The sequence below is a fragment of the Cheilinus undulatus genome, linkage group 1 (assembly GCF_018320785.1).
Source record: "Cheilinus undulatus linkage group 1, ASM1832078v1, whole genome shotgun sequence".
NCBI lineage: Eukaryota > Metazoa > Chordata > Actinopteri > Labriformes > Labridae > Cheilinus > Cheilinus undulatus.
This window is the reverse complement of record NC_054865.1, coordinates 56149029-56725744: the sequence shown is the minus strand read 5'-3', so window position 1 is coordinate 56725744 and position 576716 is coordinate 56149029. Positions and strand designations below refer to the sequence as shown.

General features: G+C 39.2%; 7 protein-coding genes across 10 annotated transcripts; 2 read left to right on the top strand and 5 right to left on the bottom strand.

Annotated features, from left to right (window-relative positions):
* Positions 1-28869: 28869 nt before the first annotated feature.
* On the bottom strand, positions 28870-78884 carry hsd17b12b (hydroxysteroid (17-beta) dehydrogenase 12b). Of its 2 annotated transcripts, none has more exons than XM_041790440.1 (11): positions 78537-78884; positions 65945-65991; positions 63143-63218; positions 61209-61316; positions 60674-60738; positions 58280-58324; positions 57443-57477; positions 44258-44339; positions 42532-42597; positions 42152-42311; positions 28870-31351 (listed from the first exon to the last, which is right to left on the bottom strand). In XM_041790440.1, the coding sequence occupies exons 1-11, from the start codon at positions 78712-78714 to the stop codon at positions 31146-31148; spliced, it is 1068 nt and encodes a 355-aa protein (XP_041646374.1). In that variant the 5' UTR covers positions 78715-78884; the 3' UTR covers positions 28870-31145. The 2 variants fall into 2 exon arrangements, with proteins under 2 accessions (XP_041646374.1, XP_041646382.1); XM_041790448.1 differs by having other exon boundaries at positions 42162-42311; positions 78537-78882.
* Positions 78885-113051: 34167 nt separating this feature from the next.
* On the bottom strand, positions 113052-145757 carry ttc17 (tetratricopeptide repeat domain 17). Of its 2 annotated transcripts, none has more exons than XM_041791614.1 (25): positions 145554-145757; positions 144847-144936; positions 144437-144606; positions 143053-143164; positions 139614-139745; positions 139125-139234; positions 138873-139020; positions 136197-136336; positions 135650-135810; positions 133829-133941; positions 133508-133660; positions 131798-131913; positions 131437-131593; positions 131190-131261; positions 128870-129094; positions 127693-127912; positions 124561-124680; positions 121871-122172; positions 121598-121751; positions 121393-121513; positions 120980-121139; positions 117924-118007; positions 116885-117004; positions 116627-116770; positions 113052-114117 (listed from the first exon to the last, which is right to left on the bottom strand). In XM_041791614.1, exons 1-25 carry the CDS (start codon positions 145722-145724, stop codon positions 113986-113988), a joined length of 3627 nt encoding a protein of 1208 aa, XP_041647548.1. In that variant the 5' UTR covers positions 145725-145757; the 3' UTR covers positions 113052-113985. The 2 variants fall into 2 exon arrangements, with proteins under 2 accessions (XP_041647548.1, XP_041647557.1); XM_041791623.1 differs by having other exon boundaries at positions 136197-136333.
* Positions 145758-145852: 95 nt separating this feature from the next.
* traf6 (TNF receptor-associated factor 6) lies at positions 145853-157705 on the top strand. The gene is made up of 8 exons (XM_041793559.1): positions 145853-145998; positions 148560-148882; positions 149117-149267; positions 152481-152639; positions 152764-152835; positions 153299-153376; positions 153505-153828; positions 156332-157705. Exons 2-8 carry the CDS (start codon positions 148560-148562, stop codon positions 156923-156925), a joined length of 1701 nt encoding a protein of 566 aa, XP_041649493.1. The 5' UTR covers positions 145853-145998; the 3' UTR covers positions 156926-157705.
* A 1731-nt stretch (positions 157706-159436) lies between these two features.
* On the bottom strand, positions 159437-224245 carry trpm5 (transient receptor potential cation channel, subfamily M, member 5). The gene is made up of 26 exons (XM_041789139.1): positions 224219-224245; positions 219150-219217; positions 215314-215470; positions 215046-215226; positions 210907-211073; positions 210625-210802; positions 208967-209031; positions 208382-208567; positions 207960-208059; positions 207664-207782; positions 201792-202139; positions 196176-196319; positions 186928-187051; positions 186575-186720; positions 182904-183016; positions 182716-182820; positions 177532-177790; positions 166802-166920; positions 166542-166674; positions 166260-166434; positions 165938-166106; positions 163678-163856; positions 163299-163431; positions 163019-163091; positions 159818-159908; positions 159437-159684 (listed from the first exon to the last, which is right to left on the bottom strand). The coding sequence occupies exons 1-26, from the start codon at positions 224243-224245 to the stop codon at positions 159539-159541; spliced, it is 3705 nt and encodes a 1234-aa protein (XP_041645073.1). The 3' UTR covers positions 159437-159538.
* A 6290-nt stretch (positions 224246-230535) lies between these two features.
* cdkn1ca (cyclin-dependent kinase inhibitor 1Ca) lies at positions 230536-231146 on the top strand. The gene is made up of 2 exons (XM_041789388.1): positions 230536-230950; positions 231046-231146. Exons 1-2 carry the CDS (start codon positions 230536-230538, stop codon positions 231144-231146), a joined length of 516 nt encoding a protein of 171 aa, XP_041645322.1.
* A 22839-nt stretch (positions 231147-253985) lies between these two features.
* Positions 253986-387852, bottom strand: kcnq1.1 (potassium voltage-gated channel, KQT-like subfamily, member 1.1). 2 transcript variants are annotated; one of them, XM_041794224.1, is made up of 17 exons: positions 387185-387851; positions 359428-359518; positions 343515-343641; positions 342976-343054; positions 341146-341242; positions 321107-321235; positions 314552-314662; positions 310394-310489; positions 310089-310205; positions 304199-304334; positions 278863-278919; positions 272504-272636; positions 267394-267469; positions 259475-259569; positions 259322-259368; positions 259160-259221; positions 253986-256423 (listed from the first exon to the last, which is right to left on the bottom strand). In XM_041794224.1, exons 1-17 carry the CDS (start codon positions 387529-387531, stop codon positions 256163-256165), a joined length of 2061 nt encoding a protein of 686 aa, XP_041650158.1. In that variant the 5' UTR covers positions 387532-387851; the 3' UTR covers positions 253986-256162. The 2 variants fall into 2 exon arrangements, with proteins under 2 accessions (XP_041650158.1, XP_041650164.1); XM_041794230.1 differs by lacking the exon at positions 278863-278919 and having other exon boundaries at positions 387185-387852.
* A 128815-nt stretch (positions 387853-516667) lies between these two features.
* Positions 516668-572991, bottom strand: LOC121512555 (leucine-rich repeat and immunoglobulin-like domain-containing nogo receptor-interacting protein 1-B). Its single transcript, XM_041791873.1, has 2 exons — positions 572819-572991; positions 516668-519619 (listed from the first exon to the last, which is right to left on the bottom strand). The coding sequence occupies exons 1-2, from the start codon at positions 572828-572830 to the stop codon at positions 517760-517762; spliced, it is 1872 nt and encodes a 623-aa protein (XP_041647807.1). The 5' UTR covers positions 572831-572991; the 3' UTR covers positions 516668-517759.
* Between the last annotated feature and the right edge of the window lie 3725 nt (positions 572992-576716).

The window sequence follows — 576716 nt, the reverse complement described above, 5'->3', positions numbered from 1 at the left end:
TCAAGCTGTAAAGATTTTCTATCTACAAAGCTGGCTGCATGCTGAGGTAATGAGGAATGTTGGCAATCTATTTCTCACTTCAGTTTCTCTCAGGAATCTAATGAACAGTGCGCTTATATGCAACAGTCACTTTCATTCATTAACATTAACTAGGGTAAACTAATGCAGGCTGCCTGCTTTTTTTGCTTTGAGAACTCCTTTTCGGGCCAATTGTGGAAAGACAACATCTCTGATTCTATTTTGAGCTCCAACATTTTAGCAGAAAAATCCAAGACAGACATCAAGGCAGGCTGTGAACTTTACAGACACACAAGCATTTTAGCAGCAGAATAGTTCAGAGGTGTCCTCAATGAAACAATGATAATGGTAAAGCAGACCTTAAAAAAGACTAACAACGTAATTTCATATGAAAGTCAGTTTATTTTTCGCGGTGCTTTGATCAAACTGCAGCTTCACTTTGCAGCGTGTTTTTCAAACTCAAAGCATCGATTAAAATTATCGACTCCCTCGGATGTTTTACTCTTTTATTGATTCTCTGAATCAATCATGGTCAATATAATTTGGCTTTTATCAAGAGAAAATACTTTGCAAAAAACCCTCCTTAATATCAAAGTGAAAAGTAGTTTTCTATATATATATAAACTACATGAAAACCTCTTTAACTTTAAATAAATGACTAGTCCGTATTTAGAAGAGTCATCTTTGTCTGCAGTCACAGCTCTGAGTCTGTGTGGGTAGGTCTCAGTCAGGCTCAGACATCTGGACTCTGGAATTTTACACCAGTCTCTCTTTGCTTAACTCAAGCTCTGTCAGGTTGTACAGGGATCTTCCCAACAAATCTGATTTGTTAGAAACTGTAAGTCAACGACAGCTCTGACCGTATGTGACTTGACTAAACTGTTCCATAAACCAGTGGTTCTCAACCAAGGTGGTCCTGAGACACTAAGAGGGGGTCTTCAACTGCCCTAATATAAACTAAGAGAATGTTTGAATTACGCTGTTGCCACTTTGCACCTATTCTGCCAAAATTTAACCCCTTTCCATCATTTATTCCCACAAATTTTAACCCATTTTTGCCATTGAACACCTATTTTTGTCCATTTTAAACCACTTTTTTCTTCCTATTTTTGCCACTTCTAACCAATTCTTGACACTTGAGCCTCTTGTTGTCTCTGTTAACCCATTATTGCCACTATTAAACCCTTTTTACCACTTTTTACACCAAATTTTCTCATTTTAACCACATTTACTCATCTGATATGCCCATTTTTGCTAGTTTAACCAATTACTGCCACTATCGGCTAATTTTTTCTTTCTCAGCTACCTCTTTTCTGCCAGGTTATATCAATTTTCATCCCATTTCACTAAAGTTCCACCCATTTTTGCCAATTTCAAGTCATTTCAGCCACTTTTTAACTCCCTTTTACCACTATTTATGCCCATTTTTTTCACCCATTTTTGCCATTTTTAACCAGTTTTTGCCACTTCTAACCCATTTGTGCTACTTTTAAAATCCAATTTCACCACCTTTTCCACAAATTTTTCCATTATTATCCCATTTTTGCCATTTTTTAACCTATTTTAATTTTTTTTTAAGACAGGGAATTTCATTTTTAAGGGCTATTTACTACACAAATTATTTAAAAAGATATATTTTTTTCTTTGATAAGACTGATTATTATTCAGGTTAAATATAAAATATATATCACAGCTTAACCCTTGTGCCCTCCTCAAATTTACTACCCTCGGGACACCTTCGAGGCAAAAATGTACACATACAGAAAAATTGCCATTAAATCAGTCAATACTTTTTTCTACTTTTTTTCATAAATCTCTTAAACAACTTCAGACCTGCTAAAATCTTCCAAATATTAAATAATTTTCAAGATTTTAACCCTTTAAATGCCAGTTTGATTATTTGAAATATTTTATTTTTTACTAAAAAACAGAAAAAGTTAATTATTTTCCATAAAATTAATAGTAGAAAGATTTGGCTTTGGTGCTGATGAGAGTCTTGGATGGGTCAAATATTAGCAACAAAATTGATTTCCTTGCGCTTGTATTTTTTATGTAGTGCAAGCTTTAACATTAAGGCACCCTCTGGACACCTTCAACGCAACAAACTACACGTACAAAAAAACTGCCATTAAATCAGCATACATCAATATTTTTTTCTACCTTTTTTTCATAAATCTTTTAATAACTTCTGACCTGCTCAAAACTACAAAAAAAATTCAATGATTCTCAGAATTTTAACCCTTTTTATGCAAGTTTTGTTATTTGAAAATTTCATTTTTTTTACTGCAAAAAATGCAAAAAGTGGATTATTTTCCATATAATAAATAGTAGAAAGACGGGGCTTTGGGGGTGATAGGAGTCTTGGATGGGTTAAAGATAAGCGACAAAATTGATTTGATTGCAATAATATTTGTTTACATAATGTCAGAAATATCCTCTGGACATCTTCGAGGCAAAAATGCCTCCAATGACTTCCATTAAAACCAAGTTTTTTAAATCTCACTGTCATTGCAGTATAAAATCATGCATTCTCTAATGTCAGCATTTCAATGTAAAGAAATCTAGTGAAATTTGTCATTTTTACCCTCTTCCTCCAGGTTCAACCATTTACCCAATGTAGGACGAAATTCTTGTATTTTCGCCTGTTATATTATGGAGAGTTTTGTGTAAGTTTAAAAGGGTTAAAATTCTGAGAATTATTGAATGTTTGGTAGTTTTGAGCAAGTCTAAAGTTGTTAAAGAGATTTACGAAAAAATGCAGAAAAAAAAACATTAATGTATGCTGATTTAGAAGCAGTTTTTTTCAAACATGTACATTTTTGCCTCGAAGGTGTCCAGAGGGTACAAAATTCATTGAGAGTATGAATGACATTTAGGAATAAAACATGTTGGATTTCAAAAATTTAACTAGAAATAAAAGTTCCTGTAAAAATGCATGCCACAGGCCGTAAAATTGACAAAATGATCACAAATTAATAAAAAAAAAAAAAAAAAAAAGCTGAGAAATTTGGCCAAAAATGCCCGAGGAGGGCACAAGGGTTAACTTTACGATGAACCATGTTTTTTTTGTTCTTGCTCTCAAATGTACCTTTTGGATAAAAGCATCTGCTAAATGACAGATGGACCCCAGTCTGGCTTGGTCCCAGAAAATTCTCCCCGGTTGGGGTCCCCGGTCTCTGGCACTTTTATTTAGGGGGTCGCGGGCTGAAAAGGTTGAGAACCCCTGCCATAAACTACAGCTGGATAAGCTCTTCTCAGCAGGCAGCTGCTATAGGGTCATTTTTAGAAATGTTTTCCACCAACACTTCTTGCTCTATACACTGCAGTGACACTGGATAGTGCATGGAAATATTGTATACAGTTAATGAGCTCGTATCATACGAACAGCAGGGCACTGCTGTTTTCTGGATAGCAGCCTTCACTTTAAAGTCCATATCATGAAAGCTCTCTCTGTCACAGTCACAGATGCAAACAAAACAGAGCCCCTGAAAGAAGCCCTGCTTTGCCATATGTAACCTAAAACTCATTTAAAGTCAGACTCTCTTATCAAACAAACTCCAGCATGGTGTCTGACCGGCGGTACGGCGGTGACTTTTTCCTCTCTCGGCTCTGCCTGACTGTGACCGACGGATCCTTTTGTCTCGCCGGTAAAATCTCTTTTCAATCAATGTCCCCCCGCTGAGCTGAATCACACAGATCCTGACTCATCCAGTCTCATGACCAATTTATTTTCCAGATTATGGTCTAAACAGACCATTCACTCCTTAAATCCATGGCCTATGCTGTTTGAACTGGCATCTAAGCTTACATATTTCAGCACTGAACGCCCTTAGAATCTAATTGACTCATTATAATTTTGGTTTATTCGAGAATATGGAGATCTTGCAAATAAGTCATCACATTATGGATCATGAGCAATTAGACTAATTTACTTTATATCGATCAGAGCAACTTTTCTGTTATGTTGAGAGCCTAACAGGGTCAACATTTAACCATAATTGTCAACCTCATTTTCACCAGTAATAAAATAAAAAAAAGACAAAACATTGATGATAAATGATTTAGAAATTCAAAAAGGAAAAATGATAAGTTTAAAGGCTCGAATCTGAGACAAAAATTCCAACTTATTAATAAAAATGATCAGAACACAATATTAAAAACAGAAAAAATGGGGTTTTGGGGGGGTTCAGATTAAATTTGAAATCATGAGTTTAAAAGTCAAAATATGACTTAAAATTTTAAATCGTGAGTCTGATAGGTCAAAATATGGGGTTAAAAAGCCAAAATTAGGAGTTGAAAATGTCAAAATATGAGCTAGAATTCAAAATGATGGCTTAAAAAGTTACAAATATGACATACATTTGAAATTGGGAGTTTAAAAGTAGAAAAAAAATAATTTAAATATCAACATATGAGAAAAAATTAAAACACTGGGTTTAAATGTCAAAATATGTGATTAAAAAGCCAAAATAAGGAGTTGAAAAGGTCAAAATATGACAAGAAATTTAAAATTGGGAATCTAAAAGATAAAAATGTGATATATTAAGTCCAAATTTGCAAAATTGAAACATGAAATAAAAACACATATCAATTTCTTTCCCCACATTCTTGACTTTTTATGAAATCTTTCGCACTTTTTACTTTTTCAGGTTTTTATGTCTCCACAAAGATATTTTAAATAATCAAGTTAAAGGAGGAAATCTGCAGACTTCATACTGGTGGGGCAGTTAGAATACAAACATGATATGATCTTGGGGGCCGGACAAAATCGTTCCAAGGGCCGGATTTGGCCCCTGGGCCTTGAGTTTGACACCCCTGGTCTAAACAGACATTCACTCCTTAAATACATGGCCTATGCTGTTTGAACTGGCATCTTAACTGTTATATTTCAGAATGTTTCTTTATTTTCATTAGCAACAAAACCTAAAATTGTTCAGCACTGATCGCCCTTAGAATCTAATAATCTCATTATAATCTGGTTTATTTGAGAATGTGGAAATCTTGCAAATAAGTCACCACATTATGGATAATGAGCAATTAGAATAATTTGCTTTAGCTTAATCAGAGCAACTTTGCTGTTATGCCGTACTCTCAGAAAGCCCTGACTGTCTTTGTGAAGCTCAAACCTTTAAATGATAATTACTAGAAAATTAAATAGCAGTACTCAAGAAGAGAACATAAAAATATAGCATTCACAAGTTCTATCTGACCACAAGCACAAAGCGGTGTTTCCAGAAGTCTGACATTGTTTAAACTTCCTTTGAAAATAAATTCCTTTTCAGTTTTTTTTTTGTTTTTGTTCCACTTACAAGCCTTATAGTCCTATTTGATTGCTTGCCGCTCTCCTCTCATCCAACAAAAAAGAATGGCTGATTGCTTTGGGGCAGACAAAGTCCCACAGAGTAGCTCAATTATTGACTTTGCTAAGTCAACCTTTAACGTACAAATCCTGCTCACACTCTTGTCCTTGTGGTGGCCGAGGGCCCGCTGAAGGCACGCATTCAGCTCACAGTCCAGCAGACATTAATTCCTCTCAATCTTCACACTCAATTTAGTCTTGAATGTTCCTGCCAATATGGCTGAGCCATGGAATTAGAAGTGGTAAATTATACAAATAACCCCTTAATAGCATGCCGTGGCCCGAATGAAGTGAACCCACCAATGTGGCAGCGATTTGCAGCGTGGCGAGTGAAATGGAAGGGCAAGTCCAATCATGTACGTACATGTACTTAGTGAGCAGACTATGGTGGGATAATGAGGATCTCTGCCCCTAATACCCAAGTGTCTGTTTGTTTGTCATTATTTTAGTTTTCCTATCCTCAAGAAGAAACACCAAATGTGTTTTCAGTGACAGAAATTAATTCAGCACTTCTGTTTGACCCCACGTCTGAGGAGAGACTCCAGTAAGGGGAGAAATGCTCGTATGAGGAGACAGATTTTTAAAAAAAAAGGGAAGGGAAATGTGGGTCAGCGCCGCCACAAATAGCTGTGAAGACAAAATAACAGTGTAAGTGAGGAAAGGAAATCACACCCCAAATAATGGAATATTTCAATGAATCATTGCATGTTACACAGATTCTCAGCATGGTTATTCATGAACCTGACACCAGATAGGCTGTTTCATATTTCCATCCCATGGATATAAGAAACCGCCCAAACAAAGAGTCTGAGGAAGGTAGGATGTATGACCTCTTAAGCCCATTTATGCTCAACATTAAATATGGATCATTAAATATATCAACATTAAATATGGCCGATGTAACCAATAGCTGGGTTTCCATTACACTTGGAAATGCGCAAAATCGAAATTGCACAATAAAAAACTCGTAATGGAAATACCTGAATTTCGAAAAAACCCTAAAATATTGCTAGAGTTTTTATGCTTTCATGAGGAGGTTTTTCAGGTGTTTCGATATAGAAATATATCGCAAAAGTGCAATGGAAACACTTTTTCCGCATTTACAAGTCATGGGACGTGATGTATGGTGTCACGTGACCATACGTGACCAGTCACTCCAAGACAATATGGCGCGGTATGTGTAGACAAAGGAAGAGACGAGACTTTTCTTAACATCATACTTCTACCCTTATGCATGGCTTTTGCCATACATACGGACATCCGTTGCCTTCGTCTTTTGTTCAACATTATCAAGGCAGCCGCCGTAGACGTAACCAAAACCATACCAACATGCAACAGGTTTTGAGCGTCAAGCTTCCCTGCAGCAGATTCACTCGAGATGAGATTTTATGAGAATTGCAAGGCCTATGCCCAAAACTCCCTTTAATGGAAACGCATTCAAAGCGCAATTGTATTTCATCAAAATTTAAGGAATATCTCTTTAATTTTGCGAAAAAACTGTAATGGAAACCCCGCTAATGGCTGCTGCCACAGTAGCTGTTAGCTCTGATGTTGTTGGAAAGCAGTTTAATCAGAACTGGATCATATTTCTTTTTAACTCTCCTGTTGTCTTTGGGTCAATTTGACTCAATGCTGAAAATCAAAATATCATAACTTTGGGTTTCTTCCATAATTGCCTGAAAATGACATGGTTGGTTCCATGATGTGCTCTTTGCAAGTAAAAGTAATTTTGAAGATTTCTGTTGAACTATATGTGTAATAAAAATCTATAGCATCTGTTGCCTTCTGGGGTCAATTTGACCCAGCTACATTTAGTCACATAACAGACACACAACAGGTGTGACTATTTGCTGTCATTGAAAAATTTTAAATGGCTTCAATTAATCAATTAATCAAGAACTTTATTTGTCCCCAGTAGGGGCGATTCAGTGTGCAAAAATATGGGGAGCGTAAGAAACATACAAGCCATATAAAACATGTAAGAATACACCACGGTCCACATTATTATGCAAATGATATTTTTCTCTGATTTTCCTAAATGTTAAGGCAAATGACAGAATATTTTTCAAGTCATCAGCCATTAGAGCATGATTCAAATGTTTGTGAACAAACTTCATAATGACAAAAGTTATCTAAAAAAAAATAAAAACCTCAAAATGCACTGTTCCACATTATTAAGCACAACAGCTTTTTAAAACATTTTATAGGCTGTAAAGAACTGAAAATGGTCATTTGTAGAAATTGCAGCATCAGAGGGTCATATTTACTGAAATCAAAGCTATTTCAATCAAAAACATCTTAACAGGCCAAGTTCCATGTTAACATAGGAGCCCTTCTCTGATATCACCTTCACTATTCTTGCATCCATTGAACTTGTGCCATTTTTGCCAGTTTTAACACATTTCTTTAATATTTACTAATAATGGCTGACAAGTGAGTTTCTGTAAAACAGATCAAATGTTAGTCATTTTAAAACTATTTGAATATTCACTGCTTTTGGGGTGGATTTAACAGCTGCAGACATTTAAAGCCAAAAGATACTCTTAAATCCACAACATTTTCTTTTCCTGCTTTTCTGAATTTAATGATCTTCTGGGGGCCAGACAGGAAGTTTTGGGGGGCCTGATTTGGACCCCGGGCCACCAGTTGATGACCAGTAATGTAGGCTGTGATATTAGCAACAATGCCCTTGGTTCTTTGTTTCTCCCAGCTTGCTTTAGCAGTTTTTCTGCCACAACAATGCACCAACACTGCTGCGACAAAATCATGATATCTACAGTGATCTATGAATGGATGGATAAGGTAAAAATAACTACTCACTAATAATTGCAAAGCCATCCTGATATATGAAAGTATTAGAGTATCCTGCTACTGTGCTTCTGATGGGTTCAAACCATTATAGACCAGTGCATCAGTTATGAAGTCATCAAACTGGCCTACACTTGAAGAACTCTGAGTATCTGCTGCTTCAGTTCTTTATCCTTCAAAGTTGGTTTAAAAGGTCAATTTTTTTTTGGCAGCAAACTCTTGTAGATTCATTTCTTGAATAAAGAGCATGTTCAAAGTTGATATTTGTTGTCAGTCTTGTCATTCCCCGCGAGCAAACACCGACGTCAGCACAGCGGCAACTGGGGAGTGATGATAATGAACTCCCCCCAGGGGATCTGAGAATCAGAGCCTACAGGTGGATGCTGGGGTGAAGGTAGGCCGTGAGAGATGCAACAAGAGAGCAGCGGTGGCAAGTTTTAGCAGCAGGGTAAACACGGATGCACAGACATGCCGCAGAGACTTCTGCCTCGGGAAACTTTAATATTGGAGCGTCTAATTTAGTGCATTAAAGGAACATTGCCGTAACTCTTGAATGAGCAGTCAAGAAAAACAACTCCTGATCCTAGACGAATTAAGATGCAACTTCCTGTGATGATTCACGATAAAGCAGGGTTCATCAAGTATGTTTGCACCAGGGCCAGATTTAGTCTCGACAGAAACTCTGGGGGCCGGACTTTCAAATACACAAAAATTAAATGAACATTTTGGTCTGATTGAAATATTATTGCAGTAGTATTTGTATTTTCCTTGAAACTACAGGACACTTTTAGTCATTACCAGTGAGATCTATCTCTATTATCCAGAATGCAGCAGGCCACAAGGAGACAGGCCTGACAACAGGATTGGCCGGACCCCTGAAAATCCAAGAGAATGGGTCCTCCCTAATAGTCATTTAGCACCAATATTAACCCATTTTGACACTTTGAACCCCTTTTTGACACTTTTATCCTCTTTAACTCAATTTTTGCATGATTTCAACCCCTTTTGAACCACTTTTCCTGCATGTTTTATCCCCTTTATGCCACTCTTTTATCCATTTTTGCCACTTTGCTTCAATTTTTGCCACTTTTTAACCCCTTTCATTACATTCTTTTTAACAATTTTTGCAACTTTAAAATCGTTTTTCCCACTTTTAACCCATTGTTGATACTTTTTGCGTCATTATCCCAATTTCTAAAAGATTTTACCCCCCTTTAAACCACTTTTTTGCATGTTTTATCCCCTTTGTGCCACTCAATTTTAAATTTTTGCCACTTTTCTTCAATTTTTGCTACTTTTTAACCCCTTTTCTTTACTTTCTTGCACTATTTTTTGTAATTTGTAACCAATTTTTGATACCTTTTGCCCCTCATTTCCTCCTTTATCATTTTTTGACATATTTTAACCTCTTTTAAAAACTTTTTTTCTGCCAAATTTTGCAGCACTTCTGCCAACCTTAACCATTTTTTAAATATCCACTAATTATGATGGTTTGTGGGATGAATTTAACAGCTGCAGACATTTAAAGCAAAAGGACACTCTTAAAATCTTCTTTTCTGAATTTAGTGATCTTTCGGGGGCCGGAAAGGAAGCTGTGGGGGGCCTGATTTGGCCCCTGGGCCGCCAGTTGATGATCAGTGCGATAAAGCATAAAAATATCAGATGTTGAAACTAAAACATTTTACCAATTCATGAAAATATTAGCAACACATCTCAAAAAAGCTGGGACGACACCATTGTGTATCATCCCCTCTTCTTTCAACAGCAGTCTGTAAATGTCTTGAGACCAGGCGATGGAGTTTTGGGAGAGGAATGTTGTCCCTTTCTTGTCTTATATAGGCTTCTAGCTGCTCAACAGTTCTGGATCTCTTTTTGTTATGTTTAGGCAATGATCATCAACTGGAGGCCCGTGGCCCACATCAGGCCTCCAACAGCTTTCTATCTGGCCCCCAGAGGATTATTAAGCTCAAAGATTTTGAGAGGGAAAAATATGGCATGCTGTTGTTTAACTGTTTTTTCTTGAGGTTTAAATAAAACCTTCAAACTAGCGACTTATCCAACATGAAGCCACTAATAGTTCTGTAATTTTGCATGGTAAACACATATTATTGTTGTCTTTATTAAAATTGCAGTTTCTTGCAGTTTCCCCCTCTTTTTGGCCAATCACGACACAGCAAATTACCATCAAACGCAGTGACAGTCATCATGAAGGCTCCAGAAATACGAGCTAAAATTTCTCAATCGTCCCCTTGTGGCTGACTGCAGCATAGGTGACAAGGACTGATCTCACTGTTAAAGACTTAAAGTTCCATTAACTGTTGAAGGGATAAGATAAGGTAAGATAAGAAACCTTTATTGTCATTGCACATCAGGTATACAACAAAACTGCAGAAATTCTCTGGCCAGTGCAGCAGCAAGTAGAATAAATAATAAGTATAATAAATAGTATAAAAACATTCAGCCAGTGATAAAGTGCAAAATGGTACACAGTCAAACATTCATTTTAGGACGCATTCATGATTCTTATAGCCCAGGGAAAAAAGCTATTTTTTAGTCGGTTGGTCCTGCCTTTAAGAGACCTGTACCTCCTACCTGAGGGCAGGAGGTTGAGCAGGTGCTGTGCTGGGTGCATGGGGTCAGCAGCAATCTGCCTCGCTCTCCTCAGACACTGCTTGCTGGCGATGTCGTCCAGGGAGGGCAAGGGACAGCCGGTGATCTTTTGGGCAGTTCTTACGACCTCTGCAGGTTTTTTTGTCTGCCTCTGAACAGTTAGCGTACCAGGCCATGATGCCACAGGTGAGGACGCTCTCAATAGTGCTGTGGTAGAAGGCCACTAGCAGCCTCTCCTCCATATGGTTCCTCCTCAGCACCCTAGGAGTGTTGGGCCTTTTTAACCACTGCAGTTGTGTTTGCAGTCCAGGAGGAGGGAATAATATTTTTAAAGGAACATGCTAATTAGACAGAAATATTGATTTTATTTCAGTTCATTTTTTTGTGAAAATGGATTTGATGACCCCTGGTGTAAGGGTTGGGCCAGTCCAGCACCTGAACTCTTCTACTGTGCAGCCATGCCTCGATGGATGTGGTAGGTGGTTTAGAGTTGTATTGACCTTCCCTGAAAGAGACATCATCTGGATGGGAGCATATATTGCTCTTAAACCTCTCTCCCCTTTAGCATTGATAGTGCCTTTACAGACGTGTAAGCTGCACACGCCTTTGGCACTAATGCAACCCCATACCATCAGAGAGGCTTTAGAACTGACAACAAGCTGGATGAGGTTCTCTCCTCTTTAGTCCTCAGGACACGGCATCTGCAGTTTCCAAAAATAATTTTGATTCCTCCGACCACAGAACAGTTTTCCATGCTGCCTCAGTTCATTTTAAATGAGCTTTGGCTCAGAGAAGGCTGCAGCATAACTGGATCCTGTGGACAGACAATGATTTCTGGAAGTGTTCCTGAGCCCATGCAGTGGTTTCCAGGACAGAATCATGCCTGGCTTTGGCAGTGTCCCTTGTGTTCAGACATTCTCCAGATTCTCTGAATGTTTTGATGATATTATGGACTGTAGATGGTGGGATAGTCAAAGTAATTGCAGAGTTACGTGTCCATGTGTTTTTTGAAACTGTCAGCAATTTTTAGATGCATTTTTTGCAGATTGTTGAGCCTCAGCCCATCCTTAACTTCTGAGAGACTCTGCCTTTCTAAAATGCTCCTTTCATATCTATTCATGTTACTGGCCTTTTTGCAAACAACCAAATCGGTTGCAAAATGCTCCTCCAGCTGTTTATGAGTTACTTTTGTTGCCCTGTCTCTACTTTTTTGAGATGTGTTGCGTGTGTTTGCACAACGCAGCAAATTTTTGTGGAATTGGAGCTGTGCATTAAAACCAAAAATAAGCAGAAGATCAATCAGAAGATAAGTCGGTATTCAAAATAATTATTTGGAGCCCTTGACATTATGATACCAAACATTTTCTTAGCCAAATCTACAGAGCCGTGTCTCACGGGGCCAAATCAGCAAGTTCAGCCGATGGATTTCACAGTTAATAAATCACTGTTTTCTTTTTATGTGTCCAGCTCTGGCTTGCGCAAAAGGTGGGCTTCCATATTAAAAACAGTTTCTAAAGGCATTTTATAACATTATAGATTCTCTGGCTCAGACATTTATGCAGAAAAAGAGTACATATCTCTGTTTAGCTTCAGGCAAGGTGCGAGTCTATGCAGTGAAGGAAATGTATTTAAGGAGTGAAGGGACTTTTTTAACACCATCATCCAGTAACTAAACTGATCATTCCTGAGATTCACCCTTGAGATCTTGGCCACCATGAGGGGAATACGTTTTTAATGAATTGAGATGGATAACCCGGCAATCCACCGGATACGCAGCCGGCTTAGACAGATCAGTTATGCAGGAGATAATTATGAACTTTTGCATATTAAAATCACAAGACTTCTGCAAAGAGCGGACAGACTATCTCCTCATATTAAACTCAGTGATAAGGAGCAGATGACCATCAGTACAGGGAAGTAAGGATGACAATGAGTACAGCTGACTGAAGCAGCAGTGTAAAACAGGAGCTCAGTGGTTTAGATGTAATTATGATAAGGAGAGTGGCATAAGAATTTAAATCATTCCGTCATTCTATATGAATATGAATGAGTGGAGAAGGTATGTTGCTGCTATTGTGTTAGTGATAAAAAACACATTCAGTTTCAAACGAAGAAAATATCAATTATGTTCAAGTTCCTGCATTTTTCTCAACATACAGTTCCTATAAAAAGTGTTCACCCCTAGGATGTTTCACCCTAAAACAGGGTCATCAAGTACATTTGCACAAGGGCCAGATTTAGTCTCAACAGAAACTCCAGGGGCCAGACTTTGAAATACACAAAAATTAAATAAACATTTTGGTCTGGTTGACATACTGTTGTAGTAGTATTTGTATTTCCTTTCAAAATGCGGGATGTTTTTAGTCATTACCAGTGAGATCTATCCCTATTATTTATCATGCAGCAGGCTACAAAGAGACAGGCCTGACAACAGAACTGGCTGGGCCCCTGAAAATCCAAGAGAATGGGCCCTCCACAATTTTGATTTAGTACTAGTATTTACTCATTTTAACCCCTTTTTGCATCTTTAACCCAATTTTTGCCATTTTAAACCCCTTTTGAACCACTTCTCCTGCATGTTTAGTCCCCTTTGTGAAACTCGTATCCATTGTTGCCACTTTTTCTTCTATTTTTGATACTTTTTAACCTCTTTTCATTACATTTTTTCAACAAAACTGTAGTTGCAACTTTTAACCATTTCACCCATTTTTGCTACTCTTTAACCCCTTTTGCAACTTTCCTGCCAATAATTTCCCTTGTGTGCCAGTCTTGAACGCCTTTTCACTAATTTTTGCTGTATTTTTGCCACTTTAACCCATTTTTGATACTTTTATTTAAAGATTTATTTTTGGCCTTTATTGGATAGGACAGTGGATAGAATCGGAAACAGGGAAGAGAGCAGGGAGAGACATGCAGGAAATAGAGCCACGGGTCGGATTCGAACCCAGGTTGCCTGCATATGGTGGGCGCCTTAACCACTCGACTACCGGCGCGTCCCCAATTTTGGTACTTTTTGCCCCTTTTTGCTTCCTTAACCCATTTTTTGCCATTCTTTAACCCATTTTCTTTTTTTTTTTTTTTTTAACTATTTTTGTTATTTGTAACCAATTTATGATACAGTTGCCCCTTTTCCCTCTTTAACCAATTTTTGCCACATTTTAACCTCTTTTCAACACTTTATCAGGTCATTTTTGCAGCACTTCTGCCCACCTTAACCACCTTAACCACCCACCTTTTAAATATCTACTAATGACAGTAAATTTTTGTAAAACAGATTAAATGTTAAGTCATTCTCACACTATTTCAATATTTAACAGCAGCAGACATTTAAAGCCAAAGCATACTACTAAAACCTGAGAATTTCCTTTTTCTCATTTTTTTAATTCAATGATCTTTCGGGGGTCGGACAGGAAGCTTTGGGGGTCCTGATTTGGCCCCTTGGGCCACCATTTGATGAGTGCCCTAAAACAAGTGACTGCATGAATTTTCACCCCCTCAAGTCAGTATTTAACCTCCTAAGAGCCTGCATGCACATATGAGGACATCACATTTTTGCAGTCCTACAACAAAGTTATCATTTCTGCTATTGGAATTTTTGAGTCCAGAATTTCCACTGAAGTTTAAGTAATTGGCTTTAAATGTTGGGATAATTTGCTGTTTGGATATTGAGGGGAACATGCTTGGAAGTTGTCAAGAAATTCCATGGAAATTTCAGAGACTTGTTTGCATATTTTGGAGAGTTTCATTGGAAGTTTTGAGGATATTTGCATTGAATTTCTTTGGCATTTTCTTTGGAATTTGGGAAATTTCTTTGTACATTTTGGGGGGTAGGAATGGGACTTTTCAGAGGTAGGGAGTGTCCTTTAAAAGTTTCACAAATATAATGAAAATTTCAGGGAATTTGTCTGGATATATTTTCATGGAATTTTGGGAATTTATTTGTAATTTTAAGTTAAAATGTTGCGTAGAAGTTTTAAGGGGAATTTCCATTGAAATTTGGGGAATTTGCTTGAAATCTTTCAGGATCTTACATGGAATTTTATGGTATGGTTTAAGTGAAAGATTTGAAGAAATTTTGGGTGCTTATGGTATATTTTGATAAAATGTTTAAGAATTTTCACAGAAATTTTAGGACATTTCTTTGAAATTTAAGGGATTTTGTTTGGTCTTTGGAAAGTAAAATTTCCAAGAAATTCCCTTTCAAAGACAAGGCTGACTGTTTAAGTTATCAGGCCCTACTTATCCCAGATTAGTGGGATAAAATAACAATACTTTCCAAGCAAAAGCTCAGGTCTCAGGAGGTTAATAGAGTCATTTTTGGCTGCAGTCTCTCAAACATCTGCAATTTGACTCCGTTCTTCTTTGCTAAACTGCTCATGCTCTGTCAGGTTCTACAGGGACTAGGGAGAAAAGTCACAGATTCTCTATTGGACTGAGGTCTGGGCTTTGACTCTGCCACTCCAGAACATTCTCCTTCAAACCATTTCTGTGTGGCTCTCTATGCTTCAGGTTATGTACTGCAGGAAGCCAACGCCGTAGCTCTCTTGCAAACTGAATAAGATTGTCATATGGGATTTTCTATATTTCACAAATTCTTTTTACACTTGGCATTTACAAGCCTTCCAGGGCCGGCTGCTGAGAAGCATCCCCACAGCATGATGCTGCCACCACTGTGCTCCACAGTGGGGATAGCGTGCTTGTGGTGATGTCAGTGTTTAGTGTCTGATGTCCAAAAAGCTCCATTTCAGAACTTTCTTCCTCTTGACCATGGAGTCTCCCACATGCCTTCTGGTGAGCTCTAGTCCAGACTGACTCTGAGTTTTCTTCAACAGTGTCTTTCTCTTTGCCACTCTCCCATAAAGCTCTGACTGGTGAAGAACCCGGCCAACAGTTGTTGTCTGCAGAGTCTCTCCATCTCAGCTGCTGAAGCTTGGAACTCCTTCAGAGTAGTCACAGGTGTCTTGGTGGACTCTCTCACTAGTCTCCTTCTTGCACACTCACTCAGTCTGTGAGGACTTGCTGTAAATTTTGAGCAGCAGCTCAGTTTTACATTATTTTTGGCACACAGCAGCGTACCAATCTGAAGTCTTGCTCTATATTAATTTTCTAACTCCATAACAGATGCTATGTGAAATGTGGTCAATAAAATACTTCCATTCTTACAGAAATTGCTAAGGTTAAAGAGGGCACATAAATAATTCTAATGACAATAATAATAATTGTAATAATATAATAATGATAATAATAATAATATTGCCAATAGAATAATGATAATGATAATGATAATGATAATAATTATAATAATAATAATGATTATAATTATAATAATGCCAATACAATAATTATTATAATAGTTATCATGATTATAATAATAATATTGTCAGTAAAATAATAAAAATAAAAACAATGATAATGATAATAATTATAATAAATAATTCCATAAAAGCTACTCAGTTACAGTAATGTGAGTAAATGTACTTTGTTACTTCCCACTCCTGATCATCATGTTTGGATAAGGCTGCAATGAAGAGTTAAATTCATCTAGAAATGACCTGAATCTGTACGGTTTGGCTCAGTTTTGTTTTGTCAGCCAAGATAAAATAAATTCATCTCAGGGTCACCTGTTTTCCTGAAGCTTCTAGGCTACTTCTCTCTCTGTGTCCTCCCAGACAGTGTGATCCTTTCAAAAACAAGCTTTTGATAACCTCTCCTCGTCTCTGAACATGAGTAGGATAGACCTCAAATGTGCCAAGATTCAAGTGTCTCATGAAATGGGCCACTTGTGGAAACATGGCAAGGCTTAAAGCTGCTGTTTATAAGAAAAGCCAAGTGGGACTGTGGCAGGTACAATGAAAGATGTTGAGATAACTCTTTAAAGGAACACAAATCATTGTTAAATGCCATTTATCATACAGTAAATGATTCCCTGGAGTTCAGTCAGAGCGACCATTGAGGTCTTAGTCACCTTGCTCACTAAGACCCTGATTGATCAGTTTGACCACAAAACCAGCTCTGGAAGAGTCCTGGTTGTGCCAAACTTCTTCCATGTGAGAATTATGGAGGCTGCTGTGCTCTTAGGAACCTTCAGAGCAGGAGGGGTTTTGTGTCTTCCCCAGATCTGTGCCTGTCAACAATCCTGTCCCTGCAGCTCTGCAGCGCTGCAGCTCTGCAGCTCCTTTGACCTCATGGCTTGGTTTCTGCTCTGATATCGTTGTCAGCTGTGAGGCCTTCCATAGAGAGGTGTGAGCCTTTAGAATCATGATCCAATCAGTTTCATTTAGCAGAGGTGGACTCCAATCAAGACGTAGAAACATCTCAGGAAAGCTCAGAGAAATGGGAGGAACCTTAGCTACATTTGCAGAGTTCTTGCAAAGGGTCTGAATATTTATGTTGATGTGATATTTCAGGGTTTTTCCTAATTAATTTAACATAAAATCGAAAAAAGTGAAGGGGTCTAAATACTTTCTGAGTGCACTGTGTGTTCTTTTATACTGATGTAAGCTTGCCTTGTTTGTCAACACAGAATCAAAGGTCAGAAACGGCTTCGATTGTTTGCTCTGCCCTTCCGTGCTGTGTTTAGTGACCGATCATTTCACTCAAGGCTGAATAACTACAGCCGCTCCTGTGTTTACTGTAAGGCCCGTTGGAAAGGACTCATTAGTAATCAAGCTGGGGGTTTTGGCAGGTTTCCCACATTACCTCAATCTAGGACAGGAAGTTCAGGTAACAGGACATATAAGGACACGGAACAAAAAAATCTCTTTGAGATATGCCTCAATAAAATCAATATAAGTTCTGTTACCTCGCAACGAGAGTGTCCTGAATTTAAAAAGCAAACGCCTCTCAGTGCAGAGTTTGCATGTTCTCTCAGCATTTGCGTGGGCTTTCCTCCTCCCACAGGCCAAATAAATGTATACAGGTCAGCAACTCTAAATTGCCTATAGATGTCAGTGTAAGAGGTATGTCTTTGCAAGAGGAAACTGGAGCTCTGCCAGCAAAGTGAGGAGCATAAATACAGATATGTTGGCTGATGTGGATTTAAAACGACCATGCAGGGTTACTTAAGGTTATTGCTGCTTGAAGCTTTACATTCTGCACATTGAGATTCATTGATGGCATTGTAAACCAGGCTTTGACTTTCAAGAAGGATTAATCTATCAACTATAATGACTGACAAATGTAAGAAAATGTGCAGTTTATTTATATAATGTTATCTGATGTTGTCTAATACAAACTTGATCACATTTTCTATGAATAGTTAAACGACATGGTGGTGGACTTGGGCAGAAGTGTCAAGTAACTAAGTACAAATACTTTGTTACCTTACTTAAGTAGAAATTTTGGGTATCTATATTTTACTGGAGCAATTTTTCAGCTGACTTTTTACTTCTACTCCTTACATTTTCACACAATCATCTCTACTTTCTATTCCTTACATTTTAAAAATAGCCTTGTTACTCCTGTTTCATTTCAGCTTCTTTTCAAATCACGTCACACTCCAGCAAGGAAATGGCAGACGTATGTAGCCTAGTACGAAGATATCCGTGGCAGAGACTTAAGAGAACTGGAGCAAAATGTCCCAACCAAGCACCAGTGAGGAGGGTGGTAGAATTAGTCATCATATCTTCCACTCCATGAATCACGTGTTAATGCTCAGTAGTACACATATATGGTTCTTAAATGTATTTGCATTGTACTAAAATGAGTTCATTTTCAACGGGCATAAATGCGGCTGAAACAGATGCATCCCAAATTTTTCAAAATAAACATTTTAATATAACATTATAGTCATTATGGCCTTAAAAAAATGTTTTTTGGGGAGGTGGGATAGTGCACTGTGGTAGAATGGAATGGAATTGGAAGAATGGAATGGAATGATGGAATGGAATTGTATATAGAATGGAATTGTAGAGTAGAATGGAATGGAAGAATGGAATGGAATGATGGAATGGAATTGAATATAGAATGAAACTGTAGAATAGAATGGAATGGTAGAATGGAATGGTAAAACAGAATGAAATGGAATGGTAGAATGGAATGGAATGGAATGGTGGAATGGAATGGAATGTATAATTGAATGGAATTGTAGAATAGAATGGAATGGTAGAATGGAATGGAATGGAATGGTAGAATAGAATGGAAAGTATAATGAAATGGAATGGTGGAATGGAATATATAATGGAATGGAATTGAAGAATGGAATGGAATTGTGGAATGGAATTAAATGGTGGACTGGAATGGAATGGAATGGTAGAATAGAATGGAAAGTATAATGGATTGGAATGGAATGGTAGAAGGGAAGGAATGTATAATGGAATGGAATGGTAGAATAAAATGGAATGTAATGGTAGAATGCAATTGAATGGATAGTATAATGGAATGGTATGGAATGGTGGAATGGAATGGAATATATAATTGAATCGAATTGTAGAATAGAATGGAATGGAATGGTAGAATGGAATTAGTCCCTGTGGTGCAGCCTTTGCTTTTGTCCTTAATGGTATTTTTTTCCCCCTCACATTACTTTTACTTTTATACTTTAAGTAGTTTTGAAACCAGTTCTTTTACACTTTTACTTGAGTAAAAACCTTGAGCTGATGCTTCAACTTCTACACAAGTCTTTTTAAACCCTAGTATCTAAACTTCTACCTGAGGAATGAATGTGAATACTTTTGACACCTCTGGACTTGGGTCTGTTGGGCTGTAAATACCTTAACCAGCATCTGTCTTCAATAACACTGCAGTCAATTAACTGCAGAAGAAAACAGAAGTGAAAGAGTTGTTCCCATGCATGCATATTTTTTATTAAAGGCTTTCTCACAAAGACACTCATATTTACAGAGCAGCCAAGAATTAAACAGGCTGCAGCTGGTACAGCGTCTGCAATTCAATTTGTTTATGAAGCAGACATCTGCAGAGCAGGGCGCATTTTTCAACAATATTTTTTGCTATTTTCAGAAAATCAAGAAATGTTTCTGAGAAATTGCTTTCCAATATATCCAGGATTCAAAACAACTGCTCATTCATCCTACAATAGCTGCCTCAGAATGGGTTATTTTTGCCTTTTAAACAGAATCATATCACATTCTCGGGTGTGCAAAGATGATACAAAAGGGAGAGCTTGACTGTGCAAAATCTGCCACAATGAGAGTAAACATGGTGGGAATGAATTGGTCACAGGGGGATTGTTTTTGAGGTGGGAAAATAGGAGGCTTAACAGAATCCATGCAGGTAAAAAGGAGGAATTTTTTGTTTTTTAATTGCAGAGCCAAAGGAGGCCACTGCATGACAGCTGGAGGATTAATGTGCTGTGGCATGCCGGTGCGTTCATGTTGATTTTTTTTTTTCTAAGAAACAGTTAAGGTAACAATAAATTGCTGGTTCAATCATATCAGAAATAACAGGGGTAATGCACAGATTGAAGATGCAAGTGTGCAGTTAAAGGCTGGATTTAGAGGAGGGATTGTTGTGTGGTACAGTGCAGTTTGTGCTGTTTAGCTCAAAAAAGTGTATCAATAGTGCCACCACATGGAAAGGCCTGAGAGATTGTAATGGCTCTCTGTAGAGCAGCAGATCCTCCTCACAAACACAGCTCCTCGACTTAGATTTGCAGCAAAAATGGAGGTTTGGATGTGGAGTGTTGGTTTTATTTCATCTCAGACATTTTAATACCCTCACAGCTGTGCAATCCACAATGATTCACCAGCAGTACAGACCCTGTACAGCAGGGGTTCTCAACCTTTTCAGCCCTCAACCCCAAAAATAAAGGTGCTGGGGACCCCCACTGTACTTAAAGGTGGTTGAACACAGCCATGAACATTCAAGAATAGCCATGTGCAGACAAGGCTGTCCATAAGGGGGGTTAAAAGGAAGAGCTTTCTGGGTCTAGCCAAACTGGGGGCCATGGAGGACAGCAAAACCATGGTCCATTGTAAAGTTAAGCTGTGATATCCATATTTTATATTTTACCTGAATAATAGCCACTCTTATCATAGCAACAAATATCTTTTTATTAAGTTAGTTGTTCTGTAATATACAGATGATACTTAAAAATGTAAATCCCTTTTCTAAAAAACAGATTTTAAATAGGTTAATGTAAAAAGAAAAGGTGGTGGAATGGTGGTAAAATGGGATTTCTGAAGTAGCAGAAATGGGTTAGAAATAGCAAAAATTTGATTAAAGTGGCACATAATGGCAAAAATTGGGTGAAAGTGGCAAAAACAGGCGCAAAAAGGGGTAAAACGGGTCTAAATTGTAGGAGAAATAGGTTTAAAGTGATAAAAAATGGGTGGAAAATTTGGTGAAATGGGATGTAAAAGTGGGAATAAGTGGTTTAAACTAGCAAAAATGGGTTAACTGAGGCAGAAAAAATGACAGAAACTGGCAGAATTGGGTTAAATGGGAAAAAATGGGCATTCAAAATTGTGAAATGTGGTTAAAATGGGCAAAAATGGGTGTGAAATTAGGTTAAAAAAGAGGTAAAATGTGGCAATAATGGGTCAACAGAGGCAAACAACAGGTGGTAAGTGGCAAGAATTCATTTAGAAGAATGTGTTAAAATTGACTAAATTTGTTGGGAAAAAGTGATAAAAATTGGTTAAAATTTGGCAAAACTGGTGTAAAGTGGCAAGAATGAGTAAAACAAGGCAAAAAAAATGGGTCCAAATTGTGCAAAATTAGTCAAAGGTGGCAGATAATAGAAAAATTTGGTGGGAAAAACCCATTTAAAAAAATAATCTTCTATTCATTTTTTTAAAGGCATCTGGCAACCCCCTCTAAGATTCTCACTACCCCCTTTGGGGTCCCGACCCCCACGTTGAGAACCAGTGCTGTACAGCGCTCATAATCCCATAATTACACCACTGTTGCCTTATTGCCATATTTCTGCTCACATAGATGAGGACAAATTATCACCCCCTATGGAATCTCTAGTTTTTCACAGGTATTTCTCAAGTGCTCTTAAACAGAGCAAGAAAATTCTAGCACAGCTTTTCCAGACACCCTCGCTTTATGTTGGATGTTTAAATTATTGCACAGTACACACAGAAAAAAACATTGTTTCACAAAAAAATACCTTAATTATCAGCCCCATTTGAGACTGACCTTTTTGTTTGGCTAAAGCACAAATCACTGCTGTGCAATGATGTGCTTAAATTCTCAAAATCAAGTTAAACTGAGGGTTTACACATCTTTTGTTGCTTTGTATTTACATATGCAGTAAAGTCGACACCTTCCTAGCCCTATCGCTTCCCCATGTCTGTGAGAGGATAGGCTCCATAGACAGAGAACAGTGGGGCTGTTGGGGGAAAAGAGGTGAGACAAAGGAGCTAAAATCCCATTACACCTTACAGCAAGAAGGTTCTCTGACTGTCCAACAGAGATTCCATGTTTTCCATCAGCACACATGGGTTCACTCCAGCGTCCTCCCACGGTCCAAAATCATGCTTGTTAGATTACCTGGTGCATTGTGACTGACTGGCGACTACTTCAGCATGTACCCAGAAGCAGACTCGGGGGAAAAACATAAATAAAGGCCTTGGCATTTGCAAGAGACGAGACCCATTTGTCAAAACACCAGCCTAAATGTTGGCATAAAAAGCAACGGCTGAAACCTCACAGACTCAGAGAATGGATAAGTGTGTAGCACAGAACAAACATAATCAAGGGAGAAGCTGGGCAAACCTGAGGAAGCGATGGGAAAGTCATCCAACTATAATAAAGTCACTGTAAAAGTCATTTTCATTGTGTGGGGGATCATTTCTTTCCTTCATTAACTTTGCTCCTTCAAACAGTGGGCACCTGGGTAGGTTGGCTGGGCGTGGGGATCCCTGATCAACATGCAAGAGAATCACTGCAGACGCTGATGAACAGAGTCCAAGAGCATTAGAGAACCTACACTCCAGCACTGAGTACTGACAGTAGCTTTTCACCCCAAAAATGAACCTTTCCAGCAAAATACTAGCATCTGTTAGCCCAGTGGTTCTCAAATGGTGTGGCGAGGCACTGCCTTGACACCAGATCCCCAAGGTGTGCCTTGAGGATCTGGCTGGGCCCCTGAAAAACCCCCAGAGAATGGGCCCTCCACAGTTGTGATTTATTGATGATATCAGTGTATGTGTTGAATCAGTAGAATTGGTGCTAGCATCCTGGCTAACAGTTACCTCATTTGGCAAGCTATTATTGAGAAAGAATTGGTGTTGAAGTCATTAATTCATGATACATTTTTACAATTTTTCTACCCATTTTGCACTTATTTTGAAAACTTAAACCATTTTGCTGCTTTTTTTGCTGCTTTTTTTTGCAACTTTACTTAATAATTCAGACCCATTTTTGCAACCTTTTTGCAACTTTTTGCCACATTTAACCAATTTTTCGTACTTTTTGGCTGTTTTTTGCCTACTTTTGCCACTTGTAACCTATTTTGCCACCTTTTTGACACTTTCAACCCATTTTTGCCACCTTCTTGCCACTTTTCACTCACTTTGCCTTTGTTTGGCCTCTTTTTGCCCAATCTTGCCCATTTTTAATCACTTTTAACCCTTTTTTACCACCTTTTTGACAATATTAAACTGTTTTTGGCCACTTGTAACCAATTTTTGGCCCCTAATGCCAATTGTTACCCATTTTTGACTGTCTTGCCACTTTTTGCCCAATTTTGCTATGTTTTTTTCATCACTTCAATCCAATTTCAGCCACCTTTCAGCCTGTTTTTGCCCACTTTTGCCGCCCCCAGTTGGCTGGGCCCCAGAAACTTCTCCCCTTTTTCCCCTCTGATGGGTCACCTTGACTGTTATATTAGTCTATTTTGTAGTGATATGAACATGGCGTGCCTTGAGACCTTAGGTGTGCCTTGGGCAACAAAAGTTTAAAAACCACTGTGTTAGCCCATTGGTGCTGCCAGCTGAGGAAGCTGAAATGAAAGGTATTTTGTACCATGAATCTGTTATTTTGGCAGATTTCTTACTCTCAGCCAACAGCTTGCGGTGTTTTGTTCCCTGCCCTTTCCTCCGGTTTTGCAGCACTCTGATTCAGCCCTAGTAGTGCTGAGTAAACATTCATTTCATTCAGTCCTTACTTTACCGTTTCCCCCTCATCATCACAAGGGGAATTTTTGTTATTAATCCTAGGGCTGTCAAATGATTGATTTTTCAATTGATATTAAACTAAAACTATTTAGCATTTATTTTGTTTCATTTCGGATTTTGTACTGTCTTTAAATGAGGAAAGTTGACTTCCTGTTTGGACCAAGCGGCAACCTCCGGTCCTGAAAAATGAAGCCAATGAGGAAGTGCAAAAAATTGCTATACCGTGAGTGTCCACTTGAGGCTGGCTGCAGGAAAACCGGAAGTCCTATCTGCACACATGTTAAACAGCCGGTTTTGACACACAAAATAAACTGGTTTACAGCCTGGTTCAAAACACCAAACGTGTCTCATTAGCTAGTGTCTTATTGTGCTCCTACTGTACAGGGGGTGAATTTTTTTTGTACCACGATTGTTTGGATTATATTTAGGATGAAAGTGTCTCATTTGATTGACAGATAGCTCAGCAGGCAGAGGCTCTGTTTCTGTCAACCGGAATGCTAGCTAGCCGGCTGACAGGAGGTCGCGCTTAGTGGGCGGGCCGTTTGGTTGATCCAAAGTTCCGTTAAAACCGCGATTTCAATATGGAAGCGTCCACGGATTGGCTTCAAAAGCCATTTGACTCCGCCTATTGTTAGCAGACAACTGACGTCACACGGGGTTTGTCCAACTCTTTCTACAGTCTATGGTTTGGACACAGACCTGCTTTTATTTTGAAGGAAACTAAGGAACTTGGAGAGATTTCTGGTGGCCACCCTCGCAGACCCGTATATCTCAGAAAGGAAGTGCCTTAATTTGCCAGCACAACATATTTCCAAAATCAATTATCATCAGTGCTAATTTTTTCCCCCCATATTTAATTACTGGTGAAATGAGGTTGACAGTTTCTGGTTGAGTTTGACACCCCTGCTTTAAACAATAATTATATGTGTAAATAAAATTGATAAGGCACAAAAACAGCAATGAATCTGTATTCTCTCAGTGATACCTTTTAAATTACAAACTAGTATTAGAAGTAAAAAGTGCATTTAAACTTGTTTCTTTAGGGCTTGTTTTACACATAAATTCTACTCAGCAGACTTTTGAGTATTAAACAATTTCATGAAGATTTCTGAACAACAGAATGTAAGTACTCCAGACTAAAGTCCCGCCTTGTATCACCAGCTCCTGTCTGCTTTCTTTCTCTTTCTGTAATCCTGTTTTGTGTGTTTTCAGCTCGCCCGCCGAGGTTTCTCCATCGTGCTGATCAACCGCTCTCAGGAGAAGCTGGATGACATATCCAAGGTGATCGGTGAATGTTTTACCTTTTTAATTTCACGTTTTTATTGAATTATTCAAAATGCACTGCACATAGTGAAACATGTTTACAGCCATGGTGATACATCCTGAATGCATCATGAAAAATGACTCTTATGTGCTGTTTGCTCCGTTATTAATCTGTTTACCCCATCAGTAGAACTTGTCACATGTTTTATAGCCACATTTTCAATTTAGCATCTCACAATAAGGACTCAAACTTAGGATTTTTACATTTAATTTCATACTTTGGGCATTTCAACTCACAATTTTGACTTCTTATATAATATTTTTTAACTTTAAGATTCATAATTCAAATTTTTAGTCATATTTTGACCTTTTTAACCAGTTATTTTTTATTTTATCTCATATTTTCAACTCCAGACTTTGACTTTATATCCCATAGTTTGACCTTTTAGACTCACAATTTAAAAACTTGAATCATATTTTGACTTTTAATTTCGTGATTTTGACTTCTTTCTATTACATTTGCCTTTAGTATTTTTCATTTTCAAATTCATGTTTTGACCTTTTTGAACTAATAAATTTACTTTTCTCAGATTGTGAGCCTTTAACTTTTTAAATGTCAAAATCATTCATCATCAGTGCTAAGTTCTTTTTTTTCATATTTTATTACTGGTGAAATGAGGTTGACAGTTTCTGGTTAAAAAGGTGACCCTGTTAGGCCCTCAGGTTAGTCCTGAATCCAGAATCCGGCTCCTGCTGTGATTGAGTTTGACACTCCTGATTCAATTAAGTGCCAACTTAAAAAAACGGACTAATATCAAAAGATTTTAGTATTAGAAGTTAGAACCTTTTGAAATTAAAATATTCATGAGAAAATAAGTATTATTAGCATTAATTTATAGTCCTATAATAAGCCATTCTGAGTGGCCAAAATGGCCCATAGTTGGTGGCCTTTCTGGCATTTGCCAAAATTCCAGATGGCCAGTCCGTCACTGGCTCTAGTCCACCAGCAACCTGAAGGGAGATAAGCGGTGTAGATAAAGGATGCATATACTCTAGATCAGGGGTTTTCAAAGTGTGGAGGAGTGAGCCTCCCCTAAGAAGAAATTATTCATTCAGTGGACCCCCACCCACAAAAAGGATTCAAATAAAAAAAAAATTAAACATTTCAAACATTTATTTCCAATCTTTAAACATTTTTAAAATTAATATATTTTGGATATTTTGGTTTTCAAATGTCCTTAAACATCTGCCTTTCCCTCTTTTTCAGTTATAATTCCATTAAATACCCCTTTTTCATATTTTTTGGCCATTTTACAACTTCTTTTTGCCTCTTTTTCCCCATTTTTCCACTTTTATCCCATTTTTGCCCTTTTATGCCTTTTGCCCATTTAAACCACCTTTCATCATTAAATATCCCCTTTGTTCAAATTTTTTTGCTCATTTTTGCTACGTCTTTTTGACACTTTTTCCAAATTTTTGCCACTTTAATCCCATATTTTTCAATTTTTTGCCACTTTTCATCCATTTAAGCTACTCATTGCCATTTAATACTTGTTTCCTTTTTTCCCAATGTTTGCCCTTTTTCAGATTTTTTCCCACTTTTATCCTAATTTTTTTTGCCCTTTTTTTTTAACCATTTTGCCACTTTTTTGCCCCTTAAAACTACCCTTTGCCATTACCTACCACTTGTTTCCTCTTTTTTCGACCATTTTTGCCACTCTTGACTGCTTTTTGCCCATTTAAGTCACTTTCCACTCACTTTTTTGTCACTTCTCACCCATTTTTGCTACTTTCTGACCATTTTTCTACTTTTTCTCCCCATTTTTGCCCCTTTTCACCCATTTGTTGCAGCTTTTTGACCATTTTGCCACCTTTAACCTATTTTTATTGCTACTTCAACCCATTTTTTTTTTTGCCACTTTTCACCTCTTAGATTGTGGCTCTTGCAAAAGTATTTTTAAAAAATTTTGCTCTTTGGTTGAGTAACGCTGCTCTATAGCATAGTCCCTATAGTATCTATAACTCTATTCATTTTGCTCCATGCACAGCAGAGGTTCGCAACGCCAATCACCTGCTTTTATGGTTGATGGTTCCGCGCCTCTCCTGAAGCTCTGTGGCGCCCCCCAGGGGAGGCCCGCCTCACACTTTGAAAACCACTGCTCTAGTTAATATATTTTGCTGTTATCCATCCGTCCGTCCATCCATCCATCCATCCATCAAAAGTTAAGAGAACACAAGCCAACAAGGAAATGTTAGAATATCAGCTTTTCATTCAAATTTAAAATTGCTGTAGCAGTAAAATGAAAATACAGAAATTCATTCCAGTTTTGTAAACATTATTTTAACTTGGCACAATCAAAGCAATGCCTTGCAGAAAATCATTGCACAAAAAAAAGGTCAAAATATTGATAAATATGCAAGTTAACAAGTTTTTGCGAGCATTTTCATGCCATCACAGGTCTGTCATGTCAGTGCAGTTCTATCCATTTCCATATATGGACATCCACCAGTAGCAACACTTCCCCAGCATATCACCCCTTTCAGAGTTGTTGGAGTCAGCCGTCTCCATCCGTAATCCTGTCGGCATCTGTTGACTGGTTGCATGGAAAAAATAGGTCAAACATGTCACAGTTTTCACGCTGGAGATTCCTCTGGAGGCCGCTCATCTGGTGCACCTCCTCAGGCTTTCCACGGTCTGCAGGAAGGACCGCTGGGCCTGGTCCTCCTCCAAGGTGGAGCAGTCCTCCTCCTCCTCCTCGATGATGCCACACTGCACACAGCGGAGGCGGGGCTCGCGTTGTCCGGCCCTGCAGACACAAGCCGTGGCCAGAGACTGGGGGAACTCCTCCATCACCAAAGGCAGCAGATGGGCAGGGAGCGTGTCCATGCTGGTCGCCATGCTGGTGAACGGTGGCCCGAAATGTAAAGATGAGACAGAGAAGCTCTTGAGGGAAGTGGATGTAGGACTGCTGATCAGCTGTCCAAAAAATGAGAAAACTGTGCAAAAATACAGCTTTCAATCAGTCAGACTGTTTAAAATTCAGCCCTGATTAACCAGCTTGATGAGATGATTCAGGGATCCTGTTTTTCTCTGTTTCCAGTGTGCTCTTCTCTCTGAAACTGCTGTAAAATCAGTGTTTGAGTCTGAGGAAGCAGTGGACTGTGATCACCACTCGGCTCCTCTTCATATATATACATCTCTGCAGCCCACTCGTTTCTTCCTTTGGGCATCCCTCCACACACTCTCCCCTCCTACATCCTCACTGATGACACATTTCCGCAGCTTCCATACTGGTGCACCGGAATAATCTCCCAGAAACTGTTGGCATGGGAACCGGACAGCGATGTTTGGGAGGCAGGAGGCAGGACGTGAGAAAGCGACACATTTTGTAAGGGCTGTGAAAATGACAAATAATGGTAAAAATGACTCAGGGAAGTAATACGAGCTGATGAAAGCTTGTAAAAGGGTGTTACATAGTAAACATAAATATCAAGCATTTTCATTAGAAAGACTTTGTGGACTTTTACAGAGATTTAACTTGACAAGAAGATCATGAAAGGACATTAAAGAAATTATAACCAGATTTGCCCCTCTGTCAAACTCTCTGTGTATTTAGACTAAAACCTGTCCCCATCCGCGCTGTAATCTCGCTTTTATGAGATTTAAAACACAAGTGACAAGAGAGGTGAAGCCAAGCACAAGAAGTCACAAATGAGTGGAGGAAGTTATTGAAACTGATATTTATTGATGGCTGCAAGGACAAATGCAAAGTAGTTCTCTAAAGTCGGTACATACTAATGGTTCTAGTTTGCTCTGCTTTCACCCCGGACAAATATCTAATACCATTACCCTTGAGGAAAAGCACTAGCCTAAAAAAACAGATGTTGGTCCCTTTTGCTTTATGTGTGAAATGTCAAGAACAAACTTTCCATTAAGAGTAAACACTACAACTTAAAGCTGATGAGATGACACTTCATGAGTGACCGCATCCAACAAACTTACAAAGAGAAAGTCAAAAAGTGAATGATTCAACAAAGCTTGACTGGACCGATGTGAGTATATCCGATTGCACAGACAGAAAACTTGAGGTCTATGTACATTTAACAGACTAATCACCACACAAACTTGATCATTTTCCCAGGATTTAATGATCCAAAGAGATTTTACTGCAGTTGAGAGAATTTTATGACAGTAAATGAGACCAGAGTCCAACACGGGTAGCAACAATGATTTTAAAAAGCTATTTAGGATGTGACAAAATCTTTCCCACCACCCTCCTCCTCCTCCTCCTTTGGCTCAGTTCTTTTTTAGGCTGGCTGCACACTAGACAATGGGCCTTTCTCAAACTGCTCCCTCGTCACTCCCACTCCAGTACGGAGTAAACTCCATCTGATCATGAATGAAGACTCCTCGGTACAGGTGGGGGTTTTACAGCATGTTGCATGAGTTTATGCCACTGAAATAATAAGTTGTCCTCGTAAATAACACTGGGAGGACTTCCTGAAATCACACCAAAATACAAAGGAAAAACTACTCTGAAATTTGGCGCATAAAGGCCCAAACATACTCGAGCGTACTGTGAGCAGAGGGGACTCCGCAGTCATCAGAGCTTCCATAGTCAAGCGCACTGATGCGTAGTAGTTTCCTGTGAAATTTCTGTAAAATCCTACATTTTCCACAGTCCTTGCGCGTTGTTAACATTTTTCTGTCATGGCGTCCTACACTGACGAAGCCTGCTGGTTTTGCAAAGCAATAAAATTAAGAGACGGTGGTATGTACGGCCATTAAATGCCACAAGAAACGAGGAAGGGCAGTGTGCCATGTTGGTGAAGGACATGCAAAGTATTGACGTGGAAAAACATTTTCAATACCTCCAAATGACACGTTAAAACTTTGATGATCTAGTTGGGTGCCTAGCCCCACTTCTTCTCCACTCTGGGAGTCACCGCTGGTTGGAAATATCACAGTCATCATTGATATTTGATTTTCTTCCGAAGTCCCACAGCTAATATGAAATCAGGACTATAAATGACAGGTGTGTGCCCTTTCAGTCTGGTTTATCCTCTAGTACAGGGGTTCTCAACGTTGGGGTCGCGAGACACTGAGGGGGGTCTCCAGATACCTTAAAAATCTAAAAACACTTTCTAATAACACTGTTGCCACTTTACACCAATTTTGCCAATTTTTTTTTTTTTACCAATTTTATGATTTTTTTCCCACCCCTGCTCTAGTATGTGTGTTTGAAGGATCCTACTGTTTAAGATAATCTCACACCTATGTCTGTGGCCTCCCGAGTTTTTAAACTTGCTTAAGATTATTAAAATTGTCAGGTGAGCAGCCAGCCTTACAGAGCCTTTTCATGATTTTCATACAAACGTTAGTAGTTTGGTTTAACTGGACACAACCCTCCTTTCACCAGCTCCTACCGTGAAGAAATAAATACAAAACAAAATGACAAAAAATAGATTGGTCTTGGTCTTAGGTTGGTTCTCAAGAAGAGAGGAAAAATATCTGAGTGCTCTGAAGCTTCTGAAAACAAAAATTGAAAAACATAATCAAACAGTTGAGATAGCTCTTTTCACAAACTTTGAAAATTCTGTTAGTCAGAAATGGTTCAAGTGCTCTAAAAACATTAGCAGTATGTAAATAATAACCCAGAGTGGTGCTAAATAGCTTTTAATCAGCCCAAACAGCCAATAGCCAGTTCACAGGAGGATCAGACATAACAAGGACATCCTCAGACACCCTAATTATCTGTCTCCGTAACCATGCAGGCTAAATTTCCTATGATGTTTTGCAGACAGATGGACAGCTTTGGGAATTGTTTTAGTTTCCATGTTAGTGTTCCATTTATTAGAGATGATCACTCAGAGAGGATCGCCACTTTGTTCAGTATTTTTCACACAACTGTTTCAGATGGAAAACATGTGGCAGCAACTGGGGCCAGTTTCGCCTCATCTATGACTGGGAGCATAAAGGGGGAGAGGTTGCCCAGAAACTGTCATATCCCCTCCCCGTGGTCCGTGATGATGATGGTAGTCGGACGAGTCGTTAACACAGACGGTCTCCCCCCTCCTCTGTCTGCTGCCGCACGTCCGTCTAGCCCTGCTTCTGCTTCTTGAGGTAACGAGCGCGCTGGGACAGACCCATACTCATCACGTAGCTGTTGAGGATCTTGGCAGGGAGCAGAGCTGTAGTCACCCAGCCCTACAGAGGGAAATTACATGGTCAGCTGGTGGCATTTACAAATAACAGATTAGCATTCATTATTAATCTTCAGCCCACAGGAGCAACAACTGTGGCAAGCAAAATCTGACATGGTGTTGTTTTTTTAATGTCATACAGACACTTTTGTACAAGTTTTCACAGTATCTTCACTCTCGTAGGTCACCTTTTTCATTCTTAGGGTTTTTCATCCTCACATCAATGATCTAAGAGGGAAATCAACAAACTCTATGTTAAGCTTAGTCGACAGACGACCTGGAGGACCAGAATCATACACTGAAAATGATAACCTGACACGCCAGATGGATTTCTTTCACACATCCATCAGGAAAAACCTCATATAGACAGTGTTTGGGAAAGGGCAGAGCCTTTGAAAAAAAAAGAAAAAAAAAATGATGGGCGATCCTATAGGGCCAAAATCTGTCTTAATTCATGCCCAATACAAAAGGTATTGGCAACATTAGTGAGATTGTCACAATTTTCCATACTTTTAGATGAAATCAACATATATCTAATGATTATGTGGTTTCAAAATGTACAGGAACCTAATGATCAGTCAGATTTTTGACCAGCAGAGAGACGGGGTGCTGTTTGGTTGAATACATTGACAATATTTAGAAAAGTAGATGGAACTGGTAGGAGTATTTCTCACCAGTTTCACCCACTTTCTCCAGTGTTGGCCATGTATTTCTGTAATTTGGTCATTGTGCAGACTGCCTGCAAACGCTGATAATCAAAAACACTAAATGACCCAATACTGGGTGTTTAGGAAGTCTCATTTCTTTGCAGCAGTATTAAACTAGTATCATTTCACTTCAACATGAATTATGATTGCTCTGAAATTAAATATGCTAATTCGAAATGTCAAAAAGATTATCTAATCATCAATGACCACTTGTGTTCTTACTGTAGACCAGGGGTGTCAAACTCAATCACAGCAAAGGCCGAAATCTGAATTTAGGTCTAACCCGAGGGCCTAACAGGGTCAAGATTTAACCAAAACTATCAACTCCTGTTTTCACAGGTAATGAATTATAGGGAAAATTAAACAGTGATGATAAAGGATTTTAAGATTTCTAAAAAAAAAAAAAAAAAGTCAAAATGATTAAATATTACAGCATCAATGTTACTGTGTGTCCATGTCAAATAAATGCTAAACAAATAACACATGAGTTAAAGGCTCAAAATCTGAGATTAAAAAGTCAACTTTATAAGTCCTAAAGGTCAAAAACAAGTCAAATATATATATATAATATAATATAAAAGTCACCATAAGGTTTTAAAAGGTTTTGAAATATGAGATAGAGACTTAAAATCATGAGTTTAAAGGTCAAGATATGAGATGAAATACATAATCAAGAGTTTAAAAGGTCAAAATAGAAGATAAAATTCAAAATTGTGACTCTAAAAGTTCAAAATATGAAGTTTAAAAAAGTTAAAAAGTTTAAAAAGTGAAAATATAGGATTAAAAGTCAAAGTTAGGACTTTAAAAGGTCACTATATGAGAGAAAAGGTCAAAATGATGAATTTAAAAGGTCAAAATATGAGAGAAAAGGTTGAAATTATGAATTTTAAAGGTCAAAATATGAAATAAAAAGTCAAAATCCTAAGTTAAGGTCATAATCTTCGGATGCAAAATGACAATATGAAATGAAAACACAAATTAATTTCTCTCCCTCATTCCTGACTATTTCTACTCTCTACTTTTTCAGATTTTTATAACTTAACAAGTTTTTTTTTCAAGTTTAAATTTACATTTTTATACTGGAGGAAATCTGCAGACCTCATTCAGATGAGCCACTTCTAATCAAAATATGAAATGATCTTGCAGGCCGGGAACACTGCACCGTGGGCCGCATTTGACCCCTGGGCCTTGAGTTTGACACCCGTGCTGTAGACAATCTTTGATCATTATGTACGGCATATTGAAAAAAAATATAAATTTAACCTGAAACCTTAATATACAGTCCAGCCCTGGTCAGTTGTCAAACATGTTTAACTTATCCTGCAGGACAGTTTCATCAAACTTGAATCATCAGACATTGTGCAGTAGGCGGTTGAAATTACAGCAATAAAATCTTTCCTGCTTCAACCATAATGTCCATTAACTCGGCTTTAACTCAACAGCTTCACAGACAAGAGCGTGGCAGTTCTAACAGCCGAGGAAACCCCCCGCTGTCTTTAATTCTCTTCTTAAGTAAAGAGCAGTTTTATGAAGCATCGTAAATGGTTCTTTCATTGACTTACAATCCAATTACATTATTATCTTCAATACTTTTTTTCCTAAGTGTATTCTTCTCATGCAATGTGCCAATTCACTTTAAAGCCCCTTTTTAAATTAACCAGGGTTACGCATGATTAAAATCAAGGTGAAAATAATAACGGACGATGAATTTGATTCATGGTTAAATGTGTTGAAACTCTTAAAAATGACACATTGACTGTAGTTAGAGAGTCTTTACAAACTCTGTAAAAATAGAACTTTAAAGTTGGTAGATTCTCCTAACATTTATCCCACCTGGGGGCTCAGTGACATTCTACTTTAATTATTGTAAGCCGGTGCTTTTCAACCAGTGGGTTAGGACCCTAAAGTGGGTCATGGGGCTATCTTAAGTGGGTTGCAAAGAAAAAGACCTGAAAAAAAAAAGTGGCTTAAGGTCGATGATGAACAAAAGCCCGAAATTGGCATGCATCCCTATGTTTAAGTTTACTCCGTTTTGCAGTGAAAAAAGTAAATTTTGTTTGTTTCTAAGAGTTTTGGGCTTGCTCGTTATCTTGGAATAAAAAAACACCCCATGACGGTGTCTGTCACAGATGCCAGACAGTCTTTCCTGGAAAGTTGTTAGATGGAATTGCTGTTCTTACAGGATGTACAGTCATGTGTTTTATCTGATCTCTTTATATGTTTTTGTAACTGCAGGGCAGAGTCCAAGACAGCAGTAGACTTGATCTGGGAATTGGAGGGTCGCTGGTTCAAGTCCCGCTCGGACCATATCTGGACTTTGGCCTAGGGCCTGGTAGCTGGAGAGGTAGCAGGAAGCCCCGACAGCTCTGGGCAGCGCTTCAACGAGAGCAGCATGGCTATCACTCTGTCCATTAGTGCATGAAGATCAAGTTTGTGCATGTGTATTTGCATGTAATTCTGCTTATGTGCATGTTCAACAATAGTAACCCTGCAAAGCAAATGGATTCGCCTGTTTCCGTGTTTCTCACTGGTGAATGCATCTTGCAAAGCTCCCGTCTGACCTGTTTGGGCCCGGTTAGAAAGTGACAGGACCAATCAGCGTTGAGGGGCAGTACTTTCGGGCGCGACGGTGTCGTGACATAATCGAGCAACAAGAAGAGGCTGGTGCAATTATGGCGGAAGAGATTAGCGTGGATGCTGCTAAAGTACCAGTTTTATCAGAACTTGACAACATTTCTTCGTTAAAAGAAGAAAAAAGAACAGCAGTGAGTTGTTTTCTTTTCAAAAACAATGTGTACTGACATGTCTACAGTCGCCATGGTTCGCATTATGCAGTTCTCTATGGAGTTTAGTCCTCGATAGTGGCTACGTCACGTGATTTTTTGCTCTGATTGGCTTGTAAAGATGTTCATCCAATCACCCTCCAAGTTTTTTTGCAAAGGCTCTGCTCTTTCCCAAACACTGTCTATGAGTGGTTTACCAGATGGATGTGTGAAACACATAATTTTTCTTTGTTAACATGTGCCTATTTGGGATGAAAAGTGGACCCTGTGTGCAAAGACTTTTAGAGTGTGTGCTTGGCTGTCATCAGTGTTCCACCCACAAAACAGGAATTCTGATCATAAATGCTAAATATGATTAATATTTATAATTTTATCTCGGTGAGGCCTCAATTGCCTTTGAAGCAGATGGGGGAGGGTAAAATCACTCTAAACAAACCTCACACCACAGTAAAATCTGGCAAGATAATCCATCAGATAATCAGGCGTTTGCTGACCTGGGCCAACAGGGGGGACTTTGGCCAAAAATTGACATGATTACCTTGCAACTTTAAATAAAGTGTTTGCATGCATGCAAGTGCTTCTGCCATTATGTGCTTTTTAAACATGCTTGTGTTGTCCTGTCTTTTCATAAATCATGTGTTTTCCTGCTCCAAACTGCAGCATTTTTCAGTAGGATTTTTTTTTTGGGATATTCTGGGTAACATTGCTCCAATGAAGAGGAGGTGGTGACCAGAACCACTACTGTAGGTCATGCTGTATTGCACGACAAGAAACTACCCAGACAAATGTTTACAGCAGAGATGACAGAACATCTATTGTTTGTGAGAATGTAAGACATTGCAGCTTTGCAACAGTCCAAGTTGTTACTGGGAGTTGTGCAGAGCTGTGCTGCACAACTGAAGGCAGATTATCAGATAATCAGAGCACACACACCAACTGTCTACAGCTTGTGGTTTACTGAAATACAGCGGCTGATGAAAGGAACTATCTGCAGCGTGCTTATGTTATCTATACAAAAACTGTTGACTGCACAGGATCAACAGAGGCTCGTCCGTGCTGAATGGGATTTATTGACCACCTTCATGCTGTAATGGAGGCTGTTGTTCTTTTTATGTTTATCAATAAACATGAACATTGATATTCAGGCCACATAGTTCAACTGCATCGAACGCAACACGGAGGAGCTGGAGGGAGAAAATAACTGCTGCTCAGTGTAACCTCTGCATAAATGAGGAATGCCTCATTTTAGAGTAATTATAGTGATAGGGTGCACACAATGCTGAAAGGTATTGGAGCATCCCACTTCATTATTTCAGAGGAGGCTTATCATGTGACAGATGCTTAGCAACTGTTGACACAGTAGTAATTAAGTAAATGGAGATGAGCAGGTAGGAAGCTAAGTGAATACAGTGAAATTACAGCAGGATGACTGCTTGGTCCTGATTCCATGACCTTATGGAAAACAATACTGACAACAGCCTAATACTGTAACGACATGTTAAAACAAAAAGAAAAAAGAGATTGATATTTGTTTTGAGCATTCAGTGATCCTTGCTTATTTTAAATGCATCTCATTGTGCACTGATATGAACTGATATCTGATAGGCACAGAGGTGACCTGGGATGCATTCATGCAGACTGGACTACTTGGCGTGCATGCTACGGCTGAACGATTTGCAAAAATAATCTGACTGTGATCTTTTCCCTCCAATATTGCAATTGTGATTTAATACGCAATTATTTTTAGGTTCCTCCTTCTATGTGTTGTTCACTAAACATAAGCAATAAATCATTTTATATTAGAACAAGCACAACATTATATAAATCAAACTAGATATAAACAATTTAGAAAAAAAATATCCTAATGCAATTTTGCCTCATACAGCAAATTTGCTTTATTACAGGGATGGTCATTTTTCATATTATTCTTATGCTGATGAAGAAAAACAAATACATGAACGTGCAAAGAAGGATTTTTGTAAAAAAAAAAAAAAAAAAATTTATATATATATATATATATGTATATATAATTTTTTTTTTTTTTTTTAATGTTTGCATAATGTGTAGAGCAGTGGTTCTCAAATGGTGCAGCAGGGCACACTAGTGTGTACTAGTGAGGCAAGTCTAGGTGTGCCTTGGGAACTTGAACAACAATATGTTAATACTATGACTTTATGGCAAGTAGCCTACTGTAACCAGGACTGCTCACAGATATGGCTAAAAAAAAAAAAAAACCCAGAGAATGGGCCCTCCCCAGCTGTGATTTATTGATGATATCAGTATATGTGTGTTCGGATCAGTAGCATTGGTGCTACCATCCTGGCTAACGGTTAACTCATTTAGAGCTGAAAAGCATGGCAAGCTAATTTTGGGTTGTTGGATTGGTTCTTTTGACAGCTTAAACCATTTTGTTGCTTTTTTGCATTTTTGCCACTTCTTTTTACCACTTTTGATCCATTTTTGCCACTTTATTAACGTTTTGCCACATTCGACCAATTTTTGCTAACTTTTTGCCACTTCTTGGCTAATTTTGTTATTATTTGGCCATTTTTTACTCCTTCTTAATCACCTTAAACCCCTTTTTACCACCTTATTGCAACTGTAACCCCTTTTTGCTACTTTTCTGCCACTTGTGATTTGTTTTACCACCTTTTTGACACTTTCAACCCATTTATGCCACCTTTTTGCCAATCCTCACACACTTTTGCCTTTGTTTGACCACTTTTAACCCAATTTCACCCTTTCTTATCACTTTTAACCCATTTTACCACCTTTTTACAATATTTAATCCTTTTAGGCCTCTTGTAACCCATTTTTGCCACTATGTTGACACTTTCAACAAGTTTTTGCCAAATTTAACCCATTGTTTGGCCACTTTTTTTTAAACCAATTTTCGACCATTTCTGCCTTTTTTTGCCACTTTTTGCCCACTTTTGCCATCTCCATGATCCCCCAGTTGGCTGGAGCTCCCCCCTTTATCTCCCCTCAAAGGCCACCTTGACTGTAACATTATTTAAAAAGCCTATTTTGTATCAATTTAAATATTATGTGCCTTGAGATTGTGACTCAACCTTAGGTGTGCCTTGGGTGAAAAAAGTTTGAAAACCACTGGTGTGCAGCATACACAAAGAAAAAAGATATCCAACTGTTATTTTGACATATTTCCAGTTAAAAGTATTGCACTGTCTGAGATTTGAAAATTGCAGCATGCCATATTGCAATTTAATATAATTTGCAATTAATTGCTCAGCCCTAATGCGTGCTCTAACAACTCGAGTGATCTGTAATATTCTGCCAGTAAACATAGCATGGCTCCAATTATGTTCATCCAGCCTTTATGCTGCTATGGTCCTTTATACCTGCTTATTGTTATTATGATTTTAATTATGATTAATATTTTACAACTACTAGCTTTCTAGTTTTTGTATTATGACTCATTAATCTCAATTTATTTATTTTTTATTCTATTTCTTACTGTTTTGATTTATATTCCTTTCTGTCTCATCCTATTATTTTTAACGCTCTTACATTTCTGGTCTTTAGGTCTCTTTTTATGTAAATGGGTTCCTGTGCCGCCTGGATTCGTCCAGGTTAATCTGGGTTTTTATTTTTATTCTTGGTCCTTAATTTTATTCTGGAATTTTATATATCTAGGTTTCATGATGAATTTCTAACTTGACATGTTTTCAGGCTCTATAATGTGTCTACTCAGATGATAATGATGTTGGAGTTACATTGCTGGCTTTAATTTTCATGGGTTCTCCTGTTGATGCGGTTTTGTCTTGTTATGCTCTTAGCTTGTAATATGATGCCCTGTTTTAATTGTGTTTCTGCTTACCGTCAAAGCACTTTGCAAACCTCTGTTATTAACGGTGCAATACAAATAAAGTTCTTCTTATTATTATATTTGGGCAGTTGTTTGCATCAGAGGTGGTAAAGTGACTTTGGAAGCTAGGCCATCACTGAAGACATACTGTTAATGGTTATAATGGATGAATGTACTTAAGTGTAGTCACTTGTTATCTATATGCCCAAAACCCATCTTCAATTCATTTGAGGTCCTTGTTTTTGTCTATAAAGCCCTGCATGGGCAGGCGTGTGAATACATCTTAGACCTGCTCCATCTCCAGTAGATCCTCTGGTCTTCTTGTGGTTCCTCGAGTTCGTTTAAAAACCAAAGGTAATCATGTTTTTGAATATGTGGTGCAAACTCTCTGGAGCTCTCTTCATATTCAGCTGTGCTCAGCTGCTTCAGCAGATGCTTTAAAAAAGGGAGCGGACATCTAAAACACTCATTTGGTTATCTGCAATTTTTCTGTGTCGTTTCATATTTTTGATACTTGTTTTTGTTGATTTGTTGTAACATTTTTGTTGTGGAGCCCTCTGTGACATTGTTATTTGAAATGTGCTTTACAAATAAAATTGACTCATTACTTAATATGCAATCATGCATCGTCTAAGCCCAAATCCACTCCCCCTGCATTGCAAATATTTTAATTTGTTCTGTGTCCTGTGATAAAATAGCTTTTTGTTTGTTTTGTAAAGATCTCAAGGAAAACCCATTATCACACAGTGCTTTCAGTAGTGAAGAGGCCTGAATACTTTCTGAATACACAATACTTGAGCATTTAAGGCTTTTGTACATCACTGATTTATTGCCTAACCTAAGAACTTTAAAGAATGAGAGTTTAGTTTCAATCTAAATTTGAATCACCTCCATAATTATAACTTTATTAGTATAATGACTGATATCTTTGTTTAATCAATCAATTCAATTTCAGGAAAAATATGATAATGGTGTTTGCCATTAACTTTGCAGAAAAGTAGTTTGACTAAGAAGTGTATAGGATAATGATCATGTTTGAGGTTCTTTCAGTTTACTGCTGCATAAACTGCCTGACATTGTAGGTGCATTTCAGCCGTTCACGCTGGTTATATAAAAAGGACAATATGCAGAGGAAGATTTGGCCTTCAGAGTGATTTCAGGTTCCAGCTGAATGAGACACTGACAGCATGCCTTGACTCATTCTTAGCTGTCAGTGAAGTGAACATGCACATGACTAAACAGTGAAGGTTTTCATCTCACGATGAATGCCAGATTCAATAAAGTAAAAAAAAAAAAAAAAAAACATTGTTATCAACAGCACATAATCATGAGGAATTAAGTGCATAGTATGTAAATCCAACTACCAGGGGGGCTTTCTATCAAAACAATGAATGATGATGAAGATGAAAATGAACTGGCACACACAAAGTCCTTGTTCCAATGAATGACACACTGTTATGTTACATTTGTGGCATTTGCATCTTTCCTGATGGAGATTATCTGGAGAACGGGGCGCTTGGAGACTGAAAGGAGGAGGATGCAGAAGCGACACGACACCTACAACAGGGTGGGGAGGAAGCAGAGACGGCGTTGTGCGAGAAGGTGGAAGCAGGGCAAAGGAGCAGGGCTGCAGACTAGGCTAAGAGCAGCCTCACACAAACTTGCCGTACCGAGCATCTTTCTCATAAATGCTCACTCCCTCGCCAACAAGATGGATGACATAAGGCTGTGGATTTCTAACCCCCACTTGGACGACTGTGTCTTGCTAATAACAGAGACCTGGCTGCATGAAAACATTCTGGACATAAAATGGAGCTAGTAGGCAGCACCATATACAGAGCAAACGCCCGACTCCGGTAAGACTAGAGGGGGTTGTTGCCGCCCCCCCTCTTAAAGACATCTACCAGAGTCATCTGCACAAGTGGGCCTCCAGGATCCTGATGGACCCCTTGAATTATGGACTCTGTCTGTTCAGCATCACCCACACAAACCTGCTGTAACGAGCATTTTTCTCACGGGTGCCCGCTCCCTCGCCAGCTGGATGGATGACGTGGGGTTGTGGATTTTTAACCACCGCTTGGACCACTGTGTTTGCTGCTACAGAGGAGACTGCCAAACAAAATTTTGTTGTATCTTTACTATGCAATGACAATAAACTATCTATCTACCCATCTATCCACCTATTGTTCTATCTACCAAGCTACCTACCCATCTACCTACCTACCTACCTACCTACCTACCTACCTACCTACCCTATCAGTACTGAGTCCAATATTACTCTTAGAGTTCACTTCTAGTGTCAACACATACAGGAAAAAAAATCTCTATTTTAGGGGAATATTTTTGTCCAGTATTGCTGTTGAATCTGATGAATTCAGGAGGTTTGTACTCAGTTTCAGTCCGAAATGAACACTTGGTCTGAGTTCAAACACTTCTCTGAAATGAGTGGAGGGACATGGCAGCTGTGTTAACTTGTGTAACAATCTGTGCTTGCTCATAATCAAGAAAAGGTCAATTAAACAGTTTACACACATTTGGCCGAGATGTGAACACTTTGTGGGGTTTTGATTTATTTGGACAGCATCAGTGAACTAAAAGATGGGAAAAATGGAAAAGAAAATATTGTTTGCTGTTCAAATACAGACAGCACATGTCAGTCTTGAATCGTTACAAGATACAGCTTCAAGTAGCTCTGTATAAAATTAAGCATTTTTCTGCTGGAAATATCTAAGGTAGTGTCACCGTTATACACAGGATGATTTAAAACCTTTTAAAACCCCATATTTTATCTCAGACTCTCAGATCCTCTGATCAGTGTCTTCTGACCGTCCCAAGGTCAAGGTTGAAGCTCAGGGGTGACCGAGCCTTCTCAGTAGCTGCACCAAAGCTCTGGAACGCTCTTCCTCTTCATGTTCGACTGTCCCCCTCTCTGCCTGTCTTAAATCAAACTTAAAAACACACTTTTACTCCCCGGCTTTCGGCTCTGCTTGAGATTGTGGCTTTTAATCCCTTCTGTTTTAATTGATCCATTTATGTCCTCCAGTTTTTACTTCTGTCCTGTGTCTGTGTTTTATTGTTTGTTTTTTTGTTTTTAATTTTTACTGTACAGCACTTTGGTCAGCAGTTTGTTGTTTTTAAATATGCTTTATAAAATAATCTGGAAAACATTTATATCGGTGTTTCAGAGTTTAAATTGAACATATATGTTTAAATTAAGAGGTGAAAGTAGATATTTTAAATGTATAAAGAAGCCATTCTTGTTAAGATGTGGTCACATAAACCCTGGCTGCTGCAGGCTGAAATATTTTTTACCTTTTTTCACAGAGAGACTGTTGGATGATTGACGCTTCTTTTCAAACTACTCTCAGCTGAAGTCTGGTTAATGGCAGGCAATTTGTCAGTCATTTCAAAGACAGTTTAGTTTTTGAAGCATTAAAATCCACTTTTTGTAGAAATCACTACTCCCTCTCTCCTCCAGCGTTACATACCCAGACTTACCATGATGGCATGGGGCAGGTAGCCATTGGTCTGAGTCTGAAGCCCCACGGTGCTGAGCTCGGCTGACACGTAGCGCTCTGGGTTGGGCTTGTCCAGCGTAGCGCGACGGATTTTACTCAGCTTGGTTGCAACGAAGAACGGTAGAACACTCTGAAGAAAAAGCCGGAAGAAAAATAAATAAAAGATGAATAAAGCATGTGTTAAGTTTTTAAAGTTTTTACAGAAATTTGACAGTATTTGTGGGCCCTCTGGGAGAAGCCTAAAGATCCAGGGAAAACTGCTCCTTCAACTGATTTTTTAACTCCATTTTTGAACTCCAATAAGCCATGAGGGCTTGTAACATAATAACTGTGGTCGGTTCATGAAATACCTGGACGATGATGCCTTTGCTCTTGTATTCAGCTTGAAGTCCTCTTGAAAAGAAGTCCACAAATGCCTGTAAGAAAAAGTCAGGTCTAAACCAGGGGTTCTCAACATTGGGGTCAGGACCCCATTGGGGGTTGCGAGACACTGAGATGGGGTCTCCAGATGCCTTAAAAAACCAAGAATATTTTTCAAATTACACTGTTGCCACTTTATAGCAATTTTGCCAAATTTTAACACATTTTTGCCACTTAAAACCCTTTTTTTTCCAAATTTTAAACCCTTTCCACCCCTTTTTTGCCTGTGTTTGCCACTTCTAAACCAAATCTTGACACTCTCTGCCTAATGTTGGCTCTGTCCCATTATTGCCACTATTAACTCCTCTTACCACTTTTTACCCACATTTCACAATTTCATATACCAATTTTTGCCAGTATCACCCATTTCTTCCGATTTCTGCCTCAGCTAATCCTTTTGTGCCAGTTTAAATCAATTTTTCATCCCATTTCACCAACTTTCCACCTATTTTTGCCACTTTAACACCATTTCAGCCACTTTTCAATCCCCTTTTACTACTTAATATGCATATTTTTGACATTTTAACCCATATTTGCCTTTTTATTTCGTTATTTTTGGCCACTTTTATCTAACTTTTGGCACTTCTAACCCATTTCTGCTACTTTTAAAATCCAATTTCACCACCATTTCCACTATTTTTTTCCATTATAACCCATTAGATCTATCTTTAACATATTTTAATTCTGGTTTCATCAAAAGGATTGATATTTTTAAGAGGGCTACTTACTACACAAATGAAGTAAAAAGATATTTGTTTCTTTGATAAGCATATACTACAGCTTAACTTTACAATGGACCACGATTTAGCTGGCCCCAAATTTGGCTGGGCCTCAGAAAGCTCTCCCATCCCCCCCAACGCGCAGCCTTGTCTGCACATGACTATTTTTGAATGTTCATGTCTGTGTTCAGCCACCTTCAGGTACAGTTGGGGTCCCCAGTCTCTGGAACCCTTATTTTGCGGGTCGTGGGCTGAAAAGGTTGGGAACCAGTGGTCTAAACAAAACTTCCAGTGGGAAAAATATGCCCCAGTACCTTTTGCAAAAGGATATTTATGCAAAAGAGCTCATGTGCAAAGCTCTTTCTCTTTGTTAAAGGCAGTGTAATGAGCTGAGCTGATTGCTAAATTGAGCGTTAAAACAAAGGTTCACCAAAGATGGATCTTAGCTGCACTTTTAAACTTTCACAGCAGAAACCAGGATTTATCACATAACCATGACCCAGTATTGAGGACTAAAGTAAATTAATCAACTGAAACTGTGAACAGCAGGTTGTTTTTAAGCCAACAAACACACATGAGACGCTTATAAAACATTATGACGCCACATGCTCCTATAAACATTTTTAATTGGAGCACTACCTCGGGACCCGAGTTAGTCACCAGCTTATTTATACTTGACAATTAACACAGCAAATATGAAAAAAAGACAATCCCTCCCTTTATCCCAACTACAAAATAAATGTTGAACTAACATCTTTGGCCACCAGGAGATAAGTTTCGCCTCAGTGTATCTTGGTAGATAAGACGGAATAATTCATGACACCAGAACAAAGAAAAGGGTTTTCTCCTCATGGATCACAGCATATGGTTGGATGTAAACTGTTTACGATGCTGGAGACACTGGATGAAAATGTCACAGAGCGTGTATTGATGTTACCTTAGAGGCAGAGTAGACAGTAAGGAGAGGAACCGGGTACATCCCACTGGCAGACGAGATGTTGAGGATGGCTCCCTTCTTCCTGTAAACACAGTACATCATTTTTTTAAACAGCATAAAAACAATAAAGACATAAGGAAAGGGGGCATGCAACAAACACCTCAGCCTTAAATCAGTCACAGAATTATAGGGGTACAGAGCCTTGAATGTGCATTCAGTCTTCATAAACTTTTACACTTTGCATCGCTACTACCAGCAATTCAGACTGGGCTTTAAATCTTTTGATTCACCTTTTTTAATATCTGATTCTAACAAACTCTGTGGTGTCTGCTCGTAAAAGTTGCTACATAGATAAACTTGTGTTTCCTGAGTTGTTTTTCTTCAGCTGGAACTGGGGTTTTAGTTGAAATAAAGGGACTTTTCAGCAGCTAAATACATAAGTCAGATTTGGGACACAACCTTCCAGTACCTGCTGGAAAACTGAAGATAAAGAGGAACTTCACCTTTAGAGTGACAGTTACCCAACAGTTCATCCAAATATTCAAAAGCCTGTTTTCACTACAATAAGAAAAATGTTTTAGGATGGCCCAGCAGGACCCAAGCAATGAATCTAGCACAAAAAGCTGTGGGATGACCTGAAAAGGGACACAGGAAACGCCCTTGTAATCTGACAGAATTGAGCACTTTTGCACAGGAGAGTGGACGAATTTTTCTGTAAATGGCATCTCTGATAGACTCCTACCCAAAAAAGATGACATGCTGTAATACAATAAACACGTGCTTTATGAAGGATTGCAGTACAGGGGTGTGCATATAAATGCATTTGCCTCTAATTTTTTACTTCTCATTCATTCCTCCTCAGATATTTTGGGTGTTTTTCGTGAGATTTGTATAAGTCATATCACAGGTATGAAATGCGGGCCGCATTTGGCCCCACGATCCAGTTTTAGACAGCCTGCGAGTTCATATCATGTCTTAATTAGAACTGGCCTGTCGCTATGAGGTCTGCAGATTTCCTCCTGTTTGAAAATGCAAATTTAACCTTAAAGATTAAAAAATCCTTGTTAAATTAAAAAAATCTGAAAAAGTAGAGAGTAGAAATAGTCAGGAATGAGGGAAAGAAATAAATTTGTGTTTTCATTTAATATTTTCATTTTGCAGCTCAAGATTATGACCTAAACTTAGGATTTTGACTTTGTATTTCATATTTTGACCTTTTCTGTCATATTGTGACCTTTTAGATTAACAATGTTTCATTTTAAATCGTATTGTGACCATTTAAACTCCTAACTTTGACTTTAAAACCAATTTTTTCACTTTTTAAACTCCTGATCTAGAATTTCATCTTCTATTTGACCTTATAAACTCTTGATTTTGTATTTTATCTCATCTTGACCTTTAAACTCAAGATTTTAACTCTCTATCTCATATATTTGCCTTATCTTGACTTTTAATTTTGTATTTTGACATTCAGGACTTATAAAGTTGACTTTTTATCCCAGATTTTGAGCCTTTAACTCATTTCTTAATTTTTTTAGCATTTATTTGACATGGACACACAGGGACATTGACGTTGTGATATTTAATTATTTTGACTGTTTTTTAGAAATCTTACAATCCTTTATCATCACTGTTTAATTTTCCCTATGGTTCATTACCTGTGAAAACCTGGTTGATAGTTTTTGGTTAAATCTTGACTGTTTTAGGCCCTCAGGTTAAACCTAAATTCAGATTTCGGCCCCTGCTGTGATTGATTTTGACACCCCTGTGTTATATCATCTGAGAAACCTCCCATACAAAGTGCTTGGGAAGAACAGAATTAAAAAATAATAATTTTCAGAAGATAGTTGGACAACTGTTCTGTCTGTCCCTTTCAATACGGACCAATCAGAGCAACAAGACAAAATAGGTAGGGATTTTCCGATACCATTTTTTCCTTCACGATACAATTCTGATACTAAGGTGTTGGGTATCAGCCAATACGAGTACAGATCTGATACCAGTGTGAACTTTCTGGACTGACGGCGCAGACTGGCAAATTGTTTTAGACCTATATTTGACTCAAAACATGGCTCAACAAATAGAGTCATAATGTACAGTATCTCTGTGAGCTTAAAGTTGTTTTTCTGCTGATTATTGAATATCAAAATAACAATAATACAGGGGGCTGCATCACAGACTCTATCTCTCTCTCTATTATGCTCTATTCAGGCAGCATGACATGATCATGGAACAGCCTACCATTGGCTGACAGACCCTCACAAAGGGTAAATAATATGGTGGTTAGCATTCGAGCTAGCTGTAATAAATTATCATAATTCTAATAAAACGGATAAGAAGACATTTAGTCTCAGGTTTACTGATGTGGATTTAATCATTAAAGCCACCAAAAAGGCACATGAGTTTCAGGCTCGCTGAAAATGCTGCTGCAAGGGATTCAAAGGCATCAATAGCGTCAATGGGAAGGAACAATGGCTAGCTTCAAGAGCAAAAGCAAGTTAGAGGCAACAATTTGTATTTTTAAAAATTTTGTTTCACGTTTGCTAAACTGTGTCCCTTCCTGTGAATGGAGCATAAATGAGCCTTAAGATTGACAATGAATCTACACCAGATGTCGTAACTACTAAAACAAAGACCACAAACATAGTGAGTCACATCTAACCCTCTGCTTCACCTGCACAACCGTGGATAGCGAAGATAGCCTCACTTCTTCCTTTTCCCACTTCCTACTAGTGTGAGAGGCTTTATTTCTTTATTTGCCTCAATCAACATAAAATAAACATCAATGGATCAATCTAAAATGAGCAGAGTGTCAGTCTGACAGCACCCCAGACTTTGAAAGAAAAGTAGCAACTGGAATTATTATTACTGGCCTGGAAGTATAAATATTAAAATGTTATTTTTAGCAAACTGTTCATCTTCAGAGAGTCGGATTTAGAAATAAGATTTGTTTAAAGTTATGAAAGCTCTTACAGTTTAAAAACATGGAAGTTTCTAGTTGTCCTATCGCTGTGTTACTTCTCTTCAGTTTGTTGTCTTAAAATGAATTTGCCATTCAGTTATTTGTGTAAAAGATTTAGGGCTAAATTCTTAAGCCCTTTTCTCATGGGATAATTACCTGTGGACCTCTTAATTTATGAATTACCCACTGATATCAGTGTATGTTGTGCTGCATTTGCACGGGATAAGCAAAGTCTGTAATGAACTTGAATATACAGACATTTCTGAAGGAAAACATGAAGCTGCTGCATGACAGCAGCAATGAAAAAGCATGGTCAATTCTGATTTCCAACTTCAATACAAAAGTGCAATGCTCTGCGCATTGCATTTGCAGTGGACAGTTCCCTCATGTAGCCTATCCTACTAACTGGGGAAGTGTTGTTTTTATATTTTTACATTTTTATAATCTGAAGCAAGCTTTCAATGACCAATAAATGAGTGAACGATCTCCCTTGGCTTCCTGGATGCACATAGAGTTCACGTCTTTTACCTATGTGTATCTGAAGGTGATAAGATGGCGAGAAAGAGAGAAAAAAAACACTTTAATGTCCCTACTGTAAAGGTATGATTTGGGATTGGTATGAACGACCCTCTTTGCGATGATGAGCTGTTGTAAGCTGTGTAATGCATGCAAGGTAAAGCTAAATACATATTATGTATGTAAGATCAGCAGCATTAAAAGAGAAGCTGTAGGAGGCAGAGCAGAAGCGCTGGGCGTATTAAGAGAGCAGTGGTGCACATGAGCATTTGGCTAGTAGAGTGCAAATTAACGCCTGGTTGTTTCAAACCACCACACTGCGACTCCTCCCCCGCCCCGCTCTCTCGCTGGCCTGCTTTCACAATAGCAACATCTAACCATGCACCACTTACATATGTACTTAGTCTGATCCAGCAGGTGGCGGTACGCACAAAGCTGGTTTAAAAACCCACCAAAGAGAAGGAGCTTCCATGGCAATCACTCTGGTTAAGATTAAGTTAAGATGGTCTTTGTTTTAACTTGGCAATAATGTCCATCCTGCCACCATGGATGTTTTAAAATCCCTTTTTCAGACACTAGTATCGCCACTCTTCATATATGCATATCTACATGCAGCTTAGAGCAGGGGTGCTATTCTCAATCACAGCAGGGGCCGAAATCTGAATTTAGGTCTAACCTGAGGGCCTAACAGGGTCAAGATTTAACCAAAAACTATCAACCAGGTTTTCACAGGTATTGAATTATAGGAAAAATTAAACAGTGATGATAAAGGATTTTAAGATACCTTAAAAAAAAAAAAAAAAGGGTAAAATGATTAAATATCACAGCATCAATGTTACTGTGTGTTCATGTCAAATAAATGCTAAAAAAATTAAGAAATGAGTTAAAGGCTCAAAATCTGAGATAAAAAGTCAACTTTATAAGTCCTGAAGGTTAAAAATACAAAATTAAAAGTCAAAATAAGGTTTTAAAAGGCAAATATATGATATAGAGATGTAAAATCATGAGTTTAAAGGTCAAGATATGAGATGAAATGAAATACAAATTCAAGAGTTTAGAAAGTCAAAATAAAAGATAAAATTCAAAATTGTGACTCTAAAAGTCACAATATGAGATAAAATTCTAGATCAGGAGTCTAAACAGTGAAAATATGGGATTAAAAGTCAAAGTTAGGAGTTTAAAAGGTCACAATATGATTTAAATTAAAAAATGTGACCCTTAAAAGATCACTATATGAGAGAAAAGGTCAAAATGATGAATTTAAAAGGTCAAAATATGAAATAAAAAGTCAAAATCCTACGTTTGGGTCATAATTTTGGGATGCAAAATGAAAATATGAAATGAAAACACAAATTAAATTCTTTCCCTCATTCCTGTGTCTCCTGAAATGACCTTTCAGCCTAGGTAAAACTGCACCTAGGGCTGCATTTGGCCCCCAGGCCTTGAGTTTGACACCCGTGGTTTAGAGGGTTTAATTGGCTTGCGCTACACAGATACAGCAATTCAAGAGGCGACCGGAGACTTTTATTGCCTTTGCATTTCATCTCACTCACTCCAACTTGTGTTCATCTGTGAGGTGAGTCACAACAGACCGTTTGTTGACTTGATTCTAACTGTTTTCGCCTTTTATTGAGGACAAATGTGAACAAACTGCAATGCCCTAACCCTAACCCAATTCCCACAAGATTAAAAAAGCAGACATCCCACACGGTAAGTATAAAATTAAAAGAGGTCCCCATCGGTAATATCATCCCCGTGCAAAGGAATTTTCGTTGGCAAATAGTGTGTTTAGAATACCGACATATGTTTCTGTACAGTGATAGGTGGGGGGGCTGAGGAGGGCTTTTCATCTGCCAAAAGGGGGGCTTGCAAAAAAGGATGGGAACCCCTGAATCACAGTACTGCTTCACAGAATTTAACACAGTAAAAGTAATCTAATACAAGGGTTAGCAGTGATGTAACAACACAAGAAAATCACAGCACAACGTACAACACAATGGGTACAATTTTCTGAATTTGACAGGTAGGGCTGAGGCCATTTTATGGCAACAAGATTCTTTTATACAATTCTCTGACAACAGGAATGCCATCTATCCCTCTGCTGAGGCACAAGATTGCACTCTGAAAAAAGCTTGCTATTAACAAACAAAGACATCTATGACAGATTTATTTGAAATAAGAAAGGATTTTAAATAAATTCCACATCTAATAAATAGATGTATGGCACAAAAAGGCAAAATCTTTCCCAAGTGTTTCTGGCACTGAAGCACAAAAAGCTTTTAAAAGTCACTGAATTTCTCAGCAACTGACTTTGTGCCATCTAACTGGAGTTTTGATTGCATTAATATAATAATATAATATAATATGGTTCTAATGGTTTAACCATCAGCCAAAATCCTTAAAACACCACTGTACAGTATAAAATCTAGCTTTTGCGCTTGGCAGGGTAAAAAGGTTCTAAATCTGTCACCATATTGCCAAAAAAAATGGCACAACTGCAAGTAAATAATGTTATTTATTGTAAATGGATTTGTCTGCAAATAATGGTCTAAAGCAGTGGTTTTCAAAGTGTGAGGCGGGCCCCCCCTGGGGGGCGCCACAGAGCTTCAGGGGAGGCGCGGAACGATAAACCAGAAAAAAGGTGATTTGTTTTGCGAACCTCTGCTGTGCATGGAGCAAAATGGGTAGACTTATAGTTACTATAGGGACTATGCTATAGAGCAGTGTTACACACACCAAAGAGCCAAATTATTGAAAATACCTTTGCAACAGCCACAATCTAAGAACTAAAAAGAGGCAAAAACAGTTTGAAGTAGCAATAAAAACAGGTTAAAGGTGGCAAAAATGGTCAAAAAGCAGCAAAAACTGGGTGAGAAGTGACAAAAAATGAGTGGAAAGTGACTTAAATGGGTAAAAAGCAGTCAAGAGTGGCAAAAATGGGCAAAAAGGTGAAAAGGGGCAAAATAGGATAAAAGTGGAAAAAATGGGGAAGAAGAAGCAAAAGGAAGTTGTAAAATGGCCAAAAAAATATGAAAAAGGGTTATTTAATGACATTATAACTGAATAAGAGCGAAAAGGCAGAAGTTTAACGACATTTACAAACCAAAATATCCAAAATATATTAAAGTTTAAAATGTTTAAAGATTAGACATAAATGTTTGAAATGTTTAATTTTTTTATTTTTTGCAATTTGAATCCTTTTTTGTGGGTGGGGGTCCACCAAACAAATACGTTCTTCTTGGGGGAGGCTCACTCTCACACACTTTGAAAACCCCTGGTCTAAAGGACTATTCTGTGTTTTTTCTTAAACTCAGATCAGTAAGGACCTGATCTGTATGCATCACACTTGATGGAATATCCAACATCAATTCAGCAATTTTTGTGCTGTCTGAGCAGAAATGAACATTTTCCTTTCATCAGTTAAGCTTATAAAACCAACAACAACAATTACTGAACAGTGAAAGTACAGAGAGGGTGATTAAAATGGGCTAGGGCAGTTTCTGTGGTAGATTAAAGGTCAAATGTTATGCTTTTCTGAAAAAAACGTGTCACAGGCCTGTCCAAAATCCCCCCATGAATCAGAACCCCCCCCACCTTTCAGGAAATGTGAGCTGAAACAAGCCGTTCTCAGATTTTCCCCTCATGATGTCATGTGAGGAGTTAGCCCCGCCCCCAGGTTCGGTTGGCCCTCCCCACTTGAAAGAAAGTTTGGGCCTCCTACTCTAACCTAGCAGTTGAGAGGAGGATCAGGAAAGCCACATCAATTTTCTGAGAGAGGCGGAGTCAGGGGTGGAGTCATACAGCTCAGTAACATTTAAAGCCACAGACACAGAAACAGCTCGTTCTGAGCAGGGCTGAAACAAAGGGGTTTTAAGACATGCAAAAATCCAATACTGGAGTGTTTTTTCAGCAACAAATTTCACAGGCATGTTTAGGGAACCTATAAAACCAATAAAACTTGTCTTAAAAGGGGAAAATATATGATTTTTAATGTTTCAAAGAGGTTGCATGTTTGCTGCGTGCCACGTTTGCTCTAGCTAACTTTCAAACTAAATATGCAAGTGCTTCATGCATCTCACTGCTGTCACAGCCCCATCATTCTCCAGAAGTTTTACCTCAATAAATCTCCCTACAAATGACTTTAAATACTGTATAAGCAAATGGAGCTGGGGGAAATCAGAACAAAAGCCTTCAGTACAAATGAGCCCTGATTCCTAGAAATCGTACAAGCAAAGAAATGAACATGAGGCTCAGAGACCTTGAACTCTAAAATCTAATCAGTTTGTACTCAAGTCAGAGAAAACATTTCTGCAGAGGTGCAATAAGAAAGAAACCAATTTTTCTCCAGACATTACAAACAGAAGTAACATTTGTGCAAAACTGAAAACTAATGACCTTGAATGTTACATACAACCTCTAAAACTCGAGTCAGTTCATCCTTCAGTGAGAGTGAGCATTCATGCAAAGTTGGGAGAAAATCCCCCAGAGTTTCCTTGAGCTATCATGCTCACAAGACACAGAAGGACAGATTGGCGGTAATTGTCCTAATGCCTATGGCTATTACTGGTGCAGTGGCATAAAGAGGCCACTGTTTCAAATACACTGAGTGGACAACTGAGTGTTTTTGAAAAAAAAAAAAAAGCAATATAACAAAATAAAATACCACTACTTGTGAGTTCTGATTATTTTACAAGCCTCAATTATAGCAACAAGTCTTCAGGGCCATGTCTCAACCCATTTTTACATTCAAAAACTGCAATTTGTTGCCCATTTGTCTTGGCAAAACAGCTGAGATTGGCTGGAGTCAGTCAGTTGTCAGCAATTTTCGAGTCTGGCTGCAGATTCTGTGCTGGATTAAAGTGTGGGTTTTGTTTTGCTGAAAGGTGAACCACTGCCTGAATCTCAAGTCTTTCCCCCTGTGTCTGGCTCCATCCATCTTGCCCTGAAGACTGAAGTCAGAGAACCTGCTGATTAAAAGCGTCCACACAGCATGACGCATCTTCCACCGCCGTGTTTCACTGAGGAGGCTGCGTGCTCAGGGTGAAGTGCAGTGTTTGGCTTTTGCCACACATAACATTTTGTACCAGGGGGAAAAAGTCTGCTCTCATGTGACCACAGTCCCTTCTTCCACACATTTTCTTTGTCCTCACATGGCTCCAGGCAAACTCCAAACAGGATTATCTATGGGTTTCTTTCACAAGCAGCTTTGCTCTCCTCACTCTTCCATAAAGGCAAGATTTGAGCAGAGCATGGCTGAGAGTTTTCCTTTGGAAAGATTCTTAAACTGAGCTATGTGGATCTTTTCAGCTCCTCCAGATATACCGCTGGCCTCTTGTTTCGTACTCTAATTGCCCCCTCTCTTTTGTAGATTGGCAGCCTTTTTCCTCTATTTAATCCCATTTTCTAAATATGAATTAAATGCTGAACCATGATGCAAAGCCTGTGATATCTCATTATAACCTAACCCTGCTTTACAGCCATTTACCACCACATGCCTGACCTAGAAGAGGTGCATTTATACTGAAATAACAAGTACCAATATCCTTTTTGTTGGTTTAAAAAAGGAGGGTATAATTATGCACCATGTTTATCACAGTCACAACTTAGAAAACAAAGAGTATCTTGAAAAAGATCTCTCTTCTGTGCCGTGGCTTTATTCAGAAAGTTAAATTTCCATAAATTCTAAATTAATCTCAAACAAAGTGAAATATTTCTTGATGATTTTGGCTTAAAGCTCCCAGAAATCAAAAAGCCAAAATATTAGAATACTGTGGAAAAGTCCAATCCCCAAAAGTTTCCTGAGCCTTCATTCCCTCACGCTGGTTGAGTTCACACAATCATGGGGAAGACTGCTGACTTGACAAATGTCCAGAAGACCATCACAGACACCACAGAAGGAGGGGCAAGCCTAAAAAGGTCGCTGCTGAAAAGGCAGACTGAAGGAAAAGTGTGGTAAGAAAAAGAGCACAAGCAACAGGGATGAGCTCAGCCTTCAGAGGATCATCAAACAAAGCAGATTCAAGAACTTAGGAGGGCTTCACAAGGACTGGACTGAGACTGGAGTCAGTGGATCAAGAGCCACCAACACAGACGGGTCTAGGAGATAGACTCCAAGTGTTGTGGTCCTAGTGTGGAGCCAATCCTGAACCACATTTGTCACAAGTGTCTCGCCTTGGCTACGGAGAAGAAGAACTGGACCGTTGTGGTCTCAGTGGTCCAAAATCCTGTCTTAAATTTAGCATTTAATTTGGCAATCAGAGTCTGGAGGAGGATCTGAGAGGCACAGAATCCAAGGTGCTTGAAGTCCAGTGTCTTCAGTCTCTGGGGTCCATGTCATCTGCTGTTGCTGGTCCACTGGTCTTTATCAAGTCCAGAGTCCAAGCTGTCCGCCGTCTACCAGGAGATTTAGAGCCCTTCATGCTTCCGACTGCTGAAGCTTCATGGAGATCCTGATTTATGTTTCCAGCAGGACTTGGCACCTGCCCAGAGTGTAGCCTAAACAACCAGAAACTGGTTTGCTGACCATGATATTTGCTGTGCTTGATTGGCCAGCCAACTGGTCTGACCTGAACCCCACAGAGGATCTCTGCTGCTATTGCCCCGTTTATACAACAACGTTTTTGAGTGAAAGCGCAAAAGTTTTGTAGCGTTTTGGCTGTCCGTTTAGACGGCAACGGTACTTTGGTGCCTGAAAACGTAACGTTTTGGATGCGCGTTCCAGAGTGGAAGTTTTTCAAAACGCCCCCGTCTCCGTGTAAACAGGGAAAACGGCACTTCCCGAAAACGAACATGCGCACTGCGGCTGAAGTAAATATCAATGCGCGAGTAGGCTTATAGCGCATGCGCATATCCCAAAACAAAGATGGCTGATACCAGTGTACTGTTCGTGCTCCTCACTCTTTTGAATTTAACTGTACTTCCCCAACGAAGTGTTGGTTTACCTCACCATCACTTGGATCAGCGGAGACATATTTCGTGCCTGCACCAGATTCTGACTCGACTTATACGCTGTCGAAGGGCATATGGGTCGAGTCAGAAACCGGTGCAGGCACGAAAATCACACTGCCATCCACTGGCCTGGCATGTGTACTACATCGTTTTTGGTGTTTTCCGCAGTCTCGTGTGAACAGAGATCATTTTGAAAACATTGCCGTCTGAGCGTGGAACTTTTTGGAAACGGAAACAGAAAATGAAGCAAAACGTTGTATAAACAGGGCTTATGAGAGCAACCTGGGCTTCATAACACGCCAGCAGTGCCCCGGGCTGTTTGGCTCCATGCCATTAGATGCAGCTCCAACCAATCACTGAGTGCATAAATGAGCAGAATTTTCCAGAAGGTCAACATATTTGTGGAGAAGCTTTTCTACCTCACTTAACAGTTTCTTTTTTGTTTTATTTTGTCTTAAAAGAAAAGAAATAAACTATCGTACTCAAGTTTCTTTAAAGGTTAAAACAGCTGAATGAAGAATGCTCCGGTGAATAAATCTACCGATTATCTGAGAATTAACTGCTCCCTTCTTCTGCCCTCTCTGTCTCGCTATCAGTCTTTCTGTGAATATCTATTTAGTTTCAGTGTTAGGTGGCTTCCAAGGAAATGCACCAGCAGGACATATGCCTGGCTTACTCAGACCTCACGCTTCACATTACAATCAGTTTAATATGAACAGAAAACATAAAGCCACAAGTTAAACACAATGGCAGTAGCTCCATCAATAAAAGACACTAAGATCAGTCAGAGATTCATCTCCAATTAGATAACAGATCCACTGAAAGTTTAGCAGATGAGCCCTGTTTGAATAATTTCCCCTCAACAGGGGCCTGTGTCTGACAGAAACACAGAGCTGTCCCCTACCCTGCAGGTACTGATTGCTCTCAGTGTGCAATTTTCTAAAAGCTTTTCTCTTTCATTAAAGAAAATGAAGATATACTATCAATTATAGAAACTTTGTGGGTTGCTAATTTGATTGAAAAGACTCCAAAACAGTGGAGCATGGCAGGCTTGAGGGGCATTTAAAACACTGTAGAGACACAGTTAATATTCATTGGACAACAGCATGCAGGGCCATTAAAAGGGTTTCATTGGCCCTACAAGTAAATTATGATTACAGTTTATTATGCAGGTCTTCTTTAGAGGGTTAGACAGGATAGAAGTATGTTACTGGACTACCAATGTTCTCATAAATGCCTGTGATTAGACCGAGTTAGCTGTGACTGTTCTCAATTTGTTGAGACCAGATGGTTTTTGATATGTTTTTTTTTTTTTTATTGTCCCAATTGTGCATTTGGAAAACAGACATTTATAACCATTTTTATTTTGTTGTTGTTGTTTTCCACTTTAAGAAGGGAACCAAAGAACTGCATGGACTTGTGCTGGTCTATCCATAACCTGCAGTTAAGCCAATCTTATTTATCACAAAATGGAGAAAAGTTTAGATATGTATTCTTTAAAGAGGACATTTATCAAAAAAGAAATCAAGAACCATGGCTTGCATAAATCCATATTTGGGACCAAAACTAAAACCATTGTCCCTTATCCCATAATAAAAAGGCTACATGCACAGAAAATCAACCAGCAGAAGCCTTTTAGATCAAAAAATCAAAGATAGATATAAGCAAAGAATCTTTTCTTTGTTATAAAAAGGGCTTTATGTCCCACCAGATCTATTTGACTTCCTGACAAAGGCTCAATCATGAAACATGTGGGATGTTTCAATCTTGCATATCTTTTAACTTGCAAAGCTGATTGATTCCATGCCTGTGATCAGACAGATCTATCTTTTAAAGCAGTGGCTCCCAACCTCCCAACCATGTCAGTACATGACTTTTGTGGTTTTTGAAAAGCAAACAACTCACTGCTGTTCTTTGTTCTTCTTTTAACGAAGAAATGTTGTCAAGTTCTGATAAAACTGACACTATAGCAGCATTCAAGCTAATCTCTCATGTCACAATTGCCCGGGTCTCTTGTTACTGCTTGCTTACGTCACGACTCAACCGCGCCCAAAGTACTGCCCCTCTTTGCTGATTGGTCCCATGCCCAAACGGTTCAGACGGGAGCTTTGCAAAATGGATTCGCCAGTGAGAAACACGAAAACAGGCGCATCTATCTGCTTTGAAAGGTTAAGAAAATTCTGTTTTTGACGAAGAACTGTACTGTAAGATGAAACTTACAGTACATGGATATAAGGTGAAAAATGTTTCAAGACTCCATTTCCTGCAGAGCGTTTGTCCACACCACACTTGCTCATGGCGAGATATTGGTTTCATGAAAATGTGATGTTGGTGGGATGAATATGGGGATAAAACTAAGACACTGTGGTTTGGTAATTGGCTCCTCTGATAGTAAAGAATCATGTAACGGCATGAAAATGGCCGCCTGCTGAGCTTGACTTATGTTGTCTACCTCTTGGCGATGGCGCACCGCTACTACGTCACATGATTTGTTGCTCTGATTGATCAGTAATGATTGATTGTTCATCCAATCACCTTCCAAGTTGTTTTTTTTAAAGATTCTGCCCTTCACAGACACCATCAGTGGAGTGCTGCCCTGATGGATGTCAAATTTATCCCATGCCAACAATATTAGCCATTTATCATCCCTCCTTTGGTGTTGATTAATGAATTCCAGCTGGTGTTAATTACTTAAGAGTCACAGACAACCATGATATATTAGAAATCCACTCATGTCTGCAAGAGTCGGACAAACTTACCTCTCCACCATGCCAGGTAAAACAAGGCGAGTCATCTGGAAAAAACAATTAGAGAGGAAAAGAGAGAGAGAGAGGAGGCGAGAAGTGTGAGAAACAGAGTAAAAGCATTGAAGCGACAAGAGAGTCCATAAAAGAGTGTGGGCTGTGGACAAGTGTGTGGAGGTGTGCATTCACATTTTTAAACGTGTGTGTGAGTGTGGGATGTGTGTAGAGGGAAGACAAAGAGAGAGAGAGCCAATGATAATGATAGCAGAGGGAGCACTTTAAAGAAATATTGAATGACATAAATTAAGTGCTAAGAGAGTGGGTGGACTTTAGCTGTTGCTCTGGGAACTGCTGAACATGGAGGACAGGGACAGCAGTGACTTACAGTGCTTTATGTCACTACCCTGTGCTGTCTGTGCCCCTTTACTGTCGGTGGATCTGACTCATTTTCACCTACTTACATAAGCAACACTCAAATGCAGCCCAGACATCACCGTTACAATAAGCATTTAGATACCATGTTGTGCAGACCTCAGCAATTACTCAACATTTCCTCTACTAAAGGTCTCTAATGAGAGTATGTGAAAGCATTTAACCCTCTTAAACTTTGCCGTAATAATTGATTTGAAACTGAGCAGTTTATACAGATGAAAAAGGAAAAAATTCAAAGGGCCCTCAAGTGACTGCAGCGCTATCCATCCACATTGACACAAGGCTGTGATAACCAAGAAAATATGTTTTTCTGAATATCTACTTGACATACACATTATGACATTTGAAAAATAGACTTTTTAGATTAATGTCACTTAAAAGCTCCACAGAAGTCAGCTATTAATAAAAGAATACACTCACCTGGCACACTGATGTTATATTAATGTTGACCATGGTGTCGATAAACTGGAAGAAGGTGAAAAGGAGAATTACTACAGCTTTTATGTGCTTTTGCATTCAAAATACATGTCACTGATCAATAATGATGACAGATTTGTAGGCATCCCTTTAAAAGACCACACATATGCCCCTAGGGGATATTTTCTGCACCTACTTTAAATGCTGATTTTTATTATTTGTATATATAATTCGTATATACAGGGCTTAACAAATTTATAAGACCACCACCCAAAGTAAGGTTTATGCCACCGTTCCCCTAAATAAATTTGTTATACTCTTTATTGTTAACATGCATTTTCCTTTATCAGCTCGCCGTCGTTGTAAATGAGGGCTCGCCCTCAATGATTTTTTGAGTCTCAATAAAGATTATTTTTATTATTTGTCTTTTTTTGACAAAAACATTTTCAAAAAACCCTTTGATGTCAAAGTGAAAATAGATTTCTACAAAGCAATGTCAAATTACAATATTTACAGCATAAGTATTAAGACGAGCACATGTTAGCGCAGTCGCAGCTCTCAGTCTGTGTGGATAGTTCTCAGTCAGGCTCAACTCTGAAATTTTACTCCATTCTTCTTTGCAAAACTGATGAAACTCTGTCAGGTTGTAGGGATCAGGGTGAACAGCCTGTTTCAAGTCCAGCCACAAATCCTCTACTGGACTGAGGTCTGGGCTTTGACTCGGCCACTCCACAACATTCCCCTTGTTGTCTTTAAACCATCTCTGTGCAGCTTTCTCTGCGTACTTCGGCTCATTGTCTCACCGAAAATAAATAAAATATTTTGCTGCATCCATGTTACCCTCTAACTTTACAAGCCTTCTAGAGCTGGCCGCTGAGAAGCATCACCACAACATGGTGATGCCAATACCATTCTTCACAGTGGGGATGGTGTGTTTGTGGTGACGTGCAATGTTTCGTAACTTGTCCGATGGCCAAAAAGCTCCATTTTGGTCTCATGAGATGTGAGTTTTCTCCAACAGTGTCTTTCTCTTTGCCACTCTCCCATAAAGTTCTGACTGGTGAAGAACCGGGCCAACAGTTGTTGTCTGCAGAGTCTCTCCCATTTCAGCTGCTGAAGCTTGGAACTCCTTCAGAGTAGTCATAGGAGTCTTGCAGGCCTTGTAGGCCTTTCAGACCGGCAGAGCTTCGTGCCGGTTCTGGTTCCTGAACCTAAGTTGGGACCGGCTAGCGCGTTTAAACAGGGAAAAAAAATGGTTCTCAACTGGAATCAAAAATAGTTGGTTATTTCTTGGGAACCGTGACATCATCAGTGGGCGTATCCAATTCTAGGGTGTGAGGACTAGCAGAAAATTGAGAAAAAGTGGTCTGCTGGGGAGACAAAATGCTTGCTGAAATCCAGGTGAAGATGGAAAGTAGAACAAGGAAGAGCAACTTATACGCTGAACTGGCGGAAGAGATAATAAAGGCTGGGTTCACCTTAACCCCAGACCAAATAATAAATCAACTCAGGAGAGTGAAGAAGTAATACCGGAACAGCAGGAAAGACTTGGGCAAAAGTGAAGCTGGATGCATGTCCATCATGTGCTCCTGCTTTGGTTCTGCTTAAACCGGTGTGAATGCGGGCTGGTCCACCAGAAAGCCCCAAGGTTCTGAGACTCCAGAACGGAACCAGAGCCAGAAACAGAACCATGTCTGTCTGAAGACACCTTTGGTGGCCTCTCTCACTAGTCTCCTTCTTACACGCTCACTCAGTTTGTGAGGACGGCCTGATCTAGGCAGATCTATACATGTGACATATTCCTTCATTTCTTCCTGATGGATTTAACTGATGATGGATGTTGAGTGTCTTGGAAATGTTTTTGTATCCATCACCAACTGTTCAATAACCTTTTCTCTGAGTTGCAGAGAGTGTTCCTTTGTCTTCACGGTGTAATGGTAGCCAGGAATACTACTTAAAACCATTGACTGGTTCCAGACACAGGTGTCTTTATACTACACTCTGGTGATCCTCATTTCACTAATTGTGAAACTACCTGAACCAACTGGCAGGACCTCTGTTGAATTAGGTCAGTCAATCAGGATTAATATTTAATATTGCTCTGAGCACAATTTGAATTTTTTTATTAAATTAGCTGCTAAATTAAAATTTAAACTTCAGTTTTGAATTGCTGTAATCTAACTGGATAGGATAACATTAGAAGCAGCCACTTGACTGAAATTGATTAAAATTTGTTGAAAAAAAGTATGCTGTAGATATAAAAAAAATATAAAGTATTTCAGGGAACAGAGGTGGTCATAGCAGAACAACACATAACACTGTATTCTTAATCTGTCTGTAAAAAAAGAATATTTTTTACACCGATGGGAAACTGAATAATAAGAATGTTTGACTTACAGTATCCAGATTGGGAACGTTGAGGAAGAATTCAGGATAAGAATAGGACACTCCAACATTATTCACTGTGAAGAAAAGAACCACAGAAACCTGCCATTTGAAACACAACTCTATGAATCTGTTTTGATAAGTGGAGTGCTATTCCTCATTTCAATCTTAAGAGGGCAGCAAAGGGCTGAAGAAGACAGGACAATTTAACCTCCAAGATAACAATGGTAGGGCATTATATAGCATTCCTGATGTCTACAGGCCTTGAATAAGAATGCATATAGCATCTCCTTGTTTTATTCAATTGTGGCTGCTGCATGCTTACCAAAAGCACACTGTGTTCAATGTTATGAGAGCAGAGAAGGGCAGAAGAAGCCAGGATAAAATTAACCTCTGTAATTATTTGATATACAGAATTTATAGAAAAGGACTGTAATGTGTTTTTGAAGACTGCAGGACCTTATTCAGACAGAATGTTCCATCATGTATGACCTTATAATTAAAGCTATGATGATAAGAGTAGTATGAACATCTGCTGCATGCTTACCCAGAACTCCAATCTCCAGGCCTTTGAGTCCATCTTCAATCACTGGGTAGATATCCACAGAACTGAAGTCTGCTGCAATGGTTTTGGTCTCCACACCACATTTACTCACTGAGGGAACAAATGCATACAAACACAAACATTTAACTGAGCATATATAATTTAAAAAACAACAGAACGTATCAATCAGCACTAAAAAGTGAAAAGACTTTTTTCTGCCTAGATCAGCTGTAAATATCGGCCTATATCAGCTGTAAATATCAGCATATATCAGCTGTAAATATTGGCCTATATCAGCTGTAAATATCAGCATATATCAGCTGTAAATATTGGCCTATATCAGCTGTAAATATTGTCCTACTTGGATGTAAATATCGGCCGATATCAGCTGTAAATATTGGCCAATATCAGGTGTAAATATTGGCCAATATCAGGTGTAAATATCGGCCTATATCAGGTGTAAATATTGGCCTTTATCAGCTTTAAATATTGTCCTACTTGGCTGTAAATATCAGCCTATATCAGCTATACATATAATCCTATATCAAGTGTAAATATTGTCCTACTTGGTTGTAAATATTAGCCTGTATCAGGTGTAAATATTGGCCTACTTGGCTGTAGTTTGTTTGTTTGGCAAAGTTTGTTTCTTAGATCATCCTTCAACATGAAAGTATTAGGTCCAAATTACAATTATATAGCCAATATCAATATCAGTATTAATTAAAAGAAATGTATGAACATCAACGTATTGGAAATTGGCAAAAACCCGATATCATGCATCCCTATTGTTTCTGTATGTTATGCATATTTAACCGTCTGTCTGTCCCTGCTGAGGTTTTGTGTAGCACTTTGTAACTGTATGGTTTGAAAAGAGCTGTATGAAATTAAGTTAATCATTTTGCTTGGTTTCTTATTTTCTGACAGTTTTCCATGACTGGTCAAATGTTTTCAGGTTTACCAAGATGCCCAGAAACCCTGGTGTTGTTAATAATTTCAAGCATCTGTATTTGAACATAACGTCCTTCCTAAATAATACCAAAAATGCTGTTCTTTTTCACTACAAGGTCTTTGTCAAACACATTTTCCTCACTCCCCTCCCTCAGCTATGGGCCTAGATAACTGTGCAGTCACCACCAAACTGACACTGATTAATCTGAGGGTAATTGACAGCCAGCTGGGACTTTATCTGATTGTCCAAATGGTGTTAAAGCATGGTCAATGTATTCACATCAAATGAATCTACGGTGCTTATGGTGCCAGCTTGTGTTTTTATCTTATCCGTTCATGTCCTGATGACGATTAAAATGCATTTTCAGGGCAGCCTTGCTGCTAACTAGCAGTCACTTGGAAAAGGACGAGCGGAGCAGAGGGGGAATAAAATCCTTCTTCATCAATGAGGATATCCCTCCCTCAAGAGGAAGCTTTCATTTAATTGGACAGATTCACTTTCAGCTCCAGCAGGCGGCTTTACTGCCTCATAACCAAAAGCATCAGAGTCCTGCTGCTTCTTCTCTTAATAAAAAGATGACTTGTAGAAAACATGCAGTTCAGTGCAACATCATTAAGTCTTCAGTCATTTGACCCTCTCAGACTCTCACACAGAGAAAAATCTATGCAACATGAAAAGGCTTGAGAAAAATGAGGCCCTATAGCTTCATGTGAGTAAGACTGAACTCCAGCTTTGCATCCGTCATATTTAACATGAAATTATTCTTTTGCACTTGGACAGAAGCTGCTGCTGATTTCCCCTGGCTATAAAACATGTGACAAGTTCTACTGATGGGGTAAACAGATTAATAACAGAGCAAACAGCACATAGGAGTCATTTTCATGATGCATTCAGGATGTATCACCATGGCTGCAAACATGTTTCACTATGTGCAGTGCATTTTCAATAATTCAATGAAAACGTGAAATTAAAAAGGTAAAACATTCACCGATCGCCTTGGATACGTCATCCAGCTTCTCCTGAGAGCGGCTGATCAGCACGATGGAGAAACCTCGGCGGGCGAGCTGAAAACACACAAAACAGGATTACAGAAAGAGAAAGAAAGCAGACAGGAGCTGGTGATACAAGGCGGGACTTTAGTCTGGAGTACTTACATTCTGTTGTTCAGAAATCTTCATGAAATTGTTTAATACTCAAAAGTCTGCTGAATATAATTTAGCAATGTGTAAACAAGCCCTAAAGAACCAAGTTTAAATGCACTTTTTACTTCTAATACTAGTTTGTAATTTAAAGTTATCACTTAGAGAATACAGATTCATTGCTGTTTGTGTGCCTTATCACTTTTATTTACACATGTAATTAATCATTCAAAGCAGGGGTGTCAAACTCAATCTCAGCAAGGGCTGGTTTCTGGATTCAGGACTAACCTGAGGGACTAACAGGGTCACCTTTTTAACCAGAAACTGTCAACCTCATTTCACCAGTAATAAAATATGAAAAAAAACCTTACCACTGATGATGAATGATTTTGACATTTAAAAAGTTAAAAAGATAAGTTTAAAGGCTCACAGTCTGAGAGAAGTAAATTTATTAGTTCAAAAAGGTCAAAACATGAAATTGAAAAATAATATTTTTCATGGGAAACATGTTAGAAAGTCAAAATCATGAGTTTAAAAGGTCAAAATATGAAATAAAATTTGTAATCATGAAATTAAAAGTCAAAATATGGTCAAAATTTCAAATTGCAAGTCAAAAAGGTCAAAATATGGGATTGTGATGTCAAAGTCTGGAGTTGAAAATATGAGAAATACAAAATAATTGGTTAAAGAGGTCAAAATATCAATTAAAAATTTGAATTATGAATCTTAAAGCTCAAAATATTAAATGAGAAGTCAAAATTATGAGTTTAAATTCTCAAAGTATGAAATTAAAAGTCAAAATCCTAAGTTTGAGTCCTAATTGTGAGATGCTAAATTGAAATGTGAAATTAAAACCCACACTAATTTCTTTTCCTACATTCCTGACTTCTTATGTAAACATTTTTACTCCTTACTTTTTCAGATTTTATGACTTAACAAGGATATCTTAAATCATTGAGGGTAAGTTTTACATTTTTATACTTAAGGAAATCTACAGACGTCATACTGACGGGCCAGTTAGAACAGAAATATGAGATCATCTTTTGGGCCAGATTTAACAGTTCCACGGGCCAGATTTGGCACTAGGGCCTTGAGTTTGACACCTGTGGTTTAAAGCATTATCATATTTAGGCGATTACTTGCATTTTAATGTTTTGTTTTTAATTGTGGTGTGCAAATTTATGAATTAAAAGCAACACCATCAAGCTGTAAGGAAAAACAAATACGTGTGAATGTGGGTCTACACTTTTAATCCGAGGAATAGTTTAGAAAAATGGTTTTGGTTCTGACTCTTGTTAGACAACACTTATAGCTTAATAAGTCACAGACGAAGGTTGTTGTAGAGGTTAGGCTACTTTTACTTGGTATGGATTCTATTTGAAGGCACTTTTTCAACACAAGTATCAGGTGCAAAAAAACAATTAAAACAGATCTAGTTTGAAAGAAAGAGAGAGGAATGAATGCTTAAAGGTCACACATTATGCAAAATACACTTTTCAGGCTTTTCTTACAAAAACATGTGCCCGTGTCCACACTCAATAAAAAGTCGGTCCCAAAAAAAATATAAATAACTCACAGGACTAAAGTCCTGTTTTGGTGTAAACAGCTCCAGCTGTTCACTATATATTGGCTAGAGACATGGCTAGAGACTAAATTTCATATGAAAAGGGGGAAAGAGGAGAAGGTTTTGCTCCTCTGACTTCCTAAAAACTCCACTATCATAAGCAACAGCGAGTGTTCTGATTGGTCGGACATGTGCTCCTCAGGGCAAAACTGAGAAATGGTTCAAAATTTATTATGCTGCAGGTGTGAATGTTCGCATTAGATCACTACATGCTTGGAAAAAAGTGTGTACAAATTTTTAAAACGAAAGGAAAAATGCAGTTGGTATGCAAGTGCCTAAGACTGAAAAAATACAATAAATTAAAAAAAATGAAATGACATGAAATAAATTTAGTTAACTTGCAACAAATAAAACAATTTATAAGATCAAAGTTAAATTTCCTACTTCACTTATATTTTCCATGGTGTGTTTCAAATTCAACTGATTCTTATACAGTCTTTTAAGCCTTACCAATGTATGGTATTTTTTTTTACATTTTCAGAGGAAGAATTCAACAAATTTACCCCTCTATTTGACAATCTTTGTTTTTTTTTTTTTTGTTACATTACATGAAAAAAGCTGATTCTTTAATAAAAAGATGAGGTTTAAATAAAACCAAGGTTTAGAATGGTTTCAAGGGGGCAACTGGACTTGACTGAAGTTCTTGAATACGTTCTGCGTCTTTCGGAGGAGGTAAAACATCGAAAAACATTTTTTTGGTCTCTTTTGCAGCCATCTTGCTGTGATGTGAAACTCACTTCAGAAGATTTCCCATTATTCTTGGTGGTTAAACAGTTAAAACGGGCATGCACTTTTGCAGTTTTTCCCCATCCATGTATTTAATCCAAATCTGGACACCCATACTTAGACGTGACCGTCTGAAATGTCGGGGTAGGACTGAGGAGTGGAGCTGAGAGGTAAGGGCAAAGGGTGCATTCAGAGTGAGCCTAACAGACAAGCACAAACTCCACCAGACTCCCTTTTAAGCTTGTGTTACTGCCATGCTCTGGTTTTTAGGTCAGGAGACTGAAAGTGTCTTGATTCTTACCTCCTCAGCATAGGCTTTCCCAATCCCATCAGTGGCTCCAGTGACAACTACAGAGGGAGACAGAAAGAGACTGAATCAGCACAAGAGAGTAGGGATGTCCAATTTTATCAGTGTGACGTTGGTATCGGCAGGAAACAGCTTAAAATGTTAGTAGGAAAAGAAAATTTCTGCTGATTTTTACAGCAAAATAACAGTAGAACATACCAGAATGTACAAATGTACGATGTATGCCTCACCTTATGAAGTAAATGAATATGTTTGTGGACTTTGAGTAGAACTAACAAACCAATGTCATTTAAAGTTTATTTTTTTCATCCTCCTTCTTCAAACTTTGAATTGTGTTTAAGGACTTAAGTTTAAGGTCAGAACTACAGCTTTTTATCCCCTTGATAAGAACGTGAGGTTTTGTGTTATTTCAAGCACACCGTCAGGATTGTCTCAGAGAACCATCCTGCTGTTAAACCTGCTGTTTCATTTGGAGAATTAATTTGAATTGTGAAGTGCGTGTCCACAAAAAGGAGCATGTTTTATTTTGTGCTAACTTTATTTGAGCAGGTTGTCACAGTGATGTTTGAAGCTCTCTAAAAGGCTGTTTAAGTTTACTTTCTCTATTGCTGTCAAAAATAACATTTACAAATAACATACAATGGCACAATAGGAAGAAAAGCTTAATTCTAGACTAGATTTTTTCCCCCAAATATTGTGAATGCGATTTAATATGCAATAATTCTTAGGTTAATCTTGTGTATTTTTCGACAATTCAAGCAATAAATAATTCCATAAATAAGACCATGTGCATTGAAAACAATGACATTATTCAAAACCAAGCAGAAACCAAGGCATAGGGTCAAAGAAACAGCCTGTGGAGCTCAAAGACAGGATCGTTGACAGGCAAGGATCTGGGGAAGGCTACAAAAAATGTCTGCAGCTCTGAAGGTTCCCAAGAGCACAGCGGCCTCCATGATTCTCAGATGCAAGAAGTTTGGCATAGGCAGAACTCTTCCAAGAGCTGATCCTCCAGCCAAACTGAGCGATCAGGGGAGAATGGCTTTTGCAAGAGAGGAGACCAAGAACCTGATGGTCACTCTGACTGAGCTCCAAAGATCCTGAATGGAGATGGGACAAAGTTCCAGAAGGTCAGCCATCATTGCAGCCCTCCTCTGATCTGACCTTATAGCAGAGTGACTAGATGGAAGCTTCTTATCAGTATAAAACACATGAAGGCCTGCTTGGAGTTTGCAAAAACCAAAGAGAAAGCCAGGTGGGTGTTCATGCATTTTGCTTAATTGGTTAATTTATCCTAAACCATGAAAAGCCCTGGACCAAAGCTGGACAAAAGTATGTGGAAAGTTCACATTATGAGACAAAGATACAGCATATTCTCATTTTGTGGACATTTATTGCATATTTAGACTTTAATTTGTGGTAATGAGCAAAACATTACAGGTTAAAATGTTTTTTGTAGTTTTTTGTAGTTTTAACTTTTTTTAAAAGAGTGAAACATTTTAAAAATTCAACACAAGGATGTTTATTTCCTGCTGTGTAAGCAAGTGCTGATTATTATGTATTTACTTAGGTTTGGGTTAAGATCAAGAAGAAGCCAAACATCCAAGGAATGCTCATTTCAACACTGAAAACGAAGCAACCCTGAGATAAACAGATGAACAGCTCCACCTACAGGATTTTTTTCACCACGCCACAGAGTGATTAAGATGCCAGGGCTGTGGACAGTTTGACTTGAAGAATGCAAAGCAAACAGGAAGGAATGGCTGAAGAAAAATGAAATAAATTGCCTTTCAATGTAGACGGGCTGAAGTCAGTGCAGACAGATGAGGGAACATGGAGAGCAGCTGAGGTGAAGAAGGAGGACAGAGCGGGGGAGAAAGAAAGAAACAGAGGGCGAGCAGGAAAAGTTAGGTCCTCTCTGTCATCGGTGGCAGTCGAGCGAGCGGATGCCCTGGAACTGCCTGGCACAAACAGCATCAGCAGCAGGGGCCTATTTATAGCAGCCCCCATCTTTCAGAGGAACTATTCATCACACCTCTGGCTAAATATAACAATAAGTGGAAGAGGAGTGGGAGGGAGAGTCAGGCCATTACAATCTGTCCCTGTGTAGCCTGCAAAGCCAACATCAAGTGACTACATTTTACTTAGCCTTATGTAAAGTTATCTTCACTTCTCAAGCCTGGGGTTTTCAGGGTCAGCTGCATGCAGTTATAAATGTTTGTGTATTTATTTGACCCTGACCTCCTTTTGATGGAGAAGAGCACTTATGATGGGAACAATGGTGGGCCTGTTTTTGTCAAACCACATCACACTGGTTAAATTAAGAGTGTACAGCCTGTGTGGTCCATGGAGGGGCTTTAAAACTCTTAGATTTAAAGGTCACATGTTTTACCCTTTCAAGACAGGTTTATATTGGTCTCAGAGGTCCCCAAAACATGCCTGAAAGTCTGTTGCTAAAAGAAAACACTCCAGACATCCCTAGCCGTTTAAACGGCTATGTTGAGGTCAAACTACAGTTTAAATCAATTGATTTTTCTGTAATGTGAGGAGTTGTAGCTTTGCCTTGCAGGGTGACCTTGAGAGCTATGAAAGAGATAAGAGAAGAGCATCAATCTGAGGTTAAGGTCGTTTTAACACCTGGGGGACTCGGTCCATTTTGAAATTGCAGCAATGTTGCACTTTCCTTTGGTTTGGTTTGCATTCATACTGCTCTTTGTTAAACGGACCAAACCGTCTGAACTAGGGCTGGGCAATATGGCCTAAAATTGATATCCCGATACATTTTTGCTATATCCGGATACACGATATATATCGCGATATTCTGAAATGGCCTCTAAGCAGCTGTATAATGTTTAATTCAGCCCCAAATGACACTAGTTTGTTGATAAAAATAGACTGTTCTATTGGATTTTTAATAAAATTGTTTGCAGAAAGTAAAAGCCAATATTAAGTCAAATTAAATCAAAAATACATAAATCATGAAATACTTGGTATTTTACAGTGTATGGAAAGTCCTGAAATGTTTTCTGTGTTATGTTTACTATTGCTGGATATAAAGTGATTTTTTCCTCATTAAGGGTGAAGCAAACCTACACAAAACTCACCAATCCTCTGCAGTAAATGGCCAAAATCCTGCAGTCTAGTCCTCCATTCAGGCTCACAGATGTGATTATATTAGTCCGTTATCTATGCTGATGAACACTGGACCAGTTTCTGACAAGTTCATAACATGAGCGTATCTTCAGACCTTATTCAAGAAACTCTCCTGTGTGATCATGGGGGGGGAGCTCGTCTGGAGGTGGGAACATTTTAACTACTTGTTGTCGGTGTTTTGAACTGTAAGGCTGAGATAGGTCTCCGTTGTTGTGGAGATGTGGATCACATTTGTCCACTGCTGGATTGTCTTCTCTCTAAAATGTACGACTCTGGCAGGGAGTTTTCAGCAAAATGTTCGCGCCCAGGCAAATCTCGTATACTGGGTTAAGCGTCTTTTCAATAACACTGGGCTCATGTCTTTAGGGAGGTGTTGTGATACTGCTGCCATTATGTCAGAGACATCTTGCGGTGTATTTTAATGAATACCGCGTGAGTTCCACTTCTTCCTTTTCAAAGTTGAACGACTGCTCAACGCTGCAGATCCAGTGCTGTTTCTGTCTCTAAAGTCAGCTAACTCCCCGCTAACTAGCCACGCTGCTCTGTTTACATTCCTCTCCCTTCTCGTCTTCTCGCCGGTGATGCCCATGTGCAGAGGAGTTTTCTGGATTGGTGGAGGAGAGAGGGTGAGCTCGCTGCTGAAAACGGACCAAAGTTCATTTAAAGCGGACCAAACAGCTCTGGTGTGAGTGAGCCCTTAGATTCACATGAGCTCACAAAAATGTGGGCAGAAAGATCGGTAAAATGCTGTCTTGTCTTTTAAGTTGCAATTTCTGCTGCAAGATCAAACTTTAGGGTCAGATTTTAGTGCAAACAGCATGAAACCCTACCAAACTGCATTTCTTCCCTGTTCTGATGCCTACATATATTGAATGCTTCCAAGTGACTGACTGATAGTATGCAATACATTAGTTCAGAATACAGCAGTTCATTCTGAGCAGGGCTGAAACAGAGGGGATTTTAAACACACAAAAAGTGTTTTTTTTTTTAGCATCAACCTTCACAGACATGTTTTAGGGACCTCTGAGATCGATATAAACTTGTCTTAAAAGGTTAAAATATGTGACCTTTAAGTAGCAGTTGAACAGGTGTACGTGATGAAGTGGTCAGAGACTGCATCATCTGATTAATGCTGACTCTCTATTAGAGCTAATTGCAAATAAGGTTAAATTGCAATATGGCCTGCTGCAATTTGCAGAAGTTGCAACATTTTAACTTAAAATGTGTCAAAATTCCAGTTTGTTATATTCAGTTTTTGCAGCAGCTCAGATCTAATGCACATCATGCAAACTTTCAAATGTCAACACAACAATCCATCAAATATGAAGTACTTCACACCTATCCCTGCTTGCATTAATGCTGATGCATCACGCTGCTGCTGGCAAAGCTTCCCCTCCTCCACCCCAGCCTCCTCCTTTATAGCTTAAAGCTTTTTGCTCTCCCATATTCAGTTTTATGCTTCAGAAATAATTCCATTATTTTCATTACACATGTCATAAATCTATCTGACCATATGGGGGTTTCTAGCGAAGCATTCCCTGGAAAGTCAAAGCATGCTGTCTGACTAAGAGCAGAGCCTTCTCTGCCAAGTAAAACTGGAGATCCATTTTGCAATAAAATGGTTTAATGTATGAGTGTTCCTGACTGAATGCAGGTTATAATATAGAATGATTTACTGCTTGAATCTGTTGAAAAATACATAAGATGAGGAACCTTAAAAAAAATGACATATTAAATTGCAATCGCAATATTGGGAGGGAAAAAAAAATCGCAATTACAATTTTTGGCATCCACACCTGATGGGATGTTTTCATCGCAGCAACACACGTTTTTTGAGCTGCTGCCACAACGTCTAACACAAATATCCCTGCAGAGAAAATAAGGTCTATTTTAAGCACACAGTGACAATGCTATTTTAACACTATTAGATCCTTCTGTGTGCCCGTTGCTGTACCCATCGACTCTTTTGTGTGATCTTCCTGAGTACAGATGACGCCGAGGTACCGAGCATCCTCCGAGGCTCCAGCCGAGCCAAACAGATCGGAGAGGGGGAGGAAAGGAGAGAGAAAATGACAAACACGAACATGGGGGATCCTGGGGGCAACTAAAAATAGCACGGGGAAGAGGAGGGGAAGAGATGGAGAGTCAGCAGGCACAGTGATGAAGAAAAACATAGGCTGGGTTATTTTTAGCAGTTTTAAGAATGAACTGTTTTGCAGTCAGAACAGAAAAAAGCATTTACAGCTGAGTGCATGTTCCCTTCAGTCAAAAAGAGAGGCTATTTTAGGAAGTGCTGTCTTCTGAAAAAGTAGGTTAGACTGGCTAGGTGTTCTGGTGATAGTCCTACACTGTGCATCACTAGTTGGATGGTAGGTGTGTTAGCAAACAGCAATGTATCAAACACAGAACTGAAAGACTGGGAATAAATACACCTTCAACAAGTGTCACACACATTAGTGGACATATTTAGGATTCTGTGAACTGCTACCATTTTTAATGACCTTTTTCTGATCAGTGACATGATTTATGAGGACTCCTGCTCAAAAGCTGGGAAACATATCAAGTATTTAAGATATATTACATATTATCAAACAAGAAACAGGGTCAATATTAGGGCTGTATGATTTGTGAAAATAATCTAATTGCAAATTTTTTCCCCAATATTATGATTGCAATTTAATAAGTGATAACCAACACAACATTAGATTACACTTGGGCAGAACAATTACAAAAAATATCAAATTGTGAGGATTTTTTACTCATTTTGCACATTTGATATGAATATTTCAGTGAAAAACTCTGCATATTGCACCTTATCAGACAGTAATAGACAATCTAAAAATCATATAATTACCTTCAAAATAGATTTTTAATGAGCACAAATTACTAGATTTGTTTTTCAGAGGTCTGCAGCTGGATTGTAAATACACAGAAGACATTGTTACTGTGAGAAAGCATGCAGCAGCAGGATGCCACCACAACAGCCTTCTGTTAAACTCCCACAGACTCTCTCTTCTTCTACTGCTTCTTCTGCTACTTTCCTTCACTTTCTTACTTTCACACAACGTGAGACTTGGGCACCAGTGAACCAGAATCCTGACACTCTTACATCACATTTATGAATGGCTCCAGTCCTGGTTACATAATCCAGCCGTCCTCTCAATCAAGTCCACTTCACTGAGACAAAGTTTGTGAATGAAAGCGGCAGCCGAGGCTAACGGGCTCCTTCGCCTCATTGGATATTCTGAATCACTTTGCATGTGTAATCCAAAAATAAAAAACCCGCGTGATGCTGTGTTGCCATTTTTAGCTGCACGCCAAAAGATCAAAGGCAACTGCAGCTCACAACCTGAAAACATTCGGGTTTCTCTGCAGACTGATGTGGCTGTGACTGCACATGACACTGAGAATAGACACTGTGACATAATGATAAACACTGAGGAGCCAAAAGAGCACATCATGACAGGAAGTGCATAAGAAAGAACTGCAATTTTGGCAAATATATGTAAGGAAATACTCATCAGAAACAGACTTTAAACCAGGGTTTCAGACTCAATCACAGCAGGGGCTGAAATCTGAATTTAGGTTTAACCTGAGGGCCTACCAGGGTCAACATCTAGCCAAAAACTATCAACCGTGGTTTCACAGGTAATGAACTATAGGGCAAATTAAATATCACAGCATCAATGTTACTGTGTGTCCATGTCAAATAAATGCTAAATAAATAAATGAGTTAAAGCCTCAAATTCTGAGATAAAAAGTCACCTTTATAAGTCCTAAATATCAAAATACAAAATTAAAAGTCAAAATAAGGTTTTAAAGGCAAATATATGAGACAGAGACTTAAAATCATTAGTTTAAAGGTCAAGATAGAAAATAAAATTCAATAATGTAAACCTAAAAGGTCACAATATGAGAGAAAAGGTCAAAATTCTGAATTTAAAAGGTCAAAACAGAAAATAAAATTCAAAATTGTGACTCTAAAAGGTCAAAACATGAGATAAAATTCAAGATCATTACTTTAAAAAGTGAAAATATGGGATTAAAACCCAAAGTTAGGAGTTTAAAAGGTCACAATATGATTCAAAATGAAAAATTTTAAATCTGAAAGGTCACAATATGAGAGAAAAGGTCAAAATTATGAATTTTAAAGGTCAAAATATGAAATAAAAAGTCAAAATCCTAAGTTAAGGTCATAACCTTGGGATGCAAAATGAAAACATGAAACGAAAACACAAATTAGTTTCTTTCCCTCATTCCTGACTATTTTTACTCTCTACTTTTTTAGATTTTTATGACTTAAGGGTTTTTTAATCTTCAAGGTTAAATTTACATTTTTATACTGGAGGAAATCTGCAGACCTCATTCAGATGAGCCACTTCTAATTAAAATATGAAATGATCTTGTGGGCCGGGTAAAACTGCACCGTGGGCCGCATTTGGCCCCCAGGCCTTGAGTTTGACACCCGCGCTTTAAACCATTATCCTCTCTCTTTATGTACATGTGATTTCTGCATGTGCAGCAGTGCAATCTAACTGAATTAAAAGCACCATTTGCACGTCCTTCCAAACTGTGGTGTGGTTCTGAGATGCTTCTGCATTTTCTTACGAGAAAAGAAAAACTTCTCATATCTGAGTTCTGATAAAAATTGTGTTATGAGCTGACCCTTGAACAGCAGACCTTCCACCACTGAAACAATCCCAGCCGTCTGTTCAAACTTCAAGGTTCAGTCAGAGAGCGAGCTGCACAGATGGACAGTATACATAATCCCCTTCAGCCATAATCCAATCACAAGCTTTACTACAGTTTTACATCTGATGACAAAGAGATGATCATTTCTGGCCAATTTCTACGATTTTTGGAGTAAATTTACCAAGATTTAGCCTTTCAGAAGGCTGCAGACAATCTTACATTTACATTTATTGTGGCAGCCAGCTGTGACAGTGCAACAGCTCAAATATGCTTTTTAACGAAACTACAGTTAAATGTACGATGGCACAATCAACTGCAATCTAGCATGAAGGCTCTAAAATTATTCTTTCTTTGTCAAGATGTTGTTTTTTTTATTTGGCTCATTTCACTCTCTTGCCATTTATGTTTGATTTAAAGACTTGGAAATATAAATCCTTTAATGTATTATGAAACATGACAAATCTTCACAAATCAAATATTGGAAACAGTGAATATTCTTTGAAATATTACGTTTGTTGACACTGTTGTAAAAGAGACAACTTTAGGTTTTATTCCTAAGTAGCAGACTGTCAGATTTTTTAAAAATCGATAAAATAATGTTGTCATTAAAGTAAATCAAAGCTCAAATTAACAATATTAATTAATTTTCTGAATTATTTTAATGAATTCGGCCATTTTTTTGTTTCATGTATTTTCTCATATTTAGTATTATTTTCATGCATTTACACAGTCTAATTTAAGTTTTTTAAATTATTGATATTTTAATAGCTTTAGACAATTACAATTAGGCTAACCTTTTAATTTGTTGTATTGTTTTTAATTATTGATATAAATTTGATGAATTTAGACTAGTTATATTTAGTTCTTCTTTTTTGACATTATATAAATGAATTCCAATATTCATAATAAATGGGACATATTTTACCCTTTTAGGACAAGTTTATATTGGTCTCAGAGGTCCACAAAACATGCCTGTGAAGTCTGTTGCTGAAAAAACACTCCAATATTGGATTTTTGTATGTGTAAAAAGCCCTCTGTTTCAGCCCTGCTCAGAACGAGCTGTTTCTGTGTCTGTGGTTTTTTAAATGTTAATGAGCTGTCTGACCACGCTCCTGACCACGCCCCTCTCAGGAAATGGATGTGGCTTCATGGATGTGGCTCTCCTGACAGGAAGATAAGGAGAGGAGGGCGGAACTTTCTTCCAAGAGGGGAGGGCCAACCAAACCTGGGGGTGGGGCTAACTCACCACATGACATCGTGAGGGGAAAATCTGAGAGCGGCTTGTTTCAGCACACATTGGCTACGTTTACATGAGAGCTTTAATTCAGAATAAAAATTAAATCCTCTTTAAAAAGATTAAAAATGACCTTGTAAACGCCTAATTCCGAATGAAAATGACCATTCCAAATTAAACTTAAATCCGAAGTCAGTGGCTGGTTTATTCTGATTTTAAATCCAAATTGAAGAATTCCTCAATCATGTATACGTTCATTCCGCTTTAAATTAATTCTGGTCGTTCTGCACAAGCTCATTCCCTTGTCCTGTCGCGATGACGCACATATTCCGCGCTAGCAGGCACATATTCCAGGATGGCCGCCCAAAGCAAGCGTTGGACTCGAGCTGAGACTATTTATTTAATAAAAGCCTTAGAAGATATGGATATAATGAAAGAGTGGATGGACGGAAGCAGACGGAGATTTTTTCTTCTGGTAGACGTAAATAAGTCACGTCTGCCCCCTGTCCAATCAGAACCCTTCCCAACCCCCAGACCTTCAGCGGAATTGAATAACGGCGATTAAATGTGTTTTCCATGTAAACCTCAATTCGGAATCACTATTTCCATGTAAACGCGAAGGAGAATACTTTAATTCCAAATTATTTAATTCTAAATAATTCATTCCAAATTAAAAAACATCATATAACCGTGGCCAATTTCTTAAATTTAAATACACTGTTTTACTTACGTAAAGCACTTTGCATTTCTGTATGTTTGATAGGGCTGTACAATTTGGGAAAATAATCTAGTTGTGTTTTTTTTTTTTTTTTTTACCCAATATTGCCATTGCGATGTAATATGCTATTATTTCTCAAGTTCCCCATCCCATGCATTTTACACGTAAACAAGCAATAATTCAATTTATATTATAACCAACAAAATATTAGACTAAACTAGGGCAGAACAATTTTTTAAAAATATTTCTAATAATGATTATTTCTTTACTAATTTTGCAAATTTGATATGAACTGTTGTTTTAGTGGAAATGATGATTTTGACATAATTGTCATTTGAATTGATTTTATTGTATACTTTTCTAAAAATATGGCACTAGAATGACTGCATGATATGTAATGCATAAAATCCCTGCTGCAAAAAAAAAAGCTGTGAACTGATATTTTGACACAAATTTTTTTAGGGCTGACAGCCTCAAGTCAATTGGTCGATTAATTGGTGGATGACCTCATGTCTGACCAAAATCCAATTGGTCGAACAATCGCACGTGCTACTTTAATTGGAAGAATCCATATTTTGCAGGGGTGAGAAGGGAGATGTCATTTGTTTTAATTTTTTCAGTTACCTAGTGTTACAAATATAATTTACAAAAAAAACTATGAATATAACTATTCAAACATAATTTACTTGTGCCTTTAAGGGTAATTAATTACAGGTTGAATACCCAGAAAGTCAAAACAACGTCACTAGGACCCTCCCACCTTAGAGGAGAGCAAAGCCCATGAAGCACGTTTATACTCTGTTACCATTAATTGACTAAATGTCAAAAAGGTCAGCAGCGTGGCAACATCTTGTTAAAAAGGATGATTTTGGTCCATCCCATGACCAATCGATTAATTGATGATCGGGTGCGATTTTAGTCGACCAAGTTTTTCTTTTGTTAACCACAGCCCTATAAATTTCAGCTTAAAGAAATATTGCACCCTCTGTGTTTTGAAAGGCCATATTGCAATTTAATGTAATTTTGGATTAACTGCCCAGCCCTAATGTTTGAATAGCTCTCTAGAAATAAAGCTGCATTGCTTTACAACCTTATCTGTCCAACTACAGCCACACTGGAGGCCCGTAATGACAACAGTTCATATTATGAAATACAGTCCCCTCAGGCCGGGGGTTTGCAGTCCTCCATTGCTCAATGGCCCGTTATCTAAATGATAAAAGAAGTGTTTGTTCATCTCAGGCCTAGGAGTTTAAAGAGTACATCAAATCTTTTACGCTATTTGAGAAGCCAAATTCACTAAATTAAAGTATTTTTATCATCTTGAGATGAGTGTAGGGTGCTGCATCAATAAACTTTAAATTTACAAGTATGCTGAATGTTATGTTACATTTTTCAGCCAGAAGAGGTCAGTGAACAGGGCCTTTTAAAGTCTGATGTGCAGCTGCTACTTCCCAGTGACAACATGCCAATGGCCTATTTTTAGTGGGAATGCTGAGCATCCACAGTATTGATATTTGCATCTGCCATTTTGTTTATTATTATTCTTCCACGCCGGCTATCTCCTCCTTCATACTTTGTCGTATCAACACTGTTTAAACTTTAAAAAATTCTGTTTCTTTGTCATTCAACTGCTATGACTTTTCTCTTTTCTAACTTTTATAATTTTTAAAATATAGCTATTTTCATTCTATTTCAAGCTATTTCTATGCCTTTTCAGCCATTGAATGCAATTTCAGCTACTTTTAGGCCAAAATCAGGAATTTTTATGGTACTTTCAGCAATTGTTAGGCTATTTCAGCTTTTTTTAGGCTACTTTCAGCTGTCTTATCCTTTTTTGAGCTATTGACTGCCATTTTTAGCTACTTTTGTGCTATTTTCGGCTATTTTTATGCTATTTTCAGCTGTTGTAAGGCTGTTTTCAGTTTTTTATGAGCTACTTTCAGCTATTTCTTTTCCTTTTTTGAGCTATTGAATGCCATTTTCAGCTACTTTTATGCTATTTTCAGCTATTTTTATGCTATTTTCAGCTATTTTTATGCAATTTTCAGCTGCTTTAAGGCTATTTTCAGCTTTTTTTAAGGCTACTTTCAGCTACTCTTAAGATAGTTTCAGCCATTTTTAGGCTTCTTTCAGCTGTTTTAATTCTTTTTTTAGCTACTGAATGCCATTTTCAGCTACTTTTATGCCATTTTATGCTATTTTCAGCTATTTTTGTGCTTTTGGCTATTTTCAGCAGTTCTTTCACAATTCCGCTCTCAGCATTCCCACGCAATTTCAGCTGAAATTGCCATTTTGATCTAGCTATTAATGTGATAATGATTAAAGACAAAGCTCAAAACATTTAGGAATTAAAAATAGTTAAGTATAAATACTGCATGAAAATTTTTAAGGCTAATTTCTGATTAAATTGTTGATGCAGGATTTTTTTGTTGGTGAATGCTGCCATAACCCAGGTATATTTACAACCATTCTATTACAATGGCAACACTGTACATAACTGAGAACAGGCCAATGTAATAGTGCAGCTAAAACTGTGTACAGGAGTTTGTTTGTAGTAACTGATAAATGAAGACTATTTATCAGCTTAAATGTATGGCAAATATTTTCATTTATGGTACCGTGGTTTCAAAACAAGTATCGATATCATTCAAGTATCGCCAGTATCGTATTTAAGTTCATTATTCTTGTATTATGACACCCCATATTCTTTACTTTTAATCATTATTAATATCACAATGTGTTCCTGTGATCTCAACAAAATAAAACAAACTCAGCTGACGTTTCCTCACCTGCCCATTTGCCCAGTTTGATGGGGGAAACGAGCCGTCCGTTGCCCAGCACCCACACCCTGATCCCGGAAAGCAGCCTGCACACGGAGCAGAAGGAGATCCAGGCCGCGGTCAGAGCACCGAGCCAGAACAGAGGAGTCTCCACCGCACCTAACACTGCTTCTCCTCCGGACGACATGCCTGCTTTCTGCACAGCCCTCTGTGTCTCTGCTATGTGAGGAAACCAACTCCTGAAGTTAAACTCTCTGTCTAATGCAACAGCGAGTGCTCAAAGTGCGGATGCATGCGTCAAAGTGGATTCGGATAGTTACTTCCGCGTTGGACGCTTCCGTATTGGCGCATGGCCGCTTGTGCTTAGCCCATTTTCTTCTTCTTCTGTCCTGACTTTTTTTTTTGCCAGACACTAGAGCGTCACTACCACCTACCGTTGAAAATAGCCGTCTTTATCACACATCCCATAAAACAAAAACACCCATTTGTGTCACGGTTTTTCTAAAATGCAACATCGTGTTTTGAATTATTTTTTCTTACAACGTTTTTCTTAAGCGAATTTGGTAATGAAACAAATGGAGAAGATTTTTCTTTACTAAAAAAAAAAAAAAATACTAAACACCCGTCTTCAACCTGAAAATGCAGGCTCACTGTCTTTTGTGACCCGTGTGCCGAGCCTGAAGCCTAAAGAATCCCACTTCCCCTTTGGCCTTATTTCAGACCAGTGGTTCTCAACGTTGGGGTCGGGACCCCATTGGGGTCACTGAGAGGGGGTCTCCAAGATGCTTTAAGAAAACTACAAACATTTTTCAGATTTACACTGTTACTACTTTACACCAATTTTGCCTAATTCTAACCCATTTTTATCACTTTTTTCCAGCCCTTTTTTTGCCCCTTTATATCAATTTTCCTCCTATTTCACCAATTTCCACCCATTTTTGCCACTTCAACCCACTTTTGACATTTTTTGGTTATTTCTTGGAACTTTTATCTAATTTCACCATCTTTTTCCTACCATCTTTTGCCATTATTAACCCATTTTAGCTATTTTTAACTTCTTTTAATTCCATTTTTAACAAAAGGATTTACATTCATAAGAGGGCTACTTACTACACAAATGAATTAAAATGTATATCTTTGATAAGAGTGGTTATTATTCAGGTCAAATATAAAATACCACAGCTTAACTCTACAATGGACCAGGATTTTGCTGACCCCCAGTTGGCCGGGCCCCAGAAAGTTCTGCCATGTTCCCACCTAATGGACGGCCTTGTCTCCACATGACTATTCTTGGGTTTTCATGGCTGTGTTCAACCACCTTCGGGTACAGTGGGGTCCCCGGTCTCTGGCACCTTTATTCTGGGGGTTGTGGGCTCAAAAGGTTGAGAACCCCTGTTTTAGACCATAAAAAATGTCGAAAACTTCACATCTACTATTTTAGGACAAAGCTGGCAAAGTGATTCGTGGTTCAAAACACTGTGCATTCTTTATTCTTCACCATATTATCATACGTTTCTACTGGGTGGAAGTTTCTCGCAAAACACTTACAAAAGCAGCTTAATACTAAAACCCCGGACTGAAGTGGCAGTGCTGGAATATTTGAAATTCAAAATCAGTGACATTTCCTCTCTATAGAAAGGCAAAAACACCTGCTGGGACTGAGTAGAGAGTATTCAAAGTACAACAGTATTTTCTTAGAGTAAAATAAAGTAGTGATAGTGCATTAATATGAGAGTTTTACATTCATATCATTTATAGAGTATGTTTAATAAATGTCGTTCAAAGAAAATAACTGTTTTGATAGAAGTAAAGACTTAAATGTAAGGACTTTGTATTAACTTAAACTGGACTAAAACTTACACGAAAGAAAATTACCAAAATGCACACTGCAAATTATTTGGTGCTTACCAAGATTTAAAAAATTAGATAAAGAATGGTAGATAATTTATCTTGTTTTAAAAGTTAATCTCTTATTTTTTGTGTGTAACTTTACAGTCTGATCTTAAATCAAGCATGATCATATCTCTTTTGTCTCAATTAGACGGGAAGTCCTTTAGTTAAATAAATAACTGTGAAAATAAGCTACATTAGCTCTCTCACACACAGTCTCATCCAAATAGATCTTGTTTAACCCTTAGATGCATAAGTGGGGTCAAAAATGACCCCAGCGGTTTTTTTTTTTTTTTTTTTTTTTTTTTTGTGTGTGTGTGTTTTTTTGTTTTTTTCGATATCTTTGTAATTTTAATTTTCTATTGTTTAATCTTTCATGTATTCCTCAAACATGTTGTCTTTGACATGAGGCCATTTGGATTTGTATCTAATTGTCATATTTTTTCAAGTAATTGCATTTTTTTGTATCAGTATCACACTTTTCCATATGTGGGGTCAAAAATGACCCCAAGCATTTTCTATGGAAGTTCAAAGGTTAACCCTAGGAACCTTTGATTTTTATCAACTGTGACAGTCAGGTATACATTTACTGTCCATCCACACATCTAATTCCATAAAACCATGATTTTCAAAGGTAAAAAAATTCAAAATCAAGGTTTATAATGGCCAAAATATTAGATTAAATTTGAAATCATGAGTTTAAAAATGTAAGATAAATTTTAAATTGTGAGTCTAATAGGTGAGATATAGGATTAAAAGTGAAAGTAAGGTTTTAAAGGTCAAAATATGACTTAATATTTAAATTGAGACTCTATAAGCTCAAAATATGACATAAAAATGTAAAATTATGAGTTAAATAAGTCCAAATTTGAGATAAAATTCAAAATCATGAATTGAAAAGGTCAAAATATGACTTAATATTTAGAGTTGTGAAATTAAAAGGTTAATATATGAAATAAAAAGCCAAAATCATAAATTTACACCTGGAACACAATTTATTTTTTTTCCCACATTCCTGACTTTTTATCTAATTATTTTTCCTTTTTTTATGACAAGGATATTTTAAATAATCAAGGCTAAGTTTAGGTTTTTATACTGGAGGAAATCTGCAGACCTTACTGGGCCAGGTAGAACTGGACCAGGTCTTGAGTTCGACATCTCTGTTCTAGAGTGTCAGCCTCTAGTTAATGGCATTTATGGACCTTGTTCTGATCAGTGAGAAAGATTTAGTCATCAATAACATGCTTCATTGGTGGTTAAACAGTCTGAAATATCTCTGAACATCTCATTATTTCCTGTAGTTTATGAGTGTAGGGATTGGTAGATCATGCATCTAAGGGTTAAGGATTCAGTAGCAAACTCAATTTGCCTGATTTAAGAATCACACAAAAAGCATCAATAAAGATATAATTTATAGATCAGAACATTTCTGACTTCAAACACATTAAAACAACATTGGAAGGAAATGATAAAGCCTGATTTCAGTAGCAACATTAAGATGTATGGTCCAAAAATGTGGACTAGTTTTAAGTTTTATGGTTTAGTTTTAACATCATTTAGACTTATTTCAAGATGAACCAACTTGTTTTAAAGACAGCTTAAGCATACTTTACTAATATTGAGTATTTTTTCACTAAATTTTATCACATTTTATTATTTCTTCCAATAATTTTTCAGCTTAATTTGCTAAAAGCAAGAAATTGAATTAATTTGCTTATATTGAGTATATTTCACGTATTTTTAGGCTGTAGGAAGTTCAATTTTAAGCATCTCTGCTTAAACCAAGCACTTTTTTTGCTTATTTTAACCCTTTTAAAGATTTTTGCAGACTTACTTATTTCTAGATTTAACAATCTAATTTCAAGTTATCTTGTTAAGTCAAATTATCTTGCTGCATGTAGTTTTGAGGACCTTTCTCCTCAGATTTAGCGGTTTTGTCTTATATTAATCCCCTCTCTTTTGCAGTGTAGCTGCCAAAATTAACTGTCCCAAGTTCTCTCCATCTCTATGAATTCATGTTTAGCTAATATTCTTCATGTCCTAACTGTTAAAAAAATACTGAATGGTCTTCCTTTTTAATCTTTAACATTGGCCATAATACACCATTACACATTGTGTTTCTAATCATAATTATATCATTAGATTATGTTTATATTTATCTTTTGATACCCCAAGTTTGGAACCACTGATTTACACCTTTATGTGAAACACACTCATACAAACACTGATGCTGCACCTGCTAATATCTGTAACATGTTGAAACACCTTCATGAGAAACTTAACAATCAAAACATGACATTTTATTCCTTCTATTTATGTTTCTTTATCTCTTATTATTAAGCAAATATAAATCATGTGTGGGGTATTTCCTATTGGCCCTTTGTTGATTTTACACTTATAGTGTGTTTAGGTGTTCACTGTCTAAATTGTTCACAGGTCTCACCCACAGTAGTGTGAGAGCTTCTTTCACTGATCAGACTCTTGGCAGGTAAACCTTCTCACACAGATATTTTGTAAATATATATTCACTTTTAATAAATGGTGTTCCAAAAACAGTGAAATTATCTTTAAGCTGCTACAGGATGGATGTTTATTGATGCATACAGTTTGATTTGTTGTAAATGTCTTTGTACTTTTGGAGTTTCCCCTCAATAACATACAAATGACATGACAAATGTTTAGCCAGCACCCATCTGCTGAACTATTCACTTTTACCTGTACCTTTTATTTCAGCGCAGTAACAGGACATAATTGAATTAAACACAGACACACATGCAGGGAGAGCGCGGTTCAGCCAAGTGGAGCAGACAGCAGCGGTCCATAATGTGAGAGTGAGCGTTACATAAGAGCATTGCAGCTAAAAATAGAAATGCAGCAATGGTAAACAGGAGTCTAAACTGTTGGCTGTGAGCTTTCAAAGGAACCTGAATGAAATTTAGATTAAAGGGCCGTCTCAACATAAACAGACCTGCTGCTGATGATGACTGTGCCAGCCTGCAGGCAGGTACGGTCTGTGTGATGTCCACGTGTGAGAGAGTGTGAGCGAGGAGGAGGAGCAGTCAAAGTGTCAAAACTGTTGCATTGATTGAAAAAAAATGAGAGAGAAGCTGAATGGGGACTCAGAGGAACATTTAATGTTATATACTATAAAAGAAAAAGGATTTTTTTTTAAGTCACACAACATAACTGATAAGGGGTAGACATTCCCAGACTTTAACATCAGGACCTCCACATATTTTCAGCATCTGGTTGGGACCCATACTTGCAAAAATCATAAAATTCCTCATACATTACATTTGAAAAATCAAAATTAAACGTCTTTCATTCAATTTTTTTTTTTTGGTAAATAGTCTTTTATATTCATTCATATTTTCATAAATTCAGCATGTCTTCTGATGTGTTTTCTTTTGGGATTGGCTCGGAAAAGGAACACATAGGTCTCAATACGCAATCAAAAATAACATTGAAGAAGAAGAAATTATTTTGTCTCAGAATACCAAAGTTTTATTTTGGTATTATTTTACACCAACTAGCTTCCAGATTTTCAGGACCCTCTCTAATGCCCCCTTTTTAAAACACCGAAGTAGAGACAGTAATTCAGCACCACATGTTGATGGACAGCTCCTTTCACGAATGTGTCAGAACATACAACTTCTGTCTTGTCTTTTATTTCTTTCAATGTATTTTTTGTAAATACTCTTTCAATATTTTTGTTTTGATTACAACCAACATCAGAGGTATTAGTTAACAGATTTTTAAAAAGAATTGTCACTTCTTTTAATTCATTCATAAAATTCAGAGAGGTCATCTGCTATGTTTTGTTGTGAGTTTGGCTCACACACACACAGGTTCAGAATTTCAGCACCACATGTTGATGGACAGCTCCTTTAGTGAATGTGTCAATATCTACACATTCTGTCTAGTCTTTTATTTCATTCAATGTTTTTTTTTTTTTTTTTTACACCAACTTGCTTCCAGATTTTCAGGACCCTCTCTAATGCCCCCTTTTTAAAACACTGAAGTAGAGACAGTAATTCAGCACCACATGTTGATGGACAGCTCCTTTCACAAACGTGTCGATACATACAACTTCTGTCTTGTCTTTTATTTCATTCTTTTTTGTAAATACTCTTTTAACATTTTTGTTTGATTACAACCAACATCAGAAGTAGCAGTCAACACATTTTTAAAGAACTATCACTTCTTTTTATTCATTCATAAAATTCAGAAAGGTTGTCTGCTGTGTTTTGTTGAGATTGGCTCAGATGCACAGGTTCAGTAATTCAGCACCACATGTTGATGGACAGCTACTTTAGCAAGTGTGTCAATATCTACAACTTCTGTCTAGTCTTTTATTTCATGTATTATTTTACACCAACTTCCTTCCAGACTTCAGGACCCTCTCTAATGCCCCTTTTTTAAACACTGAAGTAGAGACAGTAATTCAGCACCACATGTTGATGGACAGCTCCTTTCACAAACGTGTCGATACATACAACTTCTGTCTTGTCTTTTATTTCATTCAATGTATTTTTTTGTAAATAATCTTTAACATTTTTGTTTGATACAACCAACGTCAGAGGTTTGCAGATAACATTTTTTTTTAATTGTCACCTCTTTTTATTCATTCATGAAATTCAGGAAGGTCGTCTGCTGTGTTTTGTTGTGAGTTTGGCTCAGACACACAGGTTCAAATTTCAGCACCACATGTTGATGGACAGCTCCTTTCATGAATGTGTCAGAACATACAACTTCTGTCTTGTCTTTTATTTTTTCAATATATTTTTTGTAAATACTCTTTCAACATTTTTGTTTTGATAACAACCAACATCAGAGGTAGGAGTCGACATATTTTTCAAGAATTGTCACCTCTTTATAATTCATTCATAAAATTCAGAAAGGTCTTTTGCTGCATTTTGTTGTGAGTTTGGCTCAGACACACAGGTTCAGTAATTCAGCACCACATGCTGATGGACTGCTCCTTTAGTGACTGTGTTGATTTTTATGTCAACAAAGTTTTAAATAAAAATATGAAGATTGATCAGAGTTATTCAGTCTCGTATAGGCAAAAATAAATATGACATTTATCCTCAAATTCTAAATATCCACAAAACTCTGTAATATATACAGTTGCATGGACAGAGATTTTCTGACTGTCTGTTCTGTACGAGAGAGAGAAACTTTATTCTTTGTCTTTTAAAAACCAGATGGACTTTTGTCTTCACAAGCTTTTTCTTTTTAAATCTGTGTATTTGTACACACACCAAAACAAAGCAAAGGCACACACTGATACACTTAAAAGTCCACATGCAGAATAATCAAGGAGTCACGATAGAAGATTTCACAATGTTTTTATTATAAACTCCTGTAAGTTAAAGCAGCATCATATCTTTCAATACAAAACATGCACAGGAAACATTTTACAATTATTTACAATCAGTGAAGACAGAGTAAATGACACGGATAGAATAAAATTAATTGTACATTTTTATATACGTTTGCCTTTTTTTGCAAAAATAAAACTACTTATTGAAGTATTTGTAGCAGATTTTAGATATCGAGTCACTTTAAAGAAAAATCAATACATAAACCAGGAATGGATTGGGAGCAATGAGATCGAAAGCAAATTGAAACAAATTTAATTTAAAATGATTCATTTAAAATCAAACAGGAAAAAAAAGAATTTGAATGGATGAAATTCAACCATTGTGAAGTAAAAAGTATCACAAATAGACATTCAGCACCATGATGTGAAAGATAGACACACAGAGACGTCACACACATCACTGCTCTGAGTCTTTTCCCTCTTTATTAGCTGTTAAACCACGAAGTCAACCACGTCTGCATGGTCTAAATGGTGATATGAGCTCTATTACATAATTTAAGGAGTTTGGAGATGTAGCAGTTGATGTGGATTTGCAGAAAACATTTCTCTGAGCTATGGGTCAATGGAAAAAGAGATCACTGCAGATGTTTTATTTGATTTGTTTTTTTATTGTTGGGACTTTAAGATCAGGTTTATTTAATATTGATGATCTTGTTTTAATTTTAATTTTCACATGTGGAAACAGGACATTTAAAAGGTGTGGTTTGCAGGTGATTGGTGACGGTCGCACATTTCAACAACACACAGAGCAACTCATGGAGACTGCAATGTGCTGTTTCATAAATCTTCAGTTTTTATTCTGCTTATAGGATCAAAATGTGGATTCTTTACTAGCAGCCATACTGGGCTTGTTTTCAGACGGAAGCAGTTTTGACTTAGTCTTGCAGTCATTTGTGACTTCTTTCTTCTTTTAAAGTTGAGACTGACTTTTGCGTATTTGATGTTGAGTGTTATGTCTCTTTATTGACCCAGCTTAGGATGAGAATTACAAATGAGCTCTGGCTTTAAATGCTGTGGCACATGGCAAAAGATTACTTGATTCACACCTTTCCCTTTACAAATAAAAATAAATAAATGGATGTAATAGACAGTCAGGCTGGTGTGCATGATAGTTTCAGAATAACTGTGATGAACCTGTGCATGCATGCAACATTCACACACAAAGAAATCTGCAAAGCTACAAAAATGACATCAAGTATGCATATACACAGCTCTCTTTAGGTGTTGTATTTCAAAATAAGGCACTTTCACAAACCAACACTGAGGATATTTTAACAACAGATCCAATAAAAACAAAAAAAACCAACTATTTTCTTATATATTATGTGGATAAAATGTATAAACTGAGGTGTAAAATGTGATTCTATGAAAGGAAAAGAAACACAAACATCCACAAACTGCCGTTACAGCATCATCTTATTTCCTGCAGATTCACTCATATACATTTTTTATATCTCTTGGATCAACATGACTAATTCTGGCAAATCATTTTGTAGAGCATAACTGTAAATCTTACAGTGTTCTGTCTTTTTAACCATGTTAAAGCTGAATCCATGCTCCTGTGTTATAGGATGGAGAACCTTCGACTATCCCAATCTTACGTGAACTTGTGCTTGTGCAGTCAGTATAATTGTTTTTACTTCTCCTGTAAGCAGGTGAGCTGATTAAAACAAGACCTGGAGGAGAGCTCTGGGGGTTTAAACACTTTATCTCCCCATAAAAAAAGGAACTGTTTCACTGCAGGAACGGAGCCAAGAGTGGCAGCCCCTGAGTTCATGTATGATGCACTTTTACAAAAAGTATTCCACCTTACAGGGACAAAGAGCTCAGATATTTATGTTATCATCCAGAAAGCACATTTCTAAATCAAAAGGACATAGATTAAGATTAACACAAGATGCTAAAGGGTGTCACTTATGTCCCTTTTATTCTTTTTAGGGATGTTCAGGTTAAAAAACAATCCACTGATGTGCAGTGGTGATTAAATTCACAAAGAAGTTTCTGCACAGCTTGAGAGTCATAAAATGTGCTGTGGTACTTTCCTAAGGCTCCTAACATGGCTGATATTGTAATAATTGGGCGTCATTGTCAGCTTTGAATAATAACTGTGTATTGCAGATGCATCTTTAAGAAAGGTGGACAAAGTGTATTCGTACTCCTGAGATAAGGGGTGATAAAACTGTGATACTTGGAAGGAGAAGCAGTGGAAAAGAAGAGGAAAAGAAACAGAAAAGTGAAAGTTATGGGTGACGTATGGGACGTAAAATAAATGCAGCATGTCAATAACGCAAGAGAAGGTAAACAGTAACCAAACATGATGAAAAATGCTTGTTTACTTCCCTTTTACAGTGTTTTTCCTCTCACTCTGTGGACTCCACCCGCTGACCTCGCTGTGGGATAGTCACGACAGCCTTCTCCATGTCTAAAGAGGGTGTGTGCGTGATGATGAGAGCCTGGAAAACAAAAGGACGGAAAATAAAAAATATATTACAAGAAATGTATATGAAATGTTATGATTAAAGTTTAGACGTCTGGGTTTTTTTCTGCAGAAGGAAACTCAATTGTGACATTTAGACATTAGTGTGTGTGTGTGTGTGTGTGTGTGTGTGTGTGTGTGCATCAAAGTAGAAGAAATACATAAGAAAATACCAAAAACCACAAGAACATTAAGAAGCATTATGGTATAGAAATAAAGATTTATAACAGGAAACGCAATGAAATAGAGAGAGTGTTTGGAAAAGTGGCCCCTTCAGAATGCATGACGATCCCAAAGTGACGTAGGCGCGCTTCAGGTTCCCCCAGTAAATAAAGTGTCTCAGATTTAAAAAAGCTGTTTGAAAACACTTGATTCAAATTAATCACAGCTTTGATAACTATGAGTAAAAGTAAATCCTCACAGCTGATTCATCCTCTCCTCGCTGACAGCTACCGGTCTCACATCCAGTCTACAGTTCACATGTTCACTCAGCAGAAATGTAAGAATCAACACGTCTTTGCTTTCACTCGCTGCATTTTGAAGATCTATCACTGAGGATGAAAGCGTGACATGCATAAGGCCCACATACGAAGGTGATGTAAGTTTGATGCAGAATTATTTGTCAATAAAATCTGTTTTGTTTAGATTTATGCTTGATCCTCCATATCTCTCCTTCTTTCTAATGGGTTTATTTTTAGCATGATAGAAACAAATATCATGCTTAATGAGGTGCATCACATGTAACAGTAAGACAGCTAAACAGGCGTAACACTGATTGCTGTGAAGTGTACGTATTGTGTACTTGACAGACTCTCCTTACTGACCATTGGCTTCACTCACTGCCACAGCTGGAGAGCCACATGGTTCTGATTTATACACACCTGAATACATGTTCATATTCACATATGAATATGTTCATCAGGTGGGCACTATGTAATGCATGCATGTTTGTGTTGAAAGTAGGGCTGGACGATATGGACCAAAAATCTCATTGCAATTTATTTTTAGCTGTATGTCAGTGCACAATGTATACTGACATTGTTTCCTGCACAAATTTAAGTCTTAGGTCAAATGTGCATGGGTTAAATGTCACAACAAGCTGCACAATGTCAATGTGTGCATGCAAATGGAATAAAAACTAATAAAAAAATGCCCCTAAAATGTTTTAGGGTAAAAACAAAATAATAGGCATAATAGAGAGTATCTTGTGGTCAATGAGCTTTTTACTGGTGGTGGTTCGACTGTAAATAATGTTTGCATTGAGCATAAGCTGGACATCTACTTGTTATTTGATTATTTTGATTGAAAATAGGGTGCACCGACTGCAATTTTCAGGCCGATCACCGATCTTTAAAAAGCCTGACCTGCTGATTCTGCTTTTGGCTGATACTGCGTTTTTTTTTTTTTTTAATAACTGACAGCATACACCTTCAATGTCCCAATCTTATTTTATTGAAAAACAATGAACAATACCCATGAAATAAGACAAACTTGTTGTTTTAACTGCACATAAGGTAGTTCTCTCAAACATAAATGAAAAGTTTAGAGCATTGCTGTCCAAACTTCTAAATTATATCAGTTTCTATAGTTTTTCATTTTTCACATTTTAGTAGGTAGAGGTAGAAAAGATAAGATCGCTTTCATATGTGAGTATCGGCCAGTCGCCGCCGATCGATCGGTGCACCCCTAATTGAAAACACCACTAAGGCTGTTGAAATATTCAGAGTCTCAATTGTAATTCATCTCAGGATTCCCATAGTTAATTGCAATTATTGCACCCTCTTCATAGCATTTGTAAATTCAATTTGTTGCATTTAACCCCTTAAAGCCTGTTGTATCATATTTGACACATACTTTTATGATACCTCTATCTAATCAATAAGATCAATAAACTAATTTTAAAAATCTGAATACAATAATAAATGATAAAAATGCCTTCAAGTGGATTGTCAGTTCCCAAAAAAACACCTAATGTATCAAATGAGATAACTAAAATTAGTGGAGTTTAAGGCTGGACCAACAGACCAGTGTAAGTTGAGATCTTTTTTCTGTATTTATCCTCATTCTTCAAACTTAAAAGTGTGTTTTAAGAAAATCAGTTTGTTTCTTTTTTCAGCCTCAAACCTTAAATTATGTTCTAAGGACTAAATTTATTGTTATGTCAAACATATTTAAATATCGGTATCGATATCGGTATCGGCTAAAATGAATCTTTAAATATCGACATATCGGATATCGGCAAAAATTCAAAATCGTGCATCCCTTGTTAAATGTTTTAACTGCAATTCATCTCAGGATTTCTATAGTTAATTGCAATTAATCGCACCCTTTTCATAGCATTTGTAAATTCCCTTCTGTTGCATTTAAAATTGTCATCGTGTCTTTTACTGTTCTAAACTAAGGATCACTAAGGTGACCTCCTGTTTGGATACGGACCTGCTTTTATAGCTATATTAGTGATATTAAATAAACTAACCACAGAAGACAGAGCTTGTTATGGATGGAAAAGAAGATTAAGGACAGTAAAAAGGTCAAATATATATATTTTATTAGGTTCAGATGACTTTCGACTTGTTCCCTGAGCTGTTTGTGAGGTTTTGAGGCTGCAGAGGCTTACCTAAGGAGTGCTAAAAGAGATGATAAATCATGCGATTACAATTTTTCAATGCACTAATGTGATTAATGCGATTAATATTGACAGCCCCAATCATATGCAACATAAGCTATAAGATAGAAAGGACAGTGTAGTTCCTCTTATCTTATTGAAAACACTACAAACATATCCAGGAGAATGGATCCATTTCCCAGCCCTAACATGGGTCATAGTTTGTGAGTCCACACCACTGAGCTTGCAAACGACGTTCACATCCTCCACAAAGTCTTTTTGGGGTAAGGGCTTCCCAGATTCATGTCTGCACAGCAAGCCCAGACCGCAAAAAGATTCGTGACGGACAATTTCTCCAGCTCCACGAATCCCAAATCCACACCAGTCCATGCAGGGACTCCTCAGGGGTCTTCATCCTCACATGTTGAGGATTTATGTGCTCTGAATAGACTCTTTCTTTGATTCGGGAGATTTAAAAAAGTGTTGTTAAAAGCACACTGGATGGCATAGCTTTGCAGCAACACGCAGCCTTGTTATTAAAAAGAGCGGCGATGGAGAGGGGCGGGCTTTCGTTGCTGTTACAGACACACATAGCAGAAGGATACGCGCGATTTCATTGGACAGGACAAGTCAGCATCTACCAATGGTGATGCAAAGGAAAAGAGCACCTAAGCAGGAGGCCAGAGCACCTAACAGTTTCATGAGTCCAGCATCCACTGTGAAATCCAGTTAGGGCAAACAATAACCTGCAGCAGATGCCATGCACGTGAAAACATGGTGTTCTTTTGTCACGTTGTCTGTTTGTGCACCATTTTCACTCTCGAGCATCACAACCAGTGCATCTACTTTCATTAATAGTAAAGTTCCCGTCATTTGCAAAAGGGTTAATTTGGCGGTGGGGAGCACGGGGCCCCACCCTCGCTCCGTTTTCATTGGGCCGTGCAAGCCTTTCGCGTCTCCCAGCCGGTCACGATTCCCCCCATCTGTCTCGAGCGCACAGGAGCCAGACGCCACTGACGCAGCACGCGCCTTACTCACTTTTAGCAGTCACGACTCGAGTCTCCTCGCGCACAAAAGGGAGGAAAAAAGATTCTGCAAACAAGGATGAGATTGTGAAAAGATGTAGCTGCATGTGAGGCGCGAGAGGTGCTGGAAGAAAATCACCGAAAGCTGATCAGCTGATTGATCTTTACATCCTGAAAACATCACGCCTTTTATGCTCGATGTGGTGCATGAAACTTAGCAGAGACACCCACAGTGGTTTTGTAAGGATGCTCCGTCTACAACAGCCAACCCCAGTGTTACAACACTTCAGCACCACAGCCGGTGGACAGCTCCCCTCAACTCCGAAATGATCCCAAACTCAGGCTTTCGTTGCTTTAAGCATCAAAATCAACCACAATGACCCACCAGACGACACATCCACCCTTTCCCAATCATATCTGAGGGTGATTCCCGTGTACATATCCACTCAAAGCAGGGTGAAAATAGCAGAAATCCACACAAAACACTCATAACATCGCGTACCTTTCCGCCTGAATCAAACATCTGCTGCTGCATTTACATCTTGCATTCCAGTTGATAAAGCAAACATGCCCAGAAAAAGCAGAAGAAAAGAGGAGAGGGAACAGGTGCATGCAGCCGGAGAGAAAGGTTTGCACAACTCACCATCGTAGCAGTGGAGCCTCCTTCAAAAGTGCCACAAAAAGGCTCGTTTCTCCATAAAATGTGCTCTGGCTTTTCGCCTCTCCAAACTGCTCACTGTACTCTTGAATGGTGAGCCTTTTATAGGAGAGATGCCCCCTATCTATTTCTGGATCACGATCCAACCCCGTTTCTATTTTTAGCTCGCGCGTGATGAAAAAAGAAAAAAGCTCGCAGAGGTTCCTTGGAGGAATTTCGAGCGTGCAGCGTTTGAGAACCGGCGCGAGCTCCCCTCCCTCCCTCTCCTTCCATCCCTCCATCCTCTCCTGCACGATGGATGCGCGTGCACGCCAGCATCTTCCTTGTAATGATGCTGTGGAAAAACTGCACGACAGGGTTTCAGCAGAGCGGTGGAAGTGTGCAGAATTTGGCTTTTTATTTATTCATGATTGGCTGCTGAAAACATACAGGCTACCGTACGGTGGCCCTTAAGGTCAACTGCAAACATGTGATTGTATTAAAAAAAAACAAAAAAGCACTTCACTATATCCTCCTGAGACCTGAGCTTTTGTTTGACATGCACCCACTTATTTGGAATAATTTGGACCTAAGGTTAAAAGCTCAGCCTTGTCTTTGGACAGGAATGAATTTTGATCAAAAATGAAGTTCAATATCAATAAAAGTTCCATAAGATTTCAAAGCAATTGCCTAAAACAGGGGTCATCAAGTACATTTGCACAAGGGCTAGATTTAGTCTCAACAGAAACTCTGGGGGCCGGACTTTCAAATACACAAAATATAAATTCACATTTTGGTCTGATTGAAATATTATTGCAGTAGTATTTGTATTTTCCTTTAAACTACAGGACATTTTTAGTCATTACCAGTGAGATCCATCCCTATTATCTAGAATGCAGCAGACCACAAGGAGACAGGCCTGACAACAGGATTGGTCGGACCCCTGAAAATCCAAGAGAATGGGCCCTCCCTAATTGTCATTTAGCACCAATATTGACCCATTTTGACACTTTTAAAACCTTTTTGCCTCTTCAACCCAATTTCAGCATGATTACAACCCCTTTTAAACCACTTTTCCTGCATGTTTTATCCCCTTTGTGCCATTCTTTTATCCATTTTTGCCACTTCTAACCCCTTCTATTACATTTTCTTCAACAATTTTTGCAACTTTAAAACTATTTTTCCCACTTTTAACCCATTGTTAAAACTTTTTGCCCCTTGTTGCCTCCTTAATTCAATTTCTGAAAAATTTTAACTCCCTTTAAACCACTTTTTGTGCATGTTTTATCCCCTTTGTGCCACTCTATTATACATTTTTGCCATTTTTCTTCAATTTTTGCCACTTTTTAAGCCCTTTTCTTCACTATCTTGCACCATTTTTTGTCATTTGTAACCAATTTCTGATATCTTTTGCCCCTTTTCTCCTTCTTTACCATTTTCTGACACATTTTAACCTCTTTTCACAACTTTTTTCTGCCAATTTTTGCAGCACTTCTGCCAACCTTAGTCATTTTTTAAAATATCGACTAGCTTTGACAGTAAATTTCTGTAAAAACAGACCAAATGTAACCCTGCAAAGCAGATGGATACACCCGTTTCCTTGTTTTTCACTGGTGAATCCATCTCTCAAAGCTCCCATCTGAACCGTTTGGGCCCGGTTAGAAAGTGACAGGACCAATCAGCGATTAGGGGCAGTACTTTCAGGCATGACGTAAGCAAGCAGCAACAAGAGGCTGGTGCAATTATGGCAGAAGAGCTTAGGGTGAATGCTGCTAAAGCGTCAGTTTTATCAGAACTTGATGACATTTCTTCGTTAAAAGAACAAAGAACAGCAGTGAGTTTTTCTTTTCAAAAATCATAAAAGTTGAGTACTGACATGTCTACAGTTGTCATGTTTCGCGTTATTCTCAGTAGCTGTACACACACAGCCTGACAGCTGCTACATCACGTGTTTTGTTTTTCTGATTGGCCGCAGAGATGTGATAGACAGAACATTCATCCAGTCACACTCTGCCTTTTCAAAGCCTCTGCCTTTTCTCAGATGTTTCCTATTGAAGCTTTCCCAGATGGATGTGTGAAACACATCCATCTGGCATGTTAGGTTAGATCAAATGGTTAGTTATTCTAAAACTATTTCAATGTTAATTGTTTGTGGGATTTCTGAATTCAGTGATCTTTCGGTGGCCGGACAGGAAGCTTTGGGGGGCTTGATTTGACCGCCAGTTGATGATCAGTGGCCTAAAATTTCAGTGAAAAAGTCTTACACAAATGTTTATAATTTTTTTCATAAAAAGGCCCTTCAAATAATCCCCAAATGTTTCAGTGAAACTTTATCATTGAAGCCTGAATTTAATAAAAATGAAGACTAAATAAACTCTACTTACATTTCTAACAAATAAAAAAATCCTGAAAATGTACAAATAATTTCCCCTTGATTCCATGAAAAATTAAGGAAAGTTCCTCCAAACATGCCAACAAATTCCCTGAAATTCCCATTAAGTTCTAGAAATATCCCAATCAAATTCCCAAAATTAAAAAAAAAAAAAAAATTCCCAAGTTTCTGTGAGCACATCTAAAAAGAACTGAAATAAAAAATCCCCAAAATTACAAAACATTTACCAAATTAACTAAAAAATGACTAAAAATAATAATTAAAAAAACAAACATATGAAAACCTAAAGATTTCCATGCAAATACTGGTTGTAAAAACACTTCCCATGAAATTCTCAAAAATACACAAATATACCAAATTTTCCATCTCCTGGTGTAAAGTGGTAACAGCGCAGACCTCCGCCATTAACCCTATCTCCCAATAGTACAGAATCCTTAAAAAAATGTCTGGATCCAGACGATGATCTGGATCAGTCCCAAAATCTAATCAGTTCTTCCTTATGCCATTTCTGACATTTCCTGAAAATTTCATGAAAATCCATCTGCAATGATTTGAGTTATGTTGCTAAAAAACAAACTAGCTAACAAACCCATTACATAACCTCCTTGGCGGAGGTAATCAAGTCTTTTCAGCACTCAGCATCCTGAGTGCAAAAACAACCTCTGTTTTATTGTCGCTGTGCAAACAGCACTCTCTACTGGAAATCAAAATCCCGATCAGGCACAGCTATGATATCGGCTTTGTCAACAACAATGGCGGCCCCTGCAAGAATAAAGTACCTTGGTCAAAAACTGCTGCTTTTGGATTTCTTCACTATATTTGTACTTTTTCTGTTTATTAGGCACACAGAGATGCACTATATCAGGGTGTCAAACTCAATCACAGCAGGGGCCGGATTCTGGATTCAGGACTAACCTGAGGGCCTAACAGGGTCACCTTTTAACCAGAAACTGTCATTTGCACCAGTAAAAAAAAAAAAAAAAAAATGGGGAAAACTGAGTGGTCATGATAAATGGTTGTCGGATTTTAAAAAGTCAAAATTACAAGTTTAATGGCTGAAAATCTGAGATGATAGTCAAACTTATTAGTTCAAACAGTCAAAACACAAAATTCAAAGTCAAAATAATGATTTTAAAGGGCAAATAGACAGAATATGAGATAGAATATCAAAGTTGGGAGTTTTAAGAGTGGAAGTATTACATAAGATTCAAAACCATAAGTTTAAAAGGTAAAAACATGAGTTATAATTTTGAATTGTGAGTCTAAAAGGTCAAAATGTGGGACTTAAGAGTCAAAGTTAGGAGATGAAAAGGTCAAAAGGTGAAATTAAATTTGAAACAGTGAGTTGAAAAGGTCCAAATATGACTTTAAATTTACAACTGTGAATTTTAAAGGTTGAATTTTGACTTAAAAAGTCAAAATTGTGAATTTAAAAGGGCAAAATATGAAATAAAAAGTCAATAAATTTGATTGTGAAATGCAAAATTGAAAACATGAAATGAAAACAAATTGATTCATTTTCCACATTCCCGACTTTTTATCTAAATGGTTTTACACTTTACTTTTTCAGCTTTTAAATGTTAAGTTTACATGTTTATACTTGAGTAAATCTGCAGACCTCATACCAGTGGGCCAATTAAAAATAGAAATATAATATGATCTTACAGGCCGGGTACAACAGTATCACGGGCTGGATCTTACCCACGGGCCTTGAGTTTGACACCCCTGCATTATATGGACAAAAGTATTTGGCTGCCTGACCATTAAAGGGACTGTGAGGACATTGTTTTTAAATACATGTACTTTAATATCAAACCATGTCCCTATAGTCCTTACTTTGTGCACTGGGGCACAGTCATGTTGGAATAGAAAAGGACCTTACCCAAACTGTTGCCACAGCGTTGGAAGCGTAGCATTGTCCAAAGTGTCACTACTCCACTCTGTGCTTGGATTGGTACTTGGTGATGAAAGGCTTGCATGCTTCTCGACCGTGAAAACCCATTGTACCACACAGTTTTTATGCTTACATTAATGTCAGTGGAAGTTCAGAACTCTTCAGCTATAGAATCAGCAGGGTGCTGGCAAATTTACACACCATGCTCCTTAGCAGTGGTTGACCCCGCTCTGTGGTTTTGGGTGATCTTCCACTTTGTGGCTGAAATGTTGTTGTTCATAAATTCTTCCATTGTCCAAAATACTGGAGGCCGCTGTGTTCTTGGGAACTTTCAGTGCAGCAGCATTTTTTGGCCTTACCCAGATCTGTGCCTGTCAACGATCCTGTCTGTGAGCTCTGCAGGCAGGTCCTCATGGCGTTTTGCTCTGATATTGTCAGCTGTGAGGCCTTCTATGAAGAGGTGTGTGCCTAATCAGATTAATTCATCACTCCAGTGAAGGTGTAGAAACATCTCAGCAAAGATGAAGAGAAGTGGGAGAAACCTGAGCTAGTTCAAGTTTTGTTGCAAAGGGTCTGACTTCTAATGTAAGAGCTGTATTTCAGTTTTTAATTTTTAATTAATTTTACAGAGAAAAAATCTAAAATTCTGTTTTCACTTTCTCACGACGGGGAATCGAGTGTAGATTAAGAAGAATAAAAATCATTTTTGACTATAGCATCAGGCTGCAACATCAGGAAACTAAAAGAAGTGATGGGGTCTGAATAAATTCTGAATGTGCTGTATATTTAGCATAGAAGTAGTACTTTTTATATTAGTACAATCAGGGGCATAGCTAGGGATTTTCAGCCCCCAGAAAGAATATTACACAAGGCCCCCCTTAACTGGCTAGCCAAGCAACAAATGTTTCATTTTTACAAATATCTATGCATTTAAATGTATTTCTGAACCATAATTTCCCAATGTAAGAGCAATATTTTTACTTTGGTTGAATTACATTCACTTGCATTATTCTGTGGTGCTGGACTATACCATCTGTACATTTTTAGGGGAGGAGCAAGCCCCTCAGTATTTTATTTTACTCTTTTTGATACAAATTTCAGTCTGTCGGCCAATTCACTGACTTGCTTTTAATTCAATAATGACACTAATTACTGAGAAAAAAACAATCAAAAACACGCTTTTCATTGTGGGCTTCTCAAGGGCCCTGCCCTACTGGGGGCCCGGGTAATCTGGGTAATCAAATGTTTATGCACGACACAAAATAATTTTGCATTTTACCATTCCGGCCAGGGTTAGTTAGGTTCAAGTCCAGGCTGCGACCCCTTCCCCACATCTCAATAATAATCTCTCATCCTTGTTTCTGATTCCATCCTATGGTGGCGTATTGCATTCACATGAAAATAAAAAAATCCTCCTATCTCGTAAAAACAGGAATTTATTTAGTTTTGATTTTCCTGTTTTTATGGGATACTATCTCGTAACAACAGGATTTTATTTATTTTCAGCTTTTTTTCTTTCTTTTTACATCTTAACTTATCAAGCTTTAATGTAATATTTTTGCACTGTTCTTATGTTTCTGTATTTATTCTTGTCTGCCTCTTTTGTTTGATTTTGTTTTTAATCGAAGAGAAAGCCGCACAGAATTTCATGGTACTTGTGTATAATGACAATAAAAAAGCTCATTCATTGATTTTCCTGTTTTTATGAAATACTACCTTGTAAAAACAGGAATTTATTTATTTTTGATTTTCCTGTTTTATCTAAAAAAAAACAAACAAAAAAAAAAAAAAACAGGAAAATCAAAAATAAATAAGTTCCTGCTTTTATGAGATAGTATCTCATAAAAACAGGAGGATTTTTTTTTTATTTTCAAGTGAATACCATACGCCACCATCCACTGTCCTCCTCTTGAAAATATAAAATCATGAAAAGCCCTAAATATATCTAAGAAAAAAAATTATCTGGCTTCAGAAACTCTCTTGATTGGTGTTGTGAAATCTTCTTTGCATTGACACTCAGGGCCACCGTATACTAACCTGCACGTGCGCCTAAAACACATGAAAGCGCACGGGCATGAACGCCTACATCCTTCAACATTAAAACACAGAGACAAAAATACACCCCTAAACCAAAATTCTCCCTCAAAGGGACACGAGATTATTTGTATTCTGCATATTTTATTCAACCATCAAAATAATGGGATAAAAACACAGACTTCCTTGTCCCCCGGGCTGCGTCAGCCGCCATTGACGTCAGGTGGAGAATCTCCCACTCTGGAGGTGGGAGCAGGAGTCACCATTACCTATCCTGTGGCTAAAAACCAGGGCCAGGTCCAATGAAATGTGCCAGGAGAAGGAGCAGCCCCCTCCTCATGCTAAGTGACAGGCCATTGTTTGCCGGGTTGTGGTCAAACCTCTCTGTCACAGGGAGCAAAGGAGGAGCCACGAGTTTAACTAGCACGAGACAAACCAATACCAAACGTCAAATCCATGCGTAGATTCCACGTTTGGACTCGTGAATCATCTCTTTATTGACGGCCTGTAAGGGTGATTTAGAATGACTCCAGGTTGGGTTTACCCCAAACCTGGCCCCCTTAGGTTGATGATGCATGGACACAGAGAGGTGGAGGGATCATTACAGGATGCTGCTGCTGCGGTCTCAGTCCTGCAGACTCCCCCTGCACAGGGCAGAATGCTGAAACGCGTAGTAACGGAGCGGCGCTTGGCCGACCGATGATGCTATTTTTAACTCCCATACTCTACATGCCTGGCGCTGCGGGTTTCTGTGCTCAGGGTAGCCTTACTACTGTACGGCAGGCCAAACATAAACACAGGACAGCTTCCAGGGCTGTATCCAGCAAAGACGTACGATCCACGTCAGATTAGGAGACGTGTGTGTTTATCAGTGGCTCTTTAAGAATGAGAGGATGGCTCATTCTGGAAAGATGCAACCTGTAGGATTTTCACAGATTCCTCTTCTTTAATATTCTTTGGTTCAATTTCATCTTTAAAGATTTTTTTTAAACATTCAGATCTTGTATGAGGACATTCCCTGGAATTTAATCAGACAGGATCATCATTTTACATTGATTTTTATTAAATGCATGACTTTAAAAAGAAATATGGTGGATGGAGTTGAAGTTGCACAATAGGCAAACGTCATAAAGCAGCTACCTGGAGTCTTGTAATCCACTGGACTTCACAATTAACAAAATATATATATTAGAAGATGATGAAAAAGTTCATGTTTTCCCTTGTGATTTAACTCAAGAAGTGAAACTTCCATATTCTACGTTCATCTCATACAAAATGAAATACACTATATTGCCAAAAGTATTCACTCACCCATCCAAATAATGTAAATCAGGTGTTCCAATCACTTCCATGTCCACAGGTGTATAAAATCATCACCTAGGCATGCAGACAGTTTCTACAAACATTTGTGAAAGAATGGCTCGCTCTCAGGAGCTCAGTGAATTCCAGCGTGGTACTGTGATAGTATGCCACCTGTGCAACAAGTCCAGTGGTGAAATTTCCTGGCTCCTAAATATTCCACAGTCAACTGTCAGTGGTATTATAACAAAGTGGAAGTGATTGGGAACGACAGCAACTCAGCCACCAAGTGGTAGGCCACGTAAAATGATGGAGCGGGGTCAGCGCTGAGGTTGCCAACTTTCTGCAGAGTCAATGGCTACAGACCTCCAAACTTCACATGGCCTACAGATTAGCTCAAGAACAGTGGTAAAGAGCTTCATGGAATGGGTTTCCATGGCCGAGCAGCTGCATCCAAGCCATACATCACCAAGTGAATCACAAAGCGTTGGATGCAGTGGTGTAAAGCACGCCGCCACTGGACTCTAGAGCAGTGGAGGCGCCTTCTCTGGAGTGACGAATCGCGCTTCTCCATCTGGCAATCTGATGGATGAGTCGGGGTTTGGTGGTTGCCAGGAGAACGGTACTTGTCTGACTGCATTGTGCCAAGTGTAAAGTTTGGTGGAGGGGGGATTATGGTGTGGGCTTGATTTTTAGGAGCTGGGCTTGGCCCCTTAGTTCCAGTGAAAGGAACTCTGAATGCTTCAGCATACCAAGAGGTTTAGGACAATTCCATGCCCCCAACTTTGTGGGAACAGTTTGGGGATGGCCCCTTCCTGTTCCAACATGACTGTGCACCAGTGCACAAAGCAAGGTCCATAAAGACATGGAGGAGAGAGTTTGGTGTGGATGAACTTGACTGGCCTGCACAGAGTCCTGACCTCAACCCCATAGAACACCTCTGGGATGAATTAGAGCAGAGACTGAGAGCCAATTCTTTTCTTTAAGTTCACTGTCAGGAAAAACCTTTGCAAGACATTTCAAGTTTATAATTTGGTTCTGGTGTAAAAACAGGCCTGCAACTTCAGTGGAAAAGCAGCGTGCTGAGAGATAAAGTGGTTCTACTATGGAGCTGTCCATCGTACTAGCAAACTTCAGCGCTCAGATCAGACTTTTAATCAGGGAACAAACTGCAATACAATAAAACTCAAAGAAACATACAGTTCTAACCACACATTTGATAATGGAAGAAACCTTGTGAGTAAAGAGAACAGGGACATTTTGTGACTGGCAGTAAAGTAGAGCCACTACTTTCTTCTTAACACCAAACTTGAAAGAAACTACAGTAAAATTCATGTTGATACAGCCTCACCTAAGCCTAATCATGATCTCTAATAGTCCCGTGAGCTATTACTGCATGTATTAGGATGAACTCAAATGTAAACATAGAGGAAGAAAACAAATGAATGCTTCTACTTCAGTGTTCTCCTTCAGTTTAAAGACTTTGAGTTCTGACATAAAGATCAGCATTAAAGCCGACCAGCCATAGTGCACTTTTAAGTTAAAACATCTACGATGACATCAAATGAAGGGGGCACGTCCACATTTATTCAAGCCACAATTCCAAAAATGTTGGGACACTGTGTGAACTTTAAATATTTTAAGAACACGGCAATTTGCAAATAATTTTTAGTTTGGAATCAGTTGAATGCAGCATAAAGACAAGCTATTTAATTCTCAAACTGATTAACATTACATTTTATTAAATTCTGTTGCTTGATTAAAACAATTAAAAAAGTTAATCACAGAATTGTTTTTCATAGTTTAAGTGTATTTTTATTTTTTTAGATTTTTAAAGGTTGTTATTGTCAAGTGTTTCATTTTTATTCTTTTAATTCTATGTACAGCACTAGGGCACATTAGTGGTAAGTTTTTTTCATATTTTATTACTGGTGAAATTAGGTTGACGGTTTCTGGTTAAAAATGTGACCCTGTTAGGCCCTCAGGTTAGACCTGATCCAGAATCTGGCCCTGCTGTGACTGAGTTTGACACCCCTACTCTATAGTTTGGTGGAAAGACAAAATAAGGTCAAACATTTAAACTAAAGTGTCCTTAGCTGAGTAGTGCTTGAGTTAAAAAGCTATGATTCAGTCTGTCACACCTATTGTAGATCCCTCAAACATAAACACACATTCACACTCTATTTATTGAAGTTTCTCATCAAAAACTACATTTTTGAGTGACATTTGAACACATACAGACATATATTATTGTTATAATATATATTATGTTATTATGGACATACAGAACACAGTCGTCTAATTTACTGAGGTTACCTGAACGCATCGTATTTTCCGTCTTCAGCTTGTAAAGTTCACTAAATAACTTCTTTTTTGCTGATTCCACCGTGGATTTCTACACTGGATTAATATTGATAACAAACAGGACTGTCTCAAAGTTTTGGAGCTTTTCAGCATTTATCTGAGCAGCTGAAGAAGAAAACTGTCCTGAAGCAGCTGAACAGAGCGGTATGACCGTGGCTTGATCCCGTGTTGTTGTTAGCGTCTTTGCTAACATTAGCAAAGATGTGCTTTGTCTGAAGGTGGAACTCCAGACTCGTTGTGCTTCGGTGTGAAGACAGTTCATCACTGCAGCATGTACCCACAGCTTTGGTTTTATCTTAACTAACAAGAAAATCACCGTTAAGCAGACCTGGGTCTGTCTCCTCACTCCTCACTGCTGGCTGTGTCTGACCCTGCCTTCACCTCTTCAACTCCAGGCATGTAAACATCCACGCTGGAGGACTACGGGAGCAAGCTGTGGTCAAACTTAGTCATATGATTAAATTGCGTTATTATTTTTTAACGCGTTAAGGTTTCAGGATAATCACAGGCGTTAACGCGTTGATGCTAACAGCCCTAGTTTTAATATAAAATTCTGAATTAGATGCCAAAAACATCAAACCATGATGATGATGATGACAGTGTAAAAAAGAATAATCCTGAAAGGCTCAGTTGGTCGCAATCAATGATGGTGTGAGGTGGGAGGAAAGATCGAGAAAATCTGAGGGGAATCTCTGCACATAAGGGGCAAGGCTGAAAACCCGCACTGAGTGGCCGTGACGTCCCATCCTTCAGGCTGCCCTGCTTTTAAGCCAGAACTATTCTGTGATATTACAATGTTGGCTAGGGCAGTGGTTCTCAGCCTTGGGGTCAGGACCCCCTTTGGGGTCGCGAGACACAAAGAGGGGGTCTCCAGATTCCCTTAAAAAAAAACTAACAATATTTTTAGAATTCCACTGTTGCCACTTTACACCAATTTTGCCAAATTTTAACTTGTTTTCATGACATTTTTCACACAAATTGTAACATATTTTTGTAATTTAACTCTTATTTTTACCATTTAACACCTATTTTTGTCAGTTTTAAACCCTTTCCACCACATTTTTCTGCCTGTTTTTGCCATTTCTAAACCAATTCTTGCCACATAAGCCCAATGTTGCCTCTATTGACACTTGATTCCCACTATTAACCCCATTTTACCACTTTTTATGCCCAATTTTTTCCATTTTAACCTTATTTCACTGTCTGATATGCCTATTTTTGCCAGTTTCACCAATTTCTGCCAATATCTGCCTACTTTTTCTTTCTCAGTTAGCACTATTTTGCCAGTTCATATTGATTTTCTTCCCATCTCACCAGATTTCCAACTATATTTGCCAATTTAAAGCCTTTTCAGCCGCGTTTTAATGCCTTTTTACTACTATTTTTGCCACTGTAACCCATTTTTGCCTTTTTGCCACTTCTAACCCATTTCTGCTACTTTTAAAATCCAATTTCTCCACCTTTTCCAACATTTTTAATCAATATTTTAAATTTTAACCCATTTTTCTTCTGTTTTTTTTTTTTTTTACAAAATAGATTTAATTATTTAAGAAGGCTATATACTACACAAATGATTTAAAAGGAGATTTCTTCCATTGATAAGAGTGGTTATTTTTTCAGGTTAAATATAAAATAAGAATATCACAGCTTAACTTTACAATGGACCAGGATTGTGCTGACCTCCATGGGCCCTCAGTTTGTCTGGGCCCCAGAAAGCCCTCCTCTTTATCTCCCCTTATGGACGGCCTGGTCCCCACATGACTTTTCTTGAATGTTCATGACTGTGCTCAACCACCTTCAGGTACAGTGGGGGTCCCCGGTCTCTGGCACCTTTATTTTGGGGGTCATGGGCTGAAAAGGTTGAGAACCCCTGAGCTAGGGGATACTTTAGAAAGCCACCATCCTTTAACACTGTATGCTGCTTCATCTACAAATGTAAGTTAAGACTCTACTATGCAAAGTGAAAGTCGTATATCAACAACATCCAGAAGCACTATTAACATCTCTGGACCTCAGCTCATCTAAGATGGACTGGTCTAAACTGGAAAGGTGGGCTCATGAGTCCTGTTTCAAACTGTTTTGGATTATAACAGCCGCCGAGTCCTCAGAGCTAAAGAGAAAAGTACCATCCAGATTATTAATGGAAAGTACAAAAGCCAGCATCTGTAGTGGTGCAGAGGTGTATTAGTGCCCATGGCATGGGTAACCTGCACATCTCTAAAGGCACCATTGATACTGAGAGGTATGAACAGGTTCTGGAGCAACATACTTCCATCCAGACGTCTTCCTCCGGGGCATCCATGCTGATTTCAGCGACACACAGCTACATTCTGCACAAGTTGTAACAACATGGCTGATCTGAATGCAGTCGTTCCCTGAAAACAATCGATGCATTATGAAACAGAGTACACAGATGGAAATCCTGCATTCTTTAGCAAATTAGGACATGCATCAAGGTTATTACAGTTTAACTAAACTAAACTAAAACTAAAATACACTTACAAAACTAACTAAAAAAATAGAAATGGAGACGGAATATCCTTACTTTTAGTCTTTGACACAACCATACTGACTGGCACCAACACCCAAGTCTAAGGAGTGTAAAATTGGCTGATCTGATTGGTTAAGACTTCACACAGTGGTAGTTTCACGTCTGGAGTTGTATTCAAACATCATCTTTAAATAAATAAAAGACAAGTGAAGAGTGGCCTATTTTAAATTTTTTTTTTTAAAGATGTATGATGTTCACTTAGCCCCGACATCTATCTGTAAAAACTAAAACTAATAAAAACTAAACTAAAACAAAGCGTTTTTTGCAAAATAAAAACTAAACTAACAAACCAGCAGTCAAAACTAATAAAAACTAAACTGAAATCGAACACAGAAAGTGAAAACAAAATAAAAATAGAAGCTAATGAAAAATCCCAAACTATTATAACCTTGATTCTCAGGCAGGAAAACACTAGAAGTCGAAAGAAAATCATATTTTCAATACATAATCAAGTGATAACCATGTGTTTGTCACACATTGTATTTGCTAATAATGGCCGACAATTCCGTTTCTGTAAAATGAATCGAACATTAAACAGATCCAGACATTTTTTTTTTAATCACATTTGTTTCTGGGGGGATTTAAATAGCTCTATAGATTTGAAAAAAAGATACCTAATATATATCAACATATTTTCTATGGAAGCGTAGTGTTGTCATACGAAAAAAATAAAAGGTCTCAGTATCACGTAATTGCGTGAAGAGTTTATTGTTATAACAATATTTTCACATTTTAGTGATATATTTTTCACGTTATAACATGAAAATAGCACGTTATTTCAACATATATATTTTCACATTATAACGTGAAAATGTTGTAAATGTTAAGGTGTTGATGTTCATGTCATTAAAGAGTTTTGTTTTATGAGTATGGGAGGGAGAGCAGAGGGGGCGTGTATGTGTGTGTGAGAGGAAAGAGGGAAGAGAGGGAGTATTGAGAGACGGGACAGATCTGTTTTCTGGACTGTTGCTTGATTTTTCCCTGTGAGTTCAGTGTGAGTTGTGGCTGTGACAGCAGCTCTTTCTTTATTATTGTTGTTAAATAAAACACCTGAAAGTGAACCGATGTCTTCGGCTGACTGTCCTGCAGTTAGGGGCATTACAATATATATCATGAAATAACATGATAATTTCACGTTATACCGTGAAAAAAATATGTATCTTGAAATAACGTGACAATTTCACATTATAACAAGAAAATATATATATCTTGAAATAACATGTAAATTTCACGTTATAATGTGAAATTATATATCTTGTAATAACATGATTTCACGTTATAACGTGAAAATATATATCTTGAAATAACGTGAAAATTTCGCGTTATAACGTTAAATTTTATCTTGAAATAACATGATAATTTCATGTTATAAAGTGAAAATATATATATCTTGAAATAATGTGAAAATTTCACGTTATAACATGAAATTATTTATCTTGAAATAACGTGATAACTTCATGTTATAACATGAAATTATATATCTTGAAATAACGTGATAATTTCATGTTATAAAGTGAAAATATATATATCTTGAAATAATGTGAAAATTTCACGTTATAACATGAAATTATTTATCTTGAAATAACGTGATAACTTCATGATGTAACATGAAAATATTGATATAATGTGAAAATTTTACATTATAACGTGAAATTATATATCTTGAAATAACATAATTTCACGTTATAACATGAAAAAATATATACCTTGAAATGATGTGAAAATTTCACGTTATAACATGAAATCATATAACTTGAATAACGTGATAATTTCATGTTATAATGTGAAAATATATATTGTTAAAACGGGAAAATTATATTGTCATAGCAATAAACTTTTCACATAATTAGGTGATTCAGAGCCATTTTATTTTTTTGCATGTGACAGCTCTACGCTTCTGCAATACACCCCCCCCCCCGAGTTGAATTACGTCACGGGGGCTGCATGGGAAGATGTAGGGGCCTTTATGTGGCCCTCAGGCCACCAGTTGGTCATCCCTAGCCTTTTACCCTGTGCCAAAGAAATCCAACACAGCTGTCAGTCTGATTAGCCTGATCCTTCTTAGAAATTAAACTGATGAATTATCAAAAAAAAACAAAAACAAAAAAAAAAAACTATGTGCTGAAAAATAAAGGAATTTTTCCCACGCACACACACACACACACACAAAAAAAAAACGGAACCAAGCAAACATGTTGACTTTAACGGCAGACTGGGCATTTGATCACATGGTGTGACTTCCGGTGTAGGTACCACACACCCTGGGATGTCAGCTGTGCTCGGGCTCCTGGGTCTAACAGTGACGTTACACATTATGATTGGCTGTACTTTAGTATGTGTCTGTAGCACATATCTACCATACCATACGTACCTACACTGGAGCTTTTAGAGACCGCCTGAAGTGGACACAGACAACTTTCTGCACTTCCACCTAAGCTTCATTTTCAACAGACTGGAACTGCTTAAATCTAAAAAAAAAAACGCTATGTCCCAATCACAGTTTTTCAGATTTTTAACCTGACAGACCTCTGATGCCATCTACTTATAACAGTACAGTGTTATAGTACTACAATTTTTCTATTTCTATCCAGTTTTCTGTAATTTTCTCCTAATATAAAGAAAATTGTCTGCATTTTTATAAGCTGATTAAAATAGGGTCCAATGTTATTCTGCGGCAGTCACTATCTAATATCTGACAAAAAAATATAACAAGAAATTCAGATATCTGTTAAAATACACAATGAAAGGCAGTCTCATTCATACAAACCAATGTTCTTCCCTGCGTGTTGATATCTCGGTGCACTCTGAGTCTCTGTGACTTTAAAATAGTCATCTCCTATCATGTCGACGTAGGATATTCACTATTATTATGTAATATCTTGCTGCAACATCCATTCAGTGTTTCTATATTCAGCTGCGGTGAGCCAAATATATCTGTCACACGCTGTGAGGTGCAATAACAAATTTGAACATGGAAATGGGCATTAAAAGTTTTGCTTCAGAACAAATGAAAACATGGCCAACTTGGTCCAATGTTTCTCAACCTAAAATGACTTAATGGGATCGATTCAGCAGCAAATTTAGGCTGCAGATAAATCCACAGCTGCAGAAATGTGTAGATATGTGTCTGAGCTTAACAGGAGGAGCTAATATTTACCTAGACAAACCCTTTATTTAATCGTATAAACACGAGAAGCTCTACAGTATTATGTATTTTCTGCACAAGAACTGTGGAAGAGCATTTCATAAATACTACAAGATAAAATAAATGCAATAGAGCCTGTTGCCTGATCAGTATTAAACTTGCAATGGCATGTAACAAGTGCATGTAAAGAAGCATCCAGCAAATACAATAATGATGTACGCTTATACAAAGGCATTAAATTATATGCAGCATAGAAGTATATAAAGGGTTTATGTGTCTAGCTACTGCACTAAAAACATCCACTTGCATATGCAAAAGCATGTGCATTAAATAAAGTGCATTATTGAAATAGGTAAAAGGTGCATGTAAGTTTGTGTCTAGCTAATGCAATAACAACATAAGCTGCGTCAGCTGCAGCAGACTTAACAAAAGACTCCCATTGAGTATACTATCACTCTGAAAACACTCAATGGGAACAGCATCACACACACACACCCATTCAATGCAGAGTCTCTGTGGTGTGCCAACTCACATGCCTATTACATAACAGGGCTCCTACTCCCAGGCCTAACGCCCCTGACAAATCCATGCACGCTTTGCTGCACATGAGCTATTTATACACTGCACCCAAGACAGGGCTGCTCAAAAATACCACTCCAGTCAATTATTCATTGAGAAACATTCCAAAACAGAGCGGGGAGCGGGTTCAGCTGCACAGGAATAGACCACGGGGCTAACAATAAATAATGTCTGTTAGCATTGCAGCAGCTCCGTTTGTCCTCAGTGGTTCACAATCTGCAGGAACACAGCGGGAACTTGCAGCAGCAGATCTGCCCTCTCATGTGTTGTGCTTGTATTTATAGGAGTCTGTGCATACACTTCAGCTCCTCTGCAACCATCTTGTTCCTTTACAGGAGTCTAAAAATAGCAGCAAGCTCGCTGCTTGTGCCATTTTTAGTTCTTGCAATTTAAAGGGAAAAAAGGCAGCGGGGGGGCATTTTGCAGGATACTATGTGGAAGCATTTTTTTTTTGGGATGTGAATGGACACTCTGTTCCATCTTTGTTCCAAGATGCGCCACGATGCATCTGCATCTGAGCAAAATATACTGCCCTAAACAAACCCTAGGATTTGAACACATCTCTTCCACTTTCTTATTTTTACAGAGGCGGCATGTAAAACTAAAGCATTTTCAAGCTGCAGTACAAAGTTCTGGATATTCATTAATCTCGTGACAGCAGCTATAGATAAAGTATGAATAACTGGATTTTTAAATTTTGTCACTACACCAAAGCATGAGAACAAGTGTCAAAATTTAACACATTTTTACCAAAAGCTTTGGCCTTTAGTGCACAACACTGGTCATTAGGACTGTCAGAATTACTTGCAGATTAAACAAGATTTAGAAATAGAGCATTCATTTCTTTCACTGCAATTAATATGCTTTATTGTCCTTTTTAGCACACTCTGGTTAAGCCAGAGCAATGTCATCAAGCATTTATTTATGGGCTAAGGCAGAGATACTCAACGTGTGGCTCTTTTATGTCTTGATTTGAAATATTATTTCCCCAGAAAACCTCAGAAAAGGGAAACTTTGACCTCAGAAATTATCACATGAATCAGTTTGTTTCCCAGACTTAACAGAAGGCTTTAATTGTCAAACCTAATTGTCCCATTTATCCCATTTTTGCCTTTTTTCACCATTTTTTGCCACTTTTCAACCAATTAAGCTATTTTTCCCATTAAACACCACTATTTGCCCATTTTTGCCACTTCTTTTTAACACTTTTGCCCAATTTTTGCCCTTTTCACCATTTTTCTGCCACTTCTTGCCCATTTAAGATGCCTTTTGCCATTAAGTACCCCTTTGATCCTACTTTTTTGCCCATTTTGCCCCTTTCACCATATTCTCACCACTTTTTGCCCATTTAAGCTATCTTTCACCATTAAAAACCACTTGTTTCCTCTTTTTCTGCCCATTGTTGCAACTTCTTCAAGCCACTTTTATCTCATTTTTGCCCCTTTTCACCATTTTTTATCCATTTCAGCTAGCTTTTTCCACTTGTTTCCTATTTTTTGCCCTAATTTGCCACTCTTGACTGCTTTTTGCCCATTTTTTGCTGCTTTTGGACCATTTTAACCACCGTTAACTTATTTCTATTGCTACTTCAAGCCGTTTTTGCCACTGTTCACCACTTAGATTGTGGCTATTGCAAATGTATTTTTCAACAATTTGGCTCTTTTTTTGAGTAACTGGGCAAAAGACTTGTTTATTACTACAGCTGTTTGCTGGTTCAGTGAGTAGAATATGTATAAAAATAAAAAAAATAAGACTATTTGATTTCAAGATGGGCTGCACGGCAATGCAGGGGTTAGCGCAGTTGCCCCACAGCAAGAAGGTCCCTAGTTTGCTTCCCAGTCAGGGCCTTTCTGTGTGGACTCTGCATGTTCTCCCCGTGCATACATGGGTTCTCTCCGGGTACTCTGGCTTCCTCCCACCACCAAAAACATGCTCATTAGGTTATATGATCACTCTAAATTGGCTGTAGGTGTGAATGTGAGAGTGCATGGTTGTCTGTCTCTATATGTCAGCCCTGCGATTGACTGGCGACCAGTCCAGGGCGTTCTGCCTCTCGCCAAATACGGGATAAGCGGTATAGAAAATGGATGGATGGATTTCAGAATGTTTTTTTAAAATCAGTGCTACTATTTTAGGATGAAAAATGGTCATTGATCTCTGATCAAATTCTGAGTTGTGTGAAACTGTAAGAGCACAAACAAAAGTAATATGTTGATATGCGATAAAATCTGCTTAATTCAGGGCGCTAGTAGGCCTGTGGTCATGCTGTGGTCTCTATTTTCAGGGACTGATGTCCTCCAAAAAGGTGGCTCAGGTTGACATCTGGTTTGTGGCTCCTTCCCTGCAGGTTACTCCTGGTCTTTCCCTAGTTTCTGACTCAATTTACTGTCCTGTGACTGTGTCTACAGTAAAGGCATGAAAGCCCCAAAAATGAATCTTTAAACACAAAAAATCTACAAGTGTGATCAGATGTTTCTGCGTCTTGCACAGACATGTAATCGTATTAACATTCCTGGCTGAATTGTGGTTGTATTACATCATTGTTTAGATTATTTTCAGGGGTCTTAGCCTTTTTTTTCAAAGGACAGCTGAAGAAAGACGGGAAATATGGGATGACAGAACAGGAGAAAACATGCACCAAACAGCACCAGGATCAGGATTCGAACTTCTGCCCAGTACGCTGAGGACTGTCACCTGTTGGGACTTCCATAAAGAGCAGCTTGGCTCTACTTGGTTTGACTCAGCGTGGCAGCCCAGTGTGGCAAGAGGTTTGCTTTTCCACCACAACTGAGCAACCAGGGCACATCTAGCCTGGCACACATTCCTGGACAACATGCAAAAAGATTTATTTTCTTTGCCATAAACCTTCTAATTAAGCTGATTTCCTTCAGCTAGTCATTCCCCAACGCATTTTTAGATTGCTGGGTGTTGTAGTTTGGGCTGTAGTTCATCTGCAGTCCTGCTTTCTAATTGTTCTCTTTCAAACCGAAATAGTTGGTCTATTTTTGGTTAAGTAGTTTTAATTGGGATGGTTGCTTGTCCAATGGCCCATTGCAGGTTAGCCACACCCACCAATCTTTTGTTCTTTTTGGCTGGCGACTACCAGCCCCTTTTGTTTCATTAATTTAATCTAAACTGGTTGAATTTAATGTTTTGTTATAAATAAAGCTTGAATTTTCTTTTGCAACTTTCACATGTTGTGTGTGTGTTTTGTTTTGTGTTTTTATATGGTACTGAATAGCTGTGCTTCGGTAAGCGTTGATTTGTTCAAGAGTTGGCCATTACTTCTACTTCAAAATCTCTTCTACTTTTATTGGTAATCTGGTATGTATTTCAGAGTTCAGCAGTTGCTACTGAAACACGTCTGCAAGGCATCCCCATATGAGGACACCCTAGCGTGATGTCATTGCAGCGCACTAGGGAGTTGTAACCCAGCACGGCCAAACTGGTGATGGAAAAGTAAATCAGCACGGCTTGGTTTGGATCCACCCAGCGACACACCTAAAGGAAAAGTCTTATCTGTGGGTGCATATTTTTTTTTTTTTGGCATAGCTTCACCTCCTCCACCCAAGCCTCCTCTTTCATAGCATTAAGCTTGTTGCACCCTCATATTCAGATTCATGGTACTAAGGATTAATTGCTTTTGAACACATTTTATTGTATTCAGTATGCACTGAATGAGTGTATCCATCCATATGGGGGTTTCTAGCCATGTGCTCCCTGCAAAGTCAAAGCATGCTGCTTGACTAACCCAGGGATCATCTTTTGTGCAGACCCAAGTTAAGCCGTATATCAATTTTGCAATATAATGCAAAATGCGGCAAGTCTTCCTGACTGAATTGCTGTTACATTGTTACTTCATTCTTCAGTATTTTATTCATTCAATTATCTACTAAATAATAAACCTAAAAAATTTGGAAAAAAGGTTAAGTAAAGACAGATGTAGTTAAGTTTCCATACCAGATATATCAATGTGTTAAGGATATTTCCATATGTATCATTATTATAATAAACTCTGTAGGAGTCAGTGAAATAGTATGTGCCATAAAAGGTTGGACAGTGCCACCATCAGGCCGGTTATTAAATGATAACTAGGAAGGCACCAGTTTTCAATCAGAGATAAATAAATCACAGCAGTAAGTTGCTCAAAGTAAAAATGTCACATTCTACTCCCTGATTAAAGATTTAAGGAAGTCAACTCTTAGTTCTAAATTCTCAGTGATGAAAAATAGACACAGAAAAAGAGATGAAATCCACACACTGCCTTTAATACTGTACATTTAATACAGATTCCACTTTTAGAGTTTTTTTTATAGATGGTCAATGGCAAATCCTTTTCTGCCTTGTGATTTCCTTAAGTTACGAAGCGAATGCAATAGCATATTTGAGTTTCTTTCTTTAGTATTTAAATTACCTTGGAGCAAAATCAGACAGTTTGTAGGTCCCATATAAATAGGAATGATATAGAAATTAAAAGTGCAAAAAACTGAGGATTCTCATTCATTTGATGAAGCAGGAACACTGAGGGTTTAGGTCGTTCGACTCCTTTAACCTCTGAGTTTAGAGGCAGATCCCTGACCATCTCTGCAAAAGATTTAAACAGATACTGAATACAATCTTTTCATTTTAAAAGTCCAATTACGCTACATTGAAACACAGCGCCATCGTCAGGCTCAAGAATATTATTACCCTAGGGACATCCTAGGTTTAAACATCTTTAAAAAAAAAAGTGATGAAATATTGAAGAATGACATAAAAAGATCTCTTCTTCCAATTATCCCAAATTAAAACTGAAAAACAGAAGAAAAATTAACCATAAATTGAGGATGTTGTTTAATTTCAACCCACCTCCATTTATTGCAAGTTAAGCAAACATGGGCCTTTATATCATCTTGATCTGAGATCACAAGAGGTCCAGCATTTATCAGATGGGATTATGGGTAAAATTATCTACAGTTGTACTTTTAAAAGCTTAATCTTTGGGGAGTTGGATCTTAAAAAAAGAACCCAGGTTCTCCTGATCTTGATATCTTATCTTGAACCACACTGAGGTTTCTCACACCGCTACTCTGTGTAAGTTATCTGTGGTCTTCAGATGATTTTGTTTGCATGTGTCTGCGAAAATGTTCTTTTCTGCTGTGTGCATGACCGCGGGGTACTTCTGGGATTAAATTAGCTGGTTTAGGGCTGGCGGCGTTCCCTCTTGGTGAGCAGGTAACACTGAATGGTTCTTAGTCGATCTTTGGCGGGGGCGAACTCTGGCTGCAGCTTCAAAGTGGACTCGTACCAGCGCATGGCTTTCTCAAACTCCTCCTGTCATCAAGAGACACAAAAATCACATTAAAATACGGTCATATGAAATGAATCAAAGCTTTATTTATGCCTCTACTTTGCTGTGGGAGCATTAGTTTGTTGTTTATTTGGATCCCCATAAACCTTGGCTGCTCTTTCTGGGATCAGCAACATGATAAACCTTAGGAGTCCATGATCATGCCGGTGTGACCTCCTCATGTGCTTTTGTTATCAAGTGATAGAATGTGTGGAGAGTGTTTTAAGCTCGCTTCCAGTTTTTGTTGACAACAGACCAAGTAAAACAGGAAGTATGATCATTTGAATTTCATCCAAAAATGTACAGTGTTCCATTAGGTGCAGGACTGGAGCTGATCTTTTTTTTTTTTTTCCACAACTTCAGCATTTTACGCTTTTTTAAAAATAAATATTTTTATCTTTTTTTTTTATCTGCTAGTCATTTGTTATTTAGAAAATCGAGTTGATGGTATTTGATTTATTGCAGTTGTGTTCATAAAATATTGTACGGTGAGACAGTTAAAAATATTTACATTTGTATTTTTCTACATTTAGCCTGTTTTTGGCCATCTTATACATCTTTTTATGCTTCACTGGCACTTCTTGAAAATCCCATACAGCAGGGGTGTCAAACTGAAGCACAGCAGGGCCCAAAATCTGAATTTAGGTTTAACTTGAGGGCCTAACAGGGTAAAGATCTGACCAAAAACTATCATCCGTGTTTTCACAGATAAAAAATTATAGGGAAAATTAAACCGTGATGATAAAGGATTTCAAAATTTCTAAAAAAAAAATACAAAACAAAAAAAAAAAAAGGAAAAATGATTAAATACCACAGCATCAGTGTAAGAGTGTGTCCATGTCAAATTAATACTAAATAAATGAATGAATGAATACATAAATGAGTTAAAGGCTCAAAATCTAAGAAAAATTGAAAAATTCAACTTTATAAGTCCTAAAGGTCAAAATACAAAATTAAAAGTCAAAATAAGGTTTTTAAAAGGCAAATATATGAGATTGAAACCTAAAATCATGAGTTTAAAGGTCAAGATATGACAAAAAATACAAAATCAAGAGTTTAAAAGGTCAAAATAGAAGATAAAATTCTAGATCAGGAGTTTAAAAAGTGAAAATATGGAATTAAAATTCAAAGTTAGGAGTTTAAGAGGTCACAATATGAAAGAAAAGGTCAAAATGATGAATTTAAAAGGTCAAAATACGAAATAAAAAGTTAAAATCCTAACTTTAGGTCATAATCTTGGATGCAAAAGGAAAATATGAAATGAAAACACAAATTAATTTCTTTCCCTCATTCCTCACTATTTCTACTCTCTACTTTTGCAGATTTTTAGGACTTGACAAAGTTTTTTTTTTTTTTTAAACTTCAAGGTTAAATTTAATGGACAAGCAATTACATTTATGACAATGAATATTGGAAACAATGCTTTTGGAAGCATTTAATCCATAGTAGCATGAATATGAGGGTGCAACAAGCTTCAAGCTATAAAGGAGGCGGCTGGGGTGGAGGAGGTTAAGCAGTGTGGTGCATCAACATTAATGCAAGCAGGGATTAGAGAGAAGTACGTCATATTTAAATGGACCGCTGTGTTGAGTGAAAGAGTTTTGATTGGCTGTGGGTGCTGGTAGGTGATAATTAGATCAGTTGGCTATCAGCTGATTGTGGCTGAGTGTATGACTTCTGTGAACTAATGTTAAGATTCATCAATATTAGATAGCGTAAACTAGGGCAGAACAATTAAAAAAATATCAGATTGCAGTTATTTTTGCTGATATTGCAAATTTGTAATCAGTTGATTTATGGAGGAGATTATCATTTTTATGTCTCTTGTTTTGATTAAGAAAAATGTACATGAAACACAAAAAGGAGGATTTTTGTAAACCATTCTGTGCATAAAATCTCTGCTGCTACAAAAGATAATGTATTAAACTGGTATTTTAACATATTTTAAGTTAAAAAATATTGCAACTTCAGCGATTTATAAATAAATATTTAATCTAATTTGCAATTAATTGCCCAGCCCCTACTTACTACATTTGTTAATGTATATATTTTTCTAAATAGCAATTTTTAAAAATCCGTTTCATGTTAATCTGTCTTTTTAGATGTCGTACATCAAAAACATCAAGTTGAAGTAAAAAAAAAAAAAACAAAACAAAAAAAAAAACATAAAGTTGATACCAAGATACCAAGCATGAATAGTTAACACTGGTGTTTTTATTTTCAAGAGAAGTATTAACAAAATGGCAAAAACTGCCCTTGGACTTCTAAAGTTTAAGAAATAACGCAGATGTCCCTTATCAAAATAAAGTGAAGCATGCAAAAAGGTCCATCCCTACCCCAACACCAACTTACATTCTAAATTAACTAAAATAATACTGAATGAGCCTCGACCAACACAGAAACAATTAAACAAAAGCTCCTGAGGAGTTGACTCTAGGAATATAAGAAAAACAAATATTATAAAACAGGCACAGAAAAATAAGCAGTTCTTACCATTGCTATATAGACGTTGGCAAGGGTAAAGTGGTTCACGACAAAGTGTGGAGCGATTTCTACAGCCATACGAGCGACTGTGAGAGCGTCCTCCCACAGGCGAGCGTTCTGGAAGATGTTAGCCAGGCTGATAAGGGGCACATCCTATGTCACAATGAAGAAAGAAAAAAATAAGTTTTATTTTCTCAGGTTTAAAACCTTAACATTACAGCATTTCAAATCAAAACACAAGAACAACAGTATTTATGCTGAACTTGCCTTCATCTGATGAGGAGCGTAGTTCAAGGCCTGGCGCAGGCAGTCGATCGCTCTCTTGCCTTGACCTTTTACTCTCCAGTACAGAGCAGCCATGCTGGACAAAACCCAGGATGTCTGATTCTGCATTTTGGACGTATCGTTAGAAATCTTCATGAGTGTCAGGTTTAGGTGTTACAATGGCTAACAGCTTTTGATTTTGCAAAAAGCTGGCCCTTTTTTTGAATATTTACTTTTCTGCAGATATGAAATGCAATTTGCAATGACACAAAACACATCTATCTCCAAGAAAATCCAGTTCAAATGTATTATAGGCAAGTAGTTTTAACTGGTCTAGCTTTAGGGCCCAACACCACCTCCATTATATCACTGCAAAAATGTTGGTTGTTTTTCTTAAAATATGGGAAATAAAGACATTATCATGAGAAAATCATCACAGACTGATGAGACAGCCAGGTAAGTAAAAATCCAGAGAAAACAACTAAAATGTATTTGTTATGTCGGCACAATGTGGTGAATTAAAATGCATGCAGGCTTTGAGCCACATTATTTTCCTGGAGAGAAATCTGTGACCCACTGAAAACAGCTCAAGACCCACTTTTAGGCCCTAACCCACCAGTTAAGAACCAGTGTTCTAGATCACAAGTTTAAAATCTCTGCAGGACTGAGGTTGAACTATGTGATGGTATATTTAAGGGTATTTTGCTGGAATCTTCAGCTAGGAAAGACTATCTTTGACAGAATGTTTTAAAAAAAGAGACTATCAGAAAATAAAGACTTTGTCAAATTAAGAAGACCAACAGGACAACATGAGTTTAAGTTAAAACAATTCAGAAAGTGTTTATCTCTTTCATATACAAAACTGGAGGCTATCTGAAGAGACTAGACAGTAAAATCTCCACATCATGGCAGAGCTAAAAGACATGAAAGAAGCTAAGGTCAGACAATTAAACTTAAGGTGAAGAACATTCTCTGATATTGCTCCTTCTGGGAATATTCAGCGTAGCAGCAGACATGTTTTTGTGATCAAGAGAGTGCTCACCTTCTCCAGAACTTTAGCGATGCGTGTTCCTACTTGCTCAAAGGACTGAGGGGAAAACTTATCTTTGCCAAGGTTCTGCAGGACCTGGAGGTAAAAAAAAAGAAAACCAAAGGAATCAATGAAACAAGTGGGACTTTGATGGATATTTACCGTAAAATCTGTTATAAATCACAATAATATTACATAAATATAATACTGTTATATTATATAATCAATATATAATAATCAGTTTGTTTTGTAGTCTCACAGAGGGAAAAAGTATTTTTACTGTCAATTTCCAGTGCATTCAGCAAAGTCCACAATGTGCTGTTTCACCACGAAGTCTTCATTCCTGCTTGCTATAATGAGGGCCAGGCAATTAATCGCAAATTGACTTTGCAATATTTCTATAACCTGAAATATGTCAAAAGGCCAGTTTGATGCAACGTCTTTTGCTGCAGAGATTTTATGCTCTACACATTATGCAAACATCAAAGGTTCTTTTGGGAATTTTTTGTTTACAAAAACCCTACTTTTCTTCATGTATATATATATATATATATATATATATATATATATATATACACACACACACACACACACACATATATTTGTTTTTTAAATCCAAAACAAGAATAACAAAGAAATAATGATGCCCTTCAATATTACTACTGATGTCAGGCTTAAATTGTGTGAGCCAAAATTGCAATTAGATTGTTTTTGATATTGTTTATCCCTAGTTTAATCTATTTTAATTGTGCCGGTTATAAGAAAGAATGATTCATTGATTGTGTTTGCTGAAGAACACATAAGAAGTTTGAAGATTTTATTTTATTATTGTGTCAGACATGCAATCATAAGCCCAGCCCACATGGGCTTACATGACACCAAGAATTCAGACAGAACCAGGATCAGAGTGCATGGTGGTTCTCTCACCATTATAGAACAGAAAGGAAGATGGAGACTACCTAAAAATTAGTTAATTAGTTAATTAAAGTCTCTTGTCTTCTTTTCCAGGCATTTGAGACAAAATTAGAAAGTTTAAATACATCAAACTTAAACAGCCATTCCAATTTCTGCTCATCAGTCAACTGCAGAATTTCAGGATTTTGACAAGTCATTTCATGAAGCAACACTTCTCTGAAGTCATCATATTCACTTTCTATTTCTCCTAAATCACACAGCTCACAGAGTCTGTTTTCTCTGGGGATATTTTTGAATCGACCGATCTCAATAGCCAGAGGAAGAATACCAGACCTCAGCTGTGCTAGCAAGGATCTTTGGCTTCTAGATAGTCGAAATGTGATGTACAGTTCAGGCATAAATGTGTTTTTAATCAGCACATACGTACTTAGTTTTGGTTTGGACAGAATATGTTCACACCATTTTTCTTCAAACTTAATCATGAGCTTCTCTTTCAGTGAATTAACATTGCAGCATAAATTATTCCTGTAGATATACGACATATCCACCTCCTAAAAAATTGAATAAATTTCATTAGCCCATGAGGAATTATTTACTTTACTCCATAAAAATACTCTTTTATTAATTCTGTCCTCTGGCATCAGATTAGGATCCTAAAAATCGCATATAAAATCGCAATTGCAATATTGGGGAGAAAAATCGCAATTAGATTATTTTCACAAATTGTTCAGCCTTAGCTATAATGCAGTTGTTTGTTGAGCTCTATTCAGATTCTCAGCCTGTGAGTTCCTCTGCCCTCTGCTGGTCCCTTGTTGCACTCCCCTGATGTATAATGACCTTTTAGTACACCCCTATTTTCTTGAAATGCATAATAATGATCTAATGAAGAAGACAAGATGATAAAAAGTGGCCCCAACCCCTGAGGGCCTGGTCTGTATTTCAGCACATTGTTCACTGTGAAAAATCTGCAGGAAACACACAATGAATGAGGGAGAATCGGTTATTTTGCATCGCTGATTTCAATGACAGTGAAACGCTGACTATCTGAGAGTTTTATTATTTATTTATTTTTTTTATTATTATTTAATTTGAGTTGGCTTTGAGGATGCCATTAAACTACTGCATTGTCTTTGACCTAATGATTGTTTTGGCTGTCAGACTTTCATTGATGACACTCAGACCTAACAGCTGGAATGCTGCTCTTTATTCTGGTACTAGTATAAGTTTCTTACAACCCTGACATGTTTCATGTAGTCTTATGCAAAGCTTTATTTAATATGAGCTTTATTAACTGGATTCATTGATGAAGTGCGCCTTGGAAACTGAAACTCCACTTGTTTTTGTTTTTTTTGCTAAATTTACAATAAACAGAAGAAAATGAATATTCATTGCTGTGGTCAGCATTAAAGAGCATTCAGAAAGTTTCAGACCCCCTTTACTTTTTTCAGTGTTGTTAGGTTGCAGCCTGATACAACTACAAAAAAAATGGTTTTATTCTCATTAATCTACAATTAGACACCCGTCATCAAAAAGTGATGAGCAATAGCACCTATTGCTCAGTTTGGCCAAGTGACAAGCTCTTGGAAGAATCCTGGTTGTGCAAAACTTCTTCCACTTGGGAATTCTGGAGGCCACTGTGCTCTTAGGAGCTTTCAGTGCAACTAAATTTTTTTGTAGCCATCCCCAGATCTGTGCCTGTCAACAACCCTGTCTCTGAGCTCTGCAGCTCCTCTGACCTCATGGCTTGGTTTTTGCTCTGATATCATCGTCAGCTGAGAGGCCTTCTATAGAGAGGTGTGTGCCTTTCCGAATCGTGTCCGATCAATTTATTTTACCACAGGTGGACCAATCAAGGTGTAGAAACATCTCAGCAAAGATCAGAGAAATGAGAAAAACCTGAGTTAAATTTACAGTGTTTTTACAAAGGGTCTGAATTCTTGCATCATGAGATATTTCAAGTTTTTTTAATTCTAATAAATTTGCAAAAAAAATCTCAAATTCAGCTCTCACTTTGTCATTATTTAGCACTGAGAGTAGATTAATGAGATAAACTTTTTTAATGTATTATTAGGCTGCAACCTTTCAAAATTGAAGAAAGTGAAGAAGGACTAATTACTTTCCAAATGCACTGTTTATCTGCTATACCAGCTCACCTCACGTAGCTGGCTCTCTCCAGTGTAGTGGATGGCGGCTCGATTGGCGACCCCAGACAGGTGGTCCAAGGTGTGCATACTGGCAGCGAGGTTGGCGTTGCATAAAGGTTCAGCAGCTGGCTCCTGGAGTGGAGTGGCAAAGTCTATGTGCTCTGTGATACTGAAAGAAGAGAATTAAGCAGATTATGAGACACTCACTTGTAACAGATCACAAATAGCACGTTTCCCAGTTTTCCATTTCTATTTCCAACATTTTCCAGGTCCCCTAAACAGTCGATACTAAATCTTCCAGTTAGTACAGAGTCAAGTTTTTCAGTGCCAAATAAATTTACAATGACTAACACTCATTTTCATAGTTTTAAGAAGTGATTTGTTAGAATGCAAAATGGAAATGGCGAGACAGAGAGACTTACTCAATGTTCTTGGCAGACACAGCCAGCCAGGTGCTCGCTACAGTGGTGAGGTCTACTCTTCGTGTCCGCTGGCACTCCTCTGGTCCAGGCCAGCCAAGACTTGTGTAATCCCTCCAGCGACCTGTCCCCAAAAAACCCACCAAAGACATAATTCTCACTGTGTTCATACTGCTGGAATAAAATACAAGGCAGGTGTATGAGATACCTGAAGGGCCAGGTGATGGGATTGTTGGCCCGCTTATCTCTAAGACAGAGTGTCCTCCAGGCAGTGACTCCACCATCTGGCTGTCATCAGAGCTGGCAACACTCTCTGTACCGTCAACTTTGGCCTTTCTTACCCGCTTTACCTGGAAGGTAATCTAATGAACGACAAATACAGCTCAAATGTTCAGCTTGTCTGTGCACACTCCAGTCAAATCAATCAAAGCTTGGTGATTATTGTTGAAGGTCATTAAAGAAACGGGTTAATCACACTCACCCATTCAGCTCCCTCATCATCCTCACAGTTTCCAAAACAAGGCCCCCCGCCGGAGCGAGCACCCATTACACGGTCGTTCTTTAGCACTCGGATACCTCTAAGGTCCCCTCGTTTCCCTCCAACATCCAGCGCTCCCTCAAAAGCTCCCATCAGGTCCTCCTTCAGCTGCCACTCCTCTTCTCCTTCCACTCCTCCACTTCCAAATGACGAGGTCATCTGAGCTGCTCCCGAAGGAGAAGGAGAAGGAGAAGACTGCTGCTGTCCACCTGCCTCACCTGATCCATTACTGTCCAAGATAACCTCTGAAGGGTGAAGGAGCAAGAGAGAACACAAGAGAATAGAAGTCAGTCTGAATGATGCTGATGGCTTAGCCCAACATGAGCTATACTCACCTACTTCATTAGGCATATCTGTTCCATTAATGCAAATAGCTAATCAGGTAATGACACAACAGAACCCAATGCATTTAGGCATGTAGACACGGTCAAAACAATCTGCTGGAGTTCAAACCGAGCATCTGAGTGAGAAAGGTGAATTAAGTAGCTTTGAATGTGCCATAGTTGTTGGTGCCAGATGGGCTGGTCTGAATATTTCACAAACTGCTGATCTACTGGGACTTTCATGGACCTGGACTATGGCGACATGCCTGGGTGCATTGGTTTATGCCATGTGATTGGCTGATTAGATATTTGCATTCATGAGCAACAGAACAGGTAAACCTAATAAAGCAGTCTGTAAGTGCAGGCTACCAGTGACAAATAGTCACTCAATTGAACTGTTAAGCCCAGGTCAAAGCAAACATTTATAACGAGACGAGCTAAAACACGCAACCGCACGCGACTGTCCCGCAAAATTCTGAAAGTCTTTTAGTTCCTACTGCTCCAACTGAGGGAGAGACAATGCATCATTTCCACAGAAACAACTCTGCACAATCAGTCTGTCTCTACTAGGACAGTACCGTGCATTTATTTTCTTCCGCATCTTCATTATCAGCGTCAGGCTGTATGGTTCCTGCATGAGTGTGATTCACCCTTTACTCAAGTTGCTGAATGCATGTGTTCTGTCATCACCATCATAGTGCAGAAGTGCAATTCCACTGCACACAAACACAAAAATGCTTTTCCATTTCAGTCTTATCACTAAGATATTTGCAGAAAACAGAACACATTTCCAAAATTCACAGCAAAACTAAGGGAACATTGGGCATTGCACAAATATGTGTTGGTGTTAATAGCATATCAGCAATATAAAAAAAAACAAAAAACAGCTGTTTGCAATTTGACAAACAGAATTGTAGGTAACACCATCAGCTGGTCTGATTTGAACTTATTTTATTAAATAAGTGAAAATCTCAAGAAAACAATCAGAATATACTAGTTTTCCTGAAAAAAAGTATATGGATAGATGTCTGCCTAGGGCAGTGGTTCCCAAATGTCTGGCCCACCTTTGGCAGGGAAAAATATTTTGAGCCCCCCCCCCACTGCTCACTTAACAAATCAACAAGTAAAAACATTTAAATGTACGACAAACACACCGTTACTAACTATTTTTTCTAGAATTTACCACAACATGAAGCCTAAAAAAATTGAGTTTTAAAAATCTCACTATCTGAAGAGGAACAATTCCCTTGAAAATAAAAACTGCAATAATTTCAGCGATTACTGTGGGCTTATTTGATGTGACAGATCTTCTTGAGTCCTGGGTGCAGCTCTGAGACTGCCAATGTCTGTTCATTTCAGTATCCAGCTTTGATTTGTTTTCTGTTTTTTTGTCTTAATTGATGCAACAGCCAAAAAACAGATCTAACACAGTAGGATGTTGCAAAAGGAAAGAGTGTGGTTAAGGCTCTCAAGCCTAGCAGTGGGTACTGTACTACTTTTCCACTTCAATCTGAAATGCAGAAATTATCTTAAAATTAAACTGCAATAACAGTGTTGAATCTGAGGTAACATCAATAAACTGCTCCTCTTCTGCAGTGCTGAAGTCATCAGCTGGTGATGCTAAGCCTTGCCACGCCCCCTGGGGGGGACTCATGGCCCACTTTTGGAGCCACTGGCCTAGGGCTTCATCATCAGAGATATTTTCCCTTTTTTCCCCTGAAACTAGTTTGGACCCACTGAAAACAGCCCTGCAACCCACTTATGGGTCCTGACCCACCAGCTGAGAACCAATGCACTAGATGGCTTTGCTAAAACCTTTCAAAGACTTTAAAAGACTAACACCTGACATCCTAATGAAACATCGCATCTAATGAAAATTTGTTTGCAAGTCACTGAGTTTTTAGTTATAGACTAAGATTTTGCAAAGACTCTGACAACAAGACGATAATAATATAATACAAGATTATAACATAATAATATAAGAAGCAACTTTGCAAATTACTGCAACAACCGAAGAATTATTCCAGACACACTTCAGAATTAAAGTACTGTAATATATCAGTATTAACAATATAAGAATTGCTTGAAAAGTTGTTAGGCGCATGGGCAGCATTTCTGACAAATCGTCTCTAGATGTGAGAGGGTGTCAGATGTTAGTCTTTTTAAAGTCTTTAAAAGTTGTATCAAAGTCCTCTGGTGTAAAGTCAGCATAAGAGACCTAGTAATATCTGTGGCCTGGAGATCGTTACTAAAGCATCCTGGAATATTTCTCTTATATTGCAATCAAGCCATCGTAAAAAAAATTCTTACTCTCAAAGAGCAATGAGTCCTCCATGGCTGAAATGGTCGGTGCATCCTGCTTCTCCTCGCTGCCCTCCCATTCCTCCAGCTGTATACCAAGATCCTCTTCAGTCATGCAGGCAGCACCATCTACATGGAGTACAGTTATACTTACATTAGCACTTTTAATCCAAATCTTACCCAAAAGATATAAACATACTGTGACACAGAGGGTTCAAACTTTTTTTAATTTCTGTAAGTTGTAAGTTTCATAAAAGCAAAGTCTTCTGTAGTGGGCATGAACACTTACATTCCTTAAGCATGAGACTGTACAATTTTAATTTAAGTCATAACCTTGAACTTTTTCTCTATAGACATGGTTCTTATTACTGTCAGTGAGCCATTCAATGGTCTACACCTGAGCTGGATCATGAAAGCTCTGGCACAAGCTGTTTCCAGGTAACAACTGACAGAAAGAGATGAGTTTCAAATTTCACAATAAAGAAACTTTGTGTTCTTTGGAAAAAAAAGAAACAAATCAGGGCTAAAAAGACCAAATCTCTTTACATTCTGCAGGATACATTCACCATCTCAATTTACCAAAGGTCAGAGAGTCTTGCCCCAACCTGTAGACTTTTGAACTTTTCTCTACATTACTTCCAGTGAAGGTTTTATGAAAGTCATGGGAAACCCATGAAAACAGCTATGTAAGAGATACAGTGGAAAGATAGAAGGTAAATTTAAAATAATGTTCTTTAGTCTTATTCTACAACATTTAACCCATGTGGACTTGTTTTTAGGCTGTGTGCTTTGACAAACTAAGGCATCAGAAGACAAGGCAGTAATGATGTTAATGATAAACTCATGACCAGCTGGAATTAAACCTCCCGACACCAGAGTGTTGCAAGAATGTTGTAACTGTTGCTGCCATGCAAGGCAGTCTATTGGGCTGTTTTGTTTCCCTCGCTGTTGTTTAGATTGTTAGGAATTCTTATTAAGGCCTTTTTAAATGTGGAGCTGTTCCTCGATTGCTGTTGTTGGCTGAATGACTACTCTAAATCTATAAAAGCATACACCTCAACTTAAAACGATAACTTTTCAATCTAGCAACACTCCAGCAGAATTAAAGAATGCCAGAAACCACTACAGAATTTCACAAGAGCAAAGTTTCTGTATTTTTTTCTGTAGTTTTTAAGCTAGGTGACCTGACATAAGGTGGGTGTGTTTTAAAAGTGCCTTTGTGACCTCTTGTACTCAGTGTGCTTAAGAGGAGCAATATTTAGCTTTGGAGAGTAAAATATAGACCCTTCTAATTTTGGCTTCAGCTATTTTCTGCTCCCTAAATTATTGAGTAGCCAAATTTCTCCACTTGGAAGCACTTTCTCTTCACCCCCACTCATATGAATAAAGAAGAAGGTGCAGTCTCTATTCATATCAAGAAAGCAGCATACTACAGTGGCATACTCAAACAGTTCTGCCTCAAAGCATTAAGAAACTTTTTCTTTATCAAGTCAGGAGTCTCAGCCGGTCTTCATAACGCCCCAGCAGTGCCACAGACTGACTGGCTCCATGCAAAGTCACAGTGATGCAGTAAGTTGTGCACAGGAGCTCCAACATGTTATTGTCTGCATAAATGAACATCATTTTCCAGAAGATCAACATTTCTGAATTATAAATCCTTTTATGAGAGTGTTGTATTGTGATATTTTAAAATTCTGAGATAGTGAAATTTTGACTTTTGTGAGCTGTAAGCCCTTCTCATCAAGATTAAAACAAACAAAAAAATCATGAAATATTTCACTTTTCAAAGATAAATCTAGACTATACAGACATTTCACTTGAATTAAATAACAGGAAAAGGTCATTTTCAAGTTATTATAATGTTTTGAAATGCACATACTAATAGCTTCAGTCAAATACCAATTCAACACCTGATTCATCCACATGCATTTCATCTGCTTCATTTGAGTTAAGTAAAGAGGGCACAAACCAGAACTAGCCATGAAAATGCTTATCAGTCAGTTCCAATTATTTAGAGCCCCTGATCATCAGGGTACTCTGAATAAAATGCCTGTAATTTCAACATGACAAATGCCATATTTCTGTGAAATCCCTTAAATTAAAGTTTTAAGTCTAAGCTTTAGTCACATATTTTTTTTTTCATTTTAAATCCAATGTGGTTGCAAAGAGAAGCTCCTAAATCTTGTGTTGTTATCCAAACATGTGGACCTAACAGTGTATTTTACATTTTTCTTTCATAAAGTAGGAAAAAAATGCACATTTTTCAAGATCTTGCTGTACTTTGTTGCCCTCTGTATCAGGGCTGAACGATTTTGGAAAATAAACTCATTGTGAATTTTTCTCCAAATATTGCCACTTAATATGCGATTATTCATGGTATTATTTACTTTCTTTAATTCCTAAACAAATGCTGAACAATTCTTTAACAATATCTAATTCTGATCATTTTGACTCCTATTGCAAACTGGATATGAATTGTTGCATTAAAGGGTTTTTGTCATGCTCATATTTAAAGGAAAAAAAGTACAAAAATGAAGGTGAGATTTTTTTTTAGACTATTGTAGAAAATATGGCACTTGAATAAGCGCAAGATATGTCATGCATAACATTTCTACTGCCAAAAAATAGTTTAAAACTGCTATTCAAACAAATTTCAGGTCCAAGAAATATTACACCTTCTGCGGATTGAAAATTGCAGCACGCTATATTACGATTTAATCTAATTCTTATTTATTGCCCAGCCCTACTCTGTATGGAATAAAGATAATGATGGGTTTAACTACTTTGTTATCCGTCTGCTTTATGATTCAGCTCAAATTTTTCACAAAAATCAGAAAATTGTGCCACATTTACTCTGTTACATATGGAAAGATTTAATTAAGAAGGAGGTTTGTGTTGAGAAAGTACTTCAGCTTCTTGCACTTATGATGCAATGGTTAGCCATTTACAAAAAAAAAAAAATCTTAAAAGCTGAAATTCATTCAGCAACAGTTACATTAACATTACCTCTGAGTAAAACTTTGAATCATCATGGTTAGAACCATAGTTCCATAGCTGAACTAATCTGGGTGAGTACCATCATAACTAGTCCAATTTTCAGACACATAGTATGAAAAAAGTCTGTGTTTTTTATCAGCTCACCTGAGCAGGGTGGTCTGTGTGAAAGATTGTAAAGGGAAGGGTAAAACTGCAGACAACGCAGCAGGGGCAGGCTGCTGCGGCACTGTTCACAGCCAGCCAGGGATGCAAAGGAAGTAGAGGAGGAAAGGGCTGTCACCAGGATGTGGCGGAACAAGGCCAGGGCACCTGTCATGTTGCCCTGGGCCAACTGCACGCTCACCATGCTGAGCTGGGTGTGGGGCTGAGGGAGGAATACAAAGCAAAACACAACAGGAGAACATTAGCCAAAGGGAAGCATATGTGAAAACTGGAACTCAGCTAGAAAAGACATGTGTGTCACCCTGCAGAAACACAAGGAGTAGTTCTTTAATAACAATGCTTCTTGCTTTATTTAACTTGTACCGGTACAGTTACCCTGACATTATTTTTGCATCATCAATTCTTACACTCTCTGCCCTTTTCTTTCACGTTTCTACCCCTCCTTATTCTTAATAGCCCCTTTTTTTAAGGGTTGGCTTAACAAGATGTTCCCTATTGATTAAGTCCACACTGATTCAGTGTTATCTTGCTTATCCTGCACATTTTGGGCCACTTTAATTCTCCCAAAGGTCCTCTTTTGGGTTGAAACCCAGAGTCTACAGGCCACTGGGGAGGACTAAATTATCTTCATGTTCCTGGAATAACCTTGAGACGACAAACCTCTGCAACATGGTTGAATATATTGATGTGTGAATCAGATAATCAAAAGATAAAATGAGTTGACATTAAGAGATTCAATCAGCCGGCCAACTGTAAGGGATAACAGAAGCACTCAAATGTTTCTTAACTGGCGTTAAACACCAGGCACATTTGTGCCAACCAGTAAGGCTGGTAATAGGTATTTCTTGTTCCAGACAGGTTTCACGAAATTTGAAATAAAGTTAGACAAACTGTACAGGACTATACAGGCAAATGCCATTATTCTGTGGTTCAATTTCATAACTTTTGAGCCAACAATGCCCTCCTTACTCAGTACCACTGCATTAATTCCATGTTTTATCCTCCCACACAAGAGTTATTCACAGATAGAACTCAAATGTGGATCACTCACTTATCACTACTTCCATTACCAGCAATACCTGACACAGTAGCCAAAGCTAAAACTTTATTAGCGTGAGTGCACATGAAAGAAAGTAAAACCCAACAATTGTTCCTGTACCTCTGAAGCATTGAGAGCCAGTGCTTGCTCCAGTAGTGTTTCTGCGTGGGTGGTCAAGCCATGGTGTAGCAGCAGGTTAGCAGCGTTGGTAAGGGACAAATGGCGGTGGGAGGGCGGAGCTGAGCCCAACACTTGGCGCAGACACTGCAGGGCATGGCTGCCGTTGCCTTTGGCCCGCCAGAATAGGGCTGCCTCGTTGTGGATCTGCCAGCGAGGTACAGCAGCCTAAACATACAGACAAACAAATGTATGTTAGCTCTGGACATTGATGCCTTCATATAGATTCAGAATGCTGCAGCTGGACACAATTAACGGCTTCTTAAGTGAATTGGCAGTAAATTCTCAAATCTGAGATGTGAACATGATATCACTCACAGGTTAAAAAAAAAAATACAAGTACTTCTCTAACAGTCTTATTTAAATCTACTTATCAGGCGAACAGAAATGGGTGTTAAAGGTCACAGCCAGTTTAAAATAACAGCATTGAAACTGAGGGGTGGCATGTTATCATTAATAACATGAGGCAGTTTAACTGTTCTTTATTGTTGGATGGCAGAAATTATGACTGCTCAAGGAAACAAAACCACAAGAAAGTCATCATATGTTCCTGAGGGATACAATCTACCAAAGAAAAAACTTTCATCACCAAACAGTTAGTAAAACACTCAGCTTCCTGTCATCCTCTGAGCTTTCCCACCTTTCAAAAGGATACACAACAGCAGTGATCATCAACTGGCAGCCCAGGCCACATCAGGGCCACCACAGCTTCCTATCTGGCCGTTGGAAGATTATTGCATTTGGAAAATTTGAGAGGGATAAAATTTAGGTTGCAAGATATATTTTTGGGCTTTTATGCCCTTATTGATAGAGGAAGACTGTAGATGGAATCAGAAACAAGAATGAGAGTGGAGGTGGGGGATGGGGGATATGCAGGATAGGTGCCGCTGACTTGAACCTGGGCCATCCTTGTACATGAGGCACGATGTAACCACTAGGCCATTTGCACCCCAGCATGCCATTGTTTAACTTTTTTTCAATACAATTTAGATAAAACCTTCAGTCCAGCAACTTCTCAAACAAGAAGCAATCAAGTATAGTTTTTTAATGTGCTTTTTCTCAACAGTTTTCCACGTAAGTCACTTCAAGCGAGAATATTTCCCTTTCTGAGAATCTACAAAGATGTGTTTCCTCCATGTGTTTTTGGCCAATCATGACAGTTTCTCAGTAATGGACATCATGAGGGGTCCAGAAATGTGTAGATAAAATATTTCAATTGGCCCCTTGTGGCTGGCTGCAGTACAGGTGATAGAGGCTGATCTCAAAAGGCTAAATGTTCTGTTAAAGGACATACAATTTTACAAGAATATGTTAATCTGACAGAAATATTGATTTTATTGTAGTTAAGGTGCAGTTTTAGTTAGAGTGGAGGGAATTAGGAACAGTTTTAAATACTATGGCACCAAAACTTCAGGTATCTTATAGAAAGCTGCAGATGTAGATGCTTTTAATCTTTCATCATTACAATGACCCAACACATCCATCCAAATGTAAAAAAGAACAGCTTTACCAGAGGAAGATCAAAGTTTCGGAACGGCCTAGCCAGAGCTCAGACCTGAAACCCTCCGTGGGGTGACCTAAAGGGGGCTGTGCTGAAGATATGTCCTCATAATCTGACAGACTTTGAGCATTTTTTGAAGGAAGAGTGGACAAATTCTGCCAAGTCAAGATAGGTTATGCTAATAAACTCCTACCCAAGACTGAATACTGCACTAACATAACAAGATGCTTCAATAAAATATTAATATTAGTGTGTGTGTATTTATGCAACCAGGTTTAATTATTTATAATTAATTCCTCCCAAAGATTTTGGTTGTTTTTAATTGAACTGCGTATGTTTTAGGTTAAATCAAATGGGGAAATGGTTCGACAATGACTGGCCTATTTTTTTACTCTACAAAATGTGGCATTTTAACAGGGGTGTGTAAATCTTAAGTTTGAAGTTAAACCTTTTTTTTAAATTATCTTCCCTGGTGCAACACCTTGCACGTTATAAGTGTGAAAACACCATCATAAGTTAGAAGTTGCATGCTGGGATTTAAGAACTTTGATTATAATGTTTTTGTAAAATGAGAAAGCTCAGAGATAACACATCATACAGGACTCTTATTGAAGAATAGAATCGTCATCAGGAGATTAAAGGAGGAAAAATGAAATGTGCAAAAGTGTCACTCTTACCAGATGTAAAATTTCAAACATAACATGGGGTAGTGGTGAGATACATACTGGCTTGTCAGGTCAGAGGAATAAGATGTATTCTTACTTGTTTTATAGCTTGAGCTATTCTGGAGCCGATCTTCTCCAGTGTCCACCCTCCACTGCGTGACTGCAGTATCTGTAAGATGGAATAACTATAATGATCATCCATTCTTCATTACAATTCCATAGAGGAAAAATACTTCAAAAATAACTCGGGGTAGTTCTTTAATCACACTGCAGATGTCATCTGTCTATGTCCAGGATTTCTCTATTCAAATCACACACAAATCTAAACAAACAGAGGGAGATACCTGGAAGGCAAAGGGATCTGGCAGCTCCTTTTCTTCCAGAGGCCAGTCTAGTGAGGCAGGAAGGAGGGCTGAATATGGTTGGGGTACGGGACCACAGTTTGGCTCAGCTACTGTCTGAGGAGGGCTGCTGCTCCCGTAGAGGACAGTTGCCACAGGGCTGTGTGTAAACAATTAGAAAGCTTTCACTCACAAGTCATTTGTAAATGGAAAGTTCTAATATGCAAATCTGGACCCACGAACTTAATCTGTTCTTTCTTTGCTTTTTGCATGCTGCAGTCTTAAAGATCATTCTGAGGGACTTGAAACTCAAGAGGAGAGGAGTGAGGCTTTCCCCACATAATAACACTTAACGAAAACCAACCTGAGGCCCTGAGTTTCGAGTGGAAGGTAGAAGGTTGGCAGCAGGTGGGAAGGGGGAACACTTGGGTATTCATGTGTACAGTCAGTCCTCTGAGGCCACAACATCCTCTGTATATCCTGCAGCCAAAACACATTATTAACACATTAATGCAGAAAAATTATAACATGAATGGATTCCTTCCCATAGTGAATTACCTAGCCAATAAAAAAGAATACAATGTCGTTTAAACAAAACAAGAGAGACACAGAAGAGCAGACAAAAGCAGAAAAGCATTTTTTTGCATAACAAGATTGCAAAATTTAAAACAAATAAATAAAAAGATTGAAGTTCAAAATAGCTTCAAAGTTAACACTAACCCCACTATAATCAAGCCAGCAGGTCATCCTGTTTAGACAGTTTTTTTCATCAGTTATCAAGAATATCCAGGCAGGCAAGAAGATGCAGCAAATCACTCTCAAGAAGATTTTTATAGCTATGATTAGGGCTGGGCAATATATTGAGTTTTAAGACATACTTACATATGTTCAATTTATATACAGGCTAAGAAAATATTGCTTTTGCTGATTTGGAAAAAAACAGATACCAGGCTGAACGCTCAGTTAAAATGTAGTTTTTGACCTTAAAAGTTTAGCGTAAATGGGGAATAAATACATCAATCATAAAAATCAAATTTTAACAATAACTTTATAATACCAGGGCAAGAAAAATTGTACTTAAAGACAAATATTGGATAATTTATTGATTCAAAATATCAACTAATGCCCCAAAATGCAGCAAATTCCTGCACAAATGTCTGGATTATGCAAATATGTTGCCAACATTTGGAAAAGTGGGTGGAATGGGCAAGTCAGACAACTCAGCACACCAGTCCCACTGGTTGACCCTTTCATCCCCAGGCCCTTTTCAGTGTTAAAGCTTGAAAATGACATACCCAAATACAACTGAGTATTTCTCTGAAACTACAAAGTCAACTTAAATAAGCTTGGCACCAATGTAAAGATTCTTTACAGATTTTAGCAGACGTGTAGACGATGGACTATGAGACTGCCTTTTAAAGGTTTTTGTCAGAGGAGAGCTAGCCCCAGATATGGGGCCTCTAGGGATGAAATGGTTAAAGCTATGCCTGTAGATCTCTTTCAAGTTTCTCTAGTTTTTCCTAACAAATTTTGACAGCCTCAATATATGGAAATGTTGCCTGTTTTTTGTGAAACTGAGATAATGTGCAGTTTGTCTGCAATATATGCTGCTTAAAAACAACTGATGCAATGGTACCCTTAAGGATTCAATTTTGTTTGATTTTTACATCAATCATTTCAACATTAAAAGTCCTGCTATGGTGAGAACTGTTTATAATTTATTTACATAAAAAAGTATAAAATACACATCATGTATCCCTTTAACTGAAAAAATAAGACATGTTTTTGGCCCATACTGCCTAGCTATAACTGGGATTGCCATGAGAAATTATTCTACATATGTTCATGCCCAAGGTTTTTGTTTCTTCACTAGTATTTGGCTCTCATCTAATTCAACCATATAAATTAAGAAAATTCAGTCTTTCACAGCAGCATAACTTTGTTTGTAGACTTTTCTGAGTATCCATCAGCTTTAGAATGGTATAATTTTTCCTTTTTCTCATTTGCTAACTCAACAAGCTTGACTACAACTCTGAGAAACAATAAAAAAATCTAACATAATTCTCAGGCTTGCCTGTGTATGATCCTGCTGACTGCCCCACAGAGCAGTAGCAGGGTCCTGGTCTCCAGACACAGAGGGATGAAGCTGGGGGCTGGCTGCTGTTTGGTTGGAGTTGCGCTCCGACACAAGCGCGACACTTGATGCAACAGACACTTCTTCACCAAACTACGGTCAAAGAGAGAAATAGATAACACTATGATATTTGATAAATATTCCCTGCGAAAAGACAGGGTTCTTTTAAGATACAGCAAATTTAAAAATGCTTGCCTCCATGGCTTTTAGGATTTAGGAAAGAAACATGAATTTCCCTCTGGAATAGCTGAAAAGACTTACTTGGACATAGTGAACATGCTCAAACAGATCCCCACGATGATAGCGCACAGGAAGGTCAAAGGGACAGTAGAGGCTGCGCTGCTGCTGACCCAGGCGACACATCTGATGATTTCCTACACCACATAATGACACAAAATATTCAGGTGCTACTCCACACAGTCAAAACAAGAGATGTATATAGTGTGAATACTAGTGAAGAAGATGAAGGCTTGAATTTCGTAAAATAATGTGCATCTTATCCTAGGACTCATAATAAGCTTGGTTGATACAATCAGACTGATCAAAATGTCTCACCACTGCTGTAAAGATGCTAACATGCAGTTACAGGGTACATGCAGAAAACCTTGTATCAAATGTTATACTTTTTAAGACCTTCTTTTAATATACGTTAAGATCCTATTGCATCTTCAATTTCTAACCAGCTACACTGGTGACACAGTTGTGTGCATGTTTTCTGTAGATTGTAAGATACAAATGTGACAATGTGTGGTATGAAAATATAAAGCCTTATTTGAAATGCTAGCAGTGCTAGCATTAACAGACTCTGTGTTAGTATTACAGGCAGTAGCTCCTTTTAATTTGCAGAATCCTGCTAACAAGCATCTGCCTCAGCCTCATCTCCAACACCTTCTCCTCCAACCACTTTCAAGAAACTTGCATTTACTCATCATGTGCATGCGCACATCACATATTCAACTCGCGAGCTAGGGACACAGTGAAGCTTTACGGATGCACTGATAGCTCAGTAGGCCAGAATGCAAATAAGTGTGCGGTTGATGTCAGAATTAGTGGAGTTCCACCAGAATTTCACTTGGGATTCAATCTAAATAGAAAAACAAAAGTAGAAACGCTCTTTAGACTGATAGAAAAACTGAAAATGGATTCAAAATTTAAAACCTTGGGGCGTAGATGGCATAGAGTTTAGGTCACACCACATGTGCACGGGTTGTCTGCATTCAAGCCCAGCCTGTGGCTCCTTCCCCTACTCTCTCATCCCTGTTTCTAACTCTATCCATTTACTTCCTCTCTAAATAAAGGCATAAAAGGCCCAGAATACATTTTTAAAAATGTAAGAACTTATGGTCTTACATAATTTACATATTTATCAAATGTAATACTTTGTAAGACCTTGTAGACACCTGAATTAGAAAATTTGTTGTTCTACAGAACACTGGACCTTGCATGAACAACAGCCTCCATACGGGGTTTTGACTCAGAAGTCCAACAGCATAAACACTAAGCACAGCAGAACTTCTACTGTCCTCTGCCTTCAGACACCAACATGAGTTAAAGGGGTAGCTTGCATCTCATTTGTAGGAAAAGGAAGGCCTAGGGAATGCAAGAATGTAAAACTGTTCATGTTTTTCCTGATCAACATACTGTTGGTATTGGTAAGGTAAACAGGCTGGTTAGCTCCTTGCTAACTTGTCAGCAACTTGCTAACTGGTTGTAAGTCCAGTAATAACTTGCTAAAACGGGCCATGTTGCCACCTAGTATGCAGAGTCTGATATACTTCTATCAATAGTGATTTCCCCTGCCTTCCTCCTAATATCCTATCCTAATTGAACTACAACCAAAGCTCAACTTTACTATGCACGTAAACAAGCGGTATGTCTGTTCTTTGAAGCAAATGCTTAAGCTTTGCCCTTCTAAGACATTATACAAATACCTTTGCTAGCAGGTTTGTTTGACTCTATCTTCAAGTCAACATGAAACATGTTCTTGTACTACTGAAGTTCATGCCGAATACCAAACATAAAAAGAAAAGGCACACGAGATCTGTTAGAACTGTTCTCAGTTCTCTGTAAATGCCATCTTACCAAGCTGGGCTTCCTTGGCCATCTGGGTCTCATGGATAATGTTGCGCAGGATCTGCTCCTCTTGCAGCAGCTTGTGTTTGTCCAGGGCCTCCTGCTGACGGAGGTAGTGGTCGTGCTGCTTCTGGTACTCCTTTAGCTCATTCAGAGTCCGCTGCAGGGATCTACAATAGCAGAATTAGAAGGGGACTCACTGGACTATTGCAGCGGGAAACTCAACAATAATCCTACAACAAAATATAAAATAAATAAACTTACTATCTGCATAAATATACAAGAAAAAAACAACATTCAATTTCTTTGCATCCCACTGAAGCTTAAAAGATAACAAAAGACACAATACTTGATTTGGAAATAGAATTATGGTCTTAAATTTCCTTACATGCCTATGCAAGTATCCTAGTTTCTCCTGATAGCTGTATGCAATGGGATATGCTTGTAAATGTTTCAACATCATGGTTAATACCTGTAATATTTTGATCTTGTTTACAGTATGCAGCAATCCTGTCGAGACAGCCTGAAGAATGTGTGAGTTTAAGTGCTTGCCTACCTGTGCTGGGCTTCTAGGCGCTGCTCCAGCTTCTGCTGACAGAGCACAGCATGTTTCCTCCTCAGGGCCTGCTCGAAGCCTGGCTGGGCCTGCAGTGCCTGCTCATAACACAGCACTGAGTGGTTGTATTCCCCAAGCATCTGGTGAAACAGTGAAGATGGGAGAGAAAACAAAGAAAACATAGATATACTAGTACACTGATTTGTTTCATGATGAAATCAAGCAGTACCAAATATAGAACAGGCTAAAAACAGACATGAAAGTAAAGAGTTTGTTTATTATTATTATTAAGTCTCTGTTAAAATCCTGTTATTAGCAGGTCTGAAGTGGTAAAGTGATGCACCATTACATAGAGAAAAAAACATCCATGTGACATGGTGGTGTAGGATTTTAATGCTTGTGAGATAAGATATTGATGATAGCTGAAGTATGCCTAATAGGTGTTATGGGAAACGTGAAACTTGACTGAGAGGCTGTGAGATAGTAAAAGTTCTTATCAAGAACTTTGCTACCACTTTAGGCACACCTCACTTCCTGAAATCTGTAATGGGCACAAAAATAACAAGAGCAAACCAGGGCTATTTGGCAAGGGTTCAATTAGAAATGTACCGCTTATCAACACCAATAACTGCTGTGCATTGGGAGAAAAGGATAGCTGAACAGAGGGAGGCCATTACTCTACGTCACTTTTACAACTGACCATGCTTCCTTAGGCCCCGTCCACACGAAGTTGAATTCAGGAGTATACGCAAAAGTTATTTTGTCATATCGGCATTTCATCCACATGGAAACTGCATTTTTGGAGGCTGAAAACGCTACATTTGTGAAACTGGGTCCCAGAGTGAACAAATCTGTAAATGCTTACCATTCTACTCCGTGTGGACAGCCAAGGGCATCTTTCTCGCCCTTACACCATATGGTTGCATGGGCGGGTCCAGCCAAAACAAAAATGGCGGATTACAGGGGTGTGTTCGTGCTACAGAAGCTACTGAGCTCATTGTGGCTTTTACAGCAAAATCTGATGCTCTTTACCACCACAGAGAACAGCAGACTCCAGATGTTCTTACATGTGTCTGTTTACAGCGCAAAAGCTTTATGAGCATGCTCTGTAATCTTGTTCTCTCTTTTTGGTGCATTTCCATGGCAGTGTTACAGTGCCACTGACAGGCTTAGCATATATACTAAAGCATTTTGTTCCTTGCTTATCACGTGTTTATGGAAAATGCTTTCAAAAGGAAACAGAAATATATCCTTTTCATCTCCGTGAGGAAAAGGCATGACTCAGATGGGGTATTTGGCGAAAATCTGTTTAAATAAGGGACATTTGGACTTAGAAAATATCAATACTATTAACTAGAACTACTCTCTTCGCTGCAGGACAGAAAGATATAGAAGATCTTTCATACCATCAGCAATAAGACTATATAATTCTACCATAAACAGATGAGACTCCAGACAAATGAATTTCCCTTCGGGGATAAATAAAGTTATTGTATTGTATTGTAAAGATATACACGTGTAAATCACTGACAGATGTAAACTTTGTTATCAGGGTGCAGGCATCCAGTTGTTTCTCAGTATGTCACAGACCCATTTGCAGAGGTGGAAGAAGTTCAAGACTACTGAACTCAAGTAAAAGTATAGTTAGTTGCTCCTTGGACCCACACGTAAAAAAACGTTATAATTGCTGTCAAAAATTAATATATTTTAATCGTTTTTATTGTCTAAATCCAAACAGAACAGCCGGTCGTGCAAATGTCCCTACCAAAAGACTGTCATATGAACTATTCACAGGTGCTTTCCGTGTTTTTTTTTTTGCTATATGCAAACCAGGTCTGAGCAGCTCCCCTTAAATTTCTTGCCCCCTTCTCCAAAGTAGTCCCAGACCCCAGGTTAGGAACCAATGGACTATTTATATCTTTCAGTCCATGCTGATTGGACTTTACGAGGATTTATCTCCAAGATTAAACATAATCTGCTGTCCTTACATGCTGCCATAATCTGCCTTTTACTTTTATTGGTTTATTGAACTGTAAGGTCTTGACTTTCATGAAACAAATTGGTACAGACATGAAGAAGATGAACAGAATAGAATTTGGATTCTATTTATCACTCACAGAGTGCATGTAGGCTGTGTTATACATATCTGATGTGCTAGCTGGTAAACTGAAAGACGTTAACAATACAAATACCAATATTTCTATAAATATTAGCAGAGGACCTTATCTGTCCATGGTGAACATCATCTATAAATGACTAAAACATCAGCAGATTTTAGCTGAATAAAATCTGTTTATTGCTGACTTCCTGCTAATGCAGTTTTTCACACTCATTGGCTATAACTGCAGCAACTCCCGACTACTGTGACATGATCACATGCACAAGGTATATTTATAAAAAATAACATTAGAGTTCACTGGCTAAAAGAGTACAAGTGGACTAAAAAGGCTTGTTTGGTGAGCTTTTATTCATGTGCATTAAACCCATTTCAGTTAAGGCAATTATCACTTCCTGAAACTTCTTTTTATAAACTTGCTTTTATGCCATCCTGTCTTCTTATTTCCTTTTTAAACTTATTACTTTTTTTGCCTTTCTTTTTTCCTCTTATTCTTATAACTGCATTTATCTCATATTAATGTAGAAGTAGTGCAGTGAAAGAACTTCTGTTCAACTTACAGCGTAAATGTTGCCTAAAGTGTAGTGGCTGGTGAACAGATCTGAGGTAAGGTCCAGGGCAGCGTGGGCGAGAATAGCAGCATCTGCTGAGAAGTGGGCGCGGTGCAGGATGTTGGCCATGTTGACCAGGGCGACATCCTTGTGCTGCCTACATGTACAATACAAACAGACACAGAGTGTGAATGGGAACATCTGTGACCAGTCTCTTCCAATAAACAGTCTGGTATTGCTCTCAGATCGGCATGACAGTACCTTGGGGAGAAATGCAGAGCGCGCACCACACAGTCCACTGCCCTCTGAGGCTCATTCTTCATCCGCCAGTAAAATGACGCCATATTGTAGAGCACCCAGGACGATGAGTTCTGGGAATACAATAATGAATATGCACACACATTTAAAATTCCAAAGAACTGAAGGACAACTTGTAAGCTTCTGTAGGTTTCTCCAAACTGGAGTTACTTTATTTTTCATACACCTCTAATAAGGCTGTCCTTCTGATACTCTGAATTTGTTTAGGCTGGGACTTATAATGAAGACTACTTCAAAATACTGGTCTTATTAACCCTTCTTCAAAACTACACAGATGCTAACAAGAGAGGATGAGAGATATTAACACATTTAGATGTGCAAAATTGTTTTGGCGGGCTTGCATTTTCCATTCCAACAAAAGAATGTTTTTCTAACACATGCTCCTGTAGAACATCTACATGGAAACAATATTCTTAAAAAGGCAGAGCTTACCCTTAGTAACCCTTGATGGATACGATGGCCCACTTCATCAACACTGCGGCCCAGTTTATGAGACAATGAACTAAAAATGGGATCCTCCTTAGAAAGCAGTGGGGAGGTCAGGTTGGCCCTCTCCTGCACACCCTGGAAGAGACAGCAGCAAGGAGTCACTCACTAGATATTAAAGCTTAAAGACTCATTCAAACATAAATAACACACTTCTATTGTTGACATAGTGGGCATTATCTCAGCTGTGTTACATGTGTGCCAGAGAAAGCAAAGCACACCAACCCTCAGAGTAAACAGGGTAAATGTTACTGTAACTCTACAAGCAAATATTACATGCTGGTTATCCTTGTTAAATGTGGTGAGACAAAAAAGGAAAGAGTGAATGAAATGTGGCAGAATGATCCAGGCTTCTACTCTGACCATAAAGAGCCACTTTATCTGCCTCGTCATAAAACTACCACTGCCCTTTAATCTTTACCCTACAGCCTGATAAGAAACAATGCTTTTCAGCTTCAGTACAGACTTACATCAAGTTGTTCTTGAGATCCACAGTACAGACACAGTAAAGTGAACTTGCATTTCTCCACAGGGAATTAAAAAGGGTCATATAGTAAACACAGGGTTTCTGCACACTTGTCAAACTACATTTCACTTTTCACAAAGAAAAAGTAAAACCAATTCTGCACCTTGGTACACTGGTGCTTTTCAGATTTTGTGTGACTCACCGGCTTTGATTCCCATTTGTCTGAAATTCAGTAATATGAAGTTGCCCGATAATGATTCCATGCATTTTTCATCTCAGATGAAAATTTCCTTGAACTTGCATTCTCCATTTTTCATCCCATTATCTCTCTGCTATCCATGTTTTTTGATTGATGTTGTAAAATCTGACAATTTTCAAATGAAAGAGCAAATTCACACAAAAAACATAATGCTGACTAAACACTGTGGATGTTAAGAAACTACAAATTTCAAGCAAAGTGCCTTCTAGAATATAAGGCCTCTCACAGGTAAAAATACGGACTTTACTATTTGTTGATCTCAAATTAAAAGTACCTTTTTAATAATATTTTAGCTTTAAGGTTCTGCAGCAAGATTATTATGGTTAACCATAACTAACTAAACAACTAAAACTAAAATTAAAAAAATCATTTATTTAACAAAAACTAAATCAAAACTAAGCTTTACAAAAAAAATGAAAATTAACTGAAACTGTATAGTGCACGTACAAAACTAAACAAAATAAAATAAAATAAAAATAGAGGCAAAATATCCCTAGTTTTAGTCTTTGACACAACCATACTGAGTGGCAAGGACACCCAAGTCTGGGGAGTATAAAATGGCCTGATCTGATTGGTTAAGACTTCATACAGTGGTAGTTTTATGTCTGGAGCTGTATTCAAACATCATCATTAAGTAAATAAATTGATAAGTGAAGAGTAGCCTGTTTGAATATGTTTTTAAAGATGCAATATGCTCACTCACCCCCGGCATCCATCCGTAAAAACTAAAACTAACAGTAAAACTAATAAAAACTAAACTAAAATGAAGCATTTTTGCAAACTAAACTAAACTAACCTAAACTAACAAACCAGCAGTCAAAACTAATAAAAATTAAACTGAAATCGAACACAGAAAGTGAAAACGAAATAAAAATAGAAATAAGTGAAAAACCCAAAACTATTATAGCTATAAAACTATAACCCTTCTCTGCAGGAGCCTTAAAAACAAGTCTTTGTATTAATGTTGTAATATTAAAAAAAAAAAGTCATAAACTGAGATAAAAGATTATAAAAAATGGAAATAACACCATTTTCTCTCTCAGCTGTATATTCTGCCTACAAAGTGCAGTCAGTCAGCTGCCATGCTGTCTCTGCTCAACAGGTTCTTATCCTGCTGATGTTTACAGATGTTGTTTCAACTTGTGCTTCAATGATTGCTCCACGACGCACAGTTTACTATAAGAATCTGACTGTGGTATTAGGGTTACTTTCACTATTACTTTCTTTAACTGTTTGAAGAGATATTGGTTTTCTCAACAGATGGAGGCAAAAGGAGTCAAAATTATAGTGACAGGATAAACAGGGGATCAGCAGACTGAGATGGCAAAATTAGAGACACGTAGCAGCATTTAACACTGGAAAATCTCACAACCAGATTTATATGTTCAGGCTGATGGCTTCAACTTTGCCAGATGTGTTGCTGTCAAGCTTGTATTGGTCAACAGTTGTTTTTTAATGCATGGAATCAAACTGCTGCTTAAACATTGATAATACACAAGCTCAAAAAATCTAAATACATGCCAGAACCCTAGGAAAATTTCCAGAAAATATTTTATGTTATCTATTTTGAGAGTTTATAAAAGATATTATATCCATATGTTACCACTAAATGCAGCTGTGACTTGTTCTTGTATCGATTTTCTTTAAGGGACAGAAACAATACTTGTGAAAAAAAACAGAAAAAGAGCTAAAACAACAAAAACAATTAGTTCCAAAGTTAGGCAGAACAGAGCCAAAAAACTCCCACAAGAAACTATTTCTGTTTTCAACTTTGTAGTGGAAAGTTGGCAGAACTTTTCTGAATTTAATCAAAAACAGGCATGTTAGAATCCAGGCAGGATTCCTCAGTTTATATCAAAACCAGCTTCATGATCAGAAAACCACAGCACTGGGTTTCTATTCATCGACATCTACAGCATCTTCTGTGTTTACTTCTCACTGTATTTTGTCTAAAATGGTTTTGGACTTCTCTGTCTGTATTCAGTTAATATACGTATAATTACTTAATAGAAACTGGATTTCACCTTGGCATTAAACAGTTTTTTTTTTCCTCGAAAAGCAAACTTATACTGACCATGATTTATTTATAAAATCTATTAAAAGGGTAAAACATCCGTGGGTTTGTGAATACTTTTATAGGCACAGCAATTATATCTCCAAAGTCTTGTTATAAAATTTGCCAGCAAACATTTTATTCTTGGTAATCAATGCAAGTTTAGCTTGTCCTGTTGGGTAGTTGATGTTTCAGTAAACCCTGTGCAAGATGAGATTTCAAAATAGTTTCTCTACTGCAGATCAAAACACTTAGCATTAACCCTCTATGTCATTAAAGATTATTTTGATATTTTTCCCATAACTTATTTACTGTCTGTATGCAACTGCTCTTACGTGAATGAACCTTTTTCCAGCAAAAAGCTCTGTAAAGCTACAGAGCATTTAATACAGTCCAGTCAGGTATAAGGAGTATTGCTGAAGTCTATTCAAACATAACTGTTTTTGTTTTACCAGAAAAGTTTTTAAATCACAATAAATTTTAACGTAGAAGTACACGAGGAAAGACTGTATACCTCAATGTATCCCCCTCTCAAAACAGAGGTGTTGATCAGCTTACTTCTTATTCAGTTCTTCAAAAAAATATTGATAGGATTGGTTTTACTCACCCTGAGATGCTGGAAAGCATGGATACTGTAAGGCAGTTCAAACACCTTCGCACAGTCAGGTTTTTCTAGATCTGGGGGAAGTGCTGATCGGGAGTCCACATAGTCTTCAGGACTATTAGAAGAGAGAATAAAAAACATTTTAAGATGCATATTATAGGATAATTTTAAATAGAATTTAACTTGGGTTGTGTCAGAAGATATCCACTTATTCCCTACTCCCTATCCACTAAGTAGCTAAAGGAAATTATAAATCTGGACACGATCTCAGCAGCCAAAAATTATGCTTTTGCCGTCACATTATCGAAGTATTCACCAACAAAGGCCAAAACGTTCAATGATAAATTACAGAAGGATTTAACAGATAACAAATATCATACTGAATATATTTAAAAAATGCTGGTTAACAAAAATAAATGAAAAATACTGTGAGTTTTTAGCAAAATATTGAAATAGTTGATGCAGCTCCTCCTTTATTTGTGCAAACAAACAGTCTCATGTCTGTCATCATCATGAAGAAAAATGCCAATCCATTGTAAATCATTTGTGGATTATTAATTCAGGTTATGAATTCTGGTAAAATGCCTTTTAAGTATTGAAACTCAAGCGTGTTTGAGTTCTGAAGTCATGTTGATTGTGCTCCTTGTCCAAGTATCATGCAGAGAAATCTAGTGCTGAATGATTCGCAGGCTGGCTACCAGCTGATCGCAGCTGGGGTATGACTTTCGTGTTAACGTTTCATCAGTTTTAGATAGAATGAGCTAACTATTTTTACTCGTATTGCAAATGTGACGTCATTTGCTTTGTTTAAGGGCATTAACATTTTTATGTCACTCATTTTGATTAAGAAAAACATACACAAAACTCAAAAAGGAGGATTTTTTTTAAACATCAAAAAAAATTGGCACTTGAAAGTTTGCATAATGTGCATAAAATCTCTGCCACTGATTTCTTAAACTGGTATTTTCACACATTTCAAGTCAAAGAAACATTGCAACTTCTGTGATTTAAAAATTGCAGCAGGCCTTATTACGATTTAATCTAATTTGCGATTAATTGCCCAGCCCTAGAGAAACCACACTTCAAGTTCCCACATGTTAAACCTTTAAATCACAATTCATGATGACATTGCCCATGGGATGTGGCACATTACTGTTCACAGTGTATTAGGCATAATGAGTGCACTATAAAGGGTATAACAAAGTCACTTATAATTCAGACACAGCTATATATCTTGACAGGGTGTGATTTCAGACACAGGCATGGTCATTTAAAGGTGATCTATCCTGTCAAACCATACCTCAATAGGTTTGATTGGATGTTTTGAAATGGTAAAAACACAGATGTCATGATCAATTGCCAGCATATTTTATTGAGGTAAGCTCACCTGATATCTTTGCTTTCCAAGGAAATATAAGTTCCATCATAAAGGTCAAGGTCTCCCAGGGGTACCTTAGCCATAACACAGTCTGCATCCTCTTTGTAATGTCTCTGCTCCAGCCCTGTGTCTCTGTCCTCATTCTCCTCAATGTGAATTTTCTGTGCCACTAGCTGCTTCTGCTCAACAATAAGGAACAAAAAAAAAAAACAGTCAGAAACCAACAGAAACACAAAAAATAGCTGCTGGAAAAATTCATCCAGCTGTGAACTGAGATACTTAATTATTTCTGCATACATGACCATGACATAATGACAGTAATAATTATATCTTTGCCAAGATAACATAATGATTAACCAATGATTAAGCAGATCATAAGAACATATGTGCAAGTAATAAAAAAATAGTGATGCCTATACCTCAAGTTTCTTGAGGTAGTTAACACGAGTCTCTTGTCTCATGAAAATCACAACATCATGCGGATGCTTCAGATTTAATGGTGAGTCAACCTGAAACAACAGAGTGATTAAAAACAAACAATCAGAAACTCTGACACATTATTGTCAGTCTCATTGTGTACCAAAAGATGTATTCTGTACATAAAAAGGAGTAGCAGTAAATTCAAGCTTTGTAAAGTATTTTTTTCAAATGCAGTCTATGCAACTTTGATATCAGATGTGCGAACTCAGCGTATTAGATACCAAATGCCTGACACTTGCACATTAACACAGTATTCCCCTCTACCAGTAAGTCGCAGTTTGGTGGCAGCCTGAGCTAAATATCTGTAAAGTCATTTGTGACAATTGCATAAGTAGTTTACAACACGAATGTTGACACTGGCCTGAAAGACTTTGGTCATCTTGACCTCGAACACCTAACGATAACGCCAGTTTAGATGTGGCTAGAGTCGGCTAACACACTTAGCCACACAAAACGAATTTCAGCATTATCCTTTCGTTGTATGAGACATTACTACTGCTAAAAAACTGTACATATTTAGTCGAAAACACATCAAGAAAGCAAATCACGTTCATTAATGTAACCGTTAATGCTAAATGATAGCTTCACAGGCTAGCCATCTATCGTAAGCGTTAGCAGGTCAGTGAGCTAACGTCAACTGTCATACTTGTTGTTGTATTTTCCCGTCCTCTGTGACGACCCAGTGAGTCGTAGCTCCTCCGGAGTCCACTATGAGAATGCAAAGAAGGATGAAAAGCTTCGCCTGAATTGACGGTTTTCGTGAATAGTTGACACGGCAGGGCAAAAACTCAGGACAGATTTTCCTGAGGTCCGCCATTTTTCTGTCTCTATTTGCTCTGTGGAAACCGTTGCCAACCTCCGGCCGCCAGGCGGCGCTCGCGACCGCAGCTGTCAAAAAACTCAACAGGACGTGTTCGATGACGTATGTAAAATAAGACAGGAAATTCTGTAGAAACGAAAAGTTCGAGACGTTTTGAAAGCGAAGGTAAATGTAATACAGCAATATTATCTGCTGCCACAGATATATTCGGTACTTTCTATCGTAGCTGGCGACGAGGACGTATTTTCTCCGCCTGCCGTTAACCGTTAAGGTCAGTATTATTCCTTCTTTTCTTGCACTGTCTGGTTGCAAAGTTGAAGTTCCGCATCAAGGGGCATGACTTCTCATCAAGTGACAACTGTATATGCTCTATTGTCTTCGGAGGCAAGCTTACATTATACTTTATGGAGTTATTACTCAATGTTAGCTAAACAAGTGCCATTATAATATTCCTGAGTCATGATAATGATAACAACTTGTGATTTAGACTGTGTTGTATCGACGTTTTAGTATGAAGTCACTGCTTCCACACCTTTGACCACAAGACGAGTTAATGATAGGGTTTCCCATGTAAACATGCAGCAATACCACTACGTAATGAATGTATCTGCCCTACTGTTGTTTGAAATTTTAAGTCTATATATTCCTCGAAGGATGTACTTAAACTCACTAAACATGTCAAACTCACTGCAGCGCATGGGAGTGGTCCTCTGTGACCTCACAGTTTTTCATAATTGCACTAATTGACACATTTTACAAGTTCTTCCGACTTTTTCTGTAATCATTGAACACACATCTCAGTTTTTTTTTTAAACACAAAACGTCTCACTTTGGGGTCGAAATCAAACATATCAGAAAAGTTTTGATTTGCCTAACAAACAGTTAAAAGTCAAAATTACAGAGCAGCCATTAAACACTGCGTAGCAAAAATAGAAAACACTGTGGCCAATGATCGCCCTGGGGAAAAGTAAATTTTTGAGACAGTAGGAAGACAATACAAAAGAAGAGTTCATTACAATAAATGATACAGTAGCATAATTGAAATCCAAAATAGACATTTAAAGGACAAAACCTCTTATACTCATTGAGAAGTGAATACGAGAGAAGACAACAAAGTTCCAACGACACAGAACACTCCAGCACAATTCTTCGGCACAAAACAAGATTTGAAGCATTGCTTCAAAACTTTGCGTTACTCGGACCATCATATGTTTGATTCATTATGGCAAACAACAAGATGAAGCTCTGACTTCCAAAAATATTGGAACATTATTGGTATTGCAAGAGCAGAAAATAGTGCGTCAGAGTCCCTGTTTTCTACTTCTGTTTTTGTTTGTTTGTTTCCCCAAAGATAAATATCTACAAATAAGTCATTGTAGTTGCATGTTAGTGGGGGATTTTTATGCCTTTCTTTTCATTTTCATTATTTGAGAAAGAACTTTGTCTATCATTGTTACTTGACTTTAATCAGAAATTTCTGAGGATGTATAAAATGGAATTTTGGCTGAAATCTAATATGTACAGTGGCGTATTGAATTCACTTGAAAATGAAAAAAATCCTCCTGTTTTTACAACACAACTACCACGTTAAAACAGGAATTTATTTATTTTTGACTCTCCTGTTTTTACAAGATACTACCTCCTCTGTTACCATCAAGCATAAAGAGAACAGGTCAAATGAACAGTTAGCTGACACATTTTGGCGTGTAACTATTACCTAAAACACAATAAAAAGCCTACCTTACCTGCATTGACCCCTTACCTCTTATTACTGGCAGATAAATGCAGCAACCAGTCTTGCATGAGAGCGTCAGGGGGAATCCCATTTTTATGAGATAGTATCTTGTAAAAACAGGAAAATCCAAAATAAGTTGTGGTCAAACTTAGTCATATGATTAAATTGCGTTACCATTTTTTAATGCGTTTATATTAACAGGCCTTTTAAAAATATTAATCCAGTGTAGAAATCTGTGATGTAATCTGCAAAATTGAAGTTAACTTGTGAAACTTAAAGAGTTGAAAGACGGAAGAAAATATGATGGGTTCATGTAACCTCAGAAAATTAGATGACTGTATTCTATATATTATGAGGTGTTCAAGTGTCACATAAAAATAGGAAATCAATTTTTGGACGAGAAACTTCCATAAATACAGTGTGAATCTGTGTTTATATTTGAGGGATATAATAGATGTGACAGACTGAATCATAGCTTTTTAACTCAAGCACTACTCAGCTTAGTCCACATTTTTGCTGTCGTTCTGCAGTACTTCTCTTTATGTCTCTTAATAGGGAGGAGGAAGTTAAGATCATTGTTAGCTGAAAGGAGGAAGTTAAAACCATAATTGGTTTGAGTGAGTCCTGCTGTGTTTTCAATTTCAAAGAAATCAGAAGCTTGGGCAACACTTGTAGTTTAGAGAACAACTCTTTTTTTTTTTTTTTTTAAACCAGTGAGTTTGGCTTGTGGCCTCCATCTTGGGCATCCATTTCCTCATGGCATACATGTAGCTATAGTTAGTAGTTCCTGTTATGGTATTTTTGATATAGTAAGTTAGTTTTATTCTTTCTAGCATTGTCTTGGGCATGATGTAGCTATTACAAGCAGTAGTGTGAAAATGAAGATGCTTTTGATGCCAGAGTTCATATCACTCCAAGACATGGAAAACCTTCTCCACTTTCTTATAGACAAACTCATTGTTCAGTATTGACTTAATGCTTTAGGGGAGGAAATTATCTCTGACGCCAGCTTGGAAAAATAATGATCGTTCCCCTATTGTTTTGATTTTTGGGCCAATCTCGGTCTTTAAATTACCACGCTGTTCTATTCTGCACAGATGGCCTGCTTTGACAGCAGCAAAGGGAGTTTGGAGGAGGACAGCTATGACGGAGCTGTTGGCGGAGAGCTGTCCAGCTGTCAGTTAGCGATGATTGAAAAAGAACGGGAGTCCCTTCTCAGCCCTTCAGAGGGTCCTGGCACCTTCATGAGCAACTCCACAAGTCTTCCAGCTGCTGCCCCCCTCCAGGGCTATGATGTGGAGTTTGATCCACCCCTGGAGAGCAAATATGAGTGCCCTATCTGCCTCATGGCTTTGAGGAATGCCATTCAAACACCCTGTGGTCATCGCTTCTGCAAGAACTGCATTGAGAAGTCCATTCGGTAAGTTATTATACAGCCCTCCTGATAACTTACAACTTCAGTTAATAAAACCATTGTAAACACCAGAATCCTGGTAGATTGTTACAGTGATGTTAGGTTTACTTACAGCATGAAAATAGTAATCTAGGTTATGCTATGTCATCTAGATGTGCCAAATTTTGCAGCGTGTGCTGCTCACATGCCATGCAGAACCTGAGATACTCCCTGTTGAATGTACTTCCTCTTGTTTGACAGAGATACGGGACAGAGGTGCCCTGTCGACAATGAGATGTTGTCAGAGGACCAGCTATTTCCTGATAACTTTGCCAAACGGGAGATCTTATCTCTGACTGTTCGCTGTCCAAACTCTGGGTGTGCTGATAAAATGGAGCTAAGACATTTAGAGGTAAGAATTTCAAAGTCTTTTGACAGTCTTTAGATCTGAATGCACAACAGTAAATAACACAAACTAATCCAGAACTTTGAATGGCCTTCCCTGGTTTACATAAAATTTAAATGGCATTCAATCCCAGTGATATTACTTTGATAGGCTTGTATTAACCATAAATCATCCTGACAAATGTGCAACTGTACTGCAACAATAAATAAATAGATAAATAAAAAATGTGTCTCATGTCACTCAGCCAACTATCATCAGATAGGATATTAACAGCTAAAAGCCTTTCCTGTCACATTATTCCATCCTTCCCATTGTTTTTACAAAAGAGTGAAAACAAAATCGCTGATAGTGGAGTGGCGATACCAGTGACTGACTTAAAGTTAACATTTTACTTTACATATGTGACAATGTATTATATTTATTTACATAGATGTGATATTGAATTTGTCAGAGTCTCTCTGGTGCTTGAACTCCACAAGGACATAGCGCAGTGTTTCCCCTACCATTCTATTAGGGGGGCAGCAGTTGCACACAATTTATTAAGTTCTCGCAACAAGTCTGACACTTGTACTGCAGGAAAATCCTGCTATTCCCCGTATATCAGGCTGCAAAATGACAAACCGGTGGAAGAAATGGTTAAAATCAGCAACAGTTAAGTTCATGTCTGCACCAACTTCATTTGAAAGTTTTTAACAGGAAAGATTCCAACTTGTAGTGGTGTAGCTTTGGAAAATGCAAACCCATGCTCAGGTTCTCTCCTGCTCAAAACTTTCAAATGAAATTTCTCTGCTCTCTCTTTCAGCCCGGTGAGTCTCCATCTGTATAAGTTCTTCTTCGGTGTACTCTGGTTCACAGAAATACCCTCTTGTATCACCAGTAAACGACACATCATCGTCACTCAAATCGAAATTGCTCATATTATCTTTGTTTTAGCTTGGTGTGGTGTTGTTTATCCCTGTAGAAGTCTGCAGACCCACACAACCGATCAGAGGATATCAGTGCGCGGCGGAAGGAGACAAAATGGCGAAAGCTGCATCGTCAGTATTGCCTGACACAGAGGGGTTTTTGGGGAGAAAATGATTTGCTTTGTATGTTTTCAACATCGTGTACAGGCGAGCCAACATGTTTTCTTGACCTCTTTTTATGTAAAACTCATTAAACTACGCAGATAAAACGTTCCCATCTACAGCCACTATGCTGAGCTCGTAATAGCCACAGGATCAACTTTCACAGAAATCACTGAAGGCTAATGCCACTACTATAGTCAAGTACCTCATACAACCCAACTTAAAAAAAATCCCGAAATACCCCTTGAATCCAAACAGTGACCTGATAGCATCTCATATGAGCAGTGATGTATAGCCCTTATTTTATCTAGAAAAAGGGGATAAAGTTGTCTGTAGGCTGTCAGCTTATACTCACATATAGCTGGAGCACTGAGTGACAACAGCAAGCACAGGAATGTTGATGTTGGTACTCATAGAGGATTTTTTATGTTTCTGCAATGGTAAATACACCAATATGTAGAAGCTCTTTAACCCAAATGATATTTTTAATGCTAAAATATAATTATTATTGTTATCCATGAATTTTCAAATTTACTGATTTAGAAAAAAACTGAAAAAATAGTAAAGCACATATATATTTCTTGATTAATATGTCAAATTATAGTTATTTACTTGCATTCCTGAACAGAAAAATTAGTTTTAGAGGTTGAATTTTATGCTTGATTCATTTCTGACTTCTCAGAGAAGCCCAGTGAGCCGGCTCAAATTTGGGTGAATTCAGTTTGAAATCCCTCATTCCTGTTCAAAATGGTAAAAGGTGGAGAGCTCACTGAAACTGAAAGAGTTCACATTAAAGCACGTCATGATGCTGGATGGTCTCTGAGACAAATATGACAGGTGGACTAATAAATTTGTTAAGCACTGTACCTTTGCAAGAGCCACAGTCTAAGTTTTGAAAAAAGGTCAAAATGGGTCAAGGTGGTACTAAAGATAAGTTAAAGGTGGCAAATATGGGCAAAAATGGATGAAATGGGGCAGTTTATGCATGAGATGGCAAAAAAGGACAGAAAGTGACAAAAATGGAGTCATAGGTGGCAACAGTGGTCAAAAAGTGGCAAAAACCAGAATATGGTGGAAAAATGGGCACAAAACAGCCAAGTATGGCAAAATGGGGGGAAGAAGTGTCATTCATTGGCAAAAGGCAACTTGAATGAGTGAAAAGCAGCAAAAAAAAAAAGAAAAAAAAAAACAGAAAAGGTGCAATAATTGCAAATAGCAAAAAGCAGGATAAAAGTGGCAAAAAAATTGCAAAAACCAGATAAAAGTGGCAAAAATGTGCAAAAATCATGTAAAACTGACAAAAAAATGGGCAAAAAGTGGCTAAAAGAAGCTGCAAAATTGGGGTAAAGGCATTATAAAGGGATTTAAAGTGGCAAAAAATTGAAATAAGGGCAATGGAAATATACAGACATATAATAAGGTTCACCATTAAGTTTGACAATTAAAGCCTACTGTACAAGTGTGGGAAACAAACTGATTAAAGTGACTTGCAATGGATAATTTCTGAGGGCAACGTTTCCCTTTTTTAAGGTTTTAGGGGGAATAATATTTCAAATAAAGACATAAAAGAGTCACAAATCATCACAAAAGAGCCACATGTGGCTCTAGAGCCACGCGTTGAGTATCACTGGCTTTGACGTTTAACAGCTGAGTTTGATTTTGAGATTTAATTTGCCTCTTTTTGTGATCTAATGCAAGTTTTGTGGTAAAAAAAAGCATGCCAAGACTCACAATCATCTTGCTGGTGTGCTCACATTTTGACATGATAGAAAATCATCTTTGTGTGGACTAATCTGTAATCAGAAATTATCTACACTCTTTATTTTATTACAAGTTGTGTCCTCAGTGTTTTATATATTCAGTAGAAGAAGTTTTTCTTGAAAGACTGAAAAGTTAGTGGGAAAAACTTAACTGAACTGAAATGAGCTGGTAGGTGTTACATGATGAATCAGCTCATTGTTTCCTGTTTAAAAAAAATGCTTTTTATTTTTCTTAATCCTAATTGAATAAAAAAATGAATCCTACACCGATGATGTCCTCAAACAGGTGGTTGTTGAAGTAATTATAAAGTTGTTCCCTTTTTGTTTATGATTTAATGCCCCCCTACAGATAAAACTAACTATTCTGCCTGAATATGTTGTTCTCCCTCCAGAATCATTTGGCGCAGTGTCAGTTTGCCACTGAGCCGTGCCCACAGTGCCAGCAGTCTGTGAGAAAGAGCCACCTAGAGGAGCACACAACCACTGACTGTCCCAGGAGACCTGTGTCGTGTCCTGATTGTGTTGCAAGCTTTGTTTATGAGGACAGAGAGGTAATGTGCGCTCATTCCTGTGATTGCTTCCTCTGCCTATTTTGCTGGAACAATTACAGTCATAAAAAAATCATACAGCTGTTTTGTTTGTGCTGTGATAATCTGGTTTTGGTTGCTTTTTCAGCTTCATGAAGAACAGTGCCCCTTTGCCAATGTAAGGTGTCAGTACTGCGGGATGGATCTGATCAGAGATCAGGTCAGTGAAGCTCTGTCTGACATGAAAAAAGGCTCTAGGAAATCAAAATACTGTCATCATTGAAAATGTTTAAAGGTGATATAGTTTACCCTTTTAAGACAAGTTTATATCAATTTCAGAGGTCTCCAAAACACGCCTGTGAAGTTTGTTTCTGAAAAACCACTCCAGTATTGGATCTTTATCAGATTTTAAACCATTGCAGTTTTTTAAATATGTTTTGACAAAGAGCGACAGAACTTTACTAACAAAGGGCTGGTAAATTCCTAAGAACCAAAAACTAATGCAATTTTAATTTGGTTCAGACTCATGAAGTCCAGGGCAATCCAGTCTAAACAAACAAGGGCAGTAAATACTAGCTGAGTAAAAGCTGTGACCGGCTATTCATAAGGGGAGCAGTAAGAAGGACATATTGAATAAATACATGTGAATAAAGTTAAGCTAACTTCAGTTTGTTTTGCTTTAGATGGAGTCTCATTGTGACACGGATTGTCCCAAAGCACCCATAGCCTGTAACTTCAGCGCCTTTGGATGTAAAGAGAGGGTAGGTGATCAAATGCAAATATTCAAAATATTGTATGTGGTTAAAAGAAAAATCCTTGCAAACTTGTAGTAAGATTATGTTTGGGGCTGAAGACCAGATGTTACATAAAGACATCTTTGCTTGTGCAGATGCAGCGCCACAACCTGGCCCAGCACATGCAGGAGTTCACACAGATGCACATGCGTTACATGGCTGACTTCCTTCGTGGCCTCACCCTCAATGGTACGTCACCTAAAGCCCTGTGGTCGCTAGGACCTTCTATGTCCACTGAGGATCAAGGAGCTGCAGCATCAGTAGCAGCCTGTAGTGGTCCAAGAGGAGCAGTAAGCTGCAGCACCAACAGTGCCCAAAGCCAGCCCAGCGAGGAGATGCAGAGGATCAGAGACATGGATGGACGGTTGGTGAAGCAGGACCACCAGCTGCGTGAGCTCATCATCTTAAAAGACACCCAGGTAAAAGATGCCTGTGAGCCTCAAAGAGTGATTACGTTAAAGAACCTCTGTGATCCTTTTCCTTCTTTATAATGCAACTATCCTGGTTTCACAGCTGTCAGGTCTTTGTTCTCTATCATATCTATCACACAGAGCAGAAATGTAATAAAGTCACAGCAGGTCAATGACCTGCAATCACAGTTTAGATATATTTACCTTTTCTTGGCACTTCAAAGGATTACATACAGAGCAGGTGTTGCTTTTAAGAGAAAAACCAAAGAATTATGCTCAAGAGAATACCTCTGTATTTTCTAGTTAAGGTTGTAAACATTTTTATTAGACCCAGAGTAAAATATAAAACTTGATGTTTCAGAAAAATAATGCAGTACACAGAACAAATTGTATTCTATAACAAGGGTCACACAAACCCTACATGTCATTTTCCCTGTGCTATTCCCTTGACAATCAGGTAAGAGTTTAGGTCTTTATTCTTTTATTTCACACATAATCTTACATCATTTAGTGAAATCAAATAACTCGTTAATTTCTAAATGCAGTGCAATCACAATAAGTTAATATTTCTGACTGTTAAATATTGATTCTAACTTTATTTAAAGTTTGCAGTACTAGTTTAAAATAGATTGTTTTAAGTCAGCTTTATTTCAGCTGAAAGTGCTTTTTAAAAAAATAAATACATCTTAATGATGTTAACTGCTGTCAGTGCAGATCATCAGCTGATGGAATACATGTACAGAGACGGTTTGAGTCGTAACGCTACGTTAACATGTGACTATATCTAGTCTAGAACAGTTTATACCACAAAAAATGAAAGTTTAGAGCTGTACTGTGAGAATTCGCCGCATTAAAAATAAAGTAAAAGTCCAGCTGGTGTTAAAATCAAGATAGATTAAGTCAGAAATCCGGGGTGCACTGATCTCATTTTAAAATAGTCTACAGCCTGAAGTTGAGCCCGTTCAACAACCACAGAGCGATGTTTTCACAGGTTACCTAATGGAAGACGTAGATTAATAACTAGTTACAGATGAGAATGAACTGTTCAAAGGCTTCATATTCACAAAACTTCAGCATTAATTTAGTTTCTCATCCATTGCAGATAGATCAGGCTGATGTGAGCCTTTGGGCTCTGCTTTGTGTACTTAAAATCATCCAGATAAATGTCAGGAAACTTGATTTGTGGCCAGATACCAATATCCATAGACTAGGAAACAGTTTGGATCTCCATCGAGTCCAAATTTCCTATTTAGGCAGATATTGGTCCATTTTTCAGTCATTTTTGCCCGCTTCTCACAGCACAGACTTCCGTGTTTGAAGCCCAGTGGTAAGCAGATGAGTTGTGTGCTGACGTGACGTCAGTGCAGCCCCTATTGTTGTGTGTGTAGCTCCACCTTTTTGGTATGGTTAGGTAAGATTGGCACCCCTACGGAAGGGTGCCGAAAAGTGGGATTGTACGGGTCAGTTTTTTGGGACCCTTTCTCTATGGAAAAGCCAAAAAAAAAAAAGCGTGCTGTACCGCACCGAACTGAGCTGGACCACTCGGTGGAAACGACCTGTAAGTGTCCCAAAGGCATTCTGAGAAAGCTGTAGATTTAGGTGTGATTGTCAAACAGTTGGAGTGATTTGTTGCAAAAATACGTAGAATGATTGAATACTGTTTATTTAAAACTAAAAATTGTTCAATCAACTCATTAAGACAGAGTTGAAATAGATATTTTGGATTTTTAAGTTAATACATCATTTTTTTTAACCACCTTTTACTGTTTGGTCTGACTGTGCAGTTAAAAAAGTTAAAAGTTCTAAATACTTAATTTCTTTGCAAGTAAACTTCAGTAAATCGAGTTCTTCAACCTTTATGGCCAACATAAGTAAATACAAGTGACAGTAACTGAAAGATGCACACTGAAACAGGAAGTTCTCTTCCATCATGTTGTTTATAATAAGTGTTCATAACAGGTTACAATAAATTTAGTTGGTTCAACTAAAGGTGGCCTTACACCTAAAGACTTTTCCTCAGATTTCAAAGTCACAGACAAAATTCAAAAGTCGGATTAAAATCATGGGAGTCTTGTATACTTGTATACTTCTATAATGTTATCTACCCATTAGTAGGGATCATGTTCTTGTTCTGAGAGTGTTAGATGAATTATCTACTGCAAATATAGGTTGTTTTTAAAAATTAAATGATTACAGTCTCCTGTATGTGAGGAAAAATAATATTGAAACATGTCTATATTAAATGGTTTAAATCTGCATGTGTGTGTTATTGAAAAAAGCTATTCCCACATGATAAATGTATATCTGTGTGTTGGGAATACTAGTAGATCAGAGGTAACAGTGTGTAATCTAGCAGTCAAAATTACCTCACAGTCTTTCTAGTGAGTTTGGAATTCTGGCCTTTCTACATGGATTAAGCATCCACGTAGCAGTTTTTAACTTTATTTACAGTTACAGCTCCCAGGAGAAGTGGTGTAAGCACCTGAAAGCTAATGTTGCATGTCTTCCACAGGCTGGCCAGCTTGCAGAGCTCAGACGTAGAGTGTCAATGCTAGAGGAGACAGTAAAGGAGCTGGAAGCCCAACAGTGCCATGGCATTTTCATCTGGCGCCTTAAAGGTTTCTCCGCCCACTTGCGTAACCAAGAGGCTGGCCAGGCGGTGGTGGAGCACAGTCCTGGCTTCTACACTGGCCGACCAGGCTACAAGCTATGCCTGCGCCTACACCTGCAGACCCCCAACGCCCCACGCTGCTCCAACTTCATCTCACTCTTTGTCCACACCATGCAAGGGGCTTATGACGGGCAGCTGACCTGGCCTTTCCAGGGCACCATCCGCCTTGCCATCTTGGACCAGGGCCCTGAGGGTCAGCACCACATTGAGGTGATGGAAACCAAGCCAGACCTGCAAGCCTTCCAGAAGCCCACCATTCAGCGCAACCCCAAAGGATTTGGCTATGTAACCTTCATGCACCTGCATCAGCTGAGTCAGAAAGCCTTTGTTAAAGATGACACTCTACTTATTCGCTGTGAGGTGACACCACGTTTTGACAGTATGCACCGTGAGGGACCGGCAGTGCAGCCGAGAGGCCCTGAGGCCTCGGTGTGAGGGCCTGAAATCAAACTCCTATCCACTGGAAAATATTTCAAAACTTCAGTGCAGTAAATGTAAGTGTTTGAATATGTGGTCAATTTAGAGTGATGGACAACAGGAGGAAACTGTTCATGTTACCCTTTTAAAATGTGTACACCATGGACATTCTCTATTTATTTTTATGCAAACTTGGAATATGTAATGTGTTTTTTCTTTTGTTTGTGTATCTAACAGTATGTTCCCCTGTCATTAACAGTGAGATGAATGTAATCACCGTTGTGGTACTGATTAGCATTTTAAGTTCTAATGATGTGTATGTAGCCAATAGCCAATATTTGACCATCATAACATAACATGACAAGTTTAAGATATACATATGCTGCTTATATACTGAATATTACTGCAGATGTTTATGGTTGTTGGAGACAGAATTCAATCTTTAGACATTGTAAACTGACACACCAGATAGATTTTTCCACATACCCATGGCATGGGATATATTTCACACTAGGGGTGTGACAAGACGCTTATCTCACAAGACTAGACAAGATTTTACACTTTTTTCTTTAATTTTGGAGAAAAATATATGAGTGGAATATATGTTCTTCATACGGCTGAAAGTCCTATTTGCAAAGCATTCAGGTCTATTCAGAAACGTTTAAACTCCTCTTGCACTCAATAGGCTATCAATGCTTACACACAATTTATCTAACTCTGACTTAAACTTTACATTTTAATGCTCTTCAAATTAGACCTTTCATTTTAATAGTCTACCACATCCTTAGTTTACTACACTATGCACTCATTGCTACAATAATAATAATAATAAAAGCATGCAGATTATTTTGAAAGTACTTTAAAAACAATTTAGAACAGACTGAAATATAAAGAGCTGCATCAGTAAAATCAAACCATTTCTCATCCTCTTTAAGTGCATCCATATTTAAAAAACTCAAAAGAACTCTTTCTGTCAATAACACATTTGTGTTTTTACAGCAATTTAGAGAAATAGATTATTTTATCGTTTTGTAGTCTTTTTCTCATGAGCTTTGACATTGTTGGACATGACACACAGATGAGCATGTGTGTGCGTTGGTGAGTGGGTGTGTGTCTCTGCTCTGTCTGCTGTCAGACAACGAACGGGGCACCTTTAACTGGAGCTAGAACTTCACTTTATGGAGCTAACAGTGGACTCTATGGTGCTCAAACAGAGTTTGTTTAGCTTAGTTTACCACTGCAGTAAACAACGGCCCGTTGCACTCCACATGTTAAGCTCCTGATATATGATAGCTCAGCCAACAGCTGATGGATGAGTGACTGACAGACGGTGAGAAGAGAGGGAGTAATGACGAAGGAGCAACTGAATCAAAGTTACAAAGTCACAGATACTGGCACTATGAGCGAGTCTACCTAAATAAACACTGTATCCTCCTCACGGAGCCTGCTCAGGTTTCTAGCAGCATCATTTAATCATTTCGCACTGTTATGATGAACGTATTATGTATTGGCAGATCATGTGCCGCCCCGAATAGCCCACACATAGAAGAGGGTGGTGGATGGAGCGGTGCTCTGAGTAGGTCACGTATAAAAATGTAAACTTAACTTTAAGGATTTTAAATATCCTTGTTAAATTATTAATTAATGTTGTCATTTCATATTTTCAATTTTGCATCTCATAATTCTGATTTAAACGTATGATTTTGACTTTTTTTTATGTTTTGACCTTTTCATATCATATTTTAACCTTCAAGATTCACAATTTAAAATTCTAAGTCATATTTTTACCTTTGAAACTTGTGATTTTGACTTTGTATCTCATATATTTGCCTTTTAAAGACATTATTTTTGCCTTTAAAGTTTGTATTTTGACCTTTTAAACTAGTAAGTTTGACTTTTTATCTCAGACTCTGAGCCTTTAAACTTATTATTTTGACTTTTTTTCATCTCAGAATGATTTATTATGATCTGTGTTATTTATTTAATTATTATATTTTATTTTACTTCTGGTGAAAATGAGGTTAACAGTTAATGGTTAAATGTTGACCCTGTTGGGCTCTTAGGTTAGACCTATAGATTCAGAATCCGTGATTGACTTTGACACTCCTGGCCTAACTAGTCTGGCCCTCAGGATGTCGTCACAAAGGTCATTCCTTCAGAGCGCAAAAAGGACAAAGGATGGATCCAGGACAACACTGAGATTTGGAAGTGGGTCCAGATAGGATTAATAGCGTGAATGAAGGAACTTACATGTTGCCCAACACCTGGGACTCTGTCCTCAAGAGGCTGCTTGCCAAACTAGACAGGACAACCAAACTGCATAAATTAGCTCATAACACATCACAACAACATCATGTGACTCTTCAGAGGAAAACTGCAGGAAGTAGCAGGCAAAACATCCCGGGGTAGAATAAAATTTACTTATCTATCCAGAAAACAGAATTAGAAAAAGAACAGAGGTAATATAATGAAACAAGGCAGACATCAACACACTTAAATGACATCATTTAATCAGTTCAGTTTCAAATCCAGACCAAATCAGTTTCCCTGTTTCCCAAATTACACCACCATCATATTTCTAAATAGTCTAAATATTTTACATGTTTTTTATAAACATCTTCTTAAGAACTTCTATTCATCAATGTAAGGGAATTTTTTGTTGGCTCCATATCCTGGGTGGCCCGCTCTGGTCTCTCCTCCCTCTTGCTTGACGTCTTTCTCTTGTGGACTTTGAGGTGCATCCATGCTGCCGCCTGCTGTGGAGCCTGTCAGAGACACTGACATGTCATGGCTCATTAACATTTAAATAAGATCAAAAATAAACACAGTAGTGATAAGGCCTAATCACTGATGCTCCAGAAATAATCAGGATTTATGACACAGTCTCTGCTGCTGTTTATTTTGTCTCACCTGGAGCTTTTGGAGCGTCTTTGCCACATTTGAGTGTGCTTTGAGCGAAACACTCAGCCATCCAGGACAAAACTTCTGCACAGTATCTGACCTGGAGACAGAGCCACAAAACTTTATGACAGACTGCTTACAAGCTAGAGTTTTATGCACAGCTCAAACAACACAATGTTTTAACTATTTGTATGCTTGTTAAATTTGAGAGCAGGAGTATATTTCAAATGTTATCAGGCTTAAGGCACATTTATACAGTGTACTTGACAGTGCAATGAAAATAGGAGATATTGAGGAGAGATGGCCAATAAAACCAAGGCTATTCTGTCGAAGAATACTTAACTACACACCAATTTCATACTTAACATCATTTTTTTTTGTCTCAAGCTGTATTCCAATTACAAATTTGAAAAGAAAATTAAAAGTGAAGAGTAGCCTTTTGAATACATTTTTAAACTTGTTTCACACTTACTGCTTCTGGCCTTACTGGGTCTCGCCTCAAAAAAGTACTCTGTGTTACTGGAAGAACTAAAACTAACACTAAAGCTGATGAAAAACTTAAATCGTACAATTTTTCTTTTTTCAAAATTAAAACTATACTAATAAACTGGCAAAAAACTTAATATAAACTGAAATTGAAAACAAAACTTTAAACGAAATAAAAGTAAAAACTAATGAAAAGTTCCAAACTATTATAACATTGAAGCAGACAGCTAATAAAGTAAGTTTAATGTAATACAGCGATGAACTTATTTCTAATCTGGCACCTGTTGCAATTAAAGGTCACATATTTGACCCCTTTAAGACAGGTTTAGGAGTTCCACCCTCCTCTTCTGGTTCTTTCCAGGAGAGGAGGGTGGAACTTTCCTCCAAGCAGGGAGGGCCAGCCGAGCCTGGCGGTGGGGCTAACTCCCCACATGACATCATGAGGGGAAAATCTGAGAACGGCTTGATGGACAGGTCAGGGGGACATATTTTTGCTAGAAAAAGCCTAAAAAGGGGAGTTTGCATAATATGTGACCTTAAAAGACATCACCTTTGTCACTGCAACAAGCGGTAAACCTTACAATCATAAATTCATTTACACGAGGATGAACTGTTTTAGGCCTTTATCTATTTATTTTTGAAAGGGCCTGATCCTTTTTCGGGCTTGTTTTCATTGACCTGGTTGCTTGATTATCTCACGAGACCTGGCAGTACTTCTGGGGCATCTGAACCACATCTCTTAAAACAACTATTCAAAATCATGACTTTTATAGGTCAAAATATAAGTTAAAATGATAAAGACATGAGTTTTAAAGGGCAAAATATGGTATAAAATTAAAAATCATAAGTTTAAAAGGTCAAATTTGAGATGAAATGATAAAATCATAAGTTTTAAAGGTCAAGATATTAGATAAAATGATAAAATGTGAGTTTTAAAGGTCAAGATATTAGATAAAATGATAAAATCATGAGTTGTAAAGGTCAAAATATGAGATAAAATTCAAAATTCTGAGTTTTAAAGGTCAATATTTGAGATAAAATTTTAAAAAACACAACTTTAAAAGGTCAAAAAATGGAATAAAATTTAAAAATCATGACTTTAAAATGCCAAAATATGAAAGAAAAATTTAACAATTCCAAATGAAAAGGTAAAAATTGTAAATGTTCAAATTTAAATCAAAAAGGTTAATATTTGGGATTAAAATTAGAAGTTAGGAGTTGAAAATGTCAAAATGAAAGATAAAATTCTAATTCATGAGGTTAAAACCTCAAAATATGACTTAAAAATTAAAACTGTGGATCTAAATGTTCAAAATATGAGATAAAAGTCAAAATTATGATTTGAATAGGTCAAAACTATAAATCATTATTGTGGGATGCAAAATACAAAACGCAAAATGAAAAGAGTTAGTACAAGTTTCTTTTCCTACATTCCTGACTTTTTATCAAGTCATTCTAGCTCTTCCCTCTTTCTTATTCTCATGACTTAAAAACTGATATTTTAAATCATCATGGTTAAGTTTACATTGAATACTGGAGGAAATCTGCAGACCTCATACTGGTGGGCCGGTTAAAATAAAAATATGAAATGATCTGGTGGGCTGGGTATAACTGCACCACCGGCTGAATTTGGTCCCCAGGCCTTGAGTTTGACACCCCTGCACTATATGAACAAAAGTATTCGTCCACCTGATTGTTACACCAACAGGGACTGTAATGGCATTGTATTTAAATATGTACTTTAATATTGAGTTGCCACCCTTTTGCAGCGTTCACTTTTCTAGAAAAGCTTTCCTCAGGATTTTGTGGTGTTTCTGTGGGAATGTGCGCCCATTCATTCTGTAGAGCAGTTATGAGGTCAGGCACTGATGTTGGACGAAACGGCCTGGCTCACAATCTCCATTCCGGCTCATCTTAAAGGAGCTGGAAGGGGTTGAGGTCAGGGGTCTGAGTGAGCCAGAATTCATCAGACCATGTCTTTATTATCCTTTCTTTGTGCACTGGGGCTCAGTCATGCTGGAACAGAAAAGAGCCTTCAGAAAACGGTTGCTGCAAAGTTGGAATCATAGCATTGTCCAGAAAGTCTTGGTCTGCCGAAGCATTAAGATTGGCCTTCACTGAAGGTAAGGGGTCTAGCCCAAACACTGAAAAAAAAGCCCTCTATGATTATCCCTCCTCTACCAAACTTCATGGTGCTTTACAGTGCTTCACACCACTTTATCTGGTGATGCCAGGCTTGCATGCAGCTGCTCTGCAACCCATTCATGCAGCTCCAGACTTTTACACACCATGCTCCTTGGCAGTCGTTGACCCTGCTCTGTGGTTTTACATGGCCTTCCACTACTTGGCTGAGTTGCTGTTGCTCCTGAACGCTTCCACTTTCTAATAATGTCACTTACAGTTGACTATAGAATATCCATCAGGGATGAAATTGGTGGCGTCCATCAAAGCACCATACATGAAATCACTGAGCTCTTCAGAACGACCCATTTAGGATCACAAATATTTGATTGAAACCCCTGAATTCAGTTATTAACAGGTGTGGCCAAATACTTTTGTCCATCTAGTACACATATATTAGTTTGTTGAGGTATTTATAGAACTAGTTAAGCTGTGCTGAAGGAAGTTATTACATTTACTATTATTTTGTCTGACCTCAGAGTAAGGAAAATGCAGCTCATTTCCATGTCTAATGTTCTGTTATGAATAACTTTTTTATTTTACCTGAGCCTCCACGGAAACAAGTCTTTTCTCCTGGTCCTTGAACCCACCAATGATCTTCAGCAAGCTCTGAACCCTTATTGAAGAGCAAAACTCTGTTAAAGCCATAACTATGCTGCAATGCCATGTTTCACCACAAGGGGTCAGGAAAGGTTTATGAAAAAAAATCAGTTTGGTGCTTGGCAGGGTCCAGTGAGATTTAATAAAGAACATAATATGTTTTATTTTTCAACTGAATGACACTTTTCCAAATTAGAGAGAAAATATCAGGAAACAAATTTACTTGGAGGAAGTACTCTTGAGTCTCTCCTCACTGCTCTCCCAGTGCTGGCGTTCCAGTTTGGCCAAGTAGTTCTCCTTCTGTACCGTCTCCCATGTGATCAGCCTCTGGTCGAGCCCCGCCGGCAGCTTTCTCTCTGTGAGCACACACACACACACACACACCCACACACACGGGGAAGCAGTCCAATTACCAATTAACCAGCAGGCAATTTCATGGAGAGAGCAGGTGAAGGACAGAGATAAGCACACTGTGCGTTTTCCAGTATTTCATTTCATTTTAATTTAGCCACACTCGCTACAGAAACTGGTTTAATATCTGCTGAAAATAAGGGAGAAGGGCTTAAGAGCATTTTTAATGAAAATATGCATCAAATTCATACCAAGATGCTCCTGCTTGGACTCGGGCTGTTTGATCAGGCTGAGGAGGACTTGAGAGAGGTGGCTGATGATGATGAAGGGTGGAGCCAGTGCTGGACGGCTGTGGTATTCAACTATCAGGTTGTATCTCTGGAACTTCCAGAAGATGTCCGTGTTACCCTGAACCACCTGGAAAGTGTAGCTGAAAAGAAAAAGGGGATTTTTGTTAACCCCTAAAGTTAGAGGTCGCTGTCTTGAGCCATTTCATCACACAGACAAACGTACTGACACAGTTAGGAAGGGTGCACAATTTGGGATTTTTACCAATATCAAAACTGAAATTGACACCAATATTTAAACGTGGTTCAGACTAAAAAGTTTTTAAATACACAATTTTAATGTTTGATGATTGACAAATTAACACAGGGGTGTCCAAGCTTTCTCCAAAGAGGGCCACATACAGAAATATATCAGGGTAGCGGGGCCAATCAGATTTCGGGGCCCCGTTTGGTCCTGCTCTGCTGACTCAGCCCATGAAATGCTAATGGTGCTGCTATTTGCTGTGATAACACATCACAATCAAAACATCTTCTTGTCAAAATGTTTTTTTTACAGAATTAATGCGGTAGCACTGCCTGGTGCTAAAACTAAAAAGTACAATAAAGCATGGTGTTGGCAGCACCATCCTGTGGGGACGCATCTCAGCAGCTGGCCCTGGAAAACTTGTGAGAGCAGATGAATTGTCACAAAATATAGGCCAGTCCTGGAGGATATTCATATTCAGACTGCAAGTGAACTACGGCATGCAACCTGACAGAGTTTGAGTGGTTTTGCTAAAAAGAATGGAGTAAAATGGCAGTGTCTAGATGTTTTGGCCTGACTGAGACCTATCCACACAGATTCAGAGCTGTGATTGCAGCCAAAAGAGACTCTACTAAGTACTGACTTGAAGGAGGTAAATATTTGTGCAGTAACTTACTGTACGTTACATATATCACTTTGACAATAAACGTTTTTTTTTTTTTTTTTTGGTCAAAAAAGCAAAATTATATTAATTGATTTCCAAAAACCAGTAAAGGGTAAAACACCCTGGGGGTGAATACTTTTAAAGGATTTTTAATGTCTGCTGCCCTTACAATTGTGCTGCCCAATTCTTAGGTCAAAGACCGGTGCAGCATGCTCAGAGTGCTCGATACATGCAAGGGAAAGTTGATCTTCAGCCGCATTCACTTGACGTTTATCTGACTTTGAGAAATTTGATTTTATATGACTTCAGCCAAACGAACACGCTTACATGCACTTTAAAACTACTCTTCATTAGTTTAATGCAATGGTTCTCAACCTTTTCAGCCCACGACCCCCAAAATAAAGGTGCCAGAGACTGGGGACCCCCCGCTCCACCTGAAGATGGTTGAACACAGCCCTGCACATTCAAGAATAGTCATATGCAGACAAGGCCACCCTAAGGAGGGATAAAGGGGAGGGTTTCTGGGACCCAGCCAAACTGAAGGCCCATGGAGATCAGAAAAATCATGGTCCATTGTGAAGTTAAGCTGTGAAAACCATACTTTATATTTGACCTAAATAATAACCATTCTTATCAAGGAAACAAATATCTCTATCTATTCATTTGTGTAGTAACTTTTTTAAAAAACATATTTAAAATGGGTAAAATTTAAGAACATCAATGGGTTAAACATGGCAAAAATAAGAAAAGAGGGGCAAAAAATAACCAAAAATGGATTAAACTGGCAAAAACAGGCACAAAATGGGTAAAAGGGGATTAAAAAGTGGCTGAATTGGCTTTAAAGTGCAAAAAATGGGGGAGAATGGGTGGACTGGGATGAAAAATTGATATAAACTGGCAAAACTGGGATAGCTGGTAAAAATGGACGGAAAGGGATGCAAAAAGTGGTTAATAGTGGCAAGAACGAGGCAGAAAGTGACAAGAATTGGTCTAGAAGTGACAAAAACAGGCAGAAAAAAAGTGGTGAAAGGGGTATGAATTTGAAAAAAATGGGTATTACTGGCAAAAATGTGCTAAAATTGGCAAAGAACTGTGTTAAAAAGTGGTGAAAAAGAGTTAAAATTTATGTAAAGTGGCAACAGTGTTGTTTAACAAAATATTTGTAGCTTTCTTTAGGCATCTGGTGACCCCCTCTCAGTGTCTCGTGACCCCCAAGGGGGTCCCGACCCCAAGGTTGAGAACCCCTGGTTAAATGTGTGCTTTTTTTTAAACTGCATATTAAAATCTAGAATGTTCTCTGGATATAAGCTCCTAACCTGAACATGGCAATAAGCAGGTTCATCAGCAGCACGTTGGTCACAAGAAGGAAAATAACCAGCAGCAGGATGACCAGCCAGTTGGCGTAGACGTTGGGACATGGCGGGCGTAGACCCATGATAATCTCCTCTGAGTCGTTGGTGCAGTTCATTTCAGGCATGCGAGCAGCTGCGCTCCATTTAACAAAAAAACAACATTAAGTTAGAAGATATAACAAACAAAGAGCCCTCGCTGACTGCACAAATGATCCAAACATAACACAACAAATATTTTTCATGCATGAACACTCATTTGGCGTAAATATAGAACTCTGGCATTTACAGTCTATTTCCTCCAGAGGGATCTGGCCAAAAATGTGCAGGTAAGGACGGTACAAGGCTCTGCGAAACACCCAGTCAATCCGAGGATCGTTGGGGTGGAGGAGAGCCTGGGTGGCAACTCCGTATGCAATCATCCAAACACTCAGGAAGAAGAGGAAGAAGAACACATCCTTCATCTGTAAAGAGAGCAGACATGTTTTTATCTTCTCTAGTCTGTACAGTTTACACTTCCCGATGATCACTTCATTTTTTTAGTAACAAGAAAACACTTTTTGTCAGTCACCATTCTTTCCACGATGATGATCTTTGGGCCCAGCTGCTTATGAATGGCAAAGATGTGAATCAGACGCAGAGTGAAGACCATGAAGTCTATGGCTAGGACAGTCCTTCCTGCTTCATACGTCCCATCTGCCATCCTGCAAACCAAAGCAGACTTTTATTTACCCACTCATTCAAATGTAATCTGATGCTGTTTCCAACATCATCCTGAAAACAAATCCAGACTGTACTCTCTGTCGTCTTCTTCACTCTTATGTGAATTACCGGCATGAAACCCCGACAACGAAGAGCAAGATGGCGACCATGTCACACTTGTTCCAATTATCCTCCCAGTAGAGCTTGAATTTCTTCAAGATGTTCATGTCTTCATCTGTGAAGAAGCTCTGTATGTAAGAACAGAAACAATATGTTACTTTCCAAAATGTGGGCTGTGGCCCCCTGGTGGGCCCCAGAGGTACTGGAAGTGGACTGTGACCGGCCATTTAAAATAAATAGAAAACCATAAATCACTTTTAGAATGATCATATGTTTGTTTATTTCTTTAACACCAACTGAAAACCCGATAAGAAGCTTTAACCCTCGGAAACCTAAGACACTTCTTGCTAGTTTTAGTCTGCCTGTATTTTTTATGCAGAAATTCCTGTAGAACCTCAACTCTTACAAGCAAAATCAAGTTATAGACCAGTGTTACTCAACCCTGGACAGCCAAAGAACCAAATTGTTGAAAAATACCTTTACAAGAGCCACAATCTAAGTGGTGAGAAGTGGCAAAAATTGGTTAAAGTGGCAATAAAAATAAGTTCAGGTGGCAAAATGGTCAAAAAGCAGCAAAGAGTGGCAAAAACAGGTTGAATAGTGGCATTTAATGGTAAAAGGCAGCTTAAATGGGAGAAAAGTGACAGAAGAGCAAAAGGCAGGATAAAAGAATCAACAACTTGGGGAAAATGGTGCAATAACAGATAATAATGGCAAAAATGGGCAAAAAGAAGTGACAAAATTAGCCTTAGAGCAGTTAAAATGGATTAAAAGTGGCAAAAAAATGCAAATAAGGGCAATGGAAATAGACAAAAAATAAAGGTTGACAATTAAAGCCAATTGTGGGAAACAAACTGATTAATGCTGGGGTGTCAAACTCAATCACAGCAGGGGCTGAAATCTGAATTTAGGTCTAACCTGAGGGCCTAACAGGGTCAAGATTTAACCAAAAACTGTCAGCTGTGTTTTCACAGGTAATGAAGTATAGGGAAAATTAAACAGTGATGATAAAGGATTTTAAGATTTCAAAAATAAATAAATAAATAAATAAGAGTCAAAATGATTAAATATCACAGCATCAATGTTACTGTGTCAATGTCAAATGAATGCTAAATAAATACATAAATGAGTTAAATGCTCCAAATCTGAGTCAACTTTATAAGTCCTGAAGGTCAAAATACAAAATTAAAAGTCAAAATAAGGTTTTTAAAGGGAAATATATGAGATAGAGACCTAAAATCATGAGTTTAAAGGTCAATATGACATAAAATACAAAATCAAAGCTTAAAAGGTCAAAATAGAAGATAAAGTTCAGAAATGTGACTCTAAAAGGTCAAAATATGAGATAAAATTCTAGATCAGGAGTTTCAAAAGTGAAAATATGGGATTAAAAGCCAAAGTTAGGAGTTTAAAAAAATCACAATATGATTTTAAATGAAAAACTGTGAACCTAAAAGGTCACAATATGAGAGAAAAGGTCAAAATTAGGAATTTAAAAGGTCAAAATATGAAATAAAAATTCAAAATCAAGTAAGTTTAGATCATAATCTTGGGATGCAAATGAAAATATGAAGTGAAAATACAAATTAATTTCTTTTCCTCATTCCTGACTATTTCTACTCTACTTTTTCAGATTTTTATGACTTAACAAGGGTTTTTTCTAAATCTTCAAGGTTAAATTTGATTTTTACACTGGAGGAAATCTGCAGACCTCATTCAGGAGAGCCACTTCTAATTAAAATATGAAATGATCTTGTGGGCCGGGTAAAACTGCACCGTGGGCCACATTTGGCCCCCGGACCTTGAGTTTGACACCCGTGCTCTAGGGCCACAGGTTGAGTACCACTATTGTAGAATGGATTCTACAGTGGTGCTAGCTCCCTCATCATAAGAATGAATCAGTGCCTTCAGAGGCAACAAGGTTCCAAAGAAAAAGTCTGCAGAGGTTTAAAGAGATAAATATCGGAGAAGAGAGTGTAGGTGGCTTTGCAGATTTCTGCTGGAAACAAATGAACAGTAGAGGCTTGTTAATTGCACGTTGTGACTCTGCAAACACTTTCACAGTAGCACAGTCTCTGGAAACAAAGTATTCATGTGGAAATTCTCTGTTATGGAGTTAAAATGTGGCTACTGTGGTTGCATGAGGGATTTGGTGGACCCCAGAAGATTTACAGGTTTTAAACTGAGTTACTCAACCCTGCTCAACCAAAGAGCCAAACTGGAAGTGAAGTGGTGAAAATGGGTGAAAAGGGGCAAGATTGGAATCAAATGCCAAACAACTTGTTGAAAAGTTGCAAAAATGGGTAAGAAGTGACAAAAGACAAGTTGCAGATGGCAAAAATGGTCAAAAAGCAGAAAACACATGGCAAAAATGAGTAAAAAGTAACTAAAATGGGCAAAAAGCATCAAAAAAAGGCTAATATGGTTATAAAGGTGCAAAATGGGTAAAAAAAAATAGCTAAAATGGGGAGGAAGTGTTGAAAATGGGCGTACAATGGGGAAAACTGGGTGAAAAGTGGCAAAAATGGGTGCAGAGTCACCAAAAATTGAGTTACAAGTGGTCAAAAACCTGCAAAAAATGAGTAAAAAGTGACTAAAGTGGGGGAAAAAAGCTGTAAAAGGGTGGAAAATGGGGGAAAGTCGCATTTAATGGCAAAACGCAGCTGAAATGGGTGAAAAATTGCAAAGAAGCAGGATTAAAGTGGCTAAAATTGATGAAAAAGGGCAAAAATGGGATAAAAGTGGCAAAAATGGTCAAAAAGTGGCTAAAAGAAGTGGTGAAAATGGGTGAAAAGGGGCAAAATTGGAATTAAATGCCAAACAAATTGTTGAAAAGTGGCAAAAATGGGGAAAAAATGGGTAAGAAGTGACAAAAGATAATTTGCAGATGGCAAAAATGGTCAAAAAGCAAAAACACAGCAAAAATTAGTGAAAAGTAACTAAAATGGGGAAAAGCATTAAAAGGTGGTAAATATGGGTACAAAAGTGCAAAATGAGTAGAAAAAATGGGGAGAAAGTGTTGAAAATGGGCATACAATGGGGAAAACTGGGTGAAAAGTGGCAAAAATGGGTGCAGAGTCACCAAAAATTGAGTTACAAGTGGTCAAAAACCTGCAAAAAATGAGTAAAAAGTGACTAAAGTGGGGAAAAAAGCTGTAAAAGGGTGGAAAATGGGGGAAAGTCGCATTTAATGGCAAAAGGCAGCTGAAATGGGTGAAAAATTGCAAAGAAGCAGGATTAAAGTGGCTAAAACTGATGAAAAAGGTCAAAAATGGGATCAAAGTAGCAAAAATGGTCAAAAAGTAGCTAAAAGAAGTGGTGAAAATGGGTGAAAAGCACAGAAATTGATTGAAAGTGGCAAAAAAATGTAATAAAGTCAAAAATTTAATGTTGAAAATTATGTTTGACCAAATGCCATACCCTAACCTACTGTATAAATGTGGGAAACAAACTGGTCAATGTAACTTGCAATGATAAATTTCTGTGGTGAAAGTTTAAAAGAATAATGTTTCAAATTCATAAAAGAGCCACAAATCATCACAAAAGAGCCACATGTGGCTCCAGAGCCCTGCGTTGAGTATCACTGCTTTAAACTAAGCTGTGGCATACTTTGGGAAAAACTGTTATGTAACAGATTTTTTCTTACGCTTTTAAACATCTTGATCTGTACTATCAAAAATGTGGCATGAATGTGGCAAATACAGGGTACTGTAGAGACACTGAATAAAAGCTGCAGTTTAATTTGTTTGAAATGATGCCTCAGTGCAACAGGCTCAAAGACTGAATGTGTTACATAATTCACGTTTCCAGCTAAATAAAGGAAATAACAGTCTAAATTTAGAATGTGTGCCACAACAAACGTGCTATTTCATGTGCAAATGTTTTCACACCCTGAATAGTTCGAGCTCTCTGTGCATAAATGTCTTTAAAACTGATGTGTATGAACTGAGCTTTCTGGGTAATTTCTTCTACTGGAGCCCCATCCAGGCACACCTGCAGGGCCAAAAGGGAATAGCCGGCTGGCACACAGCCTTTGCTGCTTCAGAAGCAGCTGTACTGTCCCAAATTCTCAATCCTGTAAAATGTCTGTCACACTCAGAGTGTAAGGTTGAGCCGTCTCCTGTGGCTTGAACAGGAGACCTGTAAATGCATCAGAAAACCAGGGTTCGCTCCCTGGATGGCGTAATTGGTTGGAGAACAACCCGAGGGCAGTGTACTGCTTTCATAAAGGCATAGAGCAGAGTTTAAGCCTTGACTGTCATGCTACAAAGGTCAACTTTACAACCACTTACTCTCAACTGTAACTTCTTCACTATGTAACAGCTACAGCATCAACCAAAGGGACAAGAAGGTGGACTCCTATGAATTCAAATCACCTATTTTGCATGGCTGCCCATGCACCTTTCCTTTGGGATTATGGTGCTCTGCATCGCTCATTTATCAGTACGATAAAAACTGATAAATCCATAATTATTTCTCAAATTTGATCTTTTAAGGACAGTGTTACTCAACCCTGCTCACCCAAAGAGCCAAATTGTTGAAAAATACCTTTGCATGAGCCACAATCTAAGTGGTGAAGCAGAAACAGCTTGAAGTACAATAACAATAAGTTAAAGGCGGCAAAAATGGTCAGAAGCAACAAAAATGGGTGAGAATGGTGAGGAAAAGTGAAAAAGGTGTCAGAAAGTAACAAAAATGGGTGAGAAGTGACAAAAAATGAGTTAAAGGTGACAAAATGGTCCAAATGTGGCAAAAAAATGAATGAAAAGTGACTAAAATGTGCAAAAAGCAGTCAAGAGTGGTAAAAATGGGCAAAAATAGATAGGAAACAAGTGGAATTTAGTAGCAAAAGGTAGCTGAAATGGGTGAAAAGTGATGAAAAAGGGAAGAAATGGGATATAGTGGCAAAAAGAAGATGCAAAAATGGCAAAAAAAAAAAAGAGGAAGCAAGTGCTGTTCAATGGCAACAGGTAGCTTAAATGGGCAAAAAATTGTGAAAAAGGGCAAAAATGTGATAAAGATGGGAACAATAAGTGGCTAAAATGGGTAAAAACTAGGAAAAAGTGGTATTTAATGGCAAAAGGTAGATGAAATTCTGTAAATTTAATTATTGACGGGATAGCCCCTTGAGATGGATCATCTCGTTTTCAAGGGGGTCCCAAACAAAGATACATATGAGACAGGAACATTGCCAGACAACCCATACAGTACAGACATTAAAAAGAAACATTAGAAGAAACATTGAAACACAGACATTATAGAATATGATACAAGAAATACAGATGTTGAAAAGGAAAAAACAATGTGACACAGACATACACTAAACAACACAAAAAGCTGTCCCAGCCTAACCCCCCCCCAAGAGGACACAGGTATATGTATAGTATTTTGAATGCAACAAGTTGAGAAACACAGACCCATTTTAAGTAGAGCTCACAAACATTTTAGCAAATACCCTTGAAATAAACTATAGCACAACACCAACTATGATATCCCAGTCAAAGCAAAACTAGTAGCAGGAGCAGTGTGTTTGCAGATGAGTAAAGAGAGATTTCTTAAAGAGGTGAAAAGCAGAAATTGATCTAAGTGAAACAGGCAGATTATTCCAGTCACAGGGGGCTTTATATTGAAAGGCATAATGTCCAAGTTCTTTATGTATTCTTGGAACAGAGAAAAAGGGGTTGTCTGTATGACGGAGACTATACTGTGATCTGTATAAGGTCAGATATTGTTTAAGATAAGGAGGATGATTAAATACATTTAAAAATAAACAGTAACCAGTGAAAATGCCTTCTAGATTTGGGTGATAGCCAGTTTACTGAGTCGTACATTAAGCAATGATGGGTTCTGTAGGGACATCTTAGGATAAACCTGCACAGGCTATTGTAGATGACATTGATAGAATGAGTATTAGTTTCTGATGTGTTTTGATAAATGACATCTTCATAGTCCATTACTGGTAAAATAAGCTGAGAGACAATCCTTTTCCTGGTTTGGAGAGTGAAACAGTTGATGGAGCGATAAAGTTGACCTAAAATACACTTTATTTTCTTGATAACGGATTCAATGTGAAAATTAAAGGATAGGTGAGAGTCAAGCCATACCCCTAGATATTTATATGTGACCAAAGCTGGTAAAAAGTCCTGCAAGTCGTCCAAGGTCATTTTTGAGTTTTTTACCCATTATGAAAGCGTAGATTCCAAGCTTTCTAATGGTCCATCATACACCTTAATCTGATCATATTTTACAAAGATATGCTCATTTGAATGTTAACTTCTAGTTCCTGTTTGTTCTGAGAAAAACAGGCTCAAAGTTTCTGGACTTCTCCTACCTTCAGGCAGGCCGGGAGATGGGCGTGAACAATTGGGCCACATTTACATAAAGTCCACCCAAACCAAGCTTCTCAATCGGACTGGTGACGCTCATCAAAGTATTCCCACAGGAAATCCGCCGTCATCAAACTTGCCCTGTCGAGTGATCTTGAAGTTGTCCGAAGTCTGTTGATAATTCTTGCTGCTTCTTCATCGTCTCTTCTACTTTTCTTCACTGCAAGGTGCATCTTGAGGCTTGTTGTTAAAGGTGATAACTAGAAACAGCTGTAGTTACGTGCCGAGGGGGGTGGCGTTTGAGCCACACGGTGTTTGTTATTGTCCATCTCAATGGGCAAAACTGGGAACAATGGCAGACTGAGCGACCAATTATCACCCCGCAGTTTCGCTTTCCCCTCCCCTCAATATCCTTGCAGCAACTGCATTAGGGCATTATAAAACACAAAATTAACGCTTTTGAATATCACATTTGTGTTACTTTTTTCATCGAATGAGTAGTATAAATGTCGGACTTGCATAAAATGAGAAAAAACGAAAAATGATCATTTTGAAGAAAACGATTTTGTATCCATTTTTCTCAACCACCGGAATGCCGACTTGCAGGAACGTTATCTGGCTTCGGTCACATATTTGTTCACCTCCTCCAGTTGTTTACCATCAAGATGAGCAATAGGCCATTGATCTAAGCTTGAGATCTTGAATCTAGTGCCAAAAAGCATATTGTAAGACCCTCTCTTGTTTAGCAGTAGTTTGTTAGAGTAGAACCATTTTTGAACATTAGCAAAGTTGGTTTGTAAGGTTGCCTGAAGTTGAGAAATGTCAGTCCTGGAAGTGTAGTTGACTGTGACATCAGCATATAGTTGAATTTCAGAATTGGTACAAATTTGTGGCAAAATCATTAATAAAAATACAGAAAAATAATGGACTAAGAGAGGAGCCTTGTGGCACACCCTTTTCAACTAATAAAAGGTCAGACTGAGTGCCCAAAAGACCGACACACTGATGTCTGTGATGGAGATAGGAGTTAAACCAGGGGAGAGCACTGCGAGATAGTCCAATGTTATGAAGTTTGTCCAATAAAAGATAGGGATCGACCATGTCAAAAGCCTTGGTCAGGTCTATGAATATGGTACCGGTGAGTTTGTTATTGTCTTAGGCAGATATGATACCATTTGTAAGTTTGAGAGAGCTGTGGCTGTGGAGAAATTGGGCCTGAAACCAGATTGATGTGGTGATAGTATATTGAAATCAGTGATATACTGAGAAAGCTGATTAAAAACTAATTTCTCAAAAATTTTGGCTATACAGTTGATTATGGAGATAGGCCTGTAGTTATTCATGTCATAAGTATCGCCACCCTTATTCAAGGGTGTGACCCTGGCGTGAAAATTGGGAGAAAAATGGTAAAAAGTGGCAAAATGGGGTAAAAGTGGCAAAAAATAGGTAAAAAGTTGCAAAAAAAATTGTCAAAATGGGTACAAGTGTAGGAAAAAGGTGGTATATAATGGCAAAAGGAAGCTTAAAAGGGTGAAAAGTGGTAAAAATGGTGAAAAAAGGGCAAAAATGGGCAAAAAAAGGAAGCAAGTGTTTTTTAATGGTAACAGGTAGCTTAAATGGGGGAAAATGGCAAAAAAATGTAGAAAAGGGCAAAAATGGGATAAAAGTGGGGACAAGAAGTGGCTAAAATGGGCAAAATGATTTAATGGCAAAAGGTAGCTGAAATGGGTTAAAATTGGGAGAAAAATGGTGAAAAGTGGCAAAACGGGATTAAAGTGGCAGAAAATTGTTGCAAAAAAAAAAAAAAGTCAAAATGGGTAAAAATGTAGGAAAAAGGTAGTACCAAAAATGGTGAAAAGGGGCAAAAAAGTTTCCCTTTTTTAAGGGTTTCTGGGGGAATAATATTTAAAATTAAGACATAAAAGAGCCACATGCGGCTTCAGAGCCGCACGTTGAGTATCCCTGTTTTAAGACAAAATGTAGATTTGCGTGTCTTTGTCCTGCTCTATTTGGAGATAATTTCCCTTATTTTTCGCTTAGTTTTCCCCTTTATTGTGATATTACTGTGTGTGTTAAAAGTGAATGCTTTCCTGTGTAAGAGACAAATGAATATCCCATTGAAAGGAAGATAGGATTCAATTTCTATTTGTTATTTTCTAAAGCAGTGTTCATAAGTCTAGACCCCCAGGGTGTTCGACAAAGGCTAGGGTAGGTAGGGAAAATTAAAAACCCCTAATAGCATTATCAGTGACAGTAATATTTGAATGTTTTTTAGATTTCATGAATCACCTCTTACTGAAATCAGCCTTCTTCTCTTTGCCAACCTTTGAGTAAAAAATAACACCCACTAAAAACAGACTGAATGTAATGAATGAACACGAGAGAGGGAAATTCTCCTGTTACTGTTACTATTAGCCATGATCATCAACATTTCAAGAAATAAAGGCTTGAAATATTTCACTCTATGTGTAAGAAGTCTATATAATATATGGGTTTCACGTTCAGAAAAGAGTGACAAAAAATATTGAACTTTTTCATGATATTCTAATTTTTTGAGATGCACCTGTATGCTGTGTTACATACTATTATCATTATAATGTACACTATATCATTACAGTGCTAGGAATAATACCCACGGGCAATAACAGTTACAAGTCATTCATATAAGGTTTTCTAGACATGAGAGGAAAAAAAAGAGCAACAGAACATGCTCACATGGGACCCAATTGTCATCATATATGGGAAAAGAAGGGGAAGCCACAAGGGCTGTCTTCAGGCACACTTGCTCGAGTCAAGGATTAAGTTAAAAAGTCTTTATTAGCTCAGGGCATGCGTAATAAAATCACAGAGAATGATGACCGGTTTTGACCTGCACAGGGTCTTCATCAGGGTGTATTGGCATGTTTATGTTGGGTTATTAATGCAGTCTTAAAGCTTCTTTTGCATTGTACGCTTATGCTGTTGTTGTTCCAGCCCTGAAGATAGCCCTGCTGGCTTCTCCATTTTCCATCATATTTATGTGAACTGCTTCATGTTCACACCCCAGCCAGAACGCTGAGGTCTGCCAATCAGCTGCTCATGGATGTGCCTAAAACAAGGCTAAAAACAAGTGGAGACCAGGCTTTTGCAGCAGCTGCCCCAAAACTGTGGAACAGCTTACTCTTTCATGTACGATCTGCTCAAACTCCAACCTTGCAAAGCAGATGGATACGCCCATTTCCTTGTTTTTCACTGGCGAATCCATCTTGTTAAGCTCCCATCTGATATCTGGTAGCGGTATAGAAAATGGATGGATGGTTGTTTTAAATGTGCTATATGAATTAAGTTGAATTTCCACAATTAACACTTCACTGTTCAACAGCACCTAGCTTTTACCCGGAGTAAACGAGAGCACAAGGTACATCTCTACTTTTACTGACACAATTTTGTGCATAAAAATAGCGGGAAAAATTTGTGCACAAATGGGTTAATACTGACAATTTTCCTGCATGCTTGCATGCAATCTGAAATGGGCACATCCAGTCTGATGGATTAAATAGAGTTAAATCAGTATGGCCTTCTAGTTATTATGGTTGATGTAAGAATACATGTCCCATTACAACCAAAACATTTAAGGATTACTCCATCTTTAAAATCTGTCTGAAAAAATAAAGTAATGCAAGAACCTCAAATAAAAAAAATATTACACATGACTAGTATTTTTTTATTAATAAAGACATTTAAAAAAACACAACATACTGTGCATTAAAAAGTACTCAAACGGCATGCAAATATAAGCATCTTGGTTGTAAAATGTTTCAGCATTGAGGAGCCTCATACAGGACCATCTATCAGATTTAAAAAGCTGCTTAACCCACAGTCTCTAACCTTGTTTTGTGACAAGCGTGGTGAGAACAGGGGCCCTTGTGGCACTGTCTTCCTTCAGGGGCAGGCATGCACCCCTGGGCTTGGTAGCTTGCCAGGGCTGCCTGCAGCAAAGAAGATCTTTTTTTGGAAACCTGTGCCATCGCTCTGTTCAGCTCGGGGTCTTTTCAGAGATGCACATTGAAAGAGCGAGCATGAGGGAACAGTGGTGAGGGCCTGTCTCATCTGGGGCATCTGTGCCCCAGGGAGGGAGGCTCAGTGGGATCAGTGCAATAAGGGATCATGCTTGTCTGACCGGGCTCACTGGGAGGGAGTCGGGCAGAGAGGTGAAAGGCTCATGAATCCTTAAAACCTCAGGGAGATTGAGCTCATTGGAGCGATTCACATCACCTCCTACTCAGAGATGTCTAACTCGTCGGGGCTGTCACGCAAACACATTAAATGGTAGTGGCAGTGTTTCCAATAAGACTCCAAATAGAACTAATCTACTACTTAATGAGCACTTAATTTAAAATACGTTCATGATTACAAAAAAAAAAGGTTGGATACCTGTCGTAGTTCTTCGAGCACCAATGTGAACACCCAGAAGTAGAGCATTATCTCAGCAGGCCCAGGTCCAAAAGGCGGCGGTCTACGGAAATCCAGCAGCAGCACGTAGGTGAAGAGGCAGAGGAAGGCAAAGTACATGATGACATTACCGAGGAACACAGTGACAGGGGCGCTCCAGAATCGACGCCAACGGCGCAGCAGGAAACGCCACCAGACAGAGGCACAGCTCTGAGCTGCTGGATCACCAGCAGAAGAATCCCTGCAAAACAAAGAGTAGAAAAGACTGAGGATCCCCCAGACCTTCCCAAACAACTAACAAGTTAATGGATGGTTTAGATTACAGGATCGCTGCTCCTGGAAAACTGCTTCACACGTGCGTCTTTTTTTCTAGCTTTAAAATAAACACAAAAATGGAAAAAAGGTAAAACTCACAAGAGAGCCAGTTCTCTAAACTGGCTGTCTAATGTAGTTATTTCCAGCTCAGCTCCTACAGTAAGTCTAACATACAAGCAAAGTTACACTCATGCTGTTAAGCCCAAAAATGCCCCATTGAAACTCATTCATACAGCATTTTTTAAAACCTCACTTCCATTAATGCCACAAAAAATTTATTGCATTAAATCTGGGTGCCAATCTGGGATTTTTGCCTTGGAATTTATTATTTTTACTGCTCTCTACCAGATGTTGTCATTTTGACCATATGTGGCATTAGGAGGGAAAAAAAAACACGCTAAAAAATGCTAAAAGTAATAATGCATATAAATCTGTGTTGCTGCTGATCATTGACATATCCCAGCTTGTAATAATTCAACTTTTTTTCACTTTGCATGTAGTATATCAGAAAAAAAAATATTAGAAATAAAAAAAATGTCATTTTCTGTTGTTTTTTTTTAAATTACAAGACATGGTGGCATCATGACAAAAAAAAACTGGCATTCAAAGGGTTAAAATATTTAAAAGTTAATGAGTATTTAATATCATCACCTAAGTCAGTTGTAGGCGAAAAACAGCACAATAAAAGTGGGATAAATTATCAACTTATATTTTTTAAAGCTTCCACAGGAAAAGGACATTTTTTGCACTTAGCAGCTTGAGAGTGAGTCTGTGATATTGCACAATAAACAATACTTAAAAAATCAGTGTTGCTATTAATCATTGATTCATCACAGACTGTAATAATTCAACACAGAAAAAATATATCGTGCATGTATTATTTTGAAAATAATTTATTTTTTCTGTTTTTTCATTGAAAATAATAGTGGCATCATGACAACAACGACGGCATTTAAAGGGTTAAAATCTTTTAAAATGAATCAGTATTTGATATTAATACTTAGGTCAGTTGTAGGTGTAAAAAAATGAGCTCAATGAAAGTAGAGTAACATATCAATGTATACAGTTACCAGCTACAGTAGGAAAAGTGCATTTTTTGCCTTAAAAGCTCGAGTGTGACAATATTAAAACATTTCCTAACAGTTGATGACAACATGAGGGAGAAAAGCTGTTAAAGAGGCACTGATAGCCCCTTAGCTTAGGGGAAAGTCACTCTCATTCAGTCTTCTTGCCTGTGGCTTCACTGTACATGGCTTTCAGGATTCTAACCCACCGTTAGCAAGCCACGGAAATGACATTTGGACTGTTGTTTGCATAAGCAGGTAAATTCCAATGGCTGGACGTCACTGAAGGCATATCATGAACACCAAAATGCTGTCATGTTGCATCCAAATGCCCAAAATTAATCATTCAAGCAAGATGTAAAAAGAGTGTTAGGGCTGTGTTTATTTGCATATGAGGTGGGAAAGTGAGTCAAAGTGATCAATGGAGACATACTGGATGGTATGGTGATCTGATGCAGTTCTACTCAGCCAGGGCATGCCGCCAAGAATGGGTGAGCTATTCAACTTCTTAACCTGTTTCTCAGCAGGCATATCAATATTCTACATTATTGTTCTCATTTCTAACACAGTGATGAGGCGCATATTAAGAAGGCAGAACTATAACTATCTTTTGGAAAAGAGAATGGGATAAATACCAAAGCGACCTGCCAACAATGGCAGTTCTGCAATCAGGCAAAGGCAGACAAAGGCCTGGGACCTTGTGCTCCAAGGGCCCTCGAGATTCACCAAAAGTATTTGGCCACAAGGGTTAATTATCGAATTCAGGTGTTTAAAATCAAGAAACCAGCCATTTATGCAAACATTTGTGATACAAAATGGGTCGTTCTGAAGAGCTCAGTGACTTTAAAGGGGACATATTTAACTCTTTTAAGACAAGTTTATATTGGTCTCAGAGGTCCCCAAAACATGCCTGGGAAGTTTGATGCTGAAAAAACGCTCTAATGTTGGATTTTTGCATGTCTATGAATCCTTCTGTTTCAGTCCTGCTCAGAACGAGCTGTTTCTGTGTCTGCAGCTTTGAATGTTAATGACTCTGCCAATGACCCCGCCCCTCTCAGGAAATGGATGTGGCTTTATGGATGTGGCTCTCCTGATCCTCCTCTCAATCAGGAGAGGGCAGAACTTTCTTCCGAGAGGAGTGGGCCAACTGACCCTGGGGGGTGGGGCTAACTCCCCTCATGGTACTTGAGGGGATTCTGGACAGGCCAGGGGCACATATTTTTTTTAGAAAAGCCTGAAAAAGAGATTTTTGCTTAATATGTCCCCTTTAAATGTGTTATATTTATCCCAGTAACTAACTTTGCCATTGAACAATGAATTAAACCAAACAACATGATTCAGTTATCTAAAATGCTCATTTGGGCAGCATGCAAGTGCACAGCTTTTACAGATATATATACAGATATATATATATTTTTTACAACAATATGAATAATGGATGACAGGGCAGGAAACAGGGCCAGCGAACTGTGGTGTGAGGCCTGATCCAGCTCAGGCTGGTCCAGATGGAGGGGGTCAGCTGGGAAGATACCTAGAGAGATTGGGCATGGGCCGTGAGCAGGCCTGGTGAATGGCCACCACTTTCCCTACTTGGGGCAGTAGTTTGGACCATTGCATAATTCCGGCTACTGTCATCTGAGGCATCGTTAAGAGTAGCCACACATTGAGTATCAGATGGAGCTGACAGTTGGGGTAAAAAAAGTGATGGTTGGAACTACATTTTATTTTTGACTCAGTTGGTAGAGCCAGTTGTCTTGCAATCAGAAGGTTGTGGATTTGATTCCCTGCAGTCAAATGCCGATGCCTCCTTGGGCATGACCCCCATTTGCTCCCATTGCTTTGTCACTGGTGTGCAAATGGATATGGAAGCGTCTGAATGGGATTAGCTAATACTGATAGTTGATTCTACATAGCAACCTCTGCCATCAGTGAATGTGTGAGTGAATGGGTATGAAAAATGCTTTGAGTGGTTGGACAACTAGAAAAGCACTATACAAGCTCAACTCTGTTATATCCTGACAATTATCAGTTGTTGTTAATCATCTTCCTGTAATGGGGTGATGCAGACTCTGTGCTTTTCAGCACAATGTGAAACGGTGTGGTGGATTCCAGCATTATTTTACCTATTCTAGTTGAGTTTGGTTTATTTCCTCGGTTTTTGTTCCAAACTGGCTATCCTGTGTTTCGTACTGCTGCAGACAAGTTCCCTCTGGGAATGATAATGTTGGAATTAAAATGCTAATCAGTGCAGTTTAATCGACTTTGATCCTTTAGCTGAATTAGGGCTGGATCAAATAGAGCTTCATTATTTAAAAATGTAGAGTAATGGCATGCTGCATATTCAAGAACGAAATAATGAGAAGAGGAGGGAAAATGTAGCGTAAAAATAGTACAAACAATGCTTTAAATCAGGGGTGTCAAACTCAGTTGCAGCAGGGGCCGAAGTCTGAATTTAGGTCTAACCTGAGGGCCTGACAGGGTCAAGATTTAACCAAAAACTATCAACTATGTTTTCACAGGTGGGGAATTAAACAGTGATGATAAAGGATTTTAAGATTTCTAAAAAAAATAAGTAAAAAATAAACAAATAAATATCACAGCATCAATGATACTGTGTATCCAGGTCAAATAAATGCGAAATAAATAAATAAATGAGTTAAAGGCTCAAAATCTAAGATAAAAAGTCAACTTATCAGTGCTGAAGGTCAAAATACAAAATTAAAAGTCAAAATACGGTTTTAAAAAGGCAAATATATGAGATAGAGACTTAAAATCACGAGTTTAAAGGTAAAAATATGAGATAAAATTCTAGATCAGGAGTTTAAAAAGTTAAAATATGGGATTAAAAGTCAAAGTTAGCATTTAAAAGGTCACAATATGATTGACAATGAAAAATTGTGAACCTAAAAAGTCACAATATGAGAGAAAAGGTCAAAATTAGGAATTTAAAAAGTCAAAATAGAAGATAAAAATCAAAATTGTGACTCTAAAAGGTCAAAATATGAGATAAAATTCTAGATCAGGAGTTGAAAAAGTGAAAAATTGCACTAAATGTCAAAGTTAGGAGTTTAAAAGGTCACAATATGATTTAAAATAAAAATTGTGAACCTAAAAGGTCACAATATGAGAGAAAAGGTCAAAATTAGGAATTTAAAAGGTCAAGATATGAAATAAAATGTCAAAATCCTAAGTTTAGGTCAAAATATTGGGATGCAAATGAAAATATGAAATGAAAACACAAATTAATTTCTTTCCCTTTTTACTATTTCTACTCTCTACTTTTTCAGATTTTTATGACTTAACAAGGTTTTTTTTTTAATTTTCAAGGTTAAATTTACATTTTTATACTGGAGGAAATCTGCAGACCTCATTCGGGTGAGCCCTTCTGATTAAAATATCAAATGATCTTGCAGGCCGGGTAAAACTGCACCATGGGCCACATTTGGCCCCCAGGCCTTGTGTTCGACACCCGTGCTCTAGGGCCACAGGTTGAGTACCACTATTGCAGAATGGATTCTATAATGGTGCTAGCTTCCTCATCATAAGAATGAATCAGCACCTTCAGAGGCAACAAGGTTCCAAAGAAAAAGTCTGCAGAGGTTTAAAGAGATAAATATCGGAGAAGAGAGTGTAGGTGGCTTTGCAGATTTCTGCTGGAAACAAATGAACAGTAGATTTAAATACTGACCTAGACTCTGCTGCCATCTGAGTGACCTTAACTGTTATTTTACAAACACTATTTTGGGATTAGATGATAAAATCAGAGTGAAATTTATACAAAACTCACAAAGCATCATCATCATCATCAGTGAGCAGTAAAGCCTTTTCTGTGTCCATGCTGTCCAGCTCTGCAAACTGCTCGCGGCCACTTCGGTTGTCAAGGTCCTCATCACTAAAGAAACACACAAACACATGGAGAGCGATGAGGAAAGCATCCATGGTGCTGATACAAGGCTACTGAAGAAGACTGATCACCTGAACTTGATGAGATTGGTCCAGATGAGAGGTGGGCAGAAAAAACACACCACGAGTTTGGAGATGGCCGTGTCCGTTGTCATTGACCCCCACCAGATCTTAGTGAGCAGAGCCTGTTAAAGTCAAATGTTTGAGTAGTTTCTGTTATCAGAGAGAGTTTAGAAAAAGGAGCATCACATTTCAGTTGAGATCACCACAAGAGGGCACAGTGAGTCTTATAATGCATTTTATGTTGGGGATTATATCCTTAAAAGCTCCAAACAGGAAGCCATTCAAGCTGGGGAATAGAAAAAATGCAAATTTTCCCTCCCTATTAAACCATTTTTATGTGGCATGAGTCCTTCTCCACAGCTCTGTCACTGCAGTTTGTTATGAGCTCACTGACATGAAGGGACACCTGATGCTTGTCCAGCCTTTGTCAGTAAAACAGGCCAGTAAAATTCTCTGCAAACACTGCACATGCACTGAATTTCAATTAACAGAGTCCCATTAAAAACGGATATATTACTCCAACCGTGCGCTTTAAATAAAATATTACTTCACTGTCAAGAGTTTTTTTTTGCGTGCAAACTTTCCCTGCTGACACTGCATACCAATTAACTTTCAATCATGACTTTGTAATGACAAGGACGTCTGCTGGATGTTTAGGCTGAATAGGAGTCCAGTGAGCTGCAAAAAAGTCACTTTGAAAAAAGTAATGGCTAAAGTTTTAAACAACTGCAGGGTTTATCAGTATTCATGTACACAAAGCAGCAAAATAGAAAGTCTAACTCACTTAATGGTGTGGAAATGTTGGGAAAAAGTTAAAGATACTATGACAGGAAATAAAATTTGGTAACACTTCACAGAAGCTACACAAATGGCATAATTCATGTGTCACAAAACGCTAATTAACCAGGAAAGGGATGATGAATTAACTGCTAGTTAATAATTGGTTACAATGTGGATGATTTGTAACTCTTCATTACACTTTTTTGGTGGTTAATGGGTGAGCCTGATTTGTACTTCTGCATCAAATCTATGCTAGAGCTTCTCTGAAAGGGCTCAGCCTCTTTAAGGCACAGTCTGGTGTTTGCTTCACTCTGCAGTACTATGACCAAAGCTACCTGACAGAGCCATTTTTGGGTCTGTCCCTGATCCTGCGTGTTGGTTTGTGTGTAGGAAACCATGGAAACTGAAACTGAAGGTATCAAGTAAAGGTTTTGGCTACTGCAAAACAAACCTGCTGCCGGTAGGTATTTCACCAGCTACACACACATTTTTATCTACTAAACTAACATTTCAACTGCAGTAAATAAATTCTTACCTACTAAACTATCATTTCAGATGCTGCAAAAACATTTCAGCTGCTGCAAAAACATTTCAGATGCTGCAAAAACATTTCAGCTGCTGTAGAAACATTTCATATGCTGCAAAAACTATCATTTCAGCTAGTGCAAAAACAGTTTAGCAGTTGCACCTTAAAAATCTCAGATTCGGCAAAAACATTTCAGCTGCTGTAGAAACATTTCAGCTGCTGCAAAAACACTTCATCTGCAGCAAACACATTTCAGCTCTTGCAAAAACATATCAGCTGCAGCAGAAACATTTCAGGTGCTACAAAAACATTTCAGGTGCTACAAAAACAGTTTAGCAGCTGCAGAAACATATGCCTGTACACAAACATTGAAAAAGTTAGGCTGGGCAATAGTTCCTGCAAATAATTGGACACTACAAAACATATTATTTCCTGGAAAATAAACATTTCAGCTGCTGCTAAAAAATTGCAACTACCATGAAATATTTCACCTGCTGCAAAATATTTATTATATAATTATAAATTGTAGTTCATCCTCCATTGTAAAAAAAAAAAAAAACAAAACAAAAAAAAAACAAAACAAAACAAAAAAGCAAATACAAAAAGAGAAAAAATAAAAAAGAAGAACCGGAGTCTTGAAAAAATGTTTTTCTCCTTTACTGGCAAACTTTGGCAAGCGTTTAATTTACCAGCTGGCTCCTCCCATGGTGAACAGTGATAATGTCAAAGGTTGTATTATGAGGCATTCCCCCTTGCGGTGCATTCCTACAACTCATGTGTTTGTTGCTGTGATTGTCCAGCAATGGATGTGACAGATTACTCGACCAGTCACCCTTCTAGATTTTTCCAAAGGATCTTTTCCCAAACTCCAACCATGGGCCACCATGGATGTGAAATATATCAGTCTATCTGCTGTGTCAGGTTACCACACAGGTGTCAAACTCAAGGCCTGGGGGCCAAATCCGGCCTGTGGAATGGCTATATCCCGCCCGTAGGATCATATCAAATTTGTATTATAACTGGCCCACCAGTATGAGGTCTGCAGATTTCCTCCAGTATAACAATGTAAACTTCAACTTGATTATTTAAAATATCCTTGTTAAGCCATAAAAATCTGAAAAAGTAAAGTAAGAAAGGTTTCATAAAAACTTTAATGTGGGGAAAGAAATTAATTTGTGTTTGATTTCATATTTTCAATTTTGCATCTCAAGATTATGACTCAAACTGTGATTTTGACTTTTCATTTCATACTTTGACCTTTTCAACTTAGTATGGAGTTTATATGTCATATTTTTATCTTTTAGATTCCTAATTTTATATTTTAAGTCTTATTTTGACCTTTTCAGCTCCTTACATTAGCTTTTTAATCCCGTATTTTGACTTTTAAACTCATAATTTCAATTTTTTCTCATATTTTGATATTTTGAATGAATATTTTGTACTTTTTATATCATATTTTGACCTTTTACAGTCAGACCTTTTTAAATTTAAGTCATAGTTTTAACTTTTTAAGTAATAATTTTGAATTCTTGCTCATATTTTGACATTTTCAATTCCTAATTTTTGGCTTTTTAATCCCATATTTTGAACCATCAGACTCACAATTTGAAATTTTAAGTCATATTTTCACTTTTAAACTCATGACTTGAAATTTGATCTCATATTTTGACCTTTCAAACTTATAATTTCAACTTTCTACTCATATATTTGCTCTTTAAAAACATTATTTTTCTATTTTTAATGTCGTGTTATCTTTTGAACTAATAAATTGGATTTTTTTTTCTCAGATTTGAGCCTGTAAACTTATCATTTTTACTTTTTTTGAATTTCTAAATGATTTATCATCAGTGCTAATTTTTTTTTTTTAATATATATATTTTATCACTGGTGAAAATGAGGTTGAAAGTTATGGTTAAATGTTGACCCTGGTTAGGCTCTCAGGTTAGACCTAAATCCAGAATCCGGCCCCTGCTGTGATTGAGTTTGACACCCTTGGGTTAACATGTGTAGACTTCTACATGGTTTCAGGGCTGCATGCTTAAGCTAAGGCATACACTTGATGCAGACGAACAAATAAGGCTTAATTCACCAAGTTTTATAAAGAAACTGATTGGATTCAGCTGATCGTCATTCTAGATAGTTGCTCATTACTAAATCATGATTTATTCATTACCTACTCTGTTCTTTTTCTCCCATTCTAACTGGAGCATCACACTGAGAAGTTACTCTGTATTCAGTTTTTACCTTAAGCAGCAGTTAGTTACTCACCTAAGCTAGTACTAGGACTAACTGATAAGTTAAAGGTGTATTGTGTACCATATTTAAACCTTAACTGAAAGGGTTAACAGCGCTTATGCAAGTGTCGACTTGTTACCTGAACTCCATCGTGGGCAAAGAAGGATTTTGCATCCGCCTCAGTTGCCAAGTTTAGAACCGTAGATTTGCTCCAGCAGTGAGTTCTCCTCACTAACAAAGCATAAGCCCTGTCTTCACTGTTGGAGTAACACTCTCCAAAGACATCTGCCACAATAGGAACAGCATGTGCTCATTGTCAGACACTTGAAAAACTTGCACAACCAGATGTATATTTCATTTCCCTCCCATGGAAGTCGTTAGCGTTTGCATTTCTGAATTGTTGAACGCACTGAATGCACTTCATGCGATGTTTGACCTTTATTTTTCTGATTACGCTGTCAGCTTTTGTCGTCAAACAGTTTGTGTACTCACCAAGGGCGAACTGCTCATACTTGGCCTCCTTCATGCTCCTTGCAGACTCAGCTTCCGACTCGAGTCGTGCCATCTCTTTCAGAATCTTACAACCCGCCAGCGCTGCCGCAACAGCCTCAGGGCCCTGAAGGATTAAAAGAAAGCTGGATCTAAGAAATGGGTCTGACAGAGGGATCTGAGGATTTTTCTGCTCCTTAATGGCAAGGACTGTGAGCATCAGGCTGCAATTATTATCACCTGAAAGTCCAACAACTGTCTCTGCAGGCCCAGCTTGATATTTTCTCCCTCATGTAAATAACACCTGTATTTACATGTGATAAATAATTCAAGAGCTGGAGGTTGTAGTTGTTGTCATGTCCACTGAACCTGCTGGCAATTAGTTTGGCTGTGATGGAAAGTACTAACTTTTGCATTTCAGTATTGCATTTTTGATGAATGTGAAGAGATGCAAGATCGTTTTTGGATTTGTGGCATTATTCTATCCATCTGAGAAGAAGAAAACCACCTCAGCTCTCTCGATTGTTCCAGTAATTCTGCACGATTTTGCCCATTTACTCTCACTCATTCTGCTAAACATTTCTAAAACATGTCTTCAGTTTTCAAGGCTTTTTGATGTTTTTTCCTCTCTTCCTTCCTTCCAAACGATGATTTCATTTCATATCAGTGCACGATGAAAATCAAATCTTTTCAGACTTTGTTGAGATGATTCAAAGGGAATTCCAAGTCCTTAGCGGCTTCACTCTGAGTTACACGATGTGATTAAAAGCACAGAGTGATCTGAAAAATAACGTACCATCATCTCTGCTTGTTGGTGTCAATAACCTGCATGTGCTGTGAAACTTCAAGTAAAAGCTGATCCTCATTTAGGACTCAGTCTCTTTGACTAGACTGCTGCTGCTGCATGTTTAGTTTTCAAATCAAAACCATGGAGAAAAAAACAGGTTTTTAAACATGTATTTTTAGTTATTATATACAGGGAATTCTCCCTCTCCCCCACAGTGCTGCAGGTTTGCATTTATGGGCTCTCTTACAATGAAAGATCTATATCACGGGTGTCGAACACAAGGCCCGGGGGCCAAATGCGGCCCAAGGTGCAGTTTTACCTGGCCCGCAAGATCATTTCACATTTTAATTAGAAGTGGCTCACCTGAATGAGGTCTGCAGATTTCCTCCAGTATAAAAATGTAAATTTAACCTTGAAGATTAAAAACAAACAAACAAAAAAAAAACCTTGTTAAGTCATAAAAATCTGAAAAAGTAGAGAGTAGAAATAGTCAGGAATGAGGGAAAGAATTAATTTGTGTTTTCATTTCATATTTTCATTTTGCATCCCAAGATTATGACCTAAACTTAGGATTTTGACCTTTTATTTCATATATTGACCTTTTAAATTCATAATTTTGACCTTTTCTCTCATATTGTGACCTTTTAGGTTCACAATTTTTATTTTAAATCATATTGTGACCTTTTAAACTCATTACTTTGACTTTGAATCCAATATTTTCACTTTTTCAACTCCTGATCTAGAATTTTATCTCATATTTTGACCTTTTAGAGTCACAATTCTGATTTTTATCTTCTATCTTGACTCTTAAACTCTTGACTTTGTACTTTATGTCATATCTTGACCTTTAAACTCATGATTTTAGGTCTCTATCTCATATATTTGCCTTTAAAACCTTATTTTGGCTTTTAATTTTGTATTTTGACCTTCAGGACTTATAAAGTTGACTTTTTATCTCAGATTTGGAGCCTTTAAGTCCTTACCTCCGCCAGGGAGGTTATGTGATCAGGTGGGTTTGTTCGTTTGCTAGTTAGTTAGTTGGCAACATAACTCAAACAGTTATGGACGGATTTTGATGAAATTTTCAGGAAATGTCAGAAATGGCATAAGGAATAACTCATTAGATTTTGGGAGTGATCCGGATCACCGTCTGGATCCAGGATTTTTTTTAATGATTCATTAATATTGGGAGATAGGGCTAATGGCGCAGGTCTGCGCTGTTACCACTTTACACCAGGAGATGGCGGACATAAGTAACTTCAACCTCAGTAACATTTTTGGGTGTGTTTCTATTCAAGGTTTTGGAGTTTATAGAGTTTGAAAGACGCACGCCTAGTCGAGGGGACAAGTCGGAGCATAACAGAGAGAAAGACACCGAATTGTAGCGAGAATACTCATAATACTGGGAGGAATAGAGGAATATTTACCATCTGACATGACTTTCAGTCATCCGGTGAGACCATGGGTGAGACTGTCAGTGTATCTGTTGGCACCAGCAGGCAACGCTTCTGCCATGAAAGTCCACCCGTAGCGAAGCCAATGCTTTGCCTCACCGTGTTTCCACCCCAGTGGAGAGGGAGTAATTGGCAAATGCTGTGGTGGGGGGCACATGGGGATGGATCCAGGAATGTTTTTAAAGGTTTCTTCATTATTGGGAGATAGGGCTAATGGCGGAGGTCTGTGCTTTCCAAGTGCTTTTCTGTTTTTTCTTTTTTGTTTTTTAGCATTTATTTGACATGGACACACAGTAACATTGTAAAGTGGGCGAGCAAGCATAACGGTAAGCCACAACTCAACCAGCTCTGTCCTCCAAGACTGTGCTCATCCTTTAAATTCAGAGTTTCAGCTTCTTCTTTGTAGACATCTTTGTTGCTCCTGAAGGGAGAACTACCTTCAACTATAGCACTTCTCAAGTTTGGCTCTAAATCTGTGTGGACAGGTTTCAGTCAGGCTTGCACTTCAGTTTTACTCCATTTTTCTGTGCAAAACTGCTTCAAGTCCAGCCACAAATTCTCTATTGCACTGAAGTCTGGGCTTTGACTCGACCACTCCAGAACATTCCCCTTGTTGTCTTTAAACCATCTGTGTGTGGCTTTCTCTGTATGCTTCAGCTCATTGTCTTCAAGGGCCAACTGCCAAGAAGCATCCCCACAGCATGATGATGCCACCACCGTGCTCACAGCGGGGAGGGTGTGTTTGTGGCGTGTTCATTTGGGTTCAAAACATAGTGACCTGTCATACAACAAACCTAAATACAGATTCATTTTCACTTTACAGGGTCTTTAAAGCTCTGTCAAGCTCATTTACACAGAGAAAGCCTGGCTGTGATGAGATATTTTTTATGATACATCCCCCAGGTATCGTTTTTCTGTGTAATAAACTTTTATATCTTTCCTGCATACAAGTTTTGGTTGGAAATAATCAAAGAGTTCTCCCATGTTGACACCTGTCACAAATAAAAGCAGGATAATGTCATAGTCTGAAATAATGAAGCAGGCTAGGTTATTTATTAAAGTTTAACTATTACATAAGGGCCTGAAAATCCTCATATGCTCCTTTGAATATCAGTGACATCGAGAAAAATGTGATCTATTGTTTTCTTTCAGAGAATATGAGACAGATACCACTGTCATATCTGTACATGCAGTGAGATACCAGAGCCAGCAGGTTAGCTTCGTTTGCATAATGACTGGAAATGAGAACACAGATGGCTTGGCTCTGTCTGTACAATGACTCGGTCTGCAGCAGCACTGCTCCATAAAATATCTCATCCAAGTAGAGAATAAGCTCACAAAAAGCCACAGCATGTTTTACCCTATATTTCTGTAAAATAAGCCTTACTGTATCACTTATGTACTGTGTGTATTTTTGGCAGACATGGGTTCACTTATTTCCCTTGTTTATAGTCTACTGCTAAGCTGGAGTTTTATCAAATTCCAGCTTTATTTCAACATCCAGACATGATGGTGGTACAATCCATCTTTATGTTTAACTTCTTCTTTTTTCTGTATATTAAACCTAACTGGAGCCATGGAAGGAAAAGCTGTCTACATAAATGTAATTAGTGTAATTCAAATGGCAAATAAATAAGTTTGAGAGTATGCCTTCTGGTAATTTATCGGAATAGTCTATTATGGAGTTAAATGCTCCGTGTGTGGTGTACAGTGTAATATCCTCTAACTAAGCAGGTGGAGGTTGGCGAGGTTTGCATAATTACTGGAAATGAGAGCACAGGTGGCCTGGCTCTGTCCTACGATTCTGTCTACAGGAGCATTGTTGCACAGTCATTTCCCAAACAAGAAATAGCTCGGTACAAAACACTGTGAAATCACAACTGATATCAAACCCTTGTAATTAAAATGTATAGATAAAATGTAGGGCCACTGAATTATCTATGGACCCGTCCACACGGAGATGAAAACGATATATTGCCGTTTCGTTTTGAAAAAGTTTTCCATAAAAATGGAATGGTCTCAGGAAATATCCGCGTAAACACGGAACCACTGAAACGACTGAAAACGCTGTAGTGCATATGCCAAGCCTGTACGTGTCGCTGTAATGCTGCCACGGAAATGCACCGAAGGAGAAGAAGTTCACAGAAAACTGACGCAAACTTTCTTCTAGTTGCCCTTCTGGTTGTTCTCCGTGTTGGATTTAAGAACATATGGCATTTGCTTTTCATGGTGGTGGTAAAGGAGCATCAGAATTTGCTGTAAAAGCCATAACAAGCTCAGTAGCTTCTACAGCACGAATACAACCGTGTAGTCCGCCATTATTGTTTTGGCCAGACCCACGCAGGCGCCTTGAGAGCTATGTGTGATGTAATATGTTCAAGAAAGATGCGGATAGCCATCCACACGGAGACGAAACGGTAGTCGTTCACAGATTTATGCACTCTGGGACCTATTTTTAAAAAGTATCGTTTACAGTCACCCGAAACGCTGTTTCCATGTGGATGAAACGCTTATACGACATAAAAATTTTGCGTATACTCCTGAATTTGTCTCTGTGTGGACGGGGCTTATATTGGGGGTGTCAAACTCAGTGACAGCAGGGGATGGATTCTGGACCAGGTCTAACCTGAGGGCCTAACAGGGTCACCTTTCTAACAATAAACTGTCAACCTCAGTTCATCAGTGATAAAATGTGACAAAAACTTAGCATTGATAAATAATTTTGAAATTTGAAAAGTTAAAAAGATGAGTTTACAGGCTCACAATCTGAGAAAAGTAAATTTATAAGTTCCAAAGGGTAAAAACATGAAATTGAAAAAATGTTTTTAATGGCAAATAAATTAGAAAAAAAGTCAAAATAATGAGTTTAGAAGTTAAAATATGAAATAAAATGTGTGTTCATGAAATTAAAAGTCAAAATATGATTCAAAATTCTAAAATGTGAGTCTAAAAGGTCAAACTATGGGAATATGAGGTCAAAGTTTGGAGTTGAAAATATGACATAAAATACAAAATAATTAGTAAAAAAAGGTAAAAATAAACTTAAAACAAAAAGTAAGGCAATTTGTGTTTGGTACATTATTTCTTTGTTGTAACAATATTTCTTGGTGATAAATTTTATACTGTTAGAAAGCCTGTTTATTACCCTTTTAAATGATGCCACATTTGTGAGGATCATGCATTTGTGGGATGAGCAGCAGAGCTGAGTATGCGGGTTGAGCCCATGGAAAATGTGCCAAATCTTCAGTCAAAATTATGAGTTGAAGTTCTCAAAGTATGAAGTTAAAAGTCATAATACTAAATTTTAGTCCTTATTGTGAGATGCAAAATTGAAAATATGAGATTAAAACACAATTTTTTTTTACACATTCCTGTCTTCTTATCTAAATATGTTTACTCCTTACTTTATCAGATTTTATGACTTAACAAGGATATCTTAAAATCCTCAAGGTTAAGTTTACATTTGCAGACCTCGTACTGATGGGCCAGTTAGAACAGAAATATGTGATCATCTTGCGGGCCGGATTTAACTGTTCCACGGGCCGGATTTGGCCCCAGGGCCTTGAGTTTGACACCCGTGATCTATATTGATTCTGATCAAATGTTTCATTTTGGTTGTTGAAGAGCATGTTCAAAATCAATTATTTTGCATTTAAAACCACACATTTCCGGTTTCTTGGTTAAGGTTTAAACAGATGCAATATTCTATTATGTAAGGGCTAACGCCCGAAGAGGTGTCCAATTACCAGGGATTAATGGACGACGTGGAGGCCTGAACCGTCTGACACCCAGAGTATCCATCTGCTTTGCAAGGTTAAATAAAGGTATCATCTTTCTAAAATGATGCTTGAATATGAGTTTGTGTTTGTCAAATGAATGAAAAGACTCAGTCTATGGGTATTAAATGCAAAGTTTATCCTATAGTTTCTATTTTTGTTAGTTTCCAATTGCTGTCATGGTCTTTTGTGGCACTGCAGTGTTTATTGTGTAAATTTATCTGACCACCAGTTTAAAGCACGTTTTACACACTATTCTTGGAATAAAAACCATCTATGGGACTTAGATGACAATGACTAAAGAAGGAGGGACAGACTAAATCACAGGCCTCTCCTCTGAAGTGACACTCAGTGTTTGATGCCTCCTTTTATAAATGATCAATGATAGTTTTACATTGCGCTGTATATTATAATTCCATGCTTCATATGTATGCACATATCTAATCCAAGCTTTTCAAGCTTTAGAGGGCCTGCAAGGATAATTATGATGAGGCCTTCAGCGTGAATGATGCTTCAAAAAATCAAATTATGAACACAGAGAGAGCGGCCAGAGTCTGAGCGCTGGAATGATTTGCAGAGGGAGATGTACACGCAGTGAATGTAATTAGCATAATTTTAGATAATGTCTGAGATAGGACACCGTGGTGGAAAACATCCGGGTGACTGCTGTGAGATTACCATAATTAGTTCTCTTAGTTTTGGGCAGAGAAATAGAAAAATGAGAAAGCAGTTGCAAACAAAGAGTAATTATGTTGATTGGTGAGTCATGACCGATTTTAATTACGGCAGGAGCACCAACCTTTGGTCGGCGAGACCCCTATTGTATCTGCTCTTTTCAGCAACTCCTGGCCTGTTCTGGGGGCCTTAACATGCCCCAAACTCACCAAACTTCCCCCAAAATTGTCCCCCAGTGGAAATAGACATCTGGTGATGGAAATGTGCAATTCTATCACACAGTGGCCCCTAGGGGGTGCCAAAAGTAAGCGAGGTCACTGGGTAAGAGCTACGAGCATGGCAATTTGTACACATATGTATCATGATTTAAAAAACTCTCCAGGTACCATCCTCTGAAAAGTACAGGAACCGCACTACAAACAGTTAAAGGTCAAATTTTGACATTTTTTTTGGCGTTTTTCACTGATGGGCATTTTGCACATTTAAACAAACTCCTTCGAGGGATTTCATCTGATTGACTTCAGAATTTTTGTGCTCAAACTAGAAAACCTGGAGATCTAAAGTTGTGCGAACTGTGAGATTTCAACTTAGGGCGGGGCTGTGACCGGTGGCCAAACCTAAACTACTTTTTTCTATTTTTAAAGGGGCTCTATGCAAGATTTAGAAAAATATCAGCGTAGCGACACCACCGGCCATTAGGCGAACTACAACAACACTGTGTTGCTCGTCCACGACGGCGCGCTCCTTGCTCATGAACAATCCTCCGGTTTATCAGCTGATACACACGCAGACCAAGGTGATTTACCGGCATCATATCTACAGAGGAGGTAAGTGACGTAACACTTAAAAGTTCTAAGAACTAAAAATGAAAATGAATAAAGTATATTTTAACCTCTAGTGCGGACATGGCACAAAATTAAATATTGGTTCATATGAGGCGATTAAAAAAGGACGATATTTTTGTGACCGTTTCTGTGAATAAACAACTTAGCTACTTAGTGCAGCATTGACCAATTTTATTGTCTTTTTACGTGTGTAACGTGTAATGTGTATTGAATGGGACGCGTTTTAGAGCAGAAGCAACAGGGCTAACATTGCTTAGCTCTGATAATGGTGCCTCAACCGCGAATATCAGATAGCTGACATTATGTGTTGAAGATATTTTACAAACTAAGTATCAAGAATAGACTCAGTAAGTTGAGTCCAGTGCCAGGAAGCAAGAAAAAGATGCAGTATTATCTGGAAAACACTAAATGAGCAACGGACATTCTTGTTGTTTGGATAGCATCTTCATAAGCGAGCTAATGTGATGTAGCATATGGTTTATGCAACATAAAACGCTACATTGTATTTCATGGTTCGGAGTGATGCCTTACCTTTTCAACAGAAAGACGGCCATCTCTGGATCGGTATTTATCCCGAGCGAAGCTCCCTCCATTTCTCAAATGCTCCACTGATATTTATCCTAAATTCCCCCCTGCGTCGATCACACTCTCTTTTAGCCTGACGGGCTTCAGCAGATAAAACTATCTCAGTTTTTTATGTATTCGCGGCGTTTATGTGGGTGTTTGGGCTGAGCTAGCTGGAAGCAGCCTTCTCCATTCAACACGCTGTTGTCAGGTATAAACAGAGCAAGGGGGTGTGCACATTACGTAGTACCTGACGCCACTTCGGTTAAGATTTCGCGGAAAATTTGGCCCGAATTCTTCACAGAGAAATGACTCCACAGGCTTATACAGGCAAACAAGGAAGACATAAAGAGCCTCATTCTTCACATCGGGATAAAGTGCGCACCATTATATATTCAAAAGTGGGAAGTTTTATAGCAAAAGTCTTACAAAGAGCTCCTTTAATGCTTTAGTCAATCATTATCAAACTTCACAGGGATGATCACACATTGACCCTGAATACATTCATATATCAGTGTCAGTCACAGCGCCCCCTACTGTCAATTCATCATTTCCACCCATAATTTTTGGAATTTTACCTTTAAATATTCAGCCCCCGCACACCATTAAGCCTAGGCTTCTGACTTTTGGTCTGCATATGGGTCATCATCAGACCTACAAAAAAGCCTCTTGGACCCATGGCCAAATCCAAACAGGAAGACACGTGCCAGGGTCCTTCAGCGCTGCTTGCAGCCCCAGTTCTCATTCATTTCATCAGAACTTTGGACGCACGTAGGCCTTGTCCCATCTTGTTGAATGTGCGGCCCTTTGAGCTTTCATTTGACTAATGTTCTTAGAGATAAGATAGCACTTTAGTTTTATTCACCTAAGTTCTTGATAAATGCACCATTTGCACCATTTGTTTTTTTTTTTTAATCTGTAGCAACATTTCCATATGGCAGGACTGACCTGCACCTGCTTCGCACTGGCTCACATCTCTCTTACACACGCTGGATCCAGAATACAAAGCACCACAGTATAAATTCAGCTCACTTCACTATGGTTTGACCACTTTTTGCCGATTCCATGCACATTTCGACTTTCATCGATCGAACCACACAGAGCTGAGATTGCAGGAGCCTAGCTGACAAAAGAAGCTGACAAGACTGACCATGGCCCAGAAGTAGTTAGCCATCTGCTGTCGGTTCTGCAGGACGGCCCAGAGGAAAAGATCCCTCCAAGGATGCTCGGAGCGCTCCTCCAACTCAGCCAGGTTCTTCTGGGTGTGAAAGAGGCGACCTTTCGCTGGCTTCTCCTGGAGAACAGCACAGAGACAGTATCACACACGTATTACATAGACAAACAGTATAGCTGTTTTTTTTTTTTATCTCCAACAAGTGTCATTCCCTTTTAAATATGAATAATATCCTTGAAAAAGGGAAGAAAACCCTTTTAGCTACACAACATTGGTATAAATGACCCTGGTCCAGACACTCAGGATGGTTTGAAATATATAAAAGGCCTGTAATCATTGTCACTGCACCCTCAGGAAGGTGCAAGCTGATAGCCTTGGTTCATTTTTAATGTTTCTCGCTCTATAAATTGAAGGCCTTTATATTTTCTAATCCATCCTGAGTGCCTGAACCTGATTCATTCATAGCAGTAGTTTTCAGTCTTCCTTTAATTAAATATTCTTCACTTCCATTTGTATCAGTGATATTTTAGGGCAGAAACATTCCTGCTGCCTCTCTTTTTCCACATTATTTATTTCCTGTTATTAAAATAGAATTGAGGGCATTGCATGGATTAACTTGTTAGTCCAACCCCAATTCCCCCCAAAAGCCAGGGCGCAGAAACAGAATGTATTTACAAATTATTATTTTATTCACAATAGAAAATTAACAACGTATCAGATAATGCAGCTGAGACATTTTACAGTTTCATTAAAAAAATATTCGCTCATTTTGAATTTAATAGCAGCAGCACATCTCAATAAAGTAAGGACAGCGCCATGTTTGCCATTGTAAGAATCCCTTCTTCTTTTAATAACACTCTGTAAATATCTGGGAAGTGAGGAGACTAGATGATGGAAGGTTTGGTAGAGGAATGCTGTCCCATTCTTGTCTTGTGTAGGATTCTAGCTGTCCAAAAGTCCTGGGCCTTCATTGCAGGATTTTTCATTTTACAATGCACTGATATTTTCTGCTGTTGAAAGGCCTGGACTGCAGGAAGACCACTTCAGCAGTTCATATGCACTATTGCTCAGTCAACTTAAAATGAGCTTTTTGCAGGGAAGACAGCGGCATTTCTAGATCCTGTTGACATGTGGCTTCTTCTTTCCATGATCCAGCTTTAACTGTCAGTGCCAACTGTGTCGACAGACAATGATTCCTGGAAGTGTTCTTGAGCTCATGCATGGATTTCCAGTACAAAATCATGCCTGTTTTTAACCCTGTGTTTTATATGTCTGGAGTATTATTACCGTAACTCTGTCAAAGTTTGTCCAATCAGAAAAATTCCAACAGCGTTGGAAAGCTGAGAATTGTGGGCATGCCAAGCAGCAACCTCCGGTCCTAAAAAATGAAGCTGATGCAGATGTGCAAAAATTTGCTATACCGCGACTGTCCACTTGAGGCTGACTGCAGGAAAACCAGAAGTTCCGTCTTCACACATGTTAAACAGCCGGTTTTGACACACAAAATAAACTGGTTTACAGCCTGGTTCAAAACACCAAACATGTCTCATTAGCTAGTGTCTTATTGTGCTCCCACTGTACGGGGGGCTGAATTTTTTTGTACCACGATCATTTGGGTTATATTTAGGATAGACCTCACTTCACGGTGATTGGCACGTCTCATTTGATTGACAGATAGCTCGGCAGGCAGAGGCTCAGTTTCTGCCAACCGGAATGCTAGCTAGCTAGCTGACAGGAAGTTGCGCTTAGTGGGCGGGCCTTTAGGTTGATCCCAAGTTTGGTTAAGACCGCGATTTCAATATGGAAGCATCCACGGATTGGTTTCAAAAGCCGTTTTAATCTGCCTATTGTAAGCAGACGACTGACGTCACACAGGGTTCGTCCAATTCTTTCAACAGTCTATGGGGCATGCGCACATACATGGCTCATTACAGTACTCACAACCATATGACGTGGGCATTCATAGCAAAACACCAGAAGTATTGCAAGACCGCTACACGGATTCTCAACACTGTAACTCCTTGAAAGTTTGCTCAATCTAAAAAATTCCAATGCTGACAGAGAGCTGAGAATCTGTGCTTTCCGGCAATATATGATGTGTGGTATATACATATATTACGGTAATGTTGAACAGCACTGCAAAAAACGGCAGCTTTAGCAGAAGATGAGTGAGAAAGGAGAGTGAAGGAAGAGAGTGAAAGGAGAGCGAGCGAGAGTGGTGTTTTGTTTTCAAAAAATAGTGTTAGTGGCATTTATGCGTGTCTGTCATGTGCAATAACAATATGTTACTGAGAATGTTGAGAATGCATTTTTCCACCTTTATTTGCACTAATTTTCACCTATGTATATACTTGGTGATTTTTCTAAACATGTATAGGTTCACATTTCAAATGTCAAATCAAAACTTCATGAGCAATAACAAAATTTCTTCTCATAAAAGCCATGTAAAACAAATCTGTTTTTGTGTTTTTCTTTTTTTAAACTGCTGACAATTCCATATAATGTGCAATAATCATTAAGCAGATGTTGAAAAGTCAAGTTCAAGTACTCCTGGGAAAAGGGACCAAAGCTCTCAGACTTTGGGCATTTCCTGACTATTTTACAGCCATAATAACAAAATATGTTCAAATCACCATTTTTAGACTCAGCTGGTAAAAGGTTAATGCCTGGGACTGAACTTTTGATGAGATTGTATACTATAGATGGTGAGATGTTGTCAGTCTTTGTAATTTACATTAAAGAACATTTTTCTGAAGTTCTTTCACAGTTTTTAGACGCTTCCTCTCCATAACGCTCCTTTTATATCCAGTCATGTTACTGACTAACCTTGCAAAGCAGATGGATTCCCCCGTTTCCATGTTTTTCACTGGTGAATCCATCTTGTAAAGCTCCCATCTGAACAGTTTGGGCCCAGTTAGAAAGTGACAGTGAGGGGCAATACTTTGGGCGCGGCCGAGTTGTGACGTAAACAAGCAGCAGCAAGAGCCTGATGCGATGATGGCGGGATAGATTAGCGCAGATGCTGCTATAGTGCCAGTTTTATCAGAACTTAACGACATTTCTTCGTTAAAAGAAGAACAAAGAACAGCAGTGAGTTGTTTTCTTTTCAAAAACGATAAAAGTCTAAGGTTGTCATTGTTCACGTTATGCAGTTCTCTATGAGGTTTACTCCTCCGTAGTGGAGCAGCTCTTTAAGGGGCTACGATGTACGAAGTTCATCCAATCTCCCTCCGAGTTTTTCAAAGGCTCGGCCCTTTCCCAAATGCTGTCTATGGAAGGTTTTCCAGGTGGATGTGTGAAAGAAATCCATCTGGCACGTCCGCTTAGTTACTGACCTGTTGCCAGTGAACTCAGTCCGTCTGCATACATGAGGTGAGTCTGAAACCACTTAGCCATCTGCACACCTAGATTTACCTCTCCCTAACAGTCTATCATGTGAAAAGTTTTCTCAATATTTCATGTTTTTTTGTGAGTATTTTGACTGCTTAAATTCCAAACGGCCAGAATACGGGTGTTGCAGGAGAGAGATAGATAATTATGTCTTCCCTTGGCCCCTAGTAGTCCGGGCCCTAGGAATCCTTTGTCTTTACATCTTATACATGGTTTGGATTTTTTTATGGCACCAATTTCGAGGCAGCAGACCAAGGTAGTTTACTGAGAGGTACTAAGAACAATTGGAGCAATGATGTTGCGTGCAAATCCAGCAGCATTTGTGAGTGTGTTTCTATTCAAAGTTTTGGAGAGAGAGAGTTTGAAGATGCACTGCCAGTCAAGGAGACGAGGAAGTGGTAGAAGTGGTTGTAGTCGGACCGTAAAAAGAGAGAAATAGAGCAAATTGTAGCAAGAATACTCACAATGCTGGGAGGAATAGTGGAATATTCACCCCGTGACGATGACGTTCAGTTGTCCGACGAGACCGAGACCAGCGGCGTGTCGGAGCCACAGCGACTCTGTGCGCCATGGGAGTCCACCTGCACATACCGAAGCTGATGCTTTTCCTCACCGGGGCCAGGGTGGGAGTAATCAGTGAATGCCGATGAGGGGACGGGGTGGGGGTTTCAGGGGTGGTCAATACACGACGTTCAGTTGTCCGGTGAGACCAAAACTGCCATGCGTCTGTGAGCAGCCATCGCGAGTCTGTGCGCCATGAGAGTCCAGAAAGCGAAGCTGATGCTTTTCCTCATGGTGGCCGGGGTCGGGGACATGGTGAGGGTTGCAGGGGTGGTCAAAACACGAATATTGACGGAGGTAGCGTGAATAAATAAAAAACACAGCGGAGGTAGGGGCAGATGTGGTAGAAGCAATAGCGGTGGAGGCCGCCTGATGACGTCAGAATATGCAAATTAGATGAGTAAATTTACTCCCATCACAAACTTTGGGACATACTGAGGATTTTTCTCATTTACAGTATGCCTTTATCTCTAACCACTTTCAAGCTACTGCCTTTTGAAATCTTGATATCACAATTGAATATTTTCTTGAAAAAACTGTGGCATCCAAAGAGTTAAGGGCTACGGAGACTGCTTTTGTACAGAGCGTCCCAAACATTTTGGAACTGAGGTTGGAACGTGTTCCAAGACAACCTCAGATTAAAGATCAATAAAGCTGCCAGAGAGTGAGTTAAAGAGCAAATTTTATCCACGAAGATAACTCCATTGTGCATGCAAATGTGTTTCAACCGCTCAGTACGTTTAAAAACAAAAGCATGGCTTCTGTTACAGCTAGTGCGCTACTCAGATGGCTTTATGATAACAGAAATGTGGCATACAATCTAAATCAGCTGTAACCCTCAAACCACTAGGCAATGAATTAAGTAAATAAACTTTAATCTTGCTCAATAGAATCCCAGCATGGCATCTTTTGAAAGTGTCAACAAGATGAGATTATGATGCTTTCTTTGGGTAATTGTGGATTTATTTCCACTAGGGCAGGCTAAGGTCATCATTAAAAACAGCCTGTGGCTAAAGTCCATCACAGGCCTGTTCAAAAAGCTCTGGAAATAATCTTTTATCTGACATTAAAGCAAGGATATTAAAGGTGTTAACAACTTACCTTCATAAAGTCTAACAATGGGCTTTTATTTCAACAGCATTGCATTTAACATCTCTGAATCTTTCAAACTCTTTCTGTTGTTGTACATATTTGATGAGCCGGCCTGTTAACTTTAGAATGAAATTGTCTTCTTTCAAGTAGATATTTATGTACCGGTGGATTCGACATCTTTTCACTTTAAGTTTAGCTCCACTCACCTATATTCCCTCCAAAATACTTTATTTCTGCTGAATGATCAAAGAGCCAGACAGAGATCATCAAAGAGCCACATTATGCCCATGGCTCCACATCTGAATAGGTATAATCTATCTAATTGCCTCTGTCAGTCCTCTTAGAGTTTTAAATGGCACAGCCTGAGACACTTAAAATGAAAATGACTCTCTGGTCAGAACTAATATCCAAACTTTGACACGGACACATAGATAGACATTTCCTAATTTTAAAGTGTCGGAAGCCACGAAGAAAAGAGAAAAGACAAGTCAGAATTGTTTTCATCACCTGAAAGGATTTCTCTTTTAGTCAGAGAAATATAAAACTTACTGTAGGCATCTTCTGGTAAAAGCCTTTGCAGGACTCGTGGAGAAAGTCTTTCAGCACTTTGGCGACCTCGAAGAGGGTGAAGCGTGGTTTACGCTCCCCTTGCTCAGGCGGGTGGTGTACAGGTAGACCAGGTGTCCTGGCAGCGCCAAGGAGAAGCTGCTTCTCTTCGTACTTCTTAAGCAGGAGGTTGTGAAGGAGGCTTTTCTCTGAAACGGACCAGTAAAGCTCCTGTAGGCGACCGTAGGTGAGGAACTCGCCCAGATTCACTCCATTATCCACGAAGAGACGCACAAAGTCGGGTTTGTCGTTGATGAGGGCATCCATCATCACTTCCTCCAGATCACATGCCTGAAATGAACATGGTTTTTAACTTAATGGTTTTTAAAGGGCTATTTTGGTATTTTTGAAGTTGGGTTGTATGATGTACTTGGCAACAGTAGTGGGATAAGCGTCCAGAGATTTCAGTGAGCATTGCCCCTTCAGAAAGGACACGCTTGAACAAGCTATTCTATCTATACAGTGTTGCAGACAGGTACGGTTTCTCCACATAACTTAGACGTGAAAATGGGCCAAACAATGCCAGCTCAATTACATCCTGTGCTGAAATTTTTAAAAGTGTTTTATTTTTTACCTAGAATGATTTGCAGAGGTGAAATAGCATGTAGCCGGTAGCCAACGCCGGCATTTTAAATAGTGCCAAACACAGAGGCTGAGCTTAACCACACACTTGGACTCCTGCATCTGCAGATGAATGTCAGAATCTTCCAGGATCTTGGCCCCTTCCGGTCTTACTATACTCTTGTGAGGACTGGAGGTTGAATGATAGCAACAGGCGCCAATTGACAATTATTTTTTATTTTGGTCTCAGTCTTAGTCTTTAGATTAAATGCCTTTTAATTTTTGTCACATTTGAGTCATTTCTTCCCTTTTTAGTTTTTGTCCAAAAAAGTCCTCACTTTCACTTTTAGTCCAAGCATTTATTTTCTTGCCTAAATCTGGTACCAAATCATGGTAGTGTGTTCTATGCACTCTGCCAAACCTGGGGTCCCTGCTTTCTACATCTGTGAGGCAAAGGAGATAGGGATGCATTGTATGTTGAAAGATTTACCGGAAGTAGAGAAATGTCACGGATTTTGAATGTCAGACAAAAACTAAATTACATTTTAGCCTTTTTTAGTCATCAAAGATCTGTTTTTGGTTAGTCTTAGTCTAGTCTTTCTCGTGGAAAAAAGGCTGTCGACGAACATTTTCAGTCATAGTTTTGATCGACAAAATTAACACTGGCCCAGGTACTGGGGCGACCACGCGCACCGTGGAGGGTACCTGGAGAGATGGGGCATGGGCCTGGTGCAGGCCTGGATATGGCTGTTAGGAGGGCAGAGCAGTACAGGACTAAGGTTGATGCAGCTAAGTGCCAAACCGGTATATGCTCCCATTAAAGGCCCATTTATGCTCAACATTAAATACAAATCGGGATACGGATGGAGCCTTCTGTCCGTGCTCCGCGTCCATTTGTTGCAAGGACGTGTACATTTTCATACATAAAGGGAGTATAAGCCGACCTTACGAGAGACAATAACAGGCTGACATCCCCGGAGCGTGACCTGAATTTACTTTGCATAAGCATCCTTAGATTTTTAATCTTGTTTGCTTACATTTATTTTCAATACTATGAAATTTACACACTGTCATGTGAGTTATGAGATAGCAGAAACAGAGGTGGCATAATGGTCAATAATTTAGCAGAAAAAATCATGCCTAATTTCAAGGGATGTTTCAGGATATTTTGAAGTTGGTTTGTATAAGGTACTTGGCAAAGTAGTGACATTAGCCTCCAGTCCTTCAAACAGTTGGAGAAGCTAGGCTATACAGCATAGCAGACTGGTACAGTTTCCCCACATAACTTAATGAGTTTTACATAGGAAGGGGCCAAAACAATACTGGCTCACATGAAAGCTACACTGAAAATCTTCAGAGAATCTTTTTTTTTTTTTCACCCACACAGCCTCAGTTAAATTCCCTTTACGTAGGAAAATGTACACGTCCTTTTCCAACAATGTTACCGTCAATGCTCACATACTTGCATGCGTCCTTTACATTGGCATGGATGTTAACCAACACATCCACCGGGAGGGGGGGCAACCCAGCCAGCCCAGCCAGTCCAGCCCAGAGTCAAAAGTTTATGACAACAACAAACTCAAAAACAAGCATGGCGACTGTGGAGGAGGTATTGATAATGTACCTCTTGCATAAAAGACAATAACAGAGGCAGCATTGTAGGAGGCCAACTTTTCCTCAAAAAGTTCCGCCATTGTTATTTCTTCTTTGTGTCTCACTAGAGCTACGTATTGAGTAGTGACAGAGACACTGCCCCCACGGTTTCCGGTGGTACTGCTTCGTTCGGCCCGTATCCGTAAGCTTTATGGAAACGTGCAGAAATACTGACGAAATTGCAGCATGGACAGAAGGCTCTGTCCGTATCTGGATTCGTATTTAAAGTTGAGCATAAATGTTCACGGCCCTCAAATGAATCCAAAATATCTGGGAGACCCCTTATATCCTATGATCAGTTATCCATGTATGTGTTCGTTTCTGCTAAAGATCCTGAAAGAAACTTTCAGTTTTTGTTGATATTGGTGTTCTCTGGACAATGAAGCATCTCTTCAGCGATGTTTATCCTGTGTTTGTGTATATGCATTATTCTAAAATCAAATCCTCACTGCGAAATGATCACATTCTTGAGAACTTTTACCATCTAAAATAAAAAAAGGCTTGTCTCTGCAGTGAGCCATATTTGCCTCAACGGACACCTACCTGCCAGCAGCAGTTTCAGTTATTGCTAATAATAACATAGAACAGCCCTCAGTCAGTTATTCTGCTATAGGATTAGGTTGCTGGAGGTCATGGCACACTGAGCTTTCTCTCTCTATTTCTCTGTCTGTATGCATTCGGATCATATTACTGCAGATCACTAACTGTGAGTCTTCATGTACTGGTTCAGTCACCATCCTTTTATCTTCCTGGAAGCTGCTCTGCCCACATGTCTCTTAAATCCCTCTGGATTGTTGGTGCAGACGACCGGACATCAAACTCCAGCTACTAAAACTTCTCAGCCTAACATCTATTATTATTACCTCTGCCAAGGAGGTTATGTGATCGGGAGGGTTTGTTCGTTTGTTGGTTTGTTTTTTAGCAACATTACTGAATAACTTATGGACAGATTTTGATGAAATTTTCAGGAAATGTGAGAAATGGCATAAGGAAGAACTGATTAGATTTTGGGACTGATCCGGATCACCGTCTGAAACCAGGAATCTTTTAAAGGATTCTGTACTATTGGGAGATTGGGCTAATGGCGGAGGTCTGTGCTCTTCGAGTGCTTTTCAACTGTTGTTACTACTTTACACCAGGAGATGGCGGACATGAGTAACTTCAATCCCAGCAGCATTTTCGGGTGTGTTTCTATTCAAAGTTTTGGAGTTTAAAGAATTTGAAAGACGCACGCCTGGTCGAGGAGACGAGTCGGAGCGTAACAGAGAGAAAGACAGCGAATTGTAGATTGAACTTAAGATTTTTTAAAGGATTCTTTACTATTGGGAGATAGGGCTAATGGCGGAGGTCTACGCTCTCCGAGTGCTTTTCTAGTTATTATTATTATTAATATAGCAAATGCTTGAAGAATTCAAGAACTTCCCAACTAAAAATGCTATAATCACTTTAACATATTTGATACATTTTTCTCTTCCTTGCAGTTATTTCTGCTAATAGCTTGTCTGAAATCACATGATCCAGAATGTATGTTAGGTGTCAGGAAAGGGGCAGCCACTAGGAACGAATGGGAATTAAGGAAATTAGTAACTGCAGCTTTAAATGGGCCTACATGCTGCAATTGTCAGGACATTTCTGTGTCCATTGAAAACGATCCCTACACCTTGAAAAGTGATTTCTACAGATCAAATTTTAGTCTTTTTGGAGACTTTTCACTTTCACTATGCAGAAATCGTGAATATTTCAAATAGAGAATATTTCCTGAGTTCTCAGGCCATTTGCGACAATCGGACCGCAGTATAAGAATATACATCTTTAATTTTAATCATATGTCATAAAAGATCCAATCAGATAGTGAATGCTGAGGACAGAGTGGGATGCGTTCAGTTTGAGCAGAGGCAGGGATAAAACGTATACCCCCGGACATGAAAATGTGCCATCAGAGGGGGAACCAGACCCAGAAGGGGGGGAATATTCTCTCCCTGATATAACTACATAACTGGTACCGAGTATTATTACCCCGTAATGACTTTTAAATCACAATCATGAGTCCGTCCTCGGCTCGTTCTCTCTTCCATTTGTCTGTCTCTCCCTCTAGCTCTTCCTGCAAGAGCGCCCCCTGGAGGCCCGCTGCTTTTTGTCGTTTCTGGTTTTGAAGAGCATTCTGGATTAGGATCCTTTTGAGTGTAGAATTGTTTCTGTATTAGAAGCGCGTTTGTCATTCATGAATTTGTTTTTGATTCTTGGGGAGCGTTTTGTCAGTTGCATCGTGTTCCCCCTTTTGAAGTTCGTTTGGACTTTTGATTGCCTCTCTAAAGTTGACGCATTTGTGTCGTTGCAGACCGTTTGCCCTTACCAGCCTTACAGCCTTACCAGTATTATTGCTATGGCTAGCTTGGGTTAACATTTTAGTTTTTATCCCAAACCTGTACTGCAAAGCCTCTAAGACAGGGGTCATCAAGTACATTTGCACCAGGGCCAGATTTAGTCTCAACAGAAACAGAGCCCGGACTTTCAAATACACAAAAACTAAATGAACATTTTGGTCTGATTGAAATATTATTGCAGTAGTATTTGTATTTTCCTTTAAAGTACAGGACATTTTTAGTCATTACCAGTGAGATCTATCTCTATTATCTAGAATGCAGCAGGCCACAAGGAGACAGGCCTGACAACAGGATTGGCTGGACCCCTGAAAATCCAAGGAATGGGCCCTCTCTAATAGTCATTTAGCACCAATATTAACCCATTTTGACACTTTGAACCCCCTTTTGATACTTTTTGCCCCTATAACTCAATTTTTGCATGATTTTAACCCCCTTTGAACCATGTTTCCTGCATATTTTATCCCCTTGGTGCCACTCTTGTATCCATTTTTGTTACTTTTTAACCCGTTTTATAACATTTTTTTCAAAAATTTTGCAACTTTAAAACCATTTTTTCCAGTTTTGACCCATTGTTGATACTTTTTGCCCCTTTTTGCCTCATTAACCCAATTTTTGCATGGTTTTAACCCCTTTTAAACCACATTTCCTGCATGTTTTATCCCCTTAGTGCCACTCTTTTATCCATTTTTGCCACTTTTTAACCCCTTTTATAACTTTTTCAACAATTTTTGCAACTTTAAAAACATTTTTCCTACTTTTAACTCATTGTTGATACTTTTTGCCCCTTTTTGCCTGAATAACCCAATTTTTGCATGATTTTAAACCACTTTTTCTGCATGTTTCATCACGTTTGTGCCACTGTATTTTTTATTTTTGCCACTTTTCTTCAATTTTTGCCACTTTTTAACCCATTTTCTTTACTTTCTCGTGCTATTTTTTGTCATTTGTAACAATTTTTGATAACTTTTGCCATTTTTGACTCATTTTAACGTCTTTTCACAACTTTTTTCCTGCCAATTTTTGCAGCACTTCTGCCAACCTTAACCATTTTTTAAATATCGACTAATTTTGACAGTAAATTTAGTAAAAAGAACTTGTGGTAATTTGATAGACTCTTTAGCCTTATTTTCGGTTTATTCCTTGCCATGGCTGACCCTTGACTGTACTATTGATTGCAACCTTTAACTTCTTATCAACGTCTGAACTATCTGTCTCACCTTCCACTCCACGTCCCCATTAAAGATGTCACTCTTAGCAATGTCCACCCTGTTCCAGGCCACAGCCAGCTTCAATTCATCCAGGAAGTCTTGAGCTTCTTGACTTTGGCTTTTGCAAGCTGTTGTACAAACACAAAAACACACAAAATGTCAAAAGGGTTCATAACCTGTGAAGTGCTAAAAATGTCAGCGCTCTCCCACTCTCTCTCCGACTGTCAACCTTCAAAACCTGTAATTGTAAAACCTGAGAAAATTGCATGTTTTTCTGATAACACACTTCTCAGGAGGTAATTTACCCTTGACTAGAGCTTTGAGGATGACTGTATCCAGCTCAGAGCTCTCCTGCTCAGGGTCGTGGACTGTGAGAAGATGCCCATGATCAAGAATCTTCTGGATCTGATTGGCAGATTGACAGGAGGGTATTAGTTAAATGTCCTTTCAGTGTAGTAATGAGCTTCTTCCCTCTATCCCTGCTGCATTGTTTACTAAAATTACAATCCTCTAACTGTGAATGTCAGCATGACAGTCTGCTGGTATCTTTCCTCCTTCATATTCTTAATTAGGTCATACACAAATTTTAAAGATAAGGGTGAAATCCCACGCTAGCTCCCTGCACCACATTTCCCAGTGTGCCCCATTTTCCTGGCACCGCTCTAGTCTTGTGATGTGCATATCTGCGTGTGAGTGCATGACGCCATGCTGTGCACATCTCTCTCACCAGCTTGACCCAGTTACTGATGTCTGTGCTGTGGTGAGCGTTCGGAAAGGTGTCCAGCAGCAGCTCATGAACGCTGTCCGTATCCCAGCAGCCCCTATTCATCAGCGTGACCAGGATGTCAGCCACGCCTCCTGAGCCTGCCAGGATCAGCCATGGTGTCGAATTGCCAATGCCTTTATACATCCTCTGCAGAGAGGGGACACGGTGTTCAGACTGGCAGGCAAGCTCACAAACATCCTCATTTTCACCACATAACTCCACAAGCAGGCACACAGGTAGGAGATTGATCAGTGTAGGCTGTGTTCTGTGATCACGCTTATGGCTCTGTGCTTTTTGGGTGTCTTTGACTGCAGCTCCAGCCAAACAGATTAGCTTTGTGAGGACAGGAATCACTTGTTTCTCAGTCTCATGCTGGCCCAAAATTTCAGGAGGCAGCACAACCAGAATTAGATTCAGAGTATAATTCTCTAGCCTAAGCTACTCCACAGAGTCAGAGTCTGCACATTCATATCTCAGGTTTAGAAAGGTCTCTTTACGGTCACGTCTCTGGAGTTCTTGAACAAAGAACAATGAAAGGAAACTTACCTTTAGGATCCTGGGTTCCCCATGGACCAAGAGACACAGAACTGGGATCTCAAAACTCCCTGTGCCTGCGAGCGCCAACAAGAACATTTATATGAATACCTCCTTTGCATCTCAGATTGCCTCAGATCAATACCACTCTGTGGTGTGATCTCACTCTGTTTTGTGACTGATGCACAGATTCTCCTGTCATTTTTCATGTTTTTTTTCCTTCCGACAAACATCTTTTCACTGGTTATTTTTGTCACGGAGACGTAAGCAGGTGAACTGTATAGAGTCATGTTTCCATCTCCTATTGTTCACTTTATTTCTGACAGCATTAAAGGCCTGTGCAAAAAACATAGTCACAGACACTTCTCACCCCGGTCATCACCTATTCGCCCTTCTGCCCTCAGGGAGGCGATACAGGTCAATCAAATCTCATACCACCAGACTCATAAACAGTTTCTTCCCAAAAGCCATCCACTAAAAACCAGTGTTGAAACTAGTGTTGAAACCAGTGGTTCTCAACATTGGGGTCGGGACCCCCATGGGGATCGCGAAACACTAAAAGCCACTTTTTCTCCACTTTGCCACTTTTATCCAATTTTTACCCTTTATTTACCATTTTTTTGTCACTTTTTGTCCAAATAAACTACCTTTTGCCATTAATACCACTTGTTTCCCTTTTTCCCAAATTGTTGCCTCTTCTTTTTGCCACTTTTTTCCCCATTTTTGTCCTTTTTCACCTTTTTTTGCCATTTTTCGCCAATTTAGGCTACGTTTTGCCATTAAATACCCCTTTTTTTCCTATTTTTGCCCATTTTTGAATCTCTTTACTGCTTTTTTGCCTATTTTAGTCACTTTTCACTTTTTTTGCCACAGTTCTCCACTTTTTGACCACTTTTGCCACCTTTGACTTCTTTTTATTGCTACATCAAGCTGTTTTTTCCTCTTTTCACCACTTAGATTGAGGCTCTTGCAAAGGTGTTTTTTCAACAGTTTGGCTCTTTGGTTGAGCAGGGTTGACTAACTGCAGTAGTCAGTTCTGCCAAGAGCAACCTCTGCACTCAATAAGATGTTACCAGTGTTCAACTGTTTTTGTTTCATGGATGAATTTTACTTATAAGGAGAAAAAACTGTTACACGTAGCCTCCTTGGCTTGCACTGTAAGCTACTAGTAAAGCATTCTAGGGTCTCATAGTATACACCAGGAATCCCTCTTTTCTTAGTACTAAGAAAAATCCCTTGACCCTCGATGTTCACTAACCAGTGGGTAATAGGTTAAATGCTAGAACCACTCTTTATCTGCTCTGGTTTCATAGAAATAAGATCCTTTAGTTCCCTTTGCAAGTAGATGCTAGAAAGACAAAAACCTTTTATCTAACAGATCCTGTTTAAGTAGAGTCTATTCTTGTATGCTTATGCAATGTTTTTATAAATGGATTCTGCCTTTGTTTGTGGCATAGAGGTCTTACTAATATCTGACTCTGACTAATGCACTTCTGTTCCACAATAAAATAATACTTAATGCATCATTATACATAATTAAACACGATAAACACGACCAATTGTAGGGCTAGATTAGATATTTAGATATGCTTTGCCGTTTGCATTCATGCCAGTTTTAAACAATGTTAAGTGTCTTTTATTTCTCTGTACAGTGACCTAAAGATCTTTACCTCCATAGCCAGTGCGCTGCAGAGAGATGTGTTTGAGCAGCTTCACTCTGATCTCACTGGTGGCTCCTGGTCGGTTGGGGTCCTCCTCTACCAGCACAAAGTGAGAGTGGTTGCTGTCCAGGGAATACACCGAGCCATGAGGCAAGTCCTGAGGCTGGTACACTGCAGGCTCATCCACCTATAAGAGAGCAGGAGGACAGAATGTCACATTATAGCGCCGTGCTCCTCCATGGTTTGCTGCTGCTTTTATTAGCTCTATATCATGTGTTTATGGACAGAAACCTTGGCAGAGAGAAGTGCCTCTCGGTTGTGGATCATGTTCCAGGGTGCGATGCCAATGGCCACTACACGAACTTTAGACGAGGTGCTGGCCAAGGAGTGATCTCTCACTGCCTGGCCCAAGTGCTTGGTGATGCCAAAGCGAACGCCATTAGTCAAAATCCATGCCCCTGGGAAACGGAGAGGCAGATGCATGTGTGTATGTGCTAGACAGTTTTATGTGCACTCTGTAAAGGGAATTAGAGAAAGAAAGAGTCTCTGCTCTGTGTCTGTTATGTGCCAAAAAAATTGCATCCTGGATTCAAAATAAACAGCTTGTCTATTGATTAACCGAAGTAGGTTACTTCCTTACATAGAACCTCCTGTGTTAGTCATCCTCTCAGGCATTTAAATTCATGAAAATATTTTACTTATCATGCAATTAAAACACATATAGACAAAAATGAATAATTCATGACTCTTATTTAGATTCCTTTGATCTAAAAGAGCGTTCCTTTCCAACAGGCTTCATGTAAATCTGCTGCCAGATGTCAGTGGACAGCTTTCAATCTGCACATTTACATGCAAAGTTGATTTATTGTGTTAGTACAACTAAAACTGGAGTTTTCAAACTTGTGTAAGCATGTTGGTCCAACTTAAATTATGGATAAGTAGCCGGCTAGATGGTTAAAGTCAGTTCCCTTAATCAGCATCTGAATTAAAATATGGTTAAACTGCAGTGCCCATGAAAAGTATTCAGTACCTTGGATGTTATTTTTTATTGATAAGTCAATTAAAAAGTCAATCATGGTCAATATAATTGGGCTTTTTTGATTAAAAAAAATACAAAAAACTCTTAAATGTCAAAGATAAAGCCAATTGATGCTAGTTGTCTCACAATTACTGAAATGGGGATCTCCTGAGTGCAGAGAATGTGTCTCAGTGATTGTAGCATAAAGACACCTGTGTCTGGAAGGTCCAGTCACTGGTTAATCCGTATTCCTGGCTACCATCACACCATGAAGAATTGAATTTTTTTTTTAAAGTACAGGTAAGGAGAGGGATACTAAACATTTCCAAGGCTCTGAACATCCTCCAGAGTTCAGTTAAATCCATCATCAAGTAATGGAAGGAATATGGCACATGTGTAAATCTGCCTAGATCAGACCGTCCTCACAAACTGAGTGAGCGTGCAAGGAGACTAGTGAGAGAGGCCACCAAGACACCTATGACTACTCTGAAGGAGCTCCAAGCTTCAGCAGCTGAGATGGGAGAGACTCTGCAGACAACAACTGTTGGCCGGGTTCTTCACCAGTCAGAGCTTTATGGGAGAGTGGCAAAGAGAAAGACACTGTTGAAGAAAACTCAGATTCAATCTGGACTAGAGTTTACCTAAAAGCGTGTGGGAGATTCCATGGTCAAAAGGAAGACCATCAGACAAGACAGCATCCCCACTGTGAAGCACTGTGATGGCAGCATCATGCTGTGGGGATGCTTCAACAATCTTATTCAGTCTCCAAGAGAACTATGGCTTCAGGGAGGATTTATTTTCTAGTAAGACGATGACCTTAAAGCATACAGAAGCTACACAGAAATGGTTTGAAGACAACAAGGTAAATGTTCTGGAGTGGCTGAGTCAAAGCCAAGACCTCAATACAATGGAGAATTTGTAGCTGGACTTGAAAAGGGCCGTTTACGCCAAAGGGGTTAATACTTTTCATAGGCACTGTAATCTTTAAAGGTCACATATTTTACCCTTTAAGACAAGTTTATATTGGTCTCAGAGGTCCCCAAAACATACCCCTCTGATTCAGCCCTGCTCAGAACCAGCTGTTTCTGTGTCTGTGGCTTTAATTGTTAACGAGCTGTCTGACTCCGCCCCCTGACTCCACCCCTCTCAGGAAATGGATGCGTCTTAATGGATGTGATCCTCCTGATCCTGATCCTGATCCTCCTCTCAGCTGGAATCAGGGGAGGAGGGCTGTACTTTCTTCTAAGCAGGGAGGGCCAACTGAAACTGGGGGCAGGGCTAAATCCCCACATGACATCATGAGGGAAAAATCTGAGAACAGCTTGTTTCAGGACAAATTTTCTGGAAGGTGTAGAAAGAGAGGGGTGAGGGTATGGATTTTTCTGATTCTTCAGGGGATTGCGGACAGGCCTAGGACACATATTTTTTTGACTTTTACTTGTATATGTTCAGCTCTTTGAAGGAAATCAGCGGTAATGATTTGCTGCATCACTAAACTCACGTGGAAGAAATATGCTTGTTAAATATTAAAACAACAACTATTATATTTGCTGCATTAATAATACAGTTTGAAATATATGTAGTTCTTGTTTATTGCATTAAATAATCACTTTCTATTTGCACGAGTTTAAAAACATAAATGTTGGCACGGTATAAGGTCACAAAGGCAACATATCCTTATTTTCATTTTATTATTAGTAATCTCAATGGTTAAATTGAGAATGTCAAACAATATGTAACAATTTTAACTGATTTTAACAGATGACATCACATCACCCCTGTCCTCCCTTCCCTCTACTGGCTTCCTGTTACTTTTAGAATTGATTTTAAGATTTTACCGATCACTTTAAAGCTGGGTCTAGCACCAGGTTACATTTGTGAAATGCTGACCCTTTATGAGGCAACGTGCAGTCTTAGATTCTCGGGCAGGGGCTTCCTGGTCGTTCCAAAGTCGAGGCTGAAGTCTAAAGGAGACAGGGCGTTTGCTGTCAGGGGACCTTGACTTTGGAACAACCTACCCGAGGAGATAAGGCCGGCAGATTTGGTGACATCTTTTAAATCACTCCTTAAAACTTACTTTTACAGACTTGCCTTTATGTGATGTCCCTTTTAAGTATTTATCGATTCTATTACTTCCCTTTTATTTACTCTCTTACTCTTATTCTTTTTATAATTTTACACCTTTTTTATTATCTTGTGCTTACTTACCTAAATTTTTCGTACCTGTCTTCATTTCTATTACATTTCTGTTTCTCTTATCTTTGTTTTATCCCCACTGATGTGATGTTGCCATCTTCATGTATTTGTTTGGTTGTTTGAATATATGCATTTAACTCTCTCTGCACATCCTACAGTATCATTCATAATATTATCATAGGATTTATATCATCTTTCACTGACTCCATTATATTTTCTTCTTTTATTCTTCTACTGTAACTGCCGTTCTAGATCTACGTGTGTCATTTTCATTTCTTTCCTTTTGTTATTTTTCCTCTGTGTTCACATCATGTTCTTCCTTTCTTGTTTGAGTCTACAGAGCTCCTCTTCTGCTCTGATTAATGATGTTTATTTTTCCCTGAGTTTTTGCACTTGCTGTGTGAAAAGCACGTTGTAAACAGCTGTTTTTAAAAGTGCTATATAAATAAATGTATTATTGTTATTATTATTATTATAATTTGACATGCAGTTTTTTAAATTCAGCCAAAGATGCAGCAGTTACCTTTTAAAATTTTCCTCACTAGCACAAGTTTACTAGATGAGCATCAGCAGAAAGAGTGTGGTGTTTGGATTGTTGTGTTCCATGAACTATCAGTAACCTGACACTACTGGCAATCAGCAGAGAAACAGGGGTCCTGGACCGCTGAGAATCACTGATGCCGCCCCTACATCTGTTATAATAGACGGATTATTCTCTAATGAAAGCATCAAAGAGGAAGTGCTTGTTTTTTCCTGGCTGCTGTGTTTTAAATTTAATGCATTCTTATCTTATTTCTCCTTTTTGATCATTTATTATAGTTTAGTTTGATATGGAATAAGCTCATTATTGATTGATTAGCCCCAGTATTGTTTGCAGGCAGCTGAGTTTGTTTGATCTTTTATCTGAAGCTGAGAGTGTGAGTGTGTGAAATGAGATGTAATGCTTGCAGCATGTGTGTAGAACCTGTCACAGCATCAGCTATGCCTTATTCTTGATTCACAGGTGTTAGGCAGATTAAAAAATAGATGTTTAAATGTGCTGGAACAGGTGTTAATCTGCACTTGTGATACACATGTTTGTGCGTGTGTGCATAGGTGTTAATGGTGACACATTAGACCCTTTATTTGAAAGCACAATCACTGAAAAATTAGCGCCCTCATTGCACCTGTTGAAACAATTACCACTGTGCAGCTATTGTTAGTATTCACTTCAAACCTGTACTCTGTGCAGCCTTTACAAGGCCTTTTCTCAGGGTATCCCTGAGCCAGGGCTTCATCTGGGCCAGCTCATCTCCTCCCACCAGCGCCACCACCAGGTGAGGAGGAGCAAGGCCCCACTCTTCTGTCAGCATCTGATAGATCAGCACTGGGTCTGTGCTACTGCTGACCCTCAGGAACTAGATAAAAAGAGGGAAACTTGGTGTTAGAATTCAGCTCGAAAACACAGCTTTCTAAATCCTTAAGTATTTGTTTTCTAGTTCCACCTTTCCTCTGGTCTTAGGAGAGCCAATGAAGTCAATGTCTCCCACTCTTCCAGCTGCCCAGTGGCTCTTCTCTCTCTTCATCCTGCTGGCCAGGCCTCTGGCTACGTTCTCCAGAGTCTCATCTACTGTGGAGCAGCAGGAGCAGCCCAGCAGGACGCTGAGAAAAAGCATGCATTGAATAGAGATGAGTATTGTATCAAACAACCCTTTCTATGTACATTTACTCTGGAATAAATGAATAAAAATATGTTTCTATGCAAGGTGTAGATCACTGATCATCAACTGGCGGCCCGGGGGCCACATCAGGCCCCCCCAAAGCTTCCTCTCCGGCCCCCGAAAGATCATTAAATTCAAAAAGAAGATTTTAAGAGTATCCTTTTGCTTTAAATGTCTGGAGCTGTTAAATCCATCCCACAAACAATTAACATTGAAATAGTTTTAGAATGACTAACAATTTGATCTCTTTTTACAGAAATTTACGGTCAAAATTAGTCAATATTAAAAAAAAAAGGTTAAGGTTGGCAGAAGTGCTGCAAAAATTGGCAGAAAAAAGCTGTGAAAAGAGGTTAAAATGTGTCAAAAAATGGTAAAGGAGGAAAAAAGGGGCAAAAGGGATCAAAAATTGGTTTCAAATGACAAAAAATGGTGCAAGAAAGCAAAGAAAAGGGGTTAAAAAGTGACAAAAATTGAAGAAAAGTGGCAAAAATGGATAAAAGAGTGGCACAAAGAGGATAAAACATGCAGGAAAAGTGGTTTAAAGGGGGTTAAAATCATGCAAAAATTGGGTTAATGAGGCAAAAAGGGGCAAAAAAGTATCAACAATGGGTTAAAAGTGGGAAAAAATGGTTTTAAAGTTGCAAAAAAATGTTGAAAAAAATGTAATAAAAGGGGTTAAAAAGTAGCAAAAATTGGATTAAAGAGTGGCACAAAGGGCATAAAACATGCGGGAAAAGTGGTTTAAAAGGGTTAAAATCATGCAAATATTGGGTTTAAAAGGCAAAAAGTATCAAAAAGGGGTTAAAAGTGTCAAAATGGGATAATATTGGTGCTAAATAACAATCAGGGAGGGCCCATTCTCTTGGGTTTTCAGGGGTCTGGCCAATCCTGTTGTCAGGCCTGTCTCCTTGTGGCCTGCTGCATTCTAGATAATAGAGATAGATCTCACTGGTGATGACTAAAAATGTCCTGTAGTTTAAAGGAAAATACAAATACTACTGCAATAATATTTCAATCAGACCAAAATGTTCATTTAGTTTTTGTGTATTTGAAAGTCCGGCCCAGAGTTTCTGTTGAGACTAAATCTGGCCCTCGTGCAGAGGTACTTGTTGAACCCTGGTGTAGATGCTTGGTTGTATTGGCACTGCCGGAAAGATTACAGACAGATTCTTTGAAGGATTATAGATAATGATATCTCTTGAAATGGACACTGAGATTCTAAAATCCAAGTTCTCATCTTTAAAGCTGATCAGTGGCATGTTGTAATCTTATTTCCCAGCATTCCTCACAGTATGTTTGCACAAGAAAATCCAGTGATACCCGCTGCCAGATCTGCAATCTCTGAGATATAAATAAATCTGGTATTGAGAGGGACGCTCTTCAGTAATCATACATGGGGAATATTTCTAAAATGTCCCTGTGTGCTCTCTGTTAATGGATAGATTTATAACAGAGCTATAATTGTTTTGGCATTTAGAGATCTTGGATGTAGTGGTGGTAAAAACAACATTTAAATTCCTCATAAATATCCTGCAGCTCTACTTTCCTCCTCTCACCTGCAGTAGGAGTCTGGATAAGATTGTGAAATCCTTTAAAACTTTTAAAACTGTCGAGTCTAAATAGAGCGGTTTCATCTGAGTATAGAGGTATAATCTTACCCACCAGCTACAACTCTGTTTTATTTAACAAACTGCAGTAATCTCTAATTCCTCCTGCCAGATAATTTTCTAACTTTGGAGATCAGGTAACATTTTTAATGCAATGGGGTTCAAAAGCTTCTCAAAATATTTAAATGAACTTTCAGGAGAGTAAACTCATTCGCCAAGAACAAGCAGATTAATGCCAGCATTATAAAATTAAGAAATAAAAATGAAGAATTTTGGATCACCAGTCCTGACAAGTCAGACAAGCAAAGACCCAAAGGAGTTGAAGTTTTTATGCAAGGCTTATTCAGTCTGAATCACTTTATACTAATTTGCATTTCTTTGAAAATTATTATAAAAAAAAAAACCACATTTGATCTAGTTTTCACAAGCTTTGGAACATGAGTGAGCCCAGCACGTTAAAGACCCTGTGAAAAAAATCCAAAGTTTCTGTCTCAACACTCTAGCTCTTTTGTGACTATTTGTGGCTCTTTTATGTCTTAATTTTGAATATTATTACCGAAAAAAAACTTTAAAAGATAAACCTTTTTGCACTTTTTTTTTTTTTACAACTTTTTGCCACTGTTCACCCATTAAAGCTACCTTTTGCTGTTATATACTTCTTTTGTCCTATTTTTTTTGCCAATTTTCCCTACTTTTTTGCCACTTTTCGCCCATCAAAGCTACATTTTGCCATTAAATACCATTTTTTTCTTACTTTGTTGCTCATTTTTACCACTTTTATGCAAATTTTGCCCTTTTTTTTGCCACTTTTACCCATTAAAGCTAGCCTTTGACATTAAATGCCAATTTATTCCTATTTTTGCCACTCTTGACTGCTTTTGCCTATTTTAGTCAGTCTTCATTCATTTTTTTGCCACGTTTTTGCCCATTTTGAACTATTTTTGGCATCTGTAACTCATTTCTGTCACTTCTCACCCATTTTTGCGACTTTCTGACCATTTTAGCCACCTTTAACTTATTGTTATTGCAACTTAAAGCCATTTTTTGGCTTTTCACCACTTAGATTGTGGCTCTTGCAAAGGTATTTTTCAACAATTTGGCTCTTTGGCTGAACGGGTTGAGTAACACTGGTCTAGATATGTTGGAATCTGGTTGCTGTAAATAAGTGAAAACACTGAGATCTACATGTGACTGAATTCTGGATTTTTGGATTTGTTCACAATGAACTAAAAACAGCATTTAACTGACTGTTAACTTTCAGTAAAGGCCATGACATCAGCTAACAACAGACTGGACTGAGACGAACTGCTCTGTGATTTTAGATTAAAGTGTTAGAGGGGCGGGGTCATTCTCCACTGTGGGCTGGTGACATCATGAGCCCACATATTGGCCCCACCCACATGAAACCCACCAGAAAAGAGGTGAAAAACTTTCTAACAGTCTAAATCCAGAATTCAGTCACATGTAGATCTCAGTGTTTTCACGTTTACAGCAACCAGATTCCAACATTTCTAGAGTGTTAAGACACAAACTGTGGATTTACTTTACAGGGTCTTTAAAGTGCTAGCATACTGTATAAAAGTCTAACTTCAGATGATTTCAGGAGGGTATTTTAATGTTTTTATCTGCTTCATCTTGAATGCAACACTGTGTTTAAGTCCTCAGTATTTAACATTGGAGGAAGTGCTCTTTAGGAAATCCTGACCAGCTCACATGAATAATTTAAAGAGAAACTCTCCTTGGAAGTATTTAAGCTTTCTTAGCCAGTACAAATGTTTGTTCCCTGTAGCACCTCCTCCTTATCTCTGAGCTGATCTGATTGTTTCCCTTTGTCTTTTTTTTCTGTTGATCTGACGGAGACATCTTAATCTTGAATAGTGAGCGGCTCTGCAGTTTGTTTTAGATGAGAGCTTCTGCCTGTTGTCATGATTGTGCTGCATGTGTAACTCAGTGTGACGGGAGTAGGCCTGTCTGTTTGTATTGTCTTTGACCTCTAAACACACATACACCCACCTGTGCTCCTCTGACCACTCCAGCACGTCCCCACATCGCAGGCATCGAGTTTGCGGCTGCAGAGTGGCCTGTAAACAAACGAGCACAAAGATATTAAGTCCATTTTCCTCTAAATCTATTATGACTCATCCGCCACTCTTTTCACTGAGTGAAAGGTTCTTAGGAGTATTTGTGGTCAATGCAAAGTCGGCAGAATTTTCATCCTCGCTTCATATGCAAAGCACTTCCTGAATGGTGTTCAAAGTAGAAAATACACAGAATGCTGTCAATCATGTTCTGGAAACCAACAAAACTAGGCCACAGCACTGTGGGCTCCCACTACAACTCAGAGCATTAAACATCTCTGATATCTAATTGTGTCTAAAGACTATAATGTATAGAGCAGCGTTACTTTACCCTGCTCAACCAAAGAGCCAAACTGTTGAAAAACACCTTCACAAGAGCCACAATCTAAGTAATGAAAAGTGGCAAATTTGGGCTAAAGTGGCAATAAAAATAAGTTAAAGTGCGGAAAATGGGCAAAAAGCAGCAAAAAAGGTGAAAAGTAGGCAGAAAACACCAAAAACTGGGTGAAAAATGACAAAATGGGGAGAAATGTGGCAAAGAGGGCAGAAAGTGGCAATAAAAATAAGTTAAAGTGGGCAAAATGGTCAAAAACTGTCAAATAAATGACAAAAAATGCATGAATAGTGACTTAAATGGACAAAAGGCAGCAAAAGGTGGTAAAATGGGCAAAAAGCACCAGAGAGTGGCAAAAAATTGGGAAAAAAGTGGCATTGAATGGCAGAAGGCAGCTTTAATGGGTGAAAAGTGGCAAAAACGGGTTAAAGTGGCAATAAAAACAAGTTAAAGTGGGCAAAATGGTCAAAAAGCAGAAAATAAGGGTGAAAAGTAGGCAGAAAAACATCAAAAACTAGGTGAAAAGTGACGAAAATGGGGAGAAAATGCCCAAAATTGGGTGAGAAGTGACAAAACAAAGATTTACAGGTGGTAAAAATGGTGAAAAAATGGGCAAAAGGCAGCAACAGGTGGAAGAATGGGCAAAAAGCAGCAAAAAGTGGCAAAAAATTGGGGAAAAAAGCATATTGGCATTGAATGGCAAACGGTAGCTTAAATGGGTGAAAAGTGGCAAAAACAGCAATAAGCAGGATTAAAGAGTCAAAAACTGGGGGAAAAGGAGCAAAAATTGGATAATAGTGGCAAAAATGGGCCAAAAGTTGCAAAAAGAAGTGGCAAAAGTGGGCTTAAAGCAGAAAAAATGAATTAAAAGTGGTGAAAACAATGAAAAAAAGGGGGAAAAAATGGCAAATAAGGGCAATGGAAATATATAGACAAAAAATAAAGGTTGACAATTAAAGCCTGTTGTTACAGTGTGGGAAACTAACTGATCAATGTAACTTGTAATAGATCATTTCTGAGGTCAAAGTTTCCCTTTTTATGGTTTTCTGGGGGAAAATATTTCAAATGAAGCCATAAAAGAGCCACAAATCATCACAGAAGAGCCACACGTTGACTATCACTGGTATAAATTCCATTACTGTAAGCAGTTCCATGAGCTGGCTTGTGTATAATTATAGTTTTACAGTGAAAACAGCCTCAGTTTGTTTGTGTCTGAAGAAAATAAATGACACCGAGTTCAGAAAGAGAGCTTATTCATAATTGATAAGATTATCCATTTGCCTGGGTAAACACAGACTCTTATCAAGCAGCCTGATTTGCGTGGGCACTTGAGCTGCCTGTGAAAGATGATTAGAACAGAAATGCAGCACAAGTGCACGTATTATTTGACGCACAAAAAGCAGCAGTCTCCCCAGGTGCCTTTAACTAAGGGAAGTGTATTAATAGATTTGTGGTGCAATAATTACCGTGCAGACTGGGAGTCAATTTGTGTTTAGCCATCTGTTTTAATGTAAGAGAGCAGCTTGTTGTGGAAGGCTTTATTTGACTGCAGGTCTGGGAGGAGGAGGAGAGGGACTATTGAGCATGCAAACAAGACACTTTGCATGCAAAGGTAGAGGAAAGGATGCCCAGCTGAGTGTGTGTGTGTGTGGTACAAACGCAGAGGCTCTTACACGCAAACACACTTTCCATCTTACTTGACGTCTGGCATAATAAACTCCTATTTTCTCAAGCAGAGGACAGGATTTCTCGATCTATTATTGTATAGAGGCAGACAAAACAGAAACAGCTGTGAGTCTGTGTGGGTCTGAACCCAGGGACCGAGGGTGTCTGTCATAGTTTGCTCTTTATAATTCTTGCACACTGATATTGGGATATAATAGTTAAAAACCATCAAATCCTTAATGCCTCTGTGGCTCAGTAATTGGAGTTTTAGAATTGATTTTAAGCTTTTACTCATCACTTTTAAAGCACTAAAGGGTGTGGCACCAATCTACGCAACAGAGCTTTTAACCCCCTATGAGCCAGCCCGCACCCTGAGATCCTCAGGTGAGGGGCTACTGGTCGTTCCAAAGTCGAGGCTTCAAACTAAGAGTGACAGGCAAGGCCTTCTCCCTCAGGGCCCCTCGACTTTGGAATGACCTACCTGAGGAGAAAAGGTGTGCAGAAACAGTCACTTTTTTTTAATCACTTCTTAAAACTCATTTTGAAGGACTTTGTTTTTATGTGATGTCATCTTCTTACTCCTTATTCCTTTAATCATCTTTCTAACTTTTTATCTCCATTTTGATCATTACCATTATTACTAATATTATTGTTACTATTATTATTACTACTTCGGATTTTTAGCTTGTTTTAATTCCTTTTACTCTTCCTATTCTTGTTTTAATGTCCGTTAGTCTTCTTATTATTCATGTACTTAAGACCGAGTCAAGACCATAAAAATCAATTTTAAAAGACGATGACAAGGTTGAACAGTGAAAAAAGCATTCTCTCTTCAATTTTAGTTTACTTTTCAATAAATTTGACAGATAAAAACAAGATGTCTGCAACTCTTTCAAAGCACAACATGCAAAAATCTCAAATCTTCACAAATTTGTTCAACTAACCTCTTGTAAAAAAAAACCCCAAAAAGAATCCTTGTGTGTATTTAAAACCACTGACATGTCTGGAATTATTTTAAATATCTGAAAATGAGATGTTTATTAACATTTTTTTAGGTGAATGGGGTATAAAGTATCTTCAGAGGTTTTTCTGACTAGAAATAAGATGGACTGATGTCACAGTTTTTGCAGTGAAGGCAAATAAAAACACATCGGACTCAGTGTGCAAGGTCCGAGTGTGTGACCTTTTTTCGTATTACTGATCCAAAAAAAAAAAAAAAAAAAATCAGAAAATAATGGACCCAGTGTGTAAAGACCTTAAGACACACTTTGCATTGAGACTAAAGTAGTGCAGCTTTTGGTAAATTAAAATGCAGATGCAGATAATCGGCCGTATATCTGCCACAACAATCGGTTAGTATGATAATTGGTCGACCCCCGCGTTAGCAGTTAGTTACTCTTATGTTTCCTGATTGAATGACAGTCAGTACTCATGGAGAAAACAAGCTGTAAGCGACATTTTCACTCCCTGCTAACCTAGAGATCAGTTAAATATTGTTTATCCTAACTAACAGTTACTCACTCTAGCAGTTAGTAACTCATTTCTGGTTAATGAGCCATTAATTTATTCCCTGTTTGACAAATAGTCATTTGCGTTGGGTAAAAAGTAGAAGAAACACCCATTCATTTATGTAGTTTCCAGGTTTAAAGGCAGATTGTTACTCATTTAATTTCTGCTGAATTAATCAGTCATGCATTTCTCAGTTAACTTGTAGTTACGCATTAATTCCCTGGTATTCTAGAGGTTAGTAACTGATTTTTTCCCCTTGTTAGTTACCAGCTACTAAGTTATTTGTTTAAAGCAGTGTTACTCAACGTGTGGCTCTTTTATACCATTTAAGTTATCTTTTGACATTACGTACCCGTTTTTTCCTTTTTTTTTTGCCATTTTGCTATTTTGCATATTCTTTTTGCCACCTTTTCCCCATTTTTTCCACATTTATCCCATTTTGCCCCTTTTAGCCACTTTTATCTCATTGTTTTGCCACTTTTGGTCCAAATAAGCTACCTTTTGCCATTCAATACCACTTGTTTCCTTTTACCCCAAATTTTTGCCTCTATTTTTGCCACTTTCTTGCCCATATTTGCCCTTTTTTACAATTTTTGCCACATTTTGCCCATTTAAGCTACCTTTTACCATTACATCCCACTGTTACCTATTTTTCTGCCCATTTTTGCCAATCTTGACTGCCTTTTGCCTATTGTAGTCAGTTTTCACTCATTTTTTGGCCACATTTTTGCCACTTTTGGACCATTTTTTGCCACCTGTAACTAATTTTTTCTACTTATTTATATTGCTACTTCAAGCCATTTTGCCACTTTTCACCTCTAAGACTGTGGCTCTTGCAAAGGGCCACCCAACAATTTGGCTCTTTGGTTGAGCTGGTTTGAGTAACACTGGTTTAAAGGATTATTTAGGAGTTAGTAGCAGAATGGTTTCCTGTTTTGCCAGGCGCGACTCTTTCATTGTCTGGTTACAAGCAGCAACACTTTTTTAAGCAAATGTCAGTTAAGAGGTAGATGAATCTCATTCTCTGGTTAAACAGCTGTTCATGACTAGTTTGCTTCCTTTCTAACTAGTTAAGTCATATTTTATTAATCCCTGAAGGGAAATTCACAGTTTACAAAGGCTGAGTTACATGCAAATACACATGCATGAACAGGATCACCATGGACATGCACGACTGGAGAGATGTCAGAGTGATGGCCTTGCTGCCCTCGTTGGAGCGCTGCTGTGAACTCCTTGGGGTTCAGTGCCTTCAGCCAACAGGCCAAAGTCCAGATATGATCTGACCGCGACTTGAACTGGCGACCCTCCAATTCCAAGCCCGAGTCCTTCCAGACTGACCTACTGCATCCCTTACTAACTAGCAGTTAGATAACACTAGCACTTATTTGTTTCTGGTAACTATGCCTACTTTTATGCATCTTTCCCTAGATAAACCCACACATGTCCACATTTCCAACCAGAGGAAAAAAGCTGATCACTTTGTTGTTTAGACTTACCAGGGGGGTTTCTTGCCTCTCCTGCATGGCTGGATGAAACGCTTCTCTCCTCCGCCTGTGAACCACACCTGTATGAGCTGATGGGTGTCCCCCCTCAGGTGATCTACCTGGGCCTTCAGGAAGTGGTGCAAAGGTGGTGCTCTCCCTCTGGCCAATCCCAGACACTGGCGTGCACCATAACTTTGCATGTTGGTCAGCCTCATTTGCACCACATAGTCCTGCTGCTGAATGACACACTTATGTTTTAAAACCTTTACTTACACAGTTATCTTTTAATTTCTGTTCATACTCTGTATGTTCTTCGACACTGATGCAGACTATAGTCTAATATTAAATTTAAGAATCTAAATCTGCATAAAAAGTCTAGTTTGTGGTTATGATTCTGTTACTGCTACAGCTTTTCTATATTTAATAGAATACACATGGAGAGAAATGTGTAAAATATTTCAAAATCATTGCCCATTGAATAACAGATCAGCGCCCAGCTAGGCTGTAAAATGTTGGTTTAAGTGTCTCCTCATAATCCATTATTACAGCATCGAGAATACATCCAGTATCAGTGGTTTATGAGGGCTGTTAGCGGTGAGGGACTGAAAAAATAAAATAAAAGGACATCAGTGCGAAGAAAGTCCTTTTGCATTAATGAGAAAGAAGTCCTAAACCCTTTCCTAGCATGAAGGGGCACGTATACAGAACTGCATCATATTTTCTCCTCTGGAAGGGCACCCTAGACGACACTTAATCACAATTTGTTGCACATCGTGCCCCTAGAGAGCACTTTATCATGTTTTATCTACAGTATACAGACATCCAGGAGGGAATGGAGAAGCTTTTCCCCTCCAAACACAGTATTCCATCTTTTTGCATTTCTCCCATCACAGAGAGAGCCCTGTGGAGACGTGAATCCAGGAAGAGGTGGGAGAAGAAAAGGAGGCTTGAAGGTCACTGAATTGATCAGGTGATGAAAGTGAGCAGCCACAAAGGCCCCCAACAGCTCCTGCTGAGAGGCTCAACCACCAGCGAATCAGATTGCGGCTTTATTGGCAGCTATGAATGTGTTTAACTGAAGGACTGAGAAAGAGGTGTTCCTAATGTTTGCAGTGAAATTTTATCATAATGCTTTAATTAAGTCAAAACCATAATATAATTAAAACACAGCAGCTGAACTGATTCACGCAAGAGCAAAAATTAGACCATTTCTACAACCTAACCTTCAGGGAAAACTCTTTAAATAAAGCAATTAAAACTATGAGAGCACTTTTAATTACTGCGGTCCTGATCTACATGTAGCTTAAACTACATTTCATATGCTTATTTGAATGGCGTTGGTCCCCATGGCGTCAGGCAGAGGTGGCTCGGTTGCACGACCGTTGCTTCCTATTGAAATGCATGGGATTGAAGTTCGTGCTGCAGAAATTCCTGCCCAGGGACACAACTTAATACATTAAATTTCTGTTTTTTTCCATTGTTTATTTTAATCTTGACCATTACCACTACTGGTTAATATTTATGACTACTGATGGTGAGGTTCAATTAAAAGCCCTTCTTGGGTTTCCTTACCTCACCAGCACAATCTCACACGTGTACTTTCCTTGTGAAAAGTGTACATAAATTGTAAATTGTAATTTCTTGTTTTCTTGTGCAAACATAGATAATAAATAAAATAAAATTTTGTGAGCATTTCATGAAATTTTGTGAGACTGGGTTGTGTATTGTAGGGCTGAACAATGTGCAAAAATAATCTAATTGCAATTTTTTTTCCTCTAAATATTGTGATTACAATTTAATATGCGATTATTCTTGGTTAATCTTATGTAATTTTCAACAAATTCAAGCAACAAATAATTTCATAAATAAACCAAGTGTAATGAAAACAATTATTTCCAAAGCAATTTATCCACAGTAGCATGAATCTGAATACAGTGGTGCAACTAGCTCTAAGCTAGCACTTAGTATATCACTCCTTCTGGTTCACCATGCGTAAAGGTACTAGAAAGATAGACCAGCAACAGTAGCACACACACATAGCACTTCCTGTAGATTTTCAAAATAAAATTAAATAAAATACATTGACTGCTATTTATATTGTACGCATTTTAACTGTTCTCCAGGTGCTTTTAAATATGTTTTTTGAACACATTACTCTCTAAATGAAATATGCTTTTAACTATATGTAACATCTAACTTATTCATGCTTTTAAACCCTGTAACTTATATTATGAACTTCCATTATGGTATTATTACTATATTTACATTTCTATCCAGGTTACACTCGTCTCTCAGTGGCTGAAAAAGTGCAAAAAAATACCCTGACTCAGCAGCTTTGAAAATCTCCTCTGATGTCTCCCCTCTTTTCTTCTTTGCAAAACTTGCAGTACAATAAGAAGCTTTCCCATATACAAGCAGGAAATGTGGTGAAAAGACCAGGAATCGGCATAAAAATCCCACCTCTGACTAGAATTTGGGTTTACCAATGCAATAAGCACAGATACCCTAGTGTACAAGTAGTGCTCACAGTGGTCTAAGCCACTGTGGTGCTGCTCATGCATAGATTCAGTGGTATAGACTCAAAAGTATTAGCCAGGCAGCTATCAAACACGTTTGATATGATCGCAAGTCCACGACTAGGAAAAGACTGATATAAAACGGCACAGATTACCACCTTAAACTTAATGATACAGATGACAGGAGCGTGCCGTGACTCCAATAAGACTCCTGAAATTTACGAAAGACTTTCACTTTTTAGTCTGTGACTGTGAAAATCTTTTGGTGTAAGCCCAGCTTAAATGTGCAAAATTTGCATTGACAGCTTGAACAACCCCCTAAAGGGGCCCCATCGTACAGGGCTCATTCCTGTTATGCTGCAAAGCATGACATGCTTCACTCCTGCAAAAGAGTTTGACCTTGAAAGTGATGAAGAAAAGTCGAGAAGAATTCATCTGGAAGGGAAAAAGAGGAGGAGAAAAAATACAAAGGTTTTAAAAAGTAAACTTCAGTGAAACAAAATGTATTTTACAGTTGTTTGTTGGCTTTTTTCATAGTCACTCGGTCTGTTCCATTTCCCCTGTCTGGTAGAAATAAAGGGCCACGTAACTCACAGGATGCAGAGTGCAAATAAATATTCCTGTCCAAAAATTCCCACATGTAGTGGAAATTTTGTACACAAAAAGTCTAGAAAGCATTTTACACCGATGCAAAAGTCAGTATTATCATTTAAAATGTACAAAGGTGACTCCACTTGTCTGATTTTTGCCTATAAGTTCCTGACTAAATTGCCACTAGCCACTGAGATTTTACCACAAAACCACGGATAGACAAAGAACACTGACTAAAGTACACTGACTGAAATCCTGTAGATTTTGGACTTTCTCTGAACAGTTGCAATCATGCACAAATGTAGTCAGGCCATCCAGGAAAATTCCTCGGCAGGGACCCGCTCATTCAGAAGCTGTCTGTGCTTCTCTGCTGCACACAACCATTTCACTCCAACTCCTGGAGTCCTTTCAATCCTGCAAGCCGCCCTCAAGGATGAGTTACTTAACAGCATAACACCCTTTATATAAATAGATGGCAGTGACATAATGAGGGGGAGAAGCTGTGAAAAAGTGGTATCACCAGTCTGGTCCGCTGCATCTAGATATCCCAGCATGCTTTGAGCAGCAAGAGGAGGAGAGTGTATTTTCTGGTGTTTGTTTAATTGTGCATCCCTGCAGGTTTTAATTATTTAAAATTAATTATTAAAAAGATGTAATCATTGCTGATGCATTTACTGTGTATTGCACAATTTTTTTCAGTCTTTTTGTTTTTTATTGTTTCCAGAGAAAAATAGTTGGTGACGGGACAAGGTGAACACATCTCCAAATTCCCTGTATCTCTACTACTTCCACTGTTCATCACTCATGTCCCTGTGTCTACAGTGGCTTTACACAGCATATATACAGTACAGTGAGTTCAGAAAGTATGCATATCCCCTTCAATTTTCTCAAATTTCTTACGCTGCAGCCTCAAAAATCAGATTTATTCTCATTAATCTTTACCTGATACCCCATAATAACAAAGTGAATACAGACGTCTATATTTTTTTGGAAATTGATCAAAAATAAAGTAGCCTAGAGCAGTGGTTCGCGACCTTTTCAGCCCACAACCCCAAAAATAAAGGTGCCAGAGATCAGGGACACTGCGTACTGTATTTGACGGTAGTATGCAGTATGACTGCCAGTCAGAAGTTACTGTGTGGTTTTCCTGGCCCGGTTTAGCTGGTTTCTGGTATACAGAAGTACGTCATACCCTGGTCAATTGCAAACGATGCTACAGTGTTTTCCATCCATTTATGTACAGAAAAAATCTTAGAAGTGTTTTTATTTGATTTTTCTGGATTTTTATAGCCGTTGTTTTTAGCTTAGCATGTATAGTGCAGTGAAAGGACACACTTGACAGCACCTTTCCGGCCGTTACGAGCCGTAACAGCAAAACACAAACAACAGTGACCTTATTACCACGTATTTCTCTATAGTACATGTTAAAAAGGTGGAGATAAAAACTTCCCAGTGAAAGTTTCGCCCCTCTCCACCATTTCGAACTGACCCGGCTCTTTGCATTGTGGGTAACAGTAGGCGAAGCAGACTGGTCCGATGCATACTGTGAAATTTTCCTGAATCAGTACATCATCCGGGTATTTTTGGCATACTGCAACTTTTGCATTTGTTTGCATACTGCATACTACATTTTGGGCTAATCAGTGCTAGTATAGTAGATGAATTTGAAAATGGCCAAGACTTCCCATGAAGGGGAGCTTTCTGGCACACAGCCAAAACGGGGGCAAACAAAATCATGGTCCATTGTAAAGTTACATTGTGGTATTCATATTTTATGTTTAACCTGAATAATAACCACTCTTATCAAAGAAAAAAATATCTTTTTATCCATTTGTGTAGTAAGGACTCCTCTTAAAAATATACTTTTCTTAAAAACAGAATTAAATGTCTTAATTATGGCAACATCAAGGTGGATAAGGTGGTGAAATTGATTTTAAAAGTAGCAGAAATGGGTTAGCAGTGTAAAAATTTTTAAAAGTGCCAAAAAAAAAAAAAAATCACCAAAAATGGAAAAAATGGGTTAAAGTGGCAAAAACAGGCAAATGAAGTGGTAAAGGGGATAAAAACGTGACTGAAATGGCTTTAAAGTGGCAGAAAATAGGTGGAAATTTGGTGAAATAGGATGAAATATTGATATAAACTGGCAATCAAAGGGTTAACTGAAGAAGAAATGAGCTGAAATGGGTTTAACTGGCAAAATGAACATATCAAAAAGTGTAACGTGGTTAAAATGGGCATAAAAAGTGGTAAAGAGGGGTTACTAGTGGCAATAATGGGTCAACAGTTCCAACAACAGGCGGAAAGTGGCAAGATTTGGTTTAGCAGTTGTAAAAACAGGCAGTAAAATAGTGGTGGACAGGGTTTAAAATGGACAAAAATGGGTTTGGGGTGGCAAATATGTGCTAAAAGCGGCAGGAAAAGGGGATGAAAACGGGGTACATTTTGGCACAAGTGGTGTAAAGTGACAACAGTGTAATTTGAAAAGCCTTTTTAGGCATCTGGAGACCCCCTCTCAGTGTTTCATGATCACCTGTGGGGTCCTGACCCCAATGTTAAGAACCCCTGGCCTAGAGTGCCATCCAGTCGGGAAGTGGGGTTGCCATGAGCCCCCCCCCCCGCACACCACTGACCCCCGGGCCTTGAGTTTGACACCCCTGCTTCACAGGGATAATCTCAAAGTCTTATGTTAGTTTTTATTGCTATGAACCTCCTGTTGTTATCTCTGCATCTCTCACACTCTGACTACTGTCAGGACTTTGTTGACATTGAGGTCTGTCTAAAATGTTGGGAAGAGAAAAACTACGCTGGTTCTTATAGGAAAGCGTTTGATGAGATCGCTCTCTGCATGGGTTTTCTTTGGATTGCACGTGGACTCAGGGTGAAAATCCTAGCTGGGTGAAAGGAGCCTCTGCGTCTCTCTGAAACGCTGAAGGCCGTGATAAAGCGAGATGTGGTGTGATCTGGGGATAAGAAAGGGGGGCGGATAAATCCGAGGTCTTATCTTCTCAGAGGTCGTCATCACACAATGAATGAATCTCACCCCCTCCCGTGATCCAGCAATTCAGAGAGCTGCAGCCAATCAGCAGCCTCTGCTCATTGTGTACAAACAGAGCCCTGTGCGCGCGCTGCTGCCTTTAAATCCTCCTGCAGCTTTGTGAAGCCCAGAACACACCACAGAGAGACTGCAGCATCTTAAAAAAAGACTTTCCCCTTAATCTCAAGATGAACCCCACCTTCAGGAGCAGAGAGTCCGTGTGCAGAAACCTGTTCGGCCCGGTGGACCATGAGCAGCTGCGCCGGGATCTGAAGCAGAGGCTGAAGGAGATCACGGAGCAGGACAGCCGCCGCTGGAACTTTAACTTCCAGACTGACACGCCGATGTGTGGCAGGTTTCAGTGGGAGGAAATCCCCGCAGACTGCGCCGCTGCTGTCTACCAGGAGCCTGCAGGGCTCACGGACAGACTCTGGTCTCCAAAATGCGCAGAGGAGGAGGAACGGCTGAGCGCAAAGATCGACCAGGAGAACTGCTCCAGCATCTCCAACACGCCGAAGTGTCCCGCTGAAGTGACGCCCGTCCGGAGGAAGAGGACGCACGCAAAGTCTGCAGGCAAACCCAGAAACAACTTGAGAATCACAGGTGAGGGATGAGCCCTTCACCCCAGAGCCAGAGCTTCTTATCCTGCATTTAACAACCTTTAATTAGTGAGCTAACATCTCGGTTTTCTTTGGCAGATTTTTTCGCAAAGAGGAGGAGGTCAACAGAAACAAAGAGCATCCTGAATCCTTTCCACTCAGGCTCCAGTGAAGCAGCTCAGTGCAAAACTATCAGATGAAGCAGCTGATCATGAAAATGGACTTTCTCTGTTTAAAACACTTTTAATGGACGAGCCAGAACCTTTCCACTGCACCAAAGGATTTGATCTGATTTTGATCTGTTAAACTTTATTTTATTTTATTGCCTTTTTATTTCTGATGAATGGTGGTAAAATGACACCACGTGGCTTTATTTATTTTATTTATGAGCTTTTATTTAATTTCTCTGCATCTGTCCATGGGTCATGTCACAAACATTTATGTTTTATGTGGTTTTTATGGGTTGTTTCTGTACTCATCTCTCAAAAGCACTACTTCGTTCTTGTCTTGTTGCCTAAATAACTAAGAAGTGAATCAAAATGCTTTTAATGCAAACATATATTTCATTGTTAATAAACATTTTGTTGATGCTAACTGGGCGTCTGATGAGGTTTTTTTTTCACGTTTTCTGCAGCATTTTTGAATCAAGTATGCCTAAAGAAAGAGGCCACACATTAATCTGTTGATATGCTTTTTGAATTAAACTGCATGCATTGAATCAGCTGTGCAGTCAGAGCATCTTTATTTCCTTCTAGTGGGAGAAAATGTGATGATGAATAAATCATGTCATTCTCCTGAATCAGTGATGGTGTTATGTTGGTGAATGAGTTTGTTAACCCTCAGGCATCACTTTAATTTACCCTTTAAAGCCTTTAAGGACACAAATGTCCACTTCCACAAAACTGCTATAAAATTAACAGATTGATATTTTTCTGCTTCTTTTTGCAGAAATCTCTTCAACAACTTCAGCTGTGCTCAAAACTACCAAACGTTCAATCACATTGAGGATTTTAACCCTTTAAATGCCAGTTTGATTACTTAAAGATCAAAAAATGTGGTTTGAATGGGAGTCAGTGGGACGTTTTTGTCCAAAGGGTAGTACATTTTAAATCAGATGCTACACAAAAACTAAAAATGCATCAAAGTCAATTCTTCAGCTTATTTTTGACATACTCAGGACTGATTTAACCCCCCACCAATATTAGTTATGTGGAAAATAATTACTGTTTTGTCTGATTTTTTTTAGAAAAAATATGACCATCCTGTAATCAAACTGGCATTTAAATTGTTAAAATCCTTAAAATTATTCAATAATCAATTGCTTTGATTAGAACTGAAGTTGATCAAAAGATTTGTCCAAAAAAAGCAGAAAAAATATTAATATATACACTGTAAAAAATGTCCGTAGAAAATACGGCAAAAGACTGTCAAATAGCAACAGTAAAAGACCGTAAAACAAATAAACATATATTACTGTATAAAATACACAGAATTGCTGTAAATCAAGCAACGGTATGAAACATAAATTTTTACAATTAAAGTACGTAATAATTACAAAATTGTACCGTTTAAACGAAAGAAGATTGTGAAAATAAAGGAAAAATACTGTAATCTTCAAGACGGGCAATTACTCTAAAAATTACAGTAGTATTTTGTTAAAATTACAGACTTTTCTCTCATGTACATTTAAATTCACAGTAAAAATCTGTGAAAAAAATTGCAGTCACATACCGTAATTTTAGCAGGGACAAGAGGTTAAAAATACTGCATGATCAGGAAAGTTCTGTAGAAAATACAGTAAAAACCTGTCAACCTGCAAAACCTGTGAACAAGCACCAATTTGTTGTTATGTTTACATTTGTTTCTCAGTGCTACACCACATGATGCTGCCTTGTGAAATAAATGGACAGTTACAGTTAATATGAAAACCTTATTGAAACCAAGAATGGTACCAAAAATCATTTTGTTTGTTCTTAATTTGATGGATGAAAGTGGTCAATTATTTTAGTTTAACTGATTTATTGGAAAAGAATGATGTTAATTGCTCTCACAAAGAATGCCATTGCATTTGTAAAGCCATTCCACTTCCTTTAATGCATCTAACACAAAATACATTGATGTACTTTAATGTTTCAGTCAATCTTTCAGAACTGAAATTGGATGACACATATTACCGATAGGAAATATAACAAGGTAATTGGAAAGAACTATTTTATATATACATAAAGAGAGAGAGAGAGAGATACATACTGTATATATAATATGTATATAATACAGTTGAATATATAGTATATACATTATATAAATACAATAGTTATTTTTACTGGTTAAACAACTTAAACATGAATGCAAATAGAATGACAAGAAACCCTCCATAATCAGTTTTAAAAATGAATGGGAACTGTACATATAGTCTATCAAATAGATTTCTAAGGGAAAAAAAATTCTTAAAAAAAAAACAATATGAAACCATGGTTTAGTTTCTGAAATTTTAATATACTTCTCATACCTTATGTAATTTAATCTAAACTTCTCTTTACCTGTATGTGGGGTTATTTATGTCTAGTAAATACGTTTTGTTTCATGTGCCAATGCTGTATTAACTATTGGAATCTGTTCAATAAAGTTGTATCAATATAAAAAATAAATATATAAAAATAATTTTGAAAAACTGTTTCCCGTCGCCATTCAACCCTGTCTACACAGGAACGATTTCTATTCTGTCTGTACTAGAACAGCGATTTGGGTGTTTAAAAATGGAACAATTTGGAAACGAGCTCCAGAGTGAACAGTTTTCATTCACCTCCCTCCACGTACACAAACAGTGCTGCTTTCTGGAAATGCGTTTGCGCACTGTGGTTGCAGTCAATTGCCATGCGCGAATACGGTTTCGCGCAGGCGCGGGGAAAGAAGGACCTTATACGCATGCGTGTGTGGTTCGTTGGAAAATCAAACCGCCAACGGCTGCCTGGTAAACTACAGCGTTTTCGTGTCTTCTGTGGTCTCGTGTGCGCGGAAATATTACATAAAGTTGCTGTCTGCTCGCAGAACGAGCTGCAAACGAAGATGGAATACAAAGCAGGACATTGGCGTGTATTAATTCGACGTCACCCGGAGCATCAGCCTACGAGCTATTGGTAAGGTATGTAGAACTTCTTTTGTCGTAGTGTCAAATATTTCTTGAGTTCTTTTCATTCAGTAACACCACGTGTTTATAGGTAGAAGTTAAATGGGTCAGGAGGCATTTTGTTTCAATTCTAGACCAGCCAACATTGCTGTTTGATTTGTATTTTTTGCTGTCATTTTAGCGTGGAGAACGTTTAACACTTGCTTTGTTGGGGACCATAAGTGAACCCCAAGCTCAGAGCTAACTCCGCCCACTTCAGACTTTTGAAAAATGCACAAAAAATGGGCGGTTGGGTACTGGGAACACTGGGAAGAGGGAAAGAAAAAGGACGGAGTTTTCCAGATGAGGTGGGAGTGACCGTGAGGACCGTGATGTCCCCTAGCCAAAAAGTGAGAGTCCCGCCGCAGCACTGCTGCTTCAGAGCGACCTAAGGTGAAGGATTTTTCCCCTTCAGAGTCACATTCATATCTGTGTTAAGAGTCCCCTGAAGTAGGCTTTCCAGCTTATTCCTACCCCTCCATGAATATGGACGCAACTTCCGCTCCGTTCTATCTAAATGGGACTTTGCATAGAAACGAGATGCTAAACGTGACTATTAAAGCAATTTTAATACCAAACTACATAAAGTTAGACTGCTTCACCTCAGACGGGATAATATTATTATTATTTCTCTAGCCTCTACTGGAGAGTTCAAATTGATGACATTACTTTAGATAACCTACAAGGGCATATTTAGCTAACTTTAGTAGCTTTATATCGGTATAAAAAGATACATTTCTAGTTTGTGGAGTTGCTGAAATTCTCATTTTACAAACTAATCCCTCTTAGATATGGGAATTATATTTATAAAATTATCCATGACTCAAGTTGCCAGCTCTTCAGTTTGGTAAATGTCAAGTTTTGTATTAAGAATTAATGATAAATTAATACTAAAAGAATCACATCCCGGATGCACTTAGACAGTGGACAGCATGTTGTGAGAGACATATTTAACTTTGTCATAATATTAGTACCATGAACATAGCAACAGGTACTGAGCATTACAGAAAATATGATTAAAACATTTCAGCTCATTGATTTAACAAAAATGAAGCAGTATTTATTACAGCAAATATTTATTTATTTCAGAACAACCACTGTTGACACTAAATCACTTTAGTAAGCCTTTGGAAAAATCATGTTTTTGCTATTATTGTTACTGTACTGGAAGTTCCACTTCCATTCATAGCTACAGTAGACCCCCAGGAATAATGTGGTATCCACCTTATTTACTTATCTACAGCTTATAATACAAACAATGTGAACATGTGATAACAAAAATATAAATATTTACAAATTCCAGAAGAATTCCTATTGAAACAACTGTCGTTCTTTGTTAGCGTTCATAGTTAGGTGCTGTACTAGAATACATGTATTTAATGTAGCCTACTTCCGTTTTGGCACCGGAAGTTTCGCCCATATTCACATTTGCAGTAGCGGCCCCAGGAATAAGGGGGATAGTGTGGTGGTGGACTGTGGTGGTCCTGGGCACTACCTGTTGGCTCCAGCACCTCCTAAATGCACAATGGGGATATGTGCACGTCAGTGTCATGGCACTAAAGATTTAATAGCTCACTTGATTTTTGCAGGATGCCACAAAGCTCAAGATTCAGAGAGGACAGTTGGAGGGCTGCTCAGTGGACATAAAGGGCTTCTCTCCTGTTTCGACAAAAAGGAAGACAACCTCTTTTGCCTTGTTGAAACATTCTTGCCAGATGGGGTACCAGTGGAAAGCCTGCCCCATGTATTGTTTTTTAGTAAGTGGATCTCAGAAACACTTTAAAGACTCATTTGGATGGTAATGGATGATTTGCTTGTAATTCTTTTCTACTTTTATCATCCTCCCAGGAGACTCTTGCTAGGCTTCAAGGCAGCTCATGCTATGCATTGACCAGCATTGGGATCCACTCAGGAGTTCCTACAGAGGTAATAATTTTTCCTCTTTAGAGGTAGTTATATGGTATAGTGTAATGCTGGCAAAATGTTTTATTTCCTTCCAGCCATGTGCATCATATGATACAATATCAGTTATTTTTATAACTGTGTTATTGTCACCTGTAACAACTGCTATCCTGAGGAAGACGGTTCAGGACAATAAGAGCCAAAACTAACAGACTGAAAAACAGCACATATCCCAGAGCAGTTGCAATAATAAACTAGAAAAGCACTCAGAGAGCGCAGACCTCCGCCATTAGCCCTATCTCCCAATAGTGAAGAGTCCTTTAAAAATTCCTAGATCCAGACGATGATCTGGATCAGTCCCAAAATCAAATCAGTTCTTCCTTTTGCCATTTCTGACATTCCCTGGAAATTTCATCAGAATCTATCCATAACTTTTTGGGTTATGTTGCCAACAAACAAACTAACAAACCCTGCCGATCACATAACCTCCTTGGCAGAGGTAATAATAATTGCACTGAATGGAACTGTGCAAAATTTCGTACTTGTGTACAATGACAATAAAGATTCTGGTTCAGATTTTTAGGTTTGATAGTATCCAAATTTTCAAATTTAAAAAACAAAAAAGAAATAGATGTGCAGCATTTTTTTCTAAACCAAAACTGTTGTGAGCAGAAAAAGCGCAAGGGCAAGCAAGATGACATACAGAGCTGTGGGATCAACACACACTCTAAGTGGAGAGGGTAGCACCAGTCACAGCTTAGTGTTGATTTTAGAAGAACATATAAACACAGCAACACCCGTCTGATAACTGCTTAACAGCTGGATCACTCTACATGTATGTCTGCATTTTGTGTCTGCTGTAGCTTCTGCCACAAAACACAAGGGATGTGACAAGACATTCAGCTCACGGGACAAGAAGAGATTGGGTCAACTCTTTTTTGAGTGAATTCAAAAATTGGATAGTACTTTGCAATCAGTGCATACATAAGTGTTCAAAACTTCTAAGTTGACATGATTTGGTGCTTTACCTTGTCTTTCTATTTTTCCTTACTCTTTTTTAAGGTCCTGTTTCTTCTGCTAGTGGTGACTAGGACTCCATTACTTTATACTGTCTCCGGTATTCCACTCTTCTATAAAACGCCAGTTATCAAGGAAAAATAATGGTAAGCCTTGCACAGCATTTGTACATACCTCAATAAATTCTTTAGATTAATCTTTCTTTAAGCAACATGAAGCCATTTTATGTTTATTTTATGTAGTTTACACCAAGCACTGCATTAATCTGGTCATGTAGAAATACCCAGAATACTGCCATGCCACTGCTTTGTCCAGCTTGTTCTCAGTGTTCTGATGATCACACCATATGGGGGCCAATACAGTTTTCTGTGTGAGTCATATGTTTTCATTATGATTGATTTAAAATTCAGCGCCCATCATCTTTGTTACAGCAAAATCCTTTTGTACCCCAAAGCATTTAGGGTAAGTATACCCATTAGGCCCACCAAAATCTAAGTTCACGTATTTTTCATAGATACTAAGATGGTTTATAAACATGATCATTTGTTAGAATGAAGGATTAATCCCTCATTTGAAGGTATATTTATTTACTTATGCATATTTTAGAGAACAAATTAAAGAAATGTTATGAATAAAGTCAAAAGTCTGGCATGGGCTTAATTGGTACCTAAGTACCATTTAAGCCCATGTGTGTTCCAAATAAGCCCACAGCCACGTTTATTGACAGAAATTAAAAAAATTATTACATTTTTCAAGTAGTAAACATATATTAATTCAGTAACATGTTATACATGTTAAACACTATTTATTTTTTGAACTTGGCTTTAATGTTTGGCTTGTAACAATGGACCACCACAAACATGACTAAGTAGGCCTAAAACTAATTTTCATTGGCTTCAGTATTTAACATTTCATTGAACATTTTATTTAATATTGACAAAATTTGATTCAATATTGACAAAATAAAAAAAATGTGTTTGTTTTTAAAAGTATTAAATGACATTACAGTGAATCAACAATATCTTATTGAACTTGGATTTAATGTTTGGCTGTAACAATGATGATTTTAGGACAGTTGCTGTAATTCCTCTTTTTTGTTGGCATTTTTCTCACTATAAACAAATGATTATGCAAAATTAACTGACATAACAATTCTTCTGGTCAGTGTGTGATCTGTGATGTACTCGTGTTAATGAAGTTAGTATAACAACATCCAACACAGGATTACAGCGAAAAGCTATCAAACCTCAAAATTTCATTTTTTTCTATTGAAACACATAAGATGGGCTTAAATGAACACACTGGGCTTGAATGGTTCTACAGTGACTACCAGAGAAATGAAGATGATATTTTCTCACCAAAATGAAACAAATGTTTAAAGAAATGCCTGTAGGCTAAATATGCTGCAAAACTTGCCATCACAGTTATTCGTCTTCTGCCAAACTTTCTGAATTATCAAGGAATTCTTGTTCAAAGTTTTATGTAAGATTTATGTAAAATGAATCAGAAAACACTTAGTTTGTGTATCATTTTTAATCATTAAGCAGTGTATCTATCAGTAGGGCTACATGTATTGACTAGTGATTAGCTTGCTACGCTAGCTAGCATGACTCATCTTTTCACATAAAACTAAATAGTAAGAAATTACAAAAAACTACCTGTTTATACACAAAAAAACAAATCAATAATCTCTCAAATTACTTAATATGAATGTACTTAACAAGTCAGTGGCTGAAAATGGTTGAAAAGAGGTTCTTTCTGATGGGTCCCAAAACACCAAAGTTTTGAGGCGACTTTATCTGAGCCTCCTTGAGACTGCACAAATGTAGGCGGGCCTTTTTCAATATCTACAAATGTGATTGTGTCAAACAAAAACTGACATATAATTAAGAAATTGTGTGATTGGACAAAATAATGTATAGCATAAGACAGGCCCTCTTTTTTTTTTTAAATTGACTTCAAAGTCGCAAGTGGGCTTAAATGGTGCCTGGGCTTAATGGGTAGGCTTACCCTAATACAATACAATAATAACTTCATTCATCCCCGAAGGGAAATTATATAGAAATTATATATAAAATTATATATTATATTTACATGTAAAAGCAAATTCTATATTTATTTGGGTGGTCTTACAAGTAAATATATAAATAAAGAGCATAGTTTGCAAATATTTAACTTGTGGTTCAACTACCTAAAATCACAATATAACCCTTATGAATGGTTCATACCAAGGTCTTTTGCTAAGACTTGTGGTTTGGGCTATTGTGTGTAGCTTTAAATCAGTGTTAATTTCGTCGACTAAAACTATGACTAAAAATGTTCATCGACAGCTTTGTTTTCCATGACAAAAACTAGACTAAGACTAACAAAAATAGATCTGTGATGACTAAAACTGACAAAAACTAAGTTTAGTTTTTGACTAGAATGTAATGTAGTTTTCACGGACATTCAAAATCCATGATATCTCTCCACTGTGGGTAATTCTGTCAAAAAACAATGCAGCTGTAGCTCTTCTGTCTCTCAGCTGTAGAAAGCAGGGACCCCAGGTTTGGCAGGGTGCAGAGAACATCCCACTATGACTTGGTACCAGATTTAAGCAAGACAATAAATGCTTGGACTAAAAGTAAAACCTAAAATGTGAGGACTTTTTATGGACTAAAACTAAATGGACAGAAATTACTAAAATGTGACTGAAACTAAAATTCATTTCACTTAAAGACTAAAACTAAGACTAAAATTAAAAATATCTGCCAAAATTAAAACTGCTTTAAATAATGACATCAATTCCAATTTATGTTTAGTTTTTACAGCAATAGCTATGTCACTTTTTTGTGTGGGTCCATATCTTCTTGGATATGTGAAGGAGGGGGGAGCTCAGTGGATACAAGCCTGGGCACCACAGCTCTAAACTATAAAGGAAAAGCAAATTGCAATTAATATTCATAACTGTCTCATTATAATCAATAATGGAAAAAGTAATTGGCTGTTGTTAGGTGATTGCTGACTTAATAGCTGGCACTTGTGGGTACATTTGCGTTTCTTCACCATATTCTATTATAGAAGCGATCTGTATGTACTGTACACACTGTTTATTTTATTCTGTTGTGCTGATTGGTAAGCATGGCTTATTAGAGCCTAGTTTTCTCAAATTTACATCTGTGTAGGCATTAAACTGAAGCACTGAATCACTCTAACTTTGTTTTATATATGTACTTCCTGCAGAGAGGATGGAGCCAGTCCAAAGTAGAACACCTGATGAACTGTGCTCGAGTCTTCAAGAAGATGAAGTTTCTTGGCCATGTGAAGCTTCCCAAGTGGAAGACTGGACTCATTACTCTTGAATCATTTAGGGGCAAGTGACTTTGTTTCATCTTCATGCATTACACCAAGGACTACCTGTCATACATATGGACACAAGCTTTTTTTTCCAAGATCTAAACTGCTTTGTGAGTATACAGACAAGTTATCAGATGTGTTGAAAGGTTTTTTATTGCAAACATATAACTGCAGAGTTTCTTATTGTTTATCAGAGAGCTTGAATCTTTTGTTAAAAGTAGGAGTATTAGGGCACTACTGCAAAAATCTAGCAAATTAACTGAAATTTCACATGTTTTGTCCTGTATTTTTTACAGTAAATTTCTGGCAACCACAGCTGCTGGTAATTTACCGTAAAATTTAAAGTAAGGCAGTATTAAGCTACTACTGTAAAATCTGCAAACATCAGCTGTAATTTCTCATGTTTTGTCCTGTATATTTTACAGTAAATTTCTGGTAACCACAGCTGCCAGTAATTTACTGTAAAATTTAAAGTTGGGCAGTATTTTGCTACTACCGTAAAATCTGCAAATATCAGCTGTAATTTCTCATGTTTTGTCCTGTATTTTTCGTAAATTTCTGGTAACCACAGCTGCCAGTAATTTACTGTAAAATTTAAGTAGTTATAATAAAATACCATTTAACATTATACGGGTCTACTGTTTTTATTACTGAGATAGATTGTATTTAGGTTTACAGGATTTCTGGTGTTTTTACAGTAATTTACCGTAAACAGGTTTGTTTCATTATCGTTATTTTTACAGCCAATCCCTGTAGAAAATGTTGTAATAGAGCTGTAACTTCTACATCAAATTACAGTAAGTTGTACAGCAAATTACCGTAAATATGGTTACAGTATAACTGTTATTTTTACAGCACATCCTTGTATAAACGGTTACAATATTGTATTTTTTTAACAGAAATTTACAGTTCAAAAAAACAGGTTTGAACTGTAATATTTACAGTTGTAGAATGAAAACACCGTTTTTTCTCATACATTCTCACCGTAATTTTTACAGTAAATCTCTGGTAACCACAGCTGCCAGCGTTTTACCGTAAATTTAACGGAATTTTTTTTACAGTGTACTATTTTCACTGCTATTTTGAAAATAATGAGACGTTTTTGTCCTTAATGACTCAAAAGGGTTGGAAATTTTATATCAGATGTTACACAAAAACTAAAAATGCATCAAAGTCAATATTTTTCAGCTAATCATGAACATGTCCACGCTGGATTTAGAAATAATGCCCCAGCCATCCAACATTTGGTTTTAAGTAATCAATGAATTTAAGTAATCAAACTGGCATTTAAAGGGTTAAAATCCTCAAAATGATTGAACATTTGGTAGTTTTGAGCACAGCTGAAGTTGTTTAAGAGATTTCTAGAGATTTCTGCAAAAAGAAGCAGAAAAATATCAGTCTGTTTAGTTTTTATAGCAGTTTTTTGGAAGTGGACATTTTTGTCCCTAATGGCCTCAAAGGGTGGTAAATCTGTTTCCCAGTGTTCCTCTGACCTATGAGAGCAATTGAAATTTGAATTCAAACATTGCTTAGAAAGAAACTTTGTTACAAAAATTAGACCATATGCACTAACACAGACAAAATGGTGAGCAGAGAAGGAGGAAAAATTTGCCCAAATGGACAAAAATGTCCCTAGTGATGCCTGAGGAGCCGACACAGAGCGAGAGGTGAAGCTGATGATTCAGTGACTCCATGGACTTTTAAAACAGAAAAAATGCAAAGAAAGAACAGGAGCACATATAGCACTGTTGGAAGTTTAACCTATAAGAGCCCACACCCGTTTCTCCTCAGAGACATCTATCACTAAAGTAAAGGATGGGAAGTGTTACTCATATGCAGGGACGTAGCTAGGGATTTCTGGCCCCCAGAAAGAATATTAAACAGGCCCCCTCTCAACCAGCTAGCTAAGCAACAAATGTTGAGTAATTTTTACAAATATCTATGCATTATAACAGTGTTAATTTTGGAAGCTATTTTCAGTCTAAGTCTTAGTTTTAGTCTTTAAATTAAATGCATTTTAGTCATTTCCACCCTTGTTAGTTTTAGTCTAGTTTTAGTCCATAAAAAGTCCTCACATTTTAGTCTTTGATTTTAGTCCAAGCATTTATTTTCTTGTCTAAATCTGGTACCAAATCATAGTAGTGTGTTCAGTCATGATTTATTGATTACATCAATGTATGTGTGCTGGATCGGCAACAGAGCAGCTTTTTAACCCCTTTTCACCACTGTTTCTGTTCATTTATGCCACTTTTTCCCACTCTATGCTCATTTTTTCCACTTTTAATTCACTTTTGAACCCCATTTTCCTACTTCATCAAGACAATTTTGCAACTTTTTTTCCTCTTTTACCTGTTTTGAAACTTTTTAACAGCTTTTCATCATTTTTCACTCATTTTGTACCCATTTCTGTAACCAGTTTTGCCTATTTAAAAAAAACATGCTGCAAATCTATTTTACTTTTAGCCATTTGTTCCCACTTTGAACTCATGTTTGCCAGTTTTGACCTGTTTTTACGAGTTTATGTGCCTTTTTTACCTCTTCAACCCATTTGTCACTTTTAACCACTTTTCACAGTTTTCTTTCCATTTTTTATCTTGTTGCATATCTATAATATTTTGTTTGCCATTTAAATCTCATTGCTGAACTTTTTTGAACCCTTTTCACCACTGTTTTTATAAGTTATGCCACTTTTTCTACACCTATTTCATTTTTTTCCACTTTAAATGATTTAACCCAGTGATACTCAATGTGTGGCTCTAAGACAGTGAACACATCCATCCATCTGTCTAGCTACCTGTCTGTCTTCAGATCAGCTCCCTTCTTCTCTACGCCTTCTTACCTAATCCCAGTTTTTCTGCAGGTCCTGGTCAGACATTGCTGACCTCATGTTGACTGTGCAGGACACACACATTGGCAATCTTATTGTGAAAAAACCCTTGCATGTAAAAAAAGGGGGTTGCTTTTTAAATTAGCTGCATTTTACTGAAGCAACAACAAATAAAACTTCTGTATTTGCTTTTTAGAGAATGGTAAGTATTCAGGTGACAGACAAGAGGGCAGTAAGCATCCCTCCAATAAGTGATGGATCATGTTTTTGCTTGCCTCCGTGGGCCCCAGAAAGCTTTCACCGTTTCCCCTGCAGCGAGCAGCTTTCATCAGGTCTGCTCGACATTTTGGGGACACATTTAATTGAGTAAAATACAAACACACACATCATTTGTAGGTTTGAATATTGCTAAATGGACAATAAAAATGGTTCCAAATGAGCAGACATATGGGAGCAGAACAAGCTGGCTCTGATTGCTGAGCACAACCAAATGATCTGTATGACCAAAACCAGATGGAATCCCCATCCCTAGCTCTGAAATGTAGGACTTGCACGTCTAATACTGTCAGTAAATTGGTTCCTGCAGCACATTCAGGCGATATTTCAGGATACAAGATACACAACTGATTTATGTTTATGTGCAACTGTATGTCTTCTCTGCAGTTTGCTTCAGGCAAAAATCCCTGCAGTGAACAGAGTCTAAACTCAGCAAAAGACTTCCAATCCCACTTTGGCAGCACAGCTTCAACTCAGACATTAATGACTAAAGTGTTTGTGGATAGAGCTGGAGTTGGAAGAATTACAAGTATGAGGAATCTGCTCTCATAATAAGAACCTCTTCATAGACAGCTTACAAGCATAGAAAACTCGCCTTGAGTTTGTTTGATAAAAGCCAAAGTGGAATAATATTAGATTATGAGGGTAATTGAAAAACAAATCGGGGTTTGAGCAGACAAGTCTTCTCATAATGAGTTCCTCTTAAAATGTAGAAAAATTATTTCACATTTGGCTGTGAAAAAAATTAGAAATACATAAGGGCAATGTTACTCAACCCTGCTCAACCTAAGAGCCAAATTATTGAAAAATACCTTTGCAAGAGCCACAATCTAAGTGGTGAAGCAGAAACAGCTTGAGGTTCAATAACAATAAGGTAGCAAAAAGGGTCAGAAAGAAACAAAAATGGGTGAGAAGTGATGAAAAAAATTAGTTATGGGTGACAAATGGTCAAAAGCATGGCAAAAAAAGGAGTGAAAAGTGACTAAAATGGGCAAAAAGCAGTCAAGAGTGGCAAAAAAAAAATTAGAAAACAAGTGGTATTTAGTAGCAAAGGGTAGCTGAAATGGGTGATAAGTGGTGAAAAAGGGCAAAAAATGGAATGTAGTGGCAAAAAGAAGTTGCAGAAACAGAGGAAGCAAGTGGTTTTTAATGGCAACAGGTGACTTAAATGGGCAACAAAATGGCAAAAAAATTGTGAACAATGGCAAAAATGTGATAAAAGTGGGAACAAGAAGAGACTAAAATGGGTAAAAACTAGGAAAAGGGGGTATTTAATGGCAAAAATGTAGCTTAAATGAGTGGAAAGTGGCAAAAATGGTGAAAAAGGGCAAAAAAGTTTCCCTTTTTTAAGTTTTTTTCTGGGGGAAAATTTTTCAAAATGAAGACATAAAACACTGAGTATCACTGCTTTAGGGTTTTTGCATTTTCTCTATTTTATAAGACGTTCCACTCATAAGGAGTGCACTGTCTGGCTTACACTGATATCCGTTAATACGAACTGCCAAATTAGGCCGTCAGAGAGGCCAAACCCCTCTGAGAGCGTGTTCACCCCCACAGCGTTGGAGTTTGAGCTCTGAAGGATTTCTACCGGCCATCTGGACTCAGAGCAGGACAAAAGCCACAATGCAGAGTGTGCCATCTATTTCACCTGCAAATCAGCCTTTGGAGTGCCTTGACCCCCCCAGGACTTTCCTCGACTCCTCTCTTTTCACTCCGTCCCTTTTCATTGTCAGAGCAGCTATTATCACTGACATGTGCCCAAGCTAATCCAGTGAATGTGTGTTCTCTCTTTGGCCCATGTTTACTTGTAGGAAACAACAAGGGAAGGTGCTCAAACATTAACAGAAAGAGCTAACATCAAATTTACATTTTTAAATGCCTCATTAATACCAAGGACAACACACTTTAAGTGTGTTATTTTTGCATTATAGGAACAAATGAAGTTAAGTTCTGGATTTGTCTTGGGACTTACAGTCTAAAAATCAATAATGAAACTGTCCCATGGGTCAAGAAGGTCCCATGGGTTCCCAGTTTCCACTCCTACTAGCTAATTAAATAACTTTCGACAAGTACTTCAGCATTAAAAGAGATAGAAATGCACTGATAATATCAGTTAAACTTGAACATGCTTTATGCATTTAAATGAACCTTCAGAAAAATCACTGAAATAAAGTCAGTGCTTTTGATTTAAATATCCATGAACAGAAAATGTCCAAATTAGAAGAAAATGAGAAAAAGCCAGACTAAAGGATTTACAACACCCACACGTACTTCACCTTAACTGATTTTTAAATGAAGTACCAGAGTACGAAGGTTTTCAGATGCATTATTTTGAAATCTAAAAAAATTATGGGATCCAAAATTCACCAATGGTTCTGAAAAAGGTAAACAGCCTTTAAGGTACAGCATATAGATTTTTCTTAATGTTTTGCTTGGTTTGAAAATGTCAGAATAAGATGAAAAATGTCAATCATCTCCCGGTGCATGATCACGCCGGCGTGATTTCATCACCTGTGTCACATGACAGCATGAAAACAAAGCCACACTTTGCATTGCAATCACTTAGTGTGGAAAGAATGATCTTTAAGCTTTCTTTTTGTTTTTGCCTGATGTCACTAAGCCAAGTAAAACAGGAAATAAGATCATTTTAATTTGATATAAAAAAAAGGTTATCTTACACACAGGGGACCATGCTGTACAGGGCTAGTTCTGGCATTTTTTCATAATTTCAGCTTATTGTGATTTCTTTGTAAAAATGAGTATACGTTGTTTTAAATAACAATTTTTAAAAATCCATTTTTGCAGGGTGTTGTGTTTTTAGAGGCCCTGTATTTAATACAGTGAATTAAATTTAAAAACAATACAGTTTTCATTTTATAAAGTTGAGGTAGTGAATATTAAACCAAACATGAGCATGGTATACATTTTCTGAGTGGTTTATTTTGTCAGAAGAAAATTAACAAAATGGCAAAATAGCCAGTGGACCTCTGAGGGTTAAAAGCCTAATTGTCAGGTAGGATGTGCGGGGCAGCAAACAGGTTTTTTCAAGTTATCCCAGAAGGATAACCACTCACAAGTGATTACTGGGAAAAGGGAGAAAACAAAAGCTCAAAACTGAACAAAAAGACCCTTCCATTCTTGATTTTACTGAGGAAAGGGGAAACTCAACCACTACTGCTGCAGCTGAAAAGGAACACAAATTTCTGAGAAATCTTCAGAAGAAACTCAAAGATCACCGGACTGGTGTGAAAATGAGAAACAAAAAGATTGGTTGATGGTTTCCAGTACCAACAATCTTTAAACTGGTTATTCTCATAAAATTTATTCCAGAAATTATTTTGACAATCCTTAAGCAACCTTAAACTTTCTAACTCGCAAGAAATTACACAAGGAGAGGCTCCTAGTACCTCAGGAGGTGAGCTAATGAGTCAGCATGGAGTGCTGCAGCCTAGGATTAAGTAAGTTTACCACACCTGGCCCCAATCAGAGACAATCAGCCACTCACACCTGGCAGTGCTCTGACTGACTCTCACTCAGTCGCTGGCTGAATCTCAAACTCCTCCCAAAACACTGAGCCCTGAGCCCTTATTAACTTAAAGACCCCATAAAGTGAAAATAGATCTTTATTTAGGTTTGTTGTATGACAGATCACTGTGCCATGAACCCCTAGGTCAAATTTCAGTCAGATAAAACATCTCTATGTTTTTAAAATCAAACTTCAAATCATGAAAAATGAGGCAGTAACATCTGCTCCAGGATGGTGTGGGCGTGTCTGTCGAATGAGCTGAAGCCACGCCCACTCAGGAGAAATACGATCCTCTCAGATTTAAAAATGCTAAAATCTGAATAGAGGAAAGCACTCGAGCCGTTATCCTGCCCCTTGACCTTTTGTTGACCTTAGAAGAAGAGATAAAGTCTATTTTCTGGCTCAAATCTCTGTTTTTTTCCACTTTTTGCCATGTTTTGCCCCATTCTCACCCATTTATGCTGCCTTTTCCATTGAATGCCACTTTTGTCCCATTTTTGCCAGTTTTCTCCATTTCAGTCTGTTTTCACTCATTTTTACCACATTTTTACCATTTTTGACCTTTTTTCACCTGTAACTTGTTTTTTAATCAATTTTGCCACTTTTTCTCCCAATTTTTTGATAATTTTCACTCATTTTACCACTTTTTTTCTCCAATTTCTGCCCATTTCACCACTTTTGCCCATTTTAGTCTCTTTTCACTCATGTTTTGCCACATTTTTACTGTTTCTGAATATTTTGCCACCTATAACTCATTTTTTAATCACTTTTTGTCATTTTTCGCCAGTTTTTGCTTCTTTTATCTTGCTTTTTCCTATTTGCAATTTTTCTTCCTTTTGCCACTTTTTGCATCTTCTTTTAAATTTAAGCTGCCTTTTCCTGTGAATGCTACTTTAGTCCCATTTTTGCCCATTTCAGTAGTCTCATTTTTGCCACATTTTGATGTTTTTTTGGCCTTTTTTTTAAATGTATTTTTATTTATGTATTTGATTAGTATGAAGCCCCTTAAGGGATATAGGAGGGAAAAAAATTAAGGGAGAAATTTTTTTAAGGGACATGAAAAAAAAAGGAGTTTTTTTTTTGTTTGTTTTTTAACAGTTTGTGAGATCTCGCAAAAGTAGATTTAAATGGCGTAGCAGTATCTACTTCCGGGTCAAACCAACCAAAACAATGGGCGAGCATCTGTGGGGGAGATTCATTGAATTTTACTTTGAATTGGCCTAAAATGTAAAGAAATTCAATCGGTGCTTAGTCTCAGGTTTACTTTTTGTCTCAGAGAAAGGCATTTGAAGGCATTTTGGGTGAAAGGGGACTCTTTCGTCATAAAACTACTCGGATCTGGCGTACCTGGTCGAATTTATCAGTAATTATTTGCAATCCTCCAGACAGCTGCACGGTACAGGTGGGTGTGTGCCAAATGCAGAGAGCTAATATTACTTGTAAGTAAACATACAAATGGGTTTGAAAGAGATGAATCCAGGATGGCATTCAGTAAGACAAGCGAGCCGTTTAACTAGACGGAACTACGTTGCAAAAGGAGCTCACTTCATCTGCACTTGGATTCATACGATAAACTGAAGCCAATGGGGGCATTGTTGGAAGGAAGGTCAAATGGCTTAATGCCTACACAACATCTGGCACACACTCATCTGTACCCGTGCAGCTGTCTGGAGGATTACAACTGGTTGCTGATGAATTCAACCAGGTCCACCAGATCCGAGTGTTACGATGAGAGTCCCCTTTCACCCAAAATGCCTTCAAATGCCTTTCTCTGAGATGAAAAACATGCCTGAGACCAAGCACGGATTGAATTTCTTTAAATTTTAGGCCAATTTCGAACTTCGGTAAAGTTATAAAGTTAACAGATTCGGCCTTTCCTAATAACTCAACAGAGGATCATCACATTTACAAAAACCCTCAATCACCGTACACATTATGGTATGATTTCAATCTACTTTTGCGAGATCTCGCAAAACTTTTGCGAGATCTCGCAAACTGTTTAAAAAAATATATTCTCCCATTTTTTTTCATGTCCCTTAAAATTTTTTTTTTCTCCCTTAAAAAATTGTCTTCTCCCTTAATTTTTTTTCTCCTATGTCCCTTAAGGGGCTCTGTAGATTAGGACAGAGTGCATTAATGAACATTTTCCCAACACAGGTTCATGTAAATATGCTGGAATTAGCACAATAGCTAAAATTCATACGTTTGCTACCTGTAACTTATTTTCTAATCAATTTTTTCACTTTTTCTCTCCATTTTTGCCAATTTCACCCATTTTTTGCCACTTCTTCCCTGCTATTTGACCATTTCACCACTATTCTTTATTTTTATTACAACTTTAACCCATTTTCGCCACTTTTCACCACTTAGATTCTTGCAAAGGTGTTTTTTTTTTTTTTTTGTTTTTTTTTTTTTAACTATTTGGCTCTTTGGTTGAGAAACACTGATCTAGAGTTAACTCAGAAACTGCCTGCAGGTTCATCCTGTCCCCTTCCCCTGTAATGCATGGCCAAAGACTCTCTACACCCCACATTACATCTCTCTTTAACCATATCAATAAAGGCAAAAAAAAAACCCGGAGTAAATTTTAAAAATGTTGCAGCTTTAATGAAAAAAAGAGTTATAGCTGAGGACAAAGACTTGCAAGGACAAATGTTCCCTCAGAGTCAGTGCAATGGAATTAAAAAGAGAAGTAGACTGCGATTCTACTGACTTTTTAAATTATTTTCACAAGTTTTGGTGAGAGACGGCCCTCTAACAGTCCTGGATTTCTTAATAATGCAAGGCGGACCAGTGGGAGTCCTCTGCAGCCAAGAGGAAGGATGCATCAATCATGTCCACCTTGCATGCCTGTGCTTGTGCTCATGCATGGGCATTCAGAGTCCTGAAGCCCTCCTCTTCCAACCATGAGTCGACACAGTTTCCTGTATGTGAATGTGCCTGGTTTTAAGATTTTATAACATTATCCAACACATTTCTTTCAATCTCTAGTCAAACTGATCCCCTGCTTAGTGTGTTTATGACTTTTTTTTACCAATCAAAGTCCTCCGATGTCCCAACAAACTCCAATTAAACCTCCACACCCCTCCCTGTAATGACCCCCCCACACGTCCTGCTCAGAACAAAGGCCATCCACCCTCAGCACACTTTAGGAGGGTGGGGCTCATTGTTGTGGAAACCAGAGGCAGATGGTCACTTGGGCCTTTCTCCACATGACCACTTGTGTGAAGGAATGCCTGGACGCCCCATTGATGGCCAGCAGGAGAAAGGTCACCATCTGCTGTCCAAAGGTCACCTGGGTAAAGAGTGTCTTTAGCCATGCTTCTGGACATTTACATAAGTCAGTGAGGAAGCGACACCGCCCCCCTCCACAAGAAACACACAGTGCTTAACGAAGCAGGCATTTGAATCATCTCCTGCAGTGGAGAGGGAATGATTCCTCTGAGAGACAACGGAGAAGAAATACTGTGAAAACATCCACTTTTGAGAGCAGAAACTTTCCTTCAAACCACCGCTGGCAAAAGGAAAAGAAAAGCACTGAGAGCAAAATATTCAGCTCATTTATTTTAGTCAGAGGTTCCCCCCTTTAGGCGCCAGAGACAATGCAAAGACACTTGGAAACAATTACCAAAAACTTTTATTTCTAGAGGAATTTTCCTAACATTTACAAAAAAGCAAAATAGAATAAAACTGTGAAATACTGGTATTTGATCACACTTAAATTTCTCAAGTTAAGTTCTGAAAATGTAAGGCCTCTTCCCCACATGAAAGTAGCAAAAAAATGTCAGAAAGTTCTGCACGCTAAATCACAGTACATGAAGAGAGCAAGGCAAATCCCTATGAACAGATTGTTTTTACAAGTACATTGTTTTAAAGGCACTTACAGGTGAGGAGATACATTTCATTACAATACACCAAAATATCGACAAAAATGCCAGTGGTGAGGTTTATCTCTAAAGCAGTGATACTCAACGTGTGGCTCTGGAGCCACATGTGGCTCTTTGGTGATTATCTGTGGCTCTTTTATGTCCTAATTTCAAATATTGTTCCCCCAAAAAACCTTAAAAAAAGGAAACTTTTTTGCCCTTTATTTACCATTTTTGCCACTTTTCATCCGTTTAAGATACCTGTTGCCATTAAATACCATTTTTTCTTACTCTGTTGCCCATTTTTGCCACTTTTATCCAATTTTTGCCCTATTGTCACTTTTTTTTGCCACTTTTCCCTATTTTTCTGCCACTTTACCCCAATTAAGCTGCCTTTTGCCATTACAAACTACTTTTTCTCTATTTTTTGGCCCATTTTTGCCACTTTTATCCAATTTTTGGCACTTTTCACCCATGAAAGCTACCTTTTACATTAAATACCACATTTTTATTACTTTGTTGCTCATTTGTGCCACTTATATCCAATTTTTGCCCTTTTTTAAAAATTTTACCTATTTTTGACCACTTTTATCCTATTTTTGCCTTGTTTCACAGTTTTCTCCCCATTTTCACCTACTTAGTTTAACTTTTGCCAATAAATACCACTCTTTCTTAGTTTCTGCCCATTCAAGCCAGTTCTTTTTGCCACTTTTATCTAACTTTTGCACTTTTACACCAGTTTTTACCTATTTCAGCTACCTTTTGCGCCAGGGTCTCAACCCCAAAAATTCTAAATTATGATTGGCTCGGTGTCAGAGGCAAGACTTTTACTTTGAAGGGTAATTAAACAGGAAAGATTGACTGACAGGACATTCAACCAATCACCTTCTAGAATCTTTAAAAATAAATCCTGCACTTCCCAAATGCATTCTATGAGTTTTTCTAGATAAATGTGAAATAAATTCCATGCAATATATAAACCAGTCCATCTGGCATGTATACTTAGCTTTATTGTCCCTTTTCAGCAGACTTTGGTTAAGTCTTTACACCGCTTTCCACATTATTTTATTTATTTTGCAAATGACATTTTTCTCATATTTTCCAAAATATTAATGCAAATGACAGAGTATTTTTCACGTCATCAGCCATTAGAGCATAATTCGAATGTTTTTGAACAAACTTCATAATGATAACTGTTATTTTTTTTTAAATAAATACCTCAAAATGCACTGTTCCCAATTATTATGCAAAACAGAGTTATAAAAGATTTTATAGGTTGTAAAGAAGTGAAAATGGTCATTTGTTGAATTTGCAGCATTAGGAGGTCATATTTACTGAAATCAAAGCTATTTCAATCAAAAACATCTTAACAGACCAAGTTCCATGTTAACATAGAAGAAATTAGTGTCTGATTCAGAGCACAGATGGGTTTGTGCAGGTAAAGGCATAATGAGGAAGGTTTCTGTCAGACAAATTCATCAGATGAAGAGAGCAGATGCTAAAATGTCATTACAAAGCAGCAAACAGGTATTTGAAGCTGCTGGTGCCTCTGCAGTCCCACCAACCTCAAGGTGTAGGATCCTCCAGAGGCTTGCAGTCGTGCATAAACCTACTATTCAGCCACCCTTAACCAGTGCTCACAAGCAGAAACGGTTGCAGTGGGCCCAGAAATACATGAAGACTCATTTTCAAATAGTCTTGTTGACTGATGAGTGCCGTGCAACCCTGGATGGTCCAGATGGAGGAGTAGTGGATGGTTGGTGGATGGCCACCATGTCCCAACAAGGCTGTGACTTCAGCAAGTAGGGGGCGGAGTCATGTTCTGGGCCGGATTCATGAGGAGAGAGCTGGTAGACCCCTTTAGGGTCCCTGAAGGTGTGAGAATGACCTCGGCAAAGTATATAGAGTTTCTGACTGACTACTTTCTTCCATGGTACAAAAAGAAGAACCGTGCCTTCTGTAGCAAAATGATCTTCAAGCATGACAATGCACCATCTCATGCTGTAAAGAATCCCTCTGTGTCATTGGCTGCTATGGGCATAAAAGGAGAGAAACTCATGGTGTGGCCCCCATCCTCCCCTGACCTTTAACCCTAGTGAGAACCTTTGGAGCATCCTCAAGCTAAAGATCTGTGAGGGTGGGAGGCAGTTCACATCAAAACTGCAGCTCTGGGAGGATATTCTGACATCCTGCAAAGAAATTCAAGCAGAAACTCTCCAAAAACTCAAAAGTTCAATGGATGCAAGAATAGTGAAGGTGATATCAAAGAAGGCTTCTATGTTAACATGAAACTTGGCCTGTTCAGATGTTTTTGATTGAAATAGCTTTGATTTCAGTAAATATGACCTCCTAATGCTGCAGATTCAACAAATGGCCATTTTCACTTCTTTACAACCTATAAATGTTTTAAAACTCTGTCGTGCTTAATAATGTGGAACAGTGCATTTTGAGGTTTTATAAAAAAAAAAAAACGGTTATCATTATGAAGTTTGTTCAAAAACATTCGAATTATGCTCTAACGGCTGATGACATGAAAAATACTCTGTCATTTGCATTAATATTTCGGAAAATAAGAGAAAAATGTCATTTGCATAATAACATGGAAAGCGGTGTAGAGTTAGATTAAAAGGACTTGCAGTACATGTTGTCCCTCTGATGTGTTACATTAAAAATACAGTATATATATATATTCAAATGAATAAAACATCTGTAGCATACTTTTGTGTTAGAATTGGTGACTATACATGTAATAAAGGGTTAATGGTATTCATTCCTGCACACCTGCAAGAGTCACTGCCACAACCAAGAAAGGGCGGCTATGCCACTGATCCTGTATCACTATTATTGTGACTTTGAATTAATTCTTAACAGTTAGTCCCAGTAAATAATCCCATGGCTTTGGCTGCTTCATTGGTGTAACTGAATGGGTTTCATGATACATTTAAAAGGGCCGATAAAAATCCTGCAAGTTTATAAAACTAATGCTAATGCAATGCATTTTAAAGACCCTGTAAAGTGAAAATAAATCTGTATTTAGGTTGGTTGTATGACAGCTCACTGTGTCATGAACCCCCAGGTCAAGTTTCAGTCAGATTAAACATCTTTAAGTTTATAAAATTCAGCTTCAAAATGATGAAAAATGAGGCAGTAAAATCTGCTCCAGGATGGTGTGATGTGTCTGCTGAATGAGCTGAAGCCATGCCCACTCAGGAGAAATACAATCCTCTCAGATTTAAAAAATGTTACAGTCTGAATTGAGGAACGCGCTCACGCCATTAGCATGTCTCTTGACCCTTTGTTGACCTAAGAAGAAGATGTTTTAAATGATCCATAGACCACTGTGGCTGATAGATTTGGTGAATTTACCTCACTATGAACATGTTTAAGGCTACCATATTCCAGCAGATCTAGTGTGTTAAGACAAAAACTTTGGATTTCACTTTTCAGGATCTTTAATACCAGCGCTGCACATCTTTTGCAGAAATTACCCCCTATAATGAGATACAGTTGCAATAAGAATAATTCAACCCCTGAACAGAATCCCTCACAGCACCTCAAACATGTAAAACCAGTGTTGGTTCAAGAACACCTGATGAACTAATCCAGGGCTTCACTAGTGTCATCGAGTTTGCGTGAGCTGGAACATGAACTACCTGAACAACGAGGGGTTTGTTGAGCGTCACGTTTGTCTGCATGTTAGAAATATGGCAACGTCAAAAGAATGGTTAAGAGTAAAGAGAGAGGATATCACTGCCCTTGTACAGGATACAGAAAGATAGCAAAGGCACAAAATGTTCCCAGAGACAGGAACAGTGGTTCCACCACCTGGACAGGGCAGAAAAAGGAAGCTATCAACAGCTGCATTTCCATTACCCTTAGAAATATGCAAAATCGAAATAGCATAAAAAAGGTCATGGAAACACCTGAATTTCTTAAAACCTCTCAAATATGGCTAAAAGTTTTTACGCTCTCATGAGGAGGTTTTTCAGACGTTTGGATATAGAAATATACCGCAAACACTTTTTCTGCATGTACAAGTCACAGGGCATAACATACAGTGTCACATGACCGGTTCACCCCGGGAAAACATGGCGCGGTACGTGTAGACAGAAGAGGAGACGAGACTTTCTTAACATCACACTTATACCCTTATACGCTGCGTTTGCCATACATACAGACTTTGCCTCTGAACTATCATCTATTGCCTTCGTCTTTTGTTCAAAATTATCAAAGCAACCTCTGTAGATGTAATCATACCAACATGCTACAGGTTTTGAGCATCCAGCTTCCTTGCAGCGGATTCACGCGAGATGGGATTTTTATATGAGAACTCATGCCCAAAACTACCTTCAATGGAAACGCAGGTTGTGAAAAATCCTCAAGAATTGCAAGAGACCTCCATTAAAACTTGGTGGCAACAGAGACTGAGGTTTCAGTGAGTACAGTCCTGAACATAGACGTTTGCATGCGAGAGCTCCAAGACATACACCACTACTGACCCAAAAGACCAAGAAAAGTTGGCTCGAAATCATAGAAATAAGCCACATAGGTTTAGGGACGTTGTTCTGTGGAGCGATGAAACAAACTGGAACTTTTTGGCGCGATGGATCAGGGGTGTGTCTGGAGGTAGGAGAATGAATCAGACGCTGAAAAGAACACTGTACCACAGTAAAGCATGGGAGTGGCTTTGTGATGCTCTGGAGCTGCTTTGCATCCTCTGGCACTGGAAACCTGCAGCGTGTGGAAGGACAGATAGATTCATTGAAGTATCAGGAAATCCAACAGGACAGTGACCCAAAGCATACCTCAGATTCCACCAAGACTTGGTTAAAGCTGGTGTCTGGATATGCATCTGGTTTGCAGCAGGCCATAGAAGCCAAAGGGTGCTCTACTAAGGACTAAAGAGGCTGCCATGAAGGGGTTGAATCATTTTGAGACTGGAGAAGCCATTATAAGATGCATTGTGTTGAGCTATTTCAGTGATTTCTGTCTGATTTGTTCATTGCAAAAAGCAGAAAGTCGGTACTTTTTCAGAATAAACTTGATTTACGATAGGGTTGAATAATTCTGATTGCAACTGCATTTCTCCATCACCACCCAGCTTTTGTTTGATGTGCATACAACTGAAGGCTCAGATATTACTTAGACAAAGTATATTGTTGCAGAAATAGTGAGTAAATGCGTTTGTTTTAGCTCCATCTACAAGTTAGTTAACTGTTATAAAAATGTTTTCACAGACTTGGCACATTTCTTTGTCATTAAAGGCTATGTGTGACAGATAGGTAGGTAGGTGTTTGATTTCAGCAGTCTTTATCCTGACTGGCTGTGAGGCTGAAGTGAGGCTGAGGGCCGGCTGCTGCGCCGGCGTTGTAGGAGGATGAAGGCGATGAAGACAGCTGGTCGTAGCTTGGCAGGCTGTCCTGGCTGTGGAGGACATTTGAGGTCTGCCCGAGCCTGGGCCTCGGCCTGCCTCCGCCTTCACCCTCGCGGATGTCTCTTTGGTCCAGGAGTAGGGAGAGCGACTCTGCCATGCGGTTTAAGCTCTGGTCCAAGTGTGTGATCTAAAAACCGTCGAATCAAACAACCATCAACAGAAACAAACTGGCTCTTAATTAGATTCACCACTTATGATGCTTTTCACTCATTCAGATTGGATTAAGTGCTTCTGCATGTCATTTTATGAGGTTAAAAAGAGTGGAACACAACAATTATGTCCTTTATGTAATTTAATTAACATGATTTTCAAACAGCATTATGCTAGTGATAGTAGCCTCATTTGTTTATGTGAACCCTGAACTGTGACTGAAAAGCATTTTTGAATTAAAGGCTTTAAAAGTGAACACTGCAATGCAAGGCCACATCTTCAACATCTCGCCTTTTACTCACACACCAAGCTAAGTGACAGTCATCGAAGAAAATAAAAGATTTCTGTCTGCTGCATGCACGGCAGAGATGTTAGGTGTGTGTAAGAAGGGAACTGATGGAGGATGCATTTCAAGATTTTTTGTTTTTCTTCATTGTGACTCATCACAGAAGAGAAAACAAAAGTTTTTTTACTTCAAAGAACAGGTACAAGCGGTTCAACATTTGTCAAAAAGCTGAATATTATATTCAAGTCAGTAAATCCAGTTCTGTAAAACCTTTAGAGCAGTGATACTCAACATGTGGCTCTTTTGTGATGATTTGTGGTGTTTTTATGTCTTAATCTGAAATATTATATATATACCAGAATATACCAGAAAACCTTAAAAAAGAAAACTTTGACCTCAGAAATGATCCATTTTAAAACAAACACTTCACTTATTTGATCCACATTAAAAAGTTTATTTCCCACTCTCGTATTGTGGGCTTTATTTGGCCACTCTGAATCAATTTTTGCTGCTTTTAGCCCATTTTGCCGTTTCTTTTAGCCCATTTTTGCCACTTTTGTCCTGCTTTTTGCTACTTGCTATTTTTTCTACTTCTTTTGCCTGTTTCTGCCTTTTTTCACCCATATAAACCAATATGGGTGAAAAGTGGTCAATAAATACCACTGTTTGCAAGTTTTTCCACCTTTTAAGAGCTTTTTACTAATTTTTGCCTTCTGTAACTCATCGCTTTTGTCACTTCGATCCCATTTTGCCTGTTTCTGCCTGTTTTTCCTACTTTTTCTCCCCACTTTTGCCCCTTTTCAGCCATTATTGGTACATTTTTGCTGTTTTTAGCCCATTTTTGCCACTTCTTTTTGCCACTTTTTGCCTGTCATCGCCACTTTTGCCCTGCTTTTTGTTATTTTTCTACTTCTTTTGCCATTTTCTGCCACTTTTCGCCCATATAAGATGTGTTTTGCCAAAAAATGCCACTTTTTTCCAAGTTTTGCTCATGTTTGCCACCTTTATGTTGCTTTTTTGTGCCTGTTTCAGTCATATTTAACTAATTTTTTTGCTACATTTTGCCACTTTTGACCATTTTTGCCCCCTGTAACTCTTTGTTTTTGTCACTTCTCACCCATTCTTGCCTGTTTCTGCCTGCATTTCATACTTTTCCTACCCATTTTTGCCCCTCTTCACCCATTTTTGCTTCTTTTAGCCCATTTTTCCAGCTTCTTACCTATTTTTGCCACTTTTGTCCTGCTTTTTGCTATTTGCAATTTTTCGCCCTTTTCTTTCTCCTTTGCCATTAAATGATTTTTTTCCCCACTTTTGCCACCTTTTTTTTTTTTTTTTAACAGCTTTTGCCCCATCTTTACCACCTTTATGCTGCTTTTTGCCTGTTTTAGTCATTTTTCACTAGGCTTTTTCTATTTTTTTGCTGCTTTTTCCCATTTTTGCCACCTTTCTACAGCTTTTTGCTCATCTTTACCACCTTTGCCCGTTTCAATCATCTTTCACTGAGTTTTCGCCATGTTTTTGCTGCTTTTGACCATTTTTGCCCCCTGTAACTCATTGTTTTTGTCATTTTTCACCAATTTTTGCCTGTCTTTCCTACTTTTTCTCCCTATTTTACCCTTTTTTTTTTAAATCTATTTTTGGTCATTTTTGCTGCTTTTATTCAATTTTTGCCACTTTTTGCCTATTTCTGCCACTTTTGTCCTGCTTTTTGCCATTTGCTGTTTTTCCCCCTTTTCTTACTAATTTCTGCCTCTTTTTGCCAATATAAGCTGCCTTTTGCCATTAAATGTCACTTTTTTCCTATTTTTGCCACCTTTTTTAAAGCTTTTTGCCAATCTTTACCACCGTTATGCTGCTTTTTGCCCGCTACAGTCACTTTTCATTAGGTTTTCTCTACGTTTTTGCTCCTTTTTCCCATTTTTGCCACCTTTTTTTACAGCTTATTGCCCATCTTTACCCCCTTTATGTTGCTTTTTGCCTGTTTTAGTCATTTTTCACTGAGTTTTTGCTATGTTTTTGCTGCTTTTGACCATTTTTGCCCCCTGTAACTCATTTTTTGTCACTCCCCACACATTTTTGCCTCTTTCTGCCCATTTTTGCTACCTTTCCTTCCCATTTTTGCCCCTTTTTTGCTGCTTCTCACCCATTTTTGCCACCTTTTAACTTATTTGTACTACTTAGTTTGGCTGGGCCCCAGAAAGCTCTCCCATTTTCCCCCCTAAATGGACGGCCTTGTCTCCACATGACTTTTCTAGGATGTTCACGGCTGTGTTCAACCACCTACAGGTACAGTGGAGGTCCCTGGTCACTATAGCACCTTTATTTTGGGGGTTGCGGGCTGAAAAGGTTGAGAACCCCGGGTCTAATGCACATTTGTTAAAAAAAAAGTATCATGGGTACTGATTTTGCAGTTGCACTAAATCCCACCTTGTCCTCTATCCTGTTCAGTCGGGATCCTATGGAGTTGTTGCCTCTGTCTCTGGCTCGCTCTTCAGGAGGAGACGGTAGTACAGCATATAAGAAGAGAGGAGGATTAAGACTGCAGTTTAATACATAGATACTGTAGAGCGCAGTGGAGTGATTGATTACCTGAACTCGTCTGGAACAAAGTTATCTTCCCTAAAGACTGGTCGAGTCTGTGGGAAACAAAAGGGAGGCTGGAGTGAGAAAAATATACACTTAGCTGCAGCCTGTCGGCGTATTTCCTTTATCTGAAAAGCTCTTTGTTGTTATTCCGTTTACCTCCTCTGCAGCTCCTTGATTCGCACCATGAGGTTGAGGTGACCCTGTGAGTATTGCTCAATCACATCCCGCACATCATATGGCTTACGAGCTTGCTGAATGGAGAAAGAGAAACCACACATACTGCTTTTAAGACATAAAAACTTTACTTATTTGTTTTACATACTCCAGCTTTGCTTGGAAAAACAGTTTTTACATTTCTCAGGGGAAGGTAGTGCTTTTAGTTTCATTGCTTCTAATTATCTCTGCCGCTGAGCTCCGTCTACGCTGACACCAAATACTCATTCTGTGTAAACGCTCCCTTTCATTTATTTAATGTGATAAAAATTTCATGTCAGCAGAGGAGCTGAAATGGAACAAAGATTATAAAAAGGTTTAAGACAACCACCAGCAATATGGCAGTAAATGAAACCTCAGTAGTCAGTACTACCTCTTTGGTTTTGCTATCATAATGCTGCTTTTCTTAGTTGCAAACTCTGCTTTAACACCACAGTATTTAATTATATCATGTTATTTAGTTTACAGGGACTACGACCGACAATAACAGGGTTAGTTCTGGGCATATGGAGGTATAGGCAGTCCCCTAGGGCTGTGAAGGTGGGCTAGAGCCGGCCCGGACCTATAAAGTATTGATTTTGATAAATCTATCCGAGCAGGCATGAAAAGCTGTCTTCGGTTCAGCCCCATTTCTTTTAAACTTGCTCCTTTGCCCACGCCATGGCGACAAATAATGACTGATTTAAGGTTTTTGCTCTTACAACAAGAAGATGACTGAGGGCACACTGGAGCTGTTTGGTCCACTTTAAATGAGCTCTGGTCTGTTTTTCATGGATAGGCTGGTTCATTTAGAGAGGTGTCAAAGCTCACACGAACTCTGATGCCATTACTACATAAACCAATGTAGCTAAGTCAGCTTTAGTGAAGTGATCTTAAGCAAACTCAGCCAGAGATAATGTAACTGCATAGATAACATACTATGTAGCGGCCTTGTGGGCTTAGCTTAGCTATGTAGCTCCATTTGCTATGTAGCTCCTTGATCTACAGCAAAGATAGCTTTAGTGAGTGAGCTTAAGCAAACGTAGCTAGAGATAATGTAACTGCATAGATAACATGTCTACACAGCAAAAACTGGAATGTTGAATTCTCAGTGTTAGACATTTCAGTGTTGATTTTAACACTCAGAGTGTAATTTTAACCCCATTCAGAGTGAATGGCCTTCAGTGTTGGAGTTATTTGACAGTGTTGATCCACCACTGTTAGTCCAACTCAGCAGAGTCAACTGATCAAAGCCCTGCCTACTGCAATTTCAAATCGGGGATTTATCTTGTTAAGAATTATCTTGTTAAGTTTTTGGTTTTAAACACTTTTGCACCAGATGCCAACTAAGTTGGTCACTCCTTGACTGTGGTATAGCTGTCTTCTTACAATGGAGATAGTGCAGCATGTCAACTCACAGCATGTTCTAGTTGCCATGAAATACCTCCCACTGCTACAGTTGTTCAATGTGAGGTGGCATTGTTTCTTGTTGTTAAAAGGTTTGTGGGAGAGGGGCAGTAGTTATCCACAATATTCTACACTCACTGGAGTTAACTGCAATACACTCATCAGTGTTAACACACCAGAGCCAAGTGTAGTCTGGTTCACTGTTTAACACTGACACCAGTGTAGAGTACCATCAACACTACTCGGTGTTCACCAGTGTAAATTTTTAACACCATACAGTGTTGGAACTTTTCTAGTTTTAGATTTTCTCAGAGTTAATCTAACACTGGCAACTTTGCTGTGTATGTAGCGGTTTTGTGGGCTTAGCTTTTGCTATGTAGCTCTATTAGCTTTGCAGCTTCTTTATCTAGCTAAGTTAGCTTTAGCAGCGTGAGCTTTAGCAAACATAGCTTAAGTTGACTTAGCTACATAGACAATGTTGATATGTAGCCCAAGTAGCTGTGCTGTAAACATAGCTTTAGCTATACAGCTGCCTTGTCTACTTGGCTTCCCTTATCTACTTAGCTTATGTAACTGCATAAATATCTAAACTTAAAACAAATAGTAAGGCGCTTTGTGTTTGGTACATTATTTCTTTGTTGTAACAATCCTTCTTGGTAATAAATCTTATACCGTTGGAAAGCCTGTTTATTACCCTTTTAAATGATGCCACATTTGTAAGGATCATGCATTTGTGGGATGAGCAGCAGAGCTGAGTATGTGGGTTGCGCCCATGAAAAATGTGCCAGATCTTCTCTGCCAATGCTAAACAGCTGATTTTGCTGTTGCTATTGACTCTTGTTTTGAGCTTCTGGTACCCACAGGTGCTGCCAGTCAGGTGCCTGATTGGCAGCACCTGTGAGCATGGGCCCTGCTACAGTGGTCAGTGGATGTCTGCTTCAAGAATCGGCAAATTTGCTATGTAGCTCTATTAGCTTTGTAGCTTATTTATCTATAGCTAAGTTAGCTTTAGCAACGTGAGCTCTAGCAAACATAGCTTAAGCTGACTTAGCTACATAGATAACGTAGAAGAGTGCCTTTGAAAAAAATCTTTATTTCAAGGGCCTTGTAGCCCTGGCACTTCACTCCACCCCTCCATTCCAACAAGAATCAGGACACCTTACCTGTAGATAACATGTTAAACATAGGGGCCATGCTAATTGGTAGGGGCAAGGGATAGATCAGGACAGAGTCTAATACTTTAAAATGAGCAAAAACAAAACAGAAGGTCAGTAAGAGAGCAGAGCCATGTCATCAGACCCTTATTTATTGTAAGATGAAGGCAGGGTAATAGCTATGCCTCTGTTATAGGGATGCTGCCATTGGAGGAAGTAACAGAGCAGAGACGATGGTGATATATATTATAAGAGCAGGGAAGATGAATCGGCATGTCTATGTGAAGCCCCCACTGTGTGTTTACATGCCATTCTGCACCTGCATGATGCAATGTGAAACCACACAACGGGAGGAGCCAAAGGCCTAGCGGTCAGGTCGCTCTCAGAAGAGTTATAGCCCTCCAAGTGGGTTGGGGTTCAAGTCTGTCTCGTTGCTCCTTTCTCCCCTCATTTTCTCTGTTGTTTCTCTGTACCACTGTCCAAATAACGGCATCAAAGCCCAAAATACACCATAAAAACATCAACAACACACTGAGACAAAAATATTACACCATTGCATATGTAATGTGCAATGGTGTAATATTGGAGGAACTTTGTTTCACCCCTGTCGCAAGATTACAATCCAAAAAGGGTTAGTGAAACGCTTACTGACACCACTGCTGCAGCTATCATCATCAGCCAAGCTTGTCTTCACCTGAAGGTATATTTTATCTTTATGTAACATTTAATTAACATGAAAAACTCTTTGGGATTAAATATCTTTTTTTCAGGACTGTCCTGGCCAAGCAGCAGTTCCATTTTAAAAGTGGTACAAGCAGCTGAAATGAGTTGTCTAGCCGGGTTCACCATGAGAACCAGGGTGAAGAGTTCAGAAGTCTGGAGGAAGCTTACAGAGGCTCCTTGGGCATCTGATAAGGATCCCCTCCAAATTCATCCCTTTGGAGGTCCTTCAGACACATAATTTATGTCACTGATTTATTTATGTTTGAACAATAAAAGAATTACAGTTACAATTGTTTTTACAGCTTCACAAGGAAAGTACATTTGTGCAGGTGAGGTAAGGAAACCTGAGATGGCTTTTAATTAGACCTCACCATGTAAAGTGTTCATCATCACTTGCTGATGTTGATAAGTAAAACATCAAGCTAGGAAGAGCCCTCAGGGTAGACCCAGAATTTGCTGGAAGGAGTATATGTACATCCCTTTAGGCCTGGGAACACCCCAGTATCCCCTAGAACACCGATCATCAACTGGCAGCCCAGGGGCCACATCAGGCCCCCCAAAGCTTCCTGTCCGGCCCCCAAAAAATCATTAAATCCAGAAAAGGAGGAAAAGAAGATTTTAAGAGTATCCTTTTGCTTTAAATGTCTGCAGCTGTTTATCCATCCCACAAACAATTAATGTTGAAATAGTTTTAGATTGACTAACCATTTGATCTGTTTTACAGAAATTTACTGTCAAATTAGTTGATATTTAAAAAAAGGGTTAAGGTTGGCAGAAGTGTTGCAAAAATTGGCAGAAAAAAGTTGTGAAAAGAGGTTAAAATGTGTCAAAAAATGATAAAGGAGGAAAAAAGGGGCAAAAGGTATCAAAAATTGGTTACAAATGACAAACAATGGTGCAAGAAAGTTAAGAAAAGGAGTTAAAAAGTGGCAAAAATAGAAGAAAAGTGGCAAAAATTGACAATAGAGTGGCATAAAGGGGATAAAACATGCAGGAAAAGCGGTTTAAAGGGGGTTAAAATTATGCAAAAATTGGGCTAATGAGGCAAAAAGGGGCAAAAAGTATCAATAGTGGATTTAAAGTGGGAAAAATGGTTTTAAAGTTGCAAAAATTAAAGAAAAGTGGCAAAAATGGATGAAAGAGTGGCACAAAGGGGCTAAAACATGCAGGAAAAGTGGTTTAAAAGGGGTTAAAATCATGCAAATATTGGGTTCAAGAGGCAAAAAGTATCAAAAAGGGGTTAAAAGTGTCAAAAGGGTTAATATTGGTGCTAAATGACAATTAGGGAGGGCCCATTCTCTTGGATTTTCAGGGGTCCGGCCAATCCTGTTGTCAGGCTTTTCTCCTTGTGGCCTGCTGCATTCTAGATAATAGAGATAGATCTCACTGGTAATGAATAAAAATGTCCTGTAGTTTAAAGGAAAATACAAATACTACTGCAATAATATTTCAATCAGACCAAAATGTTCATTTAATTTTTGTGTATTTGAAAGTCCGGCCCCCAGAGTTTCTGTTGAGACTAAATCTGGCCCTTGTGCAAATGTACTTGATGACCCCTGCCCTAGAAGGAGTTGGAAAATTTCTGCTCATTTTTGACTTCAGCAGATCATCTTGACCATGTACAGGGTCTCAAACTCAATCACAGCAGGGGCCGAAATCTAAATTTAGGTTTAACCCGAGGGCCTAACAGAGTCAAGATTTAACCAAAAACTATCAACTGTGTTTTCTCAGGTAATGAATTATAGGGGAAATTAAACAGTGATGATAAAGGATTTTAAATTAAAAAAAAAAAAGGTCAAAATGATTAAATATCACAGCATCAGTGTCACTGTGTGTCCATGTCAAATAAATGCTAAATAAATAAATAAATAAATAAATAAATACACGAGTTAAAGGCTCAAAATCTGAGATAAAAAGTTAACTTTAGAAGTCCTAAAAGTCAACATAAGGTTTTACAAGGTAAATATATGAGATACAGACCAAAAATCATAAGTTTTTAAGGTAAAGATATAACATACAATACAAAATCAAGAGATAAAAAGGTCAAAATAAAAGATAAAATTCAAAATTGTGACTGAAAGGTCAAAATTTGAGATAAAATTCTAGATCAGGAGTTTAAAAAATGAAAATATAGAATTAAAAGTCAAAGTTAGGAGTTTAAAAGGTCACAATATGATTTAAAATGAAAAATTGTGAACATAAAAGGTCACAATATCAGAGACAAGGTCAAAATTAAGAATTTAAAAGGTCAAAATATGAAATATAAAGTAAAAATCCTAAGTTTTGGTCATAATCTTGGAATGCAAAATGAAAATATGAAATGAAAACACAAATTAATTTCTTTCCCTCATTCCTGACTATTTCTACTCTCTACTTTTTCAGGTTTTTATGACTTAAGGAAGTTTTTTTTTTTTTAATCTTCAAGGATCTGGAGTGGCCGGGTGAAAGCCCAGACTTCAATGCAATAGAGAATTTGTGGCTGGACCTGACAAGGGCTCTGATCCCTGCACGACCTGACAGAGCTTGAGCAGTTTATCAAAGAAGAATGGAGTCAAATTGCAGAGTCCAGATGTCTGAGCCTGATTGAGACCTATCACAGACTCACAGCTGTGACTGCAGTCAACGGTGACTCTACTAAAGACTGACTAGGAGAGGTGAATATTATTATTATTTTCATATAATATTATTTTGTATTACATGTTTATTTTCATTGCATTGTAGAATTCTGCTTTCCCCTTAACATCAAATAACACTGACAACTGTTTATGTATAAAAATCAATTAAAGGGTAAAACATGCTGAAGTACTTTTTATAGGTGCTGTTTAGTCTTAATGAACAGGTGTACCTAATAAAGTGATCGATGAGTGTAAATGAAATCTGTAGCAGGTATTAATGACCACTGATCTGGTGACACAATGACATCCATTAACACTAGATCAAAGTGCAATTTCAGCTGAAATTGTGTGGGGATGCTGAGAGCTGAACTGTGGATGAACTGCTGAAAATAGCAAAAAAAAAAAAAAAAAAAAAAAAAATACCTGAAAATAGTATAAAATAGCTAAATACCATAAAATAGCTGAAAGTAGCATTAAAAATCTGTAAAAAAAAAAAAAAAAAAAAAAAAAAGCTAAATAGCAAAATATCTGAAAATAGCATATAAAAAGCATAAATAGCTAAATGGAAAAAAATAGCTAAAAAGCATAAAAATGGTTGAAAATTGCCTAAAAGCTGAAGAGTGCGATACCTGATTAGTGAAAAATGTAAAAGAAAAAAAAAAAAGGAAAAAAAGAAAAAAATTCAAAATGAGAGCCATTTAGAATTTTGCCTCAAGATCTACACCAGTGGTTTTCAAAGTGTGAGGCGGGCCTCCCCTGGGGGGCGCCACAGAGCTTCAGGGGAAGCGTGGAACCATCAACCAGAAAAAAGTTGATTTGCTTTGCAAACCTGTGCTGTGCATTGAGCAAAATGGATACACTTATAGTTACTATAGGAACTTTGCTATAGAGCAGCATTACTCAACCAAAAAGGAAAATTGTTGATAAATACCTTTGCAAGAGCCACAATCTAAGAGGTGAAGAGTGGCAAAAACAGCTTGAAGTTGCAACAAAAATAGGTCAAAGGTTGCAAATTGTTAAAAAAGCAGCAAAAAATGGGTGAAAAGGGACGAAAATTGTCAGAAAGTAGCAGAAATGGGGGAGAAGTGACAAAAAAATGAGTGGAAAGTGACTTAAATGGGCAAAAAGCAGTCAAGAGTGGTAAAAATGGGCAAAAAAGAGGAAACAAGTGGTATGTAATGGCAAAAGGTAGTTTAAACGGACAAAAGTGGCAAAAAATGGTTAAAAAAAGGGCAAAAAATGGGATAAAAGTGGAAGAAAGACATTGCAAAAATGAGCAAAAAATTTTGGGAAAAAGGGATACTTAATGATGAAAAGTAGCTTAAATGGGCAAAAAGGTGAAAAAGGGCAAAGATGGGATAAAAGTGGAAAAAATGGGGGAGAAGTTGTAAAACGGCCAAAAAATATGAGAAATGTGTATTTAATGGCATTATAACTGAATAAGAGGGAAAGGCAGCTGTTTAAGGACAATTGCAAACCAAAATATCCAAAATATATCAAGCTGAAGAGTATGATAGTAGAGCAGTGAAAATAGCCCAAGGAGTGCCAAAGTTATGAGGAGTTGAAGTGCAGATTTGTGAAATGTTGCCATCTGTTTAACATTTTTAAACAAGTTTAATATTTTAAAAATTATAAAAGTTAGAAATGAGAAAAGTCATCGCAGTCGAATGATAAAGAAAGTGATTTTTTAAAAAGTTTAAATGGTGTAGATACGACAAAGTATGAAGGGGGAGATAGCCGGTGCAGAAGAAGAAGAATAATAATCAAAATGGCCGACACGAATATCAATAGTGTGGACGCTTACTCATCATCCATCAATCACTCATCAATTAAAGCAATAAGTTGTCCATTCTGTCAGTCCAAACAGATATTTTTTTCTTTTCATATGTCATAAAAAGGCTTCAGTATTGATTTTAAACTTTTATTTTGCAGCATGGCACTTTAAAAATCTACCACCATCTGAAAATAAATGTTTCCTACTTACCTGAAATTTCCTTTTCGCTACCAAGTATCTCATCCTCTGGATCACCTGAATGGCTTTTCTGTGTGACTCTGTCAACCTGTGGAAGAGTTTCATGGAAGAGTGTTTGAGTTCTTTAGAAACATCTCTTGAGTATATGCAATGAAACCATTTTTATTGAAGAGTAATGAAAATGCTTTTAATTAAACATCAGTATCAGGGAAGCATAAGAAAGCCCCGTAAAACTTTAACATCTGGGTTAGTCTTTTGCTGTACACCTGTGTTTTATTTCTCTGTAATGAAACTGAAAAAGCATAGAAAGATGGCTGACATGGCCTTCACATTCAAAGGAGTTTAGGGGAAATATTCAGCGCAGCACAGTTTCATGATTACTTTTCTGTCGACATCAAAAGCCGCTCCCTTCTGACTTCTCTCCCTTTGAATGTGATCAAGGTGAGCTGCAGTGAGAACAAAAGGGTGGATGGTTTGTGGGGCCAGTGTTGTTTTTTTCCCCCCATTTATAAAAAGCCCAGAGTGATTGTGGTGCGTTTAGCCTCCATTATTATGTTGCAGGAATTATTAAGAAGCTATTACTCATCAGGGTTCATTAGCATAGAGAAGCAGTGAATGAGCCAGTGTGGGGGAGAGTACAGGTCTCTTTGTAAAACCTTTTGGGTGAAGCAGCACAGGAACAAGGTCGGCAGGTCTCTCATAATGGACGTTTTCTCACATGGTCAGATTTTCAAATGAGCTTTTGTGACATTCTGTCAAATTAGCAAACATTATTAAATGTAAATACTCTGGTCTGTAGGCTATTACAGAAATCCATTTTCCACTAGTGTAATGATGATAAAGAAGAGAAACAGAACGGGGGAAAATAGGCAGATTTTATTCAACGCTAATGACAGATGTTGAAAGATAGAGATGAAAGCTTGAATAGTAGGAATGCTCTGATCAACTTTTACATAAACTCAGCACAAAAAGTAAATTTGTGTTTGGAAGATTATTTCTTTGTTGTAACAATGCTTCTTTGCAATAAATATTATACCACTGGAAAGCCTGTTTATTTCCCTTTAAAGGGGACATATTTACCCTTTAAGACAAGTTTATTTTAGTCTCAGAGGTCATGCCTGGGAAGTTTGTTGCTGAAAAAACACTCTAGTATTGGATTTTTGCATGTCTAAAAACTTGGCCCGTTAATATGAACGCGTTAAAGCTCTTGATTAATCTGGAAATCTTAACATGTTAAAAGAAAAATAACACAATTTGATCATATGACTATGTTTGACCAGAACTTCCTCCCGTAGTCCTCCTGTGTGGATGTTTAAGTCCCTGGGGTGAAAAGGTTAAAGGCGGGTCAAACACAGGCAGCAGTGATGAGTGAGGAGACAGACCCAGGTCTGCTTCACGGTAAATTTCAATATATAAAGCTGCCTAATGGAAGTCTGGATGAAACAAAAGTTGTGTGTACATAGTTTCTGTTAGTCGGCATTTGCCGGTCATTGGCCGGTAAAAAGGGTGGAAGTCCGGCAGATAAAAATATAACTGGTCAAAATGTCCGTCAGAAAACATGCAAATGACCAGATAAGTAAATACTGAATGCTTGCAGATTATATTTTGTGTAAACTATAAGATATGTTGCGAGAATTTGTTAAGGTAAACTAAAAGTAGACTGATCTTACTACATCTACTGGCCTGCGGTGCTGGGGTTGTTTATCTCCTCAGATGGCAAGCACATGGCTAATTATGTATGCACGATGACTTCAAAGCAAGTCTATCTTTCTGTGCATGCTCAGTACTGCTGGGGACTATGCAGGGAAAGTTTGACCAGAGCCTTCCTGTAAAGCAGAATTTTAATCTAAGTGAGATTTTCCTGGTTAACCAAAGGCTTAATATCATCAGCGGTATGGAGGGATTTTGTGTCATCGCTGCAAGTAATGAAGAGGCTGAATCAAAGGGAACTGTATAGCTGAGTGTCATAAACACAGATGCAGCAGCAGAGAGAGAGAGGCCTACGCCATGTTTAGATGTTTCGTTGTTGTCGGTGGAGGATGGTATTTGGCTGTTGTAAGCTGCAAAGTTATGATAGTGGCCAATGTGCTAACAGGCTAAGGTGCTGATGTGAAGCTAACTGTTGTTTATGAGTTTAACGAGGCGTATATTGTGTAACTGACTGCGTCTGTAAGGAAAAGCACGAAGCTTTCATTTTGATACTTTAAAGCACTTACACAAAAAAATATGAGAGAGATTTATGTGTTTTGCTGCTGTTAATGAGCAAAATAATGTTAAAGCAAATGTCCGGTAGTTGTTCTAAATGGCCGGAATTCTTGAGAGCTGCCGGTCATTTTGACCGGGGACAAAAAAGTCTAGCAGAAACGCTGGTGTACATACTGTGGTGATGAACTGTCTTTAGACCGGAGCACAAAGAGTCTGAAGTACCACCTCGGGGCAATGATTTACGATCGGGAGTCTGTGCATTGTGTTTTATTTTGAAATAACTGGATGTTCTATGCTTGTGACTTCCATGGTTGGTGCTTTCTGAACAACAGTGAATTTATGAGGTTTGGCAGCGGCCGGCACTGAAAATAGACCTGCAGCGTATCTTAAACGAAGTGGAGTGGAGTGGCGCTCCAGGCACGCGCCGCTGCTGGTCTGGAGGCACTGGCTATGGAAATGCTCTGATAGACTAGAGAGGAAGCGTAGTGCTCCGCAGTACGATTCGCTGGTGTTCTGCGGCGCGCATGCTCTATATGGAAATGGGGGTGACAATGCACGGACTACCGATCGTAAATCATCACTATATCAACATTACGTCTCACCCTGCTGTGACAGCAAAGGGTCACCAAGAGGTCAGTGGGTCACAGAGCTACAGCGGCATCATTGACGAGAAAAAGTTAACTTTTGGGGATATTTAGCCAAAGAATTTTGCATAAAACCACAGATCCTTTAAGCAATCATTAACCTTTTAACTTCCTAATGTAATCACTCAATGGAGGAAGCAATATTATCATGGACTTACACCAGTAAGGACGATAAATTAACCCCAAAGGGTAAAATAGTCCACTGTTGACATACTATTCCTGCGTGAACTCGCACTTCTCCCCTCATCTCTTCCTGCTAATCAGGACTGCTCGCTGCGGCGCAGCGCTCTAGACTTGCTTCCAGTGGGCGAGGTCACTCGCCTTTCCGTCAGAGCAAACCTGCGGCGCTTCAGTGCGCAGTGCACTCGTCCTACGTGGAAATCGCGGGTGAGAGGGGAGTGCCGCAAAAAACTCACTTCCCTCCTGTTCTAACTGCTATAAACTATTGTCAGAAGATTCAAATAACATCAGCAAAACAAAAGAAGCCATTATTTCTTTGTAGAGCCAAAGGAAGTGCTTCTGATAAACCGGCATGATAATATCCAATAAATATTGACGTGTCTGAAGGACAATCAGCATCTGCAGGGCGTGGACAGCTCCGTTTCACGTCCGTAACCTCGTAGTGCAGAAGGAGAAATTATTTTGTTTATTCAAACAGCTGGTCTGCTAAAACTAAGCTTTCTATCAGATGACTGTTCATATTAACGTACAGGTTTATGGTCTGACCACAGATGACTCTCAGTCTCACTCGTCTTCATGTCTTTTCATTGATAAATCCATTCAGAAAGTGCACTGAGCGGACTAGTATTTCTGTTCTGTTGTGACTTTGTATCTATGGCCCATCCTATTTACTGGAGTAGTGAATAACGTTTACATTCCTAAAGAACGTTATGGGGTTGGAATGGCTATTCCAGTTATTAGTCAAGCCCTCTGGCATGCTAGGGGAAAGAAATAGTTGTTTTAGTAAAACTTTCTATTTTGATCACAAAACATATTAAATTATAAATTAGTAGTTTTATTAATTATTTTCATTGGCATGTGACCATGGTAAAAGCGGGTTAATGCCCTTCGAGGTGTCCAATTATCAGGGATTAATGGACTTCGGGGAGGCAACTGTCCTCCGCTGAATGTCAGACGGTTCAGGCCTCCATGTCGTCCATTAATCCCTGATAACTAGACTACTCGTCGGGCATTAACCCTTACATATTTTCTTTCATACATGAATAGCTGCTGACCTGACATGTCCACATTGAGCATAATTGTACAACACCACCTAAAAAGCCCTCTTCATTTATCCTGACGGAAAGTGTGTGACCTTGGCTCAAAGCCCTCAACTTCCACAGCTTCTCTTTCTCTCTGAACAGCTCCAAACAACTCAAACAGAAATAAAAAGTCTTTCAAGGCTGGAAACTTTTACCCCCTGCCTGCCTAACTGCTACAATCCAGACTCTTTTAGTGTCACTCAAACATCCGCGTCCGCAGTGCTGGAAAAGGTGTCATTTTGTTTGTTTGTGACAAACTGGTATTGTATTGTTAACACTGTCAATTATCTTCGATTACCCGCTGCATGCTTTCATGCAATGTCAGTGCAATGGCAAGCTGCAGGAAAACAAAACCCACATCTGGAGTCTGTGCTGCATGTCCCAGCTATTGTAGACACTATGAATAATTAAAAATTCTATTTAGAAAGCAGGAGAGCTGCCACTGAATTTTAACAAGTGTTAGAGGAGAAAAATGCATTTTTAAAGCTTTTATAAAGTCAGCGTTGACTCATCATGTATAGAGCAAGTGGTAGTGTCTCATAATAGTTCAATTTAGCGTGGGATATGATGTGGCATTTCTTTATGAGAACAGCTGGTTACGTATTTTGGAGTCAGCAGAGCACAGAGTGATCTTTGCCAACAATGCTGCAGCATGCAATTCCCACTCTGCATCATTACCCCACCGTTTAGAACCAAAGTCCCACGGGTCAGAACTGTCGCTCCATTTGTTTCACTTACTGTGCACTTACATTACAGTGCAGTTACTTAACACTCATTTCCTCATATCAGTCTCACTCTGTAGCTGTGCAAGTGCCAGTAACCAGGAGTATTTTCCCCTAACAATGAATCAGTGCCCAGCAGAGACATGGGAGCTCCAGGGTTTAAGATACTGCACAGTTTAATTTAAAATAAAAGGCAAAAGAGTACCTGCAAATAGTCTCTGATAGTCTCATTAAAAATAAACAGCATCAGTATAATGGCATTACAGAGCAACGGTTGTGTGAAACTCACTGAGCCACAGAGGCAGCAGGAGCCAGCTGACTGTAGCGCTCTGGCTCAAGCTCCAGGTCGTCTGCAAAGCTGGAGTTCCTCTGGAGGGGGCCCGGGGAGGGGACATCCAGAAGGCCAGGGTTTGTTTTCACTGCTGAATCAAACACAGAGAGACACAAACATACATGAGAAGCATCAGGAGATTTGTAAAGCAGCGATATAAGATGATGTTCTCCTCAGGCTGTGCTGCTTCTTTGCAGAGCCTGTTTGCTGAATAACATCATAGGCCTGGGGTCATCAAGTACATTTGCACAAGGGCCAGATTTGGTCTTGACAGAGTCTCTGGGGGTCGGACTTCCAAATAAAGAGAAATTAAATCAGTATTTTTTTCTGATTAACATATTATTTTACCAGTATTTGTATTTTCTTTCAAATCACAGGACTAAACACTACCAGTGAGATCTATCCTGATCTATAACGCCGTAGACCAGAAGGAGGCAGGCATGCCCACAGAGTTCGCTGGAAAGAATGAACCCTCAACAATTATGATTTAGCACCAATATGAACTCATGTTTCACACTTTTCACTACTTCACTGCTTCATTCTGACATTTCTGCAACATTTTGTGCCACTTTTATCCCAGTTTTGCTTTTGTTGCAATTGTTATCACTCTTTAACCCACTTTCCTGCCTTTTCACTGCTTTGCCGTTGGCTATTTTTGCACCGTTTTGCCTGTTTTAACACATATTTGATACTTTTTGCCTTTTTTCCCCTCTTTAACCCATTTTTTCCTATTCTTTAACTCCTTTAAGCCACTTTTATTGCATGTATTATCCCTCTGTTTCCCATTTTTGCCACTTTTTGTTATTTTTTTCCACTTTTAACCCATTTTTGATGTATTTTTAGCCCCTTTTATCCTTATATTCTAATGTTTTGCCACATTTTAAACTCTTTTCACCACCTTTCCTGCAAGTCGTTGTCCCATTGTGCCACTCCACAACCCATTTAGGTGCTTATTGCCCTTTGCCACTCTCTAACCCCTTTACACTGCTTTATTAGGCAGTTTTGACCAGTTTTAACACATTTTTGATACTTCTTGCCCTTTTTTTTTTGCCTCTTCAACCCAATTTTTTGCCGTTCTTTTACTCCTCTAAACCACTTGTCTTGTTTTATCCCACCTTTTTCCATTTTTGCCACTTTTCATTAATTTTTTTCACCATTTTTGCCACTTTTTACCCATTTTTGGCCAGATAAAGTGGCCAGATAAAGTGGTGAAAAGGGGTTAGAGAGTGGCAAAAATGGGTGAAAAGCATCCAAATGGGTTGTGGAGTGGCACAAAGGGACAAAAACTTGCAGGAAAAGTGATGAAAAGAGGTTGAAATGTGGCAAAACATTAGTATAAAAGGAAAAAAAGGGGCTAAAAGTATATCAAAAATGGGTTAAAAGTGGAAAAAAATGGACAAAAAGTGGCAAAAATGGAAAAACGAGGGATAAGACATGATATAGAAGTGGCTTAAAGGAGTTAAAGAATCGGAAAAAATGAGTTAAAGGGGCAAAAAGTGGCAAAAGTATCAAAAATGTGTTAAAATGGGCAAAATGGTGCAAAAATAGCCAATGGCAAAGCAGTGAAGAGGCAGGAAAGTGGGTTAAAGAGAGATAAAAAAATAGCAAAAAGTGGTAAAAATGGGATTAAAGTGGCACAAAATGTTGCAGAAATGTCAGAATGAAGCAGTGAAGTAGTGAAAAGTGTGAAACATGAGTTCATATTGGTGCTAAACCATAATTGTGGAGGGCCCATTCTTTCCAGCCAATTCTGTGGGCATGCCTGTCTCCTTCTGGTCTACGGCATTATAGCTCAGGATAGATCTCACTGGTAGTGCTTAAAAATGTCCTGTGATTTGAAAGAAAATACAAATACTGGTAAAATAATATGTTAATCAGAACAAACTATTGATTTAATTTCTCTTTATTTGGTAGTCCGGCCCCAGAGACTCTGTCAAGACTAAATCTGGCCCTTGTGCAAATGTACTTGATGACCCCTGCTTTACAGGCTCTTTAATTCATGAGCAGAGGAAATAGCTAAAATATTGATTAAAACAAACATGAATACTCATAGCTTCTCAAGCCTTTAAGATGAAAGAAATGATTCTGCATTGTAGAAATGTCTTGATCACAGCAGAGCAGCTCTTTGAGATTGGTGGATTAGAGCTAAGTTTCTCACTTATCTGTTTGATAGTGGTAAAAAGATGTACAGTAGTATAGTTTCAACTAGGCTGACGTATCACAATGATTTGAAGGACCATAAAGAAAAGATTTACAGGTTTCTACCTTTTTCCTTCATAATTTTCAATTTAACACATCATACTTTTATTTGTAGCATTCATTGGAAATGAGAATGAACCTGAGCACAGAACAGCTGCATTACTAACAAGATTAGAATTTTGTAAGAATCCCCATCCATCTTCCCTCTCCACCTCATCCCGCCCTAAGCTTCTCATGATTTCTCACCGCTCTGCTGTCTTGTCATATTCACTTGAGCTCTGTGAATAAAAAGGCAACTTCCAGAGGTTTACTGAACTTGCAGGAGACCTAACACAGCATTTTTAACCTGATTCAAAAACATTTTTCACCTCTGTCCTGGATAGGTTTAAATGTGGGCGGGGCCAATATGATGTCATGAGCCTGAAAGTACTATCCCTTGATGCTGATTGGTCCTGTCACTTTCTCACCGAGCCCAAGTGGTTTAGATGGGAGCTTTGCAAGACGGATTCACCAGTAAGAAACAAGGAGATGGGCGTATCCATCTGCTTTGCATGGTTAACACTGGAGACCAATATTAACTTGTCTTAAAGGGGTAAAATATGTGACCTTTAATGAATTGCAAACACCTGAAACTCTGTTTTCACCTTGTGGTGATGGGTCACAGAGTGTAGATTTATAAGGATAAAAATGAACTTAAATGACTGTAGCATCAGGCTGCAACATAACAAAATAGAAAACAGTGAAAGGGGGTCTGAAGACTTTCTGAACGCACTGTAGGTTGTAAATTTGACAACATAAGCTGGGATCAATCTGGGCTTCAAAACAGAACTAAGTGTCAGCCTTGTCTAAAATTATACAATCAAGCTGCAAACTTTTGATTTTGGGGTTCTCAGACCTTTGGAGATCTAAAACGTGTCTGCAAGCCCGCTGTGCAGCGTGGAAACCTGTTTACTCCTTGAATCCACATTTGCAATGTTTTGAAAGTGCAGCAGAGAGAGATAAGTGTGATGCAACTCTTCTGATGATTGATTTCTGAAGTGAAAAACATAAAACATCATGAGAAATGCTTTAAATGGACTTTGAATGGAATGGATTTAATAAGTGCAGTCAATCAGGAAGGAGTGGATGTGACATGCAGTGAAAAGATGACAGATATTTTCCTAAAACAGAGAACTCCATTACACTGAATGACTTGTTTTTTATAAACACATCTCTCAAACCGAGTAGAGAATTACTTTTTTGACTTTCTTGTATTTTCTATTCATCCAGCCATCAGTTATCTGTACTGCTGACTCTTAGAGGGTTATTGTTGAGCTGTACCAATTCCTGTTGATGCTGTAGGAGGCGGGGTTCCTAAGGACTGGATGTCAATCATCACCAAGCTAACACACATGCATACAACCAGCAAGTGACACTCAAACAAGCAGCCCTTCTCACCATGAGATGACAGTAGAAGCAACTGCACCAATATGTGGACTGATATATTTATATATCTCGTTAAACTTTGTAATCACATATAATCACACTGTCCTTGGTGGCCATGAGGTTAAAGGGATGTTTCTGTGTTTTTAAAGTCAGGTCATAAAAGGTTTTTGAAAAAGCAGTGGCATTAGCCTTTAAAAGGAACCCTGCATGATCAGACAAGTTCATCTTGTTGGATAGATATTTGTATCTCTTACATGTATATTGAACTCAAAAACTCACTACATATTTGCATTTTGAGTAAATTGAAGCTTATAAACTCACAAAGAGTCCGCCATGTTTCACTCTGCACTGGTACTGTGATGTCACCAGCACTCCTCGCCGTTGCTATGCAGTAACCGCCGTTTCAGACTGGCAGAATGTTTTTCTTCCTGCAGCTGCTGCTGCCATAACAGCTTTTATAGCAGACACGAGTTTGCTGTATGTTGGCTTTGTCTCCCTGCTGTCAAAGCTCTGTCATTCCTCCTAAGTCACTGATCATCAACTGGAGGCCCAGGGGCCACATCAGGCCCCCAAAGCTTCCTGTCCGGCCCCCGAAAGATCATTAAATCCAGAAAAGGAGGAAAAGAAAAGTGGCAAAAATTGATAATAGAGTGGCATAAAGGGGCTAAAACATGCAGGAAAAGTGGTTTAAAAGGGGTTAAAATCATGCAAAAATTGGGTTCAAGAGGCAAAAAGTATCAAAAAGGGGTTAAAAGTGTCGAAGTGGGCTAATATTGATGCTAAATGACAATTAGGGAGGGCCCATTCTCTTTGATTTTCAGGGGTCCCACAGAATTGGCTGGAAAGAATGGACCCTCGACAATTATGATTTAGCACCAATGTGAACTCATGTTTCACACTTTTCACTACGTCACTGCTTCATTCTGCCATTTCTGCAACAATGCCACATTTTAACCTCTTTTCACCACTTTTCCTGCAAGTTTTTGTCCCTTTGTGCCGCTCCACAACCCAGTTGGAGGCCTTCACTCACTTTTGACACACTCTGACCCCTTTTTCTGGCCATTTTTGCCAGTTTTAAAACATTTTTTAAAAATATTTACTAATAATGGCTGACACGTGAATTTCTGTAAAACAGATCAAATGTTAGTCATTTTTAAAACTATTTGAATATTCATTGCTTTTGGGGTGGATTTAACAGCTGCAGACATTTAAAGCCAAAAGATACACTTGAAACCACAACATTTTCTTTTCCTGCTTTTCTGGATTTAATGATCTTCTGGATGCCAGACAGGAAGCTTTGGGGGACCTGATTTGGCCCCTGGACCACCAGTTGATGACCAGTGATGTAGAGTCTTCCAGACAAACGCTGTAGTCCTTGTTTGCTATCTTTTAGCAACCACCTTTTTTAAGACATGAAAAGATACACAATTCAAAGGTGAGGCACGTTTCCGATGTATTTATATTGTAGGATAAAACGTTAAACTCTCTTGAGCTTGTGTTCACCACAGACCTTGTTTCAGGAATTTAACCGAAAACTCATTCAAAAATCCCAGAGACTTTCAGACTAGGGAGCCAGAAGTGCTAAAATGCTAACTCACTTCCATGTTTTAGGACTCATTTCTGCACCACTCTATTGTGAAATCAATTAAAAGGTAAAACATGGATGAATACTTTCTATAGGCCCTGTATATTTACAGTATATTGTACTGAGATTTATGTCACTACATTTATTCATCATCCCATTCAGAAATATCGGTGGGGGTAGCCTGTCCGCAGAGGCAAAGCTGCTTCCTCTTGAACGTTTTCTCTGTCACACTGCCAAACTATGACTGCTGTGTTTACACAATCTATCAAATTCTGCTGTGAGAGGAGTGTGAACTTAGAGCCAGAGTTTTTTGTACAACCATTAAAGGGATTGGAATAAGAACTCAGTGTAGATTCATGTGGCCTTTCAGTCAACCTGCTCCACTCTTGCTTTCAGCACCACGGACAGCGCAGTATCTATCCACATAGGGGACGGATCAGCGCCCCCTATGGTGGGTGTTGGCTGTCACAAACACCAAAGCATGTTTTTGGGGGGTCATGACTCCAAAAGGTTGACTACTCCTGCTCTGAATCATCGCTCGTGGATTGCCTCTTGTCCAGTTTGATCACGTTGAACTAACTGTTATAGCCTTTTATTTTCTGGTGTGTTTTTATCACTATATCCATTAGTTCAAGGCTTGGGGATATTGCTCAGCTAGTCTCTCTTTCCCTCCAGTTAGCTTCTGTTTTAAAGCACTGATTAAAAGCCAGTGCTGACTTCAGAAGAGTAAAGTCATTTGGATTAGGAGCTTCTGCCTCTTTATAAGGGATTTTGTTCTTTTGATGTGTTTTGTTAGTTTAGTGGATGATCCTTGTTTCATGATTCAGGTCTATTTGCAGCTTATAATTAGTCCCTTAGTTTTGGCGTTCTGCTGGTGTTGCTTTTTACTTTTATTTGATCAGTTTAAATGTGTTTATTTTAAGGCTACCTTCATAGGGACAAACAAAATCAAAAGAAGTATTTCATTACAGATCTTGTCACATTAAGTCGTTACAGTCCTGGTCCAAGCGCTGGACTCCTCAGAGGTTCAAACGCTCTCTTCCCTGACCCATGTAATGCACTTTTGGGAAGGCAAAGCAGCCGATTAACACTCACATGTAACACTTACCTGGAGGCTGTGAGTTGAACTGAAAGGAAGACAAAGACGTCCAGGACTGCTGACGATCTGAAGTGCACACAGAGAGAAAACAAATCTGATCGACGGATACCTCAGCAAAAAAGGACAACAACAACAGGCATTAAAACTACTAAGTTTCAGCCGTGTTTATGTACTGATGAGAGCAATCCATCTGGATACTTTGCCAAATCAGTGCTGCTCCTGCCCCTTACTGTGTGAAGCCCTTCCATCTAAATGCATGCTGGGTAAACATATAAATGGTGACTTTTTTAAACAAGGACTGAATTCATCAAGTTAAAACCAAGCAGTATTGATACCTTTTATGACAGCAACAAATGCAAACTCTCTGACAACCAAAAATGATAAAATCAGATATTTTTCCAACCTGGACATGAAAAAGGTTAACTAAACAATGAAGACATGCTAAATCATGACATATAGGTCACCGAAATAAAAGGCAAAAATACATAACATTAACTTAGAAAATGTACACGAACACCTGAAAATCCAGAAAATATTCCCTCTAACTAATCATTCATCAACCAGAAGAAGAGCATGCAGTGTGGATTGCTAAGTTTTTTTTCTTATTTAGGGTATTTTCTGGGCTTCAGTGTTAGTGCAGAGCAGTGTGTTCTTTACATGGCAAAAACTAGACTAAGACTAACCAAAAATAGATCTGTGATAACTAAAACTGACAAAAAGTATGTTTAGATTTCGTCAGAATGACTAAAACTAGAATAAAATGTGATTTTGGCCACGAGAAGATCATTAAATTCAGAAAAGCAGGAAAAGAAAATGTTGTGGTTTCAAGAGTATCTTTTGGCTTTAAATGTCTGCAGCTGTTAAATCCACCCCAAAAGCAATGAATATTCAAATAGTTTTAAAAATGACTAACATTTGATCTGTTTTTACTGAAATTCACCTGTCAGCCATTATAAGTAAATACTAAAAAAATGTTTTAAAACTGGCAAAAATGGCCAGATAAAGTGGTGAAAAGGGGTTAGAGAGTGGCAAAAATGGGTAATAAGCCTCCAACTGGGTTGTGGAGTGGCACAAAGGGACAAAAACCTGCAGGAAAAATAGTGAAAGGGGTTAAAATGCGGAAAAACATCAGTGTAAAAGAAAAAAAGGGGCTAAAAGTATATCAAAAATGGGTTAAAAGTGGAAAAAATGGACAAAAAGTGGCAAAAATGGAAAAACGAGGGATAAGCCATGAAATAAAAGTTGCTTAGAGGAGTAAAAGAATGGGAAAAAAATGGGTTAAAGGGGCAAAAAAAGGTAAAAAGTATCAAAAATGTGTTAAAACGGGCAAAATGGTGCAAAAATAACCAATGGCAAAGCAGTGAAAAGGCAGGAAAGTGGGTTAAAGAGTGATAAAAATTGCAACAAGTGGCAAAAATGGGATAAAAGTGGCACAAAATGTTACAGAAATGTCAGAATGAAGCAGTGAAGTAGTGAAAAGTGTGAAACATGAGTTCATATTGGTGCTAAATCATAATTGTTGAGGGTCCATTCTTTCCAGCCTGTCTCCTTCTGGTCTACGGTGTTATAGATCAGGATAGATCTCACTGGTAGCGCTTAAAAATGTCCTGTGATTTGAAAGAAAATACAAATACTCATAAAAAAATATGTTAATCAGAACAAAAGGTTCATTTAGTTTTTGTGTATTTGAAAATGAAGTGAAAGTTTTTGTGTATTTTGGCCCCCAGAAACTCTGTCAAGACTAAATCTGGCCCTTGTGCAAATGTACTTGATGACCCCTGCTCTACACTCCTGACATCAGGATGTGATGTCTGACTGCTCTCACCAATAAATGTGCCATTAAATGTGTGTCTCATTACAGGATCATGCAGAAAGACAAAAACAAAAGTGTTTTAATGGCTGTCAGTGAGGACGTGTGCAGGACGTGGACACTAACAGCAGCTCACCACATCCTCCCAAAGTGAGGGGTCCTGCTAAACCTGGTACATGGACAAACAACAAGAGAGGAAACAAGAGAAGAAAAGGAAAGAGGCTGTTAAGTCAGATGAGAGAGGCAGGCTCAAAGACAACAAAGAGGAAAGCTTGACAAATATTACAGGCGAAAGACCTTTAAGAAAAGCTGAGTCTTATTTTAGTAAGGTGATGGGCCAACACAATGACTCCACACGGCTTTAAACTTGGAAGGGAAACCATCATTTTGATGAATGTTTGATGATGAATCAGCTTTTTTAAATGGTAATGGCTGAGAATCTGTCTAAAATAAGGCCAGTTGAGCACTCCAAGCGCCTGCCATCTGCTCCTTAACAATACCCCCTCCTTCAAAGTGACTCAGATCTTTCTTCTTTGGTCATCTGCAGAACTCAAAGTCAGAACACTGTCTGTTTCACATTTTAATACATGTCAGAGAGCAAGATGTAGCATTAAATGCTCCTGTGTGGAAGCATTTGGATTTGGCAATGTGTCTCCACTCCTTTTAGATGTGTTCATTCATCTGATCAAGCATAGGAGTGCTGTTTAATCCTGATTCATTGAGAAAATCTAATAATGACACTATCACAAACCACCTACTGCAAAAATGACAAAAAGTCAATGAATCATGGTTTAAGTCACTCAAATGGACTCACCCTTATTCACACACTGATGGTGCTGCGTCCAATATTATGAGATTAAAAACACAAAATTATGACATGAGTAAAAACTATGAGATAAAAACTCAAAATTATGACTTAAAAACTCATAATTATGAGATAAAAAGTTGAAATTGTGAGATAAAAACTCAAAATGAGACACAAAGTCAATATTATGAGATTAAAAACACAAAATTATGACATGAGTAAAAACTATGAGATAAAAACCCCAAATTATGACTTAAAAACTCATAATTATGAGACACAAAGTCAAAATTATGAGATTAAAAAGTCAAAACTATGAGATAAAAAGTCAAATAGTCGCATTGTACGTGTGAATCTCTGCCAGAGGTGCGACTGCACAAAGACTATCTCATAATTTTGAATTTTTTTTCTCAAAATTTTGACTTTTTATCTCAAAATTCCATCTTTTAATCACATATTTTGGCTTTCTACTTCATAATTTCAACTCCATGGGCTCAATTTTCGTGGCGCAGCGCAGGGTGGCGGAGGGTGGCGGAGCGTGGCGCACCCCGCGCAGTGGTAATTTTGTCGCACCACCGTGAGCAGCCAATTTGGCAATTTGGTAGACCGGGCTGCGCCTGAGATGGGTGTGGCGGCGCACCAGGGGGAGGTGTCGACAGATTCAGCTTGGTGCAGTGACAATTTCATGCCAAAACACTGCGCGGAAGGTGCGCTGAAAGCCCACTAGCTCCAACCTGGTCTATTCTTGGCGCAGGCGCCCGGTGTAGTGGTAATTTGGCTGACAGGCGCGCAGTGCGCACACGTCACCAAAACCTCACAGGCAGGTTTCCAGAGTGTCAGGCACATTTCAATGCAATAAACAATCACAGCAACCACTATTTAATGTAACCGTCTGAACCAGCATATACATTTGTATCTATATAAATCGTCCCGTCACATCTGATGTCAGATCAAAGATGTTTGTCACACATAATTGAAACTCAACCTGATGGCAGCTGGGAGTGATAAAAACTAGCGAGTTCACATCTCTCAGCCAACCACAAACAGCTACGGCATCCGATACGGAGTATATATTCAGCTTCTCTCATCTCATGAAATTCAAAAGAAAAGAAAAAAGAGAGAGACGCTCGCTGAATAAATGTAAGTCAGTCGGTGTCTTAAGGATTTAGCTGTGATTGCCCATATTTCTCTGTTTTAATCTTTATTCTTAACGTGATCTAAAAAGATGGAGTACATTATTGCAAGGAGGATGAGGAGGAGATACCGGGAGAGAATATATCACCAAAGGTTCTCCTATTTGGAGATGACAGAGCAGGAATGCAGGTGGATCACAAGCATGATGCCTGGATTAGCCTGCTGCTGTGTTTAATGTAATTGTCACTTAATTTTGTACTCCTATTCATGACACAGGAACAGATTACATCTGTCCCACGAGGTGGTCCACACGGTGACGCGCATCGTGGCCTCTGATGTTCAGCCCGGTGGCCACTGTGTGCCTTCTTTGCTCTGACAGCTTTTTTTGGCCCTTCTCCTTACATCATTGAACTGTTTTTTTACATTGGGCAGCGGTTCTCAGAATATCTGGGCAAACTTGATTGACAATATTAGTAACTTCCTCCCAGGCAGTTTTTGCATCATCAGCCCTGGAGGTCTGTCAGCATTACCATATATTCTGGTACTGTGAGCTTGGACCTCCCGGACCAGCACATCAGTTTCCTCCTGGGAGAAGTTTGGCCGCCTGGAGCTGCTGCTGCTGTCTTCGTCCATGGTGGTGGCGAGGTGAAATTGGCACTGAACCTTGCCCGCAGCACATTTAAAGGCGAGGAGAGGCGTTCATGTGATTGGTGAAGATTACACTCGGCTGTGTTAAACCCACTCACGCCTTCTCTCCTCCCTCTTTGTCACTTGCGCCGGTGAGAGGGATGGAGGCGTGGGTGCGCCGCGCTGCGCCGGACTGCGCCATGCATGAAAATTGCAAAATGCCCTGGACACACCCCGTTGGCACGGCGCAGGCGTGGCACAGAGCAGGTGCGCCACGCTTGCGCCTGGTCTACGAAAATAGAGCCCCATATCCCATAATTATCAGCTAACATTTTATAATTTTGTCTTCTTATCCCATAATATCGACTTTGTATCTCATAATTTTGACTTTTTAGTTAATAGTTTTGAGTTTTTATCTCATTATTTTGTCGTTTTTTTCATAATTATGATGTAGGATTTGTCTTTTTTTTATTTTTAGAACTGCCTCACTTTCTTTTTTTAAAGTCCCTGTAAATTGAAATCCAAAGTTTCTGTCTAAACACTCTAGATATGTTTGAACATGGTGGCTGTAAACGTGAAAACTCTGAGATCTACATGTGACTGAATTCTGGTTTTAGACTGATTCTCATAAAGATTCTCTGTGTGCAGTCAGGCTCACCTGGCCTTGCTGCCTGCTGTATAAATGAGAGGCAATCAGCCAATCCATAGCTGTTTCCCATTCCAAGGGCTGCAAGCGTCAGTGGTCGTGTTTAAGGACAGATTACATCACAACATGTCGAAGGCTGTCCCATTTTGAAGGCTCCTTCAAATGCAGCCAATAAATGCATCCTTTTCTTCACAGCCAAACATATTCTGGGATTTATTTCAAACAAGCCGGTGGACTCTCGAGTGGCCGAGCAATGCACATGTAATGGTAGTCACTCAGTCCAGTCACTCCCTAAAATTAATGTTAAAAATGTTACATAACAGAAAAGACAGGAAGCATTAACTATCTACGCTGGTTCCAGTGTGTCTGTTGAAGTCGCTACATGACAGAGGGTAGCTGTAGGCCACTGGTCATCAACTGGTGGCCCAGGGGCCAAATCAGGCCCCCCAAAGCTTCCTGTCTGGCCCCCAGGAGATCTTTAAATTCAGAAAAGCAGGAAAAGAAAATGTTGTGGTTTTAAGTGTATCTTTTGGCTTTAAATGTCTGCAGCTGTTAAATCCACCCCAAAAGCAATGAATATTCAAATATTCATTTGATCTAACCTTGCAAAGCAGACGGATACGCCCGTTTCCTTGTTTTTCACTGGTGAATCCATCTTGCAAAGCTCCCATCTGAACCATTTGGGCCCGGTTAGAAAGTGACAGGACCAACCAGGGGCAGTACTTTCAGACGCAGCAGAGTCATGACATAAACAAGCAGCAGCAAGAGAGAAACAAAATTATGGCAGAAGAGCTTAGTGTGGATGCTGCTAAAGCGCCAGTTTTATCAGAACTTGACGACATTTCTTCGTTCAAAGAAGAACAAAGAACAGCAGTGAGAGGTTTTTGTTTCAAAAACGACAAAAGTCGAGTACTGACATGTCTATACTCGCCATGTTTCGCGTTATTCTTCAGTAGCTGTGCAAGCGCAGCTCGGTAGCGGCTACGTCACGTGTTTTGTTGCTCTGATTGGCCCGTAGAGATGTGACAGACAGAACGCTCATCCAATCACACTCCGAGTTTTTTTCAAATCCTCTGCCTTTTCTCAGACATTTCCTATTGAAGCTTTCCCAGATGGATGTGTGAAACAGCTTACATTTGATCTGTTTTTACAGAAATTCACTTGTTGACTATTATAAGTAACTATTAAAAACTGTGTTAAAACTGGCAAAATGGCCAGATAGTGGTGAAAAGAGGTTAAAATGTGGCAAACCATTAATATAAAAGGAAAAAAGGGGCTAAAAGTATATCAAAAATGGGTTCAAAGTGGCAAAAATGGAAAAAAAAAAAGGAATGAAAAGTGGCAAAATTGGATAAAGGAGGGATAAAACAAGACAAGTGGTTTAAAGTAGCTAAAGAATGGCAAAAAATGGGTTGAAGAGGCAAAAAAAGGGCAAGAAGTATCAAAAATGTGTTAAAACTGGCAAAAACAGCCTAATAAAGCAGTGAAAAGGGGTTAGAGAGTGGCAAAGGGCAATAAGCACCTAAATGGGCTGTGGAGTGGCACAAAGGGACAAAAACATGCAGGAAAAGTGGTGAAAAGAGGTTAAAATGTGGCAAAACATTAGTGCAAAAGAAAAAAATGGGCTAAAAGTGTATCAAAAATGGGTTAAAAGTGAAAAAAAGGAAAAAGGAGGGATAAGACATGCAATAAAAGTGGCTTAAAGGAGTTACAGAATGGGAAAAAAAGGGTTAAAGGGGCAAAAAAAAGGCAAAAAGAATAAAAAATGTGTTAAAACAGGCAAACGGTGCAAAAATATCCAATGGCAAAGCAGTGAAAAGGCAGGAAAGTGGGTTAAAGAGTGATAAAAATTGCAACAAGTGGCAAAAATGGGATAAAAGTGGCACAAAATGTTACAGAAATGTCAGAATGAAGCAGTGAAGTAGTGAAAAGTGTGAAACATGAGTTCATATTGGTGCTAAATCATAATTGTTGAGGGCCCATTCTTTCCAGCCAATTCTGTGGGCATGCCTGTCTCCTTCTGGTCTACGGTTTTATAGATCAGGATAGATCTCACTGGCAGTGCTTAAAAATGTCCTGTGATTTGAAAGACAATACAAATACTCATAAAGTAATATGTTAATCAGAACAAAAGGTTGATTTAATCTTTCTTTATTTGGAAGTCTGGCCCCCAGAAACTCTGTCAAGACTAAATCCGGCCCTTGTGCAAATGTACTTGATGACCTCTGCTGTAGGCTCTTCCTGGATCCAAACATGGTTGGTTTTGCTCTCTTTATTGTGCTCTATCATCCATCTATAATCATGAACATCTTCTTAGATCAGCTTATGCTGTCTCCTCCCTTTGCTTTGTCTTGACCTGAGCAGTTACAGATGACATGTCTAATTTTTTTAACAACCAGTCATGAAGACGTAGAACAACAGAGCAGCATGCAACACGCTTTAATTAGAGCTAAAAGGAACTCGGTTTATGCTGTCTGAAAATCCATCCTGCATGATTATTTTAGGTGACAGCTCTGTAAACAGCTCAGCTTGTGGGTTACCATCACTGAGTATCAGTCAATACAGTCACACACCAGATGGCAACGTGGCAATTAAATTAAATGATTCACACTTAAAAGCAGCATGCTTTAAATGTAACATGTGCAGCGCAACCTGTGGAATTTATTCAGCCGGAAATCTGAGACAGTGATTTTCATCCGACATGAAGCAAACACACATTCACACATCTTTAAAACTAGGCAGATTAAATTCTGCTGTTCCTCTGAAAACTCAGAGCAAAGTGAAACCATTTGCAGCTACATGTTGGGGGCAGGACTGCAGTCACGCATCCAGGCAGCTCTTCAATAAACCAGCTGGAGTTAAAGAAAAGGGTTATGTAACTAAGCACAACAAAGGGAACGATCCAATTAGTGGTTCACATAATATAGTCGCGCTAAAAGTATCCGTATTTATCTTTTTGGAGAGGACTGTCAACAGACTGCACCCACTATCTCATTTTGTTTATCTATATTCATCCATTAATGCCCTCCACACAGGCCTGATGATCAAAAATAATGATGATGATTCACATAAATCTTTTAGAAAGCTCGGGTTCACAGAGTTTGAATACTAAATAAGAAGACAGTGAGGGCCACAATCAAGGATAACATGAATAAACATGGAACAAAGAAGTTTGAAAATACACCATTTTAAAGTAGGGAGAAAAACTAAAAACTTTTAGCTTCATGAGAAAAAAAATCTTCAGTACTGTGGAAGTTAAAACGTGTCTGTACATGGACTGCAGTGATATAACAGCACTGCATAACCCGTGTTATGTCTTTACGTCTGTTATTGATGGGTAGGTGACAGAAATAACCTCAGCTAATAGAGACCAATATTGACATTTCCACAGATTTTTGTATCCCTTGCAACAAGACAGTCAACAGCCGGGGTCACCATTCACCCCCTGTAGAGTGGCTGACCTTATTCAGCAGAGGTCTAGCCAGTTGGTCTCAAAATTAGTGAAATGGAGATCTCAAGTGATTGTAGTATGGAAGATCCAGTCACTGGTTAATCAGTATTCCTGGCTACCATTACACCATGAAGACAAAAGAATACTCCAAGCAACTCAGACAGAAGGCTATTGAAAAGTATGAGTCAGTAACTTTGCAAAACAGATGGATTGCCCATTTCCGTGTTTCTCACTGGCGAATCCATCTTGCAAAGCTCCCATCTGAACCGAATGGGCCCTGGACCAATCAGTGTCATTTAAGGAGTTGGGATGTAAGCAAGCAGTGACAAGAGGCCAGTGTAACTATGGTGGAACAGATTAGCATGGGTGCTGCTATAGCATAACCTGACATGCCAGATGGATTTGTTTCACTCCATCTGGAAAGCCTTCTATGGACAGCGTTTGGGAAAGGATGAAGCCTTTGAAAAAAAAAAAAAACTCGGAGGGTGATTGGATGAACGTTCTGTCTATCACATCTCTACGGGCCAATCAGAGCAACAAAACACGAGAAATAGCCGTTACCGAGGAGTTAACTCCATAGAGAACCGCATAACGGGAACCATGGTGACTGTAGACATGTCAGTACTCGACTTTTGTTGTTTTTGAAAAGAAAACAACTCACTGCTGTTCATTGTTCTTCTTTTAACAAAGAAATGTCGTCAAGTTCTGATAAAACTGGTGCCTAGAAGCATCCACGCTATTCTCCTCGGCCATAATTGCACCGGCCTCTTGTCGCTGCTTGCTTACATCACGACTCCACCGCACCTGAAAGTACTGCCCCTCGACACTGATTGGTCCTGTCACTTTTTAACTTGGCAAAACCGTTCGGACGGGAGCTTTGCAAGATGGATTCACCAATGAGAAACACGGAAAAGGGCGTATTTGTCTGCTTTGCAAGGTTATAGCGTCAGTTTTATCAGAACTTGATGACATTTCTTCATTAGAAGAACAAAGAACAGCAGTGAGTTGTTTTCATTTTAAAAAGGACAAAATTCATGTACTGACATGTCTACAGTCGCCATGGTTCATGTTATGCAGTTCTTTATATCAGGGGTTTTCAAAGTGTGAGCCTCCACTAAGAAGAAATGATTCATTCGGTGGACCCCCACCCACAAAAAGGATTCAAACTGAAAAAAAAAAAAAAAAAAATTAAACAACAACATTTCAAACATTTATGTCTACTCTTTAAACATTTTTAACATGAACATATTTTGGATATTTTGGTTTGCGAATGTCCTAAGCATCTGCCTTTCCCCTCTTATTCAGTTATAATGCCATTAAAAACCCCTTTTCAATTTTTTTTGGCCATTCTACAACTTCTTTTTGCCTCTTTTTTCCCATTTTTTCCACTTTTATCCAACTTTTGCCCTTTTTCACCTTTTTGCCCATTTAAGCTACCTTTCATCATTAAACATCCCTTTTTTCCTAATTTTTTGCTCATTTGTGCTACTTCTTTTTGCCACTTTTTCCCAATTTTTTGCCATATTTTCCCATTTTTTCCCTTTTTCCAAATGTTTTCTATTATTTGCCCATTTAAACTACCCATGCCATTACCTACCACTTCTTTCCTCGTTTTTGCCCATTTTTGCCGCTCTTGACTGCTTTTTGCCCATTTAAGTCATTTTCCACAGATTTTTTTTTGTCACTTTTCACCCATTTTTGGTACTTTCTGACCATTTTTCCACGTTTTCTCCCCATCTTTTTCCCCTTTTCACCCATTTTTTGCTGCTTTTTGACCATTTTTTCCACCTTTAACCTATTTTTATTGCTACTTCAAGCTGTTTCTGCCACTTTTCACCTTTTAGATTGTGGCTCTTGCAAAGGTTTTTTTTCAACAGTTTGACTCTTTATTTTTAAGTCCTGTGTAAAGCACTTTGAATTGCCTTGTTACTGAAATGTGCTATACAAATAAACTTGCCTTGCCTCTTTGGTTGAGTAACACTGCTCTATAGTATAGTCCCTATAGTAACTATAAGTCTGTCCATTTTGTTCAGTGCACAACAGAGGTACGCAAAGCAAATCAACTTTTTTCTGGTTTATGGTTCTGTGCCTCTCCTAAAGCTCTGTGGCGCCCCCCAGGGGAGGCCCGCCTCACACTTTGAAAACCACTGCTCTAGAGAGTTCACACCTTGGTAGCGGCTACGACGTCATGTATTTTTTTTGCTCTGATTGGCCTGTAAAGATGTGACAGACAGAACGTTCATCCAATCACCCTCTGATACATCCATCATCAAGAAATGAAAGACACACGTGTAAATCTGCCTAGATCAGGCCATCCTCACAAAACTGAGTGAGCGTGAATGAAGGAGACTAGTGAGAGAGGACACCAAGACACCTATGACTACTCTGAAGGAGTTCCAAGCTTCAGCAGCTGAGATGGAGAGACTCTGCAGGCGACTGGTGCAAAAACAGAGATCCTCTCATGGAGGTTAATGTCATGGCTTGATGTTTGCACTTCACACAATCAGAAGTTGAGGTTAGCAGTCTAGATTTAAAAAAACAACTTAGGTTACGGTTAAAATAGGCGCCAACAAGACAAGGGGCAGCTGCTTTTGAGATCAGAAAGTCTGAATACAAAAGGACTCTGTGATGTGATGCTAAAAGTAAGTTCTACTGTAAAACTCTTCTGCGTTTAACAAATTAATAAGATTCCAGAAGTTTAAATAAGTATATTTCTTAAACTGAAGATCTCTATAACGTCTGTGGAGAACATTCCCAAGAAATAATTGATTAAAAAGATGACACCCTGAAACGATGTTCTCTCTTAGAGCAAACACTTCATCACCCACCCACGCACACAATCAATGTCTGTTATCACAGGAGTCAGTTGTTCTCTTGTCATTGAAATCGCCACAGGACAGTAAAGTTACTTTTGTGGTTGGTTCTGACTTCAGTGTCGGAGGGAAATAGACCTCCTGTCCCTGATGGTATTTTCACTGTCTCAGCTCCTAATGACGGCTCAGTATGAATGCCACTGTCAGTTTCTTCTCATTGTAGCTCCAGCACAAACAGGCATGATCTTTACCTGACTGTTTAGAAAACAAGTGTCATCATCTGGTTAAATCTTTAGGCGTTTACGTAATCACTAAAAATCTCAAAGCCTCCCTACTTCCATCTTAAAAAGGCTGACTCTCTCCAGGATGATACATGCTGCCAGAAATTAGCATAATTTAATAATTTCATTAGAACATGAATTACAAGTGTGTGTTACTGAGAAAGCAGATACTTCTGCATGAGGAAACATGCAGTTATTTGTAGCACTGGATGTCCTGGACAAATCTCCCCCATGGGGACAATTAACTGTTTATCTTTTATCTTTTCTCTCACTTATGTTGTGTTTTATTCCAGTCTGTGCAATATGGGTCATATGCAATATGGGTAATGTATAGTTTATGCTGTTTACATGTGCACCCTTTGTTGTGTTGTTTTGATCTATTGATTATGCTGTAGAAGAATAAAAATGTGTGCAGCTCTTAAAGTCCAAGACAAATTTCCCCATGGGGAAATAAAGTAGATCAGATCATATTAACATGTGTTTAAATTATATACCGTATCTGGGTCACTAAATAACCAGATATATTTCTGAGTGAGAAACTATTCATGTATTCAGGTTACCTGTGAAATTATAAAACTCAAAGGCCGGGAAAAATTCCCGAATAAGGAATTAACGTGTCATTGTATTCTGTTACTTTTTTGTTTGTTTGTTTTGTTTCATGTTGCATCTTTTAATTTACTTAGTTTCATGTTATGCCCTGTTTGCAGTGTTCTACTCAAGACCACACTCTCCGAAATCAAGACTTGCCCGAGACCAGAGTGCACCGAGCCCAAGACAAGACCAAATCTTTTGTGGGTCAAGACAGAGTCAAGACTGGGACCGAAACGAGACCGAGAATTTTGGGTGTCGAGAATGAGTCAAGACCGAGACAGAGACAAGCTGGGACCAAGACAAGACCAAGACTTTTGGGGCATTGAGACTGAGTCAAGACTGAGATCAAGACAAGCTGAGACCGAGACAAGACCAGTACTTTTGGGTGTCGAGAATGAGTCAAGACTGAGACAGAGACAAGACATGACCAAGACAAGACCTAGACTTTTGGGGCATCGAGACTAAGTCAAGATCGAGACGAGACCAATACTTTTGGGCACTGAGACTGAGTCAAGACCGAGACAGAGACAAGCTGAGACCGAGACAAGACCAAGACTTTTGGGTGATGAGGCTGAGACCAAGACAAGCTGAGACAAGACAAGACCAAGACTTCTTGGTGTCAAGACTGAGTCAAGACCAAGACCAAGACAAGACCAATACTTTTGTGGGTCGAGACTTAGTCAAGACTGAGACCAAGACAAGAGGAAGACTTTTGGGGGTGGAGACTGAGTGAAGACCGAGACAAGACCAAGTCTTTTGGGCGTCGAGACTGAGTCAAGACTAAAACCCAGACAAGACCAACATTTTTGGAGGTGGAGACTTATTCAAGGCCGGGACCGAGACAGGCTGAGACCAAGACTTTTGTGGGTCGAGACTTATTCTAGACTGAGACCATAAGAAGACCAAGACTTTTGTGAGTGGAGACTGAGTCAAGACAGGGACCAAGACAAGACCGAGATTTTTGGTGGTTGAGACTGATCCAAGACCAAGACCAAGACATGGCCAAGACTTCTTTGGGTTGAGACTGAGTCAAGACTGAGACCAAGACAAGACAAGGACTTTTGGGGTTGAAGACTGAGTCAAGACCGGGACCAAGACAAGCCGAGACAGAGACAGAGACAAAGACTTTTGGGTGCCCAGACTGAGTTAAGACCAAGACCTAGACAAGCTGAGACTGAGACAAGACCAAGACTTTTGGGTGTCCAGACTGAGTTAAGACTGAAACCAAGACAAGACCAAGATCTTTGGGGGGGGGGGGGGGGGGGGGCTTACTCAAGACCGAGACCGAGCCAAGCCGAGACCAAGACAAAACAGAGACTTTTGTGGATCGAGACTGAGTCAAGACAGGGACCAAGACTTTTGGTGGTTGAGACTGAGTCCTCCTTACTCCTAATTCTCCCCTGAATATTTAGCACACCAGCTGTATCTCCACAGGCATTTGCTCAAACTTTCAAGTTTAAAAATGTCCCACTGTTTTGAGACAAAGACCAGAAGAATCTGGCTGGGGAAATTTAATTGTCATTGGCAACCGTTTTGTTATGAAGAACCGTAGGGGAAATTCAGCTGGTATGCCAGCATGTTGGTCTCAAGCACCTGAATGTGAACAGTTGCTTGGAAACACTCAGCTGCTGCTCTTCCTTGTAGAATTCTCCCTGATATTAGCTTTTCTGTCGCAGCTTTCAAAGTACTCGTGTAATCATCCGGATGATAAATCAAAAAATGAAACATTTTTGAATAATCTGGGTGTCCCCACTGACTCCATTAGCAGTTCAAGAGGTTTTATATTGGATCTGTAAGCCCCTCAAATTACCAGATATTCCGGGCCCAACATCAATACCGAGCAAGGTGCTTGATCAGATTTCTTCCCTGATTGTTTGGAGGGGTGAACCGAGGACAAATTGGCTGACAGACTCCTGCAGTCAGAGCCTGACTTTGGTTGTACAGCACTGGTTTATTTTTCCTGCTTTCCTGTTTCTGATCACAGCCTGGTGCTGCCTGCCTCACTCTCGCCTGCTTTGTTGCTGACTGATAGCCTTTTGACGAACCCTGCCTTGAACTTTTAACCACGTAAATGACTGATTGCTTTCAACTGCCTCAGTCCTGCTTCTCTGTGTGCAGAACTGTGACCGCACTGACGGCAAAGACATTTGCAAAACGAAAGTCGACTGGGAAAAAAACATGTAAAATTCGAAATGAATTGACAGAGAAATGTAGAATTCCACAACACGCAGGCTGCCTTAAATGAAACAGGAAGGAAATAAAGGATATGATTTGAATTGCCTCTGTATATCACTCAGCCCTCCACTATTGATCCAGCAGCTCTGAAGAGTCTGTGAGTTCAGCAGTGCACCGCTGGAGTTCACGCTCATCAATGTAACCTCACGTTTGATTGCTGCTATGTGCTCATCCATCTTTAATGGTCCATCTTTAATGTTTGGACTTTGTCCTTTCCGCCTCATGTGGTTTTAACCCGGAACGGGTGCTTAAATCAAACAATTTCCTTTGACTGCTTCCCCACTCAGTGTGTGGTTTATGGATGCCTGAATCTGTTTTCAAGTGATGCTTTGAATCCAATGGTACCTGGGCTTTTCTCCTTATTTTGATGCCACAATGACACTGGATCCAGAGGGTAGCCTAGGAATCAGATTGGTCACCCGAGTGGCCACCTTTAAGACAGGAATGTGGTTCATTAAAGGCAGTACCACTAAACCCCTTGCCCGTACCACTTAGTCCTACCCCTATGTTTTTGGTTGGCAAATCTAAGGGTAGGGCGTCCTAATTATTGTTGTTGTAGAGGGGCATAGTGATGTGCTAGAGGTGTATGGCTCTTTAAGTGCCATTTCTCCAGAGTTAAGGCCTCTGCCCACAGCCTTGCCTTGTACTGGCACCCTAATCTAGCAATAATAGAAGCACTTTAAAATGGAAGTTGTGGGTGCTGCCTCAAAACATTTGATAACGTGCCACGTTGCAGGACAAATTATAGATTTACTGTATATTGATAATAAACCAATCAAAAAATCATAAAATCTCTAACATCCTAATTACTGATCAGCAGAGCAGAGAGAAACAGAGGCAGACAGGAGACAAGATGAGAACACCCTTTACAGGAGTTAAAAGACTTCAGCTGAAGAGACTAAAGCAGTAAGTTTCTCAGTTTTTATCATTTTATTACCTCCGCCAAGGAGGTTATGTGCATGGTGGGTTTGTTTGTTTGTTCGTTTGTTTGTTAGCAACATAGCTCAAAAAATCATGGATGGATTTTGATGAAATTTTCAGGAAATGTCAGAAATAGTATGAGGAAGAACTGATTCGATTTTGGGACTGATCCAGATCACCGTCCGGATCCAAGACATTTTAAAATGATTCTTTACTATTGGGAGATCAGGCTAATGGCGGAGGTCTGCGCTGTTACCACTTTACACCAGGAGATGGCAGACATGAGTAACTTCAATCCCAGCAGCATTTGTGGGTGTGTTTCTATTCAAAGTTTTGGAGTTTATAGAGTTTGAAAGACACACGGCCGGTCGAGGAGACGAGTCAGAGCATAACAGAGAGAAAGACAGCGAATTGTAGCGAGAACACTCACAATGCTGGGAGGAATAGAGGAATATTCACCCTCTGCCATGACTTCCAGTCATCCAGTGGGACCACGGGTGCTTCCACCATGACAGTCTACGCATAGCGAAGCCAATGCTTTGCCTCACCGTGTCTCCACCCCACTGGGGAGGGAGTAATCGATGAATTAGATTTTGGAAGTGATCGGGATCACCGTCTGGATCCAGGAATGTTTTTAAAGGATTCTTCACTATTGGGAGATAGGGCTGATGGCGGAGGTCTGCGCTCTCTGAGTGCTTTTCTAGTTTATTATAAATCAGCTGATTACATCACGTGTTTACTTTATTCAACACATTCAAATAATCTGTTATTTTTCTAAATAGTTATCTGTATTTTTTGTAACATTAAATGGATGTCAATTTTTATGTAAACACTTTTAAAAATTAGAGGGAACATTGCTAAAACCTACACAGACGTCTTAAGAAAAATCGCTTTTATTTTGCTGTAACGGAAACTCAGCTATCGTCTACTGATGATTTATCAGGAACTTGAAGAGCCAGCCAGCTTTGTAAGGAGGGGGATTTCAACTCTGTCCCTTCCAACTCTGTTGGTGAGGGGTACTGGGAAACCTGAAAAGAAGGGTTACATGTAAAACTTACACCTGGATTGATTTTTCAGGCCGCTTTCAGCTCTCTATAGATGGAACTTTTTACGTTTGTCAGAGCTTAAAACTGTAAATTCTAATTTTCTATGTTAGGAGGACTTAGGCTGTCATTCTGCTGTGTTGCTCTCAAAGTTATAAAGTATTCAGAGAAATTAAAAATCTGAAGGGTACTTCAGCTGTAGTTGTTTCATTTGAGGAGACTCAGACATGGTAAACGTTGTTATTTATATTTGTTTTTGAGTGCACACTGTTCCTCAGGCCTTACTCCTGTATAAATTACTGCCACAGTCAGACCAGCCTAGTCATGAAAGTCTGGTTATGCCATCTTTTATCTAAAAGGCAGCATCAGGTTCCTTACTTTTAAAAAACAGGGTTATATAAATAAATACATAACTGCCTTAATGCTTATCACAAGCTGTGTACCACTTCCCACAATATCACTCATCCCCCCCCCCCCGCTACTGTGAACCCTCGTTGACCACGAGCTGCGCTGCATGGGCAAACCCTCAAATGTCATGCACTTTAGCAAAGTGATGAAGCATTTCCTTGATGGCAGTTGAAATCGAGTTGCTGGAGTGTGGTCCATGGAAGATTTTAGCCTGTAGCATTGCGCTGTGCTGAAATGTCATGGGGCCGTGTATCTGCAGTGACGCTGGTAGCTTTTACTTCCATTAACTCTGATGATAAATGCTCTCATTCTTGAAAAGGCCAGGAAGCGTGTTGTCAGAAAAGAATATTTATGTGATAGCAAACTGTGCTATGGATCCAAAAGCATTTCCAACAATCACTGGGAAGTTTCCGCTGTTTTTTGCCGTGAGGCTTACAAAGTGAACTGCTTCCATTTTTGTTTGTTTAAACTCGTCGTTCAACCACCAACCCTTGAAACATCAGCCTTCCATATATTTTAGTTCCACATTATTATGCAAATTGGATTTCAATGAAACTCATGGATGGTTTTGTGTCTCAGGGCTCTTTGGATCACTGAAATCAGTCTCAGACACCTGTGATCATTAGTTTGCCAGGTGAGCCCAATTAAAGGAAAACTACTGAAGAAGGATGTTCCACATTATTAAGCAGGCCACAGGTTTCAGCAAAATGGGAAAGAAAAAGGAAAAAGGTTTAAGGCAATGTCTTAAACAAGGTATGAAAACATTAGATTTTTCAGGGAAACTTAAGTATGATCATCGTACTGTGAGGAAATTAGTGTCTGATTCAGACCACAGATGGGTTTGTGCAGATAAAGGCATAACGAGGAAGGTTTCTGTCAGAGCAGCAAACAGGTATTTGTAGCTGCTGGTGCCTCTGGAGTCCCACCAACCTCAAGGTGTAGGATCCTCCAGAGGCTTGCAGTCATGTATAAACCTACTATTCAGCCCCCCCTAACCAATGCTCACAAGCAGAAACGGTTGCAGTGGGCCCAGAAATACATGAAGACTCATTTTCAAACAGTCTTGTTGACTGATGAGTGCCGTGCAACCCTGGATGGTCCAGATGGAGGAGTAGTGGATGGTTGGTGGATGGCCACCATGTCCCAACAAGGCTGTGACGTCAGCAAGGAGGGGGCGGAGTCATGTTTTGGGCCAGAATCATGAGGAGAGAGCTGGTAGACCCCCCTAGGGTCCCTGAAGGTATGAAAATGACCTCGGCAAAGTATATAGAGTTTCTGATGACAATGCACCATCTCATGCTGCAAAGAATCCCTCTGTGTCATTGGCTGCTATGGGCATAAAAGGAGAGAAACTCATGGTGTGGCCCCCATCCACCCCTGACCTCAACCCTAGCGAAAACCTCTGGAGCATCCTCAAGCTAAAGATCTATGAGGGTGGGAGGCAGTTCCCATCAAAACAGCAGCTCTGGGAGGATATTCTGACATCCTGCAAAGAAATTCAAGCAGAAACTCTCCAAAAACTCACAAGTTCAATGGATGCAAGAATAGTGAAGGTGATATCAAAGAAGGGCTCCTATGTTAACATGGAACTTGGTCTGTTAAGATGTTTTTGATTGAAATAGCTTTGATTTCAGTAAATATGACCTCCTAATGCTGCAAATTCAAGAAACGACCTTTTCTTAGTTTTAAACAACCTATAAAATGTTTTGAAACTCGTGCATAATAATGTGGAACAGTGCATTTTAAGTTTTTTATTTAGTTTTGAGAGTTTGTTTAATAAAATTTGAATTATGCTCTAACGGTTGATTACTTGAAAATTATACTGTCATTTGACTATTTAGGAAAATCTGAGAAAAATATCATTTGCATAATGATTTGTAATGTGGTTTAGAGTCATGTCACAGTCTTCCTCATGAACCAGTGGGACGTACATGTCAGCTCTGTTTATTTGCACTGCAAGGGCATAATAAGCATCAGTTTATGTTTAATATTTTGTTCAGTTTGTCAGATTTGCCACTTTTTATGGAGTGGAGATGTGCAGGTGGATTTGATGCACCTGAATTCTGAATGTTGTGATAGCTGGCTGCTGCTCTTGAAGTTTTTCTTTGCATTTTATGAATGCTTCATTTGTCACTGTGTTTTCAGGGTTTACTGTATAGCAGTCAAATTTAAAGACTTGAGTATTGATTATGTATTTTGGGTGTTTTTGGTGCATTCTGCTGGTCTTTCGAAAGCTTTGGGCTGGAAACATTCAGCTGTGTCTGGACACACTGTCACATTTCATCAATCTCCATAGACAAACCTCTCAGTTCACCAAGAACAGTTATGGGGCACACACAAACACAGAGCAGCATATAAAGGAGCTGTGTAGATGAGCTGACCCTACTGTTCTTAATACCAGACCCCAGGATTATTGTTTCCTCCTAATTCCTTTCCATTTTTACCAGTACATGCATCCTGGTCACACTCCAGCTTTTTACTATGATTCATATAAAATCAATTTCCTCATCTCAGAAACTATCCAGACAATATTTTTTACTTGAAAAGATGTTCAAAAAGCATCCACGGCCAGTGCTGAAAAGATGTGAAAACTGGTGGATGATTAAACGTCTGTGTTTTGATGAGTTCACCAGAAAGTCTGCCTCTATCAGAGGATTCATCACACTCTCACACAGCAGGATTTTCAACACACATCTCAGCTTTGCAGCTGCTTAAATACGTGTGCAAACTGTAATTCCAAAAAACTTGGGACACTGTGTAAATGTAAATATCAAAACAGAATCTGCAATTGAATGTATGACAAAGACAAGATATTTAATGACCAAACTGTTAAAGTCCATCATTATTGGAAATATACACACACTCTGAATTTGATTCCTGCAACATGGCCAAAAAAGTTGGGACAGGGGCAAGATTGGGAAAATTGTGAAATTCTCAAAAAACAAAAAACAAAAAAACAAACAAACAAACAAAAAAAACACAACATTTCATAGGTAAGCAGGTTAATTTGTAACAATGAAAACAGCTAAAGTCATCTCTGTGTACAAACCTGGAGACAAACATCTCTTCACCAACTACAGACCTGTCTCACTTCTACCACAGTTCTCAAAAATCCTGGAAAAACTCTTCAGTAGCAGACTGGACAAATTTATTGACAAACATATCTACTTGCTAACAGTCAATACAGATTCAGAACCAACAGATCAACATCACTGGCACTAACTGACTTAATAGAACACATCACTAACTCCATAGATCAGAAAAAATGTGCAACAGGTTTATTCATAGATTTAAAAAAGGCATTTGACACCTTAAATCACATTAATAAAAAAAACTGGACCGTTATGGTGGGGGGGATCTAAATGGGTGAGAAGATATTTAAGTAACAGGCAACAGTTTGTAAAATGGGTGAAAGTTCTTCGTCCTGCTTGGACATTGCTTGTGGGGTCCCCCAGGGGTCAGTGTTGGGCCCTAAACTGTTTATATTGTATATTAAAGACTCTGTAAAGCACTGATCATCAACCGGCGGCCCAGGGGCCAAATCAAGCCCCCCAAAGCTTCCTGTCTGGTCCAAAGAAGATCATTAAATTCAGAAAAGCAGGAAAAGAAAATGTTGTGGCCTTAAGAGTATCTTTTCGCTTTAAATGTCTGCAGCTGTTAAATCCACCCCAAAAGCAATGAATATTCAAATAGTTTTAAAAATGACTAACATTTGATCTGTTTTTACAGAAATTCACTTGTCGGCCATTAGTAAAGTAAGTAAATATTAAAAAATGTGTTAAAACTGGCAAAAATGGCCAGATAAAGTAGTGAAAAGAGGTTAAAATGTGGAAAAACATTCGTATAAAAGGAAAAAAGGGGCTAAAAATATATCAAAAATGGGTTCAAGTGGCAAAAATAGTTAAAAAAGTAATGAAAAGTGGCAAAAATGGAAAAAGAACAGATAAAACAAGACAAATGGTTTAAAGGATTTAAAGGATGACAAAAATTAGGTTAAAGAGGCAAAAAAAAGGCAAGAAGTATAAAAAATGTTTTAAAACTGGCAAAAATGGCCAGATAAAGTGGTGAAAAGGGGTTAGAGAGTGGCAAAAATGGGCGATAAGCGTCCAAATGGGTTGTGGAGTGGCACAAAGGGACAAAAACTTGCAGGAAAAGTGGTGAAAAGAGGTTAAAATGTAGCAAGCCATTAGTGTAAAAGAAAAAAGGGGCAAAAAGTATCAAAAATGGGTTAAAAGTGGAGAAAATGGACAAAAAGTGGCAAAAATGGAAAAAGGAGGGATAACACACGCAATAAAAGTGGCTTAAAGGAGTTAAAGAATGGGAAAAAAATGGGTTAAAGGGGCAAAAAAAGGCTAAAAGTATCAAAAATGTGTTAAAACTGGCAAAACGATGTAAAAATAGCCAATGGCAAAGCAGTGAAGAGGCAGGAAGGTGGGTTAAAGATTGATAAAATAGTAATAAGTGGCAAAAATGGGATAAAAGTGGCACAAAATGTTGCAGAAATGGCAGAATGAAGCAGTGAAGTAGTGAAAAATGTGAAACATGAGTTCATATTGGTGCTAAATCATAATTGTTGAGGGTTCATTCTTTCTAGCCAATTCTGTGGGCATGCCTGTCTCCTTCTGGTCTACGGTGTTATAGATCAGGATAGATCTCACTGGTAGTGCTTAAAAATGTCCTGTGATTTGAAAGAAAATACAAATACTCATAAAAAAATATGTTAATCAGAACAAAACATTGATTTAATTTTTCTTTATTTGGAAGTCTGGCCCCCAGAGACTCTGTCAAGACTAAATCTGGCCCTTGTGCAAATGTACTTGATGACCTCTGATTTAGGGCTTCATAACACAGTTACCCATCATACAACAAACCTAAATGCAGATTTATAGCGGCATTCCTTTTAATTTTAGAGAGACATTGCAAGGCTATATTCTGCACAAGTTACAACAGCATGGCTTCACGGCATAGGGGACTGCATGCAGTCCAGACAGATCTCCCACTGAAAATGTTTGGAGCCTTATTATGTTCAAAATACAACAATGGAAACCCTGCATTTTTAAGCAATTTAGGATTTGCATCTGGCAAAAATGAGGAAGAATTTAACTTTCAAAACTAAAGAGTGTTGTTAGGAGAAAAAGTGATGTAACACAGAGGTAAACACACTTCTTTCCCAACTTTTTTGGAACTTGTTGCAGGCACTGAATTCAGAATGTGTGTTTATTTTCAATATAACAAAAAAACAAGCTTATGTGTTTAAAAATTTAATATCTTGTCTTGAGCTGTTTTCAGTTGAATACATGTTAAAAAGGAATTGTGAATCACTGAATTCTGTTTTTAGCATAAATGCGCTGTGCTCCCTGTGTAAAAAAAGCCTGCTCAGAAGAGTAGACCTGTTTTTGTGCTCACAACTGCCTGCATCTGAGTCTAGTCCACCATGAGCCTCCAACATGTGTAATATAGCCACTTCCTTTCGGTTTAAGTCAACTGAGTCAGCACACAGGAGTCTTTATGTTTAGGTAATGCTGTATAGCTGAAGTACCCCCACAGTCTTCTCTCTTCCTTTATTGTGGAGGATGTTTAAAGCCGCTTTGTTTACAATGTCTTTCAACCTTCCTCTAAGAGGTTCAGTCCATACAGAGACATATTACCATACTGGTCCTAATGTAAAGCTTTTTTCCCTCTTCAAACGCAACTGAACAAAAGCTTCTTATATAAGAGGTCTTGACTTTCAAATGCAAACTACTTTCACAGCAGCAGACAGAGTCACCTATCCGTATAGCGAGGGTAGTGCTCATGACTGAGGTCAGCTGTCGCTCACAGCTGCAGTGTAGAGGAGAAACCCTGGAGATGGGATGATCTAGGGAAGTGGTTCCCAACCTTATTTCCCTGGAGCCCCCCGCACTTGCGCTATATTGCCAAAAGTATTCACTAACCCATCCAAATAATTGAAATCAGGTGTTCCAATCTCTTCCATGTCCACAGGTGTATAAAATCAAGCACCTAGGCATGCAGACTGTTTCTACAAACATTTGTGAAAGAATGGCTCGCTCTCAGGAGCTCAGCGAATTCCAGCATGGTACTGTGATAGGATGCCACCTGTGCAACAAGTTCAGTGGTGAAATTTCCTGACTCCTAAATATTCCACAGTAAACTGTCAGTGGTGTTATAACAAACTGGAAGCCATTGGGAATGACAGCAACTCAGCCACCAAGTAGTAGGTCACGTAAAATGATGGAGCGGGGTCAGCAGATGCACAGAGGTGGCCAACTTTCTACAGAGCCAATCTCGACGGACCTCCAAACTTCATGTGGCCTTCAGATTTGTTATGATCTGACTTCATTGTGCCTTGACCCTTGTTTTTCTTTTCTTTAGAAAGTTCTGTGGTGCCTTGGTTTTCTCCCCTGTAGTGCAGGCTGTGGCTGAGAGGGCGTGACTGACCTACTTTCTGGCAGTGCAGCAGGGCACACCTGATGTCACTCTTCAATCACTCACCTCCTCCATAAAGACCGGCTCAACCTCCAGCACTCTGCCAGATAATTCCGTCTCGCTCGGTAGTGCCAGTTCAGATTCTCTTAGTGAAAGCCTTTTTGTAGAACTTGTGAACTTTGGGGTCCATTCTGATCACCTTTTCTTTGTGTTTTCTCTAGATTGGTGCCTTGCTGCCTCAGTTTGCTCTGGACCTCATTTTGATGGTCAGCCAGCCCCCAGCAGCTGCAGCCTGCAGGGATATTCTTAGTTTGTGTAAATTTTTGTGTCTCCTGTGAGACAATAAACAGAACTTGTTGAACCGCCTTTTGTCTCCTGCCTCTGGGTCCAGCTAACACTCAGGTCATAACAAGATTAGCTCAAGAACAGTGGTAGAGAGCTTCATGGAATGGGTTTCAATGGCCGAGCAACTGCATCCAAGCCATACATCACCAAGTGCAATGAAAGCGTGGGATGCAGTGGTGTAAAGCACGCCGCCACTAGACTCAAGAGCAGTGGAGATGCCTTCTCTGAAGTGACGAATCGTGCTTCTCTATCTGGCAATCTCATGGACCAGTCTGGGTTTGGTGGTTGCCAGGAGAACAGTACTTGTCTGACTGCATTGTGCCAAGTGTAAAGTTTGGTTGAGGGGGGATTATGGTGTGGGCTTGTTTTTCAGGAGCTGCTTGGCCCCTTAGTTCCAGTAAAAGGAACTCTGAATGCTTCAGCATACCAAGAGATTTTGGACATTTCCAAGCTCCCAACTTTGTGGGAAAAGTTTGGGGATGGCCCCTTCCTGTTCCAACATGACTGTGCACCAGTGCACAAAGCAAGGTCCATAAAGACATGGATGAGAGAGTTTGGTGTGGATCAACTTGACTGGCCTGCGCAGAGTCCTGACCTCAACCCCATAGAACACCTTTGGGATGAATTAGAGTGGAGACTGAGGGCCAGGCCTTCTCGCGTGTGACCTCACAGATGCATTTGTAGAAGAACGGTCAAAATTCCCATAAACACACTCCTAAACCTTGTGGAAAGCCTACCCAGAAGAGTTGAAGCTGTTATAGCTGCAAAGGGTGGACCCACGTCATATTAAACCCTATGGATTAAGAATGGGATGCCACTTAAGTTCATATGCAAGTCAAGTCAGGTGAGCCAATACTTTTGGCAATATAGTGTATATCTAAGAAAAGTCAAGACCCACATGAATGAAAAAGTCATAAACTGCTGTGAAAATCCACACCAATCTTATTGTTTCATTGATAAAACTACGAGAAAATTGCTCTACATGTTTATCATTCCAGATGTTCTTTGCATAAGCTATTTAAGTAGTTTTGCCATGATCTTAGTGAATATATGACTGTGCATTTATGGCAGAAAAGATTCGCGTGGATGCTGCTAAAGCACCAGTTTTATCAGAACTTGACAACATTTCTTCGTTCAAAGAAGAACAAAGAACAGCAGTGAGTTGTTTTCTTTACAAAAACGACAAAAGTCGTGTACTGACATGTCTACAGTCGCCATGATTCACGTTACGCAGTTCTCTATGGAGTTTACTCCTTCGGTAGTGGCTACGTCACGTGTTTTGTTGCTCTGATTGGCCCGTAAAGATGTAACTGACAGAACGTTCATCCAATCACACTCCGAGTATTTTTTCAAAGGCTCTGCCCTTTCTCAAACACTGTCCATGGAAAGTTTTCCAGATGGATGTGTGTAACACATGGAGCAGATGGATGTGTTACACACATCCATCTGCTCCATGACAAAGTGAAAACCGAATTAAAATTTAAGAATCTCAAATTCTGTTTTCACTTTGTCATGATGGGGTACTGAGTGTAGATTTATGAGGATATTTGTTTTCCACTACAGCATCAGGCTACAGCAAAACAACTTAGAAAAAAATTCAAGGGTGTCTGATAACTTTGAGTGCTCTGTAAATATTCATACTTATCAGCCACACATAAACATGAGCAGCTCAGTCTGTGGTTGCTGCATCATCCTGCATGAGACCAATCATGAGACGTTATCTCTTAAACACTCTCTTTAAGTTCACTCTTTTTTAGCAGTAAACTGGAGCTCAACCTGCTATCAGAAATTTACTTTATTTCTTGTGTGTACCTGTGCCGACAGAGCTGTAAACATCAGAGTTCAGCTCCCTCCCGCTGTTGAACACAGAGTCGTAGGTGATGCTGGGGACCGGGGCTGAAGGACCGTTGTCCTTGTCTGTGCACTTTCCCTTTTTCCTCATCTTCACCTGCAAGAGAAATAACAAAAACAATCCTAACTTTGAGCTCATGAAAGTTTTCCTGTGAATATATTTAGACATTTTTGACACCAGAGTGAGACAAAAGCAAACTGACGTTCACCTGATGTTTTAGGAAAAATAAGTCGACAGCTGTTTTTCAAAAACTGCAGGCATACATCGTTAAGTTGTTTTTTTTTATTTATTTGTGAAAAACAATGATTCAAATGAGACAGCAGTATGCGAACAAGCAAAGTGGGACAAAAAAAGCCCTAAGGGCTTGTAAAAGAAACTTCCAAACACTGAAGATAGCAGAAAATAAAGAGAAACATCACATTAGCTCTCACCAACATGACCGAGGTATTTCTGCTGTCCACCACTGCTAATAAGCTGCCCCTGTGTGCATGGATATGGCATAATTGCTGTATTTTGCTATTTCTGTTGTGGGGTGTGTCTACAAACAGTGACTAAGGGTTGGTTTATGGTCTACATGCAGCAGAAGAGAACTATGATCACAGAGACAAGAAGCCCCTTTAAATCCTCTCTGCTCTGCTGAGAATGTGCTGATAATCCTGATGCACTGATGAATGCTTTAGTATTCTATAGTGTGGAAAAGGAGTGCATCCTGCTAGCATGGACCAGTGCACGCCTATCTTTCTGATGCATTCCCAAGATTTCAGGAACAAGCTGTGCCACAGACTCCAGACCAGGATTTGGCTTGTGCAGTTGTTTTCTGCACCGTCAAGATAGCAAAAGCCAGCTTGGCAGACCATGCTTTATTTTAAAGGCACCTACACAGGTGTTTAACCCTTAGGTATACCTAGGCACATTCTTTGCATTCTGTTTTGCAATTCTTGAACCAGTTTGTGTTCTGTTGAGGACATTGGCATGGAACTGCACAAAGATGTGCATTTTTGCTCATTTTTTATTTTTCAAGCCAAGTCATTACACTGACCTGTTTGGTATTGTGCATAGGAAAAATACTCACACATACAGTTGCAAGAAAAAGTATGTGAACCCTTTGGGATTTCTTGGATTTCTGCATAAATTGGTCATAAAATGTGTTCTGATCTTCATCTAAGTCACAACACTAGACAAACACAGTCTGCTTAAACTAATACCACACAAAAAATGATATGTTTCTATGTTTTTATTGAACAAAACATGTAAACATTCACAGTGCAGGGTGGAAAAAGTTTGTGAACCTTTGGATTTAATAACTGGTTGACCCTCCTTTGGCAGCAATAACCTCAACCAAACATTTCCTGTAGTTGCAGATCAGACCTGCACAACGGGCAGGAGGAATTGTGGACCATTCCTCTTTACAAAACTGTTTTAGTTCAGCAATATTATTGGGATGTCTAGTGTGAATCGCTCTCTTGAGGTCATGCCACAGCATCTCAGTTGGGTTGAGGTCAGGACTCTGACTGGGCCACTCCAGGAGGCGTATTTTCTTCTGTTGAAGCCATTCTGTTGTTGATTTACTTCTATGCTTTGGGTCGTTGTCCTGTTGCATCACCCATCCTCTGTTGGCTGACAGATGGTCTTGAGTTTTCCTGCAAAATGTCTTGATAAACTTGGGAATTCATTTTTCCATCAATGACAGCAATCCGTCCTGGCCCTGAGGCAGCAAGGTGTAACCCGGGTGGAAAAACTCGAGTACTAGTTGTATTTATCTCCATTTACCTTTATACCTAGCTGTCTCCTGCGTGGTTACGTAGTTGCCTGCACCGTTGCGTCACGCAATCACGCGGTCAAGTGAGAAAGTGCAGCCAATCAATCCTGCATAATATCGGAACAGGTAGTCTAACGGTTGACGTGAGTGGGGTACACCTGGGGAAACAGATGCTGCAGGAGCTGACTACTGGTGCCGACAACGGAGCGTTTAAACTGATTTAAACTACATAACTGGCCAGGTTCTTGATGGCGAGCTAAGAGCCTAGAAGCCTGTGAACTGAACCTATGAACTCTGGCCTTCAAGTCTAAAGGCAGCTGTTCAACTCAACAGTGAAGAACCGATCCTCCTGCTCTGGTTAGGCTGTTAGGAGGCTTCTTTGCAGCCACTCTTTTTCCTGTTATCTAGCTCCCTCGCAACTCGCACCTTCGAGCGGCCCGTCACTCACTCACTTATTCCCTCCCCACACACTGGACATTATTCCCCTGGACACTGGAGCTGCTTGAGCTGTCATATTTGTGCCCTTGCGATTTCAAGCAGAACTGAACTATTATTGTGTGCTGCTGCGCATCTCTGGACTTTTCTTTGAACTTACTGAACTTATTGATTTTGTATTTTTGTTTGCTAATGTTTGTCTTTAATATATGGTACCATCAAACCGCAACTCCTGTCTCAGTCTCTCTCTCCCTCCACTCCTAGAGTCGAACTGGGATCTTCTGATCTAGCCTATTATTGTGTTACTATAGTACCCACATTGTACTTAAGTTATTGTGACGCACATACAACAAAAGCAGCCCCAAACCACGATGGCCCCTCCACCATATTTCACAGTTGGGATGAGGTTTTGATGTTGGTGTGCTGTGCCTTTTTTTTCTCCACACATAGCGTTGTGTGTTCCTTCCAAAAAACTCAATTTTGGTTTCATCTGTCCACAGAATTTTTTTGCCAGTAGTGCTGTGGAACATCCAGGTGCTCTTTTGCAAACTTCAAATGTGCAGCAATGTGTTTTTTGGACAGCAGTGGCTTCCTCTGTGGTGTGCTCCCATAAATGTTTTACTTATTGTAGATTTGTCAACACAAATGTTAGCATGTGCCAGAGATTTCTGTAAGTCTTTAGCTGACACTCTAGGATTCTTCTTCACCTCGTTGAGCATTCTGGCTTTGCTCTTGCAGTCATCTTTACAGGACGACCACGCCTAGGGAGAGTAGCAACAGTGCTGAACTTTCTCCATTTGTAGACAGTCTGTCTTACCATGGACACATGAACATCAAGGCTTTTAGAGATACTTTTGGAACCCTTTCCAGCTTCATGCAAGTCAACAATTCTTGATCATAGGTCTTCTGAGAGCTCTTTTGTGCCAGGCATGGTTCACATCAGGCAATGCTTCTTGAGAACAGCAAACTCAAAACTGGTGTGTGTTTTTTTTTTTTTTTTTTTTTTTTAAGGGCAGGGCAGCTTTAACCAACACATCCAATCTCATCACATTGATTGGTCTCCAGGTTGGCTGACTCCTGGCTCCAATTAGCTCTTGGAGAAGTCATTAGCCTAGGGGTTCACAAACTTTTTCCACCTGCACTGTGAATGTTTACATGTTTTGTTCAATAAAAACATGGAAACATATCAATTTTTGTGCGGTATTAGTTTAAGCAGACTGTGTTTGTCTATTGTTGTTGTCTATTGTCTATTCCCATTGGAATCCATCAATACCCATTGATCAGAAATTTCCAAACAGGAAGTCAAAAGTTTAGAGTATCAGTAATTTCAAACAATGTCATGATTAGAACTGAAGGTGATACAAAAAAAAAAAAAAAATCAATCAATAAAAAAAAATTATATATGAATATAACCATATAAAGTAGGGGTCAAAATGTTTCTGAGGAGTCCATGTTTCCATGATTGGACCTCTTCTCAGGATTCTGTAGCTGTGGACAGACTTTTTTTTTACAGATAAGTCTACTGTGCTGTTAATTTCATAGAACCTGTTTTCATAGGAGGACTATCTGGCCTACTTTTATTTCTGTTGGTGCTTAGAATGGTTCACATCATAAATTCTCCTAGCGCCACATGTTTTCAACCTCTCCTGGTCTAATCAGCCGCAGTAATTAAAAACACTCGTGTGGGAGTCCAGAGGCTTTAAATCAAACACACCTATGGGCAGGAGCAGAAGTTAATTTGGTATTTAAATAACCTGAGAGCTCAGCATAAAAACGGAAACTCATCAGGTGGAAAACAGGACAGACAAACTGAACTGCGCGTCAGAATGTTTTGCACCAGGTGTTCGATACGGCCCTAAGAATGGATGTGAACCAGCTGCCAAAACTCCCACTTCCCAACTCGAACACCAACTTCAATGTGAGCTCGCTTTGTGGAAAGACCATTAAATGACCGAAGGAGCCGTATTTGAAGACGGCAGGTAAGAGCTGGGAACATTCACAGCCAGAGTGGTAGAGTTGATAAAGTAATTCACCCTGCACAGAGCAGCGCTGCTTAAATCCTTTCTCCCCTCTCCTCGGCTGACTGTACCTCCTTCTCACTCAAGTGTTTGTAATGCAGATATGTTGCAATAGTGTCAATGCAAAAACCTTTCCCATTGTTCCCTCTCCTGCAGGCTCTACCCAGACTTCACCAGAGAATTTTAAGTAGCTGAGAATGGTCTCAAATCTCTGGCTGTATGCTAACGTGTGAGAAAGGGCGAGTCTGGATAGCATACAGGCCTGGTTGTCTGAGGACTGGTCAGGGTTCACACATTAAAACAGTTATGTTGATGTATTTTTTATTATTTTAACAATGAGGGAGTGCAAATGCAAAGCGGATAGGGACTTCAGATGTACACTAGTGAGGGCATGTTCTGATAACCAAGAAGCAGATAAACTGGTTAATCAATATTAAAGTTACTCTGCTGGCTGTTGTCTGGCTGCATATCTTTACTTCTCTTCATGCTTTTTAAACCTTATGGAGTTATAGAAATGTCAAGTAGACACTTGATCTCCAAGAATTGACATGAATTCCTCTTTTGTTCCAAAAAAGCCTGCATTACATCTCCTTTACACCTCTGAGAGCAGCTTGCTCATCTTTATTTATTTTAATTTATCATTATTAATTCAGAATTCTAACAGATAATCCTGATCATCTCGATCTTTAAAATTCCACTTTTGTCTCTCCAACAGTGTTGTGTTGTTCGGGACTTTTATTGTCCTAATCTACAGTAAGTGTAATCACTTCCTGTTTGGATACAGACTTGCTTTTACTAGTAAAGAAACTAAGAAGAAGAACTTTGTATGGATTGAAAAGGAATTCAAGGGACAGTAAAAATATAACAATGTCTGAATGACTTTTGACTCATTCACTGAGCTGACTGCCTTAAACTGAAATGAGACATTAAAGAGCAGAGGTGGACGTATTGTACATCGCTGTGGCTGCAGAAGCTTAACCAACGGATGCTTAACAAGACAACAAAAATTCAATTAATGCAATTCAAAGAACAATAATTCACAAATTATGGAGCTTCATTACATTACTGTTGATGCATTAATGCTGACTGCCCTAGTTTATGGACAGGTTTTCAACATATGACACCAATAGGAAAAGTTAAAACTGGTTAAATAAAAGAAGGATAAAATAAGGTCATCAAGGTTCTACAGAGAAGGAGGACAGTTTTCTCACAGCCTAACTGTTGGCTTCAACATTCAGTTTGCTTCCAATGATCAATCGGAGGTATCTAAGCCTGAACTCTCTCCACTGTGTGACCCTTTTTAACCGAGGGTCCCTGTACCTGGGCCAGGCTCTCCACATCAATGAGCATTTGGTTTTCAAAGCTAGTGGAGGAAATATTTGACTCACATCTTTTTAACAGCTGAATGGAGCATGATAGAAGCACAACTGCAGAACCTTGAAACCAACACACACAGCCTTAGAAATGAGCTGAAAGTTGAATCAAAACTTACCTTAAACTAAAAAAAGAATATTACAACCTTCCTGAAAGTTCTGTTCTCGGTGTTGCAGTCCTCTTGCTTCATACAGCACAGCCGTACACAATAAACGGGAAACTACAGGAAGCAGTTACAGTGAAGTCTTCACAATGATTACTAACCGATTTCTTGGGCTTCGGCGTGGACAGAGAGGAGGTGGGGTTGCTGGATTTCTTCCTCAGAAACATCTTGAATGTAGCAGAATCAAAGTTCTCCACAGCAAAACATCTCCACGATGTCTAGAGAGGCATGAAAAAAGCAATCTGTTGGTTGGATGGGGCAAATTTCACACCGACTTGTCCGCCATGCAAGAAAGGAAGTAAGGGTTACATGAAAGGATGGTCTTAATAATAAGGCCGAGGCTCCCAGACAGTTCAGACCTGCGGCTGGATTGCGTTTGTGTTTGTGCATTTTTCTGGACAAATACCTGAATGAGACAGGCGGCTGCAGGGATCTGTCTATTGAAGTGTTTCTGCCGCTGCTTCTGCTGCACCTTCAGGGCGAAGCCTGAGCCCAAGATTCCCTGTGAAAAACAGCACGGCAGAGTTACTGCTCATTAATTCAGTTTTAACGACACACTTGGAGGCAGCAGAGGCAGAAATAAACACAAAGTTCAACAGAAATGATGAAAATGCGCACAGTTTACTGCTGAGACTCTAGTCTTTCATCAGGCTCGTTCATTAACACAAATTAAAACATGAAACTCCATCATTTAAGTCTTTTTCTACACCAAATATTTTTGTTGTTTTTGTTGCCCACTATTGGGAAGGGACTCTGTTCCTTTCTGGATTTAATTTCTCTTTCCATTGCCACTATGTTGATTGAACCAAAGAAAATCCATTAATCGATAAAACATTAAATTAATTTGCCTTTTACTCCCAAATGAAGTTTAATTGACCCTTTGTTTCCTCTCATGTCCGCTGACTCACCAATCAGAGCCCTCTCTCTCAGCTCCTGTTTCTGGGCTACTTGCCTGTTAGACAAACTTTCAGCCAGACCAGATCTTTTCAGTAAAATGGGGTTGAACACAGCAAAGCAATTATAACACAGATCCACAGAATTTACACATAACAATGACAAAACTAGGCAAAAATTAGAAAATAAAAATAAGGCTTATAAACACACCGAGGATGACTGATTTCTGACATATTTCAAGAGCACCTGCAGCACTTTTTAAGGAAACTTATCCTGTTAGCTCTACTGGAGGAATCAAGTTAGAGGACTGCACTGTGAGTGGGTTCGAATGTTAATTTTGCTCGCAGTAAAACTGTTTGAGTTAGTGAACAAGGCTCAGTCTATGGGATTAAAATCCTATCTTTATTCGAGAGCATGCTCTAATGTTTGAGAGCAAATTTTCAAGTTTTGAGAGCAAAGCCTTTTTGTTTTGAGAGCATTTTTCATATTTGAGAGCTATTTACATGGACTGAGAGCAAAACTTTGTCATTTTGTGCTCAGATTTTTCCTTCAAAACCTTGTTTGTTTGCTCGCGTGTCTTTTCTCCTCTCGGATTTCTTCTGCTCGCACACGAAACAAAACTGCTCTCAGCCAATAGGAAGTGAGTATCAGTTCAACCAATCACAGTAATGCTGCATAGTTGCCAGGGGGGTTTGCCAGATTGAGCCGAACGTCCTGTACAGGCGGCTCTGCTCCCGTGTATCTCCCATCTGTTCCTGCTCTGAAGCTAGCTTCTTCCACGTAAAAGCATACTTCAGGACGACTCATTGGCAGAATGGACCGCCTGTTGGCTGAGAGCAGTTTTGTTTCATATGCGAGCAGAAGAAATCCGAGAGGAGAAAAGACACGTGAGCAAACAAACAAGGTTTTGAAGGAAAAATCTGAGCACAAAATGACAAAGTTTTGCTCTCACTCCATGTAAATCTGCTCTCAAATATGAAAAATGCTCTCAAAATGAAAAGGCATTGCTCTCAAACATTAGAGCATGCTCTTCCCCATGAGGATTTTAAGTTAGTAGGACCAATCCAATGTAAGTTATTACATGCTTGTTGATTGAGTATGCCTAAATTGCTAGTTGCTGGCTGACAGGGCTAATACAGAGTCGTTTTCAGGACTTTGGGGAGCCTGTTGGATTTCACGGCCCGTTTAGCCAAGGCTACCACTGTTCTTGCCCTTGAAAAGTTACTGTTGCTGCTATTTGCTGTGATAATCCATCAGGAAGTGTGAGGCGGGCCTCCCCTGGGGGGCGCCACAGAACTTCATGGGAGGTGCGGAACCATAAACCAGAAAAAAGGGGATTTGCTTTGCGAACTTCTGCTGTGCATGGAACAAAATGGATAGACTTATAGTTACTATCCCACAGAATCAACTATTTAAGTTAGGATTTTCCTGCATCGATCTTGATGATGCTCAAGTCACAGAGTTTAATTTGCAAAGATGTACAAGTTAATGACAGCGTAAGGCTGTGTAAACCTTGGGGTCATCTTAAGACTAAGCAAAAAGTCTAGCGACCAAACTACGGGAATTTTTAACAAGAAGTGAAAGGAATTTCGGTCACTGATCAAAAGTAAGGATGGTCTGCTGTTATGCAATCCTGCATCAACTGTACGGATGAAAACATATAGTCCCCACTAAATAAGAGGGAAAGGCAGATGTTTTAGGACATTAGGACTAAAATATCAAAAATATGTTAACGTTAAAAATGTTTAAAGATTAGACACAAATGTTGAAAATGTGATTGTTTCATTTTTTCAATCTTTACCTTTTTGTGGGTGGGGGTCCACCGAATGAACAATTTATTCTTAGGGGAGGCTCACTCATCCACGCTTTGAAAACCCCTGCATCAGGACATTATTAATCAAGATATCTTCTTATCAAAATGTTTGTTTACAGATTTAACACGGCAGCTCTGCCTTGTGCTGAAACCAGGAAGTGCAATACAGTTAAGCACAAGCTTCATGTTTTAATGTGGGCCATATCCCATTTTAGCTCTAGAATTTGCTGCGGGCCAATCAAATGTTAGAGATAGTTAGATAGTCGTTTATTGTCATTGCATTGTAAAAAGCACAGCGATATTATGTTTGGCAGTCTTCTTCTTAGCAGCAAAACAGTCGTTCAAGTGGTGGTTAGAAATCTGCAGCCTCAAGTCATCCATCCTGCTGGCGAGGGAACGGGTATCCAGGAGAAAGATGCTTGGTAGGGCAGGTTTATGTGGGCCGGCTCTTAGCCGTCTCTGCCTCCTCCCCACTGGCTGTAGGTCTCGTACTGCTCCACATCCTCCTCCTGTCAGTCTCCGAGCTCCCCGTTCTCCAGATAATCTCCATCTGGAAAGATGTAAACTCAGTGGGCATGCTGCCAGTTCTGGTGTAAGTGTAGGACTTTGTTTTGCTGCTAGTGATGGAGCGCTGGGCCGCTGCGTTCGTAGCCTGCGGTCTTCTTTTCCACTCTTTTCTGGTTTTTCTTGATGAGATTTCCCGTTCTTTCTCTCAAAGGTGTTCTGGTCCATCCATCTTCTTTGTTTTCATAAGTTTCAACATATTTTGTATACTTAATTGTGAAAAATACCACAAGTTTAAGATAAAACTTAAGAGTGCATCTGTCTTGCTGCCAACTGCTCTGGTTGCCCAGCAACATACTCCCCATTCTCGCCCTCATTTGGCCCCAGGGCCATAGTTTGGACACCCCTGCTTTAGACAGAGGACTTTTTAAATCAGTGCCTTCTCCGTAAGCTTTTGAAACTTTTTTTTCTTGCATGAATGTGTCACTACTTTAAGGACACAAAAAGCTGGTTAAGACTTTTTTTTCACACTTTGCACACTTTGTATAGTCAGAACCAGCACAAAACATGACCTTTTGGTAGCATATCTCTGTGCAGACATCACTTCTTGCCCCCAGTCGGGAGTTCTCAGCTGTGTAGTGTCATCTGCAAAGAAACCTTCTCTCAAAGGATTGAATGCAACGCGTTTGAAGGTGTGCAATACGCTCCCTGAGCACTTCTTCATGCCGGCATGTACCTTTACACTGAGACCAAGTTTATGCAAGATTTACATCCGTTAAATTCAAATAAAAGGGAGGCAAATGGTAGGGTATTTTCAGTCATGGAGGAGCCCTGGAAGTAGAGATTTTGTCTAGCATAATAACAGTGACCAGTGACAGTCTTTTATAGTGTTATCTGTATCTGTAGTAAACTGCAAGCCTCTTTATGTCTCTCCTTCCAGCACTTAAATGCACATGATTATTAAGGAATGAATAAAACTCTCAGGCTGTTATCTAATCTGTGGTCCTTTCACATCTCTGCAGTGGCTGGTTAAACACGTCAGAAGTAGCTTTGATACCAAATTTTGTGGTTTACACATAATTCATAGATACATACACTTAAGCCTAAATCAGGCCCTCCATGTTTTCTTAACACACACTTAAAAGAGCGCACTAATAAACTATTCAGTAGTGGGAATTCATCTGAGGGAAGGAGGTGGTTTTTTAAACCAGAGTTCTATCATGAGTCTAGCTGTCAGTGTGCTATAATAACATGTGATAGGACACATAAGAGATGAATTCACCATTTAAAGGGTTTAAAAACAACACATGTCTGAAAAATCATCTTGCTTTATACATTTTTACGTCCACTTACTGCCGGCAGAGCGAAAAAGGAAATGGCAAAGACTGAGAAACAGGATGCAATGGTCTTTCCAAGCCAGGTCACAGGCAAGATGTCTCCGTATCCGATGGTCGTCACTGTCACCTTTAAAAAAACCAAGAAAAACAAGTGAGAAAACTTTTAAGTTACAAAGCTTAGAATCATGGCTCAGGGGCAGAATCACTTGGCTAGAGCCAAAACATGCTGCAGAGAATATTCAAAAATTATGCACTGGAAAATAGTATGCAAAAATACACTTTTTCAGGCATTTCTAACAAAAACATGTGCCTCTGGTTTGTCCACAATCCCCCCCGAATCAGGAAAAAAAACTCTTCATGATGTCATGTGGGGAGTTAACCCCGCCCCCAGGTCCAGTTGGCCCTCCCCCACTCGAAGAAAGTTCCGCCTCTTCCCAGCTGCCAGCTAAGAAGAGGATCAGGAGAGTCCCATCCTTTAAGCCAAACAAAGAAGCCCTAAACACAAAAACCATTGTATGACTTATTTATAAATGTTAAACCATGATTTCTGTCATTAAGTGCAAATCTAATTTTAACAGCCTCTCGGCAGGCAGAGCCTCGCACCCCCCTTGAGATCTCTGGCACCCCCTAAAGGACTCCTGGACTCCAGGTTGGGAACCAAAGCTTTAAGCCACATGCATGCCCTGTCAGGGGCGGAGTCAGATAGCTCATTAACATTTAAAGCCATGGAAACAGGGCTGAAGCAGAGGCGTTTTTAGGCGTGTAAACATCCAATACTGGAGTGTTTTCAACAACAAACTTCACAGGCATGTTCCAGGGTCCTCTGCGACCGATATAAACCTGTCTTCAAGGGATGATCTTTAAATGTTTTGCAATCAGGTTTTGCAGGTGAGGATTTTTTGGTGTCCTAACCGTTTCCTTCGCCCGAACCTTAACTAAACCTTGACTAACCTTGACACTCAACGTGTGGCTCTTTTGTGATTATTTGTGGCTCTTTTATGTCTTAATTTCAAATTTTATTCACCCAGAAAACCTAAAAGAGGAGAAACTTTTTTGCCCTTTTTGCCCATTTATTGCCACTTGTCATCCGTTTAAGCTATGTTTTGCCATTTAATACCACTATCCTACATTTTTGCCCATTTTTGCCACCTTTTTTTTCCATTGTCACTTTATCCCATTTTTGCCCATTTAAGTTACCTTTTGCCATTAAATACCACTATTTTTCCTAGTTTCTGTCCATTTTAGCCTCTTCTTTTTGCCACTTTTATCTAATTTTTGCACTTTTTCACCACTTTTACACCAATGGTTACCCATTTCAGCTAACTTTTGCCATTAAATACCACTTTTATCCTGCTTTTTTTGCCCATTTTTGCCATTTTTTGCCACTTTTGTCCCATTTTTGCCCATTTACGCTACCTTTGCCATCAAATACCACTTTTTCCGTCTCTTTTCCCATTTTTGCAACTTTTATCCCATTTTTTTTTACCACTTTTATCCAATTTTTGCCCTGTTTCACAGTTTTTTCTCCCCATTTCACCTTCTTAATTTACCCATTGTCATTAAATACCAGTTTTTTTTCCTAGTTTCTTCCCATTTTAGCCACTTCTTTTTGCCACTTTTATCCCATTTTTCCCCTTTTTCACCAATTTTTTTTCCCACTAATTTTTACCCATTTAAATTACCTTTTGACAGTAAATACCACTTGCTTTTTGCCCAATTCAGTCACTTATCACTCATTTTTTTGCCACATTTTTGCCACTATTGGACCAATTTTTTGCCACCTGTAACTCATTTTTTTCTGTCACTTCTTACCAATTTTTGCTACTTTCTGACCCCTTTCCTCCCCATTTCACCCATTTTTGTTGCTTTTTGACCATTTTTGCCACCTTTAACTTATTTTTTTTGCTACTTCAAGTTGTTTTTGCCACTTTTTCACCACTTAGGTTGTGGCTCATGCAAAGGTATTTTTCAACAGTTTGGCTCTTTGGTTGAGTAGGGTTGAATAACACTGGTCTAAACAGAAGTTTAATCCAGTTCCTGGCCCAGTGTGGCTCCAGGTCATGGACAGGTAGTAAAGCATAAGTAGTTTATAATGCTTAAGCAGATTGTGCTTTTCTGTTTATTCTCACAAATGCTTGTTCAAATGTTGAGTAATAGAAGCTCACTTTAAGCTTCATTGATAACACTTCATGAAAAGTTATGGATTGATCCACATCTCATCCTAAATGAAGCCTGAATGTCTGCTAAATGTCACTGTAATCCATCCAGTAGCTGTTGTAAAATAAATTTGTGACAGATTGGTGCTTTAACTAGAAAAATCTGGGGACCACCAGCGTCAGTAGACTTCAATCTTTGGGCAACAAATCAACATTTACGGCTATCCATCAAACCCCTATATAAGTCCAAATCAAATGATGGATTTTTTTGCACAGCTGGCACTGCACCAAGGTCATGTCAATGGCCTGGCCAATTAAAAGCATGAAAGGATTTTTTAATACAACAGTAACACAGCCTTAAAAAGGAAATACAAAACCTAGCCTGAACACTTCCCTTCTGCTTCAGAAGGCCTGGCAGTGCCTGTTTATTCCAAGGACCCTGAGGTGCAACAGCCTCCTCCAAAAAGTGCTGATCAGTTTCCGTTGCTGCACTCCAGAGAGTATCACTGCTGTACAGTCTGGTGCTTCAATGGAAAAGACCAGCACATATAAACTCCAGCACCCTAGTAAAGATGTTTTTGCTCCCCACTCCCAACAAACAAACCATACACATCATGAAAACCCTTCCCCAATGCCAAATCTCCAACTGGAGCAGCTGTGGCTCAAAAGTAGAGTAGGTCATCCTCTAATAGGTCGATTGGCAGGACGATGCCCAGCTCCTGCAGTCCAAGTGTTGAAGTGTCCTCGGGCAACACACACGGAACCCCAAATTGCTCCCGAGGGCTTACACACCGATAAGTGAATGGGATTAAATTAGTTCTGATGGGCAGCCTGGCACTTTGTGAAGCAGCCTCTGCCACCAGTGTACAAGTGAATGTTTCAATAGTTTGAAAAGAACCCTGAGTGGCTGGAAGACTAGAAAACGCTGTAAGTACAGTCCCTTTACCATTCAACTGCTGTTCCTGTGCAATCTAAAGTAAGGTCTCAGTTATATTTTTATGGTAGCCAGGGCAGGAGGCTCCATGGTCTCGGGTTTTCTTTCTGTTTTCTGGGCCATTCTTGTGAAATGATATCTTGAGAATACCAAGAGGGATTTTTTTCAAACTTAAAAGCCTTCAAAGGCTAGCTGCTGAGAAGCATCCCCTCTGCATGATGCTGCCACCACTATGCTTGGGGATGATATTTTTGTAGGGATGTGTAGTGTTTGGTGTCCACCATATAGTGTCTTTTCTGACAGCTAAAAAGCTCCATTTTGGTCTCATCAGACCACCTTGACCATGGAGTCTATCACATGCCTTTTGGTGAACTCTAGTCCAGACTGAATCTGAGTTTTCTTCTTCACTTTGCCACTCTCCCATAAAGCTCTGACTAGTGAAGAACCCGGCCAACAGTTGTTGTCTGCAGAGTCTCTCCCATCTCAGCTGCTGAAGCTTGGAACTCCTTCAGAGTAGTCATAGGTGTCTTGGTGGCCTCTCTCACTAGTCTCCTTCGGCACACTCACTCAGTTTGTGAGGACGGCCTGATGTAGGCAGATTTACACATGTGACATATTCTTTTAAATCTATTTATTGATGGGATAGCCCCTTGAGATGGATCATCTCATTTTCAAGGGGGTCTTCATGATGGATCTGTATGAATTCCAGGGGATGTTCAGTGACTTGGGATTTTTTTTTGTATCCACCTCCTGACTTATAATTTTCAATAACCGTTTCTCTCTGAGTTGCTCTGGGTGTTCTTTTGGCTTCATGTTGTAATGGTAGCCAGGAATACAATTAACCAATTACTGGACCTTCCTAGAAGGAGTTAATACCAGAAGGACATCTGGACACAACCCCAAAACATTCTCTCTTTTGGTCATTTATTAAAAATAGCTGATTTCCTTCTGGAGTCAGTCTATGATTCTGAGTTATTTTGTTTAATCAAGGCAGTTACCCAACAAATTTCAATTCTTAAACCCCTTTTAAAGTTTTCAAGTGATATCAGAATCCCAAATTCCAAATCTTGTGAATGTTCAGGCATGTAAGACGGCCAAATGTGCTATATTGATCAAGAAAGACCTGCAGAAAGCAAGCAAGCAACTAAGAAAGAAAGAAAATGCTGTTGCTGATTTGTGACTTGAATTAATCCAAAGAGCTCTGTTATTTTGTTATTTCAGTTGACTTTCAGCGTTTTGTTTCCCTCAGAGCTAATAAACTGTGACCCTGCACAGAAAGGTCAACACACAGGTTGTAAGCCATGTCAGAGTAGATCCTGATCTACAAAGACTGGAGGTAAATATTGTGTAAATACTCTGAGTAAACCTTAGATATATGAAAGGTGTTGCAATAACTCTGTTGTGTGTGTATAGTTTTTTTTTTAATATCAAGAGTCCCTGAAGTTTCCTAGAAGCAGTGTGGGAGGTGACTTATTGTCTGAAAATAAAATTTCATCCCGTATTTTCTACACTACTTGTTTTTTTTTCTGTTTGTATTAGCAGCCCACTGGATGTGCCCAAGGGTTTTCACACTACTCCTACTGTATCAACAGTAGTACGGATAAAACAGAGCCTGTATTCGACCTCTCACTTTCAAAATACTGTTTGTAAAGAGTCACTGTTTTTGGCTGAATCTGACTTTTGGCAGACTGGAGAAGTCAGTAAAACAACATGGACAGGATGAGTCATTACAGCACTGTGTAAAACACAGATAATTAACATCATTGTGAGTGATGGTGCTGAAGTGTAACAGAGCTGTAGGTGTGAGCGTGCCTGGTTGTCTGTCTTGATATGTCAGCCCTGTGATTGGCTGGCGACCAGCCCAGGGTGTACCCCGCCTCTCACCCAAGAGATTTTTTGTTTTCAGTATCATTAATGGCAGGGGTGTCAAAATCAGTCACAGCAGGGGCCGGATTCTGGATTCAGGTCTAACCTGAGGGCCTAACAGGGTCCACATTTAACCATAACTGTCAACCTCATTTTCACCAGTGATAAAACATGAAACAAAAGCAGCACTGATGATAAATCATTTGGAGATTTTAAAAAGTAAAAATGATAAGTTTAAAGGCTCAAATCTGAGAAAAAAATTCCAATTTACTGGTACAAAAGATCGGACTGCTGGTCAATGGTACAGCTGTACCTTGCCCACCAGATTATATCATATTTTTATTATTAGTGGCCCACTGATCTGCAGATTTCCTCCAGTTTGAAAATGTAAACCTAACCCTGATGATTTAAAAATCCTTGTTCTGTCATAAAAATAAGAAAAAGTTAAAATAACTAGATTAAAAGTCAGGAATATGGGAAAATAGATTTCTGTTTTCTTTTCATATTCTTGATTTTGTGTCTCACAGTTCTGGTTTTGACTTTTTATTTCATATTTTCACCTTTTTTAATTCACATTTTTTACTTTTTCTTTTTAACCTATTTTTATCCTCAATTTTAAAATTCTAAGTAATATTTTGACCTTTTTAGCTCCTTACTTTGACTTTCATCTCATAATTTGGCCTTTTGTGCCCTCAATTTTAAATCTTAAGTAATATTTTGACCTGTGAAATTCATTTTTTTTTCTCAGGCTCTGACATTTCTAACCAAGGATTTTTAAATTTATTTTATATTTTGACCTTTAAAAAATTAATGATTTTAAATTTTAATCTCATGTTTTGACCCTTAAAAATCACAATGTAAACTTTCTTTCTTATATTTGCCTTTTAAAAACATGATTTTGACTTTAAATGCCTTATAAAAAGCTAATAAGTTTGAATTTGTACCTTAGATTTTGAACCTTTAAACTCACCATTTTTATTTTTTTTTTTAAATCTCAAAATCATTTATCATCAGTGCTAAGGTTTTTTGCCCCCATAATTCATTGCTGGTGAAAATGAGGTTGACAGTTAATGGTTAATTGTTGGCCTTGTTCGGCCCTCAGGTTGGACCCAAATTCAGAATCCGGCCCCTGCTGTGGCTGAGTTTGACATCCCTGCCATGGTGTAACTTATATATGTGGGATGAGCAGGTTTTGGTGTCCTGGTACCTTGGTGGTAATAGAGGAGTAAACTGGAACCACTTCAGCAACCAGAACCATTTGGTCCATTCCCATCCTTCAGACCTTTCAGCTAGCTTTGAGAGAAGTCTTCAGGCTACAGCTTGATATTTATTTGAGTAGAATAACTCCTCCCATCATCCAAAGTCCTCCCCAAATGTCAAACACCTCTGTCGAATAAATAAACCCATTGGAAAAAAATCTGAAAAACAAACACTGTCAACAAAACATCAACACACCCTCCACAAATCAGACATGAGGAATCCTGACTGAAACAGATTTGATTAAAATGTCAGTGTTGGTCTGAAAGTGATGAGAAGCAAAGAAAAAACACACTGACCTTTGATCAAGCCTTGCACAACCACAAAATACACACAGAAACCCACAGACTACACTTACCACTCCCCACCACAGGGCATCAGCATAGTTCTGAAAGCCACTGTGTTCTTCCTCTTTCTCTGCCAGGTAGACGAAGTACGAGGCGAAAATCAGGCTCAGGAATCCAATGTACAAGGTCGTGATCAGCTCCTGAAATAGAAATACAAACATGAATAACAACAAAAATATGTTTGCAGAGATGATACAAAGAGCATAACAAGTTAATATGATAGTAAATACGCGGACAAAAGTATTTGGCTGCAGGACCATTACAACAACACCAGGCTGTAACAGTGGCGTGCACAGACTTTTTCAAGGGCTGGGGCGAAAAGAAAAAAAGGGGCACATACAGCGCGTTCTCGCCACTGAAGAGGGCGCTAAGTTTCACGTGTTTTCGAAGGCACTTTAGACACGTTTATATGTTCTACAAATGGCACATTATATAACCTTAAAACAGACTAACTAGACAGATGACTCAAGTTAGTTTGTAGTTAGGATCAGCATCCACAAGAACTGTGTAGATTCAACGTTGGACTGTGAAGAACACACAGAAACAAATAAATAAATAAATCCCTAGGGGGTCTGGGGGTCTTCCTCCAGAACATTTTCAATGAAGTAGATGTCATTTCCTGTATTCTAGTGCATTTTAACACCATATTAGCACCAGATAGTCCAAACTGGTTCTGTGAGATATAGTTCTGGCTCAATATGGATCGAAAAAGGGCCCAACATAAAAGCCATTGCACCAGTAATGTTTCGTAGTATTTCCTGGTCCTAAAGGGGTTCTGGAGTTTAGTGTGTTTTCTTCACCCAAGAGGGCAGTTTATCACGTTTTAACCAGCTAAGAGGGCAATTAAGTGTTTTTTTTTTTTTTTCAACCAAGAGGGCAGTTTAGTGTGTTTTGCCATTAAGGAGGGTACTTAAACATGCCTTTTGCCACCCAAGTGGACAGTTTATCATGTTTTAACCAGCCAAGGGGGAGTTTTGTGTCTTTTTTCCAACAAAGAGGGCAGTTTAATGTGTTTTGCCAACCAGGAGGGGAGTTTAGCACGCGTTTTGGCTCCCAAGAGGGCACTTTAGAGTGCGTTTTGCCACCCAAGAGGGCACTTTAGCACATGTTTTGACTCCCAAGAGGGCACTTTAGCACATGTTTTTCAATAATTGGGCCAGGGGGGGGGGGGGCAACCGCGCCCCCTCCCCCCACCCTCTGTGCACACCACTTGGCTGTAATGACACTATTAAAATACAGTGGCTTGCAAAAGTATACCCCTAAACTTTTCCACATTTCTTCACGTTACAACCACAAACATAAATATATTTGATAGGGATTTTATGTGATCGATCAGCATAAAGTGGGATGCCTCCAGTTGATGATCAGCGCTGTGGAGCATTTATAAAGCTAGGCACTGATGTCGGATGAGAAGGCTTTGCTCACAATCTCTGTTCCAGTTGGAAATGTGCTGGATGGGTTTGAGCTCAGGACTCATGAGCCAGTCCATTTCTTCCTCACCAAAGTCATCAAACCATGTCTTTATAGTCCTTCTTTGTGCTCTGGGGCTCAGTCATGTTGGAACAGAAAAAGGACCTTCCCCAAACTGTTGCCACCAGGTTGGAAGCATAGCATTGCCCAGAATGTCTTGGTATGCTGAAGCATTAAGATTGGTTATCAGTGGAGAGAAGGGATCTAGCACAGACCCTGAAAAAGGAGCTGCATACCATAATCGCTCCTCCTTCAAACTTCACCGTCAGGCAGGTAACGGTCTCCCAGGATCCTCCAAACCCAGACTCCTCCATCTGACTGCCAAAGAGAGGCAGGATTCCTAACTCCAAAGAGCACGACCAATGCTTGGCACTGGATTTGGTGGTGTCAGGCTAACATACGGCTGCTCGCCCATGGAAACTCATTCTATGGAGCTCCTTCTGCAGTTTTTGAGCTTGCATCAATGCCAGTGGAAGTTCGGTCTTTTACAGTTTTACAGCAGGGACGATGGAGACTGCCTGGCTAATTTTATACACCTGCTGCACGGCTCTGATTGAAACACCAGAATTCAATAATCAACAGGTGTGGCCAAATACTTTTGTCCATATAATGCAATTGAATGTATGGATTTTCTCATTTCGTGCTTGTTTATTGTCACATTATCTGTTTACCAGTAAAGCACCTGGGGGTCTATTGGGGCTCAGTGCTCTATTAATGGGACATATGGATGTGAATATTCATGCGCTGTGAACAAGATGATTGATTTATTCCAAGATTGGTGCTGCTTCTGCTTCAGTGTAAGGCTAAAAATTGATTCAGACTCTCTTCATCTCAGTAACTACTTATCCCTGCCATAAAATGTATTCACATTTAAAAGGATAAGGTTAGAGTTGTTACATTTTTATTCTAAAATCAGTACGTTTTCTGTAGACCAAAGCTGGAAGGCTTAAAAATGTAGCAGTCAATATCATGAGTTTAAAACAGGGCTGCCCAATTTGGGGCCTGTGGGCCAACTTTGGCCCACGAGCTATTATTTTTGGCCCGCTGCCCATGTTTGAATTTTTTTTTTTTTATTATTATTTTCTCACTGCCAGCAGTCTAAATATTTCTTTCAATATTTATTTATTGTTGCACTTCCTCTCCTGACCACAAATTAACATTGTGTTACATTGGGGTAGGGTGGCGCTGCTGAGCTCCCGTCAGCTCAGATCTGGAAGCCTATAACCAGAGAGTGAGTCAGTGAGAAGATGCTGGGGTCAAGCTGGGGTCATGGCAGAGATGGAGCGTGTGAGGCAGTGGTACACTGATAAGAGAAGATAAGAGATAGTATTTGTGCCGTATGGATGTTCAGTAATTTCATGCTGTGAAACAAGATAACAAATAGTGTTATTCATTTTATTTTTTAATTTTTTTACTTTGCATGAGTTATTATTTTTGCACAATTATGCTATAGACATATTTAATTTCTGCACTGCAACATAAATGTTTAGTTTTGGCCCGTGACCCTCCACCCCGATTCATTTTTGGCCCTTCACTGAAAAGAATTTGGGCAGCCCTGGTTTAAAAGGTCAAAATATGGACCTAAAAGTGAAAGTTAGAAGTTAAAAAGGTCAAAACATGACATCAAATTTGAAATAATACATTCAAAAAGGTCAAAATATGACCTAAATTTTATATTGTTGAATCTTAAAGGTCAAAACTTAGATAAAAAGTCAAAATCATGAATTGAAAGGTCAAAATATTTAATTAAAAGTCAAAATCATAAGCTTAAGTCACTGGTCATCAAATGGCAGCCCAGGGGCCAAATCAGGCCCTCCAAATCTTCCCGTCTGGCCCCCAGAAGATCATTAAATTCAGAAAAGCAGGAAAAGAAAATGTTGTGGTTTTAAGAGTATCTTTTGGCTTTAAATGTCTTGCAGCTGTTAAATCCACCCCAAAAGCAATGAATATTCAAATAGTTTTAAAAATGACTTTTTGATCTGTTTCAACAGAAATTCATTTGTCAGCCATTATTAGTAAATATTAAAGAAATGTGTTAAAACTGGCAAAAATGGCCAAAAAGGGGTTAGAGAGTGGCAAAAAGGGGCGATAAGTGTCCAAATGGGTTGTGGAGTGGCACAAAGGAACAAAAACTTGCAGGAAAAGGGGCTAAAAGTATTTCAAAAATGGGTTAATAGTGGCAAAAATGATGAAAAAAAGCAATGAAAAATGGAAAAAATGGAAACAGGAGGGATAAAACAAGAAAAGTGGTTTAAAGGAGTTAACAAATGGCAAAAAATTGGGTTAAAGGGGCAGAAAAAAATGACAGGAAGTATCAAAAACTGGCAAAAATGGCCAAATAAAGTGGTGAAAAGGGATAGGAGAATGGCAAAAATGGGCGATAAGTATCCAAATGGGTTGAGTGGCACAAAGGGCCAAAAACTTGCAGGAAAAGTGGTGAAAAAAAGGTTAAAATGTGGCAAACCGTTAGTGTAAAAGAAAAAAAAGGGGCAAAAAGTATATCAAAAATGGGTTTAAAGTGGAGAAAATGGAAAAAGGAGGGATAACACAAGCAATCAAATTGGCTTTAAGGAGTTAAAGAATGGGAAAAAATGGGTTGAAGGGGCAAAAAAAGGCAAAAAAGTATCAAAAATGTGTTAAAACTGGCAAAACAGTGAAAAAATAACCAATGGAAAAGCAGTGAAAAGGCAGGAAAGTGGGTTAAAAAGTGGTAAAAATAGCAAAAAGTGTCAAAAATGGGATAAAATTGGCACCGAATGTTTCAGAAATGGCAGAATGAAGCAGTGAAGTAGTGAAAAGTGTGAAACATGAGTTCATATTGGTGCTAAATCATAATTGTTGAGGGTCTGTTCTTTCCAGCCAGTTCTGTGGGCATGCCTGTCTCCTTCTGGTCTACGGTGTTATAGATCAGGATAGATCTCACTGGTAGTGCTTAAAAATGTCCTGTGATTGGAAAGAAATTACAAATACTCATAAAATATGTAAATCATGTAAATACTGATTAAATTTTTTGTTATTTGGAAGTCCGACCCCCAGAGACTCTGTCAAGACTAAATCTGGCCCTTGTGCAAATGTACTTGATGACCCCTGGCCTAAGTCATAATCGTGAGATGCAAAATTGAAAATATGACCTAAAAACACAAATTAATTCTGTTTGCCATATCTCTAGCCGTTTCTAATTATTTGTGCTCTTCACACTTGAAAACTTTTATGACTTAATGAGGATATTTTGACTCATCAGGGTTAAATTTGGAGGAAATCTGCAGACTTGGACCAGTTCAGATAAATATATGAAATGTTCCTGTGGGACAGGTATAACTGTACCACAGACCAGATTTGGCCCCCCAGGCCCTGAGTTTGACAACCGTGATTTATATCATTTGTTTGAGGATCTCCAGAATCAATATCAGACTCTGCAATGATTCTGAATTGTTGTTTAATAACTCAAGTTTAACTCATTGTTGCTCAGCTAGCTCAAACCCCAGCATCACTAGTGATCTCTGAACAGATTGCTGAATTATTTCTCTCGGTAGCTGTGAAAGATCTAACATGCTTCAGTTGTTATCTGAACGACGAGCTGGTGCCCAAAGTCACAGTCAGAGCCTGGTTCATCACACAAGAGGAACCACTACATCTGCCTTGCATGGAGTTCAATTTTAGAAGCAGTCGTGTCCTCAGCGAGCAAAGAGGTGCGTGGCTGACCTTGGTTGGCACGGCCCATATTCAGAACAACAAGGTACAGAATTAGCCCTGACACGCACTGGTCTCCCCCCTCACTCTCTTGTAGTTACAGACCCGTCTCACCTGTTTTCTATTCCCTCTGATTATTCCAGCGGTTTTAATACCAGCCCACTTCCACTAATCCCCTGCCAGATTCTCTTTTGCATTCTGCTAAGCCCTGCTGTTTTGCTGTTGTCATGTCTCGCTGGTTTTATCTCTGTCTGATTGTTGGTTTGAATGTATTTTTGCAGTGCTGTTAACTTCCTGCCTGCCTCTGTCCCCATACTGCTACAGCACCAGTAATGATAAGGGGTCTAAAGTGCACATTTTAAGTGGTGACAAAAGAGGGCATTATGTGCATCTGAGAAGGATGGTGAAAAGCTGACAAACTGATAAAGTCAGTCTCCTTGAAAGCTGGAGGAGATAACCTCTTCCTGAGGACAAGTTTGCCTCATTATGAGAAACAAATGCTTTCCATGATAAAGTACAGAATCTTTCTGCACAGGTCCGTGTGTTTGATTATACATCCACACACTGTATTTTACTCTATTCTCCTGTGATTACAATAATTTATCATCAGAAGGGGAGGTATCAAAGCAGAAGGAGGGAAATCACACCCTCCAATCAACGCTTGGAGGTGTGGCTGGCACGCTTGGGCCTCGCTCCAGGGAAAGAATAAATTCAAGTTTCACTTTTTGATTTAATAACCGGAAAACATGATAGTCTTGCTTTTTTAGATGCACCTGTACAACAATCTGATAATGAAAAAAAGTCGTAATATTACCAGAATAAAATATTACAAGAAAGAAAGTCTGCCGGGGTGCCGCCTCCGTTAAAATGAGCAATGTTGAGCATCTTGTGAAGCTATACTTTAGTATCGATTTCACAAATGAGGAAAAACTTCATCTTTTGGCACATCAGCATCAAATTATTATCAGAATCAGGACAATACTCCATCGTAGATCCGCGGCGCCACGGCAGACTGTCTTTCTTGTAATGTTTTATTCTCGTAATATTCTGAATTTTTTTCTCATAATATTACAACATTTTTCTCATAATATTACCACTTTATTCACGCAATATTATGGCTTTTTTTCTCATAATATTACAACTTTTTTCTCACAACATTAGGACTTTATTCTGGTAATATTAGGATTTTATTCTTGTAATGTCAAAATAATTTTTTTTTTCGTCTCTTCGTGTGGCCCTTTAAAGGTCAACTTTATAAGTACGAAAGGTCAAAATACAAAATTAAAAGTCAAAATAAGGTTTTAAAAGGCAAATATATGAGATACAGAGATAAAATCATGAGTTTAGAGGTCAAGATGTGAGATAAAATACAAAATCAAGAGTTTAAAAGGTAAAAATAGAAAATATAATTCAGAATTGTGGCTCTAGAAGTACAAAATATGATATAAGTTTCTAGATCAGGAGTTTAAAAAGTGAAAATATGAGATCAAAAGTCAAAGTTAGGAGTTTGAAAAGGTCACAATATGATTAATAATGAAAAATGTGAATCTAAAAGGTCACAATATGAGAGAAAAGGTCAAAATGATGAATTTAAAAGGTCAAAATATTAAATAAAAAGCCAAAATCCTAAGTTTAGGTCATAAACTTGGGATGCAAAGTGAAAATATGAAATAAAAAAGTAATTAATTTCTTTCCCTCATTCCTGACTATTTCTACTCTCCACTTTTTCAGATTTTTACGACTTAAGGAGGTTTTTTTTAAATTAAATCTTCAAGGTTAAATTTCCATTTTTATACTGGAGGAAATCTGCAGACTTCATTCAGGTGAGCTACTTCTAATTAAAGTTTGAAACGGGTAAAACTGCACCGTGGGCCGCATTTGGCCTTAAGTTTGACACCCATGCTCTACATTCTGATTCTATTTGTTGAGTCAAAAGAAGGTCTGAAATAATTTGCTAGTCTGCACAGTCAGTCTAGAAAGTTCCCACTGGTATCAGATCAGGACTCAGTATCGGCCAGTACACCTCAGTCATTAGTATGATGCTAAGATACTCTGTACAAGCTGGTTGAAAAAAATACCCACTCAGCTGCCTAAAACTTGTAAAATTAATCAGCTTCTCCCTGATGCACTGTTCCTGACGTTCTAGCTGTCTTTATAAATGTCTTTCTTAAAGACCATATGCTAAATCCTTCTGGGGGCCTCCTTTGTGGAAGTGCGTTAAAACAAACACGATCATTATTCATGTTTGGATGTTGCTGTTTTAATAAACAACATCAGATCAGACGCCCACTCTGCAGAGCTGCATTGTTAATCATAAACACCGTCACTGTCAGAATGGCGTCTTTAGCCTTAAATCAACTCTTATTTGAAAGCATTTTGATTAACATGCCTCTTTTTGTCCTTGATGGAAATTATGATGAAATATTTCCAGCTTCTCTGCTGATGTTTTGTTGTTTTGGTGATTAGAATTAGACTAAGGTTATAGATTTATCAAGACTGGACCAGAAGGACTTTTGTTTTTGTCTTATCTAACAAATGAAGTTTGTATTTTAATGTGGAGCTGAAAACAAACCAAAATATAAGTGCATCAGTGTAAAAGTCTAAAACAGGGGTGTAAAACTCAGTCACAGCAGGGGCCGGATCCTGAATCTGGGTCTCACCTGAGGGCCTAACTGGGCCAAAATTCCCCATAAACTGTCAACCTCATCTCCATAGATAACCAATTATAGGGGAAAAAACGTAACATTGATGATAAATGATGTAGCGATACAAGTGTCACATGTTAAAATCATGATTTTTAACAGTTAAAGTACTAAAAAAATCCAAATCATGAGTTTAGAAGGGCAAAAGACGAGATAGAAAATTCATAATATTGATATTTGAATATTTGGGCTTAAGCCCTTAAAGCCTGTTGTATCATATTTGATACATACTTTTATGATACCTCTATCTAATCAATATAATCAATAAATTACTCAAAAAAAACTTATGAATACAATCTAATAAATGTTAAAAATGCCCTCAAGTGGATTATCAGTTACCAAAAACACCTGATGAAAAAATGAGATACTAAAAATTTATTTGTAACATTTTATGGAAATGTGGAATTTTTTGAATTTCAGTAGAAACTTAAATAAACATTTCAGTACCAAAAAGTAAGAATTTCCTGGCTATTATTTGTGTTTTCAGGCTTTAAGGGGTTAAAAGTTATATTTAGGAGTTAAGAAGGTCCAGATATGAGAAAAAATTCTAAATCAAGAGTTTAGAAAGTGAAAATATGAGAAAATATTCAAAATCAAAGGTCAAAATATAAGATATATAAATATAAAGGTCCTAAGATGAAATCAAACTTTAAGATTTTAATTTAAAAAGCTAAATATTTGGGATAAAATTCAAAATAAGAAGTTGAAAATATCAAAATGAAAGATAAAATTCAAATTCACATCTTTAAAACATCAAATTATGAACCTAAATCATCAAAATATGAGATAAAAAAATTGGAAATATTTGAATATCTGGTACTGAAGTTATATTTAGGAGTTGAAAAGGTCAAGATATGAAAAAAATCTAAACCAAGAGTTTAGAAAGTGAAAATATGAGAAAATATTCAAAAATCAAAGGTCAAAATCTAAGATATATTTAAATATAGAGGTCCAAAGATGAGATAAAACTTAGATCTTAACTTAAAAAGGTAAATATTTGGGATTATAATTCAAAATTTGGATTTGAATATATCAAAATGTAAGAATAAATTCAAATTCATGAGTTTAAAATGTTAAAATATTAATTAAAAATTATAATTGTGAACATAAAAGGTCAAAATATGAGATAAAAGTCAAAATCATGATTTGAAAAGGTCAAAATATGATATAAAAAGTCAAAACCAAAACTTTGAGTCATAATGGTAAGATGCAAATTAGAAAATACAAAATGCAAACACAAATTTCTTTTCCCACATTCCTGACTTTTGATCAAATTATTTGAGCTCTTTACTCTTTCTAACTCTTATGACTTCAAAAGGATATTTTTAACCATCCAGGTTAAGTTTGCATGGTTATACTGAAGGAAATCTGCAGACCTCATACTGGTGGGCGGGTTATAATGAAAATATGATCTGGGGGGGCTGGGTATGACTGTGCCACGGGCTGGATTTGGCCCCTGGGCCTTGAGTTTGACACCCCTGGTCTAAAATATTCTCTGGAATAAGCTCTGATCACTGGAGGGACATGGATTGAATTCAGATGAAGACCAAATCATTATAAATCTGTTTGAAAGCCCGACAGCTGATCTCTCCTGGTGTACCTAAAATATTTATGACGCATCTTCTTGCAGATTGAATGAGGAACCGTCCGCGGTTTGCTTTGCTCAGGAGGTCTAATTGGGCTCGGCTCTAATCCTGTCAGACTGTAATTGGAATACTTCTTTGTGGAGGATCTCTTAAAGTGAATGTTCTCTCTCGGCTCACCTACTTCGTGTTTAAACTGTTTTTAGCCACTGCGAGAGCCGGAGCACCCGCAGCACTAAACTGGACTGAATTCCTGATGAGGGAAATTCTCATTCGTGTCTCGTCCCAAAACTGTCACTCCTAAATTTTTTTAGAGCTCCTTGAGGGAGCTGGAGCAGCAGATTAATGCATAAAACGACCCAGGAATAGTTCACCTTCCTTGAAATATCATAAACCTCTCCTTGCATTTCCATATACTGATGCTTTCTGCATTGATCCTCGGAAACCGTATCCACATTTCTTCTGATCATCCACGTTTTTATGAACTTTTGAGCGTCTGACTTCTGCACGAGCGTGATAGCATGCAGCACCTTCATCCAGTATCTTGCTTGCAGCTTGAAAGTGCAAAAATTCTTGGATATGACAGCTTTAAATGCAATCAAGCACACCTTTCCTAGAGTCACAACCAGAGGCTTAGCAGATATAGACGCTGCTGCTGCGACCGGGCAAACACATTCAGGAGACGTGAGCTTCCAATCCGCCAGCGAGTCAGCAAGGAGCAACTGTGCAAATTGTGTTTACAAGCCACACTCACTCCACTGCTGCTCAGTGTGTATTCAGATTCAAGTGCAACACGAAAACTAGCTACTGATTGGAGTAAATGAAACACCAATGCCTTTAAAAACTCCAGCTGTTAACACAGAAGAGCAGCACTTTGGTGTGTTTATGTCTGAAATGTCTGGACTAAGAACTCAGGTCTTGTGTTGACTAAAGCAAAACATTCAGAAAATCACCAAGGAGCAAATATTGGAGGTAGAACAAGCGGGTGCCCAGCTGGTTGATGACTATTTGACCTCTACTCTAATGCCTTCTGTGTGATAGCAGACTGCATTCTGAGCAGGGCTGTTAGGAGTATGGAGGGGATTTCGCATATCATTGCTGTAAAGCTTTTAAAGTAGTCTAAAGTGCAAATAGGGCAAAAAAGAAGAACTAAGCTCTCAGAAAATCTACCTTTACCTGACACCTCTAAGTCTCTGAAGCCTTTAAAGCCCAATCAGGACTTGGTATAAGCCGGCCCCCCGTCAATGTCAGTCTCACTCTGCACCTAACACACTCAGCCTCTCACCTCTGCTTCAATTGAGCTTTTTCTGTGAAGCTGCAGCACATAAAGGTTCATATTAAACCGGCTAGTGTAGAGAAGAACTGGCTTCTTTGAGGCCAGGTGTAAACTTTGAAGCTGATAAAAGTCATACACTCACCGGCCACTTTATTAGGTACACCTGTTCAACTGCTTGTTGACACAAAAGTTTAATCAACTGAACACATGGCAGCAACTCAGTGTACACCATATTGCCAAAAGTATTCACTCACCCATCCAAATCATTGAAATCAGGTATTCCAATCACTTCCATGTCCACAGGTGTATAAAATCAAGCACCTAGGCATGCAGACTGTTTCTACAAACATTTGTGAAAGAATGGCTCACTCTCAGGAGCTCAGTGAATTCCAGCGTGGTACTGTGATAGGATGCCACCTGTGCAACAAGACCAGTGGTGAAATTTCCTGGCTCCTAAATATTCCACAGTCAACTGTCAGTGGTATTATAACAAAGTGGAAGTGATTGGGAACGACAGCAACTCAGCCACCAAGTGGCAGGCCACATAAAATGATGGAGCGGGGTCAGCGGATGCTGAGGCACACAGTGCGCAGAAGTGGCCAACTTTGAGCAGAGTCAATCACTGCAGACCTTCAAACTTCACGTGGCCTTCAGATTAGCTCAAGAACAGTGGTAGAGAGCTTCATGGAATGGGCTTCCATGGCCGAGCAGCTGCATCCAAGCCATACATCACCAAGTGAAACACAAAGCGTCAGATGCAGTGGTGTAAAGCACGCCGCCACTGGACTCTACAGCAGTGGAGACACGCTCTCTGGAGTGATGAATCTCACTTCTCCATCTGGCAATCTGATGGACGAGTCTGGGTTTGGCGGTTGCCAGGAGAACAGTACTTGTCTGACTGCACTGTTCCAAGTGTAAAGTTTGGTGGAGGGGGGATTATGGTGTGGGCTTGTTTTTCAGGAGCTGGGCTTGGACAATTCCATGCTCCCAACTTTGTGGGAACAGTTTGGGGATGGCCCCTTCCTGTTCCAACATGACTGTGCACCAGTGCACAAAGCAAGGTCCATAAAGACATGGATGAGAGAGTTTGGTGTGGATCAACTTGACTGGCCTGCACAGAGTCCTGACCTCAACCCCATAGAACACCTTTGGGATGAATTAGAGTGGAGACTGAGAGCCAGCCTTCTCATCCAGGATCAGTGTGTGACCTCACAAATGCATTTCTGGAAGAATGGTCAAAAATTCCCATAAACACACTCCTAAACCTTGTGGAAAGCCTTCCCAGAAGCTGTTATAGCTGCAAAGGGTGGACCGATGTCATATTTAAGCCTATGGATGGCAGAAGAAAATCACACCAGGTGCCACTCCTGACAGCTAAAGACAAGAAACTGAGGCTACGATTTGTACAGGCTCACTAAAATTGGACAACTCTAACCCTAACCCTAACCCTCCAACCCAGCCTCTTCCTTTAAAGCATAAAGCTTGTAGCACCTAACCTTGCAAAGCAGATGGATTTGCCCATTTCTGTGTTTCTCACTGGTGAATCCATCTTGCAAAGCTCCCACCTGAACAGTTTGGGCCTGGTCAGAAAGTGACAGTTGGGGCAATACTCGTGATGTAAGCAAGCAGCGACAAGAGGCCAGTTCAATTATGCGTGGATGCTGCTAAAGCGTCAGTTTTATCAGAACTTGATGACATTTCTTCATTAAAGGAAGAACAAAGAACAGCAGTGAGTTATTTCCTTTCAAACATGACCAAAGTTGTGTACTGACATGTCTACAGTCGCCATGGTTCACGTTATGCCGTCCTCTATGGAGTTTACTCCTTGGTAGCTGCTTCGACGTCACATGTTTTGTTGCTCTGATTGGCCCGTAAAGATGTGACTGACAGAACATTCATCCAATCACAGTTTTTTTTTCAAATCCTCTGCCCTTTCCCAAACAGTTTACCAGATGGATGTGTGAAACACATCCATCTGGCGTGTCAGGTTATGTTGCACCCTCATATTCAAGTTCATGCTACTATGGATTTATTGCTTTCAAACCAATTAACCCCAGCGGTCCAAACACTCATCTTCACACCTTAGAGGTCTATGGTAGACCACATTCTAGCAATGGGGGACCTCACTGTGTGCTCCACACTTCCCCCTCTGTCACGTCCTGTTTCTGAGTCGATTCAGTGATTAGTAGACAAGAGCCCGTAAAAACTGGAAAACAAGAAATCCATTTAAAGTCATGTTTTCCATCCCAGAGTTGACTGTGGTCACATCTTTGTCTTCTTAGGCAATAAAAATACTGTATTTTCTTCAGTTTGAAATCCCTGTTAGTTCTCCTGTCGATGTGCTGTGATGTTGAAAGTCTGTTTTTTACACCTAGACACAGCGTATCTGAGGAGGCAGTAAGGGACACTTGAGCGCATGTAAGAAACCTGACTGGCCTCTGAGAGACACATGAACTGGCTGAAGGAACTGTGGTCCCATCAGTGTAAATGCAGAGCTGAAATCAACAAATCCTGAGGAATGGGACGTCATTATTGTGCGATACACTTCTATTTGTACTCTATTTATACTCAGAATGATGCATTTTATACCCTTAATCCTCACTCCCTTGTAATTTTTAGCTCCATCTGTCCTTGTTTGTCCATATTCTGGACACACAGAAAACTGTTAATAAAAAAATCATTTTTCAACACCTTTTTTTACTTTCACTGACTCAAATCTCTTCAACAACTTCAACCCTGACCACTAAAAAAAAAAAAAAAAAAAAAAGAAAAATCAAAGTTACAGCCTTTTTATGCCAGTCATTGTACACTATGCCTATGACTTGGATTCAGTAAGGCAGGGTCCATGCTAAACAGATGGGTCTATTGGAGCGAAAAACACGCCAGTTTTACCATCCTTTTCTCCAGCCTCCTCCTCTACCAAACCATATGCGAGCGAATACATTTGTTCATGTTAGGTTCATTTTATGTACAGGCGTAAAAAAATCAGAGGAAATATGTCAGCTATGAACTACGAACACGCGCATTTCCACCTCTAACCAAAATGTGACCGCAACTACGCTTATTACGTGCATATTTAAATTTAATGCATATTTGAGATATATTATCTCCTATTGATCGAAAGGACCCGTGAATCCTCATGCATGTCCATCCACTTGCTATGCAGTGAGGGCAAAGTTGAAATTGTCCAAATGTCCCCCTTTCTTAGCCCCAGTCTGCAGAACCCGGAAGTAGCATTTTTGACTGTAAACACTCCACTTACAGCATGTCTGGTTGTAAACATAGATGCAGATTTACACCCGAGCACACACGTAGGAGCACACCAACTTTTCCTTACACATGTAGCCCACTCTCAGACATCCATATCTAGTGGCACGAACCATTTCATTTAATTCTGATGATGTTTAGTGGATGAAATAGCTCTTCAAACACTCTGAGTCCATGGAAGAAATCCTGCATGTGCGGTGCTGAAGGAGTTAAAATGGTGCGCTGGCACCATCTGCTGGATCACAGGGGAATGATGAACCTTAGAGCCCTGGTGATCGAGTGACTGCATAGAAAAGGTTGCTGTAGACACACAGTCAAAAAACGTGTTTTTAATGGAAGTCTATTGTCCAGATTTCAGACAAACAAGGATGGATGGAGCTATATGGTGTCAATAGAGTCCTATGGCCAACACTTTTTTTTGTTTGTTTGTTTTTTAATATGATGAAAAATAACAACTTTTGCCAAATTGGATGCCTCAGTCTATAAAAATGTGACTATCAACTCAAAATAATGTCCTCAAAAAAGGACATAGTAGGATCCGAGGATTAAAAAGATTATTGGTGGACTAAACAAAACATGTGATGACCTGGACCCATCTATCTGAAATAAAGAACAAGGTTAAGTCAAACAAGGTTGAATTCAAGGTCATTCCAGCATGCTTGCAGTGTAATGGTGCAGATTTAACACTGCCACCTCACAGCATCAACCCTGTTGAACTGCTGGGCCTTTCTATTAAGAGTTTGTACATTCTCCTTATTTTCACATGGATGTTGTTGGACTTTTTCTTCTTTCCTTCCTCAATTTAGGTGAAGTTGCAAATCTAAATTGCACCTTGGTTTGAATATGAGCGTCGATGGCTGCCTGCCTCTAAGTGCCAGTCCTGTGATTGACTGGGGACCTGACCGGAGTGTAATACAGCTTGGCTCCAATCTCCCTCCACCATTTACTGATAAGTGCTACAGCTAATGGATTGTGACTCTGCTACCCAATCTATTTTCAATCTTTTGGACTTTGCTCTTATTTTTGCTTGGAATGCCTGAAATAATGAATAATATCCCCTCTAATATCCCATCTTAAGGTCTGTAATAGGAACAACCGAAGCAATCTTTAAAAAAAAGCAAAACTGGAATGATTTTTTCCCCCCAAAGCCAGCTACAGGCTTTTAGAGGGGAACTTGAAATTATCATATTGGGGTTATGTGAGGCTGCTGTTCATAGTAAGCATAGTGACCACATGAGAAGTCAGTCAGCCCACCCCTCTACCGAGAAACCTGCAGGATTTCAAGAACAGATATCAGACTATACATTGGGGAGGTTTTTTTTAAACCCTTTAAACCCTTTTCAACCCTGCTCAACCAAAGAGCCAAATTGTTGAAAAACACCTTTGGAAGAGCCACAATCTAAATGATGACAAGAGGCAACAATGGGTTAAAGTGGCTATAAAACTAAGTTAAAGGTGGCAAAAATGGTCAAAGAGGGGCAAAAAATGGCAAAAAACGGGTGAAAGGGGAAAAAATAGGCATAAATGGCAAAAAAAAAATAGAAAAATGGTAAAAATACCGGGTAAAAAGTGGCAATAGTAGCACTAAAAATAAATTAAAGGTGGCAAAAATGGTCAAAAAGCAGCAAAAATGTGTGAAAGGGGGCAGATATGGGGAGAGAAGTGGAAGAAGGGTCAGAACAAAAGCAAAAATGGGTGAGAAGTGACAAAAAAATGAGTTACAGGTGGAAAAAATGGTCGAAAAATAAGGCAAAAAAAAAGTGGAAATTGACTAAAATGGGCAAAAAACAGTAAAGATTGGCAAAAATTGGCAAAAGTAGGAAACAATTGGAATTTAATGGCAAAAGGTAGCTTAAATGGGCAAAAAAGTGGCAAAAATGGCAAAAATTGGATAAAAGTGGCAAAAACTGGAAAAAAAAGTTGCAAAGAGAAGTGGCAATGATGGGCAAAAAATAGGAAACAAATAGTACACAGAGGCATAAGGTAGCTCCAATGGGCAAAAAGTGGCAAAAAAAAAATGTGAAAATAGGTGAAAAAGTTTCCCTTTAAGGTTTTCTGGGGGAATAATCTCTAAAATAAAACATAAAAGAGCCACAAATAATCACAAAAGAGCCACATGTGGCTCCAGAACCACACGTTGAGTATCACTGGTCTATATAATTTGGATTGGTTGACAAAAAATTGCAAAAGAATTTGCAAAAAAAAAAAAAAAATCCTATTTAATGCTAAAGTGAAAACAGATTCCTACAAAGTAATGTCAGTGAAAAAATATAATGTAAAATAAGAAACAGCATAAATATCCTCCCCCTTGTGTCAGTGTTTGCTAGAGTCTGCAATCACAGCACTGAGTCTGTGTGGATAAATCTAAATCAGGAGTCCACAAATTCTCTATTGGACTGAGATCTGGGCTTTGACTCAGAAACTCCAGAACATTCGACCTCATTGTCTTTAAATAATTTCTGTGTAAATTTCGCCGTATACTTCGGGTCTTGTCTCAAATAAATTTTCTCCCAAGCTGTAGTTCTCTTGCAGACTGAATAAGATAGCCCTTCAGGATTTTTGCCGAATTCATTTTACCCTTAAACCTTCCAGGGTCAGCTGCCGAGAAGCATCCCCTCAGCATGACGCTGCCACCACCGTGCTCCACAGTGGGGATGTGCAGTGTTTGGTGTCTTGTCTGATGGACAAAAAGCTCCATTTTGGTCTCATCAGACCAAAGTGCATCGACGCAGACCCCTATGCCGTAGCCTGATGTGCACCTCCAAAAAATCCTAACTACGCATCGCGGCAACACAGACCGCAAGAGCTGTGATTGGTCCGCTCAAAACTTCATTTCTTCATCCAGGTCCCTCAGTGGGCGAACCAGTGTGGTAAATTCACCCGTTCTCAGCCTCGACTCATTTAGTGGTCGTACAGACCACCTCCGCACACGTCTTCCCTGTCGCCTGCGCTTCAACATTTGCAACAAAAGAATTTGTTCGTCGACATCAATGAGCTCTAACTCCAAACACACCCGCTCAACCTCCGTGACCGGAAGATAAACAAGGATTCGGATGTGACACCTCTGAAACCACACACACACACAGCCAAACCCCCTAGCCACATGGCGGTGAACTACAGAGTGACGCGTTTTCTTGACGCAGAACTTCGAATGGTCAATGATGGCGTCGTGTTGACGGCGTATCTACGCTGTCGACGCAACGCAGAAGCGTAACTCAGACTTAAGTGGTGTGATGTGGATGAAGCAAGGGTTAATGCCCGACGAGGTGTCCAATTATCAGGGATTAATGGACAACGCGGAGGTGTGAACCGTCCAACGCGATGGTCACTTGCCAACAAAATAATTAATAAAACTACTAATTTATAATTTCATACGTTTTGTGATCAAAATAGAAAGTTTTACAGAAACAACAACTTCTTTCCCCTAGCAACGCCTGAGGGCTTGACTAATAACTGGAATAACCATTTCAATCCCATAACGTTCTTAGGGAATGTAAACATTATTCACTACTCCAGTAAATAGGCGGGCCATAGATACGAAGTCACAATGGAACAAAAATATAGTCCGCTCAGCACACTTTCTGAACGGATTTATCACTGAAATGACATGAAGACGAGTGGGAGTCATGTGATCAGACAATGAACTGCAAGTTAACATGAACAGTCATCTGATAAAAATCTCAGTTTTAGCTGTTTGAATACACAGAATAATTCCTCCTTCAGCACTACGAGGTCACAAACGTGAAATAGAGCTGTCCACGCCCTGCAGATGCTTATTGTCCATCAGACACGTCAATATTTATCAGATATTATCATGCCGGTTTATCAGAAGCATTTCCTTTGGCTCTACACAGAAATAATAGCTTCTTTTCTTTTGTTTGTGTTATTTAAATCTTCTGACAATAGTTTATAGCAGTTAGAACAGGAGAGAAGTGAGTTTTTTGCGACACTCATCTCTCTGAGTTAAGGTGATGGAGAGAAGATGTACGTCGTTAGCAGAGTCGGTTTGCTCAGCGTTTCTAACATACATATCCAGTACTAGACCGAATTATTAACGGAGGAATAATCACACAGTGGGACATCAGCTCTGCTCTGACTGGATCTCGTGCTCTCTCTTTCTGAGAGGGAGAAAACTTTATTGACACACGTCAACAGACACACAGCACATGCGCATTTTGTCACATATATCCAGCGCACATCACTGGCTACTGTCGCTGCTCATTTACATAAGTAAACACAGAACAGAGCCTCTCATTACAACTGAGAGCACAAAGTCCTGTTTATGTCAACAATGTCGGATATAAAAGACAAGACCGTCTTAGGTTACAGGTCTTGAACCTAGAGTCTGTCATTTGTCAGTAAAGTGACGGTTGATGACGGTCTATAGGCTTCTTAGATGACTCTGACTGTTTCAGGTTGCTATAGTTACTCCCAGCGGAGTAACGGCTAACGGCTGCTGCGCATTAATTTGGAACAGTGAAAAGATTTTTTTGACTGGGACTACTTGAGAAGTTCGAAAGGTGTCCGTATATCAGAAGTTAATTGACACCAATAGAATTTCCAGAGCCAATCAGAATCGAGTATTCACCAAGACCATGGTATAAAGTGGCAATAAATTTAAGTAAAGGCTGGCAAAATAGGTGAAAAAGCTGCAAAAAAAGTGGCCAGAACTGGGTTAACAGAGGTAGAATAGGCAGAAAATGACAAAAACTGGGTAAAAAGTGACAAAAAATGTAGAAAAAAAGTGGCAAAAAATGAGACAAGAGTGACTAAAGCTGGGTAAAAAGCAGCAAAAAAGAGAGGGGGAAATGAGTGGAAAATAACTAAAATTGGCAAAAAGCAGCAAAGAGGTGGGGGAAAATTAGTGACAAATAACTAAAATTGGTAAAAAGCAGCAAAAAGGAGGTGGGGAAAACAAGGGAAAAGGTGACATGTAATGACAAGACACACCTTAAATGGGCAAAAAGAGGCAACAAAAGTAAAAAATGCAATTTGTGAAAAGCAGGATTAAAATGGCAATAGAGGGTTAAAAAGGGCAAAATATTGCAAATAAGGGCAATGGAACTATACAGACAAAAAATAAGGTTGACAATTAAGTTTGACAATTAAAGCCCGCTGTATAAGTGTGGGAAATAAATTGTAATGGATGATTCTGAGGTCAAAGTTTGCTTTTTAATGTTTTTCCGGGGTAATATTTCAAATTGAGACATAAAAAAGCCACATGTGGCTCTAGAGTCTCGTGTTGAGTATCACTGCTTAAGGATGTGAATATTTATGAAGTCACTTATATTTTACCAAATCATATGGACCATGACTGATTTATAAAATAAAAGGGTAAAAGAATGTATGTTTCTTTTTTTAAGTGTGCATGGTGATTGTCAGTGAGGTTTCTGTTTCTCACAGGGAAACTAAAAATAACAGAACCTTCGCTGACAGATGTTCCTTGGTTATTTTCTCTCCTCATTCTTAGGTTGCCCTCCACAGTCACAAGTGTGACTCCATGTAGAGTGATCCCCCATTGCTAGGGGGAAGTAATGGGTTCAGAAAAGGGCTCCATTACCACCCTACACTGACTGTCACTCTCCTTACAGCAGAGGTCAACGGCTGCTGATGACCAGCTTCAGCCAGGAGCAATATGGTCATCAGCCAAGGCCGACACAAGGAAACACAGCGGGCAGGACTGTCTGAGCAACATCTCTGACGCCCTCCCCCCCTTCATCACTCTCTGTTTTCACACAGACATGGAGGAGAATTACAGTGGCCAGCGGGGATAATCGCGACCACCTCTGTGTCTAAGCTGAGTGATACTCTGGAGAGGCTGCAGTCATCTCTTGCTGAGCGGCGTATGACCCTAGCATAACTGCACAGTGGCACTTTTCTTCTGGCTATGTAGAGGTGTGTTTGTATTCCCATGAGGAGTCTGCAGCACGTCGACGTGAAATATACTACACGACAAGGGGACTCTTTAAATCTCCGGAGAGAAGCCTCCAGCTTGTTAACAATAATTATCATCAGCCTGACACCTGATATGTGATGTGTTTTTAAAAGCTGTGGATTTGTACCTGTCGATGAAGGAAGACAACTGAGCCCAGGAGACGCCAGGTTCCTCCCTGCCGGTCCACGTGAAGCATCCGCAGGATCTGCAGGAAGCGAATCCCTCTGGAGAGAAACAAAAATAAAGGATTCAATGCGGATTTGTACTCACACCACATGCATGTAGATATTCATGCAGATAATGCAGTAATGCAAAAGTCTGTGGACACCAGGGGTGAGAAGTCAGACAGTATTTGCACTGCAGTGTTAATTTTGGAAGTGATTTCATATTAGGAGGCAATCTTTTATCACATTTTAGTCATTTTAGTATCACTCTCTTTAATGTGATTTCATCAGTTGGTTTGTAAAGTTGATAAAAATGTCCAACAGCAACATGAAAGAACTATCAATGCTTTAATTGCTATTGACATTACTGCCCTTAACTAGCCCTCCTTCATCATCTCTGTCTTTTCCGATACCTTGATCAATACTTGTCTTGTGGAAAGATGAGACAGCCATGAGTTTTTAACACTCATTTATCTGTTCAAAATTGCTGGGAGGACAAGCGTATTTCCAATCAGTCTGTGGTCCTGCTGGGGTGTTATGAAGCCCAGGTTGCTCTGATAGCAGCCCCAGTTCATCTGGATCATTAGGTCTGCTGTCTCTCATCTTCCTCTTGAAATTTCCCCAGAGATCCTCTATGGCGCTGATCATCAGCTGGCTTTGGGGGAACCAAATCATGCCCCCCAAAGCATCCTGACTGGCCCCCAGAAGAGCACTGAATTCAGGAAAGCAGGAAAAGAAAATGTTGGTGGACGGATGGATGGATGGATGGATGGATGGATGGATGGATGGATGGATGGATGGATGGTGGATGGATGGATGGATGGATGGATGGATGGATGGATGGATGGTGGATGGATGGTGTATGGATGGATGGATGGATGGATGGATGATGGATGGATGGTGGATGGATGGATGGATGGATGGTGGATGGATGGATGGGTGGATGGATGGATGGTGGATGGATGGTGGATGGATGGATGGATGGTGGATGGATGGTGGATGGATGGTGGATGGATGGATGGATGGATGGATAGATGGATGGATGGATGGATGGATGAAGGGTGGATGGATGGATGGATGGATGGAATCATGGATGGATGGTAGATGGATGGATGAAAGGATGGATAGATGAATGGATGGATGGTGGATGGATGGATGGAATCATGGATAGATGATGGATGGATGATGGATGGATGATGGATGGATGGATGGATGGATAAATGGATGGATGGATGGATGATGGATGGATGGATGCTGCTAACTGCACTCAGACTGAGCTTTTGTCTGTCACTATCTCTTTGCCTTGGCTATGCCTCCTGTGTGCACTCCTACACAGCACATGCATTTAAACTGGTGATGCCAACCTTGCAGAACTATCCATAAACGTATTTTCCTAACGACCTTTTGTACAGAACAGTGACACCTGAACTGTCACATTCAAAAAACAAAAGCTGTGAGGCTTTATGCTAACGCTTACTCACAGTTGAGTTCTTCATCACAGATGTGTAAAATGGAGTTGAGGTTACTGAGCTCTCTGCAGGTCAGACACATTCTTCACAAACATTTTTGGGAAAAAATGGAAAGAAAACCCTTTCTTTATGGATGTGGCTTATGAAGAGGAGGGTTCGTGTTTATGAAATCACAGAGGGCTTAAAAAGTGGACACAAAGTCAGAAGAAATGTGGTCCAAAAATATGGAACATGCCGCCTACCTTAACCACAAAAACAGGCCCCATACCACACCCACATACTTTTTGTGATATTGATGCCATCTGCACTCAAACTGTCTCTTACCTTACAGCAGAGGCGGCGAAGACCTGGCCTTTGGATCCTACTAAGAGCACGACAAGAGATGCAATAACCACAATCAGATCTGCAGAGACAGAAACAGTGGTTTTAACTCAGTATAAATATGTCAGAATCGTGCAGAACTGTGAGTGTTGTCCTCACTATGAGCTTTGGAAACAAAGAAAAAAGACTGCAGCCATTAGAACGTGGGGGAAAGTGCTCTATTAGACATAATTATTGGTTTCTTTTTACGTTATTCTTGTCATATTGATGTGAGAGGGGTCCTAAATAAATAATATTAAATGCAAATATTATTCCTGCATATAAAATCACCTGGAGGTTCCAATTTTAGAAAAAAAGCTCAAGGTGGGAAAAAAAGAGTTTTAATTTCATGCTGAATTTGCGTGAGATATTTCATTTTAGGATTGAGGCTCAGGATATATTACAGATATTGTTTAAATTATGTGTGTGGGTGGGAAGTGAGAGGAGTGCTTCTTCGTCTGCATGTGCACAGATGTTTGTGTGTCTGGCCCACGGGTTCCCACCTATTATAGAAATTGGCTTCCTGGCGAAGCGTAGCCGGCCCCAGAAGCCGACATATTTACTGCGGCAGCCAGCTGACCAGAGGCGGACGAAGTACTCCACGCCGAAAAACACCACGAGGAAGATCTCCTGTCAGAAAAATGAGGGAAACAGAGCAGACAAATGAGGAAGAAGAACAGGTGGAATAAAAAAAAAAGATACTTGGGTGTTTTTGCAGAAACTTCATTGGAACATCTGCTCAGACTTTAGAAAGCTTTTAAAGCTCATGTCAGTGAATTATACATGCAACTGTTCTCTAAACTTGTCTTCTAAGGGAAGCATTGCTCTCATCCTGTCACTGCAATTCATTAAGGATTATTGATTCTTACTCAACAGATACACCATTTGTAAGCTTATTTGGACAAAAAGTGGCAAAAAATGGTAATAAAAAATAAAAATAAAAGGAGGGGTGGCAAAAATGGGGAAAAAGTGGCAAAAATGGGCAAAAAATAGGAAAAAAAGGGGGTATTTTATGACAAAGTTAACTTAATTGGCCAAAGTGACAAAAATGGAAAAAAAAAAAAAAAAGGGCAAAAATGGGATAGAAGTGGCAAAAAGAAGCTGCAAAAATAGGCAAAAACTAGGAAAAACAGGGGTATTTAATGGCAAAAGGTACCTTATTTGGCCAAAGAGTGGCAAAAAATGGTAAGAAAAAAAAAAGGCAAAAATGGGATAAAAGTGGCAAAAATGGAGAAAAAGTGGCAAAAAGAAGTTGCAAAAATGGGCAAAAAAAGAAAAACAGGGGTATTTAATGGCAAAACTTAGCTTCTTTGGGCAAAAAGTGTCAAAAAATGGTTTAAAAAAAAAGGGCAAAAATGGGATAAAAGTGTCAAAAATGGGGAAGAAGTTATCAAAAGAAGTTGCAAAATGGCCAAAAAAAAAAAAAAAAAGGAAAAAAGGGGTGTTTATTGTCAAAAGATAGCTGTGAGTAAAAACGAGTTAAAATGGCAAAAAAGGTTTTCCTTTCTTTAATATTTCAAATTAAGAAATAAAAGAGCCACAAACAATCACACATTGAGCATCACTTTTCTAAAAACTTCCCATGTTTCCCCTCCTTTCTCTACCGGGCTAAGCTAACTGCTGCTAGTAGTTTGTTTTTATTGTATCACATCTTGTCCTCGTTTTCCTCTCTTTCTTATTCAGTATTATTTAGATCTCACATAACAATAACTGGAACAATCTGGTACAGCATGTGCTCAGTGCTAAACACAATCAAAGCTTTTCAATCAAAGCTTCACAATTAAAGCTTCTCCATTTCAATTCCACGTTAGTTCCCTCCAGCGCTCCTCGAGGACAGATGCATTGAAAAAATCAATTACAGCACACAATTACACCAACATGTGGAAATAAATGAACTGGTGTGAATGAGAATGCAATTACCTCCACACGTCTCTTAATCATTGACAAGCATTTGGAAATGAAGCTGTCTGACAGTGAATCAATAGGCTTTCATGGATTTTTAATGGTGACACCATCCTTTTGCTGTGAACGATGAGAGGAGCGCAGCAGGGGGATTCGGGCAGAAAATGTGCTGCATGTTTTACAGCAGGAGACGTTTAACAGAGGTGTTTATCTCCATGGCTGCCAGAGATTGCAGTGTCAGAGCATGTAAAAAAGCATGTCTATCAAAGTGAAAATTGGATTAATAAAATGCTAAACTGTTTTCTTGGAAGGGGATATGAAAAAGCTGTGTTTCATTAATTTATTCAGTGAGAATTTGTACTTCAAGGAGGAAAAACAAATGGCCCATCCAAAGGAGCGACCTACTAACAAACAGGAAGGATGCAAAAACCTGCATGGGAGAGAATCACGACTGTTGTTTCAGATGTGCTTAAAAAGAAAACTGTGACCTTGGACCATGCAGTTTATTCCCCTGTCCAGTTATTTAGTCAGTCCACAGCTTGGGACTGAATAAAAGTGAAGCAGAAGACTTTGAGATAGGACAGAAGAACTCCAGATCAATCAGCAAAGTGAAGGCTGACTTTAGATTGTATTGTCAGCTGCTGTTTCCACAATCATGAATCATCCGTCAAGCTCGACTTCTAAGCCGGTGTAGAAGAGAAATCCAAACAGTCTTTGAATAATGGGAAGTCTGAAGGATAGCAGCATGACATTTGAGCAGCTCTGGAGATTCTGATAGATTTCAGAGATCCACTGAGATATGAGGAAATGAAACAAGACCAGAGGACCAGAGCAGGGTAAACTCATTCTAACCAGATCAAAGGTGGATGATGGATTTTACTCGATCAGAGGACACTGGGATCAGCTCTGAGGATCTGGGCCTGGCTCCTCTAAAGGTGACTGATCAGAATTAGGAAAGTCTCTTTCATGCAATCCAGACTCAACAAAGCAAATCAGGCTCACTTTTATCCCATTTTTAAGGAAAACAAAGCTGACATGCAATCGACTTGTTCAGCGGTTCCCAAAGTGGGGGTTGCGAGATAGTAAAGAGGGGTCGCTGGATGCTTTCCAGAACACAAAGAGAAATTTCACATTATGTGAAATCATAAATTTGATCTATTATTTAAAACTAGAAAAGCACTCAGAGAGCGCAGACCTCCGCCATCAGCCCTATCTCCCAATAGTGAAGAATCCTTTAAAAACATTCCTGGATCCAGATGGTGATCCGGATCAGTCCCAAAAACTAACTCGCCAGTTACTCCCTCCCCGGTGGGGTGGAGACATGGTGAGGCAAAGCATTGGCTTCGCTACATGTGGACTGTCATGGCGGAAGCACCCATGGTCTCACCAGACAACTGGAAGTCATGGCAGAGGGTGGATATTCCTCTATTCCTCCCAGCATTGTGAGTGTTCTCGCTACAATTCGCTGTCTTTCTCTCTGTTACGCTATGACTAGTCTCCTCGACTGGGCATGTGTGTTTCAAACTCTCTGAACTCCAAAACTTTGAATAGAAACGCACCAAAAAATGCTGCTGGGATTGAAGTTACTCATGTTCGCCATCTCCTGGTGCAAAGTGGTAACAGCGCAGACCTCCACCATTAGCCCTATCTCCCAATAGTAAAGAATCCTTTAAAAACATTCCTGGATCTAGATGGTGATCCCATAATCTAATTAGTTCTTCCTTCTGCCATTTCATGAAAATCCATCCATGACTTTTTGAGTTATGTTGCTAACAAAATCACAAACGAACAAATGAACAAACCCACCCGATCACAAAACCTCCTTGGCAGAAGTAACAATGTTAATCGTTCATGTACTGGCAATTTAATGGACTGTAATGTTATAAATATTTCATTCCTATTTCATACATATACATACAGTGCTTAACAAATGTATTAGACCACCTGTCACATTTGTCTCAAAGACGATCCAGCATCATGGAGTGCTTTAAAGCGGACTCTTTCATTTTCAGTGAGCTCTCAACGTTTTACCATTTTGAACAGGAATGAGGGATTTCAAACTGAATTCACCCAAATTTGAGCCGGCTCACTGGGCTTCTCTGAGAAGTCAGAAATGAATCAAGCATAAAATTCAACCACTAAAACTCATTTTTCTGCTCAGGAATGACAGTAAATAACTATCATTTGAAATATTAATCAAGAAATATTAATGTGCTTTACTATTTTTTCAGTTTTTTTGGAAATCAGTAAATTTGAAAATTTATGGATAACAATAATAATTATATTTTAGCAATTTAAAATATCATTTGGGTTAAAGAGCTTCTACATATTGGTGTATTAACCATTGCAGAAACATAAAAAATGATTTTGGTAATTACCAATGCTGTTAATTTAGGACAGCTGTGGCATAAACCTTACTTTGGGTGGTGGTCTAATAAATTTGTTAAGCACAGTATACCTTGAAATGCTCACCTTTCCCAGCGGTCACATAACTACCTTTTCCTCGAGAATTCCTTTAAATGAAGAAAACAAAATAATGGAATTGAAACAAACAAAAATTGGACCCCGTTTTTTTAAATGTTATTAGTTTTTTCGTTTTCGCTTTCTGACCAAAGCAAAAAAACGGAAAAAGGACTCGTCTTTATGTTTTTTTCCATTTTGGGTCAACAACGGAAAATGGAATAACGAGAGTTCCTCCCATTTTTGAGTCTGGTTTCAACCAGAAAATGGATCTGCCAGAAAATACACATGCCTGGCAGCTTCTGCAGCACGGTTGTAGAGAAGACGACTAACCTGATTCTGCTGTGAAAGTACAGGAGTCATAACCTGACACGCCAGATGGATTTGTTTCTCCATCTGGGAAAGCTTCAATAGGAAACGTTTGAGAAAAGGCAGAGGCTTTGAAAAAAGCTTGGAGTGTGATTGGATGAATGTTCTGTCTGTCACATCTCTACGGGCCAATCAGAGCAACAAAACACGTGACGTAGCCGCTATCGAGCTGTGCGTGCCCAGTTATGGGGAATAACGCGAAACATGGCAACTATAGACATGTCAGTACTCAACTTCTGTCGTTTTTGAAAAGAAAACAACTCACTGCTGTTCTTTGTTCTTCTTTTGACAAAGAATTGCCGTCAAGTTCTGATAAAACTTACGCTTTAGCAGCATCCACTCTGAGCTCTTCCGCCATAATTTTGTCCTTCTCTTGCTGCTGCTTGTTTACATCACGACTCTGCTGTGCCTGAAAGTACTGCCCTTTGACGCTGATTGGTCCTGTCACTTTCTAACCGGGCCCAAACTGTTCAGACGGGAGCTTTGCCAGATGGATTCGCCAGTGAGCAACATGGAAACGGGTGTATCCATCTGCTTTGCAAGGTTACAGGAGTCATTTAGCTCCAGTCAAATCATGCAGTTTACATCCAGTGTAGTTAGCCTTTGACCTACCTGGAATACCATCCTTCCTTTTGGGTTCACTTTTTTGGGTTTATTTTCACTATCAGATGTTCAACATGTGATACAGAAGCAGACAAAAGACAGCAGATATAATCTTGACTTATTTCACTAAGCTATGAAATGCTTTGTTAAAAATACATTGTTTTAAATCAACATTAATGGTAGATGATTGTGCAGGAATAAAGACCCCTTTCATTCTTATAAAACATGTCTGCAACCTCCCTCCTCCTCATGTCTCTTAGTTCTCAGCCCCTCTAATCCACCCCCCTGTGCTTCTTCACCTGCCTCTGTCTCTCATTACAGGAACCACAAGGGGGCCAATGAAAGTACTTCATCTAGTCATCACCCCCACACTGAGTCTCTCTCCCTGTGCTCCCGTACACGACATCTTTCTGTGTCTCTAATCATTGATCCTCATTTTCTCCTCTTCATTCTCTGCCCTCACTCCATCCCATAATCAGTCTCAGCCCCCCATCATTACTCTGGCTCAAACATTTTAATCCTTTATTTCACAATAAACTCACTGCATTTATGAATTACGCCCTATTAGCTGTTGCAACTCCTAAAAAATGAGATTTTATTCAGATTTGATGCCTGAGTGAATGAAAATGTCCAACTTTACATATAAACACCAGACTGAAGATGTCAAACTTATGGCCTGTGGACCACATGTGGCCTACGAGCAGGTCTCATCAGCCCTGCAGCATTTTGGAGAAAAGGGGGGAAAATTTTGCAGAAAAATACTTTGCAATATTTAAAATATTTCCCTTCTTTACCAATCTATTGTAAAATTTGTAATACAAAAATTACAATATATTACAATGTGATTGGCTTTATTATTATTTTTTTTTTTTACCAAAAAAATCCTCTTTAATATCAAATAGAAAACAGATTCCTACAAAAAAAGTCAATTAAACCAAAATATGTAAGAAGAAATAATCACACTCTTTAAAGTGACTGACCTAATTCAACAGAAGTCCAGCCAATTAGAGCTAGTAGTCTAACAATTAGTCAAATGGAGATCACCTGAGTGCAGTGAATGTAGTGTAAACACCTGTGTCTGGAAGGTCCAGCCACAGGTTAATCAGTATTCCTGGCTACCATTACACCATGAAGACAAAAGAACACTCCAAGCCACTCAGAGAAAAGCTAATTAAAAAATATAGGTCAGGGGATGGATACAAAACATTTCCAAGGCAATGAACAACAGCTAAATCCATCATGAAGACATGGAAGGAATATGTCACATGTGTAAATCTGCCTTCATCAGGCTGTCCTCACAAACTGAGTGGGCGTGCAAGAAGGAGACTAGTGAGAGAGGCCACCAAGACACCTATGACTACTCTGAAGGAGTTCCAAGCTTCAGCAGCTGAGATGGGAGAGACTCTGCAGACAACAACTGTTGGCCGGGTTCTTCACCAGTCAGAGCTTTATGGGAGAGTGGCAAAGAGAAAGACACTGTTGAAGAAAACTCAGATTCAATCCAGACTAGAGTTCACCAGAAGGCATGAGGAAGACTCCATGATCAAGAGAAAGAACCAAACACTACACATCACCACAAACACACCATCCACACTGAGGAGCACGGTGGTGGCAGCATCATGTGGTAGGGGTGCTTTTCGCTGGCCTTGGAAGACTGGCAAAGGTAGAGGGTTAAATGAATGCAGCAAAACAGGAAAATCTTGTAACACAATCTTATTCAGTCTGCAAGAGAACTACAACTTGATTCATAGAATACAGCAAAAACAACACAAAATCGGTCTATAGGAAACTAGGTGAATGTTGTGGGGTGGCCCAGTCAAAACCCAGACCTCAAACCAATAGAGGATTTGAGAGTGGGCTGTTCATGCCTGATCCACAAGCAACCTGACAGAGCTTGAGCAGTTTAGCAAAGAATGGAGAGGCCATATGTTTGAGCCTGATTGAGACCTATAAACACAGGCTTAGAGCTGTAACTGCAGCCAAAGATGACTCTACTAAAGGGGGTGAATATTTATGCAGTCACTTATTTTACACTAACATATTTTTTAATTGACATTACTTTGGTTTCAAAGATTTTTTTTGTTTTTTTTTTGTCAAAAAAAAAAAAAAAAAAAAAAATGTGACCAAAACTCAACCCATACACTGTCGAAAGGTGTATGGGTCGAGTCAGAATCTAGTGCAGGCACGAAAATCACACCGCCATCTACTGGCTTGGCATGTATACTACATCGTTTTTGGTGTTTCCCGCAGTCTCGTGTGAACGGAGATCGTTTTGGAAACGTTGCCGTCTGAGCGTGGAATTTTTTGGAAACGAAAACGGTAAACGAAGCGAAACGTTGTCGTATAAACAGGGCATGAGTCTGATCTGGCTAAATAATTAAATAATGTCAACAAGATGAACATGTTGCATCTCTTAGCTGGCCTTTGCAGATTTACATACAATGTGTCAGTACTTCTCTAAAATTCACAGCCAGCTCTGCTCTTTAAAGTGCACCAACTCTTCAGAGAACGTGGAATCTTTCAGGCGTACCGCCAAGCATCTGGCTCAACACACCACAACTACAAACACCACCAGCCAAAGCTGCCTCTCCATGCACAGAAGCGAGCACTCTGTGTTAACCTTGAGTGTGCGGGAAGAGGGAGAGAAGACAAAAGAAGCTTCTTCTGTGATGGGGGAGGAGAGAATGAAAGTGTTGCAGGGTCAGAGCAAATCTCTAAAGCAGTGAGCACAAAGTACAAAAAACAGGCCCTTTGGGGATGGAGGCTGCAAAAGATGAATGTTGAAGATTTTTGAGGGTTTAGAAGCATAGCAAATATTAATTATTCATTATCTGTGTTGAAGAGGAGAATGAGAAGATTAAATATCCACAGGGGGTGAACTTAAAGCTGAGGGAAAATATATATTTGAAAATTTTTGGGTTTTTAGTGACTTTATTCATTTTATGATCACATGCATGACTCATACGGGTGCATCTGTTGCTCTAAATCTGCCAAAAGACAACAACGAACCTGTAGATTCTGCTCTGCCAACTCATGAAACACCATGACCGTTTCATCCTATTATCCCCAGGCCAAGGTGAACTTGTCACACGTTCCAGTCCTCCTCTGAAGAAAATCCTGCAGCCCTTTCATATCCTTTCTCGGTGGTTTTACTTTTTGTTTGAGCTTGAGTGACTCACCCGGCGCCCAAACAGTTCCTCCGCTCAGCAGCTGATGTCTCGGGGTTAAGTTTATCCCATTTACTATTGATTTCAGAGGAGGAGCCTTCGACCTCTAACGCCAGTGGGACACCCTGAAATAGTTTGCAGAAAAAAAGCCTTTGTTCTTCCAGCTAAAGTGTCGCTAAATTGTTTTTTGTGTGGCGGCGGAGAGGTCAATAAACCCATGAAATTGCTTTTCAACAACAAAATCTTCAGTTTGAAATTTGCTTGAGCAGCGCGTGCACAACCACGGCGTTGATTGCAGCAGAATATAATCAATCAAAAAAACAGAAAGGAACGAATTTAACATCTTTGTTTACTCTAAAATTGATTCCTTGCTTTATTAAACAAGCTCATCCAATCTACAGTAGGTGTCATTTCAAAGAGCTGCACAATGACTCAATGTCCATTAGCTGCATTCTTTTATGAGCATCATCATTTATTTAAATGAGTGTGTCTGACACGGGACGGGAACAGAACTCCTCCTTAACCACTTCATATATCAGAATCAGGCCTGTGTGCAGATGTAAGCCAACAAAAAGGAGAGAAAACAGGAGAGCCAAGCAGATGGTGAGAGTCAAAGGAAAGATCCGATCAGGAGAAAAGGCTGCAGGCTGTATCAACAAACATAAACAGAGCTGTTAGCAGAAAAACAAGGTGTATCTCGCTTCAGAGATTTTAAATCTCAATCACTCGGCTTGTATCTCTCAGACACACGTGGTTTCTTGGACTAATGATCAGGATCATTAAAGATACACTGTGGTGTTGTCTCATAAACAATCATTACGTGCATCCTTGGGGTCCAATGGATACGTCTACAAGGCGAATTTTAATTTTTGGGGGAGTTTTTGGAGGTGCAGCATTGGCAGGGGCTTGCAGTACAACCATCAACAGTGAAATTTAAGCCAGAAAACATTTGGCAGGCTGTGAACAATTGACGCAATTTAAAGAACATAGATTGCTTTCTAAGTAAAGCACTATTACATATATCACTGATCATCAACTGGTGGCCCGGGGGCCAAATCAGGCCCCCCAAAGCTTCCTGTCTGGCCCCCAGAAGATCATTAAATTCAACTAAAGCAGGAAAAGAAATTGTTGTGGTTTTAAGAGTATCTTTTGGCTTTAAATGTCTGCAGCTGTTAAATCCACCCCAAAAGCAATGAATATTCAAATAGTTTTAAAAATGACTAACATTTGATCTGTTTTTACAAAAATTCACTAGTCAGCCATTATAAGTAATGATTGAAGAAATGTGTTAAAACTGGCAAAAATGGCCAGATAAAGTGGTGAAAAGAGGTAAAAATGTGGCAAACCATTAGTATAAAAGGAAAAAGCGGGCTAAAAGTATATCAAAAATGGGTTAAAAGTGGAGAAAATGGTGGGAAAAAGTAATGAAAAGTAGCAAAAATGGAAAAAGAACAGATAAAACAAGACAAGTGTTATAGAGGAGTAAAAGAACAGCAAAAAAATTCAGTTAAAGAGGCAAAAAAAAGGGCAAAAAGTATCAAAAATGTGTCAAAACTGGCAAAAATGGCCAGATAAAGTGGTGAAAAGGGGTTAGAGAGTGGCAAAAATGGGGATAAGCGTACAAATGGGTTGTGGAGTGGCACAAAGGGACAAAAACTTGCAGGAAAAGTGGTGAAAAGAGGTTAAACTGTGGCCAACCAATAGCGTAAAAGAAAAAAGGGGCAAAAAGTACAAAAAAATGGATTAAAAGTGGAAAAATTTGACAAAAAGTGACAAAAATGGAAAAAGGAGGGATAACACATGCAATAAAAGTGGCTTAAAGGAGTTAAAGAATGGGAAAAAATGGGTTGAAGGGGCAGAAAAGGCAAAAAGTATCAAAAATGCGTTAAAACGGGCAAAACGGTGCAAAAATAGCCAATGGCAAAGCAGTGAAAAGGCAGGAAAGTGGGTTAAAGAGTGATAAAAATAGCAAAAAGTGGTAATAATGGGATAAAAGTGGCACAAAATGTTGCAGAAATGTCAGAATGAAGCAGTGAAGTAGTGAAAAGTGTGAAACATGAGTTCATATTGGTGCTAAATCATAATTGTTGAGGGTTCATTCTTTCCAGGTAATTCTGTGGGCATGCCTGTCTCCTTCTGGTCTACGGTGTTATAGATCAGGATAGATCTCACTGGCAGTGCTTAAAAATGTCCTGTGATTTGAAAGAAAATGCAAATACTCATAAAATAATATGTTAATCAGAACAAAATATTGATTTATTTTTTTTTATTAGGAAGTCTGGCCCCCAGAGACTCTGTCAAGACTAAATCTGGCCCTTGTGCAAATGTACTTGATGACCCCTGCCATATATTCTGTCAGCATTTACAACTTTCTGATTGCAGTTCTCGACCCGTTTCAATGGTCTGTAGCTCATCCCAGGGTCTCTTTTCAGACTGCAGACTGTGATTGATCCATGCTACAAAGAACAAGCAGACATATTACAAACATCCTCTGAAAAGAAAGTGGAATAAACAAGGTACTACTATAGAAAAAAGGTTTTAAAAAGCCTTGTCTACTTTATCATGAAAATGCCTCAAACCTAGACAGGTCAAGTTACAAAATAAGCTAGCAGCCCACGTGTAGTCACAGTCTGAGGAAGTCTTTCTGAGCTGCTACTTGTGGGTTGATTTTCTAACCTGACCTGTCTAGGTTTAAAATATTCTAATGAGTGTTAGTTTCATAAGACTTCTCCTTTCTTAAAACAGCTCTGCTAGTCTTGCAACTGTTGGCAGGTTCACTTTAAATGGCTCTATGTAAGATTTTTGCTTTAAAACTTCCCACTTTTGAATATATAATGGTGCGCACTTTACCCCGATGTGAGAATGAGGCTCTTTATGTCTTCCTTGTTTGCCTGTATAAGTCTGTGGAGTCATTTCTCTGTGAAGAATTCAGGCCAAATTTTCCACAAAATCTCAACAGAAGTGACATCAGGTATGATGTAACGCGGGCACCCTCTCACTCTGTTTATACCTGACAACGGCGTGTTGAACGGAGAAGAGAGAGAGAGAGAAGCGGCAATGGAGAAGGCAGCTTCCGCGAGTAAACAACCGGCTAGTTCCACGCAAACTCCGCAAAAACATAAAAAACTAAGATAGTTTAATCTGCTGAAGCCTGTCAAGCTAAAAGAGAGTGTGACCGACGCAGGGGGAAATGGAGGATAAATATCGGTGGAGCATTTGAGAAATGGAGGGAGCTTCGCTTGCAATAAATACCGATCCAGAGATGGCCGTCTTTCTGTTGAAAAGGTAAGGCATCACTCCGGACCATGAAATACAATGTAGTGTTTTATGTTGTATAAACCATATGCTACATCACGTTAGCTTGCTTACGAAGATGCTATCCAAACAACGACAATATCACGTTGCTCATTTGGTGTTTTCCGGATAATATTGCATCTTTTCCTTGCTTCCTGGCACTGGACTCAACTTACTGACTTTGTTTTTGATAGTTGGTAAAATATCTTCAACACACAATGTCAGCTATCTGATATCTGTGGTCGAGGCACCATTATCAGAGCTAAGCAATGCTAGCCCTGTTGCTTCTGATCTAAAACGCGTCCCATTCAATACACATCACACATTACACACATAAAAAGACAGTAAAATTGGTCAATGCTGCACTAAGTAGTGAAGTTGTTCATTCATAGAAATGGTCGCGAAAGTATCGTCCTTTTTTAATCGCCTCATATGAACCAATATTTAATTTTGTGCTGTGTCCACACTAGAGGTTCAAATATACTTTATTCATTTTCATTTTTAGTTCTTGGAACTTTTAAGTGTTACGTCACTAACCTCCTCTGTAGACATGATGCCGGTAAATCACCTTGGTCTGCGTGTGTATCAGCTGATAAACCGGAGGATCGTTCATGAGCAGGGAGCGCGCCGTCGTGGACGAGCAACACAATGTTGTAGTAGTTCGCCTAATGGCCGGCGGTCTCGCTACACTGATTTTTTTCTAAATCTTGCATAGATCCCTTTTAAGTAGAGGTGCACAATATTGACTTTTGATGATGTCTGTGCTAAATTTAGCTAGTAAGTGCATTCATAGAAACTGAAATATCACATTGACTTATGTATTCAGACCCTTTGCAAAAACCCTTCAAATTTAGCTCAGGTTCTTCCCATTTCCCTGGATCTTTGCTGAGATGTTTCTACACCTTGACTGGAGTCTACCTGTGCTAAATTAAACTGATTGGACATGAATTGGAAAGGCAACACATCTCTCTATAGAAGGCCGAATAGCTAACAATGATATCAGAGCAGAAACCAAGCCATGAGGTCAAAGGAACTGCAGATCTACAGAGCTCTGAGACTGGATTGTTGGCAGGCACAGATCTTAGGAAGCACTGAAGGTTCCCCAGAGCACATAATTCTCCAATGGAAGAAGCTTTGTACGACGGGGGAATCTTATAAGAGCTGGTTGGCTGGACAAACTGAGCAATCAGGGGGAGGAGGGCCTTAGTAAGAGCGGTGACCAAGAACCCAGTGGTCACTCTGCCCAACCTCCAGAGATCTTGTTAGGAGATGGGACAAAGTTCCAGAAGGACAACCATCACTACAGCACTCCACTGATCTGGGCTTTGTGGAAGTTGCCAGACGGAAGCCTTCCTTCAGTGCAAAACACACTAAATCCAGCTTGTAGTTTGCAAAAAAGCCCCTGGAGGACTCTCTGACTGCGAAAAAGAGTATGAACTGTTTGGCCTCAATCCAAAACGGTTTGTCTGGAGGGAACAAGGCACCACTCATCATCTGCACAATTCCATTTCAACAGTGAAGCACAGTGGTGGCAGCATCATGCTATGGGGTTGTTTTTCTGCGTTAGAGACTAGGAGACTGGTCAGGGTTGAGGGAAATTGATGGAGCAAAGTACAGAGAAATCCTCAGTGATAACCTGATCCACAGTGCTCTAGACCATAGAACAGTCTGACGGTTCACCTTCAAACATGATAATGACCCTAAGACCACAGCAAAGACTACACAGGAGTGGCTTAGGTACAACTCTTTGAATGTTCTAGAGTGACCCTGCCAGGTAGAGATGGGATTTATGGCTCTTTGAAGGGAGCCGGATCTTGTGGATCCATTCCTTTCAAAGAGCCATTCAAAAAACTGGCCCATTTTTAATTTTTCTAATTTAAGAAGCTAGCCAGGGAGTAACTCATTTTATCTAGGAAGTAATCACCGGAAGGAATGATAGGGCACGATTTGGGTCAGAAAATGGACAGCTCACAACTGCGACTCGGTTCCCATCGTTCGTGTTAAAGAGCCGTTAAAAGGATTGGATCGTTCGTGAACGTCACATCTCTACCGCAACCAATGGTCCTCATATAACTCAATGCAGAGTCTGGAGGAAGAGTGGAGAGGCACAAAATCCACGTTGCTTGAAGTCCAGTGTGAAGTTTCCACAGTCAGTGATAATTTGGGCTGCCATGGCATCTGCTGGTGTTTGTCCCCTGTGTTTTCTGAAGTCCACAGTCAACGCAGCCATCTACCAGGACATTTTAGAGACCTTCATGCTTCCTTCTGCTGACAAGCTTTATGGAGATGCTGATTTCATTTTCCAGCAGGACTTGGCACCTGCCCACACTGCCAAAGGTACCAAAAGCTGGTTGAATGACCATGGTGTTACTGTGATTGATTCTGACCTGAGCCCCATAGAGAATCTCTGGAAGTTGAGAGACACCAGACCTAACAATGCAGATGACCTGAAGGCCGCTATCAAAGCAACCTGGGCTTCCGTTACACCTGAGCAGTGCCACAGGCTGATCGCCTCCATGCCACGCCGCATTGGTGCAGTAATTCATGCAAAAGGAGGTCCAACCAAGTGTTGAAGCATAGAAATGAACATACTTTTCAGAAGCCTGACATTTATGTTAAAAATATCCTCTTTTTAATTGATCTTATCTAATATTCTAATTTTTGAGACACTGAATTTTGGGTTTTCTTATCTGTAAGCCATAATCATCTTTTCGAGAAATAAAGGCTTGAAATATTTCACTCTATGTGTAACAAGTCTATACAATATATGGGTTTCACTTTCAGAAAAGAGTGACAAAAAATATTGAACTTTTTTATGATATTCTAATTTTTTGGGGATGTACCTGTACATTTTTTCTTGCCACTGTATTTTGCCATAGGCTTGTTTTAAGGGGAGAAGTAGCCATTAAATATTCATTTAAATCAAAGATCGATTTTCATTTCTTATCCTGAGAATACAACGCTGCTACTGCAAAAAGCTGAAGCTGCGGTGCACACACATAGCCATTCACCCATTTGGAAAGCAAGAGTTAATAAAGTCATCTGTTTTCAATGAAAATCTACAAAACACCTTCGCTGTCAGACGCAAATAAGATCCACATCAATTCCACTAAACAGAACAACCTGAACACTGAGGAGAGAATTCAAACAGAAGACAAGTTCAACTGGAAGGCTGACTAGTGCTGACCTTTACAAGATAAACACAAAGAACCATGTGGGGTTAAAAAGATGAAGACTATCATGGAGGTTGAGTCACTTCATCCAACTTTATGTAACCTTTGCCTTCTGGAGTCTAACCTGCTGGATAGCAGAGATTAAGCATGCTGCTGCAGAGAGCACGAAAACAAAATCTGCTGTGAGGGAGAGGGACACAAACATTCTTTTAAAAACAAGAAATTTAACCTTCTGCCTCCCTCACAATCATCTATTTGGAACAGGGTTTGTGATGTCAGCAAAAAAGGATATGAAGTATATGGTGAATAATTCATTCTGAGACTTGGCTCAGGTCTGATAAAACTGCCGCTGTGCTATAGCTATATCCAAGCTCATTGGTGCAAGAGTACCTGGATGCAGTCAAGGACCTCCACTTCACACCGGAAGTCGGAAAATCGCCACCATATCTCTTCTTCTAATAACGTAAGTCACTTGAATTGAACATTTTCTTCGTTGTTTTCTTTGAGCGTCACCGCCATATTAAAGGGGACATATTTTACCCCCTCAAGACAAGTTTTTATCGGTCTCAGAGGTCCCAAAAACATGCCTGGGAAGTTTGTTGCAGAAAAAACACTCCAGTATTGGATTTTTGCATGACTAAAAACCCCTCTGTTTCAGCCCTGCTCAGAACGAGCTGTTTCTGTGGCCTTAAATGTTAATTAGCAGTCTGACTCCGCCCCTCTCAGGAATTGATGTGGCTCTCCTGATGTTACAATGTTACAGACTCGTTTTTCCAAAGTCTAGGACCTGACTGGGATTTGAACCACCAGTCTCCCAGACTAAAGTCTGCAGGGTAATCACTGAGCTATCCAGCATCTCAGCTTGCAACTGAGAGAAAGATCAGGAGAGGAGGGTGGAACTTTCTTCCAAGCAGGGAGGGGGCGGGTTCTTACTCCCACTGTGAGGTCATGAGGGGAAAATCTGAGAACGGCTCGTTTCACCGCACATTTTCTGAAGGGGGGGGGGCTGTCTGGTACTTGTGGGGATTGTGGACAGACCAGGGGCACATATTTTTGTTAGGAAAGCCTGAAGACGTGATTTTTGCAGAATATGTCCCCTTTAATTGAAGCAGCATGAAAGAAAAATTAAGAAGAGAAGTTGTTTCTGGGTAATGAAGTCATTTAAGGGCAATATTTTTACATTTGTACATTTTTAAAGTAAGAAAATCTTATCAATCAAACATAATGCATGTTTTATCCATTCTTTGCAGCATAAATCTCTGAATCTGACCACAAACCTCCTCCACTGAGGATTAGGGTGTCCCAGCGTGGATTAACATCATTCATTGGGGTGTTTGGTTTTAATCTAAAACCTCTCATAGAATTGCAGTACGATCAGACTGAGAGACAAATTAGGAGTAAAACAATGCTTTTACTGTTAATCCCTATCCATGAAATGCAACACTCACCACCCAGTAGAGCGTTTGGTGTGCCAGAGTGTGGTACTCATGGATGGTAGACAGAACGCTGAGAATCAGACAGGCCAGGACCATGAGAAACCTGTGGGGGGAAGCACACATCACACATCATCAAAGTGTGATCATTTTCCACGTCCTGCTGCTCTCTTTTTTTCATACAAATCTGAATATCATCCAATTTCAAAACAAAATCCAACTGGTGCTTTATTTTCCATTAATCAAAGCTTTGTGGTGATTCATCATGCAAACTCGAGCACATTTCAGCGCTCCACTTCAAATTTATGTCAACATCTTACACTTTGATTTAAACACCAAAAACCTCAGTCAGCGTGTGAGTCTGCATTTCTGAACAGAAAAAAAAAATCAAGACAGCGTAACATTACTTTATATTTCTGTCATGAAGAGCTTCTGAGTGAATTTGAGCAAACATTCAAGGACAGCTCTCCCGAGGAAATTCAGCGAACCTTTTAAACTCCAGCATGCGAATGCAAAGTGCATAACAAACCTGCTAGATAATGAGCACACACACACACACCCACACACACACACACCCATACACACACAGGCCACACACAGTATCAAGGAAATTGAAATGCACCTTGACTTCCTCTCTATTCACTGTCAAGGTCACAAAGATTTCACATGCAGACAGAAGAAGGCGTCTGTTATGTTCTAGCCACTCAGGAGGGATGTTTCTGTTCCATTCCTAATGCTGTAACAGCTGCTGATCATAAACTTAAAAACCATGACGGGTTGGGGAGTCTAAATTTAAATGACTAATCTGCTATTCTGAAAGAAATAAAGCTTTTGTGTACTGCTTAATGTGCCTGTGTAGCTGTGTTAAAGAGTCCACTCTACATCACTTGCAACCAACTGCCATATTTTGCCTTTATTTTGCTTTTTTGATATCGCTTATAATGTGATCCACTGAGTTACTGCAGCAGGGGTGTCAAAGTCAAAGCCCGGGGGCCAAGTCCGGCCAGTGGTGCAGTTTTACCCGGCCCACCAGATCATACAACTGCAGACTTCTTGTTGGCTCATAAAAATGACAAAAGTAAACAGTAACAATAATTTGATAAAATGCCAGGAACATAAGAGAAATTTGTGTTTTCTCCATATTTTTAATTTTGCATCTCCCCTGACTAAAAGTCATGGTTTTGACTTTTTATTTCATATTTTAACTTTTTCAACTCCTACCTTTGACTTTTATCTCCATTATTAACCTTTAAAACTTGTGATTTTTAATGTTACTTCATATTTTGACTTTGTTACATCATGAATTTGATATTTAATCTCATATTTTTACATTTTAAACTCACATTTTTGATGTTTATCTCACTTTTGATTATTAAATATCATGATTTTGAATTTTGCCTCAGTTTTGCTCATCATTTCAACTCCTAACTTTGACTTTTATCTATTTTTTACCCTTATAAATCATGATTTTGAATTTTATTTCATATTTTGACTTTTAAAACTCATGAATTTGATAATAAATCTCATATTTTTACATTTTAAACTCACGATTTTGATGTTAGCTCACATTCTGATTGTTAAATATCATGATTTTGATTTTGGGCCTAATACACCTTGGTTTTAAGAACAAATGGTATGGTGGTGGCAAAAGTGAAATTTTAAGCCTGGTTCATCCCACCGCATGAGAGACTGTATATCCACTAAACCTGGAAACACGGAGTAAACACTGGTGGTCACTTCTGGCAGCTGGTCATAAAAGTCAAAAGCAGGATTCCGGTTCAGTTCGTCTGTTTAGGAGGGAGATGTAAATACAGGACGGGCAGCAGTAAAGATATTGAGCCACACTCAGGCTCATTATACAGTCTAATTTTTTCAGCCAGCAGCGTCCCCAGTTCCTGTTTGTTATTGTATCGCCTCCACTATCGGCCTTGAAGTCGGAGTTATGTTTCCCCCCATGTCATTGTGTTTGTCTGTTAGCAGAACATCTTAGTAAATGAAGAATGAATGTGCACTCCACTCGTAGAAAGCTTGGCATTGTGGAAAGGACAAACTCATTAACTTTTCATTTCCGCTGGTGAGAGACACAGCATCGAAGGGCAGAACGTCTGAATGGATTCACGTTAACAATGTCTGAGTTCATTTAGCAAACAAACTCGGATGAAAGGACAAACTTCAACAACTGACCCAATCAAAAGAAACATGGAGGCCCTGAAAAGCTTGTTTCTTTTCAGATCCAAGCATGCTGCCAGTATTTATTTTCAAACTCTGTTCTGTGACAGAAGGGCAATTCTTATTTCTTACTGGAGTGAAACAGAGCTGATTGAAAATATTTCATTCATAAAAAATGTGATTCTGAATGCATCTGTTGTTGTTTTTTATTCATACACAGACACGCATTTAGAGAAGGGGGAGTTGGTGAATATGGAGGCTAAGCAACACCACACACCATTTATAAAAGACTGAGAATGGTGTTATCTAGATTATTCATCATTTTTTAGCTGCAGAGAACACTCTTGATTTTTGGACTTTTAATCTCTCGCCTCATTTAAAATTCATTTATGGGAATTTTTGACCATTCTTCCAGAAGCGCATTTGTGAGGTCACACACTGATGTTGGACCAGAAGGCCTGACTCTCAGTCTCCGCTCTAATTCATCCCAAAGGTGTTCTATCAGGTTGAGGTCAGGACTCTGTGCAGGCCAGTCAAGTTCATCCACACCAAACTCTCTCATCCATGTCTTTATGGACCTTGCTTTGTGCACTGGTGCACAGTCATGTTGGAACAGGAAGGGGTCATCCCCAAACTGTTCCCACAAAGTTGGGAGCATGGAATTGTCCAAAATCTCTTGGTATGCTGAAGCATTCAGAGTTCCTTCCACTGGAACTAAGCGGCCAAGCCCAGCTCCTGAAAAACAAGACCACACCATAATCCCCCCTCCATCAAACTTTACAATTGGCACAATGCAGTCAGACAAGTACCGCCAAACCCAGACTTGTCCATCAGATTGCCAGATGGAGAAGCACGATTCGTCACTCCACAGAACGCGTCTCCACTGCTCTAGAGTCCAGTGGCGGCGTGCTTTACACCACTGCATCTGACGCTTTCATTGCACTTGGTGATGTATGGCTTGGATGCAGCTGCTCGGTCATGGAAACCCATTCCATGAAGCTCTCTACACACTGTTCTTGAGCAGTGTTGCCACATACAGCTGATAGTTTCCAGCCCAAAACTTGTCAGAAAACCGCCAGAATGCACAAAAAAATGCCCAATAATCAATATTTAGTGCTTTTTCTTTTGACGAACGTACAAAACTCCATAAAAGTCCACTGACAGCTTAAGTACACCAAAATAAGTCCTATAACAACAAGCAACAACAGTCAAACCATCACAACGTACTGTTTTCAGGTGCATGACCACCACCTGCATCTCTGTTTCTCAAAAACAGCAGATCTTACGAAGCTTAATCTGTATATTTCATATCATCAATACAGCAACTGGTTAGGGTTATACACACACTCCACTTTCAGAGAGATAACTAGACTTATCACAGTTATCATAATTTACAGGTGATGGACACGATTGTATTATCTCACCTTTAGATGCTGGGGGTTGCTCCTTTAACACACCGATGAAGAGCACAGACACATCTGATCAAAACAGCTGTCTACATCAGCGTATGTGAGCAATACAGTAACATGAGGATAATTCATAACTCCTCTCACCAGAATGTTTTGCTAGCTATAATGTATAATACTGAAGCGTTCAACTTTTTTTTAATTGTATCAGGACCCCCACTCAGGCTGTACAACAGGACCTTTTCCAGCTTTGTATACACTTTCGCTAACTCAGTGCAGGCTACTGTGGGCCGTAGCCAACGCCAAAACAACAAAATTTGCCGTCTTTTTCGGTCTCCAAGAGTTTACTTCTCCTGCAGACACACATGCACACACATAAAAACACACACGGCCCGACGTGCACACAACTATCTCTCACTTGTGCGCGCTCTCTCCCAATCACATCACGGCTCCCTCCACTGAACTCTACAGGATACTCAGAGTGACTGCCAGGCTTCAGAAATGCTGCAGTAAGTCCGATACGTTCATTGACATCAAGAGAATTCCCTTACTGTCGTAACTGTCATTTTACTGAACTAAACAAAACAATAAAGAATGTAAACCAGTCTGTTAAGATGCAGTCAAAAACCCACCTTACTTAAGGAAAACCAGCCCAAATTATATCAACCTGCCCAAGCCACAAGTGGCCGGAAAACCGCCCAATTGGGCAGAAAACCGCCCAATCTGGCAACACTGTTCTTGAGCTGATCTGAAGGCCACATGAAGTTTGGAGGTCTGTAGTGATTAACTCTGCAGAAAGTTGGCAACCTCTGCGCACTATGCACCTCAGCATCCACCGATCCCGCTCCGTCATTTTAAGTGGCCTACCACTTCATGGCTGAGTTGCTGTCGTTCCCAATGGCCTCCACTTTGTTATAACACCACTGACAGTTGACTGTGGGATATTTAGGAGCGAGGAAATTTCACCACTGGACTTGTTGCACAGGTGTCATCCTATCACAGTACAACGCTGGAATTCACTGAGCTCCTGAGAGCGAGCCATTCTTTCACAAATGTTTGCAGAAACAGTCTGCATAGGTGCTTGATTTTATACACCTGTGGACATGGAAGTGACTGGAACACCTGATTTCAATGATTTGGATGGGTGAGTGAATACTTTTGGCAGTGTATTTTGAGATAAACGTTGCTTTAGATGGACTTTAAACATTTATCTTGGCTTCTGTATTCTACACATGGGGATGATAAAAATCTGTGAAAGCAGACTCAAAGATACACAGAATTATTTTTATTCATTTATAAGGAGGAAAAACTGATTAAAGACAAACTGCATGTGAAACTGTCTTGCTGTGCTATTACTGGACAGTGTTAGGAAATATTTGCCCTCCACTCGTCTAGTTTGTATTGTTTTAACCTTTTGCTTCAAACAGCCCTTGAGTATCACAGTTTTGTCATGTCTATATGAGCACTTTTGATGGAAACTATGTGTGTAGGGAGTTCTAGTTTCCATTCAGTGTTTGCACCACGGAGCCTCTTATCACCACATGCTAGAGCCTGAGTTTATTGAACGCTGGCCAGGAATCCAAATACCCCCCTTCAAACTCACTCATACGCACACAGGCTCGAACGTGCACACCACACGTCAGCACAGATAAAAGACGGGGAGAGGGAGAGAGAGACCTTCTGAGAGGAGATGAACTGGTTTGTAGCACGGATTACAAAGAAGCAGTTCCTGTCTGAGAGAACTGAACAAGCAGTCAGAGGAGTGCAGGGAAATAACTCAGTTTGGTGTTATCGCCTTCTTCAAAACCACTTCATCAGTGTGTAGAGAGGAGCATGTTTGTCTCAGAAGAAAAGACGGAAACTGCCAAAAACTGTAGCAAAAACTAAGAGGTCAAAGAAACAGTGCAAGGCAAATACCGGCAACATTTCTAGGTAAGAAATTAGGAACTAACCGCTAATCAACAGGGATGTTCCGATACCATTTTTTTCCTTCCTGTTAAGATTCCAATCAAAGGTGTTGGGTATCAGCCGATACTGAGTACTGATCCCATACATAGTTATGGATCTGCAAAAACCTGGTTGCACCAAACGGTTTTACAGCTGGCAAGAAGCTTTCGAACTAACTGCAGCGTCAGATGAAGAGTCCAACTACTCATTACAGGTTACCAAATCGACTATATCTCAAAAAGCAAATTATGTACAGACCAGAATAAATTTCCTGTGGTTCCAAAGGATATTGAGGTTATATAACTTTTTCACATTTACAAATTTGAGGGATACAGCTATGCAATTTCTGTATTTTGACATTAAAAAAATTATTTAAAAAAAAAAAAAAACGTTTTTTAGGTTTAATGCACTTTTAAGCAATTTATTGTAGTAGTTAAGACTTAAGTCAATACATATTATTAAAAATTAGGATATAAGGGTTATATCGAAGTAAAGCAAAAAAAAAAAATACTCCCAAAAATGGCACCGCAGTATGTAAAAACATAAGAATATGTCCTGGCACACTTGTACAATGGTAGGTTTTAAAGGGTTAAAGTCCACAAAAGTCACACGAGTTCCAGGCTCGCTGAAAATGCTGCGAGGGATTGAAAGGAATCAATAGCGTCAATGGGAAAGCACAACGGCTAGCTTCAAGAGGAACAAAAAAGTTATTTAACTTTTAATAAACTGTGTCAGCTCTTGTCGTGTATGACAGTGCTGGTCTGGAAGAGAAACACTGTCACGCAGTTCTTCTTTCAACAAAGAAATGTCGTCAAGTTCTGATGAAACTGGCGCTTTAGCAGCATCCACGCTAATCTCTTCCACCATAATCGCACCGGCATCTTCTCGTTGCTTGCTTACGTCACGACTCTGCTGCACCCGAAAGTACTGCCCCTCGACGCTGATTGGTCCTGCCACTTTCTAACTGGGCCTAAACTGTTCAGATGGGAGCTTTGCAAGATGGATTCACCAGTGAGAAACACAGAAACGGGCGAACCCATCTGCTTTGCAAGGTTAGTGTTTTTGCCCTTCTTCCAACCGGATTCGGAAAGAATCTAAACATCACATGTTTCTTTGCTCTGATTGGCCAGTAAAGATGTGACAGACAGAACGTTCATCCAATCATCCTCCGAGTTTTCTTCCAAAGGCTCTACGCTTTCCCAGACACCGTCTATGAGAGGTTTCCCGATGGATGTGTGAAACAAATCCATCTGGTGTGTCAGGTTAGCAGAAATGAGGAGCAGGAGAAAAGTGCAAGAGCAGGGAGCCCACTTTTCTTCTTCGTGTGCTCTCCTGGTCACTTCCTCTTCTTCGTTGGTGGATTAATAGCGGTTAGCAAACACTTATTAGCATTGCTAACACCAAGTTTGACGGGTACTGTCACATTTCTTGCTTTTCTTTTTCTTTAATTGATAGGACACATTTGTCATGTGACACCAAACAGAGGGACAAATTTTAAAAAAGTTACATCTTTAGTATTGAGTAACGTCTCGGTATAATACGTAGCTACAGTTTACCCAGAGTTAGTAGAAGTTACTTCCTCATTTGTTTGTTTTAAAACAGCAGTTAGCTACTTATTTATCACCTATCTGCTATGATGCCTTTATTATAGATTAACAGAAGGGTGTCAAACTCAAGGCCCGGGGACTAAATCCGGCCTGTGGTACAGCTACACCAGGCCCACAAGCTCATATCATATTCTTCTTATAAGTGGCCCTAAAATATGAGGTCTGCAGATTTCCTCCTGTATAAAAATGTTAACTTAACCTTGATGATATGAAACATCCTGAAGTCATAAAAATGTTTAAAAAATGAAGAGTAGAAGTAACTACATCAAAAGAAATGTGGAAAATAGAATTCATTTGTGTTTTAATTTCATATTTTCAATTTTGCATTGGACAATAATGATTTCAATCTATTATTTGGACTTTTATTTTTTTTATTTTAACCATTTTCAATTTATTCTTTTGACTTTTTGTCTCATATTTTAAACTGTTTAATTTATTATTTTGACTTTTTATCTCATATTTTGACCTTTTTAATTTATTTTTTTGACTTTTTGTCTCATATTTTAAACTTTTTAATTTTGACTTTTTATCTCAAATTTTGATCTTTTCAATTCATAACTTTGACTCTGTCTCATATTTTGACCTTTTATTTGTACCATTTTCAATCTTGTTTTTGCCCTAAACACATGATTGTGACTTTCTCTTTTTTTATATATATATTTGCCTTTTGAAAGCATTATTTTAATATCTAATTTTGTGTTTGGACATTTTGAACAAGTAAGTTTGACATTTTGTCTCAGATTCTGAGCCTTAACTTATCATTTTGACTTTTTAAATCTCAAAATCATTTATCACCATTGCTAATTTTTTTTTCCCCATAATTTATTACTGGTGAAAAATGAGGTTGACAGTTAAATGTGGACCCTGTTTGGCCCTCAGGCCAGACCTTAATTCAGAATCTGGCCCCTTCTGTGATTGAGTTTGACACTCCTGGATTAACAGATACTCATTAATTACCAAATATCTATCCCAATTTTAATAACTTTATTGTAAAATGTTGTCTGAAGATTTAAGAGGATCAAAGAAACAACCTTAAACTTCCCAAATCAAACACTCCTGTATGCTAATGGTTGTAATCTGTCGGAGAAGCTCTGCTTGGATGACTTCAGAGTGACTGAAATGCTGGTAAATACACACACTCTGTATGCTGCGCATACACTGCAGCTTCGCTCATAATCCATCTGAGACGATCTGACTCGTCTGTCCCTCCATACTAACTGCACCATCATATTTCCCTGCCTTTACCTCCAGTGGGCTCAGCGCAGCAGCACATTAAAACATAAAATAACACATTGGCTCATCTACAGAGGCACAGCTGAACTCTGAACAAAAGCTCAAAGCATCGCTCCCATCTATTATTGATGGACACATTCTCTTGTAGTCTGTTTTGTGGTGTGTGTTGAATGTGGAGACAAAACAGGGGACAGAATTAGAGTTAAAAGTGACATTGCTGACTGTGCCACATGCTGTTACCATCACATATCCTGTTTGCTGCAGCCAACAAAGCGACAAAGAACAAAAAGTAGCTTGACTTTAAGTGATTCAAAGGAAAAACAAAGATTTAGCCCAATAGTTTGTGACAGCTCCCTTTCACTCCCAAGTCGTCTAGATGGTGAGCTTAGTCAGTGGCCTGATGTGTAAACACGAGCCTGTAGGTAGATGTCAGAGGACATCACATGAGGTGGATGGAGAGGCCCAACAAACACAGAAGACCTACATCCCGGAGGGGAGACGATAGAGACAGATTAGTGGTTTTTGAGGTAGCTTCAGGGTTGCCTTTGGGTTTTTAGTATTACCAATTGGTGAGGTACAGCACAGATACAAGGGAGTAAATGAGAAACATACTGCTACCTGACCAACACCAAACTGGTATAGTTTCTAGGACATAGATGACAAATGAGAGGCTGTTTTACTAAGGAACCAATGAGGACTGCAAAGTAAACATTGGTTTAGCCACCAGGTAATAACTGAGACACTAAATGCTAGTAAACTAAAGAACAAATGAGTAAATAACTCCAAAACAAACAGCCAAATAAAGCCAAATGACACAAAATTTTAAATAATATAAAGTTTGTAGCAATTTTACAAATAATTAAGCAGATTCTACCAAAACATTTGCGCTGTGAAAGTCTGCAGTGTGTTTTACAGCCCCCCCCCAACCAATGCTCACAAGCAGAAACGGTTGCAGTGGGCCCAGAAATACATGAAGACTCATTTTCAAACAGTCTTGTTTACTGATGAGTCCCGTGCAACCTGGGATGGTCCAGATGGAGGAGTAGTGATAGTTGGTGGATGGCCACCATGTCCCAACAAGTCTGCGTCGTAGCAAGGAGGGGGCGGAGTCATGTTTTGGGCTGGAATCATGGGGAGAGAGCTGGTAGACCCCTTTAAAAATGACCTTGGCAAAGTATATAGAGTTTCTGACTGACCACTTTCTTCCATGGTACAAAAAGAAGAACCGTGCCTCCCGTAGCAAAATTATCTCCATGCATGACAATGAACCATCATATTCTGCAAATACTAACTCGAATGCCATCTGCCATATTGTTTACCCTTTGTGAGGGTCTGTCAGCCAATAGCAGGCTGTTCCATAATCATGTGATGCTGCCTGAATAGAGCATAATGTAGAGAGAGCGAGAGCATTATTATTGTATTATTGCTATTTTAATATTTAGCCATAAAACTCAATAATCAGCAGAAAAACAACTTTAGGGTCACAGAGATGCTGTACAGTATGATTCTATTTGTTTTTAAAGAGCAAATATACGAAGAGAAGGATTGAAATCATAAGATTGAAAGGTCAAAATATGACTTAAATTTTTAAATTGTGAGTCTGACAGGTCAAAATATGGGAAATATGAAAATGTTAAAATATGAGCTAGAATTTAAAATGATGACTCAAAAACTGATAAATATGACTGAAATTTAAAATTGGGATTCTAAAATTTCAGAATATGATACAAAAAGTAAAAATGATTAATTTAAAATGTCAAAATGTGGGAAAAAAATGAAATCATGAGTTTAAAAGTCACACCGAAGTAAGGCGTTGACTTAAAGTTTAAAAATGGGAATCTAAAAGATAAAAATGTGACATTTAAAGTCCAAATTCTGAGTTGAAAAGGTCAAAGTATGAAATGAAAAGTCAAAATCATAAATTTGAGTTGTAATCTTGAGATTCAAAATTGGAAACATGAAATAAAACACAAATTTATTTCCTTCCCCCACAGGCTTGACCTTTAATGAAATCTTTCATTATTATACAGGAGAAAATACTGGTGGGCCAGTTAGAATACAAATGATATGATCTTGTGGACCAGATATAATTCTTCCCGGGCCTTGAGTTTGACACCCCTGATCTAGTAGATTGGGAATCTCTCAATCGCAGCTTGGCAAACTAAGGGCCCTTAAACAGCATCTTGCCCCCACAAAGCTATAAACAGCTCTGATTGGCTAGCATGTACAGTAGGTGATGAGTAACTCTGGATTTCATTTGCTGGATCTTAATGGTTATGTTGCATAGATAAAATAGCCGACACTGGCATAGTTATAAAGAAATGAATGAGAATCTAACCAAACCTCACCTGAACCAGACTCAGTCCTTTGGTTCACATGGGGTTAAAATCTCAGAGAAACAAAATGGTCAACAAAGAATGACCTTGTGGTTGATTTTCAATCCCAGCTCCTGTCTGTGCTTTTTCCAGAGAGAAAAAAACAAAAGCACAGATGCCTTATCTGCAGTTTATAAAATATAGAGCAGCAGACGAACAGCTCCAGACAGAAATTGTTTCTTAAACTGATCAGAATAGCAGCGCATGAACTCACAAATATGTTTGCTGTATTGTATAAAACAGCGTCTCGATTGACTTCCTGCAGTCTGATGCTGTTTGACAGAACATCTCGTTCAGTTTAATGGAGCCAGGTCTGATTTGGATTTTCTCTAAACTCTCCTGATCGACTCATTTAGAAGCAGCATGTGGGATGGATGCATGCTGCTCTGCACCAAAAGACCCCATTTACTCTTACACCGTAGTAGAGCAGAGGTATACTTTATCTGTGCATAAAACTGAGTACACATATGCTTATGTATTTAGCCTTCTCTCTGTTTCCCTTCTGTTCTATGATGCACACATGCACAAACATCTAAACATACACAAACATCTAAACATGCACAAACATCTACACGTGCGCAAACAGTTGGTCCGATAAGATCTGTGGTCGCTCTGACGACTGGCCTCTGGGTCAGGGACAAAGAAGAGCTTGTTCCTGAGTGTTTTTCTCTACCTCACACATAAAACAACTGACCTCAGAGGGCCTGTTCGACTAACAGCACTACAACATGTTTCAACAGCAAACACACGGTGGTATCACCAGAAAGCCGAAGTTCAGGCTCAAATCCACTTCTATATAAAACTTTTGTTATGCTGGAAGAAACACACAAAAAGACAGCCATGTGTACAAGCTCTTACTTTTGTATCTGTTAAAAAAATAGACATTATCAACAAAAGTATACACTCAACAATCTATTTAGAGCAGTAGTACTCAACCCTGCTAAAACAAAGAGACAAATTGTTGAAAAATACCTTTGCAAGGGCCACAATCTACGTGGTGAAAAGTGAAAAAAATGGCTTGAAGTGGCAATTAAGATAAGTTAAAGGTGGCAAAAATGGTTCAAAAAATGAGAGAAAAATGACTAAAATGGGCAAAAAGCAGTCAAAAGTGGCAAAGTAGTATAAATAGAAAAAAGGGGTATTTAATGGCAAAAGGTAGCTTAAATGGGCAAAAAATGGTGACAAAATGGAGAAAAGTGGCAAAATCGGTCCAAAAGTGGCAAAAAAAAAAGAGAGAAAATGACTCAAATGTGCAAAAGACAAGTCAAGAGTGGCAAAATAGGACAGAAAAATAGGAAACAAGTGGTATTTAATGGCAAAGGGTAGCTTAAATGGGCAACAAGTGGTGAAATAGTGGCAAAAATGGGATAAAAGAGGAGAAAAGTGGTATTTAATGCTAAAAGTAGCTTAAATAGGCTAAAAGTGGTTCAAAAATGGTGAAAAAGGGAAAAAATGGGATAAAAGTGGCAAAAACTTGGCAAGAAAATGAGAGAAAAGTGACTAAAATGGGCAAAACACAGTCAAGAGTGGCAATTTGGGCAAAACAATAGGAAACAGGTGGTATTTAATGGCAAAAGGTAGCTTTAATGGGAGAGAAGCAGTAAAAAAGTGGCAAAAATGGGCAATAAAGCAGGACAAAAGTGGCATTTAATGGCCAAGGTCACTTAATCGGGCGAAATGTGGCAAATATTGTGAAAATGGGCAAAAATGGGATTAATGGGACAGTTAAGTTTGACAGTTAAAGCCTTCTGTAGAAGTCTGGGAAACATACTGATTCATGTGGTTAATTTTTGAGGTCAGAGTTTCCCTTTTCTAAAGTTTTCTGGGGAATGATATTTCAAATTAAGACAAAAAAGAGCCACATGTGGCTCCAGAGCCACACATTGAGTATCACTGGTTTAGAGATATGTCCATCAACTAACAAGACAGGACTCTTTAAAATAACCTTAATCTGATCTTGCATTCTTGCATTTGCAGGAGATGGAGTTGCTGAAAAACAATGATCGACAAAGAAGTAAACATGTTTCCCTTCCACACAAATAAATGACATCCTGGATCTTGTCCCGGTCTTTTTGATCCCATCTGTCTGACCTTTTAAAACCCCATATTTCATCACAGTTCCACCAATCAGTCGCTTCTTACTGTGCCGAGGTCAAAGTTGAAGCTCAGGGGTGAGCGAGCCTTTGAAGTAGCAGCACTGAAGCTCTGGAATGCTCTGCCTACACATGTTCTGCTGTCCCCCTACACTTCCTGTTTTTAAATCAAAGCTGGCTTCTGGCTCTGCGTCAGAGATGGATTTTTAACCTTTCCTCTTCAATTAGTCAAAATATTTTCTCTCCTGTTGTTTTTAGTAGTTTAAAAATTCAATATTTGTGTTTTTTAAAAGGTTTCTGATGAACTTATGAGGAGAAATATGTGGTTAAAGTACTGAAACATATTATTTTGGTCAGTTGTACAACAGTATTACATTTTTAACTTAAACAGCATTGAGCAGTTTGTATTTTATTGTGAGCCATCACTGCTAAAAAGCAATATTGGTCATTTTTGTTAGTTTTCCTGTTGAACTTATAAAAGTGGTACTAATGCAATAGTGGAGAAAGTGTGTACTATAACATTAGAGGAAGCACATCCTCCAGAGTTCAGCTAAATCCATCATAAAGAAATAGAAGGAATATGTCACATGTGTAACTCTGCCTAGATCAGACCGTCCTCACAAACTGAGTGGGCGTGCTAGAAGGAGACTAGTGAGAGAGGCCACCAACACACCTATGACTTCTCTGAAGGAGTTCCAAGCTTCAGCAGCTGAGATGGAGAGACTCTGCAGACAACAACTGTTGGCCGGGTTCTTCACCAGTCAGAGCTTTATGGGAGAGTGGCAAAGAGGAAGACACTGTTGAAGAAAACTCAGATTCAGTCTGGACTAGAGTTCACCAGAAGGCATGAGGGAGACTCCATGGTCAAGAGGAAGAAAGTTCTTTAGTCTGATGAGACCAGAATGGAGCTTTTTGGCCATCAGACAACACTGACATCACCACAAACACACCATCCCCACTGTGAAACACAGTGGTGGCAGCATCATGCTGTGGGGATGCTTCTCGGCTGCTGATATAAGAGAAACCTGCCGATATAAGAGAACCGATATAATAGAACCCTGAAAGATGATCTTATTCAGTCTGCAAGAGAATACGGCCTGGGAGAAGATTTAAGTTCCAGCAAGACAATGAAGCCAAAGGTGCATCTACTGACTTGAAGGATGTTAATATTTATGCAGTAACTTATTTTACATGGTATATATTAACGTAATTGACATTACTTTGTAGAAATATTTTTTCACTTTGACATTCAAGAGTTTTTTTTTCTTTTTTTTTTCTTTTTTGCACTAATGCCAATTTATATTGACCATGACTGATTTAGTGAAATATCCAGCAGATGAATCAGTTTTATAAGCACTATATATTAGTGACAAATGCCCAGATCAGGGGTGTCAAACTCAAGGCCCAGATCAGGGGTGTCAAACTCAAGGCCCAGGTGCCAAATCCGGCCCGTGAGATCATAGCATATTTGTATAATAACTGGCACACCAGAATGAGGTCTGCAGATTTCCTCCAGTATAATAATGTAAACTTTAACTCAATTATTTCAAATATCCTTATCAAGCCATAAAACCTTGATAAAGGAAAGGGTAAGAAAGATTTTCCTAAAAAGTCAAGAATGTGGGGAAAAAAAATTCATTTGTCTTTTATTTCATATTTTCAATTCTGCATCTCAAGGTTTCTACTCAAACTTTCGACTCTTCATTTCATACTTTGACCTTTTCAACTCATATTTGGACTTTATATGTCACATTTTTATCTTTTAGATCCCAAATTTTAAATTTTAAGTCATATTTTGACCTTTTCAACTCCTTACTTTGGTTTTTTAATCCCATATTTTAACTTTTTATAAACATGACTTCAATCTTTTTTTCTCATATTTTGACATTATAAATTCATAGTTTTTATTTTTTTTATCATATTTTGACCTTTCAAACTCCCAATTTTAAATTTAAGTCATATTTTTAAATTTTTACATCATCAGTTTAAATTCAGGCTGATATTTTGACATTTTCAACTACTACGTTTGGCTTTTTAATCACATATTTTGACCTATCAGACTCACAATTTAAAATTTTTATTCATATGTTGACCTTTAAATGAATGTTTTCAGGTTTGATCTCATATTTTCAACTTTCAAACTTATGATTTTAACTTTCTCCTTGTATATTTGCTCTTTTAAACATTATTTTTCTATTTTTAATATCGTGTTCTGATCTTCTGAACTTAGACGTTGGAATTTTATGTCATATTTGAGCCTTTAAACTTATCATTTTAACTTTTTTGAATTTTCAAATGATTTATCATCTTGTTTTTTTAAAATCATATTTTATAACTGGTGAAAATGAGGTTGACAGTTTATGGTTAAATCTTGACCCTGTTAGGCCCTTAGGTTAGACCTGAATTCAGATTTCGGCCCCTGTGATTGAGTCTGACACCCTCTGCCCCAGATGATGCCCACCAATTATATTTTTGGGTTTAAATTTTGAATTTCTCAGTATTTCAGTGAGTTTCCTATAAAGAGTGTAGCAGCAATATCTGATGCTGAATATTGAAGTTGGATGAAGAAGCATGAAAAACTGCCATTCCTCGAGAGTCCACTTGAAGCTGGCAGGATGCCAATTTTTCTAGTCTATGGGAATGTCACCAGCCTGGATTAAAAAATAACTTTGGCTGCTATAATTCGTCTTTATAGCCTAACACTGAGTTGTAGGCCTGTAACTGCGTTTGAATAGTCACTGTTGAGATGTTACATTTTTGTGCATGCAGTCATATGACAAGAGCATCTGAGCAGAGGAAAAAGGCGATCACACATGGCAGTATCCGCACACTATCTTGGTGGCAATGATGCTCATAAATGTTGGCTAATCATGATTGAACAACCAACGAAGAAGAAGTAGACGTGGCAAAACAGACGAGAGTAATATGGCACGTTTCATGACCCACCCTGAGCTTGAGACCACCTGTGTGGGGAAACTTCAGCCTTGGGAAGCACATAAAAAACTCAAATGAGTTTCAGACAGCAACACCCAAAGATGCCAGTTACTACAACTAGTCAACAGAAATCAGGAGCCTAACAACTTATCCCACTGTTTTTAAAACTGCCTGGAAGTCACAGCAGAGAGGGCCCAATACAAAGAGAATGTATTTGAAGGCTCTGCACCGGCTGTACCATAACAACGCCATGTACACATACGCCAACGGGTCCCTTAGCGTACAAGAGTGGTGATTCATCATGAATAACCTCTGCCCCTGCTGTTCACTAACAAGTATGTGACTTCATAAATCATCATATAATGCATTCCTCCGCCTAAAAGCACATGTTTTATTTTACAATGTTTTTGTTTTTGTGATTCCAGGGTCCAACATGCATTCATCAGGATGTAATTCTCCTCTCACTGGGAATGTGCTGCAATGAAATAAAGGCAAGTTTTCTCATTATAATATTGTACAGCAGAGTCTGTTGCTTGGTCTGCCATTTCTGTTTTTTTCCTTAGTAACTGCATCTCTGTTGCACTCTGTGAGCTGCATGTGGAACTCAGGGAGATTTATCGCTGATTTGGACGTTTTCTGCAACATGTCAGCTCTGACATACGACTTTTAAACCAGGTGAATACACTATGTGGACAAAAGTATTCGGCCAGCTCACTATGTGCCAATCTGTGCCCATTCATTCAGTTAAGCATTTATGAGAGCTGCTTGATGGGGTTGAGGTCAGGGCTCATCAAACCATGTCTTCATTAGGGCTGAATGATTTTAGAAAACAATCAAATTATGATTTTTTTTTCCCCCCAATATTGCAATTGCAATTTGATATGGGATTATTCCTTAACTTTCTTTTATACCTGCACAAGGGTTGAACAATTTTTTGAGGGTGCTTTCACCTTAGGCCTAGTTGTTTCGAACCTCACCGCGGTCCTCTTCCCCCGCTGGCTTGCTTTCACACTAGCATCATCGATCCATGCCTGGGCCCACCTGCGTATTTACTCGGTCTGAAACAGCAGGTGGTGGTATGCACGTAGCTGGTTTACAACCCTGCCAAAGGAGGAAAAAGAAGAAGAAACTACCATAGCAACCACTCAGGTCATGACCTGAGCGAAGATTGTTTGTGTTTGTGTTGCAAAAAAAAAAAAGTCCATCCTGCAGCCACGGATGATTTAAAATCACTTTTAAGATGCCAGCATCTTAAACTCTTCATATCTGCACATCTACTACAGCTCAGAGGATTAAATGGGCTCGGGCTGAGCAGATACAGCGGTTTTTGAGGTGACAGGAGACTTCTATTGCCTTTGCACCTCCTCTCACTGACTCCAACTTGTGTTCATCTGTAAGACGAGTCACAGGAGACCGTTTATTGACTGGATTCTAATGATTTCTGCTCTTATAGAGGAAAAATGTGAACAAACTGCCGCACTTCAGAAAGAAGTTTAGTTTTTACAATGACGTCAAAAAGCTGATACGGCGCTCTGTCCCGTATCCGAGTGCGGATGCATTCACATCTCATCTGAACTGAGCCAGAGTGCAATTGAATCGCGCCCGAGACCACCTCCCCAAGTGGGCCCTGACCCAGTGCTCAGGCGCAGTTTGTTTGCATTCACACTACCAAAACGAGCCAGACTTTGGGCTCACTCGGATCTGGGACCAGGCCCCTAGTGTGAAAGCACCCTAAAAGTGTCTAGATCTGATGATTTTGACTCGTACTGCAAATTGGATATGAATTGTTGCATTGAAGGGTTTTTGTCATTCTTATATTTAGTAAGAAACAAGAACAAAAATGAAAAAGGTAGAATAGTTTTTGTAGACTATTCTAAAAACATCGAATCTGAATGATTGCATGATATGTCATGCATAACATCTGCTGCAAAAAATGAAATTAAACCTGCTGTTTTGACACAAATTTCAGGAAAAACAACTATTGCACCTTTTGCGATTTGAAAACTGCAGCAGGCTATATTGCAATTTAATCTAATTTTCCATCAATTGCCCAGCCCTAGTCTTTATAGTTCTTATCTTCTGCACTGGGGCACAGTCATGCTGCAAAAAGGGCCTTTTTCAAACTGTTGCCACAAAGTTGGAAGCATAGCATTGCTGTTGTTCCGAAACACTTCCACTGTCTCATAATATCACTGAAGGCTGACTGTCCAGCAAGGACTTTCACAAACCATCTTACTGCAAAGATAACATCCATCATAGTGCCACGCTTAAAGTCACTGAAGTAGTGTGCAGTCATAACGCTGGCTTTTACTGCTGCAGAACAATTTTCCTCCTCATTCGCTCAGATCAGCACTGAAAAGTGCTCCAGACTTTAAATCAAGTTAGTCAAGAAATGCTAATCAAATGTGCAAATTCAAGGTGAAAATGCAAGGACAGAAGTTATTTAGCATCCTTAACCAGGGAACTTATATTATGATGCATTCAAGGTCAGCTCTGTAAAAACGACTATTGTGCAAGAATAAGTAAGATGTCATGATGTGTTTAAATGTCATATTTATATCAATAATAATGACCAATCCCCATCCCTCCTTATGTTTTCCATTCACTTATAATTCAGTGAATGTAGTTACATGAAAGCCTGACTGCCCTGAGGGGAATTTTCATTGGCACTAAGAGGCTAAAATCAGAAATGACAAAAACAACAAACAGACAAGAGAGCTCACATAAACATGAAACTAAATCATTAAAAATAAATGTTACATGCACTTGTCAACTGGCAAGCTCAATGAGGTGCAGAGAGCCAAGTTCAATCTGTGTCATCCAGGCTCGTTGAGCAGCTGAATGCTCGGTGGGATGTACCTCACTATCTGCTGCAAACTCCTGCTTGAAGAGTAAGGATTAGTTTTAGCTGAACAGAACTTAAAGCAGTCTTATTTACATATGCCTTCCAATGAGTCTAGCCATTAATTATCTACTTTTATCATTTTTAATTCAATTAATCTTGTTTCGTCTCCTTTAGACCTCTAGTTTGACGTATTGTTGCTTTCCTAATGAATTTTAATGGTTTACTATTATGATATTTATGCATCATTTTCGTGATCTTTTAATTAATTTTTCAAAGGCTCAAAGAATTTCAATTTACTCATTTTTGCAGAGGAAAACAAAATCACAGAAACTAATTAAAGCTCACCAAATACAAATGAATGGAAGCATCTTAATGGCAGTTTCCTAAATGTTAAAGAATTTAAAGATGGCACGTGGATTTCACCACCACAGCATTCTGACGGGGGGATATACAGAGCAACTAAAGGGCTTCTACCAGAACAGACAGAGCAAGCTGTGAGCCTAAATCCTCAGGACTATCTACACCATGTTCCAAATTATTATGCATATGATATTTTTCTCTGACTTTCCTGAAAAGTCGATGCAAATGATAGTGTCATTTTCAAGTCATCAACTTGTTAGAGCATAATTCTAATTTTATTGAACACACCTCCCAATGAAAACTTTTTTTTTTTCAAAAATCAAAAACTCTGTTTCAAAACATTTTATAGGTTGTAAAGAACTGAAAATTGTCATTTGTTGAATCTGCAGCATTAGGAGGTCATATTTACTGAAATCAAAGCTATTTCAATCAAAAACATCTTAACAGGCCAAGTTCCATGTTAACATAGGAGCCCTTCTTTGATATCACCTTCACTATTCTTGCATCCACCCTCATAGATCTTTAGCTTGAGGATGCTCCAAAGGTTCTCAATAGGATTGAGGTCAGGGGAGGATGGGGGCCATACCATGAGATTCTTTCCTTTTATGCCCATAGCAGCCAATGACACAGAGGGATTCTTTGCAGCATGAGATGGTGCATTGTCATGCATGGAGATAATTTTTCTACAGAAGGCACGGTTCTTCTTTTTGTACCATGGAAGAAAGTGGTCAGTCAGAAACTCTATATACTTTGCCGAGGTCATTTTCACACCTTCAGGGACCCTAAAGGGGCCTAACAGCTCTCTCCTCATGAATCTGGCCCAAAACATGACTCCGCCCCCTCCTTGCTGATGTCACAGCCTTGTTGGGACATGGTGGCCATCCACCAACCATCCAGTACTCCTCCATCTGGACCATCCCAGGTTGCACGGCACTCATCAGTCAACAAGACTGTTTGAAAATGAGTCTTCATGTATTTCTGGGCCCACTGCAACCGTTTCTGCTTGTGAGCATTGGTTAGGGGGGGCTGAATAGTAGGTTTATGCACGACTGCAAGCCTCTGGAGGATCCTACACCTTGAGGTTGGTGGGACTCCAGAGGCACCAGCAGCTTCAAATACCTGTTTGCTGCTTTGTAATGGCATTTTAGCATCTGCTCTCTTAATCTGATGAACTTGTCTGGCAGAAACCTTCCTCATTATGCCTTTATCTGCACGAACCCGTCTGTGCTCTGAATCAGCCACAAATTTCTTCACAGTACGATGATCACGCTTAAGTTTTCCTGAAATATCTAATGTTTTCATACCTTGTCCAGGGCTTTGCGCTGTTTAAGGCTTTTCAGCAGCAGAGATCCTTTTTCTTTCCCATGTTGCTGAAACCTGTGGCCTGCTTAATAATGTGGAATGTCCTCCTTAAGTAGTTTTCCTTTAATTGGGCTCACCTGGCAAACTAATGATCACAGGTGTCTGAGATTGATTTCAGTGATCCAAGAGCCTTGAGACACAACACCATCCATGAGTTTAACTGAAAAACAAAAAATTGAATGTTTATGACACTAAAATCTAATTTGCATAATAATTTGGGACATGGTGTAGTGAGGAAGGTGAGACTGTAGTTGGGGACTTTTGATAGTACTGCATTTGTGTTATTCTCTTGTTTGTTGCAGATCTCATATTATAATGTGTCTTAAACTCATGCCTGCTTGATTTCAGGTCTTTCAGTGCTTATGTTGTTGCAATGCTTTGTTCTAACTCTAACGCTGCTCTACAAATAAACATGTCTTCAACTTTGATCCTGTGCATGTGCACAGTAAGCCAGTAAAAACACTGTTAAAAAAGCAGTAGTCATTATTCCTGCACAAGCCATCATCATGTTGGCATGTTTGTAGTTTAAGATCCCATAAGTAGCGTCACGCTCCAACTATTTACAAGCTGAAATCACTCACTCATCATCCAACAAACCAATGAACCACAGAAATGTTTGGAGGGAAATGACTGGACAGAGGTTGAATGTGATCTGTACCTTAATAATAAAGTGAAATTCTCATGTTGGGACAAAAAGGTCAGAGTAGTGCTTAGTGAATGTAACGATTGTGTGCTTTTACTTGCGTTGTGCGATGACCCAGGTACAAACTCCCCCCTCTGGCTCCAGAATACTGTTTATCCAGATCACAGCAGGAGCATATTCGGTCTCAGCTACTCTTGTAGTAATAAGCCCCTTAAAATGAACTAGGACAGCATAATGCAAGCTGGCCAAAATACATACTGTAAATAGCACACATTTTCTGAAAGGTGAAGAAAGAGGGGGGGAGGGAATGGATTTTTCTGGTACTTGAGGGGATAGTGGGCAGACCAGGGGCACGTTTTTTTTTTTTTTTTTTTTTTTGTTTTTTTAGAAAAGCCATAAAAAGTGATTTTTGCATAATATATCCCCTTTAATGTCCACTACTGGTTAAGATGTTATACCCATATTTTATGTTTAACCTGAATAATAACCACTCTTTTCAAAGAAACAAATAGCTTAATTTATCTGTCTTAAAAATGTAAATCCTTTTAGTCAGAGAAATAATGAAAATCTTTTTAAAAATTGGTAAAATGGGTTAATAATGGCAAAAATGGTGGTGAAGCTGGATTTGAAAAGTCACAGAAATGAGTTAGAAGTGGCAAAAATGAGCTAAAAATTGCAAAAATTTGTATAAAGTATACGTATATAAGTATAAATAGTGGTAAAAAGGTGGTAAATTAGCAAAAAATTTGAGGAAATTTTGATTAAATGGGATGGAAAATTGATATAAACTGGAATAAAGGGTTAACTGAGAAAGGAAAAAAAAATAGGCAGATATTGGCAGAAATTGGTCAAATTACCAAAATTGGGCATATCAAAATGTGGTTAAAATGGGAAAAACTGGGTGCAAATGGGTTTAATAGCGGCAATAATGGGTCAACAGAGGCAACATTAAGCTTAAGTGGCAAGAATTGGTTTAGAAACAGGCAGAAAAAAGTGGTGGAAAGAGTTTAAAACTGGCAAAAATATGTGTTAAATGGCAAAAAAAATGTGTATTAAAAAAATATATTCTTAGTTTTTTAGGGCATCTTGAGAACCCCTCTTAGTGTCTCGCGACCCCGAAGGGGGTCCCAACCCCAAGGTTTAGAATCAATGCCATAGACCACTGTGGCTGATAGATTTGGTGATTTTAGATTGGAGTGTTAGAGGGGCGGAGTCATTCCCCACTGTGGACTGGTGACATCATGAGCCCACATATTGGCCCCGCCCACATTTAACCATGACAGGAAAGAGGTTAAAAACCTGTCTTAATGTCTAAATCCAGGATTCAGTAGATCTCAGTGTTTTCACGTTTACAGAAACCAGATTCCAACATATCTAGAGTATTAAGACACAAATTATGGATTTCACTTTACAGGGTCTTTAATTTGGACTTTGCTGATGTCTAAATGCCTTCTGTTTTTGCACACTGCCCTGTAGTTTCCTGCCTTTATATGGGCATTGAAGGGGCATTTCTCTATGCCAATTAGAGTACGTGTGCATGTGTTTCCACCTCACAATTCATCAACAAGAAGGACTGAATATGAATCTTAGGATGATTTGCAAGGTGTCCCATTTTTCCCTTATACACTGTGTTCAAACATCATACCTACACAGCTGGAGCTGAGCTCACCACTGCTGTGACCCTTCTTTGCCACAAAAAAAGTCTGTAAACTTGCTCTCAATTTCAAATTTGCATGGCCGAATGTGACTTTAAAGTAGCTATTAGCCAAAAAGTGCGTACACTGTGGTGGCAGTTTAGGTCCAACTCCTCTCAAAAACACTTGTGTTGTTGCAATAAATTGGCAAATTAGTACTCCTTTCCTGACATTTTTCTAACTTTATGTTTTGCATTACCGCAATGGCTGTGTTTGTTGTGCTTCCCTCTTAAGCCAGTCTGCTTTTCTGAATGGCTATTGCTCCATGTGACTCTGTCAGGAATGGTAAAAATCACTCTTACTTCACCTCACACCACAGGAAAATGTAGAGGAATAATCTTTAAAGCATCAGATAATCGAGCCTTTGCTGTCTGGGTCATAAGAGGAGACTGGGACATTTATCTTGTAGTGTGCATCCCGCTGTAAGAAGTATTTGATGGTGTGTTTGTTATTTCCTGCAGTGTGAGCTTTCTTGGAATCAGCATGCAGTGCTGCCTGTATTCGGAGCCTCCTAATCTGGCTGGTTGTACCTGATGTGCAGTCAGATGATGTAAAACTTAAAAGATTTTCCTGCCCTCGTAGTAGCCACTAGCATCCCCGTTTGCGTGTATCGTGCTGTTATCCTTGGTAATGCTTTAACCTATTTGAGCCGCACTGTGTTGGCTCACGCTCCCTTTGAGTCACAGAGACTCTAACCCGCTGCGACAGGCTGCATTCCCCTGCGTCCCCTCCGACACCACGGGGTCACAGGGTGGCAGCGCCAGACAGGGCCGCTGCTTCCTGCACAGCTCACACATGCTGCCAAGTTTAGCTGCCTGCTATCAGTGCCAGCAAGTGGAAACAGGCAGCGTGAATGGAGAGGGGGGAGCTGGAAGATCATATGCTACATTCCTGAACTACTGCAGGAGCACCCAGACTGTGTCGACTTGACTGACAAGAGCTGCACCAAGAAGAGAAAACCGGGTTTAGCATCCTTTGGTTTAACATCAGTAGCGTAAAGACAGATATTTATCCTCAGTTTCTTCTCATTTGTCAGAAAAGTGATAGTCAGGCTAACTGACGGAGCCGTCACATCAGATTTGGTTGGTGAACCTTAAAGCGACATCTTCATGATTTAGGGGATTTAGCAGATAAATGGACCCCACACTGAGCATTTATGCTCATAACTGTCTTTTATTTCAGTTTCATTTGATAAAACCAGTCAGCCTCCTACATCTGATGGACTTAAACACCCTCAGTAGGCTGGGAAATGTGGGCCAATTATCATCCCTTGGTATCTTTTGAATATGCTCTAGACCAGGGGTGTCACACTCAAGGCCTAGGGGCCAAATCTGGCCCGTGGTACAGTTGCACCTGGCCCGCCATATCATATCATATTTTTATTACCTCCACCAAGGAGGTTATGTGATCGGCAAGGTTTGTTTGTTTGTTAGTTAGTTTGTTAGAAACATAACTCAAAAAGTTGAGGACGAATTTTGATTAAATTTTCAGGAAATGTCAGAAATGGCATAAGGAAGAACTGGTTAGATTTTGGGAGTGATATGAAAATCACTGTCTGGATCCAGGAATTTTTTTAAAGGATTCTGTACTATTGGGAGATAGGGCTAATGGCGGAGGTCTGCGCTGTTACCACTTTACACCAGGAGATGACGGACATGAGTAACTTCAATCCCAGCAGCATGTTTTTGGTGTGTTTCTATTCAAAGTTTTGGAGTTTATAGAGTTTGAAAGATGGACGCCCAGTCGAGGAGACGAGTCAGAGCATAACAGAGAGAAAGACAGAGAATTGTAGCGAGAATACTCACAATGCTGGGTGGAATAGAGGAATATGGAGATCGGGAATGACAAACACTGCGGAGGTAGAGAGGTGGTAGAAGCCGTAGGAGAAAACGCACAGCGAATGGCCGTGGAGGCCGCCTGGTGATGACATGACTGAATGACTGCCAAAATGGGCAAAAAGTGCCAAAAAGGCAGAAAATAGATATAAAATGACAAAATTTGGGTGATAAGTGGCAAAAATGGGGAGAAAAGTTGGCAAAAATGGGTGAGAAGTGCCAAGAAATGAGATACTTTTGGCAAAAATGGTCAAAAATCTGCAAATATGTTGCAAACAATGAGTGAAAAGTGAATAAAATGGGCAAAAAACTGGATAACAATGAAAAAAGTGGATATAAGTGGCAAAAATGGGCAAAATGAAGTGGCAAAAATGGGCTAAGGGCAGCAAGAATTGATTATAAGTGGCAAAAACATGGAAAAAAGGCTTTTCTATAAAGAAACTATTGCAGAGAGGAAACAGCTAGTTTCTTTGCAGAAACCCTAACTTTGAAGGGACTTAGGAGAGGTGACCAGGAACCAATCAGAGTCACCATCACCTCTCTCACTGAGACCCTTCTCTTTGATTGCCCAGTCTGGCCGGTGACCATCTCTTGGAAGAGTCCTTGTTGTGCCAAACTCCTCCCATGTGAGATTTCTGAAGGCCAATACTCTTGGGAGGAGTCCCCAGATCTGTGCCTTGCAACAGTCTTATCTCTGCAGCTCCTTTGACCTCATGGTTTCTGCTCTGATATCACTGTCAGCTGTGAGGCCTTCTATAGAGAGGTGTCTACCTTTCCAAATCATGCCCAATCAGTTTAATTTAGCACAGGTGGACTCCAGTCAAGGTGTAGAATCATCTCAGAAAGATCTAGTGAAATGGGAGGAACCTGAGCTACATTTTAGGAGATTTTGCAAAGGGTCTGAATTTGTATGTCTATGTGATTTTTGTTTTTATATTTTTCATAAATTTGCATTTTAAAATTATATTTCCTCGTCTGTAACTACTGAAACAGGGAAAGAAGTCCTAGACACCCAAAACTGATTTTTCTGTTTTTGATCATCCTCAGTTGCAGACAAGCTCCTGCAGAAGTACTCTCTAAACTAGAAGTGCTGCTAAGTGCTACAGTTTTTTTCCATCCTTGCTCCGTGAATGTTGGTGAAGTTGTGCCAGAAAAACCTGCTTTGGTTCTACAGTACTCTACTCCACTGAGACACACTCACCATCGAGGAACAAAACCACTCTAGTGACTGTCTAATAAAGTTCTCCAAATAGCTGCAGGAGCTTTCTGTTCCTGCTTTTATACTGAGAGTATTTTCATCCTCTTTGCTCCTTCAACGTTGGGAAAGTTGTGCCAGAAAAAAACCTGCTTTAGTTTTATCTACGATTCTGAGAAGAGTAGAAGAATGAAAACGCACCACTGCCGATCTGACAGAGGAATTCTCTAAACCAGCGCTGAAGTTCTCTGTTCTCGTGTCAAGACCACATCCTGAATGATAAATCACATTAAACCCAGTCAGGAAGAGTTGAAAAATGTTCTAATGGTCTAAATCCCGAACTCAGTCACATGTAGATCTCAGAGTTTTCACATGTTTACAGCAACCATATTCCAGCATCTCTAGAGTGTTAAGACAAAAACTGTGGATTTCACTTTACAGGGTCTTTTACTGAGGTGTAGGAGGAACACTGCATGTCACGGTGACGTGTGTTTGAATGGGACTAAAGATTTAGAGAAGGCAGAGAGGATGTCCAAGACCATGAATGTGCTGGATGCCCATGAGCATCAAAAACTATTTGGCACTGTCTGAGGAAAGAGGGAAGTTAGAGAAGCTCTGGGGTGCTGCTGATTGGTCCGAGGGTGTGATGTCACTAACTGTGACGTGGACTGAATGGCTGAGAGAAGTCACGTGATTTGTGAGAAAGGACAAAAAACGAGTTATAGGTGGCAAAAATGGTCAAAAAGCGCCAAAAACATAGCAAAAATGTAGTGAAAAGAGACCAAAGTGGTCAAAAAGCGCCAAAAACATAGCAAAAAATTAGTGAAAAGAGATGAAAGTGGTCAAAAAGCACCAAAAATGTAGCAAAAAGTAAGTGAAAAGTGACCAAAATGGTCAAAAAGCACCAGAAATGTAGCAAAAAGTGAGTGAAAAGTGACCAAAATGGTCAAAAAGCAGCAAAAACATTGCAATAAATTAGTGAAAACAGACCAAAATGGTCAAAAGGGCCAAAAACATAGCAAACAGTTAGTGAAAAGTGACCAAAATGGTCAAAAAGCAGCATAAACGTAGCAAAAAGTTAGTGAAAAGCGACTAGAATGGGCAAAAAGCAGCAAAAATGTAGCAAAAATGAGAAAATTATTAGCATTTAATGACAACAGGTATCTAAAATCGGCAATTGCAAAAAGCATGATATCAGTGGCAAAACTGGGATAAAAGCAGCAAAAACTGAATCAAAGTGGCAAAAAATGGATGAAAGGGTCAAAAAAGCACGGACAATGGAAAGAGCTTAAAAACAAAGGTTGAAATTACGTCTGATAATTACAGCCTACTGTGGAAGTGTGGGAAACAAACATATTAATGAGACTTGCAATGGATAATTTCTCAGGTCAAAGTTTCCCTTTTTAAGGTTTTCTGGGGAAAAATATTTGAAATTAAGACATAAAAGAGCCACATGTGTCTCCAGAGCTGCGTTGAGTATCACTGCCATAGAGGGTCAGAAGTCAGAATACAAATATTTAACCTTTACTGCTGATATAGTATTGCAAACACATTTTAAACAGGGGTGAACTGCCCAGCCCTATCAATCAATCAATCAATCAGTCAATCCTTTATTGATTTTTTTACTGTCACAGGAGTTGGTAAAGTTGACTTGTTTTAGCCTCTTTAAATGCAAAGCAGACCCTCCTCTTCCTCCTGCACTCAAACTGTTCTGGCAAATTAAACACCCAGCAGAGCTGAGGAAAACATTCCCCAAATGAAAAGCCTTTATAATTTTCCTTTAGCACTCCCAGGAGGACATATTTGTCTCTGATTCTCTTGTCAGTGATGAATGCTGTGGTATGTTTTAATCTGCAATGGCCTGACTTAAATGCCATTCTAATATTTCTGCAGGGACCCTGCTTGTGCTGTGATTTCTGTTCAGCATCTTTCTCAAATTCTCTGGATTAACAGTTCTTTGTAGTGAGGCTCTACATGCGCAATTAACTCCCTGTTTAATTAGCATCTTAGAGTTGCAATTATATCCTTGAATACCCAATGGATGCGGATGATTAGGAAAATAAAAAACACTCACACTGCGAAGTGATACACGAAGCATTTCCAGCCTGACGGCCTTTCCAGAAAGTTATACACGCGTCCTTGGATGAGGGCTCGGGTGAGAGCTGGACGCGCTCCGGTGCTGTAGACGGACATGCGGGGATGGGACACGTACGGGTGGAGGTGAATGTGGGGCACCTCTGTGGGAGTGTTACCCTCCTCAGACATTTTATCTCGCTGAAAAAAGCCGTCGCTGCCCGCAGGTGTTCCTGGATCAGGTGAGGAAAACGCATTTTCCGACAGCTCCAGATCCGGTGGTCTCTGTCCACGTGCCATGCCAGAGGACTTCGGCGCGCTCCCGTGATAGAAGCCCGAGTCAGACATTGTTTTCTCCCGCTGCTCTTCTGCTGCTTGGTTAACTTTTTCACACTTATTTTTCTCGATAAGTCAGTGAAACGGACAAATGTTCGCCCATGTGCGCTCACCTTCTGCTGTGCGCCTGATCGCACCAGGACGCATAAAAGTGTAACATAAACTGAGTTACTGCTGCTCTAGATCACCCGGATGGTGTTTCTTTCATTTAACTTTACGGCTCTCTGGGTTGTTGAGAGTATGGCGAGGCTCAGCCCTGACTGAGCCCCTACCTCTGTCACAGCACTTATCAGCCTGCAGAGCTGTGGGCGCCAGGCGGTGCGCTGGGAGTCGCCAGCTGTCCAGACATTTTACTGTTTGGCAAAAATGCCTGAAAGCAATCTGGAGCTGATGAACTCTGTCCCCAAATATGTGCAGAAAACACAGAGGCGGTTCTTTTCCTGCTGATAGAGGTTTAGTAGTAAATACTGACGTGTTTGCAAACATTACTGCTGTCCACATGTTTCACACACCATGGGAGTGTTGGCATGAAGCTGGTTTGGATTCACATGGAAAAATGCATGCAACAGGGGGGCTATTTCACTTTTACTTCAAAGCATTCCTGTCCACCCAGTAACCTGAACATCCATCCTTTTTCCTTTAAATTGAGTCTGCAGTCCTGATCATGGGGGCCTCATGGTAGCCTCAAACAGGCGAATATTTCCCCTTTCATTCTAGCCTTGGAGCTTCACTTCACAATCGCTTCCTTGTCATGGCCTTTTTACAAGCAACTGAAGGGATTTGAAAACATAGATGTCCTTCTTTTGGATCGTGTCATTGGAATTCAGGCCCAGCTGCACATCTGAGGGTCAGTGTATTTCCTGGCAGATGTTTTTTCTGGTTGAAACCAGTCTCAAAAAAATGGGAGAAAGGTCAAGGTCAGGGGACTAAAGAATAATCCGTTTTTCTGTCAAAACCAATAAACGAAAAAACAAAAAATGGTGCCCTTTTTCCTTTAGTCGTTTTCAGCCTAAAACAAAAAAACGTTTTTTTTTTTTGTCTTTCTGAACAAAAAACAAAAAACAAACAAACAAACAAAACAAAACAAAAAACAAACAAACAAACAAAACAAAACAAAAAAAAAATCAAATAACAGCCCGACATTGGTTTTTGGATTTTCCCTTTTTTGTTTTGCCATTTTTGGTCTGGAAATGAAGAAACTGAAGCACGTGACCACGAGGTAATGCTAAAATATAATTATTATTGTTATCCATGAATTTACAAATCTACTGATTTACAAAAAAACTGAAAAATAGTAAAGCACATTAATATTTCTTGACTAATATGTCAAATTATAGTTATTTACTTGCATTCCTCAACAGAAAAATGAGTTTTAGTGGTTGAATGTTACGCTTGATTCATTTCTGACTTCTGAGAGAAGCCCAGTGAGCCGGCTCAAATTTGGGTGTAAAAAGGTGAATTCAGTTTGAAATTCCTCATTCATAATTATGTATATATATATATATATATATATATATATATATATATATATGGCTTTTTTAATTATCATAATGAGTCTAATGGTGTATATAATAAACATTGTAATATTGTTCAAAAATAAAAACGCTATTTAACGTAACTTATCTTTTTATAATTATTAATTTATAAGTTTGGATTTCATTTTGGTAGAGAGTCCATTTACTTCATGTTCATGTGAAGGAACTCAGACTTTAAAGAAAATTATGAAAAAGAGAAACCGAAAATGAGTGAAAAGTGGAGAAAAAATAGCTAGAGTGGCAAAAAAGAGGAAAAAAGTGTCAAAAAGAAGCAAAAAATTGGTAAGAAGTGGAAAAATGGGGAAAAAGTGGCAAAAGAAAAAGCTGCAAAAATAAAATATGTGCAAGAAGAAGTTGCAAAAGTAGGCAATGTTTGGCAAGAAAAGTGGCAAAAATACGGGTGAACAGCAGCAAATAAAGAGTTAACATGTTGAAAATGGGAAAAAGCCTTTAAGAAACTGGCAAGAAAGCGGTGAGTGTAGAAAAAAATAGAAAAATGGTCAAAAAGTACATAAAGCAGGAGCAAAAATAAGCAACAAGTAGAAAGGAAGTGCTAAAAGTGGCAAAAAGAAGTGGCACAAGTGGGTGGCAAGTGCAAAAAAGTGGTTAAAAAAAAAAAAGTGCCAACAAAAATGGGCAAAAAGTGTCCAAAATGTGCAAAATGAAGTGGAAAACATAGGCAACAATTGGCAAGAAAAGTCAAAAAAGTACCTGTATGCACAGTGGCAAAAACGGGTGAAAGAGTGGTTAACTTTGTTAAAAAGTAACTTGAATAAATAATTGACATATCAGAACCCAAAAATAGCCTGACACTCTTTTCAGCTTCAAAATGAGGTCGCTGTTAGCCAGGATGCTAGCACCAGTGCTGCTGATCCATCATACAGGTAGTGACACCTTCACTAAATCAGAACAGGAGAGGAACTATTCTCTGGGCTTATCAGGTTCCTGGCAAACTGTTGGCCGGCCTATTACAGCTAAAGAAAAAAAGCAAAACCCAAAAACGTTAAAATAGTTGCTAAATTTGACACATGCTTGTGTCTGCACCACACAGCATCCCCAAAAATGTTTTGCATAGTTTGAAAGACATTCAGAGCGGTATATTTAAGAATCATGATCTCAGTATCAATCAAAACAATCCTGATGATGATTTCTGCCTTCTCAGTTATTCTAAAAATGAAATAGAATTAACAATGTGCACTGATCTTATTGTTTGCTTTTATTTTATGTAGAATTCGGGGTATATTAAGCTTAATAAAGTCTGAGCACCTCTGAGAAATGTGCGTCTGCAGGCAGTGTTTGTGCAGAAGAATGGCCTCCATTGTCTGAGATGACAGGAAGTCATTTCCCTCCATTAAACTGTCAGCTGGAAGGATGCTAGAAGTTATCATGTGACGTCTGTGACATGCTGGGAAGCAATCTCAGCTCTGTACATACAATACTGGGATCTGCAAGTGCTGCAAATGTAGCAACTTCTCTGTTTGTAGGCATACAGGATTTCTTCTTTTCCACCTTCAGCTCCCTGACTTTCCCTCCCCTGTCTTTTGGTTTACATGCACGCTGTCCCTAAAACAAGAAAACAGGTCATATGTCCTGTAAAGTGTGTTCGCTCCCTGACTTGTGTGTGATTTATTACAGTCTGAAAGTAAAGCCGTCAGCCCAGGTGTTATTGTAATCCAAGAAAACTCTGTGGACGCGTGCAGCTTAGTCTGACAAGGTTACCCCGCGGATTGTTTCTGCTCTGACCTTGGCTCAGCGAGTCCAAGGAGGAGGAAAACAAGTTCACTGCAGCACACTTTAATAAGAGTCCAGAGGCATCCTCCTGTTGACAGGATCTGTTGCCAGGTAGATATTAAACACAACTCTCACCGTGTCGCCCTGTTCAATGACATGACAATGACATTAACACAGAAGGAGCAATTATTTTGAAGGTCACATGTGGCTCCACATTTGACTGTGTGGAGGAAATGAAGTGTCTGATCTCTAAGGCAGTGGTTCTCAACCTTTTCAGCCCGTGACCCCCAAATTAAAGGTTCCAGAGACCGGGGACCCCCACTGTATCTAAAGATGGCTGAACACAGACAAGCACATTCAAGAACAGTCATGTGCAGACAAGGCCGCCCATTAGGGGAGAGCTTTCTGGGGCCCAGCCAAACTGGGGGCCAGCAAAATCAAGATCCATTATAAAGTAAAGCTGTGGTATTTTATATTTAACCTAAATAATAACCACTCTAATCAAAGAAACACAGTTTTAATTCATTTGTGAAGTAAGTAGCCCTCTTAAAAGCAATCCTTTTGTGAAAAACAGAATTAAATTATGTTAAAAATAGCTAAAATGGGTTAATAAAAGCAAAAAATGGTGAGAAAGGTGGTGAAATTAGATTGTAAAAGTAGCAGCAATGAGTTAGAAATGCAAAAAACTAGATAAAAGTGGCAAACCAGAATGGCCGTCTGAGGCGGCAGACCCACGCCTAAGCTGCACCACCGAGGAACTCACGCTCCCATTGATTACTAAGGTGTTCAAAATTTGAAGTCAGAGAAAAACTGAATGGGTGCGAGGATCATCACCAAAATCTAATCAATTCTTCCCTGTCACTATCCCAATATTCCCTGAAAGTTTGGTGAAGATCCAACTTTCCGTTCTCGAGTTATCTTGTACACATACAAACAAAGAAACAAACAAAGATACAGAACCCTTTACATAACCCCCTGCCGATTTCATCGGCGTAGGTAAAAGTAACCTAAAAATGACAAAAATGGGTTAAAGTGGCAAAAGTAGGTGGAAATTTGGTGAAAATTGATATAAACTGGCAACAAAAGGGTTAGCTGAGGCAGAAAAAGTCATAAACTGGCAAAAATGGGCATATCAAATTGTGAAATGTGGCTTAAAAAGTGGTCAAAGGGGTTGATAGTGGCCATAATGAGCCAATAGAGCCAACAATAGGCAGAGAGTGGCAAGATTTGGTTTTGAAGTGGCAAAAACAGGCAGAAAAAAGTGGGCAAAAAGGTTTAAAATTGATAAAAAATGGGTTTTAAGTTGCAAAAATGTGCCAAAATTTGTAAAATTGGTGGGAAATAGTGATGAAAATGGATTAAGATTGGGCAAAAATTGGTGTAAGTGGCAACAATGATATTCAAAAAATGTTCTTAGTTTTTTTTAAGGCAACTGGAGACCCCCTCTCAGTGCCTCGCGACCCCCAATGGGGTCCCGACCCCTGCGCTAAGGGCACATCTACATCATTAGAGACATCGGTGTTATGTACTGAATGATGAATAGATTCCTCAGTAAGACATCAGATCAGAATGCAGGGAACTGTATTAAGAACTGGGTGGCCTTGGATGCACTCTTCCGGACAGAGATCTCAGATGTTGTTCCTGGAATCGCCCGGGGCCACCCCCCCCCCCCAGGCCTCACAGCCCCAAGCCCTAGTCCCTCAGTTCTGCTCCAAATTTCCTCCAGATGTTTCTCATCCGTTGGTATTTACTAAGATTCTCATGTTTCCTCTCTACAGATATTGGAAGGCAAGCAGATGTTTCTCTGTGAGCCCTGATGTTTCCACATTCTCTGCTTATGACCTATTTCCCAGATTCCAGCGCTTCCATGTTCTCTGTCCTACTCCGTGAAGGTTTTGTTCTAGGAGACTTGTCATCAGGTTGTCCTGGTTCTTTAATAACAAAGACCTTGTTGATCTGGGTGGCGGCCGAGCCAGCATAGCTCTGGTTTTAGTTTCAGGATAGTTCCTCATTCTGCCACCGGGTATCTAGAAGTGGGGATATTCTATGACAGTGGTTTCTAACCTCTCCACTTGCATCTACAACCTGAATTCCAAAAGAGTTGAGACACTGTGCAAAATGTAAATATAAGCTGAATGCAATGATTCTCAAATCTCAAAAACCCATGTTTTATTCACGACATAACATATCAGATGCTGAAACCGAGACATTTTACCATTTCATGAAAATATTAGCTCATTTTGAATTTGAGGGCAGCAACACATCTCAGAATAGTAGGGACAGGGTCATGTTTACCACTGTGTAGCAGTCTCTCTTCTTTTAACAACAGTCTGTAAACGTCTGGGAAGAGAGGAGGTCATTGGCTGGGAGAGAAATGTCTGATTCATCTCTGATATAGGATTCTAGCTGCTCAATAGTTCTTTTGGTGAAAGGTCTGGACTGGAGGAAGGCCAGCACAGCACCAGGATTTTACTACTGTGAAGCCATGCTGTTGTGACAGGTGTGGTATGGGATTTTAACCTTGCAAAGCAGAAGGATTTGTCCGTTTCCTTGTTTCTCACTGGTGGATCCATCTTTCAAAGCTCCCATCTGAACTGTTTGGGCCCGGTTAGAAAGTGACAGGACCAATCAGCGTTGAGGAGCAGTACTTTCGGGTACTGACGTCACGTAAGAAAGCGGCAACAAGAGGCCGGTGCAGTTGGCGGAAGACATTAGCATGGATGCTGCTAAAGCGCCAGTTTTATCAGAACTTGACATTTCTTCGTTAAAAAAGAACAAAGAACAGCAGTGAGTTGTTTTCTTTTCAAAACAACAAAAGTCTACAGTCGCCACGGTTCACGTTATGCAGTTCTCTGTGGGGTTAACTCCTCGGTCGCGGCTATGTCACGTTTTGTTGCTCTGATTGGCTCGTAAAGACGTGACACACAGAATGTTCACCCAATCACCCTCCGAGTTTTTTCTTTTTGGCACTGCCCTTTCCTAAACGCCATCTGTGGGAGGTTTTCCAGATGGATGTGTGAAACAAATCCATCTGGCATGTCAGGTTATTATGGTTTAGCACTGTTTCATTCAGACAGTCACGGCCTTCCCTGAAAGAGACGTTGTCTGGATGGGAGCATATGTTACTCTAAAACCTTTGTATACTTTTCAGTATTGATAGTGCCTCTCCAGATGTCTAAACTGCCAATGCTACAGGCACTAATGCAACCCCACACCATCAGAGATGCAGGCTTTACAACTGTACTCTGATAACAAACTGGATGGTCTCTTTCAGGGAAGGTCTTGCATAGTTCAGCAAGACAATGCTAAACCACATACCTGTCCATCCCAACATTATAGATTCACAGGAGAAGAGTCTGGGTGCTGGCCTGCCTACAGTCCATACCTTTCACCAATAGAACTGTTGGGCTGCTAGAATCCTACATCAGACAAGAATGGGACAACATTGCTCTTCTAAAACCCCAGCAACTGGTTTCCTCACTCCCCAGACATTTACAGACTTTTGATAAAAGAAGAGGATCAGTGAATGATAAAATGTGTCAGTTTAAAGATCTAATATGTTGTTAATGTTCTACTGTAAATAAAATATGGCTTTATGAGAGTTGCAAATCATGCATTCTGTTTAATTTACATTTAACACAGCGTACCAACTTTTTTGGAAGTGGGGCCATAGATGTAAACTTCTTTATTGTTTTAATGACTGATTTCTAAGGTGTCATTTTGCATGTCACTGATTGGAAACTGACAGCCATGTACTTTGGAAACTATAGTTGATGGTGGGTTAAATGTGTTAACCTGCTAAGACCCTGCATGCACATATGAGGATATTAAATTCTGACTTTCCTACAATGCAGTAATAATTTCAACTATTAGAATATTTGAAATAATTGTCTGGGATTTCCATTAAAGCTGAAGTAATTTACTTAAAATACTGGAGGAATTTGTTATTTAAATTTCCAGGAATTTTCATAGTTATTTGGGGAAATATATCTGGAAAATTTTGGGGTATTTTCATGGGAAGTATTTGTGTCCTTGGAGAGTTTCATTCACAAGTTTTTCTTTTGTCTCTTTTTTTTGTGGGATTTTTTTTTTTATATTTTCACGAGAGTTTTTATATCTATTTTTGGGACTTTTTTGACATTTTCAGACATTTTATACAATTTTAGGAAATGTATTTGCAGTTTTAGGGAATTTACTCTAAATTATTGGGGTGCTTTGAATTTTTTTTTTTTTTTTTTTTTTTTGCATTTTCAAGGGAATTTGGGAAGTATATTTGTTTGATTTGGGGAATTCGATTGCCGTTGGGAAAGAGGATGTCCTTTGAAATTTCCTTATTTTGGGGGGAAACTTATAAAAATTTATTAGGAGGTTTGGGGTATTTTTCTGGCATTTTCATAGTAAAATTTGGGAATTTGAATTGATTTTTTTTTCTTCCCAAGAGAAATTAGAATGTTAAACTTGATTTTTCAGTGGAATAAATTCCACTGACAAATGTGAAAAATATTTGAAGAAATCTGGGGGAACTTTTATGGGAAACTTTAAAAAATATGTTTTATTTTTCACAGATATTTAGGTAGCTTCTTTGAAATTTTAGAGAATTTTTGTCACTACTGGACATATTTTCTTGCAAAAATAAATTCCTGTTCAAAGACAAGGCTGAGCATTTAAACCTATCAGATCCTACTCGTCTCAAATAAGTGGGAGAAACCAGAAACGCATTCCAAACGGCTCAGGTCTGAGGAGGTTAAAGGGGACATATTATGCAAAAATAAATTTTTCAGGCTTTTCTAACAAAAATATTGGCCCCTAGCCTGTCCACAACCCCCGCACCCACCCACCCACACACACCTTTCAGAAAATGTGTGCTGAAACAAGATTTTCAGATTTCCCCTCATGACGTCATGTGGGGAGTTAGCCCCGCCCCCAGGTTCAGTTGGCCCTCCCAGCTTGGAAGAAAGTTTCACACTCCTCTCAGCTGAGAGGAGGATTAGGAGAACCACATCCATTTCCTGAGAGGGGCGTGGTCAGGGGTGGGGTCAGACAGCTCTGTTATATTTAAAGCCACAGACACAGAAACGGCTCGTTCTGAGCAGGGCTCAAAAATCCAATACTGGAGTGTTTTTTCAGCAACAAACTTCACAGGAATGTTTTAGGGACCTCTGAGGCCGATATCAACTTGTCTTAAAAGAGTAAAAAATGTCCCTTTAACTCATTCTGAGCAAGTAATGCAGTGATTTTTACCCATGTCAAACCAGCATTTTAGAAACAGTTTACTCCCTCATAAAGAGAAAAGGCCTTCTGCTGAAGCTGATGCCAGTGGGCAGTCACTGAGCCCTTGGAGTCTGGTGCCATTCATTATCATAAAGCTGAAGAAATGCAGAAGCTCATTATCCTCAGCAGGAGCATAGCAGGCAGGCTTTTTTCACAAACTGTTATTTACCCAGGTTGATCCAGATGAGATTAAGGGATTGGTTTCCCAAGCTACAGCTGACACAGCAGCAACAACGCATAATTTGGTTTGCGGAAACAAACAATAACATCCCATCGTAATTAATTGATAAAATTGAAAACTGGAGAAAAAGAAAGAGAGATGCAGGCACGGCATCCTAAAATCCCAGCTGCAGTAAAAACAGCTTCCAATACATTTGTTGCTCTTAGACGTGCATTGAGCTGCAGTTATATAAGGTTGGAACGTTTCTGCATAGTACCTCACAGACAGCCTCTCTAAACAGGCTCTGTCCAAGCGTTCAGGCCAGTCAGTTAAAATTAGTCATAGCATGTCTGTATTGTCCTCCATATTTATGAGAAATATAAACACATAAAGGGGCGAGGAAGCTATCCCTCGATGGTCATATAAACAAATTATCAGTGACTAAGCCTATTCACGGAGACATGGCTGATCAAGCAACAGCACATATCGTGTGAAGATGGAAGAGCGTTTCTTATTTTAGAATACAACCCAATTAATTATGATGAAACGTCTCCAGCATGTGCTTCACTGAGCCGACGACGCTGCATTCACTGTGGCCCAATTCAGCTGTGGCCGCCTCGTTTGAAGTCTGCACGTCCAGACCAAATATGACAAGGCTGTCCCGTCCCAAATGCCCATCTGAATGCAGCCTGAGAAATGGTTCCCACTTACGCCTCGACTTCAACGACGAAGTCGGTGCATCTGTGTGAGTCTCAGTGTACACAAACTTCAGGATGAACCAGAAAAACAAAACTTTGGCTGCAAAACTTCTGGCTCAATGTGACTTGGAATCAGAAACGTCCGATTTTTAAAATTCTATTTAGCAGTTGCTTAAAACCAGGGTGTAACAGTTGTGATTACTCTATCATGCATGATGTGATGAACCCGGTGTGAACTTTGGCACACTGGCACAAGTGTTATCACCAAAACTTTGACTTAAATACCTGAAACACTAGCGGTGAGATACTCACTACTCAATACCTACGTTTTTTTAACAAACTAAAGCAGGGGTTCTCAACATTTGGGTCAGGACCCCATTGGGGTCGCGAGACACTGAGAGGGGGTTTCCAGATGCCATAAAAAACTAAGAACACTTTTTTTTAACACTTTTGCCACTTAACACCAATTTTGATCATTTTAACACATTTTTGCAACTTAAAACCCATTTTTTGTCCATTTTAAACCCTTTCCACCACTTTTTTTCTGCCTGTTTTTGCAACTTCTAAACCAAATCTTGCAAACCTTGCTTGCCTGTTGTTGGCTCTGTTGACACATAATTGACACTATTAACCCCTTTTACCACTTTCAAGCCACATTTCACAATTTGATATGCCCATTTTTGCCACTTTAATGCCATTTCAGCCACCTTTGAATCCCCTTTCACCTCTGAATATGCCTGTTTTTGCCATTTTAACCAATTTTTGCCATGTTATGGTTATTTTTGGCCACTTTTATCTATTTTTTGGCATTACTAACCCATTTCTGCTACTTTTAAAATCCAATTTCACCCTTTCTTTCCATTATTAACCTTTTCAGCCATTTTTAATGTGTTTCAATTCAGTTTTAAACAGAAGGATTTAGATTTTTAAGAGGGCTACTTACTACACAAATGAATAAAAATGGTTTCTTTTATAAGAGTGGTTATTATTAAGGTTAAATATAAAATACCACAAATTAACTTTACAGTGGACCATGATTTTGCTGGCCCCCAGTTTGGTTGGGCTCCAGAAAGCTCTCCCACCCCCCCTACTGGTCGGTCTTGTCTGCAAATGACTATTCTAGAATGTGCATGGCTGTGTTTAACCACCTTCAGGTACAGTGGGGGTCCCCGGTCACCTTTAATTTGGGGGTCACAGGCTGAAAAGGTTGAAAACCCCTTGCCTAAAGTGTTTTTGGTGTTCTATTGTTAGATACAGCATGCTTATGCAAAACTATGAGAGTCAGACTTTAAAAAGAACATTTTTATAACCTTGCAAAGCAGATGGATACACCCATTTCCATGTTTCTCACTGGTGAATCCATCTTGCAAAGCTCCCATCTGAACCGTTTGGGCCTGGTCAGAAAGTGACAGGACCAATCAGCGCCAAGGGGCAGTACTTTTGGGCATGGCGGAGTCGTGACATGAGCAAGCAGCAACAAGAGGCCCGCGCAAAATGGCAGAAGAGTTTAGTGTGGATGCTGCTAAAGCACCAGTTTTATCAGAACTGGACATTTCTTTGTTAAAAGAAGACAAAAGGGCAACAAAGGGCAGCAGTGAGTTGTTTTCTTTTCAAAAACGACAAAAGTCGTGTTCTTGCATGTCTACAGTCGCCATGGTTCGTGTTATGCAGTTCTCTATGGAGTTTGCTCCTCGGTAGCAGCTACATCACGTGTTTTGTTGCTCTGATTGGCCCGTAAAGATGTGACAGACTGAACGTTCATCCAGTCCCCCTTGAGTTTTTTTTCAAAACCTCTGCCATTTCCCAAATGCTGTGTATGACACGTTTTCCTGATGGATCTATCTGGCGTGCCAGGTTAACATTTTTAGAGAAGTATTTTGCCACGCCTTCAATGCAATCTCCCTTCTGCAAACATTTGTGATCCTAAATGGGTCGTTCTGAAAAGCTCAGTGACTTCAAGCAGGGTGGTGTGATGGATGCTTTGCAATGAGACGGTTCTTAAAATTTTCATCCCTACTGGATATTCCACAGTCAACTCAGGGATATTAGTAGAAAGTGGAAGCGTTTAGGAGCAACAGCAGCTCGGCCATGAAGTGGAAGACCACGTAAAATCACAGAGCGGGCTTAACGACTGCTAAGGTTTATACTGTGTGTCTCCAACACTCTGCTGATTCCATAGCTGAACTTCCACTGACATTCATGTGAGCACAAAAGCTGTGCAGTGGGAGCTTTATGAATGGCTTTTCATGGCTGAGTAGCTGCATGCAAGCCTCACATCACCCAGTCTAATGCCAAGCATCCAATGGAGTGATGTAAAGCACACTAACTTTAGAATGTGGAGCAGTGGGGGGGGGTAATGGCATGGGGCTGTTCTTCAGGGTTATCTCCAGTGAAGGCCAATCTCAATGCTTCAGCATACCAATACATTTTAGACAATGCTATGCTTCCAACTGTGTGGGAAGGCCCTTTTCTATTCCAGCATTACTGTGCCCCAGTGCACAAAGCAAGAAATATGAAGACATGGTTTAATGATTTCAATCCAGAACTTAACCGGCCCACACAGAGTCCTGATCTCAACTCCAGTAAGAACCTGTTGGGTGAACAAAGACCGCGAGCCATCCAAAGTTCCACAGAAACACTCTGGTGGTCAATCAGTCTTGTGGAAAGCCTTCCAAGAAGATTGGAGGCTTTATTCTGACAAAAGAAGTGTGCAACATACAAAACACTCTGTGTTTATACTCTGGCAATTTTACTGCCTTCTCAATTTTGCACAAAAATAAAAATAAAAATGTTCATCATATTATTTTGGCACGAGTCGGACTAATTTCTTGTCTTAATATGTACCTTCAATTATCTTAAGCCACATTTGCAATGATTCCAGATAAAATTGAAAATGAGGACATATTGAGAAAAAAGTTAATGTCCAAATTCTCCCACTGTGCTTTCCCCATTGACGGCTGTTTTTACTAGCAAAGTCAGGCTTCATCTTTATGTTGGAAATCTTAAAATAAGACATTTATCTTGTCAAGTAGACTTAGAGTTAGTGTAAAGGGATTTCTGACAAAGACACTTGCAGAGTTTTATCTTTTTTTGCAATGTGTTTCCTGCCACTTAATGATCATAATTCTTGCACTTTAAACATTTTTAGGCTCATGCTTTCAAGAGTTGGTCCAAAAAGGGAGCTCTAACTATTACATAAAAATGTGGCTCCGTCCAGCAGACTTCCCAGCCCGTTGTGACTCATGCCATAGGTTATCTCTTTGGTTGTAATCCAGTGACTGCAGAGGTCAGCGGAGGAAGTATGAAGCTGTGTCGAGTTACATTTCCTCACACAAGTATGTATTCACAAAAGAGGGAACAGTTCTTACAAGGGGAAATCCCTGGTTAGCAGTGTTTTGTTGTACTAGCCATAAAATGTCCCTTATAATAAAGACCATTGCTTTAGCTCAGCATAAAAGGGGATGTATGATGTAAACAGTATTTTTGCACATATGGTTGATGACCCAGGGCATCTACGGACATAAAATGTGATTTAAGCCAACAAAATCCATAACTGGTCCATGTCTGAAAGAAAAAACCTGACAGTCCATTCAGATTATGTTATCTTCTTCCCAGCCTAACCCTTAACTCCTATCTCCACCCTTGGCTTTCATTCCAAGCTGTCACAATGCTATGCAGTTTTTTTTTTTTTCTTTCATCCTGAAGCGAGGGTGTCAAACTTACGGCTCGCAGCCCACTTCCAGTCAGCCAGCAGGTGTCATCCGGCCCACAAGACGTTTGGGGGAAAAAGATCAGTATAGGTATAAATCTCTGCAGGATCCTCTCCTCTCTCTCTCTCTTCCCCTGCTTTCTCTCACTCATCCCCTCTCTGAACTCTGCACTGATTCCAGGCCAGGTGAAATAAGGAGCAGATCAGCTCTTGTGCACATAGGTTGCTGTTTTAAAGCTGTATACAGTCATTTTGAATGTATATTTATAATGAGTATTCCAGTCTTTTAAATTCAGCATCAGTGGGGCCTGGAAATGTTAATATCTGAAAAATTGCTAAATGATTCCAATAAGGGATAGTTTTGTCTTTTGTGTTAAAAGCAGCACTCATTAAACTGCACATCATCAAACGCTGGATAATTTATATTTATAAATATTACAGCAGCCTTTATATCAGTCTTTGGTTGTATTGGTGTGGCTAGAAAATAGTCCAGCCTGCAGGAAAGACATCCTTGGAGCAAATCTGGCTCCCGACCCAAAATGGGTTTGAGTCCCCTGTCCAAAAGCTTCCAACAGACTGTATGTTTTTAACAATCATACAAGTTTCTGGTATGTTGCACTGTGTGACAAGAATCTCATACAGGATCAAGTTTGATGTGTGCATACTGTGTGATGACAGCTCCCACTAATGCTGCTGAATCGCAGGCTACAACATATGCCAATATGCACAAAAACCAACGTCATCAGTGTGAGTCATCCATCTTACGCCGCCAGTGCCATGGTAAATAATAATGCCGTGGTTGGGGTTAAAAGGACCTCATTTTCATTTAAAGAGGCACAGACCAGTTGCAACAACAATATGAAGAGAAGACTTTTTTTTGGAAAAGAAACAAAATGTCTTCAAGAACCTTGACTAGGCCCAGTCACTCCCTCCAGACCAATCTTTGGATTGCCATGACCTGAATGAATAAGAACTCATAGACTTACAAACTGTTTTGAGAAGGGCTGTTTAAAGCTGGTTTAGACAGGGCCTAAAACATCCTCAGGATTCTGTTTGGATGAAACCATGGCATTGACTTTTTATGTAGACCACATGGGACTATGTTCAAAGGTATGACACATTCAGGGAGTGTTTTCATGACTGTAGGGTTGGATAACTGTCTCTTTAACACCTGATTGCACTCTTCACATAGATCATAATATACATACACCACTTATGCAACATAACCAGGGTTATTAGAGGAATTAGGTTACGTATCAATGTTCTAAAACTAGAAGAAACGACATAATACCCCTTTTATGACCCAGATCATCCAAACACGGCTCACAAGCCTTCATCTTCTCTACCTGAGTCCTTTTAAGGCATCAGACACTCGTGTCAGACAGCCTTTTTTCATCCAGTGTGAACTACATTTAACACATCTTGAATTAGTACTTAATCTGCTTTTGAGATGCAGCAAAGAAGAAAAGAACCAGCTGTGCTGTAAGACAGCTTAAGGGGAAACACAGTGAGTGTGACTGGTGGACAGGTGGGAAATGTCAGCATCTGAAAAAGAGACGCAAACAGACGCACAGAAAGCAGCGAGGGATGGGAGTGACACAGGAGCAGCTGTGACCAACATAAAACTTGTATCTGAATTATGGGAACTAAAGAGATTAGTGTTACCTCAGGCTGCATGAGTGCATAAAACATTTGGCACGCTTGTGTGGACTGTGGGCAGTTGTTTTCTGTATGCCAAGGTTGGAGCCATTACAGTGAAGCTGTACTTACACATACAGAAGCGGCTGTGTCAGGTGGTAGAGTTAGTCATCTCTCTACTATAAGGTCAGGGGTTCAACCCCCAGCTCCTGCAGTGATGTGCCTCAGGGCAGGACACTTAACCCCAAACTGCTCCCACTGTTGCATGAGCGGCGCGTTAATGTGTGTAGGTGGGAATAGATGGGACTAGCTCATGCTGATGGCCACTCTTCATAACAGCTTTCAGAGTGTGAATGGGCAAAAGTGAGACGTGGCATAAAAAGTAGCAGTCAGTCCATTTACCATTAAAATAAATCTTTAGTGTGATAGATTTCCCTCTGACTTATTTTTCAGTTAAACTCATTCACACTTTCAGTCTGGTAAATCAGTATGATCATTAAATGATTGTCTCCACCATCCTTGGAGTGCTGCAGGTTTCATGTTTTTACCCATGTTAATCATAAACAGAGAGGCAGTTAGAGTGATGGGTCATGCGCTCTGAGAGCCGATGCTTCGTAGTGAATCAGAAGAGCCAGCTCCCAGTTTTTTTTTTCCTTTCGCTGCTTAGCTCTCACAGTGCTCAGCCCCAGCTCTGGTCACAACTTTGTTTAGATTGGCCAGCATGGCGGCCATGTGGCCGATCACATGAGGATATAAAGGATTATATCATTATGTGAAAACAGAGAGGGGGGTGTCGCTACCCGATCCGTCCCGGAAAGCTGATTTATAGTGCGCATGTGCAAACACGCGTCTACATCCACTCTGCATTAATTCTAACCCTAACCAGTGGAATTTAAATGCTAAACCTAACCCCAGGAAGCTAATTAATTAAAATATCCACCTACCCCTCTGAGCTCCAAGCTGAGGCATCTGATTTTTCTGAATGCCAACCTGCACTGAGGAAATTTATACTGTTTGCTTGAGTTTGGTTCTGTTCCATTGATTTGTTTGCAGTTTTTTTTGTTAATTTGTGCGATAAAAAAGTTTGATTAAGATATCAAACAAAAGTAAGAATGGTTTTTGTAACAGAATAAATGCAAATAATAAGGCAATTATAAGGCTTCTCATAAAAACACTGAATGCAAAAGGGTTTTCGACACACTAACCATTATTTTTTAAGTTTAAATTAAGGTAAAATATAGAGCTACAAAAGATCCTAAATAAAGAGCCGTTCGGGAGTCAAAAGAAACAGCTCTTCTTGGGAGCCGAGCCAAAAGAGCCGGCTCTCTGACAAGAGCCAAACTTCCCATCACTACAATATATAAGGGTTATGGGTCAGTGTACAACCTGGCAGATCCAGTTCCTTGTTAACATTGCAAAGCAGATGGATTCGCCCGTTGCCTTGTTTCTCACTAGCGGATCCATCTTGCACAGCTCCCGTCTGAACCGTTTGGGCAAAGTGACAGGACCAATCAGCATCAAGGGGCAGTACATTCGGGTGTGGCAGAGGCATGACGTGAGCAAGCGGCAACAAGAGGCCGGTGCAATTATGGCGGAAGGGATCAGAGTGGATGCTGCTAAAGCGCCAGTTTTATCAGAACTTGACAACATTTCTTTATTAAAAGAAGAACAAAGAACAGCAGTGAGTTGTTTTCTTTTCAAAAACGACAAAAGTCATGTTCTGCAATGTCTACAGTCACCACAGTTCGCGTTATTCCTCGGTAGCTGCGCAAGCACACCTCGGTCACAGCTACGTCACGTGTTTTGTTGCTCTGATTGGTCTGTAAAGATGTGACAGACTGAATGTTCATCCAGTCACACTCCGAGTTTTTTTTCAAAGGTTCTGCCCTTTAAAAAAACTCTGGCCCTCATGTGTTGTATAGCCTGGTATGATAAGCCAGTCTGTTCAGTGGGGCTGTGTTGTCTAGACTGACATGGCCACTGTATGTGTTCAATTTCTGTTGTGTAAACTGACCTGAATGTGTAAAAATTCTGTTGAAGTTCAAATAAACAAAAATCAATAGTTATGAAAAATTTGGCTTAATTTGTAAATTTGTTGAATTTCTTCCTCAGCGGGTCCAACAGACCCACAAACACTGGCTAAATAACAAAAATATGAACACAACGCAAGGGTTAAGAGCTTTGAAAATAGAAGGAAAAAAATGTAAATATTATTCTAGATTTTACAGGAGGCCAGTGCAGAGGATTTGAATTGGGCTAATGGGATCTCTTTTCCAGTCAGTACACATGCTGCAGCATTTTGGACCAGCTAAAGGGTCTTCAGTGAGTTACTAGGACAGTCTGATAAAAGAGAATTACAATAATCCGACCTAGAGGTAACAAACTCAGGGACGTGTTTTTCTGCATCAATCTGAGACAGGATGTGTCTGATTTTTGCAAAGTTACGAAGGTGAAAAAAGGCTGTCCTCGATATTTCTTTTATGTGGGAGTTGATCAAAAAGAACCCCCAGATGTCTGATGTTTGTGCAGGATGCCGGTCTGATCTCATCTAGGGCAGTTATATCATTAGAAAGCCTCTCTGAGCTGTTTGGGGCACAATGATGTTAAATCTCTCTATGTGCACTTCTATGGGTGTGAGCCATATCATTGTGGAATAATACAGTTGACCTGACATGCCAGAGGGATTTATTTCATCCATCTGGAAACCCTCCCATCGATGGTGTTTGGGAAAGGGCAGAGCCTTTGAAAAAAAAACTCGGAGGGTGATTGAATGAACGTTCTGTCTGCCACAACTTTACAGACCAATCAGAGCAACAAAACACCTGACGATTAGACTCTTGCCGAATCCAGTAAGGAAGGGCAAAAACATCGTTTCCGCAATGAAAACAACTCACTGCTGTTCTTCAACGAAGAAAGATGTCAAGTTCTGATAAAACTGAAGCTATAGCTGCATGCACGCTAATATCTTCCGCCATTGTTGCACTGGCTTCTTGTTGCCGCTTGCTCACGTCATGACTCCTCAAAAGACGCCGACTGGTCCTGTCACTTTCTAACCAGGCCCAGTCTCTTCAGATGGGAGCTTACCAAGAGGGATTCGCCAGTGAGAAACATGGAAACAGGTGAATTCACCTGCTTTGCAAGGTTAGTCTGAAGCGGCCTTGAGTATTGGTCACACCTCCTTATTGCTGTCAATTCATCCAAACATCTTCTATAATAAGGATTTGGAGCAAAAGATGAAAAAAAATGGTGCACAAGTTTCACAAAGCCTATGTGACTTAAGTAAATATACACTATATTGCCAAAAGTATTCACTCACCCATCCAAATCATTGAAATCAGGTGTTCCAATCACTTCCATGGCCACAGATGTGTAAAATCAAGCACCAAGGCATGCAGACTGTTTCTACAAACATTTGTGAAAGAATGGCTCGCTCTCAGGAGCTCAGTGAATTCCAGCGTGGTACTGTGATAGGATGCCACCTATGCAGTAAGTCCAGCGGGGAAATTTCCTGGCTCCTAAATATTCCACAGTTAACTGTCATTGGTATTATAACAAAGTGGAAGCCATTGGGAACAACAGCAACTCAGCCACCAAGTGGTAGGCCACGTAAAATGACGGAGCGGGGTCAGTGGATGCTGAGGAGCATAATGCGCAGAGGTGGCCAACTTTCTGCAGAGTCAATGGCTACAGACCTCCAAACTTCATGTGGCCTTCAGATTAGCTCAAGAACAGTGGTAGAGAGCTTCATGAATGGGTTTCCATGGCCGAGCAGCTGCATCCAAGCCATACATCACCAAGTGCAATGCAAAGCTTTGGATGCAGTGGTGTAAAGCACGCCACCACTGGACTCTAGAGCAGCGGAGACACCTTCTCTGGAGTGACGAATTCCGCTTCTCCATCTGGTAATCTGATGGACCAGTCTGGGTTTGGCGGTTGCCAGGAGAACGGTACTTGTCTGACTGCACTGTGCCAAGTGTAAAGTTTGGTGGAGGGGGGATTATGGTGTGGGCTTGTTTTTCAGGAGCTGGGCTTGGCCCCTTAGTTCCAGTGAAAGGAACTCTGAATGCTTCAGCATACCAAGAGATTTTGGACAATTCCATGCCCCCAACTTTGTGGGAACAGTTTGGGGATGGCCCCTTCCTGTTCAAGCATGACTGTACACCAGTGCACAAAGCAAGGTCCATAAAGACATGGATGAGAGAGTTTGGTGTGGATGAACTTGACTGGCCTGCGCAGAGTCCTGACCTCAACCTGATAGATCACCTTTGGGATGAATTAGAGTGGAGATTGAGAGCCAGGCCTTCTGTGCCAACATCAGTGTGTGACCTCACAAATGTGCTTCTGGAAGAATGGTCAAAAATTATAAACACACTCCTAAACCTTGTGGAAAGCCTTCCCTGAAGAGTTGAAGCTGTTATAGCTTCAAAGGGTGGACCAACATCATATTAAACCCTATGGATTAAGAATGGGATGTCACTTCAGTTCATATGCAAGACAAGGCAGGTGAACGAATACTTTTGGCAATATAGTGTATAAATGAGGAGAAACTTGTTGTGGCAGAACTCTAAATATTGATTTACTTTTGTGCCAGCTCAATAAACGCCCCCAGATCAGGCCTTTTAGACACTAATGAAACCTTTCTTTTCTTCTGCTGTTTCTCTTCTTGGTAAATAAATGAATGTATTCATAAAAACACAACTGTCTTTTTAATGCGAGACCCCTTAGCCACCCATGCTAAACCTTGTACCTTGACTGAGCTGTAAAGCGTGAAAATTTAAAGAGGCTGATTTTAACATTCTGCCCTTGAAATTAAATCCTTAGAGCAGCCTGCTTTATTCTTCCTCTGCAGCCTTAGCAGTGTTTAGACCAAAGTCCATGCTGATATGTTGTCTCATCTAGTTAGCATGCTTTGTCTCAGAGAGCAGATTAGCATATTTCTTGTCGAGCACTCTAAAAATGCACAGAAGAGAGCAGCTCCTGTTCAGAACTGTAACTCTCCTTGCTTGTTGTGTTGGCCCTGCTCCCCGATATCCCCCTCAGGCGAAGATTTTAGCACTTAGCACTGCTCTGTGCTACAGGTTATTTTTGAATCAGTTTCCTTGTCACTCAAATGCCAAGAGTTAAGTGTAATTGCAGTTGTTGTGTCCTCGGGGTGCTCGTGCTCCTCATGCTGCCTGCACTGAAGTAGCGAGGGCAGCAAGTGTCTATGATAGTGTCACGAGAGAGAAGGAAGCTGTGGAGGCACAGAGCTCGAGCTGATTCTATACTGAGAAACCGTATGTGTGAAAAAGAAGATAAACACCGGGAAATTGTTGAACTTTGGCATGTACCCACAAGGCAGTGAAAAAGTTAGTGAATTTAAATGGTGAAGGATTTTATATCCTCTGTACAAAGATCCAAAAACAAACTGATTCTACTGAAGTGTTGCCAGTGTAACTGAATCCAGTTATAGCTTCAGTCTTTGTGTCGCTGATCTCCATTAAAAAACACATTAATGAGCAAGATTTATGCACTGGATGCAACATTTCCTCCGTGGAATGAGCACGAGCTATCTAGTTTATTTTGGCTCAGCCCCACAAACACCATAATGCTCCTGTAAATATTCATCAGAGCACCAAATGTGTATGAATCCACCAGGCTTGAAATGTGCTTTTAAAGTCTGTTCAGTAAAAATCTGGAGTGCCCATCCATTCTCAGTAGAGATGCCTTAAAGCCTGATGCAGATATTGATGTTCAGAGCAGTTTGGCTCATTTAAAATTGCATTAAAAATATTTTTTTAAATACTTTTTTCTTCAAATGTTGAAGGGAATTGTCTAAATGCATGTGTCTGATCTTTGCGGAGACATAATAAGGCTAGGGATGCTCTGATGCATCAGTTTAACATCAGTATTTGCCGACATCAGCCCTTTACCTCCAATTTCCGCGACCACGCTGTGATCTGCCAGCGAATCGTACTGCAAGTCTTGCAGGAGCGTCACTTCGCTCTGCTCTGTTCGAGATACGCTGCAGGTCTGTTTTCAGCGCCGGCCGCTGCCAAACCGCATCAATACCCGTCGATCAGAAAGCTCCAAAGAAAGAAGTCTGGTTCTTAAAAAAAAAAAAAAAATGCACGGACTCCCAAACATATATTATCACTATTTCAACATTACATCTCATCCTGCAGCGAGAGCAATGAGTGACCGAGAGGTCAGTGGGTCACAGAGCTACAACGGCGACATTGACGAGGAAAATTTAACTTTTGAGGACATTTAGCCACAGATCCTTGAGGCCAGGGGTGTCAAACTCAAGGCTCTGGGGGCCAAATCTGGCCCGTGGTTCAGTTACATCTGGCCTGCAAGATCATATCATATACTTACTATAACAGGCCCTAAAATATGAGGCCTGCAGATTTCCTTCAGTATAAAAGTGTAAACTTAACCTGTTATTATATAAAATGTACTGAAGTCATAAAAATGTAAGACATCCAGTGGGAGAGCGAAACATGGTGGCCTCCTGGTGAGTTCATGAGCTCAGATTTACTCAAAACACAGATATCTAGTGAGCTTTTTAATTCAATATACAGTGCTTAATAAATTTATTAGACCACCTGTCATATCTGTCTCAGAGACCATCCAGCATCATGAAGTGCTTTAATGCAGACTCTTTCATTTTCAGTCAGCTCTCCACGTTTTACCATTTTGAACAGGAATGAGGAATTTCAAACTGAATTCACCCAAATTTGAGCGGGCTCACTGGGCTTCTCTGAGAAGTCAGAAATGAATCAAGCGTAACATTCAACCACTAAAACTCATTTTTCTGTTGAGGAATGCAAGTAAATAACTATAATTTGACATATTAATCAAGAAATATTAATGTGCTTTACTATTTTTTCAGTTTTTTTGTAAATCAGTAAATTTGAAAATTCATGGATAACAATAATAATTATATTTTAGCATTAAAAATATCATTTGGGTTAAAGAGCTTCTACATATTGGTGTATTAACCATTGCAGAAATGTCAAACATGATTTTGGTAATTACCAATGCTGTTAATTTAGGGCAGCTGTGGCATAAACCTTACTTTGGTTAGGGTTAGAGTGGTCTAATAAATTTGTTAAGCACTGTACATATGAGAGACACAAACATCTATCCAACAAGATGAACTTGACTGATCATGCGGCGTTCCTGTTAAGGTTGCTGTCACCATCATGCTCTTATCTTGAGTGTCACTCGGGGTCTGAGAGTCTTCTACAAAGCTCCAGCATTGTGTTTACAAGTTGGTTTTGCAGAAGCATCTGCTGGTCCTTTTGTGCAAGAAATTCAAAGAATATCTACTCCAAGATGTTAATTTGTTTATGTGATATCCTGACATGCAGATTTTGGAAAAAATATTCTATCAGAGTAACTGCAAATATTCCATTGGTAATGTGATCACCGAAAAAACACTTCCGAATTATATGACTGCTCTAGACTTATGTATTTAATCAGAGTAATGTTTTACCACAACACTGGTCTGTGCATACGTGTAAATGTTAAAGCAGGGGCCGGATTCTGGATTTAGAATTTAAAAGTCAAAACATGACTTAAAATTGTAAATTATGAGTCTGATAGGTCAAAATATGTGATTAAAAAGGCAAAATTAAGAGTTGAAAATGTCAAAATATGAGCTAGAATCCAATATGATGACTTAAAAAGTTAGAAATATGACTTTAGTTTAAAATTAGGAGTTTAAAAGGTCAAAATATGAGAAAAAATTTGAAATCATGGGTTTAAAAGTCAAAATATGACTTAAAATTTTGAAATGTGAGTCTGATAGTTCAAAATATGTGATAAAGAAGGCAAAGTTAAGAGTTGATAATGCCAAAATATGGGCTAGAATTCAAAATGATGACTTAAAAAGTTATAAATATAAATTACATTTATAAATTGGGAGTTTGAAAGGTCAACATATGTGATAAAAAAGTCAAAATTATGAATTTAAAATGTAAAAATATTAGAAAAAAATTGAAATCATGAGTTTTAGAGTCAACATATGACTTAAAATTTTAAATTGTGATGCTGATAGTTCAAAATATGTGATTAAAAGGCAAAATTAAGAGTTGAAAATGACAAAATATGGGCTAGAATTCAAAATGGTAACTTAAAAAGTTAGAAATATGACTTAAATTTTAAATTTAGATTTTAAAAGGTCAAAATATCAGATAAAAAAAATCAAAATTCTGAATTTAAAATGTCAAAATACGACCTAAAAATTTGAATTGTGAGTCTGATAGGTCAAAATATGTGATTAAAAAGGCAAAATTAAGAGTTGAAAATGCCAAGATATGAGCTAGAATTCAAAAAGTGAAAAAGTCAGAAATATGAATTAAATTTAAAATTTAGATTTTAAAAGGTCAAAATATTAGAAAAAAATCAAAATCATGAGTTTAAAAGCCAAAGTAAGGAGTAGAAAAGATAAAAATGTGATACATAAAGTCCAAATTATGAGTTGAAAAGGTCAAAGTATAAAATGAAAAGGTCAAAATCCATCTAGACTGTTATCTCCTGGAGGAAATCTGCAGACCTCATACTGGTGGGCCAGTTATACTACAGATATTATATGATCTTGGGGCCCAGATGCAATCATTCCACTGGCCGGAATTGGCCCCCAGGCCTTGAGTTTGACACCCCTGCGTTAAAGTATAAATCACATCTCCTAAAAGGTGGATTTTGAAAGCAGTTCAGACTGCAATTTATCATCACAGGCTAACCACTCATGCAGTATATATCAAGCATTTACATATTCAGTTTGACAGTTGCTCAAATTCCCAGATATCCCCTCAGCTAACCCTGCTTTTTCTCACTAGTTTCCTTTCCAGACTACACATTCTCAGAGATGAGTTTTCTATCAAACATATACCACAGGTAGAAGAAAAGATCAATGCCTGGATTTTATTGGAGATTTTATTGTTTGAAAACTCAGTTACCATGGATTATATCACATGTGACTACACTTAAAGCTCAGGAGAGCTGGGTATTCATGGAGTTGCAGACTTTCTCTCCTGTGGCCATTGATCGGCTCTCCTGTTAAACTGGCTCTGTGTAATTCAGAACACCGTCATTCCCTTTTTTAAACATCGTCTATATTTAGCCTGGTCCTTGGGTTCTGAAATACAGTTTTATGCAATATAAATTCTGAATAAATGTTGAATGAGACATGGAGGGAGAAGGAGAAAGGTTTGCAAAGCAGCACTTAAATAGCTACACCTTTTTACACAAAAGAAAATAGTTTGTATTTATTCAGTCCAAGGGCACAAAAACATCCCACACTGATTTTCATTCTTCTTCTTCCATTGATGTTGGAGCCCACCCACCAACATTTCCTGCTATCTTAGAGCCATGTAGTACAAAAAAAGTGATGTGCGTTTTCATCAAGACACAATCCGAACATGAATGCAGTACTTACAACACAGGAATATGATCAGTGGTGTGTTATGTGATGAGTCATAGCCAATTACAGAGTAGCGTCTGGGGAAATAAGGCACCGCACCAGCTCAGCTCAGTCAAGTTGAGACGCTGATGAAAAAGAAAGCTGTATGGAAGATGTAGAATCCCTTCAGTTCGAGCATTAACAGCCATCAGTCAAATTCAAAATCAAATCTGAACCCAACGAGCAGTTATTATCAGCAGTGTTGCATTACCTACTTTCTGGGGAGCAGTCGAGATTAATGAGATTAAAATGACATAAAAGCATTAGTCTGTGTCTTTTAAGGATGTAGATAATGCTGTTATTGCCAGGTTTCCTGGGCCATCCAATGACCTGCTTGTGAATTAGACTTCCAGTGTATTTTTCAAAGACTAAACAAAAATAAATGCTTTGAAGAAACTCCATTTGCATCTACGTTCAGTGTCTGGAACACAGTCAGCAAGACAGAATAGTACCAATTTAGATCTAAACTTTGAAAATTAAAGAGGGAGTGAACACTTTGAAGACCCTGTAAAGTGAAAATAAATCTGTATTTAGGTTTGTTGTATGGAGGCTCACTCTGTTATGAACCCCAGGTCAAATTTCAGTCAAATAAAAAATCTCTAAGTTCATGAAATTAAGCTTCAAAATCCTGAAAATGAGGCAGTAAAATCTGCTCCAGGATGGTGTGGGCGTGTCTGCTGAATGAGCTGAAGCCACGCCCACTCAGGAGAAATACGATGTCACAATCTGAATGGAGGAAAACACTCACGCCATTAGCCTGTCTCTTGACCTTTTGTTGACCTCAGAGGAAGAGACCAAAGGCCGGCTCAGACTACACGAATTCAGCCAGATTTAAGCCCGACTGTGAAGTCGCAGCTCATCGTCAAAACTCGGGCCCGATTTTAGGCCCATTTATGCTCAACGTTAAATGCGAACCCGGATATGGACTGAGCCCTCTGTCCGTGCTCCATGTTGATTTTGTCTGTATTTCTGCACGTTTCCATAAAGCTTACAGATATGAGCCAAACGGAGCAGTACCGCCGGAAACCTGTGTTGCTGTCACTACCCGATACATAGCTCTAGTGAGACACGAAGAAGAAATAACAATGGTGGAACTTTTTGAGGAAAAGTTGTGTGTGTTGGTTAGAAACCCTGCCTCCATTTTTGTCTTTTATGCAAGAGGTACATTATCAACACCTCCACAGTGGCCATGTTTGTTTCTGAGTTTGTTGTTGTCATAAACTTTGACTCTGGGCTGCCCCCCTCCCAGTGGATGTATTGGTTAACATCCATGCCAACATAAAGGACGCATGGAAGTATGCAAGCAGCGACGGTAACATCGTTTGAAAAGGACGTACACATTTTCGTACGTGAAGGGAGTATAAATGGGCCTTTAGAGAGTCGGCAACAACTAACGGTCTTGTAGTGTGACATAACTAACATGATCACGATTCAACAAGACTAGCATGTCACAATTTTTCTCACATCATCGTCTAGTTTGACACCCTGACCCGACGTCAACGACATGAATTCTGACATGTACTAACCGGAGGGCATTTGCTCCTTATCTTTGCATCATCATTTACAAGATTTACCACTTTTGATCTCCCTTTATTTCCCAAAACTAAAGTGTACATTTTATTTTATTTGCGTTATTACATGCATATCTTAAGTTCTATCTGAGGAAGAGCCAGTCCATGTTTCCTCCTCTTGAGACATCCATAACTGTTATCCATAATCCAAACCATAATTGTTTATTATTTACCTTTTTTATGAGCTAAAGACCGCTACGATCACACAGAGCGCTTCTGTTGTAGAGTGACTGACACTCTTTGACCCGCCCCCTGCTGGAGCCAACGGCCCAAATAGGTAGCGCTCAGGACCACCACGGCCCACCACCACACTACAGCCTGCTTCATGGGGAAAAATCCTCCACCTCTAAAGATCGCTCTGAGGCAGCAGTGCTGCGGGACGTCGCTGTCACTCCCACCTCATGTGGAAAACCCCGTCCTTTCCCCCCTCCCTCCTCTCAGTACCAAACTGCCCATTCTTTGTGCATTTTTCAAAAGTCTTAAGTGGGCGGAGTTAGCTCTGAGCTGAGGGTTTACTTACACTTTAAGTATCCAGAATTATATTAATACTAGTGTATCTCACATTATCAATCAATCTTTATTTGTATAGCACTTTTCATACAAAGTCATGTAACACAAAGTACTTTACAAAATTAAAAGAAAATACATGAGTCTGCCTCGCCCATCCCTTCCCCACCCTGTCATCCATACACAACATTGACAGCTGTGTCATAAATAATGGATTCCTTAAAACAGGAACGTGCATACTGAGGAAATGCTATTCTAAATTCAGAATGAGGAAACACTAGATGTTTGGTTAAAATCTTAAAACAAAGTGGCAGTAAATAGATTAAAATAAGTATAAAAACACAAGAAAAGAACTAAAATTATGAGAAGAGGATAAAATACGATAGACAATCCTGAAATTAAAACAGAATGAAATAAAACCTAAAACACGAATAAAATTAAGATGATAAACTAAATGCTACTTTGGGCGTGCAGCCCGAACGCTGGCTGCCAGTCTGAGACAGCGGTTACTGCATAAGAACGCCGAGGAGGATGCGGAACTGTGATGTCACAATGTCAGGAAGGACCAAAACATGGCGGCGTCCTGGTGAGTTTATAAGCTTAGATTTACTCCAAATGCAGATATCTCAGGAGTTTTTTTTAGTGCAATATACATACAAGAGATACAAATATCTATCCAACAAGATGAAGTTGTCTGATCATGCAGGGTTCCTTTAAAAGCTAGACTGAAAAGATAGGTCTTGAGTTTGCTTTTAAAACATTAACATTAATGCAGCCCTCAGGTCTTCAGGTAAGCATTAACACAAAAACACAGATGTTTCATAGCCTAAAATGATTAACAACCAAAAATAACACATGTATTTATAAACCCAGAGTCCAGTTAAGTTAGAAAGATCTAAAGCACTCATTCCCAAAGTTTGGAACAGGACCGATCAGTTGGATGTGTAAAACACGTGTCTAAAACAGCAAAAGTCCTATACTGACATGTCTACAGTCGCCATGGTTCACGTTATGCTGTTCTCTATGGAGTTTTCTCCTCGATAGCGGCTATGTCACGTGTTTTGTTGCTCTGGTTGGCCTGTGAGGATGTGACAGACAGAACATTCATCCAATCACCCTCTGAGTGTTTTTTCAAAGGCTCTGCCCTTTCCCAAACACCATCTATGAGAGGTTTACCAGATGATGTGTGAAACAAATCCATCTGGCGTGTCCGGTTAGTTCTTTGTTCTTCTTCAAACGAATATAGATGCATAGTTGCACTGGCCTCTTGGCGCTGCAATTGTGGCGGAGCTTTCGTCCAACTAATGTGGGGGCGGGGCTAACTTCCTACATTACATCATAAGGGGAAATTCTGAGAATCACTTGTTTCAGCACACGTTTTCTTAAAGGTAGAGAGAGAGTTCTTACCAATAAGGAACGGTGATATTTTACTGGACAACCCCTCAGTATCTACTCAGTACTTCAACTTTTGTTAAAATACTTTTTTTTTCTCTTATTTTGGTAGGTTTATAGGTCAGTACCTTCATGTAAGTAAATTGTTTGAGTAACTGTACTTTTACTTGAGTGCTCTACTCTTGTTTCCACTGCTTCACTCACCTGTGCAATGATTCAGGTGTTTCAGAGCATCCCACAGCCTTACCAGTCTTATCTCCAACTCCAGCTCCTTAATTAATTAAGTGTTTATGTGCTGTTTTAAAGTGAATAAAATGATTTTTAAAATTACAGTACATTACTGACATTTTACTACTTTCCTACTGGAATCATAGTTATTATTTTTAACTAGATTAGACTGTTACAGTTGGCTACCCATACAATTAGTAGGACAACTTCAAATGCTGAAGCCAAAGTGCACTAGGACATGAACACTTCATTGGCTCCATGTGCAGTTTGCAATCTCCTTGAAAATCCTCCCACTTGTCCAAAGAGCTCTCAGTGGTTCCTCTGCTGAATACATTTCGATCCCGCTCACTGTGTACAATAAAAACCTGCCCCTCCGGTCATCAGGTGAAGGTCTTTTGAGTAGTAGAGGGGGCTTTTAGTTCCTGTGGTGTGTTTATGTGCTCCTTTGTGTGGTTGGTTGGTATGTGCAGCTATGGTTCTCTAATAGTGCTGCAGTATTTCTTATGTTTCTGGCTTTTAAAGCCATGTGTCTTCTGTAAATGTGCTCTTTGATCCTCTTTATGAGTTTTGCAATAACTCTTCATGGTTTTGCATGCTTTTCCCTTCAATGTAAAGCACACTGAGCTGAAATGTTGCTATTACTGCAAAGATGTCAAATGTGGTGCTTTGCATGTCGATGCAAAAAAAGTGACACTGCCACATTAAGGGCACTCTGGCTGAGAACAGTTAGCCGTGTAGATAGAGTTGTTACTGAAATAAAACAATTTATGGGCTCTGCAGTGCCCATTATACCACATCTTACTGATTCAGCTTGTCAGACTTGCGTGTTCCAAAGTCACACATTATTATGCACATGGCTGCGACCCAAATCATCCTTTCTGCTCTTTCCCTGCTAAGTACATGATTGTGTATTGGGCTGTGACTTTAATCAAAAGTTTCAAGCTGGCAGCAGAGCTTTGGCTAAGGGAATCTAATATGAAGATGGACAAAGACGTGCAGCTGTTTGAGATGTGTTAAAGATGGGTCTGAACGCTTTTTCACACATCCACTGCTGAAAAATTCAAGAAAAGTTCAGGACAGATTGCCCTGGAAAACTTTCATACTTGTATGTTTACCTCACAGGGGGAGACGTTCCCCCCTGTCCGATGGGAGGGGGGTGTCAGGTTTAAAAGGATGCTGTGAAAATGGGAGATTAGACAACACTAACTTTATACTAACGCTGCATTTAACTGTAAATATCCCTGAATGAGTTCTAAATATCATAGCTGGGGAGGGGGAAGAAGCTTCACTACATGCTCAAAAATCATTCCAACCACTCACCTGAATCTTCCTGAATATTTCCAGCCGGCTGAACACATCGGCCTATCCTGATTTAACACAGAAATAGGAGGCTGTCAGAAAAAATCTGGCTTTTGCAATAATACACGCAACACAGTTTGTCTTCAAGCTGCAAAAACAGTTTCTTTCATCATGATTGTGGATAGAAATAACTTTATAAAATAAAAAATAGCTACTGACTTGCAGGTGAACCCATTTAGAGATAACATAAAATTATGTTACCCTGTATCAACACAGACAAGTGCAGTTTTTGCTCCAATACTCACTATAACACCTTTAGTTGATGGCAGTATGTCATTGTTTTGATTGGTGCAGGGCTGTCACAGTGTCGCTAAATCAATGCATTAATGTTTTAAAAATTACATCTTATTTTGGCAATTAATATGCGCCTTAGTTAAGCTTCTGTGAGTCATTTTATACACGCTGCCCCGTAATGTACAACAAACTTTCAAAGACTAAGCACTGTTAGGTGTGTGGTGTGTTGAACCCAGAGGCAGATGAGGATGAAGAGTTTTAACAGATTTATTGACAGAATAATAGTGCAGGGAAGGGGGGAATCCACAAGTCCAGAGTTGTGAAGGGCATCCAGTGAGAGAGAGCTGAGTTTGGTGCTGACGTGAGGCAGGAGTGAGGAACTGGAAAAGAAGAGGAGCGTCACGGTTAAAAAAACAGGTCACAAAACATTCACTAGAAAATTACTCAAATTGATCTCATTGTGTGAGCCTGAGTGAGTCGAGGTACCACTGCGAGAGGTAGACAATTCTCTGGCACTGAGGCACGAGACTGCAGCCTTCTTCAAGTGAAGCTTGATTGGAGAGCAGTCTCAGGTGTGGGTAATTGGCCCCAGTGCCGGGGGGGGGGGGGGGGGGCGCAGAGTGAAGTTAGCCACCAAAACCCAGGGAAACGGAACCAGAAATCTCCAAAATAAAGCAAGTGTAGCTGAAAACACCACAAGCACTTTCAAGTTGTCTCCTTGAAGGGATACTTCAACATTTTGGCAAATTTGCCCATTGCCGTAATCCCTATAGTCTTACTAATAGATTCGTTACCTTTAGTTATCCGTGCAAGCAATTTTTAGATCGGCGCTGCCGAGTTTGGAGCTGCTGTGCCAACTCAATGGAGTCTTACAGTATTCCGCTATGAAATAATCATGGAACATTACGAGACGGAGATGTTTAAAGCTAAATGCAAAGCCGGAACTTCCAAGTACTACGGCACTGCCACAGGCATGCACTGTATCACTCCGCCCAGAGGTTTACTCAGAAAATAGTTCCGAGTATTTGCATTATATATCGTAATGTTACATAATTATACATTATTATTTCATAGCGTGGTGAATGTGCAGGTCACAACTGTCCGCAGAGCCTTTTGGATTTGTGGGATTGTGTATTTGATGACTTTGATGAAGAAAAGCTGGAATACCGTAAGACTCCATTGAGTGGGCACACTCAAGGGTGCTTTCACATCAGGGACCTGGGACCAGATCTGAGTACACTTGACCCCATAGTCCAGTATCTTTTAGTTAGTGGGAAAGCAAACATACTGGACTCAGGCGCTGAGGTCAAGAGCCACTGAAAAGGTGGTCCCAGTCATGATTCATGTGGAATTGGTCCGGGTGAACGTAACCATGCTCAACGTTTCCTGTCCCTTCAAACAGTGTTGCACCCATGCAGCTCAGACCCATTTCATCCTCTGATTGTCCTGAAAATAAGGATGTTTAGAGCTTGGATGTGGACCAGGGTTGATGTTTTACAAGCTTTTAAAGCCAAGAAGTCCAGGTGAGACAAAATGGTTAAAAAAAAAAAAAGATAGCATTGGTCTTTATGAAAATCAGATGCAAGTTATGTGTGGATGAAAGTCCTGGTAATGAATGAATGCACAAGTCACTGTTTTCCCTCTTGTAGTTGTGGCTTTATGACCAAACATTACAAACTATTAGGCTGAAAAGGATCCATCCAAAAAGGTTAAAGAAAGTGTGTAGTGCTGGAAATGACAACCATGAGTGGTGTCTCAGCGTAGTTAAACCACTTGAAGCCAGAGACAAGCTTTTCAGATGCTATTTAGTCACTCTTTAATCAAGGAGTGTTGGGAACGGGTTGCATCAGCCTGGAAATTATATCATAATATCAAATTAGTGTTTTTATTTTTGCTTTAATGTGCATGTTTTCCTGGTCTAAGAGGCAGATGACAAAGCACTTGGTCTATGAAATCCCAGGGAAACAACAAATTAGTCGTATCTGTTAACTGTTTAGTTAAGTAAGAGGGACAATCCTCACATGAGATTTTTCTAGAAACAGTATTGCATGCATGAAAGTATTTAGATAGAATCAGTTTGGCTCAGAAATTCTTTTAAAATTTCTAGCCATGTTGCACTGATCCCTCTGCTGTGACATTGGATTTGCTTGCCTAAATTACCGAGGTCAAAAAGGACATCAAATCAATATCCTTGAGATGGGGAGCATGCAAGTAATCCATTATAAATATTTCTCCCAGAGAGTGTTTGCAGACATCTTGTCCACTTTCAGTGTGACACAGATTTCATTTCGCTGGACCATTTGCAAAACCCAAAATGAGGGAAACAATGCCTCAACAGCTTGGCAGAGATATTTGTAAGACTCTGTGCCTCAGCTCTGTGTAAGCCCAGTCAACATGCTCAGCACTCTGAGATGTGCATTGTGTGGGCTTTTTTGTCTTGTCTTGTGCTGTGGAGCAGAAGCAGCCCCTTCCTATCCTGACATCACCCGGCACTGCCCTGTCTGGAATGGGAGATGAGCAACTGCGGGGAAGAAAAGTGAGAGCCGGGGAGAAGAGGAGCAGGATGACAACAAAGGAATAGGACCGTGATGTATAATGAATAGTGTAAAATAGAACAAAAAAATGAACCGGGTGTTTTTTAAAGGGAGAAGACAGCGAGAAGGCGAGAGCAGCAATTGTTTGTATGAGATTGCTACAGGGAGAAACTGCAGAGAGCGTTGGTCTTCTGAGTACAGAGATGTGGACTCACAAGCAGGACTGGAGGCAGAGCGGTTGAAAGCAATCAATCATTTACTTGGTGAGAGTTCAAAGCAGAGTTTGGCAACAGGCAATCAGTCAGCGAGGGCGAACTGAGCGGGTAGGAATCGGGAATGAAGGCTGGAGAGCTGAAACAGGGTAGCACTTTAGACGATCAGGCAAATGACTTGGGAGAGAGGCTGATATATGCACAGGATATTAAGGCATGGAGGACTGGCGGGTACTCACAGAGGGCAACCCCAGGGCAAAATGACTAATAAAGGAGCAATTGTGACAATAACAGAGCAAGGGTCTGACTGAAGGGACCATGACTCACTATGCTTCCATTGAGATCATTTCAAGCTGCCATAGTAATTGGATCAAGTCAACGAGTGGATCAAAGACCAAATCCTAACAAAAGTGCTCATAGTTCTGCAGTAACAGCCATCGTTTGTCATTCCCAAACCGTCCAAACAGCAGCTTGGTTTGTTGCCCAACATGCAAATATGATGCTATTGGTGCTGCTCTGCAGGATCTTTTCAGACTGCCTTCCTGCCTCTTGTTGATATTATTTAGAGGCCATGTGACAGAGTCTTTCATTTTAATTCACTGCTACTGTTTTCATAGAGTTGCTGCTTTAAAAAGGTTGATGTTTTATTACTTGTTTGCTTGTAAATGACGTGCATGCACAACAGTGACAGCAGAATGAGCAGCAGGTGTGAACAGGGCTGCAGACATTTGGCATGGCTGGAGATAGAACTCTGCAGATAGAAGAGAAGAGCCAGCATGCAATGAGAGAGCAGAGCAGGAGAAGTGGTGGGCTGTAGGCTATAGGGAATGAGAGGCAGTGTGAGGGCAGCAGGTGAACTCAACCAGGGAGTGAGCTGCAGACCAGAGGCCTGTACGATGCAGCTGGATTTTCTCTTATTGAGATAACTTCAGGATTAACCTTAGATTTTCTGTACAACGACACTGGTTCACTTCTTACAGGGATAAATCACCGCGGTAACTTATGCTGAACGGCTAACCTGCTCCTGACCAATCAGTTCTCTTGGAAAATGGCCTGCCCATTCTTAGAAGATCCTGCAGACGTTGGTGCAGGGATCGTGAGAAGAGCACTTAGGAGAGAAAGAATATTTAGGGATAGATGATAGATAAATTCTGGTGTTTTCATCCATACAACAGAGACAGTGTGGAGAAATAAAGCCTTGTCACTCACCGCTTTGATGCATGTTTTTATATTTGATCTTCACTTGTTCCCAAGTCCTTTTGCTCCACTAGGGTTGCATCTGAAATAATGGCATAACTGCAGAAACATGGATTAATGGAATGCGCAACTCCTCATGCCGTCACGGTGAGGAATTAACATCACAACACAAAATTGGCTGAGGAAGCTCTGCCCCAAACATCTGTGCCATAATAAAGTGAAACTGAATGATCAGAGTGCTGTCTGTTTATATTGTCCGATGAATTAATCTTGTATAATCTGACGAATTTACGCATTAACAGAGTCGGCAATTTTCTGCCAGCATTCATTCCTGGCTTTTGCTGCGGCGACAGTGTTGCTTCTGGCCTGGATGATTGCTTTAAATTCCTCATATTTTTAAAGAATGATTGTCTGTTACTCCATTAAGAAATACGCTGCTCTGCAGGGTTTCTCCATGTTTGCTATTGGTCAGATGCTGCAAACACCACCCCTTTTGTGTGAGCGCGCACTGATCCAGATTGGAAAACGCTGGGTGCAGTTACCGAGTTGATAGCCACCTTCGTCATACAGCTGATCTGGATTGCAAATGTCTTGATAAGTCAATCCAGCTAGCGGACAGATATCCTGGGCGTGTTAATCCAGCTTCGTCTTACAGGTCTGAGATCAGGTATGAGCTTTCTGTTGATAATGATACCCTAATAAAGTGGTTCTCAACCCTGGGGTCAGGACCCCCATGGTGGTCGCAAGACACTGTGAAGGGTTCTCCAGTTGCCAAGAAATAACTAAGAGTATAATTTTTAATCACACTGTTGCCACTTTACACCAACTTGTCAATTTTTTACTAATTTTCATCATTTTTTTCCCACCAATTTTAACACATTTTTACCATTTAAAACACATTTTTACCATTTAAAACACATTTTTGTTACTTTTTTTCTGGCTTTTTTCCACTTCTAAAGCAATTATTGCCACTTAAGCCTAATGTTGCCTCTGATGACCCATTATTGCTAATATCAACCCCTTTTTACACCAAGTTTTCCCATTTTAACCACATTTCACCATTTGATATGCCCATATTTGCTTGTTTAACCAGTTTCTGCCTATTTTTTCTTTCTCGGTTAACCCTTTTGTTCCAGTTTATATCTATTTTTCATCCCATTTTACCAAATTTCCACCCATTTTTGCCTTTATGCTATTTTTTTTCTTATAATTGCCACTTCCAACCCATTTCTGCTTTTAAAATCCAACTTCACCACCTTTTCCACCATTTTTTTGGCATTATACATGAGTAAAACATCCAAGGGGGTGAATACTTTTTGTAGGCATTGTTTGTTTTAACAAGAACCAGGCATTTATCCATTACATTATGGACTGAAATCCATATTTAAATAGCATTTAAATAGCTGATTAAGGACAATGGATGAAATTCACCATTGAGCTAAATTTGGCATATTTACATTGGCATGTACTGCAGATATGTTGAATAATATGTACTGTCTGATTCCAACAAACGTTGTAGATGGATCAACAAACCAAAGTAAATTTTCATCAGCAGCCATTTCTACCTCAGCAAACCCACTATTTTGCATTTTCTTTCCTGTAAACCCTCCTTGAGTGCCACAGCAGGGGTATGTCGCCTCTGGCTTAGGCTGCACAGCTATTATTACCCATTTTCAGAAATGCATGGCTGTATCCATCTTCACTGATCGGCCTGTAAATTCTGAAAAGAAAACACAAAACAAGATCCATCATTAGTTTATTCACAAAAGACTTGTGCCCCACAGCATCATTAACAATGAAAGCTTTAGATTTTTTTCATTTTTATAAATACTTAACTCACCATCTAAAGTATTTTGCAAGTGAAGCCTTTACAAAACTAATCTTTGTTTGAGGTTTTCCTTTGTTGGAATCAGCAGATAAAAATATCATGAACATGAAAGCTACGTTATCTGTGGCATTTTAATGGAAAATGATAATCTGCAGCTCTTATGTGTGGTTTCTGAAATAAACACTCATTTTTCTGTCTCGGTTTGAAAAGGTTAATTTGGGGCAGTAAGGATTATTCAGACTACAGTGGAAAGAGGCATAACCTTGTGGAAATAGAGAGGGGGGTATGACATGCAGGGAGTAGCCACAGGCCCGCTGAGAGGACAAAAGTTTCTGTACATGTCTGTGGACATAACTGGGACTCTAGTGGTGCTCTTTAAACATCCCTTTGTAACACAAATTTAAAGGGATATTTCAGTATTTATGAAGTTGTTGTATGAGGTATCTAGCAGAATAGTTGCATAAACTCCCAGGGATTTTGGTGAACTTTGCTCCTTTTAGAGGGACTCACTGGTTATAACGACAAGGAAGCTGGGCTCTACAGCAGATGGGTACTAACCTGACACAGGAAAACCTCCCATAGACGGTGTCTGGGAAAAGGCAGAGCCTTCGAAAAAAAACTGGGACTGTGATTGGAATGCTGTCTGTCACATCTTTACGGGCCAATCAGAGCAACAAAACATGTGACGTAGCCGCTACAGACGAGTAAATCCATAGAGATCTGCACAACCCGAACCATGGCGACTGTAGATTATTGTCTTTTTAAAAGAAAACAACTCACTGCTGGTCTTTGTTCTTCTTTTAACAAAGACATGTCGTCAAGTTCTGATAAACTGGCACCGGCATCTTGTCGCTGCTTGCCTATGTCACGACTCCGTCGCACCCGAATGTACTGCCTCTTGCTCCTGATTGGTCCTGTCACTTTCTAACCGGGCCCAAACTGTTCAGACGGGAGCTTTGCAAGATGGATTCTCCAGTGAGAAACATGGAAACGTAAAAATTGGCCACAAAACAATGTTGGCTCAAACGTAACCACTTTCATAATTGTTGAAGTGCTTATTTTATACCTAGGAAGCCTTTGTGTTTTTTGTCACTATTTTGCAATGCAAGAGCACTTAACCGGTAGCCAAAGCCCGCATTAGCCACAGTGGCTTTCTCTTCGCCACTCTCCCAGCAGTTGTTGTCTGCAGAGTCTCTCCATCTCAGATGCTGAAGCTTAGAACTCCTTCAGAGTAGTCATAGGTGTCTTGGTGGACTCTCTCACTAGTCTCCTTCTTGCACGCCCACTCAGTTTGTGAGGACAGCCTGATCTAGGCAGATTTACACATGTGACATATTCCTTTATTTCTTCATGATAGATTTAACTAAACTCTGGGGGATGTTCTGAGCCTGTATCCATCCCCTGACTTATACTTTTCAATAGTCTTTTTCTCTGAGTTGCTTGGCTTGTTCTTTTGTCTTCAAGGTGCAATGGCAGCCAGGAATACTGAGTGACTGGACCTTCCAGATGCAGGTGTCTATGCTAAAATCACTTCAGACACATTTACTGCTCTCAGGTGATCCCCATTTCACTAACTGTGAGACCACTAGCACCAGGACATCAGTTGAATCAGGTCAGTCACTTTAACCCTTAGATGCATACGTGGGGTCAAAAATGACCCCAGCGGTTTGTTTTTTGCTTTATCTTTGTAATTTTAATTTTTTATTGTTTAAACTTCCATGTATTCCTCAAATAAGTTGTCTTTGACATGAGGCCATTTGGATTTGTATCCAATGTATAAAATGCTTGGGGTCTTTAACCAAAATGAAAGAAATTTCTTAAGTTTACAGCATAAAATGCATTCATTCTAACTGGGGTCATTTTTGACCCCATTCATGGAAGAGTGTAGGTATTGGTGGGTCATGCATCTAAGGGTTAAAGGGGGTCGATATTTATGCCGTCACTTATTTTACATTACGTGATTTGCTTTCAAATGGTTCATGCATACTAAACTCATATCTATTATACAGTAACTGACACTAAGCCCAGTCCCTTGATGTACCAATTGACCCTGAAGTGATACTTAGATCCTCATTTTTGTTCCTAGGGCCATAATGTGTACTGAGTGTGAGGATGTGTCATAACTGGTTTAGACGTTTTCAAGCCACTGGGAATCCAAATGTGCAAAGCTTGTTCCAATCTGCATCCTCAAAATAATTCATTTGTTTTGATGCTGCCTGTAATCGTCACCAAAAAAAAAAAAAAAAAAAAAATCAGATCAAACTGTGAGTCCAAAAGCAGCCACATCTCAAGAGTATTATCAATTTGGCTTCAGGGGAAGGAAACAGCAGATGAGGATGTGGAGAGATGAAACAGGCTTGTTTGCTCTATGGATGCAGGAAAAGTGAGAGCTTGCCGTTTATATATGGGAAGTTGTTTGGTGTATCTTTTACTTATTGAAAGCAAGCGCAGAGCAAGTGGGGATATGCAAGGCAGCTGAGAGGGTTCACCTGAGGCTTAGAGTCGGAGAGCGGTAATTTGAGGATGCAGCGAGGGGAACTTGACTCTGTGGACAAAAACAACATGAACGAGAGCAGCACTAATTTCAACCACCAGCCTATAAGTAATTCTTTAGTTCTAGTCCAAGTTCTTTAGCTTCCTGATGTACAGTACAGATCAAATGGTTCAAAGAAGGTGTTATTGGAAATTTTATTTAAAACGCCCTCCAGGTTGATAGGACCTCCCAGGTGGCATCCAGGAACACCATAAGAATATTAACTCACACCATACTGAGGATTATGCAGCTCTTTAACCATATTCAAAGCCCTTCCCTCCATCTTCAAAGGCATTTCTCAGCTTTAAGCTTATATTTGTGTTTCATTTAATAAAATTACACTTCCAAGTGCATGGATTAAAACAGCTCACCGGGAGGCAGGAAAATGTGAAATATTTTTCAGCCAAACTCAACATCTTTGATTTAGATTGGACTGGGAAATATGTATTGTCCTTGAGGGGAAAATTGGTCTGCAAAACAAGTCCACATAGGCTATAAGACAGACTTAAATATATACAGTAGATATCAAACAGAACTCCCATGAATATCACGATAGATGACAGACAGTTCATAATATACATGCAACACCAACAGCACCAACCAGTTATTTAAAAAAAGCAACTGCTGATGGGAAAATGCCCTCAGATTAGTGCTTTAAGTGGGCCGGTATGCAGCAGTACACAGTACCGGCACTTCTAAATTTTGCCCCTTGGCGTACTGGGACTTCTTCCAGCATACTGGCAGTCATTGGTCGCTGGTATACTCTCCTGTCCCCTCCACGGCTGACAGCTTTAATGACAGCATCTGTGGCGCACGGCGCTCCCGCTGTGTACCGTGACGTTTTTATCTGTACACGAATCCAGGTGAACTCACCTGTCACTGTTGGAGGGAAACCAGAGATGAAATCGTTCACCTCTCCTGGACAGTGACGCGAGCGTAAGTTCAGCTCCACCTCAGCCAAGAAAACTCTAAAAAAAGGAAACTTTGATGTCAGAAATTATCCGTTGCATGTCACTTTAATCAGTTTATTTCCCAGGCTTACACACTAGGTTTTATTTGTCAAACTCAATTTTCAACCTATTATTCTGTACATTTCCATTGCCCAATTTAATTTGGTCCCTTTTTTTAATTTTTTTTTGCCACTTTCAATGAATTTATACTGCTTTTAGCCCATTTTGCTACTTCTTTTGGGTCACTTCTTGGCCATTTTTGCCACTTTTATCCTGCTTTTTGCAATTTTTTGCCCCACTTTTCACCCATCTAAGCTGTCTTTTGCCATAAAATGCCCATTTTTTCCCATTTTGCCACCCTGCTCATTTTTCCCACCTTTTTGCTGATTTTTGCCTATATTATATTATTTTCCCCCATTTTTTGCCATGTTTTTGCCACTCTGTGACCATTGTTACCACCTGTAACTCATGTTTTGTCCATTTTCACACATTTTTACCGCTTTTGCCACCTTGAACCTGTTTTTATTGCTACTTCGACCCATTTTTGCCCCTTTTTGACCACTTAGATTGTGGCTCTTGCAAATGTATTTTTTGGGTTGTATGTGTTGTTTGTATGGGTTGAGTAGCAGTGGAGTAGGGTAATTATTAGGAGAAAGTCAGGGCTATGAATGACAAACAGTAATAGGCTTACTGACTGCAAAATTATCTATTTCAAATGCTGAGTCTAGTAGGTTAATAGCATTTATCTTTTCTTATTTTATTTAAGGAGCTTTATTGTTGATAGTAGTTTAGTCTTATGTAATTTTTCTATTTGTATGTTGACAATGATCAGCTTCCTGTTAATAAAAGGGACAGCGGGACATTTGATTTGATCCATGTGGATTTGACTTAGAGGTGACTGTTTTTGTTATTTCTTTGTAGATTAAAAATATTCAAGTATGAATCATGTATCGCCATTCAGCTAAATTACTACTAAGACATGATTTTTGCTCCATATCGCCATAATTAGTTCTGGGATTGTGTGAGAAGAGAATACCGGCACTTATTTTTTTCCACTTACAGTACTGCCTCAGATATGTGTGTAGTTTGGCCCTCTTAGCATAACTTAACCTCCATCCTGTTCACAGAAGCCTAACTCTGCATGCAGAGGGTGCTGAGGGTCCTCCAGCATGGCCGTTGTCTGCTCAGATTCTAAATAAAACATGTTTAAGATCAAGTTACAACCAACAACCTTTTGGCAAAGTTCAAAAAGAAAATACCAGCCTGTTTTTGTTAAAAATGTCAAGGGCACCAGACCGACATCTCATTGTAAAAGCTAAATTTGACTCAGGAAAAGTTGAATAAAATGTTTTTAAAGGTTTGTCAGCATTAAATCCCCTTAACTTTAGTGGTTCTGGTTTTACAGTCATTATTGCACATTGACAATATTCTCAGATACTAACTTGCAGTTTCCTCATACGGCAACTTTGCCACGCACCGAGACACCGCAGGTTTGCTACGACTGAAGGCGAGCGACCTCGCCTACTGGGAGCGTGTCTAGAGCGCAGCCCCGATCAGCGGGCAGAGATCACAGGATACCTGCAAGTTCACGCAGGGATAGCAACCTTGCAAAGCAGATGGATACGCCTATTCCCTTGTTTCTCACTGGCAAATCCATCTTGCAAAGCTCCCATCTGAACCGTTTGGGCCCAGTTAGAAAGTGACAGGACCAATCAGCGAAAAGAGGCAGTACTTTCATGAGAGGCGGAGTCGCGACTTAAGCAAGCAGCAACAAGAGGCCAGATCAGTGATGGCGGAAGACATTAGCGTGGATGCTGCTAAAGCGCCAGTTTTATCAGAACTTGATGAGTCAAAATAATCAATTCAAAATGGTCAAAATGCAAAAAAAAATTCAGAATAATAGATTGAAGTCATAATCGTGTGATGCAAATTTGAAAAATATGAGATGAAAACACAAATAAAGTTGTTTTCCCAATATATTAATGTTAATTATGTTTATTATTTTTTTGTCACTTTTTTTTTTTTGACTCAAGGATATTTCATATCATCAAGGTAAGTTAACATTTTTATACAGGAGGAAATCTGCAGACCTCATATTTTAGGGCCACTTTTAATAAAAACATGAGATGATCTTGCGGGCCGGATGTTACTGTACCATGGGCTGGATTTGGGCCCCAGGCCTTGAGTTTGACACCCCTGATCTAAAGCCTGTTTCTTTGCGTGGTCCATTTCCACAAAGCAGTCCAGTTTAGTTTACAGTTTTGCCAAGGTTTGGCAAATTAAACTCTGACCTTACCCTCACCAACCTCCAGCCTCACTTGTTGTGATGGGAAATTCATCAATCCTGTTAAAAAACTGCACATTTTAGTAAATTATGTATTTCCTTTAGCAGTATGACTTTATTTGCATATGTCTCTGATTTTTTAAATTAAATATTTTATTGTCTGTTTTCTTATTCAGGATGTTTTGAGGTTGCCTTTTGTTCTTATATGCCACGTATTCATTTCTTGAGTGCATTTCTTACTTCTGGTTCTGAGGGATGAAAAGATTTAGGTAAGTAAAGTTTATTTATAAAGCATCTTTCAGGAACAGACATCTCAAAGTGCTTCAGAAGCAACAATAAAACAGGCTACAATAAAGGACAGTTACATAAAAGCAGCCATAGATGAGTTAAACAAAAACAAGTCTAAAAAGAAGACTCTTCAGCTGCTTTTTTAAAAAATATCTGCAGGTTCAGCAGTTTTAATGGGAGACAGTTCTAGCAGCAGTGCCTCCTTTAATTCGGAGTCTTGTACCAAGGACAATCAGAAGACTGATCAGGAGACATCACAGTCCTGCCGGCCTCAAAATGTCTTTGATATGAGAAGTTGCTTGACTATGCAGCGCCCTGAAATTTAACAAACTGTACATTCTATCAGGAGCCAGAGCAAGCACAGAAGGAGAGGCCTGACATGAGACCTTTCGTAAGATTTAGTGAGCAGCTTTGCAGTAGAATTTCGGAGCTCTTGCATTCATGAGCTGATGAAACCGAAGAAAGGAGAGCTACAGTTGAGATGTAAAGAAACAAAAAACATGGACGAGCATCTCTAGTTTAGCTCTATGTTTGGAAATATTCCTCAAATTTTAAAGCAGAGTGAAGTAAATGATTTACATGCTGCTCTAGGATCAGAGTGTGGCCCAAAGGACATCGACTACGAAGTTCAGGCTTAAAAAAAAACAGAAGAAAGAGAACCAAAACTCCCATCACATTTGGAATAGGAGCAGAGGTAAGGACCTCGGTGTTGTCAGTGTTCAGCCTGCCGATCAAGCTTCCTCTACAGCTGATGAATCAAAGAGTACAGGCAGGGGTAGGCCTGACATCAGGCAGTTTGGGAGAACTCCAGAACGACTGGGCCATTGCAAGCTGAAGGGTGGTAGGGCTCTATTTTTGATATTTCTGTTGTCTGTGGTGGCTGTACGGATGGCTTTTGGGTTGCCAGTCTGTCCCAGCTCAGATGGAAGCACAGTCTTTGGGACGGGGCCATCGGCTTTATTGGCCAAGTATGCTTATGATTATTAAGTTTTAATTTACACCGAGTGGACCCCACTATCGAACCGACCGATTTGCGGGGCTTCCCTGGCCCTCTACCGGAAGGGGACGGCCGTTTTTAAAGACTATTAAACCTCCTATTGATTAAAAGTGTCAAAAACAGCAGTAATAGCCCGGAAAAGTTGGAAAAGAGTTAAAGAGTGACAAAATGGGTGAACAGTGACAAACATTGATTTAAAAGTTGCAACAATTATTATAAAAAATGTAATGAAAAGGGGTTCAAAAGTGGCAAAAATGGATAAAAGAGTGGGTAAAACATGCAGGAAAAGTGGTTTAAGGGGGTTAAAAAGAAAAAAGTGGCAGGAAGTATCATAAAGGGGTTAAAAGTGTCAAAAATGGGGGATATATAGGGATGGATCACACTGGCAATGACTAAAAATATCCTGTGTTTTGAAAGAAAATACAAATACTACAATAATACTTCACTCAGACCAAAGTATTTCTTTAATTGTTGTGTATTTGAAGGTATGGCCCCCAGGGTCTCTGTGGAGAATAAATCTGACCCTTGTGCAGATGTACTTGATGACCCCTGCACTACAAGAGCACATTCTCCACCCAGAAAACCATTAGATCCACAAACTAGGGATGCAGCATTTTAGACTCCTGCAGGCAGTTCACCACTTGGACATTGTCCAAGAAGCCATCTACGAAAAGATATCCCAAAGGCATGCACAGACAGGTTGTGAAGCTAACACAGTTTATTAAACCAGCATCTCCTACAGGAGAAATTAAACAACAGGTCAAAAATAACACAGAAAACTGGATGAAACAGAAATGCACATTTTACAGGAACATTAGCACCAGTACCGAAAGAGTGAACTCCATATAGAACTGCATAATGTGAATTATGGCGACTGTAGACATGTCAGTACTCGACTTTTGTCGTTTTTGAAAAGAAAACAACTCACTGCTGTTCTTTGTTCTTCTTTTAACGGAGAAATGTCGTCAAGTTGTGGACAGCCCAGGGACACATATTTGTGTTAGAAAAGCCTGAAAAAGTGATTTTTGCATAATATGACCCCTTTAATGAATCGTCAGTGAATGGGATCATAGTCTGTGAATCGAGATTCGAATCGAATCATCTTGGGAAAGAGAGATTCACTCCCCTGGTACATAACAGTACTCTGAGTACTACAGCATTAAAGATGTGTGTCAGTTTCCAGGTACTCGACAGAACTAAGGCGAGAAAGAGGTAACATTCACTGAATATAGGCATGGACTCATCAGTTTTCAGCACGCTCTCTGACTCTATAGATCACATCTATCATACATACACGTTTAAAAATAAAATCAAGAGTGCTTAACTGGGTCTTTTATAGCCCCAAGCTGTCTTTAGAGAGTCCACGTCTGGAGCTACTCTGCACCACTGACTACATGAGATGTCCCCAATTTGCAGACTTGTAGTGCCCTTTCAAAAATGCCATTATGTCCATATAATGAAGGGTCTTGTGTTAAGATTCACATAAGTCAGTGTGCTGGATTTTGTAAGGATTAAAAGCAGTCTTTGTCAGCTGTCAGTGGCTATTTAAGAAACTCACTTCATTGTGGAAGTGACTGCCTGAGAGTTGAAAAGGTCAGTCAATGGAAATTAAAATTTTAGCTCCAACATGTGTGGGTAGAAGCTTAAAATCTGAATTTGTTCTGTCCTCTTTCTGCTCTATTTTAACATTGTTATATGATAAAGCATGCCTTACAAAGAATAGGTTTCCTCTGGGCTATTGTGTGCTCATTCTACTTTAATACAGTATGTCCTCCTTTTGTCAACGCATAAGTACAGCACTGATTTAAAGCAAAGTATCAAATATAAATTTAATCAAGGAAATTTGTTCAGCACATCCTTTTATCATTAAAGCCATGTTTCAAGTCTTTCAAGGGTTTTTATTCTTTAACAGTCAGATATGTGAGACAAGCTATAAGAATATTCAAAGTAGGCTAAGCTTTAACTTTCAATAACACAGAAAAGAAATGTCTCAAAGTTACTGTGGACTCTTGATAGACTTCATTTTCCAGGCCATTTAAAAGACGTCTTCTTTGTTCGATGTGGGAGTCATGTGGATGGAAGATGGCAGAAATAAACAACATAACATGGAAAATACAGTGCACTGATTTTGAGTGGAATAGGTTTAGTAGCATGTTTAAGTTTCAGCACAGCCTCAATGCCAGCAGTCAAAAACACGATTAGCAGATATAAGCTGCTTCAGTTAAAATTCCCGCGGTTTATTAAATGCAACACATTCTCTTCACATACAGTATCTATAAAAGTTATTCATCCCCTTTTACTGATTTTATAAATCAATCAATCAATCATTTCTACAAAATGATGTAAACTGAAAAAAATATGTTACATGAAATAAGTGATTGCATAAATTTTCACCCCTTTAAAGTGACTGACCTAAGGCCGGGGTGTCAAACTCATTGAGGGTACTGGGCCAGATTTGCTCCAATGAGATGACCTGAGGGCCAGACTATTTTTAAATTCACCTCAATTCTATACAATTCAAAATATCTACATGTCCCTTTTTGGATATCTTAAATTAAGTTTTGACTAGGAAAAATTATATTGTAGATATCTGTAAATGGAATTATGACTAGTAAAAATGGAATAATGGATAGTCAAACTTAGCTTTTAAATGTTAAAACCGCTTGCCATAGTCCACACAAAGACAAAGCAGTAGTCCTTTATGTACTGTGGGACCCGTGGAAAAGAGACCTCGGTCTCATTGGGTCCTTCCTTTTAAAATAAAGGATAAATAAAATAAAATGAAATAAATGATAAGTTAAAAAATCAAAATCTGAGATAAAAGGTCAAACTTATATGTTTGAAAGGTAAAAACATGACATTTAAAGTCAAAATAATGGTTTTAAAATGCTAAATATGAGCTAGAATATTGAAACCATACATTTTAAAATTCAAAATCATAATTTTTAGCAGTCAAAATATGAGGTAAACATCAAAATCATGAGTTTCAAATGTCAAAATATGAAAGAAAATTAAAAATCCTCTGATTACAAGGTAAAAAAAAATGAGATTAAATTCAAAGTTAGGAGTTGAAAAAGGTTAAAACCTGAGATAAAAGTCAAAATCATGATTTTAAAAGGTCAAAAACTGAGATAAAAGTCAAAATCATGACTTTAAAAGACCTAAATAGGATTTGAAATTTAAAATTATTAATCTGAAAGGTAGAAATTTGAGATAAAAAGTCAAAGTTATCAGATGTCAGGGTTAAAATATGAAATAAAAAGTCAAACCCATAACTTTTAGTTATAACTGTGAGATACAAAACTGAAAATATCGAGAAAACACTCATTTCTTCCCCACGTTCCTGACTTTTTATCAAATTATTTTTACTGTTTACTTTTTTCCAATTTTTATGACTCAACAAGGATATTATAAATCATCAAGGTTAAGTTTACATTTTTACATTGGAGGAAATCTGCAGACTTCATACTGGTGGGCCAGTTCTAATAAAAATATCATAAGATCTGGTGGGCTGAGTATAGCTGCTCCACGGGCCAGATTTGGCCCCCGGGCCTTGAGTTTGACACCCCTGACCTAAGGTTAAGCCAATTGATGCCAGTAGTCTCACAATTAGTGAAATGGGGATCACCTGAGTGTAGTAAATGTGTCTCAAGTGATTTTAGTAGAAAGACACCTGTGTCTGGAAGGTCCAGTCACTGGTTAATTGGTATTCCTGGCTACCATTACACCATGAAAACAAAAGAACACCCAAAGCAACTCAGAGAAAAGGTTATTTAAAAGTCTAAGTCAGGGGATGGAGACAGAAAAATCCAATCTGAACATCCCTCAGAGTTCAGTTAAATTCATCAAGAAGAAATGAAGGAATATGGCACATGTGTAAATCTGCCTAGATCAGACCATCCTCACAAACTGAGTGAGCGTGCAAGAAGGAGACTAGTGAGAGAGGCCACCAAGACTCCTATGGCTACTCTGAAGGAGCTCCAAGCTTCAGCAGCTGAGATGGGAGAGACTCTACAGACAACTGTTCTTCACCAGTCAAAGCTTTATGGAAGAGTAGCAAAGAGAAAGCCATTGTTGAAGAAACTCCATGGTCGAGTGGAAGAAAGTTCTTTGGTTTGATGTGACCAAAATGGAGCTTTTTGGCCATCAGAAAAGAAGCCTGGTGCATGATGCTACATGCAACACCACACCAACACACAATGTCAGCAGGTCTGCATGAGACCTGGGTTATTTTCGTGTGGGTAAAGATGTGTTTGAGAACACGGGGTGTGAGGCTGGGGATATCTATGAAAACAATCCCTGTCCTCGTGTGGACTAATAATTTGTAGTGGCTTGCTTTTTTTTTTCTGAGCAGTTTTGATTGATTCTTGTTGAACTATTAATTCTGAAGATATAAACATGATTGGTTTCTAATTGCTATCTCATCTAATCTCAGGTGTTTTGCCTCTGGTCATCCCCACACACTTCAGCTTCATAGTAGAACAACTTAAACATGCATTTCTGTGACAGCTTGCTTTCATATCATAATTACATCTATGCTGCCGAGCTGCTGTTCTCACCCTGCTGCTTCACTCTGCTGCTCTCTTTGTCAACCTAAAGCCTATATTCATGTACTGATGGTCATCTCTGCTTATCACCACCACATTACATTTCATATGAAGAGGCTCTCCGCTCACTAAGCCGTGGATTGTGGTGATATTTGATATGCTTAAGATATCTGCGGCAAAGCCGGTGTGTCTCAGTGTGCTGCTGCAGATCTGGTGGATTTTAGGCCTTCAGATTGATCCATCTCTCTGTACTAGATGGTATTATTTTCCCAGAAATGGTTGGACGTGGTTTGTTTATCATTGTCACTCCACAGTCCTGGCTGTGCTGAGCTTGGTGTTTGCTTGTGGCTGTAGTGACAATGTCAGACTAGATGCCAGAAATCAACTCTACTTATTCAGTATTCAGACAACAAGCCAGTTCTGGGAGCTGGCTGACTGAACTAAAGCTGAGTTATTACCATTCAAAGTTTCACCAGACAGTGTTAAGATGAGGCTGTAATTTCTGAACTGCATTTAAACTTCTAAAACAAATTTTCACTCATATCACGATGACTGCAATCCTTAATGTGGAAGAATGGGAGTTTAAAAACACAGTTATGTTTTCCTGAGCGTACATTTTTCAGAATGTTTTTAAAGTTCCAAACAGTCATTTATCAAAAGCAGTGACTCAGACTTTTCCAGCCATACAGATGGACTCATTAAGTGAATTATTGAAGTGTAAGGGCTGCAGTTGTTGAAATGTTTAGGAAATCTAAATCTTTGACCTTTTATTTTTATTTAGCATATCTTGGTTCACCCAGCCTTCTTCAGGATCACTTTAACCCGCTTAACACAAGACTTTCTTTTAGCTTCTTTCTAAGTATCTTTATAGCTTTGCAAAATATGAGTCATTTGACAACTGAGATTTGCAGAGAAACCCGTTGTCTTAACTGCAGCTCAGATTGCAGCCCCTAAACCACAGGTGTCATCTCAAGGCCCAGGGGCCAAATCCGGCCTGTGGAACAGTTAGATCCGCCCCACAAGATGATCTCATATTCCTGTTATAACTGGCCAATCAGTCTGAGGTCTGCAGATTTCCTCAAGTATAAAAATGTAAACTTATCCTTGATGATTTAAGATATCCTTAAGTCATAATATCTGAAAAAGTAAGGAGTAAAAATATTTAGATAAGAAGTCAGGAATGTGGGAAAAGAAATTAACTGTGTTTTAATTTCACATTTTCAATTTAGCACCTCACAATTAGGACTCAAACTTAAGATTTTGACTTTAATTTCATACTTAGAGAATTTCAACTCATAATTTTGACTTCTTATATACTATTTTGAGCTTTAAGATTCATAATTCTACATCTTAAGTCCTATTTTGACCTTTTTAACCAATTATTTTGTGTTTTACCTCATATTTTCAGCTGCAAACTTTGACTTCATAATCTGATAGTTTGACCTTTTAGACTCACAACTGAAAATTTTGAATCATATTTTGACTTTTAATTTCATGATTACAAATTGTATTTCATATTTTGACCTTTTAAACTCTTGATTTTGACTTTCTTTTGCCAGTAAAAAATAAATAAATAAATAAATAAATAAAAACATAATTTTTCAATCTTAATTTCATGTTTTGACCTTTATGAACTAATAAATTTACTTTTCTCAGATTGTGAGCCTTTAAACTTATCTTTTTAACTTTTTGTACGTCAAAGTCATTTATCATCAGTGCTAAGTTTTTTTTAAATATATATTTTATTACTGGTGAAGCAAGGTTGACAGTTTACGGTTAAAAATGTGACCCTGTTAGGCCCACAGGTTAATCCTGAATCCACTGCTGTGATTGAGTTTGACACCTCTGCCCTAAAGCTTAGAAACCTGCACTTAAAGGGATACTTCAACATTTTGGCAAATTCGCCCATTGCCATGATCCCTATAGTCTTAGTAATAGGTTCGTTTCCTTTAGTTGTCGGTGCAGGCTGTTTTTAGATCTGGGGGGCTGATAAGCCAGCTGCTCAGATAGCGTGGTGAATGTGCAGGTCACAACTTGTCCGCAAGAGTGTTTTGGAGTTGTGTATTTGATGAGTTTGATGAGGGAAAGCCGTAGGTCTCCATAGCATTAGCTGAGCAGCTGGCATCTCAGCCCCCAGGATTTAGAAACAGCTTGCACCAACAACTAAAGGAAACAAACCTATTACTAAGACTATAGGGCTTGTGGCGATGGGTGAATTTGCCAAAATGTTGAAGTATCCCTTTAAAACAAAGCCAGTCTGCAAGTGGTGAAGAATTAAGACTGGCCCTCACTGGAGATAAGGGGTCTAGCCCATCCTGAAAAACAGCCCCATAACATTATCCCTCCTCCACCAAACTTCACAGTTGGCACAAGGCAGTCTGAAAGGTAACATTCTCCCAGAATCTGCCCAGCTTAGACTTTACACCACTCCATCTGACGCTTGGCAGTGGACTTAATGATGTGAGGCTTGCATGCAGCTACTCAGTCATGGAAACCCATCCCGTGAAGCTCCTCTTGAATATTGTTTTTACGTTGATACTAGTGGAAGTTCAGAACTCTTCAGCTATGGAATCAGCAGAGCGTGGTCGACTTTAACACCATGTGCCTTTGTAGTCATTGACTCTGCTCTGTGATTTTACATGGTCTCCCGCTTCGTGGTTGAGTTGCTGTTGTTCCTAAACGCTTCCACCTTGTTTAAACATCTCTTACAGCTGACTGTGGAATATTCTGCAGAGATAGATTCCACAAAACATCTTATTACAGCAGTGGAGTCTCAGTGCCACACTTGAGGAATGACTCATTTAGGATCACAAGTGTTCGCAAATGGAGAATGCATGACGAGGTGATTGATTTTATGCACCTGTGGCGACAGGTTTGATTGAAACACCTGAATTCAGTAATCAAGAGGTGTGTCCGAGTACTTTTGTCCATATAGTATTGGTATTGGATGTCAGGATTGGATTGGCCCATCCTTAACATCTACTTAAGTTGCTGTTTTTACAGGGTTAAATCTCCCAGTCTCTGTTTCGGGGAGAAGGAGACCTCTGTGTATAATCCATGTAAACAATGAAAACTAAAGGGCCATTCTGAGACTCTGTAAATTTTAAAACCTCTCATTATGCTGGTTCTGGATTGCTTGCTGAACATTACGCAGCTCCAAAACAAAAGTGCAGGATTTTACCCTGAACCTTCTTGACTTATGATTTGAGTCATCGACTTTCAGCTTGTTAAAAACATTGATTACCCAAACTTTGTGGAATTTGCCAGCCTGCCATGTCGGATTGTTTTGACATATTCTGCCTTCACTAGAAGACTTTGAAGTGGGACGACTAAATGAATGAAAAGGCACGAATTCACAGTCCAAGGAAGGCAGAAAATGATGGTTTGAACTGGGTTGAGTGGGCTCAGTGTGTCTGGCTCAATGTCTGCCTTCAACAGTGGCCAGCAATCTGGTCTGTAAATGTATAGGGGGCTTTGTTAATATGCCTGCTGACTGTGTCTGACAGATTTCAATGAAACTAATTGGTCACCCGGCAATTCATCACTGCTGTAATTACAGTAATTAAAAATGCATGCAAGCAGCCATTAACCAAGAAATAAATAGTTAAAGGCATCACATAATAAAGTCTCTCACTATCAGTGACCTGTGCATGATATGCTAATTGATTTGATCAAGCTTACTTTGCTTTAGGATGTAAACATATTATGCCTTGTTAGAGCAACTGGTCTTTATCTTAAAAGCAAGCTTGATTTTACTAGAATTAAATAAGATAAACTAGCACAAAAAGTATGAAAATTTATATTTGGGATGTTATTTCTTTATTGTAACAATGCTTAATGGCAATAAATCTTATACCGTTGGAAAGCCTGTTTATTACCCTTTTATATGGTGCCACATTGTTAAGGAACATATATTTGTGGGATGAGGAGCAGAGCTTAGTATAAGGAATGCACCCATGAAATAAAGGTGAAATCTTCTCTGCCAGTGTCAAACAGCTGATTCTGCCATTGACTCTTGTTTGGTGTTAGGTGGACTGATAATTTGACGTCTGAAAAATCAAGACATATTGGCAATATAACAATTTATTAATTCAACAAACATGAGTCTCAGTAGGAAGAACCATACACAGCCACAACAGCCTGGCACTTCCTCCTCCTGCTGGTCACGCACTGCTGTGGGATGGCATCCCACCCTCAGCCAACGTGGTTGTGTTGGTCACTCTGGCACCAACAGCACGCCCAACCTGATCACACATTGTTCCATGGGTATGAGGTCAGGACTGCTGGCAGGACATTCCATCTCCCAAAATCCTGGAGGTAGTCTCTGAGAAACCCCGCTCTGTGGGGGGCAGCTACATCATCTTGAAGAGTTTGGTCCCAGACTGTGGAGATGATGGATTGCCAACAGTTGCAGAATCTCATATTCTCATATTCATAGTCGTGCGGACGGCTATCCACATCTTTCTTGAAACTGAGAAATGGATACACCATATGTTCTTAAATCCAACACAGATAACAACCAGAAGGACAACTAGAAGAAGGTTTGTGTCAGTTTTCTGTGATCTTCTTCTCTCGTCTGGCGAATGTCCGTGGCAGCGTTACAGCGCCATGCACAGGCTTGGCATATGCACTACGGTGTTTTCAGCTGTTCCATGCTTACGCAGATATTTCCTGAAACGATTCCGTCTTTACAGAAAACTTTTTCAAAACGAAACAGCAATATATCGTTTTCATCTCTGCGTGGAAGGGGCCACAGTCCTCTTGGGGTGTCAGTGCCCCACATGGCCTATCTCTGACATCTCCTGTTATACGGAACTTAACTGTCAATTTGGAGATGCTACTAGGGCTCATCTTAAATAATGCTGCAACTTGGTTTTAGCAGAAAACCAGCTTAGAGTTGCCCTATCATATGGGCCCTATCCAAATCAGTAAAAAGCAGCATGCTGATTCTTGGAGAAGACACCTACTAACCACCGCAGCAGAAAAATACATTTTTTGGCATTGTCAGAGAAGATATGGTATTTTTATTTAGGCGCAACCCTCATACTCAGCTCTGCTGCTCATCCCACGCATGCATGTTCCTTAAAAATGTGGCACCAGAACAATAAAAGGCTTTGCAGCAGTATAAGATTTCTTGCAGGAAGCATGGATACAACAAATCTACATAACACAAATTTCCTTACTAGTTGTGCTAAGTTTATAAACTTTTTATTGTAATTTTACATCCAGTCCCGAGCGATGATATAACTTGTGTTCTTGCATCATTTTGTGGGAGACAGCTTGTTTATTTGAGAGTAAAACTATTTTCTGACATCTACTTCTCTCTTAATCCCACATCTAAAATTCTTTTAGAAGAACACTTTGGTGGCAAACATCCAATAGTCTAAATATGTCTTCAAAAGAGTGAAGAGACACATTAGTTTTGAAGTAGCCCTTTGAGTTGTCTGTGGAGGGATGAAAAGAGACGTGATTGATTGATTTTATTTATGGATATTCAGACACGGAGAGGAATGCAAAAAATATGGCAAAACTCAAAGAAGAACAAGACTTTCAACATAGAAACAAAAACGGCACAATCCTTAAATCCAAAAACAACATTAATAACTTAAAAAAAAAGGGCAACCAAGTGACAACGACATCTCAAACTCTATCATTAATATTGATGCATGATTAGACTTTTAATCCTGATATAGATACTGACCTGAGCATCCTCCTACTACATAATAATTTACATCAGCATACACTGACTTTAATGTTCTAGATTGCTGAGTATGGGCCATTATCATCTTCATATCATAGCGTTACCATAAGTGGTATGTCCATATTATATGTGATGTAGCTTCTACTCTTCTCTGAGCTGTACTGCCAGCAGCCCTCTATCCACCAATACCTAGATGAGTATCAGGGCAAGCTTTTTCAAAATCTTATTTCAAAGGAAACTGCATTAAACAGATGTCTGGTAGACAGTACAAATCAATACTCCAAAAATGTTATCTTTAATTTTTTCCTTGTGTGCTTGAACAAAGATAGAGAGGCAGGGGAGAGCAACTCTTTTAACCCCCAGGTGCTTTGAAAAAAACATATAAGTGAAGATGTAAAAAGATCAAACAAAGACCAAAATAAACTGAGTTGAATTAAGAGGAAATGTTAAATAATTAATCAATATAGCATCAGACTCTTCATAGTTAGGCTGTTTAACTCATGTACAAAGCTAAAGATGTATGATACAAACTCTGTCTATCAGTAGGTTCACTTTTACAGTAAAGACATGCTATGAGGACATTTTAAAGGACCACTGTCCTTGGCCCAGGACCTACACACTCCCCTCCAAAAGTACTGGAACAGTGAGGACAATTCTTTTATTTTTGCTGTAGATCAGGCGGGAATGAAGGTATCACCATCTACTGTTGGAGACATCAACAACGACCTCCAGATGACAGGAGTGAAGGTATCACCATCTACTGTGACATCAACAACGACCTCCCGAGGACAGGAGTGAAGGTATCACCATCTACTGTGACATCAACAACGACCTCCTGAGGACAGGAGTGAAGGTATCACCATCTACTGTTAGAGACATCAGCAACGACCTCCAGATGACAGGAGTGAAGGTATCACCATCTACTGTTCACAGAAGACTTCATGAACAAAATTACAGAGGCTTCACCAAAAGATGCTAACCACTCATTAGCAAGAAGAACAGGAAAACCAGGCTGGAATTTTCTAAAAGTACAGAAATGAGTTTTAAACAAAGTTTTTTGGACTGATGAGACAAAGATGAACCTTTACCAAAGTGATGGAAAGGCTAAAGTTTGGAGAAAGAAAAGATCTGCTCATGATCCCAAACACACAAGCTCATCAGTGAAACACAGTGGAGGTAAGGTCATGGCTTGGGCTTGCATAGCTTCTTCTGGGGTGGACTCATTAATCTTCATTGAGGTTTTAACACATGATGGCATATACATCAGTCTATGGAAACATTTTGTCTGCCAATTTAAAGAAAGATCCAGCCAAATTGACTGGGAGATCCTTCATCATGCAGCGAGATAATGACACAAAACACACAAAGGAGTTCATGAGGGGCCAGACATGGCAGGTTTTAGACTGGCCAAGTCAATCTTCAGGCTTAAACCCTATAGAGCATGCATTTAACCTGCTAAAGAGGAGACTGGAGGGAGTGACCCCTGAAACAAACAACTCAAAGAGGGTGCGCTAAAAACCTGGAAGAGCATCACAGAAGAAGAATGCTAAAGTTTGGTGATGTCAGTGGGTCACAGTCTGCTGCAGTTACTGCAAGCTAAGGATTTGCAAATAAATATAACATTCACTTTAATCTATTTTAAGTCTCTCTGTTCCAATACTTTTGCTCTCCTAAAAAGGTTGTATAAGCCTAAAGATCCAGATGTTAATACCTGGAAAGGTTATGCATTAAAATGGGCCAGGGTTTGCCATTGGAACTGTGCATCTTGGGACGAATACCTTGGCCATTATATATACCAGTAAATGTCTGTAAATCAACCCCAACCCCCATTTACAAGGTATATTCATCCAATTGTTTGGATGATCTTGAACAACAAAGGTCCAAGTTGGTGTAAATTGGATAATCAAGCAAGTTTTAACATGATTTCATGGTACAAGATTCCTAACAGAGATCAGAAAGCTTTGCACTGGGAAGAATCCTTGCTGCCACTCTTCAGCCTCGTTCTGATTTCAAGCCCCACTTCCTTTTCTGGCACGTATTTGATCTGATCAAGTCAGGACAGCCAGAAATCACACAAAATGGAACTTTTACAAAACTGATCCAGGCCATATTTGAGCAGGGTTTCCAGCTCTGACTGTGGCTGATAGGTCTCAGTCCAATGTCTGTGGGCACTCAAATTGTATTTCAAAGCATCTTTTCATATCACCAGCTAGGCAACACACATTGGCAATGTCAAAGCCAGAGTTATGGAAGTGCATCAGAGCTGCTGCTGCAGAGCAGTCACTCCCTAAACATCTATCAGTCTCATCAATCACTGAGTTAGTCTGCTGTGATGGAGGAGCTCTGCATCCAGACAAAACAGCTCGATTGTTTAGAGGGCAAGACGATGGATGTCCATTTCTCATGATTTAGCCTCTGAAAACCTTGTCACCTACCTTCTTGGCCACTGACATTTACAAAGAATAGTTAAAGCTTTTAAAATTTATAGCTCTGAAATGGCTGCTGCTAACCAGTGAAATATCATTAAACCACAACTGAATTCACACATTCTTTTATTTAAGCTGACAATAGTTTGATGACTAAATCACATTGTATAAAGCGTGGATGTAGTCCAGGGGTGTCAAACTCATATCGGGTTGGGGATGGATTTGCTCCAATGCTCCTAAATGTTTAACTAATTTTTAGCAACATCAATATGATCAAACCCTGATATATCGACAGCTGGATTATTTATTACTTTAAAGTCCCTTTAAAGTGATTTAAAATTCTTTATTTTGGATTTTTTGTATGACAGGCCAATGTGTCATGAACCACCGGGTCAAATTTTAGTCATGTAAAACATCTCTAAGTTTATGAAATTAAGCTTTACATTCATGAAAAATGAGGCAAACTCTGCTTGAGGATGGTGTGGGTGTGTCAGTAAAATGAGCTGAGGCCACGCCCACTCACTAGAAATATCAGATTTTAAAAATCCCACAGCTCGACCGTAGGAATCATCTGTCTGCTATGCTGCTCCGCTACAACTCTCTCTTGAAGCCACCAGAGAAACAATCACATTTATGTCATGACAGACCCCTTAGTGCCAAAAAGTCTGTTTAATGTTCTCAGGTTTCCTTCGATCTTATTTTCTGAGTTATGTGAAGTTGTGTCTGTCTCCCATTTATGAGACATCTTTTTAAGTTGCTGCTGAAAGCACTCCGTTTTCTGATGTTGCTCTTCAAAATAAAAGTCTTCAAAGATGATAAGCATTAGAGGTTTTATTAAAACAGACTTGGCAGGAATATAAAATGTATACCATTGGATACTTTACTAAACTATAGCATTGCTAAGTTAATAGACAGGAGGGATTAAACAGTCTGCGTCTTTCAATAACGCAATATGGATTAAGACACACCTAGAGCGGGTTCTTCCTGCTGCATGGTTCCAGTGAAAAATAGGCTGTTTTCAAATTGACCTACAGCATACTCCAGCCAAACGCAGTATGCAGTATGTATTGCGCACTGCGTTCAACAGTAGTATGCAGTATGACTGCCAGTCGGATGTTATTGTGTAGTATGCTCGGCCCGGTTAGCTGGTTTCTGGTATACAGAAGTACATTAAATCCTGGTCAACTGCAAACAATGCTACAGTGTTTTCCATCCATTTACATACAGAAAAAATCTGGGAGATATTTTTGTTTGATATTTCGGGATTTTTATAGCCGTTGTTATTAGCTTAGCATGTATAGTGCAGTGAAAGGACACACTTGACAGTACCTTTCCTGCCGTTTTGAGCCATGACAGCAAAACAAAAACAACAGTGACCTTATTACAACTTAGTACATAGTACATGTTAAAAAGGTAAATATAAAAGGTAAAGGCACTTTTTGTAACCGTCAGCCACCCTGTTGAAAGTTTCGCCGCTCTCTGCCATTATGAACTCTGACTCCGCACTTTGCATTGTGGTAAACAGTAGGTGAAGCTGATTGGTCCGATGCACACTGTGAAATTTTCCCGATTCAGTACGTCATCCGGGTATTTTTGCCATACTGCAACTTTTGCATTTGTTCACATACTGCATACTACATTTTGGGCAAATCCGTATGCACTGCTAGTATAGTAGGAGAATTCAAAAACAGCCATCCACAAGCAGGTGCCACTACCTTTTAATGGGCGTTCATAGGACCTCTCAGTGCTTCTCCAGCCAGCCTCAAGTGGACACTGCAGTCTTTGGCACTTCTGTATTTACTTCCATTTTTCATTACCAGAGGCTAATAGATGCTGATATCATGACTGAGGAGGGTCTAATCAATATGTATAGATTCGACATAGAAATCTGTAGGGGCTGTTATTTTTGACGTTTTCTAGCTTCAATTTGTAGTCCGAGCTGTATCGACCAGTTATGAGGAGGCTTTGTTGTACAGGTAAACCCATCTGCACGGACAACAATACACTTTATCTGCACTGATAACAAACCAGCTCCTATCGAGAGTATTTACTTAAATTTGTTTCTCTCTGTAAATCTCTGCATGAAATTACAGCTAAAAAGCCATTAAAAATCAAATATTTAAACCTGAGCTAAAAATCTGCTTGATGCAATATCATTAAAACCAGTCAGCTTTAATCCTTTGACTTCTTGAAAAACACCTGAAATCAAAGAACCAACCTCCAATTAAAGAAAGACATGCATGTTAAAAGTTGTTTTATTCTACTCTGAAGGAGAAACCTGACAAAGCTTGGCTTTATGCTTTCACAAATCTGCACCACAATGCCTTTTTGGAAAACTTTATTACCCTCACTGGGAGAAAAATCCCATAGAAGTGTGTTCCTTTTTTCTGTGCTCATACTGCAGAAGTGAGTACAACTAATGCTGCTGTATACATTCTACTGTTGAAGTCATATGCAGCAGATGAGCTATGCTATTCTGGGAAGGACAAAGACGGCATTTATGTTGCAGAAATGTCAAACAGAATGTCTAATCTTTCTTAGAAGTTGTTAAATGTTAACCTTTGGCTTCACTGGAATTCCAGAGAGATGTATGTTCCCAGATTCTGATGGCTTCCAAGATATGGGATAGCCTAAATTTAATCATGCTTTAGCAAAAGAGCACTTCTTGCTTCAAATTAAAAGTAGGGAGGAACCTGGGCAAATAATTAGATAGTTTATTGTCATTGCATAGTAAAAGTAGAAAAGCAGTCAGAGAGTGCAGACCTCCGCAACCTCCCATGGTCTCACCAGATGACTGGAAGTCATGGCAGAGGGCGAATATTCCTCTATTCCTCCCAGCATTGTGAGTATTCTTGCTATAATTCTATGCTCTGACTCGTCTCCTCGACTGGGCGTGCGTCTTTCAAACTCTATAAACTCAAAAACTTTGAAAAGAAACACACCAAAAATGCTGCTGGGATTGAAGTTACTCATGTCCACCATCTCCTGGTGTAAAGTGGTAACAGCACAGACCTCCACCATTAGCCCTATCTCCCAATAGTAAAGAATCCTTTAAAAAATTCCTGGATCCAGACGGTGATCTGGATAAGTCCCAAAATCTAATCAGTTCTTCCTTATGCCTTTGCTAACATTTCCTGAAAATTTCATGAAATCAGTCCACAACTTTTTGAGTTATGTTGCTGAAAAACTAACTAACAAACGAACAAACCCATGCGATCACATAACCTCCTTAGCGGAGGTAAAAAAAAAAAAAACAAAATTTCATTTGAAAGTCTCCTCTGTAGCAGCAAACACAGTCCTTCAAGTGGTGATTAGAAATCTGCAGCCCCACGTCGTCCTTCCACTGGCGAGGAAGGGGACACCTGCAAGAAAGTTACTCGGTCCCGCAGGTTTTTGTGGGTGATGCTGAACAGTGTCCAAGGTGCAAAGGGTCCATCATGATCCTGGGGGCCCGCTTGTGGAGATGATTCTAGTAGATGTCTTTAAGGGGAGAGCCAACAACCCCCTCTAGTCTTACCAGAGTCGGGTCTATATATGGTGCGGCCTACTAGCTCCACAGCTAGGTCCAGAATGTTTTCGCACAGCGTTATTATCAAGACACACAGTCGTCCAAGCTGTGGTTAGAAATCCACAGCCTTATGTCGTCCATCTTGCTGGCGAGGGAGCGGGCATTTGTGAGAAAGATGCTTGGGACAGCAGGTTTTTGTCTGGTCACTCTTAGCCTAGCCTGCAGCCCAGCTCGTTTGCCCCCACTTCCGCCTTCTCTGACTCCTTCCCACTCTGGTATCGTGCTGCCTCCGCGTCCTCTTCCTTTCAGTCTCTGAGCGCCCCATTCTGTAGATTATCTTCATCAGGGAAGATGCAAACTCCGCAGGCATGCTTCCTTTGCAGTAGTCAGAGAAGCAGTCTCTTACACACAGAATGTCAGTTCTGGTATGAGTATAGAGCTTTGGAGTGCTGGGACAGGTCTTTTGGTCACTGGCGTGAATTCTCAGGAATAACGTGAGAGAAAAGTCAGGAAAGGTCTTCATCTTTTGTTCAAAATTATCAAGGCAACCACCATAGATGTAACCAAACCGTACCAACACGCAACAAGTTTTGAGCGTCAAGCTTCCCTGCAGCGCAATCACGCGAGATAAGATTCTACGAGAGTTGCAAGGCCTACGCCCAAAACTCCCTTTCATGGAAACGCATTCAAAGCGCAATTGTACTTAGTCGAATTTTAAGAGATATCGCTTTTATTTTGCGAAAAACTGTAATGGAAACCCAGGTAATGTCAGTTTAGCCACACTCTCCTCCTTTCTTTCCCTACTCGTTGCCGTTGTGCCCCCCCAAACTATAGTAGGCTGCACCCACTTAAGTCACGCAGGTCTAACTCAGCACTTTAAATGTTAACAGCATATGATTAAAACGTTATTTTTTTCATTAAAAAGATATGTGGAAATGTAAGTTTAGCCTATTTAAATATAGTTCAATTAAAGCTTATGTTCTAACTGGACACCATGTCTGGAGCTGTCCAAAATATCGGACATCAAAGGAAAATATCAGCCATTGACCGGCAAATGCCGGCTAACGGAAACTCCTTAAATGTGTTGAAGGGATGCTTTAGTGAGGTTAGAGCCCAGAACCACCATACACCTGCCCCCAACCAGGTGTTTGGCACGTCACCAGCACTCCCTCCTCATGTGGATATGCTCACGAACCACAAGCTGTCTCACCTCCTGACCTCTGATTTCCATATACAGTATGTGCACCACGGGTTTGCTCCTACCGACTACAATGAGTTCATTATGAAGTTCAAAGGTTAATGTTTGCTTAAAGGATCTGTGGTTTTATGCAAAATTCTTTGGCTATATATCCTCAAAAATTAACTTTTCCTCGTCGGTGGCGCCATTGTAGCTCTGTGACCCACTGACCTCTTGGTAACCCTTTGCTCTTGCTCTTGTCTCAGGATGAGACGTAATGTTGATAAAGTGATGATTTATGATCGGGAGTCCGTGCATTGTGTTTTATTTTGAAAGAACCGGATGATCTACGCTTCTGACTCCGTGGTTGGTGCTTTCTGAATGACAGTGAATTTACGAGGTTTGGCAGCGGCTGGCGCTGAAAATAGACCTACAGTGTATCTGAAACAAAGCGGAGTGAAGTGTTGGTCCAGGCACGTGCTGCTGCCGGTCTGGAGCACCGGCTATGGAAATGCTCTGATAGACTAGAGAGGGAGTGAAGTGCTCCACAGTACGATCCGCCGGCGTTCCACGGCGTGCACGCTGTATATGGAAATTGGGGGTGAGTGTTAGCAGAGCCGGGAACCATTCCTGCTCACGCCCTGGACGCAGCAGAGCAATCCCACGCAAACGCAGACCAGAACCACTTCATAATCAGATTGTCGGGGCTAGGGTCATCATCTTGTATCAAAGTGCTGCCATTGCTAGAGGTAAACATACACATTTTCACGCCTGGTCGTGTTTACCTCGCCATTGGTGAGGGCTCAGTTCAATATGTGCACTTATGTATGCTATGCTCAACCCTCAGCGAGTAGTCTTCAATACGCTCTTAAGAATTGATGCCATCCCAGATGACCATGGACTGAGTTACCGGCCAACCGACTACCTCTGCTGGAGCTTAACAGTTAACAGCCCCCCCAGATTTAATGGTTTAGCGAGCCAATCACGTGCATCCTTAATTAAAACCCCTGCAGTTGATACTGAAAAGACTCTGGTCTGAATACCTTTTGTGGTTTCAAGTTGTGTTGTTGTGTGTGCTCTCCTCTCACTAAAGCCAACTGATCAATGTCATAATATAGCTCCTAACACAGGAGGATTTCTCTGCACTGTTTAGGTTGGTGCTCCAGCTCCTCTGTGCTGACTTCAGTATTCTGTGTGCTGTGAAATAAGATGTGAGGGTGATATACAGTATGAGATGAAAACTGTGACAGGGACAGAACCGAAGTAACCACAGAGCCCCCCCATGTCTGACAGCACAGGCAGGGGCATGATGTGGCTTGAAATACAGTAGAGTCTGTATTATTTCCAGGAGGCTCTGCTTCTGCTCCCATAGCCCCAAATTGACACCACAGTAACCTCAGTAACTCTGGGAAGCCGCCTTTGTGCAGGGTCTGGATGGCAAATTAAGTTATAAACCAACCATGACGTTTGCATATAGTGTTTAATAATTCATTTCAAACATCAGGAATTTGGGTGAAATTGAAAACTATGTTCAAAAATTCAGCTCTAAAAACATGATTGCCTCAAAACAAGAAAAGCGATTCAGATTATTTGACCATGTAATTTCCTCCTTCATGGTGCAGGTGTGCTCCTTTCTGCAAGCAGATAAAAACAAGAGACGGAAAGCAAATGGAAATGAAACCTGATTATTTGGGCTGATAAGTTCATGGAGAGGTTGCTTGGTGTTTATGTAAAATTATTGAGATAAAAAGACTTCAGACAGTGGAATGGAACTGACAGATTTAGTTGGATGGCTTATAAGTAAAAAAATAAAAAAAGTAAATTATCTACGGTAGAACATGTAGAACCTCGGTCCCACACGAAGTTGGAGAGGGAGTTGCTTAGAGAGTGAACTCTCAGTTGAGTAAACAGTATAACCTGATGTTTCAAATCCCTAAACAAATGTGCACAAACAGCCTGCGTGGTTTTTGACTGTTGCACATTCGTGTGTTTTCACAGTACACTTGGTCAAACGTACCAAACTGTTTGAGAAACATCAAGCTGTAAAATGTTTCCCGCGCTATCATCCCAAACAAACAGCAGCAAAGAAGAAAAGACGAAGACAAAAACGGCTCAACTTTTGGCCGGAGCAGTAACCGGAAATTCATCTCATTCCACTGTTTCTTTCTTTCTACATAAATGATGAAACAACACCAAATTAATGCTTCTTGAGGATTTCTGCTTTTGCTTTACTTTGCTCTATAAACCTAACCTTGCAAAGCAGATGGATACACCTGTTTCTGTGTTTCTCACCGGTGAGTCCATCTTGTAAAGCTCCCGTCTGAACAGTTTTGGCCTAATTAGTGACAGGACCAATCAGTAACGGGGGGCAGTACTTTTGGGCGTGTCAGATGCGTGACATAAGCAAGCAGCGACAAGAGGCCGGTGCAATTATGGCAGAAGAGATTTGCATGGATGCTGATAAAGCATCAGTTTTATCTGAACTTGACAACATTTCTTCGTTAACAACATAATACACTGGCAAACTACCATGTTGAAATTATATGGAATGAAATTTGTGTGAAAAGATTTAAACAAAACTTTTTCAGTATCAAACAAAAAATAGCTTTTGAAAACAAAAACATGTGATCCAAGCTAAAAAGTTCAAAAAAGACTACAAGTTCGTAAAAGCAACCAGATTATTAGTCTTTAAATATTGAGCATCTTTATGTTTACAGTTCCTGTTTTTTTTCTCTCAGTGATCAGACTTTTGCTCTTGCTCCTCAGTTTTGTGTTCGCGCTACCTGATCCTTCGTTTGTGTTTCTTGAGTTTTTGCTCCCCGTTCTGACACGTGTGGGCGGGCTTTTTCTAGGTTGTATCCCTATTGGCCAGCGAGTTTGAGTGAAAGCTCAGTCACTCCAGATGTTGTTCAGCTCACATCTGGGAAATTTAAGGAAACCAGTGGACTATTGTTTTTGCATTTGACTGAATCACTTATGTTTTATTAAGTCTAACTATTATTTAACAGCCTTATTTATCAGTGCAGTAGTAGATGTTGTTGTTTCGTACACGTACGTGTAGTATCTACTTCTTTCTAGCCACTTCAGGAGTAGTCTTCGCTTTGTATGTAAACTATGCCTACAACATCAACTTACCCATTAGCCCAGCAGTGAAATAGATGAATATCACTTAGGGAACAGTGGATAATAATTTGGTATTTTTATTTCATAATAAGAGAGGTTAAATCAGCTGTGAGATTAACCCAGGCCAACCCAAAAAGATAGATGTTCATTTGTTTGCTATTTTGAATTTGTACTCTTGATGTAACTTTTTGCTTGGATCACATTTTTTTTTGTTCTCAAATGCCAATATTTGTTTGATACTGAAAAAGTTTTGCTTGAAGCTTTTTGCCACAAATTTCATTACATAGTAGAATGTGCTAAATTTATTGGCAAAATCATGTCACTCCTGATGTGCATTAACCTTGCAAAGCAGATGGATAGGCCTGTTTCTTTGTTTCTCACTGGCGAATCCATCTTGCAAAGCTCCCATCTAAACCATTCAGGCCCGGTTAGAAAATGACAGGACCAATCAGCAGCAAGGGGCAGTACTTTCAGGTATGGCAGAGTTGTGAGGTAAACAAGCTGCAGCAACAGTGTTGCCAACTTAGCGGCTTTGTTGCTATATTTAGGGAGTTTTCAGACCCCTCTAGTGACTCTTTTTCAAAAAAGCGACGAATCTAGCGACTTTTTCTGGTGTTACTGGAGACTTTAAGAGACTCTGACATGAAAGCACGTATGGTTGTAGCGCCTCTGAGCAGCGGCTGCTGCCGTGGGCCCCTTCCCGTCCCAAAGCGCTGAAAGGCAGCCTACTCCTCACGCAGCAGTCCCTCTCAGCTGCAGTCAGAGCAGGAGATGCTCACGCCTCCATGTCCAGACTACAGATTAACCACGCTGTGAAGGTGCCTTGACAGTTTTTTCTATGGTCTCTTTTTGGTCCATTTAGATTTTTGATTAAGACTGTATACAAAAAAATAAACTGATTTGTTGTGGGCTCTCAAGTGGACCATAAGGTTTAAGACTAAACCAAATGTAAGAAAACTGAACTAATAAGAAAAATAGAACCATAAATAAATGATAAACCAAAAATAAAATTTAAAGTTACTCTGCCAGAGTATTTCTTGAGTCATTTTGCCTAGCCCAGATAAAGGAGGGTTGGAATTGTGATGTTATAAAAACAAGAATCGATAGAAGCAAGTTCATTTTTTATTCTACACATATTAAGGGTCTTTTACTCACTTTTTGTCTCTCTCATGATGTTTTTCCTCTCTCCTACAGCGTCCATAAATCCATACGGACAACTATGCAAATTAGGTGATGACGTCATTTAGCGATTTCTAGCCACTTTTAGTACAGCCAATAGCTACTTTCCTTACTGAAGAGTTGGCAACACTGAGCAGCAAGAGGCCGGTGAAATTATGGTGGAAGAGATTAGCGTGGATGCTACTAAAGCGTCAGTTTTATCAGAACTTGACGGCAATTCTTTGTTAAAAGTAGAATAAAGAGCAGCAGTGAGTTGTTTTCTTTTTAAAAACGACAAAAATCGAGTATTTACATGTCTACAGTCACCATGTTTCGCGTAATTCCTCGGTAGCTGTGCACGCACAGCTCGACAGCTGCTATGTGACGTGTTTTGTTGCTCTGATTGGCCTGTAGAGATGTAACAGACAGAACGTTCATCCAGTCACACTCCGTGTTTTTTTCAAAGCCTCTGCCTTTTCTCAAACATTTCCTGTTGAAGCTTTCCCAGATGGATGTGTGAAACACATCCATCTGGCGTGTCAGGTTACATGTGCATAGAAAGACACAACAAAATTCACCTCAGAACGTTCAAAGACAGAAAGATTTTTTTTTACACATTTTTGTGCAGATTTTGGCTTTTAAAGGCTGCTTCTGGCAGCAGAATTTACATATAATTTATATGTTACAAATAATTAACATATTTAGTATGTAAATAAACTTTAAAACAGACAAACAAACAGGAATAAAGCACCTTGTTCTCTCTTCTCAGTTGTGGAGATTTGCAGCTTTCTTTATGAGAGCATGCTATTTGAAGGTTTTGTTGTCACGGCTTATAATTTGAATAGACTACAGAATTTTAATTATAATTTTCTTCCTTTCCTCTTTTAGGAAAATGGATCGGTTAAAAATTCACCAGATTAAGGACATAATGGTGAGTTGCCAGCCCAACACAGAGATTTGAATCAAACTGATTTTGAAAGGAGGCACATAATGAGGGGCTCTTTTGATACAGACGCTGTGTATCCGAGACTTACCATGAAACGACAGCAGGCTTTGATTTTTCAATTATATCTACATGCTGTAATAGTGTATGTATTAAATGAGCATCTGTTCAGTGAGCCGGTGAGACTTCAGATCCCAGAAGAGCTAGCAGCATGTCTAAGAGTGACAGCAGTTCTTCTGTGTAAATGAATGCTATGCATTTAAATTGTGCACTCATAATTTAGGTGGCACAGCCCTGTATACAATTTGGATCTAAATTCAGTTTTAAACATCTGGGGAGTTTCGTATTTGAAATATTGATTTGTTGCCATCAATCTTCGTCATCTTATCTCCGTCCCTGTCTCCTGTTTGTGTTTATAACTCATCTGCATGTTGTGCAGTCGAGTGAAACATCCCACACTGCAGCTCTGCTCGCTCTGACAGATTATGATCTGCTGTTATATTGTGATGAAGAGAGCAATGCTTAGATTTGTGTTGATGTCGTGCTGCAGGGCTTACACAGTTGCTGTTCAGCATTTTCCCCGCAGTCATTCCTCTTTTATCTCTGCAGAAACAGGACAAATTCATTAGGGCTGTTGCCTGTGCAGAGCTTTCTGCAGGACTGCTCTTCACAGCTCCGGTAATGAGTGTGAACAACAGGAGTGAAACAGAGGACTGCGAGGGACACGCCGCGTCTGCTGTTAGTGGTAACGGAGAGAATGTCAGGGGGCAGCATATTTACAGGCATTATCATTTGAGCATGATTGAATGTTGTGTTTATTGCTCCATTTTGCAGGCATTTTTTGGAGTTGTCTGAGCTTCTTGATGGCTATAAAGCAAAGCCTGCAGGGTCACCAAATTTGATGTACTTCTATTTTTTTTCAATGTGACGGCAAAATAAATTTAATGTCAGTCTGAAAGCAGAAACGGTAATAACAGGGTGGATAGAAAGATAGAATAAGTCACATCAGATTATGGAAGCTGACAATGACATTAGAGTGTTTTATTGATTCCCTTCTGTGGTTAAATGTATATATTTATATGTCTGGCAATCATTTTCAAAAACTAACAATTCCACAGCAAATTCTACCTTCACAGAGTTCATATCAGTGTTGAACGGTTTAATATTCATTGCCAAATTAAAAATTACTCACCCACATGGATGTCTTATCCTTTTATTGATTGACCAAAATACAAAAAAAAAAAAAAAAATCAAAATGAAAAGAGATTTCTAAAAAGTAATGTCCCTAACTACCATTACACCATTAAGACAAAAGAACACCTCAAATAACTCAGTGAAAAGTCAGAGTCAAGAAATGAATATGAAAACATTTCCATGGCTCTGAATATCCCCCTGAGTTTAGTTAATCCATCATAAAGAAATTAAGGAATATGTCACATATTGTCACAGTCTGCCTAGATCAGACCGTCCTCACAAACTGAGTGGGCGTGCAAGAAGGAGACTAGTGAGAGAGGACACCAAGACACCTATGACTGCTCTGAAGGAGTTCCAAGCTTCAGCAGCTGAGATGGGAGAGACTCTGCAGACAACTGTTGGCCGGGTTCTTCACCAGTCAGAGCTTTATGGGAGAGTGGCAAAGAGAAAGACACTGTTGAAGAAAACTCAGATTCAATCTGGACTAGAGTTCACCAGAAGGCATGTGATAGACTCAGTGGTCAAGAGGAGGAAAGTTCTGAAATGGAGCTTTTTAAACATCAGACAAGACACCAAACACTGACATCACCACAAACACACCATCCCCACTGTGGAGCAAGGTGGTGGCAGCATCATGCTGTGGGGATGCTTCTCAGCAGCATCATGCTGTGTAAGTTTAAAAACTCTAGCTTGTTTAATATTTCTTCATTTAAACGCCATACTTGTAGTAATTTATCTCAAACAAAAATGCAAGTAAATGGTAGTATTTTAAATGTTAACTTAAAGATAATAATCATCATAAGAAAAACACATTTTTAAAATAAAAAACGCTTTCAAAGGGCTGTACATAAAGTTAAAATAAAAAAATAGACATTTGATGACAACGTTTAAAAACCTAAAAATTACTAAAACCAAAGAAATGCTGTGATTAATCATAGCATAGGGATGTGATTGACTTGATTAACTTTTTTAATCCATTAACAGCACATATATATGATTGTTTGAGCTATTTATTCTGAAAACTTGCACAATCCTTGTCTACTGTATTAAATGATGTAGCAAACTTGCCTCTGGCAGCATGGCGGCAAAATTGCCGTCTGGCCAGTCAGCCAATCTCCCGTCACATATTATATCTGTGCTCAGTGATACTTTAATTTGGATCATATATAAATTCATTGAAATTAATGTAACGTTATCCCTGTGCTTGTTAGTCTGAAAATGCACATATTTTTCGTCTACTTGTATTCCCATATGTGGCGGACTTTCCTCTGTTAATATGGCGACGATGCACGGAGAAAACGACGTAGAAGACGTGCGGTTCAAGTGACTTCCGTTATTAGAAGCTTAGATATGGCAGTCCGACTTCCAGTATGAATTGGGGGTCCTCAGCTGCATCCAGGTCCCTCTCGTTTTGCCTGAGCTGAGTAGTTTATTTAAATTTAGTCAAAACGGCGTAAAAAAAAAGTTCTTGAGTTGTCTAAGCCACAATACTGTATTCAAAATTGCTTAATTTTTCAAACCTACTGTCAAAAATTATGTCAGTTATTGTGCAAACCCATGTTAAATATGTTCATTGTTTTCATGCTCAACAACAGATTTCATAACAGATGCAGAGAAGGTTTTCTTTGTTGAGACAATGTGGGGGATCGACATAATGATTAGTTAATGATTTTGCCCCTCTGCTCTTCTGATGGACTGATAATTGTTTCTACCATCCAGATGGTTTGTCTGCTGTTTACCGTCTGTTGGAGAACGTGAATGCAGAATGACTTAAGACATTTTTGGAAACAAAATATAGCACAATTATGTTTTAATGTAAATGCTATAGTGTGCAAAATAAACATAGAGAATGTACAGCAAAAATGTATTGATCATCCAGATCTTCAGCTACAAAAGCAGCTGTCTTTGCTTAAATTCTTTCATGATGATTTTTGGTTTAATACAGCTTGAAGTTAGCACATCAAATTAAATTAGTTTCCCCTGATACACAAACTTTTACCACTAGATTTTGAATCAAATTTCTCTTTTTCTGTTGTTATTTTTTTCATACTTGAATTTTCACATTAATGAAAAACATTTCAAAAAGCTAGCGGTCCGCTTTGAGCCATCTGTGATGTTTTTTTTTTTTTTTTACCAACATAAAAAGTAAAATTTGATTACCTGTTGTCTCCAGAAGCCGTGACGCCACAAACACTATGATCAACGCTGCAAACGCATTTGTATCTCATCTGAAAGTTGTTTTATGCGAGTGTTTCATTGCTCCAATCCATCAGCACCAGGACCAGCTCTGATATTTGACACCACATGGGACCTATACATTTATACACTTCACTACCTATCTAAGAGAGAGATTTGTAATGTCAGTCGACAGTCCCACTCTTCAATCATTTGTCACTTTTTTTGGCAACCGCAGTCCACTGTAGCCTATCTGCTTCCTCTTGGCTGTCAGAAGAAGAATCCATCACTGTCCTCTGCTGCTGGAGCCACTCTGCTTCAAGAGTCAATGAATTATGCATCCAGAGATTCCCTTCTGCAATCTGCACATGCTTATTTGTGTGTTTTTTTGTTTTTTTTTTCTCTCAAGGCTTTGTGCGTTCAGCCTCATGAAATCATCTGGTGATTCTTTTCTGAGCTGCTTGCTGATGGCATTTTTGCTGTCCCATTCTCTGTAAAATGCAGACATCTTTTTGCAGAAAGTTCAGGGGCTGAGATTGGCAGCCATGGTCACAGAAGTCACACATCCCACCTTAGCTGAACACTGCTGCCAAGTTTGGTTATTTTAAAGGGGACATATTTTACCCGAAGACAAGTTTATATCGGTCTCAGAGGTCCCCAAAACATGCCTGTAAAGTTTTATGCCGAAAAAACACTCCAGTATTGGATTTTTGCATGTCTAAAAACCCCTCTGTTACAGCCCTTCTCAGAACAGCTGTTTCTGTGGCTTTAAATGGTAATTAGCTGTCTGACTCCGCCCCTGACCACACCCCTCTCAGGAAATGGATGTGGCACTCCTGATGTTACAGACACTTTTATCCAAAGTGAAGGACCTGACTGGGATTTGAACCATCAATCTCAGCCCCGACGATCTAAAAACAGCTTGCACCGACAACTAAAGGTAACGACCTATTCCTAAGACTACAGGGATTATGGCAATGGGCGAATTTGCCAAAATGTTGAAGTAGCCTTTTAATATAGTTACAGAAAAGTCAGGAATCATTTCATATTCTTAATTTTGCATCTCACAGTTATGACGCAAAGTTAGGGTTTTGACTTTTTATTTTAGATGTTGACCTTTTGGATTCACAATTTTGACTTTTATCTTGTTTTTCGACCTTTTAGATCCTCAATTTTAAATTTCTAAGTAATATTTCGACGTTTTGAACTTGTGATTTTTATTTTTCTTCACATTTTGACCTTTTTAGCTCCCTAATTTTACTTGTATCTCGTAATTTGACCTTTTAGATCTCCAATTTTAAATTTGAAAAAATTACTATGACCATTAAAGTTCAATTTTTTTCCTCACACTTTGATAGTTTAAACTAATAATTATGAATTTTATCTCATATTTTCATCTTTAAAACTCATGATTTCAATTTTTTATCCTATATTTTAAAAACTTTTTTTTTCCACTTTCAATGCCATGTTTTGACATTTTGAGCTAATATGTTTGAATTTTATCTCAGATTTTGAGCCTTTAAACTTCTTATTTTGACTTTTTTAAATCTAAAAATAATTTTTCATCAGTGCTTAGGTGTTTTCCCCCATAATTCATTGCTGATAAAAATGAGATGACAGTTTATGGTTACATTTTGACCCTATTTGGCCCTCAGTTTGGACCCAAATTCAGAATTCGGCCCAGCTGTGATTAAGTTTGATATCCCTGTTGTAGAGTTTTCCTTTTTCAGGGAGGAAATTTTGTCAAGGTGGTGCTTATGTTAACACATTAAAATTGCCGTTATTGTGATTAAATGCGCTCTCTGTTATTCTAAACTTCTAAGATAGATTGTCAGAATCTGTGTGGGTGCAGGAGGAGTGGACGGCATGGCTGGTGGAGTGGGCAGTAATGGTCAGAAACTCAGTGGGAGCAGGCGGGAGTGGGATTAAAAAAATCATCCAGTGCAGGGCCCTGTGTGTAATAATAATGAAACCAAGATTATATTTAACAGTACAATCATGTGATCGACATCCATAATCATGGCATCCTTTGTTGCAGTTAATATAAAGGACCAAGCATGCCTTATCAGGAGACTGATTATCTGTCTCTCTTTAAAGGGATAAAAATAAGAGGGTCTGTGCCTGATGGTAAAGGAGTCTCTCTTTTTAGGGAAGGCAGTAAGGGTCTCAGAGCTCTGGATAATTGGAGACTTTGTCCTCAAAGGTGAACCTGACATGTATGTGACATTTCCTGACGGACTGCAGCAGCACCTTGAGCAGAAACACATCAGAGAACCATTTTTAGCCTGGCCAGGTCACTGCACAGTGACACGTTTACTGAGCAGAGAGCCAGCTATCAAAGTTTAAAACAAGCACTGGCGCAGAACTGCAACTGACAATTTTCTTCCTTATTAGTCTTCAGCTCCATTCACTGAAGATCTGTTTTTGAATCTTTAGTCTAATAACATTGTTAAGGCAGAAAAAATATTCCAAATCAGCTGACCAAAGCCAAAGGTGAGCTGAAGTTGCTCTTTGTCTTGCAATCAGCCCAACCTGCAGTTTCTACATACGAATCATACTGCACAGTAAATCACTCCCCATCTAGTCAATCAGAGCATTTCCACTGCCCGCGCTCCAGTCCGGCACGGTGTGTCCCTGAATCGCTGGGGATGCGCTGCAGGTCTATTTTCAGTGCCAAACCGTGTCAATTCCTGTCGTTCAGACAGCTCCAAACAGGAAGTCACAAAAGTCTTTTAAAATACAACACAATGCACGGACTCCTGATCATAAATCATCACTATATCAACATTATGTCTCATCCTGCAGAGAGAGCAGAGGGTCACCGAGAGGTCACAGAGCTACAACGGCGCCATTACGAGGAAAAGTTGACTTTTGATGGCATTTAGCCAAAGAATATTACATAAAACCACAGATCAGTGGTTCTCAACATTTGGGTCAGGACCCCAGTGGGGGTCACAAGACACTGAGAGGGGGTCTCCAGATGCCTTCAAAAAAAACAAGAACATTCTTGAATTACACTTTTATTACTTTTTCCCACCAATTTTTGCAACTTAAAACCCATTTTTTGTTGATTTTAAACCCTTTCCACCACTTTTTTCTGCCTGTTTTGCCACTTCTAAATCAAATCTTGCAACTCTCTGCCTATTGTTGGCTCTGTTGACACATTATTGCCACTGTTAACCCTTTGACCACGCCTTAATCCACATTTTACAATTTGATATGCCAATTTTTGCCAGTTTCTGAAGGCAGAAATAGTCAGAAATTTAAAAGGGGTTCAAAAGTGGTTGAAATGGTGTTAAAGTGGCAAAAATTAGTGCAAATTTGGTGAAATCTGATAAAAATTCCCTTTATTGCAGTTTGTATGAATTTTTATCAGATTTCACCAAATTTGCACTAATTTTTGCCACTTTAACACCATTTCAACCACTTTTGAATCCCCTTTTACCACTTCATATGCCCATTTTTGCCACTTTTTTGGCATTTTTAACCCATTTCTGCTACTTTTAAAATCTAATTTACCCACCTCTCTAACCATTTTTTGCCATTCTTAACCCATTTTAGCTATTTTTAACATACTTTAATTCTGTTTTTAACAAAAGGTTTTACATTTTTAAGAGGGCAACTTACTACACAAATCCATGACCATGATTTAGCTGGCCCCCAGTTTGGCTGGGCACCAGAAGCCCCCCCCCCCCCCCCCCAATGGGCGGCCTTGTCTGCACATGACTATTCTTGAATGTGACTGTGCTCAGCCACCTTCAGGTACAGTGGGGGTCCTTGGTCACTAGCACCTTTATTTTGGGGGTCATGGGCTGAAAAGGTTGAGAACCACAGTGCTTCGGTGTGCGGCGCAGTCATCCTATGTTCACATTGTTGGTAACACTTTTCTCCTGTCACGCATGGAGCAAGCATAAGCAGCAAAATTTAAAGATTTAGATGCCTGAAACTGTGTAGCCTTTTTATTTTCCTTGGAAGAGACTCAGTTTATGACTCATTGGTAACCAAACAAACATGCAGGCGATGCCATGAGGTCTGAACTGAGACCTTTCTCCCCTGAAGAGACCACAGATATTTTTCACAGTGTTTTAACACTTTTTAAAAGAGTGTAGGTGTGTTCAGTGAACAGTCCATTTAAAGACTGTGTCTTAATGGCTGCCTTGAACAAAAGCTCACCTAATGCATTAAATATTGGCCTATAACAGGGTGTGAAAGCAGAGAGCCTCATTATTCCTCATTAGGCGTAGTTATTTTAAGTGTATTACCATACTTTCAGAACATTAACAGTGACCTGCCTGATACAATATTTGATTTTCTAATAAGATGGACCTTTAGTATCAATGGCACTCATTATATATTCCTGGCAGGAAGGATAACCCTTCTCAAGCTTTTCTCTACAAAGACATTTAATGACAGAGGTAAAGAAAACCACAGAGCCGCTTTAATGTACATCCAAGTGTATTCATCTCATTGTTCATTCCAGTACATCTCTGCACCTGAATAATGAGTTTGTTCAGCAGTCATTTTAATGTATTCACTCACCTACTGCATGCAACATGTTACATGTGCCGTCAAGCTCATAAAATATTCGTAAGACACACAACCATACCTCTGGGTCTTACATGTAATGTTTGATCTTGACCTGAGGCCTCTGCCTTTGTGAAACCTTACTTAACCTTGAATTCTTAAAGGGCTGTTTGTAAAGAACTGTTGTAGTTTAACGTAAATATGTGGTATAGCATTTGACTTTGCAAAAGAGGTTGATTGTAACCCAGTATTTTGTCAAGGTTTATCTGTATAGAGGTGTAGTCTTGTCCAGAGTTGAAGAGTTGCAGTCACTCGTTGCATTTCTCCCTTAAAATGTATTTCTGTGCAGATATAATCTATGTGAGTCCTTAAAGGAAACCAGATATAAAAATTGCCCCTTTGTTTTCACCTGACATGCTAGACATACTACACTCTCAAAAAGTGTTTGAACAATAAGGCCAATTCCTTTTTAAAGGAATTCCTTTGTAAGGAAAGACCCTAGAACAACATCACCAACAACCTCCAGAGGACATGAGTGAAGGTATCACCATCTACTGTTAGAGACATCAGCAACGACCTCCAGATGACAGGAGTGAAGGTATCACCATCTACTGTTAGTGACATCAGCAACGACCTCCAGATGACAGGAGTGAAGGTATCACCATCTACTGTTAGAGACATCAGCAACGACCTCCAGATGACAGGAGTGAAGGTATCACCATCTACTGTTAGTGACATCAGCAACGACCTCCAGATGACAGGAGTGAAGGTATCACCATCTACTGTTAGTGACATCAGCAACGACCTCCAGATGACAGGAGTGAAGGTATCACCATCTACTGTTAGTGACATCAGCAACAACCTCCAGATGACAGGAGTGAAGGTATCACCATCTAATGTTCATCTACATCATCATCTTCAAAAATCCTGAAATATCCCTTTAATGAGATAGGGCTAATGGCGGAGGTCTGCGCTGTTACCACTTTACACCAGGAGATGGCGGACATGAGTAACTTCAATCCCAGCAGCATGTTTTTGGTGTGTTTCTATTCAAAGTTTTGGAGTTTATAGAGTTTGAAAAACGCACACCCAGTCGAGGAGACGAGTCGGAGCGTAACAGAGAGAAAGACAGCGAATTGTAGCGAGAATACTCACAATGCTGGGAGGAATAGAGGAATATTCACCCTCTGCCATGACTTCCAGTCGTCTGGTGAGACCATGGGTGCTTCCGCCATGACAGTCCACATTTAGCGAAGCCAATGCGTTGCCACACCGTGTCTCCACCCCACCGGGGAGGGAGTGATCGGTGAATTAGATTTTGGGAGTGATCCGGATCACCATCTGGATCCAGGGATGTTTTTAAAGGAGATAGGGCCAATGGCGAAGGTCTGCACTCTCTGAGTGCTTTTCTAGTTAACCCATTTTATCTATTTTTAATGTATTTTAATTCCGTTTATAACAAAGGATGTACATTTTTAAGAGGGCTACTTATGAAACAAATGAATTTAAAAGATATTTGTTTCTTTGATAAGCACATACCACAGCTTAACTTTACAATGGACCATGATTTAGCTGGCCCCAGTTTGGCTGGGACTCAGAAAGCTCCTTGTATCCACATGACTATTCTTGAATGTGCGTGGCTGTGTTCAGCCACCTTCAGGTACAGTGGGGGTCCCTGGTCTCTGGAACCTGCAGGGCATGCATTTTACCTGGGAAAAAACAACATTTTTGGGGGATGCACCTGTATACTAAAGTGGCCCAGTTGATGACATGAGAGTCAGATTTACTAACTGACTTTATGCATACCACCACCTACTGTATCAGGCACAGAATGATGTGACAACAGACCAGCAGTGGAGAGAAGAGGAGGATGCAATCGTGCCTAGGTGCAGTAGGAAACATGGTTTATGTTCTTTTCATTTTTTGCTATTTAAAAAATCATAATGGGTTTGCAAAAAGCTCCATCATTTATTACCATTCCTACTTTAGGATTCCCTTCACATTCATCTTTCACAGGCTGACAATGCAACTTTCAGAGCAGGATTTTCAGATCAAATCTGCAGGCACACCTCATCCCGTCTCCACGCTTCCCATCACCCCTCCCACCTCATTTCACCAGTGGGGTTGTATGGCAGGTACAGGTGCTAATAGATGACTGAAAACAAGACACTGCAATTATTTTGAAGTGAAGATGTGTGTCTGAAAGCTGATTACGTTGCATGTTGCAGGTTTTTCCCTCCAGCAGGCTGCACATGAAACGGTGAAAATAAATGTTACATTTCAATTTCAGATTTCTGAGAGCATGGAAAGTTCAGCAATGCAATTTAGATAGCTGCACACAAGACATGAAAAGGCAAGACAAGATATACAAGAAGCACAAGACATGATGAAAAAGAAAAATATAAACAGGATTGAAAAAACACTGACATTTGGTTAAATTTTCAAAGTTTTAAGTACCTCACACTGCAGACAGCTTTCTCTTGATGGAGCACTCAATCACTTCTCTTCAAAGAGGATTTTCATTTTGCTTTGAATTTTTCTTACATCCTCTCTTTCAACCAAGATTTTCTTTCTGAGTGACTTTAGACAACCTCTGATATGTAAACTAGAATAACCACCTCATGGTTTAATGCCTCTGCAAGGTAAACAACTGCAGCACAGTGAAAGTACAGCAGTGGGTCAGGGGGAAAGGGTTGTCTTTGTGTGATTGGTAGAAAGTGTATTTCTTTAATGGGACATGTGCATGCTCTGGATTAGGGAGCAAATTAAAGACCCTGTAAAGTGAAATCCAATTTCAAAATGCAATCCAATTTCTGATTTTAATAATGATATATGTTTGAAAAAGATTTAAGTGAAACAGAGATATTAAAAAAAATGTATTTTCCATCAATAATTTTCTTAAAGCCAGGGCACAAAAGTTTGTGTCTTAACACTCTAGAAATGATGGAATATGGTTGCTGTAAACATGTGAAAACATTGAGATCTACATGTGACTGAATTCTGGATTTAGACTGTTAGAACTTTTTCACCTCTATCCTGACTGGGTTTAATGTGGGCGGGGCTAATATGTGGGCTCATGATGTCATGAGCCCACAGTGGGGAATGACCCCGTCCCTCTAACCCTACAATCTAAAATCACAGAGCAGTTCATCTCAGTCCAGTCTGTTGTTAGCTGATGTCACTGCCTTCATTGAAAGTTAACAGTCAGTTAAATGCTGTTTTTTTTTGTTCACTGTGAGGTAAATTTGAGGTAACCCAAATTTATCAGGCACAATACAGCAGCAAGAATAGCCAGTGCTTTTGCTAGTGCTGATGGCGATCCTAATAAAGAAAGAAATAACTGTGGCCTTTGGATCATTTAGAAAAGGGGTGTCAAACTCAATCACAGCAGGGGCCGGATTCTGGATTCTGGTCGACCTGACGGCATAATAGGGTCACCTTTTAACCAGAAACTATCAACCTCAATTCACCAGTAATACAATATGAAAAGAAACCTCAGCACTGATAAATGATTTTGACCTTTAAATACTTAAAAAGATAATTTAAAGGCTCACAATCTGAGTAAAATGCATTTATTAGTTTAAAAAGGTCAAAACATAAAATTGAAAAAAAAAAAGTTGTTTAATGGCAAATATATCAGAAAGTCAAAATCATGAGTTTAAAAGTGAAAATATGAAATAAAATTTATAATCATGAAATTAAAAGTCAAAATATAATTCAAACTTTAAATTGTGACTCTACACACTAAATTGACCTGAGTAAATCTTACTCAAATTGAATATAATTTTACTCTGAAAAATCTAACGTTTGCTCCCAGTCTATCTGGAGTAAAATTGACTCTGCTTGCAGAATGATGTTTTCAGTTGTTTGTACTCTAAAAAAGTGTTTTTATTTAACTCTAAATGATGATTTTGTACTCCATAATGAACAAAATAAAAACAACTCTACAGCAACTGTACTCACAAGAGTAATTCAGACCTTAGTTGACTCATTATAGAGCTGTGTTTTCTCAGTACAATGTTATATTTAGTCCTTTCAGAGCTGTTTTTCAGTCCTTTTAGAAATGTTTCAGACTCATTACCGAACAATTTCTACTCCATTTACAATTCAGTAATGCTGATGTAGAGCTGTATCTCACTCTAAGTAGACTGATCTTCCGCTTTATAAAGAGCTACGTTTTCCTCTTAATAGATCATTCTGCTTTTCCGCCTATAAAGGCCATGACAACAAAGGAGGGTTGTTTTGCTTATACATATTAGACATAATGTTCTTATATTACAGAAACAATTGTGATGAACAAATGACAAGGCCCCAGGAGCAGAGCATGAGATGAGTCAGTAAGGTTAAAGAAGTTTATATGACAACAACAGTGCAAATAATGGTGAGCTGGCAGGTGGTTGGGGGAATCACTGGCAGTGAGATGGAGGCGCCGCAAAAAAAAAAAAAAAAGGACAAAAGGGAGTTAGACAAGGCAAAAAGTAACTGAAAAATCTCTAGACTATCAAAGGTTGAAGAGGAGCCAAGTTACCTGATAGAAGCTGTACACAGGTGTCTGAGAGTTCATCACCAGGTGAGGAGGTCTTGATTGCAAAGATTATCTGCAGCTGTGATGCCTAACGATCTGCAGCTGTGACTGCCATGAGTGACGCCAGCTGAGCTGAAACTTCAGTGGGTGTGGTTAAAAGTTTTACTCCGGCAGATTTTACTCTGTGTTTTTACTCCAACTCTAGTGGCTGGAAATAAATACTCACAAAAGAGAAAATTTTACTATTTTTGAGTAAAATATCTTTTACTCTGGAAAAACTACTCCCCAGATTTTCCTGTGTATAAGGTCAAACTATGGGATTATGGAGTCAAAGTCTGAGGTTAAAAATATGAGATAAAATACAAAATGCTTTGTTAAAAAAACGTCAAAATATGAATTAAAAATGTAGAATTATAAATCTTATAGCTCAAAATATAATATGACAAATCAAAATTATGAGTTGAAATGCTCAAAGTATGAAATAAAGTCTAAGTTTGAGTCCTAATTGTGAGATGCAAAACTGAAAATATGTGATTAAAACACAAATTAATTATTTTCCCACATTCCTGACTTCTTATTTAAATAATAATTTTACTCCTTACTTTTTCCTGATTTTATGACTGAACAAGGATATCTTAAATCATCAAGGACGATGGGCCATCTATAGCTTGCAACCAGATTTAGGCCCCGGGCCTTGAGTTTGACACCTGTGATTTAGCGTATCATGAGCTCTTCTTCTGAGGTCAACAAAAGGTCAAGAGGCAGGATAACGGTGTGAGTGCTTTCCTCCATTCAGATTCTAACATTTTTTTTAATTGAGAGGATCGTATTTCTCTTGAGTGGGCGTGGCTTCATCTCATTCAACGACACGCCCACACCATCCTGGAGCAGAATTCACTGCCACATTTTTCATCATTTTGAATCTTAATTTCATAAACTTGGGGATGTTTCTTGACTGAAATTTGACCTGGAGGTTCATTACACAGTGAGCTGTCATACAACAAACCTAAATACAAATTCATTTTCACTTTACAGGGTCTTTAAGAGATCCTATGTGTTTTAAAATATATTCTTAAGGCACGTGAGCACACCATGATACTTTCAGTTTGGAGTTGAGGGAAATAGGCTGAAGCTGGAATATGGATATCTTTCATTAAATCTCTGCTGAATACTCGGGGAGTGGAGGAGCACATGCATTTTGTTTTGGAGAGAAAAATGCTTGGAGTGGAATAGTCTTTCATCCTTTTACCCTGGGTGCTAACAATACACACAGGTCTATTTCCATGAAAATAGAAACTGAAATATGAACCTGGGTTGTTACTTTGGAAAAAAGAAAACTGTCAGTCATCATTAATTTCAATACTGCAGAGTCTGGTTGAAGTTATAATGATTATTCTGCAGAATAAATCCTTTGTGCACATTGTCTGCAAATAAGAATTTAGAAGCGTGAGTGCAGATTTATCATATTGACTCCCTGCTCTCTGCGGCATTTCTCGCCGGCAGTAACAGCTTTCTAAAGCAGCCCAGCATCATCTAGAATTTGGAGGTTAGGGAGAGACCATTAATTCAATGAATTTGCTTAATTAGCCCACTGCCTCATGCCAAAGCCTTAATAAAAAGCCCAGAGACTCATAGTCAGAGGTTGCAGACATCTTTCCAATGCAGTCTTGCCCTGTTTAAAAGCAGGATTTGTTCTATTCTCTCCACATTCGGAGGCAGTTCGGTGTAAGGGCGGTTTGACAGATGTTCTCACACAAAAAAGTTATGTCAAGGTGATTTTAAATTCATTACCATCTGGTCTTCATCAAGGGAGTAAATTCTTCCTGCATGCTCCATCTTACTACAAATGCAAAGCAATAACCATATGCAAACTGTATTGCTGTGTATTCTCTGCTGTTTTCTTATAAGGTAGGGAGATAGAAAGCAGAACACTTAACCTCGACCTTGAAATCACTGATCAGCAGCCTGACATAAAAGCAGCGATTTAATGGAAACAAAAATGTGAAGAAATCTGGAAAGAACACGCTCTTCCTAATGTGAATCGTGACTGACACCAGCTACATGAAACTCCACTCACAAAGCTGCACCGAAGTTTTTGACCTTTTGTATCTTACTCAAGAGGCAAACACCATGGCCGACTGTGACTGTGAGTGAATGTGGCGTCTCATGGCACGGCGGCCTCTGAAAAAATAACAAATTGCATTGAAAGTTGAAGAATAACAAGTATCGCCTGTGTGGCCAGAGTCTGATAAAGCTTACTCATTTCTGACATTTAGGAAAATCAATGAGTTTTGCACAGGGCGACACCTTCCTCCATTGCTCTGAACAATAGTGCTGCAGTTTATTCAGTGTGTATCATGGTTCTGCTTGTAAATACTCTGCAGTACATCAACTGTGTATAAATCAATGCAGCAAAAAAGCACCTTAAAGGCTTGTACCTTTAAGGCCACTCTGCAGCAGTAACAGTATATTACCTCTAAAGAATAAAAGTCAATATGTTTACCTGCACTGTTAATTGTAGCTACAGTCTGGTTCAATGTGGCAGTGCAGATGGACTACTGTCTTTGGACTCCAAGCAACAGAGGAGAACTGTTTTATGCACAAGTTTGTCCAAATTCTGCTTCAGTAGCTGGCAAATAGGGCCGGACAAAATACACTATAAAGTATTTACTCCCATAGATGTTTTACCCTTTATTGGTTTTACAAATCAACTATGGTCATTTGGCTTTTATCGACAAAAGAAAAAACTTCTTTAAAAAGGGCATGACATGACATCATGAGCCCACATATTGGCCCCGCCCACATTAAACCCAGCTAGGAAAGAGGTGAAAAAGTTCTAACAGTCTAAATCCAGAATTCAGTCACATGCAGTTCTCATTTTTTTCACATGTTTACAGCAACCATATTCCAACATATCCAGAGAGGTCAGACACAAACTTTGGATTTCACTTTACAGGGTCTTTAAAATCTCACGACACCCTGGAGTGCCTCCATGTGCCCCTTTTTGAGAACCACTGGCCTAGACGGTCATGAATGTATCTCATTCCACTGATATGTAAAACTGTCCCATCTGACATCCCATGTTTTTAAAGCTTTGGTGCTTTTTGCTTCAATAAATCAAAATTTTGCCCGTCCTACTTGGCGATGTATTTATCATCACTACTTTAACATAGAAAAGGGTGAAGACTTGTTACATATTTTGCATTAAATTCTCATAGTAGCGTTTAAATGCTAGTCCTGTTCTCAGATAAAACAGTCCCCACAAACTCCCTGCTTCTTCAGTGTCCATATGGCTTCGTAACTTTCCTCTCCTTCTTGAGAATAAGCCTTATAACATGCTCCAAAAAACTTTCAAGGACCTGTTGCCTCTGGGTTGCACGCTTTGATGGGTACAGCAATAAAAGAAGCAGCAGCTGTATCACTCATAAAAGAGACCCAAAGAGGGAGAGGTTTAAGAAGACAGAAATACTCTCAAACACTATATTGGCTTTTTGTGTCTCTTCTTTCTCTTCAAAATCACAAGTTTTTCTCTCCCATGATTGAATATTCCAGTGTGACCGTTGAGCCCTGGTTTAAATCTGTATGTTTGTTATACCATCGATTTTCTCTGTACAGTGCAGACACCATAAAGTCCAGATTATTCCTACTACCACACTCTGCTGCAGCTGCACGTTAGAGAAACTTGACTGCTACTAGAGGATCTTTGGGAGAGGGTTCTAAAGGTGCGACAGATGAAACGTTCTTCTGATCACTCTCCCTTTTCTGGGGGGCAGGGGTGCTGCCCTTCCCAGGTATTCACAGCAGGTTGTCCAGATGGATGCAGTGGATATGTCATACAGTTTATGTGCCATGTCAGGTTAGCGCACCATCTAATTTCATGAACAGGATGGCAACATTTGGAAGGAGCAAGAGTCGTCGCTCCCTGCTTCCTCTACTTGTCATCACCTTTCACTTTTTTGCTTGTGTCAGCATCTACCTGAGTTCCCGGGAGCTGGCGCAGGGTTGCCAGGTCTGGGAGACAAATAAAATAAAAACCCCAAACCAAGCCCAGCACTGAAATTCAGCATAAGATAGTAAAACCTCTGTCAAACCACATGTTCCAAATTTTTATGTAAATGATATTTTTCCTTGATTTTTCTAAATAGTTGATGCAAACGAAAGTCACAAGTCATCAACTGTTAGAGCAGTGGTTTTCAAACTTTTATTGCCCAAGGCACACCTAAAGTTAAGCCAAAATCTCAAGGCACACCATATTCATATCAATACAAAATCGACTTTTTAAAGTGATATAGAAGTCAAGGTAGCCCAAAAAGGGGGATAAAGGGGAGAGGTTATTGGGGCCCAGACAACTAGGGGTGGAAAAAGTGGGCAAAAAATGCCTGAAAGGTGGCAAAAAATTGGTTAAAGTGATAATCAAACATGGTAAAATTGGGTAAAAAGTGGCAAGACAAAGTAAAAAATGGTTAACAATTGTCATAAGGGGCCAAATAATTAGTTAAAAATGGCAAAACATGTTGAAAGTGTCAAAAAGGTGACAAAAATAGGTTACAATGGCCAAAAGGGTTAAATGTTGTAAAAATTTTGGATAAAATGGTTTAAAAGTGATTATAAAATGGGCAAAATTAGGCAAAAAAGTGGCCAAACAAAGGCAAAGTGAGTGAAAATTAGAAAGAAGGTGGCAAAAATGGGTTAAAAGTGTCAAAAGGTGACAAAATAGGTTACAAGTGGCAAAAAAAAGGGTTCAAGTTGCTAAAACATGGTAAAAAGTGATGAAAAAATTGGCAAAAAAATGTCCAAATAATAGCAAAATCAGACAAAAACTGTCAAAAAGGTAGAAAAAATGGGTTAAATGTGGCAAAAAGTTTCAGAACATTTTATAGGTTGTAAAGAACTGAAAATGGTCATTTGTTGAATTTGCAGCATTAGGAGGTCATATTTACTGAAATCAAAGCTATTTCAATCAAAAACATCTTAACAGGCCAAGTTCCATGTTAACATAGGAGCCCTTCTTTGATATCACCTTCACTATTCTTGCATCCATTGAACTTGTGAGTTTTTGGAGAGTTTCTGCTTGAATTTCTTTAGAGATGTCAGAATATCCTCCCAGAGCTGCTGTTTTGATGTGAACTGCCTCCCACCCTCATAGATCTTTAGCTTGAGGATGCTCCAGAAGTTCTCAATAGGGTTAAAGGTCAGGGGAGGATGGGGGCCACACCATGAGTTTCTCTCCTTTTATGCCCATAGCAGCCAATGACACAGAGGGATTCTTTGCAGCATGAGATGGTGCATTGAAGATAATTTTTCTACAGAAGGCATGGTTCTTCTTTTTGTACCATGGAAGAAAGTGGTGAGTCAGAAACTCCATATAAATTATATTATCAATACGCCAGAGTTAACTCTTTTTAACAGCAGCTTTGAAACAGAGTTTCCAATGAATCTGCATAGTACCATGATTTAAACTTCTAAAGATTAAACTACGTTTGCAGAGGCAGGGAGGGGGGTTTAAAGGATGTTTGAGCCTGCAGCCTCTGATCCTCCAGCTGGGAAATTGAGAGCTGAGGGGCTCTGACTGAAAAAGCTTTTTGACCTTTCGTCTTGAACCAGGACTTACAAACAGCCCACAGAGTCCTGCCAGAGGATCCGAGGCTTCACCCCAACCACAGTGAAGTCACGCTTTCCTGACTGTTAATGCTTATGCTTAATAAAAAAAAAGATTTCACCAGTGTAGAGACTTATCTTTTGTGCTGACTCTTTTTTTTTTGGACGATACAGAAGTGTGGAGTTGAGATTTAGCAAACCCTTAGATTTATTATTTCACTGAGTTTAGTGTCTGTGCTTTGACTCAGCAGTAATGGATGCACAAGGAGGAAATTACTCAGAAACATAGTAATGTAGCTTAGCCCTTAACCACTGTTATCTTTGAATTAGCCATACATGGTAGCTCTCTTTTATACCACATGAAATATGTCAATGAAAACCGTTTTTTAACCTTTGACCCTTTGTTGAATATGTTTTTTTTTTATCTTTTATGTAGATAAAAAAAACACAAACACACAAAAAATGAAAACACAGTGTGCAGTTTTGAATGAAGAGTCTTTAATTCAAAATGAAGCAACTGTCTGCAGATCAAGGGTTTTTTGTTGACACGATGGTAAAGCACGAGCCGACCAATCACTCCAGATAGCTCAGATGGAGCAGATTGTCCTACAGAGCCATGAGCAGATTCCCCAAAAGCACAACAGAGTCTCATAAAAACTGAATCAAAGTCTGTTTAATAAGCAGAATGTGGGCACACAGAAGTTAATCAAATATCAGGCCGAGGTTTCCCAAACGTGAGGCTGAAGGGAAGGTCTAAATACAAAAAGCTGGTCAGAAAACTACGAGGAAACATGAAGGGACAACACTGGAACACTTAAAGGTCACATATGCAAAATAAACTTTTCAGGCTTTTCTAGCAAAACTTTGTGCCCCTGTCCTGTCCACAACCCCCCCAAGAAGAAAAATCCATTCCCTCCCACCCTCTCTTTCGCCACCTTTCAGAAAGTGGAGTAAAGAGTCATGTGGGGAGTTCGCTCTGCCCTCAGATCTGGTCTAACCCTAACCCTGCTTGGAAGAAAGTCCCGCCCTCCTCTCAGCTGGAAGCTCAGAGGAGGATCAGAAGAGCCACATCCATTTCATGAGAGGGGCGGAGTCAGATAGCTCATGAACATTTAAAGCCACAGACACAGAAACAGCTCGTTCTGAGCAGGGCTGAAACAGAGGGGTTTTTAGACATGCAAAAAAATTGGAATGTTTTTTCAGCAACAAACTTCACAGGCATGTTTTGGAGACTTCTGAGACCGATATAAACTTGTCTTAGAGGGGTAAAATATGTGACCTTAAAAACGAAGAAGGCGAACTGGCACACGAGGAAGGGACTGAGGAGCTTAAATATACTAGAGAGAGGGAGACAAGGAGACACAGGTGAAACACAGACAGGTAAGGGCAGGAAACAACCCTGAAACAAGGAGACAGGGAAGGTTAGAGACAGGTTAGTCACCAAAATAAAACAGGAAACACAAGACAAAACACATGAGGAAGAAATGAAATATAACTGGTGCTGTGACAATTTCAAGCATGAAAATATTTATTTATTAAAGACAATATTTATGACTTATACCCTTACGTGTTTGACTTTTCACAGGAAACTCCACTGACATTTGTTCCGATCCATTACAAATTTAGTTGTTCAGTAGCTTGGTTTACATGCACTTATGATTGGAATAAATGGCTGATCTGAATAAAAATGCTTCATACAAACACTTCATTTGGAATAGAATCCCCTGATCCAGCTCATTCAGAAAGGCTAATTTTCCTGAAATATCTGTTTTCATACATTTCCAAGGCATTGCACTATTTGATGCTTTTCAGCAGCAACCTGTGGCTTAACAATGTGGAATGTCCTTCTTCAATAGTTTTCCTTTAATTGGGCTCACCTGGCAAACTAATGATCACAGGTGTCTGAGATTGGTTTCAGTGATCAGAAGAGCCCCAAGACACAACGCCATCCATGAGTTTAGAGACCCTCTAAAGTGAAAATAAATGTGAACTTAGGTTTATTGTATGACAGCTCACTGTGTTATGAACCCCCAGGTCAAATTTAAGTCAAATAAAACATCTCTAAGTTTATAAAATCAAAATCATGAAAAATAAGGCAGTAAAATCTGCTCCAGGATGGTGTGGGCGTGTCGTTGAATGAGATGAAGCCACGCCCACTCAGGAGGAATATGATCCTCTCAAATTAAAAAAAAAATGTCCTTATTTGAATGGAGGAAAGCTCTCACACTGTTATCCTGCCTCTTGACCTTTTGCTGACCTTAAAAGAAGAGACAAAGTCTGTTTTTCTGGCTCAAATCTCTGTTTTGATACTCCAGATCAGTGTTACTCAACCCTGCCCAACCAAAGAGCCAAATGGGGAGAATGGGGAGAGACGCCAAAGAAGAGTCAGAAAATAGCAAAAATGGGTGACGAGTGACAAAAAAAATGACTTACAGGTGGCAAAAATTGTCCAAAAGTGGCAAAAATGTGGCAAAAACTGAGTTGAAATTGACCAAAATGGGCAAACAGCAGTCAAGAGTGGCAAAAATGGGCAAAAAATAGCAAACGAGTGGTATTTAATGGCAAAAGATAGCTTAAACGGGTGAAAAATGGTGAAAAGGCAAAATGGGAAAAAAGCGGGAAAAAATAAGTGGAAAAATGGGCAAAAAAAAATCTAGGAAACAAGTGGTATTTAGTGGCAGAAAATGGGTGGAAATTGGTTAGAAAGGGCAAAAATGGAAGAAAAGGCAAAAAGAAGTGACAAAAAATGGGTGAAAAATAGGAAACAGGTGGTATTTAATGACAAAAGGTAGCTCTAATGGGTGAAAAGTGGCAAAAAAAAATGTGAAAAAGGGCAAAAAAGTTTCCCTTTCTTTTCCATATTGCTGAAACCTGTGGCTAAATAATGTGGAACGTCCTTCTTAAGTAGTTTACCTTTAATTGGGCTGACCTGGCAAACTAATGATCACAGGTGTCTGAGATGGATTTTAATGATCAGAAGAGCCCTGAGCCCCTTTACAGGATCTTTAACTAAAAACAACAAATTGAATGTTTTTGACACTAAAATCCAATTTGCATAATAATTAGGAACACGGTGTATGATATCAGCTTTGTTTCATCAATCCTGGAAGTTCCCACTGTGATTTTGTCCTGAAGGAATGATGCTAAGAATAACAGAAGCATCGCGCAAACAGCAGAGATGTAGATTTTTTCACATTCCTGTACATCTGCATCCTTCTGTCTTCCTGACTGTGTTTTATTGTGCTGGTTTCATTCAGTTGCTCCAGTTTTCTCCTGTAGTATAAATAAAGGTATCCTGCACCTTGGGTAAAATGCTGACTCTGCAGGTTAGCTCAGAAGCTCCCCTGTGACCCTTATTACTTCATAGAGCAGTGCTCTTTCACATGCACACTTCAGAAACAGCTCAGTAATCAGGGGTAAGAAACGGCTTTAACAGCGTAACTCAACCCTGCTCAACCCAAGAGCCACATTATTGAAAAATACCTTTGCAAGAGCCACAATCTAAGTGGTGAGAAGTGGCAAAAATGGGTTGGAGTGGCAATAAAAACAAGTTAAAGGAGGCAAAATGGTCAAAAAGAAGCAAAAAAAAGGTGAAAATGGGCAAATCAGGATAAACTGCCAAATACAGGGTGAAAAGTGACAAAACTGAGGGAGAAAAGTGGCAAAATTTGGGTGAGAAGTGACAAAAAATGTGTTGCAGGTGGCAAAAATGGTCAAAAAGTAGTAAAAACATGGCAAAAAGATTAGTGGAAAGTGCCTTAAATGGGCAAAAGGCAGCAAAGAGCGGCAACAATTTTGGAAAAAAAGTGGTATTTACTTCATCCTGGTCGTGCAACAGTGGACCAGCTCTACACTCTCGGTAAGGTCCTGGAGGGTGCATAGGAGTTTGCCTAACCAGTCTACATGTGTTTTGTGGACCTGGAGAAGGCATTCAGCTGTGTCCCATGGGGAATCATGTGGAGAGTGCTCTGGGAGTGTGGGGTACCGGACCCCCTGATGAGGGCTGTTTGGTCCCTGTGCGACCGGTGTCAGAGCTTGGTTCGCATTGCCGGAAGTGAGTCGGACTTTCTTCCGTTGCGGGTTGGACTCCGCCAGGGCTGCCCTTTGTCACCTGTTCTGTTCATAAGTTTCATGGACAGAATTTCTTGGCACAGCCAGGGCGTTTAGGGGTACAGTTTGGTAGCCTCAGGATTAGGTCTGCTTTTTGTGGATGATGTGGTTCTGTTGACTTCATCAGGCTGTGACCTTAAGCTCTCACTGGAATGGTTCACAACTGACTGTGAAGCGGCTGGGATGAAAATCAGCTCCTCCAAATCTAAGGCCATGGTCCTCAGTCAGAAAAGGGTGGAATGCCCTCTCCAGGTTGGGAATGAGATTCTGCCCCAAGTGGAGGAGTTCAAGTATCTCGGGTTCTTGTTCACGAGTGAGGGAAGAATGGAACGGGAGATTGACAGGCGGATTGGTGTGGCGTCGGCAGTGATGCGGCCTCTGCATTGGTCTGTCGTGGTGAAGAAAGAGCTGAGTCGAAAGGCAAAGCTCTCGATTTACCGGTCGATCTACGTTCCTACCCTCACCTATGGTCACGAGCTGTGGGTAGTGACCAAAAGAATAGAGGCGACCGAAATGAGTTTCCTCCACAGGGTGCCTGGTCTTTCCCTTAGAGATAGGGTGAGAAGCTCGGCCATCCGGGAGAGACTCGGAGTAGAGCTTCTGCTCCTCTGCGTTGAGAGGAACCAGATGAGGTGGCTCTGCCTCCTGGATGCCTCCCTGCTGAGGTGTTCCAGGCAGGTCCCACTGGGAGGAGGCCCCGGAGAAGACCCAGGACACGCTTGAGAGACTATGTCACTTGGCTGGCCTGGGAACGCCTTGGGATCCCCCTGGGAAAGGCTGGACGAAGTGGCTGGGGAGAGGGAAGTTTGTGCATCCCTGCTTAGACTGCTGCCCCCGCAACACAGCCTTGGATAAGCAGAGGAAGATGAATGGATGGTGGGGCATTTAATGGCAAAAGATAGCTTAAATAGGCGAAAAGTGGCAAAAATGGGAAAAAAATTGCAAATAGTAAAAAACAGGTTAAAAGAGGTGTCAAAAAGAAGTGACAAAAGTGGACATAGAGCAGTAAAAATGGATTAAAAGTGGCAAAAAAATTGCAAATAAGGGCAATGGAAATATACAGACAAATAAAAGTCAACAATTAAAGCCAACTGTTTAACTCTCTAAGCGCCAAAGTCACAAAATTGCGACAAGCAACATTGCTGAATTAAACAGGCTCTAGCTGCAAATATGGTGCCTAAAGTTGTCCCTACTTTACACCAGGAGATGGCAGACATGAGTAACTTCAATCCCAGCAGCATTTGTGGGTGTGTTTCTATTCAAAGTTTTGGAGAGGGAGAGTTTGAAGACACACCCCCGGTCAAGGAGACGAGGAAGTGGTAGAAGTGGTTGTAGTCGGTGTATAAAAGAGAGAAAGAGAGTGAATTGTAGCGAGAATACTCACAATGCCGGGGGTAATAGAGGAATATTCACCCCTCTGATGATAACGTTTAGTCGTCCGGTGAGACTGAGACTGCTGGTGTGTCGGAGCCACCGCAACTCCGTGCACCGTGAGAGTCCACAAGCAGCATATACCGAAGCCGATGCTTTTCCTCGCCCTGGCCGGGGTGGGAGTATTTGGCGAATGCTGATGGGGGGATGTGGTGGGGGTTTCAGGGGTGGTCAATACACGCCATTCAGTCATCCGGTGAGACCGAAAATGCCATGCATCTGTAAGCAGCCACCACGAGTCTGTGAAATGAGAGTCCATAAGCAGCACATACCGAAAGCCGATGCTTTTTCTCACCGTGGCTGGGGTGGGGACATGGTGGGGGTTGCAGGGGTGGTCAAAACACTAATATTGACGGAGGTAGCAGGAATAAAATACACAGTGGAGGTAGGGGCAGACGTGGTAGAAGCCGTGGCAGTGGAGGTCGCCTGGTGACGTCAGAATATGCAAATTAGATGAGTGAATTTACTCCCATCACAAACTTTGGGTCATACTGAAGATTTTTCTCATTTACAGTATGCCTTTATCTCTAACCACTTTCAAGCTACAGCCTTTTGAAATCTTGATATCAAAACAGAATATTTTCTTTAAAATACTCTGGCGCCCCAAGGGTTAAGCATGGGGGGAAAAAATGATTAGTCTGACTTGCAATGGATAATTTCAGTTTCCCTTTCATTAAGGTTTTCTGGGATAATAATAATTCAAATTAAGACATGAAAGAGCCACACCTTGAGTATCACTGTATTATAATGTGTTTAGCTGTAGAAGTTTTGTTCATAGTTCACTGTCAGAGGAGGACAACAGAAGTGATTTATTTCTGTCAGAAAACTCAGCACTTCAGATTTTTTTGTGCAGGCTATACTTTGAGAAACTGGTATTGATCAAAAACACTATCATACCCCTGCGGCTTTATTACAGACCTAAGACAAAGATTGCACGGCACCAGAACAGTGTTTTTTTATCGTCTTATTTTTTGAAACCACAGTCTGGTGCTGCTTCCCGTAGATATTTTCAAATACCACCATTATCTCCCAGCCAGCATCCTTCTTGGGATTCCTTACGACTTTTGAAAATGCTGCTGTGTAACTCAGAAACCTCAAGGGACCTTTTGTGAGATCGTGTCTTCAATGGCCGAGGCACTGTAGCATAGCAACTAAAAGATGGGTGGGTGTGAGGGTGGGTGGGGGAATTACTCCCACAATGTAAGGCAACCACTTTGTGTTTCCTCTCCACAGGACACAACAGAGAGTCAAGTAATCTGTGACAAAATCCCACTCACACTCTTTGCTCTTAATTCTAAAAATAACTCATTTTAAATGCATTGTCTGTCACTTTAATGTCCACATTTTATCGTTTCTTATCCTTCTCCATTCTGAGGTCTGCTTAAGGGCAAGTTAGTTCCATTTTAAATCATTTCGCTCCCTCTTGGACCCCTCAGTGCCGCTCTAAAATTGGCCACTCACATCACGATTCGAACTACATATAAGCGTGCGTCAAGGGGAGGTGAAGGATGGCATGTTGAAGCAGCACAGGTGAGTCTGACAGAGAGGAGCGGTGTTAGAGATGAGACACCTGAAAACCCAATAACACCGTTTTATTCCTTTTGGCAGATCTATATTTGTACAACCCAATCATCTTGGTGTCCATGTGTGCATGCACAAGCTGACTGGCTCGGTTTAACAGGCTTCGCAGCAGGCATATTGGGTGTGGGTCAGATGCCTGCAGGCTGCTAATGATTAATGAATTCCATCACTGTCATTCGGGGACTACGGTCACATAGACAGAAGCTGTCTGTCAGCTCCGTCCTCCTCATCTCGCCACAGAATCTTAAAATACACCCCCAGAGATCCTTGTAGGAAGAAATTACAAAGAAAAGACAGAACACTGGATGTTTTGTAATTTCAGAACAACACTCATTGCTAATTACAGGGATAAAAATAAAACCAAGCAGTGTTCATCGCACATTCTTGTTTTTCAAGCCTCACTGCTTTCATTATATAACTGCTGGCTGTGAATTTAAATGTTATTTTCTTAGGTTTTGCAAGCAGGAATACTAATTTTGATTTTGCACATTAGGTTACCATTTTTTGACAGTGTGGTGCAAACCTGAACATGAGGATAGATTTTTCTTTCTGTTTTCATCTTGGCTGTTAAGAGATACCTTCCCAATGCATTTTTAATATCAGAGATTGTAATAAAATTCTTCGGCGCTTCTTCTGCTCCGTATGTTTGAAGGTTATATGAGGTTTCAGCAGTCTGGATAATCCAAATCAAGCTGGGATCTTCCAAATGTAGTCCTTGAGTGTAAAATTCCTCTCTTCTGAAAGTCTGTGTGCCTCAGCTGCAGCACTCAAACGCTGTCTGAGGACACAAAAGGAATTTCATAGAGCAGGGGCCAGATTTAGTCTTGACAGAGTCTCTGGGGGCCGGACTTCCAAATAAAGAACAATTAAATCAATATTTTGTTCTGATTAACATATTACTTTATGAGTATTTGTATTGTCTTTCAAATCACAGGACATTTTTAAGCCCTACCAGTGAGATCTATCCTGATTTATAACGCCGTAGACCAGAAGGAGACAGGCATGCCCACAAAACTGGCTGGAGGGAATGGGCCCTCAACAATTATGATTTAGCACCAATATGAACTCATGTTTCACACTTTTCACTACTTCACTGCTTCATTCTGACATTTCTACAACATTATGTGCCACTTTATCCCATTTTTGACACTTTTTGCTATTTTTATCACTCTTTAATCCACTTTTCTGCCTTTTTACTGCTTTGTCATTGTTTTTTTTTTGCACCGTTTTGCCAGTTTTAACACATTTTTGATACTTTTTGCCTTTATTGCCCTTTAACCAATTTTTTCCCATTCTGTAACTCCTTTAAGCCACTTTTATTTTGTGTGTTATCCCTCCTTTTTCCATTTATGCCACTTTTTGTCAATTTTTGCCACTTTTACCCATTTTTGACATACTTTTAGCCCCTTTTTTCTTTTACTTTAATGTTTTGCCACATTTTAACCTCTTTTCACCACTTTTCCTGCAAGTTTTTGTCCCTTTGTGCCACTCCACAACCCATTTAGCTTATCGCCCATTTTTCCCTCTCTGTAACCCCTATATAGCCATTTTTCACAGTTTTAACACATTTCTTTAATATTTACTAATAATGGCTGACAAGTGAATTTCTGTAAGAACAGATCAAATGTTAGTCATTTTTAAAACTATTTGAATATTCATTGCTTTTGGGATGGATTTAACAGCTGCAGACATTTAAAGCCAAAAGATTCTCTTAAAACCACAACATTTTCTTTTCTTGCTTTTCTGAATTTAATGATCTTCTGGGGGCCAGACAGGAAGCTTCAGGTGGCCTGATTTGGCCCCCGGGCTGCCAGTTGATGACCAGTGTCATAGAGTATCTTTGGTTGATACCCACTTGGTTTCCTCGGGCGCAGATTGCAGCAGCATTCTAATAATCTCAGATAAACTCTGATTAGATATTTGCACAGAGAGATGGCTGTGGATAGCTCCCCATTACAAGTTCATTAGAAAGGAATTACAAACTGGACAGGGTGAATTGGAGGAATAATCACTGCAGGTAATGCTTCCTTGAATGCTCATTTGCAAAGGGGACAACTGTTTTTTTTTAGGGTGTTTTCACACCTACAGTTAATTTGCTTTCGGGATGTGAACAATTGGACCCCTAGTTAGTCTGCAGCAGAATTGCTAGTCAGTTCAGCATCAACAGTTTAGACCCACAATGCCAGTCAATAGCTCAATCTAAAATGTAGTGCAGCCCCCTGCTGTGCACTTTACAGTCTGCTCTACTTATTATCCACTTTTTTAATAGAACAGAACTGCAGACATGCTTGTTCATCAAGAGAGGCTGAAGTGCTGCAAAGTGACATCCAGTTACTATCTGCAGTGTTTTTGGATACATTTTATTATATACTTTGAATTTTATGGTTGAATTCATCCCCTAAAGTAACAAAGAACAGAATTATGCTGTTTTTAAACCATAAAAATTATTTTTGGTTCTTAGCATGAGGAACAACCACAAAACCAAACAAGCAACAACAGTTAAAGAAAAAAACATTGGCATGGACAAAATCCACATCAGCCCTGAAACTTTTCAGCCTGTGACCCCAGAATAACAGCGCCAGGGCTGGGTGACCCCCCACCATGGGGTCAGTTAAGCACGCAATGTCGCACGAAGCAACTAAGGACTCTAAGGAGTACATTTTGTTCACATTACTTATGTTAATCCATAAGAGCCCACACCTATTTCTCCTCTTAGCAAAATTATGGTGGGGCATTACACAGACTCAGTAGACCATGCAGAACACATTCTGACTTAAAGAAATACACCTATCTCTAATGTCAAGGATAGGAAATGTTACGTATATGTCACACTGGGGTTTTGTGGTTAATTCATTATCATCTATTATTGGAAAATACATTTACTTTCCAGTCTCGATTGCAAAGTGGCGTCATTTTATCTTTTCATTTGTATTTCTACAGCATAAGCCAAAATCAATTAGATTTAACAACACAAATCCCTGGTGAATGGGCCCTCCACAGTCATGATTTATTGATGACATCAACGCATGTGTGCTGGATAATCAAAAAAGGGGGTGTTTAACCCCTTTTCACCGCTGTTTCTGTTCATTTATACCAATTTTCCCCACTCTATGCCGTTTTTCCACTTTTAATTCCATTTTCCTTTTTCATCTAGCCAGCTTTTTTTCCTCTTTTTACCTGTTTTGACACTTTTTAACAGCTTTTCGCCATTTTCCACCCATTTTGGCACCCTTTTTACATTTCTGTAACCAATATTTGCCACTTTCCCTATTTTTCCCTTAATTTAAAAAAAAAAATTCTGCTACTGTACTTTACTTTTAGCCACTTTTAACTCATTTTTGCCAGTTTTTGAGCTGTTTTTACAAGTTTTTCTGGCTTTTTTTGCCTCTTCTGTTGTGATCGGAAGATCGTGGTTTTAATGTTGGAGCCTAATTTGCAGAACCGGACACTGTTGAAGCAGTTTTAAAAGGTTTATTGAGGGAAAACAGGCAGTGGAGGGAGGGGGGAATCCAAGGTCCGAGGTGTGAGGGGTCTCCGTGGAGGCATGAGGGCTGCAGGAGTGAGGCTTTGAGGGGGAGAGGCTGGAGAGTGAATCCGGAGAGAGAGTTATGCAACCCATACATCAGAAGACTGAAAAGATTTGGAAAAGACTCTTGGAAAACTATCAGCTCACACCTGCTCACATCTAAAGACAAGTTTTTAGAGTTTCTAGTCACAGCCTAGTCTCAGACTGAGATTTTACAGACTGTGAATCTTGCAGGGTCACTATTTACAAGAGTACTACTAGATTCTTTTAGCATTTTTTTCCCACCATGCAATTTTCATATTGAACAGGCTGGGCTGATCTGCCCACAGCTCCACCAGCCGCTCCTCTTTCTGGACGGTCCATATTGGTCAGGACCTTCGACGTTTCACTGCTGATGTTTCTTGTTCGTCCATGTTGCTCTGCTGCTTTTGTGATTGTTTTGACCAGCAGGTTTCCTGTTTCTGGTTTTGTCAGAGCTCATCTATTGGTTGTTGATAGTGTTAAGTCACTGCGACTTGCGATCATATCCAAGTCTCCAAGACTAGGAAAAGACTGATATAAAACAGTGCAGATTACCACCTTAAACTTAACAATAGAGATGACGGCAGCACGCCGTGACTCCAGTAAGACTCCTAAAATTTACTAAAGACTTTCAGTTTTTAGTCTGTGACTGTGAAAATCTTTTGGTGTAAGCCCAGCATTAGGCAGTGTGGCAGAGATTAGGTTTGTACTGGCGGCTCGTGGAGGCACTGGAAGAAATGAAGGAGAAGGCAGGATTAATTGCAGGATAATACACGTAGTAGTAATACTCAAAATTACTCAGAGTGACACTGAAAGCACTAGGAGTCGGCCGATACCTCTGAGAAAGAGGGAATCATCTGGTACAGGAAGTTGTCTTCTTGTTGCATTTCTATATTAAGTTTTTTTTTTTTTTTTTTTACCATTTTAATTCCATTGTTGCCTCTTTTGAACCCTTTTCACCACTGCTTTCTCAAATTATGGCACTTTTTTTTCCATACCTATTTCATTTTTTCCACTTTTAAATTATTCAACCAAGTCCATCACATCAGAATGTTCAGTGTGTTTCAAGCAGGGACTTTATTAGTTTAAGGCGAGGAAAAAAGCTATGCAAAGTCTCTTACAGGACATTTAAAGGGATACTTCAACATTTTGGCAAATTCGCCCATTGCCATAATCCTTATAGTCTTAGTAATAGGATTGTTAACTCATTTAATTACAGCATTGGATAAAACATACCACTTTGAATGATTTGTTTTTTTTCCTTCTTTCTGGAGAAACCCCCTCTAGTGCCTTGCAACACCCCCCAGGGGACTTCACTCCCACCTTGGGAACCGCTACTCTAGACGCTTCAGCCAGCCCCTCAGACCACTTGAGACCACACCCCTGCCAACCTGCCAACAACCTCACAGTGAAGATTCCCCACTGATGGGATTTCAGAGAAACCTTGGTCCCTCCACAACAGGCGGTGCTGGTATGTGTTACAGGTGCAGCAAAAATCTAAAACCAAGGAGGAGAACCAGATGACTGAGGCAGGAGGACCCAGGACTTTCAATATCCAATGTGTTGGATAGTTACGATTCTATGTCTAGGAGGCTACGACGCAAATCAGAGGAGTAAAATAATCATCATGACACCAAAAACTTGAGGATTACTCAGACAAATAACAGTTTGGGACAAGCCTCCGCTAGGACACGCCCTAGAGATTGTACCGGGAGGCAAATCGAGCCTGAAGTGTGCGGTCTAAGGCGGACTTGTGACTCCAGCATAATGCATGTTCGAGAAATCCACTTCCTCAGATGTGGGAAAAACTACTGATATCCAGGACTAATCTTTCAATGACTGACTTTTATTTTGAAGTATTTCCCATCAAACCCAAGCTAACAGCTCTTACCATGGTGTGATTAATAAAACACTGAACAGCACTGAGAGCACATTTGTTAAATAAATAACAGTGCATGATTAGTTCAGACTCATTGAGCATGCACTGACTGAATTAAAGCTGTCTGAAAATCTTTAAAGTGTAAAATATCAGAGCCCTACAGAAATGTCACATGATAATGAGGCTACCATTGACTGTAGTAGAAATGTTAATTAGCTGTCTTTTGGTTTACCTTTGGGTGTTCATTGTGTTTTCTCACTCTATAATAGTTCAGGCTCTTATTTGACATTATTCACACCTTGTCAGTTATCTCACCATTAAAACAGTGTTAATTTTACTTCCAGCTTTTATTTCTCACTTGAATGTTTGCCAGTTCTCTGACAGCCACAGATGAAAATGTTAGGATTTAATTGAACAACGACCATCATGCTGTCCATTTGTTGGAAGGTTGACAGTTTGCCTGCAGGAAATGAGAAAAAATACTTCATCATTTTATTTTAGCTGTTAAGGAGCCGTGAACAATATTAAACATAAATGTTTCATTTGGTACCAGAGTGAGCTTCAAGCTAATTATGCCTCCACCTTGGCCATAGCCAAGGGCTAGTGGCACTTTCACTGAAGCCACAGCCACTACCCCTCTTTTCTGTGTACAGCTGATCTCGCTTTTAGAGAGTCTGTGTTTGTGGCCCGGTTCAATCCACAGTCTAGTACATTAGAAAGCCTGTAGTTCAGGGGTCATCAGGTACATTTGCACAAGGGCCAGATTTAGTCTTGACAGAGTCCCTGGGGGCCGGCCTTCCAAAAAAGGAAAAATTAAATCAATATTTTGTTCTCATTAACATATTTTTTGTGAGTAGTTGTATTTTCTTTCAAATCACAGGACATTTTTAAGCAATGCCAGTGAGATCTATCCTGATCTATAACGCCGTAGACCAGAAGGAGACAGGCATGCCCACAGAATTGGCTGGAAAGAATGGGCCCTCCACAGTTATGATTTAGCACCAATATGAACTCATGTTTCACACTTTTCACTACTTCACTGCTTCATTCTGCCATTTCTGCAACATTTTGTGCCACGTTCATCCCATTTTTGACACTTTTTGCTATCTTTAATCATTCTTTCACCCACTTTCCTGCCTTTTCACTGCTTTGCCATTGGCTGTTGTTGCACCGTTTTGCCAGTTTTAACACATTTTTGATACTTTTTGCCTCTTTTGCCCCTTAAACCCATATTTTCCCATTCTTTAACTCCTTTGAGCCACTTTTATTTTGTGTGTTATCCCTCCTTTTTCCATTTATGCCACTTTTTGTCCATTTTTGCCACTTTTAATCCACTTTTGATATACTTTTTGCCCCTTTTTTTCTTTTGCTCTAATGTTTTGCCACATTTTAACCTCTTTTCACCACTTTTCCTGCAAGTTTTTGTCCCTTTGTGCCACTCCACAACCCAGTTGGATGCTTATCACCCATTTTGCCACTCTCTAACTTCTTTTCACCACTTTTTTTTTTTTTAAACAGATCAAATGTTAGTCATTTTTAAAACTATTTGAATATTTATTGCTTATGGTGTGGATTTAACAGCTGCAGACATTTAAAGCCAAAAGATACTCTTAAAACCACAACATTTTCTTTTCTTGCTTTTCTGAATTTAATGATCTTCTGGGGGCCAGACAGGAAGCTTTGGGGGGCCTGATTTGGCCCCTAGGCTGCCAGTTGATGACCAGTGCTGTAGTTGATTTGCAAATCCAATAAGAAAAGGCTACCATTGTAATATCTATCAAGGTTATTATAATTACCTAACACTAAATAACTAAAACTAAAATTCAAAAATCATTTTATTTAACTGACACTAAATAAAAACTAAGCTTTACTCAAAACAAAAAAATGACTAAAACTGTATAATGCACTAACAAAATTAACTAAAATAAAATAATAATGGAGACAAAATATCATTAGTTTTAGTCTTTCACACAACCAGACTGACTGGCACCGACACCCAAGTCTGGGGAGAGTAAAATGGCCTGATCTGATTGGTTAAGACTTCACACAGTGGTAGTTCTATGTATGGAGTTGTATTCAAACATCGTCATTACCCTTCGAGCTCACGCAGCACGGATCCATGCCACAGGCTCACCTCTTTGTAAATTGCTTTGTAACTTTTGAACTGTAAGTCGAAGACACTCACTTGTTTTTTCCTGTGAAAGCTATGTGTTGCATCTTTCTTAATATGTTCTTCATACATTCATAGCTCTGACAGAACATTTTCTGGTGAGCCCGGAACTTGGCCCGGGGTCTCTGAGTACAGCATTGTCGTATACAACAAGAAGTAACACAGTTTAGAAAAACATTAAAAACTTTTGAACCATAAGTCATTGGCACCTTCCCTTTTTTTCTTCTGAAAGCTGACCAGTGTCAGCTTACAAGGACAGTTAGTGTGTCCAGTGGCGTGCACAGACTTTTTCAAGGGCAGAGGCGAAAATAAAAAAAAGGGCACATACAGCGCATTCTCGCCACTGTGTTTTCGAGGGCACTTTAGACATGTTCATATGTGTCCTTGTGACCTGGCATGCCAGGTGGATTTGTTTCACATATCTGTCTGGTAAACCACTCATAGTCAGCATTTAGGAAAGGGCAGAGCCTTTGAAAAAAACTCTTAAGGGTGATTGGATAAACATTCTGTCTGTCACATCTTTATGGGCCAATCGGAGCAACAAAACACGTGACGTAGCCACTATTGAGCTGCGCCCCTACCGAGGACTAAACTCCATACAGAACTGCATAATGCAAACCATGTCAGTACACGACTTTTGTCGTTTTTCAAAAGAAAACAGCTCACTGCTGTTCTTTGTTCCTCTTTTAATGAAGAAATTTCATCAAGTTCTGATAAATCTGGCGCTTTAGCAGCATCCACGCTAATGTCTCCCGCCATAATTGCACCAGCCTCTTGTTGCTGCTCACTTTCGTCATGACTCCACTGCGCCTCAAAGTACTGCCCCTCGTCGCTGATTGGTCCTGTCACTTTCTCTGGACTCTCTCACGTCAGTCACATGTGCTCATTGTGAACCTGTTCTCATCTGTGAAGAGCACAGGGTGCCAATGGTGAATCAGGCTGCACGTGCTGGGCTGTGAGGGCTGTGTAGACTAGAGCCCTTGAAGATTGATTTGCCTGATGACAGTCTGGCAACTCCATTTGCTTTGAAAGGTTAGGCCTGTGCAGGTCCCTAATGTGAATCCACCCTCTAACTTCTGTGATGCGTTTATTGTAAAATGATGAACAATGAAATTGCAGTTAAGTGTGCAGCCCTAGTTTGGAGTTTAGCAGCTTCTCCAGTGTGCTTTTTTTCGGTGTCATTTGGACAATGATCATCCCAAAATTACTCCAGAAGGCTTAGCCATCAGCGTGTCTTAATGTGATTAGATCTGGTTCTGAAAAGCAGGTTGGCACTTTGCATAGCAGCCTGTGCCATCAGTGTTTGAATACAGAGGGCTTTAAATGGCTGCAACTTTTAAAGCGGCGTGTAAGTGCTCGCAATTAATCATTTATTTTAATGATGCATCCTGCAAAATAGTTTAAATGTACCTATCAAAAACCTGCACATTAACTTATTAGTCAGGTTAAAGAAGGAAGTACTCAAACACTGAAGCTTAATTACTGATAAAACACTGTCCTTGCTGTTGCATTGCTTTTAATACTTTACTCTCTTGCATCAATAGAAAGATAAACAGTGTGGCTTTACTCAACTGAGATAAACATTAATGTTTCTTTTCATGTAGCAATTATCTGACACATTCTTACCCACATTCATGTCTTTAAATAGATGCTTATCTCAGGGACCGACTGTAGAGCATCAGCAAATCTCCTGTGCCAAAATATTATGTCTTAATCAGAGATAAGTGTGAACGGACAGTAACCAGAGATGTCCGTTCTCATGTCCTAACAGATTAGTCCGCACACAGGCCAACCTACTCACACACCCACACACACTCTGCTTCTCTCAGATCTCATTTCAACTCCCTGCTTTCTTGCATTCAGAGGATCTGTGCGCTGGGAGTTGTGTGTGTTTAAACAAACATAAACCTGTGGTAAAGCCTGAACCTGGAAAAGGCGCTCTGAAATATTCAGTCATGCTGGAAATAAATAATCTGACCACGTTAAAGCAGTTAGAGACAGAAGAAGAGGGTTACATTTTCACCTCAGTGTTAAAAGGAAACACATACGGCTGAACTTGGAGGGCAGCCAGAGCTCCTGCACTAATAACATGATGGCACGGTCCCAAATTATATTATCTATGTGTAAACTCAATTTAAACCCACAAAGGCTTAGCTGGTCAAGTAAAAGCACATTGGAGAGTTTTGATTAACTGCGTTGATTGATGACTACAAGAAACAGCTGCAGTTTAAGAACTGCAATTTGTGTCCTTTTCACTAACAAGGACCTGCCAGTAAAGAAATGGAGATAAATAGTTAAATATTTAACTCCATTTGATTGGAATGCATTTTTAGTTTCTCCCACTTATTTGAGATCAGTAGGACCTGATGAGTTTAAAAGCTCAGCCTTGTCTTTAAACAGGATGTAGTTTTGTTTTTTGTTTTTTGTTTTGTTTTTAATAACAAAACTGTTGTCCATAAATCTCCTGAAGGTCCTGTTTCTGCAGAAAATACAGCACCGGGTCAATTTAGAGTGAAAGTTTTGGCTGTGTGTCTGCCAGTTGGTCCGCTGTTGAGGTTCTTCTGTCAATCAGAAATGGCGTCAGTCATTCAGAGTCGATGGTGAAGTCATTCTTCTTGTTATGTTGAAATTTCCACGTAAAGTTCTGAATTACTTGGAGATTTTTCTTCCTAAAGCCACAAAAACTCTTAAATTTTCTGAGACATTACCTAAGAGCTACATGAAAATTCTCAAACATATTCGTAAGGTGTAACATGAACATATCCCCCCCACATTTTCATTTAGATTCCTGAAAATTTTCAAGCAAATTCCCTTAAATTTGAAATTAAATTCCCCCAAATTTTCAGATCAAATTCCTCAAAATACAAAAACTAATTTCCTGATATTCACAAAAATGCCTGAAAATTTTGCTCAGACATCCAAATAAATTACCTAAATTTCCATTAAACCGTCATAAAAAAAATTGTTAACAACTTTCCCCTAAGACTCCCAGTGGAGATCTCCAGAATGAACAAACAAACAAACAAAAAAATCTGCTGAATTTCAGTGAAAATACTGGAATATTTCAAAACTAATATCTATTAACTTCCTTAAAATTTCCATAAGAATTTCCTAGGAGATTCTCCCAACATTCCAAGTAAACAACTTAAAACTTCATCGCCCTTTCTGGACAAATATCTCAAAAATTTCAGCAGAAGTCATTACTCTGCTGCAAAAACACCAAAATGTAATATCCTCATATCCACATTCAAGGTCTTAGGCTGTTACAGTGATTATAAGGGTCAAGAGATGGAGGGATGGAGGGATGAGGTTCAGAGTCGAGGGATGAGGACAAGGGGCGAGGGATGAAAGGATGAGGCTAAGAATTAAAGGATGAAGGGATCAGGGTTGAGAGATGGGGGTGCAGTGATGCGGGTAAGAGTCAAGGCAACTGTCGGCCTAGGGGCCAAATCAGGCCCCCAAAGCTTCCTGTCTGGTCCCCAGAAGATCATTAAATTCAGAAAAGCAGGAAAAGAAAATTTTGTGGTTTTAAGAGAATCTTTTGGCTTTAAATGTCTGCAGCTGTTAAATCCACCCCAAAAGCAATGAATATTCAAATAGTTTTAAAAATGACTAACATTTGATCTGTCTTTACAGAAATTCACTTGTCAGCCATTATTAGTAAATATTAAAGAAATGTGTTAAAACTGGGAAAAATGGCTATATAGGGGTTACAGAGTGGGAAAAATGGGCGATGAGCATCCAACTGGGCTGTGGAGTGGCGCAAAGGGACAAAAACTTGCAGGAAAAGTGATAAAAAGAGGTTAAAATGTGGCAGAACATTAGTATAAAAGGAAAAAAGGGGCTAAAAGTATATCAAAAATGGGATAAAAGTGGCACAAAATGTTGCAGAAATGTCAGAATGAAGCAGTGAAGTAGTGAAAAGTGTGAAACATGAGTTCACATTGGTGCTAAACCATAATTGTGGAGGGCCCATTCTTTCCAGCCAATTCTGTGGGCATGCCTGTCTCCTTCTGGTCTACGGCATTATAGATCAGGATAGATCTCACTGGTAGTGCTTAAAAATGTCCTGTGATTGGAAAGAGCCTGGGCGACTGGACACACAGCCGACGGCAGAGAATGATCTCAGTCCATCAGAAGTAAGCAGCACCCAACATGAATGAGAAACAGTGACAAAATGGCAGCTTCTAGTCGTCCTTTTCCCCTTCCTTATGAAGCAGTCTCTGATGTAACATCCTGTGTTTCTACAGCAATGAAGAGCATGACATGTCAGTCATGGAGGACAAGGAACATGCTGTTACAACTATGGAAATAAGGATTCTCTGGCTTAGAAAGTGCCGGAAATATGAGGCAATAAAAAGTACTCAGCAAAAATGTATGTGACATGTTGTAGGTCCAGTAATTTTGTATCAATTTAGAGATTTCAGGGCAAAAATTCTACATATTCAACCTTTTAAAAGCACATCCTCTGAGTCTGTGATTTTTGATTCATAAAGTAGTAAATTTTATAAAAACAGTTGAATTTGATTTATGTCAAACTTGTCAATAAGTAGGGCTGCATGTAAGGGGGTCTGCATAATGGTTGCTAAAGGTCAGGCTGTCTTCCTTAGCCACAATCAGAGCAGTGGCAGAAAGCACGACGGTCCAGCCAGTAGGTCCCACCTACTGGTGCTAGTAGTTCCTCAGTTATTAAAATGGGGATCATCTGAGTTCAGTGAGTGTGACTCAAGTGATTGTTGTAGAAAGACAAATGTCTCCAGAAGATCCAGTCACTGGTTAATGGGAGAGACTCTGCAGACAACAACTGTTGGCCGGGTTCTTCACCAGTCAAAGTTTTATGGGAGAGTGGCAAAGAGAAAGACACTGTTGAAGAAAACTCAGATTCAGTCTGGACTAGAGTTCACCAGAAGGTATGAGGGAGACTCCATGGTCAAGAGGAAGAAAGTTCTTTGGTCTGATGAGACCAAAATGGTGCTTGTTGGGTACCAGACAAGACAGCAAACTGACATCACCACAAACACACCATTCCCACTGTGAAGCACGGCAAAGGCAGCATCATGCTGTGGGGATGCTTCTCAGCAGCCATCTATTAAAGGCTTGTAAAGGTAGAGGGTAAAATGAATGCGGCAAAATATAGGAAAATCTTGGAGGATACAGAGAAAGCTACAAAGGAAAGGTTTAAAAACAACAAGGTGGATGTTCTGAAGTCAAAGCCCAGACCTCAAACCAGTAGAGAGTTTGTGGCCTGACTTGAAAGGGGCTGTTCAAACCCAATCCCTGTGTAACCTGGCAGAGTGTGAGCCTGGGAAGAATGGAGAAAAAAATCAGAGTCCAGATGTCTGAGCCTGACTGAGACCTATCCACACAGACTCAGTGCTATAATCGAAGCCAAAGGAGACTCTACTAAATACTGACTTCAAGTGGGTGAATATTTATGCAGTCACTCATTTTACATCACATTTTTTAAATTGGCATTACTTTGTAGAAATCCGTTTTCACTATTGTTTTTGGGGTTTTTTTTGTTTTTTTTTTGGTCAGAAAAGCCGAAATATTGACCTTGGTTGTTTCATAGAATTACTAAAATGGTAACACAATCAGGAGGTTGAATAGTTTTAGACACTGTGTGTGAGCATGTGTGCTTCCCAAGCAGCACAAAGATCTGTCATAATAGCTTGCCACCCCTCACTTTCCTGCATTACATGCAAAGAAAAAGCAAGACAGGTTTATTTGTGTAGCACATTTCAGCAACAAGGCAATTCAGACTTTTTTAAGACATGAGAACACAATTGCAAAGGGTATAGGAAACATTAGAAAACATAAAAACAGTTCATTCTGGCAGCTCTTTTCAATTTAAGTCTTAGTTTATATCTTTAAATGAAATGCATTTTAGTTTTAGTCACATTTTAGTCGTTTTTATCCTTGTTAGTTTTAGTCTAGTTTTAGTCCATAAAAAGTCCTCACAGTTTAGTCTTTACTTTTAGGCCAAGCATTTATTCTCTTGCCTGAATCTGGAACTAAATCATGGTAGTGTGTTCTCTGCACTCTACTAAACCTGGGGTCCCTGCTTTCTACAGCTGAGAGGCAGAAGAGATACAGCTGAATTGTTTGTTGACAGATTTACCCACAGTGGAGAAATATCACGGATTTTGAATGTCAGATGAAAACTTAGTTACATTTTACTCTAGTTTTAGTCATCTTGACGAAAACTAAACTTAGTTTTTGTCAGTTTTAGTCACCACTGATCTATTTTTGTTAGTTTTAGTCTAGTTTTTGTCATGGAAAGAAAGGCTGTCAACAAACATTTTTAGTCATAGTTTTATTCAACAAAATTAACACTGCACTAAAAGCACATGAACAAAGTTATTTACATCTACATGAGCCTCTACAAACAATAAATGATAATTACAGACTGTGATGCTGCACAAAGAGAAGAAGAAATACACTCATCTGAATTTTTACGGAGCTGTGATGACACAGAAACGAAGTGATGAAAAACAAACACTAAACAATACATGTGATTAAGGCAGATCCATGTCATGAGATATCCTAAAACCCCTATGTAAACCCCAGATGGACCAGTATGTGTGCCTCATGGAAACTACACATCAAGGAAATTGTTTGGCTAACAGATTTAGTGTTGGATTGAGCTCATTTTAACTCATGAGACGCTATTTGATTCAGCAATGTCAAGTAAAATTGATGATTATTGAATTAAAATGGTTAGTGATCTTTTCTTAAACACACATTATGTAAATTCCCTGCCAGGGGGCCCTCAATCATAACAATAAGTGAAGATGACGTGTAGAGACAAGCCGTTAATCTGCTTACTTCTTCCTTTTGTTAAATAGAGGACTAAGACTGCACTCAATAAGGTCCATTCACAACACGGTAAACCACTGTGTTTTTGTGTTTTTATGGATGAGTTTCACATAATGAGGGAGAAAAGCTGTTTACGAGTGGCCTTCCTAGTGGGTGCCGCAAGGTACTTGCAAAGAATTATGGGATTGCTTGCAACAATGTAAGTTAGGCCATACTGTATGTGTCTGGGCGTTCCTTGCAATGCAGCTCAGCTGGTTGTACTTAAATAACAAAAGATGATGGAGCAGACAGTCTCTCATCTTTTGCCACATCTTTAGCTTCTTTAAAATCCTCTTCTTTCTGCTCTATTTTTACTTTTATGTCTTTTCACTGCTGTTTTTATTCACCCTCTTTCTGCTGTTTAGTTTGCCTTCCTTTTACCTTTCTCTGTATCTGTGGCAGCACTTTGTAGCCTTGTTAAGAAAGAGGTCCAGTTTATTTTTTTTATCCTCTCATTATTACAGCATTCCACTGCGGTGGCACTTATTAAAGGCTTTGTAGCCTTCAAGGCTTTCTGCTGTACTAATCTCTTACCCACAGCTGAAACAGCTGTTCAGTCCAATGTGAATTCTGAATTTAACAAGATGGGTTATTTGTGCTCAAACTTTTCAAACTTGGAATGGTTTCAGAACTAAAACATGGCATCAACAAGACAACATGGCCTGAGTTTCAAAGACCAAATTATAATGGCATTTAAAATGCATAAATTTATTGAATTAAGAACTTTAGTCTTTTCACAGACACACTTGGGACTTGAATTCTTGCACTTCTTGTACTTTTCGATCCATCCTACCCCCATGACACTGAACTTTCCGCCTCCACCCACTACATCCTCTTTTCTCCAGAAGGCTGATGTCTTCAGGCACAGAAGTAGGTTGAATTACAAAACATAATAATATTATTAATGTCAACTAACAGCACACCACAGCAAATATCCATTTACATGACCCTTTGTTAAACATTTGCTTCTATATTGCTGCTTCTTGATTGGTTAGATTAACTTCACATTTCATTTGTAGCACTGTTGCGGAACAACCCAATAATTATATGCAGGGATTTAAGGTGTTTCCAGTGTTAGAGATGTCCAGAAAGGAAAGCAGGCTGTTTGCTGATAGACATGAGCGCCGAGCGCTGTCCATGGTGCTGAAACCAGGGCCATTCTGTGGGTTTAGTTCAGATTCAAGCTGTGCAATATGTACAAACATATGAGACTTCTTTGTGTACCAGTAAGAACCCTGTGAGCACTCTCTGGATCACCTTGTCTTAATTCTTGCTACCTAGGCGTACCACATTTGTCATCTTGCCCTCCCTTAGCCCTCCCACAGAGGATCACCAGAGAAATAAGCCCCTGGGCTTTATTGTGTAATTTAATCCCTGACAGCTAGTAGGTGTGTGTGATAACTGTCTTCAGGTGAAGCCGTATTAAGTGTATTATGTGGTTTTTAATGCTGGAAGCAAAAAAAGCTTAATCAAGGACCTGAGAGGCCAAAGAGGACACTGGCACCACCGAAAAACTAAAGCAGGTGTCTGGGCTTATTGGCTGTTACTTCTTTGAATCCTGTCAGCTCTAAATTAAGCTGTTCGGTGGTGATATCATAACCATGATAATCATGGACCTCTCTTTCAGCTGATTTTCTCTGTCTCTAGAAGAAAAAAGTAGATTTTACATCATTTGACATCAATGATGCAGGCTTTCTGAGGGAAAAAGAGTGTATGCAGGCAACTTATTTGATTACATGGTAAAAAATATCTGTTTAGAAATTCAAAGTTTGTTCCCTCACCCTCTCCAACTTGCAAAAAAAAAAAAAATCCTTTCTATGCAACACTTTAGTTCTAGACAGTCATCATGCAACCTTAAAAGTGTTTTAATGTTATCCAGACATTTTTGTCCGAAAGTGTGAATTTTTCAGTTCTATTTTGAGATCACTTTGACTATGGCATGAATTTTTGTAGGAATTTAAAGTGTTTTTGCAAATGGTCTATGCCTCAGATGTACATCACTTTGGATAAAAACATCTGCTAAATGAAATTGTAACACTGTAAAAAATATTTTCCCCTGTTCTTTAAATGAATAATTTTCAGCAACTTCAGGCTTGACCAAAACTACCCAACTATCAGACTATTTGGGGAATTTAACCCTTTAAAGTCCAAATAACTACAAGAAGTCACAGTGGTGTTTTATGAAAAAAAAAAAAATCACAGGGAGGAAATTAAATATTTTATAAAAAATAAATCACATGCAACCAGGGGATTTTTTTCAAGCATAGTTTTTATGTAAATATATATGTTTATCTATTGTGTAGTGTCAGATTTAGAACTTTTCTCCCTAAAAATCCATTTGTGGACAGAAATTTCCACTTCCAAATTGCTATGAAGTGGGTACAGGTTAATATTTTTCCATTTTTTGGCTTAAATCTTTCAATCAACTTCAGTCGTGAACAAGACTACCAAACATTCACTTATTTTCAGGATTTTAACCCGGTGAAAGCCTCTTGGAGTACATGGTGTCACTGCTAAATATGAAAATTACACAGAAAAATTGGCTATTTTATACACAACTAGAAAACCACTCGGAGATTGCAGACCTCCGCTGTTAGCCCTATCTCCTAATAGTGAAGAATCCTTTAAAAAATTCCTGGATCCGTCCCCATGTGCCCCCCACCACGGCATTCGCTGACCACTCCCTCGCATTGGCTTCACTACAGGGTGCCAACAGATGCAATGACAGTCTCACCCATGGTCTCACTAGATGGCTGGAAGTAATGGCAGAGGGTCAATATTTCTCTATTCCTCCCAGCATTGTGAATATTCTTGATACAATTCGCTGTCTTTCTCTCTGGTACTCTCCGACTCGTCTTCTCGACCGGGCGTGCGTCCTTCAAACTCTATAAACTCCAAAACTTTGAATAGAAACACACCTAAGGCTGCTGGATTGAAGTTACTCATGTCTGCCATCTCCTGGTGTAAAGTGGTAACAGCGCAGACCTCCGCCATTAGCCCTATCTCCCAATAGTACAGAATCCTTTAGAAAATTCCTGGATCCAGATGGTGATCCAGATCACTCCCAAAATCGAATAACTTCTTCCTTATACCATTTCTGACATTTCCTAAAAGATTTCATGAAAAACCGTCCACAACTTTTTGAGTTATGTTGCTAACAAACAAACTAACTAACTAATGAACTAACCCACCCGATCACATAACCTCCTTTGGCGGATGTAATAAAGACAAAAGGCATTTTTTTAGTTTTGGTGTCGCAGATTAGCAACAAAGTTGATCAAGTGCATGATTTTTTTTTTGTATTGTCCAATTTAAAACTTTACTCCCTAACAAACCATTAGTGGACAAAAATGTCCCGTTCACTCTCTTTATAAACACCCTTTTTAATCTCTCTGCTATCACAGCATAAAACATGAATCGTTTAATGTCAGTTATTCATTTTGAAGAAAAACAGGCAAACTTCCCATTTTTAGTGTGTCCACCTTGATGGTGCCATTTTCCCATTATATGCTCATGAATGAGATGCTTGTCATTACTTAGTGATGAAACTGTTATAAAACATACTGTAGTAAAGCTGTTTTCAATTTCAAGTGCAATCAGCATTCAAAGTCAGTAGCTAGCATTGGCATTCAACTACTGACACATATCATTAGTCTTGGTAATTCTTTAAAGACTCCATAGAGCCTGCAAATTTGCTTGTGGAAAGAAATGTGTGTCCATTTGGTGGTGTTAGGTAGGTTATGGTCATTTTGTTTGAAAAATGTTTTTTTGTCTTTCTTATTTTTTTTAGTACAGCATGAAATGTTTTGGTATTTTTTAAAATGTTCGTGACAATCTTGAATGTTCTGTATTTCCTAAAAATATTTTGTTATTCAAAAGTAAACAAATGAAATGTTTTTGTAGCTCCACTTCGAATATCACACTGTGCAGCCCTCTGACAGCACACCTGACATGTAGGCGGAAAAGAGAGAGAGCAGGCTGATGAAGCATCCTGTTCTTCATGAACATTACAAATGGAACTTGCCACTGTGTTGCATAAATGCCGAATAAAAAACCTGTTGCTTTCTATTGTGTTACTTAGATGTCAGCCACCGTTTATTTCAATGTTTAGAGTTAGGTTTAGTCTCCATGATAGACGAAACATAACTGCCCCATGAGTGTAACTTCTGATCACATAGGAGCTCACCGTGTTGTTGAGATTGTGTGACTTTCACACAATTCAGTGCACACATATGTGGAGGAAGGAAAGGATCAGCATGTCCGTGCTTTGATGGCCTGTGCATTATTGAGCACTGGGACAATGTGCCACTTTTAGCATGAATCCACTCACCTAGGATCAGTCTTCCATAACTGGGCGTCTACCTGGGGCATCATGCTGGTGCAGGGGACAGCAGCAGCATCACCTGTAGCCTGAGATATGCAGACTACTTTATGCTTGCACAGTGTTCACTAGTCTGGCTTCTGAGGGGATTAAAGGCAGACTAAAGTGAAGGTTAGTCACAGAAATAAAAAACAAAATGTCATGGTTTGGTTTATGGTGCCTGTAAAAAAGTTTACCCACGTTTTACCCTTTTATTGATTTTATAAATTTACCATGGTCAGTATAATGAGGCTTTTCTGACAAAAAAAGTACCGAAACAAAATTCTACAAAGTGATGTCAATTAAACTAAATATATAATATAAAATAAGTGAAGTCTGTGTGGATAGGTCTCAATCGGGCTCGCACATCTGGACACTGCAAATTTAGTCCAGTCCTCCACTCAAAACTGCTCAAGCTCTGTCAGGCTGCATGAGGATTGAGTGTGAACAGCCCTTTTCAAATCCAGCCACAAATTCTCTTGTGGAATGAGGTCTGGGCTTTGACTCCAGAACATTCCCCTTGTTGTTAAACATTTCTGTGTAGCTAGACGACTTTTTTAATCCGAAACGATCTTAAAACCGTGGGAGACCACAGACTTCAGGACAATTTCCAAAGATTTTTCATCTTTAATCCTCTGAACGCACACACTAGACGACTCAGCCAGACTGTCAGATCACTGGAGACCACACACCTGCTGACCTGCCTACGACCTCACATGATCATGTGACCTCAGAAAAAAATCACATATGTCTGTCTCTCAACAGCAGAGAGTCCTGGTGTGTGTTACAGGTGCAGCAACAATCATAAAACAAGGGACAGACTCAGGACGAAATCCTGGCTGCACTTAAGGTACCATTGTGTTTATGGTTGTGAGCGGTGAAAGTACGTACGAATCGTCTGGTGATGTTACCCGGTGTGCTCGCTCTCATTGGTTGTTGTGGGTACTTGTTGTGGGTATATCAAACATGTTTGATATTTACGATTCAGGACCAGTAAAACAATCGTGTTGACACCACACACATGCAGACGACTCAGACAAACAATCATTCGCGACGAGGCTCCAGTCGGGATACGCCCCCACGATCGTCAGGGGGAGGCAACTTGCCCCAAATCGGCCTTAAAATTCTGTAGTGTGTGGCCGGCCTTTCTGGAGAATAAATCTTCTCCTAAGCCGTAGCTCTCCTGCAGACTGAATAAGATTGTCCTTCAGGATTTTCCTATAAATGGCTGCATTCACTTTACCCTCTACCTTTACAAGCCTTCCAGGGCCTGCAGCCAAGAAGCACCCCCACGCATGATGCTGCCACCACTGTGCTCCACAGTGGGGATGGTGTGTTTGGCATCTTTTCTGGTGGCCAAAAAGCTCCATTTTGGTCTCATCAAACCAAAGAACTTTCTTCCACTTGACCATGTAGTCTCCCACATGCCTTTTGGAGGGCCAATTTTCCAATTTCCAATTTTAATGTGGGGTTTCTTCAACAATGGCTTTCTCTTTGCTACTCTTCCATAAAGCTTTGACTGGTGAAGAACAGTTGTCTGCAGAGTCTCTCCCATCTCAGCTGCTGAATCTTGGAACTCCTTCAGAATAGTCAAAGGAGTCTTGGTGGCCACTATCACTAGTCATGTGACATATTCTTACCATTTCTTGATGATGGATTTAACTGAACCCTGGGGGAACTTTGTAGCCTTGGAAATTTCTTTGCATTCTTCAGTAACATTTTCTCTGAGTTACTTGGAGTGTTCTTTTGTCTTCATGATGTAATGGTAGCCAGGAATACTGATTAATCAGTGACTGGACCTTCCAGAAACAGGTGTCTTTATACAATCGCTTGAGACAAATTCACTGCACTCACCTGATCCCCATTTCACTCAGACTACTAGCACCAGTCGGTTGGACCTCTGTTGAATTAGGTCAGTGAGTTTAATGGGGGTGAATATTCATACAGTCACATATTTTATTATTTCATTAAATGTGGGGCAACTCACCATGCATCTATTGTACATGCAAACATATTAGATATAACATCGAGTTATGCTGTAAATCAAGCTTTTTAATGTCAGAGTTATTGCTGTCATTTTTTTCTGTTTGATGACAGCACTTATTATGAATACTCCAGCTTACAATGAACACTCAGCACAGTCACTGTGTTGGCTGTAATATTGATAGAATAAATTAATTGTCCTACTCTGCAAACACTCACCCATATGGAGCTGGCTGGTCACTCTAACTCCCTCTCATCCAGATGGCCAGTCAACCTTGGCCACACACGCTGGCACACTCACAGTCAAAGTCTGCACTGCATAAGCATAACATTATTCAGGGAAATCAGTCATGTGATCCAGCCTCTCCTAGAGTCCTAACCAGAATTTCTTGTCTCCCCATGAACATGTCGAGAAGCTTTTGGTCAGCTTTGAGCCGTAACACGGTCAGGTCAGACTCTCACTGTTTACATTAGCTGTACATCCACTTACTCTGTCAGGTGGAACAGATGTCTCCTTGTGGGTGCAACCGAGCCGTGTAGAGTGTAATGAAGTGCCACTCCACTCTGCCTATTAGAAAATGAAACAAGACAAAAAAGTGGCCAAGGTCATGGTGTCCTCTCAGACAGGAAAATCTGAGACAGAGATGTTTCTCTTGCCAGCGTTTTATCAATACTCTTCTTGTTGAGGTGAAGCTTCACAAAAATACTCTCCATGAATGCTTTTGTGTGTCAGGAGTACTTCCAATTACTGCCATCATTTTACTTTGTTGCGTGACCTGATTCTGTCACAAGCTTTCCAGCATAGAGAGTTATAGACAGTTATGACAGGAACGCTTAGTAGTTGAAAAAGCTTTTAGTTTTCCCTTCAGGGTGAAATGTCATGTGTTTACTTCTAAGTACGTCTGAAAAAAGGAACGACAAAAAATGTTTGGGGTAAAATAGTCTGGATAATTCAAGAGACTCGCTTATACATGTCATTAACATGTTTGGCATTTTTGAGAGACAAGAGAAGCCCTTCAGTATTTTATAACAGCAACCAACAAAAAAAGAGATCACTGTCTGAGGAGCATAATGGTCTGATATTTTTCTACTCTTATCTTCCCACAGTTGTCACTTTATCAGGAGGTGATATACAAGGAGGCACTTCCAGGGCACAATAAGGTGCAAATTTGAATTAAGACTGCAGATAAAGTGTCAGGAAACAGAGCTGATGAAAGGCTTTCTGTTGAGTAATTTATGTGATTCTCCATATGCCTGTGAGCTTCATCTCAATATGGAATCAAATTAGAAGGAAAGCAGCCATAGAAAATAGTAAAAATACCTTGCTGCTTTGCTGAATCCTCTCCACGAAGGAATAAAAGAAACCCAAAATGTTAAGGTGCTTTCACACTAAGGGCTGGGTCCCAGATCCGAGTGCACTTAAGCCCAAAGTCAGGTTCATTTTGGTAGTGTGAATGCAAACAAACCGCACCCGGGCCCACTTGGGGAGGTGGTCTCGGGCGCGATTCAAGTGGACTCTGGCTCGGCTTGGATGAGCTGTGAATGCAACCGTGCTCAGATATGGGACAGAGCGTCATATCAGCTTTATGACATCATCGTAAAAACTAAACTTCTTTCCACAGCGCAGCAATTTATTCACATTTTTCCTCAATAAAAAGTGGAAATCATCAGAATCCAGTCAATAAACGGTCTTTTGTGACTCACCTTAAACACAAGTTGGAGTCAGTGAGAGGAGGTGCAAAGGCAACAAGAGTCTCAAAAAACGCTGTATTTGCGCAGCATGATCCCATTTAATCCTCTGAGCTGTAGCAGATGTGCAGATACAAAGAGCAAAGTTGCTGGCATCTTAAAAAGTGATTTTAAATAATGCTAAATAAATAAGGCTGCAGGATGGACTTTTTTGCCAGGTCAAAACAAAAGCAGTCTGCGCTCAGGTCATGACCCCAGTGGTTGCCATGCTAGCTTCTTCTTCTTTCTCGTCTAACTAGCTACGTGCATACCGCCACCTGCTGTTTCAGACTGAGTAAATACGCAAGTGGGCCAGGGCACGGTTCGATGTTGCTAGTGTGAGAGCAAGCCAGGGGGGGAATCGTGCTGCAGCGCGGTTCGAAACAACTGGGCCTAATATGAGAACGCCCTTAGTTAATGTTGACTTTACACATATTATGCAAAATACACTTTTCAGGCTTTTCTAACAAAATATGTGCCCCTGGCCTAACTGCCACCCCCCACCCCCCACCCTCTCAGAAAATGTGTGCTTAATTAAGCTGTTCTCAGATTTTCCTCTCATGATGTCATGTGGGGAGTTAGCCCCGCCCCCCGGTTCAGTTGGCCCTCCCTGCTTGGAAGAAAGTTCCGGCCTCCTCTTCTGATCCTCCTCTCAACTGTGAGCTGAGAGGACCCACATCCATCAAGCTGCATCCATTTCCTGAGAGGGGTGGAGTCAGGGGTGGAGTCATTAACATTTAAAGCCACGGACACAGAAACAGCTCGTTCTGAGCAGGGCTGACACAGAGAGTTTTTTTTAGACATGTAAAAATCAAATACTGGAGTGTTTTTAACAGCAACAAACATCACAGGCATGTTTTGGGGACCTCTGAGACTGATAGAAACTTGTCTTAAAGGATAAAATATATGACCTTTAAATCATAAGTCCAGTATGCACTGAAGTGTAAACAACAGTATGTAGATACTGTTAGGCTGCAACAACAATTCCATTTTTAAAAATATCAAAAAGTGTTGGCAACAAGTTCATTAATTGATTTGTAGTATGCCACGTAACAATCAGTTTTAGCACTTAGAGCCTATAACCCAGGCTAAATGCTCTGTCTGTAACACAGGCTCCCACCACTTAAAGCCCCTATGATTAGCCCTGGTTAACAGCTATTGCTATGCTACTATAATGCTCCTTAATGTAAACAACTCTGAGCTGATAGCAATGATAGCATCTTGTAGGTACACTCCTGTTTGGCACTAATTTGATCTATAAAAAGGGGATACACTTTACAAGTATAAAAGTACAAGTATAAAAAGTGTTCACCCTTGGATGTTTCACCCTTTTATTGATTTTATAAATCCTTCATGGTCAATAGTATTTGGCTTTTTTCACCCCATGACAAACCTCTTGAATATCAAAGTGAAAGCACATTTCTACAAAGTAATGCCAACTGAATAAAACATATGTAATGTAAAATAAGTGAGTGCATAAGTATTCATCCCCTTTACAGTCACTGATCTAATTTAACAGAGATCCATTGTACTGGTGCTAGCAACTAGTGAAATGGATTACATGAGTCAGTGAATGTGTCTCAAGTGTTCGCAGTAAAAAGCCACCTGTGTCTGGAGTGTCCAGTCACTAGTTAATCAGTTTTTCTGGCTACCATTACACCATGAAGGCAAAAGAACACTCCAAACAACTCGATGGAGCCTGGCTCTGAACATCCTCCAGAGTTCAGTAAAATCGATCATCAAGAAATGAAGGAATATGGCGCATGTGTAAATCTGCCTAGATCAGGACGTCCTCAAATACTGAGTGAGCATGCATGTGCATGTGCATTTTCTACCTACTCAGGTTTAAAGTTTTCTGACATTCAGAATAGTTTTTGAGTGAACAGTTCTTAGCTTAGAGTAAAATCCCCCAAAATTAAATTTATCTGGCGTACATCATTTTCTCATTACAGCACGGTGCTTGTTGTCTCTGATAACAGCCCTATCTGAAAGAGTGATGCCATATGGGTATTTTTTTAGTAGCATTTGTTAAATTGAATCTGCTGTTTTCTGTTTCATTTTGAGCAGAACTAAATTAACTTTACTTTTAAAGTTTATCTGACACTCGGATTTCAGTGCATAAATGAAGCTTAGAGTAAGTTCAGTCAGGAAGACTTCAGCCTGACTCCGTGCTAATAGCTCATTCCCACACTAGTGTTTGTATTCCCACACTCATGCTCTCATAGTCCCGACCTAATCAGCTGTTTGTATCACCTGATCACACCAATCCACCCATCTCCCATCTCCACTGTGTGGTCAGCCTCTTCATTCTCTTATCTTCAGACGACAGCTTCAGGCATCACCTCTTCAACCCTGCTCCTCATAGTCGATCAGTGTTCATCTAATCAGCCCCAGATAGCATCATCAGTCTGTCACCAATGTGGACTCCACAGGGGATAGATCCCGCCGCCGCTCAGGGCAGACACCCTTCGATCAAGCTATGTCCTTGTGGAGTTCAAGCACCAAAGAGCCTGACAATAATTCTTCTCTTTTCACTCTCGTGTGCCTGCTGTGTTTTCACACAGCCCTGCAGTCTCATGAGCAAAAAAGAGTCCCTGCTAATTAGTAAAAACATGCACAAGCTAATGAGCAAATGGTATTCATCAACATGAGAACAGAGGTGATAACAATTCAGCAGTTTAAGAACACCTCATGAATCTGACGTGGCTTTCACTTTCTGAAGAGCATCCATCCATTATTTAAACCACTTCTGCTTTTGCCATTCCAGGTTGCAGGGGCCGAATCCAATCCCAGCAGTCACTGGTCCAGAGGCACTCCGGACTGGTCAGCAGGCATGTAGATTAACAGCCAGGCACACTTACTCCTCCGCCTACGGTCAGTTTTAGAGTCACCAGTCAACCTGACAAGCTTTGGACTGTGGGAGGAAGCCAGAATACTCACAGAGAGACTAAATGGGGAGAACATGCAGACTCCACAGGAATGCTCAATTATGGAAAAAATTATGCTTAAGATTAAATAACTAGATCAAAATTGCAATTTCAGCTAAAATTGCATGGGGATGCTGAGAGCTGAATTATGGAGGAACTGTTGAAAACAGCCAAAAGCACAAAAACAGCTGAAAATAGCTTAAAAATAGCATAAAATGGCATAAATGTAGCTGAAAATGGCATTCAATAGCTCAAAAATGGATAAAAAATAGCCAAAAGTAGCCTAAAAAAAGCTGAAAATAGCATAAAGTAGCTGATTTGGCCTAAAAGTAGCTGAAAATTGCATTTAATGGCTGAAAAAGCATAAAAACAGCTGGAAATAGCGTGAAAATAGCTATATTTTAAAAATGATAAAAGTCAGAAATGAGAAAAGTCATAGCAGTCGAATGATGGAGAAACAGAATTCGTTAAAGTTTAAAATGGTGTTGATACGACAAAGTATGAAGGAGGAGATAGCCGGCGTGGAAGAATAATGATAAACAAAATGGCCGACATGAATATCAATAGTGTGGATGCTCAGCATCCCCACTAATTAAAATGTTTACCAATAAAAATCATCGTTTTCTTCAATACAATTTGCAAATGAGACAAATTCATCACAGTTGAAATTAACACTGTATTTTTATCGTTTAATTCAGTGCTATTGATCATCCTTACATCTGTCTGTGGGTTTTCCAAATTTTAAACCAATAAAAAAGATGCTGACTATGACTATTTAGTGATAAATTGTTGAAAAATACTGATTTTTTCCCCTTCCCTGATTTTCAAAATAGGCTGTTTTGGCCTGACGGCAATGAAAAATTAGTAAAAAAAAACTGTAAATAGACTTAGCATGAAAAGTAAGTAAATGTGTTTTTGGTAGATAATTTTTTTTGTAACAATGCTTCTTGGCGATAAATCTTACCCCGTTGGAAAGCCTGTTTATTTCCCTTTTAAAACAGAGCCACATTTGTTGGGAACATGCGTTTGCTGTGGGATGGCATCTCAGTCTTCAACCAGCATTTGTCGCAAGTCAGCCAGTGTGGTTGTGTTGGTCACTCAAGCTGATCTGACAAGTGTTCAACAGGGTCTCAACCTCCTGTCACCAAAATCTGAAAAAAACTTAGCACTGATGATAAATGATTCTGACATTTAAAAAGTTAAAAAGATAAGTTTAAAGGTTCACAATCTGAGAAAAGTAAATCTATTAGTTAAAAAAGGTCAAAACATGAAATTGAAAATGAAAAATATATTTTTTAAAAGGCAGATATATTAGAAAGAAGGTCAAGATCATGAATTTAACATGTCAAAATGTTAAATATAGTTTTTAATCATGAAATTATTATTTAAATTTTTAATTTGTGAGTCTAAAAGTTCAAACTATGGGATTATGAAGTTGAAGTTTGAAGTTAAAAATACAAGATAAAACACAACATAATAGGTAAAAAAAAGGTCAAAATATGAATTAAAAATGTAGAATTTTGAATCCTAAAGCTAAAAATATTATATGAAATGTCAAAATTGTGAGTTGAAATGCTCAAAGTATGAAATAAAAAGGCAAAATCCTAAGTTTGAGTCCTAATTGTGAGATGCAAAATTGAAATTATGAGAACTAAAAAACATTTTTTTCCCCCCACGTTCCTGACTTCTTTTCTAAATATTTTTATGCCTTACTTTTTCAGATTTTATGACTTAACAAGTATATCTTAGATCATCAAGGATGATGGGCTGGAGAGAGGCAAAAATTTACTTAAATAGTTTAATACAAAAGTCTTTCGGAAGAATAAACATACATAAACCTATTTACTTTTGGTTTTCTCTATGGAACAATTCAAATTCATGTTGAATTTTGACATCCATGTATTGCCTGTTGTTTGTGTGGGGCCTGGGGGTCATCAGCTCCTCTACAATACAAGTAAGGGGGCTCATAGGATAAAGAGTTGGGAGCCACTGTAATGTGGCATGCTGAACGTTGGAGCAGACACACACTGACCACTGCAGCAGGGCCCGTGCTCACAGAGCTGACAATCAGGGGCTGGATTGGTTCAGACACAGCCAGCAGTGATGAGGAGACAGACCCAGGTCTGCTTGACGGTGATTTTCTTGTTAGTGAAGATAAAACCAAACTGTGGGTACATGCTGCAGTGATGAACTGTCTTTACACTGAAGCACAACGAGTCTGAAGTTCCACCTTCAGGCAAAGCACATTTGCTAATGTTAGCAAAGACGCTAACAACAACACGGGATCAAGCCACGGTCATACCGCTCTGTTCAGCTGCTTCAGGACAGTTTTCTTCTTCAGCTGCTCAGATAAATGCTGAAAAGCTCCAAAACTTTGAGACAGTCCTGTTTGTTATCAATATTAATCCAGTGTAGAAATCCACGGTGGAATCAGCAAAAAAAAAGTTATTTAGCGAACTTTACGAGCTGAAGACGGGAAATATGATGCATTCAGGCAACCTCAGTAAATTAGACGACTGTATTCTGTATGTCTCAGCTAAGAACACTTGCAGTTTAAATATTTGCCCTTATTTTGTCTTTCCACCAAACTATAGAAAGTATTAATAAGGACTCAGATCAGCACTTTAATGTGCTGGACATAGATTTAAATAATAAAAATAAGACACTTGACAATAACGACCTTTTAAAATCTAAAAAAATGAAAAATACTTAAAATATTTTTAAACATGCTGTGATTAATCATGATTAATCACAGTGTAGTGATGTGATTAACTTGATTAATTTTTTAAAATTGAGCAACAGCACTATTATGTATATATATATATATATATATATGTATATATATATACATATGTGTATGTGTTTTTGTGTGTGTGTATATATATATATATATATATATATATATATATATATATAATATACACTATATTGCCAAAAGTATTCACTCGCCCATCCAAATCATTGAAATCAGGTGTTCCAATCACTTCCATGTCCACAGGTGTATAAAATCATCACCTAGGCATGCAGACTGTTTCTACAAACATTTGTGAAAGAATGGCTCGCTCTCAGGAGCTCAGTGAATTCCAGCGTGGTACTGTGATAGGATGCCACCTGTGCAACAAGTCCAGTGGTGAAATTTCCTGGCTCCTAAATATTCCACAGTCAACTGTCAGTGGAATTATAACAAGGTGGAAACGATTGGGAACGACAGCAACTCAGCCATAAGGTGGTAGGCCACTTAAAATGACGGAGCGGGTCAGCGGATGCTGAGGCACACAGAGCGCAGAGGTCACCAACTTTCTGCAGAGTCAATCACTACAGGCCTCCAAACTTCATGTGGCCTTGAGATTAGCTCAAGAACAGTGGTAGGGAGCTTCATGAATGGGTTTCTCAGATGAGGATTTGAACCAAGAACCTTCTTGCTGTGATGCAACAGTGCTTGCCTCTGTGCCACTGTCCAGCCTATTTGTTAAAACCCGTTTAAGAGAAATCAGAGGATTTTGGTGAATGAGGCCCAGTGACCTTCTCATACGGCAGAGATAATGACTGCAGTTTAGTGCACACATTAAAAATTTAACCATTAGTATTAGCTGTTTATGGGCTTAAAAAAGAAGCATTAGGATGCTAATGTTTTCTCTTGACATATTTAGCTGTTTTTTGTTCCACTAACTCCACTGTCTTGCCTGAAGTGTGTTACGGTTCACCCAGATTCACATCAAGCTTGAATGGATGCAAATTGGATCTCTTATCTGACTAATGGGGAAACACACAGTTAGTTGTAAATGAATATGTATTAGATCATGTTAAGATCTTATCAGGATTTGAGATGGATCAAATGACAAGTTAAGATCATATTGATAGAGAGATTAGGAATATTTACCCAAAGACGAGATGAGGAAAGCTTGGCCTATTTAAGCTCTTATTTCGCCGATGCACTCCGTCAGATTGGTTTTAAAGCAAGAGCTCATAATAACCCCCCCAGCTGTAGCTCCAATCATACCTGTCAAAATGAGAAGTCCTGAGGCATGTTTATTTCTCCTGCTTCATTATTTACTTGTGAAGTGCTTTTAGTTTTCTCCCCTTAGGTTATTTCTCTGCTCTGTGATTAATGTTAATCTCTTCCTTGACAAGATACAGAGAACATTTTCCAAAATGTCTCTTATCACATAACTGTAGCCCTTTGTGATGGCCAGAATTCAACTGTATAAAAAGCAGTTTCACAGCCTTTAAAATGTGCATCAAGTTTTTCCAAATAACTTCAGAACATTCTGACTTTATCTTTAAATTAGGCCATTATTTCATCAAGCATGAAAGCCTGAATAGATAGCACAGATTGCTGCTTTTTCTTCTTTTCTCTGGCAATAATTCCCTGTTTGTCCAGAACAAGCTGTGACTCAGCTCCAGTTTGCGCGTAATTCTTCTGCCAATAAGTTGCTTATTATTGATAGAGAATAAACACACTTCATTCATCCGTATCAGCCTCTTTTTCACAGCTCCTCTACACTGGTTTCATTACTGAATCGATTTTAAAGTTGCAGTTATTACTTGGCTCAGCGGCGTCTGGCTGCTTACTGCTGCTGCTACAGCTGTAATTCTATAAAGTGTGTCCTGCAAGTTTCTCTTGCTTGAAATTGAGGCATAAATAAAATTCCATCCTTAAAACACTCTCACAGAGCTGATACTGTACAGAGCCTCTAGTAGAAGTCATGTTTCTGTAATGTGCAGCAGCAGTGGAGTGTGGTAGTGGAATAAAATGTCTGAAGATGGTCGTTAATGGTTTCTGCACATCAAAAACAAGAAAATAGGCTGTGTTACAAACACACGGATTCAAACCAGGGCTCATTCGCACAGGAATATTCAATTATACGGGGGGAAGTTTGAGATTTTTCTGTATTTATGAGAAAAATAAAGCCTATACAGCAGAGGTCATCAAGTACATTTGCACAAGGGCCAGATTTAGCCTTTACAGAGTCTCTGGGGGCCAGACTTCCAAATAAAGAAAAAATAAATCAATATTTTGTTCTGATTAACATATTATTTTATGAGTATTTGTATTTTCTTTCAAATCACAGGACATTTTTAAGCACTACCAGTGAGATCTATCCTGATCTATAACGCCGTAGACCAGAAGGAGACAGGCATGCCCACAGAATTGGCTGGAAAGAATGAACCCTCAACAATTTAGCACCAATATGAACTCATGTTTCACACTTTTCACTACTTCACTGCTTCATTCTGCCATTTCTACATTTTGTGCCACTTTTATCCCATTTTTGACACTTTTTGCTATTTTAACCACTCTTTCACCCACTTTCCTGCCTCTTCACTGCTTTGCCATTGGCTATTTTTGCACCATTTCGCCACATTTAACACATTTTTGATACTTTTAGCCTTTTTTGCCTCTTTAACCCATTTCCCCCCATTCTTTAACTCCTTTAAGCCACTTTTATTTTGTGTGTTATCCCTCCTTTTTCCATTTTTGCCACTTTTAATACATTTTTGGTATACTTTTACCCCTTTTTTTTCCTTTTATACTAATGTTTTGCCACATTTTAACCTCTTTTCACCACTTTTCCTGCAAGTTTTTGTCTCTTTGTGCCACTCCACAATCCATTTGGACGCTTATCGCCAATTTTTGCCAATCTCTAACCCCTTTTCACCGCTTTATCTGACCGTTTTTGCCAGTTTTAACACATTTTTGATATTTTTTTGCCTCTTTAACCCATTTTTTTGCCATTTGTTCCTTTTATAACCACGTCTTGTTTTATCCCCCTTTATCCATTTTCGCCACTTTCATTACATTTTTTTCACAATTTTTGCCATTTTTAACCCATTTTTGAAATACTTTTAGCCCCTTTTTTCCTTTTATACAAATGTTTTGCCACATTTTAACCTCTTTTCACCACTTTTCCTGCAAGTTTTTGTCCCTTTGTGCCACTCCACAGCCCATTTAGCTTATCGCCCATTTTTGCCACTCTCTAACCCCTTTTCACCACATTTTTCCAGTCCTTTTTTCCCAGTTTTAACACATTTCTTTAATATCTACTAATAATGGCTGACACGTGAATTTCTGTAAAAACAGATCGAATGTTAGTCATTTTTAAAACTATTTGAATATTCATTGCTTTTGGGGTGGATTTAACAGCTGTAGACATTTAAAGCCAAAAGATACTCTTTAAACCACAATATTTTCTTTTCCTGCTTTTCTGAGTGTAATGATCTTCTGCGGGCCGGACAGGAAGCTTTGGGGGGCCTGATTTGGCCCCCAAAGCTTCCTGTTGATGACCAGTGCTGTACAGCATGAGGGTATTTCTGTCTTCTTAAACTTCTCCCTCTTTGGGTCTCTTTTATGAGTGATACAGCTGCTGCTTCTTTTATTGCTGTACCCATCAAAGCGTGCAACCCAGAGGCAACAGGTCCTTGAAAGTTTTTTGGAGCATGTTATAAGGCTTATTCTCAAGAGTGAGAAAAAAGTTACCAAGCTTGGACACCGAAGAAACAGAGGGCTTGTGGGGACTGTGTCATCTGAGAACAAGATTAGCATTTAAAACAGCTCCCTGATGATACCTAATCCCCTTCTTTAAATCATACTTGCATGTTGAGGGGATAATGATGCCACATGCTTTGCACCGATGCAATCTCTGTTATTTTAAAGTCCCTGTAAAGTGAAATCCAAAGTTTGTGTCTTAACACTCCAGATCTGTTGGGATATGGTTGCTGTAAACATGTTAAAATACTGACATCTACATGTGACTGAATTCTTGGACCATTAGAAAGTTTTTCATCTCTTTCCTGGCTGGGTTTAATGTGGGCGGGGGAAATATGTGGGCTTGTGATGTCACCGGCCCACAGTGGAGAATGACCCCGCCCCTCTAACACCACAATCTAAAATCACAGAGCAGTTCATCTCAGTCCAGTCTGTTGTTAGCTGATGTCACTGCTTTTATTGAAAGTTAACAGTCAGTTAAATGCTGTTTTTTTGTTCATTAAGAGGTAAATTTGCAAAATCTATCAGCAACAGTGGTCTATGAATCATTTAAATCATCATAACAGAGATTTGAGCCAGACCAATTACTGGCCTGGCATGTATACCTTTCTTTGGTTGTGCATGGCATTTACTATCAAAACTTTTGAATGTCTGAAGGGGATAATAATCTTACAGCTCCTATGAAACAAAGGGAATGTATGGCCTCAAAGTCATCCATATTGAAAAGGGTAATATCCCTGACATTATGAGTGCTAGCTTGGCCTTGTATAAAGATTTTTCTCTTAGAGATTGACAGCATTCATGTAGGAAAACATGGACTTATTTATCAGCACTCCTAGTCAGTATTAGTTTTGCACAAATGTGTGCAGAGGTGTTCATAGTACCAACCATGCGTGAACTCAGGATTGATTGTATTCAGAAATTGAACCAGATGTCTTCCCCTGCAGGCATAGAGCCAGCAATAATCCTTCCTCCAGTGAAGGCTGCTATCTGAATTGAAATATTATTAAAACCAGAATAAATCCAAGTTCATAATAAAGACCACAGCGCTGCTAGAGAGACATATTTCAAAATTGATGTAAGAAAACCTTTGCCTGCTCCTGACCCAACAAATGTAATACCATCATGGTTTTAACCGATGTAAAGAAAATAAGATTTACGATACAAGAATGATCATGCCCACCAATCCTGAATGTATCACAATTCAGTCAACATAATCCTATTATATTTTACCACATTGTGCTGCAGCAGAGCCGTGTGATCATGTTTTGATTCAGTGTTTGGGATGGGAGGGGAGGGGGAGTTATTCACAGACGGGTCTGTTGTCAATGCATCAGAAGGAGAGAGAAAAAGAGGCATTGACTGAATGTGATACGTACTGCTCTGCCATGAAATATGATTTTACCCATTCTGAATAGAAAGAAAAATAGAAAATCAATATGTAGAGGTCAATGTTGATATTTTGGCGGGCTGCCACAAATAAATCAATGTATTGAAAAGCCGAGAGCTAATATTAGCATGAAGCTCAAAGGACAGCTGCAGCGTACCGTGTGCAGCTCAGACTGATGAAAACTGAGCCAGGTGTGACAATGGAAATAGGATACCGTGGCCTTACATGATCTCGCATTGTCGTGCTATTTTGGTTTGCAGTACAACACACAACACAGAGATCCTTGGGATTTTGCCGTACGAGGTTTGAATTAAATTCATGGTTTGGAAGCCACACTGGAAAAAATGAACACTACAAGGCTGCAGTGAAAAGAGTGTTTAAGGCAGTGTTACTCAACCTGGCTCAACCAAAGACCCAAAATGTAAAAAAAAAATACCTTTGCAAGAACCACAATATAAGTGGTGAAGAGAGGCAAAAATGGGTTAAAGTGGTGATAAAGTAATTAAAGTGGTGAAATGGTCAAAAAGCTACAAGATAGTGGCAAAAAAAGGGTGAAAGTTTGGGGAAAGTTTGGGGAAAAATGGTCAAAAACAGTAGCATGTGGCCAAAATGAGTAACTGGGCAAAAGGCAGCTTAAATTTGCAAGAAGAGGCAAAAAATGGCAAAAAGGGGGGAAGAAATGTAAAATAACACAATGCAAGCTAAACAAGGCAGAAGAATGGTAAAAAATGGCAAAAACTGAGAACAAAAAACAAGGTACAGGTGGCAAATTTGGTCAAACAGTGTGAAATTTTTGGCAAAAATGAGTAAAAAGTGAAAATGGTCAAAAACTGGCAGGGCAAAATATGTGAAAATTGGCAAAAATTAGGAGAAGAGTGGCATAATTGCTTTAATAATGAGTTACAGGTGGCATAAATGGTAAAAAAAAAAACATTAAAAATGTGGCAAAAAATGAGTGAAAAGACACTTATTTGGACAAAAGTGGCAAAAATGGGGAAATAAAGTGGCATTCAATGGAAAAAGGCAGTTTAAATGTGCCAAAAAAATAGCCAAAAAGGGGAAGACATTGAAAATAACACAATGCAAGCTAAATGAGGCAAAAAACAGTGAAAAATGGCAAAAACTGATAACAAACGAGTTACAGGTGGCAAATTTGGTCAGAAATGGTCAAAATTTGACATAAATGAGTGAAAACTGAGAACAATCAAAAACTGGCAAAGAAGTGGCAAAAATATGCAAATATTAGCAAAAATTTGGAGAAAAATTGGCAAAATTGATTTGAAAATGAGTTACAGATGGCATAAATGATCAAAAAACAGTAAAATGTGGCCAGAAAAAAGAGTGAAAAGAGACTTTATTGGACAAAAGTGGCAAAAATGGGGAAAAAGGTGGTATTCAATGGAAAAATGGGCGAGAAGGGGCAAAACATGGAAAAAAAGTGGAAAAATTTGCAAAAAGGAGGACAAAAAAGAAAAAAACTGGTAAGGGGCAAAAGAAGTGGCAAGCTTGGGCTTAAAAAGCTGTGAAAGTAGATTGAAAGTTGCAAAAAAGGGGGGGAGATTGCAAAAAAGGGCAATGGAAATATACAAAAAAAATTAAGGCGGAGACAATTTAAGCCAACTGTACAAGAGTGGGAAACAAATGGATCAATGCTATTTGTATTGCATAATTTCTGAGGTTAAAGTTGACCTTTTTTAAGGTTTTCTGAGGAAAAATATTCAAATAAAGACATAAAAGAGCCACAAATCATCACTAAAGAGCCACACATTGTCACTGGTTTAAGGCACATAGAAACAAATGTTCCTCACTATGCCCCTCATCTGTAAAGCAATATGCTTTTACGTGCAGAACAGAAGATTATGTCTTTTTTAATGATGGGAAAATGTGTCTGAACATTCATTTTTTTCTCCTGTATCACCATAAAATGAGCAGCCCGTAGTATAAAATGTTATTTATTTTAATAGAATTTCCATCTGCCCATCCTTTAAACAAGTTCTTCAAAGTAAATGAACACATTATCTTCAGAGCAGACCTTGTCTGTGAAATTAATTAGACAACATAAAATCCGTACGAGGCATAAAGCTCCATTTTACACATAAATATCGGCTATTGCTCATCTGGAAACGGGCGACTTAAGGCAACAAATTAATAATGTCCCACTTTCTGAGAGTCATCTGTGACGATATAACCTCCAGAGTTAGAACGAGAGCTTGCACTTCTTAAGCTGCCAAATGTAAACAAATTAATTTAGTTACACTGGATGGTAAATTGTTAGTCAGATTATGAAGGCTTCCTCTGTATTCTGAGTAATGCGTTGACTCACTTTGGGTTCAGTTCATCCTAAAAAGGTGACTCATGTAAAATCTGCTCTTTAGATTGTAATATGTTCATCAACCACAGCCTTTAAAAGCATCTCTATTGTGCCATAGCATAATGTACAAGAAAGGAATAAAATACAGAAAAATATGTATAGCCAGACATGTCAATACATTTAAGGACACACTTCTTTTGTTGGCAGAAAGGAGCACGATACTGTAGGACTGGCTTGTTTTCCTTATTCAGTGTGTTAACATGCACACTTGCACGCTCATTTGACTGATACCACGTTCATCATATACTCCAGTTATTATAACTGATACACAAAGTTAAGATACAAAGGTTGCCTGTATTTTGTGAAAAGTCATGGCGATAAGTGCTTCTCTTTGAACATTCGGACATGGTTTCTTCCAGACAGCAGCTCCAGACTACAGAGAAAACATCAAAACCCAATTTAATGATGGAGGGAAATAAAGGCCACTGCTCGCTGACACACATCGGGTGGTTGAGCACGCTGCTGGTGCTCTAATCCACCGACCGATTCTTGGTATAATTTTGATTCCAGGGAAGAGAGGCAACAATGTTTGGATAAGAATCCCTCTGAAGATTACAAGTTCATCCTCGAAGAGTTCTGACCTTGCAAAATTACTTGTTTTTCTGTTATGTTTTCTTAAAACATAGATTAAACTTTGTGATCGTATAATTTAACCTGTGAAAATGCATTTCAGGTCTCTTTAAATCAGTGTTTTTCTGTTCTCTAATGACTGTTTCAGGCTGGGAGCGTGCTGGCTATGTAAGATCCAGTTAGCCTCATCTTGGTTTCATAGCAGGTGTTTGTGGGCTGTGTCACCCAGTCGCCATCACTCGGTCGTTTTTCAGAGGTTTAACTCAATAAATCTCCCAGCAAGTTAACCCTCTGAGCCCTAATCTATGTATAAAGCATTGTGTCTCACCTGGACTTTTTGTCTTAAAACCCTGTGAAACATCAACCCTGTGGTCAAGCTCCGAACATCCTCTTATTCAGGACAACACAGGCTTTAAAATATGTTTGCTACAGAAATGTCACTTTACAAAAGAAAAAAAAAAGAGGGAAATGAAAACTCTGTGTTCTTGTGTTCAACAGTAAACATTTTATTGGACAAATTTAGAGGAATTTAACCCTCACTCCCTTGTAATTTTAAGCATGGTTGAGGCCAGTATGTCCAGCTTTTAAAAACCAAATTTAAGACTTTTTAAGACCTGAAGTGATATTTTGATATTTATCAGTATCAGCAGTGCATCTTCTGACATTTTTGCAGGTGTGCCGGACTTAAGCAGAATAATGCTTTTTTTTTTTTTTTTTTTGCCTGGGATAACCTGTTAAAGCAACGGTGGCCTGCATGGATTTTTAAACGGCTAACTGGTATCCCAGGTGTTAGAGAGCAGGAGTAGTGTTTTATATCAGTACAGAGTGTATTTGATCACATTGATTCAGATAAAGACCAGACAGGTCTGGGGGTCATCCCCAGGAAATTTAGAACATTTATCACTGAAATTTGAAGAGTAATTATTAGGGCTGGCAAAAGATCAAAATTTGAATGGGAGTCAATGGGACGTTTTTGTCCAAAGGGTAGTAAATTTTAAATCGGATGCTACACAAAAACTAAAAATGCATCAAAGTCAATATTTTGGCAAATAATTGACATATCTAAGCTGGATTTAGAAATAATGCCCCAGCCATCCAACATTTGGTTTAAGGAAGATTTAAAATGTTTTCACTTTTTTTATTAAAAAAAAAAAAAAAAAAAAATCATTGACTTTAAGTAATCAAACTGGCATTTAAAGGGTTAAAATCCTCAAAATGATTGAATGTTTTGTAGTTTGGAGCACAGCTGAAGTTTTTAAGAGATTTATGCAAAAAAAAAAAAAAAAAGAAAGGCAGAAAAAAATTTAATTGTTTAGTTTTTATAGCAGTTTTTTGGAAGTGGACATTTTTGTCCTTAATGGCTTCAGAGGGTAGTAAATTTGTTTCACAGTGTTCCCCTGACCTATGAGAGCAATTTGAATTTGAATTCAAAAATTTGCCTAGAAATAACCTTTGTTACAAAAAACTAGACCATACGCACTAACAAAGACAAAATGGTGAGCAGAGAAAGAGGAAAAAAATTGCCCAAATGAACAAAAATGTCCCTCAAAGTGCCTTCTAAAATTAACCCTCGGTATCCCTACAGATTGCTGCCTCATTTTCCTCCTAGTGTGCAAAAAATGCATAGGGGTAATAACTGTAAATTAAAAAGTTATATTAGTTTATTTTTAATTGTTTACATTTTTTCCTTGTTTCATCAACTTGTGCCATTAACAAAAATACCAAATACTTAATAAGTGTCATATCTTTTAAACCTTTAATTGCCATGTTTGTAATGTAAACAAACAACATTTTTTGATAAAACAAACACAAATGGATTTTTTTCAAGATACTACACTGAAAGTGAATAACTTATTTATGAATGATTGCAGCCTGGCATATGTCATTGATTAGTAGCAACATTGGTTAAACTGCATTATTATTATTTTTTTTTTTGGTGAGGTCAATTATTCTAAAATATTCACATTTTTCTGCCCTTGCCCATATATGGTAAAAGTGATGTCACAGGATAAAAAAAAAATGGTCCTGATGCAAATGTAAACCCCCAACTCTCAAATGAAGCCCAGAAACCAGAAAATGCATGATTCATGCCTTAATGGCGTATGGATCAAAAGAAGTGGTTTGAATGGGTTTCAATGGGGATTTTTGCACACCAGGGATATTAACGCTATAAAAAAGGTTTACTTTATTTATATTGGGCTGATTGTTGTGGCTGGGACAGAATTTTTGAAAATTGTGCAAAAATGAACAAAAAATACAATACATGATAAATTAATTGTGAAAGAGGACAAAGTTTTTAAGAAAAAATGTCAACTAAGTGTGCATTTTGTGTGCAAAGGAAATGATCATAGATTTCTGCAGATCTAAACCCCCTCTTCAACCAGTGAACACTTGTGACGTGGACATCGAGGTGGTGACATCGTATAAATATTTAGGTGTACACCTGGATAATAAGTTGGACTAGTCAAAAAACGTAGACTTCATCTACAAAAAGGGGCAGAGCCGCCTCTTTTGCCTGAGAAGACTCCAATCAATAGACATCTGCAGTAAGATGCTGCAGATGTTTTATCAGTCTGTGGCAGCAAGTGTTCTGTTTTATGCTACAGTCTGCTGGGGAGGCAGTGTAAAACACAAGGATGCAAGGCGTCTGAACAAACTGGTGAAAAAAGCTGGCTCTGTGGTTGGAATCAAGCTGAACTCACAGGAGGATGAGGAGGAGAGACGCACAATGAAGAAGGTGGAGGCCATTCTGAGGAACATGGATCATCCACTTCATATTTCCCTAAATGACCAAAGTAACAACGGTGGTGGACGGCTCCTATCCCTGTGCTGCAGGATGGAAAGATTTAGAAAATCTTTCATTCCATCAGCAATTAGACTCCAGACGATTGAATTTCTCTGCAGGGATAAATAAAGTTATTGTATTGTATTGTATTGTATTTTTGGCACAAGGGGTACCAGAGGGTTAAAGACCTCTCATTGGTAAAACAAAAAAAGTGACTTTTTAGGAATCTTTAAGGCCTTATATTTCAAATGTGCAATTTAAGACTATTTATGAATGTCCAAAGATCTGCAGGAACCCTGACTATTAGAATTGTCTCTGAAAAATCATTGTCGAATTGCAACGCACCCAGTCTGAAACAGCTGTAAGTTCATGTCTGAAACGCTCTCTCCTCAGATGTCACACTTGTCAGTTTCTTGATGGGATTAAAGACAACAGATCCACTCTTTTCCCTGTATCATTTCAAGTAACACAGCCGGGGTACTAATGGGTTATTGTGCTTTGTACATCAATCAAAGCAAACAAACACAAACACCATAAAGACCCTAATAACAACCTCTATCTCTCATTTGTGCTGAGGGAAGGATTATACTTGAGAGCTAATCTCCTCATCCTTCCAGAGAGTAACCCACCATCATGTAAACTTATTTGGGGAATCATTTTGTGTAATTAATGTGCTTTTCAGATTAATACTTTAATTTGGGCCCCTTGGCTGCTCACCTGGAAGAGTGCATACTTTCGGATAAGTACTTATCAAGGTCGCAGGGGGGTGTTAATTCCAGCCAGGCCCTTTGTTGCATGTCAATCCCTCTCGCTCTCCATTGCATTTTTTTTTTTTATCAGCTCACAAAGGTTAAAGGTCCCAAGATTTAATCATCCGCCTACCACAATTTGGTTCCACGCAGCAATTGGGTTCACAAGTGCATGTCAACATACTGATTGAGAAATGCCAATACAAATTTACAGAAATTTGATTATTTGAAATTCAACAATTGTTTTTTTAAAGATTCAGTCCCTGAAGTAAAAAAATGTGTTGGTATAGTGTCGAGATGTGGTTTGCTGCTGTGCAATTTCTATCGCTCATTAACTGAGTACATATTTGAAGCGAGGATAGTATGCATCCTGACTGCAGTTTGAAAGCTTACATGGCCTCTCTGTCAGGTTCACATGATCTTCATGTTGAATTGTATGGGGGGCTCAGTTGGACTGGCCTCCTCAGTTTCCTCTTTACGTGGTACATATTCGACCTCTATACTTGACTTTGTGTTGTCTTTCCCTCTACTCCAGAGGAACAATATTACAATACAGAACAGGACAACTCCAAGGAAAGAGATAAATCCCATGGTGGTTGCGATGATAAGAGTCTTTACATCGAATGGAAATGGAACCGAGGACCGGGTCACGTTAGTACCTTCATCGCTGGGCTGGTTGGAAATGAAGGCAAATGTCTTGTTTGGCTGGTGGGGCCAATTAGGGGAGTAACTATGCACAAAAAGGTGGGCAACTTTGGTGTCATTGCCGGCTGCATTGCTTGCAATGCACATGTAGGTGCCATTGTCCTGGATTTGGGAGTAACGCACCTCCAGTGTGCCCTCAGTAGACACCGAGAGTCTTGACCCAACGGTTTTAGTGGTAATGTATTCCTTTTTAGGAGAAAGCCACATTATCACAGGGACTGGATCCCCCTCAGCTTGGCAAGCAAAGTGAACCGTAGTTCCTTCATCTACATGGCTCTCCTGAACCTTGTAATCCACAATCTTTGATTTCTGACAGATGAAGTAGTCAGACGGGAGGATGTCTGGGAAGTCCTTGAACTCTTTTCCTCGCACGACTTCAGGTGAAGCACACATCGGCTGCTGTCGGTTGAAGTTGAGCCTCCAGCGCCGACGGAAGACCCAGAGCAAGCGGCAGTCACAGGCCAGTGGGTTGTCATACAGAGCCAGGGTCTCCAGATTGCCCACCGAGTGGAACACGGACTCCTCCAGGGTGCACAGGCCGTTGCTGGAAACGTTGAGAACACGGAGGTGGTTGAGCCCTCGGAAAGAGTAGGGCTCGATGGCAGTTAATCTTCCCCCAGCCAGATGGAAAGCCTGGAGCTTTTGTAGATTGTACAGTTGGTTTCCTTCAACGGTATGGATTGGATTGAACGATAGATTCAGAAAACGAAGATGTCTTAGGTGACTTATGGCTTGGTAGGGGATGGAGGTGAGATTGCAGTTTGTGACTGACAACGAGGTGAGGTTGAGTCCAAACAAGCATTTTGAGGTCATGGCATCCAGTGCAGGCATATGAGAAATCTCCAGCACTCTGAGCCGATACAGCCTCTTAAAGGAGTAATCCCTTATGACAGTTACATTGAGATAGCGTAATCGAAGTGACAACAGGTTATGCAGATGGCTGAGGGCATCGGTGGGCACTGAGGCCAGATTGCATCCCTCAATGTTGAGGCTTTCAAGGTTGCTGAGGCCATGAAACGATCGTGGTGAGATAAATACTAGGTCATTGTCCCCAACCTCCAGAGCCCTCAGGTTATATAGCTCCTGGAACATATAGTCAAGCAGAATGACAATTTTGTTCTCACTTATATCCAGCTGTGTGAGGTTGGTCAGACCTGTGAATACCCCGAGCTGAATCAGCTTTAGGTGGTTGTTGCGCAAACCGAGGATTCGAAGGTTCATCAGGTTGCCGAAAGCCCCGGGTTCAATGGATGAAATAGTGTTTTCATTAAGTTGCAGCTCCTCCAGCTGAGGGTAATTAATAAACTCCTCAGTGCCCAGAGTCTTGAGCCGGTTCTTGCTGAGGTCTAATAGCCTCGTTTCGGTCGGTATGCCCTCTGGAAGGGCTGCCAGTCTCCGTCGATGGCACACGACTGAACGCTCCTGAGCGTTACAGTCGCATCGGGAGGGGCAGCCGGTGGTGGATCCGGAGAGGACGGTGCCCAGCATCAGGATCAGGATGGGCTGCCAGCATGCCACCAAGTAGCTGTGCCCTCCAGTATCCCCAAACACCATCCTACTGCTTACCTGTGGAGACAAGGGAGAAGAAGGGTTGTTAGACCAAAGTAAGATAAAGATATGACTACAACAAGATTCAAAAATGATTCATCACACACATAACCCAGAGAAAATCTAAAAACAGTCGCATGGAAATAATGTGTGTTTCCAGAATTCCATTAAACATGGAAAGACAAAGCTGATGTAATGAAGCAAAAGTTGTCTATTTTCTGTATGAAGACAGAGAAAGGTCTACATGGCATCAGGCCTACCCCAGAGGTGGCTGGACCCCTGAAAAACCCAGAGAATGAGCCCGCCCCAGTTGTGATTTATTAACGATGTCAATGCATGTGTGCTGAACCAGTAGCACTGATACTAGCCTGGCTAACAGAAGCCTCATGTTGGAGCTGAAATGTGTGTCAAGCTATTATTGTGTACAAATTCAAAATGTTTAGGCGTGCCACTTTTTAACCCATTTTCACCACATTTTGTCACCGTGAACAATTTTTGCCGCTTTTGTGCAACTTTTAACCCATTATCACCATTTTTTTCCCATTTTTACCACATTTTTACCACTTTAAATACCCTGTTGCTACTCTTAACCAATATTTTCCATGTACTTTACACTTTTAACCCATTTCACAGCTTTAAACCATTTTCACCACATTTTTATCACTTAATACCCTTTTGGTACTCTTTTTTGCAATTCTTTTGCTGCTCATAACCCATTATCACAACTTTTTTTTTACCACGTTAAATACCCGTTTGCTACAGTTTACTTATTTTTCCCCCATTTTTGCCACTTTAAATTCCTTTTTTCTAATTTTCTGCCACTGTAAATTGCCACTTTTCATACCTTATTGCCACCTTGAATCCTGTATTCACCTCATTGTGGCATTTTTTTAACGCTTTTGACCCATCTTCACCACTTTTTTGCCACATTAAATACCCTTTTTTGCCACTTTTTCATCACTTTTCAAACCTTTTTGCCACTCTTAAACTCATTTGCATTTCGTTGTGTGAGGAAGATCAGCCTGGTAACTCACTGAGTGTGAGTCGATCAGCGCGGTGCCAGGTGTGGGTCAATCACTGCACCACCAGGTGTGTGTGGCTGTTTGCCACTGATTTAGGCCAGGTGTGGCAAACTTATATATACTCCTGGGCTGCAGCACTCTGTGCTGACTCATTATCTCACCATCAGAGGTATTGAGAGCATCTCCCTGTGTTTCTTCTTGTGAGTGTGAAGGTTAAAGGTCACATAAGCTTTGTGTAATATAGTTCTTGATCACATTTCATGAGAATAAGTTTTCCCAGGATTAAAGATTATTGGTCCTGGAAAGCATTAACCAGTGTTTTGGTTCTCCTTCTCACACCAGTCTGGTGATTTAGTTTTTTTTTATTTTTTTTATCTGAAGATACACTTCTCAGTCTCCCTAGAAGTTTGTGTTCATTTCAGCTGCACAGTAGCAGTGGTTTAGTTTCCCCTTTTCTCAGTATTGTCAAGAATGGAAGTTTTTTGGTTGTGGGCTAGTTTTCGTGTGTTTTTGTTTCCCCCCCCTTTTCCCATTTATCGCTTGCAATTTAGAGATTATCCTTCTAGGATAACTTTTAGAAACCTGTTGTCTGCAGTTGTGTCCCACAGCCCCTCCTACCTGGTAGAATTGTTGCCACTTTTAGTACCTTTATGCCACTTTAAACCCTTTTTCCATCACTTAATGCCACCAATTTTTTTTTTACCAATCTTTTTCCACTTTTAAGACATTTTTGCCTCTGATTGCCACTCATTTTACCCACTTTTCGTTGCTTCTTTGCTTCTATTAGTTATTTTTTTCCATTTTTTCATGAAAACTTTCCACATCTGCAACAGAGATCATGCAGATAATATTGTGCATCGCTGGTAAAAACAGAACATTTTCTATCTCATCTGCCTTCCACATGTGTATTTTAGAGAATCCTGATGCCGTTCTTTAGTCACACATTAAAAACAATGACATCATCCAAAATGTGCAGGCGTTGTATCTGGTCTCTAAGGTGTACATGCAAGTTTTGCATCCGGTCTATATGAGCTAAGCATGCATGTCTGTATTAAAGCTCCACTGACATATATTACTGTATATTGGTATAGTAAAGGGTATGTGGAGTATACACACTTTAAGTCTCCATTAAGTAGACCTACTTCTAAATAAAGAGTATACCCATGGCTGCAGGCACCACACCACTGTGCACTGTAAACACTGTATTTTTGCAGCCTAATATGATGTGAAAACAAAGCGTTGTATCAAGAAGCACTTCTCAAAGGTCAGCTTATAAAATAATTATAATGCTTGAGCAAACATCAAAAGCATCTGCCATGTGTTTGGCTTATAGCTGCAGCAATGGTACGGTGATGTGAAAATAGCAGTTGAGCTTGAAGATAAAAATACACAGCTAACTCTATGTTGTAAGATGTCAGTAAATGTGATTATTAACCTAAAATCTCTCCGAATCTATCCCTGGATTTTCCATATCCATTGTTGTCACGGTCGCTTTTCCATGAGGAAAATATGAAACAAAAAAAACACGAGAATCTTAATGTTTATCTGTCAATCAACTTGGAATATAACAGTGCCTCATCTGATGTCATAGGATCGTGGCTTCTGTGGGAATTAAACAGAATTCATGAGAAAGATCCTTACACTTTATTGCCAAAAGTATTCACTTAACCATCCAAATAATGTTAATCAGGTGTTCCAATCACTTCCAAGGCCACAGGTGTATAAAATCAAGCACCTAGGCATGCAGACTGTTTCTACGAACATTTGTGAAAGAATGGCTCGCTCTCAGGAGCTCAGAGTGGGGTCAGCGGATGCTGAGGCACATAGTGAGCAGAGGTCACCAACTTTCTGCAGAGTCAATGGTTACAGACCTCCAAACTTTATGTGGCCTTCAGATTAGCTCAAGAACAGTACATAGAGAGCTTCATGGAATGGGTTTCCATGGCCGAGCAGCTGCATCCAAGCCATACATCTCCAAATGCAATGCAAAGCGTGGGATGCAGTGGTGTAACGCACGCCACCACTGGACTCTAGAGCAGTGGAGATGCATTCTCTGGAGTGACGAATCCTGCTTCCCCATCTGGCAATCTGATGGACAAGTCTGGGTTTGGTGGTTGCCAGGAGACCGGTACTTGTCTGACTGCATTGTGCCAAATGTAAAGTTTGGTGGAGGGGGGATTATGGTGTGGGCTTGTTTTTCAGGAGCTGCTTGGCCCCTTAGTTCCAGTGAAAGGAAAATGACTGTGCACCAGTGCACAAAGTAAGGTCCATAAAGGCATGGATGAGAGAGTTTGGTGTAGATGAACTTGACTGGCCTGCACAGAGTCCTGACCTCAACCCCATAAAACACCTTTGGGATGAATTAGAGTGGAGACTGAGAGCCAGGCCTTCTCGTCCAACATCTGTGTGTGACCTCACAAATGTGCTTCTAGAGGAATGGTCAAAAATTCCCATAAACACACTTCTAAACCTTGTGGAAAGCTTTTCCAGAAGAGTTGAAGCTGTTCTAGCTGCAAAGGGTGGACCGACGTCATATTAAACCCTATGGATTAAAAATGAGATGTCACTAAAGTTCATATGAGAGTCGAGGCGGGTGAGCAAATACTTTTGGCAATATAGTGTATGAGAATTTAACTTTGGTGCTCTACAGATTATACCCTATTAAAAAAGGTTTTTTTCTCAAGGTACCATGATTTCCATGGTAATATACCAGAAACAATGACTTTGTAGAAAAATGGTGGCCGAATTCTCAACCTTACAACCCACCTTTGGAAGAATTACCTTTAATAAACTTTCCAAGTGGAAATCTAATTTCTTCCTCCTATTTTCAGCCCTTCTCAACGACATAAGCCATCTTTCCCCTTTCCTTGCATAAAACTTCATTGTGTCGGCTTTCCCCCCCTGCTAATGAAATCAGCCAATCAATAAAAGGGCTGGGTCAAACAATATAACCACCCTGCTGTGCTTCTGACTTCGCAGTGAGCTAAAACAATTACTTCCACTATCGCTGACACATTGTCTCCGCTTGCACAAACGGTGTTTAATTAGAATCCGAAACCTGCCACGCTACTGTTTGAAATAGCTGCCCCAAGTATTCACAGAGTTAACACATCCCATGCCACTGCTGAGCTGTTGACCTTGCAGTGATACAAAACAGAGGTTTCTGCCAAGCGGTGATAAATGAAGAGAGGGGGAGGTTGTCAGAGGACTTTAAACCCCCATTTGATTTTGACTCCGGGGAACTTTAACTTGCTAAAACCTTCAAGCTCTACTTCTCACATCAATCATGCGAGTTCAGTCAGGATACATCTGCGAGGCACTCTCAGCAGAACGACATGCAAAGTGTTTCAAAGTTCACCGTTTCTTTTTATAATCTCCATATACCACTAAGAATTTTTCCCCTTTTAAGGCCGGATCTGTTCACATAATGATATCTTTAGCTTTTTACTTTATTCCTTCTTTATTTCACAAAGAATTGCAAAAAAAGATTGATGTAAAACATACTGCATGACATTAGTACATGGAGTAACATCCTCCTGGTCAATCAGTTGGTTGATGAGCTCTTGTCTGACTTAAATTTTGAATCCCGAGAGTCCTTATCTCTCTGGAGTTGAGAGAGCAGACAGAGGGATTTAGAAAAGCGGGCATGCAGCAGTAGGTGATCCAGGTATAGAGAGTAAGCACTGGTAGATCAACAAAGCAATGATACGGAATAAAATATTATTTTCACGTCGACAACTCAACACAAATGTGCAGGAAGGTCCCAGATTTTGTTTGTATTGAAGTCACTCTGTTTCTGCTTTGTGCTTCTGTCACAGCCTTTATCCTCTCTGCTTGTTTCATTCACTGGTCGGCTAATATGTTTTATTAAGTCCTTTAGGATCTCATTAAAATGCACATGTTAATGTTAGTGTCTGCCACAGCCAGACAGAGATAGCCTCCTCTGCTGAATGCCTCACGGTCCCTAAAAGCCTGTCTTTATATCTTGAACTGTGAACTCACTTTCAGTTCTCTTTGGTAAACAAACCCACCTCAGCCAATCAGAAACATTGTGAGCAGGGCATAAAGGAGACAGTAGAAAGTAAAAGCAGAGCCTGAAGCAAAGATTATTGCTTTTTATTGATTTTATACATCAATCATGGTTAAAAAAAAAACAAAAACAACAAAAAAACATCTTTAATGTCCAAGTAAAAACAGATTTCTACGAAATAATGTATTCTAAATAAAAATATTTCAATTAGTGAAATGGAGATCACCTGAGTGCAGTAAATGTGTCAAGTTATTGTAATATAAAGAAAAAAATGTCTGAGAATCCAGTCACTGGTTAATTGGTATTCCTGGCTATTATTACACCATGAAGTCAAAAGAACACTCCAAGCAACTCAGAGAAACGTTTGTTGAAAAGTATACATCAGCAGATGGATACAAAAACAGAAACTAAAAACAATTCCAAGGCTCTGAACATCCCCCGGAGTTCAGTTAAATCCATCATCAATAAACTGAAGGAATATGTCACATGTGTAAATCTGCCTAGATCAGACCGTCCTCACAAACTGAGCATGCAAGAGGGAGACTAGTGTGAGAGGCCACCAAGACACCTGTGACTATTGCTTTATGAAAGTGGCAAAAAGAAAGCCATGGTTGACGAAAACTCTTAAAATATCCACAAGAGATCACCAAAAGCCATGTGGGAGACTCCCTGGTCAAGTAGGAGTACGTTCTTTGGTCTGATGAGACTGAAATGGTGCTTTTTGGCCATCACACAGGACACTTTGTTTGGCAACACCACCAACGCCATCCCCACTGTGAAGCATGACTGTGGCAGCATCAGGCTGTGGGGTTGCTTCTCATCTGCCAGCCCTGGAAGGCTTGTAAAGGTAGAGGGTAATATGTAATTGACAGAATACAGGAAAATCTTAGGCCGCTTTCACATTAGGCCCAGTTGTTTCGAACTGCGCCGCGGCGCGATTCCTCTCCCTCCCCTTTCCCCCCCGGCTTGCGTTCACACTAGCAACATCGAACCCTGCCAGGGTACAGTTGTGTATTCATTCGGTCTTAAACAGCAGGTGGAGGTAGGCACGTAGCTGGTTTACAACCTCGCCAAGGAGGAGAGAGAGGAAGAAGCTACCATGGCAACCACTGGGGTCATGACCTGAGCAAAGATAATTTTTGTTTTGAACCGGCAAAAAGTCCATCCTGCAGCCATGGATGGATTAAATCACTTTTTAAGATGCCAGCAACTTCGCTCTTTGTATCTGCACATACGTGCAGCTCAGAGGATTAAATGGGCTCACGCTGCGCAGATACAGCGGTTTTTGGGGTGACAGGTGACTTTTATTACCTTTGCATCTCCTCTCACTGACTCTAACTTGTGTTCATCCGTAAGGTGAGACACAACAGACTGCTCATTGGCTGGATTCTGATGATTTCCGCCCTTTATTGAGGAAAATGTGAACAAACTGCCGCACTGTGTAAAGAAGTTTAGATTTTACGATAATGTCATGAAGCTGATTTGATGCTCTGTCCCGTTTCCGAGCGCGGTTGCATTCACATCTCATCCGAACCGTGCCAGAGTCTTTTGGGCTCAAGTGCACTCAGATCCAGGACCGGGCCCCTAGTGTGAAAGCCGCCTTTTTCTCTCTGCAAGAGAACTACAGCTTGGAAAGTGGTTTATTTTTAAGAACGAGTATGACCTGAAGCACACAGAGAAAGCTACACGAATATGGTTTAAAGTGGGCTCTCAAAATTGATGCGTTAATGCGGATTAATCCATCATCATGATTCATCTGATTAAAAATTTTTATCGCAATTAACCCTTCTATAGCACACAATGACTCAACGTCTCTGGCATCGCATTTTGGGCATTTTGTCCAAGTAGGGATACCGTTCAGCATACCGTCCAGCATGCTGCCGTGCATGCGCAAATCTGGTAGTGACCAACCAACTTGATATGGAAGATGCTAAACAGCACATTGGCTCTCTCGATGGGAAATTTGAGTACAACAAAACAAGACAGAACAGTTGACCAACAAAGTATTATGTACATTCTGCAGGAAGAAGTTTTCTTTTCACCGAAGCACTTCCAGCTTAATGGAATAAGCATATATATGGCAAAAATACTTCCTTCTTTCTTGAGTCTGTTTGCTTATACAAAATGAAACACGATTAATATAGTTTAAAAATGAATGATATTTAATCATGATTAATCTAAATTAATCCACAGCAACCCTGTGATTAATCTGGTTAAAAATTGTAATCGTTTGACAACACTAGTTTAAAGACAACAAGATGAATGTTCTGGAGTAGCTGGGTCAAAACTGAGACCATAATCCAATAGAGAATTTGTGGCTGGGCTTGGAAAAGGCTTTTCATGCTGGATCCTCTCACAACCTGCGTGAGCGTGGGTGTCACTTGGTTGACAATACCCCTGATATTCTGCATGCTGTACACACTACATTGAACAGGAACGAATATGATTGCAAGTTGTACATATCAGACTGACCTTGTAAGTGTAATGAAGACTTGAGCTTAATGTTTTTCTTTTTATCAGCACATAAAAGCACCTTAATCCCTGACGTTTTAAAATGAGCCCAGCAACAGTAGCGTACATGAAAGACTGCAGTGAGGAAGTCTGATATCTATACAGCTGGGAAATTAATCTCCATATTATCTTGATATAACGCAGTGATAAACAGCAATGTAAAGATGAATCTCTTTGAAATCTCAAAGTGGGAATTCCATAATGAGAGGTTAATACAGTCCTCGTCTGAATTTCCATCATAATGAACATTGCCATAACACATGGGAGCTGAACAGGCACTGGATATTCTTTCTGTAACTCATTCACCACAGGAGTGGGTTTTTTAAGAGTGCTTCAAATGATCGGCTTAGCGCTTGTTAGAGCCACTTTGGCTGTCTACCATAATGCTGCACGCTCTCAAAAAAATATTCCACCTGATAGCGGGGATTAGAATGATCTGGTAGTGCACTGACACAAATGCCACATCACTGCGAGTGAATTAAAGTCATGGGATTGAGGCAGCTTGGATTGTGGTCTGGGCACTTCCAATGGAACACTAATTACAGCTTTCATTTTCACTTCCTCCAGAACTGTTAATTTCTGTTGGCTGCATATGTCAGACACGATGGGCAGCAGTCCAGTGCGAATGGGGCATTGTGAAAAAGCAGACTGTCAGTATGAAAGCTGGTGTCTATCGGTTACTCCCATGTGATATTCTTTTTGTTCACCGATTTATAGGAGGCATGCACAGAAGACTTGCCCAAAAAGATGGTGAAATATTTTCTACAGCAGCCTGTTCTGTGCAGTTTCAGACTAGAATCTCATACATAGTTTAAGCACACGTTTAAATGTGATCCACTGTGACAGATGCAAAAACCTTAGCGTGAAATGAAATATTACTAAGATACTGGGTGCACAAAGCGGGTGACAAGTTTATCTTTTTGATGCAGAATGAGATTTTATCTTGTCAAGTCAGGAATATGAATGAGGATGTGGGTTACTGGTGTCATTGCTAATCGAAAACAAGCAAAAGCAAATGCAGCAGTGATTTTATTACCAGGGTAACATGCATGATTTATGATTCACTGTGTAGTAAGGGCAGGGGTACTATCTTTGTAATCTGGCCTCACAGCCCAGATCCACTCACTGTATCACCACTCTGTTATGACCTTGAGCTCTAATTCTGGTCAGAGAAAGGAGTTGGCAAATAACCTCTCAATTACAGCAGCACACATTGCTTTTGAGCACCATTTCTGGTCTTAAAATTGGATTTGAAAGTATTTCGTCTTCCAAAAGAGCAAAATGTAATTTCAACCCTCCATCTGTCACTCACATATTCTTTGTCCCTGCATCGATTCTCTTTTATCCCCTCTTTCTGATTGTTCTCTGCAAAGAAAGAATCTGACTGGACAACCCTTTTCCCTCCTGCCCGTCTGCGACTCCTTGCATTTTCTCTGCGGACCTCTCACCCTGTCATAGTGTCTCTCTATAGCATGTCTCGCCTCACCATTAGTCTGCTGTTCCCTTGGATCCCTGCGTCGCCTCTCCTTTGGTGCTGTGTGGTTTGATTTCAAGGCAGGCCGTAGAGGAGAGGTGTGCACTGTTAATGGGTCAGAGAATGTCTGCAAGCAGCACACAGACAAATGGGCTATACGCTTCAGTGCATGCATGCCCTTTGGTTGTTTTCAGTTATACTTAAGTACCTTTGTTATGCATCATAACGGTCAAAAACTATTGGTATATTTACATTTGAAAGGGGACTGGGTAACCTTGTGGAACAGATGGATTGGCCAGATTCCATGTCTGTCTTCAGGTGAAGCCATCTTGTGCAGCTTTAAGCTGAAGCACTTCTTCCTGATGAGAGAATAACCGGGCTAGAAAGCATCATTTGAGGAGAAAGAGGCACTAGCTTAAAGCCTGTAAACATGGCATCAGCCAACATTAGCAAAGATCCCTTGAAAGCGCTAGTCTTATCAAAACTGGACAACATTTCTTTATTAACTCTCTTAAATTTCCCTGACCTCTCAGTGTGTCTCTGCAGCTGCGGGCTGCTTCCACGCCTGCTGTCTTCGCTGGCAGTGCCTCGTCTGAGTGAAGCATCTGATTGGCTAAGTATTGTCACGAGTAGCTACCGCTATGATGATAGAGGCTGCACAACATGGTAGGAAATTAGCCCCTGCCACCAGCCAAATGCAAGTATTATTGAATTTGCTCAACTTACCAGGCACTGGGGGAGGTGTATAAAAGTAGGCTGACCTAACAGACTGATTATGTTAGTCAACAGCAGAAATAAAAACCCTTTTTCTGCTTGTTTCTTCTGACTTTAAAAGCAAAGCTGAAGAGACCTAAACATTAACCTCTGATTTCCATATACAGTGTGTGCGCCACGCACCAAAGCGCCACGGGTTTGCTCCGACCGAAGGAGAACTACCTCGCCCACTGGAAGCAAGTCTAGATCACAGCACTGCCACGCAAAGTTCTGATCAGCAGGAAGAACTGCGAGTTCACGCAGGAATAGCATGTCAACAGCTGACTTATTACTTTTTGGGGTAAATTTATCATCCTTTCAGGTACAAGTCCATGAGTCCATAAGTCTATATTGCTTCCACCATCGAGTGAATACATTAGGAAGTTAAAAGGTTAATGTTTGCTTCAAGGATCTGTGGTTTCGTGCAAAATTCTTTGGCTATATATCACTAAAAGTTAACTTTTCCTCATCAATGGCGCCGTTGTAGCTCTGTGACCCACTGACCTCTCTGTGACCCTTTGCTCTCGCTGCAGGATGAGATGTAATGTTGATATAGAGATGATGTACGATCGGACATCTGTGCATTGTGTTTCATGTTGAAAGACTCAGATGTTCTATGCTTGTGACATCCATGGTTGGTGCTTTTTCTGAACGACAGTGAATTTATGAGGTTTGGCAGCAGCCGGCGCTGAAAATAGACCTGCAGCGTATCTGAAACGAAGCGGAGCATCAGTCCAGGCGCGCGCCGCTGCCAGTCTGGAGCGCCAGCTATGGAAATGCTCTGATAGACTAGAGAGGGAGCAAAGTGCTCCGCAGTACGATTCGCTGGCGTTCTGCGGCGTGCATGCTGTGTATGGAAATTGGGGGTTACTAACCCCTGGGTCAGAACCAACATCTTGTTGTAGTTTTGGGTGTCCATGTAGGAAACACAGTAAATATTTGCATGGTTCAATAATAATAATAATTATTATATTTATTATTTGTATTTATATGTTTTTATTATTATTATTATTATTATTATTATTATATTGAATAAATATTGTTATTAATAATTAATAATGATTGCTATTATTTTGTTCATATCTGTAATATAGTCGTAATTATTTTAAAATTGCTGTTATTGTTCCAGTGTAATTTCTTTCTCTGTAATGCTTTGGCAATAACATGACACACTGGTTCATGCCAATAAAGCACATTGAGTTTGAATACAGGAAAAATTGTTTGAAAAATAATTTTTAAATGAGCGACAAATTTGATCATTTATGCATCATCTTTCTCTCAAATAACTTGAATACTATAAGAATTTATCATTAAATTATACCTTGTTGACTACCTGCCACTGTGGCTGGTGGATTCAAAACTACCAGCCATTCTACTTTTACAAGCAGCATTATTTAACAAAGTGAAATGCCAACTCTTCTGCCCAGATCAAGATAAATGACCATAAATATAAAGAAGCTGCACAGGTTGAGAGAGGAGTGGCCACCAGAATGATGTAGAAGAAGAAGAAGACATACAGTTTACACTATTGTTGAACATGTGGCACACACAAAGGCTGGATTACATGCAAAAACACATGTGCAAACAGGACATGAACTAACAGAGAGATATCAGAGTGATGGCCTTGCTGCTCTCATTAAAGCATTGCTCAGAACTGTTGGGGGTTCAGTGCTTTACTCAAGGGCACGTGGAAAGTACTCAGGAAGTAACCTGGCTCCTCTACAGCTACCAGGGCAAAGTACAGATATGGTCCCACCAGGACTTGAACTGAAGAATAACTATTAAAGACCCTGTAAAGTGAAACCCAAAGTTTTTGTCTTAACACTCTAGATATGTTGGAATATGGCTGCTGTAAACATATGAAAGCACTGAGATCTACATGTGACTGAACTTTAGACTGAGACCGTTGGAAAGTTTTTCACCTCTTTCCTGGCTGGATTTTAATTGGGCGGGGCCAATGTGAGGGCTCATGATGTCATCGAATGACCCTGCCCCTCTAACACAATATTTTTAAAACCTGAGAGGATCATATTTCTTCTGAGTGGGCGTGGCTTCTGCTCATTCAACAGATACGCCCACACCAACAGATTTTACTGACTCATTTTCATGATTTTGAAGCTTGATTTTATAATCTTAGAGATGTTTTATTTGACTGAAATTTGACCTGAGGGTTCATAACACAGTGACTTTTCATACAACAAACCTAAATACAGATTTATTTTCACTTTACAGGGTCTTTAAGTTCTAAAGCACCACATAACAGATGAACTGAATAAAGTTTTAAATAGTGTTTAAAAGTCTTGATGTTCTCAGCTCTTCTCAGATCCTGTTAAAAGCTTTTCCACAGTTTCAGAGCGTAACAGCTGAAAGAAGCGCCGCCAAATGTTTTATTTCTGCTCCGTTCCTCAGAGCCCTGCATAATACAGCTTAGTTAATTTTTTTTTGAGGCTATTCAGACTGTTTAGCCTATAAAATACACATGATTTTTTGACCTGACCTAATTTTTAAAAATTGGGTTAATTCACATGGATGAAGACGTGACATGAACGAATCATCTGATTGTGTACTTCACTTGTTTTTACTGTAAGATCGCTGTTGCATTTTCTAGTGGGAGGTTTTTGTACTGTTTTGTAAAAGAATGCTGTTTGCTGAAAAATGTTGGCCACATTACACTGCCACCTGTTGGATGTTCCAGTGCACTACAAAGCTAAGTGTCCTCAGTTTTGATTGATCTCACTCACAGTCAGTGGCTGGTTTCTGCATCCGTGGGAAAATATGTGTTTTCAGCATTCCTAATCTATTTACAGTAGAAGATGAAGGCACAATAATGTAAATAACTCATGAAACATTCATTTGGCTTCACATAAACAAAATCAGGGATGCAATTAAAAGTTTTGCCTTGAGTTGTAAACCAATACACTGCAGCTTTACTTGTCTGTCGTGTCCCTGTGGGGCAGTTTGAACTTGTGACCGCTGTCATGAATCATCAAAGCAGCCCGAGTTCTGAGAGTAATTCCCCTGATGAAGTAAATTATTTAGCTGTTTGCTGTGATTGATGTGTGTGCAGTTATGACGCAAAACATTCAGCTTTTTTTTTCTGCACCGTGAGTGACAAATGCTGCTGTTTGGATTAAATATGATGCAGTTTGTTATTGTGACTCCGGCCTTATTAATGAAGGGTTTATAGTGTTTTTGTGTCACTCCCGTTAAGCTTTATGTGTATCTGAAAAGATATTATTTATATTTACAATGTGGGCTTCACCTGTTCAACCCTGTCATCAATTACTGAAAACATTTCAAGAAGTATTATCCGACTTAAATGATGTAAGGTCATAAATAATGCTGTTAAGTAATTTACCAGACTTATGTTTGTTTCCACAAAACGTGTATCCGCTACAATTTACTTTAATTCTCTTCTCCACCCACAGACTCATCAGCACAGCTCAGCCTGATTCACAGACAGCAGCTTCTCTCTCCATGCACCCCCTCTTTTAAAACCAAAAAACACTTTGCTGACAAAAGACATCAGCAGCAGATCCACAGTCATCCAAATACGCTTGCATTTAAAATGTATCATATTTCAAAAATTGCCATGGCATCAAGTTTCCAAGTCTTTTTAGCCATAGTTAAATTACTATCACAAAGTCATTTAAACTGGTCAGATCTTTGCCCTGAGTGAAGGAGTTCGAGTATCTCAGGGTCTTTTTTATGAAAGAGGGGAGGAATGGTGCAGTGTCAGCAGTCTTGCAGGCGCTGTACCATCTTGTTGTATTTTTAATTTTTTAAAATTCTCTAACCTGGCACACCAATCAGAAACAGCATTTGGGAAAGAGCAGAACCTTTGAAAAAAAAACCATTGACAGTGATTGGATGAACCTTCTGTCTGTCACATCTTTACAGGCCAATCAGAGCAACAAAACACGTGATGCAGCCGCCAGCAAGCTGCGCCCCTATGAGTAAACTCCATTAGAGCTGCACAACACGAACCATGGCGACTGTAGACATGTCAGTACACGACTTTTGTTGTTTTTGAAAAGAAAACAACTCACTGCTGTTCTTTGTTCTTCTTTTAAAGAAGAAATGTCATTAAGTTCTGATAAAACTGGCACTTTAGCTGCATCCACGCTAATGTCTTCCACCATAATTGCACTGGCCTCTTGTTGCTGCGTGCTTACATCACGACTCTGCCGCACCCTCGATGCTGATTGGTCCTGTCACTTTCTAACCGGGCCCAAACCGTTCAGACGGTTTGCAGTGAGAAACATGGAAACGGGTGAATCCATGATTGTAAGGTTAAAAATTCTCAGCATTTATCTTCTGATACCATGCATGCATTGAATCTTATTTGCAGATTGCAATACTGTCCAGTATGAGTGAAACTGTTTTATTACCACATCGTGCAGCACTACAGCAAACACACTCGATGATTCAACCCCATTCCTCTTCTCACACTCACTTTTTTAAGTGCTGCTTTCACAGCAGTGACATGAGAGCTCACAAAAACTTGCATATCATTAGAGCCCAACCGATATGGGATTTTTGGGGCCGATACCAATATTGAGGGCTAAAAAAAGCCAATATCCGATATATCAGCCGATATATGAAATGAGAACATTGATATACACAGAATATTTACTGTACATGAACACAAATGTGGACATGTGAATTAACAGTTGCATTTATCTTTGTTTATTTCACAAAGATGCAACTTAGATGACGTTAAAACACTGTGGACCATATTAGACAGAAAAATAATAAATGGAGAGCCATATTTACATCATTGTGGCAAATATACACATAGAATACGTTTACAATGTGTTTCTTGATAACCCTGAGGAAGGCCACAAGCTTAAATGCACCTGTTTTATAAAGCTGTTCTCTAAAGATCTACTATTAGTGAAACTTTCTGTCTCCACGCTGGTAGAGTATGTCACAGGAAAGATAAACACCGTATGAATGCTTTTCTGGTTTGTGCTTTTTAAAGTAAAAGCCCGGTTTAGTATTTCTAAGGAGAAACTCTGTTCACTTTTACAGAATGCTTTTGTTTTGAATAGTTCCCGACAAACTTCTAGTGTACACTGAATCAAGTATCTTTTAGGGGGGTTTACTGAGGTAAAACTTATGAAGAAGGACAGGGCCTTGAGAGCAGGGAGATGCAGCTGACACGCAGAAAACTTGCGCCCTATGTGAAAGCTGCACCGGCAGGAACTGGAGCTGACAAGTGCAGCACACGCAAGCAGCAAAACACGCTCCCAGTCTCAAACGGGCAGCTGAGTGAGTTGAACTGCAGCAGGGACTGCTGCGCGAAGACTGGGCTGCCTGTGAGTGCTTAGGGACGGGGAGGGGCCCACAGCAGCACTCGCTGCTCACTGAGAAGAGCAACAACGATACATGCTTTCGCGTCAGAGTCTCCAAAACTCTCTAATATCACCAGAAAAAGTCGCTAGATTTGTCGCTAATCGCTTTTTTAAAAAAAGAGTCGCTAGAGGGGTCTGAAAACTCGCTAAATATAGCAACAAAGTCGCTAAGTTGGCAACACTGAGTGAGGGAGAGCTGCTGCTGCACTCGCTTGTGTCTGAGGGGGAGGGGCCAGGCACTCGGGCTGAGTTGAGCAGGGACACACACAGAGCGACAGAATCCCAGTGCAACAAAAAAGCGAATATATCGACTACATATTGGCCGATGTTGAGTAATCTGTGATACGCTTTAATCAGTCCACCGATCAATCAGTCGAGCTCTAATCATCCTCAGTCGTGACTTCAGATGGAAAAACAAATATGGAGGATGATCAGCATGGTCAGCTGCCTCAGCTTTGGTGTTGATGCCATTACTCGATATCTTCTCTCTCAATATTCTCCTAAGCCTGAGGCACAAATTCAGGCCTTAACTGATCTGGTGTGCAGCCAGCCTTAGATGATTTCTGAAAAAAGTGATGACTTTGACTGACAATGTCTGCAGCTTTGTTTTGTTTTTGATTTTTAAAAATGTGTTAAATGACTCAATCTTTCTCTCTACTGTGCGAATATTCACTATCAACACTATCTCTTGTACTTGACCAATTATTCTGACTTGTGTTTTCATTTCTGTGCTCATAAATGGCTGCTTGTCATCACACGACTTCTACTGTCAGCCTTCATTAAAGATTTGAATCCTGCACTTGCTCATCCCTCTTCTTTTCATAGCAAACTTGCTCACAAACTCCTTTTTTCTGGTCCTGTTTAGAGAACATAGACAAAACAAAAGAGGATACAGCTGCAAAGTAACAGGATAAATATGGACAGGATTTAAGAGATTTAAAACTGCTGCCACTGGTATGTTTGCGTTCAGCTGCTGACAAATTTAAACCAAACATTAAAAACGCAATAAGCAAACAAACAAGGAAACATTGTGGGCTGCATCAGAGTAACAGTGTTTGCAGGAGATTACAGTGGATGAGTCTTTCAGAACATCCACGGGCTGATGTGAGAGACTGAACTACACCTGCAGTACGACACATCTGAAGAGCAAACATTTCCTCTGCTGTTTTTAGGTGCATTCCTTAATTATCAACATGAAATGTTCTATCTTATGGGGGTTAATCGTGTTACTGAATCAGAATTAGATGTCTGAATTCAATGCATTTTGATTGGGGTGGAAATATTTCGACGTATGCATGAGCTGCTGGAGGTATAGCTTAACAAACTGACAGTAATGATAGAACAAATATAGCCACAGTGACCTGTAACAATACTGAAATACTTGCAGGGTAAACACAGGCACATCCAAACTGTATCGCAGAAGGATGCCAGCTAATCTACATCCTGCAGAAGAATGAGCAGTCAGATATGAGAAATCCCATAAAAACAAATCCTCCATGGAAACCTCAGATAAATGCAACACCCCCTGCAAACCTAAAAAAGAAACTGCACGGCCTGTCGATCCAGCATCGACTGAGAGTAGCAAAACGGTTCAGTGCATGGGAACTACCTACGTTGGGATGCAGGAACACACCTGCATGTGGTCAGCGAACCATCAATCTCTCTTTTTATCCTCGCTAACGGGGGCTTGCAGCCAGAAAGTCATGCACTTTGTGCCTCAGAAGTTGCAGAACAGAAGAAACCCACACTCGTTTCTGAAGGAGATGGTGTCAGGAGAGATTAAGGGAGTGTGGATAATTGTAGTGATCAGTACAAGGACAAGCAGACGCGCAGACTCTTCTGTTCAAAGGAATGAATCATGCAGAAATGAAAATGTTTGACTGCATTTAATTACCTGTGGCAGCTTGTATGTGCCCGTAACACACCGTATGTTTTCATCACGCTGCCTTGTGACGGATTCCTTCTAAACAAAGAGCCCAGTTTTGATAGTTTTAACTTCGAAGGCAACTAAATAACCCAGAAGTTTCTCAAAACACGTCATGCCCCATAATCCTGCATAATGGGTTTTCAGAATCCAGACTGTTTCAAGGAGTCCAAAAGATTTAGACAAACATTGGGAGCATTTTTCACTAAAATTAATTTTCTGCAGTGTTCTGCAGAGAGAGATTTTTCAAAGCTTTCAGAGAAGCAGGTCACAAAAGCCTGAGAGACAGAGAGATGTGCATTGACGAGCCAGTGAGCCACCTGAGGAACAACAATGACCAAAGAGTTATAATGTGAGGCATTATATCAGGGGAAAAAGGAATCCACAGATGCATTGGTTTAATAACATCAGCCCTGTTTACAAGCGTCAGCCATCGGATAAATGATGTGGCATGAACAGATATCAGTTACCAATATTTGTCCGTTGTGTCCAATCATTTCACACCAACATCTGGCATATCAAGCTGCTGAATCAAGAAAGATTTTTACAGGGCAGAAAGGGAGGCAAGTTGGACAAACTCTGATCTGTGTTCATGGTTAACTACCAGAGAAAATATCTGCAAGAGTCTTACACCAAAAGAAGTGATGAAATCAAGCATTAGTATAAGCATTGGCCCCACTTTTATGCGATATAGACTGTGATTTACAGGAAGTTCTGCCAAATAACTGCAGTGAGTTTTGCTTGACTTAAGCCACACACTACAGGACTTTTTAAGCCTGATTCAGGGTAAGATTTGCCTCCGCTGACGATCGTGGGGGCATATCCCAAGAGGAGCCTCGTTGCAAATAACTGTTTGTCTGAATAATCCTTGTATGTGTGGTGTCAACACAATTGTTTGTCGTAAATATCAAACATGTTTGATGTTTGTTTCTTGGTCGTAGTGCCGCTGGCAGAGTACCCACAACAACCAATGAGAGCGAGCAGACGGGGTAGCGTCACAGCTGGATCATACATACTTTCAACGCTCACAACCACGAACACAACTGTACCTTCATTTCAGCCATGATTTCATCCCAAGTCTTTCCCATGTTTTAGGATTTTTGCTGCACCTGTAACACACGCCGGTTGAGGAGAGACAGCAAGACGGTATCGACAAACATCCGTGTTTTTTTTTTTTTTTTTTTTCTGAAGTCACCTGATCATGCGAGGTCGTAGGCAGGACGGCAGGTGTGTGTTCTCCAGCGATCTAACAGTCTGGCTGAGTCGTCTAGTGTGTGCGTTCAGAGGATTAAAGATGAAAGATCTTTGGAAATTGTCCTGAAGTCTGTGGTCTCCCACGGTTTTAAAATCGTTTCAGATTTGTATTGGTAACTGAGTTGCATTCAGACAAAAGATCAGCTGAAGTTTTCCTTTCTTTTCCCTACACCTGTGTCTGTAAAGCTGCCTCCTGCTCCCTCTCTTTTGCTTGTTTCCCACTGCAGCGTGTCTTTGTGGAGTGAAGTAGTCTTTTTTTACATTTTGTTCTCCCTCATTATGTTAAAAAGACAGTTTTTATTGAGAGGACTTTTTGATTCAGCAGAAGAGCGGGGCAGTGTGTCTCTTGTCAAAGTGAATTTTTGAATAAATTGGTGTAAAAAGAAGACATAAACTCAAAAATCTAGGTTAAATCCAGTTATGCTGACAAGATGATCAGACGTCTTTGACAGCCGCCTTTGACTCCCCTCGAGCCTGACAGATGGGATCAGGCAGAGAATCTAACCTCCTTTAGGCCTGCACTTGATGGGTAAAAAATTGAAGCATGATATTATACTTCTACATGTGATGATGATGACCAAGCTAGTATTAAAGAATCTGTATGAGCTATAGTTATTTGCAACATGCCGGTAGTAAATCCAGATCCAATCAGGCGTTTCTTATCTCTAGATTTGCTACAGTTAATCTGAGGATAGCTGATGGTGAGCTTGAGAGTCATGTGACTGCATGGAAATGATCTGAGTGCAAATTGTACACATGCTGAGCGAGAAAGTGTTGTTTGTTGCTTAAAATAATTTCCCCTTATTTTATTGTGAACAGGGTTGGAGTGGGATTCATTTACAGCCCTGGGGTTTCACAGCACAGATCAGCCCACCTTAGTTCACAATCTTTCAACAGAGATGAATTCATGTGGATTTAGCATGTTGTAATACTATTCTAAGAGTCGTAAAAAACATAAAATGACAATTTTGGAGAACTAATTTGATCAAGTGCAATTGTTCACACACTGGGGCGACAGCTCACCTCAGCCCTGTGTGGTACTATCAGCAATTATACCACTGGGTCCTGCTGCAACTGACACAAAGTTAAGCTTGAAAATTATCTCTCAATAATGATGATCTCACAACTATGAGATTACCTACCTAAAAGTTATTCCTAGTGTACCAAACTCTCAGAACGGCCTCCTCCCTTTAATATCCCTCTGAATGTTCATCACTGCCTTTCCACTCTGGCGTTTGTCTGTCATACTCCTTAGATATTTTTAACTGACGTAATCAGCTGAAGGAATGCTCAGTACTGGGTACAGGCATTGTCAAAAGATCCCTAATTGCAGTCTATCTAAAGAAAATCTCTAAACCTGGCAGGCGTCACTGTAGTCAGTTGTATTTGTAGGCTATTCTGTGATTTACGAAGTTCAACATCCACATCGTTGATGTTGGGAATGAAAGCCTTATATTCCTCCTTGATGTAACACACAGGAGAGTACAGCTCATTCTAAAAAAGCCTCCAGAATTTCACATTTCGACTGCAGACATGATTCCTGCTGACCTGTCACCACTACAGGCTACCTTGCACCAATCTTACACTTACAAATGTATTTGCATCAAGATGTTTGTGAGCGGATGCCGCTAAACATTAACCTGACACGCCAGATGGATTTGTTTAACACGTGTGACTGGATGAATGTTCTGTCTGTCACATCTTCACAGGCCAATCAGAGCAACAAAACACTTGACGTAGACACTATCCAGGAGTGAACTCCATATAGAACTGCATAATGTGAACCATGGCGCCTGTAGACATGTCAGTACACAACTTTTGTCATTTTTGAAAAGAAAACAACTCACTCTGTTCTTTGTTCTTTTAGTGAAGAAATGTCATCAAGTTCTGATAAAACTCTTCTGCCATAATTGCACTGGCCTCTTGTCGCTGCTTGCTTACGTCACAACTCTGCTGCGCCCTAAAGTACTGCCCCTCGTCACTGATTGATCCTGACACTTTCTCACCGGTTCAGACGGAAGCTTTGCAGATGGATTCACCAGTGAGAAACACAGAAAGAGCGTATCCATCTGCTTTGCAAGGTTAGTCAAAGACTGCAACTCAGGGAGAAAAAAGAAAGTGAAAGAACTGAACTGTTGAACACATGACCCACTGTTGTCATGGTTTTTTTATCTTCATTTATATATGGTGACAAAATGTGCACACAGTGCATAGAGGATTATAGCTGGCAGCACCACTGTTTTTTTTTTTTTTTGACATGTTGAAATCTCTAGGGTTGCACGATATTATCGGCCTCGTATTGGCAGATATTACTAAATAAAGGCAAATATCAGTATGGGCAGATGTCAAGATTTCTGCTGGTATTTACATCCGATATTTTGGCTGTGAATATCAGCATATATCAGCTGTAAAACTTGGATATATGTATACTAATAAATTAGTGAACTTTAAAACTGGTTCAATGGACCTGTGTTGTTGAGATCTTTTTCTTTGTTATTCGTATTCTTTAAACTTTAAGGTGTGTTTTCATTAAAATTTATTTGGAGTCTGTACATAACTTGCTTTTCGAGACATAGTCAATTTTGTAACCGGTTAAAAAACCGAGCCAGATGAGTAGTTGGACTCTTCATCCAACGCTGTAATTAGTTTGAATGCTTTGTGCCAGCTGTAAAACCGTTGGGCACAACCAGGTTTTTGTGGCTCCATAACTACAGATGTGTGGAGGTGTGTGTGATGTGGGTTGTGTGTCTGAGTGTTTTTGTAAAAAGGTAGGGGTGAAACAAGAGTGAGGGTGAGTATGTGTGCAGGCTAAGTTCTTCCTAGTACTCTGCAGAAAAATCTACAACAAAATACGCCACTTCCTGTTGTTGTGGGGGATGCTATCAGATAGGGACACGTAAGAATCATGTGACAGGTCATGCCCACAGCGTGATGATGTTTATTTCAACTTAGGAAGCGCTGCAAATACCTGTGGTCTTGTTTATAAAGATTTTTGTTATGTGCGCTTTATTGTGTATTTTTACAAACCCATCACTACAACGAAGACGGGCTCTGAAACACGGTGAATGTGTGAAGTGTTAGTTAACTCCCCAGGTTTTATGTGCAAAAAGAATGATCAGTCTGGTTTCAAATCTACCGCCAATCACAAACGAATATGCTAATCCTAGCGCCGGCGCTACGCTGGGTTCTATAGGGTTAAGTCAGAGAAAATGTATGATTTTATTTAAACACGATCTAAACGAATGATATCATCTCACTCTATTTCTCTTTTGAAGATATATTTTAAAAACTTGATTCACTGCCCGAGTCTAGAATAGAGGTCAGCATATTTACTCTAGAAAAGACACAGCTTGGAGAAAGAAATCTGGCCTTAAGCCGACAATTTGAGGCAGAGAGTGAAGCGTAGGCTTTCATGCAGGGTGGTTTTCAGTTTGACAGGTGACACACTCCACAGACGAACGGTCTGAATGATGCCTGTTCTCCATCTAACATCACCAACAACTGTGGTTAATGGAACTGAAAGTAACAATCTCCATTAGGCTTTCCATTTGACTGTGTCCATCTCAGAGTACCTTTCCTGCACTCTGACCAACACAGCATTCATTCAGCTGACAGGAATCGCTGCTGGAAGGGGTGGAAGCTCGCCAAGTGGGTTCGAGGCTTTTATTGTAATGTAGTACAAACCAAATCCCTTAGCGTCATCACATATAAGCCTCTCCTTATTTAATTACATATGCTTAAAAAGACAAACACTCATCTGTGTGAAATTCTCTAGCACAATAAAGAAATAATGAATGAAAGCTTCTAAGAAGCAGCACTGCGTCTGACTCCCTGCTCACCTGCAGCATGTGTGCATGTGAAATTAATTGTTCATGCTTTAATCCCGTCAGGGCATGTCACATCATGTTAAGACAGCAGACTGTGTTTGCTACTCCACGGGACCTGCGCTGTCTTCAAAGGCAGCCTAACTCCGATGGCCAATAGCGAGTCAGCGAGGATTGCATCATTCTCACATTGCCCTTCTGTGTACCAGCGATCTGGAAATAACCAGCTTCAAGATCAAATCCCTCTCTCATCTCCGGTGTGGTCACTGGACGAGACTAACCCAATCATCCCGATCCTCTGTCTGCTGTGAACTATTCAGGGGAAGCTCTTTTTGTGTGAGACACACAACTTATCACAGCCTGATAAGCATTAGTTTATCACTGGCTGACAAAGAACATCTTCAAATGGGTTTTTTTCCTCAAAGAGCATTTAACAGTACAAGAGGCAAGGGTGTGGATAATAACCGAATTAAATGAAGCTGCTTCACAGTTTCTGGCTCCTAGTACTTTGTTTCAGGTTATTAGTAACAACAAATTTGACAAGCCAAATTGTGGAACTGGAGTGAGAAAAGCCCCCTAATGACTCCCTGGTATAACAATAGTTGAATAAAGAACTGACGTGGATCACAAGGAAAACAAGGAGAGCCCAGAGCTAGTCATTAAAAAGGGAAAAACATAACACATTTGAAAAACAAAAACAATAAAATCTGTCAGTTTAATCAGCTATATGACAAAAGCACAGCACTGGACTTCTGCGTCAGGGGTCATCAAGTACATTTGCACAAGGGCCAGATTTAGTCTTGACAGAGTCTCGGGGGACCAGACTTCCAAATATAGAAAAATTAAATCAATATATTGTTCTTATTATCATATTACACTGCTTTCCACATTATTAAGCAAATTACATTTTTAGTAAGCAAATTACAATTTTCTCTTATTTTCCTAAATATTAATGCAAATGACAGTCAGAGTATTTTTCAAGTCATCAGCTGTTAGAGCATAATTCAAATATTTTTTAACAAACTTCATAATGATAACCATTATTTTTTTTTAAAAATAAAAACTTCAAAATGCACTGTTCCACATATTTCACATTATTAGGCAGGCCACAGGTTTCAACAATATATGAAAGAAAAAGGATCTCTCTGCTGCCGAAAAGTGTCAAATAGTGTAATGCCTTGGACAAAGAATGAAAACATTAGATATGTCATGAAAAAATTAATTGTGATCATTGTACTGTGCCATCATGCCGCATCAAGGCTGAGACCTCAACAGGGAGGTGGCGGAGTCATGTTTTGGGTCAGATTCATGAGGAGAGAGCTGGTAGGCCCCTCTAGGGTCCCTGAAGGTGTGAAAATGACCTCAGCAAAGTACATAGAGTTTCTGACTGACCACTTTCTTCCATGGTACAAAAAGAAGAACCATGCCTTCTGTAGCAAAATGATCTCCATGCCTGACAATGCACCATCTCATGCTGCAAAGAATCCCTCTGTGTCATTGGCTGCTATGGGCATAAAAGGAGAGAAACTCATGGTGTTGCCCCCATCCTCCCCTGACCTTTGACCCTATTGAGAACCTTTGGAGCATCCTCAAGCTAAAGATCTATGAGGGTGGGAGGCAGTTCACATCAAAACAGCAGCTCTGGGAGGATATTCTTACATCCTGCAAAGAAATTCAAACAGAAAATCTCCAAAAACTCACAAGTTCAATGGATGCAAGAATAGTGAAGGTGATATCAGAGAAGGGCTCCTATGTTAACATGGAACTTGGCCTGTTAAGATGTTTTTGATTGAAATAGCTCTGATTTCAGTAAATATGACCTCCTAATGCTGCAAATTCAACAAATGACCATTTTCAGTTCTTTACAGCCAATAAAAAGTTTTGAAATTCTGTTGTTCATAATAATTTTGGAATGCAGTGTTTTTTTAAGAAAAGTTGTAAAATTTAGAAACATGGCTCTGTACAGTGGCAGGTTGTGTCCTTTCAGTTAAAAATTTGTTTTTTTTTTTATCAAAACACTGAAACATTTCAGTAATTACAGCAATTCTTATGCTGGTTAAATGATTAATAATATCACTTGATATTGATTGCTTTTTCCTGAATCAGTTCAAATTAAAATTATATTTAGGCATATGTAATGATATCTGAAAGTTCATAGTGTCTATAGAATCAGCCATAGCATATAGCAACGTTCATCAAGTACATCTGCACGAGGGCCAGATTTAGTCTCAACAGAAACTCTGGGGGCCAGACTTTCAAATACACAAAAATTAAATCCACATTTTGGTCTGATAAATACTATTGCAGTAGTATTTGTATTTTCCTTTAAACTACAGGACATTTTTAGTCATTACCAGTAAGATCTATCTCTATTATCTAGAATGCAGCAGGCCACAAGGAGACAGGCCTGACAACAGGATTGGCTGGACCCCTGAAAACCCAAGAGAATGGGCCCTCCCTAATTATGATTTAGCACCAATATTAACTCATTTTGACACTTTTAACCCCTTTTATTACATTTTTTTCAACAATTATTGCAACTTTAAAAACGGTTTTTCCACTTTTAATCCATTGTTGATACTTTTTGCCCCTTTTTGCCTCATTAACCCAATTTTTGAAAGATTTTAACCCCCTTTAAACCACTTTTCTGGCATGTGTTATCAGCCTTATGCCACTCTATTATCAATTTTTGCCACTTTTTAACCCCTTTTCCTTACTTTCTTGCACTGCTTTTTTTTGTCATTTGTAACCAGTTTTTGATACCTTTTGTGCCTTTTTTCCTCTTTTACCATTTTTTGCCACATTTTAACCTCTTTTCACAACTTTCTTCTGCCATTTTTTTAAACACTTCTGCCAACCTTAACCCTTTTTTAAATACTTACTAATTATGACAGTGAGTCTCTGTTAAAAAAAGATCAAATGGTTAGTCATTTAAAACTATTTCAATGTAATTTTTTGTGCGATGGATTTAACAACTGCAGACATTTAAAGCAAAAAGATACTCTTACGATCATCTTTTCCTCCTTTTCTGAATTTAGTGATCTTTTGGGGGCCGGACAGGAAGCTTTGGGGGGCCTGATGTGGCCCCTGGGCCGCCATTGATGATCAGTGGCATATAGTATCTTATGAAACTGGTACACCCCTAGCAGTTATTGCATGCATATTTTAACATATGTATACTTTGAATACTTTTGGCTCAGATCTAACTGATGAACAACTCTATTAGATACCCACACATGATGGTTTCCAGCAGAGAAATGGTCTGGGGGTTTCGTTACTCTGAGTAATCATCTATCATGCAGCAATGTGATTTCTTTTTTTAACCTTAACCACTGATTTCAGCCATTTTGCCTTCATCACGGGTTTTGATATGTTTCCTTAATTTTTCATACTGTTCATTAAAGGCTCTGATTGGTGTGCATCCTGCTGTGTACAGACATCGTCAATATGCCACAACAGTGTGTAGTTTGACCACGAAACTCACACAGATGCAGGCCTAGACGGAGCGCATATGCTTGGACCATCTGCCGTGCATGCAGACAAAGACTCTGGGACTCATACATTTTAAAATATCTAATCCTAAGCATCCCAGAGACGGTCATCGAGGCCGCTTACAAAGCGTTTTGTTTAAGCATGGAAAAAAAGAGTAAAAAATATTGACTCACATTCGACAAACAAAGCTGCTCTTTGGAGAAGAGGGTTAGAGGAATGTGCAAAAACAAACGGGAAATCCTAGGCACTCAGAGTTCTGATCTGACACCTACGAGTCATGCCCTGAAGAAGACTCCTGCTCGAATGTGTGGGAGTCAGACATGCTTTAATAAAAGCTTTTTTACTACACTCACAATTCTACCTAAGGTTTCTTTATCGTTTATTGAATTTATGTGAATTAGAGCTGTCAGATGAAACCACATTTTTGTCTTCAATGCAATATAAAAATCACTAAAGGCTGCCTAAAATTGAATAAATGAATTGAATAAGACCATAAGGCCATGTTCGTGTAGGAAATGTATTTGGCCAATCAGATGAGGTTCCAGCTTGCCAACAGATGCCCTCAAAATAACTTACTGGTTTTAGTTTGGTGCCCACTGTAACCTAAGCCAGCACAGTATCTGGAAAAGGGCAAAAGCAAGGAAATTTCTCTCCCTGTAGGTCCTATTTTAGGATTCAGGTGGTGCTGTGTAACACCAGGAAGAAGGTGGTTATATTCACATCACATTCGTGCAGGGCAACCAAAAACAGCAGCAAGAAAAGAGGCGAAAGGCCTGAACACCTGCTCAGTGCCTCAAAAAGTTTCATAATCACAAGGTTTTGACTCCTTGGCAAAGAAAAGTGGAGATTGCTCAACTTTTGTTGGCGTTTTTGTGCAGGCTTTTCTTCTGGTCCTTACTGTGTAACACCAGCCCATCAGCAGAAACACAGAGGGACTGAAGATGTGGGTGGTAAGCTGCCTAAATGATTAAAGCCAACACCAGAATTACTCATCTGTAAAAATTAAATTTTATCAAGTCAGCCTGCAACCCAGCTCAAATTAACGGTCTAAATCAGCTACTCTCAGCTACTGTAACCACAGCTAATGGCTACTTCTATGCCACCGTAGTCCTTTATTACCAAGACTAGAGCCCTGCCAGGGACTCATCTTATTCCTGCTCTTGCCAACTCTAGCTGGATATCTGACCATTACATCCCACTCATCCACACTCGCAACAGCTGTGTCCCGTGTCCTTCACAAATTCTGACAACCCACATTAAATATTCAGAATAACAGAGAGTGAGTTTATTGACGGAATGGTAATATCAATGTGCTCACTTAAGCACCTCCTTGACAAAGCTTCTTTCCTGAATGTAGGAAAAGTCTACAAAAACTACCACAAAACTCACATCGTTGTCATGCACAGTGGTTCCCAAATGGTGTGGCAAGGCACACTAGTGTGCCTTAAGGCAAGTCTAGGTGTGCCGTGGGAATTTGTACAAAATGTTATTACTACAACTTCATGCCAAGTACTGTAACCAGGCCTGCCCCCAGATCTGGCTGGACCCCTGAAGAACCCCCAAGAATGGGACCTCCCCAGTTGGGATTTATTGATGATATGGGTGCATGAGTGTTGGATCAGTAGCATTGGTGCTAGCATCCTGGCTAACAGTTACTTCATTGAGAGCTGAAAAGCATACCAAGCCATTATTGGCTTGAAATCGGTGTTGAAATTATTAATTCATGCTATTTTTAACCAACTTAACCAGTTTTTCTACCCATTTTTGCCACTTCTTTGACATATTAAACCATTTTGCTGTTTTTTTTTTAGCATTTTTGCCACCTCTTATTACTACTTTTGACCCATTTTTGCCACTTTTTTGGAACTTTTTGCCACATTTAACCCACTTTTGTTACCTTTATGCAACTTTTTGCACAATTTTGCTATCGTTTGGTCATTTTTTACTCCCTCTTGATCACTTTTAACCCCTTTTATCACCTTTTAACAACTTTAACCCTTTTTTGCTACTTTTCTGCCACTTATGCCATGTTTTTGCATTCGTTTGACCACTTTTTTTTGCCCAATTTTGCTCTTTTTATTATCACCTCTAACCCATTTTACCACCTTTTAACAACATTTAACCCTTTAGGCCACTTGTAACCCATTTTTGCCACTAATTTGACACTTTCAACAAGTTTTCGCTAATTTCAACCCACCGTTCGGCCTTGTTTTTTTTTTTCTTTCTTTTTTTTAACCAGTTTTCACCTATTTCTGACTTTTTTTTGCCACTTTCTGCCCAATTTTGCCATGTTTATCATCACTTTTAACCCATTTCTGCCACTTTTTACCCACTTTTGCCATCTCCATGATCCCCCAGTTGGCTGGGCCCCAGAAATCTCATCCCTTATCTCCCCTTATTGGCCACCTTGACTACAACTTTAGTTAAAAGTCAATTTTGTATCCATTTAAATATGGTGTGCCTTGAGATTTTGGCTTAACCTTAGGTGTGCCTTGGGCAAAACAAGTTTAAAAACCACTGGTCGTGCATAACGGCCGAGAGCCTCAGACTGATTTAAGTCCTGGTTATGGATCAGTAATAGCATATCAAAGTGACATTTACAGACCTGATTTGCAGAGCATTTATTTTTAAGACCTACAGAGCTGGAATTGTTTCCTGATCTCTGGAAAGTTTATGTGTCATAAAAACTGCAGCCACTTCCATCGACTCTCACAGACAGTAGTCCAATCTGTCCTCTATTTACACCATGCTGTTACCAACCTCATCATTAAATCAATGCAATAACGCCAATTTGCATGGAAAGGGTTGGTTTCCCCCCAGATAACTGCATAATGGCTCAGCGTCTCTGCGTGCCGGTGTATGATTGTGTTGATTGGCCTGTAACAAAATACAGGGAGCATTATGGCCGTGCCTTTTGACTTATTTACTAAGATACAGTGCATGTACTTTATTTTGGAGCTTTAACAAAATGTCACACTATATGGCTCCAGACACATATTCAAACATGTTTACACAGCACCGCCAACTACAACCGACAAATAACAGAAAATAAACCATGTAACACATCTCCTGTTATCTTGCTTAATATAGCATGGAGAAGTGCTTTTTTAATCAGGGAATGTAGAGGTGTATCATCACATCCAGGCATGCCAATTATGTTTCCTTGCGGGTGTGTTTTTACAAAACCCAGTTGTTTTCCAGCTCTGTCACTGTAACTCTCAAACAAACGGCAGCCTCCGGTCCTGAAAAATGAAGCCAATGCGGAAGTGCACAAAAATGCAATACAGCGAGTCCCCACTTGAGGCTGGCTGCAGGAACACCAGAGGTCCCACCTGAACACCTGTTAAAAAATTGCTTTTCACACTAAAAATAAACTGGTTTACAGCCTGGTAAAAAAAAAGTGTCTCATTAGCTAATGTCTTCATGTGCTTGCACTGTACAGGGGGTTAACTTTTTTTGTACCACAATGGTTTAGATTATATTTAGGAAAAACCTCACCTCCGAGAAAAACCCCTCCAAAGTTCGATTGAGACAGCGATTTCAATATAGAAGCTGCCATGGATTGGCTTCAAGAGCTGTTTGAGTTCGTCTATTGTAAGCAGACGGCTGGTGTCACACTGGCTTTGTCCAATCCTTTCTACAGTCTATGCTCAAAACTGACCAGAGTCATGTTCCCAGTGTAGTTTCCATCTTTTAGCATGTGTGTGTTTGAAAGCAAAGGCAGCCCCCTCATCATCATTGTGGTGGAGTGAGCATCTGTGTTATACAGGGGAAGTGATGTAATGGCACGTAATGGGGACGGGAATGTACTTCTTCATGATATTTTATGGCACCAGTTTAAAGCCAGTACACCCACAAAGTCTCCCGAAAGTTATAAAGGACAATTGGAGCAATGATGTGGCGTGCAAATCACAATAGACACACAGACCTGCTGCACATTATAGTGGTTAGATGCAAACACAATGAACAGATAGCATTGATAGTAAGAGCAGTGCAGTTTGACTTTATTTTAATCTAGAAAATGGAGATCACATATAATTTAGGCCAGGAGGTTTTCAAAGTGTGGAAGAGTGAGCCTCCCCAAAGAAGAAATTATTCATTCGCTGGACCCCCACCCACAAAAAGGATTCAAATTGAAAAAAAAAAAAAATCGACATTTCAAACATTTATGTTTATTCTTTAAACCTTCTTAACATTAATATATATTTTGGATATTTTAGTTTGCAAATGTCCTTAAACGTCTGCCTTTCCCTTTTATTCAGTTATAATGCCATTAAATACCCCTTTTTCATATTTTTTTGGCCATTTTACAAATTCTTTTTGCCACTTTTCCCCATTTTTTCCACTTTTATCCCATTTTTGTCCTTTTTCACCTATTTGCCAATTTAAGCTACCTTTCATCATTAGATATCCTTTTTTTCCAATTTTTTTTTGCTAATTTTTGCCACTTTTTTTCCCAATTTTTGCCACTTTATCCCTTTTTTTGTTCTTTTCTTTAACCATTTTTTACAACTTTTTGTCCATTTAAACTCCCTTTTGCCATTAGATACCACTTGTTACCTCTTTTTTTGCCCATTTTTGCCACTCTTGACTGCTTTTTGCCCATTTTAGTCACTTTTCACTCCTTTTGTTTGTCACTTCTTACAAGTTTTTGCTTTTTTCTGACCATTTTTCCACCTTTTCTCCCCATTTTCACCCCTTTTCACCCATTTTTTTGCTGCTTTTTGACCATTTTTGCCTCATTTAACCTATTTTTATTGCTACTTTAAGCTGTTTTTGCCACTTTTCACCTCTTAGATTGTGGCTTTTGCAAAGGTATTTTTCAGCAATTTTTCTCTTTGGTTGATGGTTGAAAAACGCTGCTCAATAGCATAGTCCCTATAGTAACTATAAGTCTATCCATTTTGCTCAATGCACAGCAGAGGTTCGCAAAGCAAATCACCTTTTTTCAGGTTTATGGTTCCGCACCTCCCCTGAAGCTCTGTGGCGCCCCCAAGGGAAGGCCCGCCTCACACTTTGAAAACCACTGATTTAGGCTTTGCCAGGTTGCACTCATAGTCTTCACTGAAATAATATGTAACACTGGCGAGCACATGCATGTGTACTTAACCTGCAAGGAGGATCAGAGGCTGGGGAGGTTGACACTAGAAAATCTTGACAGACACATTTTTTTTCTTTCTGAAGTATGTAATGCAATTTTGAGATAAAAAAGGGAAAAAAACAGATAAATGCACTATATTTCTATGTACATCAGTTTTAAATTTCATTGACACGATTAAATTGTCATTTTTGGGTCTTAAACTCTTTTTCAGACATCAAACCTGAAGCCTTGCCCTCTATTGTCACACATGGCCCTGCCCTCTGGCAAAAGCTCTGGAACACACATGGAGCTGGTGAAAAGTGGAGACCGTGTCATTGGAGAGAGCGAGAGTGGCACGTTTCTTCATAGTCTACACTTTTTAAGGATATTTTTGGACCTTTCCCTATATCAGATATGACAGCTGAGGAGAGACAGGAAATATGAGGAGAAAAAGTCGGGTAAGATATGCACCAATCATGCACTCAAATTGAGATTTGAACAAGTTTACTGAGGACTGCAGCATATGTAAATGGGTCCTGCTACCAGCTGTGACCTTAATAGACTTAACTTTACAAATAAAGGTGTTGCTTGTTATTTTGTTACTTCAAAGTCATCTCTATTTTCAGCAATATTCACGGGTATGTTAAGTGTACATGATGAGCCCCGAGTATAACTTCTAATTAAATGAAGGCTCACTGTCTTCAGCTGCCTGCTGTGGTTTTTCCACACTGCAGCGCCCACATGCAGCTATAAAGTCAAGAATAACAGGCACATCTGTGCTGTTCACAGACTACATATGCAGCCACAGCAGTAATGAGGACCTGAACACGATGCAGATCACAAGAATGCACAATTAACTTTGCATTGGCGTCTGCCTCCAGCATCATGCTGGTGTATCTGTGATGTGAGCAGACTCTGTATGCACACTGCTTAGTTGGCCACTGCTGATACTGTAAATCAGTCATACAAATAAGAAGACTTCAACTTTTGCTTTGCATCTGTTATGGCCTCAGATAAGTCAGAGTATGGCCGCGTCCACACGGAAACGAATTCAGGTGTATACACAAAAGTTTTATGTCGGATCGGCATTTCATCCACACGGAAACGGTGTTTCAGGTGACTGTAAACGATACTTTTTGTAAACGGGTCTCAGAGCATAAATCCGTAAATGACTACCGTTTTGTTTCCATGTGGACGGCTACCCACATCTTTCTTGAAACGATTATGTCACACGTAGCAGATCTCCCTTAAGGTGCCTGCGCACGTCCGACCAAAACTTAATGGTGGACAATAGGGTTGTATTCGTGCTGCAGAAGCTACTGAGTTTGTTATGGCTTTACAGCAAAATCTGATGCTCCTTTACCACCACTGCGAAACGCATAAACCATAACCAAACCAACCAGGAGGACAACTAGAAGAAAGTTTGTGTCAGTTTTCTGTGATCTTCTTCTTCTCCTTTGGTGCATTCCTTTGGCAGTGTTACAGCGCCACGCAGAGGCTTGGCATATGCACTACAGTGTTTTCAGTCATTTTAGTGGCTCCTGAAATGACTAGTCTTTATGGAAACTTTTTCAAAACGAAACGGCAATATATCATTTTCATCTCCGTGTGGACGGAGCCTATGTTATTTGGATGAATCCTGTATTTTTGTTTGGGCCTTCTCTCACCCTGATTTTGTTTCAGGTCTGCCACACCTCCCCTGCACCATTTTGCCACACCTCAGGAGTCTGCAGCAGCTGAGGCTGATCTGGCTCACCAGAGAAGTGGCAGTATGGTGTATCCCTCTCTCTCTGTATTTCCACACAGCTTTGGAAAACGGCTGGTCAACATGTGTCTGGTTCAGCTCGAGGTATCCACCTGTGAAGGGAAGTGTTTTCTTGCCACTTAATCAATGCAAAATGTTGCTGAGCATGGTGGATCAATGTTGGGTCTGTGAATAATATTACAAAGAGTGTGTCTAGGCCTGCCTCTTTGTACAATTTCTTGAAAGAGGAATTGGTGCTATGAAAAATTAATGAGGCAAAATATTGTCACATGCAGCTTGTTAGTACGTGTATTGATACAGATTTACAGAATTGATACTGCTGTAAATGCTGTGGTTTAACTTTAACATATACATCCCCCATGGTGCTGTTGATAAAAAAGCCAACAGATGGTGGCAGATGCTGAACTGTGTGATTCAAAGCATGCCTTACTCCTCACACCAAAACAAGTTGCTATTTACAACGGCAACATGGATTATAGTGTCTGTCTACTGTGAGTAAGACTAAAAGCAAACAGATTATTTCAGGTTACTTCAAACACCAGAATGTCAGGAATTGGATATGAGTCACACAAGCTGTGCAGCAAACAAGGTAAAACACTGTGGCAACACCAATCTTCATCAACATGTCACCAGGCTAATCAGCCGCTAGCAACAACAGCTATGCCCACATGGCTTGTCTGTGTCATCCCGACCAGTTTTGAACAACGCTGTTAAGTCAAAACTTCCCTCAACTTCTTAACAGGATCAGGAGATCAAAGCTGGCACTTGACGCAACGCTGATAACCAAAGCTTCAAGCAGATACTTCCGGCAGTGCGAGTCAACCCTCACTCGTTGGTTCATCACAGAAACTGCAGTGCCGTTTTATGTAGAAGTAAAACAAAGAGTCATTTTTACATTTCAAGTGGGCTTATATTAAAGTGAAAGCAGAATATTTTATAAAAGTATTTTACTGTATTTGCATATATTAATAGCTAAATGATTATAAATAGACTTAAAATCAGAGTTTAGAGAACCTTTCAACTATGCCTCATCTGTCATACTCTGCACTGAAGACAAGCTGCAGTAGTGAGTTTTATGTAGGACCTGTCTTTTATGGGGCTGCACAGCAGCACAGGGGTTATTACTGTTGCCTCACAGCAAGAAGGTCCCTGGTTCACTTCCTGGTCAGGCCCTTTCTACGTGGGGTTTGCATGCTCTCTCTGGGTGCTCCGGCTTCCTCCCACCACCAAAAGCATGCTCATCAGGTTAAATTGGCCGTAGGTGTGAATGTGAGCGTGCCTGGTTGTCTGTCTTTATATATCAGCCCTGTGATTGACTGGCGACCAGTCCAGGGTGTACCCCGCCTCTCGTCCAATGACAGCTGGGATAGCCTTCAGCCACCCCCCCCACCACCCCAAACGGGATATAGAAAATGAATGGATGCATGTTTATTATGACAAGTTTATGATCCTAAATAAACGTGTATCGCCTTACATATCATCTCATGGCCTCTGTATTTTGATATGTTTGGAATCATGAGGCTGTAGGACATACCCAGCCCTGGTTGCTTCAGGTCATGTGACTAACATTGCACATCCTTTTATGCAGATTTGTGCATGCGCACATCATGACTGCGTATAAAAAGCGACATATTATTCAGCCCTACCAAACACAGTTAACATTTGCATTTGAAATCCATTGCCTTGGAACTACCCTAAAAGAGACTTGATGCACATTAAAGCTATAAGCACTTGTCAAAATGTAACTATCACACATAACATCCACATCAGCAGTGTTACAGCACAACACTTATTTTCCACAATCAGGCAAACCTTTAATGGTGTAGAATGCATCATAACCATATTGCAATTATATTACAGAGATTCCTAAATAGGTTTAGGCCACTGATCATCAACTGGCGGACTGGGGGCCACATCAGGCCCCCAAAAGCTTTCTGTCTGGCCCCTGAAAGATTGTCAAATTAAGAAAAGGAAGAAGAAGATGTTAAGAGTATCTTTTGGCTTTAAATGTTTGCAGCTTTTAAATCCATCCCACAAAAAATAACATTGAAATAGTTTTAGAATGACTAACAATTTGATCTGTTCTAACAGAGATTCACCGTCATAATTAGTAAGTATTTAAAAAAGGGTTAAGGTTGGCAGAAGTGCTGCAAAAATGATCAGATAAAGTGGTGAAAAGAGGAAAAAAGGCACAAAAGGTATCAAAAATTGGTAACAAATGACAAAAAAGTAGTGCAAGAAAGTAAAGAAAAGGGATTAAAAAGTGGCAAAAATAGAAGAAAAGTGGAAAAAATTGGGAAGAGTGGTACAAAGGGGATAAAACATGCAGGAAAAGTCGTTTAAAGGAGGTTAAAATCTTTAAAAAACTGGGTTAAAGAGGCAACGAGGGGCAAAAAGTATCAACAATGGGTTAAAAGTGGCAAAAATTGGTTTTAAAGTAAAAAAAAATGTTGGAAAAAGTAATAAAAAGGGGGTGAAAAGTGGAAAAAATAGAAAAGTGGCAAACATGGATAAAAAGAGTGTCACAAAGGGGATAAAACATGCAGGAAAAGTGGTTTAAAAGGGGTTTAAATCATGCAAAAATTGGGTTTATGAGGCAAAAAGGAGCAAACTGTATCAACAATGGATTGAAAGTGGGAAAAATGGTTTTAAAGTTGCAAAAACTGTTGAAAAAACGATTGTCATTTTTCAGCTCAGCACCATACTTTTCCCTGCTATTACCAACAAAAGTCTCATGTTTTACATATGACTCATGTTTTGGCACTGCCGTGGCCAACAGACTGAAGTCGTGCTGCGTCTCACACTATCTAAAGTTCTACTCCTCCTTGTTTCTGTCACCTTTATCTGTTAATATCACAGTCTGTTATGTGATTTTATTGCTATTTTGAGACTGGAAAAATGTACAGCCTAAAGAAATAGACCTTTGGTCAAGATGCACAGCCTTAACAGGGATTTTAGAATCTCCACAATATATTTACAAATCAAACAAAGGCGACAATTACAGGGTTTTTTGTTTGTATTTAGTGGAATAAGTATTAGCTCCACCATGAATTTGTTACCTTAAAATTTCACTTCATCAATCAGGATTGTAATGGGTGCTTGATTAGGTTTAGAGGGATCTATATGTGATGAAGGTACAGGGATTAACATGACGTTTATAAAGCTATGTCTAAATCAGTGGCTTGAGTCTGCATTTTGCTGAGTTGTTCCTGCAGAATTCTCCTTTTGTTTTGAAAAGTAAAGCTCCAACTTGAACCAATAGATCCAAGAGAGAGATTTCAAAACAAAGCCAAAGCCCGAGAGCTTGTAAGTGCTGGTGTGAGAGACTAATGTTATCCAACAGAACATGGCCTTAGGACGGCCCATGGTTACTTACTAATTCACTTGGATTCTACATTTATATTCTTGTGGATTCTTTGCCCAGCCATGTGAGAAATGGCCCAGTTATCACTTTAATTTCAGCCCCTGTAAAAAACAAACCTCTGCCTCTTCGGTTTACAGTTGTTCGACCGTCTCTGCCAGGCACTCGACCCCTCTGAAAGATACTGGCCCCGACTGTGCTCCTAACACACCAGGCAGGTAGTGGACAGTCATTGTGTGGGAGTTTTCGTGCTGGAAGCTTTTGAGCCAGGAGCAGCTGCCCACGGATTTTATATAGGGGGGTTAGTGAGAGCCGGAGGGACTAAATCAGACAGAGTGGTGAACCTGAACAATTAACTGTGAGAGGCTGCAAACCACAGACTGGGCTGTTCAGTCTTTCAGGCTAGTTTATTACAACCTCTGATGAGTCATGGGATTCAGTGTTGATAAGGAAAATAAAACCAACTAAGGATTTGGTGTGCCTTCAAAGGACGTTTTCCACATTTTAGTAATTAGTAAATTTCATCCTGGCTTTGAATCCTTCTTTGGCATCAAAGAGCTGCTTTTGTGTTTGTTGAAACGATACAATCTCCATCTTTTAACAAATGATAAGATCAAAAAGGAAGAGGCTTTAAAACAACGACAGATCTTCAGTTATGATCTTCAGTTGCAGAAAGAGAGAGATGTCTCAGTTATCTACATTTGTGAAGTGTTGCCAAAAAAATTTGCCCAAGTTTGGAAGTATGAAGTAATATGCCAGCATTTTTTTTTCAATAAAGAGACATGTCCTCGTGTTAAAGACCCTGTATAGTAAAAATTGATCTGTATTTAGGTTTGTTGTATGACAGGCCACTGTGTTATGAACCGCCAGGTCAAATTTCAGTCAAATACAACATGTCTAACTTTATGAAATTAGGCTTTAAAATCATGAAAAATGAGGCAGGATGGTGTGGGCATGTCTGTAGAATGTGATGAAGCCACGCTCACTCAGGAGAAATGCAATCCTCTCAGATTTAAAAAAGTTACAATCTGAACTGAGGAAAGCGCTCACGCCATTATCCTGCCTCTTGAGCTTTTGTTGACCTCAGAAGACAAAGGCCGCTTTCGAATTGGCCTACTGCATACTCCTGCCAAACTCAGTATGCAGTACGTATTGCACATTGCGTACTGCGTTCGACAGTAGTATGCAGTATGACTGCCAGGCAGACGTTATTGTGTAGTATGGTTGACCCGGTTTAGCTGGTTGCAAACAACGCTACAGTGTTTTCCATCCATTTACAAACAGAAAACATCTGGGAAGTGTTTCTATTTGATATTTCGGAATTTTTATAGCAGTTTTTTTAGCTTAGCATGTATAGTGCAGTGAAAGGACACACTTGACAGCACCTTTCCAGCCGTTACAAGCCATAACAGCAAAACAAAAACAATGTGACCTTATTACAACTTATTTCGCTATAGTACATGTTAAAAAAGTAAAGATAAAAGGCACTTTTTGTAACCATCAGCCGCTCCGGTGAAATTTTCACCGCTCTGCCCTATTACAAACTCTGACTTGGCGCTTTGCATTGTGGGTAACAGTAGATGAAGCAGACTGGTCCGATGCACACCGTGAAATGTTCCTATCCTATCCTATTTATCAGACCGAGAACATTGTGTAGTCATTAATAAAGAGAAGTCATCATCTCTGAAGACTACAACAGGTGTCCCACAAGGCTCTGTTCTTGGTCCACTTCTCTTCAGTTTATACATCAATGATTTACCTCAGTGTTACAGATAGAGGTAGTCTGTGACCTCCAGCACTCCTAACGAGCCTCTCACTCAGCTCACCTGTCCTCATTGCACTCAGCTGGTGCTCATCAGCCTGGGTAGTCTATAAAAGGAGGTTCTTTCCCTCAGTTTGGTGTGTGACACCAAAGAGCCAACACTTTCAGTTGGTTTCTCTTGGTTTGTGTGATGAGTGTTTTTGAGAGTGGTTATGTGTTTTGAGGGAAAGAGGGTAAATTCTAGAGTTTTTGTGAGGGTTGATCTCTAAGGAGATTTTTGCACTTAGTGTTTTCTCCCCACCAAGCGATTCTACCTCTGTTTGAGGCCTTTTTACTTTAGTTTGCCTACTTTTGGCAAAACTAGTGGGTGGCTGTGGAGAAGCATAACTCCACTCCATCTTTTAGACCCCAAAGGCCTTATTTTTGTTTTGTATAAAGGTGCGGATTTTCTTTTTGTTACTTTCCCTGTCCGTGACCCCTGTCCTTCACATCATGCGACTTGCAGAAACGTGACATCAGTCATGTGTGGGAGCAAGTTTTCAGATGTATGCAGATGATACTGTCCTGTATGTGTCTGGTAAGACCACATCTTCAGTTTCTGTACAGCTCTTTCATCATTTGCAGTCTGTTGCTGCTTGGTTTGAGAGCTCATGTCTCTCCTTGACATGTCATGTCTTAAGGCCCATTTATGCTCAATGTTAAATACGAATCCGGATATAGACAGAGCCTTCTATTTGTGCTCCGCGTTCATTTTGTCCGTATTTCTGCATGTTTCCATAAAGCTTACGGATACGGACCAAACGGAGTAGTACCACTGGAAACCGTGTGGGCAGTGTTGCTGTCACTACCCGATACAAAGCTCTAGAGAGACACGAAGAAGAAATAACGATGTCAGAACTTTTTGAGGAAAGGTTGTGCGAGTGGGCCTCCTACAACACTGCCTCTGTTTTTGTCTTTTATGCAAGAGGTACATTATCATTACCTCCTCCACAATCGCCATGTTTGTTTTTGAGTTTGTTGTCATAAACTTTTGACTCTGGGCTGGGCTGGGCTGCACCCCCCTTGGATGTAGCCTATGGGTTAACATCCCTGCCAATGTAAAGGATGCATGGAAGTATGTGAGCGGTGACATTACCATCGTTTGAAAATCACGTATACATTTTTGTACGTAAAGGGAGCATAAATGGGCCTTTTCACTTAACACAAAGAAAACAGTGTCTATTTGTTTTTCTACCAGGGCCTGGTCCTCAGTTCAAACTTAAATCTTAAAATCGAAGGACAGTCTATTGAGCAGGCAACAAACTATCTTGGTCTTCAGTTAGACTCTAATGTTAAATTTGAGAGGCATGTGAAAATGGCTTGTAGAACTGCTAAAGCAAACCTTTACACATTTAAGCTTATTAGAGACTGCTTACCATTTCATGCAGCAAATGTTTTTATGCACTCTATAATTTTCTCTCACCTCAGCTACAGTGTAACCTCCTGATCACAAGCACCTACAATAATTAAACCTGTGATGATGATCTACAACAGAGCAATTCAAATCCTAGATGGGGAGGAAAAAAGGCCCCATCACTGCCATATTCTTAAAAAAAATTTATATGTTAAGTTTTGGTAATTCATTAAATTTGCTAACCTGAAACTAATTCATCAATGTTTAATAATCAGGCTCCCCAGGTGCTCAGTCACCTCATTGTTTCCCTCAGAGTATCTGGCTCTGTGACACGTGGAGCGTCCCATGGAGACTGTAATGTGCCATTTTGTAAATCCTCACTGGGACAAACAGCATTCTCCATTCAGGGGGTCAAAATGTGGAATGCTTTACTAGTAGAGCTCGAACTTAATCCAGACTGGGATCATTTTAAACTCGTACTGAGACAGTTTTTAAAGAGGGCTCAGTCTTGTAGTCACAGATGATTATGCACTTCCTTTCTAACTTTGTGCCATTGTGTGATTATGTATTTTATGTGTCTATGTTTTGTCTCTTTAATGTTGTGCTTGTTTTGGGTGAATTTGTTGTCATTTTAATGTTGTGACTGTGTTTATTTGGGAATTATATCTATTTTAAAAGCCCAGCTAGGATTGCAAATTAGCTTAAGCTAATTTACAAATGCTTACTTGCTTCATATTTGTCCCTATACAAATAAACATTAAATAAATTGCTTAAAGTTGCCAAATTAATGGGGACATTACTGAACACAACCAATGTAATAGTGTAAAACAGACATTGTACATTTTTTTGCTTGCAATTTTGGATAATAAAATGCAAGTTTGCTACTTATTTATAAAACTACTTAAGCATTGCCAATGCATTTGCACAGCTGAGACAGTGTGCTGTACTTAATGCAACCTTTGACAGTAAAAAAAAAAAAAAAAGCACTTATCAAACATTGCCAACATATTTGTAAAACTGCAAAGTGTTTAGTACTTTTTTAGCAATGTTTGGTAACAAAAACACAAAATAACCTAAAAATGACTATGGTATTTGTGCAATTGAGGCAGTGTCTAGTAATCTGACTGCAACTATTGGCAGAAAAAGCCAAAAACTAAGCTTGCAAAACAGCTGTGTAAGCTACATAGCTAATAGATTTAAAGCTTTGCTCCCAAAGAAGCTACATAGGCTATGTATCAATGTTATCTGTATTTGCTAAAGCCAACTTAGTTATAGAAAGTGTAGCTTTGAAGGTAAGAAAGCTAAAGCAAAACTTTGAGCAGCTATGCAAGCTACAGAGATACATTATCTAAGTAGCTAGCTTAGCTTTAGCCATGTTAGCTGAAGCAGGGTTCCTACAGCTTGAGGCAAGTTAAATTCAAGACTTTTTAAGACTTTTTAATCAAATTCAAGACCAACTTCACCACAAACACAAATGGCCTTGTACACATTGCCTGGTACCCAGGGCCACCCCTGGCAGAAGTGAGGCCCAAAGTAGACACTGATATGAATAACAGGTGGATATACAGGACACATGTGATTAGAGTTTCTGTGCTGCAAGCGTCAGAGGAGAGAGAGAGAGAGAGAGAGAGAGCGAGTGCACACTGCACGCACCTCATTGATTACGGATGGCACTGATTTCCAAAAATGGTTATCTTGAGAGACGATTTACTAACGTAACGGCCAGGTAAAGTCTCTGTCTGGTCAATATTGTATATACATTACCTCGATCATATTTATCACACAAACACCTGACTGGCGTGCAGAGAGAGAGAGGAAAATGCTCGAAGTGAGGCCCCCCACGATGTTGAGTCCATACGCGCTATGCATAGTTTGCGTTTAGGCAGGGGCGGGCCTGCAGGTACCGCTTTCAGCCATGAAGAAAAATCTTGGTTGGACAGCCAATTTTCGTTGAATTTATACTTCCCATGTTTTCCAAAGTTGCTACATGAACGACGTGCATCTGCTCTAAGAGTCCCGGCTGCAACCCCATCACTGTTGTGTTGGTTCTGCTATCGTGATTGCATGATGTTACCACAAGAGTCATTCAGTAAATTATTTTAAAGAATAAATGTTACCAATCATTTTGAGATTTGAGACTATTTACAAACATAAAATCCTACTTTTCACGTGTTAACATTTTTTAAGTCTTTTGAAAGATTGATTTAAGACATTTTAAAGCCAATTGAGGCCTTATTTTTAGATTCATTAATTCAATGCCTTTTAAGACTTTTTAAGGATCTGCAGGAACCCTGTGAAGCTCACAATGCTAAAGCTAATTTAGTTATAGATAGTGTAGCTTTGAAGGTAAGCTAGTTAAAACAAAACTCTGAGCATCTATGTAAACTACAGAGATACATTATCTAAGTAGCTAGCTTAGCTTTAGCCATGTTTGCTGAAGTTCACAATGCTTAAGCTAACTCAGCTACTTTGGCTTATACAGCGATGTTAACTGTGTAGCTAGCATAGATATGTTAGCTTTAGCTAAAGCTAATGAAGCTAAGTGAGTCACCATTCATGCAACTACTTCTAAAACTGGCCTATACATAATTTAATCCCAGATTAGACCTCTGACCTTTTCTTGGAATGAAAACAATAGGTGATGTGTAAAACTGGTGAGTCCCTGACTTGAGGTTGCATTCGTACTATAGGCCTACTCTTCATACCTAAATGGCACCAAGTACTTGAATAGACACTTGAAAGGCTGTCAATGTTAAGTTAAATACATGCATAATACATGTTTAAGGCTGACCTTTATTTAATATTGAACTGACCCTGAGAAAAGTCCTGAATCGCTGTGCACCATGCACTTGAGACAGTGTGCCAAACCCCATCACAGTAGGGCCCAAAGCCTGCTGTAAACCCTGCACTACATCTAACCTTTTCTACAGTATTACTATGCAGATCTGTGTCTTGTTTCAACAACATTGCTTAATACTGTTAAAGAGGCTCTTTTCTTCATTAGCACCCATTTCTCTTGAAAGTCAAGTAGGATAAGCTGGAAATTACACAAACCTTTATCCCCCACTCTCCATCGAGGAATGTAAGATGTTTTTACGGGTTGGGATTGAAGAGAAATGGCGTGCTAAAGGCAATTTAACCCAAACAAGCTTCTTACTGCGCTTCATCGAAAGCACAAAGGGAGATTGTGAGAGATTTTCACTCTCACTCAGGCAATAATCACTGGCTACAGTACAAATACGAAGCGCTTTGCTTTCTTTTCTTCTCTTTTTCCACCAATGCAAGAAAACTTGGACCATTCACTTGCAAAGTGTATTCAAATGGTTTCTTTACATCCATTTCTTTGAAGAAATGCTTAAGCCTTTTGCGTAGGGAGAGAGATGCAGTGCCAGAAGCTTGACCGCTAGAAAACACAGTCCTTGTAGTTTTGAGAATGCTGAAATACAAGGTAATAATTCATCATATCCTTTTGCAAAACTAGACTACAGGTGTCAGAAATGATTTACCTTTGTGTGTTGTTTTCTTGCTCAGCTCTCTTGAAAAGGCCCTATGTTTCAATGAGGCTACACATCTAAATAAAAAAGACATAAATAACAAGTCCAAGTGAATAATGGTATGAATCGATGGTTGGATTAATTGGATGGATTCCACTCGATCACTTCTGCTGTCGTTATTGCAGCCTGAGTGCAGCCGGAAGCGTGTGCATGAGGCAACCTCAGCCCTCCCTCCTATGAGCCACTGACTGGCTCACATTTTGCATAAAGCTGTTATTATTAAATTTAAATGAGGAAGGCTGCAGCCGAGCAGCAGGACGGTGACCTTCTGAATACATTTGTAGAACGCAAATTTGAGTATCCTGTGACAGATCGGCCTCCGTCTGTCACCTCGGCATCCAGCAGACGCCATCTAAACACGAGCTCTGACACTCGTCACCACAATCACTCCCACCGTTTCCTCTTCAAGGTGGCTGATGTTTCCCATTTATGTGGCAGCGTCTCGATTCTGCACAGATCTTGTTACAGAGAAAGGCTTTAAGAGTAACGCCCTAGCTGTGAGCCTGGGCGCTTTAGACGCCGTTCCTTTCTGGGGCATCACGAGTGAACTGTAATGTGCAAGAGTGCCCTGATTTTTAAATAAAACAGGCTATAATTAGATTTTAAAATCAAACATGAGAAAAATAAAGCATTAAAAAAGCCCACAGAGGCCTCACACAGAGGGAGAATAATCTATCCTGTATTACTGGTACTCACAAAGAGCACATGCGGTAAACTCTGCAACAAATATAGAGGCTTTCTATTCATTATACCTTTATTCAGAGAGATGCAGACAGCTGCATCACAGAATATAAAGCATATAACAGCATGGAACAAAGCAGGCTGAGAAACAGCAGCAGAGCAGCTTTCAGTGGGTCTGCCCAGCTGTGATGTTTGTTTGGCATGGAATTGACTGAAGTTTAGACCTCATGGCTTTTATTTCAATTGTGTGCATTGTCTAAATCTGTTAATAGCAAACTAATATTGGGAAAAAGATTATCCAAATTGAGTCAGTATTTACATTTGAGAAGAACTGTAACATTATATCAGCTTACAAAGATAACATTTCCATTTCTTCTTTCTTTCCTGACAATTGGATGAAATAAGAGCGTTCTCAAATCTGTCTATAATTACTCCAGTTTTTGTCTTTGCAGGGAGCGGGGAAAAGCCTCTCTGAATCCTACTGATTTCATTCAACAAGCCGTCTTTGTTCAATATTTGTAGATTATTCTGATTTATTAGAATGAACAGTGAAATACCAATAAGACCTTTTGTTATTAGTTTTCTTCTGTCCAAATTTCATTAGTAACTAGAAAAGCAGACCTCCGCCATTAGCCCTATCTCCCAATAGTGAAGCATCCTTTAAAAAATTCCTGGATCTGTCCCCATGTGCCCCCCACCATGGTATTCGCTGATTACTCCCTCCCTGGTGGGGTGGAAACATGGTGAGACAAAGCATTGGCTTCGCCATGGGTGGACTGTCATGGTGGGAGCATTGCCTGCCGGTGCCAACAGATGCACTGACAGTCTCACCCATGGTCTTACTGAACGACTGAAAGTCATGGCAGAGGGTGAATATTCCTCTATTTCTCCCAGCATTGTGAGTATATTCACTACAATTCGCTGTCTTTCTCTCTGTTATGCTCTGACTCGTCTCCTCGACTTGGCCTGCATCCTTCAAACTCTATAAACTCCAAAACTTTGAATAGAAACACACCCACAAATGCTGCTGGGATTGAAGTTGCTCATGTCTGCCATCTCCTGGTGTAAAGTGGTAACAGCGCAGACCTCCGCCATTAGACCTATCTCCTAATAGTACAGAATCCTTGATCCAAACGGTGATCCGGATCAGTCCCAAAATCTAATCAGTTCTTCCTCATGCCATTTCTGACATTTCCTGAAAATTTCATCAAAATCTGTCCATAACTTTTTGAGTTATGTTGCTAACAAACTAACAAACCCACCCGATCACATAACCTCCTTGGCAGAGGTAATGATGTTGACATTAAAATAATCAGTCCACAGAGTCGTGCAGTCATGATATAATTTTGTAGGCAAACGCGGAAGTTCAAGTCACATGGGTTCCCTCGGCGTCGACCCTCTGGGATTTTTCAATGGGTTTTTGGATTATTGCTGAAAATAAGCTCTGTGTCCAGTTAAACGTTTATGAAACTTACATGTTTTGTTCATAAAGACAATCTTCATAAATTGATAATATAAGCATCATATCTGGTTCGTTAATCTGAGGAAAGTAAAAAGCTAACGTCATCACCCGCAGATACTAGTGAGTGACGGGCTCAGTTGCCATGCTTCAGATGATTACGTATATTCTTCCTGACAAACGCTGTAGTCCTTGTTAGCTGTCTTTTAGCAACCATTGTTATTAAGACGTGAAAAGATACACAATTCAAAGGTGAGGCACGCTGCAGATGTATTTTATGTTGTAGGATAAAACGTTAAACTCTTTTGAGCTTTGGTTCACCACAGACCTTATTTCAGGCGTTTAACTGAAAACTTGAATTAAAGCAACTACATAAATCGATCAACGGACTGAAACCTGCATCAAATAGGGTAAAATACACTACTGGAGGGGGGCCTGCTCCTCCCTTAAAATCTAAATGGTGTAGTCCAGTAGTCCAGTATCAAATAAATGAGAAATTATAGTTTAAAAAATACCTTAAAATTCAGAGGTGTTTGTAAAAACAATGCAACATTGGTTGCTTGGCTTGCCGGTTAAGGAGGGCCCTGTGTAATATTCTTTCTGGGGGCCCATAATCCATAGCTATGCCTCTGCTTTTGCTGTTACTAGAGTTGTAAATAATCTGTTTCCAATGGTTTCCAATCTTGAATTGCAGACAAGGCCAAGTCCACTGGTAAACCTGCATCCCCCAGTCAGGCTGAGTAGTCCGGGAAAGGCCACAAACTGGATGTGAATTTTTACAGTCTTACAACATGGAAATGAGCACAGCTGTTCAAATGGAACGTTGTGCAGACATTGATTGACTTTCCTGTTTTTATTCTACAGAAGTCACATTTGATCACTGCAGTTTCTGTGAGTTCTTATGCCAGTAAAATCTACAGCATGGAATCATCCGTTTAAATGGCAGGTGGGAGGTTTCGCTGTCTAATTGAGTTGTCTAGAGTGCCTGAAGGTAGCTAAATAACAGACTGATGATGGATTACTGTTACGTCTCTGAAACAGAATACCAAAGAGCTGGTCTAGACTCTCATTTTGTAAAGTGGCTTCAGAAAAGATCTGTTATGTTATGATCTGGTATTAAAAAAAAGATGAACTGTGACTGATTGGTTGAGTGATATATTAAGTCCAGGTTACTGGTAACTTCTTATTAAAGTTTTGAACATTTTGTTGAAATTAACATACTTCTGCCCTGTATCTTTTAACAGTGCTTTTGGTTTGATATTCAAAAGAGTCGAAGAAAAGCAAAGATTTAAGAAAATTTCTGACCCTCAAAAAAAATCAGACTTTTATAAATTATAGATTCATCTCTGACAAAGTGAAATATTCCAAGACTTTTTTCTTTAAATGTTGATGATTACGCCTTACAGCTCGCACAAATAATAAATCCATTATCTCAAAACATTGGAATACTTTGGAAAAGTCCAATTTCCAGAGGTTTCCTGAGCCTTCATTCTCTTACTCTGTTTTAGTTTAAACAACCGTGTTCAACAGTGTTGGTCCACTGGTCTTTATCAAGTCCAGAGTCCACGCCGTCAGCAGTCTACCAGGAGATTTTAGACTCCTTCATGCTTCCATCTACTGAGAAGCTTCATGGAGATACTGATTTCATTTTCACGTGCCCACACTGAAGCAAGAACTACCAGAAACTAGTTTACTGACCATGGTGTTGCTGTGTTTGAATGGGCAGCCAACCGGTCTGACCTGAACCCCATAGAGGATCTCTGGAAAATGAGAGACCCCCAGACTCAACAATCCAGATGAGCTGAAGGCTGCTATCAGAGCAACCTGGGCTTCATAACACCCCAGCAGGACCACAGTCTGATCAGCTTCATGACATGAGCATGTAAATGGAGGTCTGACCAAGCTCATAACCTTCTTGAAAGTCTATATGTCTGTATTATAAGTCCTTTTTAGACTGATATTGTTGATAATGCAATAATTTGAGATAGTGGATTTTTCGGGAGCTGTAAGCCATAATCATCAAGACAAAAACACAATAAATCTTGAAATATTTCCACTTGTAATGATGAATGTATGGAAGTTTCACTTCTTCAGTTAAATCACAGGGACAAAAGACATTTTCATGATATTCTAAGGTTTGGGACACACCTGTATTTGATGCTGTGAGGGGAGAAAGAAAGAGAGCACAACTTAAATTGGCAAAGGCATCAGCAAATGTTGGTACTGCAACATTTCCAGTGTATTTATGACACTTCCAGCTGTTAGTTTTAATCCTCAGCCACTAAATATAAAGTCGGTTGGCATCTAGCCTTCTAGAACCAAAATATAGATTAAATAAAACACAGAGCTAGTAATTTTCCACTCTCCAGATATTGCTATAAGAGGATGTTTTGCAGGAAGGGCTTAGTTTTTTTATATTCTTCATGTAACCGCATTGTCTGAATTAAAAAAAAAGGTAAATAACATACCTCTTTCCACCATTGAACACAGCCTCCTGTGGTTTAAATAACACATCCGCGCTGTGCTGAACATGAATCAAGCACCAGAGGTTTCTAAGCCTTTATAAAGCAGCCTGGAACAGCGTTTTTCTCTCTTTTCTGTGTGTGCGTCTCTTTCAATGCAAACAAGTCTCCTCTCACCCCGGGGTGTGCCAACACCAGTATGGCTGCGTTCCTCCGTGGCTGTGGGAGGAGAAACCAGGTGAGGGTCGAGGATTATTAAAATGACACCCATTGTGATGTTACAGCAGATTCTGAACACACCGTCAGATTTCATGTTTTCACACATGGGCAGACTGGGAACAAAGGACTGGGTTGTTTTATTTCACATTGTATAGGTTAGGAGGTACTCCTGATATTAAAATGCATGTGCAACAATTCTGAAAAGGTTGGTATTCATGATAGATCCCCTTCATATGTCATTTGGTGGGGCTGATTACTTCTTTAGTCCCCTTTTAGTGTTTTTTATGGATAACAATAAGTTATCAGTCATGTAGTTTTTTAATAGTCTTGACCAGTGATACTCAACGTGTGGCTCTTTTGTGACTATTTGAGGCTCTATTATGTCTAAATTATAAATATCATTCCCCCAGAAAACATTAAAAAAGAGAAACTTTTTTTTTACCATTTTTTTGCCACTTTGCACCCTTCTAAGCTACCTTTTGCCACTAAATACCATTTTTTCCCCTACTTTTCACCCATTTTTGCTACTTCTTTTAGCCTCAGTTATCAACGTTTTGCCCATCAAAGCTAACTTTTGCCATTAACCCCTTAACGCCTGTTGTCGCATATTTGATACATACTTTTATGATACCTCTAATCAATATGCTCAATAAATTACTCAAAAAAACGTATAAATACAATCTGATAAATGATAAAAATGCCCTCAAGTGGATTATCAATTACCAAAAACACTTAATGAAAAAAATGAGGTACTAAATATATAATTGTTAAATTTTATGAAAATTTGGATTTTTTTTTAAATTTCAGTAGAAAGTTCAATGAACATTTCCTACTTTTGCCCATTTTTTGCCACCTCCTTTTGCCAATTTTCCAAATTTTTTGCCATTTTTATTCCATTTAAGCCACCTTTTGCCATTAAATACCACTTGTTTCCTATTTTTTGCCCATTTTTGCCATTCTTGACCGCTTTTTTCTCATTTTAGTCACTTTTTACTCATTTTTTCCCCATGTTTAAGCCACTTTTGGGCTGTTTTTTGCCACCTGTTACTCATTTTTGTCACTCCTCACCCATTTTTGCTACTTTCTGACCCTCTTTCACTTTTTTCTACCCATTTTGGCTTCTTTTTGACAATTTTTGCCACCATCAACTTATTTTTATTGTTACTTCAAGCCATTTTTGCCACTTTTCACCACTTAGATTGTGACACTGTGAGGTATTTTCCAACAATTTGGCTCTTTGGTTGGGCAGGGTTGAATAACACTGGTCTTGACTAATTAAAGGTGACATATTTAACCCCTTTAAGACAACCTTATATTGTTCTCAGAGGTCCCCAAAACATGCCTGTGATGTTTGTTGCTGAAAAAAAAAATACTCCAGTATTGCATTTTTGCATGTCTAAAACTCCCTCTATTTCAGCCCTGCTCAGAACGAGCTGTTTCTGTGTCTGTGGCTTTAAATGTTACTGAGCTCTCTGACTCCACCCCTCACAAGAAGTGGATGTGGCTTAATGGATTTGGCTCTCCTGATCCAATAAGGAGAGGAAGGTGGATCTTGTGAGGAGGGCCATTCGAACTTGGGGGTGGGACTAACTCCCCACATGACATCATGAGAGGAAAATCTGAGAACAGCTTGTTTCAGCACACATTTCCTGAGGGGGGGGGATTCTTTTGGGACTTGAAGGAACATATTTTTATAAGAAGAGCCTGAAAAAGTGATTTTTGCACAATATGTCCCTTTAAACCATGTAAAAAATATGTTTTGTTTGGAGTTTTCAGTTCACTATTTTGTCTAAAGTGGTGCTACTCTGAATTGCTTCAGAAGCCTGGTGCTAAAACAGTCTCACTTATTTTACTGAAGGGCACTGGAAAGATTAATATTAAGAGAAAGGCTCAAATCTTCAGTCACATTTTTATCCAAATGCTCCAAGGAGAGAGAGAGAGAGAGAGAAATTAAAAGAGCAATGTCTTGACTGCACAAATCATCAACACAAAGGGCTGTGTGTAGGAGTCTGCTTGCAGTTTTTGGTAATTAAATGCAAGAAATGACAAGGTATTTTATAACTACAACTTTTGTTTTTCTTGCCTTGGTATTTAAACTGGTATTGATGTTGTCTGATTATTACTCATCATTTTAAGTTTAAACTACACTTTTGATCCAAGATCCCTTCACATATAAAAGTAAATGAACAGTTCATGTGCAAAAAGATGCATGCCTTGCATGAAATAACTAGCTGTGTTCCCATTACAGTGTTTTGCAAAATAAAAGTTTTATTTCTTAAATTTCGACTAAGTACAGTTGCTCTTTGAATGTGTTTCCATTGAAGGGAGTTTTGGGCATGCGCCTCTTAATCTCATCTCACGAGACTCCGCTGCAAGGAAGCTGGATGCTCCAAACCTGTAGCGTGTTGGTACGGTTATGATTACATCTACGGCGGTTGCTCTGATAATTCTGAACAAAAGACGAAGGCAAAAGACGATAGTTCAGAGGAAAAGTCCGTACGTCTGGCAAAAACTACGTTAAAGGGTTTAAGTATGATGTTAAGAAAAGTCTTGTGTCCTCTTCTGTCCACACGTACCGCGCCATGTTGTCTCAGAGTGAACTGGTCATGTGACATGCAAATGCAGAAAAAGTGTTTCCATTACACTTTTGCGATACTTTTCTACATCGAAATGTCTGAAAAACCTCCTCATCAGCATGTAAAAACATTTTTAGCGATATTTGAGAGATTTCTTAAAATTCAGGTGTTTCCATGACCTGTTTTTATTGCGCTATTTAGAGTTTGCACATTTCTAAGGGTAATGGAAACGCAGCTACTGTTCAACAAACTTTGCACCGTTTGGGTCATTTTTTTGGTAATTGAAGCCACACTTTCAACTGCTGTTTTTGTGACTGCTTGCCATTTCTACTTCAACTTCTGTGCTTCTTGTGAGATGGTGTTCATTCAATGCACGTCGAATTAGGGCATCGACAAGAGAATTGTTAAGATTAAATGTAAATGACGTCAACAGACTGAATTAACTGAACTGGTTCTCGATTCCCCTCCTTACAAATGGATGAGGCAAAAGAATATTTTTTGGTCATAAACACTAAAATTTGTAACTTTGTAACATCCATCTTGAAAACCCCCCGTAGACGGGAAAGGGCAGAGCCTTTGTAAAAAAAACTCTAAGGGTGATTGGATAATCGCTGTGTCTGTCACATATTTACGGGTCAATCAGAGCAACAACACGTGACGTAGCCGCTACGTAACACGAACCATGGTGACTGTTTTTAAAAAGAAAACAACCCACTTCCGTTCTTTGTTCTTCTTTTAACGAAGAAATGTCTTCAAGCTCTGATAAAACTTGCTGATCTTCTCCGCCATAAACGCACCGGCCTCTTGTTGCTGCTTGCATACGTCACAACTCAGTACTGCCCCTCGATGCTGATTGGCCCTGTCACTTTCTAACCGGGCCCAAACAGTTCAGAGGGGAGCTTTGCAAGATGGATAGCCAGTAAGAAACACCGAAACAGGCGAATCCATCTGCTTTGCAAGGTTAGTGCATGTCTGAATTTACAGCAACTGTATTCTGTCGTCCTGCTTGTGCCTTTGATATGAGCTGCAGCAACTTGTATTACAACTGCTTAAACAACAGTTTAAAATTGTGTTTAAACATGTAACATCAACAACTCATGACATCATGAGAAACTGGCGAATCCATCTGCTTTGCAAGGTTACTGATTCCCTGAATTATGGAGAATATTTATGCAACAAATCATATAAGGTTGGCTAGAAAACAAAGACTGGATAAGGGCATATCTTAATCAAAGTGCCTTCAAATGTGTAATCTGAGACTATTTAAGATTTTTCAAGGATCTGCAGGAACCCTGTATTTGGTTCCCAACGGTAAAATGGATATTCCCCTGGTAATGAGTTGAAATTCTTGCATGTGCAATTATGCAAACCGAGGCCAAACGGCTCTAATGTGGAAAATCTGCAAGGATAAGGTAAATCATCAGAATTCTGTTTTTATCTGCAATGTTTTGTTACTCTACCACAGCAGGAGGCTGTATTCAGCAAAAAAGAAACAACTCCTGCCACAGTAACCATCTGACTCTCGGCTCCACGTGGCTTAGCTGCATAAAAGAAGCACATTCAAGCAAGCAAACCAACACAGATGCACAGAAAGGAGTTAAAAATCCATGTAAGATTACTAAAGGGGGATATCAGCTTAATTGGATGCAGAATGCTATGTGTTACCTGAATGTGCAAACAGGTTAGCCATTTAACACAATGTCTTATGGAGAAAATTTGACAGTAGAGTGTTTGTATGTTAATTTAGATTCCCATTAGCCATTGTGACTGTAGCTTGCTGTGCTGCACCAGTTGGGGGGAACATATCAGAAGGAAATCAATGGACACAGGTGGGGTTTTGTGGATACGGCACAATCTCTTGGTATGACATAAATTTGCATCTCATTTACTTTAATCCCTCTTATTTATTAAGATTGAGTGTAATAGCAAGTGTGAGGACACATATGTGATAACTGAATATCAATGTGTTCTGCTGTATCCATAAATACCAGTTATGTGGGCATCAATACTGAAGAAGTAGTTAATTAGCACTGCTTGTGCACTTTCACCTCCAAATGGAGCAAAGTGACTGAAAATATGTAGGCTGCTGAAATAAGTTTGCCCAGTAACAATGCTAATCATAATCCCTCATTTGTGCACCAGATAGCATCAGAAATTGCAGTCATAAACATGCTGTGCTCATTTCAATCCCTGGAAAATGCGCACAGTGCTTTGGAGCTGCAGACGTGCACCTAGAGTGTCACGCATAAATAAGTACAGGAAAAAAAAGAGAGGCTCCAATCAGCTGTCATAACCTGATTACAGGGCCCCAATTAAGAGCTTTGTGAGATCATAAACCCTGACTTGAAGTGCAGACCCTTCACTCGGAGACTGTCGGAGGTCTGAGGCTTGCAGAGGTTGTTACTGCACTATTAAAAACCAGAGAGGAAGAGTCCCCTCATCGCTGTCTGCCTGCTGAAGCGTTGCAGCCATGATTATGAAGATGCAAATATAACAAGCAATAGCAATTAAAGTGGAGATTGCTTATTGGGCCTGCATAAATAATAGCAGTAAGTCGACCGTCGTCTTGAACACACCCACCCTCCCCATCAGCACCTCCACCCATCTCTCTATCTAACCTGTGGCCAATCAAACACCTGCATAGGTCCCTCCATCGCCACTGGAAATAGCCAACAGCACGGGGCTGCTGAGAATGAATAAGTGTGAGTGTTGATGAGTTTTCTGGCATTTGAGAGGAACATGAATGTTAATGAGAGAAGATTGGGAAGCAGCAAAAACCAGCCTGGCAAAATAGAGAGAGAGGAGCACGAAACAGACGCTCTCCTGCTCAGCTTCACACCTTTACTGGGAAATAAAATCACAGGACAGGGGTGTTTTTGGAGATTTTAATTTCTGCAGTTGGAAGCAAGCAGTTTGTCTCTCTATTAATAAATTCCCCCTGAAAAATATCAAATATCTACATATTGTAGAAGCAGAAAACACATGCACACATTACTGTGCGTGGTCTACACAGAGTACAAAGCCAGATTGCATGGCACACAGCAAAAATGAAACCCATCTGGATGACAAAGCACAAATAAGACCTGAAGCCCTCCTCTGAGAATTATCCCTTCCTTTCCATTCCTTCCTTTTTCCCTGTGATACACAGTTTTATTCCTGACATTAATTTGCTCCCTGGCGATCCCCTTGCCCCACCACTGCACCATAATAAATCAGATCCAATGCCTCAGCGCTCAAAGCCCACCATAGAGACAGAGTACTTACCAGGACTGTCATGCAGAGAATTCTAATTCAGGCAGCTCCATGTTGCCAAGGAAATTCAAAATGCCTCCGAAAGCATGGAGACGGGGATGCTGGACCAGAGACTAGGCGAGATTCTGATGGGAAAGAGGGACGTTTGAAGCGATGAGAATCCCTCGTCTGAGAGGGCATTTGAGAAATGCCTTCGTCCTCTCCAGATGCGCTAAATCCGGCAGCACTGATAGGCTGACATGTAAACACACAGGCGGCTCTGCTGGCTCGCACACGCTCACATACATGCTGCACCTAGCAGAGACAGAGAGAGGAAGAGGGAGGGGCAGCTGATGAGAGGAGGTGGAAGGAGGAGCTGCAGTGCACTGGGAGGAATGAGCGGCACAGAGCGCAGGCAGCGAGGGGACTTGAAAAGAAAAAGAGAGAAATGCTTGCTGATTGCACCGGCAGCGTCTTCCTCTCCGTTTTTGTTTACTGTAGTTTTCCTATTTATGGAAGGACGGGAATGATCTGATTAGCTGGGATGCAGGCTGCAGGGGGGGGAGAGAGAGAGGGAGAAGAGTGTGTGGTATAAGGAGGTTAGAGAGAGATGAGAGCAGGAGGATGAAGATGAGCAGGAAAAAGTGAAGTGAGGTTATGAAGGGGAGGAGGGAGTGATGAAGCTACAGGGAAAAGAGTAAATGAAATTCATTTTCTGCAGTATGCAAACCTTTGCTGCTAATGAGAGGCAACTTAAGTCTTTTTTTTCCTGGAGAGGAATGAATAAGTAGTTTCTCTGTTTTCACAGATTTCTTAGCAGAGCTGCGGATTAACGCCACCCATAGTGCAAAGTCAGGTAATCATCAGACAGACTCACCTTTGCTGAGAGGATCGAGGGTTTGGAGGGAGAAGCTGAGGCTTAGTGCTGCTAATGGGTATGGGGGGCTGGCACACACATGCCGGCGGTGCCAAGGAGGCTCCACAGTCAGGGAGTGTTTATGGGAGATTATGGGGCTGAGGATTTAGTGGAGTGGTGGTGGACATGAAGGGCTCCTGGCTACAAAATGAACAGTGTGACACATGTTGTCAGGCCTGGACAGAGACATGGGAGTTGTTGTTTTACATCGGCCTCTTTATTTTAATTCCTATATCAAATACACTGAATTGCTCTAATTTGGTTTAAAACAGCTAAGCGTTGCTAAAAATGTCACGACTGCCATGAAAGGATCACAGGTGGCTCCATCAATCAGATCCTGAAAAAAGCTGGGCTGAAGGAATCAAAATGGATGACACCGAGGATAAGAGCAGACTGACATGGAGCAGGATTTGTTAGCAATACCCCATAAGCTGATACTTCCAGAATCATTAGCACACGGGTGTCAAACTCAAGGCCCGGGGGCCAAATCTGGCTTGCAAGATGATCTCATATTTCTGTTATATCTGGCCCATCATCCTTGATGATTTAAGATATCCTTGTTCAGGCACAAGATCTGAAAAAGTTTAATATTTTGAGCTTTAGGATTCATAATTCTACATTTTAATTCATATGTTGACCTTTTTAACCAATTATTTTGTATTTTATCTCATATTTTTAACTTCAAACTTTGACTTTATAATCCCACAGTTTGACCTTTTAGACTCACAATTTAACCCTGTAGAACCCAGCGTAGCGTCGGCGCTACGATAAGCATATCCATTTTTTAATGGCGGTAGATTTAAAACCGGATAAGATAGATCGATCATTCTTTTTGCATATAAAACCTGGAGAGTTACACTAACATTTCACACATTCACCGAGTGTCAGAGCGCTTTTTCGTTGCAGTGATGACAAACTAAAATGCACAGAACAAAAATCTTTCTTAAAGAGACCATGGGTATTTGCAGCACTTCCTAAGTTGAAATAAACATCATCACATTGTTGGCATGACCTGTCACATGATTCTTAAATACACTATGTAAAAATGTAAGAAAATGTCCTGGCGGACTTGAACAATGGTAGGTTTTAAAGGGTTAAAGTTTGAATCATATTTGACCTTTAATTTCACGATTATAAATTTAAATTTAAATTTTATTTCACATGACCTTTAAAACTCATGATTTTGACTTTCTTATATCCACCTTATTCCTAGTCCCCATGATTCTTTGCGTGAAATATGGGCACAACTTCCGGTCCCTTCTATCTAAATGGGGCTTTGCATTGAATACAAGACCTGAAATGCGATTTTTTAGAGCAATTTGGACATTAAAATATGTAACTTGGACTGCTTCACCTCAATCGGGACAATATTACTTCTCTGCCCTCTACTAAAGAGTACAAAGTGACGACATTACCTCTGATAACCTAGACAATCATATTAAGCTAACTTTATTAGCTTCATATCTGTATAGTAATAAACCATCACGTTTCGTTAAATGAGTTTGGACACCACCTTCAGATAACATTACTAGTTTGTGGGGTTGCTGAAATCCTTATTCCACCAACTAATCCCTCTTAAAATGTGAGAATTATATTAAATAAAATTATCCAAGACTGAAGTTGTCAGCTCTTCAGTTTGGTAAATGTCAAGTTTTGAATAAATGATGAATTAATATTGAAAGAATTACATCCCAAATGCATTTAAACAGTGAACAGCATGTTTAAAACACTGCTGTTAAAGACATATATTCAACTTTGTCACGTAATTGGTACCACAACCAAAGCAACAGGTACTGAGCATTACAGAAAAACTTATTTAAACATTCAGCTAATTTAACTTTATTGAGTTAACAACAATGAAGCAGTATTTATTGCAGCAAACATTTATTTCAGAACAACCACTGCTGATGCTAAATCACTTTAGTAATCGTGTTTTGCTGTTATTGCCACTGTACGGGAAGGTCCAACCACATTTAAGCAGTAGACCCCCCAGGAATAATGTAGTATCCACCTTATTTACTTGCTTACAGCTTAAAAAACAAACAATGTGAACATGTGATTTCAAAAATATATCAATATTTACAAATTTGTAGTGAATTTCTATCAAACAACTGTCGTTCGTAGTTAACATCTATCGTTAGCTGCTGTATTAAATTACATGTATTTATGTACTTCCGCTTTAGCACCACAAGTATGGCCCATATTCAGATTTACAGTAGCGGCCCCAGGAATAAGGTGGATATTTGTCCTTAAAAAATATTATTTTTTAATTTCAATTTCATGTTTTGATTTTTTTTAACTAATAAATTTACTTTTCTCAGATTGTGAGCCTTTAAACTCATCTGTTTAACTTTTTAAAAGTCAAAATAATTTATCAGTATTAAGTTTTTCATATTTTATTACTGGCAAAACAGTAAAGGGCAGAAGAGAGCTTTGCAAGATGGATTCGCCAGTGAGAAACACAGAAACGGGCGAATCCATCTGCTTTGCAAGGTTACCCTGGTGGCGAATTTTTACATGCTGTACATAAAAAATAAAAAATAATAATAAAAAAAACAGTGTGGTTGTTTTTTTTTATCAGTGTTAAAGTAAATGGTTTGGAACATTAGCCTGTGTTTTTATTGTATAACTGTGTTGTATATAAGCTTATTTATACATGAAGTTAGAGAAAGTAGGGGAGTCGTCTTTTGAGTTTCAAGGGTTTTACATTATTTTTAAATTTGTGTTCGTTTAACATGATTTTGAAGAGCGTGGCTCCACTTTATAGCATCTCTTTTTATCTTTAGCTCAGAGACGTGTCATAAATCCATGAGGATATTTGAAGCAAACTGAGAGTGTTGTGAGTACGTGTCTGTTCTTTTTATCATCGTGTGAATATTTTAATGTTGACCTGCCGAGGGACTGCACGGCGCCTCCTCTGGTACATGAATTGATAACTTTTGTGTTTAATATTGCAATCTTTTACAGCTAACATTAAAAACAACATGTAAATTCCTTCTTCTAGAGAACCCAACC

Excerpts from the sequence above, each read along its gene's own strand:
- hsd17b12b (XM_041790440.1), bottom strand. The coding sequence starts at position 78,714 with ATGTCGTCCGGAGGAGAAGCAGTGTTAGGTGCGGTGGAGACTCCTCTG. Across the intron at positions 61,317-63,142 it reads TGACGTATCCAAGGCGATCG|TGAGTAAATGTGGTGTGGAG; the intron begins GTGAATGTTTTA and ends TTGTTCCCTCAG. Across the intron at positions 44,340-57,442 it reads TTACCTGGCATGGTGGAGAG|GAAGAAGGGAGCCATCCTCA; the intron begins GTAAGTTTGTCC and ends CTGTGTTTACAG.
- ttc17 (XM_041791614.1), bottom strand. The coding sequence starts at position 145,724 with ATGGCGGACCTCAGGAAAATCTGTCCTGAGTTTTTGCCCTGCCGTGTC. Across the intron at positions 143,165-144,436 it reads TTGGAAAGCAAAGATATCAG|TCCTGAAGACTATGTGGACT; the intron begins GTGAGCTTACCT and ends CTCTTCTAATAG. Across the intron at positions 118,008-120,979 it reads GAGAGAGCCAGCTACGTGAG|GTCCTGCAGAACCTTGGCAA; the intron begins GTGAGCTGGTAT and ends TTTTACCTCCAG.
- traf6 (XM_041793559.1), top strand. The coding sequence starts at position 148,560 with ATGGCCTGCTTTGACAGCAGCAAAGGGAGTTTGGAGGAGGACAGCTAT. Across the intron at positions 148,883-149,116 it reads TGCATTGAGAAGTCCATTCG|AGATACGGGACAGAGGTGCC; the intron begins GTAAGTTATTAT and ends CTTGTTTGACAG. Across the intron at positions 149,268-152,480 it reads TGGAGCTAAGACATTTAGAG|AATCATTTGGCGCAGTGTCA; the intron begins GTAAGAATTTCA and ends TTCTCCCTCCAG.
- trpm5 (XM_041789139.1), bottom strand. The coding sequence starts at position 224,245 with ATGCAGGAGAGGCAAGAAACCCCCCTG. Across the intron at positions 166,435-166,541 it reads TCATCATCGTGGAAAGAATG|ATGAAGGATGTGTTCTTCTT; the intron begins GTGACTGACAAA and ends CTCTCTTTACAG. Across the intron at positions 163,857-165,937 it reads CTGCTTATTGCCATGTTCAG|CTACACTTTCCAGGTGGTTC; the intron begins GTTAGGAGCTTA and ends TTTTCTTTTCAG.
- cdkn1ca (XM_041789388.1), top strand. The coding sequence starts at position 230,536 with ATGAACCCCACCTTCAGGAGCAGAGAGTCCGTGTGCAGAAACCTGTTC. Across the intron at positions 230,951-231,045 it reads AAACAACTTGAGAATCACAG|ATTTTTTCGCAAAGAGGAGG; the intron begins GTGAGGGATGAG and ends TTTCTTTGGCAG.
- kcnq1.1 (XM_041794224.1), bottom strand. The coding sequence starts at position 387,531 with ATGTCTGACTCGGGCTTCTATCACGGGAGCGCGCCGAAGTCCTCTGGC. Across the intron at positions 321,236-341,145 it reads TTGTCTTCCTTCATCGACAG|GAGCTGATCACGACCTTGTA; the intron begins GTACAAATCCAC and ends TTTCTATTTCAG. Across the intron at positions 310,490-314,551 it reads CCTTTTTCGCTCTGCCGGCA|GGAATCTTGGGCTCAGGCTT; the intron begins GTAAGTGGACGT and ends TGTTTTTCACAG.